At 51.3% G+C, this 465,758-nt stretch overlaps 27 protein-coding genes and 2 non-coding genes across 52 annotated transcripts; 19 read left to right on the top strand and 10 right to left on the bottom strand.

Moving 5' to 3' along the window:
• Positions 1-11,021: 11,021 nt before the first annotated feature.
• AMFR (autocrine motility factor receptor) lies at positions 11,022-29,440 on the bottom strand. The gene is made up of 14 exons (XM_065733468.1): positions 29,234-29,440; positions 28,877-28,969; positions 27,587-27,751; positions 25,844-25,996; positions 22,819-22,859; positions 21,970-22,102; positions 21,322-21,455; positions 19,582-19,692; positions 17,496-17,686; positions 16,649-16,752; positions 14,823-14,957; positions 13,702-13,785; positions 12,712-12,896; positions 11,022-11,411 (listed from the first exon to the last, which is right to left on the bottom strand). Exons 1-14 carry the CDS (start codon positions 29,423-29,425, stop codon positions 11,264-11,266), a joined length of 1,869 nt encoding a protein of 622 aa, XP_065589540.1. The 5' UTR covers positions 29,426-29,440; the 3' UTR covers positions 11,022-11,263.
• Positions 29,441-29,989: 549 nt separating this feature from the next.
• NUDT21 (nudix hydrolase 21) lies at positions 29,990-36,575 on the bottom strand. Its single transcript, XM_065733446.1, has 7 exons — positions 36,389-36,575; positions 34,051-34,251; positions 32,790-32,853; positions 32,058-32,147; positions 31,500-31,575; positions 31,003-31,117; positions 29,990-30,258 (listed from the first exon to the last, which is right to left on the bottom strand). Exons 1-7 carry the CDS (start codon positions 36,502-36,504, stop codon positions 30,237-30,239), a joined length of 684 nt encoding a protein of 227 aa, XP_065589518.1. The 5' UTR covers positions 36,505-36,575; the 3' UTR covers positions 29,990-30,236.
• A 153-nt stretch (positions 36,576-36,728) lies between these two features.
• Positions 36,729-44,725, top strand: OGFOD1 (2-oxoglutarate and iron dependent oxygenase domain containing 1). The gene is made up of 13 exons (XM_065733445.1): positions 36,729-36,900; positions 36,982-37,127; positions 37,496-37,542; positions 37,609-37,709; positions 38,384-38,500; positions 38,936-39,027; positions 40,307-40,435; positions 40,806-40,919; positions 41,509-41,588; positions 41,718-42,013; positions 42,851-42,973; positions 43,653-43,711; positions 44,179-44,725. Exons 1-13 carry the CDS (start codon positions 36,747-36,749, stop codon positions 44,338-44,340), a joined length of 1,620 nt encoding a protein of 539 aa, XP_065589517.1. The 5' UTR covers positions 36,729-36,746; the 3' UTR covers positions 44,341-44,725.
• A 4,457-nt stretch (positions 44,726-49,182) lies between these two features.
• Positions 49,183-63,383, bottom strand: BBS2 (Bardet-Biedl syndrome 2). The gene is made up of 17 exons (XM_065733483.1): positions 63,261-63,383; positions 62,961-63,188; positions 61,786-61,911; positions 61,451-61,513; positions 60,497-60,574; positions 58,241-58,345; positions 57,660-57,746; positions 56,316-56,451; positions 55,305-55,444; positions 54,673-54,817; positions 53,731-53,902; positions 52,710-52,839; positions 51,705-51,836; positions 51,035-51,172; positions 50,497-50,609; positions 49,858-50,006; positions 49,183-49,309 (listed from the first exon to the last, which is right to left on the bottom strand). Exons 1-17 carry the CDS (start codon positions 63,375-63,377, stop codon positions 49,203-49,205), a joined length of 2,166 nt encoding a protein of 721 aa, XP_065589555.1. The 5' UTR covers positions 63,378-63,383; the 3' UTR covers positions 49,183-49,202.
• Positions 63,384-68,591: 5,208 nt separating this feature from the next.
• LOC136047220 (metallothionein-1) lies at positions 68,592-69,608 on the top strand. The gene is made up of 3 exons (XM_065734276.1): positions 68,592-68,689; positions 68,869-68,934; positions 69,432-69,608. Exons 1-3 carry the CDS (start codon positions 68,659-68,661, stop codon positions 69,524-69,526), a joined length of 192 nt encoding a protein of 63 aa, XP_065590348.1. The 5' UTR covers positions 68,592-68,658; the 3' UTR covers positions 69,527-69,608.
• Positions 69,609-73,745: 4,137 nt separating this feature from the next.
• NUP93 (nucleoporin 93) lies at positions 73,746-139,236 on the top strand. Of its 3 annotated transcripts, none has more exons than XM_065733460.1 (22): positions 73,746-73,760; positions 78,713-78,926; positions 79,446-79,563; positions 115,351-115,413; positions 116,172-116,300; positions 121,890-121,964; positions 122,995-123,084; positions 123,907-124,046; positions 125,967-126,099; positions 127,110-127,267; positions 128,926-129,091; positions 129,837-129,930; positions 131,149-131,340; positions 131,609-131,735; positions 131,838-131,910; positions 132,128-132,172; positions 133,158-133,274; positions 133,907-134,025; positions 135,408-135,525; positions 135,895-135,978; positions 136,621-136,749; positions 139,006-139,236. In XM_065733460.1, exons 2-22 carry the CDS (start codon positions 78,748-78,750, stop codon positions 139,114-139,116), a joined length of 2,460 nt encoding a protein of 819 aa, XP_065589532.1. In that variant the 5' UTR covers positions 73,746-73,760; positions 78,713-78,747; the 3' UTR covers positions 139,117-139,236. The 3 variants fall into 3 exon arrangements, with proteins under 3 accessions (XP_065589532.1, XP_065589533.1, XP_065589534.1); XM_065733461.1 differs by lacking the exon at positions 73,746-73,760 and adding an exon at positions 76,583-76,600; XM_065733462.1 differs by lacking the exons at positions 73,746-73,760; positions 78,713-78,926; positions 79,446-79,563 and adding an exon at positions 107,168-107,415.
• A 3,623-nt stretch (positions 139,237-142,859) lies between these two features.
• On the top strand, positions 142,860-149,668 carry SLC12A3 (solute carrier family 12 member 3). The gene is made up of 27 exons (XM_065733444.1): positions 142,860-143,111; positions 143,192-143,332; positions 143,844-143,919; positions 144,014-144,109; positions 144,191-144,330; positions 144,482-144,592; positions 144,663-144,774; positions 144,934-145,064; positions 145,204-145,288; positions 145,402-145,556; positions 145,775-145,882; positions 145,973-146,096; positions 146,173-146,274; positions 146,351-146,506; positions 146,585-146,684; positions 146,861-146,972; positions 147,272-147,412; positions 147,507-147,613; positions 147,733-147,815; positions 147,915-147,951; positions 148,153-148,193; positions 148,366-148,452; positions 148,530-148,641; positions 148,719-148,805; positions 149,008-149,143; positions 149,226-149,293; positions 149,499-149,668. Exons 1-27 carry the CDS (start codon positions 142,860-142,862, stop codon positions 149,638-149,640), a joined length of 3,042 nt encoding a protein of 1,013 aa, XP_065589516.1. The 3' UTR covers positions 149,641-149,668.
• Positions 149,669-152,337: 2,669 nt separating this feature from the next.
• Positions 152,338-153,430, bottom strand: TMEM170A (transmembrane protein 170A). Its single transcript, XM_065733443.1, has 3 exons — positions 153,310-153,430; positions 153,042-153,212; positions 152,338-152,469 (listed from the first exon to the last, which is right to left on the bottom strand). Exons 1-3 carry the CDS (start codon positions 153,422-153,424, stop codon positions 152,339-152,341), a joined length of 417 nt encoding a protein of 138 aa, XP_065589515.1. The 5' UTR covers positions 153,425-153,430; the 3' UTR covers position 152,338.
• Positions 153,431-153,694: 264 nt separating this feature from the next.
• CFDP1 (craniofacial development protein 1) lies at positions 153,695-200,994 on the top strand. Its single transcript, XM_065733441.1, has 7 exons — positions 153,695-153,802; positions 153,868-153,979; positions 154,142-154,346; positions 155,805-155,923; positions 169,198-169,302; positions 198,082-198,240; positions 200,638-200,994. The coding sequence occupies exons 1-7, from the start codon at positions 153,733-153,735 to the stop codon at positions 200,726-200,728; spliced, it is 861 nt and encodes a 286-aa protein (XP_065589513.1). The 5' UTR covers positions 153,695-153,732; the 3' UTR covers positions 200,729-200,994.
• Positions 200,995-203,337: 2,343 nt separating this feature from the next.
• On the top strand, positions 203,338-208,402 carry BCAR1 (BCAR1 scaffold protein, Cas family member). Of its 3 annotated transcripts, XM_065733440.1 has the most exons (7): positions 203,338-203,526; positions 204,323-205,012; positions 205,573-205,722; positions 205,873-205,980; positions 206,193-207,341; positions 207,521-207,610; positions 207,808-208,402. In XM_065733440.1, exons 1-7 carry the CDS (start codon positions 203,515-203,517, stop codon positions 208,321-208,323), a joined length of 2,715 nt encoding a protein of 904 aa, XP_065589512.1. In that variant the 5' UTR covers positions 203,338-203,514; the 3' UTR covers positions 208,324-208,402. The 3 variants fall into 3 exon arrangements, with proteins under 3 accessions (XP_065589512.1, XP_065589511.1, XP_065589510.1); XM_065733439.1 differs by lacking the exon at positions 203,338-203,526 and having other exon boundaries at positions 204,256-205,012; positions 205,876-205,980; XM_065733438.1 differs by lacking the exon at positions 203,338-203,526 and having other exon boundaries at positions 204,256-205,012.
• Positions 208,403-210,257: 1,855 nt separating this feature from the next.
• Positions 210,258-211,863, bottom strand: LOC136047218 (chymotrypsinogen A-like). The gene is made up of 7 exons (XM_065734275.1): positions 211,783-211,863; positions 211,587-211,690; positions 211,426-211,505; positions 211,269-211,347; positions 210,710-210,890; positions 210,497-210,630; positions 210,258-210,419 (listed from the first exon to the last, which is right to left on the bottom strand). Exons 1-7 carry the CDS (start codon positions 211,850-211,852, stop codon positions 210,258-210,260), a joined length of 810 nt encoding a protein of 269 aa, XP_065590347.1. The 5' UTR covers positions 211,853-211,863.
• Positions 211,864-212,885: 1,022 nt separating this feature from the next.
• LOC136046748 (chymotrypsinogen B-like) lies at positions 212,886-214,509 on the top strand. Its single transcript, XM_065733478.1, has 7 exons — positions 212,886-212,966; positions 213,059-213,162; positions 213,244-213,323; positions 213,402-213,480; positions 213,859-214,039; positions 214,119-214,252; positions 214,330-214,509. The coding sequence occupies exons 1-7, from the start codon at positions 212,897-212,899 to the stop codon at positions 214,489-214,491; spliced, it is 810 nt and encodes a 269-aa protein (XP_065589550.1). The 5' UTR covers positions 212,886-212,896; the 3' UTR covers positions 214,492-214,509.
• Positions 214,510-214,866: 357 nt separating this feature from the next.
• Positions 214,867-218,554, top strand: LDHD (lactate dehydrogenase D). Of its 2 annotated transcripts, XM_065733470.1 has the most exons (11): positions 214,867-214,929; positions 215,015-215,127; positions 215,199-215,340; positions 215,446-215,587; positions 216,317-216,476; positions 216,546-216,745; positions 217,330-217,458; positions 217,601-217,728; positions 217,812-217,902; positions 217,967-218,078; positions 218,154-218,554. In XM_065733470.1, exons 1-11 carry the CDS (start codon positions 214,867-214,869, stop codon positions 218,317-218,319), a joined length of 1,446 nt encoding a protein of 481 aa, XP_065589542.1. In that variant the 3' UTR covers positions 218,320-218,554. The 2 variants fall into 2 exon arrangements, with proteins under 2 accessions (XP_065589542.1, XP_065589541.1); XM_065733469.1 differs by having other exon boundaries at positions 216,317-216,745.
• On the bottom strand, positions 218,427-230,406 carry ZNRF1 (zinc and ring finger 1). Of its 2 annotated transcripts, none has more exons than XM_065733480.1 (5): positions 229,631-230,406; positions 220,265-220,360; positions 219,897-220,002; positions 219,721-219,811; positions 218,427-219,402 (listed from the first exon to the last, which is right to left on the bottom strand). In XM_065733480.1, the coding sequence occupies exons 1-4, from the start codon at positions 230,046-230,048 to the stop codon at positions 219,754-219,756; spliced, it is 678 nt and encodes a 225-aa protein (XP_065589552.1). In that variant the 5' UTR covers positions 230,049-230,406; the 3' UTR covers positions 218,427-219,402; positions 219,721-219,753. The 2 variants fall into 2 exon arrangements, with proteins under 2 accessions (XP_065589552.1, XP_065589551.1); XM_065733479.1 differs by lacking the exon at positions 218,427-219,402 and adding an exon at positions 219,482-219,626 and having other exon boundaries at positions 229,631-230,403.
• A 420-nt stretch (positions 230,407-230,826) lies between these two features.
• Positions 230,827-279,275, top strand: WDR59 (WD repeat domain 59). Of its 6 annotated transcripts, none has more exons than XR_010622007.1 (27): positions 230,827-230,901; positions 234,696-234,745; positions 236,601-236,736; positions 240,099-240,184; positions 241,045-241,125; positions 243,093-243,130; positions 245,151-245,239; positions 246,128-246,244; positions 247,189-247,266; positions 248,265-248,421; positions 250,353-250,432; positions 252,499-252,631; positions 255,628-255,752; positions 256,465-256,629; positions 257,853-257,948; positions 259,390-259,546; positions 260,767-260,836; positions 261,107-261,260; positions 269,537-269,670; positions 270,671-270,752; positions 272,623-272,735; positions 273,686-273,833; positions 273,917-273,989; positions 276,132-276,258; positions 276,633-276,775; positions 277,468-278,408; positions 279,200-279,275. XR_010622007.1 is itself a non-coding variant. In XM_065733455.1 (26 exons), exons 1-26 carry the CDS (start codon positions 230,848-230,850, stop codon positions 277,701-277,703), a joined length of 2,922 nt encoding a protein of 973 aa, XP_065589527.1. In that variant the 5' UTR covers positions 230,827-230,847; the 3' UTR covers positions 277,704-278,499. The 6 variants fall into 6 exon arrangements, 4 of the variants coding, with proteins under 4 accessions (XP_065589527.1, XP_065589529.1, XP_065589531.1 ...); XR_010622008.1 differs by lacking the exon at positions 279,200-279,275 and adding an exon at positions 279,159-279,190; XM_065733455.1 differs by lacking the exon at positions 279,200-279,275 and having other exon boundaries at positions 277,468-278,499.
• Positions 279,276-280,423: 1,148 nt separating this feature from the next.
• Positions 280,424-286,858, top strand: FA2H (fatty acid 2-hydroxylase). Its single transcript, XM_065733473.1, has 7 exons — positions 280,424-280,693; positions 283,203-283,283; positions 284,045-284,187; positions 284,258-284,364; positions 285,362-285,534; positions 285,882-286,134; positions 286,692-286,858. Exons 1-7 carry the CDS (start codon positions 280,439-280,441, stop codon positions 286,769-286,771), a joined length of 1,092 nt encoding a protein of 363 aa, XP_065589545.1. The 5' UTR covers positions 280,424-280,438; the 3' UTR covers positions 286,772-286,858.
• Positions 286,859-288,499: 1,641 nt separating this feature from the next.
• On the top strand, positions 288,500-292,260 carry MLKL (mixed lineage kinase domain like pseudokinase). Its single transcript, XM_065734190.1, has 10 exons — positions 288,500-288,981; positions 289,164-289,277; positions 289,430-289,604; positions 290,015-290,112; positions 290,434-290,569; positions 290,680-290,764; positions 290,945-291,096; positions 291,251-291,300; positions 291,634-291,774; positions 292,157-292,260. The coding sequence occupies exons 1-10, from the start codon at positions 288,525-288,527 to the stop codon at positions 292,258-292,260; spliced, it is 1,512 nt and encodes a 503-aa protein (XP_065590262.1). The 5' UTR covers positions 288,500-288,524.
• A 421-nt stretch (positions 292,261-292,681) lies between these two features.
• RFWD3 (ring finger and WD repeat domain 3) lies at positions 292,682-312,730 on the top strand. The gene is made up of 13 exons (XM_065733466.1): positions 292,682-292,718; positions 294,484-294,868; positions 296,151-296,368; positions 298,105-298,205; positions 298,291-298,491; positions 300,560-300,651; positions 302,213-302,327; positions 306,392-306,620; positions 307,721-307,871; positions 308,807-308,983; positions 309,857-310,071; positions 310,265-310,482; positions 311,855-312,730. The coding sequence occupies exons 2-13, from the start codon at positions 294,486-294,488 to the stop codon at positions 311,996-311,998; spliced, it is 2,244 nt and encodes a 747-aa protein (XP_065589538.1). The 5' UTR covers positions 292,682-292,718; positions 294,484-294,485; the 3' UTR covers positions 311,999-312,730.
• A 4,186-nt stretch (positions 312,731-316,916) lies between these two features.
• GLG1 (golgi glycoprotein 1) lies at positions 316,917-369,095 on the top strand. The gene is made up of 26 exons (XM_065733454.1): positions 316,917-317,249; positions 338,507-338,539; positions 340,599-340,685; positions 342,762-342,977; positions 347,250-347,453; positions 347,952-348,023; positions 351,031-351,214; positions 352,732-352,946; positions 356,025-356,146; positions 356,520-356,621; positions 358,625-358,778; positions 360,117-360,254; positions 361,109-361,195; positions 362,027-362,089; positions 362,710-362,823; positions 363,146-363,234; positions 363,520-363,637; positions 364,501-364,593; positions 365,135-365,272; positions 366,030-366,153; positions 366,501-366,643; positions 366,878-366,979; positions 367,420-367,527; positions 367,886-368,006; positions 368,250-368,356; positions 368,621-369,095. Exons 1-26 carry the CDS (start codon positions 316,923-316,925, stop codon positions 368,786-368,788), a joined length of 3,429 nt encoding a protein of 1,142 aa, XP_065589526.1. The 5' UTR covers positions 316,917-316,922; the 3' UTR covers positions 368,789-369,095.
• Positions 369,096-372,995: 3,900 nt separating this feature from the next.
• PDPR (pyruvate dehydrogenase phosphatase regulatory subunit) lies at positions 372,996-389,142 on the top strand. Its single transcript, XM_065733437.1, has 17 exons — positions 372,996-373,208; positions 375,073-375,206; positions 376,064-376,145; positions 376,238-376,401; positions 376,871-376,992; positions 377,567-377,684; positions 378,926-379,075; positions 381,190-381,382; positions 382,649-382,773; positions 384,501-384,656; positions 384,755-384,888; positions 385,265-385,413; positions 386,658-386,770; positions 387,096-387,190; positions 387,751-387,840; positions 388,061-388,243; positions 388,568-389,142. The coding sequence occupies exons 2-17, from the start codon at positions 375,146-375,148 to the stop codon at positions 388,970-388,972; spliced, it is 2,340 nt and encodes a 779-aa protein (XP_065589509.1). The 5' UTR covers positions 372,996-373,208; positions 375,073-375,145; the 3' UTR covers positions 388,973-389,142.
• Positions 389,143-393,115: 3,973 nt separating this feature from the next.
• ST3GAL2 (ST3 beta-galactoside alpha-2,3-sialyltransferase 2) lies at positions 393,116-396,950 on the bottom strand. 3 transcript variants are annotated; one of them, XM_065733435.1, is made up of 8 exons: positions 396,806-396,950; positions 394,939-395,108; positions 394,444-394,851; positions 394,115-394,308; positions 393,853-394,032; positions 393,638-393,683; positions 393,412-393,531; positions 393,116-393,324 (listed from the first exon to the last, which is right to left on the bottom strand). In XM_065733435.1, the coding sequence occupies exons 3-8, from the start codon at positions 394,777-394,779 to the stop codon at positions 393,151-393,153; spliced, it is 1,050 nt and encodes a 349-aa protein (XP_065589507.1). In that variant the 5' UTR covers positions 394,780-394,851; positions 394,939-395,108; positions 396,806-396,950; the 3' UTR covers positions 393,116-393,150. The 3 variants fall into 3 exon arrangements, with proteins under 3 accessions (XP_065589507.1, XP_065589508.1, XP_065589506.1); XM_065733436.1 differs by lacking the exon at positions 396,806-396,950 and adding an exon at positions 395,225-395,259; XM_065733434.1 differs by lacking the exon at positions 396,806-396,950 and having other exon boundaries at positions 394,939-395,295.
• A 705-nt stretch (positions 396,951-397,655) lies between these two features.
• On the top strand, positions 397,656-404,227 carry FCSK (fucose kinase). The gene is made up of 23 exons (XM_065734212.1): positions 397,656-397,731; positions 397,805-397,959; positions 398,024-398,074; positions 398,154-398,279; positions 398,369-398,441; positions 398,581-398,678; positions 398,848-398,928; positions 399,042-399,161; positions 399,323-399,464; positions 399,651-399,778; positions 399,861-399,962; positions 400,206-400,376; positions 400,450-400,517; positions 400,634-401,001; positions 401,192-401,402; positions 401,499-401,665; positions 401,792-402,019; positions 402,178-402,321; positions 402,424-402,543; positions 402,614-402,801; positions 402,928-403,027; positions 403,562-403,785; positions 403,984-404,227. Exons 1-23 carry the CDS (start codon positions 397,656-397,658, stop codon positions 404,098-404,100), a joined length of 3,258 nt encoding a protein of 1,085 aa, XP_065590284.1. The 3' UTR covers positions 404,101-404,227.
• A 1,104-nt stretch (positions 404,228-405,331) lies between these two features.
• On the bottom strand, positions 405,332-419,911 carry COG4 (component of oligomeric golgi complex 4). Of its 3 annotated transcripts, XM_065733464.1 has the most exons (20): positions 419,777-419,911; positions 419,452-419,534; positions 418,728-418,842; positions 418,052-418,226; positions 417,233-417,426; positions 416,726-416,831; positions 415,291-415,448; positions 414,693-414,751; positions 412,542-412,675; positions 411,609-411,727; positions 410,718-410,884; positions 409,930-410,095; positions 409,223-409,285; positions 408,663-408,779; positions 407,041-407,133; positions 406,698-406,781; positions 406,278-406,379; positions 405,949-406,077; positions 405,551-405,723; positions 405,332-405,383 (listed from the first exon to the last, which is right to left on the bottom strand). In XM_065733464.1, the coding sequence occupies exons 1-19, from the start codon at positions 419,891-419,893 to the stop codon at positions 405,589-405,591; spliced, it is 2,316 nt and encodes a 771-aa protein (XP_065589536.1). In that variant the 5' UTR covers positions 419,894-419,911; the 3' UTR covers positions 405,332-405,383; positions 405,551-405,588. The 3 variants fall into 3 exon arrangements, with proteins under 3 accessions (XP_065589536.1, XP_065589535.1, XP_065589537.1); XM_065733463.1 differs by having other exon boundaries at positions 405,338-405,723; XM_065733465.1 differs by lacking the exon at positions 419,452-419,534 and having other exon boundaries at positions 405,338-405,723.
• A 1,134-nt stretch (positions 419,912-421,045) lies between these two features.
• On the top strand, positions 421,046-447,330 carry SF3B3 (splicing factor 3b subunit 3). The gene is made up of 25 exons (XM_065733453.1): positions 421,046-421,162; positions 421,597-421,923; positions 422,823-422,995; positions 423,867-424,008; positions 424,965-425,077; positions 425,757-425,894; positions 426,316-426,419; positions 427,598-427,763; positions 428,038-428,133; positions 428,633-428,705; positions 433,915-434,066; positions 434,446-434,601; positions 434,977-435,132; positions 435,706-435,849; positions 436,726-436,848; positions 438,195-438,349; positions 439,390-439,564; positions 440,089-440,294; positions 441,172-441,328; positions 442,672-442,797; positions 443,825-444,037; positions 444,936-445,034; positions 445,443-445,586; positions 446,220-446,324; positions 446,861-447,330. The coding sequence occupies exons 1-25, from the start codon at positions 421,093-421,095 to the stop codon at positions 446,999-447,001; spliced, it is 3,654 nt and encodes a 1,217-aa protein (XP_065589525.1). The 5' UTR covers positions 421,046-421,092; the 3' UTR covers positions 447,002-447,330.
• LOC136047313 (small nucleolar RNA SNORD111) lies at positions 422,253-422,334 on the top strand. The gene has a single exon (XR_010622082.1). It is a non-coding gene; the product is annotated as a small nucleolar RNA SNORD111 (small nucleolar RNA).
• A 1,238-nt stretch (positions 447,331-448,568) lies between the features above and the next one.
• Positions 448,569-451,612, top strand: IL34 (interleukin 34). 4 transcript variants are annotated; one of them, XM_065734273.1, is made up of 7 exons: positions 448,569-448,639; positions 449,296-449,484; positions 449,606-449,709; positions 450,152-450,229; positions 450,347-450,520; positions 450,932-451,064; positions 451,158-451,612. In XM_065734273.1, the coding sequence occupies exons 2-7, from the start codon at positions 449,457-449,459 to the stop codon at positions 451,175-451,177; spliced, it is 537 nt and encodes a 178-aa protein (XP_065590345.1). In that variant the 5' UTR covers positions 448,569-448,639; positions 449,296-449,456; the 3' UTR covers positions 451,178-451,612. The 4 variants fall into 4 exon arrangements, with proteins under 4 accessions (XP_065590345.1, XP_065590346.1, XP_065590344.1 ...); XM_065734274.1 differs by having other exon boundaries at positions 448,605-448,639; positions 449,270-449,484; XM_065734272.1 differs by having other exon boundaries at positions 448,625-448,639; positions 449,233-449,484.
• TRNAG-GCC (transfer RNA glycine (anticodon GCC)) lies at positions 450,633-450,703 on the top strand. The gene has a single exon. It is a non-coding gene; the product is annotated as a tRNA-Gly (tRNA).
• A 686-nt stretch (positions 451,613-452,298) lies between the features above and the next one.
• Positions 452,299-454,756, bottom strand: LOC136046753 (C-signal-like). Its single transcript, XM_065733484.1, has 6 exons — positions 454,575-454,756; positions 454,066-454,117; positions 453,728-453,915; positions 453,498-453,656; positions 453,288-453,398; positions 452,299-452,458 (listed from the first exon to the last, which is right to left on the bottom strand). Exons 1-6 carry the CDS (start codon positions 454,710-454,712, stop codon positions 452,345-452,347), a joined length of 762 nt encoding a protein of 253 aa, XP_065589556.1. The 5' UTR covers positions 454,713-454,756; the 3' UTR covers positions 452,299-452,344.
• A 1,083-nt stretch (positions 454,757-455,839) lies between these two features.
• MTSS2 (MTSS I-BAR domain containing 2) lies at positions 455,840-465,554 on the bottom strand. 6 transcript variants are annotated; one of them, XM_065733427.1, is made up of 14 exons: positions 465,253-465,554; positions 462,788-462,849; positions 462,614-462,687; positions 461,638-461,722; positions 461,454-461,545; positions 460,547-460,630; positions 459,997-460,154; positions 459,805-459,912; positions 459,632-459,729; positions 459,049-459,259; positions 458,533-458,607; positions 458,131-458,307; positions 457,894-458,059; positions 455,840-457,203 (listed from the first exon to the last, which is right to left on the bottom strand). In XM_065733427.1, exons 1-14 carry the CDS (start codon positions 465,319-465,321, stop codon positions 456,455-456,457), a joined length of 2,208 nt encoding a protein of 735 aa, XP_065589499.1. In that variant the 5' UTR covers positions 465,322-465,554; the 3' UTR covers positions 455,840-456,454. The 6 variants fall into 6 exon arrangements, with proteins under 6 accessions (XP_065589499.1, XP_065589500.1, XP_065589503.1 ...); XM_065733428.1 differs by having other exon boundaries at positions 459,049-459,256; XM_065733431.1 differs by having other exon boundaries at positions 459,049-459,175.
• Positions 465,555-465,758: the final 204 nt, after the last annotated feature.

Raw genomic sequence — 465,758 nt, 5'->3', positions numbered from 1 at the left:
CTGTCCCAGTCGGGGGTATGGCCCATATCGCATGCTCATCCCGTGGCTGAGGGGAGGTAATGCAAGCTGGTATGATCCACAGAAAGAGGAACTGTGAGGTTCCTTCCTCCCTGAGGAGCTCTCTCTGAGCACACAGTGTTACTCCAGCAGTACTTTTCAGTGTTGAATATCATACTCCTTAATAAAAAGAAATAACAAAAGCAAGAGCCCTTTATCCATCTTGCCTTGTGCATTCCTCTTCTCTCTCCTCACGCTGCAGTTTTGCCACAGAGCAGCTCAGAGTGCCCCTCTCCCTTTTTCAGCCTGGGAGAAAGTTCTTTTAGAAAAGTAAAGCACAAAACTTTGCTGTGCATCTATCCTAAATACAACTCTGTGTCAGAAGCATCTTAGAGCTGCTCGTTACAAAGCTATTTTAAATCCTCAATGAACTGAGCTCCCAGCTGGAAGCACTGGGCATGGCTTTAGTGGTGAGACTGAGTAGGTCAGGGCTGGTCTAGACTTGTTCCTCTCAGAGCTCTTTTCCAACCTAGATGACACTGTGATTGCTGGCCACAGGAAAGCCATGGCCTGGCTCCCATCTGCAACCGAGTCTCTATTTCTAGATCTAAATTGGCAGGTTTGGTCCTATGCGTCCTACCACTGGTTTCATCTCATCCTTCACTTGTAGGACATAGCCTCACCTTCTTGCTCTACGCAGCACTGAACACAACAAGGTCTTATCCAGAATCCCACAAAAACAAGAATTCCCTAAAATTAGTGTTTTTCCCTAGAACAGGTCATGTTTCAGTGCACAGACCCTCCCTTGCAGCACTGCATCTGCACAAAAATGGGATAAAAGAAATCAGCATCTGTGCAAAAGCCTCAGAATCAGTTGTGTGTACCAAACAGGCTTGCAGAGGTTTGTTTGTTTGTTTTTCATTTTGCATAAAGTGCCTGGTTCAAGGCATTGCTCCTTGGAGTCCCCAAGCACTGATGGGAATTGGGTTGAGATTTCATTAGATGAAAATATTTAGGGAAAAGATTCTGCCTGTTACAGAGGAAAACATGGATTTTTCTTAGTCTCAATGAGTGCCTGGTAAATGAGATATTTTTCTCTAAACTCAGCCCTCCCCAGACCAACCAAACAGTAATTCTCATGTTATGTTCTAGACGGTGATAACAACACTTACAGAAAAATTGTCTTGAAGTGACACTTCAGAAGTGAAGTATTTTGTTGGATTCTTTGTGAGAAGCTCAACATCTTCCCTGCGTTTTTGATGTCAGAGACTCTAAATGCTGGGGAAAAGCAGCTCTGATTGGACCTCACAGTCCCTCTTTGGGTCATTAAGCACATAGTGGGTGCAGTTGCCGCCCACAATTCATCTGTCCATCCACCCACCCATCCCACCACCCTTCCATCCATCCCACCATCCTCAAATCCACCCCACCATCCATCCATCCCTCCATCCATCCATCTCCTCCATCTGTGCCTAGAGAAGGAGTAGAAACCTGGAATTCCAACTGGGACTTAGTTGAAATCTGGTAACAAAGATGGAGAGAAGGAGGGCTTTCATAGGGAAAAATCCAAGCTACTTTGTTCAGTCACCAAAGTCAGAGGAGAAAAGTGGGGGGAAAGCAATTTTCTGAATTATTTTTTTTAGAGCTAATGCATGGATTTTACTCACAGGTTTAGCCATAGGAGACATCCCTTTCATGTTTGTACCTTATCGTTATTCTGACGAGCTCAATTTTATCTTCAGTTTGACATCTTTTATATCTGGCCTTGAAGACAGTAGGAACAAGGGCGAATCCTCCCACTTGTGCTTGGAGTGCTGCATGTGCAGGAAATGCCACTTGGAAATTAAACTCCTTTTTGTCATACTTCTGCCCCATATATTGTTCCCGCATCTGCTGCTGGCTGTTTTAGTTCTACTAAAAGTCGTTGTGGCTGCTGCCGTGGGTCTGTATGGCTTTTCTGTGCGGCTGCCTCGTCATTATCGTGTCACTAATTGCCATGCTGCCTGGAGGGTTTGCGTGGCCTTTCCCCTCCTGCAGTTCAGCATAGAGCAAAACTATCCCAAACATGTCCTTTGTCCCTAATTCAGACAAGCACCACTCCCTGACGTCCTGGCTGGACAAGGGGAGTTGGGTGCTGCTTCCCAGCGACTCTGCAGGACCTCTGCCTCCTCCCATTGCACTGCTGGGTGCTGTGGGCTGGGATTATGCTCCTCCCAGGGAGTCCATCACCATAATAACAAGGAGCTCTGCTTGCCAACTGCCCATTTATCAGATTACCGTTTTTCCAATCTCATTTCTCACAAAAGAGGATTGCTGGCTGCTCCCCCTTGCTGCTGGTGGATGTAGGCAGGCTCATGCTGAATGACCACTCAAAAATCTTGTGCATGGAGCAGACGCATCCACAGCCAAGGAGTGCTCACCAAGTTCCTTTTTCTCCTCTTGACTGTATTCAGAAAGGGAGCTCTGCTTCCCATCCCACGTGGCACATGTGAATGATGGAGGCTGCTCCTGATTCTCTGTCCCGTGTGTTGCATGTGTGCCCCTTTCATGCTGCAGGCTTGGAAATGGAGCAGTGTGCACCGCAGGATGCTTTGTGGGAGATAAATACAGGGTGTGATGCTTGTGGGGCCAAGGATGTGGCATGTACAGAGCTGAACAGAGCAACAGGGATGGAGGGGAGCAGCACAGAAGGTCTGGATTCTGTGATGCTATGAGGTCGTGAGGAGGAGCAGAAGTACTGTATCAGCATTAAGTTGTGGGGTTGCTGCAGAGCTGTTTAATTGGAGTAATTTCTAGGTGGAGAGAGTTGTTTAATTGGAGTAATTTCCATAGCTCCAGAGAACATCTCCATTTCTCCATCTGAGGAGAACATGGAGGCTCCAGCCACCTCTTAGCCCTCGTTCTGAGTGTGGGGAGCAGCACACAGTGTGTGTTCTGAGCTGCAAACAGGACCCGACCCATGGGATAATTCAAAAAGTTCATGTCCTGGGACTGGGGCTGTGCAAGGACACGTGCAGGGTGTGGTGCAGCGGTGCTGCCGACAAAGGGCATTGCAAGGGAGGCAATAAGGGAGCGGTGAGACTCAGGTTACTGATGTACAAGCATGGGAAGCAGAGATATATATTGCCTGGATATTAATTGCCTCTGAAATGTGTTTCTTTTTTTCCTGTGAGTGGTACTTTAGGGAAATGGATATGCATTGGAAAGGAGAATGTGCTGGGCAGTGGGAGGACGAACTGTGCAAGACACAGCCAGAGAGCACTGAGATCTGGGGGAAACTTGGATCCAATGAAGCCTTGGATTTAGACATAAATCGATACCTGTCCGGAGGGGAGGACAGGCCCCACAAGCTGCTGGAGCAACAATGGCAGCGGTGGGAGATGTCTGTCACTTCCTGAGCTCCCACCTGGACATCCTCAGAGTGGGAATTTCACAGCACTGGGGCTGCACTGGGCGCAGCCATTGGGGTTGCCTTCCCCATGTGGTTTGGAGCGACGTCTCCCAGTGCATGGCACTGCAAGGATCACGTCTCCTTGGCTGGATCAGAGCTGTGGAATTTTTTGGCTTAATTTGGCATAAAATGCCTTCCGTGTTGGGGCTAGCACACGGAACATAGAGTGAATTGTTTGCTTTTACCCATGGAGGTGTTTTTGGTTTTGTTTTTTTTGACTTGATTTGGAAAGCAGTGGAAACACTGAAAGCACAAAGTCACATTGGCTCACCCTGAGCCAACTTTTTATTTCAGCTTCTCATCATTAAATGTCAGCGAGAGAAAGAAAGCAATTATTTGAAGAGCATTTTAGTGACATTAAGGCAATAACAAGCGCGTGCACGGGTCCCTGTCTCTCCCAGGCACCGTACCCAACCACAGGGCTTTCAGAAATATCCTCCTTGTCATTGGACACAGCCCATGGCTCCTGGGGGATGCTGGTTTGCCATTTCTCTATGCACCCCTGTGGAGCACTCTGCCATGCAGGTAGGTTTATTTTTTCCATGCAAATATGGCAAACGTAGCTGGCACAGATCAGAGCAGCAGCACTACGCCGGCTATTTCTGTCTCCCTTCATTGCTGTCGAGCGTATGGCTCGCTGCCACTTCCCACCAGCAGCATTAGTCAGACACAGATTTCAGCACCCAGGAATCTCTTTGCATGGCTATTTTTATGGGATCCCAGTTATTGCAGGGGTAAAAGCACTTCTCTGCACCTGGAGAAGTGCTGGCAGGGCATGGACAGGAGGGATGTGCCATGAGATGGATGTGCCACGGGATGGACATGTAATTGGGATGGATGGGATGGATGTGACACAGGATGGATGTGCCATGGGAAAGACAGGATGGAAATGCAAGGAGACAGATTTGCCATGGGATGGATGTGCCATGGGATGGGTAGGATGGATGGGATGAACCTGCAGTGGGATGGGCATGCTGTGGAATGGATGTGCTATGGGATGGATGTGTTACAGGATGGATGTGCCATGGCATGTTGGCCCTGTCTGCAGTCAAGCAGTGGAGCTCACACTCCAGCCTGGGTCACCCCAGGCTAAATCCATCCGAATAAGCTGGCCCAGAGAGATGTAAGCACAAAATCCCATCCTGACCCTGAAGATGGATATTCATATTTCACTCAACAGATATTGCCTACTTAGAAAAAATAATACAACACTAAGTGCTTTCTTCCACGGGCATGCTTTTGTCTGTCAGTGTGTAATCCTAATCTTCAGGCACAGCTCAGCCTGTGTCCATGTAAGGCAGGTGACTGACACAGAGGGACTGTATGGAGAACTGTGAGTGGGGAGGGCATGAAGGTGGACACTAGGGAAAGTGGCTGAAGCAGGAGGAAGGGGAGAATGTGCTGTAGCTGGGGGCTGTGGATGAGAGAATTCAGTGTGGTGATTTTACATTTCTTGTCCTCCAAACACTCTAGCACCTACAGATGATACACTTTTGCATCCCAGCCACGGTTTATGTTGTGGAGGGATGTGGAACTGGCCAAGGTGTTAGGATTCACCCCTTATCATACGTTTACAAACCTGCTGATGCTGAAAGGCAGTGCAGTAGTAACCAGATGTGTTAGCCCAGACAACATCAGCAGAGCCTTCCCAGATGGAAGTAGCCTGACAATAAATGACAAATCCACATGAAATCATGTCTCTTTGAGCTGGCAGAAAGCGAGCTAGCTCCTCAGCCCACTGGGAGATGAGAATAGCATCCTTTAGGCTCTGCTTTGGAAAATATTTGAAATATTTTTAGAAAAAAAAAATAGGAAAACTCAGAGTTATGTTTAGTAGCAGTAGCCAGCCGGCTCCCAGGCTGGAAAACAACATGGAGATAATTTCTGTGCTCCACCATCACATGCAGGTACCCAGCAGGACTCAGGTCAAGGCCCAGTGAGGCCATGAGTGTGGAGCCAGTATGAGGAGGGGCAGTGGGAATGGGTGGCCCTGGTGGGGATGTGCAGAGGAGAGCGGGGTGGTGGCTTAGGCAGCCAAGTGCTGGCAATGCCAGGATGCTCCTCACCATCATCTGAGTGTTTCTCATTAAGGTCATTCATATTTTATACCTGTTTCAAGGCTAATGATGCGGGAATGCTGTAGGCTCATAAATAATGTCCACTGAGGCAAAGCGGCATTAAAGCTTAACGAATTTCCTCCTGTGTCAGGCAAGTGTCCTCGACCACAAACTGCACCTCCCATCACTGCCTTCCCATTCCACATCATCACCCTCTGCATCAGTTCCCCCCTCCATCCTCTGCCACTGCCTTTCACATCCTCTGTCCCCATCATTTCCCTCTCAAACCTCATTTTCCTCTCAAACCCCTCTCCATCTCCATCATTTCCATCCTCCATCATTTCCCCCTCCATCACTGCCTTTTGCATCTTCTATCCCCATCATTTCCCTCTGCATCCTCCATCTCTGCCCTCTCCATCCCCTTTACTGCTCACTGCAGCCTCCACCACATTCCCCTCCATTCATCATGTCCCTCTGCATCCTCCATCCCTGCCCTCTTCTGACCCAAAATCCAGGGCTTTCTCCAGGACTCAATTACAGGGAAGTGAAGCCAACTCACTGCAGTTCCCTAGCAACACCGCTCACTCTCCCTTTTTCCTTTTGGGATTATTTGGGCATTGTGCCCTGAGCTGCAGCAACACATGGCCCCCAGCACAGGACCTGCAGCCCACATTTTGTGCCCAAGATGACTGCTTTTGGGAACTGACAGCATCCACAGGATGGGGTCCCGCCCCAATGGGTGGAGGTGCTGCACTGAAGGATGCATTGTTCTGATTTTTTCTCCCTTCTGCTGTGCGAAGCCACAGGGCAGGAGCTGTTGGTGAAGGTTTCAGCACTCATGGAGAATGGAGTCTTCCCCTACACCCAATATCGCATTTCTTGAACATATAAGTTTGTCATTTCAGCGAGGCTTCCATCCCAAATCTCAGGATTTCTGCAAGGAGCTCAGGGGCATCTGCTCCATCTGCCACCCCCCACCCCTCATTAGAAAAATCAGCCCAGGGCTGCAGCGTTTCCCATGGCCTGCTCTATTTCCTGAGCAACATAATGCGCTGTAGTACAAAGCCATATCCTTGCCGAAAGTTTCTTCGTGTGTTACCTATAACAGCCAGCCCAAAATGCCTGGCTTTGCTCTTTGAATTTGTGAAAGTAGACATTTGCATACAAAACTGTAAGAAAATTAGGAAGGTAAAAGTGCATTTTGCCTTTGCTGGCATTGTTCTCAAAATGACAACATTATCCTGATCATCTGACCAGAACCTGTTGGGATCTTCATAAAATAGGATCAGAGAATCCCTAAGGTCAGACAAGACCTCTAAGGTCGTTCAGCCCCACTGACCACCTGTCCCCAGTACCGCCTGGTGGCCATGTCCTTGTATTGCCTGGCACATCCACCCTTCCCTCGAGCACCCCCAGGGATGGTGACCACACCTCAGCAGTGCCAGTGCCCCACCGCTCTTTGGGAAAAGAAACTCTTCCTGATTTTCTGCCTATGGAAGAAACGTGTTGGTGAATTTGGGTTAATTTCACAAGGAAAGCATCAGTTCTCTTTGTTCCAGGCCTTCACGCTCACATCGTGGAAGGAGAACTGCTCCAACACTTTGTGTGTGTGCGTGTGGAAGTGAAGTGCAAGTAATTACCAGGAGAAGAAAGACAGAAAAATAATCAGATGTTAACATTTCTACGAGAAAGTTCTCGTGGTGATTAAATATTTCAGTGGGTCGCTTCTTGGTGGTGCAAAACTCATCAGCCTCCAGGTGATATTGAAAAGGCTCCAAGCTGTGTCTGGTTCAGTGTCCTGGTTTCAGCAGGTGGTGGTGGCCACGGGAGGTCGGTGTGAGCTCAAATATCCCCAGATGACCCCAAGCACCGACAGGGCACCCGGGGGCTTTTCAGGGCTGCAGGAGATGCTGGGTGAGGAGCCGGATTGCAGTCACACTTCCGTGGTCAACAAAGTCAATACTGCAGAATCAAATCACTGCTTTGTGACGGTGCTTGGACTGCAGAGAGTGTGAGTTTTGCAGACTTAGGGATAAAAAGAAGACGGCCATTTGTTGCTGAGCCCATGGGGCTGTGCAGCATCTTGGGTCAGGGCTGCTGCTCTGGGGCTGAACCCAGATCCTGCTCACAGGAATTTGCCCTTTTTTATCTTCAAGGCCACTGCTGGTGTTATTTACATCCCCCACATCATGCAGATGGGAGAGGGCCAGGGGGCACCACTGCAGATGTCACGGGGTTCAGCCCACGTGGCTCATTGCCTCCATGTTACTTATTTTCATTATCTTGATTTTGATCTTTCTATTTTATTTTCTTTTTATTCATTTTTATTTTCACTTTATTTCCACGGGCTGCTCCAAGGCGCAGCTCCTTCCCGTCATGAAATCCCACTGCTTGCAGCCAACAGCCTGCTCCGTTAACCCACCCCACAGGTGCCACCAAGGAGCAGCTCCAGCCATGGGCTCAGGTTCTGTAACAGCCCAGCAGTACTCAGCACAACTCATTTTTTCTTGCGTCCCCACCTGCAGAATTCCATTCTCTGCTCCCCCTCAGCCCTCAGCGCTCATCTGGGGTGCTAACACACAGCAGTTCCCCCAAGTGCTGGGGCTGGTGGCCTTACTGGGCCCTATTTATAAGTGGGGCTGAGGGAGTGGGACCACAGCATTTCCAGGGCCTTGGGAACTTCCCCAGGGCCTTCCACCATGCTGACTGCCAGTGGACCCCCTCACCCCCACTGCTGTGGTGCCAGGAGCTGCTCCAGGATATCCTGCAGCCAGGATCCAGGAACCACGCACAGCACTGGGACATGACCTTAGATCTGGGCTTCCTCCCCACCCCACTCTAACCACTAGCTCATCCCATTCCCAATCCCCACCCTCATTTCCATTTCCACCCCATCCCCCTTTCCATCCCACCTGATCCCCATTTCAATCCCATCCCATCCCAATTCGATCCCCACTCCTCCTGGAATGGGAGACAAACATTTTACACCATGTAATAGTGAGAGGACGAGGGGGAACTGCTTTAAACTAACAGAGGGGAGATGTGAGATGTGAGTAGGAAATAGAGGATGGTTGGACTAGATGATCTTGTAGGTCCTTTCCAACCTAATGAACCTATGAACCTATGAAATCCTCCCTTTGGAGAGTGGTGAGGCTCTGGTGCTGCTGCCCGGAGTGCAGTGGGTGTCCCATCTTGTTATGTCCCATAATTTCCATCCCTATCCCGTGTTAGAGGACCTCACTGGCTCAGCCGTACCTCTTTTACCCCCACATCACGACAACCCCCTCCCCCGGCAGCTGAGGACCACCTTCCAGCTCACCCCTCACACCCAGAGGGCTGCACTCCCCCCTCGGGAAGCCCATCATTCGCTCCCGATGCGATTCACCCCGTGAGAGCTGTCGGTCCGGGCTCAGCGGGAGCGCTCCGCCGCGGGCACGGCCGCCCCCCCGCGGCCGCTCGGGGCCCGGGCACGGCTGCACGGCGGAGCAAAGCGGGGGGGGGGGGCTGGCCGACAAAGCCACGAGCAAGGTCTGCACCAGGGGCACAGCAACCCTCACTAGCAGTACAAGCCGTGGGACGGAAGGATGGAGCACAGCTCTGCTGAAATGGACCTGGGGGTAGCGGTGGGTGGCAGCTGGACTGCGTGCTCACAGCCCAGAAAGACAACTGTGTTCTGGGTAGCATCCAGAGCAGCGTGGCCAGCAGGGCAGGGAGGGGATCTGTCCCTCTGCTCTGCGCTGTGAGACCTCACCTGGAGTGCTGCATCCACATGGGGAGTCCTCAGTACAGCAGAGGCATGGACCTGTTGGAGTGCGTCCAGAGGAGGGTCACAAAAGTGACCGAAGGGATGGAACACTTCCCTGCAAGGACGAGCTGAGAGCTGGGGCTGTGCTGCATGGAGAAGGGAGGGCTGCAGGGAGAGCTGAGATCAGCCTTCAGTATCTAAAGGGACTGGAAGAAAGAAGGGGACAGACTCTTCAGCAGGCTCTGTTGTGATAGGACAAGGGGAAATGGTTTCTAACTAAAAGAGAGGAGATTTAGATTTGATATGCAGAAGGTTTGTATAAAGGTGGTGAGGCAGTGGCACGGGCTGCCCAGAGAGGTGGTGCTGCCCCATCCCTGCAGGCAGCTGAGGTCAGGGAACGGGGCCATGAGCACTGATGGAGCTGTGGGTGCTCACTGCAGGGAGCGGGAGCAGATGGCCCTTAAGGTCCCTTCTGACTCAAACCATTCTGTGATTCTGACTGTGCACCCTCAGAGCCAAACTGTTGTTCACACACCCAGCCGCACTTACTCCTACCCCAGCAGGCTCCCAGACAGCCCAAAACCCACTTTATTTTCACAGCCCCTACTCAGACATTATTTCTCTTCCATCCCCATGTTCACACCATGCTTGAACACACAGGAATTTGCAAACAATTTCCAACACTGATCAAGGTTTTATTTTTTAAAACAATAAAAATGAACAGCTGTGCTCTGAGCAAAACCAATCATCTCGAAAAAATGGTTGGAAGTTTCCTAACAGCATCGCAAGGTAAGGCTTCTCAGAAGGTTTTACTGAAATAAATTATTTCCACCTGAACATCAATGCAACACCTTTCATTAAATTCTCCTTTCAATGCCCCCAAAATCCAACAGTACAACAAGTTACCAAGGATGCTAGATAGGACTGAGCTCACCCTAAGGGACAGTGCTACTTTGGGAATTGAACTATGAAGTTGCTGCTGCGTAAAATGGCACTACACAAGCTAGCACTGCTGGCACCAGGTGTATCTCGTGTCAAAAATGCTTTAGAAAAGTCCCAGGTGAACAGATGGGGCTGCACGGTGCCAAGGGCCAGCTGCCCTGGTGCTCCTATTGCACGGTGACGTGGTGGGTTTAAAAACAAAATAAGTGAGATATCAGAGCTATCTCCAGCCTTGAAGTCCATGCTGCCCAAAACAGGAGGGCTGCTCAATGGAATTCCATCAGCTTTTGTAATACCCAACAGCCTCCCCCTGTGCCCCCTCTCCTTCACTCCCCTCCTCCCTGCTTCCCACTTCTCTGTGGCTGTAAGAGGAAAATCGTGCAGCCCTGGGGAGCGAGCAGAACTACATCCTGACAGTGCACAAGAGCCCAGCAATGGTGAACAAACTACTGTGTGCTGGAATCACTGTGAATTACTGCACCACTGCACAACTAACAATTTCATTTTTTTCCTACATTACACAGCTTCCATCCAGACTACAACCTGACCCAGTAGTCCCCCAGCAGCACTGCAGCCAGCTGACGCAGCTCCTCCGAGCAGGAAACTGCAAGCAGCTGCTCACCTCACAGGGTTTGCTGCCAAACCCTGTGCTTCCTCTCCCTCTTGCAGTCACTCTCCCTGGCCTCAGGATGAACACGCCAGTGCCCTCAGACCTGCACCCACAGCTGCTCACTTCAAACTCACCTCCCTCATCTTCTGCCGTGCACCCAGCTGAGCACCTGGCACGAGCTGCGGAAATCACGCCCATGATTTACAAATTGCCTTTGTCTGTGGAGGGGATCAACGTCACATAGAAAATATTACAAAAAAGGTTAATTTGTCAGCTGTCCAAACATGATTAGACCACATGCTTTATACAGCAGAGCGGCAGCCAGCTCACTCGGCGGCACAGCTAGCTGAACTCTGAAGTGACGCTTTCCTGCTGGTAGAGAAAGCGCGGGGATTTTTTGTATTTCATTTCTTAATTCATTAACGCTGCTCACGAGGAGGACGAAGGAGAAGCAGTGAGTGCTACAAGTTCTGCTGCATCTGAAGTCTCCGCTCGGCGGCGGCCGCCAGCATCCTGCGGCGCAGCGTGACCGGGTCGGCGGAGGCTCCCTCGGGCAGAGAGGGCTTCTCCACGCTCAGCTCTTCATCTGAGGTTCTGTTCAAGTAACGCCTGCAAGAGCAGAAAGGAAGATGAGTGAGCGCAGCCCACCTCACCCTGGAAGACACTCGGTGCTTTCAGGAGACAAGGCAGGAGATAAAGCACACCCAGAGCTGGAAAATTTGCCCACACACATGAACTCAAAGATAATCTCTGGGTACACCTCCCAGAGAGGCAGGAGCTCAGTGTCTGCGCAGGGTCCTTTGTGGAAGGGCCAGTTCCAAAGGTTTGGGGGCTCTGCTCTTAATTCAGAGCGGTCCACTGAGACCTGAGGCAAGTTACTGACTGCAGCTGAGGGCAAGGAGGGTGCAGACAGACGAGCACGGGGGCTGCAAAGTGCCATGTCACGCAAGAATGCAAGGGAGCAGCTCCCAGAGCTAACAGCCCAATAAACTTCTGTGCTTCGAGACAAAACAGTACTCGGCAATTCCACTGCCCTTCAACGCAGGAAAGGAACCAGAAAACTAGAAAGTAAAAAATGCTTCCGTTTCCCTACACGTCATTTTTCAAACAAAGAAAATGATCCCAGGAGCAAGCCTTCTTTACAGGCAAACACTTAGAAGGCACCATATCCCCCAGTCATTCATAGGAAGACATTGCAATATATTTTTGTTGACCCTTCCAGCAGCCTCTCTGAGAACAGATAAAACTTGTTAGCATTTGTAACCAGTGTTATCTAAAGTGCTTTTCCTTTGCTTTTCCTTTCCTAGATTCTAGTGAAGCTCTCCAACATGACTATAACTCATGTAAAATAAGATTCTACATGCAGTACCCATTACTAGTTGAACTGGAAGAAGAAGATGGCCACACTCACTTCAGCAGCGTTGACCTGTTAATCAGAAACTCTTCTGGTCTGTCAGGCCTACTCAGCTCAATATTTACTCTTGCTCTGCATTTGAAAAGTGGTGCCTGACAGAAAACTCAGCTGTAACATCACACAGCACAGGCTGACACCTCAGCCAGGAGATTAGCTAGAAGTGTACTAGGAGATTCAGCACAAGTAGTGTTTCCTCACTTACATGAAGCTCAAACTAAAGCTTGCTGAAGCTGGAGAAATCCCCCTGTGATTTGAAAAGCTTCAGATCAACCACTTGGGAAGCTGTGTGCATGTTGTAACACCAGATGCTGTTTCAGAACTGGGTTTATCAGAGGCACTACTCTTAAAGAGCGCCTGAGCGTGCTGCAGCAATGTACTCATCTCTTCTAATACTCTCTACCCCACCCCAGTCTTTCAGTGGTCATTATCCACGTGACAGCCATTCTTGGAGATTAAAACTGAGTGGCCAGGCTGAAGCCTTAGGAAGGGACATACTTTCGAGCTTGCTGCAACAAGTCCTCCTTCCTCTGAACCAACATGCGCTGCCTCTCATCGGCTGACTTCGAAAAGCGACTTCCCCTGGCTTCAAAATCTTCTGCTTCACTGGGTTCTGCCTCCACCTCGCTCAGTTCTCCCATTTCTTCCAGTCTTGAGTTGAGTTCAAGTGGCACTCTTTTGGTCTAAGAGAAAAAGAGGGGGGAATTTAGGAAAAGAGGTTCTTTTTTAATTAAAATAAAAGTCTCGAGTCTGTGCAGAGCCTGCTATCAGGGCTTCTTTGCATCCAACTACCAAGCTGCAATGAACTGCTGCTTTCTGAGGCACGGAAAGAAGCTAGGCTGTCTGAACTGAACACACAGAGCTGCTGGTTTGGCCTGCAGTCTCTGGAAAACCACTCATCTGCTGCCCTGCCAGGAGTTGGGAAACGCAAAGATCTCCCAACACAGCTTCTGTGGCAAGGTCAGCAGCAGCAGAGCAGCATTTCTGTGCCAAGGATATTTGCACTATGTTTGGAGTGTGGTGTACGTAAAATTCCTGCATGCAGAAGGCAGGAGAGCAGCAACAAGAGTCAGAATCACAGGGGTTGGAAGGGACCTCTAGAGCTCATCGAGTCCAAGCCCCTGCTGGGATAGTTCCCTAAGGACACACGGATGTCCAGCGGAGCATCTCCAAAGAAGGCTCCACCACGTCTCTGGGCAGCCTGTTCCAGGGCTCTGCCACCTCATGGTAAACAAGTTCTTCCACATATTAGTGAAGAACCTCCTCTGCTCCAGTTTTTGGCCGCTGCCCCTCATCCTAGCACTAGACACCACCGTAAAGAGTCAGGCCTCATCCACTTGCCTCCCACACTTTAGATATTTATAAGCACTGATAAGATCCTCTCTCAGCCTTCTCCAGGCTGAACCAACCCAGGTGTCTCAGCCTCTTCTCACACAGGACTTCATCACTTCTGTGGCACTGGACTCCTTCTACGATACACCACGTTACCTGGGCGACCATCTCAGTGTCCTCTTGGTCAGCACTGTGCCGCTCCACAGAGCTGTTTGAAGCAGGTCTAACAGCCTCTGCACGCTGAAACACAAGCACCACGGGTTTAAAGATAACAAAAACAAGTCCTCTGAATGCATTCAAACCCTGCCTTCTGCAACGGGATGTGTTGTGCTCCATTTAGAAGCAGATCCGTGAGCATTGAGCAGAAAGCACTGTGCTGAACGACAATTCTCTGCTTCCCCACACGCAGGCTGAAACTGCACTCCAGATAGCAGCACTGCCTGATGTGCATGCAGTCAGAATTCAGTGTTCTTATTAGCAGAACCGCTGTCCTCAGACTGCCTTACGGAGACGTGCTACCTCTAATTCAGAACGAGGCTTCCTTTCGCCGTCTCCTTTCTTTGTGGAAAGCCTCCCTAAATGGTGCAATTTGATTATCTGTCAGCAGAGAAATCAACTGGAAATGTCCTAAAGCTCCTGCACATGAGCAGCGGAGAAGAAATTTGTTCCACTGAACAAATATTTGTCTCCAGCTAGGACATTTTCAATTCCTATTTTTGGTACGTGACTGAATACATTGCATTTATGGAGCCCCAGACCAAGGAAAGACTAACCCCGAGGTATATTTGTCTGGCATGTGGCACTCTGATGTGCATTTGAGACTGCATAGGAAAGCACTTGATGCACTCTGCAGTCCAGTCACACCACCAGGGACAGCCTGCAGCTCACTGGTGACAGTCTCCAGCTTTCCCACATAAAGAAAGCGTCCTGTATTAAACATGGACAATGCTGAAGCATGCGTGAGAGCAATCCTAACACATCCAAAGGCCCTGCCAAGAGCTATGGCAAGGAACAGATGTGTACGCCTCAGCCATACACGACAGTGAGACGTTCTGATTAAGTCAGACGTTGCAACGTGAAGAAACAACATGTGCCAGACAGCCAAAAAAGGATTGCATCTTCCAACTGCAACATAATCACACAGGTAAAATCTGAAGAGTAACACTGCACTGAGCTAGGCTGGGTTCACTGTGCCTTTACCTGGTGCCACTCAGCCTACAAGCTCAGTCCATGTGTAAGACAGACAGGTATTTTAGGTGCACGGTCTCATGACTCACCTGTGTGGGGAAAGGCACCTGGATGCGCCCTTCCAAGATGTTGTCAGTGGTAATCTCTACAGAACGTGTTAGCTGCAGATCCTGCAGAACTACATGATAAGGAACCTGAGGGAACATCTCCTGAATCTGGTGGGCCTGGAGAAAGCAAGGTTTATACAGGCAGTATTAGGGATATATACAATTAGCTGGTAGGTGTCTTGCTAGAAACAGGAAAAAAAGGAACAGCTCAAAGTTTAGGTTATAATAATTCATGTGCAGGAAGAAATAAAAAAATGAAGGGAATGAAAACCCATGCTGGCAGTGAGTTACAGGGCAATATTTCAACTCCACTGAAGTCAGCAGCAAAACTACAGCTCCTATGGAGGCACCACATGGTCCTGAAAACATACATTCTATTATTCCCTGGGGCATGTAGATACATAAAGGCTTCAAAAGATTCCCAGTCCCTATTTTGTGACAGCACCTTTCATAAAGATCTATACAAAAGCCAGGCATGACTGACAGTTAGCTGAACATTAAAAAGCCACCAAAATAAAACCATTTCTCTCTGCCCCAGATGCGTTCCAAGATGGTAAGGACACGTTAAGGACACGTGGGATAGGTTTTAAACACATACTCTCTCCTGCCACCTGCCTATAGGCCAGCTTTCATACAGCCTGAAAGCTCTGAAAATTACAAGGGAAAAAAAACTGACAGGAACAAATAAAACTGAGTACAAAGCGTTTGAGAAGCAAAGCAAAATACTGCACCAGCACACAGGGCATTGAAAATCAAGCAACTGCAGCAAACTTCACTCTGTTGTACTTGTTTGTGACCAAAACAACTGATGCAGCATTTCAGCCTCTCTTGAAATACTCCCCTAGGGTTTTATTCAGTAACAGGAAAGGAGAACTTCATTTCTATTAAAGATGTGTAACACTTCAGTGGTTTGCTAACTTTGCCTTCCCATTAAAGCTGACATTTCAATATAAGTTGCTACTTTGAATAATGCACAGTGTTAAATCATTATTCACCCTTAAAAAAAGCCCATGTGTGACACTCTGTCCTGTAAAAAAAACTAAGCTGACTTCAGGAGGAGAGCCCCTGCATATTTCACTTAGCAAACCATCTGCCAACACCTTCCCCTGACCCCAAACCCCCAGATACTTGCAGCCTCATCCTATCAAGGCTTAAAAGAGTCATGAAGGCTTGGAGAGGTCTCACGTTGGGAAAGCTTTGTCACCTTCATGTGTCACTTCACTGAGCCCTTCCCGGCTTACAGCACACAGCAGCCCAAAGAACTCAAAGCAAACGCCACTTCTGAAGCTAACGAAGTTTCATTATGCCACCTCCTCCTCTTCCTGTACTACAGTACAGAGCTCATTCATGGTTAAACGTGGGACTTCATCCTCAGCACTCCTCTCATCGTCGTGAATCGACAAATCATTGTGCCACAGTGAGCCACTTCATCAACCAACCACATTTTCTCATTACTCTGACCCTTTGCTACTAGAAGTTGTGAGTGAAGCAACACACTAAAGGAAAGTTAAAGTCACAACAATCAAGTTAAGAAGAGATCTACCCACCTCCACCTACATCCTGCAGAGAGCACATACAAGTTTTCTCCATCACTTACTTTACCTTTTGTGTTTGCACATCCAAAACAACCTACAGCAGCCCTAGCTTCGTTGAAATGAAGCTTCTCACTCAGGAGATCACTCCCATGTGGCACCCAAGCACTGCTCTGACTTCCTTCTCCTTCTGCTCTCTATCCACATGCACCCCTTTCCCTGAGGGAAAGGGGCTGAGATCCCTGGCTGAGGTCCAGAAGAGCCACGCAGCCTTACCATGGCATTGAGCTGGGAGTTGCTGGCTTGTGTGATACCAAGGATGTTGGTAGTATGCATCACTTCTACTGAGAAACTGGGCAGCCAGCTGGCAATTCGAGAACCTAGGGATAAGAAATGACAAGGGAAGTCAGACAGGCACGCAAGAGGTTCTCAGCAGGCAAAGTACTTCTTCATGTATTTAAGACAGGTAATGATGTTTTCACAAGGTACACAAGGGAGCTCTCACTGCAGTGATTCCTAAGGATGGAGGTGGATGGAGCAAACCAGTGATGGCTACTAGCAGATGCTGTCACAGAGGCTTAACAAGCTGAGGGCTAGAGGAGGAAAACAAGAATCCCTCTTCCCATTAGAAGGAAAATAATCCAGAACCAGATTCAGTTCTGAAATACACTAATAACTTCAGCAATTTTTACAAAAAACAGGCCTGTTTCTAACCAAGCTGAAACTGGTCCAAGTGGCCTGCACCACTGAGAGAATATTACTATGTGGGAATGCAATAACTGAGCAAAGCAACTGCTTTAGTTGTGTGCTCAGGCTCAGAGCAGGGCACGTGGCTGATTCTCTCCTTTTTTCTTGTTTCCATGTAAATAAATGCATGATGTGCTATTCTTTCTATCTGCTCAGCAGTGCTGCAGGTGTCCAAGTCACACGAGAGCACCACCTCCATAGCTCTGGGAAATACCAGAGATGCTTCTCTAAGCTCTTGCAAAAGAGCACTAAGTCTGACAAACTCATGCAGCAGTGCAGCTTAAGTTTCAGCTGAAACACAGAACTCTCTCCTACTGAAGGCTGCTCCTTTGTTTTTTTGGTCAGCAGCATCAGATGTCAGATCCACTCAACTCACCATCGAAGTGGAAGAAGTGATTGTGCTGGTTCATGCGTGGTCTGCCTTCTGCTACTGCCACGGGGACCAGGTTCTCATCCAGATTCTCCCTTTGGTGATCCTCCCTCACATGATGGCTGTCAGTGATATTAAGAGACATTCTGCACGTTGGGCAAGATGTGTCTTGTTCGAGCCAGGACCGCAGGCAAGAGCTAACAGGAGCACAGTAACATGATGGTGAGTCTGCACAGTATTCCGAGACATCATTAACACAAGTACCTCAAGAAGCTGTAGCACATTCTGTACAGAGCACTAGCAAGTGCACACAGACTGCTCAGAGATCATTTGCAAGGCACTCTTGATGATCTCCCAGTGGCTGGCTGTGTTTCTTTCCCTCCCCACTGAAAACTCTCAAGTGGTGCAGGTTTTATAAACAAGCTCGCAGATTTACCCCAAACTCAACCAGTGCAAACACGATGCCTGCCTAGCTCAGAACAAGCAAGTTCAGCCTGGAAGGAGGGAACAAAGTGCCTTTTCTCTCACCATCTCGAGCTGAAAAAGGACAAACAGCAACTGGGTACGAATTTAAAAGAGATGGATAAACTTTCACAGCAGTTCTGCCAGAGTAATGTGGATAGAAACCTACAAAGTCCTGAAGTGTTTTTGAAAAAAGTCATGAGCCAAAGCATCGAAGTGAGCACAACTCTGGAACTTCATAAATAGATTAACGGAAACCAGTGCTCTGCCACTGCAACGTTCCCCTAATTCTGAACATTCACTGCCTTGCAGAAAGAGAGAAGCATTTGAAAGACAGATCTAAGCACTCAGAGCTGTGCTGTGTGTTACCTATTTGTGAAATCTAAAGCCATCTATGTAATGTAACATAGATGTAATATAGGTAACATAGGTGTAATATGTTCACTCCCTAAGTGCACCAGTGAGGTAAATTTAACTGAGCTTCAGGGAAAAAAAGAATTCAAAAGGGTCATTTTAGATACAGAGAAGATAAAAGAAAGATGAGGAGACCCTGTGCTTGTCAAGTGCTCAGGAGATGATTAAATATTCATTGATTCAGCAGCACTGGAAGAGGAATTTCTGCTACTGAGGCAAATTATCTCATTAGAGACTTCTTGGAACACAGATAAATATTTATGGCAAGGTTGTCACAAATGACTCTAACCTCTACTCTGACAGTTACCAGAAAAGTAAAAAAAGCTGTTTGCAGAGAGGAGCCTGCTCAGATGACACCACAGGGAGAATTTAATTGACCGCACACGTTAACCAAATGGCACTTCAGAAATTCCCACCTTGAGCCCCATAACTCCTTTCATCTTTAAATATAAATGTAAAGATACAAGCACTGCTACAAAAGATCTAAGGAAAGGTGCATCTACGGAGCACTCTACCTCCACGAGCACTTATTTTGAGTTGCTACCAACTGAGCACAAGAAAGAGAGAAGAGAATGATCCTCTGGTGAAGAGCCTCCTGGTTCCAACTAGCAGTGCCTGGGGACCTCCCCAGCTGGTTTGTTTAACCTCCTTCATTCACAGCCCTGGGGGACTCAGCCCCCAACAAAGCTATCTAATTAGATGTGTCCCCCACAAGCATCCTGGAGCACGCATGGCCACGTAAGGAAGTGCTGCATATTTGCTGTTTAACATTTGCTGATTTTCTCTTTAAAGTTGGTATCTGTAGAGTCCATAAGGATCTAACTCCAATTTTTCCTCGTTGCCTGAAAACCAACACGTGCTCATGGAAGAAATGAAGCCTGAGATGAAGGGTGGGGAAAAAAAGAGGGCCTATTTTACCAAGTATTTGCACAGCAAGGCAGGGTATAGACTTGCAGCTGAGCCAACATAACTCAGTACTACCAGCACAGCAGCTGGTACAATACAGGTACTCTTAGATCAGAGGAAAGAAGGCAGCAAATGAAACAACTCAAACATGGAAACGCAGGCTGCTTTTGCTCTGTACTTAGAAGCAGACCAAGAGGGCCCAGGCAGAAAGCAATCGCAGCTCAGCTGACAGCTGGCTACCTGTCATCCTGCTCTGTGCCAGACTTGCCCACAGAACCCCTCTCCCCACCCTGCAGCCCCAGCAACATACTTGTGGAAGAGGTGGCCGCAGGGGAGTTTCCGTGCGGACTGCATGGAGTCCCAGCAGATGGCACAGTCATCGTTATTGACTGCTAGCTCCTCAGGTGTTGCAACTGCAAACCTACAAAAGGAAGAGACAGAGTAATGATCACCACAGCTCAGCACGGCCTTCTGCCTAGAGAACTCTGTGCTGAGGAAACCTCACCCTCCACTTTTCCTTAGGGGAGGCATGCCAGCACATTTGTTATCTTTTTCATAACCAGAAATACTGTAAAGGAAAACTCTCACACACGTCCCTCCCATGCTTTCTTACAGAGTTTGTTTTGGCACATCTTGCATACACCCTAAGCTCAAATAGCTCTGACTTATTGTCTTCCAAGGAACATGATCATTAGGTTGAGAACCTCAAGTTATAACCTGTATAGATTTGGCTTGTGTCATTTTTCTAAATGAGCTTTAATAGCTGTACCCATTAAAATGTCTTCCTGGGATCCTAAGAACTTATGGTACAACAAAATCTGCCCTCAGATTTCACCAACCTCTACTTGTCTTTGAATTATTATATATTTAAACTACAGTGCCAAGCAAGTATCTACTGCACAGTACCCAAAGACAAACAGGACTGAGAGGAGTGGCACAGCAACAGTTCGTAGTACTGCTACTGTGCAACACACCCAAAAGCTGACTACACGAATGCACAAAGCCAGCTTGCATGCTGGCAGATTCACCAAGAAGCCAGAATACGATTTTTCCAAAACTCTCAGGGTGACAAGAACACATTAAGTCACTCAGACAAGATGTCTGAAACGTTTGCAACTCAAAACAGCTTTGAGAGCAGTGTAAAAGGTTTAACAGCTGCACCTCAACAAAAAGAAATAACGCATTGTGGATGAATTTCACATGGCAGCTCTTAACCTGGTATGACAGCACTACCTGACCTTTTGCTAAGAACACACTGGGCATCTCCAGGGAAGACTGTTTTCTCTACCTAGAGCACAGCAGCAGGCAACAGAGCTGGTCGAATCCAACAGAGTCTAAAATGAAAATGATACAGCAACATACAGAAAAACTCCCTGCTGCTCCTCATTTTACTGAGGACACGGCTGAGCTATGAAAACATTGGATCAGAGATGGAGCGGCACCTGGCATGCTCTTAGTTTTTAGCAGACCTGTCCACTTCTCTATATTGTCTTGGTACAGAGAGATGGCCTAAAGTAATCCTGCAGAGCTTTCAGCTCGACTCCAGGTACAAAGCTGGCCTGAAGTTGGCCTCATGTTTAAAGAAGACAATTTTTTTTAATTAATATTTCGATTAAATTTCAGGCAGTAACTGAACAGCACGGCCTGAGAAAATGAGAAGCATTAATTTCCACCAGAGCCAAAGTCAATACACGAAGCAGACTGAGCTCTGCAGACCTTATGCCACCCCTACCACTTAATGCAGTACGCAAGGGCAAACAGAAGAAATTCAGCACTGGAGAGTTTGCTTGTGGCCAGCATTACTTGTAGAAAAGCAGGACGTCTGGTAAAAGCCAGCCCGATGTTCGTGTTAAACTGTCCTCATCACAAATACAAAGTAAAAGCACACCCTCTGGAGCAGGAAGATTTCAGAGCACCGTTTGGACAACACCAACTCCCCAGCTCACCACACACCATCGTGTGTCAAAGGAATATAAGAGAAGCTCAGTTTCTTGGCTGGGCTCCTCTGCCCACGGCACACTCTGTCCCCCAGAGCAAGCAGGCAGCTCACCGGGCCTCCATGTTTCCAACCACACGCAGGTAGTTCTTGTGGCGCCGGATCCTTCGCTGGACCTCGTGGAACAGGTAGCGCAGCTGCATGAAGATCACCAGGCTTGCCATTGACAGCCAGATATTGCCAAACAGCTTAGGGGAAAGAAAACAAGAGGGGGGGGATCAGAAGTGAACGCTGTGGGAACCAGGAGGCAGCCACAAGAAACCACATCCGTGCCTAAAAGAACAAGGACCCAGGAAATCAGTACTTCTGTTATGAGCATTCACACTAACCACACTTGTTCACAGGAACTGCTGCTCTTCACCCCCTCAAACCTGAGCAGTACAGCATCCTCAACCAGGAGGAATGGTGTTCGAGCCCTGTTCATCTGCTGCCAGTGAAAATAATTCCATCTGATTGCTCAATAATAAAGACAAGTAAATAGGTAGTTAACACAGTAGTTAATACTCCATAATAAGTTATTTATGAAGATTGCAACTATACAGGAGGAAAGAATGCCAGAAGCCCCGTGCTACGCTTTCCTCTTCACTTACTGAACTCTACAAGTCAGTTTGTGAAACAAGAGAAACACAAATATACACCTGAAATGCCCAGCACCCGCTATTTTAAGGCCCACTGCTCAGCACTGCCTGCTGTACTCCATACCAGCATGTGGATATGATGCATCAGGTCCAGGGAAAGCAAGGTCAGCTCCATGACAAAATCCGTGTAGTACACATATGTGCCTTTACCCTCCCACGTTCCTTCATGGTTGAGATCCCAGAGATGAATTACATATCTGCGAGAGCACAGACGCTAACATTACTTTCTGTTTTTCATTAGCTAAAATCTCTAAGGTATTTTATCTTCTGGATTTGGATTCTTTACCCTTTGCTATCTTTGTTTTCTCTAATTTTACTGGTATCAAACAGCAATATCTGACAAAGGCAAAAAGCAGCCATTCCTCAGCCCACACTGGCACTACATATAGCACCAGCAGACAGAAAGTACAGTGGCATTGCTAAACTCCTGTGTGTTCTTCTAGCCACTTTTGAGATGACAGTGCTGCATGCTGCAGACCCACATTGTTCAGCCTCTGAGGTGTGTCTCAGGTGAGGCATTATAGCTTAATGACAGACCCAGAATGATGGTGGTGACCTGGACGAAGAGCTTCTGCTCTTTATATCATGCCCTACATACACCTTGCAGATGGATGAGTGTGCTACTTCTTTAGAGCAAAAGTTAGAGAGATTAGGATCTTAAAAGAAACACAGTATAATGGCATCAAGAAGCATAAATCAATCCCCAAACAGCAGTGCCAATCCATTTTAATCCATGTCTTAAGCACCGCTGTTAGCAGCCTCTAAAGCAATCCATGCACTGTAGAACTTTTGTTCCAAAACCAGGAGGGGCCCATCCCCAAATACACTTTTGCAATTCAGCAAGGTAACTGCAAACAGCTCTTAGATCCACACAAACATCTTGAGCAACCACTGCAGGAGCTCGGGTACTCACCGCAAAATGACATGAGCAGTTCTGACTGTCACCAGCAGAGACTGCAAAACAGGAAACAGAGGTTAACAGTGCTCTGGCCTGGGTAGCAGGGCTGAGTGCACACGGTGCATTCAGCGCAGCTTGAAGTCCTGTGAAACAGCTGTGTGCACAACATACCTGTGACAACCTCGCTAGGTTAAGTACAGAGAACATAACTGAGCACACCAGAAGGCAAAGGAAAACAGCAGACTGAAGACAAGCCACCAGAAAGTCGTGCTTCTGGACTACCTAAGCACTTCCCCATGGAGGAACCACGGCCCCACCACCCCTCTCAGCTTTGGGACCCTTTGTTGTGCCACACCACGGGAGCAGAGGGGCAGGACGAAGCCCCCAGCCTGCCCACAGCTAGCAGGTGCCAGGAGATGCCACAGCACAGGGGATTTACAAGGAGTGACTGCACACCGTGCCCGTAGAGCTGCCTGCTGGCATGCCTTCAGCACAGGCATCCAATGCAGCAACGGAAATAAAACATCAAAAACACCAATGTGCCATTGCAGCGATAAAAGTGGTTTTGAATGAGCATTCTGCCCAAAGAGGGGCTTCAGAGTAAGACTCACACATCAGTCAAACAGCACAGAAACAGCTGTGAACACAGCAGCAAGTCACTGTGCACTGTGCACAGCACAGACACCTTCCCCCACATGGAGCTCAGCACCTGGGCAGCTCTATGGGAGCCCTCTGCCTCCCCCTATCCCAAACGTGGGTAAGAGAAAGAGACTGCTCTGTTCCCAGGGTTTGGGCTACAGAGGAGCTTGGAGCAGACCACAGAGAAAAGGCAAACACATCCCAATGCTCACCACACAGGCAGTGAAACAGAACAACTGCCCGAGCTGCGGGCGGATGCACCACGGAGCACAGTGATGTCAGAACTACGACACGTGGCAGGAAGCCTCCAGCAAGGAAGACGTTTGTCAGCAGGAAATCTGAACATTTTTACAGCTTTGAAGAGGTTAAAACCTCAGTCAGTGTTTGGAATCTGGCATTCCCGTACTTCCCTCCAATCCACCATTTCACTGCCAAGACGTTCTGGTGCTGGCTAGCCAGGCAACAGCGCAGGAAGGGCAGTGACCCAGCTCAGCAGCCCGGGGAGCTGCCAGCGATGGCACTCAGAGAACACTGCTCCTCGCTGCACACTGTTCCCAGGAGGATGCAGCACAGGGCAGGCAGCTGGCAGCTCTGCTCCCACACACCGCCCCTGCTGCTGCGAGGCACTACGCAGTGGGCACTTGCAGTCAGGAGAGGATGAATAGCTTAATGCAGCTTAATGTAATTAGATACGTGCTGTCGGAATACATTTGGCCAGGCCCTCTGGAAGCCACCACCAGGAACACATTTCAGCCTTCAGGCTTTAATGCTCTTTTGTTGAGAGTTTGAGGACCACGAGGTGTCACTACCACCTGAACGTTTTAATCCACTGCCATGAGCGTTGGCTACTGAAGTCAAAGGAGCTCCTCACAGTCACCCACACAGGGCATATTGAGAAGGCACAGGAAGGGACAAGGTTAGACAGTTTCACGTGGAAGGGAAAGCAGACAAGAATTCTTTTCCTTGGAAGGAGCAGGAGAAAACTCCATAAAATTACAAATGATGTGAAGAAGAGCAAACAGGGAACGGTTCTTTGCTATTTTTCATCACTAACATATCAGGCAATAGAACAACTGGAACAGCTCATCTGAGCACACATCGCAGGGTGAAACAGAATTCACTGCACTCAGATGCTGCAAAAGTAGAACTGAGGTCAATGAACGGCCAGACAACCCCCCCAGTCTGCCCACAGCTATCAAACCCAGCCCACCACACAGGCAAACAGCAGCTGAGAGGAGCAGGGCAGGGCAGGACGGAGACCCTTTCCTATACATCCTCCACAAACCTCCTCTGCAGCACAGAGGGCAGCACAGACCTATGGCTCAGCTGAGGACTGTGCAGCTATGTTCACCTCTGCCCACGAGTAGACAGAAGAGCTGGAGTGAAAGGCCAGGCCCCATCCGGCCACCCAAAACACATCAGCACCAAGCACCACGCAGGGAACTCCTGGAAACCAGAACACTGATCAACCTCCCCCATGCTGGCACGGGGCACATACACCACTCTGCCAAGCCATGATAAGAGATGCAGCATTAACGTGACACCACCTATTACAGACAGCAGTAAATCCTCTAGAACTGCAAATCCAGCACTCCAGCATGTTCTTGTATTTAACAGAAAGTACACTGATGTGTCCAGTGACCAAGCATCACATCACCCTGATATCAGCTGACTGGTTTTGCTAACTCCAAGTATGAATTCTAGGTAGTAGATAAGAAAAATACATCTTAGGTGCTACTCATTATCTGAACTAAGGATGCACCAGCATGTGCAGTGACACTGGTTATCAGCCCTTCCTCAGGCAGAGTGCAGTGACCGTAACATCACAAGCACGTTGATTTCACCCTGCAACACACGGATGCATACTTCACAAACAGCCTGACGCTTACAGAGGTGCCCAAACACAAACTGCTCACCTCACCTGAGATGCAACTATTCACACAAATCCCGTGGGCACTCCTTAGGGAAAGGATGTTAGTCGTGATCCCTTTAGGGAGAAGTGAAATAGAAAATACAACCTCAAGGGAGCAGGCTAATGTGCACACAACGTGTACATTCTGCTCCTCTCCCTAACTGCCATTTCAACAAAGCCTTCTTGCAGTGCTTATGAAGCACAACCATTATTTTTTCATACGCTGCCGTTCGATTTCAGCATCATCTTACAGATTTATCTTCTCATTTTCTTCTTCAGACAAAGAGCATTTGTGGGCCTAAACTCTGAACAGAGAAAGAATGCACATCTGGCAACTAGCCTGAAACAGGAGAGGGGCTCATGTACATCTTTAGAGCTCCTTCTTGTGGGAAACTAAAAGAAAACTCACCGCGAGCTGAAAGTGTCACACAGCCCCAGCTGAGGAGTGAAAAGCAGAGCAAAAGCAACACCATATGAAAGCAGTCTCACCTCTGCTGCCATGAAAGCCAAGGTGTGCATCCCATGGGTGTAGCCAATAATACCACAGACAACTGCCAGCCCACAGCAGGACAGCAGCATGGCGACGAGCAGGGTCAGGACTCTGATGTGGCTGCTCATGGGTGTCGTTGGAGAGAAAGACAGCTGCAGCACAAACACAGAAGTACATAACAGGTTTGAAATAGCACTTAGTCCTTCCTGCCCCCCCATGTTTACATCCCCAGTAAACACTTTTCCTTGCTTTTGTTTCCCAGAAGAAAATCGGTTTCACATCCTCAACCACACATCATAGCAATAAGAACTGTGAAAGAAAGCTAAAGGGAAACACTCCCCCAAGGCACCCCTCATCTCCCTCTCTTTTACATTCACAGAGTTTTTTAAAGTCAGAAGGGACTGTTTTGATCACTTGATATAATATTTAGGTCACCTGTGTGAAAAGCCACAGGCTCTTTCTCACCCAGTAGTTTCTGCATCAAATCCACTGCACATCCTTCTGCTTAGGAAGAACTCAGCAACGCTGGAAGAATGAGACATCACCCTCCAAAAACTCACCTGCAGCTACAGGCTGCTGGGCAGAGCCCACTGAAAATGGTCTAATTCAACAACATGTATAACATATTCACTATCTAAGCTACCTTGACAGTAGGCTACATCTAGATCAAATCAGAAACTACTCAAGAGGGGTCCACGTCCTTATTTTCAAGGCAGAAAGAACAGGATAAGGAAAGGAGTTGCCCAAAGTTCACCCCACTCTGATTAAAGCTGACTCTCATATTTTGTTCTAAAACCAATTCCTTCTTCCTTGTTGACATTTGGTTCAGCTTCCCATCCAGCTGAGTCTACGAGGCAAATCAACAAGCACCAAACAAAGAACTACGACACATGCAGAAGGGATATAATAGGGATTTCTCCCCACACGAACTCTGTTCTCTCACAGCTTTCTGAACAAGCCCAAGGCTACCCAAGGTCTGCCAGGCTCAGCCCTGTCTCAATCTCACTAGCCCCAGTCCATCTCATTTCAAGTTTGTGTTCCCTGTGAACTGACAGGCCTTACTGGATATTAATAACAAAATAAAGAAACTGCAAAGCTACCAGGAGGAAATTCATAGATTCAGTTCAGTTCAAACCTTTTCATTTCAGGACAGAGGAGCTGAGGAAAATGCACATGCATTATAGATGCTTAAAGAAGAGGATTTACTGTTCAAATTCTGTTCTATCTTTCTTGCCTAGCTTTCAGTTTCTGGGTCTCTCTTCCAAATTTATTGCTGGTATTAACAGAAACCGCATATAGTTCATGAAGAAAGTTGTGCCATACACCATAAAGGCTTTGGCACTCAGCACTGGGTAGATGCAAGTGAGCTTGAAACATGAGCACAGAATCCACGCAAAGAGGTTTTACGATCAGTCCCAAAGGGCACCATTCTAAGGGAAGTCCTGCTTGCCACATTTCTCCACCAAGAGCTATGAAGACAGGACACAGAGTTACACAATAGTAATTACAGAGCATGTATAAGGAGCAATTCGTTAAAGAAAACAAATATCTTCAGCTCTACTTTTCTGATGAGAAAACTGAAGGAGTAAGATTGACACGGCATTCCAAAGCAGTCACTGAAGCTACTGGAAGCTGCACACGTTCAGCACCTCAGGTGGGGAAAAGGCCCACACAGTCAGCTTGAAACCCACCCTAACCCAGTGCTTCTAAATTGGTATACCTCCAAGAGAACCAAAACTTACATATTCAAAGCGATCCTTGCAGAGCTGAACCATCAGATGAAGAAACACGAGCCCAGAGAACCAGAGGCACCACATGACCACTTCTTCCACTGTCTGAACATTCAGCACACCAAAAATGAAGATGAACTTGTAGAAGATGAAATTCCAGAACTTATCCTTGAGATGCTGAAAAGAAAGGCACTAAGTTACTGCGGAGAGAGCACTGACAGTTCACATGTTTTGTTAAAGAACATGATGAAACCAGCAAGAGGACAGTTAACACATGCCCAGAGTTCCCTCCTGATGCTGACGGCGTTGGTTCACCACTAACAATAACCAGTTTTTCTCTAAAGTGTACTCCCACCATCCAGAAATGAATCCAAGTCACTGCCTCTCACTTCTGTTTTTAAGAGAGCAGAGAACAACCTGGGAATTACCGTTGGTTAAAATTCCTCATCCTCACTGTCAACACGTATGACAAAGGAAAAAAAAAAAGCCTGACCCAACGTTCTGTTTGTTATATACTTCACTCAGAGGGAGCAAATCACAGATACAACAGGCTTTGAGGGACCCATGGCTACTCACAAAGCCTTATGTGCCCCAGCTCTGCGTGCCAGAAATGATCACGGCCTGACTTTTCCTAGAGAACTTTGTTTACGTGAATATTTAAAAAATATCTACTATTCCAATCACTGCTGCTGCTTTTATCTTTTGCAGGATCCTGCTTTTAAAAAGCCTGGGCTGTGACAGTCCTCTAGCTGCATTATTGCACACCTTCTTGCCCAGACTAAGTGCAGGAACGCATAGCGCGAGCCTGCAGTCCTGGCCACATGCCTGCCTGCCCCCTCCTTCAGCCATCCCCTCTGTGTCTGAGGCTGGAGAGCATCTGTATGTCTGCAGCAGTCAGGACACGGAGCAAAGCATGGGAGTCAGCAGCACAGGCACTTCCCTAACTGTGAAAGGCAGTGGAGAAACGCCACCTGGCACAAGCGAAGCAGGAAAGAAACACAGACGTTACGAACACTCTGAACCGAGGTGGACTTGTAAGAAATCAGCCAACGTGTGCTAGCAGTTTTCAAGTTGACCACGGGCTTGTAAAATTCAATTAAACAATGGAGAAGTCCCCTCCAGAAATAAGCTGGAAGCCGGTAAGCGCAGGCACAGAACGGTGAAGGGCTCACTCAGGGCAGGAGGGGGAGTGATGTTTTCTACGTGGTGCTACAGGACCACGCAGCTCAGCACAGAGAACTCAAAGCGGAGTTTCGTTTTAAAGCTGATTCGTACTCCGTACTCCACGCAGAGCAGCCTCACCTGCCTCTCGCTGACGCGCAGAGGGCCGAACACCGCGCGCTGGATCAGCTTGGCCACCAGCATCAGGACGCAGCACGCCGTGTTCACGAGCACCTGGAGAGCACAGAGCGGTCAGCACAGATCCTCCTGCCCCAGCCCGGCACGGAGGGAGGGCGGCCAGGGGAAGGGACGAGCCGGGCACAGCCGGCCTTTGTGCGCAGCGTAGCCGCGGTGGAAGTAAGCCCGCCGTCCGCTAAGACACGGGCTGAGCGCTCCGCTCCCTAAGTGCCAGAAACACGAGCCCCGCGCGGACACAAAGCGGGACGGTTACTGCAGCGCGACGGAGCTCGGCACCCCGCGGCCCCCGCCCCGGCTCACCCAGACGCAGAGGCTGTCGGACAGCAGGTAGTACGCGACGTCCAGGGCCCGCGGCCCGCCCGCCCGCTGCTCGCCGCCCGCGTCGAGGGCGCGCCGGGCGCTGAGGACGGCGGCCAGCAGGGCCAGGCCGCTGAGCGCCGCGTACGTGCGCAGGCTGGGCCAGGGGAAGCGCTCCAGGAACAGCAGCGGCATCGCGGAGCGCCGCGGCCGCCGCTCGGCCCCGCTTCCTGCGGCCTAGCGCCCGCCCGCCGGCACCGCCCCCTCCGCCCGCACCGCCCCGCGCTGAGTCACCGGGCGGGCCTCCGCCGGCGGGGAACCGGCACGGAGCGGGACGCCGGGTCCGGGCGGAGCTCGCGTCGCTGCGGCCCCGCTCCCGCGTAGCGGCGACGGAACGGAGCGCCGGCCTGCCTGCCTGCGACTGTTCCTCCTCCGAGAGGCACCCGCACGGCTGCCCGGGGGGGGGGGTCCCCGCGCCTGAGCCGCCGCCACCCGCACACCTGCCCGCGGACAGGAGGCATCAGGGTGGGAAAAGATCTCTGAGATGATCCAGCCCCACCACCCATCCACCTGCGCCAGCGCTGCCCACGCCCCTCAGTGCTGCATCCCAAAGGCACTTCAGCACCTCCACAGTGACCCAGACCCTCCTCTTGCTTTCAAGATCCTTGGCGTATTTCTGAAGGAGAAGTTTAAAATACGTTCTTCAAAGTAGAAGCCAATGAAAGGGAAAATAAAATGCACGAAAAAGACAACCAGTCAGTTCTATTTTGTTTAATGTTGTACAAAAAAAATCGGTGAGTATTACAATGAAAAGTGATTAAATCACTGATATCACGCTGCCATCCCACTACCTAAACAGTTGAGATTCACTTCTCTATTCATACAATAGAAACTTAGTGGCCTTTGGGAAAAGAACAAAAAAGAAACCCTTGAGTCACACGTCGTTTTTTCTACATCATGAAGCTGTGCTCACAGAGACGGCTTCTTCTGCAGACTCCTCAGGAACTCAGTTGTAAATAAAGTTGAACCTAAAATTAGAAGATTTATACCAAGTGAGAGACTACTATGCAGTTTACTGAACTGACATTTTGGAACGTGAACAAGCAAACGTTTTGGCTTTATTCTCAACGAGCCTCCACCTGGCAGACCTGAAGGGATTTTTTTTTTCCAAAGGCAGATTGAGTCTAACAAGTGGCAGTGCTTTTTAACAGCTAACACTACAGGAGCACTGCACATCAGTCTCTTGGGGCTGCAAAAGAAACAGTAGCCAACACTTCATCTCTGGTGAGCGTACCAGGGGGATTCCACAAACCCACCAGCAGCTCTCGCAGCATCTGTGCTATCAGAGCCAACCCTGTGTGCTCTAAGGGTACCAGAGGGCCATGTTTAACTGAAGAGCCATTCTTGTTTTCTGTGTTCCACTACAAACATAAGAGCACTGCACAGAAACGGCCGCGGAGAAAGTAACCATCCATCTCAGCTCCATGAGGTCCCTATTTGGACACATCTGTTGCACTGCCCCCAAACTGACACGCGGCTGTGTATGAGTTTTACAGGCACTCAGCAGAACTTAGCTGCTGCCTGTAGGCGGAGCAGGGACAAAGGGAGCTGCTCACACCACAGCTCTTCACCTGACGCATCCATCGCGTGGTGTGAGGTGCATGGTAAGCTCTCTGGGACAGCTGCACAACTGTCACAGTTGGTTCAGGCAGTGCTGACTCTGCCTTAGTGCCCATGCTCCCAGAACTGCAGTACCAGCAAACACAACATACCTGCTCAAGAGCTGAGGAAGGCTGGAAATAATGGGTCCATATCCTGGTGCATTGTCATAGAGCTCAAACAACGGTGCAGCTACCAGCTTGTAATTTTTGGGGACTGCAAACAAAGCTACCAACAGATACAAGTGGCTTAGTATTCCATGAAAAACATCACCAAGCATTCAGCCAAGGTACTCCCAACATGTCATAGCAAGATCACTACATGTAGCACTACACCACTAGAGTAGGGTTATTCCTTTCAAAGTTAAGGTTTATTCCTCTCAAAGGCTGTGCAAACGATGTAGGAGCAGGAATGGGAGTTTACTAGGAACCCGTGTTCAAACAACCATCCAGCTTCAAAACTGATATCAACATTTATTTTTTTAATGATTGACTGTAAACAAATGAACCATAAGCAGGAATACAAAAACAAACCTGCAGCCACATTTCCCTGCATGAAATACATGCATTTACAGCTTGTATAAATAAAATCCTCGGTTGCAAACACTTACCTTTTTCTTGAAGCTGGACTAAGAAAAGCTTCTTGTGCTCTTTTGGTTTAGTAATATGAGCTGGGATATAGGGGTACTGGAAGAAAAAAAAAAATGCTTGAACAGAGCGTTGAAAATACTGCAGGTACCAGTGCTTTTTATCAGTTAAATCAACCTGACAGACAGAAACGTGTAACAGCAAACTGAGCCAGTGTTCTCAGCACACAGGAATAGAGAGGACTATTCACAGAGCATGTGTTATTTATGTAGCAGTGCTTAAGTTTCCACTGCAGCTAAAACAGGAACTTAAATGGCGTGCTGAGCCAAGCACCAGGCAGGGCACTGCTACATCCAGTGGCTTCTCGTCCATTGGGACAGGTGAAAGGAGGCAGAGGGAGTTTCCAGTAGAGATACTCTAGTTTGTCCTCAGCCACAGAAAGGAGACTAAATAGGTTAACAAAAAAATAACCAGAAAACTAGTGGCTCACACAGCAGACATTCCAAAAGCCCACGGGGCTCCTGGAGGCTATTGGAAGAACAAGATGTGTTTAAGAAAATGAAAGCCAAGTAAGTACTCACCTGTGGAGGCTCAAAATTTGGTCTCCACCAGTTACCAATGCAGTCATCGATCACCCAGTCCTGCTGGACACCATCCTGACGGCCCAGTATCTATCCAATACAGCTACAGTCAAAACTCTGAATACTCCAAGCACAACTGTAGAAAATGCACTCTGGAAGCACGAGGACTTTTTGTAATAAGCATATGATGTAATTTGGAGCTATTCTGGAGTAATGTTTAATGTTTGGTTGGTTTCATAAACTGGCTTTTTTTTTTCCATACAATTCTCATCTGACAGGACAACAACACTTGAGAAAACACACTGAATTCCACGTTCAGCCAAACTGAGTGCCACACGACCAGTGGGAAGAACAAAATGCAGTGGGATGCTACCTGACTGCATTCATTTTGATCAAGTTATTGTGTTGGGAAAACTGGCTCAAAAACAAGTCCTCATCCTCACGCTCAGCTCAGCGACGTACCCTGCTGCACATCTGAATGCTTGCTTGCCTGAAGCCAGCCAAAAAGTAAAGCTGCACACAAACACAGGACTTGGGGGGAAGACAGACCTCTGGGTCACCCTCTCATGACGGGGATGAATGAATGCTTATTTGAGTTGTTAGTGACCTGAGAACATTTTACAGTCAAACACAAAAGCATCAAAAAGACAAGTGAGGAGGCCATTCTACTAACTAGCATAATTCAGCATTCCACAACATTCCAGAATTGCAACATAACAAAAGAAAACAGACCTCTGTCATTAAGCGTTTGAGCCCTTCTACCTCATCTTCTCCTGGATTGAGTTCACCACCAGGTCTGTTAAAATAATCAATGATTAAAGCTAGAGTTATGCTTTACAGTATTCACAGACTTTCACAGTAAGTTTGGACACGTTTCCACACACAGAGCCACAAATTCACTCAAGGCTATTGCCTTCCAAATCCAAGCCTGGCAAATCTGAAGACAATAGGGTAGCTTTCACTAAGAGCATCTCAAATGGCTGCTATGTGTCCCTTAAAAAACAAGACAAAACAAAACAAACCCATAATAATAAATGACTTCAGTAGGACAGAGTGTAACAATATACGTATAACAATATACGACGGGGACACTTGAAGTTTTAGCATTAATATAAAAGCACCTAAGTTGAAGAAGGGGCTGTAAACACCAGCTGTAGTTGTTCTAACCTCAAGAGCAGCACTTAGTGATGTGTACAGGAAGCATAAAACTCAAAAGGGGAACCATTCTGCATTAATACCAGGATAATGAAAACACTGAAGATGCTTTTTTGCCACAGTTGTTTCCAAATGTTTCCCAGCCTTGCCTTTTTAGTCCACATACATGCCCCAAACCAGGAGGTCCAAAAAGAATCTGGATATAAAGTTCCTTTTTTCCCCTCACCTGAGACCAAACAATGCAAATATTAAAAACACACAACCAAGAACACTAGGATAAAAACTTGCCTCAAGTCTAACCATTTTAAAATAAGAAAACAAGCACCACCACCACTGTAATCATATGACCAAAACTAAAACTTTGTTCCAGTTGTGACAACAGCGGAGTAGTTGAAGCACTTCCCTCACAAATTCAGATGCCTGTTCTTCCTATTGTACCCAGCTTACTTGGCAGATTGTAAATTGATACCATTCTGAGTTTACCAGGGTTTATGCTACACCATTTTTGCAGTGAGTTTAAGCATAACAGCTTCCACAGTGTAAGACCAAAGCCCTGACTACTGGCATGGTTTTCAAGAAGAATCTGTCAGGATGACACACTGCAACAAAGATTTCAAGCAACCCTCCACTACGCACGAGCAGAGTCAGGTAAATACATTTTAGAGGAAAACTTCATCATTTAAAAACAGTTCTCACAAACTGTGAGCTTAGAACAAATGAATCTCGTTAAAAATACCTAGCAGAGTTGGCCACGCCTTACTTTGTGATAGGCACATTTAGAGAGGTCTGTGATTTTCCAGCTGGACTAAGAAGGCACTTTCAAGATGCAGACACTTACAGCTTGAAGAAGGTCGTACCCAGCTGCAGTAACAGCACATGGGGCAGCCGGTGCTCGTGCACTATCAGAACCCCTTCCACTGTCCTCCTCATGCCAATTTTGTCAAACTCTTCTCTCATGCGTTGGAACCGAGCAGCCACTGAACTGTCCTTCTCATAAAGGGGTTCCTTTGTGCCAAATGTGTAATTGGTGAGAGGATACCTAAAGGGGAAAAAAAAAATGTTACTAAATAGCAAGAAAGCTAAATCTAAATTTCTAGCACACAGCATTTACCCTGCAGCTGTGCCTTCCATGAGAAGGAAGGAATGCCTTCCATGCACCTTCGATGGAGCAGCACCTTGCTCATTGCAATGGACTATGAGTTCTGAGCACCCCGTGCCACACCAAGGTCTGCACGATGACACACGAGGGCAGGAAGTCATGCTGATGGGACACGGTGTCGTGCTGCCAATTCAGAAATAGGCAAAAGCACCCAGAAGCACCTGCACCCACCGGCTTTGACTTCATAGCAGAGAGAAAAGGGAGAGAAAGCTCTGCTGGGGAGGGAGCAGGCTGTGCAGGACAGTGTTTGCTCCTGCAGGTGCAGTAAAGAGCCTGAGAACCAGGCTACTGGAACACTGAGTGTCTGTGTGCAGGGCTGGAAGAGGGGCAGGAATCACTCAGAGATCCCTCTGTTGGCTCAGGTGCTGGACCTCCATCCCCAGAGCCAAGGCACTGTGCACTCGCAGGACCTCTGCAGGCAACAGGGATGGAGTGGAGAGAGAAAAATCAGAAAGAAAAGAGGAAGAATCAGGCAGCCCTAGAGGGCACACAGGACAACAGGCAAATGCAAGTAACAAAGACCTGACACCACAGAAAGCACAAATCATTTCCTTGTCAGAGCCCATTCCTGCATCCATAAGTGATCCTAAACAAATTTACTAACTGCAATACCTTTATAAGCAAACTTCTCCCCTCATATTTAAAGCTTATGAGCACCTACATTGCCACTCATTCACATGTTTAGACTCCCAGATAGTCTAACAATCCATCACGCTGTGCTGGTGTGGATGCATCAGTCTGTACATCCAAACCATCAGCCTACCTTTAAAAAAATAATAAAAAGTGCAGATAACTCAACTTCCTGTTGGTTTTCCTCTTCAGAAACACAATATTCCCATCCCTGAAGCTGGCATTTAAGCTTCCACAATAAGAATCTTAACTCTGAACCAACTCAGCCACACCAAACAGTATGTACTGCTGAATACCAACTGAAAACTGACAACTACAGTTCACATCTACTGCTTCTGCAGCTTGACAGACATATTTATCAAATACTGACTGGAGCTCACTTGGAAACAGAAGCAGAACTACGTGCCTTCTCACACCAAGTATTTACAGCTACAGTTTTTAAACTCCAGCAGAATCAAGTGTTCTCTGGTAGCACCCACTGTGCATTTCAACTGTGAGAGAAGCATACTGCAAACTCAGCAAGCAGCAAGCACACCTACCCACGTGCTGCTGGCCACACATAGAGTGCTCCAAGCCAACAGGAGCCTGCTCCCCTTGCAGCACAGACAGGTCAGGCCTGCGAGCAGCTCACGGAGAAGCACCCGCGAGCCCCAACTCTGCCACAATTCAGTAAATTTGGTGCTTGGGGGTCACACTCCTGAGTCAGGTGTTGTGTACCACTGAGCCACGGAGTCAGAGAGTGGTTCAGGTGGGACTGAGAGAGCACCTCGTTGCTGCCCAGCTGCAGCATGACAGCTTTCTCCCATCTCTTTAACCTTTCTCACTGAAAGCAGCTCTGCAGAAGACTTGGAGGTTCTGGTGGATGAAAAGCAGCCAGCAGTGTCTGCTCGCAGCATGGAAGGCTAACGGTATCCTGGACTGCATCAACAGAGGGGCGGCAGCAGCACGAGGAAGGGAACTGTCCCCTTCTACTCTGCCCTCGTGAGACCCCATCTGGAGTACTGTGTCCAGGCCTGGGCCCCGCAGCACGAGAAGGATGCAGAGCTGTTGGTGCGTGTCCAGAGGGAGAGTAATGTTTTACACAGGCAGACAGCGATAAGACAAGTGGTTTAAAACTAAAAGGAGGGAAATTCTTCCCTCAGAGGGAGATGAGCGCTGGCACTGCTGCACTGGTGCCATGTCCCTGGAGGTGCCCGAGGCCACGGATGAGGCTCAGGGCAACCTGAACCGGACGGGCACCCAGCCCGCGGCAGGCGGTGCGGCTGAAGGGCTGCGAGGCCCCTTCCAACCCAACCGTTCCGCGTCGTGAATCCCACCGCTCCCCGCAGCCCGCGATCCCCGCACGGAGCTTCAGGCGGTTCCTCCCGACCCCCTCCGCGACCCTCACAGGTTGATGGTCCTCTCCAGAGTCAGCGGCTTGGTCTGCTGGATGTACTTGTTCCCGAACTGGTTCACCCCGCGGGGCCAGCCGGTCTGCGAGCGGTTGGGCGGCACCACAGACATGGCGAGGGCGGCCGGGAACGCTATCCGCCATACAACGCCCGCCGGGCCGCGCTGCCTCCGCTCTGCCGGAAGAGCCCGCCTCCCACTTCCGGCGGCGCCGCTCCATTCCCTCGCGGCGTCCAACCGCGGGGAGCTCTGCGCCTCGCCCCGCCCCTCTCCTCCTCTCTGATTGGTTCGGCGCGGCGCGGTCCCGCCTCCGCGCAGGGGCCGCTGGGAGTCGTAGTCCGGCGGAGAGCGGCAGTATGGGAGCCAAACGGCGCGGCGCGGCGGGCGGCCGTGGCGGGGAGAAGCGCGGGCGGCGGGAGGTTGCCGCCGAGCTCTGTGCCGCCCTCGGGGACGCGGCGCTGCGGGAGCGGGCGGCAGCGGCTTGGGCCGGCAGGGAACCGCTCCGACACGGTACGGGCCCCCGGGTCTCGCGGCCCTCAGCCCGGTGCCGCGCCGCTCGCTGAGCGCCGGCTTTGTCCCTTTGTCCCGCAGAGGCCGTGGCGGTGGAGCAGGTCCCGTTCCGGCACGGAGTGCTGCGCGGCCTCCTGGCCAGCCCGGCCTTCGCGGCGGCGTTGAGCGACGAGCTGCTGTGCCTGGGCTTCCGAGAGCGGCGGAACGACCTGCTGTCCCTGCGGCAGGTGGGCCGGGCCGGGCTGGGAGCGGGGCTGAGCGCCATAGAGTCACGGGGTTATCACCAGGGGAAAACACCTCTCACATCTCTACCTCTGACCCCAGCCCACCCCCACTGCGCCCACTGTCCCCAGGGTCACGTCCCCACGGCTCTGGGACGGTGACTCCCTGCCCCCCACCCTGGGCAGCTGTGCCGCTGTCTCGCTGCTCTTTCATAGCAGAAACCCAATGCCCGTCGCTTTCATCCTGTCGCTGTGACGTGGGATCAGAGGCCGACCCTCCCTCACCACAACCTCCTTTCAGGGGTGGAGAACCGTGAGGTTTCCCTCAGCACTTCCCTCACTGCTTTTCTCCATCTCTCCCCACGCTGCCACAGTCCGAGGAGCTGGGGGCCAGGCCGGAGCCCCATGTCAGTGCACTGAGGTAAGGCCGCAGGGTCCTCGGGGCAGTGCATCCTGGGCCCACCTCACCCTGTGCTTCACTCCCCAGGCAGGCACTGAGTGGAGCCCTGCGAGTGTGGCTGGAGGCTGTCACCCACATCGAGCTGGAGCCCTCCATCGACATCTCCTGCGTCAAGTATGAGAGCACCGGTCAGTCCACCCACCGGCCTCGCAGCTCCACCCAAAGGCTGAGACTGCTGTCCCTGAGCTCCAGAGCTCGGGCCATGCCCAGTGCCTGCTGAATCACAGCCTGTCCACTGACCTTTCCCTGACAGAAAAGCCATCACTGTAGTCGTGCTGCTGACAGCTGCAACCAGGCCCAGGGCTGGTGTGAGCCCTGCCTTGTGGGGGTGCCCGTCCCAGGCTGTCTCACCCCTTGCATGCACGTTGCCATGGCAGGCAGGGAATGCTTGTACTGCTTTTAAGTCTTCCGCACAACCAACTGTTGCTCTGTGCTCAGGGATTCCCCTTCCATCCATTACAGCACAAAGATCTTGCAGGGCAGCTGCATACCAAAGAATGGACCCTGGTAAATCCAGGAATGTCCACTGTACCCAGTGACAGCCACTGGGGTGGGTGACAGGAATTGTAAGTCCACATCTTCAGAGTGGGCTAATTACGGTGAAATCCCACAGAAATTAACATTGCTGTGTCGTTGTTGCCCTTCCCAAGAACTGTGTTTTCACCTGACAGCATCTTCTTTCTTGTACTCTTGGGAGTACAAGAATACAGGAGTACAAGGGACAAAGCTGGGAAGAAACCACTGAATTTAACCATAGATATACTTAGAAAAGCTTAGTGTAACAAACTGTGTGTGCTTGCAGATGTACTGCTGTGCCATGATGATGAGCTGGAAGGTCGGAGAATTGCTTTCATCCTGTACCTCGTACCACCCTGGGAGAAAAGTGATGGGGGGACACTGGACCTGTTTAGCACAGATGGTAAGAGCTCAGCTTCGGATGGCTGAAAGAGATTAATCTTATGCACCCCTTGCAGCAATTCTGATAAGTAGATCAAGAATTTTCCCTTAGTTCAGGGGAGCTGATGTACAGATAAAATTGGCCCCTTGCAAAGGGGTTGGAAGCCTTTGCAGACAAAGCCAGTGGGTGACAGCAGAGGGCAATGAAGAGATGAATCCTTTTTTTTATTTTTTATTTTCCATCTAAGTGATGCCAGTAACTGTGCTTGGACTTAAAAGTGACAGAGATAAGTTCCCTTTCCAGCAGCAGAATTGCACTGATTGCTCATCGAGCCCTGAGCTCCACCCCTGACACTGAAGTGTCCCACCAGTCAGTGCCATGAAGTCAGAGAGAAGTGACACCTGCTTCTGAGTTCCAATTCATATATTAACTGGAGTATGTTTTCTTTCTCCTCAGACCACTTTCAGCCACAGCAAATCATCAAGTCACTGATGCCCTCGTGGAACACGCTGGTTTTCTTTGAAGTGTCTCCAGTTTCTTTCCACCAGGCAAGGAGCTGTTTTTTTTTTCCATTTATTTTGATTCTTGTAGTTGTGGCTATTTGTTCTGTGTGCTATTACAGCCCTGGTGGGGCAGAGAAAAGGGGAAGGGAGGAGCATGGATAGTTGGAATAGGAACTCATGCTGTGCATTAAAAACTAGTGACTTTAGGGAGAATAGAAGCTGTCAAAACCAACTTCAAACTGTCAGCCTAGCTTGGTCTTCTTGGGGAAGAAAATCCCATTGTTACTTTCTAGCACATCTTCAGGTGCTGGCCTTTGTGGTGTACACATCTTCAGCAGATTCCAAATAAAGCTTTGGATGTTTGCTGAGCAGAGCAGGTTCACAAGCTCCCAATGATGGGCATTTATCTGGTTTCCACTTCCCAAATGATTTAGGCTACCACAGCCATTCCCTGTAGCCTAGAACAGCTCAGTCATGAAAGGAAAGAGCTGCTTCAGCTCTGTAACAACAACAGCTACAATCTTTCCTAGGACAGTCTATTTCTTCCTCCTGTCCTACCAGGCAGTTCTAGGAGGTAAAAAAAAGGGTTGCAGTGTCTGTGTGTGCTTCAAAGCTGCACAAAATAGTGGCCAGCAGCCTGTTAGAAGGTGGTGGCTCCCTCTTCACACTACCTTTACAGTACAGCATCCTGCAGTCTGAAACAGTTCAAGGTAGCCCAGTTTACATCAGTGCACAATTTAATGAAATGTTTTAACACTGTGGAAATACAAAGATTTCCACAGACCAGGATAAAAGATGGGCTCAGTCTGACAGACAGATTGAATCCAGAGCCAAAGGCATCAGGCAGGTATCTTCATTGTGGCTTGTACTGCAGCACTTCTTGAAAAGCAAAAGTCAAAACTTAGACCAGCGTAGCCTGCTTTGGCCTACATGCTTGTAATGTTTTCTGCATTCCCAGATTAACCTGTGCCAGCTATGATTGCAACCTATGCTTGCCAGGTCTTAATAGAACCAGTGGTAGAAAACTGAACGTTATTTCTTTGACAGAATGACTCAAGCTCTCAGAGATGGGGAGCAGATTTGGCTGGGAGCATAGAATAAAAGGTCAGGTTGGGATTTTAGAGCTCTGCAATGGAGTTGAGCATCAGCATTTGTGCTAGCTCTCTCTGTCTCTATGAACAGAGACTAATCCAGCTTCTGGTAGCCCTTGGCTGCCTCCTCTCTGCGAGCAGTACGTTCTCATAAGGGATGAGTCTGTGTAGCCCACTACAGCTACTCCTTGCATGTTACGTATTCTAAGCTGACTTGCTGCTTGATGTTCCAGGTGTCAGAGATCCTGTCAGAGGAGAAGTGCCGCTTGTCAGTGAGTGGCTGGTTCCATGGCCCAGCAATAGAGCGACCTGCACGCTACGTCGAAGCTCCCTTGCCCAGGAGCCCACACATCCCTTATGATGTGAGCAGCCAGCATCTTCTGAACTGCACTTCCATTTCTTTCACATCCCTTAAATACCTGTTTGGGTCACATCAGTGGTTGGGGATGCATTCATCTTTTAGTGCTTTTAATCTTTACCTTATCCAAGTCTCCTTTTTGATTCCTGTCTATAAATTTATAGCTAGTTTCCCTCTTGTATATATCTATATTTTTTTTTTAACCTGTTCACTGTGCATGACAACAGTAGTGCAGTGAGGGCAGCAAATGCTCTCAGTGCAATTAAAAACAAAGTGGTGGAGTGTGGGGGTGGAATCTAGCCCTGTGGGCAGCTGGGCGAAGAGGAATGTTTTTACCTTTGCAAATCCAGTGTTCAAATGCATTTCCTTTCCAGCACGAAATCTTATATGAGTGGGTCAATCTAGTTTATTTGGACATGGACTCCCAAGCCCAAATCCAGGAGGAATTTGAGGAGCGATCAGAAATTCTTCTGAAGGATTTTCTTAAGGTGAGCCCTGCAGCTCTATCCAGTGTGGTCACAGGGCTAGTAGTGTCCTCATGTCATGCATGACCTCCTGAAGTCCTTTCCAGCCTCAGCTGTTTTGTGTTTCTGTGGATGGATTACCACTGCCTACCTGTACACTGCTGTGCAGGGATGCATCAAAATCCATAAGCTTTGCTTCAGCATTCTTTCCTGGTGGAAGCAAAGCAGAAGGGTGGAAATGCATAATCCTTTCTTTGATGACCGGAGTGTCCTTATCTGTGCGTTAGGCTGGAAGAGCATAGAGGAACAGCCTGTATGGGAAACAAATGACTCACAATGATTTTGGCTTGAAGGTCTGAATTACCCCTGGTTCTTATCTCAGTGAAATTGCATTCTCACCCAGTCAAAAATCAGGTAGTGTTTCATACCTGTTAGGTCACTGCCATTAAAAGTTCACAGTGCCTGCCCGGACTATGCCCTCCTATTCAGCTATCTTTAGGAGACAGGCAAGTTAAAGAAAATGCTGAGAGTGCCTTACATGAGAGTGCAGGATGGCTGCTTGCAGTACACTCAGGGAGACCTGGAGACTAAAGTGTTAGTGTTTCTCTCCTAGAAAGAGAAATTTCAACTTCTGTGCGAAGCTTTGGAGAATGAAGACATCCAGTGGGGTAGTCGGGGGCCTCCCAATAAAAGGTAAGAAATGACAGTCCTGTTCCATTGATCATGCCAAGCAGGAGCTGCCATGAGGCTGCGCTGACCAGTGCTGCTCCCACAGATGTGGTTCTCGTCGGTTCTCTGCTGCTGCTATCTGCTGTCTTTCAGACTCTATGAGACAGCAGAGGAAGAAAGCCTCCCTGACATCCTGAAGAACTTCCTGCAGTTCTTGCGCTCTGAGGCCCTGTTTTTACTGCTTTCCAACTTCACTGGCCTAAAGCTGCACTTCCTGGCCCCCTCTGATGAGGATGAGGGTGCTGGGGAAGGAAGAGCAGCAGACAGTGCTGGGCATAGCAGTTCCAAAAGCAAGGAGGCAGAGACTGAACAGCATGCTGATAGTAGTACCCGTCAGCCAGACCAGCCTGACAACATCTCTGAGGCACAAGACAGCGAGACACAGAATGGTAAGTAGGGCAGCACTGTGAAAGGACTTGGGCAGCATCCTGACTTAAGGTTGTTGGCAGCAGACCCAGAGATTTTCTTGGAACTTGGATCTCACCTTGTACTGCAACAAGCACAGGGTACAAGCATATCAGATTTTTTTTGAAAACACTCCTCTTTCAAGTTATTAGACATTAGAAGGGAGGGTAACTAAAATCCAAGACTTACTGAAAACTCCCCCCCCAACACTTATTTTGTACAAAGACTTTGTGTTGGTTTTTTGTTATCTCCACAGTTTTGCCTCTTCTATTGCCATATTCTTCCTGGGTAATTTTAAACTAATATACGAGGAGGTCATAGTCTGAGGCTGCATGGATTGGAAGCTGACCCGAGCCATGAAAAAATAAGGCCTTCTCCAAATTCTGATGTATCTGCCTGAGAGTTTGCAGTGCTGCCTTTCCTCCCTGCAGTGTATGTGCTTTCAGAGCAGACAGGTTGCTGGCTCTGAAAGGTTAGAGCTCTACTGTGAGTCCCAAAGGAGGGGGAACAAAACAAAAGGAAGAACTGGTTGAATCAAAGCACACTGCCTCTGGGAGCTGTCAGAAAGCAAATCTTGTATCTGCCCATCCCCCACCCCACGCTGTTCAAAGGACATGGAGCTCCCTCTAGAAAAGGATTAACACGAGATCTGTTTGACTTGTTCTTCCTTTGCACTTTGCTGGGGCCGGCAAAGATTGCTTCACAGTGGTGTGAACAGTACCAGGGCTTCCCTGTCGTGTGCCTTGAGCTTAGCAGGAGTCAGCTACTGCCCACCCTCGTGGTTTCCCCTGGCTGCTGAGATGATCTGCTCCCTCCCACAGGTTCGAGTACCCCGATGTGTGCAGGGGAGCTGCGGCGCTGGACCAGCGGGCACTACACTCTAGTCCATGACAACCAAGCAACCGAATTTGCTCTCGACCTGCTCTTCTACTGTGGCTGTGAAGGTAAACAGGCAACAGTGAAGATGAGGATGAAATCTTTCACTCCTGTAGTCCTTACACAGAGGGCTGGGATTGCAGCATTGCCTGAGCTGCCTGTGTTGCAGCCAGGAGGTGGCGTGTGGGTTTGCTGAGGCAGAGGGAAAGGATGAGGCCCCTGTGTCTTTGCTTTGCTGGGCAGTGGCTCTGAGCGTGGTGGAAGGGCAGGTGGCCAGAATTCCTGCTGCAAGTGTTCCATTCTGCCTCCTTTCTCATCAAAACTATCACTGCCCCCCGTTCACAAAGCCTTGGGTTTTTCAAAGTTACATTAGGCATGCCTAGGCGTTTTAGGTTGATTGCTAGTTAGATAATGGTGAAAACAAAAATATAAACACAAGCATTTTTTTTTTTATTAAATGAGCCAAGAATGCATAGGTGAAACCACCTGGCATGTGATTGTAATTGTACTGGAAGTTTGCTAACTGCTGAGGCAAAACTGTGGGGAGCAGAAAGCCAAGCTACCTTAAATGGCCTGGCTGTGGTAGCATTGCCTTCAAGTCAGTTCTGAACGTAAAGGGGAAAAAGGCAGGAGGTAAACTGGGGATGGTCCTGCATCCAGTCACTGTGCAGAGTGGAATACAAAAGCTGCATCTATGGAGTCTGGACAGTGTTCAGCTTTCTAAGGATCATTCTTTTCTCTTTTAAGACTGGGATCCAGAGTATGGTGGCTTTACTTCCTACATCGCTAAAGGTGAAGATGAAGAGGTAAGGAGCTTGGCTGCCAACTGCAAATTAGATAAAAATTAATTGTTTAGGCATTATTATACTTTATCATAGTCTCACATTGAAGCAGTTGCTCTGGAGCCTTGTGCCTACCCTCGAGCTTCCCACCTGAGCTGTAGCTCTTGGGGGCACAGCTCTGGATTTGGCTTCAAGAGGCAAGGGGTCACTGACCCCGGTGGGCACGAGGCTGTAGCAGAGATCACACTTTTGCAAGGAAAAGAATCACATCCAGTTGAGCACTAACAAGGCTGCTGAGCAGTCACACCTATAAGAAGTCTAGAATCTCTTCAAACGAACCTTGCTATCTAATAAATGCTTCAGGTTGTATATCCATATCTCTATTAGCAGCCCTTTCTTCCGACTAGTTTTCAAGATGTTTTTCTTCCTGAGAACGTTACCAAGGATGTACTTTTGAAACTAACTTCCCCCCTTACTCTTACTTCTCCCAGCTGTTGACTGTGAATCCAGAGGACAACTGCTTGGCTCTGGTATACAGAGACAAAGAAACCATGAAGTTTGTGAAATACATCAATCATCGCAGCTCGGCACGCCTGAAAAAGCACCCGAGCAGAAGAGGATTTTGGGATTTTTCATTTGTGTATTATGAGTGATGGCACAGCGACCATCATCACAGATAGTAGTGGTGGTGGCTTTGGGGCAGGGGTCAGTCCAAGCACTCAGCTGGGCCTGCCTGAGCCCAGGCCAGCCTTCCAAATGCTAACTGGAGCACTCTGTATGTGAACTGTACCTACGTAGGGGGCCCAGGTGACTTTTTTATGAGCTGTAAGTGGAAATCTCCTTCTGACTTGGTTGTAACATTCACTCTTAGCTGTTTTTAATAGTACACAGAGGGTGCCATCCCCATGTGACTGACAATGCTGTGTCAGCTTCCCAGCTGTTCTCCTGTGGAAAGGAGACGTGTGGGATGTAAGGGATGAGTGTCTCATCGGATGGCAGGGTGAAAATTACAAGCACACGAGGCCCCAAGCTAACCACTATTTTGTTTGTTTTAAATAAGAGGTCAGTTAAATGCTTCAAACTGTAGTTGAGCAAGTTCTGTTACAAAATACCCAGGACATTTTCTGGATTGTAACTGTGTTCACCTTTTGTAGTGGCAGAAATAAAGGAGCTGCCCAAGGAAATAAGAGGTTCTTCCAGCTGTACAGCTCTGTGGAACCACAGAGGAAGAAAGTGAGGCTATAAAGCTGCTGCCATTGGCAGCCTGGCCTTGGCACTGTAACAGGAGCAGGACTTCATTATGCTAAATGTTGTGCAGACAGACCCAGATGGAGCCCCTGCTTCTGTGAGTTTACAAGTTAAGCAGTAAATGAAAGAAGAGACCTGCTCCTGTGTTCTCTATGCGTTTACTTGAACAGCTCCATGCTTCAGATCTGAAGGCTACAGCCTGAGACCAGGAGAGGCTGGGCTGGTAACAGGAACTGCCAGCTTGCCAGCTCACCTCCTTTGGCATATCGTCCACGGTGGGAAGATTGCTGACAGCACATCCTCTCGTTCCAGCTTTGTCCTGCAGCCTGCTGGGCTCCAGCGTGGTTTCTGTCACTGGAAATAGGATGCTCACATCCTTCCAGGTAGCAGGTATCAAAGGAGAACAGCCAGTTGGACAGCAAACACCATGCTGTAGGCTTGGCCCTGGCATGCACGTGCTTGCCTAAAACTTCTGTACTCAGGAGTAACACAGGTGCACTTTCAGATCACCCAAGCCAGCCGACAGAGGCCTTGGGCTTGCAGCAAGTGTATGCACTTTCATTTCCTCCTGCCTCTTCAGTCTGGAGAGAGAGAGCTGTTTAGAGTTTGCTATCACACTGGTTCCAGGTGTAATATCAGTGTGAGAACAGAGGTGGTGTAAGACCACAGCTAGCAGCAGGGGCACCAGCAAGCTCACAGTAAGGCAAGTAGTGCTGGCACAGGCAGCAAGTACTCAGCATGACTCCATCCATGACTGCATTCTGAAACAGATTAGGAAGCACGTAGGCTTGGGAGGTCTACGTGACCTTGTTTATTCTCTGACTAGTTTCCCTAAGCTGGCTTCTCTGTGTGCTGCAGACACTTTCCTGCTCTCTTTTAATGCTCCTTCACTGCTTTAAGCTGCTTACAAAGGGGATGAACCTAGAAACAGGAGCTGCAAAGAGCACAGAACTCTTTGTGAATCACTAATTTACGTTAATTTCTGAAGCACTCTGCTACCTTTCTGAGCAACAGCTTTTCTGGGGACAGAAGACCTCGCTCTGAGCTGCTACAGTAGGAGACAAGCAATGGGAGTTTTCTAAAGAAAAATGAAAAATGTTTGGGTAGCTCCAAACAAAGGTTGTGGATACCACTCATGGTATGGTCAACTAGGCAAAGCTGGGAGTGAGTTAATTAACAAATAGAAACCACGTTATTCCGCACTGTCAGCTTGAGAGCATGTCCGGTGTGTCAGGAACAGCCTAGCAGCAGGCTGTGCCTTTTGAAGCTTTTTGCTTTCTATAACAAACGACACACTAGAGGGCATGCCAGCCCTGCTTGAGCAAGGCAGTCACGGAGCCCATCGCACAGGGAAACACCCTTCTGCCGCAGGAGGCTGAGATGAAGCAACTTACAAAGCCGATTTGCAGTTAGCACTGGGGGAAAAAAGGCCAACAGAGTGGAGGATAGCAGGTAAGTGATTAACGTGGCACAGCGTGGGCAGCTGAGAGCAGCTTTGTGCAAGACAGCCTCCTGCATCAGCCACCCTCAGCCCCGCGAGCAGACAGCTGAGCTGTTTGATGCAGGGGGCAGCAGCTCCTGTTACCCAATGGCTGAGCTGTGCAGTGCTTCAGGAGCTGGTTATTAGCAGGACTGGAAACAAAAGCAATTCAATGCAGCTCAACCAGAGACCAGGCCAAGGGAGTCATTTCTGCAGTCGTAAACACGCAGGAATAAGTTGCTGGCACGGCAGGCTGTGCATGAGGATTAACCAAAGCGAACAGCGATCCCTGGGACTTGGAGGAAGAGTGGCTAACATGAGGTAACCTGTTGCCAGCTCTCAGTTCCCACTGTTTTGTTTGTTCTTCAACTTCAAACCGGAACCCGAATTAGGTCATGGAAAGTCCCCGGTACACAGCTCCCTGCTGAGGGCACGGATCCAGCGCGGCACTGCTGCAGCACGCTTCTCGGGCAGCAAAGGGACCCTGTGGGGAAGACAGATACCTTCAGCAGCTTCAGTGGGGGCACAATTCCAGGCAGGTGATGAATGCCCCACAGCACGATGGCGTAAACCCAACTCCTGGTGCAGTGCCCTCCGAGCAGACTTCCACGTGAACCTCCAGCAACAAACGTGCACTTCTACTTGTGCTGTGCCCCACCAGTGGCTTAGCGGGCTGTGAACAACTCCCCTTCCCTTCCTGAGAGCTGGATACCATGCAACAGCCCTGGAGGACTGACCTTTCCCAGCACAGACTGCTGGCCAATGATTTCTTGGTGCAGGTTCAGCTGGGCACCAGGCTTATGTCAACTTGCTGCTGTGTGCCAGCCAAGGGCTGCTCTATGTCAACATGCAACTGCAAACCTTGCGTATCACTTCAGCTTCCTGGATGCAGATTTCACGTTTGGCAAAGATAAGAGTTGTTTTTACTGGAAGATAAAATGACAAGTTTGTTGTTGGAGGAAATCAGCCACAGTGGAGGTCTGGACTGTGACCCAGGGACTGACGAGCACTGCAGACAGGCAGCCAAGAGCAAAACAGAGCTGGGACTGGAAGTGCCTGGTGTGCAGCCCTTTGAAATGAGGCTGATGGGAAAGCTGCTTTCTGATCACAGGCACTCTCTGATCGCTGAATGAACTACAGAAATGTTACTAAGCAAGCATTAGGATTTTGAACATGAAGAGCAAAAGAAGAGCTGGAAACAGTGGGAACAAGTAGAGCAGGTGGCAGAAAGCCTGAGATTTGTGCCAGGAGACTGTTCCATAATCACGTCTTACAGCTTGCTCCCTTAGAACAGCATGGGTGGCTCACCACCCTTCTCACTAAGAAGCTGGATTTGACTAACAACCAGGTTCCTAAAGGATTCAAATGAGCTCCTGCTGCTGATTTGAAGCGACAGAGATTCAAGCAGCACAATTCTTCATCTTGAAAGGCTGAAGCCCTGGCAAGGGACTGTTCTGAAGATCAGAACGCACTGCAAGAATTAATTTTCCCATTCAATGTATTACCAGTGGCTGCTCAGTAGCAAATGGTGGGCTGCTGGTTTTAATTCAGCATTAGCACGTAAGAGACAGACCACTTCCAGGAGGTGAGTGCTGCTAGCAGCACTGAAGAGCTGCCCAAGATCGCCCTTCACAGAGGTGATGGGCTGCCTCCTCCTCCCTGCACTGCAGTGAGGACCAACAGGGCAGGAGCTGGGAGTGCTGGCACACAGCCTCCATCCCACTCAGGGTATTTTTAGCTTCCAGGAGAAATTTGTTTTGGCAAAGGTTCTACACTATCTTCAGCTCTAACCTACAGATTTACTGTAACATATTAATCCAATTTAAGAGACCCCACAACTAATAAACAGTTTTGAGCCAGGGGACAAGAGATTTATCAAGACCTTCTGATCCCATTACATACTGCAAGCTCTTACACACCAAGCCTGGCTGTATACTTTATTTTCCTCATTCCTGAAATACACCCTTGCCCATCCCAGCAGCTGCAGCTTTATCCAGCAGTGCCATGGGACATGCAGCTGAAAGCAAAGCTGCCTGCAGTGTGGGTGTGGGAAGCATCAGGTATGAAGCCATTCCTACCTTCCTGTCCTGGAACTGAGCAGTTCTCCAGGACCATGTGGATATAAAACCAGCAGAAGTTATCCCTTTGGTGCTTCTGCTGCAGCAGACTGCAAGTGACCTGGGAAGCAGCACATCCCTGCAATGAAACCAGGGATTCTGTGACACAAAATAGGAGCACAAGCTGACAACAGAAATTGGAGGCAAGTTCCGAAAACTCGATTCTGAAGTTAACAGACTCGTGGTCCTGTGTTTATGATTTCAGTCAGCTCCAGGTTCCTTAGCTCCAATGCAAACCCAGTGGTGGATGTAACCTCAACACAGCATACGAGAGCACACTGACTGTACAGCACAGCTAGGGAAGCATGTCATCATTCAGCAAATAACCAACTAAATCAGAACAAAAGCAGCCAAACCAGCCTATGTTTTAATGGAAAAAAAACTGCTGCAGAACTACAAAATATATTAAAATACATAAATAAAGTTACTGTGTGAAAAATAAATGCTTCACAGATATAGCTCTGCCGTACATAAATACCACACTTGCACGTAAAGCTGATGCACTCCTCCAGCCTGCAGAAATAACATTTCTGGACTGATGCCTTAACTAAATTCCAACCTTTGCAATCACCTCACTCTACAGTGGAGCAGGGGAATGAATGAGTGAGATGCTCGTTGGTTTTGGTCCTGTTGCCTGGAAACACCACTGCACTTCCCCACTCCGGTGCTTTTAAGAAGATGCGATCCCCGAACGCATGATCCTGAACAGTGTGTTGAAGTTGTTGCTTCTTATTGCATCCCGGCAGGCAGCGATCACTTGTGTCTTAGGTTTGCCAACTGTGAAGTGGAAAACGAGGGGAAAAAAAAATGCTGAAAAGGTGTATGAGGATGAAAATGCAGGGGTCTCTTTCAGAACGTTTTTAAGCCGGCAGTGAAGTGCCACCTTGCCTTTTTCTTAAAATAAAGTCCTTTCTTGAAAGAATTTGCCATAGCTCTATTACAAGGCAGCCTGAAGGACTTGTTGAAAGGGGAAAGCTATAAATATGTAACAAAACGCATCATTCACCAAAGGCTGGCAGAACCAGTAATAGTACAGACAGACAGCTTCGCTTAAGTTAATAAAAGGAGCTATCATTTCTTGAACTGAGCTGGCTAAAAATGAAGAACTGAAACAAAGCCATTGAGTTCTACACCACCTAGAAAAACTGAAAACTGCTCTGAACTTCCTTTCCAAAATGCTGATTGCGTTCCCTGTCATATGCACTTGGCTGTGTCTGGGCAACTAAAGACCACTTCTACCACTTAAGCAACCCAGGTGGCACGTGAGATATCTACTCAGCCTCAGTGGGACCCGAGACTCCTGTCCCCCCACCACACACACTCACCACGTAACCGCCCAGCCCTCTGGATTGCTTGATTCACTGCTTTCAGATTGCTCAGCAGCTCCATGTGATTATTGCAGCGGATTTTGTACTGGTTTATTAAATCTCTGTTAAGATCATAGAGCTCGATGTACCGTGTCTTCATGTTTTTCCTGGGGGGACAATCAGCACAGTGAGCTGAACCTCACAGGACAAGATAGTAACTCCTGATCTCTTCATAGGAAGGTGCAACAATACACAGCTGTGATGGCTGCTGTGGTTACCTGCACCTCTGTAGCTACAGGAACACAGACCTGCCTAGACATGTTGGTTAGCCCCATTGTTTAACAGTACCAACAGGAATTAAAAATACATACATAAGAAGGTCTATTTTTGTAGACACTTTATCCAGCCAGGAGATAGTTCAAGGCCAAAACCTGCCCTTCTGCCTCCCCCAGGCTGGCTCTCCCCAACAGACATGACACAGCTCAATGACAGCTCGTGGTGCGACCAGCCAAGGTACCAACTCTGCTCAAAGAATGGTAACTGGGCATCCCTCCCACCACACAAATGCTTTTGTGCTTTTTTTTTTTTTTTTTTTCCACTTGGAAAACAGAGACTGGCTGCTCTACACCCGAAGTGCACAGTGTGGCAACTGCTCACATGTCTCCCAGGAGCCGTGCATCTTCTGCCTGAACCAGCGTGGTGCGGATGAGGTTGGAGTGGTCGGCCATGTCAGCAGTCAGACGCTGATTCACTGAGTGGTGCTCATCCACCTGGCCAAGGCAAACGCCCATGAGGAAGGGCACAAAGGTAATTGTTTAAGCCACATCTCATCCTGGTGCAATAGGAAATAACATCCCAGCTTAGCCAGCCTAGGACCATCCTCCCTCCCTTCACGCCCAGCTGCTGGAGTAGCTCCTTTTACCCTACGAGAGGGTGCTCAGGATGAGATGCACACCTTACACCTTGGCCCAAATCCACAGCTCAGTCTCCCATACAACATATTGCCATTACTCTAAACAATCAGCTGCTGAGGATCAAGACCCTGTTCCATACACAAGCAGAATGTTGAGGGTACCCCTTCATCCTTTGCACGGAATATTTAGCAAGCCACTGCTGACTGACCTACACAAAGAAAAAGCAGCGTGGAGATCCTTCATTTTTTCCTTTCATACCTATGTCCCCAATTCTTTCTCACCTTTACCAGCACTTTCCGCAGCTCCTCAAAGTATGCAGGGAAATCTGCTTCCACCTGCAGATCTTCAATTGCCAGAAAGGAGGCCATGGACTGGATAATGTCACCAGCTAAATCAATGTCATCCGTGCTGATAGAGATCTGTCAGAAAGAACAAGAAAGCATTTAACTTGCTCTTCCATGCCAAAATATCTCCCAAAACTACTCAGCAGGGCTGCCTGGAGAACAGCTGCTTAGGCTCAAAGCAGTTCATTCTAAGGGACAAGACTGCTGCAAGCACAAGCTCTAGGGCTTCCTGGAGATAAGCAGACACTAATTTCAAAGGGACTTTTCCTCAGGTGTGGGGAAAAGGGGAATCTGTGCATACAAGGACACGTGCAGAAGTTATGGGCAGCCTCTGAGTCCCAAACTGCAGCCCCCTGAAACCACTGTGTGGGAAGAAATGCCTTCCTACTGATTTGTAGGCTAAGCAATTTGCTTTGCTGATTGGCAATGGAATTTTACCCACTAGCAGTAACACAGACTCTAACACTGCCTAAAGACATCCCCGTAACTTGAGTACTTCCCCTGTCTGTTCAGTCCTTCGTTTTCACAGCCCTGCTGTTAGAACCACCCTTAAGATTCAGTGGTGTATAACTACACTGGCATTCCCCTTGCCCATGACGTTATTTACCTCTCCACCAGGCTTGATTTTGATGAGGAGCTGACCTGCATTACGAAGGGAAGTGAAGCAAACCTGAAAGGGAGCACTCTGAAACTCTGCATCCTCCGGTAGCAAAAAGTTCTGATTGAGCCACATAACAATCTTGCAAAAAAAAAAAACCAAAACAGAGCATCAGCCATCAGCTGTGCACGAAGTCTAGAGAGCCATGCAACGGCCCTATGTGTGCATACCAGGGCTCCATTCGGGTTATCTTGGGAACTTCATTCACTACAATTCATCTCCAAAATGATATGTCAAGATATGTCGTTAGGATGGGAGCAGTTGGCCCCCTGCTCCACAGGAGAGTATTTGCAAGAAAATCAAATCTGACAATAGGAGACCACAGCCAAAGGTGAAAATGTAAGACCAGGCCCAGAGACTGAAGAAAGCTAGGAAGCAAAGCTATGTTCCACAACAGGAATTTAGAGCAAAGTTTTCTTCAACCTTTTTGCCTTCATCACTTAATATGGGAAAGGTCATGTGAGTATGACAGAGCCCCATAGTTACGTGGGCAAAGATGGGTCCTAATCACTCCTCTACCTCCCAATTCAAACCTTACAGAATCAAAACTACAGCTCTGCTGCTCACCTGCCACGTACGTGAGCCATCCTCTGGGCACTGTGTTGCCTTTATTCTGTTCTCTGCTCATTCATAAAATTCACCACTCACTACAGGGCTCTTGCCACTGGCATTCTATCGGTTGCCAGCAAGCAAAGAAAGACCTGAAATACCTCAAGACCTCAAGCCATTAGTTCCCTGCAGCTGCAGGAATTCCTAAAGCTGGGAATGCCTCGAGTGAGGTGTTTTTAAGAAACAAAAGAGGTACTGAGTCAGGCTGTAATACACAGACCCCAAAGGCCAGAAGTGCAAAACAGTATTTGCTCTTGGAAATCTCGAGCTCACTGCAATCCCTCTGTGTGCTATGAAAAGCATTATCAGCAGGACCAGGAAACAGGCAGCACAGCGAACACTCACCCTCTGTGGCCTCTCATTCGTCGCACAGCTCACAAAGCTCAGCGGCTCTGCGGCCGAGTCCGGGCTGCTCAGAGCATACATGGAGAAGCGGGGAAGCTGTCTGGTCAGCTCGAACACGTAGAACTGTGTGCTGGAGAAATCCCAAAGGAAAAAGGACAGTCACTAACCTGCAAGGGCTCCTGGTTCTGTTTTAGCTACTAAGACCAGCAGCTCCCAGCGATGGAGTGAACTGCTTACCACTGGGAAACAGCTGGAGCCGTGTGAATTGGAAATTCCAGGCTCACCGCTCTCTGTGTGAGGTTGAATGATTCCTCCCCACTGCCTACATTTTCCAGAATCCTTCCAACAAAATATGTTCTTACATTTAAGATTCTACTACGTAACTGGATCATTTATTACCAGTTTTGGCAAAGTCCTACTAAAAGCAGCAATAAAGAGCAGAGGAAGCAAAAAGGGAATTCAGTTCCATACGTTTTTTCTGCAGTGGCTGGCTCACACTCAAAGCACACCTCCCTGTTCAGGTGCTGCTTCCTGGGACACTGCTTGATGCAGCAGAGGTGAGCAGGAGAGAGGATTTTTTAAGCATATATGAAGAGGAAACTGAAAAAGCCTTGTCTTGAAAACAGGCATATCCTACTAGCCCCATGGTCAGACAGGTTCAGGGTCACTTGAGGTCTGAAAGATGGCACAGTGCCCCCAGGTTTGCTCATGTACTATGTCCAGAGCTGCCAGAATCCAGGCCCCTAAGAGGCAGCCATGCACATGAACCACTCACTGCCCCGCTGAAGGCAGAGCTGAAGCACTGCAGGTCCCTACGAGTGCCTGAAGAAGAGCCCAGCAGCACAGAATAACAGTATGTTTAAGAAAATATTCCAGCTCTCCTGCCAGTAATGAGAGAATTGAGGCATCTGGGAATTAATGGTACAGTTCAGGTGGGACAAGTACGAAGTCACATCATCAGTGTTTGCTGTCACACACTGCTAGCTCTGGACACTGAGAGAGTTCACAGCACAACCCTCACCTGTTCCTGTAACCCACAAAGGCTTTGATGTGCAAATCCACAGGGACGTCTTTGGGTGGAGTAAGGGGAACCCGAACACAACCTGAGAGGCTCTGCACACTGGGGTGTACCACATGGCTCTCTCCTTCAAATATGCCTTCAGCAAAGATCAGCACAGCACGGATGATTGTGTCTTAGGATCAAGGAGAAAAAAACAGTTTCTAAATTAACAGCTGTCCTCTTGCAGCAAGGCACCATGTTTTTCAGAGTTAAGGACAAGCAACCCAACCGAATTGTTAACAAACCCCAGATGAGCAGCACTACATCTGGAACTGCCTGCATCCTCAGCACGCCTGGTGCTTGGTGACTCTGCATTCACACAACACCTGCACGGTTTGCAGACACTTACTGAACACAACTGCTATGGCAACCTCCACATTCCATACCCCATTTACCTGCATACCACATAACCCACCCATGGGCAAGCAAGACTGTCCAGGAATTTGTGGGACAGGTGCTCTGCTGTTGCTTTGGTGGGTTGGGTTTGTTTGGTTGGCTGGTTCCTATAACAAAAACGCTGTTGGAGATGTTATCCCTCTATACTGATCCCTGCACTTAGTGGTGGGCACCTCTGCTTTCACTGGAGAACTGCACAGTGTTCTTCAGTCATGTTTACAGTCAACATGAGGAGCATTGCAGGGATCACAACACTCATTTCATCCAAGTTAAGTGTTAATTGCCTCAGAAAACGAAACACAACAAGAAACAAATTCCACCCAACTCCTCTCTCCTGAAACCCATCAAAGGAGCACAGCTTCATTCAAAACCATGAAAGAAAAGCAGCCACAGAGGGGAAATTACAGACAGGGAAGGGGAGACAGGCAAATCATCAGCTAAATATAACTAAATGTTTGCATGAATTTACATGGAGAGGAATGGTGGTGCTTGCAGACTGCCGCTCACCGTTGGTGGTGGAAACGCAGAGCTCCACGTGAGCAGACTGGCTGTCAGAGCCCAGGTTAACCGACAGGGAGGTCTGCAGCTGGGTGCTGGCTGGAATCACACCTCTCTGCCCGTCAGCTTCCTTCCTCTGAGAGCCCAGCTCGGCCTGTTCCAAAGCACAAACCCTCCAGGGTCACAACCTCCACCGTCACAGTGCTCAATTTGCAGCACCACTCTGTGTTTTTGCTCGTTTACTCTTTCAACACGAGCCTGCTCTCTCCTCAGACTGTTTCTGAGCACAGCCCTCTAATTCTGCCCCTTCCCGTGGAGCCACCTGCACCCTGGCAGTGCTCTTACACAACCCCTCTGGATCCCAAGCTGGCTCAGGCTTTGAAAATTACAGTTTTCAGACAGAAGTTTTTGCACAGGGCTGAACCAAACCCCGTTCTGTTTAGTTGCTCCAGCAAGCTGACGAGGCAAGGATAATGACTTATTGTGCACTTGCACAAGGAACAAGCAGGAATCCCAAGCAGACAATCTCACTGCTGATTACAGGTTGCAGCTCTGACTTGTCCAGACTGCCCCACGACCTCCACCCACATTTATAGCAAAGGGAAGCCAGGGCTTGGCCCCACACACTGTTTAAGCAGTACCTTTGTGTTTTCCTCATAATTTCTTAATTCCAGCAGGAGATTTTGTTTCTTTTGACTAAGTTCTCGGATCATGTCTTGCTCAGCACACGTATCCATCAGGTTTCCCTTCATCTCCTCACCTCCTGGCAGATAGCCCCGCACTGCACAGAAACAAACACACACAAAGATCTGACACTTGTACCAAGCACACTGCCCAACAAGGACAAGGTACCTTCACAACTGCCTACAGCCTGCGTCAGCACACCTGGGATGGGACTTATGTGCTGAAGCCCAGAGGGAGCACTTCCCAGCAGCCTGAGATTAAGATAGACAGCAAAACAGTGCATGATTTCCAAGGACAGGCTTTAGTTCCAAATGGGTCGTGCTAGGCATGTTTGTCTGGGGCCACCGAAGCCAGGCAGCTGGATAATCACACCACTGTCTCTCCTGGAGCCATCACATGACCATAGATACTTGCAGGAATATATCTGTTTCCATTCACAGTAACCAGGTGCCACTTCTTGAAAGAATGGTGCCATAAAACCATTCTGCAGTCTCAGAAGAGCATCTTCCAGGAAACAAAGGGCTGTTAACATCCAAAATTTCTATAACTATTCACAAAGCCACAATGCATATACACCCTTACTTTTCTCCCCCCCTTTAGCCACTGTTAAGCAACCAAAGAATTATAAAGGAAAAAAGATTTCCCAAATACTCATCTTTCATGCTGTTGCCTTAAGAATCGTGCTCTTTACCGAGTATGTATCTTTTGCTTTTACTAGGATGGGACTTCTTCATTTAGGCAAATAAATTTTGATGGCACCTCGGATCGTAATGACACACTGATTACCACAGAGAGACAACTTTGACATCCTGTTTGCAGGTAGCCTAACACAAAATTCCCTTCACTTCACATAAAACCAAGGGAATTTGGCACACACAAATACCTACGGAACAGTTAGCTCATCTGAGATGACGTGATATGCCTGACACTGCTGTGTGTTAAATTAGTATCCTGAACAACTCTCCTACCTTCACCATCAACCGAACAGCAGATTAACTGGGTGCTCCCATCCATCCTATAATCCCCCTCCACCACTCCTGCAATCGAGGAAGCAAAGTTGTCCTTAAAGATGACCTCCCCAGTTCGGTCACTGCGTGCGTCAACCTGGAACAGCAAAACCCAGGACATGGCATGAACAGCAAAGCTAGCTCCAACACACACAGCGTGGTGCTGTTCACCACCAGCCAGCCCCACGAGTGGAGCTGCAGTTCTGCTGAGCACAGGGACACAGGTGGAAGATCTGTTATCAGGAAGCAAACTCCAGACAAGTTCAGCCCAAAGGAACTGCTCTGCAGAGATGCCTCCCTAAGCTACAAAGAGCAGGAAGGAAGAAAAGGTGATTGTGAGCCTACGCAGGGAAGGCTGTGCACGTGTGGATGCAATGATGGAAGCAAACTGGACATAGCCTTAATGCAGCATTTACAGCTTTTTGGTTGAGCTGCTGTCCTGGACTGATGAACAAGCTTTAATTATCTTTGGAGGGAGAAGGATGGAGCAGAGGGCTCAGCTCTGTGCAGTGCTCCATCCAAAAGCTGGGGCTGCTTCAGACCAGCAGGCAGGGAAGGGCCTGCCAGCTGAAAGAACAGCAAAAGGCATAAAGCGAGGAGGGGTTCTCACTTTAACAGAGTTATACACCTAATCCAACATAAGTTACAACATATCTGGGCTCCAGGCTGCCAGCTTGATACGAAGTTAATTAAATTCCCCTAGGCTAATGAGAGTAATGAGAGGTGCTACGAAAGGAGATTTACCAAAAAAAAAAAACAAAAACTGGCAAGCTGCATCCAAGAGAGAATTGGCAACTAGAACAATCGTTTTTGGCAAAGGGGAACACCGAGCAGAGGGCTTAAGAGACCAGACTGAGCTGTACAGAACGCCTCGACTCATATTAAATAACACTTTGATGGATTTACACTAATCCTGCCACGGCCGGGACCGATGCCGCTCCCCTCTTACATCACTGCTCATTTTCCCCTGTAGCTGGAGCACATTCAGGAAATACAGTATGATTAGCATGCGCTCAAGACAAAGCTGAGAAGAGACACAGGAGAGCTCTGGGACATTGCATATGATCTTTGCTGCCATAGAAACAGCTCACCACACCTTAGCAATTCACCCTGAAGTAAGCAGAGGAAGGTTTTCTCTGGCTCTTCTTGCATTTGGCAAGGACTTCCCAGACAAACCAGGTTTACTATGACAGCTCCTCAGCGGTCTTTTTAATGTTTCATCTGTTCTGCTTGAGACCACTCAGCAGCCTGGTTCTGACACACTTTCCAGGCCCGCAGCCCCTTGCTCCACCAGCACAGACTCACCTTGCCGTTGGACCAGCCGGTGATCAGCTCGCACACACCGTCAGCGTTCAGGTCAAACGCGTGGATGCTCATCGCATGGTTCTTAGACTGAGGACAGAAAACACAGCACAAACTGTGCTCGGGTGCACCTTCTAACCCGACACATGCAAGACTCTGGAGAACGAGTCCACAGAAAGGAAAAATTGGCTTTGAACACACACAGTGTAAGACACGTTCAGTGTCAGGAGAACAGCTTATTGATTTAACAACAGCCAGAGGCACTTCCCAACAGCGAGCTCGCAGTTCTCTGCTGAATCTCTGGTTGTTCACTTCAATGCTGCAGCATGCCTAAAGCACATGGTTTTTGCAGTGTTAAGTCATCTCCAACAGTCCCAAAAGAACTGATATATGGTTAATTTTGCTTGTTATCTATAAAAACAGGTAGGTTTTGTAATACGATGATCACATTAATTACATTACATACAAACTATGCTCAGTAGAACATTTCAAATCATCTAACGAGTTTGGGAAGCACCAACAAACAGAATTAGCACCCCTGGAGACTTCAAGCCCTCAGTGGTGATACCCAACACAGGACTGACCTTAATCCTCCAGTAGCGGGACGTCTTGTCGTACACTCCGACCGTGCCATTGGAAAGAGCGTAGCCAAAGCGACTGCCATACATGGGGCTGAGTGCAGTCACAGTCTTGGAGGGGAAAGGGACAGAGAGAGAGCACAATAGTGAGAGCACACCAACTTTGGCACTCCCAAGTGGCAGAGAACAGACTACAATCTCCTCCACGTGAACTGAACTCTATTGGAATTCAACTGTAATTACAACTACTGTGTGGAGCACAAAATATCAAAGCAACTGTTTTTAAGACCCAGTTTAACCCTACCAAAGGCCTGGCAGGGTTTCTTCACACAAGCTGTGTTGCCAGCTTTAACACACAACTCAGCAAAGATAGCAGAACTGCCTTCAAACTGTGCTCTTTGACCAACTGTTTATTACCACAAACAGCAGCACAAGTGCTCAGAGGATTCCTGTGGTCTTCAGCGCTAACACGCAAAAGCAGCTCCCCACACACCATGCTCCCTAGAGCTTCAGGACCTGAGGAGTTCAATGTTACACAGGCTGGGAAAACCCTAGAGATAATATTGGTAGAAAATCTTTGCCTGAGATCAGCATGATAAAAATTAACAGCTCCCACAGTTGGACTTCTCCTGGAAGACAATCAGAACACCAGGCCAGGTATTACCTCAGTAACAGCTCCAGGGAAAGACCTGAGAGTCACAGCTCACATTGTTTCTCACTCCTTTTAAGACCCATTACCTTACAACTCCTCACTGAGCAAGGTCTCTCAGTACTTGGAAAGCAGCCCTTTTCCATGCACAAACACTGGAGACTTTAATGCTGGAGACTTCCAAGCAGCTGCCTGCTCTCCTGTACAAGGCAGCTCACAAGGTTTCCTTCAGTTAAATCCTTCGTGCAGAAACCAGACCTTCCCACTGGGAAGATTCCCAGTGAATGTACCCCAACCTCTGCCAAAGCCACTGGGAAGGAAGCACTCATCACCACCATTCACATGAGCACCCTGGTGTCTGGTTTAAGGTACACATGGCCTCCTTGATCGGAGTCCTTGTGCTTGTAACTCAGTCCTGCAGGAAGTTATCTGCAGTCAGCCATGGAAGACACAGGTAATCCACATTAACCTCAGCTGAGTGTGCTCATGGATTTTGTGCTACAGAATATGGTTTCCAAACCCTTTGCCCTTCCTCTCCAAAGCCTTTCCCACATAACACCACCTTCCAAATCATGAGCACACTGGGAAGAGAGACCCCAGTGTCAGAGCAGAACTCACCCAGGTACCAAAACTCCCCATCCACCCAAAGTGTCTGTTTATCAGCTCACAAATCACAAATCCTCTGTGATCTGTTCCATCAGAATTAAACACCAAGAAGGCAAACTATTCAAGCCTTCTAAAAGGAGCACAACGTGTGCAGCTATCATCCCCTACATTTGCCTTCAGGATTTGGTGAAGGTGTGTCCTTTCAGACCAGAGCAGATAGTTCTTAAGGCTCTGCTGGTGCGAACTTAAAGCAATTCAACCTTAGATCCAGAAACACGTGAGAGCAACACACTGCTCCCTCCCCCTGCACTAGAAATCACAACACCACTCTGGATTGGTCATTACACAGACAGCAGCATTTAGTATGCCTGCTTCTAATCCCACCTACAGTAACAGCTTCCTTTCCTGGAACACTGCCTGCACTGCTCTTTAAGAGCCCTTTGTAAGCGGTTTAATAGCTAACTGAGCCTCTTCGAGTCCTAACTTGAGCAGCAGGGAGATCTCAGTTTTTCAAGGACAAAGCTCTTAGTGCAGGTGCCACAAAGGCACTGCCTTGTTTGTACAGCCCGTGTGCAACACAGATCCCCTCTGCCCTGCCATCCCTGTGGGGACACACATGGGACAAGTGACTTCATCGCGACCGTGACAACGAATTTGAGAACTGCAGCAGAGGACGTTCTGTAGCTCGGAAGGCACTGAGCACATCAGCCACTGGTCCCCTTCCAGGAACATACAGCACCTTTGGCCAGGGCCACAACTTCCAGTCAGCTCAGTTATGCCCTCAGCCTGGTTAAAAGTTTGTAAACAAACATGTCAGAAACCTCGTGCAAGTGTTATTAAAGACATTAAACTTTGACTTTTGTAACTCCGGAAGGGTAGATACAGTGCCAAGTAGTTAACTGTTTAACTACACAATACACTCCAGAGAAGCTTTAAAGTACACAGTGTTCTCAATTCCACCCACAATTACAATAAACCTATAAATAAATTAGCTAGGACTAATTTACCTCTGTTTCTGACATTTCTGCCACAATCTCGTCTTCTTTAAATACTCTGATATCAAAATCTTCAGAGCCAACAAGAAGCTGCAAAAGTAACACAGAAACTCAAAACCACCAAACCAAGCATCAGTATCACTGCCTTCCTACAAGCAGTGGCTGCCTGACCACAAAGCAAGGGCAAAATCATACAATCACAGAACGGCCTGGGCAGAAAAGGACCTGAAAGATCATCGAGTTTCAAGCCCCCTGCCATGGGCAGGACCAGGCTGCCCAGAGCCACATCCAGCCTTGGCCTGAATGCCTCCAGGGATGGGGCACCCACAACCTCCCTGGGCAACCTGGTCCAGTCATCACCCTCTGAGTGAAAAACTTCCTCCTCACACCCAGCCTCAATCTCCCTTGTTCTCCAAGCTGAACAAGCCCAGTTACCTCAGCCCTTCCTCATAGGAGAGGTGCTCCAGCATAATTTTAGCGGCGCTCTTCTGGACCTGTTCCATGGGTTACATCCAGTTAGAGCCCCAAAACAGGCTCTAACTGAACGTAAACAAGCGTGCAAAGAAGACATTGGCTCTTTATCAGGTCTTCTGTCTTCTCATTCCTTATCATGAAACAGGTGCCTTGTGAGCAATGATAAGAGCCGAGACATTTCTCCCCTATTTTTGGTGTGGTACAAGAACACAAGAGACAGTTTCACAACTGGCCACCCATTCACCAAGGCAAGGCACTAACACTGCCAAGACCCAAAGATGCCTGACCTTCCTTGCTCCAAGTGGTGCCAGTAGCAGTTCCAGGAATGCAGACTGAGTCACTATGTGTGTTTCTGCCAGCCTGAAAAAGGGACAGCTTCCTCACAGGGGTCCCTCATCTAAGTCAGATGTACTTACTCATCTTTTTTTTCTACCCCGTCACTACAATACCATGAAAACAGCCAAATTCACAAATAAATGGGTACAAACAAACCTCAGTTTTGCCATCGCCATCGAAGTCACACAGCGCTAGGGACCGAACATTGTCTCCTGTAACCTAAAATGAGGAAGGCTGTTTTCAGTATCAGTGATAGCAGTCAGAAGGTAAATCATTTTTATTACCTCAACTGCAATGAACACAGTCGACATTTGAGCACCACCTGAATGCAATGAATACAGGTCAAAACACAGTTTAAGCTCTGAAGTAAAATAAGAAAGACCTAAGCTAACCAAGTTATTACTCATCGTATTAAAAATAAATAAATCCATGGAAATCAGTGCCACCAAAAGAGACTTTTAATAAAGTCAAAGCGTTATGTGTAGCCCTACCGTCCAAAAAAGGTCATTTCCCTCATAATCAAAGCCTTGCAGAGCACAGTTGCCACCAATAATAGCAAGAGGAGATGGTATATCTCCCAGCTGTCCAAGGACAATTGCATTGGCTCCATCAGAAACCTACGGAGAGACATTAAAGGAACAAAACAAAGCGTGAGACATCAGAGTACGCAAATAAAAAAGCTCCCGACATCCCCATGCTCCCTTCACAGCAGTGCTAGGGATGCACAACGACATCTCCGTGTGCACCCCCCTCCCACCCCGTGGGTCTGGCTGAAGCAGTGGCATTGCAAGGACACAACGGGCAAGTATCAATTTGGGAAGGGGATAATAATAATAATAATAATATATGACATGTGGAGTCCAGCCAACAGCTTAATTAGGGCAAAGGCTCTGATTCCGAGAACTGAGTTGTTATGACATACACTGACAGCACACTTGTAACTCTAAATAGAGAAGCTGTAGTGCTGCATAAATCCAAGGCCTCCTGGAGTTTCTCCCAGCAGCGTCCGATTCCTCAGTAGCTCCTGCTGCTCTCTGCTATTCCATATGTCCTACTGCTCCCCAGGGCATGACCTGGATAGAGCAGTGAGACAGTTCCACCAGCCGAGCTGAGCTCCAAACGCCCATGAAAACATCCAGACCCTGCCCTGCTGGGCGCTGCGTTACGCATGGTGAGGACCGGCTCCCTCACACGTGCACAGCTGTATATCCTACACTTTTAGCATCATGCAGTCACCAGAGCTTGGAAAAGATCTCCTTGATCCCCACATCAGCCCAGCACCGCTGCTGCCTGCTGACCTGGCTCCCAGGCACCGTGTCTGCGTGCTTCTGGGATGGGGACTGCCCCCGCTCCCCGGGCAGCTGTGCCAGTGCTGCACCGCTCTTTGGGGGCACTGCTCCCAGCACCCAACGTGAGCCACGGCTCCCGCCCCATCCACGTGACCCGTGCGCAGAGGCCGCTCCCCGCTCCCACCTCTAAAGGGCTGCAGAGCCACGAGCCCCCCCCCGAGCTGCTCGTCTCCCACGGCCCCATCCCACCGCACAGCGCTCAGACCCCTCACGGTCCCGCTCCCCGCCCTGGACACGCCGTAGGACCCGCACGTCCTTCCTGCGGGCACCGCCCCGGCGTCACCCTCAGGGCGGCCCTCCCCAGCAGCGCAACTCGCCTCTCGGTAGAACAGGTCGGAGTTGTCGTGCACGTCGTAGGCCAGCAGGTGCGTGCGGGTGCCCACCAGCAGGCAGTCGCGGCTCGGCGCGGCGCGGAGCGGCCCGGCCGCCAGGCACGTCACCGCCTGGTTGATGCTGAGCAGCGACACGCGCGCGTCGTGGCCGCTGGGAGCCGCGCGGCTGCCGCCCGTCCTCGGCCCGGGGCCGTGAGGGTTGTGAACGAGGACCTGCGGGCACACGGACGGTTACCCGGCGGCCGAGCGAGGCGTGCGGGCGGTCCGCGTCGCGCCGCGCGTTACCTTCCCCGCCTGCGTGGCGGCCGCCAGGCACGGGTGCGCGCCGTCGAACCGGCCCAGCGCCACCGTGCGGGGCTGCAGCTTGTGGCTCAGCTTCAGCGTGAACACCGGCACCAGCATGGCGGACGGAGCGGAGCGGAACCGACCGCGGCGGCACCGCGTCACGGGGCGGGGCCGGGAACCGGATGGGGGGGAGGGCTGGAGGGGCTTAGGTGGGGAGTCGTTAGGGGCTTGGTGCGGGAAGGGCGGCGGTGATGGGGTGGAGGGGGTGATGGGGGGGTTTGGACGTCGGTCAGAGGATGCGGGGGCGGTTTGGGGGGTAAGCTGGTGGGTTCGGGAGTTGGGATGGAGGGGGCAGTTGGGTTGGGGGTGGATAGGGGAGCAGTGAGGGGTGTAGGGTTGGTTAGAGGACGTGGGGGCAGTGAGGGGAGTAGTTGGTGGTTTGGGGGCAATAAGGGGGTTGGAGGTTGGTTAGCGGGCGTGAGGGGCAGTTGGGGTAATTAGGGGTTGAGGGGTTGTTGGGAATGCAGATAGGAGTTTGGGGGTTATTAGGGGATGTAGGGAGGAGTTGGGGGGTAATTATGGGTTTGGAGGCAGCTGGGGGTTCAGTTTGGGGTTTGGAGGTCAGTTAGCAGACATGGGGGGCAGTTGGGTGAGCAGTTAGGGGTTTGGAAGCCAGTTAGGGGACGTGGGGACCAGATGAGGAGTAATTAGGGGAGTAATTGGGTTTGGGGAGCAACTAGGAGCGGTTGGGGGGTAATTAGGGGTTCAGAGGGCAGCTAGGAGGTCAGTTAGATATTTGGGGATCATTTAGGGGACATGGGGGGAAATAGGGAGATAGTTAAGAGAGTAAGTAGGGGGTTGGGGGATAAATTGGGGGAAGTTAGGGGTTTGGAGACTGTTTAGAGGATGTGAGGGGCAGTTGGGGTAATTAGGGGTAGCTGGGGAGCAGTTACGGGTTTGGGAGTACTTAGGGGATGTGGGGGGCAGTTGCGGGGGTAATTAGGGATTGAGGGGCAGTGGGGCAGTCACACCATCAGTGTCAGGAATGATCTGCTCTCCACTCAGCTCCCTGTAAGGAGCATCTCCGACACAAGGAGCAGCATTAGGCCCAGGTCTTCAGCCAAAGCGTGAAGGAGGAACGCCGAGGCCTCCTGACAGCTGGATGGGAAAGGCTGCCCACAGCCCTGCTGCCTCTCTGCTGTGTGTTGGGCTGTGCCTCAGCCTGCATTGCATCCATCCTTCCTGGCATCAGGACGTGATCCAGCCAGGCCTGGTGGCAGAACTGCTGGGAGCACGGTGCCACGTGGGCCATTTCAGCATTCGTTTGCAAAGCATGATTACAGACAGCAGGGCAGTCCCTTCAAAATGTACAGTTGTACAGACATCTGAGCTTACTCTGCTGTGTTCTCAGCCACCACCCATTGTTTCCAGCTCTCCTGGGGGAGCTCAGCCTGCCCAAAACACAGCTGCATGGTTTGCTGGCTCACTAGGCAGCACAGAGATTTTTTTTGCATCTTTGCCCACCCAGGAGCTGACTGCTGGCAAAGGCTTCAAAAAATAGCTCGAAATCCAACGTGTCCCTATCTGACCGAGGCCTCCTGCCTGTTGTGCCCTGGCAGTGCACTAAACTCTGCTCAGATAGTGAGAGGTGGGTGGCTGAAGGAGATGCTAGCAAAAATCAGCATCAATGATCATACAAGGGAGGTTCGGATTGTGGGCAGGGGATGGGAGATGGAGATAGGGATTGAGAATCAGGATTGGGGGTGTGGGATGGGGATTGGAGACTGGAGATTGAGATGAAGAATAGGGAGTGAGGGTGGGGACTGGGAATGGGAATAGGGATTGGGAATGGGGATGGGAGAGCCACCAATTCCCCAAACCCAGTGGCTACATGAGTTGTTTCTGCAGACACTGGACCAGGACCACTGCTTGCACAGTTTCTGGCTGTGAAGACATCGAGGAGAGCATTGCATCCTTTTATTCCCCGTGTTCACGCTGAGGGGTTGGTGTTGTGCAAGCTCAGACAAGTGTCTGCTCGATGTCCCGCGGCACTGCTCATCGCTCTGCCTTGGCTTCTAATTCTGAAAATTAGCAAGTGGGAAAGGAAAATAATAAAAAAAATGGAGTATGCCCGAGGTAATGATACTTGGAAACTTCAGGTCACGTTTCAGCCGGGAAGGCGGTCGCCGCTGGAGCGGGTGAGTTTGAAGTCTGTGGGAACTTGAACGGCATGAAAGGAAGGAAAGAGAATCCGGGTTGTACACGGGCAAGGCATCGCAGTGCCACCAGCATCACGGCGGTGAGTTACGGTGACGCTGAGATTCCCAAAGATGCCTAAGGAAGCAGGGGGACGCCAGGGTCCCCGCCCGTGGCACTGCGCAGCCCCCAGCTTGGCTCTCATCAGCCCCTTCCTTTCCCAGCCCTCACCCCTCGCTGCCCCGAGGGGCTGCAATTCTGCCCTCGTTAGACCTTGAAGTAATCTCCATTCACATTTATGAGAGTTTCGGGATCCGACGGGAAGCGGCCCTTTCATCTCTGGGTGTGCCCGCACAGACACCGCCCGCCTCGAAACCCACCGGGACCTCGGGGGGGGGAGGGGGGCCCGGGGCACACGCTGCGGGTGCAGGGCCCCCCTCTCCCCACCAGCGCGCGGTAGCGCTGCGTTTCCTCGTTAAGAACAAATCATTAGCAAACCGCTGCCCACCCTACGTGTTTGGTCCTTGGGTTTTTTGTTCTTGTTGTTGTTTTCCGAGGGAGAGGCCCCGCTGAGCCCCGCTGATATCCGGAGCGCAGATAAAAGCGGGGTGCGAATGGAAAGGCGCAGAGCCGTCGGGCCGGGCTCCGCGCAGCGCTTTGAGTCACGGCCCCGCGCGTTGCAACGCGGATCCCCGCAGCCCACATCAAAGCCCGCTGTGGAGTTGGGAAAGCGTCGCGTTTCTGCACGCCGTGCAATTCGTCCTTAATGAAAACCTGCGAAGAGCCGCCCCGTGGGCAGCGGGTGGGAGCCCCGCAGAGCCCCCCAGCGCTGTGCTTCCCGCAGGAAGCGAGGCACAGCCCGCACCGTGCCCTGCCTGCGGGGGGGCACGCGTGGGCCGAGGTGGAGAGGTCAAGCAGCATCTCTTGGCACGCACCAGCAGCACAGAACAGCGTCAGCACCTATTTCCCGTGCTCAGCGCGGCGGTTTATCGCCCCCAAACAGCGATCTGATCCCTGCAGAAAGCAAATCCCCGCAGCACTTCTGCACGGGGTTTGGTGGATAGGGCGCGGGTGGGCGGGGGAGCTCGTGCCTCTTGGTTTCTCTGAGCGCTGGGATGCAGCGAGTGACCGCGCACCGCAGGGGATGGTCCTCCATGCCATACTCGCGCATCCCTCAGTGCCTACCGCTCTGAGCTGTGACACCTGGTGAGGGCAGCCACGCTGTCACAGTTCCAGGCGACACCATGGGACGCAGGAAGGTCTTCATGCACACAGCAGTTGTCACCTGCAGTGCATCCCAGAACATCACCTGCTCACCAGGATGGTCACCTGCCCACCAGGCACAGCCACCCGCTGCCAGCTGACACAGGTGCACACCACGAGGACGGTGACACCGCCTTGCAGAGCACCTGCACGGCTCCACTGCCACTCCCTGGGACGGGGATTCTCCCTCCCTTCCTCCATGCAAATCAGGGATAGGGCTCGTGGCCAAGCTGGGAGTTTGACAGGAAGAAACTGAGTAAGAAACTGAGTCACATGCTGTCTCCCACCTCCGCACTCCTCGAGGAGATGCCACTGGCTTGCTGAGCCTCCCGGTGACATCCCTGTGTGCCAGGCAGGTGGTGACAGCCCTGGCACTTGGGGTGATGCAGGTGATGTGTGCCGTCCTTACACGTGTCCCTGGGCATGGCTGTGTTTTCCTGAGCAATTGGGATTACGAAGCAGAGCACATTCACAAAAGCCTGACTGCAGTGACACTCAGCAGCATGACACATGTGACAGCAGGAGAGTACCACCTGGGGCTATTCCAGCAGTGCTCCCCTAGGAGCTGCTTGGGGCAGGTTTGCGGCTGCACCCAAGCATCCCACTGAGCACACAAGCAGCCTTGGCACAGGTCTCAGCTCTTTGCTCTATGGGTTGACACCTCACTGGCTCATCACATGCAGTGGGAACGTGGGGACAAGCATTGGAACAGCTGGGTGATTGGGGTGAGGAGCGAACCCATGGGCTCTGCCTCCCGTGGGCTTTCTGCACATTTCCCACTGGTACTCAGCTTGTCCACTGGCACTATTCCCTGCTGGGTCACCCAACAAGCACCCAACGTGCCCAGACAGATGGGTGGTAAAACACTTAGCATCACCTCTGATGCAGCAGCAAGGCTCTGCAGCCAAGAGCCAAGCCTGGATAAAACCCCAAAGCAAAGCAGGTTCCCAGCATGGCCACCAAGGGCTGTGGGATGAGCACATCCTCAGCCTCGTGGCTCACACCTGTTACCCTCAAAGCGTGGGTGATGCCGGGTGCTGGCACCGTGTGTGGTGGTCCCCAGTGCACAGGGAGTGGGATGCTTGGAGGGGAGGCACCAGGGCCTGGAGCAGCCAGAGGGGCTTTGGGGGATAGGGGCAAAAAAGGACCAGAGGCTGCATAGGAAATCCGTGGCGAGTGGGAGGATGCTCCATGGCACGCAAAGCCTTCTGGCCACGAGGCAGTACCTCCCTGCACGTCAAATTGCTTTTGTTTCATGAAGAAAACAGAAAACAGACATCACCCCTTCAGCACCTCCCACCCCGCATCCCTGCGGCTCTTTCGAGTGGGCGAGGGAAGCTGCCGGCAAAGTTGTCTGAATCGACGGCAGTGCCGTGGTTCCCCGCCACGCTCCTCCTTGCTAATCGCGCGCGGAAATTAATCGGAGTGGGCGGGAGGAAACGCGACGATGGGGTACGGGAGGGCCGGGCGCTCCACCGGGCCGGTCGTGTCCGTCGGGGCGGCCGCTGTCACGGAGGGCGGTGGGACACGGGGCGGGGGCCGTCTCCCCGCCGCAGCCAAGAGGGGAGGGGGCTGTGCAGGGCTCACGTCCTTCCCCCACACTTCCCATGGTTTTAGCATAGGGGGTTCCGGGCGGGAGCGGGACAGCGGTGTGATGAGCTGCCCGTTCTCTGCAAGCACGCCGATGCGCGTGTATCCGTCCGTCCGTCCGTCCCGGGGCGGCGGTGACCCAGCGCGCTGTCACCCACCGGGGAGGGGAGCGGTGAATCAGCAGCGCCCGGGGCAGCAGCAGCGGGCAGAGCCGTGCGCAGGCTGCGAGCTGCGGGGGGGGGGAGGGGGGGGCGGAGGTTTTGCACTCCTCTCTCGCGCCGCGGATAAATAGCGGCTGCACGGGCAGCGTGAAGCTCCAGCCCCAGCCCTGACGTCCCGCAGCCGCAGCATGGACTCCCAGGACTGCCCTTGTGCCACCGGTAAGCCCTGCCGGGGCTGCGGCATCCCTGCGGGGCTGCCGGCGTGCGACGGGCACCGCGCGGCTGCGGGATGCTGGCTGCGGGATGCTGGCTGCGGGATGCTGCGGCAGCGGGGACATCCGGGATGAGGGAGCCCTGCCTTTTTTTCCCCTTTTATCCTCCTTTTCTCTGTCTTTCAGGCGGCACCTGCACGTGCGGGGACAACTGCAAATGTAAAAACTGCAAATGCACATCGTGTAAGAAAGGTAAGGCAGCCCCTGCCCTCCTTCCCCCTCGGAGGTCAGAAGCACTCAGGCATTTTCCCACTACACATCTCCAGTCACATCGCATCAGTCCAGGCTCAGGGATCCCTTTCCCAGACGTCTCTTCGCTCCTCCTCTATTTTATTTATTTATTTTGGTCCTCAGAGGATGGGAGGGTGACTCTTCCCGATTGTGACAAGCATAACCCCAAATCCACATATTCCTGAGGCTTAGCACTCAGTGATGCCATGGTGGGGGGGTGGGGTGGGAAGCAGTGCCAGGATGGATTCTGCTTGCCCTCTGCTCCGATGCACTCAGGGTGGGTGGGCAGGAGGGTGCTGGGGGGGTCTGCATGGGTAGTGGTGAGAGGTACCCAAGGAGGGAGGGGGACACTGAGGCTGGGGATGATGCCCAGCCATCACAACACGTGTGCAGGGTGATGGGAACCCAGCCCCCAGAACATTCCCTCACCCCCCAAATATGTCTCTTTCCCCACCCAGGCTGCTGCTCCTGCTGCCCTGCTGGATGTGCCAAGTGTGCGCAGGGCTGCGTCTGCAAAGGGCCCCCCTCAGCCAAGTGCAGCTGCTGCAAGTAGCAGCCCCCCCCCCCCGCGCTGACTGGGGGCGGTGAAGAAAACTAACTTTATTGTATGTGTTTTTTTATATGTGTGTTCGGATCGTGTTAGTGTTCAGCACGCGTGGTGTGCTATGAGCTGCAGAAATAAAGATGTGTGTGTATAACTGTGCCTCTGGTCCCTGGGGTGGGGGGAGCACTGAATGTGGGGGGGGGCATGGCACAGCGCCTGGGGAACACCCCAGGCTGGCACCCATCACAGGGCTGACTGTGCTCCTTCCTTCCAGACACCCTAGCTCTCCAGGTTTAACACTTTCTCTTCACAAGGTAATTTTCTAGGATTTTTTTCCCCACCCAATTGATACCCAAGGGCAAATCCCAGGCTCTCTCCTCCACCAGAAATCCTCAGGGCTAACGAGCACCTCATTATTATGAGCATTTGTCAATAGCGTGGTAATAAAGGCCGTGCCCATTTCCAGCGGTAACGTTCGGGCAGCAGGTGGGGCGACAGAGAACCAGTTTGTTTTCCCCCTGGCAGTGGGGTGGGACTGGCAGAGCCGCCAGCCCTCAGGGGATGGGGCTGCGGCTGCACGGATGGCAGTGCCTGTGTTGGGGTGCAGTGAATGTGATCGGTCCAGATGGGATGTGATGCCCACCATCGGGTGTGCTGCCCACGCCAAGGTGGAATGACCACATCGGGGTACAATGCCTACGAGGAGGTGCAGTGCCCTCACGAGGATGCCGTGCCCAGAATTGGTTGTGATGCCCATAATAGGATGGAAAACCCACTACAGGGGTGCGATGTCTATAAAGGGATGTGATGCCCACGATGGGGTGCGATGCCCAGAACGGGATGTGGTACCCATGATGACTACAGTGGGGTGTGATGTCCCTGATGGGATGCAGTGTTGGCTCTACAACGTTGTGCGATGCCCACAGTGGGGTGTGATGCCCACGGTGCTCCACAGCAGGGACGCTGCACCTCATGGGCTCGTAGCACACACCCAGCGCAGCCCTGCACGTCCTTGTTGCTGCAGCCGCGTGGCTGCCGGTCCGCAGCACGGCCCGGGGGGGGCGGGGGCAGCGGTGGTGCAACGGCCCCTCGGGGTCACGTTCCCGCAACTGAGCGCCGCGCGTGGCCGGGAAATCCCCTCCCCCCACCCCCCCTTCCCCCCTCTGCCACCCCCTCGCCCCAAATTCGCCCTTTCAGCAGCAAAAGCGGGAGGGGGGGGGAGTGGCGAGGGCAGGCGCGTGGGGCCGTGCTGTGACCTGGCAAAGTGTCGTGCAGAAGGGGGAGGGGACGAAGCGCGGGGGGGGGGGGGCGCAAAAAGACCGTAAATGTGTGGGCAACCATGGCCATCGCACAGCTGTGTCCCCCTGCTCTGGGGGGACCCCAACACCGAGGGCCACTCCGCGGTGTGAGGGGGCTCCTCCAGGCAGGGGGGGCACGGCCGTGACCCCGGTGAGCACGGCACGGCGCGGTCCCGCCCCCGTTGAGCACGGCACGGCACCGCACGGCTCAGCACGGCACGGCGCTCAGCACGGCACGGCGCTCAGCACGGCACGGCTCGGCACCGCCCCGCTGCGCGCTGCACCCAGCACCACCCCAGCCCTATAAATACAGGGCGGGCAGCGTGTTTCGGGACTACTGCGAGCCCATCCGAGCCGAGCCTGCCTGAGCCGAACCGAACCGAACCGGACCGGACCGGACTGAACAGAACCATGGACCCTCAGGACTGCACCTGTGCTGCTGGTAAGTGGACACGACGGGACTCGGCCCGGCTCGGTTTGGCCCGGCTCGTGTCGCTGACGGCTTCTTTCCTGCTCCAGGTGACTCCTGCTCCTGCGCTGGGTCGTGCAAGTGCAAGAACTGCCGCTGCCGGAGCTGCCGCAAGAGTGAGTTGGGGGCTGCAGGGGTCCTTGACCCAAGGCTGCTTTGTGGGTTCCTGCCCCGTTGTCTCCCGCCCCTCCCCTACTGAACTCTCATGGACAACACCCTCCCTCCTCGTAGTAAACCCCCCCCCCCCAACTCCTGTTGGATCCCTCCTTTTGGTCCTGTAGGACCCGCCATGGACAGCTCCCCCCCTCCATTTCTTCCTGTAGAACCCCCTGTGGACGACCCCTCCTTGCCCCGATTTACTCCGGTAGGATCACCCCTCCTCCCCCAAAAGGACAACACCCCCCCCCCCCCAACTTGCTCCTATAGGACTCTATGAACAGCACACCCTCCTCCACTTGCTCCTGTAGGACCTGCAGTGGACACCCCCTCCCCGCCCCTGACTTATTCTGGTATGACCCCCCATAACCGACCCCCTAGCTCCAACTTGCTGCTGTAGAACCTGCTATGCACAGCCCCGCTTCCCCCCCCCCCCCCGACCTGCTCCTGTGGAACTCCCAAAGGAGAACTCCCACCTCCCCTATCCCTGAGTTGCTCTGTTGGTCCTTGTATGGTCAGCCCCCCTCCTCCCCACTCCACTTGCTCCTGTAGGACCCCCTATGGACCCCTCCCCCTGCTCTCTCTGGAGGTACCTATCCTGTGGCACCTGTGTGTACACCGCAGAGCCCCCATGATGATTCCTTTTTTCTCCCTGAGAACCCCCCCTTCCTCCTCCTCCTTCCAAATCTCCAATGCACAGGACCCCCATGAACCCTCCCCACCATGCTGGAACCACATCCCTGCTCCGTGGGGATTCCCATTCCCATGCTGTTCCTGGATCCTTTCCCAAACACTACAACTCCCCCCCAAATCCTTCCCACCCCCTAACTCTCATGTTTCCGCCCCCCAGGCTGCTGCTCCTGCTGCCCCGCCGGCTGCAACAACTGTGCCAAGGGCTGTGTCTGCAAGGAGCCGTCCAGCAGCAAGTGCAGCTGCTGCCACTGAGCTGCCCGCCTCGCCTGTAAATAGCTGCCATGCTTTGGGGACGGGGTGGGGGGTGACGGGGGCCACAAAAAAGCTTATTTTTACATGTTTTGTACCTTCCGTACCGATGGAGGAAATAAATGAGTTTGGCTGAGGCTGAGCCCTGATTCTGACTGTGGCACTTGTGTGGGAGCATCAGTGCTGGGGTCTGCACCGTACCCTGTGAGGGGCAGTGGTTTGAGGGGATAAAGTGGTGTCACAGGGGGAGGTTGGGGCACTGTGGGTGCTGTGTCACAGCCCCTGGTGAGCAGGGGGTGCTCTGGGGGCCCACGGGGCTCAGAATGCCGCACTGGGGCAGGTGTGAGCACAACCCAACCAGCTCCTGCCCCAGGGGGCAGACAAGGTGGGAGGGGGCCGGGGGCGTGGGAAGGCGCCTGGCTGCTCTTTTCCGTCTGAAGGCACCTGCCAAGTGAAAGTTGGCCCTACCTGTGCCGCAGGGCCACGGCCTGCCCCCACACGTCTGCCTGCGTGCCCTGCTCCTGCTGCCATCGCCCTGTCCTCTGCAGGCAGGGACAGCTCAGTGCCCTCAGCTGGGGCCTGGGAGCTGTGTGGGGCCCTGAGCCCCAGACCCCTCGCTGGGAAGTGCTGGCTATGGGAAAGGTGCTGCCCCGCTCAGCATGCATTTGCCTTGTAAATCAGTGCCTGGGCTCCTTAGCAGCCGTGCCCTGGGCTGAAGCAGCTCGCAGGGGGTGATGTGGGGGTCCTGCCTCGCCCTGCACCCATCTTCAAACAGGAATCCTATGGGAAAGTGTGAAGTGGGGGCTGGGCGCTGTGCTGATGGGCGGAGTGGCCCAGAATCTCCTCAGGGTCATTTTAAGCTGAAGTCCATTTTTAACTTTTCTTGGAGTCCCACGTTCCTAGGTGCGGCAGGTCAGCCATGAGCAGAGGCTCCAAGACAAGCGGGCGTGGGGGACTTTGGAACAGCAAACAGCCAAACTCATGACAGTTTGCGCGCGTTCGGGTTTTTGATGTATTGCTTTTAGCGTTCTCGCACCCGAAGTGCCGCCGCTGACCGAGGACCCCCCCGCACCCCTCGGGCCATTTCTCGGTTCGAGAAGCGGCAAAGGACGGCCTCGAACCCGCGGCCCTGGAGGCACAACTCCCCGCCCCGTCCGCAACCACGCGCTGTCCGTGTCCGCCTCCTAGCGTCTCAATAAAGTTTTTGTCGCGAGATGACCTGGAAGGGCGGGACCTAGCTCACCAGCTCAGCCAATGGGAGCGCGTAGCTTCCGTAAGCGCGTCGGCTCTACCAATGGGCTGGCGGGAATGGAGGAGCGCGTGGCCAATGGGGTTGCGCGGCGCGGGCGGGCAGCGCGGTGGCCGGAGCTGCGGGCAGGTGAGGGGCGGTGGGCGCGGCGGGCTCTGTGCTGTGGGCGGGCGGACGGGTGCCGGTCTCGTCCGGTCCAATCTCTCTCGTCCCATCTTTCTTTCTCCGATCTCCTCCCCAGGTCCTGAACTCAGGGCTCGCTCCCCTGGGCAGGCGTTGAGGCGCGGGGCCTTCTGTGAGGTAGTCCCTTCAGGGCTGAGGCGAGGTCTGCTCGCCCCGTGGGAGTGCGGGCCGCGGCCGGGGTTTCGGCCCTGGAGTCTGTCCGGGCTGACGGAGAGGAGAGCTGTGCGGGGTGCTGGGGGAATGCCGGCACCGGCCTGGGGGACCCGTCAGATGTAGCTGATAGAGGATGGCTGCCGCTTCTTTCCTCCTGCCCCAGCTGTGCACCGACCAAGCTGAAAAGCTTAAAAATGACTTGGAGAATGCATGTGATTCACTCATCTAATTCCTTGTTGTTCCTCCGGTGGTGATATAACGGGAAGTTCGGAGGAGGGGAGAGGATCTGGGCTACACGAAAGGAACGTGAAGTTTCGAATGAGGTGCTGTATTTGATGAGTGGTGTTTGCCACCCTGTGGAAGTTGGGTGAGGGTCAGGTGCTGACTGTGGGAACTGAGTGTTTGGAGAAAGGGACGGCGGTGAGATGGCAGATCTGCCGGCTGAGTCAGTGATTCAGGATAGTGGGGACTCACCTCTGCGAGGAGCTTCAAAGTCAGATGGCAGATAAAGGTCAGCATTGACAAGTGTGTGGTGCTGTCTATTGGAAGAAATCACTTAACATGCCTGCTGCTTGGTTTCACATTAAGTAATGATCAGTATAGCGGACAGCTCTGTCCCTTGTACATCCTTTCTCAGAGTGCTGGAAAAATAATGATGTCACTGCCCTTAAGACTTCAAGAAAAAAAAAAGTTATTCTGTTTTTATTCAATCTGTACCGTAAAAGCTCTTTGAGACCTGCACTTGGTAGCCATCATAAAAGGACTGGTCCTTTACACATCTGCCTACAGTTGAAGAATAAAGCATACAGGACTAGGAAGTTTATGGCTGTCAGCTGAGAACTAATGAACAGTGAGTTCAGGAGCCACTGTGTGGCCTGTTCAGGACTTGTCTATGTCAGCTTTTTGCTGCATGATGTTGTACCAGATGGAGTACCACGTACAGCTTGCAGCCTTTAGGTATTTGTTTTTAATCTGGCCTATCTAAATTTCATGTGCTTTTAGTGTCACTAGGATTTGGAGGGGTTCCCTTTGCTAGGTTTAATTAAAAGTTATTTAGCAGAGGATGATTTGTTGAAAATGTGTGGCAGACGTTTGGTCTGCAATTGTTCCTTTCCCCTTATGGAACATGGAAAATTTGGCAGGAAGAGACCTTGGGAGCAGAACCAGGTGACCTGTCAGTGCTCCTGGTGGGACTCAGTAGTCTGTACCATTCTTGCCTTATGCTTGGTCTGTTTAAAAAGCTCCAGTGACCGTCCCTGCATCTATAGAAGGCAGCTTAATTTTAGCATCTAATATCACTCAAGGGACATTTTTCATTCAAGATATACATATATATATATATATATATATACACGTGGCCACCTGCTCTTTGCTTTCAGACTCCACTTAGAAATCAGTTCCCAGTTCCCATGTCTGTAAAGTGGGAATTGTGCTGCTGACTTCCTCTCTGAGATATCCTGATGTCTGCTTGAGCCGAGTGCTGCTCCAGAGCTAGGTATTACTGCTGCTGCTCCTGCTGAGTTTGAGGCCTGCAGAGTGGGCCTGTTGCTTGTGCCGTGCTGTCTACAAAATGCCTGAGCTGGGGACCTGTCAGAAAAGCAAGTCTTCACTCTCTGAGACACTGGCCATGTTTTCCCTCTTCCTTCCAAAGGAAACAGATGCTGACTTGTCATATGGGGCCTCTGGAGCACTTTGAGGGGGCAATGCTGAACTTCTTCCTCTTTGTTTCCACATGGCAAGGATCTCTTTGCCCCTTGTGGGATTGTACTGGTTTATCAGCTCTTCTGAATGCAGTGGATGAGGCTTTCCTTCCCTCCCATGGCATGGTTTGTTTTTTTTTGAAGCACTGGAAAAATCTAAATTTTTAGTCATTCTCTAAGTGAGTTAATTAGGTGACACAAAGGCTGTCAGTATGTGAAGTACGGCAGATGCTCACACACGGGAGTGTTTTGGTTTAAGTCTTTCTGAGGCTTGTACAGCGAAGTGTTCAACATGGCCGAATTTGGAGTACGATAGCTACAGCACTGTTCACTAGCTGGCACAGTAGGGCTTGGCATTCCGTGATCAGTCAGCACTTATGGTCAGTCTGAACAGAATTAAAAACCTGTCATCGTCTTTTCTGATTTCACGTTGGCTGAAATCCAGCCGACTTGTACTGCTTGTAACATTTATACGTGGTTTTGAATGTTGGGAAAACATTAAATGGGGTTTTTATTGGACACAGAATAGAAGACTAATGCAGCAGCTTCTATTGATAAGTCATCAAAGTTGTTTTACAGAAGGGCTTTTTCAGCCCTGGCTTCTAGCCCGGGGTCGATCCAGTTTCACAGAAGTTAGTTTAATTTCTGATGTATTTTCTTTCCCTTAGGTGTCAGTTGTTGCACTTTCCACAGCCAGCACGAAAATCTGCCCTTGCTTGCTTGTTACTGTGGCAGCAGTTTTCCATCTTGCACAGCAGCATTAAGAGTCTCACTGCAGTCTCCTGAATGCAGTAAATTCTGTCAGCGTGGAGACTAAGTGGTTCATGCTGTTACCCGGTCTAAATATTTGAAGCCTGTCCTTTGGAAAAAGCTGCTATTTGCTCTCTGGAGAAGTTTTGAGCTGTCGTTCCCAATGCTTGGCTGTGATCACAGGTAGTTGGATTTGCTTCAAAGTAACAAGTAATTCTATATTTGCTGAACTCGGTCTCTCTTTTCCAGAGTCATTACGTTGTCCTACCTTGGCAGATTTGTGGGACAGATAGTATATGGAATGGACGTGGCAGCTGTGCTTAGCAAGTGCAGTTTGGGGAGCTGTTTAGAGTGCCCTGACTCCGTGCTTTTGGTTTTAGTGCTCTGAGGACTTAGTGCCTTCTTATGCTCCCGGCTTTTCCTCTTAATGAAATGAGGAAGCAGACTGGATCGAATCGAATCAAGGTGAAGTCTGTGCTGCTCCTGCAGTCGCTGCTTGCTGTGTTATAACAGTACAAGGAGTGTGGCTGTTCTGGTCAGCCTGTGCCAACGCAGGCAGCTTCTGCTGGGGCATGCTGAGTTATCGCAAGTAAACACCAGAAAGATGCTCTGTGCTGCATTGCAGGGCATGGAGCAGCTTTTTTTCCACCACGCCCCTCTCTCCTCCCATCCATCTCGGTGGCATGCTAGTCTGTGCAAGCAAATCCAGTCCCTGCTGTCTCTTCCATATAGTGAGTCAGTGCAGACAGGGTTGCTGCCTCCCCCAGCAGCTCCTGATGTTCCAGAAGTGTATGAGGAGTGTTTGTGGAGTTCTCTGGGCCTGGTGTAGGCTGTGGGGCTCATCTTGATGCCCAGTGATCGTAGTGTGTGACAGGATCAGTTCCTAATTGCCCGTGTCTGAGTGAGTCATCACGCAGTGCTCTGAAGTCATTTCGTGTCCAGGTATAGAGCAGTGCTCCTGCCTCTTGAAGTTGTACTTAGGAACGGTGGAATATCAGGAATATAAAATGGTACTGTTAAAATTGCTTTAGTATAGTTCAAAGGGAAAACCAAGAAATACTTGAATTGCAAGTGGGTTTTGGTTTGTAAAAAAGCACTATTTTCTACTTGATCTGGGGGCTTACTCGAACCAGTTTCTCTTGATTTTATTTTTAAGTTAAAGAGCCCAACTTAATGCTTGAGGCCTAATTAGTCTTATTTGATCTTAGGTACTCTGAGTTAGGGTAAGAAAAGAGACTGTAGCAGAGATTCCTGTAGCACTGTGCAGCAAGGCTGGCTTTCAGTGGTTGTGTCCCATCACCTTAGGGGTGCAAGGTGCAGGTTTGACCACAAATCGTAGATGTGGTGCCTAAAGCTGGGACTTTGGTTTTTGTTTTTCAACAGTGTAGATGCTATTGCAACTACATGTTTTTTCCACGTTGATCCCGAGCACGTGTTTTTTGTCTGCTTTGTGAAATAACCTGCTCCATTCTGAATCTGAAATTTCACAGTGCACTAATAACGTCATCTGTTGCTGCCCCTGCCTTTAGCTTTATTGTTTCTGTTTCTCATCTTGGTATGTGGAAGCAGCTCTCACAAACACTGCTAAAGCTTTCTGCATGCATTGAGGGAAGATGCATCTTGTGCATTGCAACTGCACGTACATTCCTTCTGATTTTTGTTGAGGATTAATGACATGGATTAACACCTTTCAGTAGATGGCTTGTTGTGGCTGTCTCTGTACCTGTCTGTGCTTCTGTTTTGCTGTTTATTTAACATCATGGTTAAGCAACATGTATTTTCTGCTTCTATATGTATATGTGCATACATATCCACAAATCTCCATTTGTTTTATATATTCAAGTGTATATATGTTTATATAAAAACACATGTATCCACGAGTGCTTTATAGCTGAATTAATACCAAAACTTTCACAAGGATTTCTCTGCTTTCTGTTCTTCCCCTTTTGAACTGTCATGTATTACTTGCCCTGCCTTTCTGACAGACACTAGATCTGCATTCAGAACGTTGTCCTGCTAGGCAAATCGCTCTGAGAACACTTGAAAGCGTTTGCTTGACGTTTAGGTGTTTCTGCCTGCCCTTCCCAAGGGGTACTTAGGAATGGTGGAATATCAGGAATACAAAATTATACTGTGAAAATGCTTTGGTGTAGTTGAGGGTGCTTGGGGAGCATGGGTACAACAGAGTTTTATTCTAGAAGAGCAGCTCCTGTTGGTCTCTGTGAGTGCCTGTAGGTGCAGAAGCTGTTTATAGCTGAACAAGAATTTTCTCAATTTTTCTCCTTTTCTTTGAAGACTTCTGAACATCTTGGATAAAGACTACAGCAGAAATGGACACTGAAGGTTTTGGAGAACTTCTCCAGCAGGCAGAACAGCTTGCAGCTGAGACTGAGGGCATCTCTGAGCTCCCTCATGTGGAACGCAACCTGCAGGAGATCCAGCAGGCTGGGGAGCGCCTGCGTTCCCGCACCCTGACCCGCACTTCCCAGGAGACTGCAGATGTTAAGGCGTAAGTACCGAGCACGGCGCGGGGAGCGAATGCAGAGGGTACAGGCTGTTGGCAGGATTGGTTTCTATCGTGTGGGGAGCCTTGCCAGGAGGATGTATCCAGGAGAAACAGTTACTGCAAAGCTGTTTTCTCGCCCACTCCTTGCTTACAAAAGGAAAAAAAAGAATAGTAGCAGAAGGTTTCATCTGAGAAGCTACCGTTCCCAGGTACTAAAGCTAAAAAGTGCAGTTCTGACTGCTGCTGAAGACAGTTAGCAACATGCTATAGAATTTTTCTGTCAGGAAGGATTTGGCAGATGTGCAGTACTGCAGTGGAACAGCAGACAGAATTTAACAGGGCTGAGGCTGTTAGATACATGCACAGAGTTGTCCAGGGTTTGGTTTTGTACATCTTTTGTAATATCTGGAAACACTTTATGACTAGCTGCTGACCTAAAAATCAGCAGCACACTGAGGTTACAGTTCTTACTAGTAGTCTGTTCTGTGCTGATCTCATACCTGTACAATTTCTTCCTTACAGGTCTGTTCTTCTTGGGTCCAAAGGGCTTGATATATCTCACATCTCTCAGCGACTGGAGAGTCTAAGTGCAGCCACTACATTTGAGCCTCTTGAACCTGTGAAGGACACTGACATCCAGGTAGGTACAATTCTGACGTGCAAATCACATTCCCCTTCTAACTGCTGTTTCTGTGCTGTGATTCAAAGCTCTTCTGAAGCTCCTGTGGAAGTAGTATTGCTCTGAGGATATTGTGGAAATAGTCCTGCCTCTAATTTAATCCATTGGATCCAAGTAGTACAGAGAAGGAGTGCTGCTTTCAGTGAAGGAAAGTTAGCTGTTAGGAGCACCACTGAGTAGCAACTCTGCAGAAGCATTTTAAATTCCAAACTTTCACTGAAGTCAACAGAAACGAGACACTTATGGTCTTTGCAGAGCTGTCTTTCTTGGCTTTACCAGCATAAATTGCACCTCTCATTATATTGAGGCCTTTTAAAATATCTGATTGGAAGATATTTTAAGATATCTGATTGGAAGATATTTACTCAGTATTTGCACAGGAGAACGAATGCAGAATCACTTGGGAATTTCAAGGTGCTGGAGTAGGGGGCAGTTAAGTTAATATGCAGAGGAGGTGAGTATGGCTTTTTCTTCTGCTGTATCTCAAGTGACCATGTCCAGATGGTAGTCTGATTTTGCCAGATTTCCTGCTCTTTACTAGTGTTAATCCATGGGAAAGTTGAGATTCTTTCTTGTCTGTCTCCAGTTGTCTTGAGAATTGTGACCCACCTATTTTGCTTTGTGGTAGTTGCCTGACCTTGTAGAATGTTCCTGTGCACTGCTTTTCTTGATGAAGAAGAATTCTGCAGTATTCGTTACTCAGTTAAGAGCTAGTTATGGAATTGATGTTGTGGATTGTTCCCAAAATAAATAATGGTCTGAGTTATTGGTTAACCATGTGAAAGCTTATGTTATCATTCCTTTTTGATAGATGGCAGGCTTGGGAAGGTCGAAAGAGTTGTAACCTTATTTTTCACAGAAGAAATATGCCCTATATGTCCTCTATTCAGAAGAGAATTCCCTATGGAGGAGTGAGGTGAAAAGTGTTTGTGTTGTGTGTGTGTATATATATATATATATATATAATCTAAGCGTTTGGTGCCACTTGTTTGGACAGGCCCTTAGTTTAGTTTCATTCAGATGTTAGGAGTCTTTGGTCTCCTGCTTTCAGTCAGATTTACTTAATCTCACACGCTCTCAGAACAGCAGCTTTCAGTAGTGGTAGTAGTAGTGTGTGCCTTGGGTCCCTAAGCAGGGAGGTGTTTCCTTGCAGTACTCCTCTACTGAGTCTGCCTTTGGTTCTTGTGTAAGCATCTTTACCTCTGTGCTGGGGAAGATCGTGGAACAGATCCTCCTGGAAGCTATGCTAAGGCATGTGGGAGAGAGGGAGGTGATACAGGGCACCCAGCATGGCCTCACCAAGGGCAAGTCGTGCCTGGTCTAGTTACCTCGTATGATGGCATAATTTCATCAGTGGGCAAGGGAAGACCCTCTGATGTCATCTGTCTGGACTTCAGTAAGGCCTTTGTCACTGTCTCCCACTACATCCTTCTGTGCAAATTGGAAAGGTATGGTTTGACCGGTGGACTGTTCGATGGATGAGATTGTGAAATTGTTCTCAGAGCACTGATCTCCATCCAGACATGGAGGCGAATGGTGCCCCTTAGGGGTCAGTACTGGAACCAGTGCTCTTTACTACCTTCATCAGTGATGTCAACAGTGGGGATGAGTGCATCTTTAGCAAGCTTGCAGATGAACTGTCATGGTTTTATGGTTTTTGGTATTGGTATTCCACATCATAACATCATGCAGTGCATTTAGAGTTAAAGAGCTAGTGCTCCTGGGCTAGTGGTTAGGAGCTGGGGTTCTTACCCTGCGACCTGGGTTCGATTCCCGGACAAGAATACCCAGCATGCAGCTGGAGCGTTAGCTCTTTAACTCTAAATGCACTACATGATGTTATGGTGTGGAATACCAATACCAAAAATCATGGTATAAAACCATGGCAAACACCAAGCTGTGTGGTGAGGCTGACACGCCTGAGGGGTGAGATGTCATCCAGAGAAACCCAGACAGGCTGAGCAGTGTGCCCAGGAGCACCTCATGAGGGCCAGCAGCTACAAGTGCAAGGTCTGCACCTTGGTCATAGCAACCCCCAGTATCAATACAAGTTGGAGGACAAAAGGATGGAGCACAGCCCTGCTGAAAAGGACTTAAGGGTACTTGTGGGTGGCAGTTGGACATGAGGTAGCACTGTGTGCTCACAGCCCAGAAAGACAACTGTGTCCTAGGCTGCATCCAAAGCAGCGTGGCCAGCAGGGCAGGGAGGGGATCTGTCCCTCTGCTCTGCGAGACCTCACCTGGAGTGCTGCATCCACATGGGGAGTCCTCAGTACAGGAGAGGCATGGACCTGTTGGAGCGCGTCCAGAGGAGGGTCACAAAAGTGACCGAAGGGATGGAACACTTCCCTGCAAGGACGAGCTGAGAGCTGGGGCTGTGCTGCATGGAGAAGGGAGGGCTGTGGGGAGAGCTGAGAGCGGCCCTGAATATCTAAAGGGGCTGTAAGGAAGAAGGGGATGACTTTTTATTAGGCTCTCTTGTGATAGAAGGGGAAATTATTCAAACCAAAAGAGGGGAGATTTAGACTGCGAATAAGAAAACAGTTTTTTATGGTAAAGATTGAGAAGCACTGGCACGGGCTGCCCAGAGGGGTGGTGCTGCCCCATCCCTGCAGACAGCCGAGGTCAGGGAACGGGGCTGTGAGCACTGATGGAGCTGTGGGTGTCCCTGCTCACTGCAGGGACTGGGAGCAGATGGACCTTAAGGTCCCTTCTGACTCAGACTATTCTGTGATTCTTTAAAATTGGTCCATTTGCATCTTCAGGTGCTAAAATGCCTGTTTCTAGCCATCATTTGTAATCCAGTTTTTGTTACTGAAATGAAGGGTTTTTGTTCAGGGAGACAATTTAAAAGGGAAACATTTTGAAATACAAGCTGAACACTTATTTTCCTTGTATGGATTTAATTGGCTGAACTTTTTTCTGGTTTATTTCTAATTTATTTTTTATCTTCAGCATAGTAGAACTTGATACAAAGAACGTGTATGTGTGTATGCATATAAATGTAATGTAAATAAGAAATATCTTACTCATTGTTTTTGATCTTTAAAAGCATATTTGCACTGAATCTTTACATAAGCTTAATGCACTGAGTATAGATACAATTCTATCCTCCTGTTTAGGAAATGTTTCAAATTTAACATCAAAAGCAGTGAAAAATTGAAAATCAACGTGTTTAAATGGCCAAATCAGCCAATGAGATTCAGCCTTTCCTTTAGGAAAATAGCTAACAAGTACAAATGAAAAGCAAGATTAAAATCGATTATTTAAATCAAATTTCACTGCTTGCCGTTTTGAATCATGATTAACACTAGTGATTTAATCAGTGATCACTTTAATTTAAATCTAACTACTCATGTCTGAGACCTAATACACGTGTGCTTTGAATCTTCAAGTGTTGTTTGCAGCTCACATGTGGAAAACATTCATGGGAGGTTAGCTGAAAGTGATGTGCAGAGAGGAGCATGGCAAGGTGCTCTGTTTCAGGAGACTGTCTGGGGCTCAGGTAATGCACGTGACTGTGAATATCCCTATTCTGGCAGTTAACAGCTGCAAGAATTTTTCTGCTGCTTCACAGAACATCATCCTCTGCTTTGTCTGAGGATATTTGCAGTCACATCTCAAGCTGTCTGGCTGATGTTGACAATGGTTTGTTGTCTTGCTTAGAATTTGGACAAGGCTTTGTACTTGTCTGTAGGTTCTGGTACCCAGTTGTCAACAGCAGTATTTGTCCTTCTTGAGTGGTTTTTGGTAACCTCTTGTGAGTTAGGTAAGAGGACCTTCAGGTTATACATTACTGATTATCCTTTATCTAGTTCTGTCAGCCAGCTAGATCTTAATGTTATTTAATATTTTTGATTAAAACTTGCTACAAAAACTTCCTATGTTACTTTTCCTTACGATTATATTGGGATGGGTTTTTGTTCTAACCAGTTAATTGCTTTCCTAAGGCTTCTTCAGACTCACTGTGCTTTTTTGGAGTTAGATACAGCTGTCTCTTTATGGTCTGTAGAACTCTTTCTCCATAGCTTGTTCCAATCATTTCCTGGAGAGCAGTGAGCGAGGTGATACAAGGAAGGGATCTGGTCCAGGATTTGGCTGTTCCTCTGCTGTTACTCAGTATTTGCACAGACATACTCTTAGGTTTTTGTTTTGGGGAGTGAGAGGAGCAGTTCTGCTCTACATCAAGCCTGCAGCCAGCACTAACTCTACCACTTCTGTTTTTTCAGTCAACAGAAATAAGCTTCACTTTCCTGTATCATAGATTGAGCTGCTTTCTCTTTGCTGCATTTTATGTTTTCTTGATGCTCAACATTTATACTCACAAGCTGATATGGTTTGTAGGAAGTTTGTTCAGCTTTAAATCCTGTCTGAAACTTGTTTATATCATCTGTGGACTCATCAGCACTTAAGCTGCTATTGGATGTGTAGCATCCCTCAAGCTTAAATTTGTGCAGTCAGCGTTACCCCTTCATAAATACTCTACAGCATTGTTTCGTTCTGAGGGTGAAACTACTTTTTTTTTTTTCAGCTAAGCACCTGAAACTGCAAGTGCACTCTTCCTTCCTGTGAAGCTGCAGTGTGACTCTGTGCTGGGGGCAAGTGGTGTCCGTGGAGGTGAATGTGGCACTGGTGCCAGAGGTGTAGATCTCAACGTGTAGGCTTTGCTGATAACTGCACTTGAGCAAGGGTTGCAAATATGCAATGTTTATTGTATGAATTTTGCATTGCTACTGACTGAAATTCTATCAAAGCCCTTACAGCATGAAAATGCCCTTTAGACTTCCTGCGGTGTGCTCCCACATCTTGGTAATTGCATCCATGGTAATAGCAGAAAAAGATCTCGCTGATATCCCTGACAGTCTGCTTGAGCTTCTCCATTGTGCTTGCTGAAAGTATTTACTTACAGTCTCTGTTCCTTCTCATATTGTGATCTATTCCAGCAGCCTGCATGTGGGCAGCGTAGGGAGGTTTGCTAGCATCTCTGCTCTCAGAAGGAGAACCATCAGCACTGCAGAGGGAGAATTCCAGGAAATGCCTTGCTTCTTCTTGAGAGAGTAAGATACACCAGGAAAAGTCAGAGTGGAGCATACTAGGGCATGATGTTCCTCGACACTGCTATTGTGAGGCATCCAGAAAGCATTAAGAGAATCTAGGAATTCACTTTAATAGATAGCTCAGGTTGGATTAACAGAAAAGGGAGTCTTCCTGTACAGAACCTCTTTTAAACTGTACTCCATAGTGCTGACTAAAAAAAAGGGCACCAAGTAGCAGCTCAATTAATTAGCTGAATTATTTATCAGTTGTAAATTGCTTGTACATAAAAGGGCTGTAAGTCCAGGAAATGTCTCCCACTTGAGCAGTAGGCCGGGAAGATTATGAAAGAGATTTTAGACTTGCCACTGAATTAGAGGAATTTGTATTTTACCCCTCTCCTTTCACAGACTGTTCTTAAACCGTATGCAACACAACAAGCACTTCCCATGACAAATCCATTTCATTGCCTCAAGTGTTTACTAAGATCCAGATTGTTTTTTAATTGTCAGTAAGCCCTCATTTGACAAAACATCTTCCAAGGTGAAAATGGTAGTCAAGTGATTCTTGGCGGTCCCGATGCCATACTTAACAGAGCAATGCTCAACAGATAAATGCACATTTTTCCTACTTTTGTTTCTGTGTGGCTTTTAAAATTCTCATGTAAGTGTGGATGGTGCAAGCCGACCTCTGTGAAGATTAGTTGTATGTATGTAAACATAATGCTGATGTTCTGTTCTCAGTTCTGTAAAGGTGAACTGTGATGTCTCTTGTAGTGAGAGCTGTAGTAACAGATCTCTCTGGGCCTGGTAATGTCAGCAAGAGGAGGAACCATTACCAGCACATGGGGAGGCTGTGCAGTTGTAATGCATAACACATGACTTGTGCATTTACTGTATGTATGGATGTCAGAGTTTGAATGCTTCTCTAGCACATGGTACGTGGTAGGGGTGAGCTGCAGGATCAGGACCTGATACATACCTACTAAGGCATTTTGGCAGATTCTGGTTCATGTCATGCTGTACCGTGTGCTTCGTACATGGTGGTGGTTTGGTGATAAATTTGTCTTCTTGTATGTGTTTTAAAATGTCTTTTTGGCCCAAAGTCCTGGTGGCAATTTTAAGAAATGATATTGCTCTATTAAGGCTTGCTGTAGCTCTCTGCAGCTCCTTGAAATGGATCCCAAAAATAGACACAGCTCTCCTTGCTTATACTGTTTTACCTGCTTAGAAAGCTCAAGGCAAATGTTGGCCTTCAGCTAGGCTGTTTCCCCTGTGTGTAAGTTTCAACTGGAACTTCTGAGCTAGGCACAACTGAACTTAATGGTTGCATACCAAGGTTTATTTCTGTTTTCTGAGCATGGATGTTTATTGTTGAAGTAGCTCTTTAGAGGTATAGAAATAAGAGCTTTTGTCTAAATGAGGGCAGGAGGTTAAACTCAAGTCTTTCCAGGCAGCCTCTGAGGCAGACTGAAATTAAGTATCTGGGATTTTTTCACATTTTGCATTCTACTGTAAGCAGGCTTTGTACCAGAAGCAGAATCTGACTTCTTGTTCTGAAGTCATTTCTGAGGTAGGAAGTGGTCTTGAGATGTCCAGCTCAGCTCTGTGTGTTGTGGCTGTGTATGTCTGCAGGCTGTTCTCCTATTGGAAGTACTGAGCTCTGACATCAGGTACTGAAAGGGTGTGTTATTCAACCACCCAGCCTGGACTGCTACTTTATATTGCCATTTGTGATACGTTTTGTGGTATCTACTAGAATCATACCAAAGCCTGCCCTAATCTACTAGAGTGTAACTAGAATCAGCGATTATAAATGGAAATGCTGATACAACCTTAAAGGGGCAACCTCAATTGCTGCTCACCCTCCATTGTTTGCATTAGCTTAGCCTGAAAATGCATTTTTTTCTTTTGCAGATTTTGTCCTTTCCCATTTGCCAAACATTGATTTCTACCCCCCCAAGTCCTTCAGTTCTAATGGAGCTTGAAATTAAGGTGGCTTTATTTTTCTGTTGCTTCCTTGTTCACACTAATTGATGATACCAGCACAGCTGTGGGGACCTTTTAACCATTGCAGAGCCAGGACACGGAGCACAAGTGGATAATCTTACTTGTTTGTTTGTTTGTTTGTTTTAGGGTTGGTTGTTAGCTGCTGATTTTTTTGTGCCTTTCTGTAGCCCCAATGAAGTACTTTATCTGTGGTGATAATTGTGGATTCCTCAAAAGCTGGAGAAATCTTATGCCCCCAAAGCAATTCTCCTTGCAGATTCTTTTCTTTTTTCTTTCCATTAGAAGTGCATGCTAAGATAAGGGCCCACTACCTTTGGGTATTTCGTGTCAGTTTAATCTAGAATTAGACCCTAATGTATGCATTTAGGCATGTAAATAATGAGTATAAATATCCTGGTATTCAGATGTGTCCAGAGACGGTTTAAACACAACTGAAGAGAGCAGTGGCGTAGAACGAATGAGCGTCTTGACATGCAGCACATGGAGCACTGTGCAGTGGGACCTGGACCTAAGCATTGCTTGAAAGAAGGGAGAAATGCTGAACCCATCACAGATGGGATGAGGAATCTCCTGCATTGTGTAACCAATTTTACATAAGCTTCTGAAGGAGTACAGCCTGCCTGTGGGTCTGCAGAGGACCACCTCCTTGACCACAAGGCTGCTTCAGGTGAGCAGGTTGGCCCTGACCCTCCAAGCTGATGGGAGAGTTCTCTGGGAGGTGCTAAAGTGTGTCCTGTCTAGAATGTGATGGGGTCAGAGAGTGCAGGTGCAGGGTTCTGTGTTTTGTAGCTGGCTAGTAAAATAACACACGATAGGCAGCTCCTCTACCATTGGAAGGTGAGTAAATAATACTGCATAAAAGGAAGGGTGGGAAGCCCAAAACATTGGTATGTGTTGAGGTTTTTTGGTTTTGTGGGAGTTTCTTTTCATTCTTTCTTCCACATGCTCAGTTTAGATCTAAACAGCAGCGTCCTCTGCTTTTCATCATTGGTTTAATAGCACAAATCAGTGTTGCAGTTTTAAATTACCCTGACCTTGTTAACCTTAAAGCGTGTGTGAGGAAGACCACTGCACAGTCCAGGTGGAATACCTTATGGCATTCCTCTCTTTTCATCAGTTATCCAGGCCACTCTCACTCGCTACATGGCAGTACTGAACTATTTGCATTCATTTGTTAGCTTGGTTATGTGCAAGTTTGAGTCTTTATGTAGGGATCTTCCAGTTCAATGTGATTGTGAATCCTAAGGGTTAGGAGAGGGGAGAGGAGAGATGTAGCCTGCCTCCCATCTTCCTGTGTGGGTAAGAAGAGAGTGAGAAAGTATAACATTTGGAAATGGCCCTCTCGTGCTAACGCAAGGTCATGAGCTGGAGGAATTGAGGACTCTTGTTCTAGTAGCTGTGTTTATTGTTCGATTTAAATTCTGCTCTGTTCTGGCACATTTTATATTTCCTGTCTGCTTAATCCAGATATGTTCGTTGCATCTCAAGTTAGTACGACTGTTGACTTTTAATAAACACCTTTGAAGTATCCGTCATAAACATCTTTAAATGGAGACCGGATTTTGAGTCATAACATTTGGCTTCATCCCCCCTCCCCTCGTTTTTTTCCTTCTTACATTGATATTCATCAAAGAGCAGAGCTATGCAGCAAAATTGTTCCAATCTCTAATTGAATGCAAAGCTGTACTCCCATGGAAGGGCAGATACACCTTTTGCTGCGAAGGCAGTTTGGAGATCACAGCTCCCAGCTCAAGCTGTGCAGCCTCTCGTGCTGAGCTGTGGGCACCTCTGCTTCTCTTGGCTCTACAGGACACTTGTGGGTGGAACCTGATCATCTGAGTTGGACTTTCCCAAGGAGCCTACTTGGGAGCAGTGTTACTACTGCAGGGTTGTTCTGTGGGATCATTAATGATTTTTAGCTTCCGTGTTGCGCCTTACCAGGAGGATAGAGCTCCTGGCAACACAGTACCCCTTCATGTCATTTTGTGAACACTGAGATCCTGTATTGACTGCTCACCTAGACAGTATGTGCTCAGCATGTGCAAACTAACTGCTGGAATTAGTGTTCTCGTGGCTGGAAATATTTCATAGAATAGTCACTGCAGTGACACAAACACTAGTGAAGACACAATGCTGAGAGACAAATTGCTTCAGCCTGTCCATTTGCCATCTCCATTTATCACGTGATAGAGCAGTGACTGAGGCTAAAGAGTTGTAGCTTTTGCAAAGCACCACTCCATTTTCTTTTGTGAAGTATTGATATTCCCATCAATTTTGAAATCCACACATAGTCTTTACAGGAGAGGATTCCCAGTACCTTAATTAAGGCTCTGAAATGAATTCCAGTGTAGCCTTGCAGGTCTGCTCATAGAGGAACTGAATTTAAACAGAAGTATGCCTGGCTCAGCTTTGTTGCATTTAAGAAAAAATGAAGTGAAAATGAACAATAAGTTGACACAGCTTTGTCTTGGCACTGGGCCTTCGTGCAGCTTTCAGTCCCGGTGTTGCAGTGAGTTGATGGATTTCAGCTATAATTTCAGAGGTCTGGATTTGAAAAATGGAGATTACCCTTAAGCCACGTGTGTGGAAAGATAAGGAGATTTTCTTTAACTGTATTCAAAAAAACTCTTGTCTTCAGCACACTTTTCTGATTTGGGGCAGTGGTTTGGAGCTGGCCTATACAAAAAGAGGTGTCTTTCTTCTGAACTGCATGGTTTGTTTGCTGGTAGCTTTGTTTCTTTAGCATTCTCTTCAACAGCTTTCTCAACCAATTCCTTCGGTGCCGAGAGCTGAAGAAACCAAGGAAAGTTTGTAGTATGAGCAGGCCACACCAGCTCTCTAAACTTCGGAGGTCACAAACAGCAGAAGACCGTGGACACTTTATCCAGCAATCTTATTCACCAAATCTACTGAAATAAAAAAAAGAGAAAAAAAGGCAGCTGCTGCAGCTCCCAGCTCCTTCCCCTCTTCTCAGTTTACTCCAATCTCTCCAACTGTCAGTCCACTTTTAACTGAGCAGACTGGGGCAAGGTATGGGCACGTTGTAGTGCGTGGCCTCTTCTCCACTTGCTCACTTCTGTGTTTTGACAGTAGTTTGGTTGCAGGAGACTTGTTCACTGACACTGTGCTAAATTGTTAAGATCCCATTTAAACAAAAAGCAGCTGTGAAATGTCTGTTGTGCTGGTTTTCTGTGCACGGGGAAATGACCAAAGGAGGCTTAGGGAGGTAAGATGGAAATGGTCTTTACCATTATTTGGATCTTAGCAAGTGAGCAAGCTGCTTACACCAGGAAGGATCTGTGTACTGCATTTTTATCCTCAGCTAACAAATTTTCTTTATAATTTAATTGGAATGATGTCCTTAATTGTCACTTCGTAAAAACGGCTGGAGAAGCTTGGAGGGACTTACTTTTACAGTGGGTTAATGGAGATTGAATTAGCATGCTGCCAGCTTTTTTGACAGCAGAGCAGGTCTCCGGACCATCCCTTTAAAGCACCAATTTCTACTTGATGTGAGATCTTCAGTGGGGTGGGTCTGGGGGGGGGGACAGGAAGTTTTCAACCTTGTGGCATCCCAAGGGGGTGGAGGGAAAGCTTGCTTGTGTTGTGTGGGTGCCGTGTCAAGGCTTGGGAGTGAGAAAAGTCTGATGTGATAAACGCATCAGTGTTCTGTTTTGGTTTCTGTAGCTTTATCAAAGCTGTGTGAGTGGTTCCGTTGGCCGTTCCAGACTTGAACTGGAGAAGTGCGATTAGCTGAAGCTGCATTTGTCACAGTCAGTTTATTAGGTTGCATTTGAGACACATCCACTCAGTTGCTTCTGTGCCCTTATGAGCGGCATGGGGTAGTCCAGAGCAGAAGCACTGGCCAATGTTTGTGGGATCGTCCGGTTGCTTTATTAACTTCTGTGTTCTTTAAGGGTTAGATCTTGGTTGGATCCCAGAAGCATAAGGTATAATTCTTTCCACAATTTTATTTTAAAGCACAGTCCTAAATATCATCAATATCCATATACATACTGAGTCAGTTATTTAATCCCATTATGTTTTTGGCCTTGCCATCTTCCTGTGGTACTAAGTTCCCCAATTCAATTACAGATTGTGTTAAAATTTATTTCCTCTTGCTGGTTTTGAGCTTGGCATCATTCAACTTTCAGCAGACGTCCTTTCTTCATTTTCTGGATTGTTGCAGCAGGAGCCCTGGATCTGCCTTTTCTAGAGCCTCTATCTCAGATTTCTGATACAACTTCTCTTATGTGGTCCCTTTCTAATGTCATCCATCCCCCACACTGTGCAAGTCACATCGTATGGCAGGGTGTGTGGGCCTGTTCCTCAGGTCTGTCCTGCCTTTTCTTTTGACTCTGGCTGTCCAGCTTTCTCTGCTCTTGCTAAAGCCACACCAGTGTTTGGCTTCCTGGTCATCAAGCTGAGCACAGCCACACTTGTTGGCAGTGGCTGAAGCTGCACTCTGTGAGGGGTTTGCTTCTGATCACAGCTGAGTGGGAGTGCACAGGTGGGGATAGCACACGGTATTGTGACAGATCCTCTTCTCTGTCTGCAAGCCAGCAGGATTCTTCAGGCCAAATTCTGATACCTGAGACAAAGAACTGGAGAAGTGGGGGAGGGAATGGAAGAAAGGCATTTCAAACAGATGATTGGGAACCTGCATGTTTATCTGCAGATCCTTTCAGCAGTAATTGATTTTGCCTGCTATGGTTACCATATAGTATCTATGATGAAACATTGATTCTTTCTTTCCTCCGCTGCCCTGAGGCTGGTAACAGAAAATGAAGTGTTTAAATCAGTTTAATGTCAGTTAAGCAGATGCAAATATGTAAAGGCCTTAATGAACCTGAAATAAGCACTCACGTAGCAGTTGCAAGATCTGCCCTTGTCCTGGCTGAAGGGAGGCATCCCCATCCTGAGCTCCTAGGGAGAGCTAAGTGGTGGGAGTGGAATGTCAAGACCTCTTTTGCACTTTTGGGCTCTGTACTCTTTTTCACAGAGCGAGCCTGGCTATATTTCTCAGTTCCTGACTAGCTTGATTTAATTTTTCCAGGGTTAAAGGTGACTTATCCTGAAAATGTGCAGTTCATTTCTAGTGGTAAGAGGTTTGATTGCTCAACAGATGCTGTGAATCAATATCACTTCTCTCATTTTTGTTTTGCAGTTTGATTTGAGGTTGTCTTCATATTTGCTGGTAGGATGAAGTATGCAGTAATTAGTTAATGTGCTGTGCTAAATGTTTTGCTGTTTGTGGTTTTGTACCTTAGAAGGCACTTTGTTTGCTACCTTTCCTAATATTCTCTAGCTTTATTTTCCTCTGAGGAAAAGCTTTGTGTCTTCATGTGAGCTTTTGTTTTTAATGAACTTATGATTGAGTTGAATTATGGAAACAAGTCCTCCAAAAGCATGCTGCCTGTGGCTTGTTGTTGCTGGAGCTGGGGAGCTGGGAAGCAGTTACCTTCAGTTAGCTGTCTGCAGTCTCTGGCCAAGTCCTACAGCTGGCAGAAGTAGCCTTTTGCAGAGCATCACTGGGAAGAAATGAGTCCTAGTTTTCAGTCAGAAGTGATCCCTACAATGAATACCAGCAGCTATGCTTTGTGTGGAAATATCCTTTTGCAGCAGAGTGCCATACCAGATCTCTTTCCAGCAGTAAAAACAGCATCAGGGGATTGATACTGCAGTCTGCCTTAAAGGGCAGGGTTTACTTGGTCTCAATAGATCCATCTTCTCCTGGTTATGCTATTATAGTGTTGCTCACAACCTTTCCTTCTCAAACTCTTCTGCATTCCTCGCCTCTTGAGAAATGCCTCTAATGGTTTCTTTCTGAGATGAAGCCCTAGTTTCCAGTCAATATATTATGTATTTGCAGTGCATCCTGGCACCAAGTGCTGCTCGAATCCACATATTCTGAAGGGAAAGTAGGAAGAAGAATTCAGAGCTGTATTGGCAGTATGATGTGTGTTGGGAACACCCAAGTGGATCCAGGGGAGGTTCACCTTGCAGCCTGGTGGTGTTTCTAAACCATGAGTGTTATGCAGGCCTCTTCTTGCCTATAGCACCCTTGGCAGTTGTCATCCCCAGGGAGCAGTGCTCCTCGCTGCTGGGATATGTGAATGGTGAAATGGTTGTGGCATCTCTTACCAAGCTTTTTGCCTCACTGTGTCTGTTATGTTCACACACTGCAGACAGTGTTCTTTACTTGATCCAGGGCTACTCTGTATCTCAGTTGGCAGGCTTCTTGGAACAAGATTTCTGTGATACTTTATAGGAACCTTGCCTTGGAAAGCTGGAAATTAAGTCAGATGTTGGAGTAGAAGAATAACCCCCATTTATAATGAAAGTGGGTGTTCCTGGCACTGTTGTATATTCTGATTAACTGACTTTAAGCAAACTAAACAAGCAGATCACCATGTGGCAGGAGGGTTGTAATATGATTGCATGTGCCACTGAAGAGCATCGATGGCCAAGCAGTCTCTGCTTGCACGTCAGTGAGGCCCTGTCACTAGTGTCAAAGGTAATTGCTTGCTTGATTCCATCTTTTATTCTGACTGAAGTTCCCAAAGTGATAAATTGAAAACCATTGTGGCAAGGATCGTGTACCTATCTGCCGTATGGAAAATGCATGCAGTAGACGGTGAAATTGAATCGCTGTCACGTGTGACTGAAGAAAAGGGCTTTTTGTTTCTTTCACAATTCATTTTTCAGCAAGTGTTGCAGTTTGTTTTTATAAGCTGAATATGTAGTTATTTTACTTCCTTGAGAAGCTGAGCTCTGCTAAATGTGTGAATTCATGGAGCCTTTTGTTCCTGAGCAGGCAAAGTAAGCTGCTCCAAGTTTACGATCAACTCCCAAGCTTATTTATCCATTCCATTCCTACTCCTTTACAACATTTATAGCACCAGATCTTTAGATTTGCTGTGAAGTATCAAATAGTTATCTTAAAAAGCTCTGTTTACAGCTTCTAGAGCAAGTCAGATGGTACCCTATCAGCATCAGTAGTGGCAGCTTCTTCCACTGAGACTTCCATGTGGTCACACAGTAACGTGGCTTCATGCAAGGCTGGTGGCACTACAAGCTCATGGGCTGTGTTTGTGGAAGTAGCACTGATCTAAGTATTAATAAATACAATGATAATAATAGGCTGAAATAGAAGTGGTTTGGGAGGTACAGGACTGGAACATCCAGCAGAACTGCAGCTCAATGGATTGAACTGCATCAGTGGACAGGCAGGGCATTAACTATGCATGTCTGCATAGCTCCTACCTCCATTTACAGCAGCTTACCTCTTATTGAATGTTATAGTTGGAAGGCAGGGTGGTGGGCAGGGAAGCACACGTTGTGACTGCTAATTGAAAAAATGTTGCCTTAAAGTCACAAACCATAACTTCTATTAAGGGCTGTCCCTGTTTTTCCTATATCAAGCTGAAATATTTAAGAGATTCAATTGCATATGGAAAATCAAAACGCTTTTGTGTCAACGGTTTGTGCCATCACGATTGTTTGACTTCTTGATTTGTATTCAGATCTGTGTGCTCTCCATACTTCGGAATCATCTAACGACAAAAAGTATTGTGCATTATTTTATAGTAGACATTAATTGGAGCCCAAATGTTTAACTTCTGAAGCTGGAGGTTCTAAAATAGCTATAAAAATGATGTAGATCTAGAGGTACATTTTAGTTCGGGGTGCTTAGAACAAGGCCGTCATGAGGAGCCAAGGATGTAGGCTTTCAGCACTTGAGACTTCTCCATTTATACTTTGACTGAAAGCAGTGCGTTCACAACAAACTCCAACTGCTGTCAGATGTGCTCTGGGCAAGCAGGAAATGAGAAGCGCTTCGGTTTGTTTTCAGACATTCCTCAGGACAGAAAAACGATGGGAATAAGAGTTACCAACTTTGAAAGCAAGAAATACGTTCCAAGAGTATTTTGTAGCAGGAATGCCATTTTAAATATTTATGTGGTGCCTTATTGCACTGATTCAAATATTGAATGGTGCCTGACCCTTGAATTTCTGGACTCTTGCCTGACTGGCACCCCACAGCGGGTATATTTACTTAGAAAACAACCTTCTATAGCATCTGCTTTTCAGCACAGGGACTCGGGAAAGCTAGATCCAATTTTTGTTGCTATTTGCACGCTTGACATTGAGTTCAAAAAATGTCTTCATACACATCAGTTTCCTCACCTGCAAAGTAAAGAGGCTGCATTTGCCATTGGCTCTCATGAGGTCAGAAGAGTCTGTAACAAAATCTTATTTGGATGTTTTCCTTTTTACTATTTCCTCAGACCTCTGTGTTGGTTAGACTCCTGCTTAGTTTTGAGCAGCATTTAACTGGATGCTGCCTTCCCTCCCCTAGATGACAAACCATGGGGAGGATGACGGAGTTCAGCAGCTGTTTCCTGGCTCAGGACTGCTAAGAATCAGAGCCCTTGGTGCCCCTGTGCTCCATGTCAACTCCTTTCCCCACCCGAAGCAAGGAATTGAAGCCATGCTACAGGAGCCGTGCTGAGCCCCCTCCTTTTATTTCAGTGACACTTGCAGGGGCTATTACCAATCTGAGCTGGGCATCTTCCACTTCTCCAGGCTGAAATTGTGCTAAGGCTGCTATTCATTCTCTGCCCTGAGCTTAAACTGGCCGTGCAAATCCTTCAATTAAACTGGCAGTTGAAGAGTCACTGGCTGGGAGGCTCAAGTCGATATAGCCATTGCCTGCTTCCCAGTAACAGTTACTGTATGCAGCAGTATTGTATAGAATCCTCTCACACGAGATGGGTTATTTAGGATGTGTTTGTTTGCAGAGTGCATCAGATGGAGCAGCAAAACCTGATGCTGAGCTGGAACTGTGCATCCTTGGGCTGCTTTGCATGTCCCTGGTCTTTGGTGGCCAGACTTGCTGCATTGGGTCCTTGTGCAGTGCTTAACTTCAAGGTGCAGGCTTCCAAGCATCAGCAAAAAGTCTTTCCTGATCCACTGCCTTGTGCTTGTTTCTGGCTGGAACCCCAGGGACACAAGATAGTTTTAGCAAATAGATGTAGAGGATCTGTGGGAGGATTTCTGAAACAATCATTCTCTGTTTTCCTCTGTGTGTTTGCAGGCTCTGGGAAGAAAACGGAGAATTCAGCTGGCTTGTTTACCTAAGCTATTATGCTGGCTTAACTGTTGCATGATGGAGTTCCAGTTCAGAACTGAGCTCACTAAGCTGTGGAGATAAAAAGTGATCAATTTAATTTTTGTCCTTTCACAGATTTCATAGTGTAGGATCATGGCTGCTACCATTTCTCCCAGAAAAAACAGACTCACCCCAGTCTTTTCTTCAGGTGTAGGCAGCTGCTCCAGCTCCCCAGAAACCACTGTTCTTTCCACAGCTCAGAAACAGAGCAGTGGTTCAGCATTATGACCATGGCTCAGAATGGGAAGCCAGAGCTAACTCAATTTAGAGCATTTGTACCATTGCAGAGCAATTCTGCCTGATGCTCATGCTTTCCAGAGGGTGTCCAAATCTTGTACTCTGCAGAGTTTGCCTTTGGCTTCATAGTATCAAGCTGATAGAATATGTTGAGAGGAGATGTACAGGACTGATGCTGTGCAGGCAATTAGAATCTATGAATTGGATTAAGCCCTGAATGTTAGTATGCTTTGATGCAATTCTTTTTTTGTTCTCTTTTGATTTAGATGCTTTTTGGAGATAAAGTTGGAAGCAGTTGCTTGGGGCTTAGCTGTTTGAGGCTTCTTTATATTGCTGCTCATACCTATTGATTTGCTTGATTAATTTTGTGTCTGAAATACCGTACTTTTTATTTCTGACTTTTTGCCCCTCTCATTAAAAAAAAAAAAGAACAAAAAATCTGTAAAATCCATGGGATCAGTTAGGTCTGGACTTTGAGAAAAATATTTGATAGTGGTGAAATGTGTACTTCATTTCTTGCTGCAGGACTCCTTATTTTTTATTTGGAGCTGATGAAGGATGAGGCCAGAAGCAGTTATAAAGAGTGCATTGTATTTTTACTGTAATACTGGCATATTGATTGTTGACTTATTGGTAGGCTTAATGCAGAGCCATTTCCTTAGTGTTTGAACGTCCATTAAAGCATTGACTTGGTGCCAGAATGTTGAAATCCTGTGTTTTATAACATAATTTGGCTAATACTTTTGGATAATGTGGTTTGGATTAAGAAAAAAAAAAATTTAAAGGCAAGTCTTGAGTTTCCTTGTTTGTTTTTGTACTTGTTAACCTTTACACACCACAGTGAATCTCTGAAGATGGAGGCACTGAGAAGACTGGGAGGGAGGCAGGAGTTCTGTTGTTCAGAGGTTTGTGCCTTTGAAATTTTTCAGCTTTTATTTTTGAAGATGCCCAGTGTTGCTGAGCTGTTGACAGGGATTCGGGGATGCAGAGCAATAGTGTTGACTCATTAATCATAGAATGGCTTATGTTGGAAGGGACCTCCAGGATCATCAGGTCCTAACCCCCTGCCACAGGCAGGGCTGCCAGCTGCTAGATGTAGTACCAGGGCCTCAACCAACCTGGCCTTGAACACCTCCAGGGACAGAGGATCCCCAGCCTCTCTGAGCAGCCCATGCCAGCACCTTACCACCCTCTCAGTGTAAAACTTCCCTCTGACATCCAATCTAAATCTCCGTTCCTTTAGTTTAAAACTATTCCCCCTTGTCCTGTTACTGTCTAACCGTGTAGGAAGGTGATTTCCCTCACATTTGTAAACTCTCCTGAAATAGTGGAAGGCTGTAATGAGGTCTCCCTCCAGCTTTCTCTTTTCCAGGCTGAGCAAGCCCAGGTCCTTCAGCCTGTCTTCAGAGGAGGGGTGCTCCAGCCCTTGGATCATCTTAATTTGTTGGTTTTTCTTTTATCTAGAGGAAACCTTCCTGTTGCAGGTTAGCACTGAAGACGCAAGAATGTCACTGTTAGCATCTTAGGATTCTTCTGGGATGTGGGTTATGGCTCTGTCTTTGCCCTGCAGCACCATGGATGGTCTGTGCTCACCCATACTGGTTGCTGGGACGTGTTGCACTCGGTCCCTTTGGCTTGTCCCAGGGCTGTACTTCTGCTGGGGCAGTTCTCTAGCTTGCAGGAAGGGCTGCAGTGATCAGAACCATAGGTATGGAAGGCCTGTTGCTGTTGTGCATGACCAGTCCTCGTGCAAAGCAGCTTCGTGGATTGTAGTGACCTTTTTTGTGTTGATATGGTAGGAGGGAATGGAAAACTAATGGTTATGAGTTTCCATTGCAGTCAGCCAGCAGTTGCCCCCATGCCCTTCTTTCCTAATTGCTCTCTGAACAAGTGCCCAGTGTTCTTTCAGGTTACATCTCAAGTTGTTCTGCTTTCTCAGTCTCCCTCTTACAGAAGCACAGACTCTTGTAAACAGGGTTAAGCCTACTTCACTCAGTGCATGTCTCTGGCTGTGGGTGGCAATAGAATGCTTTTGGTGGGAAGCACTGTTGTTTCTGTAAGGCAGTCTTGTTTGCACCAACCTGTATGATGAGCAATAGTTAAATCGAGCTAGAAATATGAAATGAAGGGAGGCTGACGCAGCTTTCTGCTCAACCAAATGTGCATGTAAGCTTCCCAGAGGGTGAGGAGCCAGGAGTTTGCCCTCTGGCTACTGGCCTGGCTGTCATTTAATCTTTCTCTCTCAGACTTGTAGCCAAGACTCACCGCAGTCCTCTTCCAGTCGCTTCAGCTTTCCATTAAATAACAAGATTCTCTGAAGCAGGATTACTTGCTAGATTCTACCTTCTCCAAGCAATTGAGTATGGTATGAGCAAATGAGTAGTTCCCTCTGGGAGCTGGTGGAGTTGCTCCATCTCTGACGTGAATGCCAATGTGAGTGGTGCTGTTAACCCAGGTGAAACTGTGGCTGGTATCTGTGTTAAACTAGTCTTTCTGCAACGGAAGATTTTGGATTCTGTTTCTACCCCCCACCTGTCTGACCTGCCCCATTTAACTCTTTCTGACAGTGCTGTGCAAGGCAGCACCCTCGCTGCTCAGCTGACTTTCTGAAAGCCACAAAGGTGCTGGAAAAATGGCTTCAGGATTTTCTTTTCCCGTGTGTTTCAAATCTGTTACTGTGGTTCACCTGTAGGATTTTATGGTGGTTCTTCAATAAGTTGTTTGGGGACAAATCAAGTACTGTGGAAATGGGTCTCATCACCTTTTTTCTTAGGGAATGTGAAGGAGAGAACCTGATAAACTACTTTGGATTCTCAGCTCATCTTTGTGTGGCATACAACCCAATTCCAAAGCACTTGTGCTCCCTTCCCATTGACTCTCATGGCATGGTCCCTGCTTACCTGACTTAATCAGCATTTGGTATTAAAAGATGGAAAAGAGAGGACGTTAGTGTATAGCGATTTAATTCACACTGCAGCAGTGACTATTTATAGACTTCTAATAATTGCAATGCCAATTTAAATTGCCCTGTTCCACTTTTTAGATACTGGCAATTGCAGGAGATGATAAACTCTTTCACTACAGGAGGGTGAATTAATAGGTATCCCAGTAGGCCTGCAAGGGGCAGGGGTGGATGGCATTCCTCGAATGCTTAACACCTAAGGAGCTCAAATTGGATAGCTAAGAGAATCTGTAGACAGAGCACGTGGATGCAGAAGAAAGGCCCTTGCTGGTAATGGAGCCCCCCAGGGAACTGGTGTTTTGGGTAGCATTAAGCTGCAGCAGCTGGAAGATCTTGTTTGGAGCAAATGTTCCATTAGAAGTGAAATCAAGTATTCTTTTCCTCTGCCTTCTAATGCGTCCTTCTGCCAGCTCTCCTCATGAGGGGCAGGGCTGTGCTCTGCTCTCTGGGTACGGTGATGGGGCCTGGGGGAGCAGCAGCATAGGGCTGTGTCAGCGGAGACTCAGGTGGGGTTAGGAACAGGTTGTGCCCAGAGGGCGGTGGGCAGCGGGCACGGCTCTGAGCTGCCGGAGCTCAGGGAGCAAGACCTGGTGGTGGACTTACCAGTTCACTCTGAAGATGGATGGGAAGCACTCGAGTTGTGCTTGATGACCACAGTTAAAGCCACTTCACTGCTCGATGTAGATTTTGAGTGCTGGACATCTCGTGTTTCCTGTTTTTTATAAGTGCACTGTGTCTTGGAACCCTGTCTGACTTCTTTGGGCTTCTTCTGCAAGGTCCTTTTGCAGTAGGGGTTCTCATAAGGCACACCCTGGAGCCTGCGGTGTGGCAAGATCTCTAGTGATGGTCAGAGCCTTTCCTGAGCAGTTGGGGGAAAGGATACATGATATTTAGTAGGTCTGCTTTTCATATCAAGTTTAATGAAGTTTTACATGTATAAGGTGTTAAGTTAACACAATGAATAACACCAAATGGCATTATAGCCAAGACATTTTATAGATTGTATAGTTAGATTATTGTCATGGAAAAATGAAAGCAATATGTATTCCCCTCGTTCATCCTGAGTCCTTGCTTCTCTTCCAGTCAAAGAGTTTGTAACTCAGTTGAAAACTGTGTGGACTTATATTGCCTCCAGTTTTGCGGGGTTTGGGTGGACAAACGGAGAGAAGGTGATGGTAAGGGTGTAACAGGGAGCAGCTCTTCTCGTGCTGTTGCCCATTTTCAACATAATAAAGGAAGAGATGTACAAGTGGAGAATCATGGGGCAAGGTGAAAGGCATGTGAGTACAGAAGAAATATCATCACTGGCTGCTGTCTCCTAGTTGTTAAATTCCAGGTTGAACATCCTTAACTGTATTGTGTGTGATGTGGAGGAGTTCTAAGGGCAAGTTAAGCTGTTCATCCCTTCATCTTCCACTTCTGTTAAACTCTAGAGGTGGACACTTAGTTCCTCTGCAGGAAGATGTATTCTCAATGTTCTCTAAGCTGAGGTGATAAGACAGGGGTGTCGGGTGAAGAAATGAATGTGTCCTTCAAGTGATAAAACCTTCCAAAGAACTTGATTTGCTCTGCCAAGGCCGGGTTTTCAGCTGTTTTCCGATTCTGTCAATCTTGCATAGAAATGTTACTCAGGAGAAGAGCTGGTGCTAAGCTACCTCTTCATATGTACAGCTTAATCATTATGGTAATGATGATAATCTTCAAACAGGAACCAAGCAGTCCTGGCCAGCACAGGCTCATTTTGAGCAGGCTGAGCCAGGGTTTGGGATCTCCCTTCCCAGTTGTTAGCTGTTCCACCACCCCTATGAAAGCTGTTTCTACTCCCCCAGGAAAGAGAGAACAAACAACGTGTGACAGATGTTAGCCGTGTCGCGTACTGCAGGACTGGAAGGCACTTGGATATTAATGCACTGAGCGCGGCAGAAAGACCTGAATGGGGTCGGCCTGACTTCTAATTAAGCCCACTGAGATGCCAATACTGATATCAGTGGTGCTTACACGGTGTGAAGAACATGGCTAGTTAGACAAAGCAGGCGTGCGCTGCCGTGGTGGTTTCAGCCCTCATGCACGTGGGTGTCTCACTGCCCTTGCGGGCCAGTAGTTCCAGTGCTGCTTTCTTCAGAGCTGGCAGCTGTAATTAAAGGAGAAGTCCAAATTTAGCTGCCTTGCTACTGAAAGTTTGAAATGCTGTCTTTACCCTCCACTACATGTGGAACCACGTGGCAGTCCATCCTAAGCAAACATCCGCGTGCACACCGGGTGTTAGACAACCTGCTAAACCCTCTGTGCTGTCTTTTCCCTCCTGGCACCTTTTGCTGTGATGCTGGAACGCTTAATCACTACAGTGCAGGGAGAGACAGAGCTCTCTTAGACCATTCACAATTGATAATGTAGCTCTGAAGAAACAAATGTAAAAGCACAGAATTCTTTCTGTTCCCACTTAGAAGCGTGGATGTGTGCGTGGTGCCTTCCGGGCTTTGTGTGATGGAGAATTCAGAGGCGTTTTGTGAGGAGCAGGAGCACTGATAATTGCATTCTGGTTAATCATCGGAGAAGGCTCGTGATTGCTCTGAGCTGATGCTCTGCATCTTCCACTGGAGTTAATAATTCATCTCTGGGCTGTGTCAAAGGGTGCTCTTAAATCAGCTCTCCCTGTGGGTTATGGGCGTCACAGAGGCATTGGTCGGAAGAGGTGAAAGATGGATGCAGTGATTCTATGGACTTGATGTTTGACAGCTGTTCACGTGGGTTGGGCCTTTGGCCGGTGTTAGGTTAACTCATCCCTGGATGTGAGAGTGCAAAGATGTGGTAATTCAGCTTCGGGTGGAGAGGCTGTAAGAAATTCAGTAGCTGGGAAGATGAATGCAGAAATGAAGGTGTGAGTATTGGTGACCGTGTGGCTCTGGCTGAATAGGCTGTGCGGATGCAAGGGTTTTCCCTGCCATGATGCCGAGGTAGTGGCTTGCAGTCATCTACAGGAGGCATAGATATTCAGGGCTTGCACAGAAAAAAGCAGTTAGTGTTCTGAATTAAAAATGAACATGTTCCCTGTGTAATTACAAACTTGCAGCCTGCACTAATGCTCTATGAGAGACTTTCCAGGCAGAGCTTACTGCTCCAGAAGCTGGAGCCATCTCTCCTTTCCCCCAGGCCTTGTATATTAGCACTGACATGTTTAAAACACTCCTCCAATTCTGCTGCAAAATAGCTGTTTGATTTCCAGTTTTTTGTTTTGTTTTGTTTTTAAGGTGATTATTCTTTTTAATGCGGAAGAAGGAAAGCGTTTTGAATATTCATGGAACATTATAACTTTGGAAATAATCTCTGAGTAGATATTTAACAAAGGCTTTGGGTAAATGGACACTTGTTGCGCTTTGTTTAAACGCTTCCATCTCAATTAGCTCTTGATGGAGAGAGCGTGGGTAATACCCTCAGTTCATTGTTAAAAAGGCTCTAATTAAAGCTGGTTCCTGCTCTTGCCTCTTGGATAAATGTGGCCAGGAGGTAGCTCAGTGATGCAGTCAGACTACTGAATGGAGAGCAAGTGCCCTGTTCATCCTAATAACTGACACTGCTCGTTGGGATGTGGGTAACAGCACTGCAGGTTGCATGGCACTCCTGTCAGTCATGCCTTCCCCATGCTTGTGGACTCTGGATGTTCCTGGATTTGTGTTCTCTGCCCCAGATCTGCCTATCACAAAAGCAGGGCTGCTCTGTAGGTGCTGCCAGACGTTTCCCCTCTCGACGCTGATACGTTGCTTTGTTTGGAGCATGTTGAGCCCCAGAAGCCTGTGCTGGAACTTGGGTTACCTTTGGTCTTGCGTATAATGGCAAGGCTTCTGTGATAAGGCTTTCACTTCAATCTGGTGGAATATGGGGACGTTCCCCTGCAGAAGGAAGGCTCTGTCTGAGGGCTCCAGGTATTGCTGGAGGCCGATTGCTTCCCAGTTCTCATTTAGGCTCCAGCTTTGGATAACCTGCACTCCCAGTCCATACAAGCTAGCCCTTTGCCACAAAGCCCAAACTTACCACGTGTGGGCTCATAGCATTATAGGATGCTCAGCCCAGCTGACTTCTTGCACTATAGGAATGGCAATACAGCAGCTTTGCTGTGAAAGGAGGGGTTTGCCTTGTTCCTTCACTCCCACCCTACCTAAGGTGGACTCCTACGCCTCTCTCTCCTTTCTGTCTACCTCTGGAGGAGAGGATGAGCGCGGATCTGACCGTGCTGCAGCCTCCTGCCCAGGGACCCATCGGTGCTGGGCAGCCTCCTGCAGACAGGGAGGGTTGCTGCAAGGCGCCCGCCAGCCCTGCTATGACAGTGCACTATTTGCTGCTACTGCAGCACCAGATGAAGCAGCAAAGAAAAGACTTTTGGGAAGGAGCTGCCTACTGCTGCTTAACTCACTGCCAGCAGTATCTCTGTTGTGTTTGCTGGCTAACGCTGGTAAGTGACAGTGGGTGTCACAGCTGCAGCACTGTAGGAAGGAGCTGATGTGGGATCAGACCCAACAGTGCATTTTGTTTTCATTCCAGGTATTTGGTATTTTTGTATTCACCCCCACTTGATTGAAAAGAGAGAAGACATTTCAGTGACTGTATACTGTCTGTTTTTCTTGGCTTTAAGGTAGAGGTGATAGCGTGGAGTTGGACTTGATGACCTTCGTGGGTCCCTTTGAATTCAGGTTTTTCTGTGATCTTTGGTTCTGCAGTGATGGTGGAGGACTCTCCTTCAGCCCAGAGGGGCAGTGGCAGTGAGGAGGGAAGGAGCTCCTTATCTGGGCACCCAGAAGGGCAATGCTCTGGGCACAGGACACTTGTGTGCTGGCAGGGACTGAGGGCTCTGCTTGCCTCTCAGGACACCTCTTACCTTTGAGTTTTGGTTTTGTGATCAAAAATTGCTAAATCCAACATACCTTTTGTGGTTGATCGACTGATACTGTGAAGTTCTGCTACTAAAGCTGCAGTTAGAGATGTGGGTTGTCCAGGCAATTCCGGTGCAAGCATCACAACCTAAAAGCATTAACACGATTCACACGATCCTTGCTTCACCTTTGTCTTTGGGATATTACACTTCCTACTCAAAAGTAAAACCTTTATGGCTTTCCTCAGCTGTGGCCTGCTAACCCTGAGCAGTAGTTTTCTCTCTTTTCTTCCCAAAGTCACATTTGAGTGCAGATGTGATGGACGTGTGTGCAGGCTGAGCACGCTGCTGCATTGGTGACAGTGAAATAGGGGCAGTTCCATATCTCAGTGTGCTTACTGCTCCCTGTCAGTCATGCTAACGGCCATTTGGGTGAATCATTTCTGTTCTCATCTCTCAAAGCTGTTGCTTTAAGAAACCGACAGGTAGGGGAAGGCATTGCGTGCTGAGCTACACAGGAAGGCTTTCCCTGCAACACTGATCTGAAAATGCAAAGTGTAAAACAAAAATGTAAACTGTGAAGATCTGTAATGTGTAGTTTTGCAGCTGGGAGTAGCTTCTGCAGTACATGACATGGCTGGAAAAAACTGAGAACCTCAATTTGTAAAATCTTTAAAGCAGCTATTGGCAGCTGCAGATCCATGATGCTTCAGAAAGCCCTGAGCAGAGCTGCTGCCTGTCCTTAGAGCTGACTGTGTCTCCAGATAGTGCCAGTTACCTGCTTGAAAGTTTGGCTAGAGAGGAAGAGCTCCATGCATCACCTGTTCTGGCAGCTGTGTGCTGCTGGAGCATTTTGCAAACAGGAGATATGTGGGTGGGAAGCTGCCCAAAGCTGGAGCAGTGTGCGGGGCAGAAGGGGCAGCACCAGGTATGGATGTTTGCGGTGCTGGTGGACTCAGATGGTTCCTGAACAGACTTCCCAGATGGACTTCTCCTGTATTCTGGGGCATAGCTGGTAGTCATCAGTGGTTTTCCTTTAAGAACACTGGTGGGTTTGGACCTTTTTTTTCCACTCTGGAGCATCCTGGTACAAAGATTCAGGTATCCTGTCCAGTGCTGATTGGGTCATAGCAGGGAGAGCTCGCTCCTTGCAGCAGTCTGGGAGAGTCACCCCGAGGATCAGATCTGCTGCTTCCCAAGCCCCAGCGTGCTGTGTTGGTGCTGTGAAAGGTGCCCGGTGGAGCCTTTGGGGCAGGTCAGTCCCTTCACAGAGCAGCTCTTTAGATACTGCTGCTGGGAAGTGGAATTGCTCTCAGACCAGAAAGTGCAATGTGAATTCAGAGCCTGTTTTTTCTCTATATGAAATATGCTGTGCCGTTTTTACTGGCACTTTGTGGGCAGCCTGTGCTCCCGCAGTGTTGCTGGAATTAAAACAGAAATGGGAGCAATGAATCGCTTGGGTACCACGGTGATCCTGCAGCAGTTGGCAGTGCTTCGTTAGGCACCAACGCAGCCATCCCCAAGTGGGACATTGATGCATGCATGTTCTCGGGGCTGGCAGCACGGAGGTGATGCTGTGAGGGCACTCAGTCCCCGTTCTGTGCAACCCTTCCTCATGGCACTGTGTTCTGTGCATTAGCAAACGCACTCCTGATTTCTTTGGTGCTCGTAATTTTTTCCTTTAAGATGGGGGTGGTCTGTTTCTCGATTTTTCTCTGGCTTTCTGCACTGTAATGATGGCACCATCACCTGACTGCTGGAATACACTGGCCTGACTTTAATCATTGGGTGACTGGCTCTTAGCATGGCTTCATCTCTGCTGTTTTACATCCCCGCTTGTAATTGCACAGTCGCTTGCAGTATTGTTTTTCTATTGGTGACAGTGGAAAGCACACGTTAGCATTTTGCATAACCTTATGCTTTTTGTTTGATGCTTAAAGTACACGGGAAGAAGCGGTGCTTGGCGAATAAATCCACCTCATTTTTAAGCGGCACATTTTCACTCTTCGTGTCCGATGATTTACTGTGAGTGTGCTTTCTGTGCCGCGTTGAAGGAGGCTGCAGTTGGGCTGAGCACGTATCAATCAGTGCTGTGTGGCCGTGACTGAGGTGTGTGTGTGCTCACAATTCAGTGCCATGGGCAAAGCTACCAGAAAGATTTAAGGTAAATAGCACCTTCAGCTTTTAACCACTAAATAAGTGAATGCAGCAAAACAAAGGGAATTGTAGCTCTCTGCAAAGAGCACCGGCAGCAATTAATACGCAGTAGAATGCTCAACCTCTACAAGTTATTTGAGTGCTGCAGGTCTAAAATGGCAGAAGCTTTCTTTGGCTCTACAAAATCAAACCGCCGTTTATTTCGGCCCCTCACGATATGTGCAAATTCATGCAGCTGAGCAGAGGGAATAGCTTCACACCCGGCACCACGAGCTGTGGCCACGCTGCTGCATCACAATGCAGCAAATGCATTCTGCACGTTAACCAAACACGACAGCCGAAGCGATGATTAACCATGCAATATGTCGGAAGTCATCAAAAATTCACATCAGAGTAATTGCGGTGGCTCAGGGAAGAAATCGCGTAGTGACTGCCTCACCCCCGCCCGACTGCTACATGGTACAGCCCGCTAACAATAAAATATCCTTCTGTAACCTATGACTGTTACTCCCAGCAGTTACTGGTTTCGGGCTGGTGCTCCCCAGCTTTGAATCCAGCACCACTGGAGGAAGCAGCGATGCACTGCGGCGCCGAGCCGCGGGGAGCAGCCGCGCTCCCGTGGCAGTGCGGGACTCCTTGCTGTCTCGGCCCTTGCAGGACTGGCAGGTTTTCTTCCCTTTTAAAGAGGAGAAAAACTTGAGCGTTAATGCAGAGGGACGGCAGTGTGGGCGCGGGCAGCCGGCACTGACAGGTTTGTAGCTCGGCACTGAGATCTGCAGGTAGGAGTGGGTGCGTTTCAGATACATACGACGAAGCTAAAAAGCTCGCTTGGGTAGGAGCGAGCCTTTCCCTCGAGGTGTCTTTCGTTCTGCTTTTCCTTTGTGCTGCTGCTGCGGGCTGTTTGAGCTGGGGGGTGGCTGGTGGAAGAGAACAGGTGGATGGCTCAGGGGAGACCCCCGTTCAGCACTGAAAGCAGCTGCTTCACCCCTGCTCTGCAGACAGCTGCTGGGTGGGGCAGCCCGGCTGTGCTGCGCTGCGGAGACCCTTTGACATCGCTGCTCTCAGCGTAAGGAGAAACAAGGCGGCGTAACTTTCTGAGTGTCCTTGTTCCCGTGGTCTCTTCCCTAGGCTGAAACATTTATGGGAGCGTTTGGAACAAAAATAAGGTTGCTGCTTTTCTTGTCTTTCATTGTGGCGCAGAGGTGTCGGTACACCGTTGGCTCGGCTCCTGCAGATGCACTTATGGCTTATTTAGGAGGCACCCTGAACTTTCTTGAATTTTATTTGGAAGTAAAGATACCAAATGTGGGATGGAAATGAAAAATAAGAATGGTCTCTGCTGGAAAATATTTCCACTCACCCAAAGCCAAGAAAGGTGCCAAGGTTTGCTTTTTTTTTTCTTTTTTTTGCCTACCAGCTCCTTGATGAGACAAAGTGTATTATTTTAAGTCAGCCCAAGCCTGCAGTCCAGACCCCACCTCTCCTTCAAATGAATAGGGTGTGACAGGGAAGGGAATGACAGGAGCATCCTGGTGGAGGGAACAGCGGGGACTGAGTGGGTATGGCAGGGTGGGGGTCTGCAGCACGGAGCGGGGCTGCCTGTCCTCCTGCTCTGTTTGCCCCCCAGGCTCTGCCCTCCCAGTGCTGCACTGGGGACAGGGCCATGGCATGGGTTGCTTTTTCCTCCCAGAGGGGAGCAGCACAGGCTGTGCAGTACAGTGCAGGGTGACTGAGTGCCACCTATGCTCTGCTATTGTTAGCTGTGCCCGAGCCCTTGAAAATGGGATTGCTGCACAGTGTGCCTGTAAGTTGCCTCTTGTAAAGGAGCCTGCTGGTGCTGTAAGGGGTCCTGCCACGACAGCGGCTCAGCAACGCATCAGTTTCTCGAGCAGAGGACTGCCATGTGTGGGGAGCTGGAGACAGCCATCCCTGCATGGGAGGCAGCTCGATAACCTGGTGTTGGTGCTGGTGCAAATTATTTTCCTTTGTCTGAAGTCGGTGGGAGACAGAGTTCATCCGAGCTCCGTAAATGAGCGTATGGAGCATGAGCCCTGGCAATGAATACCTGGCTGCGGGTCTGTGGTACCGGGGTTCCTGCTCTCTTCCAGAGCCTGGGGCCATCACCCCGTTGCCCCTGGGCACTGCGGCTGGGCACGGCACAGTGGGGTGTGTGGGGGGGACCTTTTGTCTGCGGTGCCCCCTCAACAGTGGGAAGTTGGAAGCGCAGGTTTGTAACACAATGAGGAGATGCTGAGAAAAGGGAAGGTCGCTCAGCATCATGGGTCGGGTGCTGCAGCAGGGGATTGTTGTGAATGCTGTGCTGTGTGTGTGCTGGGCTGTCTGGGGAATCGAAATGGGATGATTGGAACCGGCATATTCCAGATGTAGCTTTTTTTTTTTATTATTTTAATGATGTGAAATCCTTCAGAAGGAAGGAGTGATGTGGGCTTTTTTTTATTTTTTATTTTTTTAACTTCAGAAGGCTTTCCTTCACTGTGTGGATCTTTCCAGGAGGTCTCAGCCTGCTGTGGGCTCACGGGACGGGCTGGCGCTTCTGCTTGCCTCTGTCTTCCTGCAGCGTTGGGAGGCATCCCCTGGGTCTTCAGAGTTTTATGCCAGCTAGAAGGTGCTTAACTTCTTTTACGTGTCTGAAATTGTGAAAGAAGAGATGCACAAATAATAATAATGTACTTTGTTTCTCTCCCCAAAAAGCCTGATGTCTCCTGTTTCTCAGCACGGCAAGGTTACATGCCTCAAATCGAGTGAGCAAAATGTGAAAGCACTGACAGGGAAGGGGCAGGGTGAAGGTTTGCACTAAAATTTGGATAGGTGGGTTCGGGGAGGCCAGCTGATAACAACAAACAGCTGTTTCACAGCTTGTCCTCCTTGTCAGCAGTCCCCAGGATGTGCCGTGCTCTGTGTCTCTTCCTCAGCCTCCCAGGCTGCTCCCTGTGCTCCCAGTCAGGGTGTGCAGCCGGGCCCTGGGGCCTGGGGCTGCTCCAGGGGCACCCAGGTGTCACCGGGCCCCACTGCCTGAGAACACGGAGTGACCACTGTGCTAAAATGGCAGCGAAGGAAATGAGAAAATGGCGTCATCAGTGAAATTAGTTTTGATGGCTTGATGCAAAGCGTCGCTCTGCTTGACGCGGGGAGGTTCTTGCCGAGGGGTGTTGCATGGCAGGCTTGGCTGTGGCAGTGCAATGAGTGAGATCTGTGTCTTTTCTCAGAGTTCCTTTACAAGCCTGGAGCTGGAGGGGCAGGTGCCATAACGTGCTCCAGCAGATGGTCAGAAATTCTCGTTGGCACAACTGTAAATATTTTTAATGTAAGGTTATATTGTGAGTCAAGTCTGAAGGGCATGAAGTCCGTCATTTGTTTCAGACAGTTCAGCAAATATGTTCTGTTTGGACCGCAGCTTTCATGGTGCTGGTTTTGGGTAGATCACAGAAAAGCACTGCTATCTTTTTGCACTTTTTAATCAGGGTGCATACTTATAGTGCCAGGGAAAACCTCAGCTGCTTTTGGCGGGCGGAGGCCACCCCTCTGCATCCCAGGGCTGCTCACAGTGCATTTGGAAACCTGCTGGAGGAGCTCAGCTCCCACATCGACACAGCTCCACACTCCTGGTCCTGATGGCAAAGCACTGGTGCCAGGCGTGCTACTGGTGGGGCCCACAGCTCCCCAGGGTGTCATGGGGAGGGGGGAACCCAGTGCCTGGGGAGGAGGAGAGTGGTGCTGGGAAGGCAGCAGGTTTCCTCCCCCTGCTGTTATGCTACATTGGTAATTAGTGCCTTAGCTAATCCATGCAGTGAAGGGTAATAATTGAGGAGAACCTCAATCTGAGCTCCTTTATTCTAAAACTTTATGTTTGAAAAAAAGTGTCATGTAAGTGTTTTGCCATTAGAGCATTGATAACTTCAGAAAGTCCCCATTAAAAACCAGCTCTGCTGCTGCTGTTCCCCGTGCATCTCCGTGTGACACAGCACAGGCCTCCAGAGCCCGGGAAGGAAAGAACACTGTGCAACTGTGGCAGCATCTGGGTGTGGTGGAGGGGACAGGCATAAGCATCAGTAATAGACACGGTGGTTGATAAACTTCTACCTAACGTTGCATGCCTATGTATTCTGTTGTGTGATGGAAGCCGCTGTTCCGCTTCACGCAGTTGGATCGCTACAGTGGGATTTCTGATTCTTGCAGTCTGCTCTGCTGTGTTTGGCCCCACCTGGCTGCAGCGTGTGGTTCTGCCCTCAAAGAGTACGGTCCCAGGTGGATGATTGCAGTGAGACTTGGAGAGCACACGCTCTGTGCCCTGCTCCTGCTGGAGCTGTGTGCTGCCTTCACGAGGAGCTCTGCTTCGGCAGCTGGAGTTTTGCCATCTTGGCCAGAAGGAGTAATGGTATTTATCCAATGCAACAAAATCCAATGTTCTTGGCCACGGTCTGAAGATTACTGTGAAAACTGCTTGAATTTCACAGATCAAACAGTCGAAACTGCTACAGTAACACAAAAGTGTATGAGATTCTTGCATTGCCAGTGTCAGCCTAGGGCAGCAACCACTTTGCTTGTGCATATTTGCCTAAGGCTCACCACACAGTGCAGATTAAAGGCACCGTTCAGTTCTGAGCATCACATCACTGCCACGCTGCTGCTGGGGGCTTGTCCCCATGCCAGGAACTTGAGAAATTGTTGTAGGCTGACAGGCTCAGCTTTGTTAGGCTGGGGAGATTTTACTTTAGCTAGACCCTGGAACTGAGTGCTTGTGGGGAAATCAGACATGAGCTTTGCCATTTGCACTTCCTACATGAGATGGGGAAAAGCATGTTTCCCCATACTGATGGGCTAAGGACATGCTGTTGAACAAGGGGATTCCTTCCTCAGGCCCCATCCCACCTCTGCAACGTGTCAATTTGTTAAACAGACTGGATTGAAGGCATTGATTTGTACAGAGCTGTGACATGTTCAGCCCTTCCTTAAAAAAAAAACAAAAACAAACAACAAACAAGTGCTGGTAGAGATAATTAAATCAGATTCTTCATCTGGAGCTACTGTTCCCACTGCTCAAGAATGACTTTTGTCAGTGGTGTAATCATCATCCCTGATGATCCTTTGAAGGATTCACTGGATCTGCTGGAAATTCAGCACTTGAAAATGTTTTCATCAAAGAGCAATTGACTTGAAATGGCCCCAGATTGTTAATTTCATTTTCTCCTTTCTTTCCCTGCCAGTGGAAAAGTAAGCATCCCTGTCAACATCCACAGCATCAGCACGCTATTTGGCAACGTTTGCCTTCTCTTGACAGCTTGAATACTAAGATCAAGTATTAAAAGTATGGCCAGGCTGATGGAAGTAATTAAGAGACTTCTATCAGCCAGAAGAGAGTTTACTAACCTCATTTACTGCAGTAAATGGGAGAGACTCAGTTTCTTGTCAGAAAGAGCCCATCAGTGTGTGCATGTCCTTTCGTACCAATAACGAATTTGTTACTGAAACGTTTTCCTGTGGATTTTGGGCTGGAGCGAGGCAGGTGCTGGTTCCTGGCACAGCAGAGTGGGGGCATAGCACAGCCTCCCCTGGGGCACGCCTCAGCTCATCCTCTTGGATAAGAGCCTTGGAAACTGTTTTGCATGTTGGAGAATGCTGCCTTCAGGCGATGTTGTCTCCTAGGCAGTGTGGTTGTGGTGCTTTGCCCTCACCCTCACTGCATCCTCCTCACCCAAGTTCATTTTCAAATGAAGTTAAAGGTAAGAAAACCTTGTAGGTGACAATCTGAAAATGCATGTCATGTGCAGTTGTTGGCATGGCCCTTTCTGCTGTACAAAGCACCTGCTGATGTGCTTTGAAGACCTCCCTCCACTGCCACGTTCTCCCTGCAATTGCTCTGGGCTGGCCAGGGACCATGGGATGCTGCGTGGTGAGTCCTCTGCATGCACCTCCATTGCCTTTGCCATTGCAGCTTCTGGAGCTCAGCAGCAGGTGATCCTCTCTTCTGAATGCTGAAGGGCAGCCAGAGATGGAGATCAGGTGCAGTGGGTGGGAGGAAGGAAGCGTTGGGAGTGAGGCTCCCTGGCTGCTGGGAGGCAGGAGTCAGTGCGTAGCAGAGGAAGGCTTGGGTTTGGCATGGCAAGGCTCAGTGAGGCAGGCTGAGCTTCAGCAGGGAGGGAGGTGGTGAGAAGATAAGGCTGGAATCCTTGGAGAATAAGAGATCCAAGAGGAATTGTAATGCGCCGGGGAAGGATGATGAGGGCCAGTAGATCTGCGGGAGTAAATGATGAGATCAGCTGGGAAGTGGGAAACTGGAGGTGGGAGAGTGGGTGTATTTCCTCATGTGTTGTTGTTTTGCAAACATCTTCCCAGCAGATACTGTACAATCAATCTTAGGAAAAAGCAGCAAGTTTTGCAGAGCCTGTGATGGAAGAGAGATGTGCTGCTTCCCTTCCCAGCTAGGTGCAGGGAGAGCATGTGGGCGTACTGCAGGAAGCCAGAGGAAAATTCAGTGCCAGGCAGCCACTTCCTGCTTGGAGCAGCAGAAGAGGGTGTGACATCAGGGCTCCGTGAGCTTTCTGTGTAAACCTACCTTGGGGAATTAAGATATGGTTTTGTTCTCATCCCTGCTGTGTCAGAGCCACAAGGTGAGGATTTCACCCGGGAGGTTTGCGTGGTGCTCGGGTTGGCTGTCCCTATCTTTGCCATCTGCTGCTGTGAATTGGCTTTTGTCTCGTAACAGTATCTATCCTGCTTTGGGTGCCAGACACTAAGCAGCACCAGTACTCCTTGTGCAGTCACCATCACTTCCCTGGAGGGGGCAGCTCCTGCAGTGCGGGCTGTGCGATGCCCCCCGTGCTTTGTGCCACTCCCTCCTTGCTGCGGCCTGGAGTTGGTGGCAAGGTCACCCCTGCCTCTGGGGCTGCAGAGGGCTCGTAGGGCAGGCGTGCTCAGCAAGTACAAGTCAGTGCTCCCCGTGGATCCACAACCCCTTAATGCTGTTCCGTGGCCTGGGATTCTGGGGTTCAGGGTATGAAGCACAGTTCTTTCATATTCCTGCCTCCCCTGGCCCAGGGAGCTCTGCTTCTCCTGAAAGCAGATGGGCGTACGTGCATTTATATGTAGAAGCAGAGCCTAGATGTCCAATGTTGGGATCACAACACACCGCTAGGTGGCAGTGCAAGGAGCCTGAGCAATACAGGGTTGGACACTTGAAGCGTGAAATTATGGCTAATACCTAGAGTGATGCTGTGAGAGCTGCTCTTTGGCCTAAGCAGAAGCACAGTCAGGAAGCCCAGCACCAGGGGTGGAGAGTCCCTGTTCTGCAGTGCAGCAGTCAGCCTGCAGGCAACCAGAGCAGCGGTTGCTGTCTAATGGTCATGCGTGGCACCAGACGCAGGGCAGCCTTTCTGAGTGTGCCTTCTGTCTGTGAGGCACTGCAGATACTTGAGATATGTGAAGGTCTTTGTTTGCTCATTGTAATTTTTGAGATTGTGAAGGATTGTGCTCATCCCCTGATTGGTATTCAGGAAATTTAATGGACCCTGGTGAAATCTGGAAGTCTCCAGTTTGGGGATGGGGCAGGAAAAAGCAAACAAAAAACACCCAAACTTGTTTCTCTCCTGGACGCCTCCCACCCGTGGGGCCAAAGGTAAGGAAGGCACGTCCCATCCCTCCCCGCCTCACCTGCAGCTCAGCTGCTGGCCCTGCTCAGTTGCAGCTGCTGCAGTGCTTGGTGCTCAGGCACACACAAAAGGCACACACTGCATTTAAGCTTCCCCTTTTCAAGCTGCGACTGTGATTTCTGTGTGGGTGTTGTTGTAAAATAAAAGTGGGACGTGGTAGAAAAAGTGAGGAATAGGTTGTGTTCAAGGAGCCCCTTCTTTTATGTATAATTCACAGAATTCCAGGGCTGCTTCTAGGAGCTCTGCATCCTGGTCTGTCTCAGGTGGTTGCAGCTCTTCACCTACTGTACAGACAGGTGCTGTTCCTGCTTGCAGCTGAAGGGCCCGATGCCCTGTCCCCAGGCACGATTTGTTCTGTGGGTCTCAGAGGGGAAGGGCACTGTGCCCTTTCTTTTGTTGATGGACACTGGGCAGCACAGGCAGACAGTACACCTGCACTGGCTGAGTTTCCTAACAATCTTCTTCATTTCTGAGAACCTTCAAACCTTCCTCACCTCTCAGGCTGAGGTAAGCAGCAACCTGATATCTGTGTCTGTGTCTGATGCAGCCGCAGGGCTGTTCTCAAGACCCACCTTTTCCCAAGGGTGCCAGCCCCGTGACAGCAGGCTGCACCGTGTGTCCCTGGCTCCAAAGCACAAAGCGCAGTGCGTTGGGTTCCTGCTCCCTTCTGTTGTCTGTGGTCTCCCCTTAGATCTCTGGAGTGGGCATACAGACTGTTAAGATAACGGCACTTGGCAGAGTTAATTATGGTTACTTCAGAGAGACACAAAAGCTTTTTTTTTTCTGGTTCAAATGATGTTTAAACTGAAGTCTGGGAGTACAAATCATCTGGATTTGTCTAGTTGGTGAAAACGTAAAATAAAGCTGTTCAAGTCAGGGTGCAATAAATGTTTCCTATTTGTTGCCTGTGTATTCGTGCAGCTTACCCACAGCTGTGTGCACTAAATCCAGGGTGCCTTGAGCTTGCCACTATGGGTCACTAATGCGACATAGAAGGATAATAAACTACAGCTCGTTTGAGCCAATCTGTTCCCATACACCTGACATGCTTTGAGATGTACTGGTAAATTAGAAGTGTAACTAATTTTTAACCACTCCAGCTGTATGAAAGGAAAGAGATGGTGCCGTAAACTCCTCCTGTGTGCTCTCCAGCTGTTTAGTTATTTACATCCTTTTTCAGCTGATTATTTTTAAAGCCTTTTCACAGTTCCTGTTGGGCCTCCCAGGGCTCCACTGCTGCCTGAAGCTGCCGAGTCAGAGCCTTTCTTCTTTCTTTTACCCTACTCAAGTCCAGCAGTCTTATCTTGGCTTATCGCTCCTACCTAGCTTTCATCCCAGCTCCCGCAAATGGAGAGCAAGAGGAGGCGCTTGCTGGGACGCAGAGATAAAAGAGAATGGAAGCAGGACATTTCACTAGGATTTAATGCATATTTAAACAGGATTAATGCATTTTCATTTTCCCGTTGCTCTGCATGGGCATCTTGCTGTATTTCTGGTGAAGTAAAGTGACCTTTAAACTCAGGAGTGGACTGGGGAGAGCTGCTGGCGCTTCTCAGAGCTGTGTGAGCTGAGTGGTGCAGTGCGGATCTGATGTTAGCACAAGGCTACATTCCAGCTGATGCTCTGCTTCTCCTTTCTTGCAGGGATTCCTGAAGAATGAGAAGGATAATGCATTGCTGTCAGCCATTGAAGAGTCTAGGAAGAGGGTAAGTTGGAAGCAAGTACCTTTTTTTTTTAAGCAAACAAGCAAAACAAAAAAAAAACACCAAAGAAACCACAAAAAGGAGGAGAAGGAGATCTTGAGGAATTTAGTTTATTAGTCTCAGAGAAGGTTTCTGTAGAGCCCATATTTCTGCCCTCAAAAGCAACCAATGCCTAAGCCATCTAGCTGGGAAAAAGGTAGAGGTTGAGCTTTCCCTACTTTATCTCCTCTCTGAGCAAATCATTGTTTTGAGGATGTTCTGAGCCACAAGCTGTCTGATGCAAAATTCATCTGATAAAGCTCCTGAATCTCTTTAGGCTTTTGGTATGTCATATTCAGGGCAGTGATTCTTCCCTTCTGAATTATGCAGTGTGGAAAAATGCTTCCTGTTGTTTGTCTTAAGGCTGCTGCTTGTAAGTGTCCTTGCATTCTTCACACTGAGGTTGTTTCCCTACGTATACTCTTGGGGCATCAGTTTAGAACTGAGTCTCTGGTTTGTATTTTTGTTTTCTTAATTATAAGGAATAGTGCTTCTACATTATTAAATTATTTTAATTACGTATAATTACTCTGTAATTACTGAAGCATATTTAAAACCCTGTTAAAATGATTATAGGGGAAGAGAAGACCTACATTCCTTCATGAAAATCAAAAATAGTTTTATATGACAAAGTATACCTGAGGCTGCTAGCATCACTCCAGTGCTGACAGGAATGCCAGAGAATCATCTTCTGTGTCCTAATGCTATATCTTATCCGACAGACTTTTGCTATGGCAGAGGAGTATCACCGAGAATCAATGCTGGTTGAATGGGAGCAGGTGAAACAGAGGATTCTTCATACTCTGCTTGCATCTGGGGAAGATGCTCTCGATTTCACCCAGGAAAATGAGGTAACTGTCTTTCTGAACACTGTGTGTATCCACACACCGCATGCAGCTGTCACTCCAGCACTGCTGAAACCACCTCTGGGTTATTCTGTAGTTCATTTCTGTTGAAAATAAGTGATACCAAAGCTCTTTTTAATTTCAGAATGGCTGCAGCTAGTAGAGTATATTGTCTGCTGGAGTATCAAACCTTTGTTCTTATTGACTGCTTGGCACGGGCAACAGAGCTGCTGTTGCTGAAGCAATGTTTTATGTGCAAGGTGAAAGCTTAGTCACACTAATGCATATCAGATCAATACACCCAGAGACAGGAAGCACGCTGGGGTGAACTTCTCCTTCAGGAGCGCTTTGCAGCACTAATGAAACCAGACAGTTTCTCAGGTGTAACTGTGCTCACACACAGGTCTTACAGTGTCTTTCCATTATTGCTGTCTCCTAGCCAGGACTTACAGTTTATTGTAGAAGGGTGTGGAACACTCTTGGTTTTCTTGGCAAATATTGAAAAGCAGAGAGAGCATGCTTTCCTTTTACTTTGATCTCTCACTGAGTGCAGCTGGATGCTTCGTTCCTTTTAGACTGCTGGCATCTAGCAGTTCAAGGTTAATCCAGTAGCGACCAGATCCTTTGAGCAAGACAGACATTGTTCGATATTAAGAGGTGTACACTAACAGCTTGAAACATTCCTTATGCTATGTTACAATGGCAAACTTAACATTTTTTCTTGAAGAATCCGCTGCAGCGCTGCGAGCAGAAGGCCTGGCTCTGTGCAGAGCTGTGGGAATTCCACCACTCAGAGCCGGGGCCGACAGGCATCAGCTGAGATCCCTGGAGCACAGAGTTGGATCACAGCCCCAGCACGGTGCTCTGTGAAATCTGTCACCTTGAGAGGAGAGGAATAATAAGGGGAAGTGTTGCTGCGCTTTCAGGGCGAGACAGGCCCAGGTTTTTTATAGCCATCTTCCCCCCACCCTTCCTTTTTTTTCAGTAAGTTCTTCATTGGGGTGACTTATAGAGCTGCAAACTGCATTAAAATAAAATAAAAGCCCTTGGTGTTAATGGGCTATGACCTGCACAGGGATTTGGAAATAATTAAAGTTGTTAATGAAATGTCCCTTTCTGATTACTGTTCTTTTAAATATAGGTTAATCCCAGTTATTATATATCTCTTTATAGAAGCTATCTATCTTCCCCAGAATGTATTTTACTGACACTTTACTGTGACTTCTCAGAGGACTGTCTGCCATTCCAATATTAGAAATGTTGAATAATGCAGGCTGAATTAATCTCAAACTAGGAACAGCCATCTTATTATTTTAAGATGCAAGTCTGAATCCTTGGCAGCTATTCTGATAGCTTCTAACACCTTTTGATTTTGTGTGAGTTATTGGTGTGGGGTTTTCCTTTGTAAGCTTGGATATTGGCTGCTAGAGAAGCAATATAACAACCTGCTCTGTGATGCCAAAGCCCCTTTTCTGATGTTTCAGTATCAAAATGGATACTAACACATGAGATGCCAAGCACCAAATTAGTGGGAGGGAAGAAAACCCTCACAGTTTCCATGAATGAGTTTAAAGACTCAGTGTACGCTATCACTCCGCTCTCCCTTTCAAAGTGCTTGGGGTATCAGTGTGTCATTTCAAGAGCATTTAAAATCCTTGATGTATTCCAGTCTTAGCCTCAAGAAGTCAAAGGTCTGAGAGGTTTGAAGTGCATCTACTGTGTTAAAAGCCTGTTATGTAGCCTCCCCACAGCAGGTTGTTCTTCTAAAGCCTTGTTCCAGTCAAATAAGTTTTTTGTGTGTGTGACACAAACAGACGCAGCCTGTAGAATATAGCAGAGGTTTAATTGATGTCCTCTGGAGATGGAGAATCAACTGAAAAGGCACAGATCCAAGCGCAGCGGGGGGCCGGCCTGCCTGCAAGCCAATTCTCAAGCTTTGGGCAAGCTAATCTGGGCAGAGTGAAATACCAACACGTTATTCATGAAAATAAGTCCAATTAACACGCAAAGCTCGTGTTGCACGGGACTTGTCATTAGGGTTTTCTGCTCTGCCTTGTCCTCCAGCCTGGCCTTCTTCCTGTATGGGAGAAACAGGATTAATAACAAGGTGCTTCTTGGGAGGAGGGGGCACCTCCTGGCTAAGTGCTCTACAGCAAAGTGCTGTTCCTCTAGCTCAGGCTTCTGCGTGGTCCTGCGCTGCATCTAGTGGCCAAGGTGTTTGGAGCGCTGACAAAATGTCTGCCCAGCCTTCTGCTGAGGAATGTGCATATGCAGATGAGGGTGATGAATAATGCAGCTTTCTGTGCATGCACAAGTGAAGCTGAGTGTTCAGCTGAGTGCAGATGAAGGAGGGCTCCTCTGAAAAGCAGCATCATTGCGCTAAATGAATTTAAAGATAAGAGCACGACGGTAGTGCAGTCTAATTGCAGTTTTTGCAAATGGGTGATATTCAGAATAAAGGCCACAGCTATGAGGAATCTTTTGGAAAGACCTAAATTCAAAGCAGGGAGAAGCAAATGGGATTGACAGAAGCAGCACAGTCTGTGGAAGAAACATCAGTCTGTGGATACATGGAAACGAGCGTTTCTGCAGCCCTCTGTGCACCACCCACTTTGCCTTATTTGCATTTGCTGCTCCAATTCTGCTTAAGAAGCTGACCTAAAACACAACTTCTAGTGTGCTGCTAGCTGCTGCTCTCAACACAGCTTTCATAATCTTTTCCTTGAGAACTCAATAAGCTCTGACTTGCTGCCAAAGGATATTTTCCCCCTTCCTCAGATCTCCTAACTGTGCAGTTTGCCTCTTCAGACAGGGATTGCCAGCTGCAGAGAAAGCCAAAATACAAGTATGAAATAGAAGAAAATCAAGAAATTAACTAGCCATAGCCATGAGAAAGAAAAGCATAAGAAAAGCAAGTCGAGTTCTAGTGTTCCTGATTTTGTTTTCATGTTGAGGGGCCAGCCTGGCCATGGGCAATTATTAAATGAGTTCACTTACAGCGTGTCAGTTCGCAGGTGGGGCACACTGTTAGTAGGTGATGCTCAAAGCACAGTGACTAGGGTAAAGCTACGTCCAGAGGGGAAGAAAAGGAAATCATCAGAAGCAGAAAACCCCAGCACATTTGTTCTTTAGCTGCAGACGTGCACTTCTGGATTCATATCCTCACCTGTGGATTGTAGCATGTCAGTCACACAGCTCTCCCTGGAATGGCAGCCACACAGATGTAGGACAGCAGGAGGGAAAGGAGCAGGAATCACCAAATAAACTGCAGCCCTTATGTTTCTGATGTTAGAGCACTAGCTGAAAAGTGATACTGAGTCAAAACGGACCCTTCTTTCCTTGCTTTAGAAGATGAAACCTCATCAGTATTTAATGACAACATCCATAATTTAGTGTTACTTTAAATAACTCTGGAATTTTTCTCGCACAGCGTAGGAAAGGCTTGGAAGTATTTCTGCCATCACGTCTGTTTCCCAGGAAACCTGCTTTTACAGCCTGGCCTCTTTGTTCTGTAGAACAAAGAATGAGTTGTTTTTAGGTGGGCTTACATTCGTGTCAGATGAGTTGGCACTAACATGCAAGTACTTCTGAGTATCGGTCTGGGTAGGAGTGACTGAGGAATATTTTTAGTAGAAGTTTAGCTGCAAAAGGAAAGTGGGGTTTACTTTTGTGTAAGGCATTTCGGTTATGCTGCCTAAGGTCTGGTTTTATTGTCTGATGGACATTGTTTACATTGTGCTGCTACTGAGAAATGAACGCAGCAGTAAATGAACTCCAGCAATTTAAAGGATGTCCCATGTTCATCTCTGATGCCTTCGAGTATCACTTATCAGAGACAGAAATAAAATGATTTATTTTATAGTCAGTAGTGCAAATCAGAAATAGCACAAATTTTTTACAATTTATGAACAGAGGTCATTACTCTTACCTTCACATATAAATGCCCAGCTAGCTCAGAACAGCGTTTACAGTCATGACTTCATTTGTCTTTAACTGTTAAATTTATTAAACTTGCCTTCAGAACTCCGGGTCGGGGCAGTTTGCAGGAGTGTGTACTCAGGAGTGTCAGGGCAGAGGTGCCCAATAGCAAATACCAATTACCACATGAAAGCACTTCCCAAGCACATCCCTGGACAGAGCATCTGCAAGTTTGTAGGTTTATGTGATTTCTTCTTTAAGTTGGGATTCAGAAGGATGTTTTCTTCTGAAGGCTGTACCGACAACTCGTGTTTGAAACAAGAAATTGTCAACGTCAGGAGACAAGCTCCTCTTTCTTAGGTCTTCTGAAACCTGGGCCAGCCAGGTCGTGAGGAAGCAGTGGTCCTTCTGAAACCTGTGTCAGCTGCGTCACTGGGGAGTGTTGGTCCTCCCTGCCACAATACAGTGCCATCAGGCTGCAAACAACAGTTTTACTGCTGCCTTTGGTCGTTAGCTTTTTCCTCGCACGGGCAGTGAGTCAGCTGTATTGAGCAGAGCTCTTTTAGGAAGGGCTAGGACATGTCCTTGGGCAGTACCTGGCAGTGTCTACATGCTGAGGTCCCAGGTTGCTGGCGTAAGGAAAGCAAAGCTGCAGTGCTGGTAGGGTGCACTGTGACAACAGTTAGCCACAGCCAGCTTTGTTCTCAGCCCTGAACACTGGCTTGTTCTCCTAAAAGCTTGTCTATTCCTCTTCCCTTACCCCAGCTACGTCAGCTCGCTTAATAATGAATATGATACTTCTGTACTAAGCTTGGCTTGCTTTTATCTTCGGACTGTCATGGCTCTAGTGCTACACGAGCAGCAGCTGATGTTAAAGGAGGATTCACCTCAAAGGGACCTGTCTTTAAAATGATTGCGCTTTATTTTTCAAAACCTGGACTTGAAATACTAGAATAATTACATTTAGGGACAGCTGGAAACATCCAAGAGCGTTGCCTGCATGAGTGTTTTCTTCCCTCCATCAGTGAACATTTGTGTGTAGTGGTGCTGGACTAAAAACACATGTGAATTGAGGGAGCATTTACAGGGGTAGCTTGAGTTAGAATATTATGGCAGTATTATCTTCTGAGTTTTAGGAAGGAGGGCTGATGCCCGTACTCTGACTCGTACACATCCCCCAATTCTATAACTGAACTATTTCAATCCTAGAGTAAACTCTACAGGAACTTGCTCACAGTGATTGACAGTAAGCAACCTTCCAGGAAGCAAAAACAATTACGATTATAAAACTCTGATGAAATACACTGATGTCCTCATTCTGGAGAGCCAATGATTGGTTTGTGCCCTGAGTAAGCAGGATTTCTGTCATCTCAGAAAGCTGAAGCTGAATTGGGAAGATAATAGTTGGTGTTAGGCAGTATTAGGAAGATAACAGGCAGTAGCTTGGAATAGAAAGCTTCAAAGCCTGCTATGATGTCTGGATGTGGGTTGCTTGGTTTTTGTTTTTCTTTGCTTTCCTCTGGGAGCAGATATATGGTTAAATGCACTGCAGTAGCCTCATCCTTTCTGTATAAAATGCTCGGAAGGCTAACATGAAAGATGCAGGTGCAGATCAACTGCGCTGAGGAAGGAGAAGTGACCAGATGTGTGACAACCTTTCTGCTTGCTGTCCTACAGCCCAGCTACGTCGGGGAGTCGGGCCCTCCAGGCCGCAGCTCTCTGGACAGCGTGGAGATGGCGTACGCCCGCCAGGTGGGTGTGCTGGGGGTATAACAGATAACAAATATAAGTAAAAGTAACCAAGCCGTTACTTCTGTTATTTGAGACGACCTGTTTACCAGCACTGATAGCACTTGGAGAAGCAGCCCCAGCCAAGCTCTTGTTGGCCCCACCCTTCTTAAGTGCATGAACATCTGGGCTTCAGAGCTTCTGGATGAGGCTGCTATAGGTTCCAGCAGGGAGCTAGGAGACCTAGGATTTCATTCTGTCAGACAGTTCATCAGCATCCGGGAAATGTGTTTTAATTGCTCTGAAACAGTTATCCTTCATGGACGGCTCAAACTGTATTGCAGGAACACAGTGAAAACTTGTGTGTGTGGTTTCACTGCTGCTAGGTTCTGTTCACAGTCCTGAGCTCAGCATCTTGTTTGTGTGCTGAAGACATTGAAGTATACTTAAAAGTATGGCAGCAGTGCCTTTTCAGGATTGGGAATGGTTATTTCCAAAGGGAGCTGGAAGGTCTGACAGTAGAATAAACAATAGCAGAAATAGACAAAATTAGACGAAGATTTACATTAGAAGGATGGCAGTGTATGTGTAGGAGCAAACTTTTTGTTCTCATTTCCCCGTGCTACAGTTGCCTGAATGCTTCTGCCATAAAACAGTAAAATTCTGTTCCTCCTATACCAGCAGGTAGGAGGCTGTGGCAGAGATTATCACTGCCGTTCACTTGTCAGGTCTCTTTTGAATCTCTGTCCTCCAGCAATTAGCTGCAGTTAGTCTAGCATGACATTCAGTGCAGTGCTTTGCTGTGCAGAAGCCCCTCACAGCCAGGTTGCTGCTGGCCTTCAGGCAGGCCTGGGGCTTCAGAGCAGTGTGGAAGTCTGTGCGGTTGGCCCTTCCTCTTCTGCACAAGTGACGGGCAGCAAAGAAGGGAGAGAACAGACAGGATTTGCTGGGGACATTCTTCTTGCAACCTGGTTTAGATTCTGCTGCTGTGGCTGGGAAGGGGGAAGGAGAGTGAGAGGTTTTGTTAAACTTGCTTATTTTCAATATGTTTCAGATTTATATTTATAATGAGAAGATAGTGAATAGACACCTGCAGCCTAACCTGGTGGACCTTTGTGCTGCTGTTGGAGAACTGGATGATAAGGTACTGCTGATAAGTTAACATAAGGAAACGTATTTAATCTGTTTTCAGCTGTGATTAACAGCCTGCTGAAATTGGTGAAAAAGTACTGATGCTGCACTCCTCAAGAATGTTGTGTGGCTCCACAGCAAACAGAGCCAACACTGCAATCTTCTCTAGTGCAGCAGTGCCCACCTGTGATGAGCTTGGTCATGGTGAAAATCTCAACAAAACGAGGAAGAGAAAAGCTTTATTTCACTGCTGAGTCCTGTCGTGATTGATGAACTGTTGGGGGGAAAAAAAGCTTTGCGTTTTAAATGGGTTCTATGGAGTTCTGTTTTCAAAGTGTGACTTGCTGTCCTTTGAGTGTGTACAACCATAGGCGAAGGCTGTTGGATCAATCTCTGCTAGAGCTGAGGCAGGCTGCCACAGCAAGGGGTAAAGCCATCCAAAGTCTGCGAGCTTAACTTTAAAGCCATGATCTGTTTGCTTTTCCTTTTTTTGCCACCCCAAAAAACAAATGCGTGAACTTGGCTGTCTATGAGCAATGCTTGGAGGGCAATACAGCAGGATGGCCGAGTCTAGTTTGGGAAACCACTGCTGGTAATGGGTGACAACAGCAGGTTAGAGCCACCTCCTGACACAAGCATTATGCAGAAAAGTGTATATTCTCCAGACAGAAGGGGTTTACCTTGCATCTAGTGCCTCCATCACAAATCTAAACTGACTGAAATTACACCCATGCTTTTTTTCTTTGCTTAAGCATCGGAATACCACATAGCCCAAAACAGGGGTGCTTCTTCACCTCTCTACTAATTGCTGTTGCATGGACTTGCTTATTTACAGAACATCTCTGAGATGTGGGCCATGGTGAAACAAATGACCAGCGTTCGCCTGGTTTCTGCTAGTGACGTCTTGAATGTCCGGACCAACCTGGAGGTGCGTATGGAGTTCGTGAGGCAGGCTCTGCAATACCTTGAACAAAGGTAAGGTGAACACTTTGGATAACACTGATAAATAAAGTCTGATACATTTTGCCATTAATGAGCCAGAATGACTTTGTAATATACACGGACATTTTAACAGTCACTTACTTCGTGCTGTTCACAGAGGTGTCTGTCTTTTTTCCTTCTAAGCCCCTTGGCTTAGAGCAGCCACTTGAGTATAAAACTGTTTCTGTTAAAAACGGTTTTAACTAAAAAGGCCTTGAATCCATTGGGAGGTTGTTTAGAAGACAAAAAGATCTTTTGTTCTTTCTTCTGTATTGTTTTTAAATATTTTGTATCTGTTACAGTGGTACGTGAAGATTTCTCACTTGTGGAAGGAGACCTGTTTTCCCTTCTACAAAAAAAAAGATCTGCTTCCATACTGCCTTTATGAATACTGATTGTCTGTTGGGAGCTAGTGCTGGCTGGAAATGAGGGCTGCACTGGGATTAAATCCAGTGCTGTGAGTCAGGTTCTGATCATGCCATTTCTACACTGAAGTCTTTTTTGTAAAATTCCAGGAGGCTGAAGTTGAGACAATTAGCAATGATTTTTGGACTCTGGAAAGTGGCTTACTGTCTATATCAGCAAATATTGCTGATACAGACAAGGTCCTGGGCTCCTTGACCAGGAAACTGCTTGCAGAATTGCAGGCCCTGGAGCAGGCAGAAAGGCTGTAGAGAGAGAGCCCAAGGCTGAATCCCTCAGCCTGCAGTAACAGCTGTTCCTTGTGTGTATGCCCACGGTCCTGGACAGCACAGTCTCTCATCAAAGAGCTGCCAACGTGATGCTAGCAGGATGGTTCAGCAGTGGGAAGCAAACAATAGCTGCAGTGTAGTGCGTGGGCATTTGATAGTTCTGCTGTCTGAGCACTGATAAGGCATGCTAGGTTTCCAGCTCCTGGCATGGCCTCTTTTGCCTCTAGCTGTTGGCCCCCTCCCGATCCCACCCTGGAGTAGAAATTGGTCCTTTCAAACTTGATCTGTTTTTAAACCTGTGTGCCTTATAGCTTTGTATTTCCTAGTGGAAATTGGATGACTTGCAGAGCAGACCACAGTACTGGGGCATTTGCATGCCTCTGCAGCTCTGTGTATGCCAAGGGAGGATGCTCACACTGCTCACAGCTCTTTTTGCATTAGTTGCTTTGAAGAGAGTGTGATGTTAAATGCTGAGGAGCAGGCTCAGCCTCAGTATGAGTTATCAAGGTATGCTGATCCTTGCTCATGTGCAGCATACCTTCTTTTAGCCTAATAGTCTTGTGGTCTGTAGCTATGAGGCGTGGTAGGAACTTGCACCTGTCTGCTGTGTGCTGCACAGGAAAAAGAAATTAACTTCAGTTGAATTGCTGCAACTTCCATGTAGTATACAGATGTTTGAGGCTCCTGCGTGGATACATGGATATTTGTTAAACTGACCTGTGCTGATTAAAAGCTTTGACTTCTTCTAGAAGGTGTTTTCAAAGCTGCCTTTACCAGGTGTTTGCCTTTTAAATTCCTTCTGAGAAATCCACGGCCCCAAGGTTTGCTTCTGTCCACAGGGCAGGGAGGAGGAGAAACACATCCACAGTGTTTTGTGTTCTTTTGTGACAGCACTGGGAATGAAAGCAGTAGTTTGGAAAGGCTGTTGCCAGCAAAATAATTGAGTTTAATATTGCTGTGAGAATCTAATGAGAGGAACCTCACAATAAGGAGCTGAACCTGGAGCAGTCCGCCACAGATTTCAAACGTGGTTTCTCTTGAGGCAGCTGAATACAAGTATCTTACTAAATTTATGAGTTTTTGCCTCCTTTTGTTGTAATGATAATGCTTGAACATCAAGGTAGTTTGCTTTAAATTGCTAATTCTGATGGGTCTGAAAGTCGCTGGATGTTTTTCTAGCAAGTAGATTTCAGTCTGTTCACATCTCTGTTTTGCTTTTCAGTTACAAAAACTACACCTTTGTGACAGTCTTTGGAAACCTGCACCAGGCTCAGCTGGGAGGAGTCCCAGGCACCTACCAACTGGTCCGCAGTTACTTGAACATCAAGCTGCCTGCACCCGTCCCTGGTCTTCAGGTACAGCCTCACCTTCACTGCCTGCGCTAAAATCACAAACTAGGTGCTGCCTCTGAGGATCTTCTGTCTCTTAAATGGCTTTTAAGGCAGCAGACTTTTACCCATTCACTAGAATTTCCATTAGGAAAATGGTAAACGGCACAAAATCAGTTCACTGTGATAAGAGCTGGTCCCAATAATATGGGGGTGCGTGTTAATTTGAGAATTCTAGGTTCCAGGAATTGTGGTCACTTCTGGTGATCTTTTTAAAGAGGAATTAGCAGGTATTAAACTATGTTGTGATGTTTAAGAAAAGCAGAAACATACTCTTCTTGCTTTGCTTTTTCTCTTTATTTCCCTTTCCCTTTCCCCTTCCCTTCCCTTTTTTCTTTTCCTTTCCCCTTTCCCCTTTCTCCCCTTTCCCCTTTCCCCTTTTTCTTCTTCCTTTCCTTCCCCTTCCCCTTTTTTTCCAACAAAGTATTTAACAACATAACCTGAATAGTGACCCAAGCCTTCTGTTTAGGTATCTGAATAAAACTGCACTCAACAAAACAGAGAGTACACAGGTGCTCATTTGCAAATTCAAGTGGGGAAGCAAGCAGGCTGCGTTAAAAGAGTAAAAGTTAAATTAAATAATAAATATGGAACATGACAAGGAACATAATTGAGTCTAGCTGTCATTTGCTCATCTGCTGATATACACAATTAGTCTGGTACCTTTATTTCAGTATAAATATTATGAATACCTCAGTAGCCTGACCCTTCCTGAGTGGGTAGGGTGTCTGAATACTAGTTGTGGGATTGCCAGATTCTGAGCCTGGCAGACTTAAATCTGGGCAGGCAGAAGCAAATCCCATCCTTGGCTGCTGGAGTGTGCACAGTATGGCCGAGCTTAATCCTCCTGATCTCTGATTTCCATACCTCAAACAGAATTTTTACCAAAATCAGTGTTTGAATGTAAGGGTAAATCATAAAGAAAAATAATTCAAATATGCTGCTTTTAATTTAAATCACCTATCTTATATTTTCAGGATGGAGAGGTGGAAGGCCATCCCGTCTGGGCACTGATTTATTACTGCATGCGCTGCGGAGATCTGACTGCAGCCATGCACGTGGTGAAACGGGCTCAGCACCAGCTGGGAGAGTTTAAAGCCTGGTTTCAGGAATACATGAACAGTAAAGACAGAAGGTAAATGGGAACCAGACATGATCTATGAAGGGTAGAAATTGCTGTAGGAGCAGTGAAATTGACTGTGGCTTGGTAGAAATACAAACATTTCTTCTGAAGGTGATAGGTAGGAAACAAACATTAGTCAGCTAAATTACATGTAATACGTTTATGTATTTTAATTTTTGTCTTTGAAGTCTAGAATTCTCCAAAGAGAAGGAATTATTTGAAAATAATGCAGAGTGTATGTTTCAAAAATAATAGTGTGCTGTAACTGTGTTCTGTTTTCTTTTGTTTTTTACCATTGGATTTGCCTTGTATAATGGGAGGGTTCTGTGTTCAGAATAGATCAGAATTAGCTGCTGTCATGAATCCTGTTACCCCCGTTGCTTTTTTACACGTGTTTTCATAAGAATGCCACACAGTAAAAGCAAGTAGCATTTGTCTTTACCAGCATTCACTCTTTCTTCTGCGTACTCTCCTCTTGCAGCTTTTCCATTGAGCTTTTCCAGAGTCCGCTGGCCAAACTACTCATTTGGTTGCAAGCTGTGAAGTTAGCGCATCTTAAGATGTGCTCCAAACTCTGCTATGGTGTTTTAGGTTATATCATTTGTCTTTCCACTTGCAAAGAGTTTCAAATAAACACTTAGAATCGTAGAATTATATGAGTTGGAAGGGACTTCTGAAAGTCATCTAGTCCTACTCCCCTGCAATGAATGTGACTTATTGCTGAGCGGTGACGCCCTGTGACACTTACAGTGGTGTCTGTGTGTACCCAAAGGCAGTGGCTGTGCTCCGATCAGGGAGTGGCACTGCTCTGAGGCACTGACTGAGGAGGGTCTCGTGATTCATGTGTGTAGAAAGTTCTTAATCCTGAGGTATTTTCAACACGTTGGGGTTTTCAGGTGTGGAAGTGTGGGCACGAACATACGGTTTGTGTGTCTCAAAGCGTTAACTGAGGGGAAGAAAAGCCATTTACTGTGTAGTGTAGACCATGGCATATAAATTAATCTGGTTCTTAATGAGCGTCTGGAAGTGCTCTCCATATGTCTGAGCAACCTTAGTGAGGGCAGTGTCGTTGTTTTCATCACAAACACTTTCATGAGATGCACTGTAATTGATTTATTTTGTTTTTGTTACGGCTGTGAAAATGTACTCTGCCTACAGATTTGACAGACATTGTAGTCTAGAGAGCACTTTATTGATTCAATTCTGTAAAATCCTCTATGAGAGGATACAGAAAATAGCATGGCAAAGAACAGTATGACAGTACTTAACACTGAAGTCTCTCTCATAAAGGGCTTCCTGGCACAACAGACTGCTCGCTTGAGTGGTATACACTAACCCAAAGAGCTCCGAAGGCACTGTGCTCTCTGAAATAGTGAAATTGCAAAGTCACACAGTATCTCACCTACCACTATATTAATGCCCTCCAAAAGAGATTGTCCTGTTTTTTTTTCCTGCAACAGTGGGTATTTGAAGATGACCCTTGTAGTTTTAATTATACTTTTAAATTAACATGTGGTTACAATAGTGCAAGAAACATCTTCAGGTATGATTTTGCTGAGGATATGCATCACTGTACATTACTTTCTGTCCAGGTTTCTTCATACAGAAGATGATGGTTTCATACCTTTTCATGAATCCCTGACACTTTTCCTTCATTTTTTTTTCCTTAGATTATCCACTGCCACAGAAAATAAGCTTCGTCTCCATTACAGACGGGCTCTGAGGAACAACACTGACCCATACAAAAGGGCTGTTTATTGCATTATTGGCCGTTGTGACATTACAGATAACCAGAGTGAAGTTGCTGATAAGACAGAAGATTATCTTTGGCTGAAAGTGAGTGCGGGTGTTGGGCTTGTTTGTGTTTGTTTGCTTTAAGAACAAGACTAACTGGTATCACATCTCAGCTCTGCTAACCTCCCTACCATTAGGGCCAGTGTTCTGCAGCAACACAGTCGTGCTTTGCAGCAACCCACATGACTTGGCCTTGCAGGTTGTGAAGGGCTGGGAAATGTTTTCCTGGGCTCCTCTTACCCACTGGGTGTTAGTTTGGGGATGTGGTTTTTGTGGCGCATCATGTTCTTTATGTCAGCTGTTTTTGCAAGAAGTGTTAGCTTGTGAATTTTCCTTTCTGGATGGATTAAAGCTCAAATGTTGGTGTCAGTTGACAGGAAGAAGTCACTGTCTCCAGCAGACAAAGTTCTTACAGCTTTGGAGGCTTGATGGGTGCTGGTCAGTACCTGACAAAGAGGGGGAATAAAATAGCATATATAAGACTGGTCAATAAAGAAAGAAATCTTAGTTATATTTATTACTTAGTGGATGCTCTGAGTCCCCGTATTTAAATTTGATGGCATATACAGATGCAAAAGGACTGTTGGGTCCTGAGTGTATTTCTGCTGCCACTTCATTGGAGGTCTTTGCTTCCTAGCAGCAGGTGAACCTACTGTTGTAAGTAGTAGTCTGTTAGTTGATCAGGTCTTAACAGGGCTTCAGGTGGAATGAATATCTTCAGAGCACATCCCCTGTGCAGAGGCAAGTTGAAATATCTGTGCTTTTTTTTTTCTTAACGTGTTTTTAGCTGAACCAAGTGTGTTTTGATGATGATGGTGCAAGCTCTTCACAAGACCGATTGACATTATCGCAGTTCCAGAAGCAGCTGCTGGAGGACTATGGTAAGGACCCACAAAGAGGTGTGCTGCTGGGGTTCTGATCTGCTGTGGAGGGCACTTTCCAGTTGTTATTAATGGACTCTTCTCAGCAGTGTGTGGCAGTAGGATGAGGGGAAATGGCCACAAACTGATGCATAGGAAGTTCAGCACAAATGTGTGTGGGAACTTCTTCACAGTGCAGTGACAGAGCACTGGCACAGGCTGCACAGAGAGGTGGTGGAGTCATCTGGAGACATTTGAGACCTGCCTGGATGCCTACCTAACCTGGGCTAGGGAGCTGCTTTGGCAGGGGGGTTGGACTTGATGATCTCTGGAGGTCCCTTCCAACCCCTACATTTCTGTGATTCTGTGGAAGCCTGGGCTCCACATAAGGCCCCTAGCAAGTCGTGGTGGATGAATTCCATGTGTTCTCAGCAGTCCAGAGAGTGTACGTTCATAGAGGAGCAACAGTAATGTTATTTGGCCTGTATCCATTATACATGATGGGTTGTTTTTCTTCACGTTACGTGTTTTGAGGACTTTCTGGTGAGGCTTTCAGGTTTTGGAATACAGAATATGAAAGCATGCCCTAATGTGGGCATGTGTTTGCAAGGCTTTTTTCTTATGTTAGCTGTTTCTCTTAAATTATTGTTTGTTATTTGCAGAGGGCCTAAATCACAATTTTTGCAAGTTTTTTTATATCCATGGCTGAAGAGAGTATTGTCCATCATCTTTCTGTTGATCAAAATTAGGTCAGTTAGACCATCTAAGACACGTACAGAATGTGGTTCTCTAGAGCTCTGTAGCTGGCAGCGTGGCTTATACCCAGATGCAACTTAGCTTATTATGTTATCTTCCTTCTAATACTGGTGAGTAGGAAAATGTAATGATAACAAATGTAATGTTATTTAGAGCACTTGGCATACATTTAAGCGGAGATGAAAGCTGTGGCCGTCAGTCTGTTGCAGTCAGAGTTGGTGGTTTACTGAAAAGAACGAAGGTACTCTGAGTAACTGTTCTTTCACTTATTTGCCCCTGTGGTGTGATCTTTCAGGGTGTATTTGCAGTCACACACTTACGGATAGGCCACTGGTGTGTGACTGGGTATTCAGTTTTGCCTAGTGTGTTTATTGCTGTTGACACTGAATATGTGTGCGCCGTGACAAGAGGTGTTCACTGTCAGTGGCCTCTGAGTGCAAAGTCCTTTTCACCTGCTCTGAGTGTGTGTGTTTGTTTTCTCAGGTGAATCACATTTTGCAGTGAACCAGCAGCCTTTCCTCTACTTCCAAGTACTGTTCTTGACAGCACAGTTTGAAGCTGCAATTGCTTTCCTGTTCCGGACAGAGCGTCTGCGTTGTCATGCTGTTCATGTTGCTTTGGTTCTGTTTGAGTTGAAATTGCTCCTGAAGTCTTCTGGGCAGAGTGCACAGCTATGTGAGTCCTGCATGTTTAGAGGAAGGAATATCTGAAGATCCCTTCCAGCCCCTACAGTTCTGTGATTCCATAGTTTTCTGAATCCCAGTAATACGCTGTAGACACTGCAGCTCTACGTAACTGGCCAGACAAGCAGTGTTTACCAGCAGTGTCCTGCAAGCTAATTGTTCTAGTTACATTAGAGCTCTGGATTGTGACTAATTTGAGAAGAAAATCTCAAGTCTCCTAACGTTGGTTAACTCCAGTCGCATTGCTTCTGACGTTGCAGTGAGCCACGAGGTTGGTGACCCCCCTGGTGTCAGGCGTCTGAACTTCGTGCGGCTTTTGATGCTCTACACCCGTAAATTTGAATCCACGGATCCAAGAGAAGCTCTGCAGTATTTTTACTTTCTCAGGTGGGAACCCGTATGTCTCTCTAAATGTTTTACTGATGATACTGCTTAGCTGTTACCTGAGAAGTCCTTGTGAACAGAGCCCTCCTCCTCCCTCTTTTGTAGGAATGAGAAGGACAGCCAAGGAGAGAATATGTTCTTGCGTTGTGTTAGTGAACTAGTAATTGAAAGCAGAGAGGTATGTTTGTGCTTTCCTCACAGTGACAGTACATCAGAGATATTTAATGGAGTCTTTTTCTGCAATACTTACATGCAGATTGTAATTTTGACATCAGTCATTGTTTTTCATTCACCAGTGACTGTATCTTTGTACTTAGTAAATGTGTTGTGAAATATGTTCAGTTCATCTCTGCTTTTGTTTCCTTTTTTCCTGCTTGACATCTCCATGGATACAGTTTGATATGATTCTCGGAAAGCTGGAAAACGATGGCAGCCGAAAGGTGAGTTGATAATTGCTTCAATACTAAAAACTACAGATTGCACGTGTATTCCAAATTAATGATGAGATTGGCTTTTCTTTGTTTATCATCAGCCCAAATTATTGCTGTGTTTGAATAAATACTGTTTTTTCAAGTATCAGATCCCTCAGGATGCAGGTCAGGCAGCACGAGCTGTATCCCTATGGGCAGAGGCTGTAACTACAGGCACAAATCTCACTGGGTAGCTTCACTGAAGTGCAAATTTCCTCTGTCAGTTTCAAAGCAATGGCACTGCACACATGAGAGCAGGATAACTCAGTAATCTCTACCAATTACTTTTCAAGTTCTTTGCAAGATGGATAGTTTTTAGATGAGTGAGGAATCCTGTTTCACAGAATCACAGAGTGTGCCCGATTGTAGTCTGTTTTTTTCAAATGTAACTGTATTCTTGTGTTTCTTTGGTGTGAAACCAGACTTTAGCAGTCTTAGTTTTAAAACATAGGATTATACAAGATTTGGGGTTTTTTTACATCCCTAACTGCAGGAAAATGCTTTCTAGGTATTCTTGCTTTTTCCTCTTTTGTGTTCTCATGTTTACTGTTTCATTTAAAACTCCTGTGAGACATTTTTGCCAGTGTACAATGTAACTTGCTACCTGTCAAGCCTGCAGGCACCCATGACATCCCTGTGGACCATGGCACGTTATACCTGGAAGCTGTCTTTGTGTTCTTCTCTGTAATGTGTCATCTGCAAATTAAAGTGGTATTGCATTTGACTTGTTGCCTGGGTCATAAATTAGGAGCTGCAGATGTATCAGTGCATTTTAGAGAAAGTCTCTCTCTCATGAGCTCTTTGTATTTTTAACATGGCTCTTTTGTGTGTTCCCCTGGAAATGTGTAGGCCATGCTCATCATAATCTAGCATGTAAAATATTCATTGCCTTGACTGAACGTTCAGGAACGATAAGTGTTCTGATTTCTCTTTTGTTTTTGTCTCATCTCTGTAGCCTGGTGTGATAGACAAGTTTAATAGTGACACAAAACCTATCATTAACAAAGTGGCATCTGCAGCAGAAAATAAAGGATTGTTTGAAGAAGCAGCAAAACTATACGACCTTGCAAAGGTAAATATCTCCTGTGTGATGCCTTAAATAAGTACCTGATTCCCCACGTTTTTTTAAGCATGTTCCTTGTGATTAGGGAGAATCTTAGTGATTTACTTTATTCCAGTTCCAGTAGACTGTTTCTGCAGTTTGTTGGAGCAGAGGCTTTGGCTACTTATAAAGGCTTTCAGTGAGTTAACCTGAATCGATTGCTTTTGTGATCTGAGACATCTCAGGTTCTTGATCAGTGTCCACTTCTGAGGTGATCTCCCTTTGCATGATGTTATCCTGGACAGTGATGTTACCTGGAGTGTGCTTTTCAGATGTAACTGATATTGAACTGAACTCTGAAGTAGTTGGGCTTTTCAATTAAATATATCATAGAAATTTCCTTCTGAAATATATCTGAGAAAAGGGGGTTACAGCAGTGGCCAGTGTCTTAGAGAAAAATGAAATAGTGCTTGATTCTTTATTCAGCACTCTTTCACGTGAGCTAACAGCATTATGTTGCTTACAGCTGAAGTGATGCTGACTGTCTGGGGGAGGGAGGCATTTCTGAGGTTGCACTGGGCATCACTGGTTAAAACCTTCCTGCTTTTACAGTGACTTTAAAGTTTTGCTTTGCTGCTTTTATTTGTGTATAATGTCAACAGAACCCTGACAAAGTCTTAGAACTGATGAACAAGCTCCTCAGTCCCATCGTGCCCCAGATCAGCACTCCCCAGTCCAACAAAGAGCGGCTGAAGAACATGGCCCATTCCATTGCTGAGAGGTAAGAAATGGGGCAGGGCCTGACCTGGGTCAGCTGACAGCTCTGTCAGCTCAGCAGATGTTAGGGTCTGGTTTTGTTTCTGCTTCTGTTGCCCCTGCAACAGTGTATTCAGGAATCAGTCAGTTCGGACCCTGTGCCATGGGCTAGGTGCCACCCATCAGGTCAGGCTGCTCAGGAGGCCATCCAGCCTGGTCTTGGAAGACCAAGCTGACCAAAAAAGGTCAGAACTAACCCTCAGTGCTCAAAGTGCTTGGAGCCAGAAGGGTAATATTCAGTGGCATGCCAGGTAAATGTGGCAAGAAGCTTTTTCCTGTAGGTGCATCAGGAAAAAGAGGTCTGCAGGATTACCAGCTGGGAGACAGTCTATTAAGGAGCACTAAATAGAATGGGTTATGTTTCCACAAGCTGTTGCTTAGGTCATGCAGCAAGGTGTTTAAAAAAGAAAGAGGTGCAAATGACTAAAAGGAATATCATCTGCAGTATCAGTGTGTTAATTGGGGTACATGCCTGAGAGACAGCAGTGCTCAAGATTCATTAGCAGCCACGAGATAGGAATAATAAGCTGCTCTGAAAGGTAGAAATTGCAAAATAGCTTTGGGACTTGTTTAATCATCTTCTTTTGATGCCTCTTGTCACAGTGATTGCCATGGACAATTCTCGTGTTTTACTAGGGCAAAATCTAGGTACCTGGGAGAAATGTCTTGCTGTATTTCCTGAAATGTTCTGATGAATAAAAATAAACCAGGCAAGCTTGCAGTTCCCAGGCTGGGCAGGTAGATATGAGAACGTACTGATTTCAGTCAGAGGCCCGTTCCTTTCTTCTTCTGACAGGTGACATTTGCCAGTCCCCTCCTTCAGCTGGTCCTTCACTGATGGAGGCTAGAAACAGAGAGATTGCTGTCACACTGGCTTAGTGAGTGCCTCACTCAGCTGTGATATGAAGGAAAATCCAACCTGTGGTCTGAGATGGAGCTTTAAGTCACCTCCTGGCAGGTGGAGAGCACGCAGCATTCAGTCTATTCCTACGTCTTAACTTCTTGCCTGGAGCAGGCAGTTGTGCTGGGGAATTGTCTGCTGTAAAGCACTGTGTTAGTGCTGGTACTGCACTTGCCTCCAGTTGGTGTCACCATTTTCTGCATGAATATGAAAAGTCTGTGCATTTAAGAGGAAACAAATTCAGGATGTGATGGAAAATTAAGAGTGAATAAAAGGATTTTTAAGAAAAGCCAAAACTCTGCCTCTTGGTTCAGGAAAGCTGAGGTGTCCTTTTGTTAGATGCCTTCTGCCCTTGTGCTTGATGTCTCCTCTTCCAAGAGTTGTGAGTGCATGCTTCTAAGTGGTTGCCGTTTTGCACAATAAAATTGTAAAATAATTTCTTTCAGGTACAAAGCTCAGGGGATAAGTGCAAAGAAATCCATCGACTCCACGTTCTACCTTCTGCTAGACTTAATCACATTTTTTGATGAATATCACGCCGGTCACATTGACAGGGCCTTTGATGTAAGTTTAAAGAGTTCTGTCTGAAGTGCAGCCTTCCTAATGCCCTTGAAAGCCCAAGATGTCTCATAACGTCACTTAAAATACAAACTGAGACTGAATGAGTTAGAAGGTACTGCAGTGCTAAGGGACTTTAAAAATGCATTTCTTGTTTAACAATCACGGAGATCTTTCTGGAGATATTTTGCAGTCCTCGAACGAAAGATTTCTCCCACTGAGTCAAGTGAAGAGATAAGCCAATAAGTAACAATGAAATGACTTCTCTTGAATGGAATTGGAAGCATTTCATTAACACTTCAGAAGTGTACTTTAATAGCATATAACGTACAGAGCATTGATCATCTGCCCTGATTTGTGCTTTTCCTTTTGAAGATCATTGAGCGCTTAAAGCTTGTGCCTCTTAGCCAGGACTGCGTGGAGGAGAGAGTTGCTGCCTTCAGGAATTTCAGCGATGAAGTGAGTAATGCCTCTTGTTCTTAGTTCCCAAAACACTTTTCCCTTGTTGAAAGTATCTTAAAACCTGATAATCTCATAATTCTTATTCTTCAGATGGAAATAGGATGGAATTATTTTGCATTCATGCTAGCAGACTCTTGGCTTGCAGCTCTTTCCCCATAATGCTGTTCTTCGGGGCGCTGCAGTCTGTGCTAGGAAATGTTATCTCCACTTTGCAGAAGGAACCTGCAGATCTGACTCGTTCTGAACTTGCTGAGTTAGATTCACCTCTGCAGTACAACACCTGGCTCCTGATGCTGATGATTGCCTCTGCTCCCCAAATCTCATTTATTGTGCATCACATTAAATTGAGAGAAGCTCTTCTACAAGCTGCTCTCATCTGGGAAATGAATTGGAGAGTGTCAGGCAAATCAGCAGCAGCCTTAGACTGAGCAACTGTGCAAAGTAAAGACTTGCTGTCGGTTCTTTTGGTTAGCTTGTGTGCAGCAACGAGTGCAGTACTGGTGACTGTGAGCAAGACTGTGCAGTCCTCAGGCTGTACAGTGTGCTTCTGGAAACCTTGGAAAATTATCTTCTTAGGACTGCTGGTAGCATTGTTTTTTTCTTTTCTCAACATCTTCTCTTTCTCCCTCCTTTGTGTAGGTCAGGCACAATTTATCTGAGGTCCTGCTTGCAACCATGAATATTTTATTCACCCAGTACAAGCGGATGAAAGGCACAAGCCCTGCCACTCCTGGCAGGCCCCAGCGGGTAATAGAAGACAGAGATTCGGTAAGATAATGCATAACCCTCACTGTCCAACAAGTTTTCCCACTTCCTTTTTCCATCTTTCAAAGGATGGGGCTTTAACTGGGTATCTCTGTCGGTCTTTGCTCTCAAATGGGGAGCCTTTTCAGGAACTTGTCCTGAGACTAGTTCTTGTAACTATGTAGGAAGAAAGGATATTGTTCTAAACATCTTGAAAATACACTACGATATACCTCCACCTCCTAGCAAGAAGAAATAAGCAGTCTCCTTCCTAGCAGGCTTTTCAGTGTTCAGCAGATGTGAGCAGCTCTGTGTCTCTGGGATGGCTGACATTGTTGCCTTAACAATTGAGCTATTGTCAAACACCTAATTTCCACCTCTTTCATTTGTGCATTTCATTTCATGCAAAAGTTGTTTCTTGGGAAAGACACTTCATTCCTCTGCTTGGCTGGCTTCCATAGTGACAATGGGAAGGTATTTTCTAAGTGTCCTCAGGCAGCATGCCAAGGCATTCAGGTATCTCCACTTGGTGGGTGAAGGTAGTGGTTTGCCAGCGTTGTTGTGCTGTCTCCCCAGCAGAGCAGATGGCTTTGGGGCACTGTGGTGCTTGATCTGGCTGCCTGGTTTAAGTGGCTGACTGAGGTGGGTTTGACTTAACACGTGGTGCTGTAGCATTTCCCCCACGTGCTGATGGGACACACGACAGGGGGATCTCTTATAACAGCACTTACAGGACGCAGGCAGGTTTGTGGGCCATCACCCATCAACACTGCTAAGCAGAAGTGTCCTCAGCTAGTTGTCCTGGGTTCTGGCCTTGTATTTCTTACCACCTTAGAGCTGCCACAGTTGCATGAAAACTGAGGCCAAAGCACTCACCCTGACTTACAAGCGAGGAGTTAAATCTCAGCCTCAGCCAGCTCTATCCCAGGTTGTCATCTGTGGAAGTGCCTTTAATCTGTACGTTTCAGTATAAATGAAAGTGGCGTTTCTAAATGCTGCTGTCCTGGTGGTGGGACCTCCCAGCTGTGGGCACAAGAGAGCAGAGGACATGGGGTTTGTTCTGTGGGACTGTGCTTAACTCAGGGGGAACGTGGGCTGGCTGCCCATGTGCTCAGAGGTGTGATTGTCATGCCAGAAGGGAGCATGGAAGGTAGGGTATGAAGTAAACACGTTCCCTCGGTTTCTTACCCTGCGGAATTCCCTCTAACAGTATGAGAGCAAGGAGTTGAGATTGGCCCAGTTCCTCTGGGAAACAGCTGGGAGGTTTTGGAGGTGGGAAGAAATGAAGGAACTGTGAACGTGGAGAGAAATGGCACCTCCAGAGCCCCTCTGCTGAAACGTTTCCTATTCCATCTCAAAGATGAAATGTGCTGTATTTTGAAACAGTTGGGTTTGGAGTCAGAGCTGGGTTTGTATGCATTTTCACAGTGAAATTACCTAGGCTGTGTTTTGAGTCGTTCAATTGCATATATATTTACACACACACACTAATTGGCTTTGGGAATGAGAGAGCATAGCCCTGTCCCTCTTGTCAGATCTCAGGTACAGGTTGCAGCAAGCACAGGTTGCAGTGCTGGTCCAGTGCTGCCCCAAGGCATGACAGCAGCAGCGTGCCCTCAACCCCGACCCCATTGGGGTGAGCAGCTCTCCAGGGCAGCCCAAGGGCATTGTCTTGGTGGCAAAATTAGGTCTCGAAAGGAATGGAATTCAGGTTTATTTGTAGTGATTTTAAATCACAAGTGACTTTCACATTCATTAACTAATTACAGCCAATGGAACACTGAGACCTCCAGGCCGCTCTTAACCTCTGCAAACCTCTGTTCTTTCTTCCCCAAGTGCTGCTGCTTGCAACCCATCGTGGTGCTTTGATTTTTAAAAGTAGATTGGCTCCAATATCATTGCTACCAAAAAGGCAAAGAGAAGAGTAATTCACACTGCACCTAAGCCCTGTCAGTCACAGTGAGAGTTTTTGCCTCAATATTTAATTGAGAACCAGACAACTTGCTGCGCTGTCTTCATCTGCCACTTGTTTTGCTGTCCACTGGAAAGCAGCTGGTTCGAAGTGGGCGACACAACCTCTGCAAGCAGATTTGGAAACAGCAGCAGAGAAATGCTGACCGTCGCTGAAACTGAAAGAGTAATTTCTAAGCCTTGTGATTTGTTGGCAGGGTGTGTGCTTTCAGGGTGAACTGCTTGTTTGAGTGCCTGGCCCACGCCTGCCTCGTTGGGCTGCAGCACTTCTACGTACTGAAATCACTTCCTTGTTTTTCTGTCTTGCAGCAACTGCGATCTCAAGCTCGTGCACTGATAACATTTTCTGGAATGATCCCTTACAGAACATCTGGAGACACGAATGCAAGACTGGTGCAAATGGAGGTCCTTATGAATTAGCAGAGAGGCTTTGGCTCAGGGCTCAGCAGCCTGGGCTGTCGGTATTGCATTCGGGGCTGGGACCAGTGCCGTTTTGTATCCTGTATTTTTGTTGATGGAAATAAATTTCTTTGATTTCTATTTGTTTTTGACATTTTCATTTTAGCTGTTCTTTTGTGTTTTTATTTTTTTTTTAATTCATTTTCTTTAATTGGTTGATATTTATGAAATCGTTCTCAAGAGTGAGAGTAGAGAAAAGTCAGTTCTGCTGCAGGGAGGCTGATGGGCAACTTGTGTCACAGGGGAAGGGCTTTGATTTGATGTTTGCTCTATGCACAGCCAGGAAAGTCCTAGGCATTTGGCTTTTCTGTGCATGTCGTGTTGAAAATCTGTCTTTTACCCACGTGACTGAGGAGCTGCCATCACTCTGTAATGTTCTCTTGTGCAGAGGGATGTCTGTGGTGCAAGTGAGCTCTGATCGCTTCGTGAGGGTTCAGCTGCCCCAGATTGACATGGCTTTGCAGGTCCTGGAGCTCATGCAGGAGCAGCTGGAGTTGGGAGCAGATATATTTCAGTGGAGGTGATTTGTGTCAGCCGAGTTGGTGCTCCCTACACACGCAGCCCTCTGTCCCTCTGCCCTCACTCCGTTTGTGTTGCTGGGATATGAGAGCACGTGCACCTCTGGTCGCAGAGCAGGAGCTATTCCAACCTTTGCACATTGCATTCTTGTGGGAGACAATTAATTTCTTTGCTTTCTGTTTTTCAGTACGGCCATAAGTGTAACCTGCACTAGGGGATATTTGACCAACTTCCTAACTATCTTTCTACCAAAACTTCTGTAGTGTGAATTCAGTTGACCTACTGGACAGGAAGCAGAGGGCCAGCATGCCATCCCCCCAGGGACATGTTCGAGCAGCTGGGGGTCCCGGCAGCACCGCTGGGGTCTGCACATGGCACCGGGTGCTTCTGCAGCACGGTGAAAGTTGGAGCAGCTGGAGGACAGTGACATGGGGAGCCCCAAAGCCACACGGGCTCAGGGCTCATTGTGCAGCACGTCCTTTCTCATGGCAGGCTGAGTGCCTGTCCTCAGGCAGCCTCTGACCCCAGCAGAGGGGCAGCACTGCCGGGCCCGTTCTGGAAGGACTGTTGTCCTCTGCTCTGCTGCGCTGCTCATTGGCACGCTCGTTTCCAGCCTTGCACCTAATGACCTCTCAGGAGTGCTGTACGCCTGTCCTCAGCCCCTTTCAGGCTGAGCTGTGTTCTGTGCTTCATTCTGAAGGCCAGGAAGACCTCTCTGTGCTGCACTGCCCAAGGAAACCAGCCACGGGGACCCACTGTGCCAGACCTGTGTGGCACGTCAAGGCCCAGCACTGCTACGCGCGTGACACGAGGGGCTGAGGGATGGACAGAGGTGCTGTGGGAAGTTGGAGTATTTAGCTGCTGATTGCCCTGTGCTTCCTTCTCCCATCTGTGCAGGTGGTGCCTTGCAGCACACCGTCTTCCCACGCTCCAGCTCTGCATCCCAGCTGGCTGCGACCTCCTGGCTCTCCTCCCCTGCACACTGAGCTTGCTGCTGACGCGTGTATGCTGCTTTGCTGCAGACAGCACCCCATGTTCTTCCAGCTCCCACTGTTTCATGCCACCCCACGCCTTCCAGCGTTGTGCTTATGGACTTGCTGTTCTGGAAGGAACAACCTGCTTCCTCCTGCGTCCGACCACCAGACGTTCTGCTGCAGGGTTGGTAACCTCAGGGCCTTCCTGCCCTGACTGTGAGCAGGCGGCCTCCTCCTTGTCTTCCTGGCAGCCGCCCGAGGGCTTTTCTTGGGGTGTTAAGAATTGATGCGTGGTTTGGGTTGTCCCCCACTGCTCCTGCAGGAGGAGCGCTCACTTTGCGGGGTCAGGGCTTCGAGAGCGACCTCCATTTCCTGCGTGCAGTTACTGCGAGCAGTGTTTCCTTCTGCCCTGACCCAGGCTGCTGTCATCCGTGTCCCAGTGGGGCCAGGCGGTGGCTGGGAGCACAGGGGCTGTCCTGCTGCTGGGGGCACCCTTCGTCGTGATGGTTGCAGCTCCTCCTCAGGGGCACATTGTGTGAGCAGCTGCTTGGCCACCTCGTGGTGGGCAGTGCCGGCAGCTGCTGATTCTCAGCCTGCTATGTGATGAGGATGTGACTTTGCTCCCTTTGTATAAGGTGAATTCAGGATCATTTGCTGCTTTCCTTCTGCAGGATCTGAACGTGTGCCAGCAAGCACACTGCTGTCTCTCCCCAGCACCACCAACCACGCTTCAGCGAACCACAGCGCTTTGTTTGCAGCCCTGCAGCTCTGGGTGGGCGCAGGGCTCGGCCTGCTGCTGTCTGTGTGCTGGCATCTGTCCTTTGTGGGACAGAGGTTGGCGGGGGGGGTCAGGGTGCTGGGAGGTGGGAGCGCTGAGAACCATCTCTCTTCTCTTCACAGGTTCCTCCTGTGCAGGCGGGGGCTCAGTCCTGCCCCGCAGTGGGCAGTGCTCGGTCCCAGCGGGTGCTGGGCTCCCAGCGAGGAGGGAAATGGGGCAAGTAAAGCTTCCCTGAAGTCACGCAGGGATCTCTGCTGTGACAAACTGTAAAAGGATCCACCTGGGGAGCCCTGATCCCTCCCCCACGTTCTGGATTAAGGTTGGTTTGATGTGTTCAACGGCTGCGAGAGGCACGGAGCCTTCCTCGCCTGCCTGCAGCCCCTGGGACGCCGCGGGACGGCCGGGTATTGTTGCTGCAGCTGGTGTTGTGAATCAGGCCGACAGCAAGCGCTTCCTACTATCCGGCTATTTCACTACACCAGGGTTGCATCATACCACTTCCTTCGCTCGCCTCCTGGAGCCTCTGTGCCTCTCCTGGAGCATCTCACTGCTGCGCCTGACCGCGGAGAGGCTCCGATTCGTGCCGTGTGTTTTCTGATGGGGTAATGAGGGTCTGAAATAAAGGTGTGGCTTTGGAGGTGTGGGTGCAGTGCTGTTTGTGTTGGTGCTTGTGTTGCAGGAACGGGGGAGGTGGGGCTGAGGACGGTGTCTGTGCACGCACACAGTGCATGGGGAGCAGAGCAGAGAGCAGGCTGAAGTGTCCGTGCAAATGTGTAGGGCCACCAGAGGCCGTGGCTGGCTGCCCAAATTTTCCATTAACTCGCAAAGTGAGTGGGCTGAATTTGCAATGGGCCACAGCACTGCCCTCAGACTTTATTGCCTGCCCTCGCTGCTGTCTTCCACGATGTTATCTGTTGCGGATTTAAGTGCACATGTGACATTGAGCCCCGTGTGAAAGCCCCCCATCCCTCCGTGCTTGGCACAGTGCTCTCCTCCACCCCAGGGCTCCCAGTTCCCCCTCTGCTGTGGTTCAGCTCCAGGCACAGCTCAGCTCCTCCTGCAGCGGTGCAGTGGTTCAGGGGATCCTCGGGGGCAGTGCCGCAGGGAAGGGGCGCAGCACTGAGCTCACCTCCGGCCCCCACCCGGGAACATTCAGTTCCCACCCGGATTTGTTATGGAAAACTGCCGCGTTTCTCTGCCGCTCTGTCCTTGGGACTTAATCTCAAATCTGTTATCAGTGCCGCGATCGGGCACCGGCAGCCAGCGCTGCTGATAACAGCCGTTTTGATGCCCCCTCCAGCTATTTTTTCCCCCTGACCAGCTCGGGGTGGTTCCAGCCACTCGGATACCCCCGGGCGCTGTGGGGCCGCGCTTGGTTCTGCCGGGTATAAATCCCAGACCCCAGCACCACGAGTGGGAGCCGCGCAGCCGCCATGGCCGAGCTGCCGTGCACCGAGCCCACGCCGCGCTGCAGCGGCCGCTTCACCATCAGCACACTGCTGGGTGCTGAGGAGGCAGTGGGCTGCGAGGGCACGCAGCTCTCGGGCGGCTCGCTCTGCACCAGGACCTTCGGCTACAACACGGTGGACGTGGTGCCCGCCTACGAGCACTACGCCGACAGCAGGGGGGTGGCTGAGGCCGGGCGGGGAAGGCCGTCGCTGGCAGACCTCCACTCCATCCTCAAGGTAAGGGCCTGGTGCAGGGGCTGCTGGCCGTGCTCGTGCCGGGGTGGATCTGCGCTCAGCCCCATCTGTCTGTCCCGCAGCCCGACCCCGGCCACCTCCGTGTGCCACTGCCTGACCCGCAGCGCAGCAACGGCCTCCCCAGCACTGAGGAGGAGGCTGGAGAGCCAGGCAGGGCCTCTGCACCAGAGCCCGTCCGCTTCGGGTGGGTGAAGGGGGTGATGGTGAGTGCCCAATCACTGCGTCGTTGCGTTTTTCCCAATGCATCTATGGGATGAGAGGTGATGGCCTCGTGTTGTGCCAGGGGTGGTTCGGGTGGGATATTAGGGACAGTTTCTTCTCCCAAAGAGCAATGAGGCACAGGGACAGCTGCTCGGGGGGGAAGGGTCACTGTGCCCGGAGGTGCCCCAGAGCCGTGGGGGTGTGGCACTGAGGGACGCGGACAGTGGGTGGGGTGGGGGTGGGCTGGGGTAAGACTTGGGGGTCCTTGAGAGGTTTTCCCAGCTTTAACGGTTCTGTGATGCTATGGTTTAGCAGTCACAGGCTGACAGTTGGACTCGATGACCACAGAGGCGTTTTCCAGCGCCTGTGATTCTGTTTTTCACACTCTGCCCACCTGGAGCTGTTCCCAGCCCTTCCTGGTGCCTTGTTGCCAGCTGGAGGCCAGCAGACCCAGCACAGCCCTGGCTGTCCCGAGGTGCCCGCACTCACGGCCGCGTTCCCATTTGCCCACAGATCCGCTGCATGCTGAACATCTGGGGTGTGATCCTCTACCTGCGCCTGCCCTGGATCACAGCTCAGGCAGGAATCGGTGGGTGCCCGTGGGGGCCGATGGCACAGGGAGGAGGCCGAGGGGGCTGCCGGCAGTGCCCGGCCCGGTGGGTGAGATCTGTCCTCTCCTTCAGCCCTGACGTGGCTCATCATCCTGATGTCTGTGACCGTGACCACCATCACCGGCCTGTCCATCTCTGCCATTTCTACCAATGGCAAAGTGAAGTCAGGTAGTGCGTCCCTGCCGGGTCCCTCGCAGCACCCCTGAGGCGACTGCCCCCAAACCTTCCCCATGGGGTTTCCGCGCACAGGAGGCACCTACTTCCTCATCTCGAGGAGCCTGGGGCCGGAGCTGGGCGGCTCCATCGGCCTCATCTTCGCCTTCGCCAACGCGGTGGCCGTGGCCATGCACACGGTGGGCTTTGCTGAAACCGTGCGGGATCTGCTGCAGGTGAGGACGCGGCCCCAAACCCCCCCACACCCCCTCCCACCCAAGCGGAGTCCACTATCAATCACCAACCACCAGCTCCTCCAGCGCGCGCACAGCCGTGGTGGGCTGAGGGAATTCTGTTTCCTGGTTGGTGACGGTGCCCCTTCCCCAGGAGCACGACTCCCTGATGGTGGACCCCACCAACGACATCCGCATCATCGGGGTGCTCACCGTCACCGTGCTGCTGGGCATCTCGCTGGCTGGCATGGAGTGGGAGGCGAAGGTACCGCGGCCTCGTGCAGCGACGCGGGCTGCAGCCTGGCCGAGCTGCCTGCCCCTCTCTGCCCCCCCAGGCCCAGATCCTGTTCTTCTTGGTCATCATGGTGTCCTTCATAAACTACCTGGTGGGGACAGTGATCCCAGCCAGTGTCGAGAAGCAAGCAAAGGGCTTCTTCAGCTACAGAGGTGGGTTCGCCACAGGACGGGGCCATGACAGAGAGTGAGGATGAGAGCTGGGGTTGCATTCTGGCAGCGGTTTGCCTCCGTCCAGCACTGTGATGCCGGAGCTGGAAGAGGTGGTGAGAGCACCGAGTGGATGGGGATGCTTCTCTGCTTCCCCCTCAGCTGACATTTTTGCCCAGAACTTTGTGCCCAACTGGCGCGGACCCGAGGGCTCCTTCTTCGGTTTGTTCTCCATTTTCTTCCCATCGGCAACTGGCATCTTGGCCGGAGCCAATATCTCTGGTGACCTGAAGGTAAGTTTTCACCAGCCCTCCCTGAGCTGTTGCTTCTCAGGACGGGGAACTGGGGGCCCATGAAATTCAGATGGCACAAAACCATCGCTGGGGGCCCCTGGAAAACAACCGTGCATCTCCCTGCGACCCCCTCGGACAGGACCCTGCCGTGGCCATCCCCAAGGGCACCTTGATGGCCATCTTCTGGACCACGGTGTCCTACCTGGTGCTGTCGGCCACCATAGGTGAGCACGGTGGGCCGAGCCCGCCACGAAGCAGGGCGGTGGGCAGCAGGAGCAGCCCCTGTGCCGTTGGGGGTGGTGCAGGAGTGAGGCGTGCATGTAGCCGTGCCCCACAGGTGCCTGTGTGCTTCGGGACGCCTCGGGCAGCCTGAACGACAGCGTGGCCGTGGGCTCACCGGGCTGTGAGGGACTGGGCTGCAGCTATGGCTGGAACTTCACTGACTGCACCCAGCGGCAGAGCTGCCGCTATGGGCTCAGCAACTACTACCAGGTGCGCCTGGGGATGTGCTGCATTCAGGCTCTGCAATGGGGATGTGCTTGGAGAGCTCCTTCTGCTCAGGTTTTTGGATGTGGCTGGATGTCACCACCAGGGTAACTTCAATGGAAGAACTGAGGGCAGTGGGATGGGGGCTGGAAATCTTCGAGGTTAAGGGTGCAGGGTGATGTGCTGGGGGCACAGAGCATCCCGACCGCTGGGTTTTTGGGCAGAGCATGAGCATGGTGTCGGGATTCGGTCCTCTCATCACGGCTGGAATCTTCGGTGCCACCCTCTCCTCAGCACTGGCCTGCCTCGTCTCGGCACCCAAAGTCTTCCAGGTGAGCACTGGTCCCTGCCCCTCTCCCTGTCTCTGTCCCTAGGTGACAGGATGGGACATCCCCGCACCTCTCACCCCTTTCTCCCCACAGTGCCTCTGCAAGGACCAGCTCTACCCTCTCATTGGCTTCTTCGGGAAGGGCTACGGGAAGAACAGCGAGCCTATCCGTGGCTACATGCTCACCTATGTGATCGCCGTCGGCTTCATCCTCATCGGTGGGTGCCTCCCGCCGTGCCTGGATGGCTCGCTCCCGGCGCACCGCTGATGCTCTGCCCTGTCCTCCTCCCGCAGCTGAGCTCAACGCCATTGCCCCCATCATCTCCAACTTCTTCCTCTGCTCCTACGCGCTCATCAACTTCAGCTGTTTCCACGCTTCCATCACCAACTCCCCAGGTGGGCAGCAGCCCCGGCCCCATTGCGGCTGTGGGGTGAGGGGAGCCAGCAGCAGCCACTATCTGTGTTTGTGCAGGGTGGAGACCCTCCTTTCGGTATTACAGCAAGTGGGCTGCGCTCTTCGGCGCCGCAATCTCAGTGGTCATCATGTTCCTGCTGACCTGGTGGGCAGCCCTTGTCGCTGTTGGCATCGTCATCTTCCTCCTGGGCTACGTCCTCTACAAGAAACCAGGTGCGTGGTGGCTGCAGGCAGGGCCCCGCATCCCCCAGAGGTATTGGTGCCCATTGCCAATCCATCCCCTCCGCACAGACGTCAACTGGGGCTCCTCCATGCAAGCCAGCTCCTACAACTTGGCACTGAGCTACTCGGTGGGACTCAGCGAGGTGGATGAGCACATCAAGAACTACAGGCAAGGGGGCTTGGATCAGATCTGGGAGGGAGGGGAACAGAGGCTCCCCCACAAAGCCAAGATGGGAATCACAGCCGTGGCCACGGCCTCAGTGCTGGAGAATCGCAGAGGGGACAGGCTGCACCCCCAACCCCACGTCCTCTCTGCCGCACACTCTGTCCTCTCCTTCCCATCAGACCGCAGTGCCTGGTCCTGACTGGGCCGCCCAACTTCCGCCCAGCGCTGGTGGACTTTGTGGGCACCTTCACCAAGAACCTCAGCCTGATGATCTGCGGCAACGTGCTGATGGTGAGTGCACCCTGGGCATCCCAAGGAAGGACAAAATCAGGCCACGTCGTGCTCCTTCGGTTCCTCATCACGGGGAACCAGTGCTCCTCGGGTGGTGGAGCACCAGCGTCACTGTCACCAGCGCGTGCTGCTGGAAAACCAGCAGAGTTGAGGCTGATAAACCAAAAATCGTGCTGTGCTTAAAGCCAGGCTCCGCCAATAGCTGGGAGCAAGGGGAGCTGGACTTCCTTGGTGCCCGGAGCACTGGCATGGGGCAGAGACAGCGGCCAACCAGCTGTGCCCCCTCCTTGCTCCCCCAGGGCACCCGCAGGCAGAAGGTGCCCGAGGCCCGGCAGGCATCAGATGGCCACACCAGGTGGCTCCTCAAGAGGAAGATCAAGGCCTTCTACACCGACGTGTTTGCTGAAGACCTGAGGAGTGGCGTCCAGATGCTGCTTCAGGTGTGACCGAGCTGACCATGGCGGCTCCAGCTTGGAGGTGCCAGCTGCGAGCGCCTCGCGTGGGAACCCATCGCTGCCATTGCTTTTCCCGAAGGCCGCCGGCCTGGGGAAGATGAGACCCAACATCGTCGCGCTGGGCTACAAGAGGGACTGGCAGGCAGCTGCGCCTCAGAGCCTGGAGGATTACGTGGGCATCCTGCAGTACGCGCTGTGCCCCTCCGAGTCACGCAGTGCAGTCGTGCCGCTGTGTCCCCACATCGGGGTCGTCTGGGGCAGGGGAGGGGGGCAGCCACCATCAGCTGCCTCCTCCCTCCTTTCAGCGATGCCTTTGATTTCAAGCACGGCGTGTGCCTGCTGCGCCTGCGGGAGGGGCTGAATGTTTCCCGAGTTTCACAAGGCCACAGTGAGTGCTGCAGATGCACAGCGCGGGGTCCGTCCTCGTGGTGGGGACTGGTGCCCTGAAACCAGGGCAGGACGTGCCCGTGCTCTTCTCCCTGTGCAGCTAACCCTGCGTTGGGGGCAGCAGAGCATCCTGATGGGAATTCTTTCAGAATTTCTTTTCTGAAAGAGTGGTCAGGCACTGGAATGGCCTGCCTAGGGAGGTGGTTGAGGCACCATCCCTAGCGCTGTTCAAGAAGCGTTTAGATGAGGTGCTAAAGGACTTAATTTAGTAGTTGGGTAGAGATAGTGATAGGAGGATGGTTGGACTAGATGATCTTATAGGACCTTTCCAACCTTATGAACGGCACGGGCAGCAGAGCAGCGCCCAGCACGGGTCAGTGCTCAGCGGGGCTGCCCAGAGCCTCCTGCAGCCACGGGATCCGCTGTGGGGGGCCAGGGCTGAGCACGGGGCACCACGGATGTGGGGGGTGGGAGCGCATCTTGGGAAGAAGGCGGTTCCGTTTGCTGCCTGTAACAGCGGTGCTGTGCTGATGCCTCCTTCCCCTGCACAGCAGACCCCGAGCAGCAGGTGAGCACCATCTTCCAGAGCCAGCAGGGCAAGAAAACCATCGACATTTACTGGCTCTTTGATGACGGAGGTGGGCCCCGCCTCGTGCTGCAGCACCGCACGGCGCAGGAGGACGGGAGGGAGCTAAAAACGCGCTGTATCCTGCAGGGCTGACGCTGCTCATCCCATACCTCCTCGGGCGCAAGAAGCGGTGGGGAAAATGCAAGATCCGGGTGTTTGTTGGAGGGCAGATCAACAGGATGGACGAGGAGAGGAAGGCGTACGTGTTGGAGCAGAACTGCTCTCAGCTCAGCAGCTGATGGCTGAGCTCTGGGAACGGACCTCTCTCTGTGTCAGGATCGTGTCCCTGCTGAGCAAATTCCGCCTGCGCTTCCACGAGGTCCACGTCCTTCCTGACATCAACCAGCAGCCCCGGCCGGAGCAGTAAACAAACCCCCTGCCCACAGCCCTGCTCTGTGCACGGTGCAGACCCCCAGCCTGGCAGCCGCAGCCCCCGGCGGTGGGATGGGGGGCACGCCGTGTCCTTGCCTTGGGATGGGGGGCACGCCGTGTCCTTGCCTTGGGATGGGGGGCACGCCGTGTCCTTGCCTTGGGATGGGGGGCACGCCGTGTCCTTGCCTTGCAGCATCAGGAGGTTCGACGAGCTGATCGCGCCCTTCCGGCTCAACGACGGCTTCCAGGACGAGGCAGGGCTGAGCGAGCTGCGGCACGGCTGTCCCTGGAAGATTTCTGACGAGGAGGTGCACAGGCACAGAGCCAAGGTAGCTCCGGGGCAGCCTGCAGGGACCCTCCTGCTTTCAAGGCGTCTTTTTGGTCTCCTAAACCTTGGCCGCCTGCCCGCAGTCACTGCGACAAGTGAGGCTGAACGAGATCTTGCTGGACTACTCTCGGGACGCGGCGCTCATCGCCATGTAGGTGTCAGCACATGTCGTTCCTTGTCGGGTGGGGACGGTCCCTTTGGGTTCTGGTCACCCTCCAGCTGGTGGGACGGGGGAAAGTGCCAAGGAAGGGATCCGGCCCCAGGGGGAGGATGCGGTGGTTCCCCATTTACAGGGGGAGATCTGTGAGGCACTGCCAGGAGGAGCTCCCTGGCACGGCCCCGTGTGGCTGCCGCAGCACGCTGCCCGTGGGCAGGAAGGGCCGCTGCCCCAGCTCCCTCTACATGGCCTGGCTCGAGACGCTCTCACAGGACCTGAGACCCCCAGTCGTCCTGATCCGAGGGAACCAGGAGAACGTTCTGACCTTCTACTGCCAATAAAGCTTCCCCACCCCGGCGCGTGAATTGTTCGGGCTGCATCAATGGGCTCTGGGGCAGCAATAAAAGCACGGGGTGCACAGCAGTGCCCGAAGCACACAGCTGCTGCGCTCCCAGCAAGGCTCCTTCGGCTGATCTCGGTCCGTGCAGGTTATGTACGGATATAAAATGCCAGCTTGGTTTGCTGGAGCTGTGCAGGTGTGGTATGGGCTCCCAGGCTGAGCTGTGCCCCATGCTTAGGGAGCTGAGGGGACAGACTTGGGCAGTGCCACGTTCCCCAGCCAAGAACCACGGAGCTGAGGGGCCCAGAGACTGCATGCAGGTATTCTGGGGGGCAGAGGGCCAAAAGAAGGCAAAGCCTGCTCCACACATGGCAAAAGAGTGTGGTTTCTAACCACCTCCAGGAGAAACACGCGACTCCACTCACCTCTGATCACCACAGCGTTTACTGATCATTGCCACCAGGATTAGAAGTCCGTAGAAAAATAAAATTTACAAGGCCTTCTATCATACAAAGGTTTGTTCGTGACAGTGAGACACCAAGTACCCAAAGCAGAGCAGCACAGAGGAAGCTGGGAGGAGAGCTCCTGCTTGAGCAGCGACGTTTCTCAGGGCCAGAAGGGCTCTCTGTCACCTCAGCATTTCCATTTCTGTTGCAGTCCCAGGGTATATTCCCATCCCATCGCAACAGCTCTGTGTTCCCACATCCCTCTGCCCGAGCAGAGCTGACCAGCTGAAAACTCATGGATTCTTCTGCTTGCCTCACTCCAGATGAAGGTGAAGGGAACAGCCTAAATCTAAGCAGATGGTTATTCCTGATTTTGGTTTGGGGGGGGGAAGATGCAGAGGGAGAAGCCCAGCCTTCTGTCAGACGGGTCCTCCACACACACAACAGCACAGCACAGCAGGCCCTGTGCTCAGCACCTTTCAAGCAGCATTTGCTAACAGTTTGAACCTTGCCCACCAAAGGACAATGATCCACTTAAACTAAACCACACAGTTTAATTTCCCGGATTAAGATAGGCTGCATTTTAGAGCCATTTCATTAAAAAACTCCTTAAAAATAACTCTCTCCATCTGCTTGCAAAAGATCATTCGAGAGATGTCTCAGCACAGCCAGAGGAGAGCTGATCCCGTGATCAGCACAGGACCCCGTATCAGGGTCGTTTCAGCACAGACCACCGTGTTTGTGGAAGACAGCCTTAAAAAATGAGATACAAAAGCAGAGCTGGTCTGGAAAGCAAAGGATTTCATTCACCACACAGGTGGGAAACACGGCCTGGAGGTTGCTCACAGACGGTGCCTTCCTCCAGAGGGCAGTCAGCTGCTAACAGACCACAGCAAAGCCACGGGGCTGGCTGTGCCACCCAGTGAAATCCCCAGCACTCAGCACCAGCTTCCCTGTGGGGCCCAGAAAGCAGACCCGAGAGCCCTGACTGCACAGCACACTTCTGGAAGAGAGGGCAGAGCTCAGGATCCATTCAGTGCCATTTAAACCAAACCAGGGCATCGGTGGGAGCTGGTCCAGGGTTACTTTTGCACAGCTCAGTGCTGACAGACGTGGAAGTCTCTCAGGCTGGTGTTTAAAACACACTGCATTGCCTCTGTGCCCCTACAGGCAACTGGGCTCCCACCCACACGGTCACCAAGGCAGAGTGCTGAATTTTACACGTGCCAGTCTGTGTACCTGCAAAGGTGCTCAGTTACACCACACCTACGTTCAGCAACTGAAAGGAGAGCGTGGAGTAAAACACCACAGATCTCCTCCAAAGCAAATGCACACACCCGTGCACCCCTGCGAGCAGCTCCTGTGCAGGAAGAACAGCTTCAGAAGAGTTTAACTGCAATGAAATTCATAAAACCCACGATCATTTTTTAGGCTGATGATTTCCCATGCCTCAGCGCTCAGAACCACAGCTCACAGCCACAATTCTGCACTTTCACCCATTGAAAATGGTTCTTCCTTTTGCTGCTCCCCAGTCTCCCTGTGACCAGCCATGAGGGAGACGGGGCCAGAAAAGAAAACAGGAAATTTCTCATTAAAAAATAAAAATCAAATCAAATCACATAATCATAAAAGAGCTTTGGGTTCACTGCAAAGCAGGAAGAGGCCGAGGACCGAAGGGAGCTGGGAGCACACTGCACGGCTCAGTTACTCCGTTGCTACAATTTGAGCCTGCAGAAGGTCGGCAAAGTCTCTCCCAGAGCCCTCCTCCAATCCTCCAGGAAAACAAAGTTTCACTTGGCACTTAGCGTTACAAAAACGTAACGAAATGAATGATTTCCATCCTAATTTCCGAAGCAGGCTGCAGCTCTGCTTAGTGTCATGCTGTGGCCAGCAAGCTGCCAGCAGGAGCCGAGCTGTAGTGCTCGCTCAGGGCTGGTGGCACAGCTTCAGCTGTGCTGGGGGAGAACGAACTTGGATGTTAGGGTCAGTATATGAGCAAAATATGTTATAGAAAGCACATTTTCCAGCATGTGCCTGTGGCACGCAGCCCCTCCGGCCAGGTTCTGCAAGGAGGGTCCTGCCTGTCACAGTCAGGGAGCCCTGCCAGCGGCGTGAGGCAGGAGCAGCCCTCATACAGCCTTGTACTGGAGAGAATGTGCACAGCAAAGCACCATCCAAGTTGTGCTCCCTCAGTACTGATACCAGGCGTGCTGAAGATGCTTTGCCTCCCTTCCATTTTCACCTGAGGGAAAGCTAGAGAGTGGCCAAAACCCGTAAGAATGAAACCAGCACCACACAGAATGTCTGACCCACTCCAAAAATGAGGGCTTCGAACGGGATCATTTTTTTACCAGCAGCTCTGTAAACTCCAGCAATAGCTGCACCTGTGGAGAAGAGGAAAAGCAGAAATACTACCGTGCAATGGCCATGAGAGCTGTACTGCTGCACTATAAAGGGAGGGATTTTACTGGAGACAACATGGGGCTCAGTGGGAGAAAGCTCTGCAGAGCAGCGGGCAGAGGCAGACCCATGGGAAACCTCAGCCTGGAAGCAACACGTGCAGATCACAACGCAGATGATAGACCCCCCCCAGCCCCACCACGCCCTCCGACTGTGCCTCTCAGTGCTACATCTCCACGGTGCTTGAACACCTCCAGGAACACCACCTCCCTGGGCAGCTGCCTCAGCGCCTCATCACTCCTTTGGAGAAGTAATTGTTCCTAATACCCAATCTGGACCTCTAGCACAACTGAAGACCATGGCTCCCGCCCTATCGCTGTTACCTGTGCGCAGAGGCCGACCCCCCCTCCCCACCCCCTCCTCTCAGGGGCTGCAGAGCCACGAGCTCTCCCCTGAGCTCCTCATCTCCCACGGCCCCATCCCCTCACGGCTCCGCTCCCTCCCCTGCACACGCTGCAGGGCCTCACGGCAAAGCCTCCCCACCCCTCCCCCCTACTTGTCAGGATGCCGGCGGTGATGGGTCCCACGATGCCCATCAGCAGCAGGCTGACGGACATGAACCTGCCGTACTTGTGGTGGCGGAGGGTGAAGAGGGCGAGCAGGGCGGCGGGGACGTGGAAGGAGAGCGAGGAGACGAGGGCCCACAGGAAGACGCCGTACCACATCTCTGCGGGGACAGCGGCGGTCAGGGCCGGGCCGGGCCCACAGCCCTCCGGGGAGGGCCTCGGGAAGGGCGGGCGGGGCTCGGGGCGGAGAGGCCGTACCTGGGAAGGTGGACAGCGGGCTGGAGTACGTGGTGCCATTGCCGACCCGGGGCACCAGGCGCAGGCTGAGGATCTGCTGCAGCAACCCGCCGCCGCCCGCCTCGCCGCCCTCCATCCCCTCGGCCGCCCGCCGGCCCGCCCCTCCCCGCCGCTTCATCCAATCGCAAACGTCGTTCGATGACGGACGTCTTCTCCCACCAACCGGCAGCGGGATGCCATGGGAACGGCTGCCGGCCGCAAAGCGCGCCGGGAGCGGTGCGGAAGTGGAGAGGTGGCGGTGAGACGCTCTAGCCGCAACACCGCCACCTCCTCGCTGCTCTCCGCCTTGAGAGCGGCGCGGGTGCCGGTCCTCCCCGCTAGGGGGCGCTCTGGGCCGGCGGAGGCGACGCTCTGGCGGCGGTCGCGCGTGCGGGAGGCGGCGGTATGTCGGGCTGCGAGGAGGAGGCGGGGGACGGCTACAGCTCGGCCGAGGACGAGGACTACGTGCCCTCGGGTGAGCGGGGCGGCCCGGGGGGATGCGGCGACACCGGGGCTGGGGCTGAGCGGCTGTGCTTGCAGGTGCGGAGTACAGCGAGGAGGACGAGAGCGAGCTGCTGAGGGAGGAGGAGGAGGAGGCGGCCGGCCCGAGGCCCACCCGCAGCAGGAGCAGCCCCCGGCGGGCCGCCCGCAGGTAGAGAGCCCGCCTGACGGAGCGCACCGCTTCCGTGCGCTTCGCGGCTTCCAGCCGGGCTTTAAGAGGCCGAGAGCCCCCGGGCTGAGCTGTGCGGGCAGGGAGCGCATTCACCTGCCTGCCCGACCACCCCGTGTGTGTTTTCTTCGTGTCTGCTTGCAGGAAGAAGAAGAGGAGAGGCCTTGTGCTCGAGGCTGATGAGAAAGGGGAAGGAAAGGCTCAGGAAAATGAGGACGAGGAGGATGACTTAAAGCAGTCAGAAAGAGACCGGGAAGAGGAAGAAAAGAAGAAAGAGGATGCGCTTTGGGCCAGCTTCCTCAGTGATGTGGGGCAGAAGCCCAAAGCAGCGGCCGCACAAGCTGACAAGGTACTGAGGCCTTTGCTGAGGGGATGTGGGGGCTGAGGCTGAAACGTGCTGCTGGCAGAAGCAGGCAGGGGAGGGGGTGGAGGGGGTATGTTCACTTGTGCCCCATCCTTTTTGTAAGCTTGGAGCCCCTCTGTGGGCCAGGCTGCTGACTGCCTTGCCTCTGGGGAGGTCTGCAGTGTGGCAGGGATGATTCCTGGAGCTGCTTGTCAGTGTCCTGTTAACAGTTGGCAGTGTCCCTTCCTGGTCTTGAAATCGCCTTGTGAAATGCATACAAGAAATAAGGCTTGGGCAGTGTTACACTTGTGGGCACAACTCTTCCCTAAGGCTTTTGGGCCTCTGCTGCTGCTCCAGTAATAGGTGTGTGTGTAAGTGTGCAAACAACAGAGAGGTGCTACAGGTCTTCCTGTGTTGCTGGAATTAATTTTTTTTTTTCAACAAACCAACCAAAAGAATCTTTTGTAACAAAGCCTTGACTCTTTTATTGGTGACGTGTAGCCACAGTTCTCCTTGCTTCTGTCTACAACTGGAAAGCTGGAGGGCGGCTATAGCTGTGTGATCTTTGCTTGCAGCTTTTAGAAGGAGCATCCTTTCATCTGAAGCCTCAAGCTTCTCCCCACCTCAGATCTTACTGGGTGAACAGCTGAGTGGCTGTAGGTAGGTCAGGGAGAAGGAGAGAGGGAAAGTTGTCTTCTGAGCAATTCTAGTTTTACATGCAGGTTGCTAGAAGGTGGTTGACTTTCAAAGTTCTTCTGTAGCCTGGAACAACTTATGGAGATGTGATACCTTGGCTCTTCTTGGGAACTTTTTAATTTGGGTATATTTTCTGAAGGTCTCTGTAGCATGTGGTTGATTTTGAGCAAGAATTGAAGTTTTTACTTTGATACTGGAATGGGGTCTGAGGTTTTTTTTTGTGCAAGCTGTTTAAAACTCTAGTAACTACAGCGTAGTTGTTCCTCAATAAATAAAGAGACAGTGTTAACAAATAGCTTAAAAAGATATTTTCCTCTCAAGTTAAGAACTATTATTGACAAACAGCTTAGTGTCTTCACTGTTCTGTCTGAAGATCAGCCATACTTTTGCTACTGATGCATTGTGTTTTCCTGTATTCCTGGGCAAAAATAATGCATTTCTGTTTAATCCACTGTGACAGCTTTATTGCTTTGGCTATCCATGATTTGAGAAAACTGAGACTCCAGGCTTTTGCTTGCTCTCTGAACTACATCCTTGCTAGTTCCTGTATTTAATTACAGTCTCTCTTCTTGTTTTGGCTCTACTCTGAACTGTGACTTATAATGAGAAGTTGAGAATGATCTGGGGAGGGTTATGTGCTTTGACCAACCAGACTAAAGTACAACAACACCTGAAGTTTGTGTTGGGTCCTTGGCCATTCAGAAGGGGAATTTGGCTTGAGTGTAGAATTACATTGTTTTGCTTTCTCCTTCATCGTATATTCCGCAGGCTGGAGAAGAGAAGAGTGTGAACAAGCTTCAGGGGAAACCAAAAGAGTCTGAGAAGCCAAAAGATTCAGGAAAAGTCACCATCACCAAAGTGTTCGACTTTGCTGGTGAGGAGGTCAGGTGAGTTGACAGTTCAGAGGCTTCTGCTGCAGGCTCTGTGCAGAGCACGAGCTGTCCTGCTGCTGGCAGGCTGATGCATGTGAAATAGGGTGTACGTTCTTGTTTGTTTCTTTACGCTTTAAATCACGAGCACAGAAAGACCTCAAGGTAATTGTGGTCAGGATTTTTTGCTGAGGGCTGCAGAGTATCCTTACACGCAGACCTCAGCCTTCAGTCACCTTCAGAACATTCCTATAAATCCACTTAGACTTCCCCCTAGCTGGATAGTGTATGAAATGGTGGCACTGCCAGGGCTGAGGCAAGGGGAGAACTGAGTATCATTGCTCAGTGGTTGCAATTGTACATTTTATTCTTTCAGTGCAGTCAAAATCGTGTGCTTGTGGCAGGATATCTGCTGACACTTTCCCTACTGACATTCATAGTCCTGTACAGAGATGTGAACTTAATGATCTGCACTGGACTAATGGTTAATCACTCCTTACTCTTTAACAGCTGCAGTGAAGGTGATGGGGTCACCCTAAATCACCCTGTAGGCTGCTTGGCTTGCAGAAGTCCCCTTGGGATGAGCTGCAGAAAGGACAAGCACTTATAAAGGCATAAGTCCAAAGCTGAGGAGTGCCTGACAGAATCCCTTTGAAATTTGACGAGCTGTGTCTGTTTCCTCTGACAGCAGAGGGCAGCAGTTCCCAGCAGTAACACCTGAACTGCCCAAATCTGCAGGGAAGAAGCAGGGGGCTGGGTCTTGCATTGCTCTTGTTTTTCATGCCAGTGCTGCTCCCTGAAAAATGTGGGGAGAGCCATGAGTTGTAGTAGAACCTTTCCCATCTCCCTGCACAGTCTATACTGTAGGAATACCTTTTGTTCCTGATAATATGGCAAAGAACTGTTCCACTGCTTCTCACCTGAGAGAATCTACTGTCCCCTTTTTGCAAAGGAGTGATGGAGCTTTTTTCTGTGGACAGATAAAAACCTGTGGTAGAATTACAGACAGAAATTTTATTTCCTGGTGCACAGTCCTCAGCATTCGGCCTGATGTTTGTCCCTGCTGCTTCTGAGGTGTGCAGTAAAAGAGTTTGGTTCAAATGCATTGTCCCAGCAGGCGAGAACAGGTGAAACCTCTAGAGTTGCAGGCTCACACAAAAGCCTCGTTGGGTTGTGATGTGTCATCAGATGGCACATGACAGAACTGTGTTCCTGGTGCTCTGGAATTGCATGAAATCGGGGTGCATTCTTGTTTGAAGTCTGGACTTGTCCACCTGTGTGGCGCAGATGAGTGCCACGTCGTAGCTGAGTGTAGAAGGGAAGCCACTGATTTACAGAAAACTTGCCACATAGGCTTACTTCAGAGCTCTTCCAGAAAGGAGTTCTGTGTGCACTGAAGCTTTGTAGTTGAACTGCTTAAAGCTTGTAAAATATCTGCCTCAAAGCTTCTGGTTTACCTGTCTCTGTCAAGAGAAGCCTCAGATAATTGTTGTTTATATAGGGAGTGCCAGAATTACTCAGATATTGGTCTAACTCTTGAGTTTTGTGTGATGGTTTCAGATCAACTTTACCAGCACCGTTTTTGCTTTTATTTTATTCTATTTTGGTTTTAGTTGGAGTGCTTGGGGAAGCTTTCTATCCTTCTAGAAAAGACTCACTTATGTGAACAGAACGTGGTCGGGGCTCCTAAGGTGCCAAGTTTGTGCTTTTGGCATTGCCGTCTTCTCTCTCATTTTGTAATAGCTGTAGTAAGGACTTTCCAAGCATGGGAAAGGAGTGTTTTTTCTGCACTGTTTGCTTTTCTAGTGTCTTTTACTCAGTATTATTTCCCTTGGGGATCTGCAAAGGAACAGATGCAAGTTCCTGGTAAATTTTGATCAATTAGGCAAAAGGTGGAGCTTGGGCAACATTGAAGCCGTAAACCTGTAAGACAGCACTAAAGTACTTGTTATTTACATCAGCCTTTGTGTCAGCAGGTTACAGAGCCAGCAACAGAAAGCTGAAGTGAGATGTGGAAGACTGACTGGTCTCGTTCCTGCCAGAGCTCTAGCACGTTGCTTCCTTCAGCTTTTTGATAGCAGAAAAATCCTTCCATGTCTTCCTTCTCTTTTGATTTTTGTGTCTGACAAATAGCATTCAAAGCTGAAGCTTTAGTGGTGTTTGCTACACCTCACACCTCGGTGTGTCTTAGGTGTGTTGCTGTGGGTAGGATGTATGGAGCCATCCCTGCTCCCAGCTGCTGCTGCTTTTAGTTGCAGTAGGTGAGGGCCAGAGGGCTTTTTCTTTTGGATAGCAGGAGGGCATCTTTGACTCTAATGGCTGCAAACGCTCTGAATGCCAAATGCTGACTTCCTTGCCTGGGGAAGCAGCTGGTGAGTCCTTACTTACAAAGGACAGCACATGGTAGTTGTGTGTGTGTTTTTGGACTGAAAGAACTGCTACGAGAGAGCTGTCTTTGTTGCTTTCCTTTCTAAATGACTCGAGGCTGCTTTAGAGTGTTGCTCTTCTGAAAGCTTGAGAAGAATTTAGATCAGTATTTAGGCACTGAGAGATTCAGGGCACAAATTTCAACAGTCTGCTCATTGAAGCCCTTAACAGAAGATCATTTAGCCCTGATCTTACAGTTGCAGAACAATTTATTTTCCCTGCTAAGAAGATGTAAGATCTCTCTTGCATGATTGGAGCAATGGAAATCTCTTGAAAGAAATCTCCAGCTACAGGGTTCCACTAGAATAGCACAAGACCTTCCTTTTTTTGCTGTAAGCTTCCCCATATATTATTGTTGCACTTGGTGGTGCCTGTTTTAATTAGTCCAGTTGCTAATGCTGAACTTTAGGTTCAGAGTATTGCAAATTACCTATGACCACACAAAGAATTAAATTTACTGGCTTCTAATTTTACAAAATATGTGGCTCAGTAATGCCTTGTGAAACCAAAGCTGTTTAATCCTGGTTTCCAGGATTCATATTTGTAACTGATTTCTCCAGTTCTGTCTGCTTTTCATTCCCCTGGTGTTAGGTAGATAGGGAGCAGCAGGTGACAGCCACCCAGATGGCTGTAACAGGGCAGTGGGAGCAATTTACAAAGGCACTTCACCATCCAGATGGAAATTCCAAATGATTTCTTGCTGCCAGAGATTTAAGTCCCTTTGAAGCCTCTGGTTTATGAACTTTCCTCATGCTGAAGGACTTGTGATTGCATTAATAAGGAGTTGTATCTCTGGTGCCACTTTTTATCTGTTAAAAAGTGTAATTGCTGTATGATGAGGCTGGCAACCCTAAGTACTTCGGCACTTGGCTTCTTTATAAACTGCTGTGCTAAGGATATCAAAACAGTTCTGCACTCCTTTTGTGAGTCAGCTTCGTGTCTTGGGATGGCAGTAGAAGGCAGCTCACATGAATGGAGCTGGCCCAGCCCCTTGGCATCAGAAGAAAGAACAAGTTAGGCCACTGGATGTTAGCAGGGGAAGGTTTTAGTTTGAAACATCTTCTGTATGCTTTCGTTTGACTTGCAAGAGTGCAAAACTCAACAGAGAGGGGCAGTGGTGTGTAGTGGTGGTGCTGACTCAGGAGTGGGAGGCCTGTGTTCAAGACACAGCTTTGTCCAGCAGGCACTGCCCAGAAGCAGTCCTCGCAGAGTAGGTTCCCAGACCTCTGCTCTGGTTCCTTCCTCTCCATCCCTCACCGCTGGTGGGTAGCATACTCTTTGCAACCAGCCAACACCTCAGAGGCAGTGGCCTCTGACTCCTTGCTGACCAGATTTTGTATTAACTCTTGAGCCTTTTTCTCAAGCGTCTTGGCTGTGTTTGTGTGCTCAGAATCATTTCTCTTAGCACTCTCAGGTGTCTGGCAGGTGCTCCTGTGCTGTAATTCCTGACTTTTTGCTGCCTCTGGGGCCAGAATTGTCAGGCAAGCTGCACCTGTGGCTGCTGGCAGTGTGCTGGGTCTGAATCCGTGTAGAAACCTTTCAGGAAAGAGGTTTCAAGATCTTCTCTCCTTGTGGGAGTGTGAACTCTCTGCTGCTGACCTCTGAGATAAGGGGGTTCAAACATCCAAACAGTTCTTTCCTGCTTGCTCCTTGTCCTGCTGCTGGATGCTGAAGGCATTGTGCTTACTGCTCTGTCCGAATCGCAGCCCATGGGGCCCTGAACCAGAAGCATTACAGCCAGAGAGCTGGGTGCTGTTTAATGCACATCGTGGGTAAACGTTGGTCTTCAGGTACTTCATACTTGAAAGCTGAACAGATGGTGGAGATTTCAGTGGGTTTGAATGATGCGAATCGTTTCAGGTTCATCTTGGTAATCTTTATCTGCTTCTTAAGTGTCCCTTTCTTGATTAATTGGAGCTGCTTCTGAAAGCATTCCTCAGTGTTGGCCTGATTAAAGCTTACCATTTCTTTGTGCAGGGACAGCCACGTTTTGTAGGGTACAGTGCACCCTGGGACAGCTTTAAGGTTAAACTCATGGCCGTGAGAAACTCCAAACTTACAGTGGGTTTTTCCTACCCTGAGGGGCAGATGATGACCCAATTCCATGGATATTATTTACTTTTATAAATTACTTTTAAGTGGGTTTTAATAAGGTATTCAGTGCAGAGGTACGTGCTAAGAAATGGAAGGCTCTGATGTATGTTTGAAGTACTTGAAAGCTTTTTGATATAAAAGGAGAAAATTCTTTGCTTTCCTACAGAGCTTTCTATCCACGTGTCTCAAAGTATTTTCATGAAGTGATGTTGCTGCCCATTTGGGAATATGAAAGCTGGGGCATGCTGCAGTTGGTGATGGTCCCTAATTCCCTGGGGCTCCTGTGTTGTGATTGGAGACCTGGGGGTCTGAGTTCCCCCATGCACTGCTTGTACCAAAACACCTAGGAAGGACTTGGTGTCCAGCAGAGGGGCTATTGCATATTGAAGCAAGTGACAAAATTATAAAGATGTACATATAGTATCTGGTAAGTAACCAACTAGTTATATCTTAAACCTCAGAAATTACTATAATTGTTATACTGGCTGAAGTTGATATCTCACCTGCCATAACACAGAAGCTGATTTTAATATCTGATGCTTTTTGCACGTGCTTATCTTCTAGGGTATTCCTGCAAACAAACTAATTCCTCAGTTTGTGCTGCTGCTGCTTCTTAGGCTTTCAGCTTGCTTAAAGGATTGAATAGAGCAACTGTTCCCCTGTGTCTCCCCAGATCTGCTGTCCCCTTCCAGAGCTTCACACTCTTGATACCTGGCCATTTTCAGGAGAAATAAGGTGGGAGCAGATGCAGGAGAAGTAATCAGACTTGTGAGAACAGCCTAACTCTTCTGAAATCTTTGTTCAGCCTCTGATTTCCTTCTCAGTGGCTGTGAGGTCCGCTCTGTCCTCAGCTGCCAAATGAGACCAAATGGGAAACAAAAGGAGTGGAAGCCAAGCAGTCTGGGAGGTGATCTCCTGTTTTGTTGCTTTGCTTGGAAGACGAGTAAGGTAGCTGTCTGAGCAATAGCCAGAGTGGAGAGACTGCTGAGGATGATGAAGTTAATTTATTTCAAAGGGAAGAAGAGTCCAGGGAATTTACTCCTGCAAATCTCAGGAATTAGAGCTGGCATGGAGAGCAGTTTTAAAAACGTGTAATTGTCCATCTGTGTTCTTGCTCTGTGGTCTCAGCGTGGCTCAGCCAGATGTGTTAGGCTAATTAGCTCTGAGAGAACATGCAATGCCATTAACCATTAACCAATGCCATTTTACCTTGTGCTGCTTTTCAGGAAACTCAGGTGACGAATAGTGTGAAGTTGGCAGCGTGCTCACACTTCTTGCTGGGTGTGAATCTTGGTCATTTGTTTTGTGTTCGCGGGGTTTTGTGCAGTGCTGAGTGAAAGAAAGTTGCTTTGAAAATCAGGAGAAATATTCTTAGTGGGGGTGTACATCTTTATTGATGAAGGTAGTGGGCTGCTTGTCAGCTCAAGGACAGTGTGTGTGTGATGTATTCCACGTGTGCTGATGTTTACTTATGCCTGTGGGAGAGAGGGCACCTGGGCATTACCAGAATCCATGTCCTTCTGTTTGGAAAGGTATTTTTAGAAAGTTTTTAAATACAGAGGAAAATGAACTGAGTTAATTAGGGCAGAGGAAGAAACCCCTCTGTGTCTTTTGGTGTCATATTTGGGATGGCTCTGCTAATGGTAGCAAGGAAGCATTAGTAAAATTAAGGACAATAAGTAACGTCAGTAGCCCCTTAAAAAACCATTCCAAAGTCTCCTTGTCTCTTTGAGGATTAATAAAACTTCTGGTTTATGGTGATGACAGTAATTTGTGTTTGTAGAGATTTGTCTTTGGTCCTCTTTGGCCAAGGGGTTGTAGAGAAATGTATTTTAGTCACTTCCAGTCCCCTATCACCTCCTCTGTGAGGCTTGCACAGTGTGAAAACCTTGCCTTTATGCTTTCCCAGAGACTTAATCTGGGCAGGAGGAGGCTAGGGATGTTGCTGTGGGACCTGAAGGCAGAGTCAAACCACCCAGAATTACAGTGTGAGGGATGTTTGGAGGCAGCAGCTAAGAAGGGACTGGCAGCTTTTCTCCAAAAGGCACCAAAGTGCTGATCTTGGCATAATGGAGTGCAGGCAGCATCCTCCCTGCTCCTGTCCTTATGGGGTTGTTTTTCCTAGAGGTCAGAGCTTGCTTTGGCTATCCATGGTTTATATTGGCTTTTTCCAATTTCAAAAACAGCTACTGATTTTATTTTGGAAGCTGGGAAGTGAAAATAGGTTACCTTTCAGAAAAATGCTGAAGGATAAGAATGTTTTGGGGACACTTTTTTCTGTGTGTATCAATCCCCCCAGTGCTTCACAGTTTCCTTGGGGGAATCTTCGTGTTGTGTAGAGCTGACTGACACGGAGATGGGGTGGGTTGGAGATGGGATCATTAAGCATGAGCAGGAATGAGGTGATGTGCTGGTTCACTCGCTAGGCATTCGCCATCAAAATGACAGTGACAAACCCATGCGGAGTATTAAGTGTGGCTTGTGAAATAAACCACATCACGGGTGGGGTTCTGTGTGCCAGGTGTCACACAGGTGTCTGGTGTGTTATTTGGTGTTGGGGGACATGCTGACTTCTGGCTTTTTTCTTTGTTAGTTTGCATTTGAAAATTCCAAAGTATCTGAGCAGACATCCAGCTGAAATTTGACTTATGCTTCTAAAAGGGTTTGATTCTTTAAAGAGTGTGTGCTGGTTTTGTCTGTGCATTTTTTTCTTTTGCTGGTAATCAGCGTGATGGAAAAGAAAGCTCAGCTGAGGTCTCCAAAGGTAGGAAGTGTCGCAGAGCATCTCTAAAAAGATGGGTTGGCCTCCAGGTTGACTTGAGTGTATTTGGGCACTGCATCTACTTCAGGGAGCTGGATGATCCCATCTTCTCCCATCTGCAGGTTCCTTCAAGGGTTTTCTTCCTGTGTTGTGTGTAGTTAGTGTGGAAATACTTAGTGGGTGAGAAACAAATCCCTCCCATCTCCAGGGTGTAATAGAGGTGACATTATCTCTGGCTTTGAAGTGATTTCCCAGCTTTCTGGGAACAAAAGGTGCTCAGTGAGCTGTTCAGGTTGCACTGCTGCTCTTCTGCTGTTGGGCAGTGAGGGGCTCTGAGGTCTGTCCCTTTGCTGGTGCCTTTGCACGGGGCCTCAGATTCAGTCCCAGCGCCTTGCTGCTTGCTGTGTTTCCCTTGCTTCCACACTGCTGTCTCGTTCCTGACAGCTCCAGTCTCAGTAGGGGCTTTGATGTCTGCTGAGATGCTGGCAGAGCTGGCTTTGCAGCCCACGGGCCTGGGGTTTCCCCTAATGGAAAGCACAGCTCGCCAGATGGTTCTTTTTTCCTTGTAACAGAGAAACCTTTCTGGTTCAGAATCTCTCTGTTAGCCTGAAGGGGAGGCAAAGCTGTTCTCTGCCTCGCCATCTCATTAACACATTACAAATGGAGTCAAGCTTAGCCTTTTCCCCATGGGAATGCTCCTGCTTTGTGGTGTGTGTTGGCTCCTGCTGTGATCCTATAGCCTTTGTGTCCAGTGTTTGTGACTGTAAGTGAATTTTGAACCCTGCCTCTTGGGACCTACCATATTCCTCCCCTGGGCAAGAAGGGGGACCTGTAACAGGGATGCTGTGCTGCTTTGTGGGAGTTGAGGGGTTGCAGGAATCTGCTTCACTTCAAGCATACTTGCAACTCGTGGTGCCAGGGTCAGAGAACTGTCATACTGCGTGCAGAGCAGCAGCATCCATCTGTTCACCTGGACTGCTCAGCTTAGAGATGTGCTCTGTAATTTGGAGGTAACGTTTTTGGAAGATGCAAATAAGATGATGGGAGACAGTGAGTAGAGGCCTAGTACTTCTGGATGCTTAAAAAACTAGGGTGGGTAAAGCAGGGAGCTGAAGACCTGTGCCCTGGTTGTGCTAAAAGAGCCCGTTCATTGTGCTTTACCTTTTGCAGGGCTCAGTGGGAGCTCAGTGGCTGGAGTGATGCTTCCCCTTGGATTTGGAGAGGTAACAAGTGGAGGCTCAAAAGAAGCCCAAAACCTTGGTCAGCATCTGCAGCAGCAGCACTGCCCTTGTGTTTCCTTTACATCTGTCATCAGGTCCCTGTTACACAGGAGCTGATGGAAAACCAGTCCTTTCCTGCAAGGATTTCAAGAAACACTTAAGTGTTATTTCTGCTAAAGCACCATTCAGCTCCGTTTACTTTCAGATGAATTGGTTTGAGGCACAGCCTGGGCTCACTGCTGCTGCAGCAGTGCACACCTGGTGCCAGGAGCAGCACCAGGCAGGCAGCTTGCCCATCGTCTGACTGGGGAGAGCTCCCATCAGATCTGTGTCTTGTTAAAAACCAGACAGCAGCTTCCATGCAGATAGGCAGCCTGCAAAATTATCAGTTGCTTCAACCTGGTCTTGTCTTTGTTGCCTCAGGGAACTTGCTCCATCTCCCAGGGAGTAGCTTCTCCCACCTGATTTAAGAGCAAGGTTTAGAGGATGTTGTTAATTTTTCTGATGGGGAGAAAGCCAACATTTTCCTTGAAATGGGAAAATGTGAGTGAGCAATGTGGACCTTTTCATCTTAGCTCTTTACTTTGCAGCAGGTAATCCAGCATACAATAAATACTTACCAGCGTGCAGTTGGATGTGGCACGGAGTTGTGGTTCTGTGGAGACTCTGCTCACCTGGAAGATGCTGGACATGTGCATGCCTGTGTCAGGCAGCTGCATCTGACTGGGGAAGGCACCTCGAGCATGAGTTCCCCCCAAAACCACATCCAAGTGGATTTAAAGAGAATGTTCTTCCAGGCTCATAAAGGCTTATTTATTTATTTTACAATACCTTGTAGATAAAGTATTGCTTGCTCTTCAAATGATCATTCCAGAAGGCATCTTAATGAGGCTAGACACGGATAGGGAATATCAAAAAAAGGATAATTAGCCTCATTTTTCCCTCCCTCTCTGTCTATGATTCCCCAGAGTTAATGGTGTTAAGATATCGTGGAAAGCTTTGTAATTGTGTCAGGTCTAAACTGGAACAGGTTTCCCAAGTGAGGACTGAGTGTCCTGAGTGCCAGTGGTGAAGAGCTGGCATTTTCCAGAGCTCCTGCTCATGAAGGAGGTCAGAGAGGTGGCACATTGATGCTGCTACAAGTGGGGGATCTTAGCTGTCCTCCCACCTCCCATGCCCCCAAATAGCAGCAGGAGCTTTCTCATCTGATGCTGGCTGTTTTGGTCAGAAGAATGCAGTTTGTGTTGAGACACTTGGGGTTGAGTTGGAGGGATTTCAGCACTTGTGTTGCACAAGGTTGTGCTTACCCAGCAGGCTGTCACCAAGAAGTCCTAAGGGTGACGCTGCAAATATGAGAGGTGCTCAGCCCTCTAGTTTCTAGCTTGATTTGAAAGATGTTTCTGTTGCAGTTGCACAGTACCTTGTCCAGTAGAAGTCTACCAGACTCCAGCAGAGTCCAAGCAGTTAATAACTCTCTGTGTTTTGAAAGTTTCATTATGCAGTTTAGCAGCATAGCAGAGTAATGAAATCTTTATGGAGATGTGATGAGAGTGAATGGTGGCTACTTGTTCACTGTGCTGACAATGAGTGCTGACAACGCACTCATTTTCATGTTTATTCCTGGATCGCAATGTGTGAGTAGTATTCCAGAAAACATTCAAGCAAATAGTTATTTATCAAGTATTTGAAAGTGAAAAGTCTTGTAATTTTCCTTAGTAATGAGTGTGATTTCTTCCAGCTGCATTAATGGCTCTCGCTTCGACCCACCAAGAGCAAGAAATGTTTTGGTTTGTACATGGGGAGTTATTGTCTCCCATAATCATGTAGGCCAGAGGATTTTTTTTTTCCCTTCCTGGCCTGAGATCTGAGGAAGGATGAAATGTGCAAAACCTGAGGTAATACCTTGTAAAGCCCTTTAATATTCCTGCTTTTGTCATTCCTATGGAGTGGAACAGGAGTACTGCTGGCACCAGCCCAGTGACTGCCTGCCTTGGAGCTGCTGTTGTTTTGCTTTTTGAGGCAGTCAGGGGGTCTTGTGATGGCATCGCCTACAAAGGTCAGCTCTAATTACATTCCTGACACATTCCTCTGGCCCCAGCTGGGCAGTCCTGTTGGAACAGGTTGTCCACAGCCATTGCTGTGTTGAACAATTTCAGAAACACTCTGGGCAGCTGCCCATAGGCTGGAGTGGGGAGAAAATGAGAACAAAATGCTTTATTCTGTGCCCAGCCATTGCTGCTGGTATCCTGAGGTGGTGGAGGAAGCGGGTATCAAAGTACAAGCTGCCTGCCCCAGGTAGCAGTGATTTCTTTGCCACTGTTGTAACTGTGCCAGACTCCTCCTGGGTGTGATGCTGGGGGGTTTCAGCAGGTACAGGTACAAGCTTCTCCTTTCCGACCCTTGTTTGGTTTTTCATTGGCTACTTTCCTGTTCTGGGAGCTATGACACTTGTTCTGGTCCAACAGACATTGTGCCAGGCTGTAGGCTGGCAAACCCCTGAAGATGTTTTTTTGTATGCATCTTAGCTTTGTACTCTGCCTCAACTACCAGGAAGGAAATCAGTCAGCTTTGGATTGGAGCAGCAGGAGGCATCATGATGTTAAGACCAGGGGCCCTGTGCTCACAATCCTGCTGTGCTGTAGGCTTTACAGAGCTGCTGTCCATGCGTACCTCAATTTAATTGCTGTTTAATTGCAGATTTCTCTTGGGTTTGTGGGAGTTGAGCATACAGCCCTCTAAGGAGCTAGGCTGCCCCGTTCTAGTGCGACCTGGGACATCATGTATTTTCTTGCATCATCTGCTCTTCCCAGCCACTATTATGCAAGGCCCAGAAGCTCAAAGGTTGCTGAAAGAGCAGTGAGGCACGGCTGCCCAGAGAGGTGGGGGAGTTGCTGTCTCTGTAGGTGTCCCAGAGCCATGGGAACATGGCACTGAGGGACATGGGCAGAGGGCATGGTGGGGGTGGGCTGGGATTGTTCTGGATGATCTTTTTCAACCATAATGGTTCTGTGACCCTTGATGATTGAAGGACCCACGCTCTGGGTCTGCCCCATGTTCCTCGTGGTATCCTGGGGACGAGCCAGGCTGGCCCGCGGTGATTCTCACATACAAATAGACTGTGGGACTGTACTCATCTTGGCTTTTGGGGGGGGGCTCTGGGGAATTCCAGCTAATTGCTGCCTGAAGACACCGTTGATTCTGTGAATCTGAAGATGAAGGAAATTCACACATAGCGTAACCTCTGGAGTGCAGTCGCTGTGTGGTGCAACTGCTATTAGAGGGCCACGAGTGGGCAGTGTGTTTGGGATGTCTGAAGCTGCGATGATGCTGTAGCAAGGCTCTCCTTTCTTCCTGGACTGCTTTTTCCACCCCACTCCTTTCTGATCTGATCAGCAAATGCTTCTAAGTACTCACAACTTGGGATTTGTCTCTATTCATATGACTGCCACCTGTTTGAAAGGGAGTGAAATTGTTAATGTGTTCTGCACTGGCAGCACAGGGCTGAGCAAGAAGTGTTTAGTGTAAGAATGGATTGTTTCTGGACTTACCTTTTCCACTGTATTTACTAGAAGGACAGTTTCCCTTCCGTGCCAGATACTGATTCATTGTCAGCAGTGCATGTGTGCGCAGTGGTTCTGTACAAGGGGGATTTGAGGGCACTGATGCCTCTGGGCTTAACAAATAACTGCACTGTGCTTCCCTCACTGCCAGGCTTTGGAGCAGCAGTCCAGCTGGCTCTGCACGTGCTCGGGTTTCTCCAGGTCTAGCAGGAATCCCACAGCCAGCTCTATGAGGGAGGCACTGAAGGCTGCTCACGTGCTGCTGCCCCAGCTGTGAGCTCTGGTGCCTGGCTCGCTCTGCAGGAGCTGTTGGCTTGCAGGGGTAGGGGGCAAGCAGCTTTCAGCCTGAATTTTAACAGAGCAGATCCTGTGACCGAGGAGGCTTTCAGCATAGGGCTGGGCTGGTCGAGCTGCAAGTCAGGCTGCCTCTTTCAGGTCTGTGCTCTCTACAGATAGAGCCCCAGGGCCTGGGAAAGGCTTATGGTTTTCCTTTTGAAGGGAGCAAAATTGTTAGCTTGGCAACCTCATTAAGAGCTGCTGAAAGCGTGAAAAGCGTGTTGCTGGAGGCAGGTCATTGCAAATGAGGGGATAAAGTGGATGGGGTTTCTAACAATTAATTATTGAGTGGTGTTCCAGAGATTCTTTCTCGTGTTTGTAATTCATTCACTACAGTAGATGCCATATTGATTTATAACTTTTTTGACGTTCGATATATTACGCCCTCAGGGCCCCAAACAAAAATTAACCGGAAAATGGGAGTGCATCTCAGCCACCGTGCCTCACTGGGGCTGTGTGCCCCGTGCCAGGCTCCCTGCCTGGCGTGGGCTGTGGATGTGGCTGGGCCTGTGCTGTGGGTGGCACTGCAGCTGCCCAGCAGCCAAGGACATCAGGAGCCCAGTTAGGGTGAGGTGCCCCTTGGTGACCCGAGCTGCTCGGTGGCTTTGAGCGGTCTGTTTGAATGAATAAGCATTCCTGGTCATCTGGAAAAAAATCCCCTCCTCCTCCAGCTCTAATTAGCTACTCCTTTCTTTTTTTTGTCTGTGAATACAGAGAGTAATTGCAGTGAAATCTCGCCAAGATGCAAATTCTTTGGTGCACAGCTGGTAGAGGTGGTCTGTGCGGTGGTGTGCCCAGCACACCAGCTCTTGTACCTGCTTTCTGTGTTTCATTGCTGGATCGTTGTTTTTATTGTCTTCTTACCTTCTGGTTTGTCTCTTCTCTCTCCAACAGAGTGACTAAAGAGGTAGACTCAAACTCAAAAGAAGCAAAATCTTTTCTGAAGCAGCAAGAGAAGTGGCAGTCATCAGTGCCAGGTTCCCTGCCAACCGTCTCTGGGTGAGTCTGTGGTTTGTCCACACTGCATGGACCGCTGTCAAGGGAGAGATGGTTCTCCTGCTGATGTAGCAGGCTCTGCCCTGCGACATGTAAGCTGATATGTGTATGTTTTCTGCAAGATTTTGGTGGGAGCAAAACCAGGCTGGGAAGGTGTGATGCTTTGTGGGGAGGGAAGCGGGGGAGCAAGCTGCAGTCCTGGTGACTCACTGCACAGGAGAACACTTGAATTTCTCAATCCTCGTAAGTCATTCATCCTGGTAAGGAGATGTTGTTTTGATTATCCTGAGTGACGTGATGAAACTGGAGGTAACTCAGGAACATGCCTGAGACTGCCCACAGTTCCTTTAGAAGGTGCTTCCCTCAACCATAAAAACCCATGATGAGCTGGGCTATGACTTATAAACTTTAGGGGAGCAATTGTATGAGATGTCTTTCTGCCTCTCTGATGTTCTCTAATACCATTTCAGCATGGATTTGACACTTCATGTTCAAGCTCTAGCACATAATTCAGAGATTATCATAATGCTGTCAAAGATGGAGGGGATTGGGTCTCCTTGGTGTCTGACACGACTGTGTGTTTCTCAATGAGCTTGGGAGATCACCCATTTCTGGGGAACACAGGAGATGCTTCTCTTTCAACAATGATTTTTATTGTTGGTAATTTGCATTTATATTTGGAAGGCATAAGCTGGGTACAGTTTGGTCATGCAGAAACAAGACCTAACAAATAAATACATTCTCCTTCCCATCTGCCGCAGAGCTATTCTCCAGCATGAGTTAAGACTGCCTTTTCCTGAGATAGGATGGGATTCAGTGGCTGCAGCTGGGTTGTCACTCGTGTTTCCAGCTAAGTGCTTGTGGTTAGATCAGGGTAGTGAGAGCACAGTATGCAGCATGTGTGATTTAACAGCTGCTGTTCCCTGAGATGAATGAACAAGTAAATGAGCATAGCCTCGTTGCTGTTGTTCATGCCACGCAACAGTTTGTCCCTGCAGGGCTCACCAGTGTTAATGTTAGTGTTTTGTGGGGAGTTTTGTGCTGGAAAACCTTTGCATTGGATTGGCATTCTTGCTTCATCTTGGCTGACCACAGAGGTGGTTCAGGTGGCAGCTACTTGTCCTGCAGACTGCTGGCCCTCCTGTCTCTCCCAACCCATCTCTCAGCCCCAGCAAACTCCCTGCTGCTCTGAATGAAGGCTGGCTCTGTAGCTCACTAGGAGAGTCATTATTAGGCTTAATTAGGTCATCATTCAGCTTGCCAGCATGTGATGTTGCAGTGACTGTTGCCTGCCCTGAATGTGAGGTGGCCTGGCTTACCTAGGGCTTGTGCATCTTGCCTTCACAGTGCAGTGCAGCACGCCTCCCTTTTTGCAGCCTGCTACAGAGTTCCCTGCATGTTGTGCAGACACAGCTTTGCTGTTTTGCTCAGTGTGAGGAACCAGCCAATACTGTTGTTATTGCCCAAGCCCTCAGTTTGCACTTTGGAGCACAGAGCCACAAGAGCTCTGGTGATATGCCAGGGCATTGCTGGGGGAAAGAAGGGGCCCAGTGCAGCCTGATGGTTCTTTGCTGGTGCCCTTTGCTACATAAAATACAAGTTTAGGGTGCATTTCTCCCTTGTGCATTGAAACAGATATCTAGTTGGGATCAGTATTGCTAGAAGGCACTGAAATGCATGTAATTTGGGATCCTAGATGTGCCTCTGGACGCCCATTGGTCAATGAGCCATTGTCAGCCTCCAGGAGCTTTATATCTGCTATAATTAAATAACAAAAGTAAATAAGCCTTGCCCTCGTGCAGCGTGTTTGAGCAGCTCAGAGTGGCCTTTCCATTTGGCTTTTCTTTCTTTACCTTGCAAGCAGCCTGCATTACTTCCAAATGCAGCCAGCCTACTCTGTATTTATTTAATTTCCTTTCTCTAAACAGACAGAAGTAATCCAGGAAAGCAGCAGTCACAAAACCAAACATCCGGTCCTGCATCTCTGCACTGCAAACCCTTGCAGCTGACTGGTCCAAGGGAAGGGATGTTTGGGGCTGAAAGTGCATTTCCTGAATGCGTTTAACGGTCATACCGGATGTGCTATAAAAAGCTGGGGTTGTGCTCGTAAGGGACACGGGGGTGGTTGGAGGGGAGTAAGTTAAACACTTGGCTGTAATTAAAGCCAGGAGTACAAAACAGCCCACCCAGTTCCCTCAGCAGGCTTTGCTAGGGAGGTCAGCAGCCCTTGGTTCCCAGGGCTGTGGTGGTTTCTCAGCCTCTCAGTGATTCCCATCATGTCCTCCTATGGCACCCAGCTCCCGGGGTATCGTGTGCACAGCTGGCAGTTGTCCATCAGCAGCTGGTATTGCTTTCATAGAGTGTTCTGAGGCTGCTGCTTTGTGCCAGCAGTGTTTCCATAGCACTGTAAGGTTGCATAAGCCAGCTAGTGATGCTAATGGAGGCGTCCGCTAGCAGCGATGAGGGTTGCCCTCTGGACCCCTTGTCCTTGGAGACACCCAAAGTCAGACTGGACAGACAGGACTCTGAGCACCTGTGGGTGTCCCTGTTCATCTCAGAGGACTTGGACCAGATGGCCTTTAAGGGGCCCTTCCAATGCAAACTGTCTGTTCTGTTACAGAGGCTCACATCCTTCTGTGCACTTCTTGCCATTTGTCAGAGCATGGTGGCATTGCACAGTGAGTGGTGTTTCTGCAGCAATCATGAAAATGTACAAGATGAAAGAAGGAACGTAGCTGGTGGATTTTGAGATCCCCCTTTAGGCAGCTGTTTCTACACAGCCTGAACAGGAGCCATGGAAAAAAAAAGGAGGTTTCACACTTGCTTTGTTCTTGCACTCGCTTATTAACCAAAACCATTTGTAATTAAATGTGGACGTGCTCACTCAGCCCAGCTGTTGCTTTTCTGTTTGATCCTGCCTGAAATTACAGCGGTGCCTGCGTGACCTCGCAGGCCTTTCATGCATTGCAGGCTGGCAGGAAAGCAGAGTGAAATCTGCCTTTGAAGCAGGCGGGGTCGGTAGGCACAGTGCGCACTGATCCTGGTGAGGGCAGTCCGTAAGAGTTTGGAACTCAGTGCAAGACCTAGCAGGAGGAAGAGCTGTAGGAGAGCTCTGCCTCAGAGGCAAAGACCTGCTGTTGTGAGCACAATAACCTCACTCTGCTGGTCTGCAATAGAGTAACTCATGTAGACTGACCACTAAGTGATGTAAGTCATTGCTCTGCAGCGTGCTACTGGTGGAGTGGAGGGGTTTCAGCAGGAAGACATCTGTGTGTGGCTTCTTTCCCACCTTCAGTGTGCAGAGAAGAAATGGTGGCAGTTGAAGTGGGAGGATATGGAGGGCAGCTCCTTACAGTGTCCTTGGAGGACCTTGAGCGTGTTAGCAACATCCTGACTAGCTAATGCCGTTTGGAAGCTGAGCTTCCCTCTGGGCCTGGTTGCTTCCAGGGGCTGCTTTGTATCCCAAGATTTTCTTGCAAAAGATGCTCTTTCTGCACGACCTGGCTGGAGTTAATTAGATCCCTTTGCTGTTATGATTAACACACGTTCCTTGGCATCACGAGTGGATGCTGGTGAAAGAGACACCTTGGGTCTGCGAGCCTTGGATGATCCTGAGCCATGCCGCAGCACTTGGATGCCTCCAGGGAGCAGCTGCATTTCACAACAGCCCCTCAGGCCTTTCCTTTTTTCAGACAGCAGGAATTTACATTCCACTTCAGCTCAGTACTGACTGCACGCAGTTATTCAGCTAAAACGTGCACGTTTAGCGTGTATGGGCAGAACGAAGATGCAAATAATCAAGATCTTCTGTGTACGTGGGGGTGGGATGTTTTTAATAGCCACATAAGCAGATGAATAGCTGTGTACTTGCTGGATATTTCAAGAGATGTCAGCTTTCTCCTGTACTTCCCCGACTGTGCTCCAGGGAGTGCTGTTCCTCTGAATGGAGAAGTCCCAACCACTTGCACCGGGGCCGGAGGGCTGGATGTGTGCATGGCATACTGCTGTGTGCACAGGGCGAGGAACCAGCCCTGGGCAATATTCATGTGCCCTACAGCTAGTTCTGCTTATTTCCTATTCCTGTACTTTTTTTGTGAGAGGTGAGATGTGGCAGTAGCTACTCCACATGACTAATTCCTCTTCAGGTCTTAAATTTTTTTGTGGTTTTCATTTTTTTTTTTAATTGTTCCTCATTAGTGTCTGTGTGCTGCTTTATGCTTACCCACCCCTTGAGCCGTTGTGGTAATGAGGCTGGGTGCCTTTTTTTGGTTTATATGTGAGGTGGCCTGAGGTGAATTACCCCACTGGGATTGGCAGGGAAAGGGAAATTTGTCATTTGGAGAGGGATGGCTGGGTTGGTACAGAAGAGAAGGGTCTTCAGCCATCACAAGAAGATTGCTTGTATGCAACATGTGCCAAACCCCCTTACCCTCTGGGACCTCATTTGGGAAGTCTCGTGCCCGATGTCCCAGGCTGGAAGCAACGTGTGCACTGCACGTCCTTCTTTTGAAATAGTTTCCCAGAAGCCACCCATTCTTGTTCTTAGGCACAGTGAGTCAGTGCCTTCACCCCAGCCACTGTTTTGCAGTAGCAGTGAGTGAGATCTTTAGCTCCACTTGTGCTGTCCTGCAGCTCTGCTAGCACGCGTGCAGCTGCCTTTGCTTGGGGCAAGGGCATCGTGTTGGAAAAGTCTGGTGATGCCTGCACGGCTCTGTGCCACGTTTCAGCCCTGTCTCAGTGTGGCTAAGCTGAATCCTGGGCTGGACTAACTGGGATCAGCTGTTTCTTTTTCCAGTCTTGCTGGAGGTTCAGCAGAATGGAATCTCAGCTATTTGAGGACTTATACTCTCTAAAGCATCTGTCTTATAAAATACAAACAACCCACCTCCAGCCCAAGTCCTTTGATAATTCCCCAATGAAAGTTGTGGGGCAGTTTTCCCTTTAGGGCACCACAGGTTTTATGAGGTTTATTTTCATTTGCTTTCATCTCTTAGATCACGAGCATTTCTCTTTCTCTCTCTCTGCAAATGATTGAGGAAATTAACTTCTAATGGGGACCGAAGCCAGCTGTATTTGTGTTCCAGACCCCTTGCAAGGTGGCAGGGGGAAAGCCCTGCACCTTGGTGTGTTAGCTGGAAGGAGGGGTGAGAGGGGAAGCCTTGTTTTAAGGTTACAGCCTGGAACTACAAAGAGCTCCAGTTCCCAGCAGTGCCGTGGCTTGGGGTTGTCTGCTGAGAAGATTGTTTCCACTCCTGCCTTATTTTGCTTTTACAGTGCCTCCCTGCATATTAACTGAGCTGTGCCATGTCCCCTGAGCATCTCCCCCATACCAGATGCTTATGTTACATCGCCTTGCTTTCCCACACTCGCCTTCCTCATTTTTTCTCACGTCAAGAAAAAAGTTCATCTGGATCATTCTCCATAAATATGAACCAGCATAGCGAGGCCAGAGTGACAGCCTTGGTGATGCTCCCTGCTTTGAGTGCTGTTGCCCCAGGCTCCTCACGTACTGGTGGCTTCATTCTTGGAAAATCAGCACAGCAATATTTTCCAGTGTTCTCGTTCGCCAAATCTTTGATCTGCTTGCTAGGCTGTCAGCCTCGCACAGGACCGGGCTTAGGAATCAGGCAAGCCCAGGCTGGATATTGAGATGTGAAATCAAGCAATTAGGGTTAAATGGGAAAGGTACGGACTAAAATGCTGGCTTTCTCCTTTCTTTTCTTAAAAGAGTTGTCGGTGTGAAGCTGAGCTCTTGAGGGCAGCAGTAACCTCCCCCATTGGCATCACTCTGCAACTGCTCTTTTGTTTGCCCAGAAGGCTCTGAGCAAAACGTGCCCCAGCCCTGGGGCTCTTCTCTGCCCAGTTCTCGCAGTGAGGGTGCTCAGCGAGGCTGGGTTCTGCCTTGCCTCTTGCTGCCCTGGTGTGCAGGTAAGGAACCCCTGATTCTTTCCCTCTCATTGCTTTTTCCCATCCAAAACCCGCAGTCCTGCAAATTGAGCAGGAAGGGCACCTTGAATCAATTCCAGACTGTCTCGAGCTCTCCAGAGTGCACTAATCCACTGTGCCAAGCCATGGACTGCTTCATTTCCCCATGCTCACGTTCAAAGCCTTCCCAGTGTGTTGGGCCACTGCCCAGCAGGGCCCTCAGCGTCACGCTCTTGAGAGCAATCAGAGCTCTGGGGTCTGCCCTGTTCCAAGGGACCCTCTGCCTGGGCAGATAACAGCACTGCTGGCAGTGGCACCACAGCCATCACTCTCCAGTGTGTGTGAAAGCGTGCACAGTGCTCTGGTACCCTGTGAGTCAGGGAGCTGGGTTATTTAATGTTTCTGTTGGCGACTGCTCTTTTTTCTGTAAATCCCAGATAAAGACACCTTTGTGCCCTCTCTTCTCAGTGTTGTCATTGCATCTACTGCCAGTTATCAGCAAAGGTAGATAAAGGACTGTCTGACCTGCTCTTGTGCAGCAGCTCTGATATCCTTCTGGGATCTGTGCTCCAGTGCCGTTGCTCTCAGCCTCCAGGCAGCCAGGGGACAATGCAGACGTCTGTTCATCACTGAGCCGACAGCGCTGAGAACAATGATGGTATTTCTTGAAGTAACGAGTCCTGGGCATGTGCAGCATTGGACTGGAGCACTGTTTTTTTTCATTAAGCTGCAGGCCAGGTCGGAGCGCCCAGAAGTGCAAGCCTGGAGGAAGTTTGAACCTTTCTGATAGCAGCAAAACACAGAAAGGGAGCAGAAGCTGTCCTTGAGATGCTCGCCTGTTACACTCGCGGCCTGTATCGTACACATGGCTGTGTGGTGTTAGGAAGTTGGTGCAAATGCTCATTCAGCAGCACAGAGGGGGTTAAAGCAAACCCGCACAGGCTGGCTGACTGCAGCTCCTGGCTTTCATAATGCAAAGCCTGTGGGAACCCAGCCCAGTGCTCCTCTCCCCCTGCCCCTTCCCCTGCTGGAGGCACGCTGACCTTCCTGGCTCCCGGGAGCTGCCTGCCAGCACACAGCGAGGCCTTGCAGAAAGCAGAGGCGTAAGTGCATGAAAGATGAGATTATTAGACTTTCTTGGGAGAGCACTGAAAGAGTAATTTTCTGGCATGCTCGTGTTGTTTCTGAACAGGATGGCTGGTATGTAGCATGCCTGTCTCCTCATCTGGGACCAGTAGATTTCTTCTTGCAGGAATCCTGGTAAGGCAGCTGGTGTATGCAGTATCTCCAACCCTCTGGAAACGTGGGGATGTCCTTTGCTTTGCCGTGCCCTCTGTGTGATGCACAGCAAGTTGCTTAGGCCCAAAGAGGTATTCAGACTGTTAATCCTGTTCTTTGCTTAAATCTCAGGAAGGTTCAGGAGCTTTGGTGTGGATCTTCCCCCTGCACCTGTGCTGTTTGAAGTGAGACGTTGGAGGTACAGGCAGTGTGCTGCCATGTGACAGGAGTGTGCCAGTTCCCAGAGGAGGAAATGCTTTTGTGTGGCACCTGGCACGCTGCTCTGTGCAGCCCAGGCTCCCGCAGTGCTGACCCTGCTGCCAGAGCCTTCATCCTGCTCTGTAACCACACTTTGCAGGGAAGTGTGAGACAGGCAGTGCAGCCCAGGGCCTCTTGTGCAGCATGTGCTTTAAGCACGGCACCATCACGGCATTTTTCCTAACGTGTAAAATCCCTTCTCCCTCCCTGCTGTTAGCAATAACCCTTTGGAAAGCTGGAAGGGCTCTCCACTTCCTTTCCTGCTTGCACACATGCACTGGAGTTCCTTGCCAGTAGTGCTGGGCTCTTTGCATTTGGGGGAGGTTTTTTTCCTAGTTTCTCAACTCGAAGAAGAGTGTGTAGCATTTGTTTTGGAAACAAAACCATTTCTAGAGGATTATATGGCCTTTGCAAACAGATGGGTACAAAACAGGTTGTGTGCTGGGCTGATTCTGGAGGTTGTATGAGATAGCTGTCTCCTTTCTTGCTTTATGGTTTCATGGCCAGTGTATTTAACAAGGGCTCTTTTTTTTCCCTTTTCTTTGTTTTTAAACACCCAGATCTTTGAAGTATGTGGCACAAACAGGATGCTTAGCACCTTTCCACTGATCAGTTCTTTGGTTGCAGGGCAGCCAGATGAGTAGGGGTTTTCCATCTAGCTTTCTCTGAAGCCTTCAGGAGGAAAACTGATAATAGATAATAATAAGAGGTTGTTTGTCATAACTGTTGAGGGATGCTGACTCTCCTCAACTTTCCTTATTACAGATTTCTCTTGTGGAAAAAAATAAGCTTCCTGTCTCCTTCCTTGAGCAGCAGGCGAGCTGAGTGGGAAGCAGATAGCACTACAGTCACAAGGAGCACTTTCCTGGCCTTGCACAGTGTCCCAGGGCAGTGAGGCCTTTGGACAGCTTTGATACCTCCCTGTTCCACAGGCTGCAGTGCTGGTGTGTGCTGGGCTTGCAGGTGTCTGTGCCACCTTATCCTTGGCTGCTGAAATCATCTTCAATGAGGGTGACTTTGTAAATGTGCACGAGTGTTGTCCTTCGCCATGGGATTTCTGGCCATGCTGTTCCTTTAGGAGGCACTGAGATCATATTGGCACGACTCAGAATGTAAATCCACATGAGCTCTGCCCTGAGTTGTGAAAAACCTGGAGCGTGGCATCCCGGGGGCTGGAAACTCAGGCAGAAGTTGGCACGTTTCCTACACACGTGCATCTCGATGCCAGAGCTGCTGCTTTGTCTGCCACTGAACTGGAGGGGAGTGGCTGGACAGCAGCCACACAACTAAGGAGCCTCTGCTTTCTGTATCAGACTTCCAACAAAGGAATCCTGGGATGGTCTTGGGAACTCCCAAGTAATGCTCTGGATAGGATTCCCAAAGCAAACGGTGTGGTTGTATTGAGTTGCTGTGCTTTTCCTCTCAGTTCCACTCTGCCTGTGATGTGTTGCACTGCTGATGGATAAACCGTAGGCTGTGACTGCCGTGGGGCACAGCCATCCAACATACCCAAGTGGATGTGAAGGTTTGAGAGTGCCCATGCAATTAGTGCATTATTCTGTCAGGCAATTTGAGCCCAAAATAGTGTGTTCTTGGTGTAAGCTAATGGTTACTGGAATCTGTGAAAATCCTTGTGACTGAGCATCCCTCCTTTTAGAGGTTCCTTTGCACCATGTCACTGAGGTTTGGTGGATATCTGCTGCCTGAGTGTTAAAGGCAGAAGTGTGGGCACCCACGGGCTGCTGTGCCCAGGGTTACCTAGCATCTCTGGCAGGTCAAATTCTCTAGACTAGAGCCTGATCTCAAGCCTGATCTCTCTGATTCTCAATGGGACAACCCAACATGGCAGCCTGCAAAGATCCTTTAGTCAACTGCCTTAAGCTCAGACCTCTTCGAGGGTGAAGGTCAGAGATGCTTCTGACTTCCACATGGCACGTTTGTGCTTGGTCACCTCTGTGCCAAACCAGTGAGCTTCATCTGGCCTTTGGAAGGGAGTTTCGACTAATCTGGAACTGGAGATCTCAAGAAACCAAGAACTATTTCTTGGAGGTTAACTGACTGGTTATTGAGCAAACTGAGCCAGGTAAAAATACACCAGGACTTCCCAGAAGCCAGCAAATTGCTTGTGCTCTGCTCTCGTGGGCTCTCACTAGGACATGGTTGTGTTTGGAGCTGTTTAATCAGCAGTATGCTTCTGTCCCTCTTGCTCTCCAATGCTCTCCAGCTCTGCCTGTCTCTTAGGAGTGGCTGATGTGTGACGCTTCCCAGCTTGACCAAGGGCAAACTCCAGAGCCATATAGCTGTGAGTGATTGATCTTTCTTCCTCGTACGTGGAGATAGATAAATGCCAGGGTGGATGTCAGCCACCTGGCTAGTGCATCAGCCAATCCATTTTTATACGTGCACCTTGAGCCTGGATTACATATGTATGGGTTTATTTATTTATTTTTATTTTTTTACTGTTGGTGATAAAGCTGAAAACACAGCTTGTGTTGGAAGGAAGGGGGTGTTAAATATCGATGCCAATATTGCAGGACTGTGAGTGTGGGAAGCCTCAAAGCATTTGCTCAGAGATTGTGCTGAATGCCGTGGGGATCCCAGCACTGTGTGAAGTAAAAGAAAGGGCTCTGTGAAGTGCTAACGTGCTTCAGATGCAGGAATAATGGATGAGGTCCTCTTGGGTGTGCAGGCTGTGGACTTGCAGGGCTGAGAACAGGAACGGAAAGATACAGAGAGGGATGAGTCTTAGGAAGAGGCCCCGGCAGAGAGTTTTTTATTTACTTTGATTTGTGATGTAACTGAAAATAAAGCAGCTGCGCAGAAATCCAGGTGCCTGTGGATTGATTGCTGAGGAGGAAAAGGTGAAGACCCCATTCCTTGGAAATGCTTGGGCATAGTGAGTTGGATGTTGTAGGCTGTTGCAATGGCCAGCACCTCTGCTTGGAGATGGCTGCTTTGTTTTCTTTGCCGGCTGATAAGTCCAACAGGCATTCAGAAGGCACAATAAGGGCTGAGAATTTCAAAGCAGCTTTCAGCATTTTTCTCATCTCTCCAATTGTTTTAGGACTTGAAGCCACAGGCAGAGGTAATTTTGGGGTTTGCCACCCCTTCTCCAACACAGGATCCATGATGTGGCTTGTGCACACCTGCTGCTTGTTGGAGGGCTTGTGAGTAAAGGCAAGGCTTTGCACAGACTGAGTGTGCCGCTTCCAAACGCTCGCCTTGCTGTGCTGGGTCCGGCACACTCTCCCACAACTGGATTTGCTGAGCAGCACCTGATGAGGCACACAGGTTCTGGCACTGCCTCCACATTTTTAAGCCCCCCCCCCCTTGAAGATGGAGAGCTGACTGCAGGATGTTTTCTGTGTCTCAGTGCTATCTCACCAAGCCAAGTTGGGAGGGTCCCCTATAAGCATGCTGTAGGGTGGTGCTGGAGGCAAGAGTCTGGGTTAGTTGGACACTTTGGGTGTTGGGCAGCTTGCAGTATCTGCTGTTCCTGAAGCTGCTCTGCACAGAGATCTAATGTATAGACTACGAGAATAGCATCAGTTGTGGCTTAGAGGTGAGACTTTGTGTCATCAGGGTGCATCTCTGCACGCAGCTGCTAGTGCTGGTGGTCCTTGCAGTCATAGCTTACCCAGACCTATTACTTTATGGTTTTTTCTTCTTCTTTTTTTTTTTAATTAAATGTCAGCTTCAGTTTCACACATTTCTTTCCAGACTTCTTTAAAGCTCTTACGTTTGCCCCTCCCTGCCACTTCAGCTTTCCCTGGTAGATTATAGCCTGCTGGAAAACACAGAGCGCATTGTGAAGCCCAAGGCAGGAGCTGACTCAGCAGTCCTGCCATTTAGGCTGCTGCTGTTCATGGAACAGGAGGTTAGGTTTAAAATGCTTCTGCCAAAAAATGTTGCTGCTGTAACAGAACTGGTGCCCGTTTCGTTAGCTGTCACTGTGTCCTTTAACTTAGGTTTCATAAGAAATCGCAGCCCACTGCAGCCTTAATGTAAATACTGGGAAAGAGGGTTTTCCTTTCACATGTTGGAATAATTCTGATTTTTCCATGAGAGGTGTTTGGGATTTCCTCCCTGGATCTCTGGAGAAAGGCCGTGTCCTTGGCATGGCTTGTGTGGCTCAGTGGCCCCTGTCCTTAAAGGATTAAAGCCATGTAAACTGGATTCGTGGGAGCTACTGCAGGGAGATGAATGGGCCCGAATAGCAGCGTGTGGCTGTTTGCAGGTTCAGGCCCATGCCCTTTCTGGATCAGGTCTTTCTGTACTCTGTGGGACTTCCCCAGATCCTACAGGGGGTCTGCCAAGAGCATCCCACTTTCTGCTGAGGCTGTCTGAGCTCTGAGACGGAGGACCAGATCTGGAGCCACTGCACCCAGCTCCTGGTAGGAGCACCTCCGTCGTTCTTCCACGGTGTGGGGATGCATCGCTGCCGTGCTGTGCTCCATCTGCTGAGAGCAGGGGGTGGAAATGGTGCTGGATATCTTCCCTTCTCACTGTCCCTGCTGCCCAGAGCAACACTGGAGCCTGTGGGTGTCCAGAGCTGGTTGGTGCGCCCAAACCAGACCTCACTAATCCCTGTGAAGCCAGCTGCAGGCACGGCAGCAAGGAGGGGCTGGCTGGGGTGGCCAAGTGCTGCTAATGTGAAGCAAAAAAGGAATCTCGTCAAGTTTCTGTGTTGTCCATAAAGCAAGAAGTGATGGCCTAGGTGATGTTTCAAGGGGAAAGCAGCTTTTGAGGAGAGCAGTGCTTCACGTGGCAGCACTGGGAACGGCGGGTGTCTCTTGTTCCCAGAAATTCACTCTGCCATTTTTCCACCAGGAGAATTAAAAGTTATGCAGGCTCGGCCTGGTTTCATTAGTGGATTTGAAACAGGTTTTGGCAGAAAGCTGCCAAGCACATCAGGAATGGAACAGAAAATATTCTTCATGAGTCCAAGAGCCTGGAAACTGCCTCTCACACCATCTACAGCAACTGACAAATGCCGTTCTGGTTGTAATCTGAAATCTTTCTCTTTTCTCCCTTCCCGGCATCCATCTTGTGCATGAGTGCTTAGGCTATTTGTTAGCAAATTTAAAGCCACAGGCACAGAGCTATTGTGGAGACGCCGTAGGACTCCTGCACGAGAGGAGGGACATGTTGCATTAAAAGGTACTTACTAAAGCAGCTGAATGCAGTTTCTTGATTGCCTTGGCTACAGCTTGAGGTACTTAATCATTTCCTCTCTTATTTCTTCCCTGGTCTGCTCTGTGTTTTTGACAGGTGATTATTAGTGCTGAAGGAGCTGACAGCTCCAGTATCAAGTGCTGCCAAAGTCCTGATTCTAGTTACATTGTGCACAGGTTGCCTTTGAGTGCTTGGAAAGCAAGGTAGGAAACTGGCACAAGGTGAAGCGTGTCTGTCTAGGGCAACACCCACCCTGCTACAGGTGCTGGCAGAAGGGGAGGGCTCTGACCTCATGAGTGCCACAGGTTGGGGGTTCTGGGGCAAAGCAAGTTCAGTGGCACCCAGATGCAGTGCCAGCACGTCACCAGCTCATCTGCCTGCCCTTCCACCAGCTCTCCCACCCAGGGCTCCCCACTGACCCCAGCTTCTGGGTTGGCTTTTTGCATTTTGCTTACGGAATTAATCTCATTAGTGGACAATTCTTAATTTATGCAAGTCTGAAGGAGAAAACTGATCAGCGTCAGACCCAAACTCAACGTGTGAATACCTGTCTCCTCTGCCAGAAGGCTGTAGGGATGCTCAGACTGCTTGCTCGGCGCATCCCCGTTATGCTGTGTTACAGGTCGAGATAACTGCCACACAGGCTGCAGCTGTGCTTTGAGATCTGTTGATAGGGGGAATGTTCCACCATGGTGGGGCCTTGGAGGAGACATGCCCTCATGGGCAGGTTTTTGACAGCTGGAACTAGACAGTGTTTGAGGTCCCTTCTGGCCCAAGCCGTTCTACGATACAATTCTAACTAGAAAACACTAAGATGAAATTCATTCCACAAAGGGCCCTGTTTCAACTTGTTAGTGTGTGATAGAGACAACCCTCTGTGGTTGTCACTGAAGTCTGCCAGGGTCCTACTTCTTGCACGCAGGGATCGCTGCTTCCATGCGTAACTAATGCTGCTGTATCGTGTTCTTAGGATGGGTAGGTGCAAGTTATGAAAGTTGTTTTTCTAATGTGCTGTGACTTTGCTTCCTCGCCCTTAGACTGCGTCTGCACATTTCTAAATAGTAGGAGGAAGAGGGCAGAGAAAGAACAAAGGCTCGTAATACGAATGGAAGGAAACCAGGGAAATTCAGGAGGAAATGGACAGTGAGAAATACAAAAAGATCCAGCTGTGCTGAATGCATGGGGCGTGAGTGTGAGGGGTTGCTTTCTGCTGGGTATTCAGAGCCCGAGACCTGCATTGTGCAGCTGAACTTTCCTTTGAGCCAGTGACCTATTCAGACACCTAACAATGTCCATTATGTACAGTCAGTTTGTTTATGCCCAGTGCTGGACTTTATTACCTTTTTTCATGTACAATAAAACAATATCCTTCTTGCAGAGCAGCCAGACCCAGCTCTGCTTTGCTGTTTTGCTCTGAATGCCTCACTGCTTTGAGCAAGCACCTCAGTTTGTGCTGTGATGGCAAGACGCCCAAGGAGAGCATCTGCTGATGGAAACACTTTCTTCTTGGTTGACTGATAGCAAATGTCTCTTTTCTTCGAAGGACAGGGGGAGCAGGGGGGAAAGTAGCAAGAGGTGGACAGAGTTGCAATGATCACATCCCTTCCCTGAGGCACTGAGATGAGTCCAGAGCCACACCGTGGTCTGGCAGCACCAGCTCCTACATCCCTGTGGAATGGAGCAGAGCAGTGGACTGCAGGGCACTATGGGAGCATCCCTGCTCTAGAGAGGTGAGCAGTGCAGCGGTGTCCTTGGAGGTGGGGCTGCCAGCACGTGTGAGCTCTGCATAGATTTGCTCTGCAGCTAACCCAGGGTTAGCCTACAGCAGAACCCCCTGAGAGGCTGCACACTCCCTGCAGAGCTCAGGGTGGCAGCTGCACAAGAGCCTGAGCTTGCTCTGTGCTGGAGTTACCCTCTTGGCCTTGAGTAGCACAAGTCTTTTGCCCTGTTACTCAGATACAGCTTCCAGCATCAGCCAGCACCAGTTGTCATCAGGTCATGTGGCCATGCCATTGCTGTCGTGAATGTGGGAGCTGGAGCACAGCTTTTGGATTAGAAAGCTTGGTGTAAGATAGGACTCGACCTTAGGCTGCAGTTTTCTGCAGGAGAACGTCATTCTCGGCTGAGGGAGGTGCACGGTCCGGCCCTCAGCAGAGCAGCTGTGAGCAGTGATTGAAAGCACTCGAGCTGGAAATAACATGTGGGTTTTGTTGGGAGAGTGATTTGGGCACTGGAGCAAGTCTGTACAGGCAGCAGTGCTTTCTGCTGCTTAAAGGGTGAAAGCATCTTGGCAGCTCGCTTCTTCAGTTGCATGCCCTTGTTTTGTCTAACCACCACTTATTCAATTGGAGCTGCTTAGCTGCTGTAGTAGCTTAGCTGTAGGAAAAAAATGAATTCTGTGCATTCAGGGAAACATCTGTCATCCTTCTGAGCAGAACCTGCAGTGAATGCTGTTCGTGGAGCGTGCGGAGAGCTCCAGTTTCATTGTGCAGCCGTGCTATTGCTTCCAAGAGAACAGGACAGGCTGTAAAAGGTGGAGGAGATGGGTTAGCAGCATTGCCCGTCTCCAGAGTCATGCTCTGTGAAGCCTGGGATCTGCATGCAGCACATGACGCACAAGGAAGGCTTTTGTTCATGTTTGTTCTCAGGACGTTGTGCAGCTTTGCTAGCTGAGCCTTTTTAATTGTGTTAAGTATAGTACCCAGAGCACTGGGCTTCAGTGCAGGTCAGCCTGAGCTGTGCATGCCTGCCATGGGTCTTTGCAGTAAGAAGTGAGGAATGGAGCACTGAAATGGGGGAAAAAAACTGAAGCTACAATGCAACTAGATAATGTCAATCTTGTCATTGCTTTTAATCTTCATTGCCAAGCACAGCAATCAAACTTTGGCATTTTTAAGTTAAGTAACCCTCAGTCCTAGTCAGCTTCTGCCTGCGAACATGAAAGGGATGACTGAGCCCACAGCTGCTAACAGCACATCTCAATTACTTATATTTCACTAGGTATTTAAAGATTTAGGTCTGGGCGTAGAGGATGAAAGGGTTTTTCTTTATCTTTTAATAAGAAATTTGTCTTTGCAGCTAGGAAAAAGAGCAAGGACTGAAACATCCAGCAGCATGCTCCTCTCTTCCCTGCTGTTTCCTCTGTGTGGGCTGGGGGTAGGGAGGTCCCACAGGGAATAAAACCACGGCCCTCTTGGGCTCCTGCTCACCACAGCCCTGCCCCACTTCCCAAAACTGATGGGTAAGGATGTGTCGTGCTGGAGTTCTCATGACGTAGCCTTGTTTGCAATGCAGCAGACTGAGCGATGTACATGGGAATTAAATACTTGGGGCTTAGCACGCTTTAAATATGAACAACAAAGGGAAGGATGATCTCTTCTCAGTGCCTGTAATGCGAGAAGCTTTGAAAGATTCCTGTAGTCATTTGCTCTTGCTGTCTCCACTGACTGACAAACCCTTTTGGGAAAGGACATTGTTAGCCTTGTGCTGCTGGGACCTGATGTAAAACAAAGCCCGCAGCTCTCACATCCCCTCAAAGGCAACCACATATTGCAGGAGCTGAGCTGCCCTCCTTGCAGTAGCTGTGAGGGAATCAGAAAACAGAATCATGGTGATCATAGAAACTGGTGTAAGTTAAAGCTGCTGCCCCTGTTCAGGGAAGGGTGTGAGCAGCTCCCACGCAGCCTGAAGCAGCCAGCACCCTGCCAGCCTCGCATCACACCAACAGGTCACAACAAGCAGCAGAGCTGCTTCAAGGGAGTTGAGTTTGGTAGTGAGCTGTTGCGTGTGGCATAACAGCCTTCACTGGTGCTTTGGGATGCTTGCTTTGCTGTGAACTGAAGGACGGGATGTAGCTCTGTGTGAGCAGCAGCCTCGGGGTAGAGCTGGGTACAGCAGTCCCCATGTGCTCCTGCCACCAAGCTGAGCTGCCTGGGTTCTGCAGCTCCAGGCACAGTGAGGGTGCAGGTCGTGGAGACATCCAACAGCCAGAAGCGTTCCTTGTCTGACATTCACTGCATCGTGCTCTGCCTGTAATTGCTCTTTGAGAAAGCCTTGCAGTGCTGTGAAAGGGCTGGTAGCTCAGCTGCATGCCTAATCCAGGCCGGGGATTTTCTCTGCTAAAAAGCAAAGGAATGAAGGCACAGGCTTGTGCAGTTGTTACAGCCTCAGCGCCGGCCTGATGGCAAGAAGCATGAGGTGAGGAAATCATCCTGCTGGGGAGGTGTAGCTGGGAGGCAGTACGCACCAGGTGCCTCCCATCTTGCTTCTTCATCTCTTTGTATCCCAGGGTTGAGACCTTCCTCTCTGAAGTGACTCCTGGGATGGAAGAGAGCTCGTTGCAACGGTCACCTTTCCTGGTGCTGCCTGCATCTTTGGTCCCTCTGCTCATGTGTTTGTGCTCTGGCCATCCTTTGCTCCCCTGAGCTCTGAATGAAGTGCTTAGTGCTTCACACAGCTCACTCCAATGTGCAAGGTCAAGGAATCCAGCAGGGAGAGGCTGCATCAGCCTCATGAAGTGGAGGAGCCTGGTAAAACAAACACTTGTCCCAAGGTGCCACTTCAGAGGACAGTACAGATGTGGGCTTTGCTTTCCTGTCAGCTCTTCTACAGTAGTTGAGCTCTGCTCAGGTACACACCCCACCTAGGAGATGTTCCTGGAGGATTTCACTACAAAGAAAAATGAAGGGGATTTTTGTTCTTAACATAAGAATCCTGCATCTAAGCTGTGCCTGTAGGCATGTATTTAGCTGCTTAAAAAAAGCAGTGTTTTTCTTCCAGCAGAATTTATTCTTTTGCTGATGCTGCTTCTGTCTGGAGTTAGTGTAGCAGTAACAGAGGAGAAAGGAAGCTCCGATTCTTACCTGCACGATGTCACCGTGCTGCCTACTGGGCTCTGGGCAACTTTATTCTCCTCATTCTGCGAGGCAGGAGATTCCATCGGGGCCCCCAGGATGAGTTTCAGATGCTTGCAGGTGGGGGTCTGGGTATCCAAATCCTCAGGGGGAACGCAGTGGGGGATTGTAGTCTGCAGTGTTTCAGTTTCACGTTCAGAGGCAGTGCTTTGTATGTAGATAGCTGGTGGTTTTTTTCCCTTTTGTCTCCTGAGTCTAGCCATTCCCTTTCTAGCCTAAGGAGATTTACTTATCACCGATATCTTTGTCCTGGGTCTTACACAAGATTGTGATGAAGCCGTAGGGTAACTCGTACACATGTCCCAGCCCATGGGACGCGGGCTGCAGGAGTGATCTGCTGCCTCGCTGTAGCAGTCGAAGCAGAGGAAAGCTGATGGCATAGCTTTTTCTTTTTTTTTTTCTAGCTCAGAAGAGCACATCTCTGCTAATTGACTGTTAAATGAGATTGCACTCTGCACACCACTCTTGCCACGTGAGCCTTTAAGGAATAATGCTCTGATCAGCTGCACGCAGGGTGCTTAAGTACAATCTGCCTAATGCCTGCGGGCTCGGAGTGCGGACACTGGGGAGGCGACGTTTTGGGCTGAGGAGGAGGCCCTTGGGCTGGGGGCTGTGCTTTCTTCTGAAATGCTAATCACGGACAACAAAGGCTGCTTTTTAATCTTGAAGGCAGACTTGAAAGCAGCACAGTCAGGTTGGAGCTACGGCTCTTAGCTGGAGATTTCCAGGGCTGCGCGCATGTCGTTGCACGTTGGGACCACCAGTGAGCCACCCACCTGCCCGTGCATCCTTTGGCCCAATTGCTGCTCGGGTGTTTGTGTATGTTTACCTCGTTTGGAAAAATCTGAGCCCTGAGGGATTGCAGCTCCCTTTTGTTGTGAAGCAGCACAAGCTGTGAGCCTGCTGAAGAAACGCTCCTTGCCTTGCCAAGCTGTGTTTCCAGGGGTCTGGAAGCTGCCGCGCTCTGTGCTGGAGGGGGAAGGAGGGCTGCTGCTGGTGCTTCGGTGCGGGGTTGGAAAAGGCTGGGTGCAAGGAGGGGCTTGCTGTGAGCAGAGGGGGACACACTCCTTCGCTCTGCACATCTTGCTCTGCTGTGCGTGGCTCAGCCCCAGCGTCCTGCTTGTTGTGGGGAAGGGAGAGGGCTCAAACTGCTCAGGTGCTTGCCCCCTACCCCCACTGCCTGATATGCAGCATCCCAAAGCCGTGATACCACACAGCAGGGGAGAAATGGGAAGGAGAATGGTGCGTGCTCTGGTGCGTTAGAGCTAATGCAGGGAGTGTTTTATTCCTGATGTTAAACCTGGACGAGGGCAAAGAGAGAATGCAGCTGATGCACAGCACCTGCTCCTCGCAAGTGCCCAAGCCTCCAGAGACCCAGCAGTAATTTTGTCAATCACAAGCAGGTTTCCAGCCTTCCCCCTGATGGTGCTTTTACATGCTACCCGTCGAATGGCCTCAATTACTGATGCAGCAGATTAATCTATAAATTGAGGTAGGTTTAGAAAAGCCATCAGAGAGCAGTGTTTAGTGCATGGTGTCTAGCTCAGTGCTGTCTGCCCCTGATTGCTCTGACCTGACAAATGATGAGTGTGTTGTACTAAAACACATTGCAGGGAGGACGTTGAAATGTGGTCTGAGTGCAGCGTCCATCTGCAGGGAAAGGGTTTCTGCATGCAGCAATGTGTACGTGAACTAAACGGGAGTAACAAGAGCTGCCTCGAGCCCCAGCATCCAGCCTGCTCCTCTTTTCACTGCTGCAGAGCTGCTGGCTGTGCTGCTTGTGGTGTGACCTGAGCTGGGGATCAGCCCGGGGCCACACGCTGCTGTCAGAGCCCCACGTGGAAGCAGAGCTGCTGGCTGAGCTGAGTCAGGTTGCCACCTCTTGGTAAGGTGACATTACTGGATGTCTGCCCGAAGACTTTGGTGGCCTTTTCTTTGGGAGGGGAAAGGAGGGGAGGAGGTTTCCTTTGCGAGGAAAAAAGGCTTCAAACAGAGCCTAAATTCTGCAGCTGCTGGCTAAGTTAAAAAAAGCAGCAGTGGCACTCTGCTCCCGGAGATGAGCCTTTCCCAGCTCCTCTTGACCCAGGGATGCCACCATCCCTTCTGCTGCCTTTCCTTTGTGCTGCTTTCTCAGGTGAGAATGGTGTGAGAGTTTCTTCCCTTGGTGGGGTTTTTACGCTGCTTGGGTTTTGTGCTCACAGAAGTGGGGGGGTTGGGAAGGGAAGGACAGTTGGACTAGATGGTCTTAGGGGTTGTTTCCAACCTTCCTGATATGCTGTAGGACTTCCTGGGGAGGGTGGCTGAGGTTTTATTTTGTATTAATTGATTCCTGAAATCTCTAACAGCAGACCCTGAAGGCATTGCTAAGCATTTGAAAGCTGTGAGATAAGAGAAGGAGGCATGGCGTGCCCCTGGAGCCTGGGGTGGCCGTGTGCCAGCTGAGACGTGCTCTGTCCCTGTCGGGTGCCCACGTTGGGGTCACAGCGTTTCCCTGCACACTTGTGGTCAGGCTGCAGCCTGGATTGGAGGCATCCACTCGCAATGGAAAGACTTACAATTTGGGATCCACCACATCCTTTGGGAAGCTGTTCCCATGGTTAATGCATTTACCACGTAACTGTTTCAGCTCCCTGAAGGAGATTGAAGCCTCTGCTGGCAGCCTGCCTGCCTTACTCAGTGCTGCTGCGCTGTGCTGCGTCCCTGGGACAGGAGCCTTGCTACAGAGGGGCTGGGTGAGCTGTCCTGCATCTGGGTGAGCTGTCCTGCAGGGACTTGGAGCTGCTCCCTGTGACTGTGAGCATGGATAGGAGTTGCTTTGGTCTCCATTTAGCAGCATGCAGCCGGTTCTGGGCGGACATGGGTGCGTGTACAGCTGCTTTGCCCTCAGCAGCTGGTGGGTCACTCAGGATTTGGGAAATCCTTCCATGCAGAGGCTGTGGGATGCTCACCAGTGAATTCCAGAGACACCGTGTCACCAAGATCCAGGCTGGGCTGCTGTCCGCGTTCCACTTCCCAAGAAGCTTTTGGTTGGGTGGATGCTGACCATAAGACCTGCAGCTCTGTGCAGGAGCTGCCTGACCATTCCCCTCGCCCTCCAGCCAGAAAGGGACAACAGAGCGAGGTGACACCTGCGGCCCTCTGGGGACTGGCAGTCTGTTTCCATCCAGGTGGATCCCTGCAAAGAGCAAGGCAGTGCTTCCAAGTGTAGCTGCCAAAGCTTGAAGGCTCAGAGGTGTCATTCAAAGCAGTTCAGCCAAGCCCTGGGGAAAAAACCCACACGACAATCTTACTTACTCCTGTTCTTTACATTTCAGGCTCTCTGCTTTGTCTCCTGGTTTGGTACTGAGCCATTTCCATGGCCATCAGCAGTATTCAAAAAGCAAAGTGCATCCTTTCATCAGTTAGCTTCCCTTTGCTTTCAGCAGGTTGGACTTCAGGTTCTGTGCAGCAAACATCACCTTTTAGGGTGCTTCCCTCCAGTCCTTGCCCCAGGAATGCCCACCCTGCTCGGCTTGTTTAGCCAGCATGAGCGTGTGATGGAGCAGCACTGTGGAGGGGAAGGTAACTGATGGACACACCAGTGACGCTGCCCTTCCCTAAAGCAATTAGGTGTGGTTGAGTCCTGTTTCTTGTTTTATGGCTGCTCGTAGCAGTGCCCAGATGCTCATTGGTCCCCCGTAGGCCCACATGCTGCCAGGACAGCCTTTCCCCTGAACTTAATATATAACATTCGTGCTATTTTTTTCCTTGCATGACATTGCAAAGCAACTGCTGCTTTGGGTGGCTCAGGCTGGTTACTCATTACAGCGATATGCTTGTGCCAGAAAGCCCGGGCGCTTGCTCACCCTCCTTTAATTTCCTGGGAACTCTCCCCCGTCCCAGGCTGCCGTGCTTTGCAAACATTTGCGGATGGAAGGCGGTCTATTTGTTTTCATCAGGACTTTGCTTAAAGCTGTCGGATTAATTGCTGGGGGGTGGAGGGTCCCTTCTTGCCCCTGTCCTGGCTTTCTCACCCCATTTTGATCAAAGCCCGCTGCGGTGGGAAGCTGATGGGGCTGAGTGCAGAACGCCGGGGGTCCCGTGTTGCTTGTGGGGCTCTGGGAGCAGTTTTCTCAGGCTATTGGCACCGTGAGGTCCAATCCGTATTGGCAGTCAGAGAAATCCCGTTAGCCCTGGAACAATTCCATTAGCAGCACTGCTCGGGCACGGTCTGCAGCAGCCCCTGTGCTGATCAAAGCCGGGTCCACGCAGCGAGGCATTCCCTGCGTACCTCGGGGCTGCGCTGGGAGCCTGAACAAAAGGTCCGCTGTTAGACAAAGGGGAAGGAGCTGGCCTCTGAAGGGAGGCAGCATTCCTCCTCCCGTTGCCAGCAGTTATTTTCTGGCTGTTCTTTTTTAAGGGCTGGTCACCAATTCAAGCGTGCGTCGTTTTGCATTTGAAGATGTCAATGTTTTTAAGGTCTCACAGTGAAATAGTTTCAGGGCCGGCGGTTGTAGCAGCTCTGAATGTTCTCAAACAAATGCCTTTTAAGATAAAAAAACGGTCTGTGCTCGATCCCAGCCCAGCGCTGTGGCCGTGGTGGTTGTGTTTGAAACCTCTGCTGAGCTCAGTGTGGTCGTGGGAGCTGCAGGCGCTGGGAGTCGTTCATTTGCTCTTATTGCTGTGCCTAAATACGGGCGCCGGTGCACTTTGCACGATCAGATGAGTCCACGTGAGAACAGTTTGGGGAGTTCTGATGTTTTAGCTGAAAAGATTTTCACGGTTAGCTTTCTCTTCCCCCCCTCAGCTACCGTAAGCTGGTCAGCTCAGCTTCACCGTGGTTTTGCACAGCGCAGTAAATGCATTCAGGGACCGTTCAGGGACCGGTCGGCATGCAGGCGGTGCATCCCCACAGGGCAAGGTGCAGGGAGGTGTGTGCTAGTGGGTTTGTGATGTCTCTGCATGCCCAGCATGTGGCCAGGTCGGTGCCCATCCCTGTGCAGACAAAGCAGTGGCAGGATTGGGTCTGCTCTGTACCACACTGCGAGTTGCTGGACCTCCCTGGTAGCTGCAGCCTCCAGCTGGGAAGGGACAGCTTCTCCAGCACTTGGCTGTGGTGATGGTCCTGACGGTGCCGTGGCTCTGGCTGCCCACCAAGTCCTGAGGGGAGGGTTCCCATCCATCAGCTGAGTGCTGGAGCTGTCAGACAGGACTGCTTAGCACCGGCTTGGAGCCGTCAAGGGCTTCGCAGCGTCAGGAGTCAGCTGAATGCTGCAGCTCTTTCAGTTAGGCTCCTGTTGAGCTCCATCCACCAATACTGTGATGTCGTTGGCTGGCCCCACTGCAGTGCCTTGGAGGAACGTGCTGCTGGAACAGCCTCTGTCTGTGCTGTGTGCTGGAGAGGAGCCAGCTCCAGGCTCCCCAGCGTCACTCTGACGAGGAGATCACTGGGTTTTGGTTCTGCTGGGGGCAGCTGCGGGGACACTGGTACAGAGGGGCCTTGTGCTGCTGTGCTCCATCCCATGGTGAGAGTCCGTGCGTAGCCTGCGCTGCCCGGCCCCATCAGTACAGCCCTGTTTTGTTGACAGCAACCTCATAGCAGCTCTCACAGGCCCAAGGAAAACACTGTGCTTCCTCCAGCTCTGCGGCCTCAGCACCACGAGCACCACAAAGGCTGTGGGCCCCAGCAGGAAGCCTCGGTCCCTTCCCTAATGAGGTCTTCCTGCCGATAAGGGGACTGCAGGGCAGGGCCTGGCTGAGCAAGCGAGCCTCTGGGTGCTGGCATGGGGGTGAACGTGTCCTCCAGAGACTGTGGAAGGAGCCTCCAGCCCCAGCATCTGCCAGCGAGGTGCTGTGTTGATTCCCCCATGGAGGGGCACAGCGTCCATCTTCCTGCCGCTCGTGGAGATCAGTTGGTTCTGCTGGTCACAAGCTGGTGTGGGAACACCTTTCCTGCATGAAGGTGAGGTGCAGTCTGCCTTAGCAAAACAGCTTTGTGCCATTTGTGAATTCACCACACTGGATTAATAATAAATCCAGCAATAAACCCATCGTCAGCCCTTGGACAGGCCCACAGCTCTCTGCTGCTGGGAGGTGGGACTGCCACGTGACACAGTCCATTCCGCACTGATTACCTTGGGCTGCAGATAGCTGCAGCATCAACTGTGCCCACAGCCACCTCACCAAGGCAGCATCCAGCATGCACTTAGCCTGTCACATCACCATGGCTTCTGCATGCCGATGGCAGACGCATTGTCTTGGCTGCACTTTGATTGCAGGACTGTCAGTGTGTCCTTGCTGACAGCACGTGGTCACGAGGCACGCAGGGGACCAGCCAGGTTTCAGCAGATTTCAGGGACACCGCTGGGGTGAGCGCCCATGGAACACACAGTTTGGCTTGAAGGGAGGACAGCAGGACAGGCAGTCCGTGCTGCAGTGGGCAGGAATCTTCCACTTCTTAAAATGAAGGTATTTACTGGCTGCATCAGTTGCCCAGCTGTGGTTAGTTTGTATGAAAACCATTTCCTGCTGTTAAGGATACTGTTTGGCTTCACGGCCATTCATGGGCAGGAACAGACAGGTGTATCTACAGCCTCTGTGCTCTTCTCTCTGCTGGGTGAGTCTCTCACCCATGTCTCCCCATCAGGGCCTTTGGGGTGACCTCTGCATCCTCAGCTGCAGCTCTCAGCTGTGGTGACAACCTGGAGCACTTGCAGAGCATCGCTCTCATGGTCTGCGTGCATCAGTGACTGTGCCCTTAGGTGCATTTGCTTGCACCATCTCCCAGAAATGTTCCTTGAGAGCTGTTGACTAAACATCAGCACCATCCTATTTTGCATTCGATGTTTGCTTCTTAGGTAATAAGACCTTCCTGCTAGAGAAGTTGTTGTCCATAGGAGGGTCCGAGAAGCAGCAGCTCAGGGTTTGCTGCCTGCATACCCCCAGGGAGCCAGCAGAAACAGAGCAGCAGAGGGCTTGTGAGTCCAAACAGGGGAGCTGGGGACACTGCTGGCTCCTTTAGCATCAATCCCTGGTGATGGACAGTGTGAAATGTCAGTGCTCATTCTGCCATCTGAGCCTACTTTCTTTTGGGCACTGGCTGACTCTTGGTTGGCTGACTGGAGCTGGTTCAGCTGCCATCTGGTCGCCAGAGGCGCTTCATAGACTCATGGAATGGCTTGGGTTGGAAGGGACCTCGAAGATCATCAAGTTCCAATCTGAGATGTCAAAGGATGCGGGTCAGGCATTGGAAGCCCTGGAGGTGTTTAAGAGACACGTGGATGAGTCACTTAAGGGACACGGTTTTGTGATGGGACTTAGTAGGTCGGGTGGATGTTGGACTAACCTCTAAGACCATGAAGGTCTTTTCTTTCCTATGAAACGTGCAGGCACATCAGAGGAACAGCACGGGAGCGGTGCAGAGCTCTGCCTTTGGGCAGCAGTCACCCTCCGTACGCACCGAGGAAGGAAGGAACAACCTTGGCAGCAGCAGTGCCTGCACACGTCTCCCTGAATCACAGGCTCGACGTGAGTCAGTGGTGTCACAGAGCTGTGCACAAGGTGCATGTCACGGGCTGGGCGAGGAGCTGCGTGCGGTGCAGGGCCCACGAGGCACTCCTCCTGCTGCTGCTGCCAGCAGCCCCGCGGCTGGAGCCCGTCCCCGCCTTGGATGCTGCGTTTCTCACTGCACTGAGTGCAGTCACAGGGCTGGAAGGGGTGAGGAATGAGGAAGGCTTGGAAGAACGGGGCTTGTTTAGTCTAGGAGAGGGCAGGCTGAGCGAGGCAGGCATGAAACGCTTTCAGAGACATAAAAGGCCGCTGCAGAAAGTGAGGGAATGAGCTGTTCTGGGTTGCTACTGGAAAATGATAACAGGAAAACTCACACAAGTGGGAGGCTGATGCAGTCCCAAAACCTGCAGCATGTGTGGGATTGGCATCAGAGCATCCAGAGAGGAGAGGAGCCTGACTCACTTGGCTAGGACCAGCAGGCCCTGGGACCCCATTCTCCTGCTGCTCGGGGACTCTTTAATTGTGGAAAGTGAGAGCTCTGTGTCCTCAATAGGCAATTGTCCTGATTCCATCCCTAGGATCCAGTGTGTCTCAGCAAATTACTTTCTCCTTTAAATGCCTTGGTGATTAAAGATGCCACAGCAGATACCCTTAATGAGTGCAAAAAGGGTAATAATTCCTCGTGCTGGCACTGAATGCAATTAATCAGGCCCCGTTACTTGCTTTTTAAACAGATGAGGCATTTAAGGCCAAGCAAGTTTTTAATTGGACTTTAATGTCTCTCATTTACTTCATGTTGGCACGAGCATAGGAATTCCCACCCCCAGGTTCGCTGCTGGGTTTATTCAGGGTGATGAAAGGCTCAGTGCTGAGCAAGGAACCTGCAGCAGACGTGCACGTGTCCCTCAGGCCGTGCCGGCCAGGCCCAGCCATGCTGCAGGGCCAAACCAGCCATCACAACACTGACAGCAGCTAGCAGCACTTCAGGAGCAGGCAGTAGCCTTGCAGCTGCTTGTCACCCTGCACCTCAGACACCCTGGAGGAATCCTGACGCAGTCCCAGTTCATGCTGTGGTTTGCAGAGGCTGTAGTGCAGCCTGAAGGCTCCCACCCGTTTCAGAGGTGGCCGGGGATGTAGCCCCTATTTCTGCATCCTCACTTCTCCCACTCTGAGGGCATCGAGGTGAGCACATCTGAGAACTTAGTTCTGCCCGAGGAACATATCACAGAGTACCTGTGTTACACACCTTCTGCCTGCCAGCCCGGATTGCAGGTTGGATCAGTTGTAGTGCTTCCCTGGGTCTGTCAGGGCATCCTTAGGCCACGTGCTGAAACCCACAGCTCCCTGGCAGTTCCCGCATCACGCCCCGGCTGCCTGGTACACGGTGCTAATTATTGGCACAAATCAATGCCTCTGCAACATAGTGGAAACAATCAGAGGTATCCCAGTGTGGCAGATGTTTGTCTTCCATCCCTTGGATTCTCTTCGCATAAGCTGTGTGCATCCTCCTGCTCCTGCCCTGAGGCACGGTGAGCTGCTGTGCACGGTGCCTGGCCGGGCAGGCAGCGCCCTGGGGCACGCTTGCCCAATGTTTGTTTGGTTTTGCCTTCTTGTTTGTCATACCTCCTCTGCTCACAACCTGAGTGCTCATCTGATAGCAGGGCTGGTGGTTGTGCAAGGCTCGCGTGCTGTCCCGGCAGCAGGAACCAAATCTCTCCGTTTTTTTCCTGTGCATGGGACCAGGGCCTCTTGCATCACTTTTCTTCCCCCAGTGACCTGTAGATAAGGATCCTCAGAGCCTTCGTGTCCTGCAGAGTAAGGGAGGATGAGGGCTGAGCGAGGATGAAGCTGTGTTGTCCAGAGAAGCTGTAGGGGCTGCCCAAAGATGGTTGGGTACCCCATCCCTGGAGGTGCCCAAGGCCATGGCTGGGGCCCTGTGCATCCTGAGCTGGGGGGATACCCAGCCCATGGAACTGAGTGGGCTTTGAGGTCCCGTCCAACCTCAGCCATCCTATGGTTTCACAGTTCTGTCACTGCATGGGGACGATGTGGACATTTTGATGGGGTGTTCAAGGAGAAAGGTGAACAGGAGAGCCCCCGGCATGCCCCATGTCCCTGCAGTGAGTGGAAGAAATTGCAGGGCCTGGCCCTGGGCTTCTCCTGCTCCCCAGAGCTTACTAGGATTCCCTTAATTCAGCACCTTGTTCCCCACGTATACATCAGGAAGCTGCAGTCCCGAGCGACCGTGGCCAGCCATTCTTGCGCTGCGAATCTTCTGGCTGAGGCTCACAAAGATGTCATTTTCTTTGATTTAATTCCATGTCAACTGTGGAATTATTTTGCTTCGGAGGGCCGCAAATTATGGAAGCATAAACCATGCTAATGATGCGATAAGGACAGCTCTGGTGCGTTCTGGAGAGCGGCTGTGCGGGGGCAGGACGTGCCTGCTGCTCACCTGGGGCCCCCTCCCCAGATTCCTCCATCTCTGGAACGAGAATCATTTCCTCTCCAGCTTTTTGCAGAGGCATAGGCCTTGCAGACGTGGAGCTATCTCTGGAATGTGTGTAAACAAGGATGTTGGTTCCCCCCCCTTTCCTGGGCTGGTTTAAGAAGGGGTTAATGCGAGTTTGCTTTGCTGCTTCCAAGCTTTGAGAATTGTCTTCCCCCGGCAGCGACCCGCTGACCCCGGTCCTCTGTGTGTCTTTCCCAGCAGAAAGCGGAGATTCGGGGGCCCTGGCACGCAGGGTGGGATTTCAGCCCTCTAAGAACAAGGAAAGGAAGGACAAAGGTGGTCCTGGGAGCTGGGAGCGGTGCAGGATCCCAGCGCACAGCAAGCTGGCATGGCATGGGATGGGGCAGCCCCTGGGATGTGGGTGATACGGGGACATTTCTCACTGAGAGAGCTGTGGGTGCCCTCCGTGGAGGTGCCCCAGGCCCTGGGCAGCCTGAGCTGGGTGGGCAGCCTGCAGCAGGGGGTTGGAAATGGAGGACCGCTGAGATCCCTTCCAACCATTCTGTTAGGTGGGACAGGAGCAGGTTCGCATGCAGAAGGCTGCTCCTGGTGGGGGGTTCTGGTGCTCCCGTCTTACAGGTGGTTGGAATGTTAAGCAGGAGGACAAAAGCCCACAAGTGCTGTAGGGGCAGGGACAGCAGGCTTCTCTGTGGGGTCACAGAGAGCTCCAGCTGCTTGTCAGAAAGGTGTGTGAGTGAGCAGCCTGGGATGCAGGGGATGCCTGGGCTCAGACTAAGTGGCAGCAACCAGAAACTGAAGCTAGCTGAGGTGGAGTTGGAAGCTAACGCCGAAATGGTTAATTCCTAGATGTGTTGTCAGTGCTGGTGACGCACTGAGGCTGGATCCCTTCCAGAAAGCAACACTTTAACCCGAAGACAAAGAGCTGGGCTTAGCACGGAGGTGATCAGTGGAATGGCTTGGCCTGGTGTATACAAGGGGTCAAGCTGGATGATTTAATGATCTTCTCTTGGCCTGAAAGCTCTCTGTTCTCTTAAGAAGATAAATGAAAAAGCCCTTTCACAAAAAAGCCAGCACTCGAGATGTGCGTGTAATGAACTCGGCGCTTCCAGGGCAGCGGCCGAGCAGGCTCTGCGGGCAGAGACTCTGCCTGGAGCTGCTGGGGCTGGTGGCCATCTGCTGGCACCAGCCAGGCCACCGTGTGATGTGTCCCAGCCCCGCTGTTCATCGCTGGCCCTGTGTACTGAAGCATGGTTTGCTCCTTGTCTCCTGCAGGGTGAAGAGGCCGAGCGGTATCAGCAGCCTCCTGGGGAAGATCGGCTCCAAAAAGCAGAAGATGAGCACACTGGAGAAGTCCAAGCTGGACTGGGAGAACTTCAAGGAGGAGGAGGGCATTGTGGAGGAGCTGGCGATCCACAACCGAGGGAAAGATGGGTAAGATCTGATCGCAGAGCCGCATTTCCCACAGCTCCTTCCCATGGGAACCCATCGCATGCTACAGGGAGTGCAGGAAACCTCTGGGATCTCTTAAGAACTGATCCTATGGGTACATAAAGCTGCTTTAGGTATTACAGGAGGACAGGTACAGGCAAACACCTCTTGCTCTGCTGACAGCCTCGTGACCCTGAGCCCAGCTGACGCAGAGCCTGCCTGCTCCTTATCTCAGCTGCTGGTGGCCCGAACCGGTCTAACGCAGCGCTCCACCAGGAAATGCCTTTGCCCTGTTTTGTTTGAAAAAAAACAAGTCTCCAATGGGGAGCTGTGGCTTTATCTGCCTCCTCGAATGGGATGCTCCAGCTGCATCTGCCCGCCATGCCTCTGCATTTAGGAGTGTGCCAACCCAGAGCAGCTGGCAAGGTGTTACAGATGATGGCAGCGCTGGGCATCGGCTGTGTGCATCAAGCAGTGCTCATGCCAATGAAGTTAATGGAAGCGTCGTAAAAGCAAACGCCGATGCTGTAAATAAAGCAGAAAGCTAATAACATGCACTGCAGGGAAGGGTAATAAGATCAGAAGTGGTGTTTCCACTGCAAGTGCTTTGCTAAGCTTGGGAGGATGTAACCGCTTCAGCGGACAGCTCGTAAAGTGTATTTTTATGTAAGCGTTGCTTTTATTCTGTCTGCAGGAAAAACTCTGATCTCCTGCATTCCGACAGCTTTGGGTTTGGGTTTGGGATGAGTATTTTATAGCTGCTGCTTTCTTCAGGCAGGCTCAGAGCCTCTGCTTGCCCTTCAGTTGAGCAATCATTTACACATCTGTGAAGACCGCAAGGAGCGGCTCCCGACCCTTCAACCCAGCAGGGCACCGGCTCGCTGCCGGCCCCGCAGGCATTGCAGACCTCTGCTCCCTGCCTTGCCTTGTGGACGGGAACGCCTGCCAGGCCAGGAGAGCTCTGCGTCCCTTCTGAAACACCACGTGTCCCCATAGTGTGGCAGCCACTGTCACCCTTCTGCTGATGGTGTGGGGGAACACTGCTGCCCCCCAGCTGCCCTCATTCTGCTTTCCCACCCCTCGTATCTTCTGTCCCAGGCCCGTTTCTCCTTGCAGCAAGATTCAGGCTGCACTGGACCCCGGGGACTTGTCCTGGTTCTGCAGGGAGGGACCGGAGCTGGGGAGGGATGCAGCAATCCCGCACTGTCACTCTGATGTCTTTTATAAATGGAAATGTACAGCAGCCTCCAAACGGGGCCAGCTTTGTAGGGCAGGCCCAGCGGGCAGCACCCGAGTGCTCACCCTAGTGATGGATGGAGAGTGGCAGGGGACAGCAGGCACCCGTGGAAGCCTTGCAGCACCCTCATTAGCCTGTTCTCCCAGGCTCATTAGCCTGTTCACCCCCTCCGCCTGCACTTCATCACAGCTGCCCCTTTCCATGCCTGCTGATGATTTACTCCGCTGTGTCCCCCACAGCACTGTTCTGTGGCCATGGGGTGACATTGTGGTCCATCAGCATCGATGTCCCAGAGTGAGCCTCTGCCCAGGGGGCTGCCTCCTGCTGAGGGGGCTCTGCTCTCAGCTGCCCCATGGACTGTGCCTGCAGTCTGTGCTGAGCCATGGAGGTGGAGGAAAACCGCACGCCCCGGCACCGTGACATTGTGATGCACAACGGGACCCCCCTGGCTTCCTTCCCCTGGCCTCTCCTGGCCTGCCCCCAGGCACGGGTCACTCGTGGGGACACCGCCTTTCCTGAGCCGCTGTGGGGCAGAGGTCTCAGCGCACGTTCTGCTCCCGCTGCCTGGGCCAGGTGGCCACGTGGAGCCTCCTCTGAGGACAGCACATCGTCCCCATGGCACCGAGCAGCGACACCGAGCTGGGCACGGCAGCAAGGAGCTGACCCACTTCTGTCAGCACGGGGCGGGCTGAGATGTGAACAGGAGGTGAAAGGGACAGCGGGGCACGGCAGTGCTGATCTTCCTCTGGGTCTTGCTGGCAGGCAGGGTGAGCTGTGCCTTGTGCCGACATCCAATGACACAGTGACCTTGTGGTCCAAGTGTTTGCCACTGCAGAACGAATGCAAAACAATTGTGATGATTCAATTACAGCTCCCATTTTGAATTGCAATTTCGCTCCCTCTGTAGGTTAATTAGCAGCACAGCCTCGGGCTGCCTGTGGCAAGGGTTTGCAGCAAAGTGCATTAAGATTCAGCGGCGTGGCATAAATGAGGAGCAAGGTGCTTTCTGTGCTCGCTTCCTTCCCTGCAGTGCTCAGCAGCTGCAGATGCCCAGCACACGGAGAGGGAGGGAGGAGGCAGCCACCCTGTCCTGCCCATCCCTGCAGGTCCCCTTGTCCCAGCGTGGGTGCTGCTAACACCACCTCTGCCTCTGCTCCCCGCAGGTACATCGAGAGGAAGGCGTTCCTGGAGCGTGTGGACCACAGGCAGTTTGAGATTGAGCGTGACATCAGACTGAGCAGGATGAAGCCGTGAGGGCTGGGGATGGCCATGGGATCCCTCTGGCTCTGTGCCCCAGCTGGGGGACGCCTGGCCACAGGGCACAGCAACTGTTCTCTACCCAAGCCTGTACGCCTCGGCAGGCTTTTTCCTTTTACTGTAATGTTTGGGGAGGGTGCTTGCCAGTGGGCAGGGCATGCTGGTGACAGAAGCGACCCCATGGCACCGATCCTTCACCACCTCTGGGTGCTGCCACGCTTGCCCACAAAGCAGAACGCAGTGAGAGGGGCTGCAGGAAGGCTTTGTGGGGCTGCGGCTCTGCTCCCCGCTCTGCCAGCCCCACAGCCTCCCCTGCCCCTCCTCACTCTTGCCCAGACAAAGCCGAACTGTCTGCACTTGTCTGTGGGGTCTGACGGTGCTGGGGGTTTTGAAGCAAGCCGACGAAGAAATCCTCCCTTGTTCGCTCTGTCATGGAGCTGAGAGCAGCTGCAGCAGGTGGGCCGGGCCAGGGTCTGTTCGTGTGAATAAAGTACTCCACCGCGGTGCCCCGTGTGCTCACAGCATGGGCGCCTTGGGGAGCAGAGGGCAGAGAAACTGAGTGTCACTGTTATGAGGGGGTGGTGGAAATGCCCGCGTGGCACTGCCTGCCCGCGGTCCAGCGGTCGCTGTGCTGTCCCCGTGGGATGCTGCAGGGCAGGGGCAGCCTCGGCCATCTCCTGCACTGCTGCACCACCAGCAGCCCCGGCAGCAGCTCCGGGCCCGTCCTCGCTGCCGGCGCTGGCCCTGTGCCTCGGCCCCGAGCCCGGGCTGAGCTCACGTGTGGGCTGCTGAGTCAGCCCTTGTGCTGGGGATGCGCCGGGGATGGACAGAGCAAAACACCACGTGCTCGGGTATGTGCGGGGTAAGCTCTTAGCAACCTGCCACAGCGAGCCCCAGCTGGGGCGGACGACTTCACCTCCCAACGCTTCCAAGCCCATCACTCCACGGCAGCCAGGCTGTCCCTGTGCTGTCCCAGCCCCGCTGCTCCCGGGCAGGGTGGGGGCCGGGGGGGGTGGCAGCTCCAGTTCCAGCACGGCGTCCTCTGCCAGCGCTCCCCGGCGTCCTGCATGTTTCCTCGCTTGGATCATGCGTTTCTCGCCTCCCTTTCCTGAAGACGAGGAGTGATTTACAGGGCTCCAGAAAACACGGCTCGGCTGCTTAGGGATTGGGGGAAAAATAAAAATAAAACAGGGATAAAACGCAACAGAAAAGCGCTCTGCTTGCTGTTTGCACCACCTGCCTTCCCGTGGAGGCCCCGAGCCTCGCTGTGCCCCGTGGGCTGGGAGCTGTGCCTGGGCAAGGCCGCGGGCTGCGCTCGTGCTTGGCCCCGAACAACGCTGCTATTGTGCACCCGCCCTACAGCTCCATGTGTGCTCCCGTGTAGGACAGTCCCAGCTCCCCATGGTGGTGTGGGCTGCGGGGAACGGGAATGGGGCCGTTTTCTCCCGGGCCGTGCCATGGGCAGCCCTTAGGGAGGGAGCAGTCTGCCCCTGGAAAGGCGCAGCGATAAAGCCCCGCTGTGATCCTGTTGGGTCCCGTGATATTACAAGCCAAGAGGAATGTCCTCATTATTTCCCCAATATTGAAGTCTAATAAATCCCCGGCTGCCTTACAGGATTTATTTATCCGTTCATTGCTAGGAGACTCAGTCCCGTGTAATCCTATTGCTGCTCCAGGAGGCGGGAGGCGGCTTTCCGAAGCACGGAGCCGCGAGGAAGCGGCCAGAAGCCAGAGCCGGGCAGCTCCGTGCGGGGCCACCGCTCCCACTAGGGCGGCTCCAGCCCCGTGTGGGTCCCAGTGCCACCCCTTCCCCACACCCCAGTCCCACAGAGCTGTGCCCCAGCTCGGTCCTGGGCAGGGCTCACTGGCGTGTCATGGCATCATTGAGTGCTTTGAGTCGGAAGGGACTTTAAGGTCCATCTGCTCCCAGTCCCTGCAGTGAGCACGGACACCCACAGCTCCACCAGTGCTCACAGCCCCGTTCCCTGACCTCGGCTGTCTGCAGGGATGGGGCAGCATCACCTCTCTGGGCAGCCCGTGCCTCACCAACCTTAGTTTAAAGATGTTTTCTTATCTCCAATCCAAATCTGCCCTCTTTTAGTTTGAATCACCGCACGCACACGGCACACAAGGGTGGGATCCCTCAGCACCTCCCCAAGCCCAGTCCACGCGGAATTCCCCTTTAGTTTCCCTTTCGGCACCGAATTCTCCTGGAGCTGCGATGGACGATCCCCGCGGGGACGGGACACGGCGGTGCCCGGGTGAGATGGCTGCTGGCCGGGGGTGGCCCCACACCGTCACCGCCGAGCGGAAGCCACCGAGTTCCGCCTGCGGTCTGCGGACGCGACCGCAGCCCCGCCGCCCCCGAACCGCGGCCGCGGGGACGGACGGCTGCGACGCGGCATCGCGGCCTCGACGGGCAGCGCCCGGGGCGGCCTCGTGCCTCCCACGGGCAGGAAAAGCCCAAAAAGGGCAGGGAAGCCCCGACGGACGGCGATAGGACCGCCGGCCACGGCCCCGCTCCCTCCCCCTTCCCCCCCCCCCCCCCGGCCCCCATTGCGGCCCCGCTCCCTCCCGCCGCAGCGCCGCCTCCCGTCGGTGCGGCGCGGCCCATGGGCGGGGCGGGGCCGTCGGGCCCGGGCTGGCACGGCGCTGGAATGATCCCTCCGGCGCGGCCGCCGCCACCGCCATCCCGGCCGGCCGCCCGCCGCAGGGCCCGGCTCTCCGCTCCGCTGTAGGGCCGCGCTCGCTGCGCGCCGCGGGGCCGCGCCCGCAGGGCGAAGATGAACTACCTGGTGAGTGGGGTCACCTTGCGGGGCCGGGAGGGACGGGGGGGGGGGGGGTCGGAGCCCGAGGGCCGCGGGCGGGGAAGGGCCGGACGGGGCCCCCCCCGGGAGCGGATGGCGGTCCCACCACCCCCAACCCCTCATTAACCGCGGGGACGGAGCGCCGCGGGGCTGCGTTGGGGGGGGGAGGAGGGAAGGGGGACCGCTGATGGCGGTCGCTGCTGCCCCTCCGCGCCGGGCACGGCTCGGCCCGCGGCCCCGGGAGGAGAGCGGGCTCGGGGCTGCAGCGGGGCCGCTTGCATGGCGGGGTTGCGGCGTGCTGCCCGCACCGCGGCCGTGCCCTCCTCCCCCGGCCCGCCCGGAGCGCCGCGGCGGGAGAGCGCCGGGGAACGGAGCACCGCCGCGCGGCGGCACCGCGGCATCCCATCCCCGCGGGAGGGGACCGGCAGCGGGGCACACGCGGGCACACGCATATACACGCACGCACGGCCGCGGCCGGCAGCACTCCGCCTGCTGCGTGCCCTCTGCCCGCCCGGCGGCCGGGGGGGAATTCTCGGTGCAGGCTGAGTCACCTCCATGGCACTTCCTTCCCGACGGGAAGGGGAGGGAAAGGCAGAGGAGGTCCCCGAAACCGGGAGGAGCGGTGGCGGGGCGGGGGGGGGGGGGTCCGGGGGGGTCCGGCCCCTTCCCGGCGCCACCTCCGGGAAGGATGGGTTGAGCCGTGGATGAGCGTTGGGTGCCGGGCAGTCCTCGGTGGCGGTCCGGGATGACTCCCGACCTGCCCCGGCTCGGGGCTGTCTTGCAGAACGTGCTGGCCAAGGCGCTGTACGACAATGTGGCCGAGTCTCCGGACGAGCTCTCCTTCCGCAAAGGCGACATCATGACGGTGCTGGAGCGCAACACGCAGGGCCTGGACGGCTGGTGGCTCTGCTCGCTGCACGGCCGCCAGGGCATCGTGCCGGGGAACCGCCTCAAGATCCTGGTGGGCATGTACGACAAGAAGCAGCAGCAGCAGCAGCAGCAGCAAGCGGCCGGGCCGGGGCAGGGCCAGGCACCGCCAGTGCCGCAGCCCACCTTGCCGTACCACCACCAAGGGGGGTTCACCCCGCTGTCGCCCGCCTCGCAGTACACCCCCATGCACCCTTCCTACGCGCCCCAAGGGGACAACGTCTACTTGATGCCGGTCCCCAGCAAGGGGCAGCAGGGCCTCTACTCGGGCTCAGCGCCCGCCGGACAGTTCCCCCTGGCTCCGACCAAGCAGTCTCCCGTGTACCCGAAGCAGACGCCGCCCCACGCCTTCCCCAGCGCCGGGCAGGAGATCTACCAGGTGCCCCCGTCCCTGAGCCAAGCGGCGGACGCATATCCCGTGGGCTCTGCCAGCCCCCCCCAGGACATATACCAGGTTCCTCCCTCGGTGGCTCAGGCTCAGGACATCTACCAGGTGCCCCCGTCTTTGGACACGAGGAGCTGGGAAGGGCACAAGCCCTCGGGAAAGGTAGGACGGGGCTGTGGGTGTGGGGTGGGTTGGTGCTGTGGGGCTGGGAGTCCCTCCGGCTCCGGTCTGTGGCGTGGGCTTACGGAGGAGGGGAGAGGAGTGAGGTGCTGCGTTCTCCCAGAAGACGGCCCTGATCTAGAGGGCAGAAGGGGCCACCAAGCGCCGTGCCTCGTGGCCAGGGCACCCCGTTGCTTGGGAGCAGCCCACAACCTCCTGCGGCTGCCGCGTGGCACCGAGCTGCGGGCAGGGATCTGCAGGCATTGTCAGGTCTCTCGGTGCCCAAATTAACCTCCAGAACACCGTTCCCCTTCGCACGGGGCGGCCGTGCCGGCTGGGCTTTGTCTGTAGCCGAGGCTCGCTGCTATAAATAACCGGTGATCTCATCTCCGTCCCTCCGGCGTCACGGAGCGGTGACAGCAGCACGGCTGGCCGGGGAGCGCCCTCGCGTGGGCACCCACGGCCCGCTGTCACCGCTCCGCTCCAGGTCTGGCACCAGGGCAGGCTCGGAGCGGGCGGCAGCGAGGGGATGCTCGGAGCTCAGCCCTTCCCCTCTCTCCTAGGTCTTGCTGCCCACCCGCGTGGGGCAGGTGTACGTCTACGACTCCCCCAAGGGCGAGCAGGATGAATACGATTTTCCCCGCCACCTCCTCTCCTCGGGCTCCCAGGAGATCTATGATGTGCCGCCAGCGCGCGGCGCGCTACCCAGCCAGGTCAGCGGGAGGTGGGGCAGCTTGTGGGGTGGCAGCGGGGTGGTGGGCTGCGGGGCCATGGCGCCCAGCGCTGGGCTGAGCCAGGGTCCCCGCTGCGCAGGCACTGGGGCTGCTCTCCTGTCCCCTGACGTGCTGTCCCGTCCCCTCCAGCAGGTCTATGACACGCCCCCCATGGCAGTCAAGGGTCCCAATGGGCAGGACCCAGGGCAGGAGATCTATGACGTGCCCCCCAGCGTGGAGAAGAACCTGCACCAAACCGTAAGTGCTGTGGGGAAAACTGCACCAAAGGGTGAAGGGTGGGGTGCTGCCGGGCTGTGGCATTGCACGTCTTCTTCCATGTGCCCGCGGCATGCCCAGAGCCAGTGCTTACATGCACCGGGCTGCAGCCAGAGCCTCGGGCTCTGCCTCCCTTCCTCGTGGTGCACGTGCACCTCCAGCTGCACTGACGCTGCTTGCTGGTGCCCTTGCAGGTGTACGACGTGCCGCCCTCTGTCAGCAAGGACGTGCCGGACGGCCCCGTGCGGGAGGAGACGTACGACGTGCCCCCTGCCTTCGCCAAGCAGAAAGCCTTCGAGCCCCCCCGCCACCCCCCAGCCCTGGCGCAGCAGGAGCCCTACCTGCCAGAGGATGTCTACGACGTGCCGCCGGCGGCCGGGAAAGCCGCCCCCGAGCCCTCGCTGTCCCACGAGATCTATGACGTGCCCCCCAGCCTCAAGAAGCTGGGGGGGTCTGCCTTCCCCTCGCAGGAGGTGTACGACGTGCCGCGGGACCTGCACGGCCCCGGCAAGGGCTCGGTGGACACGGAGGGTGAGTACATCTACGATGTCCCGCCGCAGGTGGACCGCGAGGCCAAGGCGGCTGACACCAAGCGTCTCTCGGCCTCCAGCACGGGCAGCACCCGCAGCAACATCTCCACCTCCTCGCTGGACACGGTGCCCGTGAAGGAGCCAGCCAGAGTGGCCGGCAGGGAGTTCTCCCTGGACTTGGACACTGCCATGGAGACGCTGGCCAAGCTCCAGCTTGGCGTCGGTGGCGCCGTCTCCTGCCTCATGTCCTTCATCAGCACCAACTGGCGCAGCCCCGAGCACATGGAGGCCAACGCCGCTGGCATCCGTGGGGCGGCCGAGGGCGTGCAGACGGCGCTCCGGGAGCTGCTGGAGTTCGCCCGGGGAGCGGTGGGCAATGCTGCCCAGGCCTCGGACCGCTCGCTCTACGCCAAGCTCAGCAAGCAGCTGCAGAAGATGGAGGAGGTGTACCAGGCCCTGGGGCGGCACGGCCAGGCGCTGGACGCGTGCCACTGGGCCCCTAGCGCCTTGGTGGCCGGCAAGCCGGGCACGGACGACTTGGAGCTCTTTGTCATGTATTCACGCGGCGTGCCCGACGACACCAAGCAGCTGGCCTCCTTCCTGCACGGCAACGCTTCTCTGCTCTTCAAACGGACAAAGCCGGTGCCTGAGGGCAACGGCCACGGGCCCACGCACCCCTCTGACAAGGCCAGCAGCATCCAGTCGCGGCCCCTGCCCTCCCCGCCCAAGCTGCTGGCGCAGGAGTCACCCGAGGGCCCCTACGAGAACCACGAGAGCGGCTGGATGGAGGACTATGACTACGTGCACCTCCAGGTGGGTGTCCTGCAGCGCTGGGTGCCACGGGTGGGCTTCGTGTCTCCTCGCCCGACTCTTGTTTTCCGCCTTCTGCTGCGGCTGTGGGAGCTGAGGGTGTCCTGGTGCGGGGCTGGGGGTCTCGATCCTGGCAGGGGTTGTGGTTTGCCCCACTTCTCACAGCCCTTCCTTCCCTTCAGGGTAAGGAGGAGTTCGAGAAGACGCAGAAGGAGCTGCTGGAGAAAGGCAACATTATCCGGCAGAGCAAGGACCAGCTGGAGCACCAGCAGGTAATGGGGCACGGCCCGGTGGGGACCCCAGGGTGGGGAGGGCAGTGGGGTTGGGCTCCTGCTCTCTGTGTGCCCACAACTGTGAGCCCCCCATGGCTCTTCTCCGATGCCAGAGAGGATCAGGGCACTGTCCTGTGTGGCATCCCCTGAGGCTGGGCGGCCGCCCTGCCCGTCCTCACAGCCGTCTCTCCCCGCAGCTGAAGCAGTTTGAGCGGCTGGAGCAGGAGGTGACGCGCCCCATCGACAACGACCTGTCCAACTGGAGCCCCCCCCAGCACTACGGCCCCGCGCGGGGCGGAGGGGCCCTGTGTGCCGCCGACCACCAGCTGCTCCTCTTCTACCTGGAGCAGTGCGAGGCCAACCTCACCACGCTCACCAACGCCATCGATGCCTTCTTCACGGCCGTCAGCACCAACCAGCCCCCGAAAATCTTCGTGGCCCACAGCAAGTTCATCATCCTCAGCGCCCACAAGCTCGTCTTCATCGGCGACACGCTGTCCCGCCAGGCCAAGGCGCAGGACGTGCGGCACAAGGTGACGCACTACAGCAACCTCCTGTGCGAGATGCTCAAGGAGATCGTGGTGAGCACCAAGGCGGCCGCGCTGCACTACCCGTCGCCCGCTGCCTCCAAGGACATGGTGGAGCGCGTCAAGGACCTCGCCAACAGCACGCAGCAGTTCAGGATGGTGCTGGGCCAGCTGGCCGCCATGTGATGGCCTCGTGCTGCTGCCCCCTCCCGCAGCCCTGTGCCCGGCACCACAGACCTGTACATAGAGACTCACGCAGGGGTGAGGGCCCCCTCCCTCCTCTTCCTCTTGACATTGGTTTCAGAGCCGTGCCCGCAGTGCCAGGGGGGCAGGGTCTCCCTGCTGTCCCTCTGCTCCAGTTGAGGCGGGGCTGGCTGCGGGCTCCATGGGCACGTCGGCTGGCTGTTGTAGTGGTGTGGCACAGACAGACAAAGCCAAGGAGCAGCGGCAGGGAGATGAAGAGTGCTGTCCTGTACACACCAACACCTGGCCAGGGATGTACATAGGGTCCCTGAGCGATGGGGGAAGGGGTGAGGGGCAGCCAGGGGGCAGGAGGGGCTTGAACCTTCGCATTTCAGGGCTTGGTTTTGCTGTGCCGGCTGTAACTGAAATGCAAACCGACATTGGTGCCTTCTGAACACTGGGGAAGCTTCCTCTGGTTCCCGGAGCCGTGGAGTTGCAGCCACCCCAAAAACTCAGCCCCCCTGGTCCCACAGCAGCATAAAGATTTGCCTACAAATCCCCCTGGCGCCTGACTGTGTGTGTGCAGTGCTGGGAGTGGGCACCTCGTGGGAACTGGGGTGCCCTGTCCCCATAAAGCCGCTGTGCTGGGGCATGGCTGAGGTGCCGCACGGTTTCTGGCAGAGCTGCAGCGTCAGGTTGCTCACAGCATCTTGTCGTGGAGCAGGACGTGGCGCTGGCCATGAGCACGAGCAGCAGTGAAGGCATAGTGCTGCACAACCCAGAGCCACACATGCTCCTCTGCTGTGCTTCTCTGCCACCTGCACTCAGCTGCAATGCAGTGGGAGGCAGTGCCAGGGCAGTGGGGCCATGGCAGCCCCGGGCCACGGGCACCCAGAGCCCAGGTGTGGGCTCCCCAGGCTTGCTGCCGTGCCCTAGTGTGTACCTGGCACAGGGGACAGCCCCAGCCCTATTCCTGCGTTCCCTGCCTCTGCTCCCACTGTGACCCCTGGCCCTGTTCCTGCGTACCCAAGTGCTGCTCACCATCCTCACCCGGGACCCTAACGCATCCCACATCATGGGGACCACAGCACCCGTGAGGCTCCAGCCCTGCCCCACGTCCAACCCATCCCTGTCCCTACCCACCAGGCTATGCCAGGAGCCGTGCAGCTCCAGGAGGAGCATGGCAGCTCCAGCCAGCTGCATTGTCCTCATCCAGGAGCTCTGCTGGCAGGAAAGAGGCGATGGGGAGATCTGCAGGGCTGTCCTGTCCGTGTCCCTGTCGCACCTCCTGTCCTCACATTCATCCAGTCTCTTACCTTTCTCTTCCATCTGTGTCCCACCCCTGACCCCTCCCAGTCCATGCCCATCCCTTTACCCAGACCGTGGCACCGGCCCTCCCACCCCCGTCCCATCTCCCCTCAAGCCCTGTCCGTGCAACTATGCCCACTCCCGTCTGATTCCCACTCCGTGCATCCCACGCAGCCCTGCGTGGCTGCCATGCAGCAGAGCGAGGCGTCTGCTCGGGGTCTGCAATGGGGAGGGGGGACCCAGTGTGCCCTGGGGTCAGTGGTACCGCCAGCACATGGCATCCCCGGGGCCGGGAGCCCCTGAGACCCCGCACCAAGCCTCGATAGACCCCTCTGGGCCCCCCACAGACCCCCTGAGCCCCTTCGTTGCACCCCCATGCCTGCAGCCCCGCATTCCCGACATGGCACGCAGCGCTGGAGCCAGGAGCTGCGCGGGCGCAGTGGGTGGGCCCCGTGTCCCCGCAGTCCCCTCCCGCTGGGAGTTAAGGTGGCTCCGTGCACTGCGCAGCCCCGTGCTGCCCTGTGCCCGCCCCGCTGTGCTGCACGCGCGTCCCCGTGCCAGCAGCCCCACGCGTGGGGCCTGGAGCACAAAAACAAAGACAGTGAGGGAACGAAGCTTTATTCGGGGCCTCAGTTGGCCGCCACCACGGAGTCGATCCATTCTCGGAGCTCAGTGACGCGGGCGTAGACCCCGGGAATGGAGGTGGAGCAGGTGCCGCTGCCCCACGAGACGATGCCCACCAGCGTCCAGGCGCCGTCCTTCTGGCACACCAGCGGGCCCCCGGAGTCACCCTGCGGGCGGCACAGTGGGGATGTGGGCACAAGGTCGGGGGGGCCACGGGCCATGCACCGGGGCTGGGGGCACCCACCATGCAGGAGGAGGCTCCGTCACCCCCGGCGCACACCATCACGTCGTAGATGCGGAAGCCCCAGTACTGCTTGCACTGCGCGTTGGTGAGCAGGGGAAGGGCCACTTGCTGCAGGATGGCCGGCGTGTCCTCATCTGTGAGCGAGCGGGGGGCGCGGGTCAGTGCCGGCTCGGCCCCGGCCCGGGGGGAAGGCCGGGGATGGGGCCGCAGTACCGTTGGCGTTGGTGAGCCCCCATCCCGTGGTGACGCAGGTCATGCCCCCGGGGAAGTCCTCGGTGGCCTGGGGCAGGCAGACGGGCGCCACGCGGGCGTTCAGCTGCGCCGGGGTGTCCAGCTTGATCAGCGTGATGTCGTTGCGGATGGTCAGCGCGCTGTACTTGGGGTTCTTGAACACCTGTGGCACGTGGACGTGTAGGGCAGGCACCGACCGCGGCACCGACGGCGGTCAGAGCCGCCCCAGCAGCGGGGGGGGAGCACAGAGCCGGCGCTGCCGGGGACCCCGCAGAGAAGGCGGGGATCCCATCAGTGCGGGGACTGCTGGGGGCCACCGGGCAACGCTCCGTCCCTGGGACACCGGCACCCGAAGATGAGCGCCGAGGGAGCGGGGGGACCCGGCAGTGCCAAGGAGGACTCTGCGGGGACGCGAGCCCTGACGCTAAGGGGAACGAGGACCACGAGGGGACCCGACCCGGGGATGAGGGGCACCCAGCCCCGCCGCGTTCCCAGTGCTGAGCGCGGCACCCGCAGGCACACGGCCCCGCGCCCGCAGTACCTTGGCGATGCCCAACCTCTGCACGTCACTGGAGGCCGTCTCCTGGTCGTACTCGCCCAGCACCACGGTGTCGGTGGTCCTGGGCAGGGCAGGCACTGAGCCCCGGCCACGGGGACACCCCGGTACCGCCCCCGCCCAGCGGCCGCCCCGCACTTACTTGACCCCGCAGTGCGCAGCGGTGACCACCCATTGCTCGCTGATCAGCGACCCGCCGCAGAAGTGGAAGTTGCCGTAGCGCTGCCGGGAGAGCGGCTGTCAGCCCCACAGCCGCGGGGACCCGGCCCCGGCCCCATCCCCATCCCCACAGCGGGCACTCACCTGCAGGGACACCTGCCAGGGCCAGGACCCGGGCACCGCCGGCTCCCCACCGACGATGCGGTTGTAGCCGCGGATGACGGGCGTGATGGCGGGCACTCCGCAGCCTGCGGGACGGGGACAGTTGTGGCACCTCGGCCGCCTCAGCCCCGCGCCCCAAACCCGGCCCCGTGCCCTCCCGGAACCCCACCCCACGCACTCGGCAAGGAGCGGGTGGCACGGGCAGAGCCCGCCAGCACCAGGCAGCCCAGCAGCCACAGCACAGCCATTGCCACTCGCAGGGGACAGGCCGGGCACGGGGCACCACGCTTCTTATGGCCGCGGCCCCGACCAGACCTTGTGCTGTGACCTCGAGATAGCGCAGCACCGTGCGGGGCCGGCACCTGGCACCACGGCCACCACCTGCCCCTGGGAACTGCCCCAGACCGCCGGGGTGGGCACAGCCACTGCCAGGTGTCCTTCCTGGAAATGTCCATCGTGGGAACGGTGCCTGCGTGCACCCGTCAAGTGTTGGGTTTGCCTGGCAGCGTGCTGCCCACGCTGGAGGTGGTTCTGCCTCCATGCAGCAGTCACAGCCAGGGTGCCACTGTTGTAGGGTCGCTGTAGGGTGCTCTGGCCGTCCCAGAGTCCCTGCCCTGAGGCCTATGCCCCACAGTTAGGGCCCAATGGTGTCCCTCATGCCATGGGGTCACATTGCTAGGGAGTTCATTGTCCTCCTCATTCTTGGTTTTGGGTCTCTGTGGTGTCCCCAGCACCCCACAGACTGGGATCCACCCCTCTGATCCCACCACTGCTGTCCCATTACCAGCTCTAGGGCAGTCTCACAGAGCCCTGAGCCCCATCCCCAGGTGCAGGCTGCCATTCGACATGCCCTGATGTCCCCATGGCCCCAGCTCCCAGCACAGTGCCGCGTACCTGTGCACACACACCACACAGAAGTGCTTCCCAGTGTGCAGAGGGAGCCCGGTACCCCCGGCCCTGTTGCTCAGAACCACACTCAGATCCTGGATCGCTCCCCATCAACGCCAGGGACACCATTCCCAGTGTGGTGCCAGGGGACGCAGCCAGCTCTCATGCAGTTGGTGTGCAGCAGCACCGTGCCCACGGGGGACGTTTCCAGGAAGGACACCTGGCAGTGGCTGTGCCCACCCCGGCGGTCTGGGGCAGTTCCCAGGGGCAGGTGGTGGCCGTGGTGCCAGGTGCCGGCCCCGCACGGTGCTGCGCTATCTCGAGGTCACAGCACAAGGTCTGGTCGGGGCCGCGGCCATAAGAAGCGTGGTGCCCCGTGCCCGGCCTGTCCCCTGCGAGTGGCAATGGCTGTGCTGTGGCTGCTGGGCTGCCTGGTGCTGGCGGGCTCTGCCCGTGCCACCCGCTCCTTGCCGAGTGCGTGGGGTGGGGTTCCGGGAGGGCACGGGGCCGGGTTTGGGGCGCGGGGCTGAGGCGGCCGAGGTGCCACAACTGTCCCCGTCCCGCAGGCTGCGGAGTGCCCGCCATCACGCCCGTCATCCGCGGCTACAACCGCATCGTCGGTGGGGAGCCGGCGGTGCCCGGGTCCTGGCCCTGGCAGGTGTCCCTGCAGGTGAGTGCCCGCTGTGGGGATGGGGATGGGGCCGGGGCCGGGTCCCCGCGGCTGTGGGGCTGACAGCCGCTCTCCCGGCAGCGCTACGGCAACTTCCACTTCTGCGGCGGGTCGCTGATCAGCGAGCAATGGGTGGTCACCGCTGCGCACTGCGGGGTCAAGTAAGTGCGGGGCGGCCGCTGGGCGGGGGCGGTACCGGGGTGTCCCCGTGGCCGGGGCTCAGTGCCTGCCCTGCCCAGGACCACCGACACCGTGGTGCTGGGCGAGTACGACCAGGAGACGGCCTCCAGTGACGTGCAGAGGTTGGGCATCGCCAAGGTACTGCGGGCGCGGGGCCGTGTGCCTGCGGGTGCCGCGCTCAGCACTGGGAACGCGGCGGGGCTGGGTGCCCCTCATCCCCGGGTCGGGTCCCCTCGTGGTCCTCGTTCCCCTTAGCGTCAGGGCTCGCGTCCCCGCAGAGTCCTCCTTGGCACTGCCGGGTCCCCCCGCTCCCTCGGCGCTCATCTTCGGGTGCCGGTGTCCCAGGGACGGAGCGTTGCCCGGTGGCCCCCAGCAGTCCCCGCACTGATGGGATCCCCGCCTTCTCTGCGGGGTCCCCGGCAGCGCCGGCTCTGTGCTCCCCCCCCGCTGCTGGGGCGGCTCTGACCGCCGTCGGTGCCGCGGTCGGTGCCTGCCCTACACGTCCACGTGCCACAGGTGTTCAAGAACCCCAAGTACAGCGCGCTGACCATCCGCAACGACATCACGCTGATCAAGCTGGACACCCCGGCGCAGCTGAACGCCCGCGTGGCGCCCGTCTGCCTGCCCCAGGCCACCGAGGACTTCCCCGGGGGCATGACCTGCGTCACCACGGGATGGGGGCTCACCAACGCCAACGGTACTGCGGCCCCATCCCCGGCCTTCCCCCCGGGCCGGGGCCGAGCCGGCACTGACCCGCGCCCCCCGCTCGCTCACAGATGAGGACACGCCGGCCATCCTGCAGCAAGTGGCCCTTCCCCTGCTCACCAACGCGCAGTGCAAGCAGTACTGGGGCTTCCGCATCTACGACGTGATGGTGTGCGCCGGGGGTGACGGAGCCTCCTCCTGCATGGTGGGTGCCCCCAGCCCCGGTGCATGGCCCGTGGCCCCCCCGACCTTGTGCCCACATCCCCACTGTGCCGCCCGCAGGGTGACTCCGGGGGCCCGCTGGTGTGCCAGAAGGACGGCGCCTGGACGCTGGTGGGCATCGTCTCGTGGGGCAGCGGCACCTGCTCCACCTCCATTCCTGCTGTCTACGCCCGCGTCACTGAGCTCCGAGAATGGATCGACTCCGTGGTGGCGGCCAACTGAGGCCCCGAATAAAGCTTCGTTCCCTCACTGTCTTTGTTTTTGTGCTGCAGCCCTGGGGTGGGCATGGCTGGCTGGAGCAGGACATGGAGGGGGGAGATGTGTAACCTGGGTGGGTGTGGAGACACAAGGCTGCATCTGGAGCTCCCGTTTGGAAGGAGATGGGGGGAGGTGCCCCCTGGCTGCAATGGTGTGGGGCCCACCAGGTGAGCAGCACTGTGCTCCGGGCTCCACAGGTGGAGCAGGGCGGTGTGTCCATGGGCAGCAGGACGCAGTGCAGGCTGCAGCGCAGCGTCTGGAGCCTCCTTAACGCCGGGCGGGAGGGGACTGGGGAGCACGGGGTCAGGCGCAGCCCTGGGCGCAGCTCCAGGTCCCAACATGGCCCTGCGGTGCACGCTGCGGTTGGCGGGGGCCGTGGGGCGGCGTGGGTGCTGCAGCCAGGTGGGTGGGACGGGGCTGCGTGGAGTCCCCTGGCATGCAGACCCACTCCAGCCACGTGCTGACCGGACCCCCCCCCGTCCCGCAGCCCCCGCTGCCCCCCGTCCTGCTGCAGGCCCTGCGTGCCGTGGCAGGGGACCCCAACGTCTCGGTGTCGGCGGCGGTGCGGCAGCAGCACGGGCACGACGAGTCCATGCACAGGTGGGGACGGGGGTCCCAGCGGGGTCGTGCTGCCCCATGGGGCCGACGATGAGTGCGGTGCCCCCCAGCAGGTGTGCACCCCCCGACGCCGTGGTGTGGCCCCACGATGTGGAGCAGCTGCAGGAGATGGTGGCCCTCTGCCACCAGCACCGCGTGCCCATGCTGCCCTACGGCACCGGCACCGGCCTGGAGGGCGGCGTCAACGCCGTGCAGGTACATGGCCCTCCCAGCCCCACACCACCCCGCTGCCCGTGCCGTGCCGTGCCATGCCGTGCCATGCCGTGCCATGCCGTGCCATGCCGTGCCATGCCGTGCCAGGGCGGTGTCTGCTTCAACCTGAGCCGCATGGCCGCCATCTCGGAGCTGAGCGTTGAGGACTTCTCGGTGGCAGTGGAGCCCGGCGTCACCCGCAAGGCCCTCAATGCCCATCTGCGTGGCACGGGGCTCTGGTTTCCCGTCGGTACTGGGGGTGCCGGGCAGCACGGAGTGATGCTTGGGGCTGGGCTGAGGGGTTTGGGGGTGCTGGGAGCACCGGGAGTGCTGAGAACAATGGGATGGAGGAGGGGTGTGGGGGGGGACATGGAGCGCTGTGGTTGTCTGTGTACAGGGGTGCAGGGAGCACTGGGATATTCCATGGAGCCAAGGGTACTGGGAGCACTGGGTGCACTGGGATGCACTGGGTGCACAGGGATGCAGGAGCTTCCCCTGGAGACTATGGTGCTGGGAGCACTGGGAGGACTGGGAGCACAGGGAGGCCATATCACAGGGACAAGGGCACTGGGAGCAATGGGTTTGCTGGGAAGGTCTTGGAGCTCTGGGAGGACTGGGGTGGCTGGGGCTGCTGGGGATCTTTGTTTATTGTGGGCATTGGGGTTGCCCAAAGGGCCATGGGAGCATTGGGGGGGCTGGGGCTGATGGGGAGCACTGGGGTTTCCCGTGTGGCCAAGGGTGTTGGGAGCACAAGGGTGGATGGAGGTGTCCATGGGGTCAGGGGTGCAAGGAGACAAGGAGCGCTGGCAGGGCTGGGCGGCTCCGGGCTGCTGGGCGCACTGGGAGTTCTGAGGCAGCGTGACAGAGGTGGGCATGGGATGGGGCTGGTGGCATCCCAGGGGTTCCCAGCCCCAGGGGTGCCATGTGCTGGCGGTGCCGCTGACCCCTGGGCACGCTGGGTCCCCCGTCCCCATCGCAGACCCCGGAGCGGACGCCTCGCTATGCGGCATGGCAGCCACGGGCGCCTCGGGCACCAACGCCGTGCGCTACGGCACCATGAGGCCCAACGTGCTCAACCTGCGTGTGGTGCTGCCGGACGGCAGCGTGCTGCACACCGCCGGGCCCGGGCGCAGCGCCAGGTACGGGGACACGCGTCATGGGGCAACGGGACGGGGCCGCCCGGTGCCCGCTCACCTCTCCCTGCGCAGGAAGAGCGCGGCCGGCTACGACCTGACCTCCCTGTTTGTGGGGTCCGAGGGCACCCTGGGCTTCCTGACGCAGGCGACGCTGCGCCTGCACCCACTGCCTGAGGCCGTGGTTGCTGCTGCATGCACCTTCCCCAGCGTGCGGGACGCTGTGAGCTGCACCGTGCAGGTGCTGCAGGTGGCCATGCCCGTGGCACGCATCGGTGGGTGCTACCAGGAGGGATGAGAACAGGGATGGGGAGACACGACTGCTGCCTTTCAGTATCTAAAAGGGCTGGAAGAAGGGGACACTAGTAGGGTAGGACAAGGGGAAATGGTTCAAACTAAAAGAGGGCAGATTTAGATTGGACATAAGGAAGATTTTTACACTGAGGATGGTGAGGCATAGGATGCCCAGAGAGGTGGTGCTGCCCCAGCCCTGCAGACAGCCGAGGTCAGGGAACGGGGCTGTGAGCACTGATGGAGCTGTGGGTGTCCCTGCTCACTGCAGGGACTGGGAGCAGATGACCCTTAAGGTCCCTTTGTACACCAACTATGATTCTGTGCACTGGGGATAGGCGTGGGACTGGGACATGAAGGGGAATGGGGATGTAGGTGAGATCTGGATGAGACAGAAAGGAGTACAGAACAAGAAGGCAGCAGGAACGCGAATGGGACACAGGATAAGGATGGTTACACCGACAGGAATGGGCTGGGGATGTCACATGGATGGGGAGGAGTATGGCTTTGGGATGGGGTTGGGAACAGGACAGCCTCAGCAGTGTCCCCAGCTGCCTCCTCCCAGCAGAGCTCCTGGATGAGGTGATGGCGGGCGCCTGCAGCCGCTACAGCCACCTGGATCTGCCCGAGGTGGCCATGCTCTTTCTGGAGCTGCACGGCTCCCAGCGCGGCCTGGCTGAGCAGCAGCAGCAGGCAGGTAGGGACACGGATGGGGAAGGGGGAGATCTGGCCTGGGGAGGTGTGCCCACGGTGGGTGCACAGTGGGGCCATGGGTGTGGGATGGTGCCGGGCAGCCGCTGTGGCCCCCACCACCCACCCACTGTCTCCCACCGCCGCAGAGGAGCTGGTGCAGCTGCACGGTGGCTCTGTCCTGGCCTGGGCGTGGGCACCGGAGGAGCGTGAGCGGCTCTGGGCTGCACGGCACAACGCCTGGTTCGCCGCCCTGGCCCTGCGTCCTGGCTGCCAGGTGAGCCCTGACAGCACCGCGTCCCTTCCCCATCCCCACCCCAGTGCCCGTTGCCGTCCTCACATCCCACACTTCCCACCCAGGGTTACTCCACTGACGTCTGCGTGCCCATCTCCCGCCTGCCCAACGTCGTGCTGGAGACGCAGCGGGACCTGCGGGACTCCGGCCTCACTGGTGAGCACCACCACTGCCACCCCCCGTCAGGCACCTTGCACCCCGCTCAGCCCCATCCCCGCAGGCCCCATGGTGGGACACGTGGGCGATGGCAACTTCCACTGCATCCTCGTCTTCCGCGCTGATGACCCGGATGAGGCACAGCGCGTGCACGACTTCGCCGAGCGCTTGGGCAGGTGGGGCTGCGGCAGCGGGCGGGCGCAGGGCTCCGGGGACGGCCCCACGGGTGACGGCCACGTCCCCATCCCCAGGCGGGCGCTGGCTGCGGGCGGCACCTGCACCGGGGAGCACGGCGTGGGGCTGGGCAAGAGGGCACTGCTGCGTGAGGAGCTGGGCGCCGTGGGGCTGGCTGCCATGCGCCGCATCAAGGACGCGCTGGACCCCCTCCACCTGATGAACCCTGGCAAGGTGCTGTGAGCGCCCACGCATCCACCCGTCCTCATCCTTTTTGGGGACCTGGGGGTGGCTCCGGTGCCCCCCTCAGCAGTCCGCCCCGCTTCACCAAGAATGCCAGTGAAATAAAATAACAGTGAATATTTTATTGAACATTGTTTTAATACCATATCAAAACACCTTGACTAATGAAGGAAGCTCCCCCAAGCTCTGAACTCGTTTCCCCCCCACCCCCATTTTTTTTTTTAATATATAAATACAGAAACGTTTCCCGCGGGGGCACGGCCACCGGCAGGGGAGGTCTCACCAACGACAACGCGCCCGCCGCACCGGGAGGGGACGGGGACGGGAGCACGGCCATAAAACAGGGGGTCCTCACCTGCCGGCCGCTGGCGGGGCCCAAGGAGGACCCTGGGTCCCCTCCCCAAAGGGTTCAGCCCGAGGGCGATGGGAAGGAGGGGAGGTTTTGGCAGCGGCGGGGAGCGGGGATGCTGCGGCTGTCCAGTCTCTGAGTGGTTATAGCTGAGTGACCAGTCTGTAAACATCACTGGGGCAGGGAAGCTCAAATCGAAGAACACGCCAGTCAACACGAAGCTTCATTGAATATATTTTTTTTTTTCTTGGTTTTGTCAGTTTTCTCTCTTTTTTTTTAAATTATTATTATTATTTTTTTTCCTTTTTTTTTTCTTTTTTTCTCATTGTAAACACTTGAAAGACACACCCCGCTATGGGGCAGAGCGGCGGCCCCGCTCCCGGCGTGGGGCACAGTCCCCATCAACGCGTTTCCAGGAGCTGGAGATCTCCAAAAGGGAGACGGGAGAGAGGAGGAAATTCCCACGTAGTCAGTGCAATATCCGAGCAGAGCCCGCGGGCGCCAGGCGAGCCCGGTGCCGCGAAGTGCCGCACTCCGTTTGGCCGCCGTCCCCGCCAGCGCCGCTCCACGCGGGGAGAAGAGCCAAACATCATGGCAGGGCCGGGCCGAGGACAGCTCCCCGGGTGCTGGGTCCCTCCCGGTGGCTGCAGGGAGGGCAGGGCACCCCGTCTCCCCCGGGTGTTTCCGCGGTTCGGTGTTGCGGTTGGTTGTTGGTTTACGTTTTGTTTTTCAATCTTGAAATGAAAAGACGAAAAGTAAAAATAATAAAAGTTAAAATAAAATAAAAAAAATATATATATATATTCGCCGTTGTCCCGAGTGGGTTCAAGTTTTCTGGGTTGGTGGGTTGGTTTTTCGTTGTGATTTTTCGTCTTCTTTGAGGAATTGAACATCAGCCCAAAAGTCCAGGAGGGGCGGGTGGGACGGGGAGAGGAGGTACGGCAGGTAGCAAGGTGCCCTGCAGAGAGACGAGGCCACGTCAGCACGGCACCAGCGCAGCACCACGGCCAGCTCACACGCCCACAGCCCCTCGCCCCCCACCGCGGACTCACCTTACAGACAAGTCAGCAAGCATGCCCAGCAGGTCAATCAGAAGGATGCTCTGGGCAAGATCTGTTCACTTCAAACCAGGAATCTATACAGCTGGAGGGAGGACGGCAGGTGAGTGCCACGCGGGGCCGGACCCAGGGCTGCCCGACCCAGCTGCCACAGCCCCCTGCCCACATACCTTTTGTGATAAATGCAGAGGCAGGGCAGCCTGGCTATCGTGTCCCCCTGCAGCAGCTCCTCCAGGCAGATCACGCACTCGCCGGCGTCCTTGGTCAGCACGTCGTCTACAGGGGAGGAGAGGGCAGCAGTGAGACACAGGATGTGTGTCCCCAGAGCCACACCTGCCCTCCCCCTTGGGCAGCACGGCCCCGCCGTGCACAGCTCACGGCGGTGAGCAACACAGGGCTGTGCTACAAAGGGTCCCAAGGAAAAGCAGAGGGGACAGGAGCAGCTGCAGCACAGCCCTCTTGGCACGCTGCAGCCCCAGCCTGTGTCCTCCTGCCTTTCACAGCGTCCCGGCACCGTGTGCCCCCCCTGGACCCTTACCGTTGTAGGAGAGGCGAGGTTTGCTCAGACACATGATAAAGTGCATTTCCATCTCGTCAGAAGCCACGGATTTGGAGCAAATGGGGCACTTGAAACCTGGAAGGAGAGCAGAGAACGGCTCCTGAGCCATGGGGGGAGGAAGGAGAGCACAACGCGCGTCCCGGGGAGCACGGAGGGTCCCCCACCTGCATGGTGCCACTGCCCCCAGGCCGCGCCTGCCGGCTGCACGCTCATCCTGTGCTGGGTGCTCCACAGGGCCAGAGTGGGGACAGCCACCCAGCCGGCGTGCCACTTGTCCCCCAGCCCTGCGCAGAGGGCAGGGGAGCCAGCCAGGGTGCGGCACACGTGGCCCCAGCTGCTCCCAGGCGTTAAAGGGCGAGGAGCACGCAGCACCCAGGGACGTGTCCCCCCCACGACAGCCAGCTCTGTCCATACAGGAGGCGTTTGCAGCCATTCCACATATCAAAGGCCCCCATCACCACCCTGAGCTGCACCGGGCCCTCTGGGCTCCGGTTTCACCCCTCTCCCCCATCCCTCTCTAAGCCCACTGAGATGCTGTCCCCTTTCTCTTTCAAGAGCAACTACAAGCCGTCTGTGAAGCACGTTAACCTGATGGTTTTGCCTCCTTGCAGCTCCTCAGAGGCGCTCCCTAACAAGGGGACCCAGCTCAGCACCCCGTGCACACCGCTGCCAGCAAAACGGGCACGACCAGGAGCAGAACCCCAACAGAGCTGTGGGTTCCCGGGGCTCCTACACTCCATGCCCAGCCCTGAGCCTGAGCAGATGTAGCCCGAGGCGTGCAGCCACTGCCACGGGTTGGCACCAGGACGCCAAGCAATCCCTGCCTGCAGAGACAGAGAGGGTAACATAAGGACCCGGCTTCTAAAAGCAGATCAGGTTTGACTGCAGTGCTGCTTAAGAGCTTTTTTTCATATACATGCAGAGCCCGTTCGGGAAAGAAAGGGAACGTACACAAATTATCTGAGGATGAATCAAGTTCTGGTTTGCCACTGAGAAGATGAGGCTGGGGGGTTCTGGGGTCTTCGGAACAGAGAGTGTGTAGCTCTGATGGGAATGAGCTCAGTGACATAGAGGAGCCCTCATCAGAGCCCTCGTTAGCGGCAGAGGTAAGCAGGGACTGCTCTCCAGCCCCCAAAGCAGCACAGAGCTGGACAGGCCGCAGCCAGGAGCCCATCACAATCTGCCATCTCATCGCCAGCCTAAATTTACCCCTGACCAATTCATACCTCGTGGCAGCAGCGCCCGTTGGCTTAAAGAGCATTTTTTCCTCTCCCAAGTGTTTACCCTGCCGGTGTATTTATAGCGAGGGCTCAGATAGCATCCCAGCTCAACCACCCCCAGCTGAACCAGGCACTGCCAGCCCTGGCCCTCCTGCACCGACCCCATGGTCAGCTGAGATGCCCCCATGCTGCTCTGCCCAGTGGTTCCTGAACTGCAGCAAGGAAGGGAAGGGCCACATCTCTGTGAGACCTCGATTTCTGGCAGCAGCAAAGCTGCAGTCCCCCTCCTGCCCTGTGCTGATGTGCTATTTTCAACAGCCGTCCCAGATCCAGCAGCACCCCCTGAGACGTGTGAGCAGGGCGAAGAGAGGCACGCAGCCCTCCCACCGTGACCCCACAGCAAGGACACGGGGTGCTGCCCAAATGTAGGGCACAAACCCCAGGAGTGAGCCCCTGAGCGGCGCTGGCTGGGCCAAGGACTTTCCTAGCTCTACACTTTACAAGATGGGGGGGGGATACACTACAAAAAGCATCATGAAACAGCACGAATGGAGTGGAGCATGAGAAGGCTGCAGGGCGGGGGCTGCACCGCACCCCAGCTGTCGGCACAAATGCTTGGCATGGTGAGAGCAGCTGGCAGAGAGAGAGGCGATGCTCTCAGGGTCCCCAAGGTGGACAGCTGGCCCCAAACGTGGGCGAGGGGCACCCTGAGGGGCTGGGCTGCAGACACAGTGAGCCACGGGGAAAGGGCTTCACCCCATCGCCAGGTGACATGTCTGGGGCCGTTTCTGTGTGGGTCATGCACTGGGGCATCCGCCTGCATTCCAGGCATGGAGATGGATGCTGGGGCTTGGAGCCGGAGCCGCCAGCCTGAGCAATGCAGGAGATGACGCTTAGATAGCTGCTCATGGAAAATTCAGCTCCCCCTTCTCCCTCCTCCTCCCTCAGCCCTTTCCGTCCTCCTCCCACACACCTTAAAAAAAAAAAAAAGAAGGGGAAGGGCTCAGCTGTTCCTCCCATCAGGACGCTCAATGGAGGCCCCCAGGCCCCCCCAGTGCACGATGGGCTCTCAGCACCAACCCCGGCCTGGATGCCAGGGGACCCCACTGCACCCCGTCAGCAGGGGGGTTGGGGACAGGGCATCCTGCAGGAGGCTTTGAGGAAGACAAGGGCTTTCCAGGGCTGCAAGGCACGCGTTGCTGGGTGACCTCATCTCTCCTACAGCTCGCTCTAGAAACCGTGAGCAAGCAGAGCCCGTGGCTCTCCAGGGGCTGGTGCCCTCAGAGTATTTTTAGGAAGGTTCCATGGTTAATTTTAGAGAGCCAGGCAGAGCAGAGCTGGGAACCTCTGAAGCCTCCAGCGGGTCCTAAAAGCACTGAAAAAGCCCCACGGTTAACCCAGGCAGTGCCAAAAGCACCGCCACGCCATGCTGGGGCTTCAGGAGGGCAAAGGTACATTTACAGCTAAAGTGAGCTGCCTCGTACCAGGAGAGGATGTGCACAGACAGGAGAAATGAGGGAACTGCTGTGCGGCTGAGATGCGGGGTGGCAGCACACACACAAGCCCTTCTGTGGCCACCATCACACTTTCTGAAGTGCTGATGACACCGGTGGCATCTCCTTCCCGCACCCCACACTGTGCTCCCTCCAGCAGGGGCTGGGGGCAGCACCTTGCAGGTCCCCCTGCCCCCCAGCCAGCCCTGCTCCACCACAGGAACACCCCCAGTGCTGGGAACAGGCTGCCTAAGGAATAGCACACAGCTAATTTTAGCATTCCCCAGAACTGCAACGCGAAGCAGAGGAGTCCTGCATCCAAAGGGCCAGCTCATGAGACTGCTTTTTGTCTCCAGAATGCTTCACATGTGAAGGAGATGGGCTGACTGTGAGCTCCACCAGTGGGGCATCACCCTGGGAGGCAGTGATGGATTCAAGCTGCCATGCGGCACCCAGGACACCCGCTTCTGTGCCCCACGGAACACTCTCCCACAGCACCCAAGGCAGAAGGGCAGCTTCGTCTCCCTCCAGATGGGTATTTAAAGCCATGTGGATAGGGGCAGCCTCCCCTCATCCACCCCAGGTACAGCTGCACAGAGGCCTCTGATGGACGGTCTGAGTGGTGGATCTCTCACTGCAGCACTTCTGACTTCTGCTCCATCACTAGCGGAGTAAGGCTCCCAAATGAGCTACTCCACCACAACAAAGGCAGGTTTTCCCTCAACAGTCTGCTTCTAAAACCCACCCAAAGCCCTATGACGACAGGCTCCAGTGCTATTCTCCAGGATTCAAGCCCACAGAGTTGCCAGAAACACGTGATTGTGGGGAATGTGGGACCTATTCGCTGCAAACCTGAGCCCCCAGAGAGCTGCTCCCCACTCCCCCACCACACACAGGACAGCAAAACTCATCCAAACCAACCCTGGGCACGCAGTTACCGCCAGCTGAGCGCTGTGGGTTGCACGGGGGGGAGGTATCAGACCCCAGGGAGAGAGGCAGGCTGGAGGCACAGGCAGGAGCCCTTACAAAGCCCCCACTCCACGTTCCTCCTCGTGCCTTGCAGGCAGCTGGGCCTCTAAAAATATCACGTCGGCCTTCCTGCCAGGGATGGAAATGGTGCTAAGCTGCTTCAGTTCAATCCCTTGCTCTGCAGTGCCTGGCCCGGTCCCACTGCTCTGCCTGGTAGGGGACGGTCCCTCTGTTACCAGCACAGCCTCAGCGCGCCGGATGGGAAGCTCAGCCCTCGGAAAATCCTGCTAAAATCAGCAAAAGGGTCAATCTTTCCACTGCTCCCCTGCAAGGCCACTGAACAGAGCACGTGGCCTCACTCCTCTGCTGTGAGAGAGGCCCACAGCTGCGTGTGCAGGCTGGAGCTCCCCCACTCATCCCACCCCACAGCCACCCCAGCAGCTCCAGGGGCAGGACGGGAAGGAGCAAAGAGCAAAGAGCCCCAAGCCCCAGCAGGCCACAGCACCTCTCAACTTCCCTCCCAACCCAGGGCTAAAACTCAGCAAGAGGAATGCTCCCCTCCCCGCAGGCAGGAAACGCGGGTGGCCGGGCTCTGCCCACGGAAACGCCACGCAGCAGCAGCACGAGAGGCCCCAGGCACAAAGCTTCCTGCAGCTGCAGCTCCCCAGGGCTCCTGCAGCACCCAGAGCCTCTATCTGCAGCAGGCATGCTCACTCGTGTGAATCGCCCCTCGGTTCTCGTGGGTTTCCATTTTTGAGAGCATCAGGAGAAAGCCCAGTCGCATTCATGCACGTGCAGGCTTTCAGCAGCACACGTGGGGCTTCAGCAGAGCAGAGCAGCAGGGTGAGGAGCAGGGAGCTCACTCAGACAAAGAGTGGTGCCACCTGATTTGTCAGATTACATCAGAAAGATGTATATATTAACACTATATATATATATACTTTTTTTTTTTTTACCCCTCCCCACGTGTTTTTTTCCAGCATTTAATAGCACCCTCACATGATGCTCAGAGCTCTGCTGGCCAGCTGCCAACCCCAAGCCCACTCCCCTATCCAAGATGCCCACATTAGTTGGTCCTTTGGCCAACAAATGAGGGAGAGGAAGCCTAACAGCACATGAATAACCAAGAGAAGTCTTCATGGCTGTTTGCTGGAACAAACGTGTCAGCAAAACAGACCGATACGGGATAAAGTTACGTCACAGGCCAGGAAGACAATCCTGGCTGGAAGTGGGTCAGCCCGGGAGCACGAGCATCACTCCTGCATTCTCTAGAGCACGCACACAGAGGAGGGAGGGCATGAAGCTCTCCTGCTCTGATTCACGTGCAGGGTTAGAGCAGAATGAACCCAGCCAAGCCCGCGAGCAGCGCCCAGGCAAGGCAGCCAAGGGACTACAGGGCTTTCCATGCAGAGCTGGGGAAACAACCACTGCTGGCTGCTCACACACCACGCCAACAGTGACACACTTATCCTCATCTCCAGGCTGCTAGTGTGCAATGAAGCCATGCCTGAATTTCCTGCCTTCTGGTATTCTGGGCTGTCCCATCCCCAGCACTTCCCGGCTGAATACTGCTGGCCTGGGGGGGGCTGTCAGGACTGCTCCCACACTGCTTCCCCAGCAGACACCAGCACCAAACTAACAGGAAGATGGTCCGAGGAGCACCTCCTCTGGAAATTTCCATGGGCAAAACCAGGTTTGCCATGGCAGGTTTCTGTAGATGTGGAAGGCAGCATGCACGATGCTCGCTTCTTCAGGAGATGGTGGCAGGAAAGCCATAGCTGAGCACAGCCTCTCTTGAGCAGCTTGCTGATGAGCAAGCCAGAATGAAGCTTTCCTTTTTTGGTGTACAGAACTCCTGAGCTAGAGTTGTTAAGCACTGGTGAGACAACCAGCACGGACGCACCACAGGTATGCCCCATGCCAGGGCATCCATCCATTCATCTTCAGCTCTTCCTCCAGCGAGCAAGCCCTTTCCCCAGGGCTGGATCCAACACTGTTAAATGCTTCTTTCCTCCTGGATGCACAGCTGCAGGCCTGCCTGGCAAAGGACGTAGTGCAGCTGGAAGGCAACATCCCACTTAGTAGAGGAGACCTCACCCCCTTGCTCCCAGCATCCAGGACAAACAGCTTGCTTTGCTGGTGTGATACCCCTGGTGGCACTGCACAGAAGGATGAGCCAGGCACTTCTCTGGGCTAGCTGGCTGACAGGGAGATATGGATTTGCTGGAGCTTCAAACACTCAAGGGCTTTGGATGATGAGAGGGATTTCCAGATAAACTTTAAGCTACTTACAGCTTCTGCAAACTCCCCGAGATCCTCTGATGAAGATGAGTAACAAGAGCAGTACTAAGAGATCCACATAACCCAGGAGATGAGTGGTGTTGAGCCACACATCTCCTTTTTCTGCATTCTTCCTCCCAGCCTGGGCTTTGCTGAGATCTCACCATCAGAAAGCTGCAGGAACAGGGTGGTCAGGAACCAAGAGAGAACTCCAAAGTTGCACAAGCTGCTGTCACCTTCCAGCAGTGTGAGGCACAAAAAGCCTGTGCAGACACAGAAACCCCAGAATGGTTTCAGGTGGATCTGGAGTGGCTACTTTGCTCACTTGAATGATGGACACATAGGAAAATCCCCACCAGAAAATGAGATCCGCTCACCCAGGAAGGTGCAGTCCCATGCAGAAAGGGGGACAGAGGGACACAGACCCAGCAGCACAGATAAAGAGAGCAAGGAGGTGCCAAGCCCACCCACAGACCCACTGGTGCAGGCACTTTGTTGCAGTAACAGTGCCTTACCCCCAGTGGCTTCTCACTGTCCTGCTGAGATCCAAAGGATGTGCAGAAGCAAACTGCTGGAAGAACAAACCCAAGAGAGCCTTCCTCATGTGCTGAGGGGAGCAGCACCCAGACCTGCAGCCCTGTTATTGTGCAGAGGTGGGAGGCAGCGGGGCCAGGAGCCGCTCTCCAGACCCGTACCTGTAGCAGGCAGGGCAGACACTCCCCAGGCACACATCCTCCTGCTTCAGCCTGGCGTGCCCGTGGGTCTCCTCATCCCCGCCCTCAAGACATCCTTTGGTCTGAGCAGGGAGCGTCACGCACAGCAACATCAAAGCTCCTCTCCATTTTCTGGCACGCTGCTGCTGAAGCACTTTCTGGGGCTGATGGAGTGGAGCAGGTCGACAGAAGCAGAAGGGAAGGAGCGTGTGCTGCCAGCCTGCCCTGCAGCAATCATGGAAGGTTTGCTAACATTCCTGTTATCCTAAGGTGGCCTCTTTCCTCTTCCCATCTCCTTATGGTCTCCAGATGATCCATTAACCTCTTACACTAAGCAGAACAGCACAGAAGTTTCATAAGCTCCAACAAGTTTTCCAAATTAAGCATCCTTTCGCTATTAATTAGCAACGAGGAAGAAACACCACCAGGAGAGGCTTTGGCACAGACCAAAAGGCTCTCGCTGCCGCCCGTGCAGGCTTCAGCACAGCTCAAACACTCTCAGAGGGCCCTAAAAAAGGCACCAGAGAAACCCAAGGCTCTTGCAGCAGCTCCCACCGCCCACACTGTGATTCTCCAAGGGCGCCGGGCTCCACTGAGCAGCATCACACCAATCCACATCAGCGGCTGCAAACAGCTCACTCCATTTTGCAGCTGGCTTATTTTGACGATCATCTTTTTGCCTCTTGGCATTGTAGTTTGAGAACTACTATTGAAATGTCACAGCCTGTGAGCGACCACCTCAACGCACAGCTCAGCTATGAGGTGTTCCTGCGGTGCAGCCTCCATGCAGCAGCACCAGGATTGCCCAAAGCTTGGCTGGAGGGGGCAGAGCCCCACTCCTCTCACAGAATACCCAAAGGATGCTGTGCCTTGGTTCCCCTTCTGCATTTAAAAGGAGAGAAGCAGCACAAGGTCACGGAAGCAGAAAGTTTGCAGGAGCACTTGGGCTCGAGTCCCCTGCAGTGTGCTGACAGCTTCTCTGGATCAACAGGGCCTGGGGCATCCTGCACCACACAGCTATGCTCCAGACAAGAAAGGCAGCCCCCAGAGCCTGGGCAAGGGGAAAAAGCCCAAGGTAGATGCAGGAAAATGGGACCCACGAGCCTTGCTTGGCATTTTGCTCTCGTCCACTACATCAGCTTCAAGCCTTCCTGAAAATGAGGCACTGTCCCAAGACGTATTATGAAATTCCCAGACCACGTCATGTGTCAGGGGACCATGTGGGAGAGAAATCCCACACTATTCCAGGAAACGCAAGGAGACATCCCTGAAATGACTTCCCTCCAGCCAGGAGGGAGGGGAGGACCTCCCACCTTGCTCCCTGTGCCCAGCCAGAACTGGGTCAGTGACACAGCCCTGCTCACACACACAGCTCTTCCCAGGCACTGAGACACCCACCACCGTCCAGCCATGGGGGCTAGCAGGGGGCAATCCCACCCCTCCCTCGACCCCACACGTTTCCTGTGGGATCCCCCAGCTTTGGCTCCCCAGCCCCATGAGGCAGGCAGTTCCTCCTCTGCTTCCTCCTCGGCATCACAATGGTGCCAGCTGGCTGGAACAAGGAAACCGCTCCAGCCTCTCCCTGGCCCTTTATCAGGTGAAACAAAGGAGAAAAATTCATCTCATTTTGGAGTGCCTTTTTCTCAGTACCTGAGGCATGAAAACTGCTGTCCCTCCTTGACACCCCTGCACACAGTTTCAAAAGCAGCACGAGGAGCCCCATTACCCTCATACCAACCCCAAGACCATTTCCTCCTTCAAGTGCTGGGAGTACGGCACATCCCTAGGGCCAGAACAAATCCCCTGCAGAAAGCCTCCTCCCTCCCACCACTGTTTCCTGCCTTGACCTTGACACAACCACACGGTGTCAACCCCAATTCCAGGTACAGAGAGGGAATCATATACATAATGCAAAGCAGGACAGCTCTCCTTCCCATAACCCTTACTGGGGAGCAGGGCCACGAGTGGGGAAGCTGGGGGCAGTGAGGAAAAGGGGCCAAGGGAAACTGGGGAAAGCTGAGGTTGAGTGGAGTGAAAGGAAGGGGCCAGGGGAAAAAGGAGTTGTGGAAAGGGGCCAGAGGAAAATGGGAAGGGGAGACTGGGAGGAACCAGGGGAAGGAGCCAGGAGAAAATGGAGAAAACCAAGGCCTTGGGGAATGAGAAGATGGGGGTAGACATGTGAAAAGGGACAGGAGAAACTGGGGAAAACTAAGAGGAATCGATAAGGGAAAAATGGGGGAAGCCTGAGCTGGGTGGAACAAAGGAAGGAGGGAACTGGGGTTAGTAGGAACTGGGAGGAAGCCAAGGCTGGGGGAAACTGGGGCAGGGGCAAAATGGGGCAAGCCCTACATAAAGGGCTAAGGAAAATTGGTGGAAGGGGGGAACCGGGAGAAGCTAGGGGAAAACAGGGGAAGCAGCAGCTGGAGGAAGAGAGGGGAAGCAGAGAACAAGAGGAAACCAGAGCTGTAGGGATTCAGGGGGAAGGGGGGGTGAACTGGGGCTGTGGAAAGTCAGGGAAAATTGGGGCTAGTAGGAAATGGGTGAAGCCAAAGCAAGGGGGAACCGAGGCAGGTGGGAACCTGAGTAAGAGGCTGGGCAATTTCAGGGAAAGGGGATCGCTGGGAAGAACCAAGGGTTGGCAGGGGAAGGGGCCGGGGCTCCGGCACTCACCGCTGTGTGAGCTGAACCAGCGCGGCGCGATGTGCAGGGGCAGCGCATCGGCCAGCGAGGCCCGGGCACCCAGGTAGAGCATCCCGTCTCTATGGTGACCGCCTCCTGTCTCCTGGTAACCGTTGCCATGGGCGTACGTGGAGTCGGTCCCCGGCCCTCCGCCGCCCGGGGCCCGCTCGGCCTCCCCCGCCGCGCGGCCGTACAGCCCGAAGGGGACGGCTCCGGCGGCCGCGGGGTCCATGCCCATGCCGGCCACCGAGCTGACGGAGCGGCTGCGCAGCCCCATGGCGCCGCCGCCGCCCGCCCGGTAATGGCCGAAGGGGGGCGGCCCCCCCGGCGGCGGCACGGCGCTGTCATCCGTCGACACCCCCGGGAAAGGGCCCCGCGAGCGGGCGGCCGTGCTCTGCTTGCCCCCCATGGGCAGCGCGGGGCCGGAGGGAGCCGAGCCGCAGCCCCCCCCCACCCCGCGGGGAACGGGGCCGAGCGGGGCGGCGAGAGGCGGCGGAAGGAAGCGGGGGAAGGGACGGGGAGGGGGGAAAGGAAGGGCGAGGGGAGCTACGGGCGAAAACCCATCCCCGCCCCGGGCATCCTCCCCCCGCCGGGCCCGCCGAGACCGCCGAAGCCGGAGGGGGGGCCGAGAGGAAGGGCGGGGGGCTCCCTCCTGCCGGGCGATCAGCTGCGGCCCATGGGGGCGGCGGGCGGACCCCTCCCGCGGGGCTCAGCGGCTGCGGGGCTGCGCGCTGCGCCGGGCCCGGCTTCGCTGCCGGCCACCGCCGCCTGGCTGCTGGGCGCCGCGCCGGAGACAATGGAGGCCGGCAACACGCATGCTCCCGCCCCCGGCCCCCCCCCCACCCCCGGCCCGCCGCCCTTAACCCCTGCGCTGCTGCCGGCTGCCGCGGGGCCTCGTCACCGGGCCCTGAGGCGGCGCGGAGCCCCGCACGGCTTTTCCCCTCTCCTCACGCAGCCGCTTCGGGCAGAGCGGCTCCGCGCCCCGCCAGCCTCGCACGCACCCCCGGGCGGGTCCCGCTGCGCGCCGCGACGTGAGCGCAGAGTCCCCGCCACCTCCCCGGGGGGCTGGGGGGCCGAGCGAGGAGAGGGGCGGTAAAGGACTACAAATCCCAGCAGCCTTTGCGCGAGGCGGGCGCGCGCGTGCGTATCCCCTCCCCCTTTCCCGCCCCGCCGAGGCCGGCGTCGGGGCGTTGCTGGGGCGGCCTAAGATGGCGGCGCGCTGGAGCAGCGAGAATGTGGTGGTGGAGTTCCGTGACGCCCAGGTCGGGGCCCTGAGGAACGTCGCGTGCTCCGGACCCCCCGGGCCCGTCCCGTGCGCTGTGCGCCCGGCGGCTGCGGGGCTGGGGCTGGGCTGAAGGACTGTGGGCGCGGGGTTGCTGAGGAGGGCCCGGTTTGGGCCTGATCGCTGTGTCCCACTCTGAGAACGTGGAGCCTGGGCTGCACGGCTCCGACCCGGGCTGCGGGAATAGCGAATGTCCTCACGGGGTGCTTTTGTCGTTAGTTGGGTTTGTGGGGAGGAGCGTTCGTTCACGGGGTCCGTTTTTTCTAGCTCTGTGAGCAGGCCGAACAGGAGATGTTCCCACTTCCCACACCCCTCTCTTCATTCCTTCTCTGAGACCATCGCAGCTCCTTTGCTGGTTCCAATGGAGTTGTTTGGTATAGTGTGATCAGCAGGAATAACAGGTTTGGGCTTAAATAACAGAGGAGTCAGCCCTTGCTTTGTGTATGCAGGTTGCAGCAGAGCTCCCTTCAGGCTCTGCTTGTGTGCTCTCTTAGAAACTGTTGAAGAAAAGCGTTTTGTCGTGATATTTCCAATTCTCCCACCGGGCTGAGTCTGGTGGGTGGACTTAGGAAACAAGAAATAGCTCTGCAGTCATCTTCTGTTCATGCTCATATCCTAAATTGTTGCCCGCTCTGTGTCCACTGTTCCCAGCCAGGCCCCTAAACCGTGCACCCTGCATCCAGCCTGCCCTCTGTGAGCCAACAGAGCTTGTCAGCTCTGCACTGAAAAGCTTGACTTTCCTCCTGGTTGAAACACATAAAGCCATCCTGTCGGTGAGGATTTGCTCTCAGGAAGCTCAGATGTGAAGGTTCTTCCTCCCAGATCGCAGATTCAAATTACATCTGGCTCAGGAGATAGGTGCCTCGTGATTTGATCGCTTATTCATAATGACTTGCATGTGGGAGCGGAGGGGGGAAGAACAGGTGTTTGAACCCTCTGCAGCAGTTGGTTGCAGTCTTGCTGGGGTGCTGGTGCATACCTTAGCAGGGGGCTGACTGCTGGTGTTTTGGTTGCTTCAGTTTACTCTGCTGTGATCCTTCTGACCCACCTGTGCTCTCGTATGAAACCAGAGAGCTGCAGTGTCCAGGGCTGCTCGGCTGCTTGTTTCAGGATGAACTTATGTATGTCTTTGGGTTTGAGTTGTTGTTTGTTTTTTTTCAGGAGCCTGCAGATAGGAAACCTGAGCTTGAGAAACTGAAACACCTCAGCTGTTAACTCCTGTACAGACCTTGAGTTCTGCCTGGTGGCTGTGCTTTCTCCAACAATCCTACCCCAAAACCAACATAACTCTAAATTTAGAGTCAAAGATGAGATGACTGCAAGTACTGCAGTAACCTTTATTTTCTGTGCCAGAGTATTATGTGAAGGCTACAGCACCCAACCAGCAACACTTTGAGCTGAAAATGGTAGGGTAGCTTGGGGCCAGTATTGGCTACAGGTGGCATCTTGTTTTTTTTACAAACTGATGGAGATGGTAGTCAGTGCTTTTCTGAGATGTGACCCGTGGGCTCTCCTCAGGCTGTCTGTGCTATAAGCATATGGCTTATCACTTTCAGCTGCAAACCACTCATAGCAGCTCGCTGTGAGAAGTGAAGTCAGCTACACAGGTGACAGGTTGCTGAGAATTTGCAGCTCTTGAAGGCCCTGGCAAATCAGGTTGGTCTGTTGTACTTCAGGTGAAGAAAGATAACAAGGCTAGATTCAAAATTTATGTAAGATCAGGTATGAAAAGGTTGTCTTGCAGGAATCAGGTGTGATCCCACAGTCAGCTTTGAAATTTTGAGGTTTTGCTTGGGCTGTGGGCTCAGAGGTGGTTTTCAGATGTGCTTATTCAGAGAACTGGTACTCATAAACCAATTTTAGCTAGTCCAATTGTTTTAGGATAAAGTAACAGTTACAGGTTGGTTTGTTTCCTTGTAGCTTCCCCCTTCTGGAAAGTTGTGCTGTGAAGCCTGGCATGTCAATATGCAGAGCACATCAAATGTGTCTGACAGCTGCTTGGTTTTTTTGTTTTTTTTTCCCTGTTGTCTAGATAAGAGACTGTAATATTGTATGGAAGAACTTGCCATAAAATGACTTTATTTGTGACCCAAACAGTAGCAACCTGACACGTGAAGGCTTTTACTTCATTCTAATTAGTCATTACATCTTAAGATGTTCAGAATCTGGAAAAACTGTTTACCAACGTTCATTATTAAACACAATTTATAAGGATTTATGAGATTCTGATGCCAACACTAGAGAAATAAACTTGTATACAAAGTGATCGATCACTTTAAATTGACTGGTGCTTTTTCATTTTGGGGAAAGATGGCCAAATCTGTGTGAAATACGGTGGCTGATGGGCACTTCATTACATGAGAAAGCTCTGGTTCCAGTAATGGTTCCAGGAATCCTCATTCTAATTCATCACAGGAGAAATATGCATCATCTGGGAAACCTTCCTTCTCCTGTGTGTTTTTTTTTTTTTATTTAATAACCCACATTATTATTTTGGAATGCAATGGAAAATCTAGGAAGCTTATCTTGTTACCATTTAGAGATTGAGAAACTGGCTGCTTATTTGGAATCTTAGTTTTAGGATGTGGAAAACTAGATTTGCTGCCTAGGAAAGTACCAGATGTGGTGACGTTTTTTCTGGTGGAGTATAGATACAGCTCTTCTCCTTGTGGTCCTCTGTTCTCCAGCAAAGAACAACCCCATGGTGCTGCTGTCTCTCCTCAGGGCACTTGCAAGCAGGTGATGTGACCTTCCTCCTGCACTGGGCAGTTTGCAGAATGACCAGAAAAACTGTGTTTTTATGGTGGTTAATCTGGCAGCTTTGACTGAAATGCAGCAGGATTGCCATAGTGCCTGATTTTTAGGGCTCCTTGTAAGTAGCAGCTGTGGGATGTCCCAGAGTCTTGTTGAATCCGTGCTCAACGTACTTGGCAGCAGCAGCAGAGACATGCTCAGCCTTCAGAGTTAGCTTTGAAGATGACAGCAGTGAGTTTGAAGAATGTGGGGCATGTTCTGTTTTTGCACTGAGAACGCTTAAAACTGCTTTGAAGACGTATCTGTGTTTATGGGACGAACTGCTTGGCTTTTCAAGTCAAATTTTCCTTTATTCTGTTGGCAAGTAAATGAGATCATCATCCAATTCCATTCTGAACAAAGAGAACGTGATGATGTTCAAACAGTTTTTTGTGCTGGTTGGTTTTTTTCTTGTTTTTTTTTTTTTTTCTCGTGGTGCTTAAGTTCTCTCTTAGCCTCCTGCATAAGGAGTAAATGATGCCTCTCAGCCATCCCTTGTTTGGAGACCAACCATATGTAAATGGCTGCACTTTTATCTCCTTGTACATATGTAATTAAATCTGGCCCTGCAACAGGAGAGAGGCTGAGAAAGCCCCCTGAGCAGAAGCAGAGATTGATTAATAAGGATTATGTGAGATTGCTGATTGAAAGGCAGCAGCAGCGATTGCCAGAGCAGAGAGAATAAAGCAAGTGCTTGAAATGGTGTTTGCTACGTCTTGTCTTCAATTTGCTCTAAAAAGGAATATTTTCTGTATGCTGTCGGGCATCCCAGAACTGACTGCTGTATCCTGTCACCCATCTGTGATCCTTTAAGGGATGTTGCTTCTACTGACCCTGAGAGATCTCAGTTTTGACTCTTAGAACAGTTTATGCCTTGAAGATAAACTTGCAGGTTTTCATGCTCCTCCCCAAAGCTGTATGTTTGACTAAGAAGCCGACCTGACAGGTGTAATTTAGTCTTGTTCTGTTTGTCTTTAACAGGCAACTGCTATGTCAGTGGACTGCCTGGGACAGCATGCAGTACTCTCAGGGTGAGTGTGACAATCCCCATTAGAATTATATGACAATCACTTCCATAAGCCAAATCAGCAACCTTCAGGCTGACCTCAGCTGAAGGGCTGATGAATTGTTTTGGAAAGGTGCAGCTGAATTCTTTTCAAGGCTTCACAGAGGGGATTCTGGGGAACATTTCCAGTGGGATGCAGAGTTTAAAGCCAGTAACAACAACAAAATAAAATGCTGCTATGGCTTTATTGATATATGCTTTTCCAAATCTGCTGTGGGAGATGGAGCATCAGAAAGCACTGTTTGGGTTCTGCTTGAAATATAGATTGCCATTCGCTTAAGAGGAAATTTGCCCCAAGACTCCCATGGTGTGCTTGATGAGAGGAGCTTGGCTCCTGTCACTGACCTATTACTTCATAGATACAGTGCAGGCTTGTAAAGAGCCAAGCACCTCCTGCCTTGGTTTTGTCAGGCTTATTTTCTAGCCTCTGCTTTCCCATTTCCCTTTACATAATTCACCATTGTCACCTCCATCCATGAGGTATTAGCAGAGCTGATCTGACAGTAATGTATTCCTGTGCATGCTAGTTTCTTTGCCTTACGTCTCTCTACCTTTGATAAATCAGCTGTAGGACTTGCAGTGGGATATAAGTGGAACACCAAGGGATTGTTCTTGCTTTGCACTGCTTGTGGCTTGCTACTGAGGACGTGTGGTTCTGCCAACAGAAGCTTCACACCATGCAGAGCCCTGGCCCTTTGTCCAGCAGCTGTGCACACACAGGAACAGCAGCTGAATGCTGGTTTGGGTCTAACTTCATATCTCTTCCTCGCACCCACAGTTTCAGGTTTCTTTGGTCCAGCAGTGAGCTGAGGGCAGTCTGTCTGCTATTTGTTGTCAGGACTATCTGTTTTTCCAAATTCTCCAGCAGTCATTCAGGATTTGCCTCCTTTCTTCTAAAGCTGCACAGGAGCCTCAGAGGCCTCAGCAGCCTCGCTCCTCTGAGCAGGGAGCCCTGTCCAGGGGACTTAGTTCTAGAAAGGCAACAGAGGTGTTCTCTGTTCTTCCTCTTGGGAGAATTCAGTGCTCAGAGCAGCTGTATGCTCACCACACAGCTGACACGTGATGCTGATGTGGTTAATCATATACGGTTCCATATATTTTGGTACTGGCCTTCAATTAGGGCTCAGCGAGCTCACAGTTACTTCTGGGAGGTTTATCTTGTTTGAGAAATGAATCACACCGCAAATGGAATATTGCACCTAGCTTATGGGGAGTTGGCTGTGTCCAGCAGGAAGTAGAGCTTGGGTTCAGCAGCACTCAGACACCTCTCTTCTGCATATAGTTAGCTCAAGTCAGTAGTATAACCATAGCAGTGCAGCATCTACCCGCATTCGTACACTGATGCAGCTGAGCTAGCTCTGTGCAGCTGTGTTTGTACTGCCTGCAGAACCAACCCTCCAGACACTGTGGTGTGAAAACCCTCACTCCCTTTTGTTAGGGCTCAGATCAGCCTCTACAGGGCGAAGCTCTGTGCTCTCAGCTTCAGCTACTCCCCCTCTGCTGTTGCAGTAGTCCAGCAGAGCGTATCTGTATGTCTTTGCACTGTTTCCCAGTGCTTGCTGTTGTGTGCTGTTTATCTGAAGCTTTCTGTAGTCTGAGCTGCCTGTTGCATTTGCAGATTCTGTCTAATTTCAGTGTTTTCACTTTATTATTGTTTTTCTAAACGTTGTCCTTTCAGAATTGTTATCAAAACTAGCCTTCTCAGGAAGGTGCTTTCACGCATCTTGTGAAGTCTGCCCTTGGTGCCCCTCTGCTCCGTGTGAGCTCGGGGTTTTGAGATGAGCCCTGTGCCACGCAACCTCTGTGTCTGTGCCTTGCAGCCGCCGCTTCCTCTACATAGTCAATCTGGATGCACCAAACGAGGGCCACCGAAAGATCTCCCGACAGAGCAAGTGGGACATCGGGGCGGTGCAGTGGAACCCGCACGACAGCTACGCGCACTATTTTGCAGCTTCGGTGAGTCCACCCATTTAAAAGCAGCAGAGTGCATACTGTTCCCCAGTTTTTTGTGGGTGGAGCTGACGTCGGCATGCCTCTGCAGGTCACACAGCAAGATGAAGGCCTGGTTCTGATTTACTGCTGGTGAGGTGAGGTATTTGGCTTGCTGGTTCTCAGTGATTGGTCAGTGCTGAATCTAGTTTTGGTTTCTTGTCTTCTATAAAGCACCTTGCCAGATAAATCAGGCATCCAAACGTTCCTTTTCTGGAAGGAAGGAAGGAAGGAAGGAAGGGGGAGGAGTTGCTCTGTTTCTAACCTCCATTCTGTTATGAGATTTGTGCACTTATTGAATTTCTTGTTCTGTGCTGTTTTGTTTTCACCTCCCTGCTTTCCTGGTGGGATGTGGTGCACCAGGCAGTCTGTAAATAGCACGAGTCAATACTGGCTCACCACTGTAACAATCTGGGCTTGTAAGGCAGGGACCAGGTCAGAAGGACTTTTTATTAAATGTATGGAGAGGTAAATCAGCTGTTGTGAAGAGGCATTGGTGCAGGCCATGTTTAAACAGTGCTGATCTAGAGGCCACCTGAGACTCGAGTGCAGTTCTTAGCTCTGATCTCTGACTGTGGTGCTTTGTAGCTTGTTCACATAGCACACTCAGCTGCCAGCAGCAGCCTTTGCTGCAGCCCTGGGGCTCACATCTACTGGCTTTAGCTGGATGCAGACTATTGTCACAGTGAGGTATGTTTGCTGGGCTGCTTCTATAGATGAGTCCTCAAATAGGTAGAGTGGGGAGGTTTCATCTATTATTTTGTGAAATCTTAGTTGAAGATTATTTTTGTTCTTTTTCTTTCTGGGAATAGCTATTATTGAAATTAAAGATTGTCTGTAAAGTGGACCAGTGTTGCAAGTTAGCAGCCTTTATTGGTTTGCCCTCTGACATTCCCCAGCCCCCAGTCTCTCTCCTCCCAGCTCTGGTACACGACTGACATTGAATTTCAGGTGCCTTCAGCAGCTGTCATCTTCTAAGTGGAGGGCTAGTAAACCTTGCCAGGTGGTGTCCTTTGGTGCCACTTCTGGATACAGCCTAGGAAAAGCAAAACCAAATAAGGAATGCTCTGTGCAGGTTGTGAGTAGAGCAGGAAAGCTTCTTTTCAAACACATTGTGAAAGCAATATTCAGTGATTGGTCATCTCCAGTCTGAGCTGAGCCCTCCAGCAAATGGGAGCACACGCACATCAGGTAGGAAATCCCCAAGACAACATCGGACAGCTCTCTCATTTTGGATCAGAATCATTTCCTTATCCATCTTGCAGTTAGCTGGCTTTTTGCTGCTGATACGGTCTGGCCCTGTCCCAGGACTAGAATTTAGCCTGCCTTGTTTAGAAGTGAGAGGTGTCAGGTCTGTGTCTCAGGTCTGGAGGCAGCATGGATGTGTTTACGTAGGGCTCTACCTACAGGGGTGAAGCTGTATTGGGATGGCTAAGTTAGCTTGGGTTCAGCTCTGTGGAGGTGCACTACACTGCTTCTGGCCATCAATCCTCTGTGAGTCCTGTGCTGAGGTTGTCATATGTGAAGCCAGCTCAGGCGTACCATGTAGTGTACCTCTGCATCACTGTGGGTGGAAAGGGAGTGCAGAAGGCTTCCCTTCTGCTTGAAAAAAACTGCACTGTGTGAAGGGCAGTTCATTGGAAGTGGTGCAGTCAGAGGGGAAGCTTGTCCTTGTGCTCAGATAAGGGCTTCTCATTCTTTGGCTTATTTCCAGAAGAAATGAAACAGGTCCTCTTGCTGTGCTTGGCTCTGTCTGCCCTCTGGCTCGTATCTGGGGACTCCTAAGCCATTGTTTCAGAAATGCTATTGTTTTCCATTCTAGATCCTTGTTACTCCTATTGTGTGGTCACAAGTGCTTGAACAGGAGGGTGATGAAATTGTTGGAAGTGTATGCTGATTCTTATCAGGAGAAGCACTTTTTTGAAAGCACTTTTTATAAAAGTGCTGCTAGCAGAAGGAGCTGTCATCCTGCCAAGCCTGGTACTACAGGCAGTACTTTCTACATGAGGTATTCCTCTAAGGGCCTGTGAAACTCCTGGACGTTCTCATCTTCTAGCATCAGCTTTGGAGTCCTGGACAAATTCCATTGGGTAATTTCACTCTCCCCCTTTCAGTCCTTTCAATGAGAAAAATGCAAGCAGTTTTCCTTGCCCCAAGCTCTTCTGTAGCCCTGCTGTGAGCTATTACAGAAATGCAGTTATATTATTGCTGAGTTGGGAGGAGACCTCCCATTTCAGGGAAGGCTGGAGTGTTTTATCCGTCTGTTAGTTCAAATTCTTAAGCAGCAGCTTTGAGGTAGGAAAAAAGCAGCCATAAAATGTAAGATTTGTCTGCTCTCTATTATCTTTACCTGTCTCCTTGTACACTTGAAGATGAGAGATCAAATTTTAAAGGCCTGTTAGTTGGTTCTGTGTGGAGCCAGGAGTTGGACTTGATGGTCCTTATTGGGTCTTTCCCAACTGGGCATATTCTGTGATTCTGTTTCGTCTTCTGTTTGTGAATTTCCAGCCATAGCTCATGACCCACTGCGCTTGGTACTATGTATGTGCCCCAAAAGGTAATTTCTGTCCCAGAAAGAAGAGAACTGGCCTGGGCTGAAGTGAATTTTGAGTGGGGCAGAACCTGAACTTAAAGTACAATGGCTAGTTTCAAGTAACTGTGTGGCCATGTTTGGGGGAGGATTTATTCCTGGAATGAATGAAGAAACCCTAAATGATGTTGTCATTGATTCACTTGGTTTGCTCCTGTGGTTTACAGTTAGTGATAAGCACTTAAATCTTTTAGTTTTTCCTGAACTGGCAAAATGGAAGTACCCTTGAGGAGGTGACCCTGAAACCATTAGACTGTGCTGTTCTCATTTGGCAGCGGCCCTGATTATTGCAGAAGGGAATCAAGGGAGAGCTGAGGAGAACCAGTGGTGATCCATCATCCCCCTTGCTGAAAACTGGTCGTGAATATGAGCAGGCTGCCAGGCTGTTCCTGCAGAGAGAATTTGCCTGCCTGTTGCCCACAGTTACTACTTCTTGTTAAGAAATAAAAGTTCTGAGAACATCAGTTTATGGAATTGTTTTGCAGTGTGATTTTTTTTTTCCTGTTCTTGTTTATCTCCAATTTTAAGTGGATGTAATTGAAGTGTAGGCTTTTGAGGGGCCTTGCAGCCTTTATGTTCATCTTTGCCCTGCTTTTGGTCAAGCAAGGGCTTTGTTATTCACAGTGGGGCTGATTGCTAGCAGGGTACTTAAAGGGAAGGGAACCTGGTCATGACGTGTGAATTCATGTCCTGTCTTGTTTGCCTGGCACGGTCTCACTCTTCTTCCTTTGTATTTCAGAGCAACCAGCGAGTTGACCTGTATAAGTGGAAGGAAGGTAATGGGGAAGTTTGCACATCCTTGCAAGGACACACGCGTGTGATCAGGTGAGGAACAAGTGGTGCTGTGAACTGCTGGGTGGAAAACAGTGGGTTGTTTCGTAGCTGATGAATGGTTCAGCCCTGGCTGTATGCAGGCTCTGCTCTGAGCTTCTTTTTATTCACTGTTTCTCCTGCCCCGTCTTACTTTCCCATTTGGAGAAGATGTCAGATGTGAAGTGGCTTTCCCCAGTATATCAGTTTAGCCTTTGATAGCTTCAGTGGCATTGCCTTAGGCTACTGTCCTTGTAATGAACAGCAGCCATAATCAGGGAAACAGACAGCAGCATGCTTATTAAATTGAATCCCAGCCATATTTCTGCATGGTAGCAGCTGAGTTAAAGCAAATAATCCCAAAGATGAAGTTCAGAGTGAGTTAGTGATGCTTGGGAGATCTCTGCCTGTAGTTCTAAGGGTGCACTTAATAGCACTGTCTTACTCCAGCTGCTGACTGCAGGAAGTAATGGCAGCAAATTGAAGTGGCAGTTGTTTGGGATGACTGGAGGCTGTGTCCCAGGCGTAGCTGGTGAGCCCAACAGGGAGACATTCCAGAATGAAGGATTGATGCCAAGAATGTGTGATAACTGGGAATTCACTGGGATGGTGTGCCTTTTCCTGTGGAGGGAAGAGAACACACAGCATAGCTATAAAGTTCAGGGCTAGGAGAATGTCTCACTGGAATTTACTTAGAAGTGTTTCAGTGCTTCTTGGAATTTACCTAGAGAAATTAAGATCTTGATTTTTACTTGAAAAGTTGGAGTAGAAGTTGTGAAGTAGCTGTGAGTTTGTCGAGTAAATGTACTGAGAGATTGGACATGAGTGTTAACTATGCTTTTTTCCATTCACCTACTGTGTCTTTGCATTTGCAGTGACTTGGACTGGTCAGTGTTCGAACCAGACCTGCTGGTCACCAGTTCTGTTGACACATACATCTATATCTGGGACATCAAGTAAGAATCAGAATGCTTCTGCACCTCAAGGAAATCATTGGACTCATTTCCATAATTAGCAAATTGCACATGCTGAGGGGCACTGCTTTTAGCTGTGCTTGCAGGGCCTGCATCTACTTCTCATAGTCTCAAAGAACGGCTTCTGGTTCCCTGCTTTAAGGCCAGCTCAGAGCTGATGAACGGAAGCAGATAGGTGTGGTTAAGCAACAGGCATTCTCCTGATTGGCAGCAGTACCATCTGGCTCCCATACCTACCTACTTCAGATCTTTCCTTGGAAGCTTTTCCTGGAACCCAGGCATTTTCCTCAACTTTTTGTTTTTCGCTTTAGCTGGGTGAATGAGCATCATTTCATGGTTCTAAAGTTGTTTTCCTCTTAATGCAGAAACTGTGGCTGACTCTCCTTCAGCAGTGGGAGCAGTAGTCAGGAACCTTTTCTTGTTTGTGACTTCCCTGGATTTCTGGTGCTTTCTGTCATGAGTAATTTTGCAGTAACAGATCTGTCCAAACTCACCAATGTTAAAACCTCACATTCTCTACCTGAGAAACAAAGGGCTGGCACTGGTACTCTTGGGTTGCCTTGCTGGCCGTGCAGCACCACTGTATGACCCCTGGCAAGTCACTTTGTTCCTCTCTGCCTCCCTTGCTTAGTTATAATAGAAGGATAATTACATAACCCCACTGCACCAGAGTACCCTGAGGCTTGCTTAGCTCCTACGAAGCACTTACATCCTTGGTTAAATGGTGCTTGAGAATGACAATATATTACTAATGTGTAATTAAAAGACAGAGCGAGACAGTAACTGGTAGTTGTGTTTTTCCTGTGATGCTATCTTAGTACTGAGTTAAAAAAAAGAAAAGAGAGATCTCTGCAGACTATTGGAAGCTCTGATTTAACTCTGTTGTGCCCTTCCAGCATTTTGTCTTTGCTTTTGTCAGTTGACCAAAAATGCCAGCTCAGGTGAATTTCTGACTGGCCTGTGTCCCACATGTGCCTAGTAATGTCTCAGCTTCCTGGGGCAGTGAGATCCACGGGCTGCTGATTTCCAGCAAAGGAATGTCCTGGTGAAGCAGCTGTCTCTGATGAAGCTCTAGGGAGATAACTCTGCAGTAAGGGTAGCTGAAGTTCCTCACTTAATTTTTCATTTAAAAAAAACCACAAAGCTTTTGGATTAGTCAGAAATTCTTAGTGGGAGAGGTGCAGGTCACTCTAGAAAATGTTCTGCTTTTTAGCAACCTAGCAAGCTGAAGGCAGTATTCCTTGTTTCCAGTGGTATTTTTCATGAAAGGGTGGGTAACTTCGTGATGAGCAGTGTCAAGGGTTGAATTATTGCCTAGATTCATGTCCTAGTGGCTGCAAGTTGTCATGGTGCCACACTGGCTTACACCGCTGCAGAAATTGTTCTGTGGAGTCTTTGCAGTTGGCTTTATTTCCTATTTATTTTGTTATTGCGTCACAGACATGAAGCTTTTGCACTGAAGTCCCTGTTCCATCTGCCTTGAATCAAGGTGTGCTAGGACCTGACAAACACAGCAGTGGCTTTTGCTGAGTGTTTCAACAGCTCTGTTTGTTCCTTTTAGACTTCTGGGAAAGGCTGTTTTGTTGCATCCTACAGCAACATTTAAGTGAGCCCAGTGTTCCCTTTGCCTGCCCAGTAGCTGTGTGCCACTCTGTACACGTGTTTCTCTTCCTTCATGTCCCCTACACCTCCCTCCTAGGGCCTAACCTTGCTGCTGTGGTTTGTGGCAATAATGACTGCTGTCCTTCTGCTGGTTACCTCTTTGTTTATTCCATTTAATGTGGCATATCTCAGCCCTAGATTTACCACTTAAGTAAGCAGAAGGTGCATTAACTCTCAAGAGGCAACGATAATTTTATCGTTGTTCTGGAACAGCGTGGAGCTCACAGGGGAGGCTGGACTTGCATGGCTGTGCCATGGGTACTCACCTTATCTGTGCTGTATTTCAGAGACACCAGGAAGCCTACAGTCTCACTGTCTGCAGTGGGTAAGTACATGTGATACAGGTATGTTTAATATCTAAATTCATTGTTGCGTGCCTCTGCTGTTATCTCTCCCTTTTTCCATGCTCTGAGGCTGAACATAGTGGAACAAGGTGTCACCATGTGTGATTGTCCTATGTAGGAACAGCCCAAAAGGCTTCCATTCACAACTCCTGCTAGAGGAGCAGAATGCAGAAGGGATGTGAAATAAGGGTGAAGTGCAGAAATTTCCTTGTGCTGCTGATTTTTAGGGGTGGGAGAAAGGAACTTCTGTGTTCCTTCGCTGCCTGCCAGCCAGCTGAAGTTGTGGAGTTCGTGGCATGGAAACAGAAGGAAAGATGGACTCATTGGGGTTGTTTGAAAGGTGGAGTGAAAGACTGATGAAATTAAGGTTCCAGACCCTTAGCAGGATAGTCAAACAGCACATTTACCTTCTAAATGTGAACAGCTTCTACTCTGCTTAACCACACTGCTTGTCCTCTCTGTGTTGCTTGTCTGCATTTTCTCTTTTCTTTTTATGGTCAATTAAATCAAATGAGAACCTAAGCCACACTCCAGGCGGTGGTATCGAATGCTGCCAACTGCCTAGCATGTCCCCTGGCTAGGTGCTTCTCTGGAGCACGTTCAGTCTTCTGGCAGCTGCTGTGGTGATATGAAGATGCTTTCTATGAGCTGTAGTTGCTCTGAAAAGCCAGTTGTCATGGCTGTTGGCAGTGCCCAGTCTAGCCACCTGTGTTTCTGCCTGCTGGCAAGTGGTGTGTGTTCATCTTGACCTGGAGTGGAGCAAGGTATGGATTACAGGCAGAACATGTCCTTTTCATGATTTACTGTTCCCGGTGCTGCTGTAGTCCTCATAACATGCATTTTGTGTTCTACTGCTTAATCTCCTTTGTCTGCACATCTGCAGTGTCTCCCCCATCCCTCCCAGCTGGTAAACTTTTCAACCCACAGCACTGCAGAAACCTTTCTGAAATGGAGAAAAGCAGCAAAAGTTGTACTGAATCAGAGACAGGCAGCCCTCTATTCTGGTGCCTGGGGTGAGGTTTCATATGCCGGCTGAGCCAGCCTGGCTGCTCCCAGAGAACCTCCTTCCTGTTCAGTGCTTGTCCAGGCATTTGTGTACCCTTCAGTGAGTGGATCAACTCAATCAAGTGGCAGCTTCTTGGCAGCTCTTTACCCCTGGACTAGCTTTTTGTCAGACTGACAGGATGAATCTGCTCACTGTGCAGCAGGAGGTAGGTCGTGAAGGCATAGCAGCAAGCTGTGAGATCCGTTCAGATCTCTTATTGACATCACCTTTCTGATGGCTTAGAACGTTTGGAAAATATCAGCAGAATAAGGATGAACAGAACATGTATTTTTCTTACGATGTCTGAACAATCCACATTGACCAATTCCAGCCAACTTCTCATTTTAGGTCCTTGACTGAGTCCCTTATGATACCTAGACCATCTTGCATTTTCTTTACCATGTTGTTATGTCTGATTTGTTGGTGTGTATTTTGACAGTTTCTTAGGTTGGCCTTCTCATCCACCCAGTGTGGCCAGACACGTGGTCCACCTGTGCTACAGTCTTCTCCCATCTCTCTACTTCAGTAATAGATCCAGTATCGCTAACAGCCTGTGTGGCGTATGGTAGTACAGAGGGTGTTAGGGAGTCAGATGAATCCATCTCTGAGAACTGGGAGGTAGCTTAAATGAAAGTGGAAGGGTCTGGGGGGAGGAGTAAGGAATGTGTAGTTTTCATCAGGAAGCAGTTGCTCCATGTGAGCTAATGGGCATGAATATATGAATCCAGTGCAGCCTGTGTTACAACAAACATGCAATTGGAATATGTTTCAGTGTCTTCAGGGCACAAGCACGAAGGTGAGAAATGAGTAGTTATTCTTTTTCATGCCACTCTTCATGCTGGCTTCTGGGATCCCTTTCCTCTGAACTGCCTTTCTCATGCTAAGTGCAGCTCCAAGAACAGGTCAAGAGTGTGCTGTGCCACCTTTTAATTGCTTGTTTTTTGTTTGTGCTGCAGCTGGAGCTTCCCAGGTCAAATGGAACAAGAAGAATGCCAACTGTTTAGCAACAAGCCACGATGGGGATGTCCGAATCTGGGACAAAAGGGTGAGTTGAGGATCTCTTGAGCTGTGCGGATTCCCACCTCCCATGTGCAGGCTTCCCTCTGGTCACAGATAAATACTGTGGAAAAAATAACTGCTTTGTCTGCAGTCTTTTTTGTGGGGTGCTTTGAGCAAGGGAATCTTGAACCCAGGAGACAGAAGAGAATGTGTTCATAATATCCCTCCCCTGAAATTACTGTAGAATTGTAGAACAGTTTGGATTTAAGGGACCTTAAAGCTCATCAGTTCCAAACACCTGCTGTGGGCGGGTTGCCACCCACCAGTTCAAGGCCCAGGATTCTATCCAACTTGGACTTGAATGCCTTCAGGGATGGAGCATCCACTGCTTCTCTGGGCAGCCTGTGTCAGTGTCTCACTTGCCTCTGGGTAAAGAATTTTCCCACAGCATCTGACCTAGATCTCCCCTCTTGTAGTTTAAAAACATTCCCTCTAGTCCTGTCGCTATCTGCCCATGTAAAAAGCTTATTTTGCTTCCTTCTTAAAGTTCCCTTTAAGTACTGGAAGGCTGCAATGAAGTCTTCATGGAACCTTCTCTTCTCCAGACTGAGCAAGCCCAGTTTCCTCAACCTTTCTTTGGTAGGAGAGGTGCTCCTTCCCTCTGATCATTAATTATGCCCATTTAGACTTTGTTGCTGATCTCTTAACTGTTTTACTAAACGTAAAAGTGTGGTTCAGGGCTGCACTTGGTGTCTGTGGAATTTACCACACCTTTCACAGCCCCTTTCCTTCAGCTATTTTTATGAGCTAATACCTTCCCCTGGCAGGCGGGTGTTTTACCTCTTGTCCTTGTTAAAGTGTTTCTTCTTACACCAAAGAGCTAGACCAAATTTCAGAAGTCCTGTGCTGAGAAGGAAAATGCCTCTCCTTCCAGAAACCCAGCACTGCAGTAGAATACTTAGCAGCTCATCTCTCTAAAATCCATGGTCTGGATTGGCATCCTGACAATGAGTACACGCTGGCCACTTCCAGCCAGGACAACTCTGTCAGGGTAAGTACTGCTTCTGGGACTTTTGCCTGAGAGGTGTCGGGATGGTGGAGCAAATTCCCTTCTGCTGATGCACTGGACAGTGCTTGCCATTGGCAAGATCTGTACCTGGATCCTTATTCTGTTTTCTGGCAGCCTGTTTGAATTGGACCAGGGGTGTGCTTAACAGAATAGACACAGAGAAATTATTGCAGGATGAGTGCATGTGTGCTTGCCGCAGTGCTTTGAAGCTGAAAACAACTGCCTCTGTTGCTTGCCAGCAGTGCCTCCTTCTGAAGATGTGGAGTTGCCAGCCTCAAGCTGATTCCAGCAACTTGGTGGCAGACGTGCTCCAGCCCCTGGGGTTCTCAAACTCATGTCACATCGGGTTATCAATATGTCTGCAAGTGTTACTATGCAGAGCCTTACTTGGGGGGGAATAGTGTGCTTGGTATGTCAGCCAAATGGAATTCATTCACGTTTAGCTAAGCTCTGAGGTGAATGCAATTGATGTGTATTCTATCAAAGCAAAAGGTTTGATTCTTCCTTGCAGAATTAGTGGGAGCAGCAAGGTGGGCCTGCCTCCAGTCTGGACTGGCACGTTGGTTAGTCCAGGCCTGCAGGGTACCTTGTATCTCTGAAAGCCCAAGCAGCCTGCCTGTCTCCATGCTCTAATTACTCAAGCTGTGATCACTGTGGACATGACCCCAAGTCACTCGCTGTCTAAGAGCTGCTGCCAGATGCTGATCACTTGGTATTCATCCTTTGGGGCCGTCTCTGTTGTTAATGAATGGGGTTACTAATGATGCTGTGCGCACCCTGGCACATTTCTCACTCTGTTATATCTACAAGCAACATGGAAGACTGAAGCTTAAAAGCATGTCCAGCTGACTTGTGCCTTTGCTTGTCTTTTGATTGATGGTTTTCTTGTTTGGTGTATTGGTTTTTGTTTTGTTTTCTTTTTGAAGTTCTGGGATTACCGTCAGCCTCGGAAATACCTCAATATCCTTCCCTGCCAGGTTCCTGTCTGGAAAGCGAGATACACAGTGAGTGAGAAACACCCACCAGCCCCACTTATGCTGTGAGAGCAAATTCATGAAGGCATGTTAAATAAAGAACTGCTGCAGAGCTTCTCGGCGCTTCTACTTGATGTTAAATGGATTTTAAAAGTTCCTTGTGGTGCTTAGAAAAGTGATGTCTGCAGTTTGGGTACTCAGGAGAAGAAATCACTGGCCGTGTGAGATCCCAGTCTTTGGCATCATCCTGTTGGGGATAAAAGTCAGGTGTGAGGCTCTGGAAGCTGGAGTCATGGAAAGCAGCTGTTGCTCTCACTGCCCTATTTCTTCACTCATGTCCAGCACTGGTACATGTAGCACACAGACTTTTGTGCTCTCTGAGGGCTTCCTCTGCTCTCCAAATCTCCCGTTGTGGTACACTGGGTCCTTATAGCATGTCAGATCCAAGAAGTAGTGCTTTTGTATAGAGCAAACACACAGCTAGGTGCAGCTAAGACTCTTAACGTTAGTCATACCTATTCTCTTCCCTGGGCATCTGAATATGTCCTGAAGTCAATGCTGTCTCTTGAGGCTTTGGACCTTTTTCCACATGCCCTCGTGGGGCTGTTAAGACTGGGTTATAGTGTTCCTCTGAGATCAAGACTGCGAGTAGCTGCCAGGGCTATCCCTAGGAAGCAGTTCTTACAGTGCATGGCAAATTGCAATAAGGATCCCATGTGGAAAGTCAGTGCTGAAACCACTACAGTTTCACAGCTGATAAGAGAGGGAGAAGCAGAAAGAAGTGGCTAACCTTATGCGAGCTGTGGTGAATCTCTCTAAGCATATTGCATCTTTTTCTTCTTAAGGTGCCAGTTTTACATAGCAGTTGCCTTCTCACTTTCCTGCTTCAGGTCTGGTTCTGCTTAGTGCTGAGCTCGTTTAAATCCAACATGTTCTTGTGGATGACAGTAGGAGAGAATTACAGAGCATGCTAATAGTGGGGGAGTGTACCCTCCCCAGGGTTAACCAAAAGGTGTTTCTCTCCCAAGCCTTTCAGCAATGGGCTGGTGACAGTGATGGTCCCACAGCTCCGACGAGAGAACAGCCTCCTTCTCTGGAATGTCTTTGACTTGAACACACCTGTCCATACTTTTGTGGGACATGACGACGTGGTGCTGGAGTTTCAGTGGAGGAAACAGAAAGAAGGTGAGTTCAGGGCTGGGCTCAGCGTTCTCTCCTGCCTTGCTGCCTTCAGCTTTCCATGGCTCCTGTCTGCGATGCTCGTGCTGTCACCCTCTGACTCTTACCTTTCCTTGGAGGAGTTCCAGCTTGCTTTCGTGCACCTGTCTGCTGCTGTTCCCTCCAAGCTACAGCTATTTTCCACTCATTTTATCACAGTGGCCTCAGAAGCATTGCCCTGTTGTTTCCATGCTAACAAAGCAAATCCAGCAAATGCTGAGTGGGTCAACGGTGACTCTAATTGCTTCCTCTCCCCTGTGAGTCTATTTTTAAATGTATCTTTCAGAATAAATTGTACAAACTATTAGATGGGTGTATGAGTGCAGGCGCCCTCCCCCTGCTCAGTGCTGCAGGCTAACCAGTTAACCCCTCACACTGCTGCCTGGATCGCAGCCTCCAACATGACCTCAGAACCAGTATTGCCTCCTTATCCATATGCTGGCAAAGGCAGGGGAGGGAGAGTGTGGGATGGGGAGGCTGCTGACAGTGTTCAATCCTGACTGCATTTTCCAGCGTAGGCAGCTAAATATAGGAAATTCCATATTAGAGGTTGGATAATGACACAGCACGCAGCTTCATTTCCAAAACCTCAGCTACTATTGACAGAATGAGCCTGCCTGGTTTTGATGGTACTGCTCTGCACACAGAGCTGTTGGGAGACTCCAGACTAGAGGCATTACAGGCTCACAGTTGAGCTAGGAGTCAGTTTCATCTCTGCACTGCATAGCTGTCTGTGTGTGAATGGGACTCCTGCTCTGGTTCTCAGAGGTGTTGTGGGACCCCTGCTCTTCTTCTTGGGGACACTCAGTACAGTAATCTCTGACCTTGGAGCCTGTGCATCTGCCAGTTACAGGTGGTGAAGCTGATGGAGCACTGGACTGGGATTTAGGAGACCTGAATTCTGATCAATTCTGCCACGAGTTGCTGGGGCAATTCAATTAAGGCACCTTTTTCTCTATTTCTTGCTTTTCTTTGAAAAAGAGGTGAGCAGCAGTACAGATCTGTGTTAGGATCTGGAGGTGCAGTCTAAGAAAGCTTGAGTGTTTGAGCAGACCTGAACCACAATTGCACTGTCTCAGTTGAATTCATGTATACATACTGAGGCTGGAAGTCATGCTTTTCTCAAGAAACATTAATCACACAAGCATTCCCAGCCCACTTCAATGCAAAGACAGCCAAGAATACCTCAAGATAGCACAAATCTCCTTGCACAAAATCTGTAGTGCTGAATTTAGGCAGTCACCATGCCTCAGCAGATGAGTCTAAGAGGCAGTTGTGCAGCAGCAAATTCTTAAGCAACAGCAGCTGTTTAACAAAGCAAACTTTATCTATATCAGTAGGCCTACATATGGACATAAATAGCTCCTGGTGCCTTTATCTGCTGCTAGATAGTATGTGTTCAGGTTATAACTAAATACATCTAAACTTGTCTTGGCATCAACAGCTCTTTCAGAAGGAAAAAAGGATGCCCAGGGCCAGCTACTGTAGCTTAGAAACGTTTTTAAACGTTTGCATCTTAAAATGTCTTTTAGTTCATCAGCTGTTTCAACTTTGCAGTAATATAAAAATGAATCCATTTCTCAACCACATCGCTTCTTCTGCTTAAGACTGCCTATAAAGTTTATTTGTTCATTACCAGTTTGAAAACTTGAATCACATTCATGATATATATTTTGTGGCTTTCATCTGTAAGTGATATCCTGCTAGAGGCATGGTAACTGTGATGCAGGAGGAGGGATAAAAGCCCAGGTCAATCCAGAGCAGGATAGCATTCACGAGTTCTGCCTTTCAGTGTAGTGCCTTAGCCATTTGACCTCCCTGCAGGCTTGCTTGCTTCTGTTTGCACTAAAAGCAGCACTGAGTTTTCAGTTGGGTCTATAAGTTTCTGTCCTTTTTAGGTTCTAAAGACTACCAGCTGGTTACGTGGTCCCGTGATCAGACTCTGCGGATGTGGCGGATTGACTCTCAGCTGCAGAGGGTACGTAAACACTTTTAAACTGTAGGCACTTTTCTTACAGGCTGAATTCATCTCCCTCACCTTGCACTCCCAGTCACTGTTCTGGTGTCCTAGAGCTGCAGACACAGAGCAGCAAGCACTTCCCCCTTCAGCTCCAGCCCAGATGTGATGAGAAACATCCCCAGGGAGGCCTGTGCTGAGGCCTCTCTCTGTGCAAAGCCACTTTGTCATGTAGCAGTAAGCATGCAAGGCTTTGGGGAAGGTGGAGATCAGTTACTGCCCAGTTGCTTCTGAAGGTGCCACCTCTGCAGCTGCCAGTCTATGCTTGGCATTCTAGGTATCAGGTAAATGCAGGAATCACACCCTCTGCTTCCTCTCATGTTTCCATTGACTCTTGGCCTGGTGCAGGCTGGGGGAATTCTGGTGTTCTGCTGTCTGGCAGCAATTACAGAATGATAAAGCAAGCTGGGACAGCTCTGCTGGGTCAGAGCAGAGGGTTCATACAGTCAGCATGGCCCACGTTTGTCTCATCTTCAGCTGTGGCTGTCTTGGAAGACGGTAAGAATAAAGTATGGAGTGACATTTCTCTCAAATGCCCTGCCATCCTCCTGTACTTTACAGCTCAGAGGCCTACCAAGCCTGGCATCTTTGCATTTGGTGGAGGTTGATGGGCTTCACTTCCACAGATTCATTCTATCTTCCTGGACTCATGTACCTTTGTCATCCTAAATGTGCTGTGAGCAAGGAGTTTCATGGCTTTTCTGCACGTTGTATGGGAAAGTAGCTCCTTTCATTTGTTAATTTTGCTACCTGATAGGTTTTTTCTTTTTCTTTTTTTTTCTGATACATACTTGCTCTTAACATTGAAGATGAAATAAGCAACCAATCTTACACCATCTTGTCTGTAGATTCTGTCATATAGACCTCTTGGCTGAAGGTCTCAGCTGCCTCCTTTGTCTAGTCAGAACATCCTGATTTCCTTCATCCCCCATATGAGAATTTTGATCATTCTTTTGCATTTCATGACCCTTTTTCATCTCTACTGCTTTTTGAGATGAGGATCAGATGTTGTTCTTAGCAAAGATTTCCCAATGTTCAGTTTGCTTTTAAAATGTCAAGCATAATTCCGTGAGAACATCAGCTTAGTCTGTTCTCTGTGTCTTGCTCCCTCAGTCAGCCTGAACTTGTCATTTTTTGCCTGTATGCACTGCTTTGTATTTATTCGAACCAAAGCTCATCTTCCCTGTAAGGTCCTTCTGTGACTGCTGGTGGTCAGCCACCATGTTACTACTCTGAATAGCCTGGTGTCATCAGCAAATGTTGCTATTCACCTCCTATTTTTGTTTTTTGTGAATGTCCTGCAGGTCTGTAACAAACCTTCTCTGTGAAGAGCGACCCTTTATGCCTACCTGATACAGCTGTGAATAGTTCATTTCTGTCCTGCCTTTAAACCAATTGTTTGTCTGTATCAGAGACTTCACTCATCCTCTGTTGGCTTTTGCTCCCCTCTTGTTCTTGGTCTTGTTCAAGCTACACGTGACGGCATGTTGCTGGTGACCAGTACTGTAATTTGCTACATCATAACCTTATCCTTTCTTCTCCCTGTGTTTCTTCTTTTTGTTTCCTGTTTTCCTGTGCTGAGCCTGTGTTTTAAGTTTTCATAATCTTTTTTTTTGGTACAGGACTTAAAGCACTAGGACCTGTAATATTTACCTGGGCCTCCAAATTCTTCTGAAGTGTGACTAACAAAAGCAGAAAGCATGCTGCTGTCACATCTGATCTAAAAATTGACTTCTGACACGTACACACATTAATTAGAAGTGTTAAGGCATATTGGTTTTAGTTTGAAGTAAAACCTCTGTTACTTTGAAGTAAAACCTCTGTTACTGACTGGTTATGTCAATTTAGTGACTTTGTAAGCAAGGAAGCCACTCAGAAGTGACGAAGAGGAAAATGCTGGGAAGAGGAAAAACATCCTATCTTGTCAAAGTGCCAAGGTCTGTGCCTGTAGAGTGCACAGACTCACCTTGCAAATCCAGAAATTAGTTGTTTAGTGGTGGCATGTTGGTATGTTTGTTTCTTTTCAGCTCTGTGCTAATGATATCCTGGATGGAGTTGATGACCTCATTGATGGGATTTCTCTTCTGCCTGAGCCAGACAAGACCCTTCAGCCCCAGGACTCTGAGCCCCAACATGGCTCTGGGCATGGGGATGAGGAAGGTGAGGCAAGGGATGAGTTGGGGAACTCAAACACCAACTCTCTTTGCGTTGAGAAGATTCATCACAACTTAAGAAAATAACACTGTAAGCAGAGCACAAACTGGTGTTTCAGAGATTCCCAGATTCCAGTCTGGGAGGAGAGAAAACACAAGGGCTTTCTCAGGATTGTTGTACCAAATTTTTTCTCCTCTAGCACAATGATGTCATTCTAGTTGTAAAACAAATCTCTTCCTTGTCACTAGTAGCATTTAATAGCATTGCATTTAGGTCATCTTTGTGGCTTCCTTCCAGAAATAAGGTAATCAGAAAATCATTTCTGATTCTTAAAGAATGCATTTCATTTTAAGCTGAGAGATGAATTAGATCCATGGGAAAGTGGGGTTAGTAGATAAAGAGCTGTGACACAAACTGCTTGCCTAGTATCTAAATTCTTCAGATAGAGTCACTGTCTTTTCTCATCTTCCAAAGTCTTATGGAGAGAGCTGCTGTTTTGTTTTTTGGTTTTTTTTTTTGCTGAGGAGAGGTGATTGAAGGCTAGCAGAGCAGAGTGAGAGGGCTATTAACTCTACCCCGAAAGCACCAGACAGTTGGATAGAGCTTTGCATTGAGCATTGATTTGTCTTTATGGAAGAGAAGGCAAACAAAGGCAGGGATGTGGAGCAGGGTTTGTGTGGTTAAGGCTCTGGCCAGGTTAAACGTTCAGGGTAATAGTGTTTGAAGAGATTAGAATGAAACAGAAGAGGCTGCAGCAGCTTGAGAACCAAGGTGCTGATGTGCACATGAAAAAGCCATCTAAAGAGATTTCTGTGTCTAGAGGAAGAAGAACTAGGGGCTCTCATGTCTGTCAGCTTGGGTTTAGATTCACAATTCTTTTCTGTACTGAAACAGGGTGCTACAATGGATCCCCATGTGGCAGGTTTACAGGAAAGCAATTTGATTCTCCTTTTGGGTTGCCAGCAAACTTAAGAGAAGGTGAGGAAATGGTCTAATAACTGTCCTCTGAATCATAGAGACAACCCTGAAGTCCCTTAGGGAAGCTCTTCCTGACACTGGGAGATTCCTGCCCAGTGAAGTTCCTTGGTAGCCTTCCTGAATGGTTGCAGAACGTGTTTCTTAAGGTTGCCAGCACCCCTGTCTACATGAGGATTTTGTGATGTGATAGCAAGTGTGCTTACTGTTGGCAATCCCATATGAGGAAGCATAGCCTCTCTTGCCCTAGCTGGAAGTATAAGGAGAAAGGCTGTCATTGTGACTACCTGATGTCACTGGAGGTGAGGGTCTTTCACTGTCCCTGACAAGGTCACATCCATGGTCTGGTTTTAGTTCAGGCCTGGTAAGATTTCCTTTGTTGCAAAGGGAATTAAAATGACTCTTCTGTAGCAGGGTTGCTGCAAATAATGTGACTTCGTGATCAATGCACTAGTCTCTAGGTAGGAATTTCAGTTCTTTGTAGCCCACAAGCAGTTGTGGACTGTTTACGTGAGCTACCCTGGAAGTGGCTTAATTTCCTCTGCAAAACCTCTGTGTTAGATTAGTAAAGCACTTTGGGGGATCTTTGAAGAGAATGGTGCTCTACAGATAAATTGGAAAGCTCACCAGCTGTGTCTTCAGTGTGCAGCTCTTCTCACTGGCTGTTGTCTATGAAAGATCATTAGGAATCTGGACAGATATGTGGGCTTTTGGAGATTAGAAGCCAATTGGAAAGGAGGAGGGGGAGGAGATGAAGGCAGTGCCCATTTTAGGAACCTCAGAGATGGCTTTTTAGTTAAGCTATGGTGGTGGTATCTTTGAGCTGGAAATAATTATCTACCCTGAGAGCCACTGATATTCCTTTAATCCTTTTTTCAACTCCCTGTTGTGAAGTATATATAAGCACTATAATAAGATCACAGGTAGGAATGAGTAGCTAAGCATCCTACCTATCCAAATTCAGCAACCAGCTGGGCAGCAGTAAAGCCAGATACGTGTTAGTCACTGCCTTTGCTGCTGTGACATTCAGGCAAACAAACTCCTGCGAAAGGATAGCTTTTTGCATCTCTTGTTTTCTGTTTTCTCACTAAGAATAGTCTGTGTGAGATCAAGGTGAGAATGACAGCTGAGTAAAGAGGACACCCCTTGCATCTTTTGGTGATGTTTCCAAGGACACATTTGACCTTCTTAGGAAGGGTTGCCCCCTTCAGCAAGAGCTTCACCTGTCCTAATGGAGGCATGTAGCAAGAGTCAAGGCAAGAGCCAGCCAGATGCAGCAGACAGTGACCAATTCTTTTGAAATGCAGTCAGATTGGATGTCTTAACCATAATTCCTTGTACTCAGCAGCACTTGCCTGGCTCTTCAAATATATTCCATGTTTAAGGGGTTATTGTCCTACTGAAAAAATACTGATAGTGGAAGAGGACAGCTAGATCCAGCACTTATATGAGTATTTAAGGACTGTTCACTAGAATGCTTTACAACATTAAATGGACACTGCTGCTTGAAATTAATTAAACCTCTCCTAAGGCCAGGAATGCTCTCTCCTCCCTCCCAAAGCTGTATTCATGAGATTGCTTTGGATGCATTCCCTGAAAGCCAAGAGCGGTGGAGTGTGAATCCCAAAGACCAGAGCTCCTCCTGGAGACTGCTTTGGCAGTAGTTCTTTCCTGCTGGACCAAGAGACTCCAGTTCATCTGTTCATGTCTGGCAGTGCTGTGCTGGGAGGAGAAGGTGTCTCAAGTGAGTGGAGACCAGACCATTTAGAGCTGTATAGAGTACAGATGGCTTCTGTAACCTTCTTGGGAAACCAGTGTGCAGACAGATTGCTTGTTTGTTTTATGAACAAGGCTCTGAAGTCTTCCCCTAAACAACAGCTTACACCCTCCAGCATACAGGGCTCTGCCAGGTAGAATTCATACTTTCATATATCAAAAAGCAGCCTGTTCTCTTGTCTGCCTCTTGGCACTACATGCCAAAGGTTTGCTCTAACTTGCCTTAGCCTGTATCGCATATTTTTTGTCAGCCTTAAAAGAAGACTTCCTGAATGACCTGCTGGTGGGAAAGAAAACAGACCAACTGGGGCTGCCTCAAACACTGCAGCAGGAGTTCTCGCTGATCAACGTGCAGATCCGAAATGTCAATGTGGAGGTAGTTTCCTTTTACTACTTGGCTAGAAAGGGATATGTACAAGCTGGCTTCTGAGAGCCTTTTGAAGCCTTTCTGCTGCTGTGACTGCTGCCTGTAAACAAGGTTTATTTTGAGATGCAGAGATCTTTTTGGCCATGGGTGGGTAGAAAAGAGGATAGTTTCAAACACTGGAAGTGAGGGGAACACTTCAGCATAGTAACTATGTTGGCACTGGCCCATAGGAGGCTGGACTGTGTTTTTCTTTTGCCAAAATTGCTAAGTGGCTTGTTCTAGTACGTGCAGCTGATCTCATTTCAACTCTTTATGAACTCATTTGCATCAGCCCTCACTGTTCCACACTCTGGCATTCAGTTTTGGCATTTCCCTCACACAGCAGAAGACCCTCTTCTGTATGTGGTAGCTGACTGGTGGCCCAGCACAGTGCTGGAATGGCAAGCCTGGGGCTGCTGCCTGCATCTGGGAGCAGCCTGATTCCTGCTGCAGCCTGGGCTGGCTGGGGTCTCCAGGTACTGCTGGACTGTCAGTCTGCTGGTGAACACTGTTCCCTGAGGGTTTTTTTTTGCTGTCACTGTGTTCATTGCCCTTGACAACAGCATGACTTCATCTCATGGGTGTGCAGGGGAAATGAGCCCTTCAGCATGAACTGAAGCCACTGCAAGTTTAAAGGTCCTTGGAGATCTGAACGCGAGGCAAATTGCTTTTCTTCACGCAGATGGATGCGGTGAATCGTAGCTGCACAGTGTCAGTGCACTGCGGCAACCACAGAGTCAGGATGCTGGTGATGTTCCCTGTCCAATATCCCAATAATGCTGCACCATCCTTCCAGTTCATCAACCCGACTTCCATCACTGCCTCCATGAAGGCCAAGCTGCTGAAGGTACGTGGTCCTGCAATTAGACACGTGCTTGACACCTGGTGTCTAGACTTCTGACACAGTCAGACCTTTCTGAAGATATACCACAGGCTGCTGTTGGAACTAGAGTATTTTGGAGCCCATAGGATGAGGTATTTGTTGGCCTTGCAGCCCAGAACTTCCTTCTCCCCACTGATGCTTTTTGAACATGTTTTTCTCTGTAATGTGTATTGCCTGAGGATCCCTGACATCCTTGTAGCACAGTTGTCCTAAGCCTCATAATGGGCAAAACAACCAGCAAAGTGTCCGTTTGCAGAAAGGCAGTATTTCTGAGCTGGCATGTTGCTTCTTGCTCACCTCCAGGAACTGTTTTAAACTTTTTGCACAGAGCCCACTAATTCCCAATCGAGTGTTTGATCAACTGATGTAGAAAGTCCTGTTCCTGTTGAAGTCCCTTCTCCAGTGGCAAGAGCTGCTTTCCCTTGTAAGAGCAGTAGGAAAACAGCCTTACTTTGCCTTTGGACAACAAAGAAAGGATGAAGTGTTAGACAGTTCCCTAATGTAAAGCACACAGAGGTAGTGACATAAAGCGTTGCTAGCTTTTGGACTCATTGTCCCTGCATTTTGTTGGGCTCTGCTCCAAGCAGAGGAGAGGATCACAGATACTTTGTGTTGTCTTTGGACAGGTGAGATTTTTTTTTTACTTGACTCTGCAGCAGACCATTGGGAATGACTCGTGTTTGCATGGAAAAGAATGATGAGAAGTTGCTCTGTAAGGGGAGAAAGCAAGAACCAGGGATTTCAAAGTGTATGAGTACCTTCAGTGCTTTGGTCCTTCTGAGTCCAGCAGTGTTATGTGTTAGGGCTCCAATGGCTGCCTTGGAGCAAAGTAGCTTCAGGCTTAGGCATAAGTTTGTCCATCAGGCAGATGGGTCTGTTTGGGTTCCTTCTTGAAACAACTGGATCCAGTTTGCTGCAAACTGGTATGGAATGTGTATGCTACAGTAATACAGAAGCCCAAATCCAGGATCAGAGTGTGCTGAACCTAGGTGAAGTCCTAGCTCAGTCCTTCTTCCTTTGAAGCAGACAGCACGTCAATGGGTAAATGTGGCTCCAGTGGGTGTTTTGGGATGCCTCTGGCCCTGCAATCTCATGAGCCTGGCAACTTTGCTGCTCTGCAGACAAAAAAGGATGTGGGAAGGTGTGGATGTAACCATAACTCAAGCTGCTTCTTGCGTGTATTCCAGATACTGAAAGACACTTCTCTGCAGAAAGTGAAGCGGAACCAGAGCTGCCTGGAGCCCTGCCTGCGTCAGCTCGTCTCCTGGCTGGAGTCTGTCGTGGTATGGAGAATTGCATGGGCTTTCTGCCCTACTTTGTTGTCTTCTGCCACATCCCACGCTTGTGACTCTGTGCTGAGAGTCTGGCTTCATTAGGCGTGTAAATAGACCCCTGTGACTGGCTGATAAGTTTGTGTTAGTTCTTGTGGTTAGTGTTGGAGAAAACAGAGTGGATGATCAAGCCCTCAGGGTTTGCTGTTGTGGGGGTTCTCACTAATAATGAGGTTAGCAGGAGTTACTGTTGGTTGCAGCATCACAGTGGTGCACAGTAGCTTTCCAGCACTGAGAGATCTCACCAACCAGCAGGGCATGGTTATCAACTGTAGAAGAAAATAAGAGGTTCTGGGGATCTGATGGATTCGTTCTCATCTGAAAGGCAGTGGCAGATGTCTTTATCTTCTCAGTTCTATTCAAAGATACTGCCAACTGTAGGGGCTTTGTTTTCTTCCTTTGAACAAAGCTGTGAAAGTCTGCCTTTTCTAAAGCCTTGTGTGAAGGTTATGTGGGGTTGATACCACAAATAAATGTAAGTCCCGCTCTGCCCTTAGCTGAGAGATTGTGATACCTACTCAGCATCCCGGTGTCGGGTAATAGGTCTGTGTGTGGGTGCAGTGTACTGGAATATGTGTTTTAGCATTCAGAAAAAGGTGAGAGTTTTCTCAGGTTTCTTTTTCAAGAGGTTTTGTTTATTCATTGCAAGTAAGGGATCTTTTTTTATTGTTGGTGGTTTCTTGTTTAATTTATTATTATAATATATTTTTTTCCACATTGGAAGCTTGGTTTTTTTTTGTTTGTTTCAGCAGTACTGTTGTGAGAGCTTTCCCCACTGCGTGGAAAATTTGAGCCAGATGCTGTTCTTTTAAAGAAATCCGTTAGACCTGCACATTCAGCTGGAAAATTACAGCTAATTTCTGCCGAAATTTCTCTGGCCAGACCTGGGGTCTCCCAGACTTTCATTCCTGGCTCACATCACCTGCCTTCCTCACTTCAAGATGCCCAACTTGCATTTGGCACCCCTACGTTTGCATGGGGTGTCAAGATAGTCATCTTTAAGCAGTCTTTGACTTGCTGGCATCATTGAAGTACTAGGTTTCTCTCAGCTTTGTGTTTTGTTGCTGGGAGTCATATCTGAAGGTCAGATTTTCTATATCGTTTTCCCTCAAGACCACTGTTTCCACCCTATTTGAGCTCTGCATTTCAACACAGCTGTGGTGGGAAAGAGCTCTCCTGACAAACAGCAGTGCAGAGGAGCACTTGGCTCAAAGGTGCACGTGTTTGCAAATGTTTTTGGAGCCAGAGTGGTAGCCCTGCTCTGTTCTTGATCTGCTTTGACTCAAAGGAGAGACATCTGTGTGAGGCTGCTTGGCACGAGGATTCTCAGTACTCCATCTGGATTTCTTCCTCATGACAGCAGAGGCATGACCTTGGCTAACTTCTGTTTCAGAACCAAGAGGACAGCACGTCCAGCAACCCCTATGCCCTGTCCAACTCCGTAACGACTCCTCTGCCCACCTTTGCCCGGGTCTCCAATGCCTATGGCTCCTACCAGGACTCCAACATCCCATTTCCACGGACGTCTGGAGCCCGTTTCTGTGGTGCAGGTCAGCTCCGTCACTGATGCAATGACAGCCATCAGGAAAAGGGTACTTTTAGTATCTTGGGGAACAATTGCATCTAAACAAGACAAGGCTTTGGTTGCTGCCATGCAACGGGTATTAAATGCTTCTAATGCAGTTATGTTGTAATAAGTTTACCAATAATGGGTTTAGTTAGCAACTGCTTGCAGTTGGTGTTGCATGTGGTATTTTAGGATACAGATCTGGAAATCCAGGACTAATTGAAGAGATGGCTGTTGGCACGAGGCATGCCAAGGTGCTGATGCATCTCTTCATTCTCCAGAAGACTTCTCTCCTTCCATAGTTCCCTTCTACCCACATCACGTTGCTGGATGTACTCTGGCTCTTGAGTCTTCACAAAATTCCTGTAATTTTGGATTGAACTTACCCCTTGTTAAAGGTTATTCTTGTTACTAACCACTCTTCTCTCACTGTACACCCTTTCCTTTATCCAAAATACCTTGTCCAGCGTTACTGGGAAACTTTCCTGAAATGGGAGATAGGGTACAGTTATGTCCAGGCTTCCAGGAGCATGTGTATATTGTAAAGATCATCCTTAAGAAACAAGATCTGAGCTGTTAAGTTTCAGTGAACTGTCTCAGATTCTCAAAGATCCTCCAGATCTGACCGCATCCTAATTTGAGCATGTTTTGAAAACTTCTTTTTGTACAGGTTTCACTGAATTCCTAGCTTAAGTAGAACAGCAATGCTGCATTAAAGAGGCCGAGTGAAACCTCGGTTCTAAAGCTCTTGCACAAGGGTGAGAGGCTGAGGACGCTTGAAATGCTAGCAAATGGGGTAAAGCTTGTGAGAGCACTTTGGAGATGGTGTCAGACGGCTTGGGTTGTCCTTTTAAAGAGATATGCCAGGTCTCATGGGTTCTTTGCATAGCTGTTAATGGCCTCACTTACATCTGGAGTATCAGAATGCTTGACAATCCTGGTGAAGAGGTAAAGCACAAAAGTACGTGTGCTAGCTCCTTCTACTGGCTTTTCTCTAACACCTGTGAGCCACTTGTGTTGCTGCTTTTAAGGCAGTCATTCAACAGAACGTGCTCTTTAAAGCATTTGAAAGAGGTGGATTTGGGTTGAGAAAACTGGGTTTAGAAGCATTCAAGGTAATGGGTAGGCCTCCAGCCCCTTAATGCCCCCCTGGGCAGTCTGTTCCTCATGGCAGAATCCTTATTCTGTGTCCTGTCTCTGCAGGGTACCTGGTGTATTTCACAAGACCCATGACTATGCATCGTGCAGTGTCCCCAACGGAGCCCACACCCCGGTGAGTACCCTGCATTGCTTTCAGCATGTCACACTGCTGCACGGGCAGGGAGGCAGATCCTGTGCTGGAGCAGGAAGTACTCAGAAAGTACTGTGTCAGCTATACCCATGTGGCACAGCCTGGTCCCATAGGTCCCAGCCCTCATCACAGACCTTTTCTCAACACACACTACAACACCACTCACAGCTTGGGTCAGAGGAGCTGTTGGTCTGAGCCTTCAAAGCATTCTGCTGGATGTCAGCTCCTGAAACCATGTTCTCTTGTTCCTAGGTCCCTGTCAGCTTTATCAGCATACCACAGTGGCCTCATTACTCCAATGAAGATCCGTACAGAGACTCCAGGCAATCTGCGTTTATACAGCGGGAGTCCTACTCGCAGTGAGAAGGAGCAGGTCTCCATTAGCTCCTTCTACTACAAAGAGAGGGTAAGTACCATGCCAAAAAGCCTTTCCCAGTACTTCAGCTTTTGTCTTGTATTCTTTTCTTATGGCTGTGTGCATTGCTGGTAACAGAAGCTTCGCATTCCTCTTAGGAAGGCATCTTTTACAAGCAGCTCTGTAAAAATGCCACATGGATTTATCTACTGTTAGTAACTTATTTGCTGATCCTCTCTAGCATTTGACTTCTTATTTTGATATCTCTCAAGGCTGATCATTACAGCTTCCTTCAGTGCATAACATTGTCTCCTTTCCCATTATATGGGGTTAAAATCTCACACTTGAAAAGCTTTAGTCTCCATCTAAGTACATTGTAGGCCACTCTGCTTTTCTGTGCACTCCTGATGTGCAGAGTTGCAAAGGGCTGGGGATCTGTGAAGCTTACTGACAATCTCTCCTGGATTATGGGGAATATATGAGTTATTTCTGTTACAGGTGTCTCTTTCAGGGATATGTGCCCCTGAGGGCTATTTTAAACAAAAAATGTCCATTCATGATTCTCCAAAGACCTTCTAATACATATACCTCTGTTTTAGACATAGGTCTTGTTATCACTGCTGTTCACAAGCAAGGCTTTGGGAAAGAGTGGGGTTGTTTCCTTCCAGGGCACATGAGGTGCAGAAGAGCACTTGGTAACTGTAGGGTAGTTCTGAAGTGCTAGATGGGCTGATGTGCCATGAGCATGTTGGGCAGAAGAGCAGATGCTGTGGGAGTAATCAGCCATGCAGCACGCTCCGAAACAAACTCCCTGCACTTCAGCAGGGAGCAATATAACTTACAAAAATATTGTAAGCTTCCACTGAGAGCCTGAGAATTCGGGGCATTGAGGCAGTTTGTCACTGTCTGTTTTGTGGGCACATTTCTGCTGCTGCAGGGAGAGCTTCCAAGTACCCAGAGAAAGCCAGGTGCTCCACAGCACTCTGCTGCACTGGAGCTCAGGGGCTCCTGTCCCAGGAGGAGAAAGAGAATCAGAGCCTTGAGCTCTCATCCTTTCTTGGTGCTGGAAGAAGTCCAGATTTTTCCAGTAGTCCCAAATGTGACAGCCAACCCTTCTGGGACTGTGTCCTGCTTATGTGAAGCCAGCTAGTGGTTACACCTGCCAGCCATGGGGAGAGCCTCTGTCCCCACTGCAGGCTTTGCTTCCATACAGACCCCAGTAGACTCTTGGAGTCTACATTCTGTTATTTTTTTTTTTCCCCATGCAAACTTCTTTTGATGAAGTGAGAAAATGGTGCTGCCTGATACAGGAGTTACAGCCTATCCTGCTCTGTGCAGGAGAGTTTATTTAAAGAGCTGCCCCTGTCGTCTGCACTGTGCTGGTCTCTGACACACAGCTCTCTAAGATGACAGACAAGGCTAAAAATAGTGTGGAAGCAGCTTGGTGGAATTTCATGTGACCTGTCTCCCCAGTCCGTGTGGCAATGGTGACAAGATTTTTGTCAGGGTGGGGAAAAAATCTAGAGAACAAAGTGTAGGCATGTCCCCTGAAATCTGGGGAAATAAATGCCTGTTCTACAGCCCCATGCCAAGCTCTGTCCTCGCATCCTGGGTTGGAAGAAGTGTAAGAACCTTAGAAGGGAGTTGGCACAGATGTTCTGCAAACGAAATAGTTCTAAAAAGCCTCATGTCCTTTCAGCAAAGGTTTTCTGGCTCTTCCGGAGCTGATGTCCCAGCCTTTGTAGATCAGTGCTAAATAGTTTTGACATTTAACTCTGAGGATTTGAAGGCATAAAAACCCCAGGGTCTGAATCTTGTTAGCTCCTTGCTCTGAAGCTTGAATTTTATATTTCCATTAAATAAAAAATTGAAATTTAGTGGCAAACTTCTACAACTTTAACCCCAAAAGTGAATTTCCCAGACAGAACCGGGTATTTAAACTTAATTCCCATATAGCAATGCACTAGCATTAACAACTAATTGGAATTTGTGCATTGCTAGGTGGGGAATGTGTCATGTTCCCATAAGGGCAGAGGAGATGGTGAACACAGCAGAGATCTCTTTAGTAAACCTGAGCACAGCTACACCTGGCATTGAGCCTTCCTGTGCCCCTTTAAAGATGTGTGTCTATACACAAGCAGATCTTTCTCACTTTTTATTCACGCGTGCATACCTTTCCAAAAAATAGAAATAATGATAATGCATCAGTCCATCAGCAGAGCCCTGGCTGCAGGTTATTCCCAGTCGTGAGCTGCAAGGGGAGACAGAGGTCTAGGCATGCCTGGTGATGCTGGCTATTAGCAAGTGAAAATAAACATGAAGTATCTTGCACACAACACACAAAGCTCCCTTCTTCCCCTTTTTATTGTGCTGACTCTCACGGAAGCATGGCAGAAATATTTTTTTCCAGGTGGGTGCAGAATAATATGCTTGGAGAGATTCAGTTTATTGTTACAATACTGTGTGGAGTACTTAATGAAGTGTCGGCAGGTTCATAATGAAAGCCTGCTTTGGAGCTGTTCTGCATAGTCAATCAGTGAACTCAATTGCTCACTCAACCTGAATGAATTCCTCAGCCCATACTGGCAATTTCCACATTGCCCTGCTGGGCAGCAGGGTCTCCACATCCCTCTAATATCCTGACATTTGCCTTTTATGACTTCTGTGATGAAAGTGAACGGTTGCAGCAGGTTCCAGTGAAAGAAGGCCTGGAGGATGCTGGATGTTAAAGGGATGTCTGAGTAAACAGGAGTTTTTATTGAGCTTGCTGCAGACTTCTGTCCCAGACAGCTGTGTTGAAAATGTTAAATGCAGCTGAGGCAGCAGTTAGCCACATCTTTCTTTATCTAGGAGGGAGGAAAACTGGTTAGAGTAGGAGCCTGTCCTGTGGGGGGGGCACCATGTGTTTTTCTCTCCTCTGCTGTCAGTGCACGATATGAACAAGGTCCCGTGGCTGCAGCTCAGTGCATGTTGCAGCAGTACAATTCCATCAGAAGACTGCTGGGATTTGAGGTCGCTGCAGTCCTTCTGCACACTTTGTCAGGTCTGTAGGTAACACGCAGCACAATTGTGTGTTGATGAAAGTGGAGATCTTGTTTTGCAACTGCCATTGTGTAACAGAACCATGGGGATCAGTATCTTTTACTCTGCTGGTTCGGAGCACTTTTCATTTCAGTTTATTTACCTTTGTCTTTAATTTTCTTGGTGTCTCTCTTCCCTTTTCCTGGGTATAACGTTTTCACATGCAGATGTCTCCTCGCTCTGCCCGGCGACGTTGGTCCATACAAGCAATTAACGACTTCCCGGTACTGTGCGCTGTGCTAATACTGTCCTTGATATAACCCTGTCTTCTGCCCAAGGGCCCAAGAATAAAATGCCACCTGCCTGCCTTTGAGTAACCTGCACAGAGGTGGGGGACCTGCACTCCACACAGGGCCTAGGGCTTCAGGAGCACATGTAAGTGCACAGGAGCAGACACGAACTCAAAGGGTACGAACACTGCCTTATATATGACATGCATATGTTATCTGGCCTTGCAGTCAGGAAAGGATGCCAAAGGGGTAATCTGAAGTTTAAGAAAGGATCAACCTCTAAGAAGCGTACACTAAGAAGAGGAGTTGAGTGATTATTATTATGCGTCATCAGCCAGCTGATGAGGCTGACATGAGAACACCTCATCTCTGAAAAAGATGAAGCCCTTCTGGAGAGGGAGGAGTTGCTGGAAAATAACATTAAAGAGCATCAAGCTGCTGGCATGGCATTGCTTAAGAGCTGTGGAAGAAGCAAACCGGTTGAGCTGTTGATAATGATCTGTCATCTCATTAAAATGAGCGTGTGTGTTGCACCAGAAATGCCTTATTTCCTGGAGCAGTAGATAGGATTTCTCACTAATTCACAATCTTCTCCAGCACTCAGAATTGCACCACTCTGCATTCAGTTGAGGTGCAACACTGGCTGGTGCTCCCTCCTCCTGGCACCTGCCCTTCCAAGACTGCCTTGACAGTCATTTTCCTTTAGTCCACTTGTCCCTAAGGCTTGAACATGATCCACGTGAACGTCATGTCAATATCAGCATTGCTCAAGCTGCACTGTGAATCTGGGCAATTACGATCTCATCGGTCATCTGCCAAGCATAGCCAAAGCCTAGAAGACTCCAGTTCAATTTGAAGGTGATTTCTTTAGGTCTGTGTGAACAACTGTTTTTCACAGCTGTTTGCCTTTATGTTATCTCTCCAAGACAGCAGGGAATAAAATAGAATCCTGTAACACCTAATTTAACTTGGTATAATAGGATCAGGCCTTCCTAATTGCAACAACACTGAGTCTATACTAGCAAATAATAGGTGAGAGAAACCAGAAGAAATTTACTTGACTCAGAGGCTTTTTGTGAAGAGCTAACGAAATGTGAGTAGTGGAGGGAAGAAATGAGGTTCTGCATTGGATTAGGAATTGACTAAATGAGAGAAAACCAGGCAAGAGCTTACCAGATTTTGATGCAATAAATTCATGGCCCACCAAGGACCTCAGTTGGATTTAATTACCACTGGCTTGGAGGGTTGATGTGATAAAGCTCTCTTTTTGTGCAATGTACTTGTTTTTAAGGTGTGCGGGATAGTTAAAGCCTGATTGCATTAGTGGATAACCTTTGGAAAAGCCTAAGTGTGCTGTCCTAAGTGGGCAGTGGTACATATGGAAGAAAAAGAAACAATCCTGCTGTGGGACATCGATTTTTGGCCTCTTTGGGGAAGTGCCTGGTGCTGCAGGAGATGCTGTGAGCTGTAAATGTGGATTCTTTTGAGACAAAATCCAGGCAGTGCTGCATGTCCTGCACAGGGAGTTGATCTGCAGGCAGTTGTTCAGAATAAAGGAGCCTGCAGGGAAGCAGAGATTTTAAAATTTTATTAAAAAAAAAAAGAAAAAAAAATTCTTAGAAGCAGCTTGAACCTGACTTTGAACTTGTTTAATTCTTTACTTTGTAAATACCTTCATTCAGCTTAATCTTTGGCGTTGAGCCTCTCTTCCCTTTGGTCTGCAACCTTTCCCTCTGCCCTGCTAACGCCAGCTTCTACCACAAATGGAGGTTCTGCATATGCTGATGTGAACCAGGCACTCTGCATTTCACAAAGCTAACTTCCAGCGCTGCCTGCCTCAGCAGGACCCGAAGGCACACACACCCCACAGCCCAGCATCCTTTCCAAGCAGGCACGCAGCACTTTGTACCTACTTCTGCTGAGTATGCAGTGATGGTGGTTGCTACGAAGCAGTTGGTGGCTTATTCTTGGGCTGTCTGTTTCTACATGTAACCCATTTACTGCCATCGTTATCACCTCAGACTGCAGCAAATTACAGCCTTGGGTATGGTAGTGCAGGTGCAGGCTGGCTTTTTTAGTCATCGTTCAGTGCTGTTCCCCGCTGTCAACTCCAACCCCATGACTGTCATAAATGCTCTGATTTCTTTCCCTCTGGTGCTCCGAGGAGCTGATGAGCCTTAATTTGCTGTTGGCACAGCTATTTTCTTTCTCTTCTTCCTTTCCTTAAGCTCTCAGGAGCAGCTGGGTAGATGCAGTTCACCCTGGCCTGGACTCTAGGTTGCAGATAGAAGTGCTGGGGCAATGCAGAAGGCCTGTGTCTTTGCCCTTAAGTTAGCTTGGTGTATGCATGCTGATTTGCTTCTGCTCCAGCCGTTGTGTTCCCTGCTCTCCTCCATCACCTGTGCTCCAGCCCCTAGGAAGAGATATGCCTCCTGTTCCACCCTGATGCCTGTGAGCCTTGTCAAACCCCACAGTTGAAGATTCTCACCGGAGCAGACTTGGAGTGGAAGGAAGAGAGGAAACTTGTGGTGGACCTTGGGCGGCCAGACCCGAGCTAGAGTTCTCCTTGCCTTTGAACTCCTTGCTGCAGAGGCCAACCTGAATTGAAAAAGCGTGACATGTAAAACCGTGGCTGTACCCTTGACTTTATGATTTTCTTTTATCACAGTTCAAGGGGCAGGAAGCAGTGGCACTGGCAGGGCATGTGGCCGTGGGCCAACCCTGCTGCTGGAGCTGCACCAGTAGAGGGTTAGGGCTTCCCTGTTGGCCGCTAACCAGGCAGAGCTAGGAGGAAGAAAGCAGGAGGACTTTGTGAGTTTTGTGGGGCTCTGATGCATTTAGTGTTGTCATTTGTCTGGTGGTATGCTAACAGCAAGCAGTGGAAATCATTTGTGGGACCTCTTTTCCATGCTCATCCTCATTTGTTGTTGTTCTCAAAAAAAAAAACAAACCCAACCCCAAAAAAAGGACTGAATTGCCTGTGGAAAGTGGTATGTGTTGTCCGTGTTTCGGGTCTTTGCTATACCTGTTGGGAGGCTTCTTCAGCTGGCTTGTGCAGGAGGCCAGGAGCAGGTTGAGCTGTTCTCAGTAACTGAGCAAGGGGAACGCTCCATCAGTGCCAGGTACAGCTGCCTTGCATATGCTCAGGAGGTGGCAAGTTGCTCTCCAAATTCCTTGCCCAACTCTAGACCTGCAGAGCATGGCTCTGTGCCTGCAAGTCTGCCTTCAGATGCAGCACAGGGGGCTGCTTTTGAGGAGTACTGCCTGCACTCCTGCCCTGTTGGCACATCCTTGCTCTGGGGCTCCCAAGCTTTGCTCCAGTGTTGGTTTTGACAGCATCAGCAGCTTCTTGCTGCACCTGTTAGGAAGTAGGGACAGGTACCACAGTGGTTTGAGAACCTTGTTGTCATACAGTCTGCATCTTTCAGCACAGAAAGGGTAGTGATGTTTTAAGGTGTTATCAGAAGTACTGTGCCCAATGGTGAGGGCCAAAGCTGGTCCAGGCAGGGCTTTGGCTGGGAGCTGATGGGTTGAAGGGAGGTCGATCTCCTGTCCCATCACATTGTAGTCATCTTCCACTGCATAGTCCTCGATTTGAGTGACAGATGACATAGACACTGAAAGCAAATGGTTTGGATGGATTAGAACTTGTAGGGCTGTAGCTGAGAACAGAATTAGGCCCTACCTAGAATTAGGTCCAGTTCCCAAATGGCTGAGTGCTGACAGCCCCATTTCCATTTGGCACCCCTGGATGTTAAGCAGTGTGTATGCTTGCTCCCCTTTACTCTGGAGAGCAGTGGAAAACCAGGAGAGCTGGTGAGAATCTGTCATGAGGGCAGGAAGATCCACCTTCACTTTCTTCAAGTCTGAGTTTTCTCCTTCACTTACTGCCGAGACTCTGCTCGAGCCTTTGGGCCGTGGTCACCCGTTGTATGGGAGCACAAGCAGTGAGGAAGGCCCTGGTCCTGCCTTTCCCATAGCCCAGTCTGCTCTTTAGGAGCACTGATGTGCCAGGGTGAGCCCTGCCTGCCCTGCAGAGCCATCAGTACCACAGGTCAGAGGAACTGTTAGCTCTGGGTGCACTCACTCTGCAGCCCAGCGTGGCGTGGGAACGCTTCTGGATAGCAGTGTGTCAGCGAGGCAGCTCACGGCGCTGCCAGGCATCCACTGCTGCTTGTAGCAGCCAGCACTTCCCTCCTAGAGACCCTGCACAACCTTTGCTTGCCTGTGCTGCACGCCCTCAGCCCTCCTCACCGCCCTCCTGCAGCAAGGAGCTGCCCAGTACTCCACAGGCTGTCATGTAGCCGAGGCTGCGTTACGCAGCTTACTGCATCTTTATGAGGAGTATTTGGGATCTTGGCTCCCTGGTTTTGTTCCCTTGTGTCGATTCCTCTCCTTATTTTTCCCCCTAGCTGTATGTCCTGAGCCAGCTGTGAGAGTGGTAGCTGAGGATCCTTGCTAGGAAAATGTGGGCCCTGCTTTATCATCCGCCATTTGTTTGAAGCTCTTGATAAAGCAGGAGAGGTGTTCTCAGAGGAGACTGAAGGAGAGTCTGGAGCTCTCGGCCCTCCCTGAAGCCAAGGGCAGACAGAGGCTGGCTCCTGCTCGTCTCTGTGCTGAGCGTTGGCCGAAGCCAGCGGTGGTCTGTGCACAAGGCTTCCCACACCAGACCTCTGACGAGAGCACTAATTGAGCCATGTCCTGCCAAACCTCCCCGGGTCCGATTGGCATCCCACTGCTGATTTGTTCTCTTATTGGCTTTCACAGGGGAACTCACAAAATACTTTTTGAGTGAGTTTGACCTTGAGCTCGTTGCCTTGACCTGCTTTTCACTTCCTACAGATGGAGATGCTTGTTCTCCTGGGCATGTCATGGATGTTTTCCAGGGTGACACAGAGCCTTCTGAAAGGCGGGTTTGGGTGCTGCTTGCATTATTCCTGACCCTAGTGCTTTGTTCCCTGGCCCACAAAGGCTGCTGTCCTGCTCCCCAGTAACATGCTGTCATTTGTTCTGCAGAAATCAAGGAGGTGGAAAAGCAAACGGGAGGGCACAGATGCCAACAACCGACCCATCAAAGCTGCCGGGAAAGTTATCATACAAGATATTTCCTGCCTGCTACCCGTGCACAAGCTGCTGGGAGAGCTCTACATGTGAGTACAGGCTGGCACCATTTCTTAAAGGAAAGCAGATGTCTTTGGCACCGCTGTGCTTTAATCCTTCTAACGTTTGAATATTGCTGCACTTTCTTCCTTCTCTCTTGCCTTACTGCTTTTTTTTCATGCCATCGCTCTGTCTGTGAGAGGAGACTTGTCTCCTGGAAATCTGAAAAGCAATGGAAGAAATTTGTGATGGTGTAGTTGTATGCAGACTGAACTGGTGCTCCGTTATTGTCACTGCAACTCTTACAGGCTCAGGCTTTTGTCAGCCAAAGAAAGAAGTTAGTGGTACAAATTGAGGGACATTCAGGGAAGAAGCAGGCTGTCCTTCTTTTAAGAGATAGGGGAGAGGAGAAAGTCTTCTTTCTCTCTACTTTATTAAAAAGAAGTTTCTTTTAAAAAGACCTGATGGATCTTTCTTCTCTGGATATTTCACTTGTCAAGTGTCTGAAGAACCTTTCTGATGATGAATGAGAAAACCCATCTGGGTTTCCTCAGCCTTCCCCTGCCCCTCATCAGGCAGTCAGAGGCTCTGCAAGGGGTGCATTATCCAGCTCAAAAACTTGCCTGTCTTCAGGTAAGGCTGATTTCTTCCAGTCATGTAGAACAGATCAACAGGCTGGATGGGAACAGGACTGCATCACTGATGGATCCTAGGGACAGAAACAGTTCTTGGCTTGGTGGCCTTCTGGCATGAGTTGGATCCAATACCCCCATGGAAGTGGTGCATCTTGGGACCAAGCCAGTTTGGAGCTGGGCTTGATGCAATGAACAGCGTGTTAGGGAAGATAAGTAGTGGGAGCTGTCAGAAGGATGGCAGTGATCCCTGAATAACAGAGGGGGGCAGGATGAGATCCTGGTCATGCTTGTAGGCTCATAGTGATGAGCAAGTTCTGGGCTACTCACCGTTGCCAGTACCACGTCCTTCCCATTCCTCCCTGCCTTCGCAAGTAGCATGCCAACCAAAAAGCCAATCTATCTCCCTTCTTTTCAGACTGAACGTGAATAATATCCAGGAGACTTGCCAGAAGAATGCTGCCTCAGCCATGGCTGTCGGACGGAGGGATCTTGTACAGGTATAACCTTGAATCAGACCTCTTTCTCAGCATGCTGTGCTACCCTTAAATGGCTTGTGCTGTCACCTTGATACATGGACAGCCAGCTGACCTCAGCAGTTGTTCCAGTGTGCCTGAAATGGCTGATGAACTGAGTGTTGTGTGACAGCTACAGATGTGCTCTTGTACCTCCTTGGTTTTGGCATTGAGAGGTCCCCTCCCAGGGCTGTGAGCAGGGTGTTGCATGCCTGTGGCTGTACGGTGTGAAGCATGTTTTTCAGGCAATTCAGAGCCAGGAATGCAGGCTGCATTCAAGTCTGCAAAGGAAGTAACCGTGCACAGAGTTGCCTAGCTGCTGTTAGTATTTGATAGATAGTGTTGTCTTGCTTGTGTAATACTTCCCATTGTAATTAGCTCAGCACTGATCTGCGCTGCTGCTGTGTGCTAACTGCAGCTGGGTCTCCCCAAGAAAAGTGCATCCAGAGACCCAGCCCTGGAGTGGGACTAGCCACTTACCTTCAGCTAGTAGCAGAAGAATGACTACTTTGGCTTGTGTCTTGCTGCGTGGTTAGACCATAGCAACAGGCAGAACATCTGACAGGACTTAGGAGCAGGCTGGCACTGCCAGAGGAGCCTGTGCCCCTCTCCTGAGCATTTGGCTCCCCCTAGCACTGTGCAGGGAGCAGCTGTAGGCTCACTGAATCGCAGAAACCACCTCAAGCTGTTGTCTTAGGTTGTTAGCTTCATGGTAGGTTCTGCCACACCCACAGGAAGAAGGTAGGTCTAGTTTCCCTCTGTGCCACATTTTGCAGACTGGTTTACCTGGAGTACTTCAGCAGGATGCTTCTGATATCTCTGTTTCTTACTCATTACTCCCTGCCCAAGTAACTCCAGCCTGTATTGTAGCTTGCCTTGCTCCTTAAAGATCGGGAGGCTTGAGTGGTGGAGTCACATATGAGACGTGCTCTGCAGCAGTATAGGAAGTGACATTTTTCCAGGTTCCTTTCTCTGCTCTCTCATACTCAGGCCTGTCCTTGTTTCAGTTTCGTTGCTTTTTCTTTCTGTCTGGTTTAAGGTGAGCAGCTGTTGTGTTACAATTCCTGGCTGTTCCTCTGGGTACTTGGAGCACTTGTGTTTTCCCCCCAGCTTTTTGTCTTTTCATCCATAGCTGTCCCCTTTCTGATTCCTGGTGATTTCCAGCATCATGCTCGCTCTACTTTTTGGCTCTTTTTTTTTTGTGCCAAACTAAGAACTTAGTTTTTCCCTGGAGTATTGTGTTCTAATGCTCCATTTTCAAAAGGCGTAGCAGAAAAAACAAACATAGGTTTGATTCAGCTGTACACACTCAGTGGGATGCAGACTGAAAAGATGGAACTGCTTTCAGAGAGAAGGGAGATAAGTGAAGGAGAAAGGTGGCATGTGAAAGAGAGAGCCTGTTGGAGTAGGAATGGCAGACTGTCCATCTGTCCATACTCAGCCATGTGTGCACTAACACAGCTCATCAGAGGATACGTGCCATGCAAACGAAGATTCACTGATAAACTTTCTGCCACCAGACGTCTCTGAACCCGTAGAACTTTTTCAAAATGAAGCCTGTGTGAGGTTTGTGAATGTAAAGGAACTCGTAGATCTGTTCAAGCTCTCCTGTTAAACTCTGAAGAAGAATAAGCTATGGTTTAACCCAGCCCCAAAGCACATGTAACAGCAAAAGCGTCCGTTTTTTGCTCTCCATACGCTATGTCACACTGAGGCTGAAACTGCTTCCTCTTGGTATTTTTGTTTTGTTGAAATCCATTATTATTTATCTGCGAGTGAATCTGTGCACACCTATCCCCCAGGAGTCTGGACATTTCTAATTGTAACTTTGATCCTTTTCCTTCCTGTCTGCCAGGTTTGGTCACTGGCCATGGTAGCCACTGATCTTTGTCTTGGACCAAAGTCTGACCCAGATTTGGAGATACCTTGGGCACAACATCCATTTGGACGTCAATTACTGGAGTCCTTGTAGGTCTCTTAATGCTGGGGAGGGACGGGAGTGGTTGCTGAAGCAGGGAGAGGCGTTCATGACTATATGTATTATGACTATATATATATATTGTATGGCATCTTTGTGCAAGTGTGTTTGTGACGTGCAGGGGGCAGCATTTGCCTCCTGTCGGGCATCCAGGAGTCCCTGGGCTAGCAGTGAGTGACAGCTCAGGTGCAGTTGGAACTGTGCTTCCCTGCGTGCTCACAATGCCTGACTTAGAAGCAAAGATTCTGGTTTTCTGCTCCCTGCCTCCTAAATGGTTGTGTGGGTGCAGCTGCTTGATTCTCTTTCTAATTCACTGTTGCCACGTAGCATTAGTGGGAAATAATTTACTGGTCTCGAAGCAAAGCACTAGCCACATAACTCTTCTTGCCAGAGAATCTGTTCAGAAGGGAGAATGTTTAGTAATAAACATTATCTGTTGACCTCTCCCATTTGAGGACAGTTTGTGTGTTGTACTTTGTATGCAATTGCTTGACCTATGCAGCAGCAATGTGAGGGGAGCACAGGTAGTTCTTCGTTGCACTCAGTCTTCAGAAACTTCATAGCAAACCAGAAGACCTGTAGTGATTTGCCTTGTGATCAGGATGCAGGATGTTTGCATGTAGAGGGTCCCATAAAAACTGTGTGTGTGGGAGATGAGTTTAGTGACTCCAGCTTTCTCTCCACAAGTTCTGTGGGCCTTGTTCCTGCAGCTGCACAAAGCTGGGATAGTGAGGCACGAGTGTTTGCAGGAGGAGGGCTTGATTCCTGAGAGGTGTGATAAAAAGACAGCCCTGTCCTGCAGAATGAACGTGCCTCCCATGGGCAGTAATGTGCTCTGAATTGATTTATACAGCAGCCTTGAAATTATTTGTCTTGGAGTCTCAATGCTTTTGCCACTGAACTCTGTGCGATGCCATACTTGGTGTTTTTCTTCTCCTAGGCTGGCTCATTACTCGCAGCTCCACGATGTGCAGACCCTGGCCATGCTGTGCAGCGTGTTTGAAGCCCAGTCCAGGTTACAGGGGTGCCCAAGCTCCTATGGCCCCTTTCCTCAGCGTGCCTCCAACCTGGCCTCCCACAGCCGATACGTATGACAGCCATTTCTTTCCTGCTTGCCTCAGATGAGCATATCTCCTGTAGATGATGTGATTTCTTTTTTTCCCCTCAACAGCCCAGCTTTACTTCCTCTGGTTCCTGTTCCAGCATGTCGGATCCTGGACTTGGCACTGGGGGCTGGAGCATAGGTACTGAGACCTGAGGAATAAAGAGAGAAATCCCTTCTAGCCTAGGTCTTAGATGGCTCATGCGCTGGGGAGGGCAGGGAGCTAGCACTGGATAACTGCAGATGTAGTCTCCCAGAGCAGCTTTCTGTGCCTTGGCCCACAAGGTGTGCCATGCAGCTCTTTGGCTGGAAGTTAGCATGGCCTACTGATGGTGCTGATGGTCCCACAGTCCTGTTCCTTCTGTCTCCTGGGCTTTGCAGAAACTGCTACAGACCCTCTAGATGTGCCGAGTTAGGCCCCTGCATCACAGGTTAACCCAGAGCCAAGTGCTTCCACTGCTGCAGCAAGTGAAGAGAGACCAGGCTGTATCATTTTGCTTCCAGCATGGCTATAGTCGCTCATGGTGACTGCCTCGTTGCTGGCTGCTGATGTAAGCGTTCTGTAGCCCTGGTACTTTGTACTGTTTGAGGCTGTTATCTCTGTGCGGTGAAGCTGTAGTCTTCAACAGACAGTGCTACTGAAAGGGCCTTCTCTCGTCTCCTGTTTCAGAGGATGTTTGGGGTTGGAAGGGTCCTCTGGAAGCCATGTGATCCACCTCCCTGCTCATGCAGAGTACTTAGAGCAGGTTGCTACAAACAGAGCTACCTAAAACAGATTGCCTAGGACCACATCCAGACAGCTTTTGTGCATCTCTGAGGAGCTACAGAACCTCACTGGTGCCTGGGGTTGTCCCTCCCCAGGTGCAGGACTTGGCGTTTCCCTTTGCACAACTGCCCGAGTTTCCTGTTGGCTCACTTCCCCAGCATGCTGATGCCTCTCTGAATGGTAGCACAACCCTCTGGCGTATCAGCTACTCCTCACAGTTTCGTGTCATTAGTTAACTCTCTGCCACATGGTGCAGACCATTAATGAAGATGTTAAACAGGCCTGCACCCAGTGTTGACCCCTGGGGCACAATGCTAGTTACTGGCCTCAAAGTATTTGATTTCCTTCCACTGATCACCACCTTGTGGGCCCAGCTGCTCATCCAGTTTTTAATCCACCTCACTGCCTGCTCATCCACCCCACGTTCCATCAGCTTCTCAGTGAGGATCATACGGGGTATGGAGTCAGAAGCCTTTCTGAAGTGAAAGGAAAGCAGGCAATGGCACTGCTCTCTAGAAAGCCAGCTGTTTAATCATAGAATGTTATTGGGTTGATCAAACATTACCTCCCTGTAGTGAATCTGTGTTGACTACTTCTGATGATTTTCTCATCCTTCGTGTGCCTTGAAATGGTTCCCAGGATTAAGTGCTCCATTGCCTTCCCAGGGAGCAAGGTGAGGTTGACTGGCATGTAGGTCTCCAGGTTGTTACTGCTTTTTTAGAAGACAGTATGAGTGACATTTGCCTTCCTCTTGTCTTCAGGCACCTCTACCAGTCCCCACAGTCATTCAGCTGTTATTGAGTGTGTCCTTGCAATGTCATCAGCCAGCTAATTGCACAGGATTCAGGGGGAAAAGGCAATGCTATGCTTCCTGCTGTCACTGGAAGAGCAGCAGCAGGGAAGGCTGGGTTCTTGGTGGCCTGAGTAGCTGTGGCTCTAAGTGACATTTTCTGCTGATCTGTAAAGGTCACAAAACAAGTCACTCTGAAGGACTCCAGGGTCACAGAGTTGAAACACGGCTTGGGGCAGCATCAGCCCTGTTGGCAGCAAAGCTGTAGCCTGTCAATGTCTTATCAAGCCATCTTTGACATGGGAAATGGTGGGGAAGTGGCTGTAAATGGAGCTGATGTTGTCTTGTGGCAGTTAGCAGTCTATTCTCTGCCTCCAGGGCAGTGCATGCATAGGCCCCCTTATGTAACTGCAGCTCTGGGGATGGGAATCCTCTCTGCCCAGGAAAGAGGAACCCAGGCCTTCCAGGGGTAATGTTACCAAGCACACTCTGAGGAATTGCCTGAATGCTTTTTCATAGAAAGCGAGAGGCAAAAGGGATTCCCGCATTTCACATTTCTCTGCTTCCCCGTGCTGTCAGCAGGAGCACAGGGTTGGCACTGGTTTTCTGCACCAGAGCAACTCCTCGGGGAGTGCAGAAGGCAGTGATGTGACCGTGTTACGTGCGTCCCGTGCTGCTGAGGGCTGTCTCTCTGAGGTATGCTCACAGTGCTCTTCTGATGCCTGCAGCAAACAAGGATGCAGAGCAGACCTCCGCTCCCTGGTGCGAGTCTTCTCCGGATGAGTTCCGCTACAGCAATCTGATGTATTCTGATCATCGGGAGCGCGAGAAGGACCAGCACGAGAAGAACAAAAGGTGGGTTGCAGCGTGCCTTGGGACAGGCAGGGCACGTCAGCCTGAGCTCTGTAGCCAGCTCTCTGTTGGTGCTTTGAAACCAGGAGGGAGGCAGCAAGCCTGCTCCTACACCGTTGCCTTCAGGTGGCAAGGCGGAGAAGCTGTGCACTGCAGATCAGCTCTGCTGGGTTTTCAGATGTACGTGGGGCTCCCTGGGGTCCTCCTGTTAAGCAGAACGAGCCAAGGGCAGACCAGTGGATGTTCAGTAGCATTTCAGCAGCGCGTGGGAAGTAAGCTGATGTTCTGGTGCTGTGAGCTGGTTCCGTCACCAGGAACAGGCCTGCCAGACTGAGAGCATATCAGGTTGATTTAGCAGTGGTTTTTTTCCCCTCAAGGCTCCTGGATCCTGCCAACACTCAGCAGTTTGATGACTTTAAGAAGTGCTATGGTGAAATCCTCTATCGCTGGGGTCTGCGAGAGAAGCGAGCTGAGGTCCTGAAGTTTGTTTCCAGTCCTCCTGATCCCCACAAAGGAATTGGTGAGTACCTGTTCTGGTCTTCTTCAGTTGTCCAGGCAGGTTCACAACTCCTGTGGAGTAACTGGAGTGAAAGTTGGTGGCTTTATTGTGGTATCTCCTCTGTAGCAAGCGGTCAAGACATGGATGCTGCTATCGGTTGTGCTCTCTGTGGTGGGAAACAAAGGCTGTTCCTAGGTTCGCTTCAGAGAGATGTGAGGCAGATGAGAGCAGTGGGAAGTCTTCCCCTCTGCAGCATGTCCCAGACTAGAAATGCCACGTGTTCCATCCAACAGCTGTTTAGCCATCAGGGGAGGCAGTGGGCCAGCCTGTGCCCCAGCATGCTGACTGGTGGTGATAAGTCTTGGCTCCTTTTGGAGACAAACTGAGCTCTGTGAAACACATATTGTTATCTCACCATGAAGGAGAATCCTTCCTGCTCTGATCTAAGTCAAGTGTGTTGGGCAGCAGAAATAATTTCTTCTCCTAAAGAGCAGTGAGGCACTGGCACAACTGCCCAAGGAACAGGGGGTGTCACTGTCCCTGGAGGTGCTCCAGAGCCGTGGAGATGTGGCTCTGGGGAACGTGGTCAGTGGGCACGGTGGGGATGGGCTGGGGTGTGATGTGGGGATCTGAGAGCCCTCTTCCAACCTTAGTGCTTCTGTGGTTTCCACCAGCACTGATCATCTCGCTGTCTGTTTCTCCCCTCTCCCCAGAGTTCGGCGTGTACTGCAGCCACTGCCGCAGCGAGGTGCGGGGCACTCAGTGTGCCATCTGCAAGGGCTTCACCTTCCAGTGTGCCATCTGCCACGTGGCCGTGCGGGGCTCCTCCAACTTCTGCCTGACGTGTGGGCACGGTGGCCACACCAGCCACATGATGGAGTGGTTTCGCACGCAGGAGGTGTGCCCCACGGGCTGCGGCTGCCACTGCCTGCTGGAGAGCACCTTCTGAACAGCGTGAGAGCGGAGCGCCCCGGCAGTGGGATTTGGGATGGAATTCCCGGGCCACGTTGACTCAGCTGTGCAGCACCTGGAGGAGCTGTGCAGGGAGCAGAAGCAGGACTTCTGGCAGTGGGCTGACGTTTCCGAGTGCTTCCAGTGTCGCTGTGCTTCCCAGGTTGCTTTCAGACTACTTGGACCAAGCTCCAGTGTGTCCATCGCTGGCGATGGATGCCAGACCACAAAGCTCACGCTTCTTCTGGGGAGTGTAGAAGATCGGTGGTCTCTGCCAGGCTGAGGAAGGGCTTCAGAGTTCCTTTGGAAAACACTCGAGTGGCAGAGCCAGACTTGCTGCAGTTGCGTGGTGTCTTTCCATGTGGCTCCTGATGGGCCCCAGGGTGAGCTGGGCAGAGCCTTCTTCACACACTTGAGGCAGAAACAATTTGCAGGCAGCAGTGAGCAAGCAGGCTCCCTGACAGTTGTGCTCAGTGATCGACTGTGCTCCGAGTCACTTTCTGAACCAACAGGGTCCTTACTTTTGAACTGCTGTTTACATTGTTGAGGTTGTCCCATAAAGCCAGAGTGATGTGTCATTTTTCAGCGTTATTTCCTCAGTAGCTTCCTCCCACTGCTCTGTGTCAGCACCTGGTGTGAGAAGCCTGGCCACGCAACACAGCCACTAGGATTAGCCTCTCTTCCAGGAGTTTATTGCTCTCCAGTAAGTGTCTCTGCGCTCTGCTCTGGGTGATTCAGTGCACTTTAACTTGCCTGTCCCTGCCTTGCTGGCGGCTCGTCCTCAGGGCTGGGAGAGGCAGGTTGGGGATGTTTGAGGACTGTGGGTCTCTCATCTTCTGCGGGGGACAATGCTTCCTTCTTGGGCAGACACAAGGAGAACGCTCGCTTTGTGCAGGGGGAAACTGATGAGTAATTCGGGATGATTTCAAGGGGAAAAGGGGTTTGGAAAAGTGGAGTTCACGGAGGGAAAAGGTTTGATAATGTCCTGGTTGGCTCCCTGTCCTTGGGGCTGTGCCTGCTGCCTGGCCTGGCCTGGGGATGCCGCTGTGCCCCTGTCTGTGGCTGTGATCACTCAGGCCGTGGGCTCCTGCTGTGTAATGAACAGAAGATGCCTCTTAAACATTAAAGTTATTTTTTGAAGCATGTTCTGGCAGAGCTGCGGTCGTCGTGCCAGGGTCAGCTCTCCCTCCCTGTGCAGTGTCACTGCACTTGATGTGCATCCTCCGGGCATCCCGGGACCGAGGTCCCACTCCCTGTACCCACACCCACTTCCTCCCCATGTCACCCCGGCAGCAATGTGGCCGCCCCACAGCTCCCTACGTGACAGCCATCCATCCCTGACGTGCCTTCGTCTCCGTGCTCGGGAGCGCACGTCTGGGCTGGCAGGGAAGGAAGAGAGACGTTGTTTAAAAATGACAGGCTGACAGATTGTGGTATTTGCACGTTATTACAGCTCATTACAGGCTATCTCCACAGTGTCTGAATGCCTCGCAGGTGAAGGGCGGCTGATGCTTCGGAGCGCGGTGGAAAAGCTGTCGGTGTTTGTGCAACCCTGCCGAGGGAGGAGGGACTCACCCTGCCGGGAGCGCGGTGCGTGCCCTGGGAACGGGCTTGCTCAACGCTCGGTGACGGCGAGCAGGCAGGGGGGGCTGAATCGCGCTGCCGAGGGGCCCTGGACCCCGAGGTGCCACATCTGCATGGGCTTCTTATGAGCAGCCACGGCCCCATTAACGCAGCGTCAGTGCCGCGGGGCCTCGTCCCGCGCAGACCCCGTGGGCGCATTCCTGCCTGCAGTGGGCAGGTAAACCAGTCGGGGAGCCGCCGGCCTCGGAAGCGCCCGTGGGCTTGCCTGCATCGCAGGGTGCTGGCTGTCCCCGTGGGGACACCGGGAGCACGGGGTGCCCCCCACTCTGAGTGCTGCACCCCCAGGGCCGGGGGTTGTCCGGATCTGCCTTCGCCCCTGTCCCCGAGCGGAAGCCCCCTGCCTTGCCGTGGGGATTGGGGGACCCCAAAATGAGGACAGAGGGCCTCGAGCTGCTGCTGCTGGGCGGAAGGTGTCACGCGGGGGCACGGCCTGATTAAAGGCTTTGCTCAGCAGCCGGGGCTGGGGTGCTGTAGGGCAGGGGGGGCCGCGTTCCTGGGCAGGGAGCACCCCATGGCTGGGCTGGGCTGGGCTGGGGGTGGGGGTGTCCCTTCCCTTCCCTCCCTAGAAGCCGTAGTGGGGAAGGAGAGGTCGGGGGATAAGGGGAAGGATGGGCGCGGCTGTCCACAGTGCTTCGTTCATCCCTTTTAACTTCTGCAGCTGGAGGGGGCGTGGGGGGGCTGCTGTGGGGCCCACCCGGCTCGTTGGGTCGGTGAGGAATCTGCAGAGATCCGGGGGGGGCGATGGGGAACCGGACCTGCACCCTCCGCACCTCCCGGGGATGGCCGTACCCGCGGGGTCCCGTCCCCCTCCGTCGGGTATACCCGAGGGGTCCCACCATCGCTGCCGCGCCCCGCACTCGCTTCATTCCCTCGGGGCTGCCGCGTTACCCCCACTCCTCCGTTCCCTCCGCGCCCCCAACCCCGTATTCCCGCACCTGCCGCGTGGGCGTGGCCTCCCCCGCAATCCCCGCCTCCTTTCCTCCCACCACCCAATGGGCGCGCGGGAGGGGCGTGGCCTCCCCGCATAATGAGCGGCGCGGGAGCGCAGGTGGCGGCAGAGCGCGGCGGGGCCGGGGCCGGGCGGGGTCCATGGCGGCTCCGCGCTCCTTCAGCGCCGCGGAGGTGCGGGATCGCTGCGCGCGGGGCGAGTGCCTGGTGCGGTGCCGCCGCCGCCTGTACGACCTGAGCGCCTTCGTGCGGCTGCACCCCGGAGGAGAGCGGCTGCTGCGGAGCCGCGCGGGCACCGACGTGAGCGCCGCGTTGGACGGTCCCCCGCACCGGCACTCGGCCAACGCCCGCCGCTGGCTCGAGCAGTACTACGTGGGCGAGCTGCGGGACGAGCAGGTAGCGGGCTGCTGCGGGGCCGTGCGGTGGCCCGGAGCTGGGATGGGGGGGGGGGTCTGTAGGAGGCTCGGAGCTGGGCTGGGTTCTGGGGGGGGGGGGTCTCTACGGTGGTCTGGAAGCGGGGTGGGGAGTTTGGGTTCCGTAGGGTGCACTGGGAGTGAGTTGTGACACACGGAGTGCCCCAGTGTTGGACTGGGCACTGTGGGGTCTGCAGTTGTATCGGAAGTACCGCGGGAGGTTTGGGGTCTGTATGGTGTGTGCTGGGGTGTACGGAGTCTGTAGGGTGCCCCGGAGTGGGACCGGGCGCTGCGGGGGCTGTAGGGCAGCGTGGAAGTCGTGCAGGAAGCACGGGGGTCTAGTAGGGTGTGCTGGGAGGGCACGGGAGGTCTGGGGCCAGTAGGGTGTGTCACGGGTGGGGTGAAGGTAAGGGGTCTGTAGTGTGCCCTAGGAGTGGGGTGGGATCTGTAAGGTGTCCCAGAGTCAGGTTTGGCAGTACAGGGGCTGGGCGATGTAGGAAGCACGGGGTCTGTGATTCGCCTCAAGGGTCAGGGAGGAGGTATGGGATCGACGCAGTGAGTTGGGATGCGTGGGGCCTGTGGGGTTGGACTGGGCAGTATGGGATATGCGGGGCACCTGGATCTCAGGAGCACGGGATGGAGCTGCACGGTGCCTGCGGGGTGTTCAGGGCTGAGCTGAGCCTCGTGGGGTCTGTGGGCACCGTGCACGCAGGCAGCACGGAGCAGAGCTGCGCACTGTCTATGGGGCGCCCTATATCCCCATCTATGGGGCTGAGTGCATAGGGCACTCAGGACCGCGGCCGTACGGGGCTTCGGGGTGGGGAGCGGACGTGGGGCAGGGTGCGTGCGGAGCACTCAGCGCGTGTGGTGCAAAGGTCCGGGGCACACCCAGGCTCGGGGGGGGGGTCTGCGGGCGGCTGGAGGCGGCGGGCTTGGGAGCCAGGTGCTGCAGCCGGGCTGTGCAGACCCGGGCTGTGCGGACCCGGGCTGTGGGGGGCAGGAGCGGCGCGGGGCCCCGCAGCGGTAGCGGTGTGCGCTGACCGAGCGCGCGGTGCCGTGGGGTCGGTGACCGGCGGTGCGTCCCGGCGCTGTTTGCTCGCTGGCCCCGCACAGACGCAGCTTTGTTCGGCTCTTCCAGCCCCAAACCCCGGCGACGGCAGCGCCTTTGTTGGGACACCACAACAAGCCCGACGGGTTCGGCCGAGCACCGGCACCGGCCAAACGGGTTCTGTGCCGCTGCACGAAGGCAAATAGCCGTGTGATAATACCGGGGCGAGGGGATCGCACGCTGCCTGGCACGGGGAAACGCGTCCCGGCTCCCTGTGGCACCGGGCTGAGAGCCGCCCCGTGCCCGCCCTCGGTGATGCTCGGGTTGGGGTTCAGGGCGGACGCGGCCCCAGTGGGGAACTGGAGGAGGTGCTGCACCCTAGAGCATCCCGTAGGAGCGCGAGTTTATTAAACGTCTGAAGCGTGGGCCCGGGGCAGTGCTGAGCTCGGGCAGAGACGGCTGCGGGGATCCGTCTCCCATTGCTCCGTTTGAGCACTGGGGCTTTCACCGGAGCTCTGCTGCCGTGAGTCAGCGCGGTGTGAGCTCAGCGCGTACGTGGGCGCCCACCTGCTGGAGGTGTCGTAACAAAAAGGGACTTTTTATGTTGTTTTTTTTTTTTATAAGGTATTTATTTTAAGAGACGAGTCACCTCGCGGCCGCTTCTCGCTGACCGGGTCGGGGTGGTGATGGGAGCACGGTGGGCTGAGCTTGGGGCGCCCGTGCCCCGTAGGATGGCGGGGGTCATTGGCACCGCAGCAGTGGAAGGGCACCTCGGCCTAACTCTGCTTCCCAGCCCGCGGCCGGGGCGCGGCGTAGGGCGGCGGTGCTCCGTGGGCGCGACTTTCCCTGCCTTACATCAGGGCTCCAGCAGGACCTGTTCTCCCGCGCTGCGTCACGGGCAGCGGCAGCATCACCCACGGGCACGGCCCCGCGCCCGCCTCCCCCCCTCCTGACGTGGGGGCTCCGTCCCAACCCCCACTCCCCTCCCCCCATTTGGAGGCCGCGTTGGCCGCCAGCTTTGGGGTTTTGGAGGCTTCCCATTCGCCGCGGGTCGCGCTGCCCGGCTGCTGCGTCACCTCGTCCCACCGGCGGCACCTGGGCTCGGCCGGCATCCCCACGTCAGCATCACGAGTGCCCCATAAAGTCCTGGCTGCCCGCCGAGGTGGCACCGGGGCCGTGTCACCGCCACTCGTGTCCCCGTGGAGCCGCGTGGGGACCGTCCCACACGTCCCGGCTCCGTCTGCAGACAACCTGTGGCTGGTTAATGGGTAACCCCGCGCCTGGGGATCCTCTGCATTCAAAACATTCAAACCGTGGCACGCAGGGACGTGGTTAGCACGCAGCAGCCGGGCTGTTGGACCAGATGATCCCGGCGGTCTTTTCCAACCGCAACGATCCCGCAGCCCCTCAGCACCCCCCAAACCGTCGTTCCCTCTCGTTGCAGAGCTGCCCCAAAGTGGAGAAGCCGTCAGACACAGCAGCCCCACGCCTGGATCCCCGCTGCAAGCCAGTGGACGTGGACACGGTGAGGCCGTGCTCTGCCCTTCGCCCCACGCAGATGGCACAGCAGTGCCTTTATGGCCCGCGCTGCGACGTGGGCGGCGGTGCCTTTCTTTGACAGCAGCTTTGCCCTTCGGAGCAGGGCGTGCTGCTCAGCCACACCTTGCACCGTTTGTTTCTTTTATATTTCTGTTCATTTACGGTTTGGTTTTTGTCTGTTTTCCTTTTGGCTGAGCAGTAAGGGCTATCCTGGCCAGGCAGAGCGAGCTCTGTGTGCCGGGGTTTGGCCCCGTCCCCAAGGTGCCTTTGGGTGCCTCTCACTGCACCACGTGGCCGCCGTGCCAGGCGCTCTTTGGGGAGCAGCACCCTTTATCTTGCCAAGGGACTTTGTTTGAACACTTCATATAAACGTTTTGTCGCTGATTGCCTTTAGAAGAGAATCTTTTGAATGTGTCCCAAAGCGGTGTTTTGCTCTGAAATCCTGTGGGGCATCCATATCCGTTCCCGTGCACGCTGGGGTTGTTACTCCCCTGGGTGACCCCATCCAGACCCCATAAGCATCAGAACGGGCTGCCCAGGGAGGGGAGGACTCACCGTCCCTGGAGGTGCCCCAGAGCTGCGGGGATGTGGCACAGAGGGACGTGGGCGGTGAGTGCGGTGGGCTGGGACGGGATCGGGGACCTGAGGTCTTTTCCATCCTTAATGATTCCACAAATGCCCCCAGATTGTGGCTACTGTGGGATAGGGGGACCCCGAGGGACCTAACGAACCACCCTGTGCCCCCAGGACCTGGTGGACTGGCGGAAGCCCTTGCTGTGGCAGGTGGGCTACCTGGGGGAGAAGTACGACGAGTGGGTGCACCAGCCCGTGGACCGGCCCATCCGCCTCTTCCACTCGGATTTTGTGGAGGCCCTCTCCAAAACGGCGTGGTGAGTGTCCTAGGGTGGGCGAGGGGATTTGTGGGTCCGCCCCCCTGACCCGTCCCCTCTCTCCCTGTAGGTACGTGGTGTTCCTGGTGTGGACTCCTGTGGTGCTCTACCTAAGCTGGGTCAGCTACACAGCCCTGGCACAGGGCAACACCAGGCTCTTCTCCTCCTTCACCACAGGTACGACCCATCCCCGGCCTTGGGCGCGCGCCTGCACGAGCACGGCCGTCCCCATCCCCGCAGCCCCCAGCATGTCCCCTGCACGAAGCCACCCGTGCTGGCTGAGCTCGCCTCACTCCCACGTCTGTCCGTTTGGGGGAGAGGACACGGCTTTGTTCCTAGGGAGAGGGCCCCAAAAGAAGCCCTGCTGCTCTCCCGCATCCCCCCACGCTGCCTCCCGCCGCCCTGACGCTGGGGACGGGCGCTGCCGGCGAACAAACGCAGCTCTCACACCGCCGTCCTCACACAGAGCGCGGTTTGTTCGCCCGGCGGCCGCCCCTGGAGCCAGCGGCGTGCTGGGCGGGCAGCGGCCGGTGACAGCTTTGTTGTTGGCCCCGCTGCGGGTGCCACCCTGTGCCAGCTGCCCCAAATCAGAGTGGGTTTTGATGCTCTGGGTTCCCTGCCTCGGTGCTTGTGGCTGGAAGAAACCCATTGCACGTCCTTTTGTGTCCCCCCTCGTTCTTTTCCTGCCTGGTTTGAGCTCCCAGGTGTGCTTCCCAGCTCGCTGTGCAGGGTGATGCTCAGCACCTCGATGCCTAGAGAGCGTTCTTCCCGTTGCCACAGTGCTTGGATTTGGGGGAATTTAGCTACTGAGCACGGGGTGAATTCTGCAGGGAGGACGCAGGGCTCGCCGGCACCAAAAGGAGGAGGTGGTGCAAAAATGCTCTGCGGGGGAAGCGCCCGACAGCTGTATTCTCTGCCAAACAAAAACACAGCAGCAACTCTGTTCCGCCGTCACAAGCGCTGCCTGTGTCCGCCGGCTCACACTGCTCGCTTGGGTGGGGTGGGCAGCTCCAGCTGGCATCCGGCTGCCACCCCACGGAGCACAAGTGAAGGGGGCTCAAACCAAAGTGGGGGGAGAGGCGAGCTCCACCCGGCTGCTGACATCGGGGTGGCGGTGGATAGCAGCACATGGGCCCCACCCGCCTCGCTGACCGCTGCATGTCTCATTGTGTAGAGTACTCCATCCCCGTGCACAAATACTACTTCCCCTTCATCTTCCTCCTGGGGATGTTCCTGTGGTCCCTGCTTGAGTACCTCATCCATCGCTTTGTCTTCCACATGAAGCCACCTGCTAGTAACTACTATCTCATCACCCTGCATTTCTTGCTGCACGGGCAGCACCACAAGGTGAGCGGCGATGCCTCTGCTCCACTCGGGGTATCCTTGCCCTTTGCTAGTGCTGCAGGATGAGCTCGGAGCAGCTGGACTTAAACCAGAGCCCAGCTTGCAAGGCTTGGAAAGCAGCCGGCTCCCTCTAGCATCAGCATCCGTACATCCATCCCCTTGGAGATGGGGCTGTGAGCCGGAGCTGCTGCCCCACTCGGGGTGCACCTCGGGGTGGGGGGTTCCTGGGGACACGCTTTGCCACGTCAGCTTTTCCCAAAGGTGCAGGGACGGTGCCCCCGTGGGATGGATGCTCCCAGCTCTTGGGGTGAGCAAAGAACTGCCACCCCACTGTCTCCCTCTGCTTCCAGTCCCCCTTTGACAGCTCCCGCCTGGTCTTCCCCCCGGTGCCGGCCTCGCTGGTGATCGCCTTCTTCTACGGCGTGCTGCGGCTGCTGCTGCCCGAGGTGCTGGGGCTGTCCATCTTTGTCGGGGGGCTGTGTGGCTACGTGGTGTACGACATGATGCACTACTACCTGCACTACGGCTCGCCGAAGGAAGGCACCTACCTGTACGGGCTGAAGGCGTACCACGTCAAGCACCACTTTGAGCACCAAAAATCGGGTATGGGAACGGCTCCGTTTGGCTCAGTGTGGTGCAGGGGGTGGTAACGGCAGATGAGGTGCCACTCTGGGAGCTCTGCTACGTGCCCGTTGTGCCATCAGACAATGGGACGCCGTGCCCAGCCCCAACTTGTGGCAGTGCTTGCGGGCGTGGGGTGAGGCCCCGGGCTTCCCTTGCTCTGCCCCACGCCTTCCCCTTGCTCAACCTGCCCTTTGCCCGGTTTCCTAGGAGAAAGCACCACGTCCAGATAAGCTATCATCCCAGCCGGCTCCTCTTGTTCCCTCTGCTCTTCCTCCTCGCCCTCGCTTGTCTCCCCAGGGCTGGGTGACGAGCCTTCCTCCCTGAAACACCAACAGTCCTCAGGAAGGACCGCCCCGCTCCGGTGTCGTCACCGAGCCGGGTGACGCTTCTGTCCCGTCCCAGCCACGCAGTGTGGTCCTGCAGAACTCGGGGTGCCCCTCCCCTGCCCCCTACATCCCCGTGGCAGCAGCACGGGGTGTGCTTAGTGCTGCCGCAGCGTTGCGGCGGTGCTGAGTGCTCTCTCACCTCCACTGTAGGCTTTGGCATCAGCACCCGCTTCTGGGATCACCCCTTCCGGACGCTCATCCCCGAAGAGACCTTTGAGAAAGAGGACTGATGGCCCCGGAGCTCTGCTGCCTGTGCTCAGCACTGCCGGGCTGTGTGGGGGGAGCACCGTGCTGCTGAGGGTCTGCACCGTCCCTCCTCTCCTCCTCCTCCTTTGTGCCCCATCCCCTCGGTGCTGCCAGCGGGGAGGAGGCCACGGGGGCTCTTCCCACTGCGGGCACTGATGCGTGGGCACCTCTGTGCCCAAAGGATGAAGTGCTGGGCTCCTCGAGCCCCCCCAGCGTGCACCCCCCACCCCCTGAGCTGCCCGATGCACTGCACCCAACTCCTTCCCGAGGGCTCCCATCTCCTGGGTTGGCTGCGGGGGAGAGAAAAACTAAGAAAGGAAAAGCAGGAGCCTTCCTGCTCGTGCAGTGGGATTTCCTTGCTCCGCAGTGCCGGGCTCAGCCTTCTCTAACCAGCAGCCCTCGTCTCCCCGCCTCATTCGCCAACTCCAGCGTCGGTTGTAGTCCTCAGCTACTTGAAACTTCAGCTCCAATGAACTGAATTGCTAAACGATGCCTTTTTGGGGTTTGTTTGTTTTTTTTTTTTGGCTGATCCTGTGATTATTATTATTTTTCTCTACGTTTCCCGCAGATATTTAAAGGTTTGGAATGAAGCTCTTAACGTACGAGTGTAGATGTGACAACTGTAAATAAACTGTATATTTTGAAAAATAAAACCCTATCCCCGTGGGCCCTGGGGGGGCTCTGGAGGTCGCTGCCTGTTGCTGTCCCCTTCCCCCCTGTCCCTGCCGTGCTGCTGAGGATAGCAGAGGCCCCGCAGCGCGGCAGACGCTGTGTCCCTGAGCTGTGTCAGTGGAAAGGCCCCGGGGCCGCTTCCCAGAAGTTGGGCAATGGGTGTCATTGCAGCCCTGCGCTTCCGAAAATCGGCCTGCAGAGTTTCCTGCCCTCCGGGCAGGGGTCAGGCGTTGCTTTCCCCCCCTGCAACCCGCTTCCTCTGAGTTGGGGGGGGTCAGGCTGGAACCGGGGCTGGGGGTTCCCTGCCCCACATCCCTCCTGCAGGGCTGGGGTGCTCTGGAGCTGGCACCGAGTAGTGCCCTGGGAAAAGCTGCGTGGCGAAAGGGGTTGGGACAGCAGACGTGTCCCCGTCCGGCTTCTCCAAAGCGCTTCCCACGGGAGGCTCCGTTCCAGCACCCCGAACCTGCGCGGAGGGGATGGAGGGGCATTGCGCCTCAGCACCGTCCCCGAGTGCAGCAGCTTTCCTGTGAGGCCGTCCCACGTTGCACAACGCTGCTTCCGCTGCCAGGAAAGCACCCTATAAAGCCCGCGGGCCCGGTTCCTCTCCAGTCTGCAGAGGCAGCGAGCAGAGCGGGGCCAGGTAAGCTGAGCTGTTAGATTTTAGCTAGCAAAGGTCCCTTGGGGGGAGAGGGGATGGCACGAGGAGGTTGGGGCTGCCTGAATACAGGAAAGCTTTTCTGAGCTGGGTCCTGCGTGGGGTGCTGGCTGGGCACGGCTGCTGCTCTAACTCACGCAAATCAAGCCACGAACGCCCCGAGTTGGACCCGGCAGCGCTCCCATCTTGGGGTGCTCTGATTGTCCGTGTGATGCCCCAGTGTCTGTTTGCACGTGTCTGCTCCAAACAGCAAGCGCGGGAGAGGCGGGGGCTGTGGGTGCCTCGTGCCACCTTAAGGCTGCTCCTTAACAGCTAAGGTGTGGGAGAGCTGTGCTGTACCTGCGAGCACTGCCCGAGGGTCACCTCCAGCAGACACCACGTCCCCACCAGCCAACCCCTCGGCTGCAAGCATGGACATCGTGGAGAAGGTCTTCTCCATCGCCCACGCCATCCACAGCCAGTTTGAGCACGTCAAGTGCTGCAAGCAGCAGTGCCAGCGCCTGGTGGAGCGCATCCACATCCTGCTGGAGCCCGTGCGTGTCCTGCAGGCCCAGCCATCGTGGCAGGTCTCCCACCACGAAGAGCAGATGCTGAGCAAGCTGCTCCAGGCGCTGGGGGAGGCCCAGAAGCTGGTGACAAAATACAGCCAGACCAGCTGGATCCAGAAGTTCCTGAGCGCGCGCAGCAGCGGAGAGGAGTTTGTTTGGGTGAACAGGAGCCTGGAGGACATCGCCCAAGGGCTCTCCCTGCTGCTGCAGGCAGAGCAGAAGCAGGTGTTGCTGGAGGCTTTCCAGGCAAAGATCTGTCGCAGGCAAGATGCTGAGGATGTGAGGGATGACAAGGCTTTCCTGGACCAGGTGATCGCGAGTAAGTGCGCGTTTAGCATCCCCTCGCCAGCACTGGGGGTTGGCTGGGAGCTGGCAGCCCTCCAAAGCCCAGCTTTGGCCTGATGGCAACACCTGGGGAAAGCCAAGGGGGCCAGAAAAACTACGAGCGCCAGTGCTGCATGCTCACCTAACCCATCTCTGCACCTGTCCATCTCACCCCAGGTACCAAAGTGCCCAAAGATGAGGCCTGGGAGATCCACGTGGGCGGCCACTGTATGGAGAGCAAGGTAGACTGGATGCAAGGCGAGCTGAACAAAATCGTGCGTGTGATGGACAGTAAGTTGGTGGCACAGAGATCTGCCCTTGTGCTCCGTGTCCCCTCCCCTTTTAAACGCTCTCATAAAACGCTTTGCTAAGCCACTGAGTCACTGGCTTTCCCCCAGCACTGACTAATCTGCGTCCTGTTCCTCCCGGCACGGTGTGAGCAGGCTTGAAGAAGGTCAACGTTGGTAAAAGGGAAGCCATCACCGAGATCGAGCGGGGCCAGCTCACCTTCCACAGGCACCTGCAGGACACCGAGCGCTACGACCTCTACGAGGGAGAGTATCTCAAGTACCCGGTCGCCATCAAAACCTTCAAGAGGCCGCTGACCACCGACACCACGTGAGCTGTCCTGGGCTGGCCAGAGGGGTTGGGAGAATGGCACAGTGTATTTGCCCTGGGGACCGTTCAGTGTCTAAAAGGGCTGGAAGAGATAAGGGAACTGACTCTGTACTAGGGGCTGCTGCGGAGAAGGGGAAATGGTTCAAACTAAAAGAGGGCAGATTTAGGTCAGAGGTAAGGGTAAGGTAACAAATCTTTACACGGAGGGCGGTGAGGCAGTGGCACGGGCTGCCCAGAGAGGTGGTGCTGCCCCGGCCCTGCAGACAGCCAAGGTCAGGGAACGGGGCCGTGAGCACTGATGGAGCTGTGGTGTCCCTGCTCACTGCAGGGAGTGGGAGCAGATGGACCTTAAGGTCCCTTCCGACTCAAACTGTGGTTCTGTGCCCTCACTGTGCTGTCCCCTTCTGCAGGAAGGTGAGAGACATCTTTGAGAAGGAGATTCAGACCCTGAAGAAGTTTGAGTCTCCAAACATTCTGCGCATGTATGGGATCTGCATTGAGGAGAAAGGTACGGGGTGTGGCATTTACGGCTCCCTCTTCCTCGCCTGTCCCCAGTGCTAGCTGCTGGCAGGTGGCTCGAGGTGACACAAGGGGGCACACTTGGGGGGCTGCTTCCCACATCTCTGCTCAGGCTCCTGCAAAAACGAGGCATGTCCCTGCTGTAAAACTTTACATCAGATCCCAACAAATCAGAGACAGCCAGTACTACCCTGCAGAGCCAGCGCTAACTCGCCACAGTCGGTGCAGAACCTGGGAGCCCTGCTGATGTGAGCTGGGCTGTGGCTGTCCTGGGCCAGCTGCACTCTCAGCGTGCATCTTTCTGCATCAGATGGGATCCCCTGCTTCTCCATCGTCATGGAGTACTGCAAGCACGGGACGCTGTGCCAGGTGCTGACCAAGCAACGGCATCTCTCCTGGGAAGTCCGCATTCGCATGGCCCTGGGGGCTGCCAGGGGCCTTTACAGGTGAGCTCCAACGTCAGGGGGCAGGCTGCCTCCACCTGCACACTGCTGCAGCCCCAGGGCAGAGCTGGGGCCAACGCAGCACGCGTTGCTCTGTTTCTGGCTGGCTGCAGGTTGCACCAGACGGAGGAGAAGTCCCGACTGCACGGCTGCATCTGCAGTAGCAAGTTCCTGGTGGCTGGGGATTACTGTGTGAAGGTGAGGACCTGGAGTAGCTCTGGATGTAGGAGCAGGGCGGGTGGTAAGGTTGCATTTAGCTGCTAGCCGTGCGCGTTGGAAAAGGGAGAGGAAGTGGGGCCACAAAAGTGAGCTGAGAACTGGTGACCAGCCTTATATTTCTAGCACCTCTCCCTTTCTCAATCTCATTTCTGCATACAGCTGTCAGGGTTTGAACTGTGTGAAACAGAGTCTTCCATCAAGAGGAAAGTCAATAAGAAGAACTTGAAGCAAGTCTGTATGTTGGCTTACATCGCTCCTGAGAACCTGATGGACATCTATTACCCCTACAAGAGGTCCTGTGAGATATACAGGTATGTCTGCCCCACAGGCCCTCCTGACCTAGAGAAAAGGAGGAGCCAGGGGAGCTGCGGAGGGCCCAAGCAGGGGCTGCCCAGCCCTCTCCATCAGAAAGGAGGATGATGTGGTGGGATCAATGCTGAGAAACTCTGGTTTGTCTTTTCTCAGCTTTGGGATCGTGCTGTGGGAGATCGCAACCTCCAAAATCCCATTTGAAGGTGAGGCAGGAGTTGTGGGAGGCCCTGTGTAAAAGCTCAGCTGCAGGAACTGGCACGTGGGTCCCAGTGCTTGGGCCTGCATGACTCTTCCACGGCTTCTGCACCTGCTTAAACCAAAAGAATGCAAGAAATGTTACCTCTATTTGTTCTTTCTGTGCACTGAAGCATTACGACATCCTGTTTCGATAGGGCCCAGCAGTGTCATAGCAAACATGGGGGGGGAGTTTATTGCAAACACAGTTTGGGTGGCACCAATGCCAGCTTCTCCACTGAGGAGGCCGCAGGATGGCTTTGCTGGGCCTCCACGCCTCCTGATGTCCCTGTTTCACATAGGCTGCTCTCTTCAGGAGATCAGGGACAAAATCTGCAACCACCAGTACCAGGAGCCGGTCGGGGAGGATTGTCCTGAAGAGCTGGAGAAAGTCATCAACCAATGTCGGGCCTTCGACCCGTTCCAGCGCCCGTCTGCTGAGCGTGAGTGTCCCACACATGCCCCACCCGTGCCCCATCAGCCGCCTCAGTGGTGAACCTGCCCGTTTTCCATCGGATTCTGCCCAGTTCTGCCTCTTGGGGTCAGCCCTCGTCCTGCTGACGCTGCCATGTTTCCTAAGAGAGCTTCCTCCCGTGGCCAATGCGCTGACGCTCTCCTCGTGCTCCCTGTTCACACAGCATTTATCCGCACCGCACGCAGCCTGTTTGGCACGGCTAAAGAGCAATTCATTGCAAACTCGGGTCAATGCTCTGCTCTGGGGAAGCTCCTCGTCCTTGGGGTCGGCGTAGGCCTGCTCGGGTAGAAGGTTGATCCCAGGCACCAGGAGCACTCTGCTGGGGCTCACACCGTCCTTCTGTTCTGCAGAGATCGTGGACTTGCTGGCTGACCTAGAGAAAAGGAGGAGCTGCGGAGGGCCCGAGCCGGCCGCGCTCACCTGCCTCCCCGCCTCCCGCCCTGCGCCGCCGTGACTGCGAGCGTCGAAGCATCAATACGCGTTTATTTGTTTAAATAAGACTGGGATACCTCCGCGTGGTGCTGGGTCCGACCCGCGGGCCGCGCTGCCATGGCAACGGCCCCGCTCCGCCGCCATTTGGACCCCGCTCCCGCTAATTTACCCGGCTTCGCCTCCGCCAATCAAAACGCACTTCCGGTCTCTCGCCCCGCCCTTTCCGTCCCTCGAGGAGCCGACCGCCCAATCAGTCGGGCAGCTCTACGTCGACCGACCAATCAGAGCACGCCTCTCTTCTCTCTTTCCTCTTCTCCTCCACCGTCCTGTCCCCGGGGCAGACCGACAGAGCGCTCGACCAATGAAAAGTCTCTCGGTGTTCAGCTCGCCCAATAGAAAAGGCGGAAGAGGGGGCGGCGGGCCAATAGGGAGGAGGGGGCGGGGCGGCGCGCAGCTCGAGCGGCTGTGGGCTGCCGTACGGTGAGCGGGGCGGCGGCGCGGCCGGGCGGGATCGGACTGGGCCAGGCCGGGCCGGGCCGGGTCGCGTCGCGTCGCGTCGCGTCGCGTCGCTCTTCCTCTCGTTCCTTCCCGCGGTTCGGTTGACCTCGGCAGCGCTGCCTTTGGGACGGTGCCCCGGGGTTGGGCCTGGGGCTGTCGCGGGAGGGCCTTACCTCCGCGGGGCGCGGATCCCCGTGGGGCGAAGGCCCCGAACGGCGCTCGCAGTTCCGCAGTGCTGAGGAGTTCTTTGCGTTGTGTTGGTCCCCGTGTCCGACAGCTGCAGCGCACGGATGGGGTCCGTCCGCCAGGGGAAGCTGCTGCTGCTCCAGCCGCCGTTCTGCCCCGATCCCGCCGACCTGGGCCTGAGGAGCTCCGCCAGAGCCGCCTTCCGCCCGTAGGCACGGGCTGACGGTGCCGAGCAGGTGGTTCCCGCGGGGCGGCACTGACCTCTGCCCTTCTGGGAAGGCACTGAAGTTTCACGGTGGAAATCCCAACGTTAACGGCTTTCCGAAGGAGTCCCGAGGGTTGGCTAGCTCTGTGCGGTGGTTTAGTGCTTCCGCGGTGAGGATAAGAGGGGTTTGCACGCGGCAGACTTAACGTGAATCTGAGTTTGGGGCTCGGGAAGCAGGGCTGCTGTAATTGTGGCTGTGAATTGTCAGGTGGGATGTGGGGCTCGGTCTCCTTTCTGGCCTAATTTAAGCTGAGGTATTGGTTGTTAGGAAAAACCTCTTCTCCCGAGGAGCAGTGAGGCACTGACACAGGGAGTGGGGGAGTCACTGTTCCTGGGGGTGTCCCAGAGCCGTGGGGGTGTGGCACTGAGGGACGTGGGCAGGTGGGGCGGGCTGGGATCTGAGAGGTCTGTTTCAACTGTAGCTGTTCTATGAAATAGTAATTAAGGTAGTATTATAAAATGATTACTAAGAGTTTATTAAAAAGTTTATCAAAATCTGTTAATATATCCACCTCTTGTAGTTCCTGCATATTTTTTTCTAGTTATTCACTGTACTGAAAGCACTCTTTTCTTTGCTTGCACAGTGCCTACCTTGAAAAGTTTGTGTGTGTGCTTTGGGCTCTTAAGTAATGCTGAAAGTCTGCTATCCCCAAGGCCTTTCAGATTTGTGGTTGCCAAAACACGTGGGAGGCAAATGACCATTGTTGGGTTGCAGGGTTTAATCTATCTTCCCCTCAAAAAGATTTTTTCTTTTGAGTGCTTTCATTTGTTTATGAAATATATAAATACTTCATGAAATAATCTCGGAGTTTTTTATGTTGTAAGACTGCCTGCAAAGGTTTGGATGCTCTACAGAGCTTGTTTCTGGCTGTGTTAGTGTTTCTGCAGTGGTTTTTATATGGAGAATCTCTCAGATATCTCCAAACTCTTCTCTCCACGATCCTAATGCATTTACTGTCAAGTGATAGTACGAGAAATCCTGAACTTTCTGCCCTCATCTGAAGGTTTGCTTAATGGAGTTTTGCACTGTGCATTTGATGCTAGCTGCTGCTGAGCTAAAGGCTTCAGATGAAGGACTCAGGAAGGTGCTGCTGGCTATGCCAGCTCGCATACATGCATCTACTTGAGGCAGTCTGTCTCTGCTGCGTGTCAAAGGCAAAAGGACAACTTGTCCCTTCAGTCTGAATTCTGAAGGCTTTTGTAGTCACTGCCTGCTGCAGCCAGATCTTGCTGCCATCGGGGTGCAAGTAGGGTGCAGGCTTGCAGATGCTTATAGTTTTCTTCTAATTTTGACAGAAATGGCTCAGGAAGAGATGGAAGTTGATCTCCAACCGGTGGTGAATTACTCCCTAGAGAACCAGGGGACGCTTTCTGCAGAGCCCGCTGCGCACACAGCGCTGTCCTCCCAGGCTCCAGTGCTCAGCAGCGGGGGAGCCGGCGCTCTCGTTCTTTCTGACGATGAAGCTGTCACCACATCGACTGTTGATGCCACGAGGGAAGCAGCTGCTGCTCCTGACCAGCAGGCGAATCCTTCCTCAGCTCTCGTCGGGCTGCTGAGGCTGCAGGGGGCGTCCGATCAACACCAGCCGCTGCCTGGGCCACAGGTCACACAGCGCCCGCGGGTGCGAAGGGCTCGCAGGCAGCCGAGGGTCGGTGGTTCCCAGAGGACAGGCAGTGCCAGGTAAAGCAGAATTGAAGCTGGGCCTGAGCTGTGCCCTTAGCAGCTCTGACACTGCTTTAAAACTGCCTTGCTTCCTGGCTTGTAGAGCCCAGCTGGGTCCAGGTGTGAGTCTGAGGCCAAATTCTGGGCACGTCACAAATGTTTTCATCCGGTGATGTCTTTGCTTTTTGTTAAATGAACCCCCTCCTCAGTTCTTCTGTTGGCAATATTGTTGTTGACTTGAGCACTTCAGCACTTTCCAATGAGCAGAGCTGCTCCTACCATTCCCCTGCTCTGCCAGATTCCTGCTGGTGCTTCCTGCAGCAGAGCTGACTCTCAGCAGTCCTGGCCAGCATTTAGCTCAGTGGAGCTTGTGCTCTCTTCTGCATTTCACCTTTGATTTGAGGATTGCTTAATTAGATGATAGTTACTGTAGAAACTTTTGTAAAAATGCAAACTGTCATTTTTTTCTGTGATTTTTTTTTGTCATCTTCAAGTTAAAATCCTGTGTGTAGGGCTGTTAGTGATGAGTTTAAAAGGTGATGAGTGGGTGTGCTCCCCAGCTAGAAAGAAGTCCCTCTTTCTGGTTTGTTTAGTTTCTGTCTCATCTTTGTAGCTTTTGCAAATGCCAAGGGTGAAGTTATAATTAACTGGAGTGCTGCCTTGAAATTCAGGCAGACCAAGATCTCCTCTCCTCCTCGATGATTAAACATTGCTGTACTGTTTGCCCGTGGATTGCTTGTGAAAGTCACTGTAGTTCTTGGGGCTAGAAGCAACCTAGCAAAAGTTCCTTTGAATGCGAAGGATAATTGAGATGATAGCTGGGTTGATGTGGGAAGAGGGAGGATGTTACTTTCCAGGGATGAAGTTCCTGCAGACAGGAAAGGGGGAAGGTGGGCAGACTAGGTGCTGTGCAGTCAGAGGAATGAGGCTTTGATGCAGGCCTCCTATATCTGAATTAGATATCTGATATCTAATTTTCTCTGGTGGGGAGGGAAGCAGGTCTGTGTTGCAATTGTAGTTAGTGTAGGAGTTCCATAGGCTTTAGTGAGTAGTGCTCAAATCTCTGCTTTTTTTTCTCTCCAACCCCACCAAGGGCTGCTGTGAGACATTGCTGACTGCCCATGAAGTAGGGAATTGTGTGGCATTGCCTCTTTACCAGCACAGGTCTATCTTAATAAATTTGATATTCTCCTACCTGCCACTAGAGCCTGTGAGATTTTCTGTGAGCAAGCTGGGGCAGCACACCAACAAGTCTACCTGAAATAACTGCGACCTCTATTTCTTCCTTCTGTGGATGCAGGGCAGCGTTGGACAGTTACTTTCAGATCAGCAGGACCCAAGAGCCTGCTGCAGTACCAGCTTCACATCCAGAGTCCTCGCATACCCTGAGGAGCAGTCAGGAACACAGGTCAGAGATGGTGGAATTGCAGTCAGGTGAGTCTGGCAGCAGCACTTCTGAGGAGGAGGAAGAGGAGGAAGAGACTGCGGCGCCGCAGACACCTGCAGCAGCTAGCTCAGGTTTGTGCTTTGTTTGTGCTGCGTGGATTTCTAATTTCAGAAACTTATTGTGCTGCTTCAGAACTCAGCAGGGAAATGCTCTCGAGCTTCACAGCAGCCCGTGCTAAGAGATCATTATGCCCACAGCTGATGGGGGCAGGTTGCTGCCACGGGGCTTTCTGGCAAGCAGCTCCTGGAGGCAGTGACAGCCATGAGCGATTGTCGCTGTCATCTTAAATAGAATCTTTTTGCTATTTGCAGGCTGCTGCTTAGGAATAATCCTGGAAGTGTTCACAGTGACTTCAAACGTTGAGGTTATTGCTTAGAACATTTCCTCTGTTACCTGCTGTTGGGGAGTATTATTGAAGATGGCAGGTCACATCTCTGTTTGGAGTCCAGCAGGGCTTTTGCTTTTCAGAGAAGGGTCAGATTCAGGATATTTTACTTTAAACCAAAGTAAGAAAGAAAAAAAAGTGATTTTTCATTCCTGTAAGTCCTTGTGACGCTTAACTGAGGAGGTAGAAGTCAACAGCTTGGTCTTTTTCTTTCCTCAACTTTTTCTTCCTTGATTCAGACTTGGGTTCACAGGCTCTCATGCGTTTCAGTGACTCGGTTTGTGATGAGCATAACATCTTTTATGTAAGAGTGAATTTGGTAGTCGAGGTTATTGATGATTAACAAATATGAGAAAGGTATATATTTCTCATTGGCCTGTTTCTTAGAGAGTCCAGTCTCTAAGGAACATCCTTATGCTTCAGTCTGTTTTTGTTTTGTTTTTCATTAGCCAGCCTATCTTGGTGGGTTTTTTGGGGTGCATCTAAGAGCCCTCTTTGAGCAGATTAATTCCACTTGCTTTTAGCTGATCTTACACGTGACAGGCGCTCAAGCTGTTAAGTGCTGCCTAATATTGTGTGAACATATGCTCTGTGTTGGGTTTTCTGGAATCCCCTTGTCTTTTCTTGCTTATGTAAGCTGCTGATTGCTGTTCATCCCAGAGCTTTAGGGATTGAAAATACTACTAACACAACGCAGTGTTAGGTGATACCTCTCCACTGCACTGAGAATATCTGCCTCCGATACTAATTGTGGCTAATAACTCTTTTGTTTTGTCAGGAGGCTGAAGGAGATAGTGCTTTCTGCTCCTTTTTAGTATGCCATGGATGGTAATCCAAACATAGCTCTGCTGTGTGCCCGTGCTTCAACAGAAGGGCCAACAGGCACACCACAGAAACATATGGCCCAGCAGAGCTGGTAGTTCAGATAACCACTAGCTGGAAAACTGCTTAAGTCAGGGTGAGTGGACAGACAGCATATGGTAAATGCCTCCTTGGCACATGAAATATTCGTGCTTAGATCCTTTGGTGAAGTAACTTCTCTATGTTGTGCTCAGAGAAAGACAGATACCAACGATGCAGGTCTGTATCCTTACTTCAGCCTAAGCTGTATTTGTTCCTAGCAAGTCAGAGAAGCCTTGATAACAATGGCTGTCTTCTAAAGCTCTCCTTTGCTACCGAATGTGCTGGGATTCTGCATCTTTCTGTCAACGATGACAGAGTTCTCCAGCACTACAATTGTTGAACAAAAGAGCTTAAACTTCAGCTGCCTGACCTGTGCCCAGGTTGCTGGTCTGAAGCTCTGTGTGTAACCCATGCCATTGTCACCCTGCTTGTATCGATGCTGCGACGATTATGGATCAAGTCAAGCAGACCCCTCTTCTCCCATAGGTATCAGTTTATTTAAGCAATGGTTTTTTTTAGTTGCCAGTCAGGATGAAGCAGAGCTGCATCAAACTCTGCCTCAAGTTCCTGTGGAACGTGAAAGTCATGAAGATGAGGAATTTGAAGCCCAGAAAAAACAGGTGAGGTGACCTAAGTGCCTTTGGAGGCAGACTGCATATCGTAAAAGCTGCGTTTGCCTACAGAAAGTTTATTTTTTAATCTCAGAGAACTCCACTGGAGAAACAGGAGCCACCAATTCCTTCTGCACCACCGGAGGCCGAGGAGGAGGGGGACACCTGTGCCATCTGTTTTGAGCCATGGACCAATGCTGGGGACCACCGTCTGTCAGCCCTGCGGTGTGGACACCTCTTTGGTTACACTTGCATTGACAGGTGGCTCAAGGGACAGGCAGGGAAGTGCCCCCAGGTAAAGAGGGAGTTCACCTGTGGTGGGGAGAACTTGCTGTTGGGAGACTCGTGCTGCAGGCGTGGTTGCCATAACTGTTACAGCTACTTGCTCTACGGAGAAACCACTCATGCCTGCTGTCAGAAATAACAAAAATCACAATTATTTTGATGCATCTGGCCCAGGCACAGCTACCAAGTGCTTCAAGGGAAAGATTCTGACATGGATTTTTTCCCCTGAAGTAGAGTGTTTGTGACTAGCAGACTCAGAAGCTTGCTAGTTTGAACTCAACCTGTAATTGGTTTCAGAGCACTGTGCAGTTCCTGGAGTGTGGGAACACCAGACAGATTCCTAGAAGCAATTAAGCGTGAAGAATGCACTATTGGACTAGAAATCTGTTTGAGAACCATTTTCAGTAGGTTTAACTTCTATTTTCGGACTGCATCTGGTTTTGCCTAAAAATCAGGTGAGTTTCAGAGTGAACTGAGAAACAGGCCACATCCTTTAATGTACAGTGGTAGATCTGCTTCTCAGGGTCCTTCTTTCTGCTTTTGCTTCTGTGGGTAATACTGATCTGATTTTGATCAGGTCTTTGCTTTTCTAACTGATTTTTTTTTTCCAGAAATGAACGTTGACAAAGATAGGTCAGTGAGTACTGTGTAGATGGAGTTCTGTTCTCTTGCTTTCCCAGGCAGTGGCTGGAAGCTTAGCATTTCTTTGGCTGTGTCATTTTGAGAGCTTTCATGGTCTTGCTTGACTCTGTGCAGGATTCCCTCCTTGCATCAGAAGCTTCCTGTTGATGTGTGCTGTGATTAAGCCTTAATACCCACAGAAGAGGCTCAGACCTAACGTTGCTCATCTCTGACAATTGTGCATAAGCTTTTTGCCTGCTCTGTGCCCAGGCAGAGACCTTCTTTGCTCTTTGGAGCTTCGCTTTCTTCTTGAACCCTATCGATTTTGTAAGGGGTACCTTTTCTAATTTAATGTTTTTTTTTTTTTGGTGGGTTTTTTTTTTTGTTGTTCTTTTAATGTGATTGCTGAAAATGCCCTGTGAGAAGTCCCTGCTCTGGAGACAGTCTTGCAGCTACATCATCTTCCTTCATTTTCATTCGCAGTCCTTTGCAGCTGAGTGTTCTCTAAATGAATAGCACCAAGTTGCTGTGCGTGCCGCTCTGTATACTAAGTGGCTCGAGTGCAGTTACTGTGAAATTGCAGCATTCCTGATTCTGTTGGTGACAGCTGTTGGCTGCCAGGAGGGCTGCCTTAGCCACTCACTGCTCTGCAAAGCAGTTTTCTGAGGTGTGGGGGGAGTTGTCTGGTCTGAAACTGTCGCCCTTGGTTTCTTCATGCTGCTAAATAATACAGAAGTCTGCAGTTTAGGTGCACGTAGCAATTTAGCTATCCGTTGAGTTTACTTATCTCAGTGCTCACTGCCTCTTTTCTGATCACCTAAGGATGTTTGCAGACCAGATTTCAGATACTGTAATTTCTTACAGGTTCCAACTCAGGGAGGAGTTGTACCATGAAGTATGAACTGTGGTCATGGCAAGGTGCACAGAGCGATGGAAGCATCTCTCTCTGCTTCTATCACTGAAGTCAATGGAGTGTCAGTTTGATGCTGTTACAGGAATGCTCGTGTTGATTTGGGTCTGCAGGGTTCGATCAAAGGAATATGAAATGTAAATCACAGCTGGGAGTAGGCTCGGGTGTCCGGGTTCTGCTGTTGAAGCAGCCAGCCTTGATGCTTTCAAAGGTTTGGTTGTTATGCTGCTTTGGGTCATCTCTCCTCTTTTCTGTGGATTTTCTGACGGTGCTGAATTTCTGGTGCTTTAGCAAAATAAATGTAGTGGGAAACGGGCAGATGGATTCTACTGCACCTTCAGTAGTGCAGAGTCTGATCTGCTACTGCAGTCCACCCTCTGTCAGAGCTGCAGTGCCTGCAGGAAGGGCTGTCTTGCAGACATGCTGTGACACCAAGTAGGAAGTGCCTCCTTCAGAACTCCTAAGGATTTTCCCAAATAGTGCCTAGCAGTTTGTAGGGATGCACAGCCTGATTAGTGGCATTCTTGTATGTTATCTTTTCTTTCAGTGCAATAAGAAAGCAAAACGTTCTGACATCGTGGTCCTGTATGCTCGGACTCTGAAAGCTCTGGATACCAGCGAGCAGGAACGCATGAAGAGGTATGGAGTCACCCCAGCAGCCTCTGGTTGCACGTCAGGGGAAGCAGCAGCCTGGCTTTTACTTTATGCTTTAATTTCCTGTATTATCTAATACAGTTTGTGCATTCCCTTGGGGGTTATCACAAGTACGGCTGTCGTAGATCTTGCTGCGTTGTGTGTGCCTTACTTGTAAGGAGGAGTTTCTTTGGGAACAGGAAGATGGAGTTTGCACTCTGTGGCACTTGATTTGCAAAAGGTATCTTGTGCTGGATCCTGAAATGTCATCGCAGGAGAATGTGTGGTGTTGTTGCCAAAAAGCTGCATGTTGCTAATTCATCATTAGATGAGAAAAGCGAGGCATAATTAGAAATGCAAGGAGGGTGAATAACTGACCTTTTCTGTCATCTTTTCTGCATGCATTAAACAAGGTAATGTCTCCTATGAATCACTTTCCATCTTGCTTTGTCAAACTCTTCATGTAGCTTTACTTACAAAGGTCAGCAAGCATTACTATGACTCTACTCCTCCTTCCAACTTAAATGTAGACTTTTTTTCCTCTGAAAAAAGGAATAGTGGAAAAAGGGGTCTGAGTTTCTTTTTGCTAAGATGCTGTCACAGATACTATCCTGAAATTGCAAGGCTGCAGACTTCTGAGTTCCCTTGAATCTTGTAGTGAATAGAATTTAATTGGGTCTGCTGTAACATGTTCCTGAGCATAATGCTGGTCTTTCCACACTTTTCTGACAGAAACCTCCCCATCCTAGTCATTATTAATCAGAGATGTTCGAGGAATAACTGTCATGAGGGGAAGATACCTGTTCTGTCCAAATCACTGCTGCCTGATGGTGTTTGAACTGTGCCTTCAGGAGGGTCGCAGTTGCATTTGCTAGATAGATATGGCAAAACAAAGCATGGGAGAACCTGTTTTCAAATCCTCAGAAGGCGTTTGGGTGCTTAAATCTTGCCATTCCTCAGGTCGAGGTGACTGACTGCTGCATGTGTCTCAGGATGCTCCAGCTGCCCCCTTCCCACTTGCCATACATCTGTCTCCTGCCTGCTGTCCTGGCTGGGAGGCAGACAGCAATGAGTGCCTGTCAGTCCCTCTCACTTGCTGGCAGTGGCTGCTTTGTGGCACGTAGCCACGAGCAGAGGACAAATGTGGGCACTGATACATCAATATTGTTTGCACATAGCCTTGAGTTAGGTACGAGCTTATGGTTTTATTTGGAAGAGCCACCCTTTCGATTCTGGATGCCTGCAATGGTTCAGTACAGAGCTTTGTCTGTTTCTTATGCAACCAAGAAATAACGCTGTGAAGCTGCAGGGAAATGACAGAACTCTGTGCTTGATAAATGTGCGAGGCTAGGTCTGTGTGTTTTAGAGGTGCTTAGGCAAGCTAGATCTCCTGCACATAAACTGCTGAAGTAACCAGAGTGCTGCAGCTTTTGGAACGCAGGACGCAGTGTCAACACAGACCCAACATGCAGATAATTTTAAGGCATAGAAGTGTTTCTTCCCCCACCTCCTTCACCTGTTTGTTCGTGTAGCCCTGAGCTTTGCTGTTCTTCTCTCTCTCACCCAGCTCTTTAGAGAAGGAGCAGAGGTTGCGGCGGCAGGCAGAGCTGGAGTCAGCGCAGAGCCGGCTGCAGCTGCAGGTTTTGACAGACGAATGCAGCAAACTCCGTAAGCAAGTTCAGGTGGGTCTGACTCTCCTGATGCACAGAGGAATCCCTTTCTCTCCAACACATCTCGTGCTTGCTTCCTCACGGGAGGGAAGGCGGGCTTCCAGGTCTAGTAAGATTTGGTAAACTCAATTGGTCAATCATCCTCAACATCCCAGGCTAGCACACCTTGTGCTGACTTCATTTTTGCTTCCAAGACTTCAAGTCGCAGGTGTAGTGTAACAGTAGGTGCTCTTGGCTGCTGGTGTTGCAGGTTGCTCCTCAGATCTCTTGGTGGCTGCTGGCAAGGTCTGGTACTGCAGTGCCAAGTTTGCCCCCCTTATCTTTCTCTAACTGCACCAAAAAAATCTGTGGTGTGCTTGTTAGGTGATACATCATCATTGTATATATTGAAGTTTTTGATAAATAGGTCGTGAGGAAAGCATGATTGTGGCCATTTACAGGAAAAAAAAAAAAACATCAACCAAAACCCTAAATGTATTGCAAAGGCCAATCAAGACTGACCTAAGCACTTCCTGTACCGTGAGCCTGTCACTGTGGTCAGCTGGGCTTCTACAGCTGCTGAGAAGCACCTCTGTGCCCTTAGAATATACCAAAAAGAAGTGACTGGTTGCTAAACTGCAGCTTTCTTCCTGGCTCATGCAATGCTGTGGTATCTTGTGACCTGCCACAGCTGCTCTCATGGGACTTCTGTGAAGTTGTGGACCTTGCTGGAAGTTCCTGCTGTGAGTTGTCTGCTGTGTTGCATCAGCACTGAGTTTCACAGCTGGTTTGCTACGTTTTTGTTGCACAAAGTAGGTCATAAGTTGCCTAATCTCTCACTGTCTAGTAACTTGCTCAGTTTTAAGCTTTTCTCTACTTCTGGATCTTTCAAAGCTTTGGCTATTTATGTCTGTACATTAAGCAACATCCTTTTTTGCTGAAGTTTTTCCATGTGATGTAACCCGGGACTTTATAGACTGCTTCCCAAATTCCTGCATGAGGCTGTATGCTCATTAGGGTGCATGAGAGAACTGGTCTGCTATCAACTTTGGCTTAAGAAGGACACAAATAAGATAAAAGTGCAGGTCCATAGCATCTTCCCACAGTTCTTTAGGTGTTAGGTGATAGAGTATCCAGTCTAACTGAACTGAAGTCGCGTGTTATAAAGATTAAGTACCCTGTGTTCTTGAGCTCTATTTCAGTATTTATACTGCATTCATCACTGTCCCGCATCGCTTGATGTGAATGCTGGAAGCAATTTCAAGGTGGTACTTTATACTGTGAATGAACTGGAAGTAAAAACCAATTTGCTGGGGAGCCATGTATCAGTGGGAAGTGTGGATTATAATCCAAGAGTTTAGCAGCTTAATTCTGAGTGTGTGCTTAACTAATTCCTTAGTTTGTGAGAGGTCATCTGGAAAAGCAACTGCTTATGCAGAGTCGTTTAAATAGGACCCCTGGAGGCTTTCAGCCCAAGCCTTGCTGGGTAACTTCAGCCTCAGATTGGGTTGCTTGGGGCATCAGCATATCACTTTATGGAAGCAGACTGCAAAACCTCTCTGGACAGTGCACATTCAGAGGGATTTTCAAGTGGAAAAGTCCAGTTACACAAGGCTTCACTGCAAGAGTTGTGCTCACTGGTTGAACACAAACTTTGCTGTCTTAAGTCTTAGAGAAAACATAAGCCATCAGTTCCCCCCACAAAGCCCTCGTGTGAACCCTTCTTTGTTGGTAGCGTGCATGAGAACTGTACCTCACGTTACATTGCTTGTTATGACCCTCTTTGCTTTTATATGCTTTCCTTACACGAAGGTGAGCTCACTTCCACTTTCATAAGAAAGCGTGTATTAAAAATGCTGTGTTTCCAGGCTCCTTGGCTCAGGTTCAATGCCTGTAGTGCTGCACTGCAGCTGTAGGTTTGTAGGGTCACGCATTTATCTCTATTAAATGCAAATCTTAGGCTGTGTCGAGCAAGGGAGCAGGCATGACTTCTGTAAGAGGTTTGTGGGAGCACAGCCAAAGAGTGGCTGTCATCTGATAACTGCCTTTGTCTTTAAAGCTTTGTATCAGCTATTACAACCTTAACCTAATACTTGAAAGAAGGTTGGCTTCAATCTGTCGTAGCCGGTTGTTTTCCTTTCGTATTCATTGTCCTTTCCTATTTCTGCTCCTCGTGCATACTACTTCAGAAGATTTTTGCTGGATATCCTCTTCTGGAACAGCAGGTTGCCCAGTGATGTTGTGAATGCCCCCTCCCTGGAAGCTCTCAAGGCCGGGCTGGATGGGGCTGTGAGCAACCTGGTCTAGAGGGAGGTGTCCCCACCTACAGCAGGGGGTTGGAACGAGATGATCTTAAAGGTCCCTTCCAACACAAACCGTCCCATGATTCTTTCTCCAGCTGTTCCTTTGTCATAGCAGGAGCCAGGGAGACTGCACAGCATCTCAGAGGAAGCCATCAGCTTATCCTACCAAAAGCGTCTTCTTGAGCACAGTCAGCAGGGTTTGTTCTTTGGTGGTAATGTCTCCAGTTCCTGGTTCTGCTGGGTTCATCCTTTGGCTTTAAATGCAGCCATCATACTGATAGGCTTTGTGTTTTTAATTGCCTGCCTTTCTTTTTAATGAGGATCTTGGGAAAAATGGAAATGCTGAGTGCAGGTGGCAAGAAGAGTTTTATAAACTCCCCAGAGCAACAAGTATTTTTTAACCTCTTCTCATTTTCAGTGATGGTGGCATCTTTCTGTCTTTCACAAGTAAGGCTTGTTAATTTTTTGATGAAAAGCTGCTTTCTTGTAAGTTACCTGTGTACATGCTGACTGCTTACTCCAAGCCTGAAGCTACAGTTTCTGGTTGTCAGCATCCTGGCACCCTTACACCCCCTCTTCCTCTCCCAGTTTTGTCTTTTCTTGCTCATCTCAAGTCTCAGGTTCCATTTTTAGTCTCGTGGGGAATTTGGAATGCAAAAATTGGTTTGATGCAAGACAAGTCAGACCTGGAAGGCATCAGAGCTGCTCTCCTCTCGAGCAGTTTGCACGTTATGGGGCTTGGTGATAGCTGTTAATATAGAGCTTGATATTTGGTCTTGCCTCTTCAAGAACTCTTGCCTTTGCTTGTACATGAGTTAAGTGGTACTGGCTGGCTCAGTATTGAGGCTAGCTTGCAATCTATTAATATACTCATAATATTTCTCATGGTTCTCAATCGTTTAAAAGTTATGTGGTATTTGAAGCATAACCCAAGTTGCTCAGATAAGCAAGTAGCAATTTTAAGATATATCCTCTGTCTGATATCTTTGGGGTACTGAGCACTGCCTGGTTTTGCCCTTGGATCACAGCAAGTTGTCTCCAGGAAGTGTTTTGAGCTCTTAGAGGTGATGCAGATGTGGCAGTGCTACTCCTCACACAGCCACCTCACCCCTGGTGCTCTCTGTGGGAAGAGGAGCTGGGGAATGGCTTGTTTGTGGCTGGTGCTCTGATGGGAGGTGTCCGTGGCGAGGGCTTTGCTGAGCATCCTTGGGCATCAGCTGAGGTGGAGGGAGGCAGGGAGGAAGCAGAAAACAAGGTAGAAGCTCTTGAGAATTGTCATTCCTGGAATTTGCAGCCCAGGGTTTACAAGAACAGGGCTGTCTTCATTAAATAGAGGGTGTTGCAGGAAACAAGTCGGTCTGTGCTGAAACTGGAGGGTTTTTTTTTTTCTTCCTTTATGGGGTATTCTGGAAATTCTGGAAAATGCTTCTAATTGACTGTCTCTTGTGGCTCAGCTGCGTGCAATACTTGGCAGTTCATTCTCTTCTAAACAGCATTGATCTGGTAATAATTGTCATTGGCTTTTCTGTGTTGCCCCAGAGCCCTCTCTTCTAATACCTACAGTAACAGACTCCAAGCAGATTTGGCCAGAGCCTGCAGATCCCTTGAATGCATTTGTTGCTCCCGCAGTCAGGGCACTGGGATATGCAGCGTTTCAGAAGCAGTGTGGGGACAGCAGTCTGTATTCTCTCTCCTTCTCTGAGAACAGCAACACCTAAAGTACCTGGATCAGATAGCACGGGGTGCTACACCTCCAGCGGAGCGTTACAACTCTGAGCTCTCTTTTCTTTGCAGGAGCTGAAGGCTCTGGTGGCTCAGCACAGTGTGAATGCTTCGAAACAAGCTGGCAGCTCCCACACCTGCTTCCCAGGCAGCCTCCCCTCCAGCCAGAGCCAGCGCAAGTACCACCTGGAAAAGGTTTTTGTGGTGTCTCAGGCTGGGAACTGCAGGGTGATGGCATACTGTGACTCGCTGAGCTGTCTCGTGGTATCACAGCCTTCTCCTCAGTCTACTTTTATTCCTGGTAAACGAGCAAGTTGAGATCTGGGGGATTGTAAGCAGTGTTAATTTACAAATGTTACGTGTTTTCTTGCTCCCTGTGCCCTCTCCCTCTGGCTTTACCTTTGCATGTGCTATATAAATGGGAAGTACTCACAAGTCAGTCTCTGGTCTGTGCTTTTGCTTTGGTGACCTCTGCCTAGAGGGATGACCTGTGACTCCCCTCGGATCCTGGCAGAGGCTCTCTAGCTTTTCTGCTCAGGTGCCACATCCACAGCAGTGTCAAAGAGGTCAGCACATGAGGGCAGGCAGATTTGCTCCTGATGTGTGAGCAAGGACTGCTCCTTGTGTTGCAGGTGGACCGACCTGCGTGCTGTCAACTAATTTATTTCTAGAAGAAGACAGACTTAGTATGGATGGTAGGAGCATTGCCCTGCAGTGTGGGAGCAGGAGGCCAAGAAGCATGGGCAGCGCTGTTCCTGTCGAGCTGCTCTGGCTGGGGCATGTGAACTGCAACCTGGTTTTGTGCCAGCTTCCTGTCCCAGGGAAATAGATGGAGCGTTAGGAGTCTGAGAGCCTTTATTTGCAAAGCACTTTCTGAATGGTGAAGCTTGGTTTAATCTCCAAACCATTAACCAAATAATGTGCCTTATCTCAACGTAAGAGAGTTCCTCTCGCTGTATTCAACTCAGCACTTCTTTGGAGCCAGGGAGTGACTCTCTGAATGGAGGCTTTGTGGCACGCAGGTGAAGTTCACCTGTAAGCATTTTCTGCTGTGACTTGTTCTCTTAAACTGCTGTGTAATCCTACTGCGTGTGCTTAGAAGGAACTGACTGCAGAGCATCAGCAGCTCGTGTACTGAGCACTGTAGCACTAATGCTGGGCTTGCTCTTGCTGGCTTGGACACTTCAGGATTTTATGCTGTTGCTGTTTGAACTTAATAATGATCTGTGGTAGTTCTTACTCAGAATAGCAAATAAACTGGATGTGTTCACCCCACCACAGGCTTTAATATGGGGATTGTAGATCAGAGTTGCTAGTTCTGGGCTCCTCAGCAGATGCTGGTAGGTGCCCTGCCTCACGCACAGGCTGCTTCACAATAACATGCATTATCCTTCTCGTTAGGCTGCGGTGTGAAGATGATGAGCGTGGCTAACCTGAGGAGCAGTCAGTACATCCCCATCCACAGCAAACAGATCCGGGGGCTGGCTTTTGGCACTCGTGCAGATGGCTTGTTGCTGTCTGCTGCTCTGGACAGCACTCTCAAACTCACCAGGTGAGCCCTGCTGGGGGAAGCAGTGTTTCCCAGCTGTTTAGCTCTGTGTGAGGGGATTGGATCCTGTAATTGTTTTGTAGCAATTGCTGTTCTGCACTTGATTTTCTGTTACTGCAGTGAAATGTAGAGCATGGGAACTTGTGGAGCATAATGCAGAAACAGTGTTTAGGTTGAGCACTTTGCTCTCTGCGCTGATGTTGGCTTCTCTGATAAACTCTTGCAGAGTTTATCTGGGATACCAAGTGTATGCACAGCATTGTTGAGCATGTACTGCAGGAACACAGGTGCTCTAGAGCTAGCAGAGACTTAAAGCAGCAGGTTGGAGACAGTTATGCAGAGAGTGAGAGGCGTGTTTCCATTCCTGGTGGAGTTTTCAGCATATGAGTGTGTGTTTTCTTGCAACTCTGTGCTGCCCTTCAAGCTTAAGCTAATTCAGAACCCCCTGATAGTTCTCTCCAGCCATGTCTTTGTTCCCCTTATACTCAACAGTACTGTCCCTTCCATGAAAGAGGGAAATAATAAATGAGAATCTGAAGACGCAAGCCCTGTGATTTTAGGAATAAGCAGTACTGTGGGATTACAATAGAGGGTTTCTCCTGATTGTTTCCAGAAAAGTGACTTAGATTTCTCTTTCCTATAAGGCAGCTGAGATTCTGCTCTGAGATTTCCATCCCCAGTCTCTGGAAAATCAATCTAGAAGAGGAAGCATCACCCTGGAAGAATGGCAATCCCCTTCACAAACAAATACGAAAGGGATTATTCTATCTAGATATGCAGAGTGGTGTGTAGAGTATAGGAGTAGTAACTTAGAACTCAATCTAAGGAGATAGGCTTATTTTAAAGACTTAAAAACTAGATTTGCTTTCTGTGGTTGCTCTACTTTCTTGACAGTAGGTGTTGTGCGAAGGACCACCAGTTTGTTTTCTCTCCTGCAGCTTGGCAACAAATACTGTGGTACAGACATACAATACTGGCCGCCCTGTCTGGAGCTGCTGCTGGTGTCTTGATGATACAAATTACATCTATGCTGGGTTGGTCAACGGCTCCATCATGATATATGATCTGAGAGACACCAGCTCCCACGTCCAGGAACTAGTTCCTCAGAAGTCCAGGTATGGTGTAAGGATTTGTCGCTCCTCTGTGCAGGTGTGTGCATAGCTCCCTCTATAAATCGTACAGCAGTTGTAATCCTCGGATTGTTTTTATGTGAATCTGTCGTTCAAAAACTCAGGCTTGGCAAAATGTGAGGAGTGTCTTTTAAGGTGCTGTGGTACAGCGAATAGTTGGTGTGGGTACTTGGCCAGCACATCTCACTAAAGCATAGAGCCATCAGAAATGGAAATCAGAAGCACCAGTTGTACAGCTGAGCAGCTTGGTTTTGGAGCTGGGTTTAATGTCTCCTTTGAAAAGGACAAATTACAAAGAGGTACAGGACTCTGTCCCTTCCTTCTCCTTGACTCACAAACACCGATTCAAGAGCGTATCTCAGGACTTCCTGCAAGCTCTGCAGACTTGGCCTGTCTGTCTGTTCTGACCTTCACACTGCCCAAAACAATCACAAGCTTTAATGCTTTAACCAGGATTTAATGCAAGGCAGGATGAGATGGGCGTTGGTTTTGCCACGCTGCTGATGACCATCCTGAGCATGTTGCTTTTGTCTCTTGGCGTGCCCCTTCAGTGAAGGAAGGGACTCACAAGTAAGTTCTCTACTGCTGACTGGTGAAGCCTGCTGTCCCGTTCGGAGCGTGAAAGCTGCGGATTGTAGTACACGTGGTGTATGCTGTATGATGCCTGTTTAAAGCAGGAGGCAGTAGTCCTGCTGAATTCTGTTTATCCACCTCAGATCCGCTGGGGTTCCTTCCTTCCCTGAGGGTTGTTCCGTAGCCTGCCTTGTGTCCTTCCTTTGTGGGAGCTCTAGAATGGTGAAGCAGAATGCCAGCATGACTGCAGCTGGCAACACTGACTCTTGCCAATTGCATTTTCAGGTGTCCCATGGTATCGCTGTCTTACCTGCCTCGAATGGCCTCAGCCTCCTTTCCGTATGGTGGAATACTGGCCGGGACCTTGGAAGGAGCCTGCTTCTGGGAACAGAAGGCTGGGAGCTCCTACCGGCCCCACCACCTGCTGCTGGAGCCAGGGGGATGCATTGACATTCAGACAGAGGCCAGCACACGGCACTGCCTCGCAACATACCGGCCCGGTAAGTAACAGCGTGCACCTGCAGCGTGCTTTTGTTGGTTGGTGCTCTGTCCAGATGTACTTGTTGGTTCACCAGCAGCTTTGGAGCTGAGCACCTGCCTGAAAGGAGGTAGCTGCAAGGTGGCTTTGCTCGTCTTCCTATACTTGCACAATTAAAAGATGCAGCCCTTGAAAAATTTACTTTTGCCATGCAGGTAAAAATAACCCATGCGTGCGTTGTGTCCTGATGGAGCTGACCTGCAGCCCGCTCACAGAGGCCCCTGAAGATGTGGTGTGCTCTTCTAATCCCATTCAGACGTTCAGTGCTGGACCCACCTGCAAGCTGCTGGTCAAGAATGCCATTTTTCAGAGCCCAGAGGAGGATGGCAGCATGTTTGTGTGTGCTGGTGATGAGGCATCTAATTCTGCCATGGTATCTCCTGTCATTTTCAGTGTGGTGGATTTTATTGCAGTTCTTTGGGAGAGAAGCTTTATTGCTCACAGCACTGATGTGTTTTTGGTGGGAATTACCTTGTCACAAGCACTGCCCTGTGCTTGCCTGTAGCAGATGCTACTGATAGCGTGGATATTGGCCAATATCAGCATGTGCTCAGCATCCACCGAGGGGAATGTAGGCAGCCAACCCCTGTTGTTTGCCAGAGGAATGTAGTTGGGCTTGTTGCAACTGAGCAGTATAATGTTATTGCAGTAACTGAGCCCTGGTGGGATAGCTGAATGCCAAGTGCTGTGAGGGGTGGACACAGGCTTGTTAGGGAGGAGGGGAGATGGGCGAAGTCTCGTCCTTGTGGAGAAGCAGCTGAGGTACAGAGGGTGACAGCAGGCTGTGTGAGAACTGATGAGCTAGGGTCCAAGGGTAGGCATTGTGGTGGGAGTCTGTTACCCAAACAGGCTGTGAAAGCAGACAAAGGCTTCTTTGAGGAGCTTGAGGAAAGCCTCCAGACCCTGGCTTTAGGGAGGTGTGAACTTGACTGACACTTAGTGGAAGGGTACAACAGTGAGATGCAGGCAACCCAGAGTGTTTCTGGAGTGTGTCAGGAACAACTGCTTAACAGAGGTGTCGGATGAGATGATGTTTTCTTAAGTCTGCTCAGCAAACAAGAAAATAATATATGTGGAAATCAGCAGCAGCCTTTGCCACGGTGACTGAAACAACAGATTTCAAGATCCTGAAGGAAGTAGGGAAGGTGATAAGCAGAATACGGAGCATTTAGAAGAGGCACGTTTGGCTTTTTCAGGGCCCTGGTAGGAGTGATTTGGTGGAGGCAGTTCTTCAGGACAAAGATGGTTGAGAGTGGCACCGTTCTGGTGCCTCCTCCCCGCGTGAGAGCTGTCTGCATCAGTACTCAGTAAAATAAGCAGACAGATCAGGAGAATGGCTTGAACAAAGGAGGAGCTTGCAACTGAACCTCAGAGCAAAGGGGCCGCCAGGTGGGGTGCAAACCACTAAGCTTTAGAGCACGAGGATCCAGCTGTCTAGACCATAACATCCCAGCTTGGGAATGCTAGACTGTGTCAAAACCTTTGCTGCAATCAAGGTAGGTTACAGCTGCTGCGTGCCCCTCGTCCTCAGATCTGGACATTTCCTGAGGGCAGGCAGGTTGGCTGAGCGTGATTTACCCGCGTGAGGTCTGTGCTGGCAGTGCAAAGCTGGAGCCAGGTGCTTACAGATCTCCCAGGGAGGCTGGAGGTAGTGTTTGCTGCTTTGGGGTGCTTATTTTCTTTGGAGCTGAGCTGCATTTTGGGTGGGGGATGAGAACCCTGTGGTCATGTTTTCTGTCCCACAGCTCTGGGATGCTGGCAGCGGCTCCTTGCTGCAGAAATTGCAGGCTGACCTGCCCGTGCTGGACATCTGCCCCGTGGAGGTGAACCAGACCCACCTGCTGGCCACTCTGACGGAGAAGGCGGTGAAGCTCTACAGGTGGCAGTGAGCGTGTCGCTGCAGTGCCCGCCACGGGGGCTTCCCAGGTGTGCTGCTGGTGGGCCCCACAGCAACAACACAGTCCCACACTCGGCTGTCCTGCACGTGCTGCTTGCAGGAGGCAGGAGCTGCAGCAGCACCTATCTGGCAGCAGTCAGGAACTGGGACACGGAGGTGCCTGAGGTGCTTCCTGTCATCCTCCATCCTCCTTTTTAGGTCTGTCATTATTTCTTCATTGGTCAATTTTCTACAGTGAAGCTCAGCGAGCTGCCTCAGCACAGCAATAATTCTTGGCCCGTCTCCAGCACGTGTTGCTGCGCTTTTTCCAGTGTGAATATATTAGAGGGATTTGCGAATCTCTTCTACGAATCAGCAGAACAAAAGGAACTCGAAGGCCTGCGATTCCCACTGTGCTCTCACACGGAGCCCTGCTGTGATTTCTGGGTGCGATGCTGGCACCTCACCGGTGCTGCTGCTACTTGGTGTAAAAGCAGGTTCACTACTTCAGAGAACATATCTCCATGTTTGTTGTTTGAAGGCACAGGGCAGAGGCAGTTGGCAGTTCCCAAGGAGAGTGTGTAGGGTGTGTTGTGGCCACGAGGAGAGCAGGCCTGATAAATCTGCAGAGGCAATGTTTTATTTTCTCTCCCTGTGAGCGTATATTGTTTGCACTGGAGTTCTTTGTCCCCATCTCCCTCTCTCTTCCTCCTTTACCTTGCTGCTGACATCCAGGCAAACCTGGGCAGTGGAAAAAAACTCAAATAACCCCACTCCCCCTCACTTTTATTTTGGTATTGCTTGCACTGCTGGCTGCTGTGGTCTGTGTGTCCTTCCTTGAAGGCACTGATGCACTAAAACAGCCCGTACTGTGCAGGGGAATGCTGGCTCTTCCCCTGTAGCACATCAGAGGGACTGCCCGTGGGGCTCTGCCCTGCCTGGTGAAGTATTCTTGATATCCGAGCTGTAAACATGCTGCAGGGTGTGAGAATGCCCATTTCCAGGCTGGATCGTGAAGCAGGGCTCAGTTTCCTTTGTTTTTATCAAAAGTGAAGTTGTGAGGATGTAGAGAAGCCTCAAGGCAAGTCGCTGTGCTGGCACCCTGGCCCTGGGCACAGCACTGTCCTGGGCACGTGCAGCCTGCTACGCTCACTCCACCAGGAGAGTTTTACTTCCTGGGATGAGCGTAGGATCCTGTTTGAGTCTTACCTCATCGAACCAGGACTGGGGAGATCTCTGCCAAACTTTGTACTTTTCTGTATGATGTTTTATTTTGGTATGCTGTAAAAATAAACTGTTCATAGTTACCAAATGTAGTCGGTGCCCCTGTAGCGTGGAGGTGCCACTTGCCCTGTGGGTGTGAGCGAGCAGCTGTGTTTGTGGGTAAGTTTCCTCACGTTTTGCATTGGGGTTCAGGCTGAAATAATGGCTCTCAAGGATTTTTAGATGCTGAGGCCCTTGCACAGTGCTATAGTCACAGGTTTGTAATTAAACGGGTGCTCATCTTGTCTGGAGTCAAAGGGGCGGATTCTGGGATAAGGAAAAGAGAAATCAGCATTTATGCACTGCACAGGGCAGCTGCCATTAGGGGCTGGAGGCAGGGAGCTGCTACGTGGCTGTTTCTGCTTCTGTCTCTGGGAAGATTTGGTTGCTGTGGAGGGAGCAGGGCAGCCCTGTGGCAGCTCCTACAGTAATAGGCGAGCTCTGCTCTCTGTGGATGAGGCCTTCCTGTTGGCTGTGTGCGCGCTTTATTTTCTGCAGGCTGCTGTGGGAGAGCACTGCTGCTCAGTTTAATCCTCATCTCCTTTTGAGATGATCTGAAGATATTTAGGGGCAAATTCTGAGGAGGAGGAAATGCATCTTGCTCAGTTTACTCATCTTTGCTTAAGAAGCAGCCCAGCTGTGGTTCAGGTGGCAGTGAGAGCTGTGGGCTCGGATGCTGCCAGGTCGTTCCTGCAGGAAACCTGCCCACAGCACTGCTGATGAGATCTTGGAGCTGCAGCAGCTTTTGGGAGCACGGATGTGATGTGGGGCAGTGCTGCTGTCTCATCTTGTGGTGAGCTATCTCTGAGTGTGAAAAATAGAGAGGAGAAGTTATGCCCTGAAATCAGAGTGACCGAGGGATGAACCCAGCAGGTAGCAGGCAGTGCCCAGGCCGTGCTGGGCAGGAGGGGAAGTGCCTCAGCCTCATCTCGGTGATTATCTCGCCTGCTGAAGCAGAATTAATTAGAGGGTCCCCAGCGGTTGGTTTTGCATGGGGTCTCACAATGGTGCTCCCGCTGGTGGCGGAGGAGGGGTCTGCCCACCATGCTTGAGGCAGCATCAAGCTGGGAAGTGCAGAGAGTGCTCAGGGAAGCAGCAGCAGGTTGGGAAAGAGTTGTGGCTCACTGGGGAGAACTGCCTTTTTTCCTTATTCTTTTTTGTAAGGGTGAGTGCAGGAGGCACGAGGTTCACCCTGACTCAAGGGCCCAAGTGTCCGGTTTGTCCCATGCTTAGAATCTGAGTGCTGCCACGCTCTGCTTATTTCTACACGCAGAGCCAACGTGCGAGGCTGTGACCCAGGAGATGAGAGGAGACAAAGTGGAAGTGAAGCACTAGCATTCATCAGCAGCGATGGGCGGTGATGAGGTCCTGGGGTACCCCATGTAGCAGCCTCTGTGCTGCTTGGTGGCTGAGCCAAATCTGGGCACCGTGCCCCCTGGACACATGGGAGTGGGCAGTCGGTGTCCGATTAGAACCTGGAGCATCTGCCCTGCACAGGACAAGTTTTCTTCCCCTCAGTGTGATGAGCTGCAGGGTGAGGATGCTGTGCTGTGCTGTGCTGGGGTTACTGCCCAGGCAGAGATGTCACTGTGCACAAAGAAATCTCTCTTCCTTGTTGAACTTGTGGTGTGGACACAGAGCATGGGGCTCTTCTTTATGAAATGTGTGTTTAGGGCTGGACTGTGCAGGATGCTATAGCCCAAGGTTGAAGCAGGGGTTTCCCAGGAGTGCCGGAAGCTCTGCAGAAGGAGGCAGGGCCGCTGCTGCTCCTGAAACATGGCTGGAGAGCAGCTGGGGTTGGGGAAGGAGCTGGAAGCTGTCTCTGCTGCTCTCCTCCTCGTGGTCCAGCTGTAGGAGGAGGAGCAGAACCAGCTCTCACACTGGGCAAGCCTTTCCACTCGTTTCCCATTAGCCAGCTCTGCTGCCAAGCGCTGGGTGGATTTTGCTGGCTTTTGTCTTTAAGTGTTTCCAGCTGCGCAGCTGCTGGGTGCCAGCACGAAGCATCCCTCCCAAGCACTGCTTTCCCGGCAGCAAACGCAACGAGCACGGGGACTTTGCCAGCTCAGCCATCTCCCTCCATGCCATGGCCTGTGCGTGGATGCACACCCAGGTGGAGCTGCCTGAGGGTGCTGAAAGATCTGCTTGCGCTCTCCAGGAGGACACGTGCTGCAGGGTGACCACCAGGGCTCTGCCATCTACTGCTGCAGTGGCATTGCAGTGCTCAGGGTGAGACGTTGGGCTCAGTGAAGCAGTACAGCTCAAACTGGACAGGTTTCCTTAGCGTGAGATTCTGAGCTCTGGCTCCCAGGGAAGAGGGAGCTGTGCCGTTACCAAACTGCTGCTCCCAGGGGACGCTGTCTATCAGGCAGAAATCCACCCAGCTTTTCCACGAGCTCACAGAGCAAAAAGCAAGCGTGTTCCCTGTAATCCCTCCTTTCTGACCCCATTTAGTTGTCCTGCAACTATTTATTTCCTCCTCCTATCTGTGAGGACGCAGCTGCTGTCTCTGTGTATGCTTTGTTCCTTTATCTTCTCACCTGATCTCCTTTGCTTGACCCAACACGCGCAGTTGGGCTGGACATGTTTCACCTCGTGCACGGGGCCTGGATGTGACATTCGATGCTCAGTTCTTTGATATTTTGATTCTTTTTTTCTTCACTGTTCAGTATTTGGCCTTACGTTTTCTATGGTGCGTGCTTGTTAAATGCTGTGAGCATCACATTGTTCGCTTTCCCTCAGGCTTTCAATTGCACAGCCAAGAGCTTCTCCAACTTCAACCAGTCCTGGCACTACCCCTGTAGGGACAGCAACGTTCCCCAGATGGGAATTGAGGCACAAAGAGATCTAAAGCAAAGACTGGGACAAATTTTGGATACTTAACGTGGGTCACCTCCATCCAGGCTGCTTTTCCAGAACGGGGTGTGCGTGTGTGCCCAAGCACGGCTCCCTGCTGCCAGTTCATGTGTAAAGGAGGATGCCCAAGCAGGAGCTGGGTCCTGGTGGAGAAGAGAAGGTGCTGGGGAGACCTGAGAGCGGCCTTTCAGGATCTAAAGGGGCTGTAAGAAAGAAGGGGGCAGGGTCTGTTGGGAGAGGACAAGGGGAGATGGGCTCAAACTAAAGGGAGATTTAGATGAGAGATGAGGAAGTTCTTTACAGAGGGCAGTGAGGCAGTGGCACAGCTGCCCGGGGACGGGAGGTCGCTGCCCCTGGAGATGCCCCAGAGCCGTGGGGATGACGGGGGTGCGGATCTGAGAGCTCATTTCCAACTGCAATGATTCTGTGGAGGCGGTCGGGGCTGTGCTGGTGGTGACATATGAGGGGTTGGAGCTGTTCGACCCTACAGGTCCCTTCCAACCCAAAGCATGCAGTGACTGGGGCTGTGAGGATGGCTGCGAGGACGATGGCGGCGGCTGCCCGCCGGGACAGACACCCGACGGCACCCGGCCCAAAATGGCGCCCGATGCCCTCAGCGGTGGTCGCGAGGGGGCGTGGCCCGACCGAGGAGCTGGAACGAATGGAGGCGTGGTTGTAGATAACCACGCCCACCTCCGCCACGTTGGGGCGGGGCTCGCCCGGGAGGGGGCGTGACCTCCGGCGGTGACGTCAGGCGGCGCGCTGCTTTGCACACGGCGTGCGTGCGGCGGGGCGGGCGCGCCGGAGGTGGGGGATCCAAGATGGCGCCGTGCGGACGTGTCCGGAGCCGCTGCCCGGGCCCCGCGCTCCTCCTGCTGCTGGCGATGACGGCGCGGCCGGCGCTCTCCGGGCCTCCCGCTCCCGGCCTGCAGCCCGCGGCCGGCTTGAGCTTGGCGGGGCAGCCCGCGCAAGGAGCGGCTCCCGGCGCCGCGGGCCCGCGGGGAGCCCGAGGCGGCGGAGGCGGCTCCGGCGGCGGGTGGAAGCTGTCGGAGGAGGCGGTGTGCCGCGAGGACGTGGTGCGGCTGTGCTCCAAGCACAGCTGGGCCAACAACCTGGCCGTGCTCGAGTGCCTGCAGGACGTCCGCGAGGTGAGGGCGAGGCCCGGCGGTGAACAAAGAGCGGGGCCGGGTCCGCCCTCAGCGCCCGGAGCCGCGGCCTCGGAGCGGAGCGGGGCGGGGGAGCGGTGCTGCGGGCCCGGCCTGGCGAGGAGGCGGGGTGCTGCGGGGCCGGACGAGGGAACGAGGTGCGGAGCTGGCTCCGCTGCTCTGAGGAGCTCCCGCTTGTTTCCCAGCCCTCCTTGCGGGATGCCGTGCCCCAGGGGATCGCTTCCCGGCCCGACGTCCCCGGAGCGCTCGCTTTGTTATCCGGTTTTTCGCTGGCAGCGTGTCCCGGTGCGATGCCCACCCCGGCTACAAAGCACCGTGGTATTTTCTACTCACGTGGCTCACCCTTACTGCTGCTCCCACCGACCCCTCTGAGGAGCTCGTAGCCCGCAGCCTGCCCACCAGGCAGCTTTGTTATTCCTCTCTTCCCAGTTGTGTGACTCCTCCCTCCTTTTTTTCCCCTTTTACTCTCGATGTTTATTGGTTTTCAGCCATTTTAGCACGCTGGACCTTTGGGTGGTGCGGTTCCTCAGCTCCCTGCTGGGGTGGTTCTGGGTTATGGTGTTGAATAGGGCCAGGGGTGTATGGAGAGAGGCAGAGGGATGCTTGGCATCGCGTTGTGTTTACAGCAGGTACAAGCCCGTACGTTGGTTGTGTACACCTGAATGCAAGCGCTCTTCCAAATGTTACATCTGCTTGTGGTTTCCCTCTCAAAGCCTGCCTCTGTGCCTCGGGTTGCTGGCTGTACTCCTGTCTGGTTGTAATACCCAGTGCTGAAGATGGAATCTTTCCTGGGCAGCCCTGGGATACCCTGGGGTCATTTTGGATTGGGAGCAGCTCTTTGCTGGAGCTCAGCAGCTGCCCTGCTGTCAGCTGCTCCAAGGGGCTGTGTCCCAGCCTAAGAGCCACGTCCTGGTGGGCTGCTGGAGAGCTGAACCCGGGTAACTATGCCATGTAACTCTTGGTGTTCGGGTTCTGAAGAGAAGCAGTGAGATGTACGTGTTGTATTGCACGCAGGGTGAGTGGGATGGGTCCGCATCTCAGAATTCCCATTGCCTGGAGGCAGTGCCTCAGGACATGGGTGGCGTTTCAGTTGTCCTTCCTGCCAGTGCAGCTTGTCATTTCTACCCTAGCACGACTGTCAGCGTGCCAGGAGGACACACAAAAAGTGGAAGTTCTGTTTTAATATGGGGGAGGACGATGGCGGGTGCTCGTGTGTATGGAAGGCTCTGGGAGCTCTGCTGGGGAGAGCAGCGTTGGGATGCTGCTTTGCTACAGGAATGCAGGTGAGGATTTGGGATGTAGTTGGTCTGCTTCCACCCAGTGCTTATGACGATCACGCTTCTCCTCGAAAGAGAAGTTCCTCAAAAGCAGAGAAGCTTTCAGTTTGAAGCTGGGAGCATTGTTATGAGATCAGTTAATTTTTTTTTCCTTTGTAGCACAGTGCTGAAAAGCTGGGGTACTCTTAAATCAGAACGATCAGGAAAGGAGCTACGTGAAGCTCCGATCTCGTGAGCAGTAGGATTTTATGATGACAGGGAAAGGGTAGAAGAAGGGCAGCACATGGTTGCTTCTCAGAGCTGTGTTTGGGGAGGCTTTTGTCGAGCCCTTGTGCTTGCTGCCTGCTTTGCTGAGCAGGAGGGCTGTGGCCTGGTGGTTGTAGTACAAACAGTGCCAGGAAACATGAACATAATTTACTGGGTAGGTTCTGCACCTGGTTAGTGATTTAAAGCATGGCAGAGTTTTTGATGTAGGGAATGTTAGTAGGTATGGAAACACCTTAACCAGGACAGGGAGCTGTGCTTGTTTGTTAGCGAGAATATTTCTGCAGTCAAAGCAATGTTAGGTCTGATTATTTGGTGAATTAACTTGGTGCTGTGATTTGTTTAAAGCACTTCCAGGGGCTGGCGATAACAATACTTACCAGTACCAAGGGATGGGTGATTTGCAGTGTGGGAGGAGGCTGCAGAGTTTTCCTAGAGCTCAGGCAGCAGTGGCTGGGATGGGGTTGGCGATGGAGGCTTTGTCTGCTCACTCCTTCATCCCGGGGGGTGTGTTCTGCAGGGACGTTTTGGCAGTGCTGTGGCTGTAAGTAAGGTGCTGTGTGCTCGTGCCCTCTGTGTCCGCGTTGTTCTGCTCTCCTGGTCAGGAGCTGGGAGGGCTGTGTGCTGCTCGTGGTTGTGCTGCGCTGTGAGCTTTGTTTGTTTAACCTCAGCGATGCACTGAGTTGAATGGGGGAGGCTGTTTTGAGTCAGCCTGCTGCATGAGCTCATGTTTGAGCAAATACTGGCGTCACTTTGGGCTGTTACAGCGCTGAAAGCACCAGGGTGGAATTCCTGCCCAGAGCTGCAAGGAATTGAGGGCTGTGGATTGTGTTCGTCTGGGCTTGGAGGGAAGGCAGGCAGAGAAGACCAGCTGCTTGCTGAGCTGGCCAGCCCTCTCAGTGCTGATGGCACCGCAGGACCTCGGGTGCCTTCCAGGTGAGCACATGGCAGGGAAGGAGGCTGCTCTGGTTCCTGCTGCTGGTGGTTGGCATGCAGGGCAGGCTGTGTGCCTGCAGCGCTACCGTTGGGTTCAGATAGCAACACACAAAGGGTTGTTTTTTTTTAATGCCGTGATCAGAAACCTGGGAAATGTACCTTAAGCCTTGCCAAGGGCTGTGCTTATGCTGTCCCTTTCTTCTAAGGGCTGTTGACCTGCTGATGACTCAAAGCTGCCTGCACTCGCCATGGGAGCTCAGGAGCTCTTACATCCTCGAGGAAGAAAGGGACGGTTCCTTCCAGTAGCTGAAGTTGAGCTGACTTAAAGCGTTACAGCTTTAATAGATTGAATTCACTGCTGGACTGCTGGATGCTGGGCTCGGCGTGAGTCACAGCCTGCATGCCTGTCTTGGGGCACCCCAGCTAGAGCTCTGCCTCACGCTGAACGTGACGAAGGATGTCTGGTGGTCTGTGGCAGATGCAGGCTACCTGGGACTCTTGGAACAGTGCCTCCTCCGGAGCTGTGCCCTACGGGAGCTGCAACCCCCAGAGCCACTTCTGTGCTGTTCTTGGCACACCAGCACTGGTTGCACATGGGTTTGGGATGTTTGGTTTAATAAAAGGGGATTATCTTCCAAGCCTGCTTCCTCCGGGGACATGAGGAGGGCACAAACTTGGCTGCTTGTAAGGAAGTGTTCCAGACAAATGCTGTGTTGCCTGTTTTGTGATGCAGTGGTGCTGGCTTGTTGCTCCCTATGCCGCTGCTTGCCTGCAGGTGAGCACCGTGGTGGGCTCGGGTTGTTTTGGTCCTGGGAAAATGTGCAATTACTTCTGGAAAAGCCTTGCAGTTATTCTTCCTAATTAAAAAGACAAAAGCCCCCCCCCAGCCGGATGAATAGAAGGTCTAGGTAATTGTCTTTTAAATCTTGCCTCCAAATAGTTTGTTTTTGATCTTCTGTCTCGTTTCCTTTTGAGCTCAGTGAAGTTGGTTTCCATGGCATTAAAAAAAACCCAGGAGCTCCATTCTGTCAGCACATCGCTCTTTGCCATCACTTTTATTTTGGGGACCTTGTTTGTGGGCATCCCAGCGCTGGGTTGGGAGCGGGGTCCTCCTTCCCCACGTGCCCTCTGTGTCACCCAGTGGCACCTTGGTTGTCTTTGTGTCTTAGAATCATTCAGGTGGGAGAAGACCACTAAGATCACGTAGTGCAGCCCCAACGCATCGTATCCTGGTGGGGACATCACCGGCCTCCCCGTGCTCAGGAGTTTGGTCATGGAGATGTTTTCTTCTACCTCTGCAGTGCTTTCCTCCAAGCAGCCAGCAGAGCGTGCCTTCTAAGATGCAGCAATTGCCCTGCAGAAAAGTTTTGCTAGTTGTTGTTTAATTCCTTTAATGGCTTGTGGGCTTTCTGCAGCAGTCCAGGTTTGATTTGAGCTGAGTCAACTTTCACTGCGCCGCTCTCCAGCTGAGCTGAAGTGAGATCTGGAAGAAGCTCACAGTGAGTCCTTGTTACCTAATTGATTTCCATCTCTGTGTCCCCCTTTTCCACGTGTCAAAAAGTCAGTGGAACAAACAGCCTTTGCCCGAAGTCACTGCAGCAATGCAGTGTCACGGCATACCCTGTGAATCATACGCGAGGCCTCGAGCTGTGTTCGTGGGGGTTTAAACAAGTCAGTGTTTGTGTAATCCTCTTATTGTAGCACTCAGACAGGCTGGCTGCAGCCTGGTGCAAAGGCCTGAGTAAGTGCAAGTGGAGGGCTGCTGTCTGCAGAGTGCATTGGCCTGCTGTTTTATGTGGCTGCTCACGTGAGCCTGGCAGTGACCCTGTTGCTTTTGGTGTCTGCTATTCTGAGTCGATGCTGCGAGCGCCGTGTGTGTGTGCTGATGTTTGAGGCTGCATCTCAGCATAGCACATGCTGTCAGCTGTCTTGCCTTCCTGGAGCTGGCTGGAGTCCTGACTGGCCAAGGAAGGTGTGCTGTGCAGCCCTTGCTGCCAGCCCTCAGAGCGCTGTGGCTGGCATCGTTAACGAAGCGTGGAGAGGTCTGAGCTGCATTTCGTGGTTGGCAACCAGAACTGCATTCTTAATGAGTCGGGTAGAGCAACACAGGGAAATCTTCTTAGGCACTGTGGAGCTGGAGAAGTACAGCGCACTGCAAAGTGCTGTTTGAATGGGGGATTTCTTGTGGCAACCTTAATAATCCATTTTTTCTGCTTAAAACGTGAATTTTCTGCAGCTGACAGCTTTTCAGACAGGGACCCTGCTGGATTCCAGGTCACTGCTTACCAGAAGAAGTACAGGTTAGAAAATACTTGGCAGCAGTGTGGCTGGAAAGCGGGGCTGTTGGAGTCACCGCCTGCAGCAGGAGACCAAAGATGTTGTGAGTGTATTAAAGGGGATTCATTTCTCAGCGGAGAGCTTCCAGGCAGCAGCCATCTTCACTCATCCTGTTTCTGCTTAATTGCGTGAAGTTGTTGCTTTTGAAAGCAGGGAAAGCTGAAATGCTAACTTCCAGTGTGAGTCTTCCCTGCGAGTGCTGGCTTGGGGCTCAAGCAGTGAGTGCTGGCCTGGCTTGGGGCATCCCAGCAGCTGAGCATCAGGCAGTGTCAGTGTGAAGACTGCTTGTCCCTCAATTCAACCACAGCTCTGAAGGTGTGTGCTTGTTCTCATCTTATTGTTAATAGCCTTAATTGGAAGTACAGCTGCCAAAGACTAATTGTACGAGGGCTGGGATTGCATGTCCACCTTGCAGCTCATGGTCGTACCTGCAGTGTACTGTGCTCTTTGTGGATCTTCCCTGTACTTTAGCAGGCCATGAACATGCAGCAGATCATCACTGGAAATGCTCTCATCTCTGACTGCAGTGATGGCAGCAGTGGGCAGGGAGATGCTCCTGGGAAACGCGGGGTTTGGTGCAGCTCAGCTAGGAGTGAGCAGCAGGGCTTCAGACTGTTTGCATCAGACCCATTTCACAAGCTCCAAGGCTGTGTTGGCTTTGTTTCTGTGAGGTAAGACCTACATGGAGAGGAAAGATCCAGCAAGCCACAAACTGCAGAGCTTTGCTTCCCACCCCTCCTCCGGGCGTTTGTGAACTCTTGCGGTGTCCTGCCGTAGGAAACCGTGGTCTCAACTTGTTCTGTTTGGGAGAGAGCGGATGGGATTTAAATATTTCTTTGTATGTCAGCTCTTCCCAAAGCAATTTCCCCAGTTCTTCCCACTCTGGAGACGTTCTGGTGAAATCTGTCACGGATTTGTGAGGCCTTTAAAGGTTGTTTTACAAACGTTGCCTTCTGATGTCCTCTTTACTCAATGGGGTTCACAATACCCTAGAATACTGGGTTTCTTGGTTGTTAGAAGGGTATGAGCTTTGCTGGCCCTCCACAGCCATGGAGATTTTAAATGGTTGAGGTCCTCTATACCTCTTGTACAGCGAGAATCTCCGAGCTTCTGTGACCTTCCTGTGGGTCACAGGTGTGGTTTTATTTCAGCTCCTGGTTAGTGTGGTGCACGCCTTCTCATAGTGTAAGAGGAGCCAGGAGGTCATCTTCGAAAGGTGTCTGAAATACTGACTTGGCTCTACAAGTGTTGGACGTGGGGAAAATTTGGGCAGTGCAAGTGTGTTTGTTTCCTTCTATATTTATAGAGCTCACGGCTTTGTTTAGCTCAGCCTGATAATTTCATCAGTTTGGGCCCTATCTGTTGGCAGCACTCTTTTGGGTATGCTTTGCTACATGCCCACGCCAGAATGCAGGACTTCAGCAGTGAGCTTCCCCCTGTGTGTGCTGGTGAATCTGAAGTCATCTGGACGCGGGAGCTCGGCTGCTGCAGAGGTAGGGGGTGTCAGGTGTGCACCTGTCTGGCAAGAGATTGGAGGGGAATCAGAAAGGTTGGATCCCCACCCCCCAGTGCCCTTAGTACCACGTCCCTGTGGCTCTGGGACACCCCCAGGGATGCTGACTCCCTTCCCTGTGCAGCTGTTCCAGTGGTGTAGTTGTGGAACAGAGCTGTGCAGATAATTTCCTCATCCTGAATTCTCCTGGAAGTGATGGGAAGAAAGTCTGGGTCAGAGTTATCCATCTCTGCTTTTGAGCACTTGCCCGTGCTGAGCAGTGAAGGTGGATGCTGTTCCTATAACTGTTTCACACAGGAGCAGTTCAGAGTCCTGGAAGGAGCTTTTGCTTCTTGGGTCGCATGGGATTTTGGCTGTGAAAGTATTTATGTTAAGTTTCCCTGTTTTTCTTGGGTGGAAGGATGCCCTCTTCCCCTCTAAGGGATGCACATGCACCAGGTGCCTGAGGCTGACAGTGCTTTCTTCAGGCTGCATGTGGATGAGCACCTGTCTGGTGGTCCTGCATCGCTCAAGGAGCTCAGGTTTCTGGTTAAAGTAACTGTGCCTTGGTATCCTCAGCAACAGCAGAGCAGGACGCAGGTGGTGAGCGTGGGCAAAGCAGCGAGTCAGTGTTGGTGCTGCGTGTGGAGGTGAGGTTTGTTTTTCTTTCTGCTTGCCAGCCGTGCAGGTTCTGCAGCAGCTGAGGTTTGCCTGCACGATGCTGGGGATGGCTAGCATCTTGTAATGTCGAGCAAATTGCAGGGTTTTTTTTTTTTCTTAATTAATCTCTTGACTGAAGGAAATATAGCTGTGTTTGTTTCCATACCAAAAGCTGCTGGTGTTTAACACACTTTCTAGCAAGACGTGCTGTGTCGGAGGATAACTGTGCAGTGGGTGAGTTGCTTGATGTTTGCACCCTTTCCTGCTGTCTGTTGCTAGCTCTAGTCCATAGAAAGTGCTTTGTGAAGAACGTGTCAGAGTTTCTTTTGTCTGCAGCCTCTCTGTGGGATTGAAGTCCTGCTTCATCCTCCTGGATGCTGGTTTCAGTCCAAAAGGAGCTCGAGGACTTGGGAGAGCAGCAGCGAGCTATGGCTGTGCCCATGCCTGGAGCTTTTCTCAAAGAGAGGTGTGGCATGGGGTAGGATATTGCTGCCCTGGAGTGTTTGTCTGTTCTTAGAGCTGGTGCTTGCTGTCTGGTAAATGTTTGCTGTAGGATTGCTGTAGGCGTTCGTCCTTCGAGAAAAACTGGAACTCCTCCATTGCGTGTGAGGAGGGACCTGGGAGCGGCTGCAGGAAGAGAGAAAGGACACGAGCAGCTTGTCCCCACCTTCTTGCTAAATTTGTCTCACACCTATGCTAGCAGTGCCTGCCAAGTTGTGTGTAATTTGCAGCAAGCTTGGAGCGTGAGCTGGGATCCCTGCGATGAATGCTCCTTGCAGCTTTGGAGATGCTGTGGTGCTCCATCTTACCCCTGGCACAGCACGGTGGTCCTATCACTGAAACTCACTGCTCTAATGAAATTAAGATGTCAGTGTTCAGCAGCGTGTCAAGATAGCCCTTCTGGGACGGGGTGGTCAACCCTTCCCCAGGGGGAGGGTTCTCGTGGTACGATGCCGTGTGCTCGGTGTAGCTCTTGCCTACGAAGATCTCACTGCAGCTTGTTTGCCTTGTTTCTTTCGAAATAATTTGATTTCAGAGCTTTCTTGGTTTCAGAGCTCCCTTTTGAAGAAGGGATTGTCCTGGCAATGCATTTGGCTGTTTTGGAGGCGTGTGTAGTGTGTGCTGATGGAGCACGTGGTGCCATTGAACTCTGCACGTGGTAGCAGTGGTGGAACAGGCCAGACCTACGGACATTTTTTGACTTTCCCTTTCAGAGCTGAGTGATTTGCCTTGTGTCAGGCAGGGGAACGTGGTCCCAAGGTCCTGCTGTCCCAAATTCTGGTGCCTTTGAGATGCATTGGTGGAGCACTTAAAGCTGTGTCCCAGCGTGTGCTGTTGCTCTTGTGCACACAGGGAGCGTTCTGAGGAGAGACTGAAGCGTGGTGACCTTGGGCTCGGGGTGGGATTCATCACCCTGCAGAGGTGCTGCTCAAAGCTGGAGGAGAAAGGTTTTGGCTCCACATGGGAGAAACGGGATTTGGTGAAGCCCTGATGGGAAGAATTGCCTGTACTGTGGCGAGCTGGGCTCAAGGGGGTTAAAACTCTGCACCTGTGCTATGTGGCTGCGTAAATGAATTCAGATTAGATACCTAATGGAAAGCGTGTTTTAATGAACCCTGGCTAATTACTCTATTAAGTTCTTGATCAATACACTGGAGACCTGAAGCTACTTGCAGATTGTTCTATTTTTTTTTCTCATCTGCTTTCTCTCTCTATATTTTAAATCTCCTGCATGTAATCAAAACAACCCGAGGCACTTGGTTTGTAGTGCTGGATCACCAGGGCTTCGTGTCTTTGGGGCCATTGGGAACGGAGTGAGGCTAAGCTCTCCCAGAAGCACCAAGTTTGTCACACCCATGGCTCCTGCTCCGCGTGTGCTCATCCCAGGGCAGCTCAGGTCTGGGTGGCAGATGGGTGATGTGGGACCGCTGGGGCTGCTCCAACAGCAGCACTTGGAGGAAAACCTCCTCCTTGAGGTTTCCAGATGAAAAGACAGAGCAGCAACGTGCAGACTGTGCTCTCTGCTCCCTCAAACCAGTGCAAAGCTGGAATTTCATGCCTTAGTGTGATTGCGGAGCACGCGTTGTGTGTTCTCTTATCTTCCATTGGTGGTGGTGCTTTTGTGCTTCGCTCGTCTGCTTTGTTTCACTGTTGTTACAGCTCTTGTTGAAAGGAAAAAGTCCCTGTACTGTTATCGAGGGATTGTTCAAGCGTGGCTAGAGATAAAATTAACTGACAGGTCACAGTGCTGTGTGCTCTGAGGAGTGGCTAGAAACGCTGGCTCGTGTTCCTGGGCTGAATGTGAGCTCAGGCAGTGATAAAAACATCCAGGAGCAACAAGGGGATGTCAGCTGGGCTGGGACTTGGCCTCCACTGATGGGTCTGAAGGTGTAGGAGCCAAACTCAGCGGGGTTATTTTCTTCAAATAAAAGCCTAACAAATACCTATTCTGCAATTAGCATTCTTCAGAGCTTTTGTGCTCGCAGGCGGCGTGGCTGCCCTGCCTCATGGCCTGGTTGCAGGGCTGCTGAACTGCAGTAAAGGAGTGCTGAGATGCCCAGAGAGGCAGCGGTGCCCCATCCCTGCAGCCAGCTTAGGTCAGGATGCACCGAGCACTGATGGAGCTGTGGGTGTCCCTGTGCATTGCAGGGAGTGTAATAATTCCCTAGCTAATAACATAATTGAATTCTCAGCTTTCCTCTTAGGTACTTGGAACAAAAGCAGGTTGCTTCTTGTTGGGTCAGCCACGGTGCCGTGTTGCTTGCACTAAGGGTTATTAAAGAGGCAGCACGGCTGGTGGTCCCCGGCCCGGCTCTGTGCTCAGAAACCTGCTTAATTAGGTGTTAAAATCCAACACAGGGATGTGTGGCTGTGCAGGCTCCCTTGCAGGCTGGGTAAAAGTAGTTCAGACGCTGCTGCTGGTTAAAATCAAAGGGAACTTTGCAGCTGGCTGAGCTGACACCGAGTACTTCCCTTGGTTTGCAGCAGCTTTGCATTTCCTGCGAGGATACCTTTGACCAAACCACAGGTGGTCTCATTCGTTCCATTGCAGTATGTGTACATGAGATGCTTTCTTTGCTGTTGCTGGGTTCAGAGGAGTCTCCTGAGCCACAGCTTGTTGCTGTGCACTCAGTTACACCTGCTGCTTGCTTGCAGGACTGAGCTGTGAACTGAGATGCTGACCAAACCTGCACCCTTGGCCAGCCATTAACGTTGGGAGGCTAAACCTAGTTCAGCAGTGTAGCTCCTCAAACAAAATTATGGCATTTAGTGTGCTAGCATGAGCAAAAGGGATTGCTGCACCCATCTCTTGTCCTTTTCTCTCTGCTGTCCCTTCTTAACCCTTCCCAGGAATGCCAGTAGAAAGCAGGACGGGGTGATTGTGCAAGGTGTAGCTGGTCCCGCTAGGACACACCTCTTCTGCACAGCTTACAGTTTTCCTTCAGGTGCACTTTGTGCTGTGTGAAAGCAGGAAGCTTTCCGATTAGAATTGTTTCCTGTTATTTCTTCTGCTGCTCAGACATGCTTCTTTGCCCTGCGAGCTGCAGAAGGTGTCTGGTCTCAGAGCAGTTTGTGATGTGATGTGTGTGTGTGTGGGGATGGATGTGCTTGGGCTCAGGGCAAGGCTCTGGGCAGCTCGCTGACCACAGGAGATGTGCCTGCAGATGTGGGTGTTCAGGGAAAGAAAGCTGCTCTGCCCCTTCCAGTCAGCACAGAAAGGCTGCCTGGTGTAATTTTCTGGTGACCTGCTTCTAATTAACATGCAAATTAACTGCTCAGTGCTGGGGATCGGGATTGCAAATACTGAGTGCTAATGTGCATTAGGCAGGGAAATCCCCAGCATCTGTTCAGCTCCAGCACTGTCTTCACTCTGCTGCAGCCCCCACCAAAGCACAGCAATCCCCCTGCTGCCAAATGACTCTTCTGCCTTCAAACAGAGAGGTTTGTAACTTGGATGCTGGCTCACTGCAGCTGCCAGCCAGGAAAGTGCCTGGGGTGGGCTGCCCAGCACTCGTGGGGCTGTGCCTCCATCCTCAAGAACCGAGCATCCCCTGCTGCCAGGTTTGTAACAGCTGATTTAGTGCTGTCTTGCTGTTCAAGGTATGTTGAAACCCACTTGACTTTCGGCTTGCAGCTTGTTTCTAGTGCTGGCAGTTAAAGAAGATCCGTAATGCAAAATGAGCAAATTTGGAATGATAAGAATGAGGCAAGGAAGTGCTCAGAAGCTTGTTTTGCCTCCACCTCTGAAATTCAGCTTCAGCTTTGCAGGACAGTGACAAAACATCAGACTGTCAACAAAATGCCATCAGTTCTGGTGCAGGGAAATCCTGCTCCTGGTTGTCTGGGGTGTGCTGTGATACTGCTGCGTAAAGCCCAAAAGCTGCACGTCTCTCCTGCCTTCGTAGTACAAAGCCTCACTCTGTTAATCCTACTCCCACTGCAACTTGAAATAGAAGATGGGGAAGAAGGATCAAAGCTTCGGTTCAAATAGCTGATGGATTAACTCTCTTTTCCTTATCTGGAAGGGCAGCGAGCTGACTGTGTGCCCCACCTGCACCAGTAGGACCTCACCTGTTCCTGCAAGGCTTCCTGCGTGGTAGGGCAGCCACCCTGGTGAGCAGGACAAACAAGAGGATAAACTCAGGGCTGCAGGAGGTCAGCGAGCTTGGTGCTTACCAGGAATCGAGTCTATGCTGTTATCTGCTCTGCTTTTAAAGTGGTGCATAGAGAAATCTGCTATTCCAGGTGCCCTGTGCTGCATTGGAGAGTTGTTCCCCCCAGGTCTGGAGTGGGTCCCAGTGGTTGTGGTGTGCTGCAGAGCTGGAGTTGGACACCAGGGAAACCACCCCACACCCACTGCCCCTTTGCAGCTTGCTCTTAGCAGCGAGTCTGCATTTGCAGAAGCAAGCTTGCTTCGTGTACCACAGAGCTCTGGGGATGCTGCACTCAACAAGTGATCCTTGTCTGACTCTGGCAGTGGGAATCAGTCAAGGCCAGTTTGCTGGAAAGCAGAGAGAAGAGTATGTTCTTGAGTAATGTGCTTCCCTTGCAGGTCTGCATTGTGAGGATGAGTGGAACCGCTCAGGTTTCTAAGGGCTGTCACTTGTTTGAAGATGTCTACTTGAGAACACAGGGCTGACAGTGGGGTAGCAGCACTTGCTCTCTGAGAAGCAGCTTTGCAGGTTCAAATGGCAGGAGCCTTCTTTGTCTGAAGTTATTACTTGCAAATGTGTGAACCCGTGGGAAGCTGCAGCACCAGGGCTTGTGATAACAAGCCTGGGAGCTGTGTCGGAGCAGCATAGTGCACCTGGGTGGGTTTGGTGTCAGAGCTCTCCTGGGGTTGCTGTGTGTCTCTAGCAACGTGGTACTTGCCTGCTGAGTGCTAGGTTTGCAAGTCGTGGGCTCTAACATATAACTACCAGTGTAACTGATAAGGAGCAAATGAGCTTTTTGTTCTGAGAAGTGCAGTGCATCTAGCACTGGAAGAGGCATGCGGCAGGTAGGGTTATGGTTACCTATCTGCAACTTGCTGCCTCTTCTCATCCGATTTGCATGCAGAATTGGCTGCACGTGGCACAGCAGACCTGCTATCCATTTTAATGACTCAGGAGAGTGAGCATGTGAGCGTGGCTTCCCTGCAGGTTTGTGCCCTTCTTTGGTCTCTGAGGTTCCTAGGATGTCGACGTTTGGTTGGATGACCTTGCTCGTCCCATAGAGAAAAGAATACACATTTTTCTGCTGACTTTGTGCTATACCCAGGTACTGGGTTGGTTTGGAGGGTGTGGGTCTGCTGTATTTCAGCTTGACCAGTTGCCCTGTTCCACTCGTTGCCCCTCTTATCCACACTTGAGGCTGCAGTGAGTGGCTGCAGATCAGCAGAAGGCAGCAGATAAGCAGAACCTCTCCATGGCAGTTCTTGAGAGGCAGGGAAAGTGATGTGGGTGTGGGCTTGTTTTTTGGGGATTCTCTGCAGTATAGCTGTGCCACTTCACTTACACATTTCACTTCCATGGGGTTTGTGTTGGAGCTGATTGGTTTGGGGTCTGTTTTGGGAAAAGAATGAGTTAAAAGATGTTTTCTTGTGTTACTCCACAGCATCATCTCTTCTTGACTCCAGTGTCGAGGCTTGTTTGCTAATTTCCTGGATTATCCATTATAAAAATATCCATATTAATCTGCTTGCCTCAGGTTAACGCATTAAGTGCTCTGGTATAGCTACAAATGTAAACCTGAATTTACTAAATGCAATTTTGCAGGCTTCAGGGAGCCTGAAAACGCTGCTTTTGGAACGCTTGGTCCGTGTGTGATAAAGTGAAAACTGTCTAAAACTGGCAGTCCTTAGCTTGCTTTAAGGCTTTTCTGTCCTTGCTTCTTGTTCCCAAGGCAGTGGGGGTGGAAGCCATTGCCATGCCCTGCACTGGGACTTCCCATGATCTGTGCCTTTTCAGAACTCACTGCACAAGGCAGCATCTCTCCCTTATCACCTTCTGAAGTGGATGGAAATCCGTGGATAAGCACTTTCCATTTACTAGGGGTGGGGAAACCCTGAGGTTTGTGTCTGAAAATGCCTAATGCTCCACACAGCGGAGGGATCAATTGCATGTTGTGCCACACGCACGCTTACTGGGGATGTGCCTACCTGGCAGAGCTTTATCTGGGAATATCAAACTTTCTGCACATGTTTAAAGCATCTGTTCCAGCCGGGCAAGGAGATCACTGGAGACCGAAGTCATGGTTTGTTTTCCAGCCGGGCTGACCTGGCTTTCAGATCTCACCTTGTTGTTGCAGAAGTTGAGCTACGCCAGCGTGTTTTTTTTTTTCCTTATTGTCCAGATAATAATCTGCACACAAAGGGCCTGAACATTCACAGTGGGCAAAAAATGTGTCTACGTGAGGGCAGTGAGGGCGCATCAGTTGGCGTGGTGAGGGGAAAGCAGGGAGTGAGGTGGTTGGTAGGAGCTTTTGGGCTGTAACAAATCCCTTTGCACTATTTCAAGTGCTGTCTTCAAAGGAGGTCATCTTTTTTTTTGTTCTGCTTAATGGGTGGGACAGAAGGAGACCAGGTTCTGTGGTGAGGACTGCCTGGGTATTGCTGTCAGCATCATGGCAGCGTTCCTGAAGGCCAGGTGATGTCTGCTGTGGATTTCCATGCTAGTAGAGGCTGGGGTTTATCGTGTAATGTTAACTTTTTTCAGCCCTGCCGGCCTTGAGGTGGTGGGAGAACTCTGCTTTAATGTGTAACTTCAAACAGGCCAACAGTGCAATGCCATCAGAGCATGGTGTTTTTATCAAGTGATAACTGCTGCCCACTACGTACTTCAGCTCTGAGGTTCTCTTGTAGTGGAAGAGTCAGGGGAAGGTGCAGTGTTGCTCATGGGCTTGTCATAAATCATTAAGGCTGGAAGAGACCTTTCAGACCCCCAACTCAAACCCCACCCCACCATGTTCCTCAGTGCCCTGTGGCTCTGGGACACCCCCAGGGATGGTGACCCCCGTGTCCTCTCTCTGGACAGCTGTTCCAGTGCATCACTACTCTTTTGGAGAAGAAATCATTCCTAATATCCAACTTGAACCTTCCCTGGTGCAACTTGAGGCCATCACCTCTCCATCTTATTGCTAGTTACACTGCAGTCCTTCCAGCCTGCAACCCAGCCAGGATTTAGGGCTGCCATCTCATCCTTCTGACTGGTGAACAACAAAATCAAGCACAAGTGGGAGGAATTACGGCCAGCCAGCTCAGAGCACTGGGACTGGTGGTTGAAGCCTGGTGTCCTGATGGCAGCAGTGGCACAGCAGTGGTGTGGTTGAGTCGCATGGCAGCAGCTGGGTTCTCCTTTTCCTTCCCTGCCCCTTCCTCCCCTGTTATTTCCACTCCACAGCTATTAGCAGAGAAACCGGAGGTGTGCTCAATCTCTTTAATTGCAGCTTGTCTTTATTCATAGCTTTTTAAGTAGGAGTTATGGAAACAGTAATTGGAAGGATTTGTGTGCAGGTGTCTGGCTCGCCGCGTACCGGTAAGACATCTTCTTACTAACGTTGCTTTCCAGAAGGCTCCTTGAGCTCTCTTTTAACATCCAGCATCAAATATGTCTTTATTTTTTTCAAACCTGCTCATCTGTGTGAAGCTGGCCAGCTATAATTTCTTCCCTTAGCCTGAGGGAAGCTGATCTGGCTGCTTACCACGGCATCGCTTTAAATCCTCTAAATTACCATCGCATCCAGCATTTCCAAGCAAAATGTGTGGCTGAATGGCCCTGTGTAGCTATTGAGGGGGAGAGCTCAGGCTGCAAGGCCTGCTGCTCTTTGGGAAGGAGCTGTTGGGAGTTACGGGGTGCTCTGTGGTGGTGGAGACGGCGTTGTGCTGGGAGCCAGCTCCATGGGAACACCACAGCCCTCGTGGGGAGGTGCAGAGCTTCTGTAGCAGCATGCGTGCTGACTTCTGTAGGGGACAAACTGAGGAAGGGCACTCGGTTTGCTGCTGTAACTGGGCTTTTGTGTGCCAGTCCTGAAGGCAAACGGGGTTCTCATTTGCTAGCTTGCTACCAATCCTATGGAAACCTTGCCTCCTCGCTCTCTCTGAGGACTTGTTCGCGTTGAGTTTCGCTGGAGAATCTCCCAAGTGATTTTATCCGGGGTTAAAATGAACAGAATTTGCTTTTCTTCCAGTAACATAAAGACAACACGATGATTCATGCGGGCTGGAGTTCTGCTGCGCAGCACCGTGCCCAGCCTGCGCTGCTGGAGAAACGGTGCCTGAGCAAAGCGAAAACAAATGCATGTGGATGGGGCTGTGCATCCCAACGGCTCTCAGAGGTTCCTAAATAGCACAAGCACCAGGCTTGAATCAGGGCTACTGGCAGCTGCTGACTCACTTCCTTATTGGTGCAGATGGCTCCAATAAAGCTTGCTGGATAACTCCTTCCAGATGAAGTGCAGTTTGTGAGCAGTGAACGGGCAGCGATCGCTTCCATCCGGCCTGCTCCCGAAGGAAAGCCCGAGTGTGGTTAGTGCATGGCGGAGGATGCAGCGTGGAGGTGGCTGCCTTAGCTGCTGGGTTCACCTCCTTCCTCCTGGTGGGTTTAAACCAGAGTGCTGTTTTATCCCAGCACCATCAGTTTGCTGCATTCTCTGAGCGCTTATTTAATGCGGTATTTCTTGCTTTTTGGAAGGACTTTGGGACAGAGCAGGTGGAAGTGAAGCAGTGCTGTGTTTCTCACAGAGTGGTTAAGGCTGCAAAAGACCTGAGGTGATGAGCTCCAGCCATCCAGGGTGCAGGCACTAACCACGGGTTTGCTGCTAGCTTACCATCCGCCTGCATGCAGAAAAGCTACGTGTGCCAGCTGTGCTGCATCACATCCATCTCCAGAAAGGATTCCTGTCCGTGTGCTGTTCAGCCTGAGTGCAGGGTGCCTAAGGATCAGCTGGCCTCATCTTGGCCTTCTGATCTTAGCCTTAATGAGTGGGAACCAGGTGTTGGGAGTGCAGTCTGTGTGCTTTCCAGGTAGATAAAAGTGAGCACAAAGCCTGGATTGGAATAGTTTCAGTCTTGCTTGAACACAACAGTAATTCTTCTGGAGTTTTCCAGTCTTACTGTATTATTTTTGCAGCTAATTTTAGCCTTTATTGCTAAGCTCAGTATTTTTCTTGACTAAATAGATCTGCTCTGTAATTATTTAAATGCTTGCATCTTAATGTTTCTATCTTTTTAATAATGCTTAAAAACGGCAAGACATTATCTGCCAAATTACTTTGCCATTCATCGGGCTGCTGCTGGGTGGAAGCAGAGATTTAATTAAAAGGCACAAGGGGCACAGAGGGACTCGGTCATTGGGCATAGTCGGGGTGGGCTTGGGGGGTCTGAGGGCTTCCTTCCAGCCATAATGGTTCTGTTATTCAAGATTTGCTTTGTCTTCAGCCTTAAAGCATTGGGTGAGTGCAGGGCCGGAGTCCTGGGGGAGGGAAGGCTTCAGAGTAACACCACTCTTCCTGTGGTTTGTGGTTGAGCTGCTTTGAGGTATTTGGTTTCTATCGCCTCTGAGCGGAAGAGCTGGCAGGAGTTAAAATTAGCTGAGGCTGCCTCCCACCTGCTTGGGTGCCGGCTTATTTTGGTTCAGGGTGGAATGTGTGGATGTAAGTCCTGGGCTGAGAGGGGTGCTGCTGCTGCCCTGAGCGATGGGCACGCTCCCTGGGGTCAGGGCCCCTGACGGATGGGACAGCTGTGCCCCACTGAAAGAAGGGCAGGGAGCACTCCTGGGGGAAGAATGCAAGGCTTGGAGCATGGAAAATAGGAGCAATGAAACCACGCTTTGAATAACACAGTGAAATATGAATATTGGCTGCTTGGATGCTGGGAGCATTGTTTTCTGTTGGTGCTGAGCAAGGCCCTGGGCAGGGGCAGCCTGGCATTGCACAGCAGCTGGGTGATGGAGCTGGCTGCAGCTGGAGCTGCACTGCTTTGCTTTGCAGCACAGCCTTCTGATAGCTGTGGGAGCAGGGGATGAGCAAACAGGACTCACTCAGAAAGTGGGGAGTGCTACCTAAACTTCTTTGGCAAACAAATAACTCTGGGGCACATCTCACTCTGCAGTGCATTGGAATGGGCTGGAAAACCTCCAGGAGGACAGAGAGGCGCAGCAAAGCGAGAGCAAAAACAGACATCTGGGATGAGTTTGCTTTGATGGTGCTGAGCATTAGAACACCCTCGTGGTTGAAGGTGGTGTTGAAATGGGGAGGGTTGCTGCAGGGCTTGGGGGCCCCTTGTGCAGGGATAGAAGCAGGAGGAGCTGCAGGAGAGGGCTGCTGGCAGTAAGGAGCCTGCAGGAATGTTGGACTGTCAGAATTGGTGCGTGCCCTTCAGTTGCACTGTGATCTGTGGTCACTTGCAACACATCCAAAATCAAACTGGGGTGTTTTCTGTCCCTACAGGAAAGGGGTGTTTGTAGGAAGAGTGAGGAGGAAAGGCACGCAGCCTGCTAAGGCACTGTTCTGCAGCCAGCAAAACATGGCAGGTACTAAAATGATTTAAATTTCTTAGCAAAGCTACGTAGGAAAGGGTAAGACTTGCTAGGCTTCTGTGGCACTCGGGTAGAGGAAAGAGTGAAGCTCTGCGTGTGGCAGAGATGGTCAATAGGTGCGTGTAACTGGCAGCACGTTGTTTGCCAGCAGCAGGAGTGCCTGAGCCAGGAGGGGATGATTCCTGCAGCCAGCAGCAGGGCATGCTTTGGCTCTGTGTTTGTGGTGGTGCAGGGAGGCATTCATGGGAGATCCACGAAGGATGTGGGAGCTGTGTGCGCACAGTGCTGTGCTTCCAACCTGCTCCTTTAGAAAACGTGTGCGGCCGCATTCAGATGTTGCTAACACAGCAGCATCACATCTGTTTTTAACACCAGCAGCTCACTGACATTAGAGTATTTCAAGCTTAGCTTAACAAGTTTAACTTTTATTGCACACTGAATGTGTAAGTAAATTATGAAGACTCATCTGTTTTGGACTTGAATTATCACCAGTTTAACTTATTCTTTTTTGATCCACGTGATGCTTGCAGGAGTGCAGGATGTGCGAGCTTGGCTTGCTGCAGCCATATGCTCTCCAGCACAGTGCTGAGGGATGTTTGGCAGCTTTGGGGCATGGGCGGTTTCCTCTCATCACAGAAGGATCCCTGCCTTGCTGCTGGCAGTGCAAAGCCAGCTGCCTGACCCCCGAGTGCTGAATTGCCTCCTTGTGGCCTTGCATTGCAGCACAGTGCGCGGGGACAAAGGCCCCACTGTTACCTGCAGGAAGGATGTGGCTCCTGAGTCATTTTCCCTTTAGCAGCTTGATAGCCTCCTTGTTTAACAGCTCCTGGGTTATCTGCCGTATCTCTGCATGTGATGGCGATAAACGTTTGTTTGTTTGAGGTCAGAGTGAAGGAATTCAGTCCTGCCTCGTGCTGCGGACCGTGCACTGTGCCCTGCTGGGCCCCCAGCCTGGCCTGACCTGCCTGCTGTCATGGGGAGGTGGCTGCTCTAATTGGCATCCTTTCCTAACGGCCCTTCTGATCTTTGTACGGTCCATTCCCAAGTTAGGCAGGGAACACCCATTGCAAGCAAATCACCTTTTTGTTTTGTTGCTTTGCTGCGTGCTGATTCTTGTTGGCTCTCACTTGGGCCAGTCCGAGGTCGTCCCTGGTGCCTGGAGGATGTCCATCACCAGTAATGCTAAATTGGAAGGGAGTTGACTGTTGTCAGCTGGGACTGTTGACTCTGCTGAGGGTGAGAGGCCTTGCAGGGAGATCCAGACATCCAGGGAGCTGGGTGATCACCACTTGTGTGGAGTTTAATGAGCAGTGCTGGATTCTGCACCTGGGAAGGGGCTGCCCTGGCTGTACAGACAGACTGAGGGATGAGAGGCTTCATCCTTGGTAGCCTGCTAGGATTCTTACCTTGCCCACCAAAATCCAGTAGTGTGAACTGGGTTTGGATCCTTGGTCTTTGTCCTTGGGGACAGGTGTAGGAGGAGCTCTCAGTTACCAGTTGGCACAGTGTCCTCTGTTCCCTAGTGGCTGTTGTGTGGTGCCAGGCGTTCCCAGTGCCCCATGCCTCATGACTGCTGTATATCAGGTTTGCAGCCTGGCAGTGGCACAGAGCGGCTCTTTTTGCTCCTCAGCTTTTCTTAGTGGTAATTCAGGACTTAGCTTTCCATTTTCTTCCATGGTTCTTGCTTCCCACACAAGCGTGTTGTGCCAAAACTCCTTTATTGGGATGAATTGGGTGGATGCATCCTTCTCAGAAAGCCAGAGCTGTTGCGGAGATTGCTCTTCCTCAAAAACTCAGCCCTTCAGTGAATGGGATGCAAAAGGTAAAAATACTTCTCTCCCTTTTGCTACTTCTCAATGGGGAGGAGCAGTTGGTGCTGCCCCTCGCACGCTCACAGTGGTGGGAGGTGAGGAGCAGCTGAGCTGGTCAGGGGTCAGGCATTGGTGGCTGTGTCCCTCGCTTCTACAAGCTCAGCTGCTGAGCTGTGAATGTATGCAGTGCCAGAGCTGTGTTATTTCTGTGTAACTTCGTGACCTTTCTCAGAAGAACGAGGCTTGATTTCTCAGCCTTGTATTTTAAGGCGCAGTGTTTGAGTGTCCTGTATTTCCAGAAAAGCTTGCCTAAACTTCCCAAGCCAGTGTGAACCAGTCTGTATCTGTTTGGGCTCATCTCTCCATAAAAACCACACGGAGCGTTAAGCTTTGATGGAAGTGACACAAAGCGAATGAGACTGCAGGGTGCCTGAGTGACTGGGGTGCTTTGGGAAGGGCTCCCCAGCCCCCCTGGGTTCTCCTGGTCTATACTTGGGTATGTCCCTCCTCTGTGGGGTAACTACAGTGCTAGTGCATATAATATTGCAAAGAGAAGCACCATCCATCGAGGGGGTTCATCTGCTTCTGAAGTTGGCTGTAGCCTGAGGCTTCCCTCTGGCTGGGCAGTTAGGGTGGGTGCAGAAAGTTAGAGCTGCTGCTTCCAGGTGACACAGCCTTGGTTTTGTCATGCTGTTTCAGTTGCAGGAACCAGCCCTGTGTTTTGAGGACCCTGAGCAGGCATCTGTTAGGATATCAAGGTTTTTGAAAGGCTAATTTTCAAACTGATGATTTCTTCAGGGAGATGGTTTTAGGTGGTGGTGGTCTGCTCAAGCTGCGTTGAATTGCTGCAAGCCTTCAGGTAGGTTCATTGTTAGGAACTGTAGCTGGCAAGGTAATTTCTGCCACATCCTGCTCTTCATAACAGTAGTGCCTTGGTTGGTAATGGCTGTAATTACGGACTTGGGAGCCTTTCCTGTGCTCTCTTTTTCCCATAGACCTCTTGGTGCACTCTGAAATGGTGAGTTTAGGTGGCTGGGCTGCTGGCGAGCAGAGCCTGCTGAGCCAGGATTGTTTATTGGTCAGTGCTTTTGTGATGGAGCTGCTGTTTCTTTACATCCCTTCAGTTGCTGTCAGTTTCAGTCTGTGATTTCCCACCGGTGCTGTTTGCCTTTCTTGGTTGGGGCAATTGGGCCAGATGTGAACGTACCATCGATGGTTTTGTGGCATCTCCCTCAGTGCTGTCCTTGTGCCACTTCCATCCCATATTGTGCCTGGAGTACCTGGTGCCTCCTGGATGCTTGGATGCCATCACCTTACTGTGAAGCTTTTTTACACTTCCTATTGTGTCAATCTTTTGAGACATCAGTATATTAATTTCTGTCTTTGTGTTCTGTGTGCTGAGTACATTTATGAACTGACACTTCTTTCTTTTTTAATCTCCTTTCAGCCAGACAACGAAATCTCTTCAGACTGCAACCACGTAAGTATGGCTTTGTTTTCTTCTGCCTCTCCCTGGGCCCTTTGCAGCTTGTGTCTCTTTCAGCCCAAGGTACTTTGCATAGAGTTTGCAGGAGGCATCAGTTAGGATGCACTCGAGTTGCTGGCTGATGGAGGAAGAGCACAACACGACTTCTGTAACCAAGAGCATACAGTATGTTCTTACTGAAAACTTCAGAAGGGAACACTGTAAACTTCTGTATCAGAGGAAGATAGCAGATATCTTCCCTGGTTTGCAGCTGGGGGGTGGTCCCTGTGCATTACTGGGAGCAATATATTGTGCTCCTTCTGGGAGAGGTGTGAGCAGTACTGAATTTAAACTCTTCGTTTCGGCTGTTGAAGCCTTCTGTGTTGCTTTCACAGCTGCTAAATTCTTCAACTTGCTTGTGGAGTGCCGTGGGGGTGTGATATTTCAAGGCAGTTTGGACCGCTTGGCTAGTTTGGGAACAGATTTCCTCTCAGTGCTGTGTTTAGCTGAGCAAACTGTTAGCCAGGTTTCAGACTGTCGTGCTGAGTCTGTGTAGAGGGGTAAAATAAAAAAGGCAGAGCCTTTTTGAGAAGCTGTGATTTGGTTCTTTAGTGATGTAGGCCAAAACAAACCCTGGCCATGTTGTCCAGCTGGGCATTTCCAGCAGCTTGAAGCTTTGGTTTTACAGCTGCAGATCCTTTCCTGGGAAAACGTTATTGAGGTTCAAAATCTGTGTTTTCAAGCCGCAAAGGTAACCTCTCTTCTGCCTGTGGGACAGTTTCCTTTAAGAGATTTCATGCTCTGTGAGGTTTACAAGTGCATTTTAGTGCTCTCACACCTCTTTCTTGTCCTTCTGATCCTGGCTGGGAGATGCTCCAGGCTCTTTGCGAGGACAAGCTCCCTGCTTATTCTTAGCTTATTCAACTCGTACGTTTACAACCTATGCCCTCCAGAATACATTAGAATATATATATATTTTAACTTTTCACCTTTACAGACCCATACGAGGAGGTGTGAAAAAGGAGCACTTTTAGTTCTGTGTGTGCTTCTGCTGTCTCAGAGCTGGTGCAGAGCTGCTCTCCTTCTGTCGGAGCACGTTTCCCTGTTTTCTCAACGTTTGGCTTACGGCTGAGATTTCAGAATAGTAGTTTGACAAAACTCGAGCGTTTTGATCTTCACTTGGCTTCCGTCGTGAAGGCAGAGCATTAGAAATGAATTCTCTAAGGTTGTTTAATCTCTGTTTAAACAACATAAATTTCTGGAGAAAAACTGAGGAGCTGATAGCGCTCCTCTTGGGCAACAGCTCTGGCTATTAATTTGCTGAGGTTTGGCTTTCTTACCCTTTATTTTCACTTTGTGGTGCCTCAGGAGGAAAGCCGAGGCGGGGATCTATCTGCAGAGCGTAACTTGCCTGAGATTGATTCTTGCAGGGTGACCCAATGCATCCGGGCTTCTGCATGAGCTCATCTCTGGCTCTTACCACCCCGACTGTGGTGTTTTGCAGCCCTGTTTCTGATGGATGAGTCTGCTCAGCCAAAGAGGACCTGTAGGTCCGAAGGGTGTTTGCATCTAGAAAGTTGTCCAGGTGCAGCCCTTCACAAAGGGGAACAAGTAAGGGCCTGGATGCATTCTCCTTCCTTTTTTTAAGGCTTTAGTTAAGTGCTCAGCATCAAACCTGCTTGCATTGAGGATGTTGTTAAACTGTGTATGTCAGGCAGCTGAGCCGTGGCACAGAAGCGTGTAGCTGAACAGGCTGCAGGTAGCGTCTTACAGCTCTCATTGTTTTTTCCCCTTTTCGCTGCGTAGATGTCTTCATTAGCTGTATTTCCTTTCAGTGAGTCAGCTCGTGACCTTACAGAGAGATTTCTGGCAGTCTGAATTTGTTCAAGATAAGAAACGCGCTGGAGAAATGAGGAGACAAAGATGTTGTCAAGGAGACTTTGCATTGATTGTTGTGCTGTAGAGGGATGATGATACCGATCTGGAATGTTGATGTCTGATTATTTCTTGAAGCAAAGCAGCAGTTCCTCCATGGGAAGCTCTTAAACCCTCTTTCTACAAATGCTTTCCCTAGCTCCTGTGGAACTACAAGCTGAATCTGACTACAGATCCCAAGTTCGAGTCCGTGGCCAGAGAAGTCTGCAAGTCCACCATTGCAGAGGTAAGCCAGTGCGAAGTGCTCCTGTGACACTGAGATTTTCTCATCGCCTTGTGATGAAGAACCGTGTGCCAGTAACGTTCTGGGTAAGCCCTGTGGCTGCAGGAGTCTGACTGAATGGGAGTTAGTCTGCATTCTGCCAAAACGTGTTTATAAGCATTCAGTTTGCTCTAGACAGTGGCTCCTTTGTGGCCCTTAATGTATGTTTTCCTGAAGCCAGTTGCATGAACAGCAGATTGTCTGCAACCCAGGTTTGTAGGACAGACTTTCAGCAGTGCAGGCCTGCTCCTTAAGCAGGAGTGTCCTCAGTGCTGAGCAGCTAGGCAGTGGTTCCCCACATCTCCTTGTGTTTGGTGGACTCGCCTGCATCGTTCCCCTTTCTTTACCAAGTTTTCTGTTGATTGAAGAAGAGCATGCAGAGATCCGAGAAGCGGAGGGTGTCAGCAGGAGCCTGGCCCCAAAACTTGTGGAGTTGGTGGTGTAAGTGAAGGATGCTTGAATGCTGTCTCTTTATAGGCTGTTAGGGTTCTGCTCTTTCTCTTACCACGAGCTGAGCTGAATAAGAATGAATAGCACTAGTGGGAAAAGCGTCACTCATTGTAAGGGAGGGATCAAGGAACGTGGCTAGAACAAGAAGGCTGGGAGGTGGGGAGTGGAAGGAAAGCAGCTTGTCTTGGAGGTTTGTATTGTTTGGAGTTTGGTAGCTTCCGAAAGCAAACACTGACAGAGCTTTTGAATTCCACTTCTTGCAGTCATGGAAAGATGTTTCCCCTCCCACCCCATTTTATGTCACATAGCTGCTGCAGGATTTTTACCAAGGCGTTCTTGTAAATGCTCTTTTAACAGTCTGTGTAATCACCACTTCTGTACAGTGACAATCTGGCGTTGTTGTAAACGATGCCCTCTAAATCTGGGACGTGATGTCTAAAAGCAGCAGGGAAAGCACAAAACTTGAGCTGTGCTAAATGCGTCCCCACCAGCGTTGTGCTGAACTTGTGGTGAGCGACACGAATCGCTGCTGTGTTACCTTTGGTGAGTGGTTTTCATTTAAAGACAAAAAGGAGCCGGATGAGTAGTGATGATCGTGCTTGGTCTCATGCTATCTGCTGTCGAGGCAGGTGCATAAATAATTCCACGAGTTTTAATGGTGTTTCTACAGCGGCCTAACGCATACAGTTGGCATATACTGTCAGCATAGTGTTAGCCCATTTTTCTTTTGCTGACAGGTATGTGTGTTCTTGTTGTGTGGCTGAGCTGTGATTCCTAGCATTGCTTTCATATTCAGTAATATGAACTGGGGCTGGTTCCAGCGCTGTGCACTGGTTTGGCTCGTTGGCTCCCAAACCCAAGATGCAGCTCTTCGGAAGCAGGCTTGCTCGCTGTCTTCCTGCAGCAAAGCTCAGTGTAAAGAATGCTGGTGGGCAGCCACGTTTCCCCCTTTCTTTGGAAAGCTGCTGTCAGAGCAGCCTGCATCCTTCACTTCGAAAGGTGACGTTGCGTCCTCTCTGTGCCTCCCCGAGCAGTGCAGGCTGCATTTAATTTGGGGACCTGTCTCTTCATGTACACCGCCCTCCCGATCTCTGAGTGGCTTTCGACTTTTGTTAGCAATGATTTTTCTTTCTTTCTTTCTTTCTTCCTTTTCAGCCCGCTGTGTGAAATGGTTTAACGCCAACAGTCGGTCCCTCTGAGCCCGATTAAAAACGGGTTTGGTGAGAGTTTTCCTCTGCAGTGATATTTGCAGCTCCCAGCAAGTTATAAACGCTTCCATAAATACTGTGTTGGCTTTTGGATGGCTCTTGCTTCCAGGCAGAATGCTGTGCTGTACGAGGGGTCGAGTGGTTCATGTGGGTCCAGGTGTGATTTGGTGATGCTGTGATACGCCCTGTTTTCTAAATAAAGGTTGTCAAACTGTAATTTTTCCTACAGATGCACTTGATTGCAGGGATTCAGCGTGATCATTATGAAAAGATGGTTATTGAGCAAGAGGGCGTACAGTCCTCAAGGTCACTGCATTTGCTTTCTTCAGATGCCACAGCCTCCGTGTGTTATTATTATTATTACGTATTTTTATTTTATCAGATCAAGGAGTGTGCGGATGAACCAGTTGGCAAAGGCTTCTTGGTGTCGTGTTTGGTGGATCACAGAGGCAACATCACGGAGTACCAGTGCCACCAGTACATCACGAAGATGACAGCCATTATCTTCAGCGATTACCGACTGATCTGTGGCTTCATGGATGACTGCAAGGCCGACATCAACCTCCTGAAATGTGGCAGCATTCGACCCGGGGAAAAGGTATCCAGAGAGAGACTGATGGAGGGGAGTGGGACTTTCTGGTCCACCCCGAATGGGAATGATAGAATGACCCTTAGTGCCCAGAGTCACGCTGTGGTAGCACTGACTGTAACGCAGTGCTGGTTTTGGCCGTGCTGAACTGGAGTGGAGGGTGATACAGAGAACACTTTCTGGTCACAGGGTGTGAGTTTGTCACCACTGCACTGTCTCTCCCTCCCTGTGTTAGTAATGGAGGTAGCTAGTATGTAGTGCTGCATGTTTTATGGTAAGTTTCTGTGTTGAGAGATAAAATTAGCCTGTGAGCTACTCATGAGGAGGTAAAAGGATGTTACAGTAATACGCTTATAAAAGATAGAAATAACAAGCACCAAGCAGAAGAACAAGAAGAAAACAATTGAATGCTTCGTTGTCAGAAGTCTTTCTTGGCTGAGATGTGTGCTTTGCATCCATAGAGTTTTAGCCAAAGTCCTGCTGTGTTCCAGCTGACCCATCTGAGCAGCAGAAAGAGCAAAACTCAGTGCTTGTTTTCAAGAGGAATGCAGCCCTGGAAGTGGGAGGGACTTACAGGCACCACAGGTTCAGCCTGGTATCAGCTGAGTAACTGGCTCTGTCCATGAAATAAGTGCTGTCTTCTCATCCTGGGCTGAAGGGTGTAACGAAATGGGAAGTTGCTTTCAAGAGGCAGTGTGGAATGAGGAGTGCCGTGCAGGGGCCATGGCTGCCAGGTCTGCCTGTCACCTGTGGTGTGACCAAATTAAAACCAATTCCAATTAAAATAGCTGTGGTTGGAGGGATCTGAGGAAGAGAATCTTGATGGGTTTCCTGAGCGTGCCAGATTGCTTAGTGGAAGCACAGGCAGTGCTTGTAGGCTCCTGTGTATGTAACTTGGCAGCCCCTTGGGGGCTGCTGTCCCTTGTCTGATCTCAGCCCTCAGGGCAGTGACAGGTTGCACCATTCTCTCTGTCTGGAGCAGAGCCAGCTCCTGGGTGGCTGTGGGCACAAGGCAGCTGGCAGGGGGACCCTTTTATGCACATTCCTCACTTTCGTGGTATCCAACCCAGAAGATTATGCCTCGGTTTGTGAAAGCGTGGCAGCCTGTCATATAATTTCTTTTGTTACGCTGTCATCTTTGGCACTCAGAGCAGTTGAAGTATTCTGCACTGCTCTGGGAACAGCTATAAATGGCTATGCAAGTGTTTCTTTTGTTGATGTTCTGTTCCATCCCATTTCTGCTTTGGAGAAATCTCATCTCATTTGCTCCCATCAGATGCCGGTTCAGGTTTTGCTTCCATGCTGCAGCTTCTGAGAGTTGCCAGTAGAAAAATAATCATTAGGCTTTTGTGTGGCTGAGCAGCACTGTGAATGCGATAAATAGGGTCTGTGCACCTGAGGATGGAGATGGGGCACAGATGCATCTCATTTTTATGGAGATGAGCACTGCTGGCCACTGCTGCACCCACAGCTTTCTGCTGTGCTGTCTCTGTTAGCTTCATCGTGGTAACGGGGAAAAACTGCCTTCTTTTCCTGTAAAAGGCACTTGTAGGTACTGGGGAATTGCACTGCCTCCTAATCCCTCCCGACAGCTTGGAGTTTGCCTTTCCCATGCTTCTTTCTTTCTTTTGGCTCTTTCTACTTCCTAATTGAATTCTGTTCCTGCTGGTTTTGTTGTTCCTGGTGCAGTGCTTTCTGGGCTTTCTCTTCCACGTTCCTTGCTGGTGTTTTCTTCTGCAAGAGCAATAAAGAGCAGCGTGGAAGCCTCAATCTGTGTGCAGCAGAAGGGTGGTGGATGTGTCATTTGAAAGCATGAAGTTTTGTAATATATCACTTCTGTGGTTTGTTTTTTTTTCCTCCAGTTCGTGGAGAAATATTTCGTAGTGGTTTCAATCACCTTTTCAGTTGGCTGTTGAGCTTTATAATGGTTGTGGTCTCCTGGCGTTTAAAGCTTGCTTTGTCTCCATGCAATGGGGATCTAATTTGAAATTGAAATCAGTAATTGTAACTGAGCTTTTCTTCTTGAGCTGCCAGTCGGAATGGGCTCGCTGCTTTCCCCGTCCCAGTAATAGGTGCACTTGTAGCAAATTGATGGGTGGTGGATTGCTGCTGTGGGTTTAGCCAGGATGTCCAAGGTGGGATTGGTTATTAGCCATAACGAGAGCAGCTTCAGTTCAAGTTGTGCAACCCATCCCAGGCAGAGTGAAGTCTGCTGGGTGGAGCTTCTGGAAATGACAGCAAAGCAAACAAGAATGGCAGAGCCTGAGCTATACTGGGGGGGAAGGTGGGGAATCAAAAAGCGAGTACTAAGAAATGTTTTGGGTTCTGTCTTGGCCTGTGTGTGCCCAGAGGTTGAATCTTGGTCTGGAGAATTAAAGTGTCTCAAAGCATGGTGCTGAAGTTGGCTTTGTGCAGTGTTGGGAAGCTGTTTGCATCCTCTATGGATCTAAATACGTCCTTTCATGGGGTGATACAGAGCTTCGAGGCACCCCAGATGAGATGATTGCTGTGTGTGTGTTTAGCAGGCCTCTGCCACTATCAGGTGACAATCTGTGTTTGAGATGTTAGTGGTGGTGGGACAACAGCTCCAGGAAACGTGGGTTTTGCATGTCAGTGCTCTGCAATAATCCTGGGCAATGAGCATTTAGCATTAACCTTAGTCAAGCTTTGAAAATCAAGTTGCTTCTTCATGCCTTTAAAATGGGCGGTTAAGCGTCTTTCAAGAGCTGCCGGTGTTGATTTGTGTGTGCTTCTATTCATTTTCAGTCTGGTGTGTTTTAAAATCCCTCCAGTACAGGGTAACTAGCACTGCAAGGTCTTCTCCAAAACCAAAAATTGTTTGTAAGGTCATTGCTTATCGTGCCCCTGAAATACAGCAGTCAGCATCCTGCAGCTACAAGCCAGGTTTCCTCTAGGTGTGGTTAAAAATAGCTGTCTGTTGACCACTCTGGAAGAAAGCTGGAAGCCTCTGCCCTTCCCACCAGGAGAAGCTTGCCTTGTGCCTTCCTGTTGGCTTGCTCAGGGATGCTGCAGGTGACATGGGGACGTGGTGGCCTGCTGCACCTCCCCATTGGAGTGCAGCACTACCAGAGCAGCTTCCAGGAGCTGTTTTCCATCGTCTCCCCATGCCTGTTTGTAATTACTGCCCCTGTCTGACCGCAGGGCTTTGGGGAATAGAGTTGGTGTTCGGTGTGGTTACGGCTAAACGTCAATTTTAAGGAACATGGCAAGTGTACCCTATAACTAGTATTCCTTGGGTTCCTGTTAGAGTCAGTCCTGAAGTGGCTGTAGACAAACAAGCAGGTTCCTTGAAAGGTGCCAGCACCTGGCCAGGATGGAGGTTGGCCAGTTCCCACTCAGAGGAGGAAGCAAACAGACACCAGGGTACTTGCAGTGTGGTTTGGGGGTTTCCTGCTTTTTAAGGAGAAAGCTACTTTTAGCCTCTTCAGCTGATGGTACGTCTGGGTTCTGTTTATGGCTTTTAATCGGCAGATCCCGCTTGCACTCCTGGTGTGTCCATACTAAACCAGGAACAAAAGCTGCCTGCGTGAGGGGTAATGTCAGCACAGAAAGCTGCATGGCTTCCAGTGGTCCTGGTGGTGTTTAAGTTATCCTGCCTCGTCTAAGCCCTCACACAAAGCACAGCTCTCTATTTGCAGTCACCAGTCGCAGCCCCAGGCCCTGTCGTGCTTGTGGGACGAGGGGTGCAGTGCAGGGCCAGAGCTGCTTTGTCTCAGATTTCATCTGCTGCTGAGCACGTCCAATATTTTAATTCCGTTTGCAGAGGGATTAGCATAGAGAAGCCTACATTTGGTCAGAGTTCCTTTGTGGCCTGTTTAGCATGGCTAATGATCACCACGCAAAGCGAAGGCTTGTCTCAGCATGGAGAAACTCAGATTTTTCTCTCCCTCAAGTATGTTCTTAGTGTGATGCCGCTGCTTGCTGTTGCTATGGTGCAAGGAGAACAATGTTGGATGAAAATGATTTGGCTGTTTTGGTAAAGTGCTTTGAGCAACGTGACTAAGTAGTGGTAATCTAATTAGGGCTCATTGAGACAAACTCAGAGCACCGGAGGGGTTGGCAGCAAGGTGACCATCAGGATGGCAATGTGTACGGCGTGTGATAGTGCAGGTGTTCACTGATGCCTCATGTCAGAGTGGCTGATACCGAGCTTCTGAAGCCTGTCTGTATGTGATTTTTGTCACTTAATTTCACAGAACCACGGGCCGCTTCCTTGTGTAAGGGCTGTGACGCTAACGCTTTCGTGATCTTTTCATGCAGGATGCCCACTCCCAAGGAGAGGTGGTGGCATGCCTGGAGAAAGGCCTGGTTAAAGAGGCAGAGGAGAACGATCCTCGGGTTCAGGTTTCTGATCAGTGTAAGAAGGCGATTCTTCGCGTAGCAGAGCTCTCCTCGGATGATTTCCACTTGGACCGCCATCTCTACTTCGCTTGCCGGGACGACAGGGAGCGATTCTGTGAGAATGTGAGTTGTGTCCTCTTGCCTACAGTAATCCATGAAAAAAGATAATAAAACCACACTGGGAAGGGGAATGGGATGGTAGAGTGGAGCCCAGGACTGCGTGTAATAGTGAAAACAGGCACCTTGTCGCTGTCACTTCGCAATGAATGTGGCATTGAATTCACTCACCCAACAAAAAAGTGTCATTTTTAGTGGGTTAATGGGATGAATTGGCTTATGTGGTTGAGTGGGTGTGAAAGGGAGTGGAGCCATTTGAGTGGGGGGAGGAGGTGAAGGTAAGCGTGATCAGTTTGTACTGGCTTTTATCTGCTGTTGGGCCACTTGCTGAATGTGACCAGACTTAAAAAAATACCAACCGTAGTTCAGAAGCTATTGCTGTTGTTAGAAATATTAACTTTAATACATTTCTAAAAACGAAATCCCTTCTGGTGTAGTTTAGCCTGCTTGTTAAGCATTAGGCGTCTTATCTTTAATGGCAAATGTTGTTGTTCTGCTTCACAGACTCAGGCTGGGGAAGGCCGAGTTTACAAGTGCCTCTTTAATCACAAGTTTGAAGAATCAATGAGTGAGAAGGTGGGTATCTGCCTCGGTGAGAGGAATCCTTAATGCAGAAGTCATCGGGTTGTTCATCAGTCCAGGCTGCCTCATTCTTTTCCAGTGCTCAGGAAAATCAGTCATCTATGTGGTTGGATTAGCTGACTGCTTTAACAGATTTGCTTGTGTTTCCATCTACGTGCTGATTGCTTGAATTAATTGCATTCAAGAGACAGCCTTTAAAGTTGAAGGCTTTAAATAAGTCAAAGCTTTTGGGTGGGTAATTTGGGAAGGCAGGTTTGGAGCTAGAGTGATAGCACTGTGACTGTGGTACAAGTAGAAGGGGCCTCGTGCTGGGTGTCAACTTGGATATATCATAGAATGGTTTGGGTTGGAAGGGGCCTTTAAGTTCATCTAATTCCAACCCCCTGCTGTAGGCAGGGTCACCTCCCTCTAGACCAGGTTGCTCACAGCCCCATCCATCCTGGCCTTGAGAGCTTCCAGGGAGGGGGCGTTCACAACCTTGCTGGGCAGTCTGTTCCAGTGTCTCACCACCCTCACGGTAAATAATTTCTTCCCAATATCTAGTCTAAATCTCCCCTCTTCCAGTTTAAAGCCATTGTCCCTCATCCTGACACTGTGTGCCCTTGTAAGAAGTCCTCCCCAGCTTTGCTGTAGGTCCCCTTCAGGTACTGGAAGGCCGCTAGTTCTCCAGGCTGAAAAGCCCCAGCTCTCTCGGCCTGTCCTTGCAGGGGAGTTGCTCCAGCCCTCTGATCGTCTTCATGGCCCTGCTTCAGATCTGCTCCAACATCTAGTTCTTAGGTTCATAGGTACATCAGGTTGGAAAGGACCTACAAGATCATCTAGTCCAACCATCCTCCTATCACCATCCCTACCCACTGAACTACTAAATCAAATCCCTCAGCACCTCATCTAAACGCTTCTTGAACAGCGCTAGGGATGGTGCCTCAACCACCTCCCTAGGCAGGCCATTCCAGTGCCTGACCACTCTTTCAGAGAAAAAATGTTTCCTCAGGTCTAATCTTAATCTTCCCCGACGCAACTTGTGGCCATCTTGTTTTGGTGGGCCCCCAGAACTGGCTGTAGTACTCCAGATGGGGGCTCTTGAGAGCAGAGGGGCAGAGTCACCTCCCTTGCCCTGCTGGTCACGCTTCTTTTGATGCAGCCCAGGATACAGTTGGCCTTTTTGGCTGCAGGTGCACATTTCTGGCTCACGTTGAATCTTTCATCACTTGACTCTCCCAAATCCTTCTCAGGGCTGCTCTCAAGCTTCTCCACACTGTATGTGTGCTTGGGGTTGTCCTGACCCAGATGCAGGATTTTGTGTTTGGCCTCATTGAACTTCATGAAGTTGGCATGGGTGCACCTCTCATGCTTGTTCAGGTCCCTCTGGATGGCATCCCTTCCCTCTAGCACGTCAACTGCATCGCTTACCTTGGTGTCATCTGCAAACCTGCTGAGGGTGCACTCCATCCCACTGTCCGTGTCACCTACAAAGATGTTAAATAGCACTGGTCCCAACACTGATCTGTGAGGAATGCCACTTGTCACCAGCCTCTGCTTGGACATTGAGTTGTTGACCACAGCTCTCTGAGTGTGACCACCCAGCCAATTCCTTATTGAGCGAGTTGTCCATCCACCACATCTATTTTTCTCCTATTTGATGACCAGGATGTCTTGTGGGATAGTAAGTAGATAACATCATTTGCTCTTCCTTTATCCGCTGACACTGTAACTCCATCATAAAAAGCCACCAAATTTGTCAAGCATGACTTGCCCCTGGTGAAGCCTGTTGGTTACCATCAGTCCCCTCATCTTTATTTTCCATGTACCTTAGTTTAGTAGGGCTTTCAGTGACTTGAGGAGAGTCATTATAATTATTTGGAATTAAAAGGGATGATATCAACAGTCTGAACGGATGCAGGGATGGGTGTCTGCGAGGCCCTCTCCAGGGGCTGTGCTGGAGGAGCACAGTGGTGAGGCCTGGAGGGATCAGAGTAATTTCCTTTCCTTTAAATGCATTAGCTGGATGAAAGCTTAGTTCCAATTAGCGAATTCAAAACGGAGGGAGTCATCCCTGAGGGCTCGAAACAGAGCTTCATTTTGTACAGACGCGCTGCTGAAACGGACTGCTATTTTAGTTTAGCCTGCTTTTGGCTGTACAGAAACATTGCTGTTCTGTGGGATTTGGTAACTTCCCGACCCTTTTCAGACACGAATATAAGGTGTTGAGTGGTCAGACAAAGCCACAGCTTTGGCAGGGGGAGCTGGGTATGCTGAGGGTGCAGCTTGCAGAGCACCTGCCTTGCAGTGCTTTGGGGCTGAAGTGTTCTGTGTGGATGTACAGAGGTGTGGACGCAGCTTAATGGCTCTCTGATCCCAGGGCCCTGGGCATGGCATAGAGGAGAGGGTGGGGTAATCTCACAGTGGGACTTCTAGGCTCTGGAATAGCTATGGGAGGGAAGGGTAGAAATGGCAAGAGAAGTGATGCAGAAAAACAGAAGAAAGCTGCAGGGTTTTTCTGTTCCTTGTGCTGAGATTGCCACCCGTTCTCTCCCCTACACACCTGTGGTTTTCCTTCTTTTCAAGTAGGCTGAGAACTGAGAAACTGGCCCAAGGTAGTCTAAATTTAATCAGCTACCCTCAGATTTAATGCTCGTGCAATCGAAACAGAAGCTAGGAGGCAGAGCAGTGTTTTTTACAGGCACTTTTTCCCTTGAAATTCCATCTCAAAGAGTTTGGGTTTGGCCACAGCACGTCCTTGTGAGTTTCTATGACCCCGAGGATACAAAAGCTGGATGAATGTGCAGTTCTCAGCGATCTGCCTTTGAAACCTTTGATCTCTTGACCTTGGTGTGGATTGTTGGCTGGACCACTTCTGTCAGAAGAACCGCATTTAACTGTGGTCCAGCTCAAGAGCATGGTTTTTAGAGCCTTGGTCTTCCTTTTAAACACTTCTGATAGCAGTGCCAGTTCTCTGCCATGAGCTCATGGAAGCTAATTGCCACCCTGGTGTCTCCTGCAGTGCCGTGACGCGCTGACAACCCGCCAGAAGCTGATTGCCCAGGACTACAAAGTCAGCTACTCGCTGGCCAAGTCCTGTAAAAGTGACCTGAAGAAGTACCGCTGCAACGTGGAGAACCTGCCCCGCTCCCGGGAAGCCAGGCTCTCCTACCTGCTGATGTGCCTGGAGTCTGCTGTGCACAGAGGTACGTGGGCTTGGCTCTGCAGGTACGACTTGCTAGGCTGTTGACTTCAAAAGTCTGCTGAATGTTTGAGCCAGCAGCTTCAGTGTGCGTTTCTGGCCACCTTTTCCAGATAACGTCCCGTCAGACTTCGTCTCAAAGACGGGTTTCTTCCTCGTGGTGCTTCTGTCAGTGGTGTTTTGAAGATTAGTAATAGCTGAGACAGCCTCTGACACCGACTGTTATTGTTTAGGCAAGGAGTTCAGAATGTAGAATAGCAAATCCTACTTGGACCGATATGTGTAATTACAAATCCTCCTGTTGTTATCCAAACAGCTTTTTTTTTTCCTCCTTTGTGGTAAGCATGAGCTGTGCTGTTGGTTTAGGACAGAACAGGCAACTTGTTTATTTGCTTGGGAAAAGATGGAGGCACTCAATCCTGTGCCTCTTGTAAGGTATGTTCTTCCTCTGCACTTCAGTAGCTGGGGTAAACGCTTTAACAAAAGCTAAGTAACAGTGCAGAAGCTATCTAGAGTGAAGGTAAGTGTGAGAGCATTCTTTTTATACACTAAGATTGGCATGAGCTGGAGAGGCCTTAACACCACGGGCTCCACCGCAAGTGTAAGAGAGCTCTGTGTGGCAGAACCACGTTAAAGGTTCCTCGTGAAACCTCCTTAATGCATCCAGTGACACGTTGTGTCTTCTAGATCTGCTCTGGGTAACTGTTCTTCCCCATGGTGTGCAGCTGGTGGCTTATGATTCAGCAGCAGGTCTACAGTGCCTCTGGCACAGAGGGAGGAGCTGCTGTAATGCTGTGAGCAATCTGTGCGTTAGTGAGTTTGAATAACTCGTTGTTTCTGATTGATGTGGAAATGTGTGCTGTGCTGGGGAGAGTTTTCTTCCTTCCCTGCAGTAGTGCAGGTGCTTTCCTGCATTTGATAACCTCTTGGGTTATTGACTTCTGCTTTCACAGCAGAACATGTTCTGCAGTGTGGCTCATGCTTGAAGCGTGGTCCAGGAGGAGCACTTGCTATTCCACACACCTCCACGTGTCTGTGTAATGTATACATGTCTATATTTATGCCTGTGAGCCGACATTGCAGCGTAGGACCAACACTGCATGAGGTGCTGTAGATTCATGAATAGATTTGGGGGCACAGAACAAAAGCCATCACCTTCCTTTTGACTCCCAAACAATCCATCTACGTGGGGTTACAGAAGAGCTTAGAGCAGATGTAAGTATTTTGAAAGAAAGATTTCTGTGCTACAGTTGCTTTGTTAGACACTCAGTGTATTCTCGTGGTGTTTAGTTTTAGTTCTTGGCTTCCTGAGCAGATTTGTGCTGTTGCTCTGGAAAAGCCTTCCTCAGAGCAGGTGCTCACCCTGAGTCCAGGCAGATCCTTCCCTAGCTGTGTGTCGGGTTTGTAAATGACTAGAGGTGTTGTGCAGTGCAAGGATATTATCCCAATGCTTTCAAACTCAAATCAGAAATCCTGGTCAAGAAACATGAGCACGGAACCACAACCTTCTCTTGTTCCTAGGTCGGCAGGTGAGCAGCGAGTGCCAGGGAGAGATGCTGGATTACCGGCGCATGCTCATGGAAGACTTCTCCCTGAGCCCAGAAATCATCCTGAGCTGTCGTGGGGAGATCGAGCACCACTGCTCCGGGCTGCACCGCAAGGGCCGCACGCTGCACTGCCTGATGAAAGTCGTGCGTGGGGAGAAGGGCAACGTCGGGCTGAGCTGTCAGCAGGCGGTGAGATGCTCTGCAGTGCTGAGCTGCTGGGTTGGCAGAGCTCTGGCACACAGCAGTTTGTCTGCTGATGTTCTGCCTGGACGCAGAGGTTGCTCTGCCGGGCACCACTGAGTGCTGGAGGCATAATTGCCGTGGGATGAAGTATAACTTGCTGCCTTGCAGCATGCTTGTAATGCTGTTTTTTCCCCCCTCGGAAAATAACATTTTGAGTTGTGTTGCTCTGGATGTTGCATTTGAACTCCAGTGGTTCTTGAGTCCTGGATCCTTGTCCTGGATGTAGGGAAACTTCTTAAGTTTTAGAATCACAATATCATTATGGTTGGAAAAGAGCTCACAGATCCCCAAGTCCAACCCCAGCCCATGTCCCTCAGTGCCACATCTGCACGGTTCTTGGCCATTTCCAGGGGTGCTGACACCCTCACCTCCCTGGGCATCTGTGCCAGTGCATCACTGCTCTTCTGGAGCAGAAATTGCTCATAATACCCAACCTGACCCTGCCCTGGTGCAACTTGAGGCCATCACCACCTGTGCTTGTTTTAAAACACCCCCTCCCCCTTCTATTCCTCCTGTGCTCTAGTACTGGAAGAGCACAGAATCATCCCCGTGCAGCCTCCCACTTGTTTTTATTGTTGCCTTTTTGCTCAACTTGCACGATGGACGCAGGACTTCAGGGACAGGCACAGCGTGGTGCTGCATGCCTGTGTAGCTGCAGCCACGGAAGCAAAGGATTGTTCCCCTCCAAAAATACCTTTTCAAAATGAGGTTGATTCTTTTGCCTTTTTTGGGCTTAATTTTGGCCCAGATGTGTCCTGTTTGAAAGCAATTATTTAGTGCTCGTTCCAGCTTGTTAGTGCTGCTTAACGTGATACTATGTTTTTAATACTTGGTCCTGTTTTTAATGACCCTTCAGCCAATGTAGATGAGATGAGCCTGGAAAAGTGGCACTGATGCAAAGCTACTGAAGGAGTGCCACTGTTAATTGGCAATTGGGAATTTGGGGAGATGCATGTCCTTGACCTCCTGCAGTGTATGGAGCCACTGTAGTCCATTTTCACTGTAAACGTAGCTTAAAGCCTGAGGTCAAGATGTTGCCAGTCTGCATGTTATCGTGGCATGGTGTGAGGTTTCCGTATTTTCTGGGAAAATAGAATGTTTGTGGAAATCTCTGAAGGTATTTTTTCTCCCCCTAGACCACAGCCATTATTTCTGTACAGTCAGTTAATGCAGCAGCAGGGCTTGGTAGTGACTCCCCCTGAAGTTCAGTGATGGTCCCTGCCAATGACAACGTGACCAAACTGAGCGCTGATTTCATAAAATATGATTCAGTTTTGATTTTATTGCGTTGAAATGAGCTTCCTGCTTTTACTTTTTCCAGTTGATCTTTTAAGGAAGAGAAATCAGGTCTGGGCCTCTCTCTAGACATTGGCAGAGTGAAAACCTTTTCCCAGTGCTTTTGGTAGTGTTGTTAGGAACCCTGATAATGCAATTCAGTTCTTTCATAGAATCATTAGGGTTGAAAAAGACCAACCCCCAAGGTCAGCCCCAACTAAACCCACCGTGCCCCTCAGTGCTTCACCCCCATGGGTCTTGGACACTTTCAGGGCTGGACACTCTTTGGTCTGCCTTTTGTGGCAGCTCTTGGTGCAAGGAGCTTACACAGGAGGGTCCTTGTGAATGAGGATCCTGGGATGGGTCCCTTAAAAAGATTAGGAAGTGAAGCTATCAGCACGTTAATGTCAGTAATGTGCTGTAGGAAGAATACATTCAAACAGTGGGAATATCCAATTGGGGCTGAGTTGGGTTGTGTCCCTGGCATTCCTGATTAAGGAGCGAGGAGGTCTTGGCCTCTGACATAACTAATGTTTTAGCACTCATTCCAGAACCTCTTCCACCTGACAGCACCGAAAATACTGAGGCCAGGAGGAAGATGCTTGCCTATGTAGTGCTCTGACCAGCATACTTAATCTGTGTCTGTAAGCAAATGCCAGCTTTGAGGGCTTATTCTTCCATTCATCCTAGAGTGAGTAATTCCCATAATCATCTGTGATCCTGCTCTGTGTGAGCACCTGGCACAGCGATCCCAGTGCTGTGTGTGCAGAGCACTGCCCATCTGTCAGGCTGTGTGCACACCAGCAGGACGTGCCTGTGCTCTTCTCCTTGCTAACTGAACTTGTCTGAAGTTGGTGAAGGACGTACCACTTCTCGTTTCTCCATCTGATCACAGTGCACTTCTGTCACCACGTGGATCCTGAACTGCTTTCTCTTTGACCCCTGCTAGTCATAGGGGAAAAACAAACAAAACAACAAACCCTTTTCTGTGTGCACTCTGAAAATATCTCAGGACTTCTTGATTCTGCATCCCCAGGCTCATGTTGGGTGTAATTGGCTTCAGCCCAGGGAATGCCATGTTCCTCCCAGGCACTGTCTTCTTGATTACAAGCTTCCTACTGGAAAAATAGCAATAGCTTTCATTTTCTCTGTTTCTCTGATGCTTTTTCTCCTTCTACGCTTTGTGATGCTAGGGCTGTGCCCCTGAAAGTTTGCTGGCTGGTGTTTAGGTGCAAGCTTTGAAGGATGGAGGATAAAATTGTGAGTGTGCTTTTGATTTAGCTGGGCTGAGGACCAGTGACAAGAATCATTAAGTAAGTGTCAAGGTGGTAGCAGCACAGCCCGTTTGATGTTGGTGTGCAGTTGCATTTGAAGCAAGCTCCCTTTTTTGCTCCTAATTTGTCAGCTACAAACGTTTGCCTGTAGAACAGCAATGTGGGGCTGGCTGCTCTGGGGCTGTTCAGTCTCTGAAATTCACAGCTTGGTGGGAAACATGTGGGGCTGAGTATGACCTTGAGGGCAGAGAGCTGCCTCTTCCCCGCAACCATTGAATGGAGTGTGTTTGAGTTTCCATTCCTCCCTCCAGCAAATGCTTCCCAAATTTGTGTTCGGAGTCTTGGGGAGGACCCCCAAGGAAGGGCTGCAGGGTGGGGCAGCAGGTCATGTTTTAACCTGTTTCAGTGGGGCTGCTGGGTCTCCTCCATATGCGTACGTGTATACTTAGCTTTTACTCTGTGATTTTTCTTCCAGCTCCAAACACTGATTCAAGAAACAGACCCTGGTGCAGATTATCGCATTGACCGAGCCCTGAACGAGGCCTGCGAGTCTGTCATACAGACTGCCTGCAAGCACATACGGTCTGGGGATCCCATGTAGGTGCCTCTCACTTACTGCTGGGTTACAGCGAGCCTTGAAAGGCCTGCTTACCCAAGCAAGCCTGTGCTGTGCAGACCAGCATCTCCTGTGTCTTCAGGTCTGATGGTGTTGTCTCCTGAACTAGGCTTTATTTATGTCATGTTTTCCTTCTGATTTTGTCGTGTTTCAGATTGGCTGAGATCTAAAAGGGTGGAATTGGAGGTTATAAACGTGGTGTGTCAATGTTTGTCCTCCTAGTGGAGGAGTAGGAGGAGGATCATCTTTGCTGTGTTAGAATGGCTTATGTTCAGTTTGCTGGGAAGCTTGATTTTGCAGTGCTGTTACAAGGAGAATCAGTCTCCTCCTTACCTTTTCTCCTTCTGGTTTCAGGATTCTGTCCTGCCTGATGGAGCACCTGTATACGGAAAAGATGGTAGAGGACTGTGAGCATAGGCTCCTGGAGCTCCAGTATTTCATATCTCGTGACTGGAAGTGAGTACTTTAAAAACAAGATTTATCCTCACTTGATGGTTGCTTTTAGTGTCTGTATGCATTAGTAACTCATTGCAAATCAACACTGCATAGCACTGCTCAAAGGAGAGAGAACTGCTATACAGATTTGGAGAGCCTTTGTACCCATCTAGAAGAGGAAAAGCAGCAGCTGGTTAGAACAGCAATTTGTTTTTTAACTTAAATGAGATGTTCACATAAAAGAAAAGATATAACCCTAAGAGGTTTCTCCAGGTTTGAGCTCTGAAATTCAATGCATCTTTATTTAAAAGAACTTTCTCTGGCCACAGCAAAGCTGAAGGTCACTTTCTGTGTAGGTGGCAGCCAGTTTTATCTTCTGTGAGTGCTACAGAATGGGAGTTAGGAGAACCAAGTATGAAGATCAGCAAACAGCTGCTGTGGTGGGAGGCTCCCTGCTCCTGTTTCTGCCTTGCTTTGAGTCCTGTAGGTGTGCTGGCTGCTTGTGGAGTGATGAAATTCCCTCTGGAGCACCACTTTTCCAACTTCTTCATGAAGACATGGCATTGCGTTGAAATGTCTACGGGGCCTGGTGTGCCTGTGTGGGTTGAGGTGTACATTAAGGTTAGGGTGACTGGGAGTGGGGCATAATTTATTAAATACAAGAAGTGAGGCAAGAATAAATGCTTAGCTTTTCTTGATCGAGAGGTGAAGAGGTTGAATACAGCAGATGGAATTGCTGCAAGAAATATAATAACTATTCTCAGTGACCCTGAGCAGTGCAAGGCAAGGAGTCACAGGCTTCCATTGCTGCAAAGGGTATTCAAATCGGACATTAAGAAAGTCTGACTCACAGCTGTACCAATGGGCAGCATTGCCAGCAGTTGAGAGCTGATAAGCACTGTGAACTTTCTCTGTCCAAAGTACATGAGGCTTCATGGACTGCCAGATTTAATACTTCATGGCTGCGTGCTGGTCACCTCGATGACTGCCTTCAGAGGTAGACAAGAATGCATAATTTTTTTCCTGTTTTCCCATTGCTGCTGTTTCTCATGCATCTGCCATGTTTCCAGCAGGTAATTTATTGAGTCACACTGGTGACTGAAAGAAGGAAAGCAGAGTATTTGCATTTTGCTGAGAGTAAAGATGATTCTGATTCCTCTTGTAGGCAGGGCATCATTGGCTCTCCTTTCTCATTCAACCACTGTTCCCTGAAACTGACTGAGATAAACTGTTTTATTCAATGCCTAGCATGGATGTGTAGTAAGAAAACCATGAACGCTTTCATTCAACTTCTATCATTCTGCATAATTTGATCCAGCAATTTAACTTAATGTTTGCCTTCTAAAGTGCTGGAGAAATCTGGAGCTTCCCTTTTGGAAAGCTGGGTATATCTCCTTAAACCTTAATGTCATTAGTCACCATCTTCAGTACTCTGCTCATGCAGTCTTCTAACGTGCAAAAGTAAGGGATGCTGAGTCTTCAGTTCTCTCAAGTTCACAGCAGGCAGGTAACCAAACTCAGGTTTTTATGAAACTAGTGCTTTGAAATTGGATTGGGTTGGATGAGCCCTGGGGCAACCTGGTATCAGACCTGGAGGTTGGTGGCCCTGCCTGTGGTTGGAACTTAATCATCCTTGGAGTCCCCTCCAACCCAGCTGTTCTGTTACTGCTTCAGTGTGAAGGCAGGGTACGTGCCTGCTTTTCTGCTGCTGTAGCACGTTGAGGAGATGATTGCTTTTTTGTGTGCCAGCACTCAGCTGCCATGCTGTAGGAGAGAATGGGAGGCGCTTCAAGAAGCGCTGAGGGTTTGATCTGTGATTAAAGGCCTTAATGCCTTTTTGCAGGATTAGGGAATTGATTCTGAACGGAGTGATGGGTGTTCTGCTGTTCAGACGGTGATGTGGCACTGCTTGAATCTTGTAGTGGATCTTTTTGTCCCCTGTAAAGCGTTTTAGGATATGAGAAACACCACGGGTTTGAGCACGGAGGACATGGCAGCACGAGTGATACTGTCTCTGTCTGCAGGTTGGATGTGGTCCTTTACAGGAAGTGCCAGGGCGATGCCTCCCGCCTCTGCCATACCCACGGCTGGAATGAGACCAGCGAGCTGATGCCCCCAGGGGCAGTGTTCTCCTGCTTGTACAGGCATGCCTACCGCACAGAGGAGCAAGGGCGGAGGGTGAGTGCTGCTGTGCAGCTTACTGTTGTCCCATTTGTGATGTTATGACCAGCACATGCTGCAGGAACTCTCAAATCCTTGTTAGAGGGATCCACCTTAGGTATTTCTTGCACTAGTTCAGATGTCCAGCTCCTTGAGCATGCCCTGTAGGGCTGTGTTACTGTTCTGAGAAGGCAGAATGACCACGTCGAGATGTGACAGTTGCCTGCTGTGTGCTGACAGCCCCCTGTGTGTATCCATGCCAGACACAGGGCAAGTCGTCCTCCTGCTCTTTCCAAAGTGTAATGAGATTCCTTACAGATAGCTAGCGTAGCTACAGAATTGATTTTATGCTGCAGGGCTTTCCAAGCCTAGCTGTCTTAGGGTTTTTCTAATTGAATTTTGAACTGTATGCATTTTAGGATTAATAATCTCTTAAATTCTTCCTATTGATACAAAACATGCTTTCAGTTCTTTGGAGCGTGCTCTGCTGGTCAACATGCTTATGCTGGCTTTAGAGAAAACAGTAAGGATCTGACTTGGTGCCCTGCAGTCCGAAGATCCACCGTAATAACATCTGTTGGGTTCAGAGGTGCTCTTTTCAAGTTTGCTGCCCTCTCGTGCCTCTGTCGAGGCATTCCCTTGAAATCAGATGGGTACTTGCTTCCCTTTCTTCTGCTGCTGTCCTGTTCACAGCCTCTCAGGGTTGGTGGGATCGCGCAGCAGGCTGGCTTCAGCAGGAATTTAGCAGTTTGATGTGAGAGGCCTTTTGGGCAGAGGTCCTGTATTGATTGGCAGTGTCATTTCTCTTTTTTTCTAATGCTGTTGCTTAACACTGAGTGGAGACTTTTTAATTCCATTTTTATATTAGGGCTGGACAAAAAAATCGATAGCCACTCTGCCACTAATATCAGAGAGAAAAGGCTTTTAACCATTTATTTATTTATTGGAAGATGGGCAAAGGGAGCAGCTGTCCTTTTGAAAGGCAGTGTTTGAGTGCAAACTTATCAGAGGTTATCTTTTTTTTCAGCATAAGGTAGAACACACTGGGATTTAAGTATATGAAGTTTTAAGCTTCAGACAGTGCACTTCAGTTCTGACAAGCTCTATACCAATACCCCTTGGCTTCCTGCATTTGGTCTCTTCCTCTGTCATGACAAATGCCAACTCTGTTATGCTGCAGTGGGCACTGCTGGCAAGAATTAGTAGCTGGGCTGTGTTGCCTCATTCTGGGCTTCTGGTTTGGGTTTTGAGCCATTCTGACTTCTTTCTCCGTGGGCTTGGAATAAAGGGTGAGATGCGAGACGCAGTCTGGAGAGCCAGAATTAATGTGTTAAGTGCTCTTTGCCCTCTTTGCAGCTATCACGGGAGTGCAGAGCAGAGGTGCAGCGAATCCTCCACCAGCGTGCCATGGATGTGAAACTGGACCCAGCCCTGCAGGACAAGTGCATGATCGACCTGGGGAAGTGGTGCAGTGAAAAAACAGAGACAGGGCAGGTACTGTACGCAGAACAACCGCTGCTCTGTTCGCAAAGCTGGAAGGGTTGGGAAGGGCACAAGAGGGGGGAGATGGAGGAGCTTCATGTAGCCAGTGATCTGTTCAGAGCCAAGAGAATATTAAAAATGCATGCAGTTTGAAAGGGGATCTACCCTAGGCTGGGGCTGAGTCATGTGAAGGAGCTTTGCACCAACAGTATGGCTTCAGTAGGTTCAGTAGCTGTGTGAAACAAAATAAGGAAAGGGGATAGTTAATGAGAAGAACTTGATAGAAGCAACCCCACCCTGACTCTCATTTGTAATATTCTATCACAGGCTTGACATTTCCCACATAAACTTTATCCTATTCCCATTTGGCAAATACTGACATATACTTCCTGTGTTTATAGAGAGCTGAGCTAACATCTGCTGCTCTTTAACAGAGTTTCAACAAATAATTTCATCTTAAATTGTTCTGCCCTAGCACGGCTGGAGGGAAGGAGCCATTCAACAGCAGATGCCATAGAGCATAGGCCTTTGTCTTTTTGATGCGTCTGTCACAGAGTGGTAATCAACCCCTCATTAAGGTTATGCAAAGGGCACACTAGATGTGATATTCAGAAGTGAAAGTGCATCTTTATCAACGACATAGGTGATGAAAGTGAGTGCCCCCTCAGCAGTTTGCAGATGACAATGAGCTGAGCAGAGCAGTCAGTACATTGGAGAAAAGGGAAGCCATCCAGAGGGACCTGGACAGACTGGAGAAGTGGGCCCATGCGAACCTCATGAGGTTCCACAAGGTCAAGTGCAGTGTGCTGTGCTTGGGCTGGGGCAACGAGTCTCAGACCTTAAGTTGAAATGTCTATTTTTGATAGGAACTGGAATGTCTTCAGGACCATCTTGATGATTTAGTGTCTGATTGCAGAGACATAGTGGGAAACCTGACTGAGCTGGAGTCTGAGGTGAGCAGTTTCTAGCGTGGGTTGAAGGGAAGAGCATGTGGGGTTAAATGTGCCATTTTGACAGTACTTAAAAAATAAAAGGGTAGCTGCAGAAACTCAAATTTCTGGGACTAAGCATAAAAAAACCTTTTTATCCCATACATTGGTAGTTTTCACGGGGAGCCCTTGAGGAAGAGAACTGAGAAATGCCATCAGCAACCTAAAAGGGCTTATGGTAAAGAAGGTTTACATAGGTAACTCACTTTTAGTATAAGTCCAGATGTGTTCAGGACTTTGGATTTTTGTTCTGCTTGCAAGTAATTTTGAGTACTATACTGCAGCTTCCCAAATAGTTTGCAAGCAATAGCTGCTACTTGGGATGTTCAGTTTTCCAGTGATGTCCACAGCTCAGCTTATTTTATGAAGCTGCATGTTTGAGTATCTTGCCCCAGTCTGTTTCCTGTACCTCTTAAATCAGCATTGTGCCCTAGGGGATGCTTCCTTCCTGGTTACAAAACGGTTTGCTCAGAACTATTGTTAATCTTTAAATCCTGCTTAAGTGTGGGATGCTTTCTGTGCTGGAGTATCCAATTTGGAGGAAACTGGATGAATTATCCAAGCAGTGAGTTCTTGCCTGCGGAGGTCAGGCTGTTCCCTTAAGCAGGAAGGATTGTCTTGCATATACTGCATTGTTGGAACCGTAGCATTCCCATAACTTAAGGGTGAGAGTGTCTGGATTGCATCTGAACAAAGCCTTGTAAACTGCTCCAAGTTGAACCTGTACCAGTTTTTTGGTTTTTTTTTTCCCTTGGCAATATGCTGTGAAAATGAAATATGGCATATTTTCTGCAGGACATCCAAATTGAAGCCTTGTTGATGAGAGCGTGCGAGCCCATTATCCAGACTTTCTGCCATGTGAGTACTCAGTACAAATATCCTTGGGGAAGAGCACTGTGGGAAAGGTTAGTTCTTAATGTGCTTTCTGCATTTCAAAGGTAAAAGTGGAAAGAAACAGTTACAAATGTCCTCAGTGGGAAAAACCAACAACCCTCCAACAAGACTTTGTAGTTCTGCGTAGTACTTTGGCTGTAGCACAGACGCTGGAGTTGGAAGATTAAAATAGCCTTGTAATTGGGAAAGTTACTTTTCACAGTCAATTGGAAGTTAATTTTTTTCCTTCCTCCTGCCTCAAGCAGTGTGTTGAACCATTCCTGTGTGTGCAGCTGCTCACTTTGCTGAAATAGCTTCCTACATTGCTCTAGGACTGAGTAATTAAAGAGCAGTGAGAGCACCTAATTTAACACCTCATGTGGGCATTGCATCTCCACATTATGTTTTGAGTTTAAAGCATACATGTGTCTGAGATGGTCCTTCTCTAACCTGCATCTCTTAATGCTCACGTGGTCAGTGTGTGGGGAGTGTAAGCTCTCAAAGTGAGATGTGTGAGTGCCCTTGCTCTCACTTCCTTCTGGGGTGCAGTGAGCTAAAGGTCTCATAAGGATGGCTCATTTTTAAGCCTTTCGTGTGTCTTGCAGGAGGTTGCAGATAACCACATTGATTCTGGGGACCTGATGGAGTGTCTGATACAGAACAAACACCAGAAGGAAATGAATGAAAAATGTGCAATTGGAGTTACCCACTTCCAGCTGGTAAGCAGTGCTTTTCTATGCTGTCAGTGGGAACTGGTTGGGTTAGGGTGTTGGCAGGAATTAGCTCATTATGAAACCCTTTCCTTTTTTAAGATTGATTGCCAACTGCATGGAGGTTGCTTTTGTGAATTCAGACTGTTATAGTTGCATGCCTGGTCGTAAGCAGTCGCTTCTGGAATGGTTTCTTCTCCAGCCCTGCTCCCCACTGGCATGTGGTGGTGGGTCCTTGCTTCTTCAGTGGGGCAGCATCCCTGCGTCATCCCCAAGAATAAGTTGTGTCCAGAAGTGTTTGCTAATTGTTTCACTCTTTTCACTCCACCAGGTTCAGATGAAAGACTTCAGGTTCTCCTACAAGTTTAAAATGGCTTGCAAAGAGGATGTGCTGAAACTTTGCCCCAACATCAAAAAAAAGTATGTAGCGCCCAACCAGGCAGCAGCCTAACTGTACAAACATGTCAGGAAGTTGTGTGGAAAGGTATTTCACAAGACAGAAAGCGTGGGCTTGCTCTGGAGGCTGAGCTGTGTTTTGTTGCTGGTTTGTTCATTTCATTGGAAAGCTTTTAGTATCCTTCTCCAATAATGCAAGGCTAAATTATGCACAGAATCCTGTTGTGTATAGATTCTTGGGATCCGTTTCTCAATCTTGGCTGAACAAAGTGGGGAATAAGGTGGGTTAAAAACCTGTCTTTTCTGCAGGGTGGACGTAGTGATCTGTCTGAGCACAACGGTGCGCAATGACACTTTGCAGGACGCCAAGGAGCACAGGGTATCTCTGAAGTGCCGCAAGCAGCTGCGTGTGGAGGAGCTAGAAATGGTAAACGTGCCTGAAATTCATGGTCTGCCTGCTCTTCTAGCAGTGCTAGTCTCAGCTTCCTGGTTTGTCCACCCTGGAAAAAAAAAATGAAGCTCATTTGTACGATGTATCTCATTTATTTTTTCCACTGTTCTTACAACACCGAGCTCAGCTGACCTTGGCCATGAAAAATAACAACTGTCTGCTTCAGTGCCTTCACTGTAGGCTCACGAAGGCTGAGAAAACTAAGTGGTCATTGGGATTTCAGCTAGAAGTGATGATGTTGAGTGTTCAGCAGCAACGTGCTACACGTGCTTGTGTCCTTATATTCACGCCAGGAGAACTTGTAAGCTTTGTTTTACAGGCTGAGGAGAAGAGAACAGATGAGTTGCCTTGAATCCAACTGCTCTGAGCTGCTGTGTGTATAACTAGGAGTAGCATGCAAGGCCACCTCTGAACTTTCTGCTGCAGTAGTGACAGCAGCACGCTCTTTGGGCGTTGTTAAAAGCAGGAAGCGCCATTCGCATCCTCTGGATCACCCAGCAGTTGGATGGCTGCAGAGTGCTCCTCAGCTTGCAGCTGAGCTTTTAGCTGGCTCAGCCCTTTATGTTGATGCCCTTTTAGGAGGAGCCTGGGAAACAACTTCTTACCTCTAGTGTCATGTTTTAAACAAAAAACCCCACGCAGTTAACATACAAAACTGATCTCCTGTGTGGATTTGCATTGTTGAATTCCTACTGACATTTCTTACCCCCAAGACCCCTTTTAAATTAAAACCACTGACCTCCCTTGGTGATGGCTGTTTCCTTTTCTGTAAGCAGATGTCTCTGTTTAATCTACGTTAGTTTAGATGCTAAAAGTTTGTACTGTAATCTCTCCTGCAGACCGAGGATATCAGACTTGAACCAGAACTCTATGAGGCTTGTAAAAGTGACATCAAGAATTACTGCCAAAACGTTCCCTATGGCAATGCTCAGGTAACGGATCACCTGAATAATTTACAATGGAATTTGTACTTTTGCTTCAGAAACCTTTTTGAGGTCATTTTTTGCCTCTCCCTGCTGGTTTAGGTTTTCATTTTGATATCACCGAAGTCTTGTGTTGCTATTTTGAAGCATTGTATTTTTTTTTTCTGCCAGCTCCCGAGCGTTTAATGCTGCACGAATGCATTGCTGTGAGCATGCAAAATTAGCACATTCGTGCTAATTTAGAGCTAATAGCTGCTGGTGATTGCAGATGTTGCTGAAGGTTTTGTAGGGATAATCTGCAAGATGAGGTTTTGGAGCAGATCCAGGTCACCCTTGTTTTGTTGCATTTGTTTGTGGGAAAAGATGAGCTCGGAGCAGGAGGTAGAAATCAGCACTGGTAACCATTTGTCTGATAAAATCTAAGCATCATAAACTTAATTGCACTGATGGGTGAAGGTAGAAAGCCAACAGGGGAGAGCAGAGGTGGGTTGGAGCAGCATAAGGCAGAGCCATCCAGCAGCAATCTGTCCTGGTTGTAATTGTGTTTTAGATCATAGAATGCCTGAAAGAAATCAAGAAGCAGTTGAGTACGCGGTGCCACCAGAAGGTGTTCAAGCTGCAGGAGACAGAGATGATGGATCCAGAGCTGGACTACACGCTGATGAGAGTCTGCAAGCAGATGATCAAGGTGATGGGTGGTGTGCTGGTTCCAGGGGGTGAGGTTGGGATATGGAAGTGCTTTGAACCAACAGTTCTCAACTGCCCATAGGCTTCTTAGAAAACGTCAAAGCATGATTGCTTTTATGCAAATAATCAGAGTCTCAACTCTGAATCAGTTTTCTTCATGGTTCTTCCCTTTTTTCTTCCTCCAAGTATCGGGACAAAGCCTGTACACTGATAGATTTGTCTTCAAGTGCTAGCAGAATGGAGGAGGAAGTCTGTGCTGAGGCATCCCATAGTGCCCCTGCAGTTGCTCCCCTTGCTGTATACTGCATTGTCTTTAGGCAAAGTGGAGAAGCTGTGATTGCAGAGAGAGGAGTAGCATCTTCAGCTCACTGCTGGCGCCTGTAGTCATCCACCTGCTTGTTAAGCAGGCAGTAATGTGGAAACCTGCTTGCTTAAAATCAGAAATGCTGTCTTAAAGACGTACCATCTTGCAAATATGTGCTGTCACTTGTGAACAGAAAATAAAAGCAGTGTCTCCTAATGCTACCAGTACTAGTTGCAGGCTGAAAGCAAGTCAGGTGTACAACGTGGTGCTCACCCCATAAGTACAGATACTTGTGAGCAACTTGGAGACTGGCACTGTTCTCCTTAATAGGAGATACTGGGGTTAGGAAGCATGGAGTTCTCTCTACTTCTGGGTTGACGGTGTGGTTCTCTGCCATGACTATCCATGTTTTCAGGTGTTCAGTGATGCAACTTGCACTTTTATTTTTTTGCAGCGTTTTTGTCCAGAAGCAGACTCAAAAAACATACTGCAGTGTCTGAAACAGAACAAGAACAGTGAAGTGATGGATCCCAAGTGCAAGCAAATGATAACCAAGCGCCAGATCACGCAGAACACAGGTATTCCCTTCTGAATGAAGACCCTAACTGTCTGCTTGAGCTGATGAGTGAGCTGCGTGGCTGGAAGAATACTGGCCTGCTTTCTTGCACTGTAGTCAGTGCACACACTTAACTTTGTTCTGTCAAGTTCTTGAGGGCCAGCGTGCAGATCTGCTGTACTCCTGAAGCACCGCTTACCTCGCTAGTTAATGTTCATTAGTGGAAACCTGTTATTTTATTCCCAGAATTAAATGTGTGGGGAAAAACAATGTAATTTGGGAAAGTTCTGTCAGATCTCTCGGAGAGTTATGTTCTACAGCATGGGGAGACGTGTGCTCTAACGAAGTATTGTGATCTCTCCTGGTTAGATTACCGCTTAAATCCGGTGCTGAGGAAGGCCTGCAAAGCAGACATCCCAAAATTCTGCCAGAATATCCTGAATAGAGCTAAGGATGATACAGAGTTGGAGGGACAAGTCATCTCCTGCCTGAAGCTGAAATACGCAGACCAGGTGAGTCGTGCTGAGGCAAGCAAATTGCAGACTGTGCGAGGCTGTGCTGAGCAACCCTCTCTGAATAATGAATTAAACTGCACTCATTGTGTCTTCAATATGTGTAATATATACACAGAAATGGGTTTTTATGCTCCTACACAGCAGACGGGGAATACACAGGTTAAAATGCAAAGTGATTGATTTCTGAAGTTGGAGGTGATTGAGTGGGTTAATGACTTTCTCTGCTCATAGCGTCTCTCTCCAGACTGCGAGGACCAAATTCGAGTGATAATCCAGGAATCAGCTCTTGATTATCGACTGGATCCCCAGCTTCAGATGCACTGTTCTGAAGAGGTAGGAGAAGCAGCTCTGCAGTTGCTTATTCACAATGAAAACTGCATTCATGTCTCATGAAGTCCCTTCTTAATCAGTACTTGTGACTGTGAGAAAAACACTGCTTGTTTTTTTCTTCTGGTCTTATCAAACTTAACCTGAATACAATCAGATCTGAGCCTTCACTTTTAACAGCTTAAATGAGCCACATCTCAAGTGTTGCTTATATTTCTATGCTGTTTTCTTCTCTGCCATACTCTCAGTATAGTAATGTGGACTTCTTGCTGTTGGGTTCTGAAGGTTATGCATTATTGAGTGCATTGCATTTGGCTCAAATTTCTGTGTGGGAAAGTAACTGGTGTTTTCCAGCTGTACCCTCTCATGAACCAACGTATTGAGATATCAAAGGCACAGTGATTCTCATTAACTACTGAACCACTAAAGTACCTCTTTCAAAACAGATTTCCAGCTTGTGTGCTGAAGAAGCAGCAGCTCAGGAGCAGACCGGGCAGGTGGAAGAATGCCTGAAAGTGAACCTACTGAAAATAAAAACTGAAATGTGCAAGAAGGTAAGGGGGACGTATTGGATGAGCTCTGAAAGGCATCTCGTCCCTGCAGTAGCTGGGGTTCTTAAGTATTTGTGTAGATTACAACACAAGCCTTGTAATAGCCGATATGGAGCGTGTACTGACTCTGCATTTTAGACCAACGTGGTTATTTTAGTGAAGGTAACTATGCTTACCCTCAGAAAGCACAACACTTACTCCAGCCTAAAGCAGCATTCGTGCCTGTATCCAGCGACAGTGTTGTTTTGCATGATCCTGATGGAAAAGGTGGTGCATCTTTCAGAAACGTGGATCTGTGCTGTTTTGTTCTCGCCTGTTTTTGTTGTTGTTTGAGATGTGCTTGCAATTTCTCCCTCCCCAGGAAGTGCTTAACATGCTGAAGGAAAGCAAAGCAGATATCTTTGTGGACCCGGTGCTGCACACAGCCTGTGCCCTAGACATTAAACACCACTGTGCTGCTATTCCTCCAGGGAGAGGACGCCGTAAGTGCTCGTGCTTTCCTCATACAACCTCTGAGTCCTGAGGGCCTTAAGCTGTGTTTCTGTACCAGTGTTATCTTCAGTACCAGGAATTGCATGCAGTTCATCAGCCTAGCTGGTCTGTTTAGAAAGCTGAGCAACTATCAGCCTCACGTAGAACTGAGGTGTCCCTTTCCAGCAGCTTTTCCACAGCATATTGCTGAAGCCACCGTTGTTGTTTTGTAACATCATCTTCCGTACTTACAGAAATGTCATGCTTAATGGAGGCTTTGGAAGACAAGCGTGTGAGGCTGCAGCCTGAGTGCAAGAAACGCCTTAATGATCGTATTGAGATGTGGAGCTATGCTGCAAAGGTGGGTGACAGATTTAAGGACCTCCCTCTTTTTCTTTTTTGCACTGGATCTCTTTGTTGCAAGGTGTTTTACTGAACGCCTGGGCTGTAGGAACGCTCTTGTCTTTGAATTATGCTCAATATTTTGAGGTTTTAGATGAGAAAAAGTTGAAGTCAGCTCTTCTGTTTACCTTGTAATTGTTGCAACAGGTGCTTGCCCTCATGAAATAACCAGGCTGAGTCGCATGGAAGGCAGCTTGGCTCACTGATTCCCTCTTGCCCCTAGGTTGCCCCAGCGGAAGGCTTCTCTGACCTTGCCATGCAAGTTATGACCTCTCCGTCCAAGAATTACATATTGTCTGTGATCACAGTTGGCATCTGTGTACTCTTCCTGATCGGCCTGATGTGTGGACGCATCACCAAGCGGGTGACAAGAGAGCTCAAGGACAGGTAGAGCCTGGATTGCCTGCTGAAGAAATGCCTGCCCAGTGCCCAGTTTTGTACAGCCCTCCTCTGTATAGTCTACCCACCCCCTCTTGTGAGAGGAGAATAAAAAGAAAAAAAAAATTAGAACAGCAGCAGGTGTTGGCTCAGTTTTCCCATCCTGGATCTCATCCACAGCATCTTCATCCTATGAAAGTTTATGTGCAGCATTGGCAGCCCAGCCAGCAGCTTTTGTTATCCCTTTGTTAGCAGACTCTCGTTTACCTGCCTGTAGACAAGTCTCTGTTGTACTGTTGGAACTGCCTTCACTCTCCAAATCAGACTGATACGACCTGCAGCTCAAGCAGTTTTTAAGTAAATTTTTAAAAGGAAGACGTATATCTGCATACCAACTATATGATTTAGGTAACGGTTCGTACTGAAATATAGTCCTCCTCCGTGGCTGGGTGAAATTGAGGCAGGAAAGTAAAGGGTAAATTGCATCTCACACCACAGTTGGCCTTGTTTTGGACATCTTGCTCATCTTGTGTAAAGCATCTTCAGAGCATAGTCTGGGACAACCTAAGGACACCAGCACTGTTGTCCTCTCCTAGTGAATATCCTGCTTTTGTTACTGTGGATTTGTTTGGCTGAAAAGATGTCCTCCCTTTCTTCCTCTGCCGCTCGCAAGATAGAATAAAGTACCGACCAGGATTAAGTACTCACATGAACACTGCAACTCCAGTAAAGACACGGCGTAGACACGAGGCTGGAGAGCCTGCCAGCAGTGTGCAGTGCTGCTGTCAGGAGGTGCCTGGATCGGCTCCTTGGTCAATATTTTTATTAGTGACGATGCAGTGACATTTTTCACACTCCTTTTCTTTTACGTTGCTGCTGCTGAGCTGTTACCCTTCCCAGTTAACTTCCTGCAGGTGGCAATGACACCCTGGCAGTCCAGTGCTTTGTCAGTGATGCAGAATTTGACCGAACGCTCGACGTGCCCGCTCTGTCGGTTACCTGTGGGCTGACACAGTGGTTTGTAACTGGCCTCCATCATTTTGACTTGTGGCACTGTTTTAGTTTCCTACTGAGGATAGCAGCTGGTGTGTTCCCTGGGATGCGGGGTGCAGGTGCTGGTCCTGAAAGCCAGGTAGGAGAGGGGGGGAAGAGAACGGCATTGCATGAAAGGCAGAAACGTGAGTGTGTGCACATCGGTGCTCTGGAGGGAAGAAGTTCTGGAAAAGCTGTGCCTGTTGTTGTGGCTGCCGTCCTTGTTCCTCAAGTGCTAGAAGTGGGAAGCCACGTGCTGTGGTCAGAACCTGAGGAGATAGGTTTCCCCAACACTCTCAACCTAGAAGTGACTGCACGAGAGACAATATAGTGTGTACAGTGTACTTCATCAGCCTTCTTGATGTGCTCACCTGCGTGTGCTGCAGTAAAACCCACGTGCCTGAACCTGTCTAGCTTTGGCTGATGCTTGAGCCATGACTTTATTTTCCCTCTTAGCACGCTGCTAGGTAAGATCTGGCATTTCCAGTTCTCTGCATTATTCTCTGTAATAATGAGGGAGACAGCTTTGAGACGTCCTGGATTGTGGACCGGCTGATTGCCACAATGCTGCATGTACAGAGTGGCAGATGCAAAATACTGCGATGGCTTTTGCTGCCTCTGTGAAGTGCTAGAAAGCTGTCTCATGTGAAGCTTCTCACAAACGTTCCTTCGTCCCGTTCAGAGGACAGGTAGCAAGTGTTTGGTGATGCAGGTGGTCCTTGCTCTGCTGGTGAGCCCTTTTGTCTCTGAGTATTCAAGCACAAGGCAGATGGTAAAGGAAGTTTGGGCAGTGAGGGTTCAGTAGAGAACTAGTGTGTGCTGGGTACTGGTGAGGTTGTGAGGTAGAACAGAAACTAAACCTGCATTTCCTCCCCCCTTTTTCCTGGTGCTGATGGAGCTAAGCCAGCCCTCTGTAAATGTGAACCAGAACAGAAGAGGAATGCTCCACTGCATCTCTTGAGGCAGCACAGACGTATTACACCTCAGATGTTAATTTGGCAATTATAAAGGTAGATTGTTTGGTGGGACAGCCTGGGAGCTGCCATTACTGCTGCAGAGATGGGTGTGCTTGCAGAGCTGCAGGGAAGAGAAGGGGAATCGTGTGTGGTCTTCTTGCATGGCACAAGCCTTGCTTCCTGAACATCCATCAGGCACAAGGAAATGGCTGACTGGGCTTTTTTAACCTGTCGTGAATTCTGAAAAGGCAATTTGTAACCTGGTTAGATTGAAAAGCCTAATGAAGATGGTTTGTTGTCTAGAAGTAGCATCTTCCACTAAATTCCAAATGAATGGCGTTGCGGTGAAAGTTGTAGGTTTGTAGCTATAGCTCTGAATGTAAAAACCATGTTCCACTGTGAAGGTAACTTCTGTACGTTCTGGGTTGGTTGCTTGCTTTTTTTGTTTGTTTTTATCTTGCTTTGTGATGTGGGGAAGGTTGACTTTGGGGTGATCCAAGCTTCCTGCCTTGTTGGTTTTGGAGACGGCGTGCTGATGTATTTTGGTGCGACGCCTGAGAAGCATGAGAGCCCACAGCTCTGGGGGCAAAGGCAGATGCTGAGTGCCTCTCTGCATGTTTCCTTCCAACATCCTTTGTCACTATAACTTTGTGAAGCTGTGGTGCTGGCCGGAGGGTTCGGGCCTTTGTATCAGTAAGCATTACACTCGTGTGTGAAAATCAGATTTCCTTACACTGCTGGTGACCAATCTTGCTTTTTTTTTTCTGACTAGAGATGTACCCAGTCCCACTCTTGAGATGCTCTCCTCCTCATCATCTATACCTAAAAATCTAAGAGTTCTCAGAAGCACAGAAACCCTCAAAAATACTCTTCCAAAAATAACCTGCTTTGCCCGTTGCCAGCACACCTTGCCCACGGGTTTTTCCATTGCAGGATAGGAGATAAATGGTGGTAAGAACCTCTGCTGCTGCCTTGAATTTAAGGAAGCCTGTTGTGATTTGGTGGAAAATACTGGAACTGTCATCAGCCCAAAAAGTGTCAGCGGGGAAGACTGCATTCTGCAGAATGCTATGTCCTTATTGCAAAAGCTTGTGTAGAGCTTGCTCTTGGTGTGGGGATGCTCGTGCTGCTGCAGGTGGAGGAAGTGACTGGTAATGAGCAAGGCGTGCAGCTTTTTCTAGTTAGCAGGTTGTGTTTCCTGACAGCATGTCGGGAGGATGTGGGCAGCTCCAGCTGGCCTCTTAGCATTCATTCTTGCTGACCTTAAGAAATAACCTTATTTATTGCTCGCCTGGTGGGTCTAACAAAAAGTCCTTTTGCTGAGTTCCAGTGTTGCCTCCTCCTGCCTTGCTTCTGCCCTTCAGGATGTTGCATGACTGGTGTGGCTAGGGACGATGGCTTGCATCTGAAAACATTGTAGAGGAGGAAACGTGCTCCAGGTGGGATGAGACTTCTGCTAAAACACAGCTCCACGTTCAGTTGGTGGTGTGGCAGGGGGTCACGTGGGCACACGCAGTGGGTGTGGGGGTGGGCAGCCCTCCCCAGCAGTGTGAGACAGAGCCAGCATCCTCATTGTGCAGCAAAGGCTGTTTGAACTTCAGTCTTTTCTTTTTTTTAATGTGACATTAACAAGACTTTTTTTTTCTTTTTGTAAATTGTTTTCCTTTCTGTGTATAAATTCCTGGCCGTTTCTTGTTTGTTTGGTTTTTTTTTTTACATGTTCATGCTGTGTAATTTTGAGATGTTACTGAGGTTCTGAACATAATGTGCATTTTTTTTTTCTGTACAGATGAAATGGGAGAATTTAATAAAAAGAGTCTGCAGGTTTTTACTTGTGGTGTTCACATTTATTTCTGACTCTTACCTTCCAGCCGCCCTGCGGACGCCCTCACCCCCAGTTTCCTCCAACGCGCCGCGTCCCCTTTAAGGGAAACCCCTTGGGGGCGGGGCTAACTAACCCCGCCCCTTTGCTCTACGCAGGCCTGCGATTGGCTGTGGTGCGGCGCGCAGCGCGACTGTCGCGCTGCCGCCCGCCTGCCGTAAAGCGCGGAAGGTCAGTCCGGCCTCCTGTCCCCCGGCCCCGCTCTCCCCCGGCCCGGAGCGGCCGCAGCCCTAACCCTAACCTTCTCACCGCCCTCTCCTCCTCCTGGGCCCGCCCGCTCCGTGCCGCCTCTAAGGGATCTGCGGATAAGCGGGGTGTGCTCGGCAGGGAGCGGCCGGGATGTTCCTGCGGCTGCTGGCCGACGTGCGGTGGCGTGGGGCTGACCCGAAGTGGAGGAGCGTGGCCTGCTGCCGGAGCGCCTCTGGGGCGGCCGAGTCCCAGCCCGTCCCGCTGCCGGCGCAGGCACAGGTGGTCATCTGCGGCGGAGGAATCACGGGCACCTCGGTGGCCTATCACCTTGCCAAGCTGGGATGGAAGGATGTCGTGTTGCTTGAGCAGGGCAGGTGAGGGTTTCTGGTAACGGGGCTGAAAAAAACCAGAACTTTGTGCACAGCAGCGTGTAGTGGGACACGTGATTTCTGCCTCGCTCGGGGCTGGAGCTGTGGAGCAGGCTGATATGTAATTATGACACTGCTGCTCCACGAGTACGAGAACCCCTTCCCTTTCTCTTCCCTTCCTCCTTTTCTGCCTTCAGTTTGGCTCCTGCTCTCTCCCCAGGAGCAGGGGGTGTGTGTTGGGTGTGTGATGGTTTCTGCCACACCTTCTCTCTTACATCTGTAGCAGGCTGTGACGTGGACTCTTCCTAAGGGCTGCAGTCCTTCATGGAAAACCTGCTCTGATGCTTCTCACCCATAAGTACGTTTTCATAGAGGCACCACTGACGTGGCTGGTGGGCTCAGCTGTGCCCTGAGTGGGTCTGTTTGAGAGCTGGCTGATGGTGTTTTCTGGGGGCAGCTGTGGGTTTCTCCCTCAGGGTCCATCCCTGCAGTCCTCTGCCCTCAAATCCTGTCTGCCTGCATCTGCTGCAGAGATGAAGCATCTGTCCAAGAGAAGAGATCCCAAACTGCACACCTGAAATCTGTGCATTCTCACTCATGTTAAGCTTTTGTTCAGTGGCATTATGATGATGCTAATTTCTCAACTGACCCTTGGAGACACAGGGTGTATTTTCTTCACCTGCAGGCTCCCAGCAACGAGTACTGAAGGTACTCGTGTGTAGGTGTGGGAGACAATGGGGTTGACAAAGCTGCTTGCATTTTTTTGTACATAGACACGTATGTTCAAGGGAGATTTCGGTTTATCTCCTGCCTGCCTGCACAGATCTGAGCTGCAGAAGTCAGAACAGTTGACACAGTTGATCTGCAAGGTGAATGTTACTGATAGAGATGGCTCAAGAGATGCAACTGAACTAAGCTGGTAGTTTGCACCAACTCTGCCTGTGGATTAGTTTCAGCTATCTAGCAAAACGCAGCGTGGCTTAGATGGGTGGACCACGTTCATGTACCTAAAACTGTATAAACCACCCCACCCCTACTGACCACCTCCAGAAACAGGAGGTGGCACATGCCATAAAGTCCTGCACCACCACCGCAGCCCCTGCTGCCTTCGAGGACGTGGCTGTGACTCCCTGACTTTGCGTGCCTGGGATGCAGGCAGCATCAGGTGCTTTCCCAAAGAGAAGAAACTGAGATCTGGGAGCTCAGCCCATGCGAGGAGGGGTGCAGCATGAAGAATACCTTCCACATCTGCAGGAAAGGCGGCCTGAAAGTGCGGCAGTAAATTATGTGATGAATACTTGAATGAATCTATCTTGTCTTTGCCTGTCTGTGCTGCAGAGAGCATTAACAGGTCTTCCTTCTATGCAAGCACTTGACAAAGTACCTAGAAGGGCAGGCTTATAAAGGGCAAAGAGGCCTGTGCTTCTATCTCTGGCAGCTGCGAAGACTCTGAGGAATCCAAGTTAACTTCCTCTGAGGGAAGCTTTGGAGGCAGACCCATTAGGTAGGCAGGTTGATGGGGTGTCAGATCATCTTTTTCAAGTGCTTTCTTTGACAAATGCCAACGTTCAGGGCGAGTTAACGAGAAATTGACTTAGAATGTGTTTTCAAAAGCAAGGTAGAGCAAAAGCATCCTGGCTATTTCATCATCCACCTTATAGCTTCTGAGTTGTCCCAAGGGGCAGGACGGGTTCTGCTCCCTATTCGTGATGGTGTTTAGCTTGCAAGGTCAACAAAGAGGGGGGGTGCTCTTGGTCTGGTGTGCTTGGGGGAGAGGCAGTTGCTCGTGCTGGGGCAGCCCTTCCTGGGGCACGTGCTCGCCTCTCTGCCCGTCAGCTGGACGAGGCCATCTTTGTGGCTTCTCTTGCAGGTTGGCTGCAGGCACCACGCGCTTCTGTGCGGGCATCGTGAGCACGGCCCGACCCGTGTCCATCGAGCTGAAGATGGCAGACTATTCCAATAAGCTGTATGAGCAGCTGGAGCAAGAGACAGGAGTGCAAACAGGTACCAAAAGTGTAAGCATTGAGTGACTGAGTAAGCTCTGGGAGGTCGGATCGGTGAAGTAATGCCCTGATGTCTGAATTGGCGGTGGTTCCTGTTCAAAGAATGAGATATTTGGGCGGAGTGTGGATGCAAAAAAATGCAGTCAGAAGAATGGGAGGAAGGTGTCAGGTGGGCGGGCTGAAGGCAGGCTGCCTGCAGAGCGTGGGCCTCCTTCCTCTCATCTGTAACCTGGACAAGTTTCCCCTAGGACACTTAAAGGAGATCAGGGCAAACACCCCATGTTCTGCAGCTTCTCAGAAAGGCAGAAGGGGGACAAGCTCCAAAGTGCTGGCAAAGTGAGGTGTTTTACTCCAGTCTCACCCTGGAAACACGTTGAAATTCTCCCCCCCCACCAGAAAATGCTGGGGCATGAATCTGGTATGAAGAACTGAAAGTTTTCTGCTGACGAGGACTTGTGATACGTGTCATGCGTGTCAGTGGCCATGTCTGTGATTAAGGTTAGCGTTAAGCTGCTGCAGGTGGTGGAAGCACAGGACGTCTGCTTCTGGTGGTTGGGGTTTTGTTCTTCTGCATAGTTACCAGATGACGTGCTCACATTTTTGGCAGTAACCTCTTTTCCCCTTTAATAGGTTCCATGTGTGGAGCCTGTTTTGTGAGCTCAAGTGAACGAACGAAGGAGAGTTAGAGCACGGCTCGAGGATTGAAGCACTTTCTGTCTATTTTGCCATTTGTGATGGCTAGCTGAGGGGTGCTCAGGTTACGTAGGGCTGAGACCTCCTAGCTTTCGAGGAGGGTCTGAAATTAAAAGGAATTTGAGATCCTGCCCAAACCTGACTCGACTTTGGTGACTGTCACAGGGTATGTGAAGACAGGCTCAGTGTCACTGGCTCAGACTCAGGATCGCCTCATCTCCCTGAAGCGCATTGCTTCGTCGCTGAAGTACGTATGAGCAGGAGACGCATCTGATCTCACGCGGGCATGGGTTCTCCCCTGAGCCCTGAGGGCAGCGTTTTTCCTGTGTTCTGTGGCAGTGTCTCAGGGATCCCCTGCGAAATCATCAGCCCGAAGCAAGTGGCACAGCTCCACCCACTCATCAACATCCACGACCTCGTGGGGGCCATGTACGTGCCCGAGGATGCGCTCGTGTTGTCTGCCAACGTGAGCCTGGCTCTGGCGACGGCCGCGTCGCGCAACGGTGCGTCCCAGTTCCTTCCTTCCATAAAAGAGAGCAATATTCCACTTCTGGACGTTCCCATAAGCACTGAAGACCAAGGCTTGGTGGCTTCTATGAGCTTCCTGTTCTTTAAAATCTATTCTTGCTGCCAGGCTGAATGGTTTCTTCGCATCCTGAATGTGTTTTGTCAGAACTACGGTCCTTCGTAGGACCCCGCTGAAAATGAGGCACTATGAGTGAAAGCAATCTGCAGTTGGGCTCTTCTTTCACAGAATCAATACAAGGGTTGGGTAACTCATCATCAACTCAGTAATGAAACTGCATGCATGCTGCTCTGCAGACAGGGGGATTTCATTGGGCCAAGCGCGGGTGTTTTGTCTTAAAGAAGTGAAGAGTGTATAGGTGGAGCTGAAGCAGCCAGTGCTAGCAGCCTGACGCTGTGGCACACACACACACTGGCAGCGTGCTGACTTTCCTGTGTCCTCTGCAGGCATCCAGATCCATGAGAGGACGAGTGTCAGTCACGTCTCGGTGCAGAAGGGTCGTGTGACCGGAGTTGAGACCGACAGAGGACACATTAAGTGCCAGTACTTCGTCAACTGTGCTGGCCAGGTTGGATGATTAAATGTTTTCTCTGTTGTTGGAGCAGATGGGAGTTGTGTTACTCAGCCCTACTGGCACAGAGAGCTCCACTTTCTGCCTGAGTGAGAGCTAAGTCTCGCTGCTCTGCTCTCCCTCTCAGACATCCGTGTGCAATAAGTTGCTGTGTTTGTTGTTCTTGCTTTGTGCCGTTGTTTCTCTGCTGTGAAAACCCATCTCACGATTGCTGTCACCCCTGCAGCAGCAGCACCTGAGTGGTGGCTGCTTCTAGGAGCTGAGCCTAGCACTGGCTGTGGTGTACAGATCTTATTTTGCTTTTGCGTTTTAAGTTGACCTATCTTCATCAAGGTCTGGCTTGTCTAAGGGTCATACCTCACACAGAAATGCAGTCTTCGGCCTAAATAGTTTAAATCCTAAGGAAACAAGAAAAAACCCACATTGTTTAACACTTAGGCACTGAAAGCACATCTTCTTTGGCCCTTTGTGAAAGCCAACCCACGGAGGTGATCAGTTTGCGTGTGCCTTTTTCTGTTACAGTTTTTCTTCTTTTATGTTCTAACACACTTCTTTTTTTTCCCCATTTCAGTGGGCCTATGAGTTGGGCCACTCTGGGGAGGAGCCAGTCAATATCCCACTCCACGCCTGCGAGCACTTCTACCTCCTCACACATCCTTTCAAGGAACCTCTGGCAAGCAATGTCCCCAGTAAGGGCTCTTCAGCTTCTCAGAGAATCGCATCTGCTTTCCCCAGGTGGTGTGTATTGGGACAAAAGGGCCAACAGGGACTGTGAGTCCTCAGCTCAGTTGGAAGTGGGAAGTACTTCCTCACCAAACAGCTCTGAGTATCCTATTGCCATAGTAATGTATATCACAGAGTCACCAAGGTTGGAAGGTGGGAAAGACCCTTGGAAAGCTTTTGCTACAGAGACTGGTTTTGAGAGTTGGTCAGCTGAGCAGGTGAATGCCCTCCAGTCTAGCTTGCCTGGCTGGTGTGTCTGAAGAGAAAGGATTGTTGCTTGGAGCTATGTTTTCCTTGCAGGCTGCTGGCCCCACACGGCCCATCTATTCCTTTCCTCCAACTGAAGCTAAGGCTTTACAATGGCATTTACATGTCTATGAGCTGTAGGGGCAACCCCAAGCACTTGAGCTAATTGCTTCTCCCTCACATTCTGGCTTATGGATCTGTTAAGTAAAAGCCCTTGTGTTTGAAAAGTGGTTGGGGAGTAGAAAGTTTTGCTTATTTACTCTCAGTCTCTAGCAATTTCTGCTTCTACTGAGTAGTATCTATGTTCTCCAAGGAATTCAGCTCTCTGACCAGACTCTGTGGAGTAGTTTAAAAATATATATTCGTGACTTGTTTGTGAGTGGGGAAAAAAAAAACGTGGCAGTGAGGCGTGGCAGGTGGAGTTTCATAAGTGCTTGAAGTAGATGCTGCCACTAGAGGAGCAATCCCGACCTGACTGCCTGCTCTCACCCCCCCACTGCCTGCCTTCTTGATGCCAGTGGCCTGCAGCCAAGTGGATCAGTGACTCGTGTGCATTAAAAATAACAGTTGCTAATACACTGGGAAAACAAGGGGGAGGGCAGGACTTCTTCTGGTGCTGTGTTCGATCCTGGGTGCAGTTGCAGTGGAAGTGAGTGTGCATAAGGGTTTGTAATCCCTTGCCAGGAGGGATGTGTGGTGCTGTCCTGCTGGCTTTGGTGCTCTTTAGGTTCGGTTGTGAACCTTTGTGGTTGTGGTGGGAATTGGCACTGGTTTGGTAATCACATGAGAACCATAAGCGGTGTGGAAGCATGAGTTTGGGTGACTAAAACTATTTGTTCTCCTGGTGTGGGCTGCTCTTGTCCCAACCCAGCACCAGACCCCAGTGATGTTTGCCACGGGTGGCCAGAGGTAGCTGTCCCTCATCTCGACTCCCTTCCCACCTCTTTTCTTCCCTCTGCAGCTGTTGTGGACCCTGATGGCAGGATCTACATCCGCAGCTGGCAGGGTGGCATCCTCTCGGGGGGCTTTGAGAAGAACCCCAAACCTCTTTTCACAGAGGGACGGAACCAGTTGGAGATCCACAACCTTCAGGAAGACTGGGATCATTTCGGTACGTGCTGAGGGACAGAGTCCTGCAGCAGCAAAGGCAGGTCTGGCAGAGTCGACTGCCAAGTGTATTTCCAGTGCAGGAAGTTTGCTCTGTGGGCAGAAGCTGGTATTGTTGCTTCCCAGACTTCATTCCACACCGACAGTGTTGTGGTTTGTTGCTTTCCACATATGCTGTCTTTTTCCTCCCATATTGCTTGCTTTTTATGTTCTGGATGTACTTCTGATACGGAGCCTTCTTTATGAGGGAAGGAGTATAGCATGTTTTAATAGTCCCCTTTTTTCTCAGCTTTTATACCTCGTAACTTTGTGTGTGCCATCTCATCTTCAGTTCCCCTTTGTTTTACAGAATCAGTTTTGCCCTTTGTCAGAGCTCTCTGCTTCCCAGTGGATGCCCTCTGCCTGTGACTCTGACACAGCTAGATGTTTGCTGGTGTCTTTCTGCAGTGCTGGTGTGTTCCTCCAGCCACACCCCACATTACACTGCTTTCTTTTAGTTTTGTGACTGAGATGACGATACCACAAGCCATTCAAACTCCAGGGTGGTGGGTGGGAGCCAGGGTTGTGTGCAGCTTTGTGCTGGCATGTGCTGAAAGTTAGAGACCTGCAGATGGCTGCAGACTTGCTCGAAATGCTAGCTTTGCTGATGAGTTGCTCAAACTCTGCACCCACTTCCTCTTTGGTTTTCTGGGTACTGCTAAAACAAGAAAGCTTCACTCGCTGGCACCCACAAATCGCCTGAGTTTTGAAACCAACTGCATGCCACGTTTCATTGTCACCCTTCCATCAATTTAAATGTACTGAGCAGTTGAGTAGAGTCAGAGCTTGCTCAGACAATATTTGATCCTTTCCTAGGGCAGCAGCTCCTGTGGTTTGAGCCTTAGCATTACTGCTTTGATCTCTTGGCTTGGAACACCTTTTGATTTTTTGTACAGTTGCTTAAGTGTTGGGTGTAAGTACAAATCTAAAACCAATCCCTCTTTTTATCAATGAGAAAAGAAAGTCTGTAATGACAGGCTCCCCCTCTGGAATTGCAGTGCATGAGAGAGGGAAGAAAAGGAGCAGGTCACAAAGACTGCTTCTGTCTGTGATTTCTTAGGTAATGTGAAATCTGAATATGTTGGTGTTTGAAAAGCTTTTTACTAGTGCTGAATTCCGAGGACTTCATTTCACTGTACAAAGTGATGGGCTTTGAACTGATTATGGTGTTGGTTCTCTGTGCAGGCATCAGCAGTCAAAGCAAAAGATAGGAATTGCTAGGCAAGGAGCAGAGAACAGAGTTGTTATGAGGCTCTAAATCCATAGCTTACCAGATAAGAGGTGTTGTTGTAGGCTTCCTGTCACCAGAGAGCATCATGTTACTGCAGAGGAGCTGCTGGGAGTGGGGCCAGGGGCTGAGCAGCTTCCAAGGGAGTGACCAAATGGGTCAGGAAAAGAGAAAGGACCAAAGGGAGGTGAACAGAGGTCTAGGGAAGCCTGGGTGGGATGGAGAGGCTAGGTGGGGATCCCCTGTGCACTCTCTGTTCTGCAGTTGCAGTTGGGGACCATCAAAAAGGGTAATTGAGTGTGAGTTTTGAAACAAAAGGAGGTGATTCCTCGTGTCATGAGTACTAAATGCATGGAGCTCCTCGCCAGTGTGTGCTACGTGCTTTCAGTAAGCATTTAGTAAGTACCATGTAGGACGAAGGGAAAGCTTACCAGGTTTTAGGAAATGCTTTAGCTCCAGCTGAGTGTAGGCTTGCAAGACGTGTGAGGCAGGTGTCCTGAAGTTTGCTCTTCTTGCTGCTCTCTAGGTGCCTGCTCCTGTTGCTTTCCCTAACAAAAATGAACGCATTTCCACTGTGGGAAACAGCACTGACCTCTTGGTCTGAGTCAGCGTGGCTGTGTGTGTGCTATGCTGCATGATCTGCTGTGAGCAGTTAAACGAGGTCTTCTGTCTCACCAGTACAATCCAGCAGGTGCCCCCTTGACCCTGCACACGTGCTGGCACGAGAGCTGTGTCCTCGTGTTCGGGTAGCAGCGTGCCCTCCAGCGTGCTGGCCTGGCTGATGGTGAGGCAGCTGAAGTGCTCCGGGATGGAAGGCTGTGACTTTTGTGTCTCTTTGTCTTGCCCCCTAGAGCCTCTCCTGAGTGCCCTTCTGCGCAGGATGCCCAGCGTGGAGGCCCTGCAGATCATGCAGTTGGTGAACTGCCCGGAGTCCTTCACGCCCGACATGCGGTGCATCATGGGCGAGTCGCCCACCGTGCGGGGCTACTTCGTCCTGGCTGGCATGAACTCAGCTGGGATCTCATATGGTGGGGGAGCAGGCAAGTAAGTGGTTTCTCACTGTTATGTGTAAGGTTTGAACTAAGACAAAAGGCTGCTCGAGTGTCGGTGTTGGACGCTGTTCCCTCTGCTGTCAAAAGAGGAGGCTTTGGGCTCCCACTCCAGGGATGGAGAGGAGCAGTGCTGCATTCTGGTGATGTTCTGGGTGTATCCCAGTCTGTGCTGGCCTCTCCTATCCCGCACACCTCTCTCCAGGCATTCTGGTGATCAGCATCCTGCTGGGCACTCAGTGAGCTTCCTGAGCTAACCAGTCCCAATTTTTATCTCCCTCCCAGGAAGAGAGAAAAGCTCAGCAAAGCACTTACTCCTTCATCCTCTGTACTCCACGACACCCTTTGACTCTCTATTTGGCTGCAGCCACGAGCGTTTTCCAGTTGACACCACGGTTAACTTCTCTCAAAAGAGAGTCAGTCTAAAGCAGACAGAGCATCCATATGTGATGCTGGGTGTTGCCAGTACATCTAAGGACTATCCTGTGCCAGTGAGCTAGAGATGCAGTCATTTCCCAGTGCGTTCCAGTTCCTGTGTTAATGCAAATACTTCGACAGGCATCTAGATGTGAACCCAGCAGCAAAGTTGCTTGCAAAATGATCATCACTTCCTCCGACTGCCTTTGGCAGCCCTGCATCCCTTCTGCTGTACAGCCTTCTTAACAAGCTGCTCGTTTTCCATGGCTACTGCTAATATCTGCATTTTTCCTCTAGTTTCTCTCCACTGCCTTATAATTTAACTCGCCAAGAGAAGAAAATCATCACGTTTCTTTGCCGTAGCGTAGGACAGAGAATCTTTGCAGTGAGGTTCTCTAAGAGTCACTTCTGAAGGTAAAAACCAGTTTTCCATTTGCTGCTACAGCCTGGAGCTAAGCAAGTGAGCAAATGTAACTTTTAATGATCAGTCTCCAACCGTCTGTTTTTCTGTTTAAGGGCTGTGAACAGATCCTTCAGCTCTGCTTTTGTCTGAGCTGCCTATGTGTACCTCCCTCACTGCTAGAAGTGTAGCTGAACATAACTTGTGTCCTTCACTTCCTGCAGCCCTTTCATCCTAGCGGGATATGAATAACACGGAGAGCTGACGGATGGTTTTGTAAATGAAAAGTCTTCTGGATTCTGCTGGAGCTCAGAGTACCATTTCAGTTCTGTTCTCTCCCAGCTGCCAGATATTCTCATCTCCAAACTGCCTCGCTTCTGACTTGGAAGCTAGACTCTTCTTCTGATGATTAATTTCTTCATCTCCCTTTACTGCTTCCTTCAGGTACCTGGCAGAGTGGATGGTGCACGGCTATCCATCAGATAATGTCTGGCCTCTGGATGTGAAGCGTTTTGGTGCCCTTCAGAGCAGTCGCACCTTCCTCCGTCACCGTGTGATGGAAGTAATGCGTAAGTGAGGTCTCTGCGTTCAGAGCGTGCCAGGACATGCAGACATTTGCTCTTTGTCTGCCCTCCATCAGTGTCACCTCTCCAAGAACCGTTTTCTATCCTGCTGGCCTCCCCTGGGGCAAACACAGGGATGCATTTCCCAGGATGTTTCCAGGGATGGTTGCTGTGTGTTAGCAGTGTTCTCAGTAACGTTTCTTGGAGGAGATGCTGTTGGGAGGGTGCTCGTTCTTTTTTCTGTACTTTGCCTCTGCTCTAGGGAAGTTTGTGCATATCTTCAGCCTAATAAAGTAATACCAAGGTCTGTGCTGGAAGTGATGGGGTATGTCAGACAACGTTTCTGTTTGTATACTGTTACAGCGTGAAAATACCATCACTTCTAGCATAGGAGTATGTGATCAGGAATTCAGGAAGGCCTGATAAACATTCTGCTTTCTCCTGTACAAGTTTCTAATAAATGCCAGCAGAGTTCAGAAGTCATTCTTCCTGTCTAAAGCCATAGTTTCCTCCTATTGTTATCTGTCCTAAGATAACACGGACTGTTCTCTTTTTAAGTCTCAGGCAGAAGCATGAAGTACAACTGCAAAAAAAAAGAAGGAAAAATAATTGAACACCTAGTCTAAACTAAAGATGTGTTCAGGTGGAAGCAGGGAAGTTGGGTAGAGCTCCATTTCTATTCAGGAAATGAGAACATTGTGCTTTGACCTTCCTTCCACAAAGATCAGGTGATACTCTAGGCATTACTCTGCGGCTGCTTTCCAGTGTTGATCTTCATTTGAGAGCTATTACTCTCATTTTTACAAGAGCAGTGCTGTGTTCAACCTTTCTGGTGTCAGGTTCCCCCATAGCCCATTCTGCCCATTACCCACTCTTTCATTAGTGCTGATACTGGGTAATGCCACTTCAACCAAATCATTGGCTGTGAGGCAAAGCCAGTGAAAGAGTTTGATAAGAAACACTAGGCTATCTCAGAATCAATTTTAAGTCATTTATGACCTAAGAAGAAGCTTCACATTTGTAAGGAAATGTTCAAATGTCCTTCAGTTGTACTCTGTACTGGTAACGAGGGAGGGTCATAGAACCATAGGATGGTTTGGGTTGGAAGGGACCTTAAAGCTCATCTCATTCCAACCCCCTGCTGTAGTCAGGAGCACCTCCCTGTAGTCCAGGTTGCTCACAGCCCCATCCAGACTGGCTTTGAGAGCTTCCAGGGAGGAGGGGGCATCCGTAAGGATGCTTGTTTTCTTAGAAAGGCTATCATATATTGGTTGAAAAGGTACAGTGGATAGAAAAGGCTGAGCTGCTGATATTGGAGAAGGTGGATTTGATGGTTACCTCACTGTTAGTGCTGTCAGAATGAGGAGTGGCTGACAGAGGGTGCTGTCAGGGAGGAACTGTGCATCGTTAGTGTCAGTCAGTGTGACTTCATGGAAAAGAGAGAGTTTCTGTTCAGGTATAAATCATCAGTATTGTCATGGGGCCACAGGCATCTACACATGTGAAGTGTTCTGTGCAGATAGCACGGGACTACAAGTATCTGCAATGCATTCTGTGCAGTTTTCTGTAGCTACAAATGGATCAAAGCAGATTTGCCAATGTCCAAAAATGAAAGAGGAAAATCAGAACTGTTTGGAGGGAATTGATGGTTCGGGTACAGTCGGTCATCCGGAAGAAAATCCTAGCTAAAAGTCACCGCTGTCCCTAATGGTGGCTCTCTGTGACCACTGCAGCTCTCATGTGTGACCTGAAAGTTCCCCGCTGGGACTTCCAGACAGGCAGACAGCTGCGTACCTCCCCGCTGTACGACCGCCTGGATGCCCAGGGGGCCAGGTGGATGGAGAAGCACGGCTTCGAGAGAGTCAAATACTTCGTCCCACCCGGGAAAGGTGAGGCTGTGCTTTCCTGTGCCTGCTGCACCTCTGTTAGTCTGGGTCGGATCTTAATCTGTCCTGCTTATGAGCTGTTTGATTCTTCTTGACGTTAGACCTGCTGGACTTGGATCAGAGCAAAACCTTTTACAAACCGGACTGGTTTGATATTGTGGGTTCTGAAGTCAAGTGCTGCAAGGAGGCGGTGTGCGTGATCGACATGTCGTCTTTTACCAAGTTTGAGATAAGTGTAAGTAGCACTGGGGTGACCAGGCGTGGCCCTGCCTTCAGCTCACTGCTGGCTCTTGAGGATAGGTGGAGAGATGGCCAGATCCACAGTGCTTAGCACGGAGTGCTTTCTGCCTGCTGGGGGCCCGGTCCGTAGAGGTACCAGCTCAGAATCATAGAATCCCCAGGGTGGGAAAAGACCTACAGACCTGGCCGACCCCCAGCTCACCACGGCCTCCCTTCAGGTAGCTACAGAGAGCAGTAAGGTCTCCCCTGGGCCTCCTCCACACTGAACAATCCCAGCAAGAATGGAAAGAATTTGGGCCAGAACTTTGGTGTGCTGCCCCGGTGTAGCTCGCACCTCTGGTGTGGCTTTGTCTGACCCTGGTTGCATGCAGTCCACAGGAGACCAGGCACTGCAGAGCCTGCAGTATCTCTTCTCCAACGACCTGGATGTGCCGGTCGGGCACGTTGTGCATACTGGCATGCTGAATGAGAACGGGGGGTACGAGAACGACTGCAGCATAGCACGCTTGAGCAAACGCAGGTAGGTACACACCTCTCCCACCCTCATCTGGTGTGACGTTAGCACCTTGAAGAGCCCCTTAGCAAAGACAGTACTCCAAATGAGAGCATGACTTTGCCTGTGCTGGGGCAAATAGGCCCTTTGAGCGACTGCACATAGGAACAGATTTCAACCCAGTGTTTGGGCTTCATTTGTCCAGTTTCTCAATCGAAAGACCGATCTATTTTCAGCACATTTGTTGCAGTCATTAGTTTATTGTTTGAGTGTCTGGACTGACAGTGTTTGCTTACTGACTGCTGGGCAGTCTTCTCCTTGGGGTTCCCTGCTGAAGTGGCTCCTTTCTGATGATTCCCACTTGCACTGCTGTATGGCTCCTCTAATTCTCAGCACAGTGCACTCTCACGTGTTTTTTTTTCCCCTCTCTGATGCAAACTGACACTATCACAGGATCTCATGCTTAGATACAGCAACTTGAGCTCTCTTGGGCTCAAAAAACCCTTCTAATGTTTAAAACCTTCTTAATGGGTATGTGTTGGCTGAGCATGGGCCTTTTTTCCCTACACCGTTTTGTGTGCACGCTCTTGTATTGGTGTGAAAGCAATCTTCTCTGCTGCTCCTCTCATCAGAAGCTGCTTTTCTTCCGCTTCCTCTATTTGCATTCGTGTGTTGTTTAAAAGCATTGTCTGCCTCTGTGTGAAGCTGGTAGCTTTCCTCCTTGTTAACCACGTCTGTGGATATTATCTCTGTCAATAATGCACTTCAGCCCACAATCTGTGTGCAAGAGACTAGCTTGTTTCCACATATCAAATAGAGTTCTGTTTACGGACACTGTTGATAATAACCACCATTGTGTCAGGGAAGAGTTGCTGAAACAAGAAATTGCTTCGAGAATGAGGCACTCTTCTGCTGTCAGAGTACACAGAATCACTGCTCTTGAAGAGCTGCAGATACTCTCTGCAGAACGACTGTGAACTCGGAGCTGCCACGTGGGCTCTGCACGCAGGCAGTTCGACAGCCACTTTTGGAGCTTCTGCTGCCTTCTTGTCAACAGAGCCCTGCTGCTGCTTGCAGGTGTAGCTTTCCTGTCCTGACAGATGTGGTGGCATTGATCCAGAGGCATTTAGCTGTGGTTTTCCTAAACCAGTTTACTGGGCATTGTGTTATCTTGGAAGCTGTTGAGTGGCTCCATTGGTCAGTGGGTGTAGAATGACCTGAGTCATCTCGTGGCTGTCAGGATTCATTGTTTCTTGGTTTCACTTTTCCAGCTTCTTTATGATTTCTCCCACTGACCAACAAGTCCATTGCTGGACCTGGCTGAAGAACCGTTTGCCTGAAGATAGCAACTTGACCTTAGAAGATGTGACGTGGAAGTACACAGGTAATGCATCACCGAAAGCAGACCTTGTTGCACGGCCTGAAATCACAGATGGTGTCTGCAGAGCTGTGGCTGGGTCTCTTTTCCAAGTGGATGGATGAAACCAGTGCTCACACTCTTCCTCCTGGCAAGCTGGGAGAGAGCTTTCCTCTCCTGTGCCCTGTCAGGAGAGTTCAATGACATCCCTATTCTTAAAGTAAACTTTACGACCCTCCATGGTGTGAACTACATGACTTCCCAAAGAGAGATAAAAAACGATGCACGCATGCATGCAGCACTGAGTGAGAGCTCTTCGGTCTCATTCTGATGATCATCTTCCTCCCTTCAGCTCTCAACCTCATAGGCCCCCGTGCTGTGGATGTCTTGTCAGAGCTGTCCTATGCCCCGATGACCCCAGAACACTTTCCTTCTTTCTTCTGCAAGGTGAGTGACCGTGCTTCCTTCCTCCTCAGCCTGCCTAGGTTTCTGAAGCACGCATGCTAGAAGGGAAAGGACTAAGGTAAAGGACCGTGGTTTCAGTGATTAGACTGAAAGCCTGGTCGTGTCCTCGTTAGGCTCACTTTGCTACCTGCTTTTCTTTGGCTCGTGCTTGCTGGGCACAGAGGTGAATATGAATCTGTTTTCAGTATCCCGCTTGCTGTAGGCTTAGTGCCACGTGGCAAATTCTGTGTAACCTGTTCCCAAACCATCAGTCAGGGGCAGCTGGGGTCGGTGATTCTAGAGTCACCGTCACGTCAGAGGGCTGAGCAGATAGCTGCTGTTCGAAGTGTAAAGCACCAGCCTCTGTTCTGACCCAGCTGCATGGCTTGCCACCGTGTGGCAACTCGGGATTAACATTTGGATCACTGCTGTCTCCATGTTTGGGTTCAGTGCTGGTGGCAGACAGCTCGGCCCACGTGCTGTGCGTTGGGCATTTCTCTGTTCCTTCCGCTCCTCTGTGCCCTGTCCCAGTTTGGATCTTTCCACCCCCTCTGATTCCGCAGGAGATGAGCGTGGGCTACGCCAACGGCATCCGTGTGATGAGCATCACTCACACAGGAGAACCCGGCTTCATGCTTTATATTCCCATAGAGGTAAGAGTATGCAGCAGCCTCAGCTGATTAAAACAGTTGCTTGCACACGCAGTGGTTTTTCCACGTAGACTCAAATGCAGCGTGGGAAAGACGCCTGCAGGGCACAAGGGGGGGTGCCCTGCTCGGTTTAGTGTTCCAGGCACCAGGCGGTAACGCTGGCCGTGCTGTGTGAGTGCTTCCTGGCACTGTGCAGCTCTGTGCCTGTCCCTTCCTTCTGCAGTACGCCCTCCACGTGTACAACGAGGTGATGAACATGGGGCAGAAGTACGGGATCCGGAACGCCGGTTACTACGCGCTCCGCAGCCTGAGGATCGAGAAGTTCTTCGCCTTCTGGGGCCAGGACCTGGACGCCTTTACCACTCCCATGGAGTGCGGCCGCGAATTCCAGGTCAAGCTGGAAAAGGTAACGGTGGAAAACTGAGGTGGTGGCAGGGTGCACTGATGCAGTGATGCCACCCAAGAGGGCGGGCGGGGTGTTTTATGGTGGGTTTGTGAGGGCGTGACTGCGAGCTGTGCTCTGGGTGCTCCAGAACCCGTGCCGTGGGGCCATCTCTACCCCTCGCTTGTTTTCGTCGCTCTCACACCTTTGGATGAGCCGGGCCCCCTGAGTGCAGAGGTGCTGCTGTGGGGCAGTGTGACTCCCAAGCTCCAGCTGACCTCGTGTCAGCGCTTGGTTGGACTCAGCAGTTCCTGCGCTCAGCCGAGGCTTTCCTTTTCCTTTCCCCAGGGAGTGGAGTTTGTTGGCCAGGAGGCGCTGCTGGAGCAGAAGCAGAACGGGGTGTACAAACGCTTCACCATGTTCATTCTCGAGGACCACGACACGGATATGGACCTCTGGCCCTGGTGGGGGGAGCCCATCTTCCGCAACGGCCGCTACGTGGGGAGGACCACCAGCAGCGCCTACAGCTACACGCTGGAGCGCCACGTCTGCCTCGGCTTCGTGCGGCACGTGGACGAGAAGACGGGGGAGGAGCTGGTGGTGACCACTGACTTCATCAACCAGGGCGAGTACGAGATCGACATCGCCGGGCAGCGCTTCCAGGCCAAAGCCAAGCTCTACCCCTTCAGCTCCCTCTTCACGCAGCGTCGCCGCAAGGACGAGGTGGAACTGAGTGGTTACCAGAGGGAGTAGTATCCCGGATCCCCGCTCCTTTCCCCAAGCTGGAGACCTCAGCCTCCATCTCCACGCCCCACACCTTTCTTTATTTTATTTTTTCCCTTTCCCATCTTGCAACTTTTAAACTTTTGGCCGGCGTGTTCCGTTTTGTATGTTTTAAAACCTTACTTTTCGAGCTTTCTGAACCCTCTCTGCGTCCCTCCCTCGGCCCTTTGCTTGCCGGGCTGCCCCGCATCCCAGCAGATGAAGCACAGAGCTGAACACGCATCCAGAAACCTACGGGAGCGTTCTAGTGTGTTGGAGCAAACATCTCCATAGCCCTGCAGTGATGGGCAGGGCCCGGGGCAGCTCCTGGGGACCCCACCCTCTCTATCTCCTCCAGTGTGAGGCACAGGACGGCAGCTGTGCTCTGCTGTCACCTGGGCTGGGACTCCTCCTTGCTCCCCACAAACACTTTGCGGAGGGGTCGGCGCCCGCAGCGATGGAGCGAGCAGCTTCCTCCCACCTGCCCAGTTAAGCACAGTCGGTTTAACCAGCACCTCGTGGAGATGGCAGCAGTGCTGGTAAGTCTTTCGTCATCGGCGCTGGGGCACCGCACGGGGCGACATCTTTCTCTGGCTGTGAGAACCCGAGGCAAAGCTTTTCCTTGTGGTGTGGAAGGAGGTGGTTGGGTGTTCCCCTGACACCCACCCATTTGTTGTGGCTTTCCTGCTCGCCCGGATGCCAGCATCCCCCTGGAGTTCAGACGCAGCCGTGACGAACGCTTTGTAACTCAGAACTGTTTTGGGGTTGTTCTCCAGTGAAGTGCTGTAAATACGAGCTGTAAAGCTTGGCAAGCTCCTGTCTTGTTCCCTGCTGCTTCAGCTGTGCCTTCTGTTGAGTCTTTGGTCGGCCAGTTTGTGATGATGGAGATGCGCTCCGCATACAGAAGGAGTTGGATGGACCTGAGGCAACAAGGGCCTTAAAAACTGGTTGCCAGAGCGAGTCCCCCCATTCAGGGAGGTGTGGAAGCCATGAAGCTTAGGAGTGGAAATTGGTGTTGACTCTTCAGTGCCAGAAATAGAGAGTGAGAACAGCCCTACGTCACACAGTGGATGGAGGAGCACTCTGCCAGGGTTGAGGCTCAGGGCCACATGGTTTTCACCTGCTCCTGCTTTCCCTCTTCCAAGTTCTGATTCTCCTTCGGGGTCTGTGATCTGTCCCTCGTGTCTGTGCCCGACCTCCCATGCCTCGCTAGTCTTAAAGCAACCGGTGCTGGAGAAGGACTCCACTGTTCACACTTTAACAGCCTGGGGATAAGAGGAAGCAAGCAGTTTGGAAGCAGTGCCTCCTACTTCAGGAGGCTGTGTCGCAGCGATTTTCACATCTGTCTTTGCCAGTCCTTGTTTCTTCCTCGTGTCTCTGTCTGGATTTGCTGTTCCTTTCTGCTGCAGCTTCCTCCTTCCGTTCTATGGCGAGGAGGAGGAGGAGGGGTTGTGTTACAGCCCTGGCTTCCTCCTCCCTGCTGCTGTGCCCCCTGGCACAGGACTCCTCAGCCCGATGGGACTTCAGGCAGTGGCTGACAGGGGTGACACGGAGACCAAAACTCTTACGTTTGAGGGGGGAAAAATACCCTACAGCAGACAGCTGCTTCCAGGTTTGCAGAGGAAATCCATCGCTTACAAGGGCAGGATTCTTGTTTGAGAGCAGAGCACGCAGTTGCTGGTAGAGCCCGGCAGAAACCGCTGCCGCCTTCACATTTGTCTTCCCAGCTGGTTTCATTGGGACGCTCGGGCAGCTCCGTTCTTGCCCACGTTGGCAAGTTGGAAGCATGTCCTGCTTTGAGCTTCCCTAAGTGGCTGCCAGGGCCGGGCCTGGGCTCGGTGACCGCGCTCTGCGGGCGCTGTTGGTACGTGCTCCCTTCACGCCACTCGCCCGAAGCCCCTCTCGCTCCTTGCGGTCTCCCGAGCTATTTTCAAGAGCTGCAAGGACTCCCAAGGGGCAGCAGTGTGAGGAACGAGTGCAACTTGAGGCTGTGAAAGCGTTCCCTAGTGCCTTACACGGTGGAAGTGCTGGGGGGGGGGCAGAGCATCTCGCCGTCCCCCGCAGGTCTCAGCAGGAGGACCAAGCAGCTCCGAGGGGCTGAGCTGCAGCAGTGCCCCGTGGAGGACGTGGGTTGCTCCCAAGCACACGAGCAGGGCTGAGCTGGCCGCTCCCGACGCTGTATTTACGCCGCGCTTTCCATCGTTTAATATTTGGGTTGGCTTGAATGTTGCTAGGTTTGTATGTTAATAAAGAGGTGTTTTAACTACTCCGGAACTGGGAGGTTTGTTGTGTGAGAGCCTCACGTGCCCTTCGCGATCCAAACGCTGTGGTTCTCCCCCCACAGTGCCGTGCTCCCGGTGGGGATGGGACTGCTGGAGCACCCTGACTGCTGCTGTCCCCTGCCCGGGGTGAGCACTCAAACCAAACGCCCCTTCAGCTCAGGACGGAGGAACACACAGCCATCCAGATGCACGGTTTTTATTGACTTAAAAAAAAAACCAAACCAAACCCAAATCGTTTTAAGACAGTTGTGTGCAGAAATACCCACATCCGCAGAGGCCGCGGGGCCGCCTCGCCCCACGATGGGGGTTACCCCAACCCTCAGTTTCTCCCCCAAACCAGACCACCCCCCCTCACTCCCCCTCCCCTGTGCCCACAGCCTCTGCCTACACCTCCTCTATGTACAGTACAGTGGTGCTCGTAGGCGCCCGCGGGCCGTGCAGCATGCTCTGCGTGCGCTCGCCGGCCGCTCTGCGGAGAAACAGGAGTGGTTGCGAGTCCTCGTGGCAGGACAGTTTAAATAATAACAACAACAGCAATAATAATAATAATAATAATAAAAAGGGTCGGGTGGGTCGGAGCGGGGGGAGGGGGGGAAGGAAATCAGCCAAAAAATCGTTATCGGGTGCTGCCAGTGGGCTCAGGATTGCCTGACCTGGAGTGGGAGAGGTGTGGGCATGGCCCTGCCCCGCTGGCACTGTCCTGCCCAGTGCTGGGGGTGTAATGCTGTGCCCAGCCCAGGAGGGAGTGGGCACTGGGAATGCTCTGACCACCCCCCGTGCTTGCAGGGCAGCGCAGCCGGCGGCCGATAGTCAAGGCACTCGTTGTTGCTCGTGGTCGTGTGATTTTTGTGGTTTTCCTCCCCCAGAAGGTAAAGGCAACGCCGACCCAATGCGCTGAGGGGGGGGGTGGGATGGGGCTGGCAGTGACACGGCTGCCACGGGGCCCCCAGCGCCAGGCGTGGCCCACACCTGGTGTGCCACAACCGTGGAGAGAAACCTCACAAAAGAAAACACTCCCAAAGCGGAGAAACTTAAGAGAGAAAAGGGAAGCTCGTCCCCAAGCCCTGTGCCATCGTTCCTCCATCACCACTGCAGCTTCCGGCACCCCAGCGACTGCCCCCCACCCACCAGCACGAGCTTTGGGATGGCAGCTTCTCACCAGAGCTGTCTGCAGCAAAAGGGAAAAAAAGAAATGACCCCCCCCTCCCCCGTGTTTCACTCACTTGCTAAAGCTATCTCTAACCTGCTCCTCTCCCTGTGCCAGAGGTGAACAGGAGCCCAGAGGGTGTGGGATGGGGCACCCAGCTTGTGCTTTGCCACGCTGTCACCTCTATTGGTGCTCAGGTTTCTCAGCTGCCTTTTGCCCCCTCCCCAAATCCCTCCTATCCCCCTGACACGGCATGGGGACAATCTGAGGGGACCGCAAGAGTCCAGACCCCTTCCCGAGAGCCACAGAGGGACAGGAGAGACAAAGGGGGAGAAAGCCTGTGACCAAAGGACGCTCTGTGTCCTGCTGCTGGGGAGCTGGCCCAGCCCAACGCTGATTGTCACCCTGCCCTCATCCCGGGCTTGAGCACACCCCAAAGTCGACGAGTTTTGGGGCTTTTTGTGTGGGGTTTTGTTGTTGTTGTTCTTGTTTTAAAAAGAGCAGCATTTGGTTTGACTGTAAGAGATGCAGGTCGGGCACTCCCCCGGTCGCTGGCGGCGTCCACAAACCCTCGCTGGGCTGAAGCGGGTTCCTTAATACCAACACCATCGCGTCCAAACTCCCCAAGCCACACAAAGTCTCCCGTGAGCTCAGGACCCCATCGGCCGCGGCGCCCGCCAGCAGCTGGGGCAGCTCCGGCGGCGCTGGGGTTACGAGCTGGAGGACGCGTGGCCCTCAGTTTAGTTGCCCCGGTAGACCTCAATCCTGCTGGTTTTGGCCAGCATGTCGATGATGTGCGCCTCGAAGTCGGCGTCGTGCACCCCGGTCTTCCTGAACTCGCCGGCGTAGCGGTTGTTCTCCCAGTAGTGGTGCCAGTTGCCCCGGCTGTCAGCGCCGAACCCAAAGACGTTCACCTGCGGGGTGAGGGTCGGCACCGCCATCACTGCCAGCCCCCGGGGCACTGGGGGGGCTGGGGACCGCGTCCCCGCGCTGTCACCCACCTCATCGCACACGTGGAGGGCGAAGAAGAGCACCAGCATGCCGGTGGAGGGGTAGCGCCCGTGGTGCTCCGTCCAGCGGTCGTGGATGTACTTGAAGAAGGCAGGGTTGTAGATCTGCACCTGGAGACGGGGAGGGGGGGATGCTGAGCACCGTGTCTCCCCGGGGCTGCACCGGGGGGAGGTGTGGGGAGAAACGGGCGCTGCAGGGGCACAGTGCTGCTCTCACCTTCTCCTTGTCCACCCGCAGGAAGGGCTTCACGGGAGCGTAGGTGCTGGAGGAAAGAAGCAGAGGGGCGGGTGGGCACCTGCAGCCAGGGCTACCCTAACCCAGGGTGGTGGAGACAGCAGGGAGAAAGCCACCGAGCTGCAGTCGTGACTTTGCCACTCCTCAAACAGTCCCCAGGGTGATGACACCTCTGTGCACGGCCGCCGGGTACTTACAACCTGATCTGTCCGGTAGAGAGGGCGCTGGCGATCCACAGCAGGTCCAAGGTCTTGAAGGGCACCAGCACGAAGCTGACGTTGGCAGGCAGGTTCTTGGCACTCTCGGGGTACATGAAGTGGTGCGTGGTCCGGCTGCCCACATCCCCCTCGAAGCCCACCGTGGGCGCCTGGTTCATCCTGGGGACAGAGGCGGGCACCGGAGTACGGGGTGGGGGGACACACAGCCCCCACCACTCACGGGAGGGTCCCCTGCCCTCACCTCATGACGAAGTCGTGCCCATCGATCTCATGCCCGTACCCAGAGCCGCGCAGATTGCCCGAGTTGCCGACCACGGCGCAGCGCCGGCAGTGGTGCGGGTCACGCCAGCTGTAAGGGTTCTCCCCTGGCACAATCTGGAAGAGCTTGCTCAGCACCTCCTGCGTGTTGTGGGACTTGAACTGGGGCTGCAGCATCTGCAGGGTGAGAGGGAGAGCGGTGAGGGGACCACGCTTGGGGGGGTCACGGTCACCCCAGCATGGGGTCCCAGAGCTGGGAGGGCGAAGCGGGCTCAGTGGGACAGAGACGCCGCAGCATCCCCCATCGCTCACCATCCACCACCGCTGCACGTCCGGTGACAGCTCCATGTTCTCCCTGGTCCACACCGGGGACACGCCGGCATCGTAGCGGCCGTCAAACCAGGCGGCGGCGGCGGCGGCGGCGTCCTCGGGGCAGCGGCGGCACGCACAGCCCCTGGGGTACGGCACACCGTGGCTCAGCCGCCGCACGCCGGCGTAACCGGGCACCAGCTTCACCCGATGGATGCCACCCAGCCCGCCGGGATCCAGGTAGGCGATGCTGTGGTGGGAGTAGGTGAAGAGCACCGACATGACGAAGATGAGGAGGAAGGCGGTCGAGAGGAAGCAGACGCGCAGCGAGCACTTCATGGTGGGCGGGCGGGCGGGCTCGGTGCCGCTCCCCGGGCATAGGGCTGGGGTGCGGGGTGGGCACGCGGCTCCCTGTGGGGTGCAGAGCCGCAGGTCGGCGTGGCTGGGGTGCAGCCCCCCGTGATGCCGAGGTGGGGGGGGGGGTCGGTGTGTCCCTACCTGCCGGGCTGCAGCTTTCCATCCGCCTGGCTCGGCGCGGCTCGGCACGCTGGGCTCAGCCGTAGCTCCGCGTCCCGGTGGCCCCGTGGGCTCGGGGAGCCGTCCCCAGCTGGTCCCGGGCTGAGGTGGCACTCATGGTCCTGCGCCGGGGACACGCAGGTGACAACAGCCTGGAGCGGAAAGGAGGGGACGTCAAAAGCAAAGAGACAACGAGATGCTGCCCGAAAACCCCTGAGCTGCTCCCCCCAAAACCATCAAGGGCAAGTATCACCCCACAGCTCGGCACCTCTGGAGCACCGGCGGAGTGCTGGCGGTCTCCTGCTCCAATTAGTCACCCGCCAACACATATCCGTCTGGGCAGCGAGAGGAAGGAAGCCAGAGCATGGGGCACATCCTCCCCGCCCCACACTGCTGCCCGCAGTTCCCCATCTGGAGCTGCACGGGGGTCAGTACGCCTGCACGGCGAGGGCACGTGTCCTCACAAAGGCGTGGGTTTGGGGTCAGAAGGGCCCAGCCAGCCCCAAGTCGTGCCCAGAGGGGACCCCTCCATAGACACACAGCCCCATCCAGCCCGGTCCCGAGCAACTCCAGGTGCTCAGCTCCCTCAGGAGAAGGTCAGCTGGGATATCAGGTCCTGTCAGATCAGGTCCCAGCAGGTTGGGTCCTATCAGGTCAGGTCTCGCCAAGCCACCAGCTCACGTCCCACCAGGCTGGGTGCCACCAAAACAAATCCCCACAGCCAAGCCTAGGAAAGCAGCAACTGCCAGAACTGCTGAGCACCTCCATCGCCTCCTCCTCCTCCTCTCCATCTCCTCCCAGACGCCTTTCCAGCCCTCCCAGGCTGCCATCCCTGCGCCCAGCTCCCCGGTGGCGAGCCCGCTCCCGTCCCATCCGCACTGGATGCCTCACTGGGAAAATATGTGTGAGAGTGCAAGGACGGGCACGCCAACACCGCCAACACCGCCAACACCGCCGCCTCCTGCCTGGGGGGGCACCGTGGGGGTGGAGATGCACGCAGGGAGCAAAGCCGGCATCGCTGGGGAGGACAGGGCTTGCTCCGGGCCGGGGAAATGGGTCCGGGCCCTATTTTCCATGGGGTTTCCGGCCGCCCCGGGCCGGGGCCGGGGATGGGGATGGGAGCCTCCTCCAGGCAGGCAGGAATTGGGGCTGTCGGAGAGCTCCCGGCCCACGCCGCCAACATTCCGCTCCCAGCAGCACAACGGACCGCCCTAACGCCTTCCCCGTGCACTGGGGCCCCGTCCAACGCTGGCACCGCCGGCCCCATTTTGGGCTGCTCGGCTGCTCCGGGAGCGCTCGCACGTTGTTAATTAGCTTGATTAGCGCTGCGAGCTCAGCTCCTTGCTGGGGCCACCCGGAGCAAAGCTGTCCTGGCAGCGCGTGCTGCTTTCGGAGTGGGTTTGGGGAGGGGGGAGGGGAACCCTATTCCCACGTCAGCCAGCTCAGCGTGGAAAACTGAGGATCCTGTCCGTGTATCCCAACGTCTATGTGTCCCCCGGCCGGGGACACCCGGGAAGGCCCCGGACCCCAGGGCCACCGCGTGTCCCGTGGCTCTCAGACCGAGAGGGCACCGCCGGGTGACACCGCCGTCCCCGTGACACCGCTCCATCCCACACCCCCCTACCCCACATCAGTCACCCCAACGCGGACACAGGGCACCACCGCCCGCGTGTCCCCCCGCTGCCCCAAACCTACGCGCCCCCGGGGCTCCCCGTGGGTACCCGCACCCACGCGCCCACCCCCGGTGCCACCGCATCCCCCCCGATCTCCCGCACACCCCACCCCGCACCCGATACCCCCAACCCCCCCTCCCCTCCCCCCGGGGCCGTACCCGCCGCCTGCACCGCACCTCGCTCCGCTTCGGCCCCACCGCCGGGAGCCCCCGGGCCCCTCCGCCGCTCCCCGCACCGCACCGCACCGCACCGCGCCGCACCCTCCGCTCCGCTCCGCGCCGTGCGGGGCCGGGCCGGGCCGTGCTGCGCCGTGCGGGGGGTGGGCTCGGTAGGCTGGGAGATGTAGTCCGTGCGGGGTTGTGGGACTTGTAGGAGGAGAGCGGGGCCGCCGCGGGTGCAGCACGGCGGGGCCGAGAGCTGCGGGGCCGGCCGCCCATCCCCGTGCCTATGCCGCTCCGCGGCGCCGTGCCCACCCCTGTACCCGTCCCCGTGCACATCCCGTGCCCGTCCCAGCGCCCACGGTACCCATGGGATGGCACCCATCCCGGTGGTTATCCTCACGCCTATCCCCGTGCCCGGCGCCGTGCCCGCCCCGACGCCCAGCCCCACGCCCGCCCTGGTTCCCATCCCATATCCATCCCAGAGCTCGGCTCCGCGACTATCCCCGACGCGTGGGGATGCCACGTCCCCATCCCCACGCCCACCCCGCCGCTCTGCCTCGTGCCCGTCCCCGCGCTCAGCCCCCTACCCATCCCGATGCCCCCCCTCCGGCACAGAGCAGCCCCCACGGTCGATGCGGGTGGGCACAGCCGCGGTGCCGCGCGTCCAGGAGCCACGCGAGGGCAGAACCCACCCCCTTCCAGCCCAAAGCCCCTCTCGGGGCCGCGCTCAGGAACGGGGCGCTGCGCCTTTAAGGCGCCCTGCCGCGGTGCACGCCGGGAGCTGTAGTCCGGCGCCCCAACGCGCCGCGTACGATGGGCGCGGCGCCGCACTACGACTCCCATCAGCCCCCGCGGCACCGCCAGCATGGCGGCGGGCGTCGAGTGGACCGCGGTGGTCCTCACCTGCCGGCGGGGCGGCGGCGAGGCGGCACTGCAGCGAGGCAAGCGGCGGGGCCGGCTCCGGGAGCTCGGGCTCGGGGCCGGGTCCTCAGCCGCCCTTCTCCTTCGGGCTAGAGCTGGAGCTGCGGCGGCGGCGAGGAGCCCTGGGCCGGCAGCCCGTCCTCGTCCTGGCGCTGGAGGACCCGTGGGTCGGCGTGGGGAGCGGCGGGGCCACGCTGAACGCCGTGCTGGTGGCGGCCGAGCATCTCAGCGCCCGCGCGGGGCGCACGGTGAGGGGTGCGGGGTTGGGGAGCAGGACTCCGCGCTCCGCACGCTGAGCACCGTGCCCCGCAGGTGGTGAGCGCCGACGCGCTGAAGGAGACCCGCATCCTCATCCTGCACACGGTGGGGGGCCCCGTCAGGTCCCACCCCGCGCGCCTTCCCCCTCCCCGCCAGCCCTTCCTCACCGCAGCTGTCCCGGCAGGGCCGTGAGTTCTCCTTCGACGACTGCGGCCGGGCCTTCACCTGCCTGCCCGCCGAGCAGCCCCGCGCTGCGGCCGAGGCGCTGGTGTGCAACGTGGACAGCCTGCTGGGCACCGTCACGCAGCGGGTGTGTGAGCAGCGAGCACCCCTTCCCCACAGACAGCACCCTGCGGCTCATGGTGCTCAGCCCTGAGCTCACGGCCCTTCCGTGTGCAGCTCTGCGTGGGCTCCCCGCCGGGCGTGTGGGTCTGCAGCACCGACATGCTGCTCAGCGTGCCCTCGGTGCCAGGTGAGGGCCGCTCCCCGCGTGGCTGTGGGTGCTCTGGTGTTGGCGTGTGGGTGCTCAGCAGGTGTAGTTGGCACGCTCTGTCATGGGCGCTGCTGCAGTGCGTGGAGCTCCGGGCGGTGCTCTCTGTCCCTGTCTCCAGGAATTGACTGGGATGGTTTCCAAGGGGTGCGAGTGATCGCGGTGCCCGGCAGCCAGGAGTACGCCAGGAGCCACGGCGTGTACCTCGCTGATGAGCAGGTCGGTGGCAGCTCCCACTGCCTAGTGATGACACCGGCCTGGAGCCTGATCCGCTGTCACTGGGGTCCCTGCCCCTCTTGTCTTGTGGGTGCAGGGCTCCCGTCCCTGCCGTGGCTGCTGGGCTCCTTGGGGCAGCTTGAAGAGCTCACTGGTATCTTCTTGCACGCAGGGGCTGGTACGTGACATCATCTACAAAGGCACAGAGGCTCAGATCCAGCAGTGCGCGGGGCCGGATGGCACCGTCCCGCTGGTGTGTCACCACTTGGGCTTCCGCAGCTCTGCCCTTGTGTCACCATGGCCGGGCCCACTCACCCCAGTGAGGGACAGGAGTGGCACAGCCTCAGCCCTCCTGTGCCCTCACAGGTCTGCGGGGTGGTTTTCTTCTCCTCGAGTGCCGCCGAGCAGCTTCTGGCCACCCACGTCATCCCTCCCCTGGATGCCTGCACCTACATGGGGCTAGACTCGGGGGCACCACCCATCCAGGTGACACCCCCTCTGGGTTGACAGGACCCCTCGCCCTGTGGCTGCTGGTGCTGGGTGCGCCTAATGGGGCCATCACATTTGGGTGTGGGAGGGCAGCACCCAGCAGCGGGACGGGAGTCCGAGTGGCCTGGCTGCACCCAGGGTGTCTTTTCTCTCCCCAGATCTCTCTTTTCTTTGACATCGTGCTGAGCATGGCGAGGGGGATGACAGAGGAGGATTTTGTGAAGGGTGGGGGTGACCCCAGCGTGAGGAGCGCCCGCTCTGTGCTCTGGAAAGCTCTCCGTGCCTTCCCTCTGAGCATGGGTGAGTGATGCCGTGGTGGGCACCTGCAAGTGACCCTGTCCATGACCTGGAGAGAAATTTGGGGGTCATGGCCCCCAGCTGTTTCTCTGGGGAGAAGCTGAGCAGAGAAGGTTGTTGCGGAGGCTGGGAGCACCTCCTTGCCCTGAGACTGTGCTCAGTGCTGACTGCTTTCCTGCCTCCCTGCAGCCTGCATCGCCGATGCATCCTACGACTACTTGACCACGGCTGCAAGCGACCACATCCGTAGCCTGACACTCCTGCCTGGCTCCACCAGCCACCTTCACTTCTGCAAAACAGCCCATTCCCACGTGGACGTAGGTCTCTCCAGCCCCAGATTTGCTCCAACACACACATTTTTTGGGGGGGGTTACCCCATGTTCCCGTGCACCCTGGCAGCACCCCTTGCTCCTGGAGGATGGCTCCTCGGTCACCAACTGCCTGCTGGAAGGAGCCGTGCGGCTGGCAGCCGGCAGCGTCATCCAGCACTGTCACCTCCAGGTGTGTGGGACCTGAAGGAGCCTGGTGCATATGGAGGGGCTCGCTGCTGTGACATGTGGGACACCCTTCCTCTTTCTGACTGCCTTCTGGCTGGGGCTGCTGCTGGCTGCCACCTTCCCTGCTGTCAGTGCTGGGTTGTCCCTTCCTGGGGACTGGGGCTTTTGCTGGCTGCAGCGTGTCTCCTGGCATGGCTCTGATATGGGGCTGGCTGTACTCCTCAAGGTTCCACTGCTTCCTCTGCAGGGCCCCCTGGACATTGGTCCCGGTTGCCTCCTCACAGGCCTCACCACAAGCTCCTCACCGGCCCTGCAGGGCTGTCCCCTGCGTGACGTGGTCCTGCAGGGCCACCATGTCCGTCTGCGTGACCTGCCCTGCCGCGTCTTCACGCTCACCGGCCGCCTCGACAACTGGCAGGTGCGGGGACAGCGAGGGGGCATGGGGCTCTCCACAAAGCTGGGGTGTAACCACCCCCCATGTGTCCCCCCAGAGTCCTGCTGAAGAGGCCACCTACTTGAACGTCCCCTGGGCAGAGTTTTTTCGCCGCACAGGCGTACGGTAAGTACCAGCGTGCCCGGAGCACTCCAGACCTCAAAATCTGCAGTGAGAGCCACGGTGGCCACCCCTGCATCCCACCTCCCTGCGATAGTGCTGATGGGCTCTCCCTCCACCAGCAAAGGGGACCTCTGGGATGCCGAGACACCGCAGAACGACCGCTGCCTGTTGAACGCCCGGCTCTTCCCAGTGCTGCATGCTTCCGAGGCGCTGGGGCTGGAGGACGTGCTGTGGCTGCTGGCCCCGACGGCCTCGGGCGAGCGGCTGGCACGTTGGCGAGCAGCCTGGCGCATGTCCTGGCAGGAGCTGCTGCCCTGCCTGGACAAGGCAGCGGAGCTGGGTGCCCGCCGGGACCTCTTCTTCATGCAGGGCCAGCAGAAGGTGCGGCGCGTGCTGCTGGGCCGCCAGGACGGCAGCCTCCTGCCGCTCATCCGCAGTGCTGTCCATGAGGGTTACCACGAGGCTTTGCTGGGCACGCTAGATGAGGGTAAGCTGGACAAGTCTTACATCTCTGGGCTTTTTCACGCTCGTTATCCCCCTTCAGTACCCCTGAGTCCAGCGAGAACTTGAGACCGTCCAAGGCAGGTGCAGGTCGTGCACGTCCCTCTCCCCTGGAGCTGACTTCTTGCAGAAGTGGGCTGCTTCAGGCCACTCACAGCCTTACCTTAATTTTCTAGTTGCCTCTACAGCTGACGATGCAGGCGTCGCAGCCCGAGCACTTGCCTGCATTGCCGACGTCCTGGGCTGCATGGCACACGGGGCAGGGGGCTTGCGGAGCGGACCTGCTGCCAACAGGGAGTGGGCTTCGGCTTTCGGGCGCCTGGAGAGCGGGGACATTGCTGGTGGGGTGCAGGAGCTGGCAGCCGAGCGGCAGAAGTGGATGAGCAGGTGAAGCATGGAGCGTTGAACTGCTGCTGTCCTGTTTTGGCTGTTGGGGTGCCTGGGGGGCCGTGCTGGTGGGCTCAGCATCCCTCTTTTTTGCAGTCCAGCCCTGCTGGTGAGAGCGGCTCGGCACTACGAAGGGGCCGAGCAGATCCTCATCCGGAAGGCGGTGATGTCCTCGTGCCAATTTGTCACTGTGTGCCCAGTGGAGCTGCCACCCCTGGGGCACTGGGTGCAGGTGGCGTGCCCAGCCCGTCTGGACCTCTCCGGTGAGCTTTTCCATCCCCAAATGGGCTCAGAGCTGGTGGGATGGATGATGACAGCAGGGTACCACCCTGCCTTCCCTCTCCGGAGCACTGGAAATGTGCTGGAGGGCTGATGGCATGCCTCGGCAGGCGGCTGGAGCGACACTCCCCCCATCACATACGAGCACGGTGGGGCCGTGGTGGACGTGGCAGTGCTGGTGGATGGGTGCAGGCCCATTGGTGCCCGGGTGCGGCGCATCGGCGAGCCAGAGCTGCGCCTGGCCAGCCTCGGTGGGACGCCGTGGGGTGAGGCGGCGGTGGAGCTGGTGTGCCGTGAGCTGGGGGACTTGGAGAACTACTGCCAGCCGCATGCACCAGGTGAGGGGGCCTCTTCTGTGCCCTCGGTGTCCTGCCCTCGTGGTGCTGGATCTGCGCCACTCCAGCAGTAATCCGCTCTGATGCCACGCGTCCTCTTGTTGGGGTGATGGAGTAGGTAGTGCAGCAGGCAGAGCTTTGCTTTTCCATTCTGTTCCCAGGAGCCTTGCTCAAAGCTGCCTTCTTGTGTGCACAGATCGTGCAGTTCCCTTCACAGAAGCCCTTGCGGGATCAGCTGATGGAAAACTTTGGGGGCGGCTTTGAGGTGCACACCTGGTCCAGGCTGCCCCACGGCTCTGGCCTCGGTCTGTCTGCAGGGAATGGGGCTTAGGGTTGGGATGGCTGTCTTTCTCCAAGCACTGGGATGCAGCATCCCCGTTGCTGCCATGATCCCCTGCTCCCTGCAGGCACCAGCAGCATCCTGGCGGGAGCAGTGATGGCAGCGCTGTACCGGGCAGCCGGGAAGGTTGCTGGCACTGAGTCCCTCATCCACACCGTGCTGCACCTGGAGCAGAGGCTCACGACAGGTAGCAGCTGGAAAAGCAGCTGGCACATGGTGGGGATCCAGGCACTGGCTGAGGATCCTGCGTGCTGCAGGTGGTGGTTGGCAGGACCAGGTGGGCGGGCTGGTACCTGGCATCAAAATCGGGAGGTCAGAGGCCCGGCTGCCACTCAGGGTGGAGGTGGAGGAGATCCCAGTGCCTGAAGGCTTTGCCCGCATCCTCAGCGATCACTTGCTGCTGGTGTACACGGGGAAGACTCGCCTGGCTCGCAACCTGCTCCAGGTAACGTGTGGGCTCTGGCCTCCACTCCCCCTTGGTGCCTGTCCCCTTGGGGGTAAGGCTGTGCAGGGCGCTGATGGGGACACACGTGGCCGAGGTGCCTGTCCCCAGCAGCCTGCCCTCTTGCAGGACGTGGTGAGGAACTGGTATGCCAGGCTGCCTTCCATCGTACAAAATGCTGATGCTCTGGTGAATAACGCTGAGGAGTGTGCCCGGGCCTTGAGGCAAGGTGGGAGCTCCCTTCCCTGTGCCAGGCTGTCCCTTCTAACAGCTGAAGCAGCACAGATCCCCTGGAAGCTCTAGAGGGACAGACATTAGGGCAGTGCAGGGTCCAACAGCTGCAGCAGCCTCAGGCGTTTTATAGGCAATGCCCCAAAATTGAGGCTTCAATTAAGATCTTGAGGAAGTGGGGCTAGAAGAGGCTCCTGTGGTGCACACTGAGTCTGTCTGATTTTCTTGAGTCACTGGTGATGGGGTGGGGGCCACAGCTAGCCTATGAAGTTGATTCATTTGGGGTTTTGTCTGCTGGGATGCAGTGGAGGGGAAGCTGGAGCACGAAAGCAAGCAAATTCTCACCCTGTGGAGGATTAAAAATGAACAGCAAAAAGCGACAGCAGGAATGGCTTGCTCAGCAGGCAGAGGATTGGGGTAGATGAGAAGGCAGAACCGTGCTCAGGCTGAGCACGAGGCAGGACCAGCTTTCAGCCCCTTAGAGAAAACAGAGACTGATCTTTTCTTCTCTGCCTCATCCTCCGTCCTGCAGGAAACCTGCCACTCATTGGCAAGTGTCTGGACCTCTACTGGCAGCAGAAGAAATGCATGGCCCCCGGGTGCGAGCCGCTGGCTGTCGGGCGCATGATGGATGTTCTGCGGCCTTACGTCTACGGGCAGTGCTTGGCTGGGGCTGGTGGCGGCGGCTTCCTTTATGTCTTAACCAAAGTCCCTCAGCAGAAAGAGACTTTGCACCAAATTCTAGCTAAAACAGAGGTGAGCTGTGTGCCCCGAGCTGCTTCCTTGGCCAAAAGCTGCCTGCAAAGCCCAGCACTGCAGGCGGTTTGCAGAAACCTGGTTCATGTAGTACAAGCATTACAAGTATCCCTCCCCTGCAGCCGCAAGTAGGATGAGCTTGTTTAGTGTGGGAGCGAGTCCCTTGCTGACTCTGGATCTGTTAACTCTTCTTTACAGGGCCTGGGCAACTTCAGCATTCACAGCATTGACGTGGACAAAGGAGGTTTCTCCGTGGAGGTGATGGGATGTGATCCTAACAGCAGCGCTCACCCTGGAGAGGACGTGGCCATGTGAAGATCTTCAGCCCTCAGCCATTGCTGGGGAACGTCTGGGACAGGGGAGACAGCTGCCAGCCAATCCAGGAAGATCCTCATAACTCCCTGCTGCAGCCAGGGCTGCTCATGGTAGATGCCTCAGCCCCACGACACACATGGTCCAGTACTGCAGAACCCAGACAGGTCCCAGCAAAGCTGAGGACGCTGCTTGTGGACTGGCAGCTGGCTTCAGCAGGTGCCTTATGTTCTGATGTGGCTTTTTTGGGCTGATGCTGGGCCCAAAACTCTCAGACTGGAGGAGCTATGCTGAGCTGGGCAGGTCCACGGACATACTGGAAGGACAGGCTGCTCAGGGCACAGCTGGCCTCCAGGCAGAGCTGTGCATTTGACCCTATTCTCACAGTTCTCTGAAGGGAAAAAAACAGCATTTGTGATGCTGCTAGGCCTTGCTGCTCTTCCAAGAGCAGTGGCCCGTGCTGCCCTTGAGCATGCAATGCTCCATCCCTGGCTGTGGAATCGCCTCCCCCTCCTGTGCTGAGAGGTTATTTCTGCAGTGAGTTACTAGTCCCCGCAGGCTCTCTGAATAAAAGAGCTTGTTCCCAGCATGCATCAGTTCTCAGTCCCGCTTCTCCTTCCCAGGGGAGGTAAGGCAGCAAACACATTGCTCTGTGGTTTCCCAGAGTCAAATGCTACCACTGCATGCAGCCAAGCATCGAGTTGGCACCAGGTTCTGGCACATGGGTGTTTGTGCTGTGCTGCTGCCGTGGCACAGTACAGAAGAGATGATCACATGGCAAACAGCTCATCTCCCATCGCTCCAGCTCCCTCCAGGCATGCACACACACACACACAGCCCAAGGTCGCTGCTCAGCCAGGCGCGGTTTATTTATAGTGTTATCTGTACAGAGCCAGCAGGGCCATGACCCTCCTTCCTCGAGAGGCCTGCTGGTGATTTTCCAAGCACCCTGCCCCCAACTACATCCCTTCCTCGCGGCACGCTGCCTCTGCTAACACGCAGTCCCCACCACTAGCAGGGAGAGAGCTGACCCACAAACAAAGGGCACAGAAGGAACATGGCTGCAGCCTCCCTGCCAAGGTGGCGGGGCACAGGCAGAGCGATCTGTGCAGATCCACAATGAAAACATTCCACAAGAGCTGCAAATTTCCTGGACCTTCTGTGGCCTCACGCAGGGAAACAGAACAAAAGGAGTAAATGTGCTTGCACAGCCTCGTCCGTTCACCCAACAACGTGTCAATGCTGCTCTCAATGTGAGAGAGTCTGCTGCTGCCTTATTTCTGGTCCTGCAGAAGGACAGAGGCCCTTCTTTCCCCGCCCAAGAAGGCCTCCTGCTCTAAGCAGAATGGCAACCATCACCCCAAACCCACACGATCCAACAGCCAGCTATAGCACTGGGGAAGGGGGAGGGGGAACTGGGGCAGCACCAGGGCTGCAGTGGTCGTGCTGTTACCTCCTTCAGGGTGCCCACGTGCCGAGGCCAGCACGGAACTACAGGCGCAGCCGCTTGATGTCCTCATCACGGAAATCCTTTCGGAGAGCCAGCACCCGCCGGACCTCTGCGGGAGTGAGGCGCCAGGTGAGCGGGCCCGAGTTGGGGCCCCAGTAATCCAGGATCTCTGTCACCTGCAGAAAGAGGAAAGCTGCAGGAAGAGGCCCCAGCCGCCCTCAGGGTGAGCTCAAAATCTGGCTGTGGTCATAGATGTGCCAGGGATGGGCAGGACTTCCTGCTACCAACACCTGCAGGGAAACGCCCTGCAGGTATGGGGTAGGTTTTCCAGTTCCTCTCTACTCCGGATCTGTGACAACATCTGGATGAGCCCAGTGACTCTAAAAGCACGTGCAGCTTACCCTTTCCAGATTGAGGATGGTGGCTATTTGGGAAAGACGTGCAAACTTGTCGCGGATAGTCCAGGTGGTGACTGTGGTGAGGTAGGCTATGAGAGACCTCAGCTCCTTGTCAAACTGCAGACCACCAAGCTGTGGGGACCAAGGAAGCACTGTTAATTTCCCAATATGCTCTCCTCCTGCCTCCCTGAGCTGGCCACTGGCAGTGTGGCAGAGCTTTCTTGAAGGTAACATCTGCCTCTGCCATGCCTCATCCCCTGGAGGATGATGAGGATTTCATGGAGCAGCCACAGCCAACCACACGATGGGGAAGGGAGCAGTGTTTCACTCACCCTGTTGAAGCTGGATTTGAGAAGCACTTTCTCCAGTTCCGTGGCTATGAGGCTGGTCATGAGGCCAGTAAGGTTATCATAAATCACTGGTGACAGTCCAGCCTAGAAGCAGAAACCCGTGTCACTCTCATCAGGAACAACTCAGCAGCAGTGCACATAAACCCAGCCCAGGACAGCTTTCACATAAAGACCACTGTAACTTCTGCTCTCAGAAAGTGGACATCACCAGCAAAAGCCCAGGGATGCAGGGCCTACAAGTTGCCTCTGAATGCTGCAGGAGATGGGAGTCTCAAAGAGCCCTGCAAGCAATCTGAGGCACCTCTGTCCTCTGGTCCACTGAACACAGCAAGAGCTGGAAGGTGCCTCACTGAGGTCTGGCTAAAGAACAGCAGGCTGCCACATTCCTTCCCTTTCTCTCACCTTGAACTCTGACATCTGCTGTTCCAGATGGACAATGAACTGCTGGACCCACGGATCGTTAGCTTCGTAGTCAGTGAATTCTTCCTGACATTGAAATAGAAAAAACAGTAGTTTACATGGCCTGCTGTGAAGATGCAGAGGAAGGGAGGGAGCTCCCTCCCAGAGCAGCACCATACCCCTTTCTTTTTCTCTAACTCCTCTCAAGCCAAATACCCTTTTCCAGACCGGGACGCTGAGCATCTTTTGTCTATTTCAGAGTTTCTCTGTGCTGAGGTAACAGCAGAGAACTGAGAGGAATGAGAGCGTAGAAGTACAGCTAGAAGGGGACAATAATGAACCTTACCTCCTCAATGCTATGGGATATAGAGAGGAATAGGTTGATCCATGGCTTCACCTGGGGCTTGATGGCTGTGTTGTTCAGGTCATTGACACCTTCCTGAGGGGGACAAGAAGAGGACAGGAGAGCAGTTGAGCACAGTAGAGTCTGACAACACAAAACCTCTACAGCACAGCTGCCTTGTTGCTTTCATCCTCCTCTGAGCTGGGGAAACTGACCCACAGTCTTCCACAGTAAAATTAACGCAACAAGTCCTAGAGCTGGACCCATGCTCTTCTGGAGCCAAATGGCAACAGGGACACCACGATGACAAGAAGGGAAAGGACAATGACCCAGAAGCTGGCACTGTGCTGAGAAACAGCCTGGTCTGAACAACCTGTGCTGCCTCAGCCCTGCTCACACTGCTACAGAGGTGTCCTGGCAGGGGAAAGGCATTCGGTTACCATCCCACCTGGGAAGGGAAGGAGGCAAACACCAGCTTTAAACACAGTGCCAGCCTGGAGGATGCTGCAGTCGGACTCGGTTGCTGCCTCCCACCCACAGTGCAGCTTGGCTCAGTAGGAGAAGCTAAAAGGAGGATAAAAGCTGTAACTACAGCTAGTTCCCTGAATTAATCATAGCCCCAGCATACGCCATCTCCCCTGAGCAGCAGGCTGTCAGCAAAGGCTGTTCTGTCTGCTCTGATGCTAGAGTTCTCTGAAAGCCCCCTCCTGCCAGCAACCCCCATTGGGCTCAGCAAGATGTCAAGAAAGCTCACCCAGCATGAAACTATTTGGGTACCAATCCTACCTGGCATTTGATTAAGGTTTTTAACTAAAATTGGCATTTATGAGCAGGCCCTGCTGGCAATTGCCCTTTTCCAAGGCAAATTCAATGCGTGTGACTCAGCGCAGGAGCTTGCTGCTCAGCCTCCTGGTTGCTCTGCAGCCAGTTTTAATACTGCACTACCACTAAACTGGAGCGTTTTACTCCTTGTTCATGAGCTGTTTGGTTTCAGTGCTGACCACAAGCCTCATGAGAATTCACTTGCAATACAGATTTGAAGGCATCTGCCTACAAAGCCAAGCCAGAAATGGTCTGGCCCTGCTGTGAAGTACAAAATCAATGGCAAACCTGGTTAAAAATATTCTCCTTTGCTTGGCTTCTTTACCACGGAGGTGTCAGGTTTTTCTATTCCCCTCCCTGTCAGAGGCCACTGTGAAACTTTGGGGCAACAGGCCCCAGCATGACTCAGGACAATGGCTCTGGCTAGAGAACCTTCTGCCCATGCTGGGGATGGAAGGAAGAAGCCTGGGAGAAGAGCAGCTGTCTCTATCCAAACCCCTTCTTTAGCAGTACCTGGTGGGGCTCTAACCTGATGACACGCTGGGCCACAAGGGAGAATTCTGGACCAACTACCAACTACTTTGTACTGAGTGAAGATAAAAGGAGTGAATTTCCTTCTGACTCTGCAGCTGCTTCCAGCAATTTCTGTACAGCTCCCAGCTAGTGCAGCTGTGCAATGAGCTGGATCTTCAAAACTGACTGTTTGGTTCTTTCCATACCCCAGAGCATGTCAAGGCCCAGGACTAGAGCTGAAATGATTTCCCCAATGCTGGAGGCCAGCAGTAATGCAGCACAACACTCACCTGCAGGAGGTCACGGAACTTGTTTGAGACATCAGCCATGTCAGAGAGGCAGCTATCAATCTTGGCCTGTGCTTGTTCACCTCCGAAGCCTTGGCTAAGAAGTTTGGCACAGTCACTCTGCAGGGAAGCACGTTGCAAATTAATAACCTGGGCTGCCTCCATCCCTGTGCACTGTCAAGCTCTGGCTGCCCACCAGCATGCTTGCAGACAGGGACAGCCACCAAACTCTTGCCCATGCAGATGCTGCTGACTCCAGCTGGGGTGAGAACAGCAAGAAAGAACCTAGAGAACCCAGAGGCTATCTTATCCAGCACCAGTGAACAACAATAAAATGGTTTTATTTTACTGTTTATTAACCTGAAGGAACTGGTATTTCCAGTTAGACCAAGGTATGCTACTGATGCTGCTGAACGCTGACAGCTCTAAATTTGTCTTCCTAAGGCTGGAGGGCAGGTGTCAGGAATCTGGGCAAAGCAAAGTCCAGATGGCTTATTTGACCCCACAAGGGAGGCTATTAAACCTCTGATTAAGGAAGAAACAGTCAACAATCTAGAGCATACCTCTAAAGTCTTCTTCAGGGTCATGATGTTTTCGCTGCAGACTTCCACATTGTTTAAGGTCACCTGGAAAAAAACAACAACAACATAACTTGAAAGTGGAATTCATTGGAATTTCCCACTGCCAGCAGAAAGTTTGAGCCACTTTCTCCTCATTCTGTCCACGATGTTGCAGTAAATCCTCAAATGTGGTGGAAGAATGCACGTATCCACAGCTTCTTTACTCCCTTCTGTGACTGTCACTAAGAAAAACAGTCCACGAGCAGCTGAAGGTGATGGTTTATACACATTACATCCTGACAAACAGGGAAAGCATTCGTATGTAGGCAGGAGAAATCGGCACCCCTCCTGCCAGAAGAATATCTGTTCTTCACTGAACAGACTGTTCTCTACCTGCTGAAGCCAAACTAACTGTCAGAACTATCTGGGGTTTGTGCAGACAGAGAAATGAGGCACGCTGACAGGTGAAGGAGGAGTTCTGGTGGGAGAACTGACATTTGAAGCACTTTGCATCAAGAAACCTGTTAACCAAGAGTGTAATGGAATGAAAGCATTCAGTCTCTCCTGCTGTCTTTGCAGGGCTGGCTGAAAGGGGAGAGCAGATGCGGGCAGAGCTATCTACAGACTGTTGCACCATTCCTATTCCTGAGAGTTCCCCACTGTCTTTACCCTTACCCCAATTCTGATACCAGGACAGCCACCAAACTCACCAGAAAGGACTGCTTGGCCTCGTCAGTGCTTTCAATGCCTTTCGTATCAAACTTGCCCTGCTGCAGGCTGCTGTGCATGATGTTCACAGCACTGGTTACGCCTCTCTGGAAGTCCTGGAAGGTCGTTGCTGGAAAGCCCTGCTTGAGCTTGTTGCACAGAATCTCCCTATGGGGCAAGCAGAACATACTCAGGCTTAGAGCAAACACTGCAAGAAAATGAAGCTACACACTGTGTCAAGGGACAGCACTTGGCTGAGCTGTGACCTGAAGAAGTAGAATTCTGTAGGTACAGTGCTGGGCTGCAGCTATCTCCCTGCCAGGACAGGAGACGTAAGGCTGAAATAAAAATTAACAAAGCAGTTTCTGAGCTTTCCCAAAAATCCTGCCTGCAGTTGTCTGCAGTCTTCAGTCACAATTCTCCACTCCCTCGCTAGGAAGAGAAACAGCAGCAGGTCAGTTTATGCAGCATCACCCTGAAGTCCAAAGCACACGAGTCACAGCAGAACTAAACAGGCTCACAGGCAACCCAGAGAACAACCATGCACTCCGGTACCACCACATGGTGACAGTCTCACAGGGATTTTGGGCCATGAGATTCCTGCTCTCTTTTATGACTATCCTACAGCTGACACTATGAGAAAAGCATGCCCAGAGCTGCTTCCTACTAGCATCTTCCACAGAGATGACAAAGCAAAGGATCAAAGGTTAGAACACAAGGAAGACCATCGGCCAGCAAACACTGTTTGCAGAATGTGAGGGGAAAGTAAGGAATGGTCTATTTTCATTACCTGAAGTCAGACTCCAGTTCGGTGGTGGAGTGGTTGATCATGGCACAGAGGCAGTCTATGTTGGAACTGGACAGAGCACGCCCAATGCACTTCTTCACTATGTAAAACACATCATCCACCATGCTGGAGGTGAGCTGGCCCTTCTCGTAGGTGTCCATGGCAACAGCCTGCAAAGAAAGCTGCCTCAGCACCCTGAGCTCTGTCGTGCCCTCTCAGAGCAGCACTGTGAGACCAAACTGTGGAATGCTGCCAGCCTTCCCTTTTCACCCTGAGCTGAACTGAGCCACGTGCAGGCTGGTATCCTAGCTTTCTGTAGCCCATAGACTTGAAAGATGTGATCTCCCAAGCCCCTCACCTCCACACCTCATCTGAAAAGTTCCTTGGTGGAACAGAATTTGCTCTTCAAAGCCAGCAATTAAGCTTCAGCTATGGGAAATATGGGTCTGCGGGCTCCCAGAAGCAGCAGACAGAACTCTGCATTGCCAGTGTGACCTTCAACACGAACTTATCCCGCAAGCTACCTTTGGAGAGGTCGCTTCATATCCTCCTGATACAGCTTTGGCTCTGCAGCCACTGCAGCTGTGTAAGCAGAGGGAGGGAGGAGAGCAGTGTGAGGCTAATGGAGGGATGTGACTAGAGTCTGCAGCTATGTTTGGCCAAAGAGAGAGCATCCAGAAGGTGTGACTGGCTGCCAGACCTGACAAAGCACAGAATCAGACACTTGCCACACACAGGAGTATGTTTGGAGCTCTTCAAGGCCAAGGGAAACAAGAGGCCTTCCCAAGCACTGCAGTCCTGCTGTGTACCAATCTCCCTCTCCAGGAGTGTTCAGCAGAAGACTGTGGAGCATGCACATAAGTCTCAGCCACTGGCACAGCCTGAGCTCTCTACCTTGTTTACGGTCTCCCTCATGAAATATTGCTCCATGGTGATGTAGTAGCCAATGAGCTCTTGCATGGTGCAGCTCAGCAGACAGTTATTGAGGAGCTTGTCCAGGTATTTTTGGTGCTCTACGGAACACAAAAGAGAACCATCAGCCAAGAGACAGAAAGCAGTTCCACCTAATCTCCTTGTTGCCTATCTAATATACCTGCATAGCTCAACCCAGAATAAACTACAGGCTTCAAATGTGGAGCCAAAAGAGCTGAACTGACTTTTGGAGGTGACGTATGTGACTTTCAGAGCTCTGCACACACTAAAACCCTAGGCCTGTTTTCCCTGTGGACTTCACCTTAGGGTTTGTGCCTTCAGTGACCAAAGGGTCACTTCCCTTTCCTTGGAAACCTCATTTATTATGCTCTGCAGACATTCCTAAGGTTGGTTTATCTTCTACAAAGTGCACTCAAAGTACCTTTGCAGAACTGGTGTCAGTGGTCTGTGTGGGGTAAATAACTCCCAAGGATGGTACTCCACAAAGAAATAGTATAGGGGATGGTATATTTTAAGTAGTTCTATATAAACAGTATACAAATAATACAAAAGAGAAGATGGTTCGCCTTCAGGATGACAAGGCTCGCAGAGGACTCCACGTGAGAGGGATCTCCAAGAAGGGATCCTTCCCTGGTAGTGGTTCCCTGGTGGTGGTCAGCCCTTAAATGGGGTTTGGGAGAGGTGGAACCAGGCTCCACCCCTTCCAATCACACAGGTATATCACCTCCACCTGTGGCCCCATGGCTGACTCGGTGCTCACCTCAGGTGACCAATCAGTGGTTCAGGCCGTGATTCAGCAGTTCCCATACACTCTGACATTAACTTTGATACATCTCCACTCTGGTCAGCTGTGAGGAACAGAGAGCCTGCAAGAATCAGTACTTCAGACATTACCTTGCTTTACTTCCTCAGAGGCCATGGAGTCTCCCACCTCAAAATCAGCTACTATTCGTCTCTTGATGAACCTCAGGTAGAGCTCACTGCGGGCGTTCATCAGGGTGACCTCTGTTAAAATTGGGTCAAGTTCCCTGTGGGAGACATACCAAGAGTCAAGGCAGCAGGTCTACAAAAGGAGGAGCACTCAGTTAACTCAGTTAAGTAGCGAGTTCTCTGCTGTTTTACTGCAAGATCAATACTGCCAATTTCCATTTGTGCTATCGAGAGGCAGAGCTCAGCAGAATAACTGGTACGTGCAAATCATACCAGCCCTGCTTTGAAATACATTTGGGGTGCTGGTTTGCATGGAGGGTTGCTTCTCACCTAGACAACTCGCTACCATCAGCTGAGTTACACAGAGACAGGTTATGCTGGGAAGCAGACAAGTGCTGCCAAGATGGAATGGCTCAGCAGCTCATCTTGTCAGTCACCCTGCAGCAAAGCAGGCCAACAGCAGCTGTCCTTGCAGCAGGTTCCCAAGCTGAGTCTGCCCTAGCAGCAGCAGCACTTCCCTGCTCTGTGCCCAGCCTCATGTAGGCACTAGATTCACATCTGCTGACCACTTTAAAGCCGACTGCAGGCTGCCAGCTCATGCAACAATCAAAACGTCCTGAGAAAATTATCAGACAACATTCTTCGTTTCCCTCATGGATGTGAGAGCAGTCACATTAAAATCGATGTATTAAGCACTACAAGGCTCTGAGCAACCTGATAAAACTTCAAAACCAGCCCTGTTTTGAGAGGAATTCACTTTCATCAGTCCCTTCCTACCTCGGTTCTGCTGTGATTCTGTGAGCCCTGCTGTTAGAAATGCCTGCTCCCTATCATCTCCAGATATGTGCTCTGGTGCACAGATTCACGTGTTTTGCTGAAAATGATGAAGGATCTGTTCAGGCTCAATAGCCCAGGAAATGCAAAATCAAAAAAGCAGATGAAAGCACAGAACATAGTGCTCAGATCTGAGACAGCCATGAAAAAATACCATCACATCAGCAGCTTTTTCCATTAGCATGCACAAAAGCATTTCACAAGTACTGCTCAAAGCCTCCTGTATGGAAACTGCTGAATTGCAGCCTGAACCACAGGTGGAGGCACAAGTGGAGGTGATATACCTGTGTGAGTGGAAGGGGTGGAGCCTGGCTCCACCTCTCCCAAACCCCATTTAAGGGCTGACCACCACCAGGGAAGGATCTCTTCTCAGAGATCCCTCCCATGTGGAGTCCCCTGCGAGCCTTGTCATCCTGAAGGTGAGCCATCGTCTCTTTTGTATTACTTGTATACTATCTATATAGACTTACTCAAAATATACCATCATCTATACTATTTCTTTGTGAAGTACCATCCTTGGGAGTTATTTACCCCACACCTCCCAACAAACAAGTGGGACAAGGAACTGTTATCTTTATTTTATGGATGAAAAACCAAAAGCTCAGAAAGCTGGGGATGCATCCACATTTACTCAAACAGTAACTAGATCACTATGTTGTGTAACTAGATCACTACGTTGTCACTGAAATGAGTGGTCAATAGGCTCGCAGCCATATCCTGTTTGATGAACACTGCTTTTCTTTCAAGGCATGGTTAGAAATCATGCAATGCCAGATGGATGGTCTTATTTAAGAGCTATGCAAACACTCATGGCAGAAAAGGGCAGAGACTGAGAGCACTTCAGTTTATTAGCAAGACACTAGTGTTATAGTCACTGCAGAAGCAGTACAGAATTAATAGGATCCAAAGATTTATTCTGGAATCTGACACAAATTATCCACCCAGGGAACTGCTCTATTTCATGGGCTCCAAGGACTGCACTCTCACCATTAAAAAGCAGTGTCAAGAGCCAAATAAAGCCTCTGTCCTTCATGTGCAGTGGTAGTCCCAGCCCTCCAGCAACATGCAAGGCTGAGGTTTAAAATAAAGAGACAGCAAAGTAATGCACCACCACAGGAGTTGTCTCTCTAGAAGGGCAGTGAAGGGCACCTAACAATTGGATGCTATGCTTTAGTAGGTGCAAAGCCTCTGGAAGATGGGGAGAGCTATCTAAATGCTAAGTAGTGTTAAGGACAGATCAAGACTGGAAGATCAGAGGGTAAAATGAGGTTTTGTTTGTACCTTGGTTCGATCTTCTCTGCAGAAGAACTTCTCATCATGCTGCTCTGAACTTGTTGGAACTGCAATCGCAAAAATGGAAGAGTCATCACATTTTTTGCTGACAACTTGAGAGTTCCTTCTCATGCTATGGCCTAAGGAGGTGCTTGCCCAAGGAGGGTGACATGACTCCACTGCAGGCAACACTATGGGAAATACATTCACCTCTTCCTCTGAGAGAGAGCTCAGCTTGCCAGGAAGAGCAATGGGATGGGAACTCCAATAGAGGCACCACAGTGTGTAACCATGAGGTGGTCACAGCAGGCTTACATCAAACAGACAGGAGTAAGAACAGAACAGTGGAGAGGGGGTACTGAAAGCACCCTACAGACCCACACAGAAAAGATCTTTGTGTGCAGGGTCCATTTATCATGCTCACAACAAATCATTTTCAGCAACAGAAAGGACAGCTGCAGGCTGGACCACTCCAGCCATCAAAGCAAGTATGGAGTAAAGCAGTGTTTCTCTCAACACACAAGGTCAAACTTTGCCACTTCTGTGGCACTTGTACCCCTGCAGAGCTGGATGGAAGCTGTGTCGGGCAGAATCACACCCCTCTTACCTGCCTGTGATAATCCCTCTCTTTGACAAACTTTTCCACCACTTTCTCCACCTGCTGATCACACTCTCCTTGCAGGTGCTTGATGAGGGTGTACAGCCTCCCTGGCCCATAGTAAGTTTCTACAATGGGCTGGTGGGTCTCCACAACACGAGCGATCCCTGCAGGCAGAGGGGAAGCAACAAGCTGGATTTTATTCTCTCAGGAGCAAGAAAGAGCCACAAGGAGCTCTCTTCTATCCTAGACCCAGAGAAGAGCTATCCAGGTCTGCAGATGGGACCATTCACTCCCAAGATAAATAGGGCAGCCTGTCCAGTCACTCTGCAGTGTCTTACTTGAGTCACTCTCCAGTGTCTTATCACCACCACTTGAAATACAGCACCTTCTCTCTGCCTGCAATGCCTTCTGGCTTCTCTCCTGTTTATTGCATGGTTACGGTGTAAGTCTCCAGGGGGTGGAAGCCACCTCTCCTTCTGAAGAGCTCCTGCCATGGGTCAGCTGCCCTCCAACCCAGCAAGATGCAAAAATTCAAGACACAGAAGAATGAAGCTTTCACAGAAGGAAGCCACGCAGGCTAACCCTGGGGGATCATCCAAAAACAATCCCAGCCTTCAGCACCAGGGTATGGGAGAAGAGCAACGCAAGAAAAATGAGCCTACAGAAAGCTCTGCTCTTATTTGTCAGGTGGAGCAGGAGGGCAAATGTTAGTGAAGGCAGGAGCGTTTTGGAGAAAAAGCTAATCTCCAAGAAGGTATTTCTCTCTAGAACTGCTTTCTTCTCACAAGCTCTCTGCTCCAAGAGATAGCAATGCTCCCCCTCTTCTATCACTACTGCCAAGGAAGCCCCAGTAGCTCTAAGGGCCTTCAATAGCAGACGGGTGCCAGGCTGGCAGGGACTTGGCAGTGCTGCAGCCCAGAATTAGAGCAGATACAATAGAGAAGGCAGGTTAATCACCATGGGATCTCAATTACTGTCTTTGGCAACGTCCCCACAGAACATTCATATTCCTCTTGCTCCCTTCAAGCTGCCGTGGTCCTCCCTGAAGAGGCAGGCCTGGAGGCATCGAGAGATGCTCAACTTTAAGGGATCTGATTTGTTTGGAAAGCAATGTGCCTGAAAAATCCTTTAGGGAACAGCCATTTGTTTTGAGGATGCAGAGAACAGAAAGAGTCTGATTCCTGGAGGAAGGAAAAAAAATCCTTTGCTATTACACTATGCCTGCACAAGCTGTTCAGGGGAAAGCTTGCTTATCCTAATGCTCTTTCCTGGCTGGAAAACAAGTCTGCTCTCTGTGTCTGCATCCCTCTAGCATGAAGCTACTACAGCTCAAAGGGCATTTCATGGTCTGGAGCTAGAATTAAAAAACATTTAAATCGATGAACAATCTCATCACAAACTATTTTTAATCCATCAACAAAGAGCAGAGGTCAAAGACTACCTTCAAAGAGGAGTGTCAAGGTATCTGCAAAGATGACAGCAGCTCGACGGTCACTCATGTCTGTCCCCATCACCAGCTGAAGGTTCTCCTCTGCTTTCTTGGCCACCTGCATGACACCAGGTCCAGTCAGCAGGTAGCACTTACTCAAAGATATTGTTCACCCCATAGCCTGAACCTTGTCCCAGTGAGTGCTTCTGTCAGCATTCACACTGGAAGAGTTACCAATGCTGCTGCTCCCCCAAATCATTTTCCTCTCTGGTGGAAAACTCAAAGATCAAGGAGAGCAAAACACAAAGCAAACACAAAGAACAAGATGCAAAAGGAGAAACTAGACAGGTAGTGGGCCCTGTATTCAAACACCAGGAAGCCAATGCCAAGGCACAAGAAGTAGGGAAAGAGCTGAACTGAGGGCCAGTGCTAATTTCAAAAATTACCATGCCAGAGCCAAGACCCTAGAGACTGGATTTTGCCCTCCCCCAGCACTATATGTTTCACAGAATGTGTTACCTGCTTGCAGAGGTACTCTGAGAACTTGCTCAGCCCCTCTTCATGTAAGCCTAGCAGGGGAAAGATCTTGAAGAATCGTTCCACCTGGGGCAGGTCTCCCTGCTTCATAGCTGTGTCAAATTTCTCAGTGACAATTGTCTTCAGGCGCTGCTCAGATTCCTGCAGGAGCTTCAGGTTGGCATCAATTATGCCCCCTGTTCAAAGGCAAGAGAAGAAAGGGAGGAGTAACATCACACTGTTTGCATCTCATGAAGGTGAGGTCTCCTGACAGGAGAGACCAAGGCTGTGCAGCTCAAAGGTGAGAAGGCAGAAGGTACACCAGCATCCCCCTGCAGGCCAGGAAAGAAAGGTAAGTCTGAAGTACACACAACTAACAGAAATGGTCACTGTCTCACGTGGAGGATGTGAACAAATCAACTAGAAATTTATTTTAAGGATTGGGCAATTTGTTCCTTTGCATCCAGTTGCTTTGCTTGGTATCACACTGCAATGCTGCAACTGTTCTCCATGACAGTCTTCTCTCTCTCTCACTTCTTTTGCCCTGTACAGTTTGTCCTTCACGCAGCCAGCTCTTGATACCTTGTGCCAGGAACGCTTATTTCAATTAATGATAATTCAAACGTAACTACACTTCAAAGACTTTGATCTCTACGTCTGTATCACATACTAAGATTTTTGGCTGACATTCAGTGTTCTGCAGGGACAGTGTTCTTCTGTTCTGTCCACTGGGCTGGGACTATCTGTCATAAAGAATCACTTAGCCTCCAGTTATCTAACTGAAAGGTGCCTTATCAGCTGCTCCTCATGAACAGTCCTTACCTTCCTTGCCTTGACGACTGAGCTCAATCACTGACTTGTCCAGAGAGAGATAGCGATGGATATGAGCTGCTGCTTGTTCATAATCTTCATTTCGCAGGGCTGTTTGAACTCCATCCATGCAGAACTTTAGGTCTAGGATGTCGTCAGCTCTCTGAATGGCCTGATAGAGTCGATTCTGCAATAAAGTCAACCGGTAAGGCTTCCTGCTGCAGGCTGGACAAGGGAAAGAGAATTAGGAAAAGACAGAAGACAGTATCTGGAGAAAAAAGACTGAAGAAATTGAACACAGTGATGCTCCTCTATGTAATAAGCAGTCACGTAATCAGAAACCCCAAAATGGTTCTAGGTCCAGTGATAAGAGGCATGGTCACAAGTTGTGCAGGGCACTGGGATCTGAAGCCTCTGAGCTTATATCTAAAGAAAGACAGCCTGGATTCCTGCCCAGTCTCAGGTGACAACAACCACTTCTACTGTCCTGAGCACCATAAGAGCTAACAACGTAGTGCTAACAGAGACTAACCTCAACTTATTCACCATAATCTGCAAGAATATGCTGAAGAAGCAGCTGCTATATGGGAAATCCTAACCTTGTGTAACCTGCAATACACGTGAACTCAGCAAGATCCTATAACCTAACAAATCTAGGTAGCACTAAAATAAAGAGTGGTGCAGGTACCTTGGCCAGGTCCAGCTGCCGGACTTTGCTGCTGACATTCTCAGCCAAGTTACAGGTGAAGGTGATCATCCCTGCCAGCTGCTGGGCATCCCCCTCAATGAGCTGCAGGTTGGGGCTGGACAGAAGAAATACACACAGAGTGAACAAGAAACAGGCATGTGACTGTGGAAGGGACTGTCCCACAATAATTTCCACTGTGTTCCCAAGAGGCTCTGCTCTGCGTTGGCGCTGCCTCACCTCGAACACTCTGTGTAGTTTGGGCACCATGATGTTAGAAGGACATAAAGTTAGTAAAGAGCATCCAAAGGAGGGCTATGAGATGGAGAAGGGTCTGGAGGGCATGGTGTGCAAGGAGTCGATGAGGACTCTGAGTCTGTTTGATCCAGAGCAGAGGAGAGGCCTGAAGGCAGCTGCAGCCCCTCGTGGCCTGTTGTGGCTTACAGATCCTCACAGGGAGCAGAGGGGCAGCACTGAGCTCTGCTCTCTGTGACAGCAACAAGGCACAAGTGAACAGCGTGGAGTTGAGTCAGGAGAGGGTCAGGTTTGGGTTATGGAAAGGTTCCACACCAGAGGATGGTGAGCATGGCACAGCTCTCCCTGACAGTGGGCGCAGCTGCAAGCTACTGGGGCTCAGGGAGCATTGGGACACCATTCCAGCCGTAGGGGTTGGATTTTCCTGAGTGCAGCCACGCGTCCCTATAGCACAGCAGTGCGTAGCACTCACCCCATTCGCTGCAGGGCCACCATTTTGCTCTCGATGGTGCCCTGCTGCTCCAGGAGGGCGTCCAGCTCCTTCTGCACGGCGCTCTGAAACACAACGGCAGAGGCACAGCCGCCCTCAGGGCTGGATAACACTCACATCGGCCCTACGCTCTGATGTTAACACATTGCGATAGCCGAGTGACACGGCCCGGAAACCTTAAGCTGAGATGACCCAGCTCCCCATCTGCGCCTCAGCCTTCCCCACACTCGGGCCCGGAACCGCTCACAGCTCTAGGGCGCTGTCACCCGGCAGGGCACCTCAGCGCTTCACATGGCCCGACCCGCACCTCCTCCTCGCACAGCCGGCTGTAGGCGGCCTCCAGCTCGGACAGCTCGGTGAGGGCGCGGACGCGCTCCATGGACAGACCGCAGCCCACCCCACCGCCATCGCCGCCCGCCGCCATCTCGGGACGCGGCTGAGGTGGACACGGCCACCGCCACCACCCTCGGGCTGCCCACGCGGTGCCTGAAAGCTTGCACCCGCTCGATTCCGCCCGGAAGAGCGGGATAATCACGCTCTCTCGATTCTCGGCGCTTTGACCGGTGGGAGGAATTTTGTGGAGGCTCTTAGCGTGGGGTATCGCTGATGTTGGTCCGTGGTTATTCAGGCGCTATCGAGGGCAGCCCTTCCCTCTCACGGCGCGCTCGCGTCGGGCCTCGAGGAAGGCCCCAGCGACGAAGCGCGGGAGCGCAACGCGCAGGCGCAGGGCTGATGGCGGAGCGGGCCGGCGGGGTGCCCGCCTAGGCCGGAGTAGCATCTGCCGTCATCTGTACGGTAGGGGCATTCCCATCGTGCTGTGCTCGTCTGGCAACGGCATCTCGGCTGAAGGAGTACGCTGTGAGCCGCCATTTGTGGGGTGGGAGCGGCCCGCGGGGTCCGAGCTGTGAGGGGAGGCCGGGCCGGGTCTAGGCCTGGGCCTGGGCCTGAGACGCATCCTGGGGTCATGTGTAGGCAGAACGTTTCGGAACCCCGGGGCGAGTTCTATTTGTCCGGGGCCTGAAAGACCTGGCGACGGCTCCTGTGCGGCTCGAGCACATCTTGTGTTCCCTGGAAAGGGAATCGCCTCGGGCGCTCGCCCCGTGCTGCTGGGGTCAGGGGACAGCTGAGGGGTAACGGCACGCAGCGCCTGGGGGTGGGGGGTGTTCTAGAACCACGGAGGGATTTGGGTTGGAAGGGATCTCAGAGGTCATCTCATTCCCGTTCACTGCCAGAGGCAGGGTTGTCAGCCACTAAATCAGGCACTACATTGGACTGCCTGTTCAGCCTGGCCTTGAGCACCTCCAGGAATGGGATATCCACAACTAATGTGGGCAGTTGTGCCAGGGCCTTGCTACCCTCTCAGTAAAAAACCACCCGATACCTAATCTACATTTCCTCTCCTGTAATTTAAAACAGTCCCCCCCTTGTTATTGATCTGATCAGCAGTGTTTGTAAGTTCCGAATCCACTGAGAATGAATGAAATTAGACCTGCAGACAAGTGTGAGAACATCAATTCTGTTTCTGCACCACGTGAATGATTTTGCCTTTACAAGCTATGTGTGTTGCTCTACCTGTTGCAGATTCAGTGGAGCCAAGAAAAGTGAAGTGAATCCATTGTCAGCATGTTCCTGTACAACCTCACGTTACAGCGTGCCACAGGCATCAGCTATGCCATCCATGGCAACTTCTCAGGTAACTTATTCTATCCTGCAACGTTTTTTGGCTTAGCCTCTTTCAGATGGTAGAGAAAAAAAGGAGTTTCTGCCCTGTTTGGTTACTGAGGCTAATGTGCATCAATATAGTTAAGTCGTTTATTTCTGTGGGTGTTTTATCATTTGGTCCTGAGGGTGCAACTTGAGTTATTGGAACCTGTGGAAAGGGAAAAGTTTGGCTTGATTATGTACAGACTTAATTTATTATTTTGTTACTTTTCACAGTCTGTTAAATGAAGCTCACACACAGGGGGTAGTGGTACCTCACTTGGTGATTGAGTTGCTTTGAGTTCTTTAACAATAATAATAAAAAATCTCTTGGGTGTTTAGTTGTCCCGAAGTTCTGTAATCTTTCTCACAGTGCTTCTTCTGCTGTGTTGTTGCTCATTCTCTTTTGTGCTTTGGGTTCCTTAGGAACCAAGCAACAAGAAATTGTTGTTTCCCGGGGCAAGATCTTGGAGCTACTCCGCCCGGACCCCAACACAGGGAAGGTTCACACCTTGCTGACGGTGGAAGTATTCGGGGTCATCCGCTCCCTCATGGCATTCAGGCTGACAGGAGGGACCAAAGACTACATTGTCGTGGGAAGTGACTCGGGGCGCATTGTTATCCTGGAGTACCAGCCCTCAAAAAATGTGTTTGAGAAGATTCATCAGGAAACCTTCGGCAAGAGCGGATGTCGCCGGATTGTTCCAGGCCAGTACTTGGCCGTAGACCCGAAGGGCCGTGCTGTCATGATCAGTAAGTCAATCTAGAAGCTTGGGTTTTTTTCAATAGTTTTTATTCCTGTCTTGAAGTGTATAGCTTTGGAGCAAGTTTCTACCAGGTATGATTGAGGTATTTCTTCTCAGGCAGCTTGTTAGGCTGTGAGACATGTCGAGGAGAACGTAGACACTTGGAATAGTTCCTTGACGCTGATGGAATTGCACAGATTAAATTCTAACTTTGGGCCAGAGCAGTCTGGAAAGAAGCCAGCCAGCTTTGTGGTGAGCGGGCAGAACCCCAACGTGTGATGTCTGGGAGAAAAGCTGGGACTGCAGGTATCCCTGCTATGGTGTGGTCAGCTCCTCCAGCCTGAAATGATGTTGTGAATTCATGTCTCTTCTCTGAGCTGTATTGTGGAGACAACCAGATGAATTTCTGATCAGGCTAAAAAGAACACTTTGGTAGTTAAGATTTACCACGAGGCGTGTTAGTTACTTGGTTGGCTGACCAGCATTGCTAACAATTGTGCTTTTACAGCCAATGGGATGATGAATTTGTTGAGTGAGAGTAAGCACTACTGCATGAACCTTCTTAGTTTGCTGAAGCTGACTTTTTTTATCTTGTTCTTGTTTCCATGTAGTCCATTGTGTTTTGTGCGGTGGAATATGAGTGAATCTGCCTGTAGCTCTTATGGACTGAAAATTGGGCTATTTAGACCTAGCCTGAGGAGTCAGAGTAAGGCTTTAGAGCTGGATTTGTTGCTTGTAGTTTGAAATGATAAAAATGAGATATTTGAAGGTAATTGATGGCACAGAGATAAGTACCAGTAGCAGATTTCAGCAGCAAAATAATGCCAACATTCTGTCACGAGGCTTTATGTTGGGATGCAGGTATGATAGATCTCATCACCAGGTGTTGCTGCCCTTTTCTTGCAGGTGCTATTGAGAAGCAGAAGCTGGTGTATATCTTAAACAGAGATGCTGCAGCTCGGCTCACCATCTCCTCCCCACTGGAAGCCCACAAGGCCAATACCTTGGTCTACCACGTGGTGGGAGTCGATGTGGGATTTGAAAACCCAATGTTTGCTTGTCTGGAAATGGATTATGAGGTGAGAAGACTTCGCTGGCTTTTTGCTGTCTTCTATCCTACTTCCCCTGTCTGTGGAGGCAGGGAACATTGTCTGCATTTGCTGTCAGAGATAACTTTTGTTTGTCTCAAGCTTACTTGCATTCTTTTCTTACTTTCAGTCAGAATTGGGAAGTCTCTTCTGTCTTGGTGACTTTTCTTTTTGCTGTTGAACTGCACACGCGTGTGTTTCTTCCTCTAAACCTTTTTTGGACATCTTCAGCCAAGTCTTTGGGCTTCATTTTAATGTTGTTTAAAGCTCTTTTCTGAAACATTGATTTTGCTCCTCATTTCTTGAAAGGCATCTTTGTGCTGTCAGTCAGTAGCACTCAGGAGCAAACCTTTTGCTGCCAAAATACTGCCTGAATTCTGACCAAGTTGTTTCCTTTGGATGGTGTACCTGCCAGCACTGTGATTAAACGTTTAGAGAAAAGTGACTGGCCTGTTGTTCTAGAGGTTGAAACTGTACTTGAGGGCAAGCCTTGGTGTTGTAGTTTACATGTGCCCTGAAGTCTTTTTTGTTGCAGAGGGGGTGGAGACAGGATTACTGGCTGGAGGTTCTAAGGAAAACCACTGGAGCTTTTACTGTTGTGTATTGTAGCAAGTCTGCTCAGGCTGTGTGTTTGATGGCTGACGTGGTTACTGGGTGGTAACAGACGTGAGCTGATGAGCACCTTGCTCTGTGTAGACATCCATGGAGATGTAAAGCTCCTACTGCTGCTGTAGACTTCAGAGAAAAAATGATCTCTGAATGTTTTAATTTGCTCCTTCTCACTTGTGCTGTTTCAGATCTTTCACAAAATACACATATACCATTGGTGGCTTGAATGAAGTGTTTGTGTTTTGCATTTTAGGAAGCAGACAATGATCCAACAGGAGAAGCAGCAGCCAACACTCAACAGACCTTGACATTTTATGAACTGGACTTGGGTTTGAACCACGTTGTTAGGAAATACAGTGAGCCTTTGGAAGAGCATGGCAACTTCCTTATAACAGGTACTGCCCGCTGTTGAGTCACATTCCTGTGGATCTGTTTGGTTCCTTTTCCAAAGGGAACTGCATCACTACACTAGGAGTTGTTTGGTTGGTAGTCTGAGCCAGTAGTATGAATTAATTGATGAGCCAGGTCATGACTAACTGTTAACATGTGGAAATACACAAAAAAATGCAGATACGGCTGAAGTTTGAAAACTGCTGTGCATATCTCTTACATTTACTTTGGATTTTCATTGTTGAGAAGCTAAATATTAAGCAAAATTCACTGTTGACAGATGCAGAGGAATGTAATTTGAGATAATGCATAAGTGCTGTTCTACACCCTTGAATGGGAATTGAGCAGCATGCAAAAAGACAGTAAACAAATGTAGGCACCGTAGGCCCATATACCAGGATTTGATGCAAAGCTAACACTTTCAGCTTGAGGAAGTGCTGAACTGCAGATAACTCTCCAAGTAGAAAGAAGCTGAAAGCTGCATATGCTTACCCCGTTGTCACATTGTCTGCTGGCAGCTGTCAGAAAACAAATACTTGATTGGATCTGTTTGCTGCTGCCCTTCAGCAGTGTGTTCTGCTGTGCTGGGCTCTCAACAGAACCATTTTAATAAACGTTCTTAAATGAAAGGTGTGTCCGAAAAACATCTGATATTATGACAGCAAGCAAACATGCCAGTCACTGACAAATTGCTGATGTAGGATTTTGGGCACGTTGTGGCTTTCTAGATGAGAATGTGACCTGAAGGATAAAACAAACATTTTACTCGGAGTTGTATCCTTTGTTTTTCTTTTGCCTGCTCCCTCAGTTCAATCTGCCCTGTTTTGCTAGGCAAACATAGAAAGCTATGAACTAACATAAGAACTATGCTGTTTTAAAGAACCAAAATAAATCCTTTATATGCAATAGTTCAGAGCTGTGGTAAGGATTCTTCTCCCAGTAATGTTTCCTTGTGTTTCAGTTCCTGGTGGTTCTGATGGACCTAGTGGGGTGCTGATCTGTTCAGAAAACTATATTACTTACAAAAACTTTGGTGACCAGCCAGATATCAGATGCCCAATTCCCAGGAGACGGGTGAGAATTCTGGGATTCCTCCTTTACCTTTTTATAGGATTTTCTTTGTTATTGCTAAGTGAATTTGTTGGTATCAGGGAGGATTCACAGTGGTGAGAGCAGGATTAAGAGTGTGTCGTCTGCCTTGATGGCTGCATGTGTTATCTGTGAGGGAAGATGACAATAGGTGTGGCCTGATGGGATGAGTTTGTTTCATGTCTCTTCTCTGAAATTGATGCTGAAGATACTCAAAAACTCTGATCAGGCACTCGTGGCAGTGCTGTCAGTGTAAGGTTGGACATCTTGAGGTGCTGAGTTTTGATTGCCATTGTGTACGTGGGTGAATTTGACAGCTGCTCTTTTGCATCCAAGACTACATCCTCCTTCACTACTGCAGATCATTATGTTCTGTGGCAGAGCTTTGAACACCTGCAGAAGCTCAGGTGCTGAAAAATACGTGGTTGTGCGCTACAGCCCTTACTGCTGTGTTCAGTTTTGATGTCTGAGGATTGTCTGGGAGAAGGGCAAGAAAGATAGGACTGGGAAGGATTAGGCACAGTGTCTTAGAAATGTCTTCCCTTTTGGGAGGAGAGGTGTGCCACATTTAACATAGGGGATGTGCTGTCAGTTCTCTGGCACCTGTGAAATGGAAACCACCAATGGCTTTTCCACCAATCATCTGTGCTTGCTTTCTTGATAGAATGACTTGGATGACCCAGAGAGAGGTATGATTTTTGTCTGCTCTGCTACACACAAGACCAAGTCCATGTTCTTCTTCCTGGCCCAGACGGAGCAGGGAGACATCTTCAAAATCACTCTGGAAACTGACGAAGACATGGTAAGCTACATTTGAAGAAGAACAAAGAACACTCATTTGGAAGAGTTCTTAGTCCATAGTTTTAACTAGTTTTCTGAAGTGATGAATACTTAGTATTTTGGGGCTAGCTGTGTGATGGCGTGTGTTCTGCGTTCTCTGTTACACTGTTATGCTCACAACTCTAACTGCTGTTTCCTCAAAGGGGCAGTGCAAGGTGTGCAGTTCTTGTTTATGTGCTGTAGTTAGTCTTGTTGCAAGTTCAGGGAAGTAGCTTGGCACAGCTGATCTATGAGTTGAAGTACAAAACTTAAATTGAAGCATCTTGCTCCTGCTTACCCTAGTGTTAGGCAATGAAAAAGATTTCTGCTGCACTGAATCAGGTGGCTTTGTTAAGTCACACACGTACCTTGCTAGTACACTCAGTGTCTTCATCTGCTTTCAGGTAACTGAGATTCGACTGAAGTACTTTGACACGGTTCCTGTAGCTGCTGCCATGTGTGTGCTGAAGACAGGATTTCTCTTTGTGGCATCTGAATTTGGAAACCAGTAAGTAAACAGTTGCACACCAGTAGTTTGGTTTTCCCCTTTAACAGACTGTTTCTGTTGGTGACTGCACTCTGACCTTTGACTTCACTGAGAATAAAAAGACAACATCTCAATTTTAATGGGTAGATTATTTCTTTGTTCACGTGGCTTGAGCAGAACAATTGATTTTGGTTATGACTGAAGAGGGGAATTTTCTTCTTGCTGATCTCAGATTAAATACTGTAGTACCATGAACAAAAGACAGTGTGTTTTTGCAATAGGAAGAATGGGGCATTCCGTTTTATGTCGGATCAGTCGTGTCCTGATGGTTAATTTGAGCAGTTTTCATTGAAATTGTGTTCTACACAGTCTCTCCGAGTGTAACAGCGGACTCGATAGCTGGTAGGGCTTTTATCAGTAGCTTTTCAGTCCTTTTCTTAATAGGAGTAACTTCTAAATAGAAATACTTCTTCCCTTTCCTATTCAGGGGTGTGGGATACTCTAAAGATTCCAAAGAAGTTTTTGCGTGCCTTTGAACGTGGCTTTACAGCTGTATGTTCACAGGAATGGGGATTATACTCCTGCCTGCATCTGCAGAGTCAGCCACCTGGGGGAGTTGCAACCAGTTGACCAGAGTGAATCTGAATTCCACTGTATAAAGCAAGCTTTTGGGGGAAAACATTAATTGGAGCTTTGTTAAAAACGAGAAGTAAATTGGCCTATCTTTCTGGGTTTCTTTTTTTCCGCAGCTTGATTGTTGTGTTATTGAGGGTCATAAACTGGAATGGGGAGTGGGGTTAAGAGGTGAGAATATACCAGTAAAATACATAACTGGAGTTGTGGCTTTAGTCCTTGGCCTTGCTAGTGGCCTCAGCTGTCAGTCACTGCTCTGGCTCTAACACTAGAGTGTCTCAAAGGTTCAGGGGTAAGCAGGAGATATTGAAACTCTGCCATACCTTGCCAATGATTGCTACAAATGAGACCTTGATTTTAATTGCTTATTTTATTTAATGAGCATCTGATTCTCTGATAACACTTTCTTCTCAGGAAGAAAACAATCCTTAGGGCTAAATTTTAATAACTATATAGTACAGGCAAGGATTTCACTCCATCCTGCTGAAAATTTGGCTAAGCTGTATTAGAGAAAGCTGCATGCACTCTGCACTGAACATGCTGTTTCTCTCGCTTTCTGTCTCAAGTTATCTGTACCAGATAGCTCACCTGGGTGATGATGATGAGGAGCCAGAGTTCTCTTCTGCTATGCCTCTTGAGGAAGGAGATACGTTCTTTTTTCAGCCACGACCTCTTAAAAACTTGGTGCTGGTGGATGAATTGGACAGTTTGTCTCCGATTCTGTGTTGTCAGGTAGGTTGCTGTCAGCAAGCTCCTTTCCATTAATAGGCTCCTCTCACTTAGAGGAATTGATTATAGATGCACGGCTGTTTTTCCATGCTTACCTGCAGAGTATTTGTGTGTAAGCAGAGTCAGCAAAGATGCATTCAGATATCCTGAGTTTCCAGAAATATTACATTATACTAAGTGCTAATAGAAGAGCTGGTCTGCTGAATTGTCAGCCAGCTGCTTAACCTCATCTGTTCTCTTCCCGTGGCTTGGTTTTATTGTACCTTCTTCCATGCAGATAGCAGATCTGGCCAATGAGGACACACCACAGCTGTATGTGGCCTGTGGCCGGGGACCACGGTCATCTCTGAGGGTTCTAAGACATGGACTTGAGGTAAACCTTTCAGCACGTTAGAAAAACAGCTTGAGGGGCAAGGAATGTGGAAGGCAGTCCAGGCAATAATGAAGGGATTCTTCTTTCGCTGTAGTCTGGAGGGAAAGTAACTTTCTATGTTTGTGCCTTGGAAATAGAAGGACTGTGGTGTTTACTTTTATAGTCTCAAAGGCTTTTTGTTTTATTGACTCTTAACCACCTGCATTTTGTCTCTAATACTTGAGTGTATTGAATTGGAACTCTCCCAGGGTCTTTGCCAGCTGCTGCTGATCTCTTTGCTGGGGGTTGGATGACTTGCTCCTCTGGAGCTCTAATGTTGTGGTGTCGCTGCTGAATATATTCTACCCTTTGCACATCTGGCAACAGAGGGAGGGCGTCAGAATGGGGAATTAGTTAGCTTTCCTGTCCAGTTGTGGGAAAGCTTAAAAACTGCTGATCTGTGGGACTGCAGCAAGCCTAAACTTGTTGTCCAAAGAACCTGATTCCTGTTTTCTCTTAGGTATCTGAAATGGCTGTCTCAGAGCTGCCTGGTAACCCCAACGCAGTATGGACTGTGAGGAGACACATTGAAGGTATGCAGTGTTTTCCTTAAGTGCCTGTTTGTTTTTGAAGCCACCCTCTGGTCCCCTAGAATTGTCATGCTTCCTTTTGACAAAGCAACTGCTCACAGCTGCATCCATCTCAGTGTGCTGCATCAGCTGTGCATTTACTGCCTGAAGCTGCTGAACTTCTCGTTTCCTGGCTCCCGTAAGGTTTTGCTCTGACATTCGTAGGCAGTGATTATGCTTTTTATTGGAGTATATTTGCCATTCTTCATATGTGTTGACAACTGCAATAATCAGCTCTTTGTGAGAGAGTGGGATAAAAATTATGGGGGGAAAAAAGAAAAGATAAATCAGCAGCAATATCTGTTTGATTATTTCCCTCCATGCATATCTGTAAAGAAAAAAGTCTGTTTGGACTGGGACACGGAAAACCCGGCAGGGTATAGGGTGGTGCTCATTCCAGGAAGTTCAGTAATTGAAATTGGCAAAATGTACTGGGTTGTGGGTTTTTTTGTTTTGTTTTGGTTTTTGGTTTTTTTCCTTCCTGATCTCAGATAGCGAGTTTGCCTTGTGAAAGACGAGAGGAAATGTTCTCACCTCCAGCAGAAAGGCAGGACAAGGGAGTACAAGTCCTCAGAAATACCTAAAAAGCCTGAAATGAAACTATCCTAGATACTGATAAATCTTCACAGTTATTTCTAAGGCAGTGCACATCTTTGCAAAGACTCAGACTTTTGCAAAGACTGTAGTTTTATGCACAGGGTGTAGCAAGGCCAGATTGTTGCACTGGAGATCTCAGCCTTCTCTGTTGACATGGTTTCTTATTTTTAAGCAGTCTTAGAGTAGTGTGTCTTCCAGCTTGTAACCCTGTGGAAACTGCAAACGTTGCTGTGGGGTTTACCTTGCCATTTGAGACCTGTCTTTGATTTCTGCACTGACGTTCTGCCTGAGCAGCATTGAAGGAGCACTAAGCAGGAAGCTCTCACGTGTACCACGTGTAGAAATAATAAGAAACAGAAGGAAAACGTTTCCACAGTTCCTATTCAAACCATGTGTTTTCCTTTAGAAGAGGCATTCCAGTTTGTTAGAGGCAAATTCATGCTCCGGCGCTGGTAAAGAAGTTGGTAACATTCCCTTCCTTTAAAAGATCGAGGCTTCTGATATCATTTTAGGAATTTTTAAAACCTTTTCTGTTTGGGGTTCCAGAGGATGACTTTGACTTTCAGGAGATGGAGGACCGTTGCTAACCTCACTACCCCCTCTTTTTTCCTCCCACCGAAATCTTAAGAGTTTCAGCACGAGGATCTCAGTGATACCAGGACTGAAATTTGTTCCTGTTGTGACCTGTAGTACATAAAGATCCGTAAAGCCAATCACCAGGTTACAACTCTTGAATTCACAGCCAGTGTTTTGTAATTAGAACGACTGCAGGACCCCTTCAGACAGCTGTCTAACCCTGGAACTGCACAGGTGCTATTTTTTTGTGGGTTCAGTTCACAGCATCGAGTTGCCTGGCTCTCAGTGCCACAGTGTGCTTGTGCTGTGAGGCCTCTGTGAGACACATACAAGTTTGCAGCCTTCAAAGCAAATACTAACCCTGGCTGGTACGTGGTGATACACACTACCAATACCAAGCCTCTTTTTTTCTTCCACAGGTGGCTGGTGGTGGAGGTGCTGATCACCACAGGTGTGTACATACTGCTAGGGGTTACTGAGCTGTCCCACAGGTTAACCACAGAGAATCCCAAAATCACGGGGCTACTTCTATGCTAAGCTTTTCAGAAAACAAACTCTGCAAGCTCTCCTGCAGTTGGAGATGGTTGTGTTTGTACTTCAGTAGGTGAGGAGTAGAAAGCAACTTCCATCTCAGAATCTCTAAGGAACGAAATAATTGACTTTATCACTCCAGAATGCTCAGTCTTTGCTGAAATCAGAGGTTCACGTTTCACGGGTGCTTTCAACTCCCATTCTGGACTGGGGGTCAGTTCCCAGACACGTAATTGGGTTTTTTTCCCCTCTCACAAGTGTGCCTGAAACACCTGTAGGTATTGCTGGCATGGTTGCTGCCGTGACTCTGGTTGTGGCTTGTGGCTGCCCATCAGACAGAGGGGTGCATGACGTTTGGACCCACCCCTTTTTTGCAGTTGGATATGGAGGACTGCGAGCTAGAGGGCTGTGTGCTCAGCAGTGGAGATGGATGTGAGCTGAGTCCTAGCAGTCTGTAGCCACTGCAGGCTGCTTCTCGTGCAAGAAGCGATGTGCAGTGAGTCACAGCTGCAGAGTCCCCATGCAGTAGTAAACAAAAGCCTAGGGAAATGTGCTGTCATCCCATCAGTATCTTTGAAGTGAGAGTATCCTGAACTTTGTCACTGCTCATCTATTTGTCCACTGAACCTGTCTTGACTCATGGTGGCTGTATTGGCATCCGTGCGAATTCGAGTGCTGCAGAGCATGAAAAGCCTGCATCTCGGGTGTGGACTAGCTTCTCATAATGGAATTTTCATGGACTGACTCAAACTGAATTCATGACAAGTAGCAAAAAGGATGGTAGTATAATGTTCATGGACTGAAATGTGATGTTTATATAACTGATCCTGACGTGTGCGTGAGGCTGCAGAAAACTTGTAATGAAGGCACAGGAGAATGAGTCCAGCTGTGGTTGTTCAGAGTCATTTAAAACGCCTCTGTTGCTAGCTGAAAGGAGCTAACTGGAGCAATTAGAACAGTAATGAACATCTCTGAAGTCTGTGTCTGCACACAAAGTAATGTCTTATCTGTTCAGAACTCTGGGCAGCCTGATATTATACTTGGGATTGCAGGGAGCTAAGTAGATATCTTTTCATATTAAAATAGATAGTTCTTTTTCTGACTGAGAATACTCAGCGTGCCCCAGGGATTTGGTCTTCTTAATTTCAACTAGGCAGTTTTCTAAAGCAAAATTGCATTGCTTGTATCTGGATGAATGCGTCTTATTCACTGACTTCATTCTGGTAAATCAAACCCTTTATTTCAAGAGCTCCAGCAGAGAGGCATTAAGCAACACTACTGGACTTCGAGCAAAAATGCACTTGTCACTATTACTGACACAGAATTAAAGACACGCTCTCGTGTAACCAAGCCAGTGAAAAGAAAAGGCTAGAAGTCTTAAGAGGTAAGAGGGAGTTTCTTTTGGAGTAGGACTAAGGGAATCTGTTTTGCTTTCAAATGGGAGTTCTTTGTCCTGCTCCAAATCACATGGTTAAGCCTCCAGCTGAGACATGGTGGTTTATCATGGGAATGACAGCCTCCAGGGAGAAAGGAGCAGCTCTCAAGGAGTTTGGGAAGTGATGATGGTCTTTGAAATGGAATTTTTAGCACATCCTGTCCGCGAGATATTTATGAATTAAAGGTCAGTGAACTGCTAGTTAAAGCAGTCAAGGAATTCTTGTAGACTTCTGGTGTTGAAAAATGCATGCAAGATTTAGGAGAAGCTCTTATTTAATGTGGAGAATAAACTGTGTAACTGTGTGCATCTTCCTGAACTCTTACCATCTGCTGTTAATGTTAGAGGAATTCTTCTGTTAAGCCAAGTGTTTAAACAGTTGGCCTTACTAATCAGTTTCTGTGTACAGGTTCAGGTCTTCTTTCGCAATTTCCTGACACAGACCTGCTCCTGTTGGTGTGCTTTGGGAGCATGTTGTATTTTTTGGGTCGTGACTGCTTAATAGGGTAGTAATGGAGTTCATGCCACAGGGCAGTACTGGAATTACTTTAGCTGCACAAAGCTCCTCAGTTTGATCAGAGCTGTGGCCTGTATACCAGATGTTGGAGCGGCAGATGATGGTTTTTTTGCTTGCATATTTTCAGCTGTATGTAAGAACTTTGTTGTAAATATGATACAGCAGATTTGGCAACACCTTCCTTTAAGCAGGGTGGGTAAGAAAACAGTCTATTCCAGAAGCACTTGTTTTGGTTAACCTGATTGAACTTATTTTAAGGTGATACGTGTTATTTGCTGGCAGCCTGTATTCATCCCAGTGAGAGCTTGTCATTTTCTTTATGTACTTGGAGGTTAGTTAACCACTTCTCTTCGTCTCCCCTGTGTGTTCTGATCATGGTGATGCACTGCTGAAGAACCTGGGCAACTGTCTTAGCCTCACCTCTGCTTATTCTCTTGTGCTGTGGTACATAAGCTGAACTTTGGGTTAAAATGGGAAGAAGAAATAGCACTTGCACGGCAACTGCATCAGAAGTAAAGTAGCTGCTCTGAGACGACTTTATTTCCCCATTGAGGCTCCTGGCACCATTTCCCAGCAGACTTCATTGTTCCTGTTACTTTCGTTTTGTTTTAATGAGGCTCTCCTCTCTCTCTCTCTAATGCCTCTCACTTTTGGCAGAATAAAAGTGACAGTAGTGGACCAGAGCATTTTCTTTACCCTGTCCTGCTGCCCGTTTCCCACAGACTTTCCTTACTTCCATATGAGCTGCTATTTGTTAGCAGAGCCCTTCCACATCCAAGCTACTGGACTGTCCCAAGCTGTCTCTGTTTAGCAAAGCCAACACCGATGCTGTCGCTTACTCCAGAAGAAGTGAAGATCAGCACTTGCTCTGTCCTAAAGATGTAATTGCTTCTCATCCTGGGAATCCATATGGATGCTGTGTGAATGAAAGCTAGTTTAACTTCTGGGTGAGGGTAGAGCAGGCTAGCCCTGAGTTCCTCTGCTGCAGTTGTATTCAGCCTTTTACTATGTGGATAGAAAAAAGAGATGTGGTCTTGCATACTCCTGTTCATAGCATCCGTGGTGCAGTTTCTGCAAATAGAATCCATCTGTTTTGGTTTACTGGAGTCGAGTGCTTCATTTGACTTCACTGGCTGTTAAATTTGGATTCATTTCCTTGTGTGAGGTGGGGCAAGTGTCTTAAAGGCTTTAGACCCTGTGCTCTCCTTGAAAGAAAAAAAAAAAAGAGTAGGCAGAAGGTTGCTTGCCAGATTCCAGATCATCATGAATTGACTCTGTATCTAGATCATCATTTGATTCCCCTGGCTCAGTCCTGCGTTGTTTGGAGTCGAGCAGTAGATGACTTTTGCACAGGGTGTCCTAGGACGAACTTGCACAATATTGCCAGCAGATGTAATTATCACAGGAATTCTGCTGAAGAGCAGCTGCTAGACATTCATCAGACTGTTAATTTTGGTGGGAGACCTTGCATTTATTTAATCAACAGCCTTTTTTTTCCCTCTGTCTCCCTTGACCAGATGAGTTTGATGCCTATATCATTGTGTCCTTCGTAAATGCCACACTGGTGCTGTCTATCGGAGAGACTGTAGAAGAAGTGACTGACTCTGGGTTCCTGGGGACTACACCCACCTTGTCCTGCTCTCTTCTGGGGGATGATGCCTTGGTACAGGTAATGGAAAGCTGCTTCTGGCATGTCCACTGGCTGCACAGCTGTGCTTTCTATGGTAGTACATCACATGTCACGTCACAAGGTGTGGATCGGTAGAGAATGACACTTGACCTTGCCCTTTTTTGTCATGTTAGCTACACTGGACCAGCTGAGAATGTGCTAAGCTCCCTCAGTGTGCACTCAGTAGTTCTGTAGTTCAAAGACAAAACGCTTCCAGCTGGCGAGTGACTTTGTCCTCGTTCACTCTGTTGCACTGCTAATAGGTCAGTGCTGCCAAGAGTGATGCTTGCTTTTGGCTTTTGTGCCAGAATCAAAACTGAAGTGCAAGTTGGGAAGGGCTGATAAATACAGGAATGAATGTGAGCTTTTTTTCCTTCAGGTGTACCCAGATGGCATCCGGCACATCCGAGCAGATAAGAGGGTAAACGAATGGAAGACACCAGGGAAGAAAACCATTGTAAAATGTGCTGTGAACCAGAGACAAGTAGTGATAGCACTGACTGGAGGAGAGCTGGTTTATTTTGAGATGGACCCGGTACGTGCGTTACTGTTGTGAAAGAGGTCAGAGGAGCAGTACAGATTATGGGGCCTGGCAGATGCTGATCCTCAGTCAAACCTGCAGAAAAGGATTTTGCAGTGAGTTATCTTTTTTAGAGTGAGTCAGTCAGATCTGGACTGTGTCAGGGTTAGATGACTTAATGGCTAATTAGACTGAAGTTCATAATTGTGAGGTCGGAAGTCATAAACTTTCCTGCTACTCTTCTGGTTATTTGAACTGTAGCTGGAGCAAGGCTATAAATAAAATGCAAAACACTATCTTACAAATTCACAAAAAATGTTTGGAGAGACATTTTGATGCTGGTCTGCTCTGTTACCTAGTTAATGAGCCTCTTGTGTTCTTCTGTCTCAGTCAGGACAGCTGAATGAGTACACTGAAAGAAAGGAGATGTCGGCCGATGTAGTTTGCATGAGTTTGGCCAATGTTCCACCTGGGGAGCAGCGCTCCCGGTTCCTTGCTGTTGGGCTGGTGGATAACACTGTCAGGATCATTTCCCTCGACCCTTCGGTGAGTAGCCATTCTGGTTTTGTCTCTGCCTCTTCCTCTGGCTCAGAATGTTAAGAGTGCTCCAGAGCTGGGCTGCGCGTGCTCTTTCTGTGTTCAAGTGGGTGACCGGGAAGGAATAGCTTGTATGGCTTTTCTCCTGTGCAGAGCTAAGAGCAACTGTGGCCCTTGATCCTAACCAGAAACAGATTCCCTAGTTTTATCTAGTCTTACTCATGTCTGGGAGTTTAGATGATAAGATATAAAAGCATTTTCTGCTTTTTTTTTCCCCTTATCTCACTGTTTCCACCTTTAGTAAAAGTAAACCCATTCTGCAAGCAAGTTAGCAGGAAAACAGCATTATCACTTCTCAGCCTGCGGCAGATCAGTGTTGAAAGGATGACTGAAGTAATGCAGACTTAGCAATTTTTTAGCATGGAGAAACCTGAGCAAACTATTCCGGGATGACATGAAAGGATCCAGCTTGTCTTCCCAGAGTTCTTACCATTCCTTCCTTGCCAAAATTCTTAGAGCCAGCGTCTTTTGTGATTTTTTTTTTACCCTTCTTTCTGTAACAAATACTTCTGTCTCCCACAGGACTGCTTGCAGCCTCTGAGTATGCAGGCCCTTCCTGCACAGCCCGAGTCGCTGTGTATTGTGGAGATGGGTGGCACCGAGAAACAGGATGAGCTGGGGGAGAGAGGCTCCATTGGCTTTCTCTACCTGAACATTGGACTGCAGGTGAGAGGTGTCTGCTTAGTTCTGACAGGCGTGCCTTGGTGAGCTTTTGTTTGAAGGACAGATTGCTCAGGTAGCCGTGTCATCAGGTATGATGCAGTGCAGCAGCACAAAGCCTAATTGTTTCCTCCTTGTTACAACACGCTTAACAACTGTAACTTGGGGAATTCACTGTGTGACTTAGCAGAACTGCAAGTTTCCCCATACGTTCCTGGACTGAAGACTAGTCAAAAGACAGCATATTCTCTCAGACATCATGTAGGAAAAGTTAGTATTTTCCTCTTCCAGAAGGACAAGATATGAAAACTGCTGGGTGAAATGTTGTCGGCCAGTTCTTCTGCCTGTAGGGCAGAGAATCAAAGGAGTGACTGCCCTCAACCGCAGGCTCTGCTCTAATAAATCTGTTGCTGCATGGTTTTTGTTGCATGCAGTACAGACTCTGTGATCCTTAACCAAAAATTTTGTTTGGACAATTCAACATGTGGTAAAAATAATCAGAACAGTCTCCAGTTTCATGTCAGAACACACACTTAAGCAGCATGGTTGGTTTTTTGTAGCAAGAGGGATTAGGAAATGGAGTCAGTCCTGAAGTAATTTCGTGGCTTTTGTGATGTACCAAACTTCCCAGTCTCTCTTTTTTGTTTTACATTTTTAAAACTAATTCCTTTCTGCCCCTTGGGAGTGTGCAGGAGCTATGGTTTGTAATATTAAGAGCCAGTTTAGATAGAGTAATTGTAGGAGGGAATTGTTTCAGAAGCTAGGTAAACAAAAGCCTCATTCTTTAGAAATTGTCTCTTCTGTTTCGAGTAGCATAGAGGCTGTATTTGGTTATTTCTTAACTGTAATCATCATCTAACTTTCTGATTTACTGATGTCAAGAACGGCGTGCTGCTGCGAACTGTGCTGGATCCGGTTACGGGTGATCTTTCCGATACCAGGACCAGGTACCTGGGCTCACGGCCTGTGAAGCTCTTCCGAGTCCGGATGCAAGGCCAAGAAGCGGTGAGTGAGGCCAGGTCTTGCAGGGGTATGGATCCAGCCCCCAGGTGCAGCATCCCATCCCACTTTTCTGTATTGGCCGGCAGGGCGGGGAAGGTTCAGTTCTGGGTAAGGGTGGGAAGCACAATGACTTAATGATGGAGCCGCCTGCCTCACAGCTTGCTCTTTCACAAACAGCCTCACTCTTGTGTTGGCATTCCCCATACTTCTGAGGAAGCGATGTGTAGTGCTGCCCTGCTTTCTCTGAATTAGGAGTCATCTGACCTGGAGACTACTTTCAGGTTATCTGAAAAGCTCTGCACAGATTCTTCAGCACAGAGACGCTGAAGGAAATCACCTTGGCTGCTACAGTTAGCACACTGCAGGAGCTTCTTGACCACTTGATGCACTTCGTGGCCATCTCCTTTCTAGCCAGGGTCAAGAAAGTTATCGTGCATGGTTCAAGGAAAATATTTGTAGGATTTGGCATAGAGGGGAGAACATGTTTCATCGGAAGTGCCATTTATTAGCTGTTCTGATGTGACACTGGGGAGATCAGCCACCCCCTGCTTGACTCATCTTTGGATAACACCTTCAGGGTTGAGAAATGTTGACAGCACAGGGGGCTGGAGCTGGCAATCTGAGCTCTGCTTTAGTGTTTGGTAAGTTGAATGAATCTCTGACTTGTTGCTGCCAGCTCTAAGCTGGAGTTAAGATACTTAGCAGCACTAGGAGAATATATGCCTGTAGAACAACTGAGTGCTTTTCTGCATTGAGATCAGCCTTAGTCCCCTGTCTGACAGCACGGGGAGAAAAAAACGTTGCTTGTGGCTTGGAGTAGCCTGAGAGTGTTTCAGTATCACTCCAACTTTTGCCAGCAGAAAATAAAGTTGCATTGAAGTTAAGTTAGACAGTTGTGTGAACCTGAAGCATTGGAAGTCCATCTGCTTTGTTTCCCTTAATTGGTTGAAAATAGGCTACTGATATATTTTATAGATGTAATTTTTTCTTGAACTCTGCAGCAGTAAATATTTATTTTGTGAAACCCGTTCCCATTATATGATGCTTTTAAAATAGAATGGTCTTGGCTTTTATAGGTAGAATAGGTTGTACTGTACCTAAGTTCATGTCCATTGTCTGGTTTAAAGTTCGTCTTTGTGCACAATTTCCAGCTGAAATTTTCCCTTGAAAGCAAGCAGCATTTCTGAAGGTGTGCTCTGAGCTGGATAGGGTCCAGCCTCATTTTGTAGCAGGGGAGGAATCTGGTTGCTGCACTGTTTGTGAATTGATGTGCATCCATTCACATTGCACAGAGTGAACTTGCCCCCGCCCCCAGCTGTGCTAACCTTGCTGTGTTGTGTCTTTCCCAGGTGCTGGCCATGTCAAGCCGTTCCTGGCTCAGTTACTCCTATCAGTCCCGTTTCCACTTGACTCCCCTGTCATATGAGACACTGGAGTTTGCATCTGGTTTTGCATCTGAGCAGTGCCCCGAGGGTATCGTTGCCATCTCCACAAACACACTGAGGTAAGAAGTGATGGGAGAGCACCAGCACCTCCAGGCAGGGGAGAGGGTGAGACATTCAGTGAGAAAGAGGTGAAGTGATTTAACTGAGAATTGAGGGGGGTGGGTTTTTTTTTGTCACTGTTAATGGCTGTCAGAAGGAAATAGTGTGGTGCACTTCTCTGATTTTTAAAAATAACAAGTGTAGTCCCTGTAACCTTTAAGTTTTCTTATCTGTAGGGAGGAAAGTTGTCAAACATTGTAATCACGTTACGTGTTAGGAAAGATTGCAGTACAAATGTCTGCTTTGCAGGAGATAGGGCATGTGATCTAAGAAATCAGAGGCACGACAGGGATTTATTTGTTGTGTTTTTTTAATTCCGCCTTAAAGAGATATAAAAAAGGATAAATGAAAATAATGAGGGAGCATAAATGCAGGAGCTTTGCTTTATGCATTTGAACAGGCGCTTTTTTCATATCTGTCCTTGCTGAAATATTTCACCATTCTTTGCTTCTAAGGAGTCATTCTTCCTGGAGAGTCTTGTGGGTTTTAGTCACGAAATGCCAGCAGAACTGGCATTTCAGCTGGCGAGCTCAGAAGAAAGACCAGCCAGTCAGGCACTGGCATTTTTCATACTTTTGTAACTGAAGTGTCTCTGAGGAGTGCTTGATCAAGCAAAGTCGTTGTCACATTTAGGTTCAGGTGACGTGTTTGCCTAACGTACACTTTCCCTCTTTCATCTGCTCTTTGTTTCTTTTGGGATATATTTGCTTCAGCATCACAGAAGCATGTCCAAAAGGAACAGACATTTGGAGTGCACTGTGGGACACTGAGAGTCCTGGAGTCGAGAGCCCCCACTGCAGGGCACAGCTGCACAGACTCTCATTTAAGCTGCCAGTTCTGCCCTTCTCCTTGGAGCTATTTGCTTGTGGCTGCCTGGCCTGAGAAAGGCAGTGCTGCTGCTTTCAGTGCTAGCCAGACGTAAAGCTCATCTCTGGTCTTTTTCTTTTGGATCCTTGCTTCTGGACTGTGCTGAATGTTTGTTGCATCTTTGTTCCCCCAGGATTTTGGCACTGGAGAAGCTGGGGGCAGTCTTCAACCAGGTTGCCTTCCCATTGCAGTACACGCCTCGAAAATTTGTCATTCACCCTGAGAGCAACAACCTGATTATCATTGAGACGGATCACAATGCTTACACTGAGGCCACCAAGGCACAGAGAAAGCAACAAATGGCTGAGGTAATTGGGGGATAGGTGCACAGATCTGTTCTCCAGAGGTAATTTATATTGCAGGGACTGAAATGGGTGAAAGTGTGCCTTGACACATGAATTTCAGAAGAATGCAGTACTTCTGATGTTCTTTTCTTTGGGTGTTATGGCCGGCTTTAAAATCTTGCCTACTGGGGATTGGTCCTGCTTGCATAATGCCACTCTCTGGGTTTTCTTTGACTGTTGGAGGATGTTTGGATTTCTGTGGGTTATTATCTTCAGTTTGCTCAATGCTGTCCTTGCTTCTGGAGGAATAGCGTTCCAGACAGCTGCCTCTTGGGCAGAGAAGAGCTGACAGTGCTGTGCTCTGAGCTGCAGAGATTTACTGCAGGAATGAGCACAGAGCAGATGGAAGCCCTGTGGTTTTTACATCTTCCCAGGCCTTACCTTACCCAACTCTGGAATACCTGGGCATAGAGCAGAGCATTGACGTGTCTGGAAAGGAAATCCTCTGAGCTGCTTTTTTCCCCCCTGTCCTTTATAATGTGCCATAGGAAATGGTGGAGGCTGCAGGTGAAGATGAGAGGGAGCTGGCTGCGGAGATGGCTGCAGCCTTTCTCAACGAGAACCTCCCTGAATCCATCTTCGGTGCTCCAAAGGCAGGGAATGGACAGTGGGCCTCTGTTATCAGGGTGATGAACCCCATCCAGGGAAATACATTAGATCTGGTCCAGCTAGAGCAGAACGAAGCTGCCTTCAGGTAAGCAGTGCCAGGCACAGCAAGAAAACTCTTCTGTTGATGAATCTGAGGTGTGTGGTTCGTTTTTTCTTAATCTTTTTGTTTTCCTCAGCTGTTAATGAAATCCAAATGCAGCAGAGCCCAGGTTAAATCCCAGAAGTGATTGCCAAACGATTCTGTTTGTCTTGCCTTTCCTTCCCATCCTGTCCTGCTCTGCCTGTATGTGACTCTTAAGAGTTGGTGTACCTCTCCAAACATTTGTGCTTAGAGAACAACAGTGGTACATAAGCGAGAGATAAGAGGTGGGAACATGAGAATGTGTTGCCCTTTCTCACTTCCCCTTCTCATCTGGATAAACCAAGAATAGACTTAATAGAAAGGAAATGTTAGAGGAGCACAATAACCGTAAAGAATAACAAGGGCCTCAGCAAGTGGAGTGACAGCCCAAACAGCCCAAAAGGTTGATTCTTTCCTGTTTTGTCCAGGATTCCCAACGTGGCAGAGCTGGACACCAGGCAGGAAATAACAGTGGGAGATGGGGAAAGTTATATGGATAGTTCCAATGGGAACAATCTTAAACAGCTTTGAATTGGGGCTTTCCACACTGGCTGGTTGGACACTGCTTAGCAAAACAGAGAAGTAACGATTTAGGCATATGTGACAACTGGAGCACATCTTCCTTGTGGAGCGTGGAAGAATGAAGGGAAAGTACCTGCTTTAAACATTACTGCAGGGAGGAAAAATGACTTCTGAAAGTCATTTCAGTGCTGGGAGAAGGCTGGGCTTCTAAACCTTGTGTCTGGGGAGGTGCAAGCTGCACTGCCAGGGAATTGTCTGTGTGCTGTACTGGTTTGTGTCACGATCACACTGATCTCCTGGTGTGCCTTCTCATCCCCAGCGTGGCTGTGTGTCGCTTCTCCAACACCGGTGAGGATTGGTATGTGCTGGTGGGAGTTGCCAAAGACTTGATTCTGAACCCACGCTCTGTTGCTGGCGGCTTTGTCTACACCTACAAGCTGGTGAATGGTGGTGAGAAGCTGGAGTTTCTGCACAAGGTGAGAGGGGGAGAAAAGGCCTTTTGAAATGGCTGTTGGTTTACCTTGAATGCTACGGTAACATCACAGTACCGAGTTCTCAGCAAGATGGTCGTGCAAGTGTTAAACACAGGAAACAGCCTGGAAGAAAATAAGCTGCCTTTCCCAAAATAATCTGGGACGTCTTTCAGAGTGCTGAGAATTGAGCAGATTTCCCAGGAGTTACAGTTCTTTTTTTTCGCTGTATCTTGTCTGGGTGATCAGTAAATGGGAAAGGAGTAGTGTTTTAATGACTCCGTTAAGGAGGGGAAAGAAACAGCTCTGTTTCTGCTTTGGAATACAATTCAGGAGAACTGCTCTGAACACTTGTTTGCAAAGCCAGTTCATACTTGAATGGCTTGAGCCCTGGTGCTGAGGCCCAGTCCTGTGCTGGCCACATGAAACTGTCATCTTTCCTCTGACACTGGTTTGGTTGTAGGAAGCATTGGTTGCCTGTGACCAACTTGGTTTAGAGGTCCCTGGAGCTTTATCAAAGGTTTCAGCAGAACTGCGTTCAAACAAAATTCAGTTCTCCTTCCCATGTGCTTCCAGCATGGCCGAGGGATGAGCAGATGAGCACATGGAAAGGAATGTTGTGGTTTCCTTCACTTCCAGCAGTGAGTGCAGTGAGTGGGTTCTGTCCTGGCTCAGCGCCCTTCCTGCTGCCATTCAGCACCCGCGTTGGAGGTGACAGAGCTGATGGAATGGAGTAACTTCTCTTAACCAGTGCAGCCAATCTGGGAACACTCCCAAGCTCTGCCCATTCACTTTCTTTGCTGTGGCTGATCCTTTTGGACTGATAATGAAGTACTGGTAGGAGACTTTTCAGCCCTGAGTTACCGGAACTGTGGGGTGCACTGAAATTGATTCAGTGACAGCTTCAGAGTGTCTGTGGCAGATGATGAGCTAGACTCATGCTTCTATTTTGAAAGGCATCTATGGATTTAGGCAAAGTATAAAATCTTTCTTCTGGGAATGAAGCAAAATGAAGAACAGAGACAACAGGGTCTTTGTTTTCCTTTGCTGCCTGCCCCACATGGGGTTCTTGCAGCTGTCTAACCCTTCCATTGAGGTGTGCTGCCTGAAGCACACTGTCTGTACTTCTCGGAGCTCCGTTAGCACCACGTGTAGTTTGTGCTGGTGTTGAAAGGCCTACAGAGGACTGACCTTTTTGCCCCACCTGGAGAAAAGGCTTGTGATTAGCCATGGACAGCCTTAGCACAGTCCAGTGAGCTTCAGCCGAGCCATTAGCTTGAATCTGTTGTGAAGGTTGGTGTGAGATTAGCTCTGTTAACAGCGTCTCACAGTCTTCCAACTCTCTCTAGACCCCTGTGGAGGAGGTTCCTGCAGCCATCGCCCCGTTCCAAGGCAGAGTCCTAATTGGAGTTGGAAAGCTGCTGCGTGTATATGACCTGGGCAAGAAGAAGCTGCTTCGGAAGTGTGAGAATAAGGTAGTGGCCTCTGTTCTTCACCATGGTGGCTAGCTTGGAGCGAGTGGTGCCTCACAGCATGAGTGAAGCAGGGGTTTAGCTGCTGCTGCGGCCCAGGTGTGTGCTCTTTGGCCTCAGTGCTGCACCTGTGTGCTGCCTGTGTACACACACAGCACTGTTGGCAGCTCTGGCTGGACTGCTGTTCTCCTCTCAGCCTTCAGCAGTCGGTAGTGTTGCATTTTTCTTTCTGCACTAGCTCAGTGAAGGCCTTAAGTGGACATGTGTGGGAGTTAAAAAAGCCTGAGGGGGCGATGCCGTGGCCATCTGCTGCAGATGTGGGAGGTCTCATTCAGCTATACAATAACAACTTCTGGAAATGTTTTCTTCAGTGAAGTGGTCAGCAGGCTGGGGACAGAAGCTGGATGACGTAAATGAGCACCTCTTAAGATTGCTGGGAGTCCTGAAAATGTTTTTTTTTCTCTTAAAAGAAAAATCTTTCTCAAACTTAGAGGCCCCAAAATGACATTCTTTCTTGATCAGCAGCACTGGTACTTTAAGAAGTATCAGAGCATGGTTTTCTAACTCCTAATTGCCTGCTCCTCCATCTCATGCAGATCCTGTGCCAGTTGCTCATTACTGCACAGCAGAACTCCCACAAGCTTGCAGGCAGACTGGGGACTTGCAGGGGGGTGGTTTTGTCACTTGTGTTTCTTTGTTTTCACACTGAAGCAGTCAGTGCTGCTGACATCTGGTTTGCCAGTAGCACTTGTGCTCTGGATGTTGGTGTGACTTAACTGTGAATGTTGTGCAGTGGATGTCATCTCACAAGGGCCCTTTATTGTCGGTGTGTTTAACCTGGGGCTTTGGTATACCATAAATGACGGGTGATGTTGGAGGGAATGATGGGAAACAGGGAGCCAGGTAGTTCCCAGAAGCAAATATTGTTTCAGGTGGAGGGTGGAGTTAGGGTGGGTAGTGGCACCTCACTGGATTACACTTCCCTGTTGGAAATACTTGAGTTTTGCCCTCTCTCTCTCTCTCTCAAAAGCACATTGCCAATTACATCTGTGGCATTCAAACCATTGGGCACAGAGTGATTGTTTCAGATGTTCAGGAGAGTTTCATCTGGGTGCGTTACAAAAGGAATGAGAACCAGCTCATCATCTTTGCTGATGACACCTATCCCCGCTGGGTCACCACAGCAACTCTCCTGGACTATGACACTGTGGCTGGAGCAGACAAATTTGGCAACATCTGCGTGGTGAGTGTGCCTTGAAGCAAGTTGGGACATTCTGGACGCGATGTATTTTTCCTTAAAACACCCATGATTTGTCTTAAAAGAATGAGAATCTGTGCGTAGCTCGAGACAACGCCCTGTACCATTCACTTGTTTGTTACTGGGTGGCTAGCTGTGGTCATAGTGGATGGCTGCAGTTTATCAATGTAGCTGAAGTAAACAAGTTAGAAAACATCGCATTGAAGCATTCAATAACTTGCATTAGAGTTGCCCCCAGACTTGCTGTGAGTAAGCCTTGAAACAAAACTCAGGGCTGTGAAGGGGCCCACGGGAACTCTGGTCGGGTTATCGCTCTCACTTGCCCCTGCTTCCCGTCAGCACTGGCATTCAGCTTTCTCTGACACTTCCTTGTGAAAGCTGGCTTTGTCAGCGCTGACACTTCCCCACTTGGCTGGCTTTCAGCAGAGGAAAGAATGGATGCTCATTCTGCCAGAACTTTCATCTCTTTCTGAAGCGTGCTCGGGTGCTTCAGAGTGCAGAGTTCAGCCAGTGGCAGACGTTATGCCTGCAGGATTTGGCCAGCACGTGCATATCAGTCCTCCTTGGTTTTCTCAGTTCCCTTCTGCTGTTCCGTTAGTGGCATGCACCTTCAGAGCAGTGCAGTGTGACCATGCCTGTCTGATCTGCCAGCTCCAGGCAGAGGCTGGTCATGAGCTCTTGTCCACATTTTTGAGCCATCAGCCTTGACAACACAGTTATTTTAACACCAGAGCCCTTGCTGGAGAGGCAAATCTGTGATACAGTAAGTATGAAATGATTCTCGTAGAGCCCACTGGAGCAAAAAGACCAAAAGGATTCTTCAGAGGTGATGAAGTACAACTGCCCTGCAGCTTTTTGACTCTTTTCCCCTCTTGGAATGCAGGTGAGGTTGCCTCCCAACACCAATGACGAGGTAGATGAGGATCCCACTGGCAACAAAGCTCTCTGGGACAGGGGGCTTCTTAATGGAGCATCACAGAAGGTAAACTTCCATGAGATGCACGTGGTTATTGCTGGAAAACAAGATTTCTATTCCTGAGAAAGCCTCTGCAGTGCTGTCCATGGGATGATCTGGCACTTCTGCACGTCTCACTGTGCTGTGGGTGATCCGTTGTCACCGGGAGCCACGAGCGATGCCTGCTCAGTGAGATTTGATTGAAGCAGCATGCTCATTTTCTGTTCCTGCTCTCTCTCATTATGTGCATCTGTTTGTCCAGCTCAGGAGGGTGCTGAGCTCTGCCATCTGCTCGCAGGTGGAAGGCGCTTCCTCTTTAGGAAGCGGTCTCAGAACTAGCAGGTGGCAGAGCTCATTCTGCTCTTCCTCTGTCAAACCTCCTGATGCTTTTAAATGAGCTTGAAGAAAACACTTGCTTCTGTGGTTGATTTTCAGGCTGAAGTGATTATGAATTACCACGTGGGAGAGACTGTGCTTTCATTACAGAAGACGACGCTGATCCCAGGAGGCTCCGAATCTCTCGTCTATACCACCTTATCAGGGGGGATAGGAATCTTAGTTCCTTTCACTTCCCATGAGGTGAGCAGGCCCCATCATAACACTACAGAGTTGCTGCTTTTCGGTGCTCCCATCCTCAGCCAGCGTGTTAATTTGCTGCATCCCTTGAGGATAACTTCAGGGCTCTGCAGTCTGTGGAAGCCAGGGCTGCAGGAAAGCCTGCAGCAGGCTCAGGTGTGAGGAGGAAGAGAAGGAGCTTTTAACTCTTCCCAAAAGCAATGCGGGAGTTGATGAGCTTTTCCTGTAGCACTGTGGCTGTAAATCTGCTCGTGTTTTGAAGAAGTCGCTCTGGAGGGACTTGGTATGATCAGTAAGATCACCAAGCCTGCTTTGTGTGGGAGCATGTAGCCCACCAGCCCTGTTCATCACAAAGAAAGTGTTCTCTCTCTGTTTGCTTGGCCTGGATCGGTGCACACCAAGAGCTGTGCCTCTGTGCTGCCTGGCTGCTGTGTGCCCCAGTTCCCAGGGGCTGATCCTGGCCACAGTGGCACAGTTGCTCTGGTTATTGCTGCAGGTGCATATAGTGTGGAATCAGGGACAGCAGCCACCGGTCTTGCCTGTTGTTAGGGGCAGTGCCTGGTGCTGGCTGATGGGCCTTGCTGCTGCCATAAGCACATAGTGAGCCATTCCCTAACCTCTTCTTTACCTCCTCAGGATCACGACTTCTTCCAGCACGTGGAAATGCACTTACGATCTGAACATCCTCCTCTCTGCGGACGAGACCACCTCAGTTTCCGCTCCTACTACTTCCCAGTGAAGGTGGGTCCGAGTGGTTGGGACCAGCTGCTCACACGAGGTTTGCTGCGGGACCTGGAACCTCAGGGGCCTCGCACAAGCAAGTCACACTCACAGTTCAGTGGGAAAGCCTGCTGATAGTGACTGGCAGTAGGAAAAGCTACTCTCCATCGCAGCGCAGAGGGCGTGCTTGTGCTTGGTGGGCTGCAGGCTGTGCGTGCCCTGGGACCTCTGACGTGCTGAAGATGCTCGATTCTGCTTGCCTTGTGCAGCCCCTGCTCACTGAGGCTCGCTGACCTGTCGCATCCATCTTCCCTGGTGTGATTCTCCAGCTCAGCCAAGGCTTTCTGGGTTTCTCCTTCGTTAATCAGGCTGGTCAGTAATTAGTTTGATGCTAACTGCTGCTATTCAGCAGATGAGGTCACCGGGCACGCTCTTGTTTCCAGGACAGGATTAAAATCCCCCGGGAACAAACTGTTTGTTGCCATTTTTCCCCGGTTAGGCAGGGTTCAGTGCCTCTGTGTGGTGTCCATTCAATGCTCCCCTCCTCTCTCCTCCAGAACGTGATCGATGGGGACCTGTGCGAGCAGTTCAACTCCATGGAGCCCAACAAGCAGAAGAATGTGGCCGAAGAGCTGGACCGGACCCCGCCCGAGGTGTCCAAGAAGCTGGAAGACATCCGCACGCGCTACGCTTTCTGAGCAGCAGCTGGCAGGAGCAGAGCTGCTTGCTGGGCTCCTACGGACACTCTTCCAAGCACAGTTGGAAGGAGGAATGCGTGGTTTTTTCCCTTTTTTCTAAATACTGATTTGCTCCTCTTGGTTGATGTTTCGAAGTCATGCGATTCCGTAACGGTGTCAGATCTTAGGTCCCCCAACACAGCTCCCTGCTTTACGTGGAGGCTCGTGCTGTCCTGGGCTCCAGCCAGAGATAATCTCTCTTGGGAGCTGCCCAAGGAAGGATGTGCTCTGACCCCCAGCCCCGGATCAGCTCCTCAGTGTCCTTCACCCCGAAGGCGGAGGGAGGCAGCAGTGTCCCGAGCCCCGGCGGGTGGGGCTGAGCTTTTGTAGGATCAGATGGCTTTTTCCCATCCTTTTGCTAAAGGGAACAGCTGTGGCCTGAGGGAGAGCTGCTGGCTTCTTTGGGAGGGGTCTTCCACGGCCCTGGGGGAGCTGGGGCTGGGGGAGCGTCTCTGCACCGCGAGGGATTTTTGGATCCACCGTTTTTGACTGTTTTCTCTGTAAATAAGAGTTTTGTACAATGTCGTCTCTTGGGGGTGGGGGAAGAGCGAGGCCTGAGTCTGGGACTTGATTTGTTTCATAATAACTTTGGCAAGAGCGGTGTCTCCAAGCTGTGACCGAGTAGCACATGAAGAATAAAAGCCTGTTTTTTAACTAGTCTGGCTCTGGGGCTCCTCTGCCGCAGCTGCTCTGGGCTGGGGGCTGTGTGCAGCGCGGGGCCGTTCTCACCCCATGCTTTGTGCCCTTCCAACTTCAAGGAGGGGGTGTGTGCCGGCGCCGGGCTGCACCCTTACCCCCACGGCCCTGCAGCGCCTCTGCTGCTTCCCCCGATCCGTTCTGCGTATCCAGGCGTGTCCAAAGGGAGGGTGCTTTGCTCCAGCTGATGCTGGGAAGCGGTGCCCGGGGCTGCGGGCGGGGAGCGGGCTCAGGACTGCCGCCTCCCACCCCGCGGCGATGCGGACCTCTGTGCTGCCGAGCTCCCTCTGGATCTCGGACCGGGCTCTTCCTCCTCTCCTCCGGCCCAGCTCGCGGAGCCGGGAGGAGGGGACACGGGGGGCTGTGCCCGGGGCTGCTTGGCAGCGGATCCTCCGTGTCACGGTGCCAGGGGAATCCCAGCGCTGCCCGCAGGCGGCCGCGCATTCCTTCCCACGCCTTTCCCTGGGAGCGCTGACCTGAGCTCCGTGACTCCTTCCCCCCCCCCCCCCCCCCCGGGCGGCCCTGTGCGGTCTGTCCCGCAGCCTTTGGGGTGCGTGTGTGTCAGGTCACCCAGCGCAGGGCACGTCCCTTTGGGCTCTGGGAGGGGCATCCTCATCCCCCTGCGTGGGGCTGTGCCCACCGCTGCCACGCAGCCGGGCTGGCCGAGCATCCCCGGGGTGGAGTGTGGGGGGAGAGGAGAGTGGAGGGAAGGGAGTGGGGGGGGGGGGAAGCATCGCCGGGGCACCCGACGGCTCTCAATGTGCCCCCACCCCCCCAGCCCTACACGCCCCCGCCGCCGCTCCCGGCCCGGCCCCGCCGCCGCCCCGCCCGCCCCCCGCCCTCCTCCCGGCCCCGCCGCCACCGCCACCGCCCGCGGGGAGACGGCCCCGAGCGCCGCGCCAGGTGGGTCCGCGGGACACCGCGAGTGGGGCTGCGGGACGAGGGGTCGGGGGAGGGGGGCTGGCACGGCCCCCACGTGGGGACGTGGCGTGGCTGTCTGCGTGGGACCGCTGTCTAGGGACGTGGGGTGTAACCGCCGCGTGGGGACATGGCGCAGGGACGGGGCACAGCCCTCACCTGGGAATGGGGACACAGTGTGGGGGGGGGGGCACGGCGTGGGCCCCGCATGGGGATCTGACACTGGACGTGGGGGCACGGCACGGGATGCTGCGTAGGGATACTGCGTGGGGACGCTATAGAGACATGGCGTGGCTTCTGCTTGGGGACAGGGATATGACACCGCCCCCGCATGGGGTCCTGGCAGACAGCACTGCCTGGGGACACAGCCTGACCCTATTCGTGTGGGGATATGGTGCAGGGACATGCCCCCCCCCCCCCCCCCCCCCACTTTGGATGGGGATTCACTGTGGTCCCTTTGCTTGGGAGAGCGGTGTATCCGCCTTCGTATGACCGTGGGGACACCACCCTTCCATTAGTGAGGGACACTGTGCACGGCATGCAGGGCTCTCTGTCTCCAGCTTCCACCCCACACGCAGGGGACATTGCGAGGGACCTTCCCACACTCTTTGATAGCCCAAGGACCTGCCTCCTCCCCGCAGGACAAGACAGCGCTGGCGGCCGGGGAGGGGGCCTGACCCCCCCCTATGGCAGGGGTCAGCTGTCGGGGGCCACCGCAGAACACCATCCCTTGTCACCCCTTCCTGAGCACCCAGGAGGCCACCGGCACCCACCGACCATGTAGGCTCCACCGCTGGTCACCATGCACCAGGGCTGCGCGGCCGTCCTCTGTGAGTAGACATCACTGGGACTTGGGGGGGGGGGGGGGGGAGGGGGACGGACAGACACATGCCACCCCAAGGAGGAGGGGGTGGGCGACAGATGTCCCCCTGGGATGATGCTGCTCCGCAGGTGTCCTGGCCGTGCTGGGGCTGGAGGTGGCTGCGCTGGGGGAATGCGAGCTCGCCCGCCTGCTGCAGGACAAGCTGCGCTATGAGATGCGCCTGCAGTATATGGTACGGCCCTGTCCCCCTACCCTGCCACACTGCCATGTGTCCCCAGGCTCCCCAGAGTTGGGCGTGCACCCGGAGCCACTCTCTGGTGGCCCTATGGGGCGGCCCCCAAAGCAGGGTGCCTGCCCTGGGGACCCTGGTGGCGCAGCTGTGGGGACCCTGGTGGGAACCTGGTGGCACAGACTGGGGGGCCCTGGTGGCATAGATATGGGGACCCTGGTGACATAGGTATGGGAACACTGGTGGCACAGCTGCTGGGACACCAGTGGCTCAGACATGGGGACCCTATTGGCACAGCTGGAGGGATGCGGGTGGCAACGCTCTGGGGACCCTGGTGGCTCAGCTAGTGGGACACTGGTGACATAGACACAGGGACCGTAGTGGTACATTGGTGGCGCAGCTGTGGGCACACCGGTGGCCCTGACACTCTTCTCCACCTCTCCAGAAGCACAACTTCCCCATTAACTACACCGTCTGGGTGCAGCATGAGGAGGTGCTGCGGACGGCCAACGTGACCCGGCTGGTGAGCTCCCATCGGGGACACTGAGTGAGAGTGGGGGGCAGGGAGGGGAGGAGGGGGTCTCCATCCAGCAGGGTCTCAGCCACCACCACCACCACCACCACCCGTTGTTCCCCCCAGCGCCATGGAAAGGTGTCGGAGGCGTCGCTGCGCTACCTGTGGCTCCACGTGTGCTCCCAGGCGGTGCTGCACATCGTGGAGGTGCTGCCGGAGAAACACCCGTCCCGCGGGTACACGCAGGAGCTGATGCATCTGTTGGATGCCCTGGGCGTGGAGTACAGCGGGTACCGGCAGGTAGGGCCGCCCCACGGCGGAAGGGACATCGTGGGCGGAGGGCTGAGGGTCGAGCTGACTGCATGCAGCTCCAGATGTGGAGCAGAGCTGGGGGGAAAGAGCTCCACATCTGGCATTGGTGGTTCAGTGGTAGAATTCTCGCCTGCCACGCGGGAGGCCCGGGTTCGATTCCCGGCCAATGCAGAAAGAACATGTTTTTGCCCCTTACGCAGACTTTGTTAACTCTGAAGCCTAATGACTACCGCCCTTGCTCTTGGAGGTCTTTTCCAACCCTGGTGATTCCACAGGATGCCCTGCGTGGCTGGATGTCAGCGGTGGGCAGCACTGGGGGGGTGCCCCACATCTGCCATCGATTGTTCAGTGGTGGAATTCTCCTCTTCCACACTTCAGACCTGTCCCCTGTCCCCGCAGAGCGACGTGGACGCGGTGGTGGCCGACGTGGTGAAGCAGCTGCACAGTGGTGAGAGCCGGCACAAGGCCGTGCGCCCCAAGGCACTGCTGGACAACTGCCTCAAGGTCCTGCGGATGCTCTTCGGGGAGCACTGTGAGTGCTGGGGGGCACCGTGGGGATGGGGGGTGGGGGGGGGGAAATCTCCATGGTTCCTTTCCCCTTGTGATCTGTATCTCTTCTGCCCAGGTCGCTGGGACTACGCTTAATGCTGACCCATTGAGGAGGAGGAAGGCACACTTTGGGGGGTGTTGGCAGTGCGTGCTCCCTCTCCTTTTGTACAATGTTTTAATTCCCACTCCCTCGGCTTTCGTGAAGCACCAAGTAACGTCCTAGCGCTCCAACCTTAACTGCAGCGAGGAGAAGCAGAGCCATCGTGTCTGCCGTGTCATTTTGGGAGTGAGTCCCCTCCCTTTGGCTTTCTGAAGGAAATACGGATCTATAACTCCAGGTGGAACAGATGCTGGCTATCTCCATGTCATGCCATGACCCCAGCTTTCCCAGAGCATTCCAGTGGCAAATAGTTGGCCTCACAGTTCTCCAAGAACCCTCTTGAGATGTCTCCACGTCTCCTGATTCGCTAAGGGAGGATGCTCACGTGCCCCCAGGCTGGGACTGCTGGAAATAAAAGCAACCTCACAGATGCTGGAGTGGGAAGAATGTTTGCCGGTGGGATCAGCAGAAAACAAACCGTCAGCAGCAGCCAGCGGTCAGGATGCCTGATTAGGGGAGCTGGGCTCGGTGGGTGAGGGCTGCGGGATGCCCGAGGGCTATGGTTTCAGAGCTTCTGCTCAGAGCAGGGGGTGGCTGCATCCAGCCTTCATGTCTGTGTTTGCCCTGTGGAATAAGCTGCAGCATCCTTCCCCATGGGCTTCACTCCCTGTGGACATCCCTCCCCTTGGCCATCCTACCTATGGACATCCCTCCCCGTATACATCCTTTCCTATGGACCTTTCCCCATGGACATCCCTTGCCATATATGTATCTCCCCATGCTCATCCCTCCCCGTGGACATCCATCCCCACTGACACCCCTCCCAGTAGCCACCCTTCCCCATGTACATCTCTCACAGTATATATATCCCTCTCCATTGACATCCCTCCCCATAGACAACCGTCCCATGATTATCCCTCCCCATAAAGACCTCCCCATGGACATCTCTGGACGTCTTACCCCTGGACATCCTTCCCTGTGGACACCCCTCACCTTACACATCCCTCCCCATGGACATCTGTCCCCGTGGCCATCCCCAGCTCCAGCCCCTTCCCAGCTTGGTGGCCCCGTCACAGAGGGCCTCCTAACTCCACTGAGCAAGCATGTCTGTGGCCATCAGCAGCCTTTATTGAGCTCGGCAGCTGGGGACATGGATGCTGAGGTCACCATGGCAGCCTCCGTCCCCTCCAGTCCCAGAAGGTGCCATTGCTGGTGGCTGAGAGGTTGGCAAGGACTTGCAGGACGCCTTGGGTGCTCTCTTCCAATGTCACCGGTCCCTGTGGGGTTAAGGACATGGGGTGAGCCCTCAGGGACATGAGAAAGGACTCTCACTCCCGACTGCCTTTGATTAATGGTGCGTAATTAGTAATCCATCGGTCCCTCCGCACGTTGGGTCTCTGGCCTCATCAGCACTGGGTTCCTCTGTGGGGTGGGGAAACCCCACGGTGCTGCCTCCCTTCGTGTTTGTGATGCAGCTCTGAGCACGGGGCCGGGGTGCCCTCTGCTGACAAGCAAGCTCCGATGGAAAAGGGAAAATAATGCCAGAGGATTTGGTGGAAGAGGTGAGAATTGTGTACAGCACCCATGTGAACCAGGAGGGTCCTGTGGGATGGGTGGCTGTGGGGAAGGGATGCCCGTGGGAGGGACATCTGGTGGGGAAGGGTGTCCGTCAGGAGGGATATCCATAAGGAAGGGGTGCCCATGGGGAAGGCTTGGCCATGGGAGGGATATTAATAGGAAGGATTTCCATGGAGAAGGGTGTCCATGGGTTGAATGTCTATGGGGAAGGGATGTACATGGGGAGGGATACACATTGGAGGGATAGTGATGGAGAAGGCTGTCCCTGGGGAGGTATTATGTCCTCAGGGAGGGAAGGAGAGGAGTATGAATGAGTAGGATGCCCAGGGGGGAGAGAAATCAACAGGTAGGATATCCACGAGGAAAGGATGTCCATGAGTAGAAGTCCAAGGGGAAGGATGCCCACTGGGGAGAGATGTCCACAGAAAGGGGATGTATCAGTGGGTAGGATGTCTATGGGGATGGGATATCCATGGAGCATTATCAAACCAAGCTGGTGGTGGCCTCTGCTCATGCCCCATCACTCACCGTCCCGTCTCCTGGTGGCGGTACCACGCAGCCAGGATCCACGGACACGCAGAGGATCCCACTGTCACCATACTCCAGGGCCAGGCACTTGGTGAGCATGTTGAGCGCAGCCTGAGGGGGCACCACCGTTACCATCACAGGGTGGCATCACTGTGCCCATAAAGGGGGGAATCCAAAGAAGGTGATCCCCAAACCTCACCCTGGACGTACCTTGCTGCAGCGGTAGGACACATCCTGCCTCTCATCCCACGCCTCCGCCACCTCAATGGAGCCCAGGATGCTGGAGATGTTGACGATGGCCGCTCTACCACAGCTCAGCCCCTGCCCCCTTTGTGCCTCAGCTGCCTCCTTCAGCAGGGGCATGAATGCCTGCGGGGTACGGACATCACCACCCCATCCCTTATCCCCATCCTTTGGGGTGGGGGTGCACGTGGCCCTACCTGGCTGGTCTGCAGGGGCCCGATGGTGTTGGTGGCATAGATGAGGGCCATGTTCTCAGCAGTCTCAGTAGCCAGCGTGCTGTGCCTCCTGGCCCCGGAGCTGTTGATCAAGAGGTTGAGGCCAGCACCACGCAGCTCCTCCTGCACCCTCCCCACCGCAGCCTGGATGCTGCTGGGGTCCGTCACATCTGCGTGGGACACAGGGACATGCTGGGGGCCGTGCTCAGGATCCGTCTGGTCCCAAAGGAAGGGACTCAAGTTCTTGCTTCAGTCATGCTTTCTGCATGGCCCCCCACAGGTGCACTTCAACCCCAGGACATCCTGTTCCCAGCACTTACCTAGGGGCAGGATCACGACGTTGGGCATGCCCAAAGCCATCTCATTGAGAGCCTGAAGGGAGAACGGGGGGGAGGGGGCATGGACTGGGGGCAGCCCCATGCCCATGCAGCAGGTGGGTGGCAAAACCCAATGAGCCCAGGGGAGATATTTGGGGTGAGACCCTGCAGCTCCGTGCCCACCGGGTCCCACTTACAAAGCCATGACCCCCAAAGCCAACACCTCCAAAACCCCTGTCCCCAGAGCCACCATGGATGATGCCACCGTCATACAGGGCTAACCAGAACCCCCCCAGGACACTAAACTTATGATTCTCTGTACCAAAAGATGCAAAAAAACCAAAGCCCCAAACTCACATATCCTCCCTCTCCACCCTACACACATCATATTCCCCTTCCCAATCCCCCCAAGCCCACATCCCAGGGCAGCAGCACTTCGCCCCACCACAGACACAGTAGCACTCTCACCACCACTTCATCCCCAGTGCAGGAACCCCGTCCCCCGTCCCCACCTTCCCCTCAGGGTCGGTGCAGGCTGCGAAGAGGAGCTGCGGGGGGGTGGGCAGCTCCAGGAAGCGTTTGAGCAGCCCCAGCCCCATGCCCCCATCGCAGCCCGTCACCAGCACGCTGCGGGCGCTCAGCCCCTCCATGCTGCAATGGGTTGGGCAGGGTGGCTGCCCCCACACCGTTGGGAAATCACCCTGTAATTATTAGGGTGGTGCAGGTGACACCCCGGGGAGGGAGCAGAGATGTCACGTTGCAATGGGATCCCATCACCCGTGGTTCCTCCCGGGGGAACCGCCCCACGATATCGTTGGGTTCGACCACAGGGGGACCGTGACCTCACAGACCACCATGGACGAGGCTGTTAATTACAGTACAACCTTTATTAATACTGGAATCTTCACAGTGCATTCGTTACTTGTAGCAGTGACTACTGAAATCAAGGGCTGGGTGGGAAACAAGGTGGGGGGGATTACCACAAAAAAATTAAAAAAATAAAAATAAAAAAGGTGGGGAGGAATAAAAGAAAGAAATGTGGCCGAGGGACGGGGGAAGCAGCAGCAGAGAGGGGAACACGGGGGGGGAAATAAATAAAAAAAAAATTAAAAAAGAAAAGAAGAAATTAACAACAGCACCAGAAAAGTTACTTCGGTCAAAAGACAATTTTTTTTTTTTTCTTACTTTTTCCCAAGGAATTTTTGTTCTCTGTACAAAACGCAAAAGAGACCCCCACCCCCACCCCCGTACAACCCCTTCCCCCCCCTCCCCCCAACCCCGAACATTTGTCACTTGTCATCATCAGCATTTCTGGTCACGATAAGGGGCCGGGGCTGGGGAGGACTACGTTATTCCTATGGTGGGGATGGGCGATGCGACACACGGGTGAGCTATGTACAGTGGGGGGACAGGATGGGCTGTGCTCCCCCCGCTGCCCCGGCCCCAAAATGAGGTGTGCAGGATGGGGACGTGGGGACGGCGGGGATGCCCCGCTCCTGGCGCTGCTCCTGCCCCGGTCCCGGCCACACCGGGGATGGACGGGGTCCTGTGCTGAGGGGAAAAGGGTGGGGGAAAGGGAATGGTGGAAATGGAGGTGGGAGAGCTGGGGATGGGGTGGGGGGGAAGATGGAAGGAGAGGAAGAGAAAGCAGAAAGGGAAAAGGAGAAGTGGGGGGAGAAATGGGAAGAAAAAAAAAAGGAGGAAAAGGGAGAAAGAAAAAGAGAAGGGAGAAAAATAGAGGGAAAAAAGAAGAGGAGAAAGAGAAAAGGAGAAAAAAAGGAGAAAAAAAGGAATGAGAAATAAAAAAGGAGAAAAAATGAGAAAGAAAGGAGGAGAAAATAGAGAAAAAGAGTGAAAATGGGAAAGAAAGAAGTAAAAAAAGGAGAAAGAAATGGAGAAACAGTGAAAAGGAGAAAGAGGGAGAAGAGGAGGAAGAGGGATGGAAGAGGGACGGAAGAGGTAAGGAAGAGGGAAGGCAAAGAAGTTAAAGAGGAAGAAAAGAAGGAAAAGAGGAGAAAAGGAGGAGGGAGGGAAAGAAAGCATGAAGGAGAGAGTAAAATAAGGTGAGGGAGATGATGGAGGGGGTGAGAGAAAGCTCACAAGGTCAGATAGAGCAGAGAGCTTTGAGAGAACGGAGAGGGAGGGGTGGAGAGAACAGAGCCAGAAGGGAATGGAGAGAGCACAGGTAAGGAGTGCGAGAAAAGAGCGCTCAATTGAACGAATGGAAGAAACCAAAAAAGGGAAGAAAAGGAGAAGAAAGAACAACAGAAAGCGATCACGAGTGTGAGGACACACGGGGGCCGTGCCCACTGAAACCAGGGTTCCCGTGCAGCCTGGGGTACCGGCATCGCCCGCCCCATCGTCCGTCGTCCCCGCGTCCCCGTGGGCATCATCACAATATCCGCGGGGCCGACCTGTCGTTGGTGACGGTCCTGCGCAGGCGCACGCCGCGCCGGATGGCCACCAGCATGTCTTCGGCCGGGGGGTCCATGGCGGGCGCGGGGGGCGGCGCGGGGGTCTCCTCCAGTGCGGTGGGGAAGGGGAACTGCCCTTCCCCCAGAGCGTGGGCACCAGCCACCAGCTCGCCGATCTTCTCCACCAAGCTGTGCCTGTTGGCGGCCAACTGCTGGTCCTCCTCTTCGTCGGCGGCCATCGGGTGCGCCGCGTAGACGGAGATGTCGGCCACGCCGCCGCCCCACGCAGCGTTGGGGAGGCTCAAGCGTTTGGGCGACGCTTTGGCAAAATCCATTGGGTTGGGTGAGGCATCCTCGGAGTAAAACACGCACTCCTCGCTGCCCACCCGCGCCGGGCCGGCGTACACGGGTGAATCGGGCACCATTGGGGTCTTGACGGGGACGATGGGCGGGCGGATGGGGATAGGGCCAGCGTTGGAGAGGGTACGGCGGACTGAGGGTTTGGTGGAGGGCGTGCGGCGGATGGTGGCCACCCCCGGGGTGCTGCCGGCCGGCAGGTTGGTGCCGCTGGGCAGCCCGGCGGTGGAGGCGGGCCGCTTGGTCTGGATCATGCGGCGGTAGTTCTGGGCGATGTTGCTGTTGCGAGGGATGGTTGAGGATTTGTCGAAGTCGCTCTGAGGGTCGCACTCCACGTCGCCGTTCACCGAGTAGCAGTCGTAGTCAGAACCTGGGGGTGAGGTAGGGTTAGGACAAGAAGGAGAGGGGAGGCCTGACAAGCCCTGTTACAGCCCTCTAACACCACTGTGGCCAGTCCCAAGCACTGCTGCCACATTGCCATCCCATAACTGCAAACCTAACTTGACCACAACGATCTCCACCAAAATGTTATAAGCTCAGCCGTGACCATCACAACTGGATTCATCCACCCCACAGTCACAGCTAAACCCAAGCATCCCCACTGCAACACAATCAAAGCCACCCCAACCACCGGCACCACAACGTGCTCACAGACGACCCAACCCCAATGGTCTCAGTGCTTCCTTGGTCTTCCACCACGGCACTCTGCGCCATCCCAACCTCCATTAACACCACACCACCAGCCCCACACAACGCTCAATGCAACCTGTTGTCTCCTTTACCATGTGGCATGACACCACACACACCGAGATCCCAACACACACACCCCCCAGTCTGCCCAGAACCAGCCCTACACCCACAGCCACAGTGTGATCCTACACCAGTAGTTCCCCACTGTGGCCACCAGCCCACAGCATCCCACTCCAGGCTGTAATCCCAATGACCACGCAACGCAGCCCAACCCTTCAACGCAACTGAAACACTCCATCCATCCCATGTAGGGCCAATGGGATGGACACACGCTCACTTGGGAATGGAAATGGGATGCCCCACTGAGTACCTTGGGAAGGGATGGTGTCCTCGGAGCAGGATGGGGTGGTGGTCTGAGTGCTGTAGCCGCTGGAGTACTGCAGCGAGTCCCGGCTGCTCTTCTGGTGCTCCAGGCTCAGCCCCCGTGTCAGCACCATGGCCAGGTCACTGGCGGCAGGGGACACCTCCTCACCATGCTGTGGGGACAGGGATTGTCAGCACCCTAAGGGATCCCATGGAGCCCACCACCCATCCCCATGACTGCTACCTTAGCTGCAATGGTGGCCGGTGACATTCGGGGTCTGGGAGCATCCTCACTGCCCATGGCTGGGTACACACTGCTGGCTGAGCCCATCTCGGCTTCCCGCAGGTGTTCCACGCGGTCCTTTCGCCGCTGTAGGGTGCTGACCACGGGCTGGTCGTAGGGGCTGGCCTTGGACCAATCCTGCAATCAACAAGGCACCAGAAGTGAGTGGGGGGAAAGCAGGGTGTGGGGAATAAGGAGGTCCGTGCCTAAGCTGGGGAATCTTGCAGCACCTCGTCTTTCAAGCCGGGGTAGGCACCAGCCTGGGATGCTCTGCCCCATGTAGGAACAGCCCATCTTGAGGAGGAGGGGAAGAGGAAGGTGGTGAAGGCTTCATTGTTTTGGTCAAGCAGAGTGAGGACTCACCGAGGTGGGGGAGCTGCACTCGCTGACCGACTGGCACGTCTCCGAGGCCTCTGAGGACGCCGAGCTGGAGGACTTCTGGCATGCCCCACAGTCCAGGAACAGCAGAGAGTGCAAGAGGAGAGAACAGAGCTGGTGAGCTGGTGCCATGCAGCTGCACCTCTGGCAGCATCAGCACCACCCTGAGCATCCTTAGTACCAGGAAGGCTGCAGGGTGAGGGGACAGCGCTTTTCTGCGGATGCTACCAATTGGCTCGTTAAAAGGTTGGGGCAATTTGGAAACAGTCTGTTTTCTTGCCATGGGGCTCAGAACTGTGCCCAGTCTATAGCAGTGGGGCACAAATGGGGCTTCTCTGCCCTTCTGCTGCACAACCCACAGTGCTGCCTCCGAGCAGGGTGGGCGCTCCCCAGCATTTATCTCCTGCGATGCCTGGAAGCACACGTTGGTGGACTGCGCCCATTCTACAGATGGGAAAACTGAGGCCCAGGAGCACTGTGCCCCCCCCATTGCCCCTGTACCTGGCTGGTGATGTCTGAGGGCATCGGGGAGGGTGGTTTGGAGTAGGCAGCATCCTGGGAGATGAAGCCGGAGTCGTGCGAGGAGACGCTGGAGAGGCGGGTGCCGGCGCTGGCCGGCTGGGCCAGGCTGCGGTAGCGATAGGTGGAGCTGGGTGAGCAGGTCTGAGCCCCCCCGGGCCACGGGAGGCCACCCTTGGCACTGCTGACACTGCTGGGGGGTGGCAGGCAGGGTGTGGGATGAGGGGCAGCAGGAGGACAAAGGAAGGAAAGGACAGTTTCAGACACAGGTTTGGCATGTGAGTCAGTGGGAACGGCGCAGGCAGTGCCTCCCCACCACCCCAGTCAGGGACAGGGCACGGCTGGGGAAACAAGGGACGAGGGTGTCACCCCAGGGATGGGGACAGGGGACATGCTGGTGAGCCCCATGCACCCTACATCTTAAACCCAGGGAGGGGGCATGCCCTTGGCCACCAACCCATCCCGCTGTATCCCCACCCCATCCTTCTTCCTGCCCCCAAGACCAGATCCTCTGTGCTTCTGGGGACCCGAGGGCCACCACTCATCTCCAGGGTGAACGACGCACCTGCACATGCTCGATTTGCGGGAGCTGGAGCTGCTGGGCGACGATGGAGGGGTCTGGTAGGACCAGCTGTAGTCGGAGCCCTTCAGATCCTTGATCACCTGTGGCAAGGAGGGGTTGGAGCCCCCCAGGTTGCACTCACCCCCCCATAGCCCCCTAGGACCCCACGCACTGACCTGCTCGCTGGCAGGGGGCAGCTTGTGGGGCTCGGCGGTGAGCACCACCAGGTCGTCGATGATGCCCTGCAGGTGGGTGATCTCCCCCAGCATGGTGAGCTCCCCGTTCTGCAGCCGGACAAGTGAGACAGCGTCAGCCCCTCCCCAGGTTACGTGGGGACCCCAGAACCCCTGCGGGACCCCGGGGCTCACCACCACGGGCTGCAGGAAGGTGATGAAGGTGCAGAAGCGGCCCCGCTCCTCGATGAGCGCCTTGCGCACTGCCTGCTTCTCTGTCTCCTCCAGCAGCAGGTACATGTCATTGACATCCTGCAGCGCGTTGTCCAGCTGGGGCTGCAGGTCCCCTTTCCCTGCGGGGGACGCGGTGACATCAGCCCCACATCCCCACGGACGAGCCCCTGTGAGCTGAGGACGGATGGGGTGCTGTCCCCACGGTCAGGGGTGTCACCGAGGGGCTGTGAGCTGAGCTAGGCTAAAAGCGGGGCTGCACGGATGGACGGACGGACAGATGGACAGCCCTCAGCAAAGGGGGAAACCTGGGGATGGGGTGGGGTTTGGCTTCACCCAGTCCCAAGGGGAGACACAGATAAGGAAGCAGAGAGGGGCCGGGGCGGGGGCAGCGCTTCACTTACCCAGCAGCTCTGCGGGAAGGATGTGGAGGGGAGAAAGAGAGAAGGAGACAGAGAGAGAACGTGTGAAACGACAGCCAAGGTCCCCCCACACCCCCACCCTAAACCCTCACCCAGCTGACCCTTACGAGCCTTCTTCTGCAGCTTGAGTGTGTCGGAGGATTTCTTCTTGATCTCATGGCGGGCTCTCTTGTACTCTGTGGGCACAGGGTGCTGTGAAGGGGTGGGACCAGAGCATCCCTCCTCGTACAGGTCTGTCCTATCCAGTCCCATCCCATACCATCCCATCACGTCCCATTGTATTCCATTCCAATCCATCCCATTCCATCTTGTCACGTCCCACTCCATCCCCTCCTGACGTCCCATTCCACTCAATTTCTTCCCCTCCTGTCCCATCTCATCACGTCCCATTCCATTCTATTCCATTCCATCCCCAAATTCCTATTCCATCCCATCCCATCCCATCCCTTCTTTTGCCATTCCATCCCAACACACTATGTCCCATTCCATTCCACCCTATCCCATCATGTCCCATTCCATTCTATCTCATCTCATCACACCCCACTTCATCCCATCCCATTTTGATTCCACCCTATCTCACCTCAATACATCCCATTTCATTCCATCCTCTCCCATCCCATCACGTCTCATCCCATTCTGTTCTATTTCATCTTTTTCTATTCAGTGCTATCCTATCCCATTACATTCCATCCTATTCCAACCCATCCCACTTCATTCCATCCTGTACCACTCCTTCCCAACGCATCTCATCCATTCTATTCCATTTCATCTTACTCCATTTCATCCCATCCATTCTATTCCATCCCATCCTGTTTCATTTAATTCCACCCCATCCCATCCCACCCCATCCCATCCCATCCCATCCCATCCCATCCCATCCCATCCCATTTTGTCCCATCCCATCCCATTTTGTCCCATCCCATCACGTTCCATTTAATTCCATCCCATCCCATCCCATCCCATCCCATCCCATCCCATCCCATCCCATCCCATCCCAACCTTTTGCGTGGTCCTTGTCCAACTGGTTGGCAGTTTTCTTCCAGTCCTCGATCCTATCCTGCAAAGGGTTGATCAGGCTCTCCATCAGGGCACTGGGACAGGGGGAAAGAAGAAAAAAAAAGAGATGGAGCGGGTGGGAACGGGGTGAGGGCAGAGCCTGGCAGCCCTGAGGGGCAGCACTTACTTGGTGAAGTGGCGGAGCTTGGCCTCGATGCTGCGGTGCCGCATGCACATGCGGGTCAGCGCGGAGCCGATGTCCCTCGTGGCCCCTGGGGGAGAGCGGGGTCCCACTGAGCGCGGCGCTGGGGACGTTTGGGTGCTGGGAGGGGGCGGGATGGGGGTGGGGGGGGATTGTCCCAGGCTAAACCCGCAGATGAATGGATCGACGGCCCCTCAGTAATGAACCCAGCAACAAGCGTCTCTGCGGCGGCACTGCGAATTCGGCCCTAATTTGCGCCCCCCTAATTGATGGATGGGACGCGTTCACTCTGAAGCCCAAGATCGGCCACGCGGTGGCAGTGCTGCAAAGCCGGGACCCGGAGGCCAGCAGCGATCCCAGCACGGAGGCTGGGGGTCTCTGCCCCCCAGAGCCCCAAGTTGTGCCCCCCAGGCATCCAGGGGTTCTGCAGAGCCCCCAGCACGAGGGGCATCCCCTCAATCCTCCCCCTCCTGCTGCCCCTAATCCGATTCCACACCCCCAACGAGCAGGGACACCTCAAGCCCCACGTCCTCAGCCACCAGTGGGGCATTAGAGCCTTCATCCCACCGCAGTGGGGTTGCCCCACACCATGTCCCCAGACCACAGCCAGGCGTCCCCCTTCCACTCCCCAGTGCCCTAATCCCCGCCCAAGTGCAGTGGGCCACTGGGTTTGGAAGACAAATCTGCTTGTGGCTCAAGCTGCTGCCTTCCTCCTCCTCCTCCTCCTCCTCCTCCTCCCGCACGGCTCCAGATGGCCCTGGATGCCGCCAGTCTGCAGAACAGCCCCGGACCATCTGCTTGGCACAGCCGAGTGCCGACACGCAGGGGACACGCCGCTCGGGGGGTGGACCCCACGACCCCACATCCCACAGGATGTGCACTTCATCACACTGGGAGATGCTCCACAGCCATGGGGACATCCTATCTGGGGACATCCCGTAGGGGACACTGGCTACCCTACCTCGGGTGTTGGTGGCCATGTCGGCCACTTTCTGGAAGGCATCCAGGAAGGCGACCGCAGCCAGCACCGTGGTCCTGCAGAGAGAGGGACACCGAGCTCAGCACTGCTGTCACCCCACAGGCATGGGGACAGGGCCAGCACGGTGCCGGTGGTGGCATCGCCCCGGCCGCTCACCTGAGCTGGGAGTGCAGCTTGGTGGCTTTCGAGTTGAAGTCCTCCCAGATGGGATAGGAGCTCTGCAAAGGGGGGAAGGCAATGGTGAGACCCCCGAGCCCTGGGCAGAGCCCCCACGCCGCCCCACTCTGATGGCTCATAAAGGCTGAGCACGGCCCCTTCCCTCCGCCACCCTCGTCCCTCCTGGTTTGCCCCCTTCCAGTCTCAGTGCTGTCTTCATCTCAGAGGTGAAGGAAGTAGAAGGGACAGGTCACCAGGGTCGGGGAACCATCCCAGTGCCATCCCAGCAAAACCAGTCCCAGCCTCCTCTCGGTGAGGCCATCCCAGTGTCACGAGGAGGAGCAGTCCCAGTTTGGTCCCAGCACGGCCATCCCAGCAAGGCTAATCCTGGTGCCATCACACGGCGAGGCCATCCCAGTGCCACCATCCAGAGAAGCCAGTCCTAGTGTCCTCCTGGTGAGGTCAATCCTGGCGCCAGCTCAGTGAGTGACATCCACAAGTCCTGGTGCCGCCCCAATGTCCCCATCCCGGTGCTACCATCTGGGCAAAGCCATCCCACTGCCACCACCCGATGGCAGCGTTGGGGCTTGTGAAGACCCTGGAGGTGAGCCTTGGTGGCATCTCTGTTTCTGCTGGGGACAGCTGGCATGGGGGGGGGGAGGAGCAGGGGCAATCCAGCAGTGTTTTGGAGGCCACAAAAGTCCCATGTCTGTAAGGAAACCGTCCGTGGAGCGTGTTGCTTGCAGGGTGACATCTCTCTGGTCCATGGGGACAGCCATCACAGCTGGGGACCACATCCCACGCCCACGTCCCAGGGCCACCTCCACTGGGCACATCCCCCTCCCTCAGTGACACTGGGACAGGGGCGAGGACGACGGAGGCAACATTGGGGGACAAGGACACACCAAGGTCACCCGGGGACGCTGCACACCAGGGGAAAGGCACCACGAGGAAACCCACAGACCGCCACATGGCCCCACTGCCCTCCTCCCTGGAGCCACCAAACAGTGCCAAAAAAGCCACTCACATCCCCACTGCCACCAAAATGAGTTCCCTTCGCCAGCTGCCATTATCCATCCCTGCCCCGTGGCCACCGGGCTCCGTTGCCCCAAGACCCCACGTGGTGACAGGGAGGGGAATGGGGACGCAGCACCTGCAGGGCCCTGTGCTGCCCGGTGTGGGCAGAGCTGATGTCGTAGCACGTTGTCTTTTTCCCTTCCTTTCCTCAGCCTTTTCCACCAAGACCAAAAACCCACGGTAGGAATGAATCCAGCTCGGTGTCACAGTGAGGGGCTCCCAGCCCCGCAGCCCCCAGCATGGGGACGGTGGCTGCAGGCTGGTTGAGCCCACGGGCAGCATGGGGAAACTGAGGCACGGGGTGCTCCCACCTCCACGCTCGGAGCTCAGGGACTCCAAACCCCTCTCTGCCCCGTAAGGATCACCCCATCGCCCTGCCATGACAAAAAGAAAAGAATGGGATTCTCTCCCTTGGGGGCTTTCTCCCACCTCCCCCCTCCCCAGACACTGCCGGCCCCCAAAGGGTTAATCCCTTTCTCAGCGAAGCTTTTATTTATTTATTTTTTTCTCCCCCCCCCCCCACCTCCCCTGCTCTGCCAATGACAGCATTGTCTGGCTGGGCTGCAGTGAGGAACAGGAGCGGGAGGAAGAGCAGGAGGAGGAGGAGGAGGAGGAGGACGCGGCTCTGCCTCCGGGAGCTGCAGCCCAGTGCAGGGGGCACTGCTGGTCCCGCTAAGCTCAGCCTCGGGGAGAACCCCCCCTCCCCGACCCCCGATGGAGCGTGCGGCCAAAAAATGATCGAAAAAAATATAGAAAAAATAGAAAATAAACCTTTTTTTCTTTCACTCCTTCTCCTTCTCATCCCACCCCCCCAGCCCCCCCTCACCCCCCCCCCCCCGCACGGTCAGCACTAAAACGGGATGCGGGAACCGAAGGCGGAGGGTGGGAGGGGGGACCTTTGTGCTCCCCTCGGTGCGGTGAACGCTGCGGGGCTCCGGTAACCGATCCGGGGCTGCTGTCGGGCTCCGGGTGCCCGGTTTGGGGCTCCGTGTGCCCGCTATGAAGCTCCGGTACCGATCCGGTGTTGATGTCGAGGCTCCGAGTGCTCGGTTTGGGGCTCCGGTACCGATCCAGCGCTGACGTCGCGGCTCCGGTGCTCCGGTTCGGAGCTCTGGATGGTCGGTGTGGGGCTCCGGGTGCCCGGTGTGGGGCTCCGCTACCGATCCGGAGCTGATGTCGGGACTCTGACTCTCGCTTTAGAGCTCCGCTAATCCGGTTTGGGGCTCCGGCACCGATCCGGTGCCGCTGTCTGGGCCCCGGCGGCTGCCCGATGCCGGATCGCGGCTCCCGGTAAGGACGGATAAACGCTGCCCGGGAACCGTCGAGGGGGGGGATGGGGAGGTGATGGGGGGGGGGGGAGGCTGGATTGAGGAGGGGGGGGGCCCTACCTTCATGTCGTTGATGATGGCCTGGAAGAGCCCACCGAGGGCTCCGCACTCCTTCTCCGCCGTCTCCATCGCTGCGGCAGCCCCGGGGCGGGCGGCGCCGCCGGGGGAGGCCTCGTCGGGGCCAGGCTCAGCGGCGGGGGGCGGCGGGGGGGTCGGGGCGGCGGCGGAGGCGCGGGGGGGCCGGGATGGGCATCGCCTCCGGGGGGTACCCGCCGGGCTCAGCGGGCCCCGACGGCGGAGAAACGGAAAGGAACGGAGGAGGAGGAGGAGGAGAGCGGAGAGCGGAGAGCGGAGCCCGGGGCGGCGGCGGAGCGGGGCGGAGAGGGGCGGGATCTGCGGCGGCACATGCGCTGCCCGGGGTCTGGGGGAGGGTGTGTGTGTGTTGGGGGGGGGTGTGGGGAGCGTGGGGGGAGGTTTGGGGGTGAGGAAGGTGGCAGACGGGGCACACGGGGGAGGCGGGGGGGTCTTGGGCAGGGATTGGGGTTGATTTTGGGAACGCGTTCCCG

The sequence above is a fragment of the Cyrtonyx montezumae genome, unplaced genomic scaffold, assembly GCF_038088225.1.
Source record: "Cyrtonyx montezumae isolate F1298 unplaced genomic scaffold, pur_monq_1.0 scaffold_17, whole genome shotgun sequence".
NCBI classification, from domain to species: Eukaryota; Metazoa; Chordata; class Aves; order Galliformes; family Odontophoridae; genus Cyrtonyx; species Cyrtonyx montezumae.
This window is presented reverse-complemented; position numbering and strand designations above follow the sequence as displayed.

Coding starts and splice junctions, on each gene's coding strand:
- AMFR (XM_065733468.1), bottom strand. CDS start 29,425: ATGCCGCTGCTGTTCCTGGAGCGCTTCCCCTGGCCCAGCCTGCGCACG. Junction 22,103..22,818: donor ACTGCTCATGTCATTTTGCG/GTGAGTACCCGA, acceptor GTGCTCTCGCAG/ATATGTAATTCATCTCTGGG. Junction 17,687..19,581: donor TGCGGCCACCTCTTCCACAA/GTATGTTGCTGG, acceptor TGCTCCTGTTAG/CTCTTGCCTGCGGTCCTGGC.
- NUDT21 (XM_065733446.1), bottom strand. CDS start 36,504: ATGTCTGTGGTGCCGCCCAACCGCTCGCAGACCGGCTGGCCCCGCGGG. Junction 34,252..36,388: donor CTGGAGAGGACCATCAACCT/GTGAGGGTCGCG, acceptor TTTCCCCTTTAG/GTATCCTCTCACCAATTACA. Junction 31,118..31,499: donor AGTCCAGCTTCAAGAAAAAG/GTAAGTGTTTGC, acceptor ATCTGTTGGTAG/CTTTGTTTGCAGTCCCCAAA.
- OGFOD1 (XM_065733445.1), top strand. CDS start 36,747: ATGGGAGCCAAACGGCGCGGCGCGGCGGGCGGCCGTGGCGGGGAGAAG. Junction 36,901..36,981: donor CAGGGAACCGCTCCGACACG/GTACGGGCCCCC, acceptor TTTGTCCCGCAG/AGGCCGTGGCGGTGGAGCAG. Junction 37,710..38,383: donor CGTCAAGTATGAGAGCACCG/GTCAGTCCACCC, acceptor GTGTGCTTGCAG/ATGTACTGCTGTGCCATGAT.
- BBS2 (XM_065733483.1), bottom strand. CDS start 63,377: ATGCTGGTGCCGGTGTTCACGCTGAAGCTGAGCCACAAGCTGCAGCCC. Junction 55,445..56,315: donor CTGTTCGGTTGATGGTGAAG/GTAGGAGAGTTG, acceptor GTTTCTGTGCAG/TGCGGGGCTATCTGCCAGGA. Junction 49,310..49,857: donor GAGGGCTGGGCGGTTACGTG/GTGAGTGTGTGT, acceptor TCCACTTCACAG/TTGGCAAACCTAAGACACAA.
- LOC136047220 (XM_065734276.1), top strand. CDS start 68,659: ATGGACTCCCAGGACTGCCCTTGTGCCACCG. Junction 68,690..68,868: donor GGACTGCCCTTGTGCCACCG/GTAAGCCCTGCC, acceptor TCTGTCTTTCAG/GCGGCACCTGCACGTGCGGG. Junction 68,935..69,431: donor ATGCACATCGTGTAAGAAAG/GTAAGGCAGCCC, acceptor TTCCCCACCCAG/GCTGCTGCTCCTGCTGCCCT.
- NUP93 (XM_065733460.1), top strand. CDS start 78,748: ATGGACACTGAAGGTTTTGGAGAACTTCTCCAGCAGGCAGAACAGCTT. Junction 127,268..128,925: donor ATGAACAGTAAAGACAGAAG/GTAAATGGGAAC, acceptor TTTTTTCCTTAG/ATTATCCACTGCCACAGAAA. Junction 135,979..136,620: donor TCAGGAATTTCAGCGATGAA/GTGAGTAATGCC, acceptor TCCTTTGTGTAG/GTCAGGCACAATTTATCTGA.
- SLC12A3 (XM_065733444.1), top strand. CDS start 142,860: ATGGCCGAGCTGCCGTGCACCGAGCCCACGCCGCGCTGCAGCGGCCGC. Junction 143,112..143,191: donor ACCTCCACTCCATCCTCAAG/GTAAGGGCCTGG, acceptor TCTGTCCCGCAG/CCCGACCCCGGCCACCTCCG. Junction 146,275..146,350: donor TTCCATCACCAACTCCCCAG/GTGGGCAGCAGC, acceptor GTGTTTGTGCAG/GGTGGAGACCCTCCTTTCGG.
- TMEM170A (XM_065733443.1), bottom strand. CDS start 153,424: ATGGAGGGCGGCGAGGCGGGCGGCGGCGGGTTGCTGCAGCAGATCCTC. Junction 153,213..153,309: donor CCCGCTGTCCACCTTCCCAG/GTACGGCCTCTC, acceptor CTGTCCCCGCAG/AGATGTGGTACGGCGTCTTC. Junction 152,470..153,041: donor CACCGCCGGCATCCTGACAA/GTAGGGGGGAGG, acceptor TCTTCTCCACAG/GTGCAGCTATTGCTGGAGTT.
- CFDP1 (XM_065733441.1), top strand. CDS start 153,733: ATGTCGGGCTGCGAGGAGGAGGCGGGGGACGGCTACAGCTCGGCCGAG. Junction 155,924..169,197: donor TTTGCTGGTGAGGAGGTCAG/GTGAGTTGACAG, acceptor TCTCTCCAACAG/AGTGACTAAAGAGGTAGACT. Junction 169,303..198,081: donor TCCCTGCCAACCGTCTCTGG/GTGAGTCTGTGG, acceptor TGTCTCCTGCAG/GGTGAAGAGGCCGAGCGGTA.
- BCAR1 (XM_065733438.1), top strand. CDS start 204,284: ATGACTCCCGACCTGCCCCGGCTCGGGGCTGTCTTGCAGAACGTGCTG. Junction 205,013..205,572: donor GGCACAAGCCCTCGGGAAAG/GTAGGACGGGGC, acceptor CCTCTCTCCTAG/GTCTTGCTGCCCACCCGCGT. Junction 205,723..205,872: donor GCGGCGCGCTACCCAGCCAG/GTCAGCGGGAGG, acceptor CGTCCCCTCCAG/CAGGTCTATGACACGCCCCC.
- LOC136047218 (XM_065734275.1), bottom strand. CDS start 211,852: ATGGCTGTGCTGTGGCTGCTGGGCTGCCTGGTGCTGGCGGGCTCTGCC. Junction 211,506..211,586: donor CCTGGCAGGTGTCCCTGCAG/GTGAGTGCCCGC, acceptor CTCTCCCGGCAG/CGCTACGGCAACTTCCACTT. Junction 210,891..211,268: donor AGAGGTTGGGCATCGCCAAG/GTACTGCGGGCG, acceptor CACGTGCCACAG/GTGTTCAAGAACCCCAAGTA.
- LOC136046748 (XM_065733478.1), top strand. CDS start 212,897: ATGGCTGTGCTGTGGCTGCTGGGCTGCCTGGTGCTGGCGGGCTCTGCC. Junction 213,481..213,858: donor AGAGGTTGGGCATCGCCAAG/GTACTGCGGGCG, acceptor CACGTGCCACAG/GTGTTCAAGAACCCCAAGTA. Junction 214,040..214,118: donor GGGGCTCACCAACGCCAACG/GTACTGCGGCCC, acceptor GCTCGCTCACAG/ATGAGGACACGCCGGCCATC.
- LDHD (XM_065733469.1), top strand. CDS start 214,867: ATGGCCCTGCGGTGCACGCTGCGGTTGGCGGGGGCCGTGGGGCGGCGT. Junction 217,903..217,966: donor GCGGGACTCCGGCCTCACTG/GTGAGCACCACC, acceptor CCATCCCCGCAG/GCCCCATGGTGGGACACGTG. Junction 218,079..218,153: donor TTCGCCGAGCGCTTGGGCAG/GTGGGGCTGCGG, acceptor CCCCATCCCCAG/GCGGGCGCTGGCTGCGGGCG.
- ZNRF1 (XM_065733480.1), bottom strand. CDS start 230,048: ATGGGGGGCAAGCAGAGCACGGCCGCCCGCTCGCGGGGCCCTTTCCCG. Junction 220,003..220,264: donor ACCTCGCCTCTCCTACAACG/GTAAGGGTCCAG, acceptor CCTCCCCTGTAG/ACGACGTGCTGACCAAGGAC. Junction 219,812..219,896: donor CTCTGCATTTATCACAAAAG/GTATGTGGGCAG, acceptor TCCTCCCTCCAG/CTGTATAGATTCCTGGTTTG.
- WDR59 (XM_065733455.1), top strand. CDS start 230,848: ATGGCGGCGCGCTGGAGCAGCGAGAATGTGGTGGTGGAGTTCCGTGAC. Junction 259,547..260,766: donor AGCCCGTTTCTGTGGTGCAG/GTCAGCTCCGTC, acceptor CTGTCTCTGCAG/GGTACCTGGTGTATTTCACA. Junction 270,753..272,622: donor GACGGAGGGATCTTGTACAG/GTATAACCTTGA, acceptor CCTGTCTGCCAG/GTTTGGTCACTGGCCATGGT.
- FA2H (XM_065733473.1), top strand. CDS start 280,439: ATGGCGGCTCCGCGCTCCTTCAGCGCCGCGGAGGTGCGGGATCGCTGC. Junction 284,188..284,257: donor GCCCTCTCCAAAACGGCGTG/GTGAGTGTCCTA, acceptor CTCTCCCTGTAG/GTACGTGGTGTTCCTGGTGT. Junction 286,135..286,691: donor CTTTGAGCACCAAAAATCGG/GTATGGGAACGG, acceptor CCTCCACTGTAG/GCTTTGGCATCAGCACCCGC.
- MLKL (XM_065734190.1), top strand. CDS start 288,525: ATGGACATCGTGGAGAAGGTCTTCTCCATCGCCCACGCCATCCACAGC. Junction 290,570..290,679: donor GCTGCCAGGGGCCTTTACAG/GTGAGCTCCAAC, acceptor GGCTGGCTGCAG/GTTGCACCAGACGGAGGAGA. Junction 291,301..291,633: donor CTCCAAAATCCCATTTGAAG/GTGAGGCAGGAG, acceptor TGTTTCACATAG/GCTGCTCTCTTCAGGAGATC.
- RFWD3 (XM_065733466.1), top strand. CDS start 294,486: ATGGCTCAGGAAGAGATGGAAGTTGATCTCCAACCGGTGGTGAATTAC. Junction 296,369..298,104: donor ACCTGCAGCAGCTAGCTCAG/GTTTGTGCTTTG, acceptor GGTTTTTTTTAG/TTGCCAGTCAGGATGAAGCA. Junction 298,206..298,290: donor TTGAAGCCCAGAAAAAACAG/GTGAGGTGACCT, acceptor TTTTAATCTCAG/AGAACTCCACTGGAGAAACA.
- GLG1 (XM_065733454.1), top strand. CDS start 316,923: ATGGCGCCGTGCGGACGTGTCCGGAGCCGCTGCCCGGGCCCCGCGCTC. Junction 348,024..351,030: donor AAGAATCAATGAGTGAGAAG/GTGGGTATCTGC, acceptor TGTCTCCTGCAG/TGCCGTGACGCGCTGACAAC. Junction 368,357..368,620: donor TGTGGAGCTATGCTGCAAAG/GTGGGTGACAGA, acceptor TCTTGCCCCTAG/GTTGCCCCAGCGGAAGGCTT.
- PDPR (XM_065733437.1), top strand. CDS start 375,146: ATGGCAGACTATTCCAATAAGCTGTATGAGCAGCTGGAGCAAGAGACA. Junction 376,993..377,566: donor TCGTCAACTGTGCTGGCCAG/GTTGGATGATTA, acceptor TCCCCATTTCAG/TGGGCCTATGAGTTGGGCCA. Junction 384,889..385,264: donor TTACCAAGTTTGAGATAAGT/GTAAGTAGCACT, acceptor GGTTGCATGCAG/TCCACAGGAGACCAGGCACT.
- ST3GAL2 (XM_065733435.1), bottom strand. CDS start 394,779: ATGAAGTGCTCGCTGCGCGTCTGCTTCCTCTCGACCGCCTTCCTCCTC. Junction 394,309..394,443: donor ACGTGCAGCGGTGGTGGATG/GTGAGCGATGGG, acceptor CTCACCCTGCAG/ATGCTGCAGCCCCAGTTCAA. Junction 394,033..394,114: donor GGGCACGACTTCGTCATGAG/GTGAGGGCAGGG, acceptor CTCTGTCCCCAG/GATGAACCAGGCGCCCACGG.
- FCSK (XM_065734212.1), top strand. CDS start 397,656: ATGGCGGCGGGCGTCGAGTGGACCGCGGTGGTCCTCACCTGCCGGCGG. Junction 398,280..398,368: donor TGGGCACCGTCACGCAGCGG/GTGTGTGAGCAG, acceptor TTCCGTGTGCAG/CTCTGCGTGGGCTCCCCGCC. Junction 398,929..399,041: donor CGGATGGCACCGTCCCGCTG/GTGTGTCACCAC, acceptor GTGCCCTCACAG/GTCTGCGGGGTGGTTTTCTT.
- COG4 (XM_065733464.1), bottom strand. CDS start 419,893: ATGGCGGCGGGCGGCGATGGCGGTGGGGTGGGCTGCGGTCTGTCCATG. Junction 408,780..409,222: donor CCCTGAAGAAGACTTTAGAG/GTATGCTCTAGA, acceptor GCTTCCCTGCAG/AGTGACTGTGCCAAACTTCT. Junction 406,782..407,040: donor TATCCCATAGCATTGAGGAG/GTAAGGTTCATT, acceptor TTTCAATGTCAG/GAAGAATTCACTGACTACGA.
- SF3B3 (XM_065733453.1), top strand. CDS start 421,093: ATGTTCCTGTACAACCTCACGTTACAGCGTGCCACAGGCATCAGCTAT. Junction 442,798..443,824: donor TTCGGAAGTGTGAGAATAAG/GTAGTGGCCTCT, acceptor CTCTCTCAAAAG/CACATTGCCAATTACATCTG. Junction 445,587..446,219: donor TTCCTTTCACTTCCCATGAG/GTGAGCAGGCCC, acceptor TTACCTCCTCAG/GATCACGACTTCTTCCAGCA.
- IL34 (XM_065734273.1), top strand. CDS start 449,457: ATGCACCAGGGCTGCGCGGCCGTCCTCT. Junction 449,485..449,605: donor GGGCTGCGCGGCCGTCCTCT/GTGAGTAGACAT, acceptor GCTGCTCCGCAG/GTGTCCTGGCCGTGCTGGGG. Junction 450,521..450,931: donor AGTACAGCGGGTACCGGCAG/GTAGGGCCGCCC, acceptor CTGTCCCCGCAG/AGCGACGTGGACGCGGTGGT.
- LOC136046753 (XM_065733484.1), bottom strand. CDS start 454,712: ATGGAGGGGCTGAGCGCCCGCAGCGTGCTGGTGACGGGCTGCGATGGG. Junction 453,916..454,065: donor CGTCGTGATCCTGCCCCTAG/GTAAGTGCTGGG, acceptor TGTCCCACGCAG/ATGTGACGGACCCCAGCAGC. Junction 453,657..453,727: donor GGCCCCTGCAGACCAGCCAG/GTAGGGCCACGT, acceptor CGTACCCCGCAG/GCATTCATGCCCCTGCTGAA.
- MTSS2 (XM_065733427.1), bottom strand. CDS start 465,321: ATGGAGACGGCGGAGAAGGAGTGCGGAGCCCTCGGTGGGCTCTTCCAG. Junction 460,631..461,453: donor GGACAAGGACCACGCAAAAG/GTTGGGATGGGA, acceptor CTGTGCCCACAG/AGTACAAGAGAGCCCGCCAT. Junction 459,260..459,631: donor CGCAAATCGAGCATGTGCAG/GTGCGTCGTTCA, acceptor GCCACCCCCCAG/CAGTGTCAGCAGTGCCAAGG.